The 576,716-nt window shown below is 40.3% G+C and overlaps 9 protein-coding genes across 17 annotated transcripts in view; 5 read left to right on the top strand and 4 right to left on the bottom strand.

The window, feature by feature from the left end:
• Positions 1-6,404, bottom strand: part of IL9R (interleukin 9 receptor) — a 12,754-nt gene extending 6,350 nt beyond the window's left edge. Inside the window, exons 1-4 of the mRNA XM_002763465.6 lie at positions 6,313-6,404; positions 976-1,089; positions 436-547; positions 141-319 (exon numbers count right to left, since the gene is read on the bottom strand). Of these exons, the coding sequence (XP_002763511.1) occupies positions 141-319; positions 436-547; positions 976-1,089; positions 6,313-6,340 (433 nt within the window). The 5' untranslated portion in view covers positions 6,341-6,404. The remainder of the gene's footprint in view (positions 1-140; positions 320-435; positions 548-975; positions 1,090-6,312) is intronic.
• Positions 6,405-17,224: 10,820 nt separating this feature from the next.
• VAMP7 (vesicle associated membrane protein 7) lies at positions 17,225-80,933 on the bottom strand. Of its 6 annotated transcripts, none has more exons than XM_054251593.2 (8): positions 80,811-80,933; positions 72,823-72,977; positions 64,422-64,479; positions 61,582-61,719; positions 59,207-59,297; positions 42,279-42,346; positions 21,799-21,891; positions 17,225-17,506 (listed from the first exon to the last, which is right to left on the bottom strand). In XM_054251593.2, exons 2-8 carry the CDS (start codon positions 72,966-72,968, stop codon positions 17,411-17,413), a joined length of 690 nt encoding a protein of 229 aa, XP_054107568.1. In that variant the 5' UTR covers positions 72,969-72,977; positions 80,811-80,933; the 3' UTR covers positions 17,225-17,410. The 6 variants fall into 6 exon arrangements, with proteins under 6 accessions (XP_054107568.1, XP_054107569.1, XP_054107570.1 ...); XM_054251594.2 differs by having other exon boundaries at positions 72,888-72,977; XM_035288117.3 differs by lacking the exon at positions 17,225-17,506 and adding an exon at positions 17,540-19,399.
• A 55,787-nt stretch (positions 80,934-136,720) lies between these two features.
• On the bottom strand, positions 136,721-224,501 carry SPRY3 (sprouty RTK signaling antagonist 3). The gene is made up of 3 exons (XM_035289571.3): positions 224,312-224,501; positions 147,020-147,194; positions 136,721-140,307 (listed from the first exon to the last, which is right to left on the bottom strand). Exon 3 carries the CDS (start codon positions 140,199-140,201, stop codon positions 139,335-139,337), a length of 867 nt encoding a protein of 288 aa, XP_035145462.1. The 5' UTR covers positions 140,202-140,307; positions 147,020-147,194; positions 224,312-224,501; the 3' UTR covers positions 136,721-139,334.
• TMLHE (trimethyllysine hydroxylase, epsilon) lies at positions 224,035-393,188 on the top strand. Of its 4 annotated transcripts, XR_004738823.3 has the most exons (9): positions 224,035-224,178; positions 309,735-309,916; positions 341,394-341,570; positions 346,555-346,834; positions 355,215-355,334; positions 367,900-368,136; positions 369,669-369,823; positions 387,338-387,476; positions 388,177-393,188. XR_004738823.3 is itself a non-coding variant. In XM_035289568.3 (8 exons), the coding sequence occupies exons 2-8, from the start codon at positions 309,736-309,738 to the stop codon at positions 388,306-388,308; spliced, it is 1,266 nt and encodes a 421-aa protein (XP_035145459.1). In that variant the 5' UTR covers positions 224,039-224,178; position 309,735; the 3' UTR covers positions 388,309-393,188. The 4 variants fall into 4 exon arrangements, 3 of the variants coding, with proteins under 3 accessions (XP_035145460.1, XP_035145461.1, XP_035145459.1); XM_035289568.3 differs by lacking the exon at positions 369,669-369,823 and having other exon boundaries at positions 224,039-224,178; XM_035289569.3 differs by lacking the exons at positions 309,735-309,916; positions 369,669-369,823.
• A 20,577-nt stretch (positions 393,189-413,765) lies between these two features.
• LOC118150458 (histone H2A-Bbd type 2/3-like) lies at positions 413,766-419,625 on the top strand. The gene has a single exon (XM_035288305.3). It carries the CDS (start codon positions 419,118-419,120, stop codon positions 419,463-419,465), a length of 348 nt encoding a protein of 115 aa, XP_035144196.1. The 5' UTR covers positions 413,766-419,117; the 3' UTR covers positions 419,466-419,625.
• An 819-nt stretch (positions 419,626-420,444) lies between these two features.
• Positions 420,445-423,071, top strand: LOC100386302 (40-kDa huntingtin-associated protein). Its single transcript, XM_002763828.7, has one exon. The coding sequence runs from the start codon at positions 420,467-420,469 to the stop codon at positions 421,598-421,600; it is 1,134 nt and encodes a 377-aa protein (XP_002763874.2). The 5' UTR covers positions 420,445-420,466; the 3' UTR covers positions 421,601-423,071.
• Positions 423,072-454,812: 31,741 nt separating this feature from the next.
• On the top strand, positions 454,813-508,773 carry CLIC2 (chloride intracellular channel 2). The gene is made up of 6 exons (XM_002763429.6): positions 454,813-455,118; positions 469,550-469,659; positions 469,785-469,910; positions 504,624-504,730; positions 505,377-505,558; positions 507,465-508,773. The coding sequence occupies exons 1-6, from the start codon at positions 455,062-455,064 to the stop codon at positions 507,624-507,626; spliced, it is 744 nt and encodes a 247-aa protein (XP_002763475.1). The 5' UTR covers positions 454,813-455,061; the 3' UTR covers positions 507,627-508,773.
• An 11,264-nt stretch (positions 508,774-520,037) lies between these two features.
• RAB39B (RAB39B, member RAS oncogene family) lies at positions 520,038-526,852 on the top strand. The gene is made up of 2 exons (XM_002763428.6): positions 520,038-520,479; positions 523,936-526,852. Exons 1-2 carry the CDS (start codon positions 520,265-520,267, stop codon positions 524,360-524,362), a joined length of 642 nt encoding a protein of 213 aa, XP_002763474.1. The 5' UTR covers positions 520,038-520,264; the 3' UTR covers positions 524,363-526,852.
• Positions 526,853-554,058: 27,206 nt separating this feature from the next.
• VBP1 (VHL binding protein 1) lies at positions 554,059-575,854 on the bottom strand. Its single transcript, XM_003735869.6, has 6 exons — positions 575,739-575,854; positions 571,263-571,387; positions 566,392-566,458; positions 565,301-565,399; positions 557,402-557,540; positions 554,059-555,107 (listed from the first exon to the last, which is right to left on the bottom strand). Exons 1-6 carry the CDS (start codon positions 575,829-575,831, stop codon positions 555,037-555,039), a joined length of 594 nt encoding a protein of 197 aa, XP_003735917.1. The 5' UTR covers positions 575,832-575,854; the 3' UTR covers positions 554,059-555,036.
• Between the last annotated feature and the right edge of the window lie 862 nt (positions 575,855-576,716).

Below are 576,716 nucleotides of genomic sequence, written 5' to 3'. Positions count from 1 at the left end.
GCCCTGGATCTCACTTGGCAGGGACTGAGAACACTCATGGGCCACAGGGGTCACAGGCTGCAGGGCCTTGCCCCCAGCCTCCAGGCAGCCAGGATATTCTTGCCAAGGGGTCCCACCCTGGACCTATAGCCGCTGCTCACCGTGTCTCCGGGGCAGGTACTGCGGATCCACCAGGCTGACCTGCTCCCTCCCAGACACGCAGCGGTGGAAAGTGATGGTGAAATTGTCGGATGGCAGAATCACTGCCTCGGGTGGCAGCACTACAGTGCACTGACTGCCCTGCAAGATGCACTTATGTGTGCCACCAGGAGCCTGGTTGCTGGAAAGGGCATGTATCAGAAACACGGGGCTGCCACACTGTCCTGGTGCAGCTGCTGCAATCCTGGCGATCTCACCCTCATCCCTGTCCAGGTGGGCATGGCCCTCCATCCTCACCTGGTGAAGAGGAGCCAGGGGCTGGAGCCCTGGGCCAGCTCTGGGGCAGACCAGTGGCAATCAATCCTGAGAATGTTGTTGGTGAGGCAGATGAAGGTTCCAGTCCTTGGCCCTGGAGACAATGATCATTGGGAACCCACAGTAAGTGCTTCAGGGCAGAGCTGAGCTGGAGGGTTGGGGGATCTGATAGCTGACACCCTCACAGGGCAGTCACCAGTGAATGATCCCAGAATCTATTCAGGAAAGCACTGGGAGGCCTGGGAAGTGATGAGCTCTGACTCATGGTACACGGGCCAGTTAGACCCAGAGAGGTGGCAAGAGGGTTAAGGAAGGGAGACTAAGGTTGATCCAGGGACCGAAGGGTGGGAGGTAAAGGTAGGGAGACTAGGGACTGAGGTCCAGGCTGACCCCTAAATGACATGCCCCAGCACAGTTTGGGCCAGACTTTTCCCTGGGGGCCCGACAGAGGACAACCCAGTCCCCCAAAACATGCCCCACTTCTCCACCCACCTCACAGAGACACTAGTGCCCAGCCCTCACCTCGTCCTTCCCCTGGGACAGAGACTCCCGAGCAGACACAGGTGCAGACGCAGATGCAGGCCAGGAGCCAGGTGCCCATGTCTTGCCTCAGGGCCTCACTCTCCAAGGTCCAGCCTGCAAGGGACTGGGCTGAGGGCCCTGTGTGAGCCATCCCTCTCTGGAGGGTTGCTCCCCATGAATTGCTCCCCAGCAGAGTGCTCAGTGGGTCCCCACTTGCACTCACACAGTGTCCTGTGAAAGACACTGGGCACCATTGCCCAGGCTTTACTAATAAACAACTGAAGCTCGGAAAAGCCACTTGACCCAGCCAAAAAGACTCATGGCTGCAGTGTGTAAGATGCACCCTCAAACTTAGCTCCTGTACTCTGACTCAGCTATGTCTCCACTGCTGCATCAGCCAGCCCATCCCCCATCCTTGGGTCCAGACCCCATCCTGCAGGGGAGTCAGGGTTGAGGGAACTGGTCACTCACATTCACAGGCAAGGAGCTGAGTCCTGAGAAGGGGAAATGACTTGACCACGGTCACACAGACAACCTCTACACAATATTTTTTTTTTGAAATGGAGTCTCCCTCTGTTGCCCAGGCTGCAGTGCAGTGGCACAATCTCGCCTCACTGCAACCTCTGCCTTCCCGGTTCAAGTGATTCTCCTGCCTTGGCCTCCCAGGTAGCTGGGATTACAGGCGTCTGCCACCACTCTCAGTTAATTTTTTTTGTATTTTAAGTAGAGACAGGGTTTCACCATGTTGGCCAGGCTGGTTTTGAACTCCTGACCTCAAGGAATCCACCTGCCTCAACCTCAACCTTGGAATTACAGGTATGAGCCACTGTGCCCAGCCTCTATGCATTCTCTCTCCTTTTTGTCTTCTTAAATAAAGACCCATCCCAGGGTTCTGCCCCAGGAAGGTGGACAAGAATGGCAATGGGGTATCTGTGCAACAGGTGGCACTTCCTGAACTCTGTGGTATCCCTGTTCCAAGGTGGCTGCCAAGGAGAGCACCACCAGAAGGGCAAAGCCCCCCTTGCTGGAGTGTGAGGCCTGAGCCCCAGGATCCCCAGGGGAGCCAGAGGTTGGCTGGAGATGAGGAGCTGGGTGTCAGGAAGTACTTGGGTGTGGGAAGGCTGCTGACACCCTATCACCCAATTTGCAGCTCCAGATGGTACACCGATAGGCCCTAGGCAGGAAGCAGGGCCAGCCTGGTTATACAAAACTGATTAGTGATAAGGAGGAGGAAAAAAAACAGACATGCATCAGACTACAGCACGCATACCCTTAAGAAACCTGCACACCCTCAATGGGCAGTAACCCCACTACATGCCACTCCCGGCAGTGTATCCAGGTACCCACAGGACAGTCCTCTGTTAAGACTGATGATCAGGAAGTCTCACCCTTCCCTAGAATGGAGCGTGCAGCCTGGAACCACAAGCCGCAGCAGCATGAAACACCGTGGCAAGTTCTCTGCAGCAGTGTCTGTCCCTTCTTGCAGCAGTTACCGGAAAGGTGGGAATGGAGAAGACAGTCAGCCAGCTCTTGTGATATGCGAGGGCAGGGTTGGAATGATTACCAGGACCTGAAGGAAGCACAGGCACAACAGCCACACCTGAGAGCTGACCTAGGCCCCAGGAAGGATGACCACTACACCAGCAGTGCAGAAACACCCACATCTGTGTAGAATCAGGCCAGGCCAGCCATAGGCTAACCCAGAAGCAGATGACTTGAGAGCGAGGAGTGGGATGGCTCCAAGCTCAGCAGGCCTCATTTCTAGACAGGGAAGAGGGATGGTAGGGCAGGATCCACATGTGACACCTGAGAGCTACAAAGCAAGATGAGAGAGTTAAGTACGATGGCAAGGACAGCTGTCTGAGGGGAAGGTCTCTACTGAAAACTGACATCCGTACCTGGTGAGCTGAGCAGGGCAGGGTCGCCCTCCTACGGATGAGGAACCTGAAGCTCAGAGACCTGGGACCTGCCCAATACCTGGCTCCTGACACCTCTGTTCTTGGCACATTCCCACCAGCTTCTACACAAGCCTCTGAACTTGCCGAGGGAAGTGCCTGTGAGGTGACCCTCAGTGCATACCCCCACAGAAGGCACCACAATGCTTTATAAATTGGGTGGCTGCAGGCTGAGCTGCCTTCCTCCATCCTTGACCACAGGGCCAGTCAGTGTGGGCAGGTGCACGCACCCCAACCCACATGCTCCCTGCTCCTGGATGTCACCAGGGAGGCCTCACCACAGCTCAAACAACACCTGGTGGCAGGATGGTTGTGAGAGCAGGAGGGAAACCCAGTGTCTGCAACCTGGGACAGAGCTGCCCCTGACACCCCCAGTCCTGCTGGGGAGCCTGGCTGACATCACTGCCCGGCACAGCCTCTCCCACACTGGGTCAGTCCATGGTCACTTTTTGGTCTCTTTTGAGATCCACATCTGTTCCATGGCCTCAGTGTCAAGCTCTGGGCCAGATGGCTACCGAGCCTCATGGCCTGCCTGCCCTGGTTCCCTGGGCCACTATGAAGCTGTGGGCTGCCCTGCAGCTGGAACCCTGCCTCAGACCACAGGCTCTGCCACACCCAGAGGAGGGCCTTCAGACAGGCTCAGCCCTTCACCCTCCCTGGCCGTCATCCCCTGAGCACTCACCTAACACCAAGCAGAATCTGAGACCAGAGCAGGCCACCATCATGGAGGCTGGCTAGGTAGCCCTGGGCTCCTCTGTGCCTTGAAGCACATTCTCCAGGTTGGCCTTATATAATTACACAGAGACCATTATATACATATTTTTGAGCTGGCATCTCGCTCTGTCACCCAGGCTGGAGTGCAGTGGCATGATCTCAGCTGACTGCTACCTCCGCCTCCCGAGTTCAAGGGACCCTCCTGCTTCACCCTCCCAAGTAGCTGAGATTACAGGCATGTGTCACCACATGTGACTAATTTTTGTATTTTTTTTTTTGAGACAGAATCTCACTCCATCACCAGGTGCCAGGCTGGAGTACAATGGCGTGACCTCAGCTCACTGAAACCTCCACCTCCTGTGTTCAAGCAATTCTCCTGCCTCAGCCTCCCAAGTAGCTGGGACTACAGGCTCATGCCACCAAGCCCAGCTAATTTTTTTTTTTGTATTTTTAGCAGAGAAAGGGTTTCACCATGTTGGCCAGGATGGTCTCGATCTCTTGACCTTGTGATCCACCCACCTCGGCCTCCCAAAGTGCTGGGATTACAAGCGTGAGCCACCGCACCGGCCTAATTTTTGTATTTTTAGTAGAGACAGGGTTTCACCATGTTGGTCAGGCTAGTCTCAAACTTTTGGCCTCAAGTGATCCACCCATTTTGGCCTCCCAAAGTGCTGGGATGAGAGGCATGAGCCAACACACCTGATCCGATTTTGTCTTTTTTAATGGGGGCAAGGAAGGATATCCTGGTTCTTCTGGCCCGTTCAGAAGGCTGGCAGTCATTGAGGTGGATAGGATGGAAGTTGCTAACTTGTCCAGCAAGGTCTTCTGTCAGCTGGGGAAAGAGTAAGAAATGCAGACCCCAGTACCCTAGAAGCAGCTGGAGCCTGGGCTGGAAATGGGAGCAGGGGCCAGCTCTCTCTCTGGACCACATGAGGATTTCCTCTGGCACAGTGGGAATCCCCAGTGCCGTTGGGCAGAGTGTGTGAGGTGCTCACAGGGGTGGGGATGAGCAGGAGGCGGGGGGAATGGGGGCGGAAAGGCCAGCTGGAGGCAAGTACAGATACAACGGACACCTCACACAGAAGGTGCAGGGAAGGCAGGGTGGGAGAGAGATAGCACCAAGAAGCATTTTCCAAACACTTTCAGAGAAGAGAATGAGGAGCAGTGCTGCATATGTGAGGCAGATGTCAGTGGGAACGCCAGGCCACAGCTCAGGAAGAAGTCAGGGCTGGACTTGGCACTACAGAGGTGTTGGGTGGACAAGGGCACAGACCCAGGGCAGAGGGGAGCAAGCGAGGGTGGGTGGGCAGAGCACACAGAGGCATGCTGTTCTGCTACCCACTCTCCCCTCTGCCAGCTTTCTTCCCCATCATGGGCCTCGTCCTTCATGCTCTCCCCCATTCCACGGTCAGCCTCCGCAGCTGGACGGAACCCCTGAGACTGAGCACAGCCACCTCTCGTGCACAGCCTTGAACTGACAGGACCCAAGGGTTGGGCAGTGGCCATGGGCCAGGGCTGGAGTAAAGGTACTGGCACAGATTCCCGGAGTCTGCAGGTGAGATGGAAAAATGATGCCCATCCTCTTCCTGCTGTCTTTGTGAAGAGGTACCTGTGTGGTCCCTGCTCTGCCCAACACGCTCTTCCTTTCTGCCCCACTGCAGTTGAAGGTCTTCACTGTGTGATGTCCCTACATGAGGCTCCTTGAGGCAAGACCCTGGCTGATCATGTTGCATACTCTGCCCCCCCTCTCAACTGTTTGGTCAATGTTTTCCAACCCCTCCACTCTGGCAGAGGCTGCGCTTGCTTCTGGATGCTGTTCATGTTGTGAGTTTCCAGAAGCAGGGCTCTGGGATGCTACTTAAAGATGTGCTGTGAGGATACCTACTCTTGGTAGTAATCTACCTCATGGAGCTAGACTCTGGAAAGAGGGTGAGCCCAGAACAGCATAAGTCACAGGAAAAGCAGGAGGCAGGGAGGGCAGAGGAGGATTCCAGCAGGGCTCACATCCTCTGGGCTATCTATACCCCAGAAAACTCCGAGGGCGATGCTCTTTCCAAAACAAACCCTCTCCTCCCCTTCCTCTGCTTGGCTGGGTTGACCCTCCCTCTGGAATTCCACCCTCACCTGCTGCCCCACACACAGCTCCAGTGGGGTAACCCCATCCTCCTGGATCCTCTTCTGCCCTAAAACAACCAAATTCCTGGGGGAGTTGCTAGAGGCTTTCCCGGCCCTGGGCCTAGACCTCAGCTCCACCCTGTGGCCATGACAACTGAAGCCCAAGTATGCCCATTCATTCTCACCCCCACAAAGGTCAGCTCAATCATTGAAGAAGCAGAGTTCCTTCCATAATTAGAAATTCTGCCTGACAAGCACAATGCCCTTCCCTCCATCCAGTTGGAGCGTGGCCACACTGGCCACAGCAGAACCCATGACCCCTACAGGACTGGAAATCAGTTTGTAATCCTTGAGGTCAGTGCCGCAAGTTTTGCTATCGTTAAGACATACCCAAGGCCAGGACATCAGAGGAGGTCAAGCTCGGGTGGGGCTCCAAAATGACATGCTTCCACAGTGGCTCCCTGGGCCCATGGATGGAGGGCCACTTGTCCCTCTCTACCTCCTGAATTTCATGCTGACTTGAGAGGCTGAGAAGCCCAAAGCACAGACTCACCTTCCCAGATGCATCTGCCCAGTCCCATCACAAATCTGAGGCACCCCCAACCTGGAGGTGACTTGTCACCCAACCGTCTCTGGGTGCACAGCAATGACCCTCAGCCTGATTCACGAGATAACTGCAGCAGTTGGTGACGTGAGCCTTGCACGACAAGTTCACACAGGCCGCCCACATCTGAAACCACAAGCGCATTACAGAGCTGCTCCCCCAGGCAGAGCTGAGAAGTGTCTGTCACTGCTAATCTTGTAAGCCAGGGAACTGTGAGACATGACAGCCTTTCAGTCCCCATGACACTGAGGACTGACTGCCAGACATAGAGTTCAGTGATTTCTCTACTGACTGGCAATTGAGTGTCCACTGTGTTCTTCCCAAGAAACACCACTGAGATGCATCAAACTGGCCCCAGGAGGTGAGGACCCTGTGCAGGTGCAGAGCAGTGCCCTTCTCTCCACCTACAGTTTGCCAAAAGCAGGGGTGCAGGTTCTCCTTCCACCAGCTAAGGCAAACTGTGAACATCAGGGGTGGGGAGAATGTTACACATAAATGTAATGCAGACTCATTTGAAGAAAAATGATACAGAAGAAAATTTTTTTAACAGGGTCCCCTTTCACCTTCCCCCAGAAGTAGCCACTGTAAGCAGTTAGGAACAAATCCATTCAGACACTTCTGCTTTTTCTTTTTTTCTTTTATTTTTATTTTTATTTTGACCGAGTCTCAGTCTGTCACCCAGGCTGGAGTGCAGTGGTGCGATCTGAGCTCACTGCAACCACTGCTCCAGGGTTCAAATTATTCTCCTGAGTCAGCTCCCGAGTAGCTGGGATTCCAGGCACCCACCACCAAGCCCTGCTAATTTGTGTGTGTGTGTGTGTGTGTGTGTGTTTGAGACGGAGTTTCGCTCTTGTTACCCAGGCTGGAGTGCAATGGTGCGATCTCGGCTCACGGCAACCTCCGCCTCCTGGGTTCAGGCAATTCTTCTGCCTCAGCTTCCTGAGTAGCTGGGATTACAGGCACATGCCACCGTGCCCAGCTAATTTTTTGTATTTTTAGTAGAGACGGGGATTCACCATGTTGACCGGGATGGTCTCGATATCCTAACCTCATGATCCACCCTCTTCAGCCTCCCGAAGTGCTGGGATTACAGGCTTGAGCCACCGCGCCCGGCCAGCATGCTGTTTTCAAAGTCCACTCAAGTTGTAACATACTTCGGTACTTCAATTATTTTTCTTTGTGATTAAATATAAATACACATAACATAATATTCCATTGTGTGGATGGACCATCTTGTGTTTATTCATCTGCTGATGGACACTTATATGGCTTTCCCCTTTTGGCTATGCTGCCATGAACATGGATCTGCAAACATCTGTTCAAGTACATACTTCGAATTCCTTTGAGTAGATACCCAGAAATGAAATTGCTGGGTCATATGTTAACTCCATGTTTAATTTACACAGTGGCTGCACCATTTTACTTTCCTCGTTCCTATTTTTGGATGAATGATATCTCAATTTATTTTATGTTATTTTGAAACAGAGACTCGCTCTGTTGCCCAGGCTGGAATGCAGTGGCACAATCTTGGCTCACTGCAGCCTCTGCCTCCTGGGTTCAAGCGATTCTCCTGCTTCAGCCTCCTGAGTAGTTGGGACTACAGGCATGCGCCACCACACCCTGGGTGCATGATATTCATTGTTGAGACTGTGTGTTCTGTTATACTTCTCTGGAGAGTGTTTTAAATTTTTTTTTAATTTTGTTTTTGTTTGTTTGTTTATTATTTTAGCAGGCAGCAAACTTTGTCCTGAGGGGAACAGCTAAACTTCTATTCAGGTTGTTTAGCCTTAGCTGGGCTCCTTGGAGTTAACCCTGACATGTATAGTTCAGGGATCATCCAGAGATTTGGGTAGAATTTAGATGCAGAACTTGGGGTTCTCTTCTCTGGTTTTTCTTTTGAGAATTTCCTTCATCCCTATCTAGCTCTTGTGGTCTCTGCTTCTGAGGTAAATGATATGGTTAGTGTGGTCTGCTGGTCTTGAGTTAGTAAATTCTGGCTTCAGCAAGGCGAAGGCACCCTGACAGTAAGAAAGAAACTATTGTCCGGGCGGGGTGGCTCATGACTGTGATCCCAGCACTTTGGGAGGCCGAGGCGGGTGGATCACGAGGTCAAGAGATCGAGACCATCCAGGTCAACATGGTGAAACCCCCGTCTCTACTAAAAATACAAAAAATTAGCTGGGCACAGTGGCGCGTGCCTGTAGTCCCAGCTACTCGGGAGGCTGAGGCAGGAGAATTGCCTGAACCCAGGAGGCGGAGGTTGTGGTGAGCCGAGATCGCGCCATTGCACTCCAGCCTGGGTAACGACAGCAAAACTCTGTCTCAAAACAAAAAAAAAAAAAAAAAGAAAGAAAGAAAAAGAAAAAGAAAACAGCATGCTTAGGGAAAGAAGCTGGACACAAAAGATCACATATTGTATAACTCTATTTATCTATAATACCCCAAACTGGCAAATCTATAGACACTTCCTGTGAAGTCGATGAGTGACTGCCAAGCATGGGGGAATGGGGAGTGCCTTCTTAATGGGAACTGAGTTTTCTTCTGAGGTAATGAAAATGCTCTGGAGCTAGCTAGATGGTTGCACAACACTTCAAATGCACTAAATTCCACTGAATTAGATACTTACAGATGGTTAAAAAAGGATAACATTTTATCAAATAAATTCACCTCAGTAATAAACTCGTTGTTTTTTATTTCCCAGTGCCTTGGACTTGTCCCAAAGGACATGGAGCCAAATTGCAGCTTTCATGAGCCCTGACTAATCCACTTATATCTGGGACCAAAGCCCAAGGTCATTAGAGAAATAGTTCTTTCTTTCTTTCTTTCTTTTTTTTTTTTTTTTTTGAGACGGAGTTTCGCTCTCGTTACCCAGGCTGGAGTGCAATGGCGCGATCTCGGCTCACCGCAACCTCCGCCTCCTGGGTTCAGCCAATTCTCCTGCCTCAGCCTCCCGAGTAGCTGGGACTACAGGCATGAACCACCATGCCCAGCTAATTTTTTTTTTTAAGTAGAAACTAGGTTTCAACATTTTGACCAGGATGGTCTCGATCTCTTGACCTCGTGATCCATCCACCTCGGCCTCCCAAAGTGCTGGGATTACAGGTGTGAGCCACCGTGCCCGGCCAAGAAATAGTTCTTTCTTATAAACCAGGGGCTTTCACATTTGAACAGCAAAGCACCAAATGGAACGTTGAACTTCACCTCAGAGATAATCACCAGATGTGCGAGAGGTTTTGATCCCTAATGCTCTTCCCTCAAAAAGTACGTGCATGTTATAGCCTCTGTGTTTTCAGGTTTGCAGAATTCATCTCACTTACTCATAAAGCTCTTGGACAGTTTACCCTGTGATAGAGACAAATAATATAACGCTAGGTGAGGCCATGACCCAAGTCCATGACCCAAGAGCACAGAGTGATTGCGGGAGTAGCTGGGGGATCTGAACTAAGATACTGCTGAGTTCCCATCACATTTATAGAACATGATTAGGGATTCTTGATTTCAACTTTCAAGGTTAGGCTGGCATTTCAGTTGACATTTATATATATTCCCGTGTAAAAATATGTATGAGCATTTTTAATACGTGAATTTAATTTGCTAAGGGTTTCAGGTAGTCCCTCATTCCTGTCTAACTCCACCTGAGGCATGGCCAGGTTGACAGTACTGCTGAGGAGCAGGTTTCCTTGCATAAGAAAAGGAAATACCTACCAAGAAATGATATACTGATATGAGGGTTTTCTTGCCAGACTAGAGTTTCGGATAAAGGTAACTCAGTTTGTCCCTGTCTCCATTGGGTATATATCCAAAGGACTATAAATCGTTCTACTATAAGGACACATGCACACGAATGTTCATTGCAGCACTGTTTACAACAGCAAAGACCTGGAACCAACCCAAATGCCTGTGGATGATAGACTGGACTGGGAAAATGTGGCACATATACACCATGGAATATTATGCAGCAACCAAAAATGATGAGTTCGTGTCCTTTGTAGGGACGTGGATGAATCTGGAGAACGTCATTCTCAGCAAACTGACACAAGAACAGAAAATGAAATACTGCATATTCTCATTCATAGGCGGGTGATGAAAAATGAGAACACATGGACACAGGGAAGGGAGTACTACACTCTGGGGTCTATTGGGGAAAATAGGGGAGGGACAGTGGGGAGGGGGGAGCTGGGGAGGGACAGCCTGCGGAGAAATGCCAAATGTGGGTGAAGGGGAGGAAGGCAGAAAAACACACTGCCATGTGTGTACCTATGCAAATGTCTTGCATGTTCTGCACATGTACCCCAAAACCTAAAATCCAATAAAAAATAAAAAAAAAAAAATTTGCCATCCAGCAGGAAGCGATAGAGGGAGCAATTGGGTTCATGGGGTACATGAATATATGCTTGCCCGAAGTCCCACACAGGAGCTCTGACATAACTACACTAGCTCATTGCATTTCAATACTTAAATATTAATAATTTATCTGCTGGCCGGGCGCAGTGGCTCAAGCCTGTAATCCCAGCACTTTGGGAGGCCGAGGCGGGTGGATCACGAGGTCAAGAGATCGAGACCATCCTGGTCAACATAGTGAAACCCCTTCTCTACTAAAATTACAAAAATTAGCTGGGCGTGGTGGCGCGTGCCTGTAATCCCAGCTGCTCTGGAGGCTGAGGCAGGAGAATTGCCTGAACCCAGGAGGCGGAGGTTGCAGTGAGCCGAGATCGCGCCATGGCACTCCAGCCTGGGTAACGAAAGTGAAACTCCGTCTAAAATAATAATAAAAAAAATAATAATAATTTATCTGCTTAAATATCTAAGCTTACTTTACTAACTGTCCGTTGTATAGACAAAGATGTTTGCAAGTATTTCTATACGTTGTCAAGATACAGACTAGGACTTTTGTCAGTTAACTGTATCTATTGATTACATAAACGTTAAATGTTTCAACCTGAAATCCCTTGCAACTGCTAGCATGGGGCTAGGGAATACAAGGTGTCTGTCCAGTAAATTCTTATAAAATTGCAATAATCAGTCGTTCCATTTGTCTTCCCTTCAGCACTGAAGTTTTATTTTTCTTTATTAATCATCCCTAACATGGACTTTGATTCCATTTAACTATTTCCCTGATTCATAAATTGAGAATGTTTCTCACAGATGACCTAACAAATAATGAATTTTTTTATCTTTAGAAAAAACACATGATCAACTTTTCTACTGCCGTGACTTAACAGAATTAGCTGGACCAAGTCTTAAAAAATTTGATAAGGTTGGGCACTCGGTGCATGGGTTAAGAGAACATGCATAAAATTCCTGAGACACCCATGAGCCTGCTGTGTCCCCGTAATTGAAAGCAAACTGGACTGCAGGTAACTGGGGCTGACTGAATGGGAGAGGGCAGCAGGCAGGAGCACCCATGGCCCAGGAGACCATGGAAAGCCATATGGACCTTGTTCTAAGGCCAGCGGAAATCCATTGGCAACATTAAATCAGGAGAGTAACGAGATGAGATTTTTGTTTGTAAATCAATATTTTGCCATTATCAAGTTGAGATCACCTGTGGTGAGTGGGTGGATCTGAGTTCCTCCTGGTGGGCTGCACTGAGGAGTGCAGTGTTTGCAACTGCTCAGGAGGAAATGCGGCAGAAGTGAGAGAGGAAAAAGGAAAAATTACCCGATCAGGCAGGCAGTTAGTGTGAGTCTTCAGAGGAATCCTTTCAAACAAAAGAACAGCCTCCAGGCACAGACACGGGAAGGTGCGCAAGGGGACTTGCCTAAGATATGCACACAGCCACAGATAAGAAAGCCTACACAGGTGACTTGGCCAGACATTCCCGCAATGGAAAATTCCGTCCCCTGACACAAGCACAGTAAGGGGAACAAAGCAACATGGAGTAACTCAGGCTAATGGCCAGCAGCTGCACTAAGAAGTTTGGGTGGAGCCACCAGAAATCCACACCTTATGCAAATGAGACACCCAGTCCTCGTTGGTTTCTTATTAAAGCCTTTGCATTCAACTGTAAAAACAGCAACCCTTTTCTGGATCCTCTCTTCATAGCGGAGAGCTTTCTTCTTTCACTTATTAAACTTTCACTCCAATCTCATCCTTGGTTTCTGCGCTCCTTAACTTTCTTGGTCATGAGACAAAGAACTCCAGGTACTACCTCAGGCAATGAGAAACTTGTATGTTGTCGTGCACTGGCAAAACTGTAACAGAAGCAGCTTGGATTCATCTCTATTCTTTAGATCTGCTAAGGTTGTGAAACTGAGAGGTAGTCACAGGAACAGTTCCAGGAAAAGAAAACTGGATCCAAAGGGAAAGAGACATTTTTCTCACAGTCGGCAGAGGCAGTAAAGTGAACTGGGATGGCAGATTGGATTGTCAGGTAGAAACCATGTTGATTTCCTGATTTGGGGTTATATGGTGGTTACTTGGGAGAGTGAGAAAATACAGCAGAGTATTTTGTGTGAACTTGCAGATCGGTACACGAGTAACCACTGGGGAATCTGAGAGAAAGGATAAAAGTTATTTTGTACTGTGATTACAAGTTTCCTGTAAGTATAAATTTACTGGAAATAAAATTACTTGATTAAAAAAACCATATCAATACCATACCAGGAAAATAGAGATGACATCAAACTTCATTATAGAGGCTCCATTTCAGCCAAAGCTGTGAAACCAATCACCCTCAAAAGAGTGTGAATTTCATTTACTGCCACTGTGTGGACATGATTCCATCAGTAATAGGGGCCGATGAGTGGATATTAACTACTACAGGCCATTGTGTGAATATGTATTTGATGTTAAGAATGATCTCACTGTCTCACTGTGCAATGGCAACAGTGGAATTTTAGGGTTATATATTTCTATTTCTTACTTTTTTTTTTTTTTTGAGACGGAGTTTCACTCTCGTTACCCAGGCTGGAGTGCAATGGCGCAATCTTGGCTCACCGCAACCTCCGCCTCCTGGGTTCAGGCAATTCTCCTGCCTCAGCCTCCCGAGTAGCTGGGATTACAGGCATGCGCCACCGTGCCCAGGTAATTTCTTGTATTTTTAGTAGAGACGGGGTTTCACCATGTTGACTAGGATGGTCTCGATCTCTTGACCTCATGATCCACCCGCCTCGGCCTCCCAAAGTGCTGGGATTACAGGCGTGAGCCACCGCGTCCGGCCCTATATATTTCTATTTTTACATGAACCCTTCCTCTGCAGAATACTCTGAAGACTGTCTCCATTACACTCTGAGTCGTGGACAGGAAGGTTATAATTCACCACTGAACAGCATCAAGTTAAGATCTCCCTCCTGGAGACTTGAGGAAAATGAAGTTCTTTCTTTCTTTTTTTTTTTTTTAAGACGGAGTTTCGCTCCTGTTATCCAGGCTGGAGTGCAATGGCGCGATCTAGGCTCACCGCAACCTTCGCCTCCTGGGTTCAAGCAATTCTCCTGCCGCAGCCTCCTGAGTAGCTGGGATTACAGGCACGCACCACCATGCCCAGCTAATTTTTTTGATTTTTAGCAGAGACAGGGTTTCACCATGTTGACCAGATGGTCCCGATCTATTGACCTCGTGATGCACCCGCCTCGGCCTCCCAAAGTGCTGGGATTACAGGCTTCAGCCACCGCCCACCTCCCACCATCTGAGGGAAGATGGTCAGAAAAGGTGGGTTCACGTGCCATCTGGTGGCCGTCAGGACTCCGCACAGAACGCTCTTGCTCACAGTTTAATCGGTGGACGTGCGCCCCCTCCTGGCTCTCCTGATAAATCAATTACATTCAGTATTCGTTTACACAGTGCCATCATTTTGGAGAATCACTATCCCGTGTATTTTTCAAAAACAGTGATGGAATAATTATTTAGAAACCATATAGAATGATAATAATATACATACAAATTAAAATTTTCACAAAAAAATCACTCACAAGAGTCCACAGGCTGAAATTTGAAATGCAAAACTATAAACATTCTAGAGGAAAGCCTGCATGACGTTGGATTTGGTGCTGAGGTTTAACACATAATACCAAAAGCCAAATCACAAAAGAAAAAATACTGATAACCTAGACTTTATAAAACTGAATTTTCAACTCTGTGAGAGACGCCTTTTCAGAGAACAAAAACAAGACACGGACTGGGAGAAAGTATTTGCAAAATACATGTCTAGTGAAAACAATTGTATTAAAAATACAAAAAGAAGTTGGGTTGGGTGACTCACGCCTGTAATCCCAGTTACTTGGGAGGCTGAGGTGAGAGGATCACTTGAAGCTAGGAGTTTAAGACCGGCCTGAGCAATATAACAACACTTTGTCTCTAAAAATAATAATAACGCAGAAAGAACTCTTAAAAAGAAGCAATAAGATAACTAAAACCCCAATTGAAATGAGTAAATATCTAAACGGACACTTGGCCAAATAAATATAAAGATAGCAAATAGTCATACAAAAGGATGCTCAACATAGCATTAGGAAATTGTAAATTAAAACAAGAATGAGATAGCTGCACATCCTGTAGAACCGTTGAACTCTGAAAGAGTGCTGACAGATCAGTTGTTGGAGGCTGAAGAACAATAGGAACTGTCATTCATTGCTGGTAGAATGCATAATGGTACAGCAACTTTGGAACACACTTTTGCAGTTTTGTTTCCAAAGCTGAACAACTCTTACCTTATAATCTAACAATTGCACCCCTAAATTGCCTGTATTTAGACAATTGCTTTGAAAAGTTATGTTCAAACATATAGCAGCATGCAATTATGTACAGCAGTTCTATTCATAATGGTCAACATGTGATCAGAATTTCCTTCAGTAGCTGAATGCATAATGAAATTGGGGTGCATGTATGCGATGGAGTACTATTCATAAATAGAAAGGAATAAATTATCTACACATGCAAAGACATGGGTAAATGTTGCATGTATACTGCTAAGTGAAGGAAGCCAGTCTGAAGAGGCTACCCACCATTTCACCCCATTTTACATGATATTTTGGAAAAGGCAAAATTACAGAGATAAATGAATCAGTGGTTATAGGGTGGGAGTCTGAAGTATTCTGTATGGTACTTTAATGGTGGATACCTGACACTATGCATTTTATGAAAAGGATAGAATTTTACAGCCCAAGGAATAAATCACAAGCTATACAAATTAAATCAAACTATTTAGGGTATAGTAGAATCCAAGGATAAAATATAGAATGGGACCAAGAATCTCACTGTATTACAAATTTATGGAAACACTCACTGCAGGTGATAAGCAGAAAGTGCTAATCTAAGTCACTTTGGAAATGAGTAGAACCTACAGACTGAAAGCAGAATAGACTGCATATAAATAGTGGACTCTATTTTTTTTTTTTTTTTGAGACAGAGTTTCGCTCTTGTTACCCAGGCTGGAGTGCAATGGCGCGATCTCGGCTCACTGCAACCTCCGCCTCCTGGGTTCAGGCAATTCTTCTGCCTCAGCCTCCCGAGTAGCTGGGATTACAGGCACGCATCACCACGCCCAGCTAATTTTTTTGATTTTTAGTAGAGACGGGGTTTCACCTTTTGACCAGGATAGTCTCGATCTCTTGACCTCGTGATCCATCCGCCTCGGCCTCCCGAAGTGCTGGGATTACAGGCGTGAGCCACCGTGCCCGGCCTACCCTGTTTATTATACTTGAGAAGATGGCATTGCAAGAAAGACTTGCTTCTAATGTAGGACACTTTGGTAGGGTCCAGGGCGCTGCTGTTACTGTTATTATATTCATTTCCATCAAGATACCCTGGGAAGCAACCCAATATCTTTGTCTATTTTGAGGCCAGAAAAGATAGATACCAACAGAGTCAAGTGCCACGTGTGTACCTATGCAACTATCTTGCATGTTCTGCACATGTACCCCAAAACCTAAAATGCAATAAAAAAAAAAAAGAGGGCAAATTAAAAAGAAAAAAAAAGAATAAAGGCACACACATTCACTATTAAGGAAACTTTTGGATTGTGGCAGTATTTGATTTTTTGCCAAGAGTTAGAAGTAAAGAGAAATAGCTGGTTTCACTTCCTCCTTTATTCATAGCAACCAAATAAATAGCCATCTTTTCTTTTTCTGTTAGAGAATGGATACTTCAGTTGAAACCTGAATGAAGCCTAGGGAGAACTTAAATAGGCTGTTTTTTTTTTTTTTTTTGAGACGGAGTTTTGCTCTTGTTACCCAGGCTAGAGTGCAATGGCACGATCTTGGCTCACCGCAACCTCCGCCTCCTGGGTTCAGGCAATTCTCCTGCCTCAGCCTCCTGAGTAGCCGGGATTACAGGCACCCGCCACCGTGCCCAGCTAATTTTTTGTATTTTTAGTAGAGACGGGGTTTCACCATGTTGACCGGGATGGTCTCCATCTCTTGACCTCATGACCCACCCGCCTCGGCCTCCCAAAGTGCGGGGATTACAGGCTTGAGCCACCGCGCCCGGCCAAATAGACTGCTTTTAAGTTACTGCAGCCTGTACAAAAACATTTTCTATACCTGCCTTCAGCCCCCTTACATTCAGAGGTCCCAATTATGATTATTTTGTGACTTATATGTATATTTTTTTTACCTGTTTTTATTTCTCTTTAGCTAACCCTGTTTGCTATAATGAATTATTTCCCTCCCACTGTTACGCCTTTGCTCTGAGTCATCTTTTTCAGAACCAGTCATTTAACTTTCGATAGATTTTTCAGAATTGTGCTAAACCAGATGAAAATCTCTCGGGTTCTTTTTTAGTTCTGTCTAAATCATGGGCTCGGGATGATAGTCGTGAAGGCTATGTGATCATTTCAGAATCTTTCATTGGTTTCAGTATGGGCTATATATTTTTAAAGTTCATTTGTGTCTTTTGGTTGTGAAGAAATTCTACACACCTGAGATTATGCTATTGATTTTTTATGGAAAGGCTCCAGGTAACACTTCTTAATATATTTTCAGCATAAGTAAAATATTTTTGTTCTGTACACAATGCCAGATGTCATCAGAAGAAATCAGGTTACCGAAAGAACTTTTAAAACAAACAAATCTCCAGATTCATCCATGTCCCTACAAAGGACACGAACTCATCATTTTTTGATTGCTGCATAATATTCCATGGTGTATATGTGCCACATCTTCCCAGTCCAGTCTATCATCGATGTTCTGCACATGTACCCCAAAACCTAAAATGCAATTAAAAAAAAACAAACAAATCATTGTATTACTCTTGAATTTTATTAACATCCTCAGTTTGTGTGCCATTTAAAATGAGACATGTGCTTTCTAAAGCATTCTTATACATAAATAGACCAAGGAATGCTTACATAATTGATTCCTAAAACATGCACGTCAATTTTATTCAGGTGTGTATAAGAAAGGGAAATAAGCTTTAAACCTTTTTCTTTGGATTAAAAGCATTTGGAAATTATTCAGGAATGCCAAATGTTTTTTTCTGGAACAGATGTATTTTCCAATAGGAAATGCTGATGCAATTAAGAGGCGTTAGTGTTGACACAGAATACTGGAAACACATTTGTGCTGTGCTAGATAAACAAGAAAAGAGTTCAAGTGGGCCTATGATACATGTCAAATAAATGAATCAGGTAGCATGAATTGAAAGGCTTGGATGGAAGAACAGGTACCGTGAGTGAGATTACGGGACACATATGTTCAAGGCACATGACTAGGCTAAACAGGTGGCTGGATTCTACAGACTAATTAGATCCTTCATTGCAAAAGTGTAAAATGTAATATAATTTCAATTTAATGGCACTTATTGATAAATAAATGCTATTGGATCTAGGGTAGAAAATGTCTTCCTTTCAGATACACACCAAAAATACATACTAGGTAACAGATGCCAGTAGCCACATGATTACAGTACAATTTTCTTACATTGCAGTTAAATGGTTGTTAAACTGTTTTGTATTAATTCTATAGGTCATACGGTCTATTCTCTTTAAAGTTTCACAAAAGAATTCATCAAAACTAGGCAGATTTAAGAATTTATTAAACCATAAAGAATACTCAAACTATTATTTGACAGGAGTCAAGCCGAAGCCCTGGAGTTGACTGCTGACCGTATTCAGTTTGGGCTTTTCCCAGAATGGAAACATTTTTCCCCCACACTACCTCCCTCTGCTCAGCTAAAATGCTAGTACATCCACTGTGGTTCCCTTCTTTTTCTTTGGCAAGTCAGAGGAATTTACCTCCCCACCCCCTCTACTAAACATTCTATTAGCGACACAATTGCCCTAAATATTCACAGAAGAAAAAGGAATACATTAAAAAAAATGCAACCTTCAACAATACTTAAACCTTCATCTTCTCAAATCAACAGCAATGGGAAAACAGAAGATACCAAGCTATCTGTTTTCTAAATGATCAGCACACTGAACTTTATTCCACAAAGTGAATATTCTGTGTGCTTCTAATGGGCTAGCAAAACGTTCCCCATCTAACTGAAATAAGAATGTTTCACACTTTACTTGGCTGAGTTCTTAGAAGCAAGCAGCACCGACATTACAATTCCCCAAATAACAACTATCATCCATTTATATTGTTTTGAAGCACCTAAGACTTCTCAATAACAGAAGATATGAAGATGAGATGTTAGCAATACTATCTGTTGAATACTTTTGTGTGCGCATACAAAGTTTCTCCATAGTTTTAGTAGATAGCTCATAAGACTAGTGGCGACAGCTTTGTGCAATTAATAACAAAAATGTTTCTCTAAATAGATGACACCAGTTAACAAACCAAAGAAATAAACAAAAGCCTTTTTAAGGCTACTGCTGCAATGAATGGTACAATCTGAAGCTTACAGGAATAAACTGGTTGATAAGACAAAGATAACCTGGAGGCATGGAACAAGATTTTAAAAAGTGAGAAGAGGGTTGAAGAGACTGGCAGATACTATCTGTCAGTATGTGAAAGGCTTGAGTCACACGGATCGCTTTTAACTCCTTGTTATCTCATATCCTTAGTCAATGTTAACTTTTTCTTTCTTATTTCTTCACACAGCTTGGCCATGTAAATCCACCACAGAGAGGTGAGACAATGATATAGATGAACACCTGGAGGGAGGAGGAGGGCAATTTTATTTTCTGGAATCATATTCTTCTAAATAACATATAGAAGAAAGTGGACCCTTATTAAGAAATACTTCTGATTCCATTAGAGTAGAAATTATATAGTAATGAAACACACTCATCATGTATTTTCCAAGACAGAAGTATAGTTAAAATTGTCCTTTTTGGTATAACTCACACCCACTTGAATTCTGGTGTTTTCTTCAGTGGGAGAGAAAGCAGTAGGGTTGTTGCTCTTCAGCGGTAACTCGGCAGAATCAAGGCTCATTGAGCAACTCTTACTGATGTGCCAGTAACAAGTAATAAAACATCATAAACAGGGCCGGGCGTGGTGACTCACGCCTGTAATCCCAGCACTTTTGGAGGTCGAGGTGGGTGGATCATGAGGTCAAGATATCAAGACCAACCTGGTCAACATGGTGAAACCCCGTCTCTACTAAAAATACAAAAAATTAGCTGGGCACGGTGGCGCCTGCCTGTAATCCCAGCTACTCGGGAGGCTGAGGCGGGAGAATTGTCTGAACCCAGGAGGCGGCAGTCGCAGGGAGCAGAGATCGCACCATTGCACTCCAGCCTGGGTAACGACAGCGAAACTCCATTTCAATAAAAAAAAAATGAAAAAAAGAAGAAAAAAATTCACAAATAACCATAATTCTCCTGAAGTATGATTTCGTTAACTATATTTTTAGGTTTTACACATGAATTTTTGATTAATATGATACAATATAATTTTTAATTAATATGATTATATTTTAGAAGCCTGAGTAGAAGACTTTCATCTGCATATCACTTATGAGCAAGAACACTGCTACCAACTCTTCAGTGGATAACGACACAATAATTATGAGGACCAAATCAAAGAAAAGCGGATGATCCAAGTGACACTCCAGAAATGCTGTTTGCTTTTTAATTCTAGGATTATTATTTTAAATTATGATATGAAAGTCACTACATGTTCATATTATTACATTACAAAAAATAGATTTTACACATTAGGTTCACTGCATTAGTCACTTTATTTTGATTTTTTGATTCTTTATTTTTGCAGAGATAGGGTATCACTATGTGGACCAGGCTGGTTTCAAACTCCTGGCCTCAAGCAATCCTCTCACCTCAGCTTCCCAAAGTGCTGGGATTACAGGCATAAGCCACTGTGCCTGGTTTTGTTTTGCTTTGAATTACAACTTTTTGAGATCTTTAAGTGACTGATTTCATTCATTGCAAGCTTAGAAAAAAGATGCATTTATGAACTGCATGTCCTTTGCTCTAAAAGTGAGCAAAGCATTTTGCCTTGCAGGGAACTATAAATATTGCCAGGGTTGGAGCAGACTACAGTAGATTCTGTTTATTAATGAATAGGTTGAACTTCTGACATCATATTCACACACACTCACACATACATATGCCACAAATGTAAAATTTACCAAGTTGATATAAAATTGACTATTTGTCACAGCTGTAATATAAGGATTTTTCCAGCTGAGGTACATCTACTTAGGTGACAATACCTTTTGGCAAAGATTGATATTGCATTTAGAGCTGTGCTCTGCATGTACTAAGTGATCGGGAAATATATTCTGAAATTAACCATAACTCAGCTGTACAAATCAACCTAAATTTCCGGACCAAATAATAAGAAGCTAAGCTCAGGAGCCTACAATGTGCCATTAGAAAGAAGAGCCTGAGCAAGGAACCATTCAAGTCCATGACAATTACTTTCGGTATCAAATGTACAGATTTATGACTGTTCTTCTCTTTTAGATAAATCCAGCTGTCTAAGGCAGAGTACCCTCAAGCTGTGGTCAAGGAGAAGGAGGGTCAGAGGTATCTGCTTGGAGGTAAACTTTGGGCTTCTGGACGTGACTGGATGATGGGGAGGAAAGGCAACTTCATCTGGCCATGAACCACCACAGAGTAAAGCACCCCCAATCTGTTAGCAGCAGTTCTTTAATTTGTGGTTTAGAACCTCTTTACACACTTAAAAATTACTGAGGACTCCAAAGAGTTCTTGTTTTAAGGGGGATTATAATTATCAGCATTTGCCATATTGGAAATTAAAACTTTAAAAATACATAATTACTTTTAAAACGACAACAATAAAGCTATTACATATAAACAGAAATGTCTTTATTTAAAATAACTACATTTCTGTGAGGTCAGTTTTATAGGCCTCTTTATATATACGAATTCTCAATAGGAAGGAGGGGTTTACATAGAGATATTTCATACTGACTTCGTAGGAAAGCCACTACCTGGTCATCTGTTTCACCATTAAAAGACATACGTAGCTCATTTCAGAGTGTTAATCTCTGAGAATGAATTCTAGAACCTACTTTCTTAGAGACTGAAAAATAAAGCTATACACTAAAAGGACAAAAACTTACAATTGATATGACGATAATGATGATAGTGAGCTTGAGGTTCTTCATACACATGGCTCGGGCAAGATTTCTGCTAGTCGTTTTGAAGGTGACAGACTAGAAAAGAAGCAAGAATTGATTTAACCCTGGCGCTAATCACATGAATGATCTGCAGTAACAGCATTTTACTTCCATTAATTCTGTTCAAGTCCAATGATCTCTCTTTACAAGTCGAGACTGGCCATTTATACTCAATAGTTGCCAAAAGCAACACTCTGCCAGGTCTATCGTAAGCAGTATGAGCCTAATGGAAAGGCTTCCCTCTTTTTTCTTCTCCAGTGCAGCAACATACGTGATGCTGAGCACCAGAAGTCGTTCTTCCCTCTAGTGGAAAAGCATTTTCCTCTCTATACTTCCAATAAGAAAGGCTCCTTTTTTTGTTTTTAGACGGAGTTTTGCTCTTGTTACCCAGGCTGGAGGGTAATGGCGCGATCTCGGCTCACCGCAACTTCCGCCTCCTGGGTTCAGGCAATTCTCCTGCCTCAGCCTCCTGAGTAGTTGGGATTACAGGCACGAGCCACCATGCCCAGCTAAGTTTTTGTATTTTTTTCAGTATAGATGGGGTTTCACCATGTTGACCAGGATGGTCTCGATCTCTTGACCTCGTGATCCACCCACCTCGGCCTCCCAAAGTGCTGGGATTACAGGCTTGAGCCACTGCGCCTGGCCAAGAAAGGCTCCTTTAAAGTCAGCTGGGTGCAAGCACATTCTCCTAGCCTGCCCAGTATAATTCTGGGACTCTGAGCCATAAAAACCTGTTTGATTTCCATAGGAAGATATGTATTTACTTTTGTGAGAGTCAAAACCTATAGAACTTCATTCCTTCTGCCACCCACTTTCTTTTGCATAATCAATTTCTCAATATCTACTGAACGATTCCCACCAGGACACAAGGAATTTAAAACAAAAAGGAAACCAACCAACCAACAAAACTCCCAAATAATCCAGCAATTCCACTCTAGGTATGTACCCAACAGATGATGCACAGATTCACCAAAGGACACACAAAAATGTTTTGGACAGCACTCCTTTTCTTACCTTAAACTGGAAACCACCCAAATGCCTATAAATTGTACAATGCATAAATAAATTGTAGGAGAGTCGTACCATGGAATACAATACAGTAATAAGAATTCACAATCTACGACTGCATTTACACAATTTACAATCTACATGTCACAGATAAATCTCACAAACATCATTCTGAGCAACAGAAACTTGACATAAACAGAATACTTGCTCTATTTTATTTATTTATATATTTGTTGACACAGGGTCTTGCTCTGTTGCCCAAGCTGGAGTGCAGTGGCACAATTACGACTCACTGCAGTCTCGACCTCCTGGGCTCAGACGATCCTCCCACCTTAGCCTCCTGATAGCTGGGACTATAGGTTTGTGCCACCACTCTCGGCTCCTGCTATATTTTATTAATCTATATGGAGAAATCAGGACAGTGGTCACCTTTGGAGGGTAGTAGTGACTAGAAGAAGGCAGAAAGGAGGTTCTGGGGTACTGTTCATGCTCTAGGTCTTAATTTGGGTGTTGATTCTACATGGTATGTTCACTTTGTGAAAATACAACAAGTTGTATGCTTACAGTTGATGTATTTATGTATATCACACTTCAACATATCAGTTTTTAAAAATCCACTCCCTTAACCATACATTCCTCTCCAACCACATTCTCCACAAAGTCTCTGCAGTAGAACAACCGAAAGCGGCACTAGCCTTTGGGTTTCACTTGATGAAGACTGCACAGGATGCCACCTGGAGGCACAGACCAAAACTGATTACATCTAGAACTAAATATATATGTTGAATAAAATATATGCATTGACTAGAACTTTTGAGAAGAACCAGCAGTTAAAGTGAGGAGACAAAAAAACAATGGGGTCAAACAGTCCTTAACGGAACTAAGTTAATATGGGGAACAAGATGGAATAATAGTAATAAAAAATTTCTAATAAGTATCCTCAGATACAAGACATAATTGTACTAATTTTAAACAAAGTCATCAGAGGACATGAAGAATTAAGTAATATTCCCAAAACTGTATTTTAATAAAATGACTGGCATAATTTTTTTAAAGCAGAACATAAATGACCAAAAACAGCTTCTGCAGTAACAACTCAAAAAATTTGCTCTGAAAACAGGGAAAAATGTCTAGGTTGTAAATTATGAAAGATGTAAGATATATGGAAAACTGATCAAGCAAAAATACAGGATCAATTTATAAAATCAACAGATATTTAACATTTATTTTATTTATTTATTTATTTTTGAGAGGGAGTTTCGCTCTTGTCACCCAGGCTGGAGTGCAATGGCGCGATCTCGGCTCACCGCAACCTCCGACTCCTGGGTTCAGGCAATTCTCCCGCCTCGGCCTCCCAAGTAGCTGGGATTACAGGCATGCGCCACCGTGCCCAGCTAATTTTTTTGTATTTTCAGTAGAGACGGGGTTTCACCATGTTGACCAGGATGGTCTCGATCTCTTGACCTCGTGATCCACCCGCCTCGGCCTCCCTTAACATTTATTATGTGCCTGGTACATGATTTAGGCACCTATTAGCAGTCACAGGAGAGAATACGGCCAAAAGAGAAGGATCAATAATCCAGGGAATGACTGAAGAAAATATCCCTGAACTAAGACAGACTTGAATCTTCAGACTAAAAGGCCCTACCCGCCATGGGGTAAGATGGAGAATTGCTTGAACCCAGGAATTCAGAGCTGCAGAGAGCTATGATCACACCACTGCACTCCAGCCGGCGTGACAGAGAGGTGACCTCCATCTCAAAAAAAAAAAAAAAGGAAAATGTTGCACTGTTACTGAAAAAAGTCAAATGTTACACTTTTAGTAACATTGCAGAACTCCAAGCTTTTATTTCGACTCTACTTTTATTCTTTTCTGCTTTGAAGTATAATTGGCAAATAAAAATGGTATGCATTCAAGGTATACAATGTGCTATTATGATATATGTATACATCATGAAATAATTACCACAATCAAGTTAAGTAAAATATCCATCACCACACATAGTTACTTTTTTGGGTGTGTGGTGAGAATGCTTAAGATCTATTTATATAATGTACTTCAAATATTCATTATTATTAACTATAGTTGTCATGTTGTATGTCAGATATCCAGAACTTATTCATCTTACAACTGCAAGTTCATACACTTTAACCAACAACTCTCCATGTCTCCCACGCCCAGCAACCACTGTTCTACTCTTTGGTTTTATGAACTCGACATTTTTTTAGATTTCATATATAAGTGAAATTAGACAGTATTGTCTATCTGTGACTGGTATACTTCACTTAATAATATCCTCTAGTTTCATTCACATTTTAGAATTATTTTTTATATTCTTTGAAAAATGCTATTAGATGTGGCACATATACACCACAGAATATTATGCAGCAATCAAAAAGGATGAGTTCGTGTCCTTTGTAGGGACATGGATGAATCTGGAGAACATCATTCTCAGCAAACTGACACAAGAACAGAAAATGAAATACTGCATATTCTCACTCATAGGCGGGTGATGAACAATGAGAACACATGGACACAGGGAAGGGAGTACTACACACTGGGGTCTACTGGGGGGAATAGGGGAGGGACAGCGGAGCGGGGAGCTGGGGAGGGTTAGCCTGGGGAGAAATGCCAAATGTGGGTGAAGGGGAGGAAGGCAGCAAAACACACTGCCATGTGTGTACCTATGCAACTGTCTCGCATGTTCTGCACATGTACCCCAAAACCTAAAATGCAATTAAAAAAAAAAAAGAAAAATGCTATTAGAATATCAATAGGGATTGTGTTGAATTTGTGTACTGCTTTGGGCATTATGGACTTTTAATAATACTGATTCTTCTAATCCAAAAAAAACAGGATATCTTTCCACTGATTTGTGTCTTCTTCAGTTTCTTTCATCAATGTTTCATAGTTTTCATTGTACACATTTTTTATATCCTTGGCTAAATTTATTCCTATTTTACTCTTTTTGATGTTATCATAAATGGGATTCAAAATTTTTTCCTTTTTTTTGAAATGGAGGTCACCCTTCTGTCACCCAGGCTGGAGCGCAGTGGTGTGATCATAGCTCTCTGCAGCTCTGAATTCCTGGATTCAAACAATTCTCCATCTTCAGTCTCCCAAGTAAATAGGACTACAAACATACCCCATCACACATATTTTCTGTTTTTTTTTTTTGGTTTTGTAGAGATAAGGTCTCACTTTGTTGCCCAGGCTGGTCTTGAACTTCTGGATTCTAGAGATCTTTTTGGCTTTGGCCTACCAAAGTATTAGGATTATAGGTATGAGCCACCATGAACAGCCTTGATTTCCTTTTCTAATAGACTGTAATCTAGATATTAACAGTGTGATTTAGGGTAGGGGAAAGTTACCCCAGAAAAAAAAAGTCATTCAGGAGGCTTTGGATCAATCCAGTGGAGCTGGGGACTGAGATCAAGCCAGAGGGCTGTCAGTCAATAATGCCTACATAATAAATAAAACCCCAATAAAAACTCTGAACACTAAGGCTTGGGTAAGTTTCCCTGTTGGACAATGCTCTGTACATGTTGTCACACGTTGATACCAGGACAGTACTGTGTCCTGACTCCATGAGGAGAGGACAACAGAAGTTCTACATTTGGTATCTTCCCAAACTGCACCCTATGCACTTTTTCCCTTGGCTGATCTTACTATGTATAATTTGCCTATAATAAATGGTAACTGTGAGTATAATAGTGTTCATGGAGTACTATAAATCCTTCTAATGAACTATCAAACCTGAGGGTGGTTTGGGGAATCCTCCAAATTTGCAACTGGTGTCATAGGTAAGGGTAGACTTGAGTAAACTATGTAGCTGTTCACGCCACGGCTCCACTGTGAGTGGATGGCTTGACTGAGATCCTGCTGCTCTGCTCCTCTGTGTTGCCAATCAATTTGGCCTTGAAACCTCACTAAGTTCTTCAAGCCATAGTATGTTTTTTTAACTTCTTTCCATCCAAAGTCGGACAAGGATATCTGGGAATGAGTCTTCCCAGTGACATGGGATACACTTACATCTAAAATGCTGATCAATGCTTTCAGAAGAGAAAGATTTTCATCAAAAGGGGGAAATGAGAAAAGAAAAACAGCTCAGAGCAGTCTGAGCTATGTGAGGTATATAAAATTTATCAGACCCAGAAGACATGAGTATGGGACTTTAGTCATACCCCCGACACAATGCCCAGAAGGGCAAGTGTTTAAGGGCATTTTGTGGCTGACAAGCTGCCTCACCCATTATCTTCATGTTCCTGGAATCTGTGATACCAAGAACAATGTATAGCCAATCAATACCTTATGTTATTTTAATGTCAATTCTTGGTAAACAAATTAGATACTGCCTCTCCTCTTTTCCTTTAAAACCCCACTTGTAACTGCTGCTAATCAGAGCATACTTTCAGGGCAACTTGAATCTATGCTCCCAGTGTGCAGTTCTCAAACTCGGCACAAATAAAAACCATGTAAAATGCGTCCGTGTTGTACTTCTCAGATGCCTAAATTCTTCATGCACTGAAACGCAGCAATATTCAGAGAATTTTGAGAGAAAATGATCTTAACCCTAGAATTCTACACCAGTCAAAACACTGTTCAAATATGAGACCAAAATAACACTTTTGCTCTTGAAGCGATTATCACCCATAAACTCATATGAAGAAAATGTGTGAGGACACACCGAAGACTAAATCACAATTAATAATTAAAGAAAGAAGATGCTGGGCGCGGTAGCTCAAGCCTCTAATCCAAGCACTTTGGGAGGCCGAGGCGGGTGGATCCCAAGATCAAGAGATTGAGACCATCCTGGTCAACATGGTGAAACCCCCTCTCTACTAAAAATACAAAAAATTAGCTGGGCACGGTGGCGCGTGCCTGTGATCCCAGCTACTCAGGAGGCCGAGGCGGGAGAATTGCCTGAACCCAGGAGGCGGAGGTTGCGGTGAGCCGAGATCACACCATTGCACTCCAGCCTGGGTAACAAGAGTGAAACTCCGTCTCAAAAAAATAAAACAGGGAAGGGGGTACTACACACTGGGGTCTATTGGGGGGAATAGGGGAGGGACAGCGGCGGGGGGGGGAGCTTGGGAGGAATAGCCTGGGGAGAAATGCCAATTGTGGGTGAAGGGGAGGAAGGCAGCAAAACACACTGCCATGTGTGTATCTATGCAACTATCTTGCATGTTCTGCACATGTACCCCAAAACCTAAAATGCAAAAAAAAAAAAAAAAGTCCCTGTGAGAATGACAAAGGCAAGCTGAACAGCCAGCCTGATGGTCTCTTTGCTCCATATACAAAGTTTCATTTCAGCCTTGGGAATCTGTGAGTCCTATACCTTTACAGTGGGCTGAATGGTGGCACTAAAGATATGCCCGTGTCCTAATCCCTGTGAATACAACATATGTGATATTATCTGGAAAAAGGGTCTTTACGGATGTGATTATGTTAAGAATCTTGAGATGAAGAGAGTAACCTGGATTATCCATATGAACCCTAAATGACATCACAAACGTCTTTATAGGATGAAAGTAGATGGAGACTTGACACACATGCAAAGGAGAAAGTAATGTGAACACAGGGGCAGAAACTACAATGATATAGCCACAAGCCAAGGGATACTGGCAGCCACCAGAAGCTGGAAGAGGCAAGGAACAGATTCTCTCATAGAGCCTCTGGAAGGAGTGTAGCCCTGCTAACACTTTAATTTTAGCCCAGTTAAATTGATTTTGAACTTCTGAAACTCAGTAGTGAGAAAATAAATTTTTGTTGTTTTAAGCCACCAAGTTTATGATAATTTGTGACAGCAGCCACAGAAAGCTAATAACCATATATAAAATGTTGAAAACCAAACATAAAAAGATACCCTTAAAACCAGCCAAAGGGGGCCAGTTGCAGTGGCTCATGCCTATATTTCCAGCACTTTGGGTAGCCAGGGAGGGAGGATCACTTGAGCCTAGGAGTGTGAGACCAACCACAGCAACACAGGAAGACCCCTACAAAAAATTAAAAAACTAGCTAAGTGTGATGGCGCATGCCTGTGGTCCTACTTGGGAGGCTGAGGCAATGCAGGAGGATCACTTGAGCCTGGGAGGTGGAGGCAACAGTACGCTGTGATCGTGCCACTGCATTCCAGCCTGGGTGACAGAGAGAGACCCTGCCTTAAAACAAACACAAAAACAAACAGCCAAAGGTGGGGAAATAATCATTTTCCAAGTAAGACTAAGAGAGATGACAATCTCTTCAAGAACATGAAAACCAGAGAAAAATTAAATGGCATTTTGTTTTTTGAGACGGAGTTTCACTCTTGTTACCCAGGCTGGAGTGAAATGGTGCAATCTCGACTCACCGCAACCTCCGCCTCCTGGGTTCAGGCAATTCTCCTGCCTCAGCCTCCCGAGTAGCTGGGACTACAGGCACGCACCACCATGCCCAGCTAATTTTTTGTATTTTTAGTAGAGACGGGGTTTCACCATGTTGACCGGGATGGTCTTGATCTCTTGCCCTCGTGATCCACCCGCCTCGGCTTCCCAAAGTGCTGGGATTACAGGCTTGAGCCACCACGCCCGGCCTCTACTCTCAACTTTTTAAACTACCTGAGACCTGTCTCAGACTTTTGGGGTTCACACCTGCTAATACAACATCTATTCTGCTACCCATGAGTCAAGGAGTGATTTCAACGTTCAAGTCTTATTACTTAAAAAAAACATGACATTTATTATAGCTGCCACAGATAATGATTCCTCTGATGAATCTGGGAAAAGTAATTTGAAGACCTTCCATAAAGGATTCACTATTCTAGATGCCATTAAGAACATTCATGATTTGTGGGAGGAAGTCAAAATATAAGCATTAACAGGTGTTTGGAAGAAGCTTATTACAACCCTCACAAATGACTTTGAGGGGTTTGAAACTTCAGTAGAGAAAGTAACTGCAGATGTGGTATAAACGGAAGACAACTAGAATTAGAAGTGGAACCTGACGACATGACTGAACTGGTGCAATTTCTTGATAAAACTTTAAGGATGAGGAGTTGTTTCTTATGCACGAGCAAGGAGGGTGATTTCTTGAGACAGTAACTACTCCTGGTGAAGATGCTGTGAACACTGTTGAAATGACAAAGATTTAGAAAATTACATCAATTCAGCTGATAAAGCAGTAGCAGGATTTGAGAGGATTGACTCCAATTTTGAAAGAAGTTCTATTGTCAGTAAGTTGCTATCAAACAGCAACACATGCTGCAGAGAAATCTTTCGTGAAAGGAAGAGTCAATCAATGTGGCAAACTTCACTGCTGTCTTATTTTAAGAAACTGCCGGCCGGGCGCGGTGGCTCAAGCCTGTAATCCCAGCACTTTGGGAGGCCGAGGTGGGTGGATCATGAGGTCCAGAGATCGAGACCATCCCGGTCAACATGGTGAAACCCCGTCTCTACTAAAAATACAAAAAATTAGCTGGGCATGGTGGCGCGTGCCTGTAATCCCAGCTACTCGGGAGGCTGAGGCGGGAGAATTGCCTGAACCCAGGAGGCGGAGGTTGCAGTGAGCCGAGATCGCGCCATTGCACTCCAGCCTGGGTAACAACAGCGAAACTCCGTCTCAAAAAAAAAAAAAAAGAAATTGCCACAGCCACCACAACCTTTGGCAACCACCAGCCTGATCCATCAGTCAGTAGCCAACATCATCAAGGTGAGACCCTTCACCGGCAAAAAGATTAAGACTCACTTAAGGCTCATGTGATCATTAGCATTCTTTTTAGCAATAAAGTATTATGCTTCGTGAAATAAGCCAGACACAAAAAGGGAAATTTTACATGATCCCACTTATATGACATATCCAAAATACGCAAATTCACAGAGACAGAAAGTACATTACAGTTACTAAGGGCTGAGAGTAAGGGGAATGGGGAGTTATTGCTTAATGGTTACAGAGTTTCTGTTAGGGGGTGATGAAAAAGTTGGAAATAGGTAGTAGTGATGGTTGCACAACACTGTCGATGTAGTTAACACTATTGAATTGTACGGTTTAAAAAGGTTAAAATGGGGCTGGGCGCGGTGGCTCACACCTGTAATCCCAGCACTTTGGGAGGCCGAGGCGGGTGGATCACGAGGTCAAGAGATCGAGACCATTCCGGTCAACATGGTGAAACCCTGTCTCTATTAAAAATACAAAAGATTAGCTGGGCATGGTGGCGCGTGCCTGTAATCCCAGCTACTCGGGAGGCTGAGGCGGGAGAATTGCCTGAACCCAGGAGGAGGAGGTTGCGGTGAGCTGAGATTGCGTCATTGCACTCCAGCCTGGGTAACTAGAGCAAAACTCCGTCTCAAAAAAAAAAAAAAAAGTTAAAAAGGTTAAAATGGCAAAATTCTATGCTATATATATCTTATCACAATTTTAATAACGTAAGACTAAATTTCATGGAAGTGTGACCTTTAAATGGGCAATTTCTATGGTCTGTGAGTTATTTCCCAATAAACATGTTAAAAAACAAATAGAGATGGTTAAAAAAACTGTAAACATACTTGAGTAATCAAAATAAAAAAGAAGAAGACGGGGATGCGGCAAATAAAAAACAAAGCTGGGGTCCCAAGATGGCCAAAAAAGCAGCAGCTCCGGAACGAAGCTCCCAGCAAGAGACGCAGAATCTGAGTGGTCTCCACAATGCCAAACGAGGTATTTCGTGGGTCTGGTTGGATAGTGGGTACAAACCACAGCAGGGCACTGCCCCACCCAGGAGGTGCATGCAACTGACCAGAGGACCCGGGGATCTCCCCCTCTGGGACTTCGGTTGGGATACAGCACTCCACTCAAGTCCCGTACAACCCACAGAACAGGAGATCTCTGCTGGGCTGAAAACCCTCAAGCGAGCTGCCAGAACAGGGCAGAACAACTTTGGCTGGTGCGGCGGCTGTCAGCATAGATCTAGGTGGAAGCACTGGCTGACCCGGAGAAAGCCAGAAACTTGGCTGGGTGGAGCTACCGGTCTCCCAGAAAGGAGGAGAACTGAAAGCGGGGAAACAGGCCATACGGTAGGACGGGTCTCCCCAGCACAAAGCCTAGTAGGCTAAAAAACTCTCACTTCAGAGTTTTGCACCCGGAACATCAGTTAGAGAGCGACCAGGAACAATTGAGCTCAGTGGAGGGAAGGGCAGCTGCCATTGCAGAAGTCGGCCTAATTTTCCTGAGTAAATAAAAGACACAGGAGCTCCACTGAATCTGTGGCAGCCCAGCAGCGCCTCTGCAGGCAGGCAAAGGAAAGGCCGCCTCCCCAAGCAGCTACCCGAGATCAAAGCTATATAAATCCAACAAGATGGGAAGAAACAAGCGCAAGAATGAAACCATCAAAAACCAGAATGCCTCTCCCCCTCCACGAGATCACAACTCCTCACCAACAAAGGAACAAAGCTGGATGGAGAACGAATTTGATGAATTTACAGAAGCAGGCTTCAGAAGGTGGGTAAAAACAAACTTCTCTAAGTTAAAGGAACGTGTTCTAACCCAATGCAAAGAAAATGAAAACTTTGAAAAAAGGTAACACGAAATGCTAACTAGAATAACCAGCTTAGAGAAGAACATAAATGACCTGATGAAGCTGAAAAACATGGCACAAGAACTTCGTGAAGCATACACAAGTTTCAATAGCCGAATAGATCAAGCAGAAGAAAGGATATCAGAGATTGAAGATCAATTCAATGAAATAAAATGAGAGGGCAAGATTAGAGAAAAAAATAGTGAAAAGAAATGAACAAAGCCTCCAAAAAATATGAGATTATATAAAAAGACCTAATCTACATTTGATGGGTGTACCTGAATGTGATGGAGAGAATGAATCCAAGCTGGAAAACACTCTTCAGTATATTATCCAGGAGAACTTCCCCAACCTAGCAAGCCAGGCCACCATTCAAATACAGGAAATACACAGACCACCACAACGGTACTCCTCTAGAAGAGCAACCCCAAGGCACATAATCATCAGATTCACTAGGGTTGAAATGAAGGAAAAAATACTAAGGGTGGCGAGAGAGAGAGGTCAGGTCACCCACAAACGGAAGGCCATCAGACTCACAGCGGATCTCTTGGCAGAAACCCTACAAGCCAGAAGAGAGTGGGGGCCAATATTCAACATCCTTAAAGAAAAGAACTTTCAACCCAGAATTTCATATCCAGCCAAACTAAGCTACATAAGTGAAGGAGAAATAAAATCCTTTACAGACAAGCAATTGCTGAGAGATTTCATCACTACCAGACCTGTCCTACAAGAGCTCCTGAAGGAAGCACTAAACACAGAAAAGAAAAACCAGTACCAACTACTGCAAAAAAGAATGAAATGGCAAAAACCAATGACACAACAAAGAAATTATGCCAACCAAAGAGCAAAACAACCAACCAGTATCAAAATGGCAGGATCAAATTCACACATAACAATATTAACATTAAATGAAAATGGACTAAATTCCCCAATCAAAAGACAGAGACTGGCAAATTGGATAAAAAGCCAAGAACCATCAGTGTGCTGTATTCAGGAGACCCATCTCACGTGCAAAGACACACATAGACTCAAAATAAAGGGATGGAAGAAGATTTACCAAGCAAATGGAGAGCAAAAAAAAAAGCAAGGGTGGCAATCCTAGTCTCTGATAAAACAGATGTTAAACCAACAAAAATCAAAAGAGACAAAGAAGAGGGTTACATAATGGTAAAAGGATCAATACAACAAGAAGAGCTAACTATTCTACATATATATGAACCCAATACAAGAGCACCAGGATACATAAAGCAAGTCTTTAATGTCCTACAAGGAGACTTAGACTCCCACACAACAATAGTGGGAGACCTTAACACTCTACTGTCAATATTAGACAGATCAATGAGACAGAAAATCAACAAGGAAATCCAGGACTTGAATGCAGCTCTGGACCAAGCAAACTTAATAGACATTTACAGAACTCCCAACCCCAAATCCACAGAATATACATTCTTCTCAGCACCGCATTGCACTTACTCTAAAATCAATGACATAAATAAAAGTAAATCACTCCTCAGCAAATGCAAAAGAACAGAAATCATAACAAACAGTCTCTCAGACCAAAGTGTAATCAAATTAGAACTCAGGATTAAGAAACTAACTAAAAATCGCACAACTTCATGGAAAGTGAACAACTGGCTTCTGAATGCCAACTGGATAAATAATGAAATGAAGGCAGAAATAAAGATGTTCTTTGAAACCAATGAGAATGAAGACACAACGTACCAGAATCTCTGGGACATATTTACAGTGGTGTCTAGAGGGAAATTCATAGCAATAAATGCCCACATGAGAAGCAAGGAAATATCTAAAATCAACATCCTATCATCAAAACAGAAAGAGTTAGAGGAGCAAGATTAAAAAAAAAAAAAAACTCAAAACCTAGCAGAAGGGAAGAAATAACTAAGATCAGAGCAGAACTGAAGGAGACAGAGACACAACGAACCCTTCAAAAAAAATCAACAAATCCAGGAGCTGGTTTTTTGAAAAACTCAACAAAATAGACTGTTAGCCAGACTAACAAAAAAGAAAAGAGAGAATAATCAAATAGATGCAATAACAAATGATAAAGGGGACATCACCACTAATTCCACAGAAATACAAACTACCATCAGAGATTACTAGAAACAATTCTATGCACACAAACCAGTAAATCTGGAAGAAATGGATAAATTCCTGGACACTTGCACTCTCCCAAAACTAAACCAGGAAGAAGTTGAAACCCTGAATAGAACAATAACAAGGGCTGAAGCTGAGGCAGCCATTAAGAGCCTACCAACCAAAATAAGTCCAGGTCCAGAGAGGTTTACAGCCGAATTCTACCAGGCATACAAAGAGGAGCTGGTACCATTTCTTCTGAAACTATTCCAAACAATACAAAAAGAGGGAGTCCTCCCCAAATCAATTTATGAGACCAACATCATCCTGATACCAAAACCTGGCAGAGATTCAACTATAAAAAGAAAACTTCAGGCCAATATCCATGATGAACATTGACACAAACATCTTCAATAAAATACTGGCAAACCAATTGCAACAGCACATCAAAAAACTTATTCATCATGATCAAGTAGGCTTCATTCTGGGGATGCAAGGCTGGTTCAACATATACAAGTCTATAAATGCAATCCATCACATAAAAAGAACCAAAGACAAAAACCACATGATTATCTCAATAGATGCAGGGAAGGCCTTCAACAAAATTCAACAGCATTTTATGCTAAAAACCCTCAATAAACTAGGCATTGATGGATCATATCACAAAATAATAAAAGCTATTTACGATAAACCCACAGCCAATATTATACCGAATGGGCAAAAATTGAAAGCATTCCCTCTGAAATCTGGCACAAGACAAGGATGCCCTCTCTCACCACTCCTATTCAATATAGTACTGGAAGTTCTAGCCAGAGCAATCAGGCAAGAAACAGAAATAAAGGGTATTCAATTAGGAAAAGAGGAAGCCAAATTGTCTCTATTTGCAAAGGACATAATTGTATATTTACAACACCCCATCATCTCAGCCCAAAATTTCCTGAAACCGATAAGCAACTTCAGCAAAGTCTCAGGATACAAAATCAATGTGCAGAAATCACAAGCATTCCTATGCACCAATAACAGACTAACAGAGAGCTAAATCAAAAGTGAATTCCCATCCACAATTGCTGCAAAGAGAATAAAATACCTAGGAATACAACTAACAAAGGATGTAAAGGACCTCTTCAAGGAGAACTACAAACCATTGCTCAAGGAAATAAGAGAGGACACAAATGGATGGAAAAACATTTCATGCTCAAGGTTGGGAAGAATCAATATTGTGAAAATGGCCATACTGCCCAAAGTAATTTACAGATTCAACACTATCCCCATCAAGCTACCAATGACCTTCTTCACAGGACTAGAAAAAAACACTTAAAACTTCACAATGGAACCAAGAGAGCCCACAGAGCCAAAACAATCCTAAGCAAAAAGAAAAAAGCTGGAGGCATCATGCTGCCTGACTTGAAACTATACTACAAAGCCACAGTAATCAAAACAGCAAGGTACCGGTACCAAAACAGAGATAGACACCAAAGGAACAGAACAGAGGCCTCAGAAGCAACACCACACATCTACAATCACCGCATCTTTGACAAACCTGTCATAAACAAGCAATGGGGAAAGGATTCCCTGTTTAATAAATGGTGTTGGGAAAACTAGCTAGCAGTGTGCAAAAAGCAGAAACTGGACCCCTTCCTGATACCTTACACTGAAATTAACTCCAGATGGATTAAAGATCTAAACATAAGACCTAACACCATAAAAACCTTAGGAGAAAACCTAGGCAAAACCATTCAGGACATAGGCATAGGCAAGGACTTCATGGCTAAAACACCAAAAGCAATGGCAACAAAAGCCAAAATAGACATATGGAATCTAATTAAACTCCAGAGCTTCTGTACAGCAAAGGATACAATCATTAGAGCAAACCAGCAACCAACAGAATGGGAGAAAATTTTTGCAATCTACCCATCTGACAAAGGGCTAATAGCCGGAATCTACAAAGAACTAAAACAAGATTTACAAGAAAAAAACAAACTCATTCAAAAGTGGGCTAAAGATATGAACAGACACTTTTCAAAAGAAGACCTATATGAGGCCAATGAACATATGAAAAAATGCTCATCATCACTAGTCATTAAGCAAAATGCAAATCAAAATCACATAGAGATACCATCTCATGCCAGTTAGAATGGCGATCATTAAAAAATCAGGAGACAACAGATGCTGGAGAGGATGCGGAGAAACAGAAACACTTTTACACTGTTGGTAAAAGTGTAAATTAGTGCAACCATTGTGGAAGAGAGTATGGTGATTCCTCAAGAACCTAGAAATGGAAATACCATTTGACCCAGCAATCCCATTACTGGGTATATACCCAAAGGATTATAAATCATTTTATTATAAAGACATATGCACATGTATGTTCAATGCAGCACTGTTTACAATAAGAAAGACTTGGAACCAACCTAAATGTCCATCAATGATAGACTGGGTAAAGAAAATGCGGCACATATACACCATGGAACACTATGCAGCCATAAAAAACAGTGTGTTTATGTCCTTTATAGCAACGTGGGTGAATCTGGAAAGCATCATTCTCAGCAAACTCACACAAGAGCAGAAAACCAAACACTGCATGGTCTCACTCATAGGAGGGTGTTAAACAATCAGAAAACATGGGCACAGGTAGGAGAGCATGACACACTGTGGTCAGTTGGGGGGACTAGTGGAGGGACAGCGTGGTGTGGGTAGAGTGGTGAGGGATACTGTAGGGAGAAATACCAGATATAAGTGATGGGGGATGAAGGCAGCAAACCACCTTGCCATTTGTGTACCTATGCAACAATCCTACATGATCTGCACATGTACCCCAGAACCTAAATTAAAAAAAAAAGCTTAAGATACTTACACCCAACTCTATAAAAATTTGCATTACATCTAAGTAGAATAAGCACTTCAATTATAAATATACTTCATATATTCAAGACGGTCGAGGAAAGTATGCACATGTTAAGGAGACACATGGAAGATATAAAAAAGATCCAAAACAACTTGTAAAGACTTGTTCTGTCATACACAGGACAGAAAGAGCAGATTGCAAACTGCAACAGAAAAGATAAGTAAGCCTGAAGACATATCAATAGAAACTATTCTAAATGAAACACAGTGGAAAAAAGACTGAACAATGAACAAAAGCATCAGTGAGTTGTGGGACAGCTTGTAGTGGCTTAATATAGATGTAACTGGAAGCCTAGAAAGAGCTCAACATTTTCATAATTTGATGAAAACTACAAAAAACTCAAAGACAAAGAAATATAAAGAAAACTATACCAACGCATGTATATTATAAAAAAAATTTCTTCAAACCAATGATAAAAAGAAAATCTTAAAAGCACAAGAAGAAAAAGAATACACTCTATGTATGTAAGAATGACAGCAGAATTCTTGTCAGAAACAATGTAAAAGACATTGATGAACCACCATTCATCAAGTATTAAAAAAAAAATTACTAACCTAGAATTCTATACTCAGTAAAAATATCTTTCAAAAAAAAAGAAAGTGAAATAAAAACTTCTCTGATATACCACACCTGAAAGAATTCATTTCTGGTAGACCTACACATCTAAACAATAATGGAAGATTATATGTTAAATTAAAGCATGCAGGCATTAAGAAAATAACATCATATAGAAACTCGGCCTACACTGAAATGGCAGCTACATGGGTAAATACAAAAGACTTTCCTTATTATTTAAATCTCTTTAAAAAATGATCAACTCTTTAAACAAAAACAATAACAATGTATTTTGTAGTTTTTAATATATGTGTAAATAAAAGCATGTCAACAATAGCATAAAGGCCAGGAAGAAAGAGACAGAAGTATACTATTGTAAGGTTCTTATCTATTTATGAAGTGGAAAAATACCACGTGAAGGGAGATTATAAGTCAAAGACATACTGTAAACCCTAGAGCAATCAGAAAATAATGAAATGAAGGGCTATAGCTAATAAACTGAAAAAGAAGGCATAATGAAAAAACAAATATACTAAATCCAATGGAAGGCAGAAAAAAAGAGGGAGAAGATGCAAAGACTAGATGACATAGATAGGAAACAAACAGCAAGATGGAAGATTTTAAATTTTCCAACGAAGAAAACTCCAGGCCCAATTTGCTTTACTAGTAAATTCTTCCAAACATCTAAGACAATAGTACCTAAACTCAGAAGACAGAGAAGTAACATTTCCCAACTTGTTTAATGAGGCCAGCATATTCCTGATACAAAAACCTAAAAAAAAAAAATAAATTATAGACCACTATCTCTTATAAATGCAGATGCCAAATTCCTGAACAAAACAATAGCAAATCCAATAAAGTGTTATATAAGAGGAATAAGTCATGACCTTGAAGGAGTGCAAAGTTGGTTTAACATTCAAAAATCAATGTAATTTACCACATTAACTGAATAAAGGAGAAAAACTAAACAAGCATCTCAATAAATGGAGAAAAAGCATTTGACAAAATCATGAATAAAACTCTCAAATGAGGAATTAAAGGGAATTCTCCCACCTATTAAAAGGCACCTACAAAAAAATCTACAGTTAACCACAAATTTAACATTGAATTTATTTTTTCAAAAAATATTGAATTTTCCCCCACAAGATGGTCAGTAGGCAAGGATGTCTATTATTATCACTTGTATTCAGTACTATGTAGAAAGTTCTAGCCAGAATAAGGCAAGGAAAATTAATAAAAGGCAGGAACGTACAAAATAGTAACTTCAGGCAGTTTTTGCAAGGTTGCAGGATACAAACAAGGTCAATATACAATAACCAATTTTATTTCCATATACTAGCAATGAAGAATTAAAAATGAAATCTTAAAATTTGTAACAGAATACAAAAGCTTGAAATTCTCAAGCGCAAATTTAACAAATATGGGCAAGACCTGTACATCAACAACTAAAAAATACTGCTGAGAAAAGTCTTTAAAATTCTAAGCAAAAGTAGAGATATGTCATGTTTATGGACAGAAAAAAATCTATACTGTCAAGATATCAATGCTTCCTAAATTGACCTATATATTAAATGCAGTCACAAAAGATACATGTTGTTGTGGGGGTTTTTGAGAGATGGAAAACAAGCTTATTCTAAAACATATATGGAAATGCAAAGCACCTAAAAGAGTGAAGACAATATTGGAGAACAAGAATACAGTTGGAAGACTTATACTACTTAATTTTAAGAATTTTATAAAGTTATAGTGTGATCAACACAGTGTTGTACTGCCATAAAGACAGACAAACTGACCAATGGAACAAAACAGAGAATCCAGAAATAAAGCCACACAGAGAATAATCGGTGAACAAATTGTGGTAGATAGACTCTATAATGGAATAATACAAAACAATAAAAAAGAATAAATGATTACTATAATCAAAAACATGGATGAATCTCACAGGTATAATGGTGAGTAAAAGAGGCCAGACACAAATAAATTTTAAGAACAGGCAAAACACTATCTATGGTGATGTAAGTCAGAAACATAACTACATCTGTTGGGGAGTATTAACTGGAAGAGGCATGAGGGCAGGCTTGTGGGGTGTTGGAAATTTTTTTTTTTTTTTTGAGACGGAGTTTCGCTCTTGTTACCCAGGCTGGAGTGCAATGGCGCGATCTCGGCTCACTGCAACCTCTGCCTCCTGGGTTCAAGCAATTCTCCTGCCTCAGCCTCCTGAGTAGCTGGGATTACAGGCACGCGCCACCGTGCCCAGCTAATTTTTTGTATTTTTAGTACAGACGGGGTTTCACCATGTTGACCGGGATGGTCTCGATCTCTTGACCTCGTGATCCACCCGCTTTGGCCTCCCAAAGTGCTGGGATTACAGGTGTGAACCACTGCGCCCGGCCAGAAATGTTTTATATCTAAATCTGGGTGGTGGTTACATGTGTATAGATATACATAAAAAACAATTGAGCTATAGACTTAAATGTAGTACACTTGATGCACTTTGCTGCATGTACGTTATTCTACCATAAAGAGAGATACCTGTTAGTTCATTAGTACCTTCTGTTGTTTTCGGTCATTAAGTCAACAAAATTAAGACTTTTGTTTGGAAAGTATAGATTATACTAGTATTTGTCAAAGACAGACCATTCCAGCTAAGCAGAGTAATCTTCAAGAATTAAGAATAACTAAGAGAACCTGGAAGTATCAAAGAAATTGGTCTGCAGCTCTGGAATCAGACACTTCTCTGTTCTCTGTGCCCACCCCCCCACCACCAGCAACAGGTCACAAAGTGAGATCTAGAACCCAGGTATTTTTGACTTCCTGTATGGTCAAATCCTTCCTCCAATTACCACATGCTTTGATAAAAAAACTGTTTATAAACTAGGAAACCTAATAGTAGCCCGTATATCTCAAAACCTGCCAATAGATGTCCCTGTAAAATTAACAATAACGATGAACATTTAAATAGCTCTTACTTATGTATCAAATACTGTGTTATGCACTTTGCACGCATTATCTGATTTCATCCTTAAAATGCTATCAAGTAGGTATATCTCAATTTTACAGAAGATGATCACTGAGGCACAAAGAAGTTAAGTCATTTGCCTAAGGTCACACAACTAGTAAGTAGCAGAGGTGGGATTCAAATCCAGGCAACATGATACCAGAGCTTGTGTTTTTAACCACGACTATCTAGCTGTCAGTCACAAGGAACATAATCGCTATTTTGTCTCAAGGTGTAAACCTGTACTGTACATGTAAATTTATAATTGTGTAGATCCAAATCGTAACTGATCTCTGCCATACTTCTGTTCACCATATATCTACCATCTTTCCTTAAAACTTTCAAGAGTTCAAGGGTGCAGTGAGCTGTGAATGCACCACAGCACTCCAGCCTGGGCAACAAAGCAAGACGTTGTCTCAATAAATAGGTAAATAAAATAAAATTCCCCCCCCCCAAAAAAAACTTTCATTCACTAACTGCACTGAAAATGTGAGGACAATATGGAACCGTAGTATAAGCAGCTCACAAGGACACACTGTCTCCTTTAAAGCTTATTGGCTCCTTGCAATCCATGTCTCTTGATTGATAAAAGGCAAGATCAAACTATCAGTGTAAGCAAGAAAGTGAACTGTCTGGTTTTCAGGACTCATACTGGGCCACAAATGGCTTGCATATCTGTTTCATGTTTTACAAATTTGTAAAGTGAAAACACTGGTACACTCAGCTGAGGTGCTAAATTATATAGGCATCAACCCAAAGCTTTAGAAAACTGTTTCTGTTTATTGAGCAAGTTTTCCAAACCAAAGCTACCTTAATGGCTAGGCTATTAGGGGATGATGGTTTTCTTTTCTTTTTTTTTTTTTTTTGAGACGGAGTTTCGCTCTTGTTACCCAGGCTGGAGTGCAATGGCGCGATCTCGGCTCACCGCAACCTCCGCCTCCCGGGTTCAGGCAATTCTCCGGCCTCAGCCTCCTGAGTAGCTGGGATTACAGGCATGCGCCACCATGCCCAGCTAATTTTTTGTATTTTTAGTAGAGACAGGGTTTCACCATGTTGACCAGATGATCTCGATCTCTTGACCTCGTGATCCACCCGCCTCAGCCTCCCAAAGTGCTGGGATTACAGGCGTGAGCCACCGTGCCCAGCCCCGATGGTTTTTTTTCTATGCCTCATTGTTATCCTCAGTATTACAAAGTAATCACATAATGGAGATGAGAAAGTAAAAAGAAACCAAAGTTACTGAATGTAAGGCATTTCCCAATTATGTTAGCTATCATCTATAGTTTCTCCACTTTACATCCTGAATAATATTATCAGATTCCATACTTACAGAATCCACGAGATTTTCTGTTTTGTCAATCAATAGTTCCAATCTTTCTCCTCGCTGAGCTACCAGATCTGAAAATATTAGAAAAATAGAAAAGATCGAGTTATGCAATACATATTTTCTATCGTTATCTTTGTTACAATTTAAATCTGATTTTAATTGCAACTGGTGTTTTTGACAGCTCATATTTACTACAGAAGTACTTACGCCTTTAAGTATATGCATGTTGAATAAAATAAATTTTTTTTTAAAAAGTAACATAACTTAATGAATACACTGTCCTGGGCCTAAAGAACGGGCAGGCTTTGCCCACTGGTGACACCACTGGAAACCAAGGACTAGCCCAGCTGGAGTTCCCATGCCCAGCAAAACTTCACCACAGCCTCCAATAACAATGGCACCCTAAGCGACTGAGAAAAACACAGACATGGCTGATGCTGTTTACAGCTGAAGAAATTATACACAGACTACACTACTGCATGTGCCCATAAGCAAAGTCAAAGTGCCCTACCCAACCAACACTACAGATACATCCTCAGGAAAAAGTCCTTGCGTATTAAAGCAAACCTAAAAATTGGAAGAAGTGACCATATTATTAACAACTATATACTATGCCGGGCGCGGTGGCTCAAGCCTGTAATCCCAGCACTTTGGGAGGCCGAGGTGGGTGGATCACGAGGTCGAGATCGAGACCATCCTGGTCAACATGGTGAAACCCCGTCTCTACTAAAAATACAAAACATTAGCCGGGCATGGTGGCGCGTGCCTGTAATCCCAGCTACTCAGGAGGCTGAGGCGGGAGAATTGGCTGAACCCAGGAGGCGGAGCTTGCTAGAGCTTGCACTCTAGCCTGGGTAACAAGAGCAAAACTCGGTCTCAAAAAAAAAAAAAAAAACAACTATATGCTAATTAACTGGAAAACCTGGAAGACATGGATAAATCCCAGGATACATGCAACCTACCAAGACTGAATCAGGAAAAAACAGAAAACCCGAACAGGCCAGTAGTGAGTAATGGGATTGAATCAGTAACAAAGTCTCCCAACCAAATCAAAACAATGCCCAGGATCAGCTGGCTTCACTGCTGAACTCTATGAAAGTTACAAAGAAGGACTAACATCATTTCTCAAACTATGCCAAAAAATTCAAGAGGAGAGAATTCTCCCTAACTCATTGTACAAAGCCAGCATTACCCTGATACCAAAACCTGATAAGGACTCAACAAAAGAGCAAAACTGCCGACCAACATCCCTGATGATCTCAGATGCAAAAATCCTCAACAAAATACTAGCAAACCAAATCAAACATCTCATGAAATAGATAATACACCATGATCAAGTGGAATATATCCCAGGGATGCAATGATGATGATTTAACCCATGCACATCAGTAAACACATGAAACATTCCATCAATAGAATGAAGGACAAAAGCTACATGATCACCTTAATAGATGCAGAGAAAGCATCTGATAAAAAAACCGTATGATAAAATTCACCATCTTGGGGTGGTTGGCAAGATAGTTTAATAGGAACATCTCTGGTCTGTAGCTCCCAGAGAGATCAATGCAGAAGGTGGATGATTTCTGCATTTCCAACTGAGGTACCCAGTTCATCTCACTAGGACTGGTTAGACAGTGGGTGCAGCCTATAAAGGGTGAGCTGAAGCAGGGTGGAGTATTGCCTCACCTGGGAAGCTCAGGGGGTTGGGGAACTCCCTCACCTAGCCAAGGGAAGCCATGAGAGAGTGTGCCGTGAGGAACAGTGCACTCCAGCCCAGATACTATGCTTTTCCCATGGTTTTTGCAAGCCACAGACCAGGAGATTCCCTCTGGTGCCTATGCCACCAGGGCCCTGGGTTTCAAGCACAAAACTGGGTGGCTGTTTGGGCAGACACTGAGCTAGCTGCAGGAACTTTTTTTCATACCTCGGTGGTGCCTGGAATGCCAGCAAGACAGAACCGTTCGCTCCCCTGGAAAGGGGGCTGGAAGCCAGGGAGCCAAGTGGTCTAGCTCCACAGATCCCACTTCCACAGAGCCCAGCAAGCTAAAATCCACTGGCTTGAAATTCTTGCTGCCAGCACAGCAGTCTGAAGTCAACCTGGGACACTCGAGCTTGGTGATGGGAAGCCACCATTACTGAGGCTTGAGTAGGCCATTTTCCTCTCATAGTGTAAACAAAGACACTAGGTAAAGTTCGAACTGGGTGGAGCCCAAAACAGCTGAGCAAAGCCACTGTAGCCAGACTGCCTCTCTAGATTCCTTCTCTTTGGGCAGGGCATCTCTGAAAGAAAGGCAGCAGCCCCAGTCAGGGGCTTATGGATAAAACTGCCATCTCCCTAAGACAGAGCACCTGGGGGAAGGGGTGGCTGTGGGCACAACGTCAGCAGACTTAAACGTTCTTGTCTGCCCGCTCTGAAGACAGCAGCGAATCTCCCAGCACCGCATTCAAGCTCTGATAAGGGACAGATTGCCTCCTCAAGAAGGGTCCTGACCCCTGTGCCTCCTGACTGGGAGACACCTTCCAGCAGGGGTTGATAGACACCTCATACAGGAGAGCTTTGGCTGGCATCTGGCAGGTGTCCCTCTTGGATGAAGCTTCCAGAGGAAGGAACAGGCAGCAAACTTCGCTGTTTTGCAGCCTCTGCTGGTGATATACCAAGGCAAACAGGGTCTGGAGTGGACTTCTGGCAAATTCCAGAGGCCTGACTGTTAGAAAGATAACTAACAAACAGAAAGGAATAGCATCAACATCAACAAAAAGGACATCCATACAGAAACCCCATTGGAAGGTCACCAGCATCCAACACCAAAGGTAGATAAATCCATGAAGATGAGGAAAAACCAGCACAATAAGGCTGAAAATTCCCAAAACCAGAATGCCTCTTCTCCAAAGGATCACAACTCCTCGTCAGCAAGGGAAAAGTACTGAACTGAGAATAAGTTTGATGAACTGACAGAAGTAGGCATCAGAAGGTGGGTAATAAACTCTTTTGAGTTAAAGGAGCATGTTCCACCCAATGCAAGGAAGCTAAGAACCTTGAAAAAAGGTTAGAGAAATTGCTAACTAGAATAATCAGTTTAGAGAACATAAATGACCTGATGGAGCTGAGAAAGACAGCATGAGAACTTTCTGAAGCATACACAAGTATCAATAGCTGAATCGACCAAGCAGAAGAAAGGATATCAGAGACTGAAGATGAACTTAATGAAATAAAGTGTGAAGATAAGATTAGACAAAAAAGAATGAAAAGGAATAAACAAAGTCTCCAAAAAATATGGGACTATGTGAAAAGACCAAACCTACGTTTTATCGGTGTACCTGAAAGTGACGGGGAGAATGGAAGCAAGTTGTAAAACACTCTTCAGGATAAGGAGAACTTCCCCAACCTAGCAAGACAGGTCAACATTCAAATTAAGGAAATACAGAGAACACTGCAAAGATATTCCTCAAGAAGAGCAACCCCAAGACACATAATCATCAGATTCACCAAGGTTGAAATGAAGAAAAAAATGTTAAGAACAGCCAGAGAGAAAAGGCTGGTTAACCCACAAAGGGAAGCCCATCAGATTAACAGCAGATCTCTCTGCAGAAACCCTACAAGTCAGAAGAGAGTGGGGACAAATATTCAACATTCTTAAAGAATTTTCAACCCAGAATTTCACATCCAGCCAAACTAAACTTCGTAAGTGAAGGAGAAATAAAATCCTTTACAGACAAGCAAATGCTGAGAGATTTTGTCACCACCAGGCCTGACTTGTAAGAGGTCCTGAATGAAGCACTAAATATGGAAAGGAAAAACTGGTAGCAGCCACTGCAAAAACATACCAAACTGTAATGACCATCGAAACTACCAAGAAACTGTGTCAACTAATGGGCAAAATAACGAGCTAGCATCATAATGACAGGATCAAATTCACACATGGCAATATTAACCTTAAATGTAAATGGGCTAAATATCCCAATTAAAATAAACAGACTGGCAAATTCAATAAAGTTAAGACCACTGGAGTGCTGTATTCAGGAGACCCATCTCATGTGCAAAGACACACATAGGCTCAAAATAAAGGGGTGGAAGAAGATTTACCAAACAAATGGAAAGCAAACAAACAAACAAACAAACCAGGGGTTGCAATCCTAGTTGCTGATAAAACAGAGTTTAAACCAACAAAGACCAAAAGAGACAAAGGGTATTATTATATAATGGTAAAAGGATCAATGCAACAAGAAGAGCCAACTTTCCTAAATACATATGCACCCAATACAGGAATACCCAGATTCATAAAGCAAGTTCTTAGAGACCTACAAAGAGACTTAGACTCCCACACAATAATAGTGGGAAACTTCAATACCCCACTGTCACCATTAGACAGATCAATGAGACAGAAAATTAACAAGGATATTCAGGACTTGAACTCAGCTCTGGACCAAGTGGACTTAAAATAAACATCTACAGAACTTTCCACCCCAAATCAACAGAATATACATTATTCTCAGTACCACATCACATTTATCCTAAATTGGACCACATAATTGGAAGTAAAACACTCCTCAGCACAAAACACTCCTCAGCACATGCAAAAAACCAGAAATCATGACAAACAGTCTCTCAGAACACAGTGCAATCAAATTAGAACTCAGAATTAAGAAACTCACTCAAAGCCACACAACTACATGGAAACGGAACAACCTGTTCCTGAATGACTACTGGATAAATAACAAAATTAAGCAGAAATAAATAAGTTCTTTGAAACCAATGAGAACAAAGACACAATATACCAGAATCTCTGGGACACAGCTAAAGCAGCGTTTAGAGAGAAATTTATAGCACTAAATGCCCAAAGGAGAAAGTGAGAAAGATCTAAAATCAATACCCTAACAACACAATTAAAAGAACTCGAAAAGCAAGAGCAAACAAATTCAAAAGCTAGCAGAAGACAAGAAATAACTAAGATCAGAGCAGAACTGAAGGAGATGGAGACACAAAAAACCCTTCAAAAAAAGTCAGTGAATCCAGGAGCTGTTTTTTTTTTTTTTGAAACGATTAACAAAACAGACTGCTAGCTAGACTAATAAAGAAGAAAAGAGGGAAAAATCAAATAGACACAATAAAAAATGATAAAGCAGATTTCACCACTGATCCCACAGAAATACAAACTACCATCAGAGAATACAATAAATACCTCTAGGCAAATAAACAAGAAAATCAGAAGATATGGATACATTCCTGGACACATACACCCTCCCAAGAAGAAGTCGAATCCCTGATTAGACCAATAACAAGGTCTGAAATTAAGGCAGTAATTAATAGCCTGCCAACCAAAACAAAACAAAACCAAGGACGAAATGTATTCACAGCCGAATTCTACCAGAGGTACAGAGAGGAGCTGGTACCATTCCTTCCAAAACTATTCCAAACAATAGAAAAAGGGGGACTCCTCCCTAACTCCTTTTATGAGGGCAGCAGCATCCTGATACCAAAATCCGGCAGAGACACAACAAAAAAAGCAAGTGTCAGGCCCCTATCCCTGATGAACATCAAAGTGAATATCCTCAATACTGGCAACCAAATCCAGCAGCACATCAAAAAGCTTATCCACCATGAACAAGTTGGCTTCATCCCTGGGATGCAAGGCTGGTTCAACATATGCAAATCAATAAATGTAATCCATCATGTAAACAGAACTAATGACAAAAAACACATGATTTTCTCAATAGATACAGAAAAGGTCTTCAATAAAATTCAACAGTCACTCATACTAAAAACTCTCAAAAAACTAGGTACTCATGGAACGTATCTCAAAATCATAAGAGCTATTTATGACAATCCCACAGTCAATATCATACTGAATGGGCAAAAAGCAGGAAGCATTCCCTTTGAAAACTGGCACAAGACAAGGATACCCTCTCTCACCACTCCTATTCAATATAGTATTGGAAGTTCTGGCCAGGGCAATCAGGCAAGAGAAAGAAATAAAGGGTATTCAGACAGGAAGAGAGAAGTCAAATTGTCTCTGTTTGCAGATGACATAATTGTATATTTAGAAAACACCATTGTCTCAGCCCAAAATCTCCTTAAGCTGATAAGCAACTTCAGCAAAGTCTCAGGATACAAAATCAATGTGCAGAAATCACAAGCATTCCTATACACCAATCATAGACAAACAGAGCTAAATCATGAGTGAGCTCCCATTTGAAACTGCTACAAAGAGAATAAAATACATAGGAATACAACTTACTTACAATGGATGTGAAGGACCTCTTCAAGGAGAACTACAAACCATTGCTCAGGGAAATAAGAGGGGACACAAACAAATGAAAAAACATTCCATGCTCCTGGATAGGAAGAATCAATATCATAAAATTGGCCATATTGCCCAAAGTAATTTATAGATTCAATGCTATCCCCATCAAGCTATCATTGACTTTCTTCACAGAATTTGAAAAAACTACTTTAAATTTATATGGAGCCAAAAAAGAGCCCATATAGCCAAGACAATCCTAAGCAAAAAGAACAAAGCTGGAGGCATTGTGCTACTTGACTTCAAACTCTACTACAAGGCTACAGTAACCAAAACAGCATGGTACTGGTACCAACACAGAGATACAAACCACTGGAACAGAATAGAGGCCTCGGAAATAATACCACACATCTACAACCATCTGATCTTTGACAAACCTGACAAAAACAAGCAATGGAGAAAGCATTCCCTATTTAATAAATGGTGTTGGCAAAACCAGCTAGCCATATGCAGAAAACTGAAAGTGGACCCCTTTCTTATATGCCTTATACAAAAATTAACTCAAGATGTATTAAAGACTTAAATGTAAGACCTAATACCATAAAAACCCTAGAAGAAAACCTAGGCAATGCCATTCAGGACACAGGCATGGGCAAGGACTTCATGACTATACTACCAAAAGCAATGGCAACAAAAGCCAATATTGACAAATGGAATCTAATTAAACTAAAGCGCTTTTACACAGCAAAAGAAACTATCACCAGAGTGAACAGGCAACCTACAGAATGGGAGAAAATTTTTGCAATATATCCATCTGACAAAGGGCTAATATTCAGAATTTACAAGAAACTTAAACAAATTTATAAAACAAAAACAACCTCATCAAAAAGTAGGCGAAGGATATGAACAGAAACTTCTCAAAAGAAAACATTTATATGGACAACAACATATGAAAAAAAGCTCATCATCACTGGTCATTAGAGAAATGACAATAAAAACCACAATGAGATACCATTTCACACCAGTTAGAATGGTGATCATTAAAAAGTCTGGAGACAACAGATGCTGGTGAGGATGTAGAGAAACAGGAATGCTTTTACACTGTTGGTGGGAGTGTAAATTAATTCAACCATTGTGGAAGACAGTGTGGTGAGTCCTCAAGGATCTAGAGCTAGAAATATCATTTGACCCAGAAATTCCATTACTGGGTATATACTCAAAGGATTATAAATCATTTACTATAAACACACATGCAAATGTGTGTTTACTGCAGCACTTTTCACAACAGCAAAGACTTGGAACCAACCCAAATGCCCATCAATGATAGACTGGATAAAGAAAATGTGGCACGTATACATGATGGAATACTATGCAGCCATAAAAAAGGATGAGTTCATGTCCTTTGCAGGGACATAAATGAAGCTGGAAACCATCATTCTCAGCAAACACACACAGGAACAGAAAACCAAACACCGCATGTTCTCACTAACAAGTGGGAGTTGAACAATGAGAACACATGGTCACAGGGACGGGAACATCACATACCAGGGCCTGTCAGTGGGTGGGGAGCTAGGGGAGAAATATCATTAGGAGAAATACCTAATGTAGATGATGGGGTGATGGGTGCAGCAAACCACCATGGCACGTATACCTAAGTAAGAAACCTGCACGTTCTGCACGTGTCCCAGAATTTAATGTATAATAAAAGAAAAAAGAGCAAATGTGTAACATAGACATTCCAGTGGGTCAGGTTGAAACATTTCCATTTTCATCCATAATTTTAGCAGTATGATGACATAGCTCGAAAGGAAAATAGAATATTCTACTTTTATATATTCAGATAGAAATATATAGTTCAAGGTATCAAAAAAAAATTCAACATCTCTTCATGATAAAAACTCTCAATAAACTAGGCATAGAAGGAACATCCCTCAACATGATAAAAGCTGTTTATGACAAGCTCACAGCTAACATCATACTGAATGGGGAAAAACTAAAAGCCTTTCCTCTAAGAACTGGAAAACTCTTACCACTCCTATTCAACGCAGTACTGGAAGGACGCCCACTTTCAGTACTTCGATTCAACGCAATACTGGAAGTCCAAGACAGAGCAATCAAGCAAGAGAAAGAAATAAATGGAGGCATCACACTACCTGACTTCAAAACATATTAGAAGGCTATAGTAACCAGAAAAGCATGATTTGGTATAAAAACAGATAAAAGGTCAATGGAATAGTAAAGCCAGACATTGATCCACATATGTATAGCCACACATGTATGCCAAGTGATTTTCAACAAAGGTGCCAAGAATGTACATTTGGGAAAGGACACTCTCTTCAATAAATGGTATCAGGAAAACTGAACATCCATATGTGGAAGAATTAAACTGGTCCTCGGTCTTTCATCATACACAAAAATCAACCAAGAGAGACTAAAGACTTAAGTTTAAGATCCAGAATTATAAACCTACTAGCAGAAAACACAGGGGAAAAACTTCAGAACACTGGTCTAGGAAAAGATTTTATGGCTAATACCTCAAAAGGCCTGGCAACAAAAAGAAGAATGAACAAATAGGACTATATGAAACAAAAAAAGCTTCTGTACAGCAAAAGAAATAATCAGCAGAGTGAAGAGACTACAGGTTGAATGGGAGAAAATAGTTGTAAACTATTTGTCTGATAAGGGAATGATGTCTAGAATGTACAACAAATTCAACAGGAGATATACAAATAATCCCCTTAAAAAGTGAGCAGAGGACATGAATAGCCATTTCTCAAAAGAAGACACACAGGCCGGGCACGGTGGCTCACACCTGTAATCCCAGCACTTTGGGAGGCCGAGGCGGGTGGATCACGAGGTCAAGACATCAAGACCATCCTGGTTAACATGGTGAAACCCCGTCTCTACTAAAAATACAAAAAATTAGTTGGGCATGGTGGCGCATGCCTGTAATTCCAGCTACTCAGAAGGCTGAGGCAGGAGAATTGCCTGAACCCAGGAGGCAGAGGTTGCGGTGAGCCGAGATCGCGCCATTGCACTCCAGCCTGGGTAACAAGAGTGAAACTCCGTCTCAAAAAAAAAAAAAAGAAGACATACAAATGGCCAAGAGGTATATGAAAAAGCTCGACATCATAGAAATGTAAATAAAAGCTACAATGAAATATCATGTTACTCCAGTTTGAATGGTTACTAAAAAGACAAAAAATAGCAGATGCTGGCTAGGATGAGAAAGATAAACACTTGTACACTGTTGGTGGGAATGTAAACCAGTGCAGCAACTATGGAAACCAGTGTGGAGATTTCTCCAAAAACTATAAATTGAACTACCATATAACCCAGCAATCCTATTACTGGGTATTTATGAAAAGGAAAAGAAATTAGTGTATCAAAGGGATATCCGCACTTGCAAATTTATTGCATCCCTCTTCACAATAGCAAAGATATGGAGTCAACCCAAGTGTCCATCAATGGATGAATGGATAAAGAAAATGTGGTACATAAACACAATGGAATGCTATTTGACCATGAAAAATAATGAAGTCATGTCTTTTTCAGCAACATGGATTAATTGTTGGTTTTTATGTTAAGTGATACAGGAGAGACACAGAAAAACAAATATCACATGTTCTTACTCACATGTAAGGACTAAAACAGTTGATCTCATGAAGGTAGACAACAGCGCAATAGATACCAGAGGCCAGTAAGGGTGTGGGTATGGGGGACGGGGTAGGGAATATGAGAGTTCCCAAAATAAATTTGCAAGTTAATAGGTAAATTTGCTGGTTAATAGGTACAAATATATAGTTAGATACAAGGAATAAATTCTAATGTTTGATAGAAAACTAGGGTGACTGAAGTTAACAACAGTGTATTATGTATTTCAAAATAGCTAGAAGACAGGATTTGAAATGTTCCTATCACACAGCAATTATAAATTCATGAGTTGATGGATATCAATATCAATCAATATCCTGACTTGTTCATTATAAATTCTTGAGTTGATGGATATCAATATCAATCAATATCCTGACTTGTTCGTTAGAGTCTTTGCATGTAAAAAAATATCACACATACCCCATAAATGTGTACAAATATTCTGCATCAATTAAATAAAAGATGCTAAACAGCTAGCTCTTTTTTCCCTGCCCCATGGGAAAGCAGAGGGAGAAGATGCTGTCTGCAAGCCAGGAAGAGGGCCCTCACCGGAACCTGATCATGCTGGCACCCTGATCTTGGACTTCTAGTCTCCAGAAATGTGAGAAAATAAATTTCTGTTGTTCAGATGCTGGAGAGGATGTGGAGAAATAGGAACACTTTTACACTGCTGGTGGGAGTGTAAATTAGTTCAACCATTGTGGAAGACAGTGTGGCGAGTCCTCAAGGACCTAGAAATTGAAATTCCATTTGACCCAGCAATCCCATTACTGGGTATATACCCAAAGGACTATAAATCGTTCTACTATAAGGACACATGCACACGAATGTTCATTGCAGCACTGTTTACAATAGCAAAGACCTGGAACCAACCCAAATGCCCATCGATGATAGACTGGACTGGGAAAATGTGGCACATATACACCATGGAATATTATGCAGCAATAAAAAATGATGAGTTTGTGTCCTTTGTAGGGACATGGATGAATCTGGAGAACATCATTCTCAGCAAACTGACACAAGAACAGAAAATGAAACACAGCATATTCTCACTCATAGGCGGGTGATGAACAATGAGAACACATGAACACAGGGAAGGAAGCACTACACACAGGGGTCTATTGGGGGCAATAGGGGAAGGACAGCGGGGAGGGGAGCTGGGGAGGGATAGCATGGGGGGAAATGCCAAATGTGTGTGAGGGGGCGGAAGGCAGCAAAACACACTGACATGTGTGTACCTATGCAACTATCTTACATGTTCTGCACACGTACCCCAAAACCTAAAACGCAATAAAAATAAATAAATAAACAAACAAACAAACTTCTGTTGTTTAAGCCACTACATCTACGGAATTTTGTTATGGCAGCCTGAGTTAAGACAAACGGTCTCAAATTAATAACCTGGTTTAGTAACTTGACTTTCCACCTTACAGATCTAAAGTTAAGTTACTGAGTTAGGTTCTTCAGATATTAAACCAACCTTGTGTTTCTGGAATAAATCCCACTGCGTAATGGTGTATGGTCCTTTTTGCATATTGTTGGATTCATCCTGCTAGTATTCTGTTGAGGATTTGTTAAATGTAGGTAACATTTAACAAATGTTAAAAAGAAGGGTAAACTAAATATGAAGGTAGCAGTAGGAAGGAAATAAATATTAGAGTGAAAAAATAAAACAGAGAACAGAGAAAAACTATAGAGGAAAAAAAAAATCTATGAAACCAGAACTTGGTTCTTTAGAAAGATCAATAATACTGACAAACCTTTACACAGAATGACCATGCAAAACAGAGAGAAAACTCAAATGACTAAAATCAGGAATGAAAGAGGAGACACTACCATCAACCTTACAAAATGAAAAGGATCTTAGGGCAATACAGGAGTATGTAAATAAATTAGGTAACTTAGATGAAATGCATAAATTCTTAAGAAAGATACAGACTGCCAAACAGACTCAAGAAGAAATAACAAGTCTGAAGAGAGCCCCAGCAAGTATAGAGATTGAATCAGTAACTTCAGGCTGGGCACAGCGGCTCACACCTGTAATCCTAGCACTTTGGTAGGCCAAGGCAAGTGGATTGCTTGAGCCCAGGAGTTTGAGACTAGCCTGGGCAACATGGTAAGACCTTGTCTCTACACACACACACACACACACACACACACACACACACACACACACAACAAAACAAAACAAAACTTAGCTGGGCGTGGTGGCACATGCCTGCAGTGCCAGCTACTCAGGAGGCCAAAGTGGGAAGATCACCTGAGCCCAGGAGGTAGAGGCTGCAGGTGACCCTCCCACCAAAGGAATGAAAGAGGAATGAGACAGAATCATGTCACTGCACTCCAGCCTGGGTGGCAGTGAGACCCCCATCTCAAAACAAAAAACAAAAAACAAAAAAACTTCGCATAAATTTAAGCCCAAGCTGGGGTGGCTTCAAAGGTGAATTCTACCAAACATTTCAAGAAGAATTAATACAAAACTTTCACAAACTGTTCCCAAAATAGAAGAAAAGGGGAACACTTCTTAACTCATTCTGTGAGCCCAATATTACCCTGGTATCAAAACCAAACAAAGACATCACAAGAAAATGACAGACCAACACCTCTTATGAATACAGACATTTAACAAATCCTCAACAGAATCATAGCAGGATGAATCCAACAATATGCAAAAAGGACTATATACCATGATGTAGTGGGATTTCAGAAACACAGTGGGTTAATATGTGAAAATCAATTATTATAATACATCATGTTAATAAAGAACAAAAACCATCACTTCAATAGATGTAAAAAAATTTGACAAAATCCAATACTGTTTAATGATAAAACCACTCAACAAATGAGAAAAAGAAACTTCCTCAACCTGATAAAGGACATCTATGAAAAAACCACAGCTAACCTCATACTTAATTGTGAGTCTTCAAGATCTCCCTAAGAGCAGAAATAAGACAATGATGTCCATTCTTACCACTTCTATTCAACATTACACTGGAGGCTCTAGCTAGGGCATTAAGCAATAGAAAGAAATGAAAAGTATCCAGATTGAAAAGGAAGAATTTTATCTATCTCTGCTTCCAAGTAGCATGATCCTATATATAGCAAATCCTAAGGAAACTATTAAAAAGCTATTAGAGGGAAGGGAGTAATACACACTGGGGTCTATTGGGAGGAATAGGGGAGGGACAGCAGGGCGGGGGAGCTGGGGAGGGATAACCTGGGGAGAAATGCCAAATGTGGGTGAAGGGGAGGAAGGCAGCAAAACACACTACCATGTGTGTACCTATGCAACTACCTTGCATGTTCTGCACATGTACCCCAAAACCTAAAATGCAATAAGAAAAAAAATATGTGCCAGGATACTAAATAAAAGTTAGTCATTAATGTTCAAAAAAAGCTATTAGAACGAATACATGAGATAAATAAGGTTGTATGATACAAGACCAATTTACAAAAACCAATAAAATTTCTGTATGCTAGTACTGAACAATCCAAAAATGAAAGAAAAAATTCCATTTACAATACCATAAAAAATACTTAGGAACAAGGCAAGAAGGATGTTAGAAGAGATACTGTTAAAGAAAAATCATTCTGGCACTTGTTAAAAAATGGTAAGGCAGATTTTGAGATTACTGCAATAGGGGTCAAGGCTATCACAATGGAGGAGAGAGATTGAACGCAACTCCTAATACAACCAAGACCAGTGGGGATTTGTGGCCAATGAACAGAGTGAGGACGTCAGAGGATAGAAAATAAGAGGAGACATCAAGGGCAAGAGGATTCTCTCTAAACTGGCCTAACAGGATTCCTGGTAAAAGCTGGCCAGAGTTATATATCAAATATAAGGGATGAGGAACTTGATCAGATATAAAGGGTGAGGTATTAGCAGGATTCTTTGCTAACACTTCCTTAGGCAGGCCAAGAACAGAGCCCAAGGATGAGACCTAGTTTAACAGAGTGCTCAGAGGAGCTTGTCTAAAATTTGGTGAAACAGAGTCTTTGTCATGTAAGACTTACACATTGAAAACTACAAAACATTGTTGGAAAAAATTAAAGAAAACCTAAAGGAATAGAAAGAAAGTCCATATTCAGGGATCAGAAGTTTAATATTGTTAAAATGGCTCCCCTAATTGATCTACAGATTTAACAAAATCCCTATCAAAATCCCAGACAGCTTTTTTGCAGAAATTGACAGGCTCACTCTAAAGTTCATGAAAATGAAAGGCACCCAGAATAGTCAAAGCAATTTTGAAAAAGAATAAAGTCAGAAGACTAATATTTCCTGATTTTAAAACCTACTACAAAGCTATAATAATCATGACAGTGTGGTACTGCCATAAAGATAAAACTGAACAGAACTAAAGGTCCAGAAATAAAGCCATACATCCATTGATAATCAATTTTTGAAAAGAATGCTAAGATCATTCAACAGGGAAAGAAAACCTTTTCAGCAAATGGTTCTGGAACAACTGTATATATGTATATATATATATATTCAAGAGAATTAAGGTGGATCTCTTCTTTATCCCACCCATAAACGTTAACTCAGAATAGATCATAGAAATGTAAGACCTAAAACTAGTCTTAGAAGAAAATACAGGAGTAAATCTTCATGATCTTGGCTCAGGCGATGGTTTCTTAGAAATGATATCCAAAGCAAAAACAACTGAAGAAAAAAACAAATTGAACCTCTTTTTTTTAACAGCTTAATTGAAAGGTAATTCACATATCCTACAATTTACCCATTTAAAGTACACAGTCAATGGTTTTTACTATATTCATAGAAATGTACAACCATTGGTGTAATCCATTTTAGAGTATTTTTATCATCCCTAAATGAAACCATGTACCCATCTGTAGTTTCCACATTTTTATTATTAATCCCATTTCTAATCATTAATCTCAAGAAAATAAGGAAAACATAATAGGCACAAAAACAAAACACTATCGTTACTGTAGCACAAACTTCCAAATCAGTCCTACTTAAGAGTGTTTGCAACTGATTAAGTCTATAAGCATACTGTTCAGTCCAGTTGACATTATTTTCATAGCAAGAGGGTCTCAATGAAGGAAGCACAACACTGATTGACATTCTTCAGCAAGTTCCTTATCTAGTTGCAAAACAGCACTCTGAGTAACACTGCGCTACAGAACCTATGAGTCCAAAATTCAGACATGGTTAGGTAACTTGTGATACATTAACTCAGTAAAATACTGCACAAGCGTAAGGTGGACTAATATTAGCTAACAATTATTTGGCTCTTACTATGTGCCAGGAACTCTGTAGTATGTACAAAGTCTTCACATATATTACCTCTTTTATACTGGTAACCTTAAGTTCTGTTATCATCTCCTTATTGCAGACTAGAAAATAACACTTGGGTTAGAGGATGCTTAAGGGCTAACTGCAGGTGGGAAAGGAAATTGAGACTCGAATTCAGGCAAAGAGAAGTCCAAATCTTGGTCACTGTACCAGATTGCCTCTACAAAACTGAATATGAACTATGATTAGAACTACGTATGTATACATGTGGATACAAATTTAAAGGAAAGAAAATGGAAAATAATCTTTAGGATGGTGAGATCAAGAGTATTTTAAGAGGTCTTTTCATGATTTGAAACTGTTCTAGGAATAAATGTAAAAGTACTTCAAACAGTAAATTCAAGATCATACATTGACATTTGTGAAATTTAACAATGTCTCAATTAAACATCTTATAAAGCAATTATGTAATCATTTTCATTCGATTTTGTAAAAGTTTTGCCTTTAGAAGATACATTTAAAAGAGTTATTTTCAAACTTGAGTATGCATTGGAATCCTCTGGAGAGCTTGTGAAAATAGATTGGTGGGTCCCACCCCCTAGTTCCTGACTCAGCAAATCTGGAGTAGGCCAAAAATTTGCATGTCTAAGAGGTTCACAGTTGGTGATGATGTTGCTAGTCCAGGGACCACACTGTGAGAACCAGGGCTTTTTGAAAACTAGCATTGGGTAGGTGCTATAATCACGTCTATAATCCCTGCACTTTGGGAGTCCAAGGCAGGAGGATGGCTTGAGGCCAGATTTCAAGACCAGCCTAGGCAACATATTGAAACCCCATCTTTCTCTACATATATTTTTAAAATAAATAAATTAGGCCAGGCGCGGTGGCTCAAGCCTGTAATCCCAGCACTTTGGGAGGCCAAGGCGGGTGGATCACGAGGTCAAGAGATGGAGACCATCCTGGTCAACATGGTGAAACCCCGTCTCTACTAAAAATATAAAAAAAATTAGCTGGGCATGGTGGCGCGTGCCTGTAATCCCAGCTACTCAGGAGGCTGAGGCAGGAGAATTGCTTGAACCCAGGAAGCGGAGGTTGCGGTGAGCCGAGATTGCGCCATTGTAATCCAGCCTAGGTAACAAGAGCAAAACTCTGTCTCAAAAAATAAATAAATAAATAAATAAATAAATAAATAAATAAAATAGAAAATAAAATTTAAAAAACTAGCAGAATCCTAAATCTAAATACCACTGCATAAACCAATTGAAAATACACTTGAAGCATTTTTCTGGATTATTTTATAATGTGCTAAACAGGCTCCTCATAAAATGAATCTGGGCCATTAGATAGAAATTATAACATAGTTTACTTTTTTGGAAGTATACAACAGTTTTTTGGTCCAATTGTTTCTTTTAATCAAGAACCACAAACTTTCTAAGAAGGTCAAAAAGTTGTATTTTAACTGTCTAATGATAGTATCAGCTATCTGGGGTATCTCCAGCCAAAACTGACCAAATTACTCTAAACTGCTGGACTATCATAAGGTTCTTAGAAATTAGTGTTGCTAAGCAAATAATAAATTTAGAATGAAGAACAGTTGCAAATACTAAGAAGAAACCATTTGCACAAGCAGACAGCTGACAGTCTCAGCTGACAATTAACTTCCAATGGTAAGAATAAGGAAGTGCTATCTCGGCTTCTCCAGAATAATCTGACCTCAGTCAAGTAATCTGTTATCATTTTTACCCACATGCGTGACATTATGCCATGAAACATACCTATGTTTCTGACCATAATTCCTTTTAGTTCATCCACTTGGGCTTGAGTCTCCATCACTTTGTCTAGGCCCTTATTCTCGGAGTGATGCTTCTATAAGAAAATAGATTTTAACTTATGGTATCCAGACATTAATTACAATAGGAAAACAAAAATAAGAGGAATGACAATTTACACCATGGAATGCTATAAAATTATGTCTCTATTGATATAAAAGATATATGTGACTTCCCTGGAAAAATATTATAATACCTAGAAAAAATATGGGCAGCATAAAAACTGCTTCCATATAAACCTTAAATATATAGTCTAAAAAATTACCTTATTTTAAATAAATTAAAACTACATATTATATCAAATATATATGTGACTTGTGGGGCAGACGTTGTGGGGGGATATATAATCTGTGCTCAGACAAGGAAGAAAGGAGAAAAAGAAGACTATAGTTGAGGCGGTGGGGGGAAGAATGCTGCAAAATTGTTCCCCACTTCTTGAGTATGACGAGGTAGGGGCTGGCCCAGCTTCTTAGTAACTGTTCTTGTATCTGCTAGGATCACAGCATATAAACTATTTTTATTGGCTTATCACAGGATCTAGAATCTAAGAGAGACACTGAAAATACATGTTTTGAAATTATTACCCATACTTAACAATTACAGGGTGCTTAACACACAATGTTGCAGTCACTTCATTGTGTTACGTGTTTCAGACAGGGGATATTATTTAATCCACACCAAAACTCTATGAAACGATGCTATTATTATCTCAATTTACAGCTGAAGGAAAAGGCAGAGATTCGTTCAGAGGACCACATAGATCTGGAGCTAATGACAAATTGATTCATTTGAACGTTTTGTTTCTAGCTGACCCTATTTACTTTTGACTAAGCACTGGTATTTTTGTACAGTTTTACACAGATGAGTATTTCTCTGTGGGGAGTATGAAACAAACCAACTGCTTGAATAATAAAGGTTCATAAATAACCAGTTTAAAGGAAATTTATTGCCAGAACTGTGTGTGTGTGTGTGTGTGTGTGTGTGTATAAAATTTAGAAATGTAATACTCAGAATATTAAAAACACAGGAGAAGTTAAAGCATTCAATCACAATACATCTTTTTTTTTTTTAACTCACAACAAAATAATAGCTAGAGCTTAGGTCTTTATATGCAAACAGTTTCATGGATAAAAGGAAAGCATTTTGAAAGGGGTTTGACATCATGAAAATATAAATTACAACCACAATGAGATACCATTATGCATCGACTGGAATGGAAAAACTTAAACAGACCACAACAAGTGTTGGCAAGGATGCAGAGACACTGAAACTACTGGTGAGAATATAAAATGGTACAACCACTTTGGGAAAAAAATATGATTTTTTAAAAAATTACACATTACCTACCATATGACCTAGCAATTCCATTCCTAGGTATTTATCAAAGAGAAATAAGAACATATGTCCACACAAAGACTTACACTGAGTGAAACAAGACACAAAAAAGTATATACTATATGATTCTATTGACAGAAAGTTCTATAAAAGACACAACTAATTTATAGTGAAAGAAAACAGATTAGTGGTTGCCTGGGGCAGAGTGTTGGGGAGGGGACCAACTGTTAAGGGCTTCTTGAGGGAATTTTTAGGGTGATGAAAATGCTGTCTTGAGTATAGTGGTATTTCACAGGTATATACACATGTAAAACCTCACTGAGCTGACAATTAGGAATTCATACAGGTGAAGAAAGTTTCAAATTATTAATTTGGGTTGTTGGAAAATTAAATCTGCCTCACAGAAGGGTAGATAGGTTAAAAGATCATTTGGCATGTTGAACACATTTAAGCATTAGATAGGTAAGCTGAGCTAGATGATCTTTAATGCTCTTCTACTCATGAGATACTCTGACCACTATTAATAGAGAATACAGGGAATATCACTGTTTTCTACCTTAAAATGGCCCCTTTACATTTTTTTTAATCAGAGAAGTTTTATTATGTTGACTTACAATAACACGATCAGAAAACTACATTGCAGGTCAGGGGCCTCTAGATTCATAGTGTTTGAAAGTAATGAGAAATGACGTAATCCCAGCACTTTGGGAGGCCGAGGCGGGTGGATCACGAGGTCAAGAGATCAAGACCATCCTGGTCAACATGGTGAAACCCTGTCTCTACTAAAGATACAAAAAATTAGCTGGGCACGGTGGCACGTGCCTGTAATCCCAGCTACTCGGGAGGCTGAGGCAGGAGAACTGCCTGAACCCAGGAGATGGAGGTTGTGGTGAGCCGAGATCACGCCATTGCACTCCAGCCTGGGTAACAAGAGCGAAACTCTGTTTGAAATGAATCAAAATACCTTATCCTGAGAAAGATCTTACCAGCTGTGCAGCCAAGACACTTGAGAACTCACTATTCATGGCATATGGAAGTGCTGTCTGTGCTCTTGAACCATAAGTAGTCTGGAACCTCTTCTTTATCTCATTCAGAAAATTAAAGGCTCGGGAACGTTCAAAATCCTGAAAAGAGATCAAGGAAGAATTCACCTTTAGACAATAAACAAAGATGATGTAAGTGATGAAGAACAACAATAAAAACAGATAACATTTACTGAGCAATGATTCTATGAGGAGGAACTACCACTGATCCTACCTTAAAGATAAGAAGAATGGCTCTGAAAAAGTAACTAACTTGCCCAAATGTCCAACAACTAGTAAATGAAAAAACTGAGAGTCAGTCCAGATGTATTAAGTCACTGACAACAGAAGATAATGATACCTACGTTATCAACTTCTTAATGTCAGGAATTGGGTTTTACTTCTTCCATGTATTTCATAGGATCTATTAGAAGGTCCAACACAAGAATATGTTTAAAAAAACCCATAATAATCATACAGTCTTTCACATACACACAGATAATACGACTGACATTAACTTCCAGTGGAAGTTTTTCAGTAGTGGTGGTACATTTGAAAAGATCAAGTAACATACTCATGTCTAATCCCAGCCAGTCAAAAAGTATGTGTGTTCTCTAGAAGAATACCTGAGAGGAAAAAAAATGAATGTCTATATGTTTATTTAAGTATGTGTATGTGTATACCCATTATAGCTCGAGATATGTGAGGCTCAAATCTATCCCAGATTTCATAATATTTTTCATCTACTCCAAGCTCTTTCACATCAGTCATTTCATATGTAGCTGGATTTTTTCCTACTTTTAGAAAATACTCTGAAGCAAAGATAAAAATCACTGTGATGATCTCTGGTTGACATTCATTTCCCTTTCATCCAAGATGCTTAGTCTAAGCCAAGGGTTCTTAAACTGGGGTCAATGGTCCAAATTCAAGGGGCCTTTGTACTTGGATAGAAAAAAAAAATCACATCATTATTTATTTATTTTGAGATGGAGTTTCGCTCTTGTTACCCAGGCTGGAGTGCAATGGCACGATCTCGGCTCACCGCAACCTCCGCCTCCCGGGTTCAGGCAATTCTCCTGCCTCAGCCTCCCGAGTAGCTGGGATTACAGGCACGCGCCACCTTGCCCAGCTAATTTTTTGTATTTTTAGTAGAGATGGGGTTTCACCATGTTGATCTCTTGACCTCGTGATTCACCCGCCTCGGCCTCCCAAAGTGCTGGGATTACAGGCGTGAGCCACCGCGCCTGGCCCACATCATTATTTTTATCAATCATTAACTTATATTTCAATTGTGAATATAGGTAGTAGATTCATAACTAGAGCAATATTAAATAGCAACTGTAACTGTCACCAACAGAAATATTTTTCCATATACCATCAGTTATAGGTATCTCAAAGTACTGTTTACACCCAACACATCAATTATTAGTTATTAGACCCATGACTAGATCTTATTAGTGAGTTCATAAAGAAGCATATACATGACTACATCAAGTTTTAAAAATATTTTGAATATCATACATATTTCAACATAATTGGTTTTGTTAGAATCACATGTGTTTTATACATATAAAACCATTCTGGAAAAGGAAAATTAAAAAAAAAAAAGAAACCAGTAACATTCTGGGAGTGTCCCACAAGTGATGAGTCTGTGATACAATAGAGATTAGGAACCCTGATTTACGGCAACAATGCCAATTTCATGGCTCTTGTCAGTAGGCACTTTAGAAATGAACATGCAGCCAATAAGACATGAAAGGAAGTTCACTTTGAGGGCAGGGGGAGGGGAGGGCATGCAGCTGGGAAAAGCTTCCTCATTCCTACAGTAAGAGACTCAAGAAGATACAGTCACTCTTCTTTGGACTTGAATAAATAAGTATGTAGCTCTGTGTAACCATAATGGCAACCTATCTGGGAAGAAGGAGACACTGAGGAAAGCAGAGAAGAGAAAGGAGCTGAATGACATCATTAAGTTACTGAGAATTTTGGGCTGAGAGTCGACAAATAGTCAAACCCAACCAATGTAAACTACGGGTTTATATAGCTGATCATAACGTGTTGTAATTTTGTTTTTCCAAAGTTCATATACATTAAATAAATCATTAACTATTGATAGGAGTAATGACATTGTCCAATTAAATATTCCAGGTAAACAATTTTTGACAGGTTTTGATATCAAATAATTGTAATTATGAACACCAATTCTCACTACACAATAGGATAAATGTACAAATTGGAAGAAGCTAAAACTTTACCAAAATTGAGCTGATTTGCACATACCTCAGCATCAAGTTTTCTCATCATTTGCTGCTCTATATGACAAATGCAAAAGTTAAAAAATTCCAGCTACGTAAGGTTTGCATCACCTTTACCCACCATAGGTACAGATCAGCAGTCCCCAACCTTTCTGGCACCAGGGACCAGTTTTGTAGAAGACAATTTTTCCATGGACTAGAGGAGGGGGAATGGTTTTAGGATCAAACTGTTCCACCTCAGATCATCAGGCATCAGTTAGATTCTCATAAAGAGTGTGCAGCCTAGATCCCTCGGACGCACAGTTCACAACAGGGTTCGCACTCTTATGAGCATCTAATGCTGTTGCTGATCTGACAGGAGACAGAGCTCAGGTGGTAATGCTTGCTCATAGGCCGCTTACCTCCTGCTGTGTGGCCTGGTTCCTAACAGGCTACAGACCTGTACCAGCCTGCAGCCTGGGGGTTGGGGACCCCTGGTATAGATCATTAAGAACTGACTATATTAACAGTACACATAGTTAAATAGCAATATGTCTTCAAGTTACTTACATCATCAGTGATACAAAGATATACAATCCTGTCTTGGCAGATGTAATGAAACAAATAACTGCAGAATAAAAGATATAAAACTTACTGTGGTTATAAGCAACATCACTTTTACTTCTATCTTCTATCTATGTATAAGCAAGTTCAGTACTGCCAATGTTGCCATATTATTTGTGGATACAGTCTATTCTCCCTCTGCCCCTTCCCAATATACCTGTTTCTTTCAAGTCAAAGTGACAGGAGTAAATAAGAAATAAAAAGAAGATCTCTATTCTGGCTTCATAGCACATCAGCATGTGTATTACCCATTAGAACAATAGCTGCAAAAGCATAATTGGACTTTTAAGGCATGAACAAGAGATGACATCTTAGGAGGAGCATGTAATTAAGATTAACCCCCCAACAGGCCATATGGTTTTCTTTGTTTTTTCCTAAGTTCTTAAAGCAAACATCTTTTCTACCAAATTCTCAACATTTTACTGTGCTGGATGCTCAGTATACAAAAAAGCAAAACCACTAAGTCCAAGTCTTCACAGGGATCATAGTGCAAGGAATTACAGTGCAGGATAGCAAACAGTATGGCAGGAAAGTTAAAAAAGCAGAGTACATGGTACTCTGGGGACCTATTAATAGATGAGGCACAAAATGAAGATTTGCCAAAGGGTAACTAGAAAGATTTCCTGGAACAAGTGACATCTGATTTGTTCCTTGACATCTGAGTAACAGATGGCAAGGTAAAGAGTGAGTGAAAGGCCAGGCGTAGTGGCTCATACCTGTAATCCTAACACTTTGGGAGGCTGAGGCAGGCAGATTGCTTGAGCTCAGGAGTTCAAGACCAGCCTGGGCAACATGGCAAAACCCCGTCTCTACAAAAATACAAAAATCAGCCAGGTGTGGTGGCGCACACCTACAGACCCAACTACTTGGGAGGCTGAGGCAGGAGGATCGTTTGAACCCAGGAGGTCGAGGCTGTAGTAAGCCGAGATTGTCTCACTGCACTCCAGCCTGGGTAACAATGTGAGAACCTGTTTCAAAAAAAAAAAAAAAGTAAGCAAAGACTTTTCCCAGAGAGGAGCAGCAAGCACAAGGGCGTAGAGATGAAAGAGTACGAAACAGATTTAGGAAAGTAAAATTGGTTCACGTGACTAGAGTATGGAATGTGAAGAAAAAGTAAATTATCTGGACAGATGAGGCTGGAGAAGTAAGCAAAAATCAGGTCGTACAAGACTTTATAAACCACACTGTGCATTATCCTAAGAATAACGAACAAGTATCTAAAGGTTTCAGCCAGGGGAGGCTGTGATCAGATTTGCACTTTAAAAAGGACACATTATACACCATGGAATATTATGCAGCAATCAAAAATGATGAGTTAGTGTCCTTTGTAGGGACATGGATGAATCTGGAGAACATCATTCTCAGCAAACTGACACAAGAACAGAAAATGAAATACCGCATATTCTCACTCATAGGCGGGTGATGAAAAATGAGAACACATGGACACAGGGAAGCGGGTACTACACACTGGGGTCTATTGCGGGGAATAGGGAAGGGACAGCAGCGGGGGGAGCTGGGGAGGGATAGCCTGGGGAGAAATGTCAATTGTGGGTGAAGGGGAGGAAGGCAGCAAAACACTGCCATGTGTGTACCTATGCAAATATCTTGCTTGTTCTGCACATGTACCCCCAAACCTAAAATGCAATAAAAAAATAAAAAATAAAAAGGACACATTGGCTAGAGTGTGGAACACTGACTCAGAGGAGGACTAGACTGGAGACTACTGCAGTAAACCTACTGGGTAAGAAATGAGGAGGGAAATAAACTAAAGTAGAATGGGTAATACAGAAAAAGGAACAGAGAAGAGAGATAGGAGGTAGCGTTTATAGAACTTGGTGACTGGCATGAGACAGGTTGACTCAATTTTGCCTCCCAGATCTGTACCTTGGGCAAGTGGATGGATAGATAGGGGTACCTGTTGAATTATATTAATGTTCTCATAGAGGTCGGACATGAATTACAAGGAGATACAGGAACTCAGGCAAAATCTTTTCCTCTAATATTCTAAAACTATTTGCACCATTTCCGCCAATGACCTCTACATTGCCATATCCAGTGGCTCACTCTGAAACATAGGATGGTGTTGACCACTTCCTTTTGGAAAGTGTTTTCACTAGATTTCTTGACATCATGTTTGCCTGGTGCTATAGACTGCTGTGTTCTTTCAAAATTTGTATGTTATAGTGTGACTATATTTGGAGATAAGGCCTTTTGGAGACACTTAAGGTTAAATTAGGTCATGAGGGTGGGGCCCTCATGATGAGATCAGTGGCTTTAAAAAACAAGAAGAAGCCGGGTGCGGTGGCTCACGCCTATAATCCCAGCAGTCTGGGAGGCTGAGGCAGGTAGATCACGAGGTCAAGAGATCGAGACCATCCTGGCCAACATGGTGAAACCCCGTCTCTACTAAAAATACAAAAAATTAGCTGGGCATTAGGTGGTGCATGCCTGTAATCCCAGCTACTCAGGAGGCTGAGGCAGGAGAATTGCCTGAACCCAGGAGGCGGAGGTTGCGGTGAGATGAGATCACGCCATTGCACTCCAGCCTGAGTGAAAAGGGAAACTCCGTCTCAAAAAAAAAAAAAGAAGAAGAAGAAGAAGAAGAAGAAAGAGATCACTCTCTTTTTACCACCTGAGGACACAGCAAGAAGGTGGCCATCTGCCAGCCAGGAAGAAGGCCCTTATCAGGAACTGAATCAGCTGGCACCTCACCCAGTCTCCAGAACTGTGAGAAACAAGGTATCTGTTGTTTAAGCCACTCAGTCGATGGTATTTTGTTACAGCAGCCCAAGTAGGCTAATACACCTGGTTTACATCATAGTCTCCTTCCCTCTACACTAATGTTTTCAAGCTTCCTTAGCCTGCTGCTTTTTTTCACACTTACTCCCTGGAGGGCAGCATCCACTCTTATGTTTTGTTGTTTGTTTTCGGCTATCACAATTATGCTAATAACTCCCAAATCTCGATCTGATCTAAATCCTGAGCTCCAGGACTACCTACGCTACTGTCTACTAGACATATCCAACTGGACATACCACAGATAGCTTAAACATGACATGCCCAAAATGAAAGTCATCACTTTCCTCATAAAATTTGTTTCTCCTAAACCAGACTTGTGAGTCACTCAGTGCACACGCCACAAAAGGTAACAAGGTATGATCCATGCCATCAAGAAGCCTACAGTCAGGAGACAGAGACAAACAATCATTTCAATTATAATAGAGAGAGAGGCCAGGCATGGTGGCTCACACCTTTATCTCAGCACTTTGGGAAGGCCAAGGCAGGCAGATCACCTGAGTCAGGAGTTCGAGACCAGCCTGGCCAACATGGTGAAACCCCAGCTCCACTAAAAATACAAACATTAGCCAGGTATGGTGATGCTTGCTGTCATCCCAGCTACTTGGGAGGCTGAGGCAGGAGAATCACTTGAACCAGGGTGGTAGAGGTTGCGGTGAGCTGAGATCGTGCCATTGCACTCCAGCTTGGGCAACAAGAGTGAAACTCCATCTCAAAAAAAAAAAATAATAATAATACAATGTGATAAGTGTTACAATATGAATAAACTAGACGCTATGTAGACACATAAAAAGAGTGTCGGATTGGGGTGCCTGACCCAGTCTTAGTGTTCAGGAGTTTCTGGAAAAGGAAACGTCAGGAGCACAACGTGAGATTTTTAAAAAAAATTAGGTAGATAAATACATTCCGGTAAAAGGTAACAGCTACGTAATGGCTAAGAAGAGAGAAAAAACCTAGCATTGAACTGCAAATGGCCAAGTACGGCTGGAAAGCAAAACTGAGGAGTAAAATAGTGAAAGATGAGGCCAGAGAGGAAAAAAGTGGCAGATCTTGAAGAATCTTCCAAGTCTCGTTAAGAAATTTTACCCTGACGCTGGGCGCAGTGGCTCAAGCCTGTAATCCCAACACTTTGGGAGGCCGAGGCAGGTGGATCATGAGGTCAAGCGATCGAGACCATCCTGGTCAACATGGTGAAACCCCATCTCTACTAAAAATACAAAAAATTAGCTGGGCATGGTGGTGCGTGCCTGTAATCCCAGCTACTCGGGAGGCTGAGGCAGGAGAATTGCCTGAACCCAGGAGGCGGAGGTTGCGGTGAGCCGATATCGTGCCATTGCACTCCAGCCTGGGCAACAAGAGCAAAACTCCGTCTCAAAAAAAAAGAAATTTTACCCTGAGGGCAGAGAATATCTGTTAAAGGAAGGAACATAATCAAAATTGCCCTTTTAGAGGCATTAAAGTACAAATTAATAAAGTATTTTGTTTGGGGCCTGTAAAGTGAGCAAAAGTTTACAAGGAGGCTTAGGAAGAGAACAGCATTCCTAGAAGATAAGAAAAGCATGAAAAATATATACCAAAAGCTCGAAATAACACAGATGAGAGAATTGCAGAGTCTTATAGAGATAAAAACAGAAAGGTCAGGAATGTACAAAATGGTGACGTATGAGTTTCCTTTATTTATTTATTTATTTTTTTTTGAGACGGAGTTTCGCTCTTGTTACCCAGGCTGGAGTGCAATGGTGCGATCTCGGCTCACCGCAACCTCCTCCTGGGTTCAGGCAATTCTCCTACCTCAGCCTCCTGAGGAGTAGCTGAGACCTATAGGCACGCACCACCATGCCCAGCTAATTTTTTGTATTTTTAGTAGAGACGGGGTTTCACCATGTTGACCGGGTTGGTCTTGATCTCTTGACCTTGTGATCCACCCGCCTCGGCCTCCAAAAGTGCTGGGATTACAGGCTTGAGCCACCGCACCCGGCCGAGTTTGCTTTATTCTAAAAGCAGTGGATTTTAGGCAAGTAAGTATCATCACAGGGATGTGAAATACAGACTTAAGGTGGGAGTGACTAAAAGCAGGAAGAACAGTTAGGAGGGTGCTATAAGAAATGAGAAGTAATGAAGGCCTGAACTAACACCGTAAAAGTTGGGGTAGAGGAGAGGAACTGAATTGAAACACTTCTTGCACGAGAATGGCAAAAATTTGGTGAAGAAGTATGATTCTGAAGTTTTAGGCTTAGCCAATCAAGTGGCCAGTGATGCTATTAAAATAGCAAGATGAAGAACAGATTTCAAGGGGAAAAAGTGTTTAATATACAATAAAATGGAATTAATTATTTTGGTATACAGTAAGAAGGTATTTTTTACTGGGATAAAAAATTATTATAAGGGAAGCAAACCAAGGCAGAAGGTTAAAAAGAAGAAAAAAGCATCTTGTTGATGGAGTCTCATTCCAGAAGATAGAGGGAGGCACTAGGTAAGGACACATCTCCTTCTGCTATAACTGCATTTTAATTGGATTACATATTGTAGTCTCCCTTAAAGCTAGATATGGCTGTGACTAAATTCTGGCTCGTAATAGATGAGTGGAAGATATATGCCCTATTTCCCAGTCTTGCTTCTAAAAAAACTGCACGCACGTGCTTTCCCTGGACATTTTCCCAGGAACTGCCTAGAAACACACAGATTACAAGTCTAATATATTTTTAGAGAAAGCGTAAAGCCCAAATCATAAAAGGCTGGGATTATTTAACCTCTAACCTCTAGGTCTACAAACCTACGCTGGCAGGAAGAGGACTACAAAATGTGTACAATTCCCAAAGACGATATACTCTCTAACTCCTATTTTGGATATGGCCAAAAAGGAAGAACTACCTGGAGAGCAAAGCCAGGAGTCAGGGAAACAAGGTGAGGGAGTTCCTCCAAGAAAGCAGAATCATTACCACTCCCCAGTCAGAACAGGGGGGCTTTGAAGTAGTGTGAGGCAATAATTATTTGATCACTACTTGAAAGCAATGACTTCTACATGTTTCTCATTTTTTCCTTTTCCTAATGGGAATCTGTAACTCTCAATGTGATGATCCTTTTCCTTCTTTTTTTTGAGACAGAGTTTCGCTCTTGTTAACCAGGCTGGAGTGCAATGGCGCGATCTCGGCTCACCGCAACCTCTGCCTCTTGGGTTCAGGCAATTCTCTTGCCTCAGACTCCTGAGTAGCTGGGATTACAGGCACGCACCACCATGCCCAGCTAATTTTTTGTTTTTTTTAGTCGAGACGGGGTTTCACCATGTTGACCAGGATGGTCTCAATCTCTTGACCTCGTGATCCACCCACCTCGCCCTCCCAAAGTGCTGAGATTACAGGCTTGAGCCTTATCTCACCATTGTCTACCAGGTTAGGCTGGGATAGCAGGGAAAAACATACGACTTGCCTTTTAGTTTATGGTCAGTGTACCATGGGAGCCACACCAGGGCCTGATGGAGAGAACTGTGTACCACCTAGACATGCTGGACTTGGAGCCAAACACAGTGACTAGATAGGCCTTTGGAGCTACCTCCTGAGAGAAGAGGCATATTCTATGTTTGGGTAGAAAGGTTCACTGAGACATCTGGGTGGCCAGAAGAGTACACTGGAGACTGCAACTCATCCCCTGATATCCTATAACTTCCTCCAGAGTAACAGAGTTTTAGTTGAGCCCACGACTACATAGCCAGAGATGACAATTCCTGGCCTCCCTTCTAGCTAGGTTGACTAAATGACTGCATAGAGAACAGTAAGATGTAAGTGGAAACTTCTCAACAATAAAAATTATCAGGCCACTTCTGGGCCCTGCCTTTAAAATTACTGGACAAGCACTGGGATATAAGAAGCACCAAAGGAGCTGCCTTGGCCAGGGACGGAAAATGCTAATTGCTCTGGGAATTAGAGAATTGGAAACGGCAGTCACTCCAACATCCCAACCATCTCTGGACTATCTAATTAAAATTAATACTGTATCTTGGGTCTCTCTCACAGTAGCTTAGAGTGGATCTTAAACTGTATAAAGGGTTAGTCAGATAAAGTAATAAGGACCTCCTTCTATGATGAGAACTAAGGAAGTAAGGCTGGGATAAGTAACAAAAGATTTTTAAGCGTCAATGGGTAAGGTTGAGGCACTTTTTTTTTTTTTTTTGAGGTAGAGTCTTGCTGCGTCACCCAGGCTGGAGGGCAATGGCACGGTCAAGGCTCACTGCAACCTACACCTCCTGGGTTCAAATGATTCTTCTACCTCAACCTCTCAAGTAGCTGGGAATACAGGTGCCTGCCACCACACCTGGCTAAGGTGGAGGCACTTTTTAAAACTAATTACTAAGATTTCCCATCTATGCCCTCTCTAATAAACCACCAGCATGATCTTTCTAAAGCAAAACCTAACTGTGGGCCAGGAGCGGTGGCTCACACCTGTAATCCCAACATTTTGGGAGGCCAAGGCACGCAGATCACCTGAGGTCAGGAGCTCGAGACACCAGCCTGGCCAACATGGTGAAACCCTGTCTCTACTAAAAAAACAAAAATTAGCTTGGCATGGTGGTGCACACCTGTAATCCCAGCTATTCAGGAGGCTAAGGCACGAGAATCACCTGAACCTGGGAGATGGAGGTGGCAGTGAGCTGAGTCACACCACTGCACTTCAGCCTGGGTGACAAAGTAAGACTGTGTGTGTGTGTGTGTGTGTAAATAAAATACAAACAAACAGCCGGGCGCGGTGGCTCACGCCTGTAATCCCAGCACTCTGGGAGGCCGAGGCAGGTAGATCACGAGGTCAAGAGATCGAGACCAACCTGGTCAACATGGTGAAACCCCGTCTCAACTAAAAATACAAAAAATTAGCTGGACGTGGTGGCATGTGCCTGTAATAAAAAAAAAAAAATGGCCTACAAGGTCCTACACGACTTTTCTTCTACCCATCTCTCTAGCTTTATTTTCACCATCCTGGACACCAGTCAGAGAGAACAGTCTGCAGTTCCCTAAATATGTCCACCCTATGATCTCATGTTGTTCCTTCTACTTGGAATACCATCCTCCTATGTACTACTTCCCACCCTCCCACCCTCCCACCCTCAACATCGTGGATTTGACTGTCTACCTTCATTAAGCTATAACCTTTATGAGGGCAAATATTACATTTCTTATATCCCCAGCACCAAGCAAAGTACCTGGCAATAGCTAAGTGCTCAGTAAATATTTACTGAAAGAATAAACAAAGCAACATTATCTATCTTATCGGAATCATTTCACGTATCATAGAGCTCTAGAGCAAAGTCATTTTCACATTTAACATTTCCATATCTTTCTTCAAAATAAAATAATAACGCTTCAATAACAGAATAAAATAATTACAAGGTACATTTATAAGTAATAAAATCAACTATTTTCTAAGCTGGTGAAGGTTACTATTCTGTTAGCTTATTCAAATTATGTACATAGAAGCTTGTTTTTTCTACTTTTCTACCATTCTGATTACAGTAACAGAATTCCCTTGTTTCATCCCATACCACATCCAGAACAGAACTCACTTGCCATGTGAGTATGTTAGTTTGTTATTTTCAGAAGGTATCTTAGCCAGAATCTGCTCTGTCACCTCCAGGAAGTTTCCTCCACACCAAGCATGTTTGGCAAGGATAGTGGTCCCCCTGGCCACAACAGCAAAAAGAATGGCCATGGCTTCAGTCTATCAAAGGGAAAAAGACACAGATTTAGAATATTTATTTGACATCATCTTTCAAAAGTAACTTAATGTAATTTATCAATGTAGATACCTGGAGATAGTATCTAACAAGGTACTGTAACATGAAACGTTAACAACCAACTTAAAAGCAGGCTTAACAAGAAGGTCAAAGTTTTATACAAACTTACAACCTAAGCCATGCTTGTAAGCATACAAAGAGGCATACAAAACACACACACACACACACACACACACACACACACACACAACCATTGATAGACTGCATTTACAAATTATTACAGCACAAACAGATATCACCCTTTTGAAAAGCAATGACCATAGACAGCAAAGGGACACAAAGATATCTTCATTCTTTAATGTAGTAATTCCATCCCAAAAATTTATTCTAGAGAAATAGTTCAACAGAAGTTAAGACTCTAGATTCACAAAGATAACTATTAACAAAAATAGCCTATATTTATTGTTTACTATGTGCTAGGTACCTTTTTTTTTTTTTGAGACGGAGTTTCGCTCTTGTTACCCAGGCTGGAGTGCAATGGCGCGATCTCGGCTCACTGCAGCCTCCACCTCCTGGGTTCAGGCAATTCTCCTGCCTCAGCCTCCCGAGTAGCTGGGATTACAGGCACGCACCACCATGCCCAGCTAATTTTTTTGTGTATTTTTAGTAGAGACAGGGTTTCACCATGTTGACCAGGATGGTCTCGATCTCTTGACCTCGTGATCCACCCACCTCGGCCTCCCAAAGTGCTGGGAGTACAGGCTTGAGCCACCGCACCCTGCCCTAGGTACCATTTTAATTACTTTATAACTATTAGTCCATTTAAACCTAACAACTCAATGAGATTGTATTCTATTATGATACTTCTGCTATAGATGAGAAAACTGAGATGACTTATAAATTTCCCCCAAATTACAGAGCTAGTAAGTGTGGAGCTGCAATTTAAACCTAGGCGGTATGAAACACAATAGCAAATTATAAACTGCTTGAGATCAGGCAATGTGCAGATTCCTTATTGGAATACCAGCATGGCATGACAGCACACATTCCTACTGTCTAAACAAAGTTGTTCCCCAGGGTTGTGATCTTGATCATCTTTCTAGAATTCTCCTTACACATACGTAGCAAGTTAGAGTTTCCAAATTGCTGTCTTATACCTTATTTCCCTTGATACTAAAGCCTTCCTAATGAAGGATCTTACTGTTCTCTCTCTCGTTTTTTTTTTTTGAGACAAGGTCTTGCTCTGTTGCCCAAGCTCCAGGCTAGAGTGCAGTGGTGTGATCTCAGCTTACAGCAGCCTCCATTTCTCTGGCTCAAGTGATCCTCCTACCTCAGCCTCTGGACTATCTAGACTATAGGTGTGTGCCACCATGCTTGGCTATTTTTGTAAAGCCAGGGTTTCACCATGTCACCCAGGCTGGTATTGAACTCCTGGGCTCCAGAGATCCACCTGCCTTGGCCTCCCAAAGTGCTGGTCCCATTCTGTTTCTTCAAAGCATTATTACACATTATCTCTGCTCCTCTGCCTCCTTTTAACTCTTCTACTTACTATAATCTGGCTTTAGCCCTTAACACTCCAAAAAACCATGCTTCCTAAGGTCACCAACAGCCTCTATGTTGCAAAATACAGTGGTTGCTTCTCTATTCTTACCTTACTTGACTCTCAGGAACAGTCAACACTGCTGACCAACCCTCCTTGAAATGCTCCTACATCTTTGGTTGCTCTTTCAGTCTTCTTGCTGACTCTTCCTCCTCTACCTGACCTCTAAATGTTGACTCTCCTCCGGGACTGATTCTGTGTCCTTTTATTTCCAGATGAGCTTAGTTAGATCTGCCATTTTAAACATGATTTATTTGCTGAAGATATATATTGCATACAGAAAAAAAAAAAAAGAATAGTGCCACAGATAAAACCCAAAGCACCACCAACAACTGAGGGAAAGGAAGACAAAGACTGAGGAGGACCAAATGGGAAACCCAAAAGTGTGGTGGCCCAGAAGTTGAAAGGAAAGAAAGAAAATAAGACTGTAAAACAACCAATGACGTTTTATAACAAGGAAGGAGATCATTGCTTGGGATCAAAGAGACATACAGTAGAGAGGAACAAACACAAAGAGAAACAGAGATAAGAAATCATATGTTCCCTGAAATAGAGAGATGAAAATGTAGCAGCCTCAGTCCCAGTGCAGGTTCAAGAAGAAAACTAACTTGGCAACAATTAATACAAGGCTGGGCGCAGTGGCTCAAGCCTGTAATCCCAGCACTTTGGGAGGCCGAGACAGGTGGATCATGAGGTCAAGAGATCGAGACCATCCTGGACAACATGGTGAAACTCCGTCTCTACTAAAAATACAAAAAATTAGCTGGACATGGTGGCACATGCCTGTAGTCCCAGCTACTCAGGAGGCGGAGACAGGAGAATTGCCTGAACCCAGGAGGCGGAGGTTGCAGTGAGCCGAGATCACGCCATTGCACTCCAGCCTGGGTAACAAGAGCGAAACTCCATCTCAAAAAAAAAAAAAAAAAAAGATCTAGTGTTTTAGTGAACTATAAGTTCATTATGAACCAACAGTACAAGATATTGCTTAAAAAGGCTTACATAATCTCAAAGAACATTAAGAAATAGGGTGTCATACCAGTTTAAGTACTAGTAACATTATACTCTGTGCTGGTGAGAACACATGCGAAATACTGAATTCAATTCTGGGTAGAATATTTAGAATATTCTGGGACAAAAGGGAGACAATATGGGTGAGAGACATGGAGATTGTGTCATCTGACAACTGGATGGAGGAACTAGAGATATGTAACATGAAGAAGAGATGACTTAGAGGGAACGTGACAACAGCTTTCAAGTTTATATAAAATACAGTTACCTTGAACAGGGAGCAAATTACTCTAAATATAACTAGGAACGATGGATATAAGTTATAGGCAAATAGTGTTTTGTTCAATAAAAGCAGTCCCCAACTTAAAAATGACTGTTAAACAGTGGGTACAAAGCAACAGAAACTTTACTTTCCTTCCAGATGTCACTAATACGAATTCCTTCCTCTCTCCTATACTGCTAAAAATCCTACCTATGACTCAAACAGATTTACAGGAAAAAAATAAACAAGCCCATTCAAAAATGGGCAAAGGATATAAAAAGACACTTTAGAAAAGAAGACATATATGAGGCCAACAATCATATGAAAAAATGCTCATCATCACTGGTCATCATAGAGATGCAAATCAAAACCACATTGAGATACCATCTCACGCCAGTTAGAATGGCGATCATTAAAAAATCTGGAGACAACAGATGCTGGAGAGGATGTGGAGAAATAGGAACACTTCTACACTGCTGGTGGAAGTGTAAATTAGTACAACCATTGTGGAAGACAGTGTGGCGATTCCTCAAGGACTTAGAAATAGAAATTCCGTTTGACCCAGCAATCCCATTACTGGGTATATATTCAAAGGACTATAAATCGTTCTACTATAAGGACACATGCACACGAATGTTCATTGCAGCACTGTTTACAATAGCAAAGACCTGGAACCAACCCAAATGCCCATCGATGGTAGACTGGACGGGGAAAATGTGGCACATATACACCATGGAATATTATGCAGCAATCAACAAGGATGAGTTCGTGTCCTTTGTAGGGACATGGATGAATCTGGAGAACATCATTCTCAGCAAACTGACACAAGAACAGAAAATGAAATACCGCATATTCTCACTCATAGGCGGGTGATGAAAAATGAGAACACATGGACACAGGGAAGGGAGTACTATACACTGGGGTCTGTTGGGGGGAATAGGGGAGGGACAGCGGGGCGGGGGAGCTGGGGAGGGATAGCCTGGGGAGAAATGCCAAATGTGGGTCAAGGGGAGGAAGGCAGCAAAACACACGGCCATGTGTGTACCTATGCAACTATCTTGCATGTTCTGCACATGTACCCAAAACCTAAAATGCAATACACACTTGGGTCTACCGGGGGGAATAGGGGAGGGAAAGCGGGGTGGGGAGCTGGGGAGGGATAGCCTGGGGAGAAATGCCAAATGTGGGTGAAGGGGAGGAAGGCAGCAAAACACAGTGCCACGTGTGTACCTATGCAACTATCTCGCATGTTCTGCACATGTACCCCAAAACCTAAAATGCAATAATAAAAAAAAAGATGCTACCTATGAAGTCTTACCTGCCCCCATTGTGTCTTGTAATAGAATCCATAACATCTTGATGAGTACTGGGATAACAAAACAACTGCAGCACAGTGAACACTGCACTTGAAGTTGGAAAACCTGGCTCTGCTAATTATTAGCAGTATGCAAATGTCTCATAAACCGTTAAGTGCTATATAAAGATAAGACTCAAGAAGAAAAAGAATGGAAAGCTAAACCAGAGAAAGGAAGAAAAAGAGAATGCAATATAAAGGAAAGCCCTGAATCAACACTGTTCCTTTTTGTTCTCCTATTCATTCCTCACTTGGTCCCACAGCCATCATCCCAGTTTTACTTCATTACCGCTAAGAATCCTGTATTCGTTTCTTGTAACTGCTGTAATAAAGTACCAAAAACTTGGTGGCTTAAAACAACAAAATGTATCGCCTCCCAGTTCTGAGGGCTAAAAGTCCAAAATCGAGGTGCTGGCAGGGCCATGTTCCCTCTGCAACCTGTAGGGGAGGATCTTCCGTTATCTCTTTCTAGCTTCTGATAGTTTGCTGGCAATCCTTGGCATTTCTTGGCTTGGAGGTGCAGCACTTCCATCTTTACCTCTGTAGTTACACGGTGTTCTGTGTCTTTATATAGCATTCTCTCTGTGTCTCTTCCCTTCCTTTATATGGACCCCAGTCATACTGGATCAAGGGTCCACTCTACTCCACTGTGACCGCATTTTCAATTACATTTTTTTTTTTTTTTTTGAGACGGAGTCTCGCTCTTGTTAACCAGGCTGGAGTGCAATGGCGCGATCTCGGCTCACCGCAACCTCCGCCTCCTGGGTTCAGGCAATTCTCCTGCCTCAGCCTTCTGAGTAGCTGGGATTACAGGCACGCGCCACCATGCCCAGCTAATTTTTTGTTTTTTTTTAGTAGAGACGGGGTTTCACCATGTTGACCAGGATGGTCTCGATCTCTTGACCTCGTGATCCACCCACCTCGGCCTCCCAAAGTGCTGGGATTACAGGCGTGAGCCACCGTGCCCGGCCTCCATTCTTGTATCATGAGCAGACCATTAAATTAACTGGCCCACTAAAGTAAGGCGGTAGACAAGGTGCTCGGGAAGAGATGGGAGATCATTTTAGGAGGAACGGATGAAACAAGAGAAGGCATAGAGGTGAGAACAAGGTAAAGAAGGTACATAAACTAGCCTGATGAGATGGAATGGTCCACCTTTGGTGAATGACAAGATTGAGGAATACAGCTGATGGCCTTACATAGAGAAGGTCTTGTATAAATCATGTCATTTAAATTTGATCAGATATGGAGTTTTTCTATTTCAGTTCAACACATATGTACTGAGGGCTTGCTATATGCTAGTCAAAGTAGACACTGGAGGTATAAAGTTGATGAAGAAGGGACTCCTATACTTGAGGGAGCCATGGTACAATGAGGAAGACAGATATAAATAAATGTGATAAAGTGTAATAAGTGAATAATCTAAGACTGTCCACAACCACTCAGGAAATTTCTTAATGCTTTGTGATGATCTCACCTTGGGTGAATAACAGGAATGTAGGTATCAGCTTATGCCTTAGGAATTTCCTCACTATACTGTTAGGATTATTTCTCCGTGGAAGAGAGGCCAAAGTGTCTATTTTACCCTACTTTCCCAGTGCTCAGCACGGTGCCTAGCAGTTAACCTTCCCTCAAGTATTTTTTTTCTTTTCTGAGACGGAGTTTTGCTCTTATCCAGGCTGGAGTGCAATGGTGCGATCTCGGCTCACCGCAACCTCCGCTTCCTGGGTTCAGGCAATTCTCCTGCCTCAGCCTCCCGAGTAGCTGGGATTACACCCAGCTAATTTTTTGTATTTTTAGTAGAGACGGGGTTTCACCATGTTGACCAGGATGGTCTCGATCTCTTGACCTTGTGATCCACCCGCCTCGGCCTCCCAAAGTGCTGGGATTACAGGGTTGAGCCACCGCGCATGCCCTCAAGTATTTGTTGAATAAGTAAGTGAACATTGAGCATACTTTGGTTTTAAATACACTATAAATGATAGATAACTTTATATTCAGAAAGACCTAGTAAGAATAATATTTTCACAACCAAATCACCTTTTGAAGTAAGATAAAGCAGTTGAGCTAACAGTAATCCAATCCCCAACTCTTCCATCTGGGAGTTAGAAAGAATAAAGTAACTACAGATAAACCAAGAATTCGGATGCAATAAGCTTGGAGGAGATAGAAAAAATGAAGAATAAACACTGCTTAGAAAGGGGAAAAGGAGAGGTGTTTATGAAGTCAGGTTATAGATCAAGATTATTCCTGTTAGTATTACAACTATTCTTTCTGGATGATGCTCTGAGACCCAATCCAATCTCTCTGACTTTCTTAGGATAGGATCCCACCCTTTCAAGTCAACCACCTGTTTTATTTCACATTAGGCAATATATAACATAATCCTATTTCTGTTTTCCCCTCTAGACACAAACATGTAAGTTCCTGAGTGTAGCAACCTAAGTCTTGTTTACAGCTGTATCCCCTGCACTTAAAAAGAGAGTCGGCCAGGCGTGGTGGCTCATGCCTGTAAAATCCCAGCACTTTGGGAGGCCGAGGCGGGTGGATCACGAGGTCAAGAGATCGAGACCATCCTGGTCAACATGGTGAAACCCCGTCTCTACTAAAAATACAAAAAATTAGCTGGGCATGGTGGCGTGTGCCTGTAATCCCAGCTACTCAGGAGGCTGAGGCAGGAGAATTTCCTGAACCCAGGAGGTGGAGGTTGCGGTGAGCCGAGATCACGCCATTGCACTCCAGCCTGGGTAACAAGAGCGAAACTCCGTCTCAAAAAAAAAAAAAAAAGAGTGTCAAGCACAGATCAGCCACTCAATAAATATTTGTTAAACATACGAATGGATCTGCTCTCAGCCACAAGTATTCAAAGGTAATTAATATCCCTAACATGGCTGTATCTCTGGGATCAAGGGAGGGAGAATGGAGATACAGGTAGTTGAAAGCAATAAATGAGGCCGAATGAAGACAGCTGATTGTGAGAGTTATGGGAGTGGGAGATGTAAAGCGTTTACCAAAGACGCTAGCACGTGGTCAGAATTTGATAAACATTGGCGGTTAATAAAAACACCAAACAGGTCTGAAGATGAGGAAACAGGTCTAGGCGGAGATACAGTTCCTAGCCAAACAGAGGAAGAAGTGGACTGTCAATAATGAGCAGTGGAGGAAGGGTGAATAAGGGGCCAGGAACCCACGAAGGAGCATAAACAGCCAGAAGTAGGTGAAGCGGAAAGTGACGTCATCGAATAAGGACGCAGAGAGTTTTTAGAAGACTCGGTCGATCTCAAGCGATTTAAATGGTACAGAAAAGTCTTGTAGAATGCAAACTGAGAGAAAATTAACATTTTTTCCCTCCTGTAATGACAGCTTAAGTGACGCATTCTGACACTCTTTTTAACTCGAGGCCTTTCCAGCGGCAAAAGACGCACCTCGCCGAAACCGGACCTGCCCGACAACCGGTACTGTGTACACCAGAGAAGCCCAAGTCACCCTTACACTGCCTACCCGCTCCACCCCAGCACCTTTCCGTCGACACCTTCCCTCTCCCTCCGCAGTTGTGTTTCCGCCTCCCACAGAGCGCGCCCCACTCCATTTACCTGTCCGGGCACCTTCTGAGGGCGCGCGGGCTCGGGACCTAGGGGCGCGGGTCAGCGCAGGGTCGCCAACTGCCCGCTCCCAGAGGAGGCTGGGACCCGACGCCGCTAACTTCCGCGTGAAGCGCCCCGCCTACGCGTGGCCTCTTGGGAATGGGAGCGCTCCTCCAATGGCAGCAGGCAACAGGGCTAGGCCTGCTAAGTTCCCAGCCCCGCCCCCCCCGCACTTCCCAGGAGCCGTAGTGCATTCCGGGAGTAGTAGTTCCGACTGGCCACGTTCCGGGGACAGCTCTGGCCGTAAACAACGTCAAACGCCGTATAGGGATCCACGCAAATGAGAGAATGCAGGCTAAAGATTCTACCTGTAATCCCAGCACTTTGGGAGGCCGAGGCGGGTGGATCACGAGGTCAAGAGATCGAGACCATCCTGGTCAACATGGTGAAACCCCGTCTGTACTAAAAATACAAAAAATTAGCTGGGCACGGTGGCTCGTGCCGGTAATCCCAGCTACTCAGAAGGCTGAGGCAGGAGAATTGCCTGAACCCAAGAGGCGGTGGTTGCGGTGATCCGAGATCGCGCCATTGCACTCTAGCCTGGGTAACAAGAGAGAAACTCCGTCTTAAAAAAGAAAGAAAGAAAGAAAGAAAAGATTCTACCAGCAGTGAGTAGGCGGCATAAATGAAGAGCCACGCTTGCCCCGTCTCTCCTGCTTAGTTTCAGTAGGCAACATTGCCTGTTTCTTCACCGACAAAATAGAATTCAGCTGACAGGAAGTGCCTCTATTTTTGCCATGAAATGTTCTTATTTTCTTGTACCCCTCACCAATCCTTTCTCCCATTCTTTAGCAATAATAATGATAACTACTACTCTCCTTTGATCTAAACCCATCCCTCTTCCATCCCTATTCCCTGTTGCCGAATCAGAGTCAAGCTCTTCTTTTATTTTTGAGACGGAGTTTCGCTCTTGTTACCCAGGCTGGAGTGCAATGGCGCGATCTCGGCTCACCGCAACCCTTCTGGGTTCAGGCAATTCTCCTGCGTCAGCCTCCCGAGTAGCTGGGAATACAGGCGCCTGTCACCACGCCCAGCTAATTCTTTATATTTTTAGTACAGACGGGGTTTCACCATATTGGCCAGGCTGGTCTCCTGGTCTCCTGGTCTCCAACTTCTGACCTCATGATCAGTCCACCTCAGCCTCCCAAAGTGCTGGGATAACACGCATGAACCACTGCGCCTGGCCCTTATTTCCTCCTTTTTGAACTCCTTTATTCTCTTAGCTCTATGCAAGATGCTATACACTCCCGCTTCTCCTCTTACCTCTGTGGCAGCTCTTCATTTTCTTTTGAAATGTTCACATTCCATAGGGTTCTATCCTACGCCATCTTCTCTTCTTATTCTTCACACTCTTCCTGGTGATCTTAATCATTCCCCTTGCTTTATCTTCCCTCTGCAAAGATTCACATTTCACATTATTAAAATTATATTGCATTCAGTATCTATTCTTTAAGAGGCAGCATATTATATTAGAAAAAGAATAAGTTTTAGAGTCAGACAGATCTGAGTTACTAAGCTGTGTGAACTCTAAGTGTTGGCTCTCTTTAGACCTTTCAGGACTCTAGCAAATCCCCTTACTCCTTATTCTCTCCTAAAGTAATCTCATCTGTACCCTAAACTTTATAATATAATTAGCTGTCCATGTAAGACGTGCCTGATTCCCCTTTGCCTTCCACCATGATTGTAAGTTCCCTGAGATCTCCCTGTCAGAGGTATGTGAATCAAAACAACTTTATCGTGAATAGCAGCTGGGTAAAATGAGGCTGAGACCTACTGGGCTGCATTCCCAGATGGTTAAGGAATTCTAAATTGCAGGATGAGATAGGAGGTCAGCGCAAGTTACGGATCATAAAGACCTTGCTGATAAAACAGGTTGCAGTAAAGAAGCCAGCTAAAATCTGACAAAACCAAGATGGCGACAAGAGTGACCTCTGGTCGTCCTCACTGCTACACTCTCACCAGTGGCATGACAGTTTACAAATGCCATGGCAACATCAGGATCTTACCTTCTATGGTCTAAAAAGGGGAGGCATAAATAATCCACCCCTTGTTTAACATGTCATCAAGAAATAACCATAAAAACAGGCAACCAGCAGCCCTCCCGGATGCTCTGACTATGGAGTAGCCAGTCTTTTGTTCTTTTACTTTTGTAAATAAACTTGCTTTCACTTTACTCGATGGACTCGCCCTGAATTCTTTCTCGTGGGACATCCAAGAACCCTCTCTTGGGGTCTGGATCTGGACCCTCTTTCTTGTAACATCCCGGCCATGTTCTTGTAGAGCCTGTAGAACTGTGAGTCAATTAAACCTCTTTTCTTTATAAATTACCCAGTCTCAGGTAGTTCTTTTTTTTTTTCTTTGAGATGGAATCTCGCTCTGTCACCCAGGCTGGAGTGCAGTGGCATGATCTTGGCTAACTGCAACCTCCGTCTCCCAGGTTTAAGTGATTTTCCTGCCTTAGCCTCCTGACTAGCTGGGATTACAGGTGCAGGCCACAATCCCCAGCTAATTTATGTATTTGTAGTAGCGATGGGGTTTCACTTTGTTGGTCAGGGTGTTCTCGAACTCCTGACCTTGTGATCCATCTGCCTTGGTCTCCCAAACTGCTGGGATTACAGGCACAAGCCACGATGCCCAGTCTCTCACATAGTTCCTTATAGCAATGCAAGAATGGGCTAATACACCATTTCATCATGTTGCCAAAGAATGGAATCACCTTTAGTAATTGATGATTTTAGATAGTTTGAGTTTATGGAATAAAGGTTTTGCTTGCCATTTTCAGCTACCCAGCCTGGAATTATAGAATGAAAAGTTTAGAGAGAACCTGATCCAGTTGTACATACAAGAAATTTGCTGGTCTTGGCAAAGATTACAAAGCTAAGAAGCTGGATTATAAACTGGCTCTCATGTACTAGGTGCTCCAGAGCACCTAGTACATGAAAGTACAAGAAAGTCTGTTGGGCTAATATGAAATAAACTTATCATATACAAAGCTCTAGTCATATCTGAGACTCTGGTTTTATATTCTGTTTAACAGGATTGAATCATGATGTGGTTTTTTTTGCCTTGAGTTTTATTTAATGTTTGCATAAGCTTATCCTTAATTAAGATGTTTTACCTCTTATATAATAAGGCATGGAAGTTGATGGTTTAAATATGTGAGGTCTTGATCAAAAAATTCTCAAGAGAATTGAGAGCAAAGTTGAAGGTCTATTAACAAAGACAGGTAGTTACCACCTGGCAGCAGCATATCTATACTAAAGACTGTGGGGTGTGTGTGTGTGTGTGTGTGTGTGCGTGTGCATGTGCGTGTGTGTGTGTGTGTACACCCATGCAAACCAGTTCAGGGGAAGGAGAGATTGGAGCAGAATTGTATAATCACAGGTTCAGAACAAAACACCTGTCCCCAACCCCACTTCATTTGACACTGGGAATTTCCCCTACAACCTTCCAACTTAGTGGTTGTCTTGGATTCTTGCTGGAGAAGGGACCTCATTCCCATCCCTTTCCCAAAGTCAAGTCAGAAAGATTTGTCTCAACAACAGTTAGGTGATATCCAAATCACTGGTCAGAAACTGGCCTAAAGCCTGCCACTTCATAATGTTTGTTCTGTGAACCATTCAACGAGTGAGCGAGTGAGTGAATGCACACAGCCTAATTTCCTTAACATGGTTATTTTCAGCATCTAGGGTTACCATAGTGAATGGTGGGGCACTGATAAACATGGCTATCTGGACATTTACAAAGAGCTCCTGTAGAAGTGTCCATCCCAGGGCTGGCAACTGCAGACCCTAGAAGGGCAGGCCAGGAGAGCCCTATATCCCAGGGGAACAGAAGAAATATTTGCCTCCTGGGAATTCACTATATCAATAGCTATATAATAATTGACATTTGAGTATGGGACATATTTCTCTTTGGAGCTTATTCCCATTAAAGTCATCATATACCTTCCTCAGTTCATCTGAGCCATCAGTGGTTCTAACACCAGCTTTTGCAAAGCAGTTGTGAAGAATTCTTTTTCTTTTTTTTTGAGATGGAGTTTCACTCTTGTTACCCAGGCTGGAGTGCAATGGTGCGGTCTCCGCTCACCGCAACCTCCGCCTCCTGGGTTCAGGCAATTCTCCTGCCTCAGCCTCCCGAGTAGCTGGGACTACAGGCACGCGCCACTGTGCCCAGCTAATTTTTTTGTATTTTTAGTAGAGATGGGGTTTCACCGTGTTGACCAGGATGGTCTCGATATCTTGACCTCGTGATCCACCCGCCTCGGCCTCCCAAAGTGCTGGGATTACAGGCGTGAGCCACCGCGCCCAGCCCTCTTTTTCTCTTTCTTTCTTTCTTTCCTTCCTTCTCTTTCTTTCTTTCTTTCTTTCTTTCTTTCTTTCTTTCTTTCTTTCTTTCTTTCTTTCTTTCTTTCTTCTTTCTTTCCTTCCTTCCTTCTTTCTTTCTTTCCTTCTTTCCTTCCTTCCTTCCTTCTTTCTTTCTTTCCTTCCTTCTTTCTCTTTCTTTATTTCCTTCCTTCCTTCTTTCTCTCTCTCTCTCTCTCTTTCTTTCTTTCTTTCGACAGGGTCTGGCTCTGTTACCTAGGCTAGAGTGCAGCGGCATGACCACAGCTTACTACAGCCTTGAACTCCTGGGCTCAAGAGAACCTCTTGCCTTAACCTTTCTAGTAGCTGGGACTACAGGCATGTGCAGCCACCCCAAGCCAATTACTTCTGAGGTGTCTGTATTCCACATAGCAGTAAGATTTCTCATGACATCAAGAACATACCATTTCTTTATATCTGTAACAGGAACACTGTTTTTCATAATGTGTCAAGCACTCTCAGCATCCACATTTTGATTATTTATTATATCTCAGTATGATAGCTGCTTGTAGCCATGGTGCCGGCAGGCAAAACAGTTTTATTAAAGGCCACAGATGATTTAAACTTCCAATGGCTATGTGCAGCTGTTGGTAATAAGTGTTCATGTACTGGCAAGCCATTTTTCTCTCTAATCGTAGGAGCCATTCCCTAAACAACCTGCTAGATATTAGTGCATTTTTGTTAATTTTATATATACACAGTTAAATTGTGTATATAAAGGAAATTTAAAATTATTCATATAGATGATTTTAATTTCTTTTTCCTCTCAGCACTCTGGCAAAAGAAGGCTGATGACCCAACTCTCTTTAAATATTTATTTTTGTCCAGAGAAATATTCTTCTGTGAGAGTATGCCTCTGGTTTGGTTGCACATTACAGCCGTATAGTAGATGTGCCCCCATGGGTACATCTATTCAGATTTTGCTTCTTACTTTCAAGATTTTCAGCAAATAGAGTTATTGTAGACGCTTCACCTTTTAGGCGATGTGACATGATATTGTGATAATGCTGAAAGCATTGTCACTTGCAATAAGACCTGACATCAACTCTCATCTGGAGAGCAATTTCATGTTTGGTGTGATTTTGCAGTGGCTGGTACTGGTTGTTCTGTTCCTTGTTCTGTGCTTGTACAGATGGGATCTTGCTTTATTGCCCAGGTTGCTCTCAAACTCCCGGGCTGAAGCCTCTCAAAGTGTTAGGATTACAGGTGTGAGCCACTGTGCCTAGCTTTTGAACATTTTAAAATTGAGTTGTTTATCTTCTTATTACTGAGTTGTAAGAATTCTTTTTATATTCTAGATGTTGGGTTTTTAAAAATTGCTTGGATATCACGTTTTTCTATTACGAGCATTTTCTCCCACTTTGTGACTTGCCTTACTTTTCTAAATGCCATCTTTCAAGAAACAGAAATTTTTAATTTTTTGGGAACAACAGAAATACAGTATTGTATAGTCCTGGAGTCCAGAAATCCAAAAGCAAGGTTTTAGCAGGGTTATTCTGTCTCTGAAGATGATAGGGAAAGACCTGTTCTGGGACACTCTCCCAGCTTCCGGGAGTTCAGGAATTCCTTAGCATGTAAATAGCCATCTCCTCCCTGTGTTTCTTTACCACATCTTCCCTCTATGTATATCTGTGCCCAAATGTCCCCTTTTCTATAGGACACCAGTAATTTTGGAGTAGAGCCTACCCTAATGACCTTGTTTTAACTTGATTATCTCTGTAAAAGCCTAACTCCAAATAAGGTCATGTTCTAAGGTATTAGGAGTTAGGACTTCAACATGTTTTTAGGGGGGCACAATTCAATCCACAACAATAAAGTCTCTTGAAATTGAAAATTGAATTGCTACTCAAAGTTACAGAGTTACTCATAAGAAAAAATTCTGAGTGAGACTTTTCACCAACTTTTCCAGGGTCCGTCTTTGCTTTGTATACTGTTTACACCAAGTTAGTATATAATTGTATGTTTAAAATTGGTGGTCTTGAGGTGTGTGGTTGCATTTGGTGTTTTCTCCTCACTCGTTTTCCTTTTCAGTTTTTGTACACATAACATAAAGTCTATCATCCTAACAATTTTAAGTGTACAATTCAGTAGTATTCAGTATATTCACGTTGTTGTACAAATAAATTTTTAATTTTGATGGAGTCTAATTTATCATTTTCTCTTATATTATTTATGCTTTCATATACTATCTAAGAAACCTTTGCCTACCCCAATGTTGAAAATATTTTGTTTTATTCTTCTTTTGAAAGTTTTATAGTTTTGGCTTTTATTTCTATGTCTATGATACATTTTGAGTTAATATTGGTATATTATATGAGAACGGGGTTTTTTCTTTTTTTATATGAGTATCCAATTGTGCCAGAAATATTTTTAGCAAAGATTATTTTTTCTTCATTAAATTATATTCATACACATTTTGAAACTCAATTGACCATAAAAATAAGGGCTTAGAGACCATCCTGGCCACCATGGTGAAACCCTGTCTCTACTAAAAATACAAAAAAATTACCTTGGGAGGCCAAGGCAGGTGGATCACGAGGTCAAGAGATCGAGACCATCCTGGTCAATATGGTGAAACCCCGTCTCTACTAAAAATACAAAAAATTAGCTGGGCACGGTGGTGCGTGCCTGTAATCCCAGCTACTCAGGAGGCTGAGGCAGGAGAATTGCCTGAACCCAGGAGGCAGAGGTTGCGGTGAACCGAGATCGCGCCATTGCACTCCAGCCTGGGTAACAAGAGCGAACTCCGCCTCAAAAAAAAAAAAAATTATCTGGGCATGGTGGCGTGCACCCGTAGTCCAAGATACTCAGGAGACTGAGGCAGGAGAATTGCTTGAACCCGGGAGGCAGAGGTGGCAGTGAGTTGAGGTTGTGCCACTGCACTCCAGCCTGGTGCCTTGTGATGGAGTGAGACTCTGTCTCAAAAAACAAAAAAAGGGAGGGGGGAGGGGGTGCTTATTTCTGGACTTTATTCTGTTCCATTGACCCATTTGTCTATGTTTATGACAGTGCCACACTGTTTTAATTACTATAGCTTTACGTAAGATTTTTAGTTGAGAAGTAAACGTACTGCCTTTTGTCCTTCTTTTCCAAAATTGTTTATGTCATTCGGATCCTTTGTATTTTGATATCAGCTTGTCAACTTTTAAAAAATATCCTGTTGTGGTTTTGATAGCAATTACATTGAACCTATAGATCAATATGAGGAGAATTTCCATCTTAACAATATTGAGCTTCCACTCCATGAACATAGTGTCTCTCCCTTTATTTAAATCTTCTTTAATTTCCCTTAGCAATCTTTTATTGTTTCCATTGTACAAATATTACACCTCTTTGGATAAATTTTAATTCTAAGTATTTTAATCATTTTGATGCCACTGTAAATAAAATTCTCTTCATGATGAGAGAGGAAACAGTAGAGAGAGAGTGGGGAGGTGCCAGGCTCTTTTTAACAACCAGCTCTGCCAGGAACTAATAGAATAAGAACTCATTGCCCTCAGGATGGGACGTTAATTTAATTTTGGACATTTCTTTGCTAGTACATAGAAATACAATTGATTTTTGTGTATCAATCTTATATTTGTGAACTTGTTGAATTCATTTAATAATTCTAATTTTTTTTGTTCTAATCATGTATTTTCTTCTTTTAAAAGAATAATTTTTGACAGATAAAAGTTCTTTATATTTAAAATGTACATTATATTTTAATATAAAGATACATTATAAAGTGATTACCACAATAAATTTATCTATCATCTCATATAGTTACTATTTTTGTGTGTGTATGAGAACATTTAGGGTCTACTCTCTTAAAAATTTCAAGTATACTATACATTATTATTAATTATAGTTACCATGTTATACATTAAATATTCAGAAATTATTTACCATATAACTGAAATTTTATGCCCTTTGACTAAAATTGTCTCATTTTCCCCAGTCCCCAGGACTGGCAACCGTATTTCTCCTCTCTGCTTCTATAAGTTCAACCTCTTTAGATTTCACATGTAAGTGAGATCATGTAGTATTTGTGTTTCTGTGTCATAAATCTGAAGTATACTTCACTTAGCATAATGTCCTCCAAGTCCATTCATGTTGTCACAAATGGCAGGATTTCCTTCTTTTTGAAGACCAAATAATACCACATTGTGTGTCTTAATACATTTCTTTATCCATTCTTTCATCAATGGGTATTTATTGTTTCCATGTTTTGGCTATTGTGAATAATGCTGCAATGAACATGGGAGTGTAATTATCACCTCTTCTGACTTCAATTTCTTTGGATACATAGCCAGAAGTGGAATTGCTGGATTAAATGATATTTAAAAATTTTTTTGAGGACCTCCATACTAGTTCCATAGTGGTTGCACCAATTTGTATTCTCACCAATGATGTATAAGGGTTTCCTTTTCTCCACATCCTCACAAATATTTGTTCCTTTTTTTTTTTAGGTGGAACTATTACTTTGTTATTGTCTTTATTTGCATTTTGTGGAACATTCAAAAGAGTGGATAGGCCACTTGATATGGCAGCAATGAAAACTTGTTTTAAAAAGCACCATTTGCTTGCATTGGCATTCCTTCTATCTGATGAGGTTCCAGGAACTTGTAATGAAGTATTATTTTTTAATTTTAAATTTAATTTTAAATTTTTGTGGGTATATAGTTGGTGCATATATTTATGGAGTACATGAAATGTTTTGATGCAGGCATTCAATGTGAATTATCACATGAAGTATAGGGTACTCATTCCCTCAAGCATTTATCTCTTGTGTTACAAACAATCCAATTACACTCTCAGTTATTTTTAAATGTACAATTATTACTTTTTGAGATGGAGTTTTGCTCTATTGCTCCGGCTGGAGTGCAGTGGTGCAATCTCAGCTCACTGCAACCTCCCTCTCCCAGGTTCAAGTGATTCTCCTGCCTCAGCTTCCCGAGTAGCTGGGATTACAGGTGCCCACCACCACACCCAGCTAATTTTTGTATTTTTATTAGAGACAGGGTTTCACCATGTTGGCCAATCTGATCTTGAACTCCTGGTTTCAAGTGATCTGCCTGCCTTGGCCTCTCCAAGTGCTGGGATTACAGGCATGAGCCATTGAGCCCAGCTAAAATGTACGATTAAGTTATTATTGACTACAGTTACCCTGCTGTGCTGTCAAATAGATCTTATTCATTTTCTCTAAACATTTTTTTGTACCCATTAATCATCCTCACCTCCCTCCAACCCCCTACTGCTTTCCCCGGTATCTGATAACCATCCTTCTACTCTCTCAGTTGTTTTGATTTTTAGATCACACAAACAAGTGAGAACATGTAATGTTTGTCTTTCTGTGCCAAGCTTATTTCACTTAACATGATGATCTCCAATTCCATCCATGTTGCTTCAAATGACAGTATCTCATTCTTTTTTTTGTGACTGACTAGTAATCCTTGTAAACACAAAGATGTGGTACTAGGTACCACATTTTCTTTGTCCATTCATCTTTTAATGGACACTCAGGTTGCTTGCAAATCTTAGCTACCGTGAACAGTGCTGCAACAAACATGTGAATACAGGTCTCTCTTCGATTTACTGATTTCCTTTCCCTTGGGTATATACCCAGAAGTGGGATTGTTGGATCATATAGCAGCACTATTTTTAGTTTATTGAGGAACCTCCAAACCGTTCTCCATAGTGTGCATACTAATTTACATTCCTACCAACAGTATATGAGGGTTTCCTTTTCTCCACATCCCCACCAGCATTTATTATTGCCTGTCTTTTGGATATAAGACATTTTAACTGGGGTGAGACTATATCTCATTGTACTTGTGACTTGCATTTCTCTGATAATCAATGCCGTTGAGCACCTTTTCATATGCCTGTTTGCCATTTTCATGTCTTCTTTAGAGAAATGTCTATTTAAATATTTTGCCTATTTTTTATTGGATTATTAGATTTTTCCTATAGAGTTGTTTGAGCTTCTGATATATTCTGGTTATTAATTCCTTGTCAGATAACTAGTTTGCAAATATTTTCTCCCATTCTGTGGGTCATCTCCTCACTTTGTTGGTTGTATTCTTTAATATGCAGAAGTTTTTTAACTTGATATAATCCCATTTGTCCATTTTTGCCTTAGTTGCCTGTGTTTGTGAGGTATTGCTCAATAAATTTTTGCTCATACCAATTGTATGACATTTGTCCTGGATACTTCCCCCAATGTTTTCCTGTAGTACTTTCATAATCTGAGGTCTTATATTTAAGACTTTAATCCATTTTAATTTGATTTTTTTTGTAAATGACGAGAGATAGGGGTTCGGTATTTTGCATATAGATATCTTATTATCTTTTAAAAAAAATATAATAGCCATCCCAGCAGGTGTGAAATGATATATCATTCTGGTTTTGACTTGCATTTCCATGATGATTAGTGATGCCAAGCACATTTTCGTCTATCTGTTGATGATTTGTATGCCTTTGGTGAAATTGCTAATCAAGTTTTTTGTCTAATTTTAAATCAAGAAATTGTTTTCCTGTTGAGTTGTAGGCATTTCTTATATGCTTTGAATATTGACTCCATAGATATGTGCTTTGCAAATATTTTCTTCCATTCCATAGGTTGCCTTTTAATTTTATTGATTGTTTCCTTTGCTGTAAGAAGCTTTTCAGTTTGGTATAATCCCAATTATCCATTTTTTGCTTTTGTGGCCGGTGATTTTGGTGTCATATACAAGAAATCATTATGAAGTCCAATTTCTAGAGGCTCTTTCCCTGTTTTCTTCTAAGAGTTTTACAGTTTTAGAACTTATATTTAAATCTTTGATACACTTTGAATTTATTTTTGTGTATGATAAGACAAAAGTTCAATTTCAGTCTTCTGCCTGTGGAAATCTAGTTTTCCTAAAGGCACTTATTAAAGAGACTATCTTTTCCTCATTGTGTATTGTTGGCACTCTTGTTGATGATAAGTTGACTGTGTATGTGGAGGTTTGGTTCTGGGCTCTCTATTCTTTTCCATTGCTCTAGATGTCTGTTTTTATGCCAGTACCAAACTGTTTTGATTACTGGATCTTTGTAATGTATGATGAAATCAGGGAATATGATACTTCTGGATTTGTTCTTCTTGCTTTGGCTATTTGGGGGTCTTTGCGGTTTCATATAAATTTTAGGATTGTTTTTCTATTTTATATAAAATATTATTGTGGCTTTGATAGCAATTGTATTGAATTTGTAGATCACTTTGGGTAGTATGAACATTTTAACAATATGAATTCTATCAATCCATGAACATGAAATGTCTTTCCATTTATTTGTGTCTGTTTTAATTTCTTTAAACAATGTTTTACAGTTTTCAGTGTACAGGTCTTTTACCTCCTTGGTTACATTTATTTGTGAGTGTACTATTCTTTTAAATGCTGTCTTATTCCATTTCCTGTTGCTATAAAGGAATATCTGAGGCTGTGTAATTTATAAAGAAAAGAGGTTTATTTGGTTCACAATTCTGCTGGCTGTAAGATTGGGCATTAGGTAAAAGCCTCAGTTTGCTTTGAAAGGTGAAGAGGGGGGAGGGAGATCCAAGATGGCCGATTACTAGCAGCTCAGGATTGTAGCTCCCAGTGAAAGCACAGAGAATGAGAGGACGCCACACTTTCAGATAAATTTTTGTTGCTCATGGACCAGGAGATTCCCAGCGGAGGAGCCCCACGGGTCACCAGCGTGACTCTTGTGGCCGGTGCAGCAGTTTTGCAGGTGCCTTGGCACGGCAGTTCTCGGTGCAGAGTAAACGGGACGGGGTTGACGTTTGGAGCTCCGGGAAGGCAGAGTCGCCCATTCAGCTGATTGAAAAAGGTAATGGGAAGCCAGACTGGAGATTCCCAGGCAGAAAAGCACCATGAATCTCGACACCTCTGTTCTAGCTGGCGCCTTGGGTTGCTCAGATTCTGGTGCTGGGAATCAACAAGTTTGACATCCACTCAGAGACCTAATTTGAAAGTCGGTAATTACAAAGACGACAGGTGGATAAATTTACAATGACAGGAAGAAACCAGCATAAAAAGGCTGAGAATACTCAAAATCAGAATGCCTCTCCCTCTACAGGGAATCACAGTGCCTCATCAACAAGGGAACACGGGCTGATGGAGAACCAGTGCATTCCGTTAACAGAATTAGGCTTCAAAATGTGGATAATAAGAAACTTCCATGAGTTAAAAGAACATGTTCTAGCACAACGTAAAGGAACTAAGAAGCTTGAAAAAAGGTTTGACGAAATCCTAATGAGAACAGACAATGTAGAGAGGAATATAAGTGAATTAATGGAACTGAAGAATACAATACGAGAACTCCGTGAAGTATGCACAGGTTTTAACAGTCGAATTGATCAAACAGAAGAAAGGATATCAGATGTCAAAGACCAACTTAATGAAAGGAAACGAGAAGACAAGATTAGAGAAGAAAGAGTAAAAAGGAATGAGCAAAATCTCCAAGAAATATGGGACTATGTGAAAAGACCTAATTTACGTTTGATAGGTGTACCTGAATGTCATGAAGAGAATGAATCCAAGCTGTAAAATATTCTTCAGGATATTCTTCAGGAAAACTTTCCTAACCTAGTAAGGCAGGACAATACTCAACCCCCAGGTAATACAGAGAACACCACAAAGATATTCCTCAAGTAGAACAACCCCAAGACACATAATCTTAAGATTCACCAGGGTTGAAATAAAGGAGAAAATTCTAAGGGCAGCTAGAGAGAAAGGTCAGATTACCCATAAAGGGAAGCCTATCAGATTCACAGTAGATCTCTCAGCAGAAACCCTACAAACTAGAAGAGAGTGGGGGTCAATATTCAATATCTTCAAAGAAAAGAATTTTCAACCACAAATCTCATATCCAGCCAAACTAAGCTTCATAAATGAAGAAAAAATAAAACTTTTTGTGACAAGCAAGCACTCAGAGATTTCATCACCACCAGGCCTGCTTTCCAAGAGCTTCTGAAAGAAGCATTACACACAGAAAGAAACAACCAGTATCAGTCATCCCAAAAACTTACCAAAAGGTAAAGGGTATCTCCATAATGAAGAATCTATATCAACTAATGGGCAAAATAGTTGGCTAGCATTAAATGACAATATTAAACTCAAAAATATCAATATTAATCCTAAATTTAAATGGATTAAATGCCCCAATCAAAGACACAGACAGGCAAATTGAATAAAAAGTCAAAAGCCATTGGTATGCCGTATCCAGATCCATGTCATAAGCAAGGACACACAAAGACTCAAAATAAAGGATTGGAGGAAGACTCACCAATCAAATGGAGAGCCAAAAAAAAATTTATTAAGATATACTTATTCACAATTGTCCCTTATAGTTCCTGTTTCCTGTTGTATCAGTTATAATATCTTCTTTCATTTCTGATTTATTTTATTTTATTTTATTTGAGTTTTTTTTTTTCTTAGTCTAGCTAAGGATTTGTTGATTTTGTTTATCTTTTTGAAAAACCAACTCGGTTTCTTTGATTTTTTTCTATTGTTTTTCTGTTCTCTATTTCACTTATTTCTGCTCTAATCTTTAGTGTTTCCTTCATTCTGCAAATGTTGGGCTTAGTTTGTTCTTTTTCTTGGTCCTTGAGGTGAAAAATTAAGTTGTTTATTTCAGATATCTCTTTTTAAATGTAAGCAGTTATCTCCATAAGCTTCTCTCTTAGTAGTGCTTTTGTTGCTTGCTATAGGTTTTGGTAGGTTATGTTTTCGTTTTTGTTTGTCTTGAATAAGGCGTGGGTAAAATGAAACTGTTCTTTTCACTGTCTTAAATGTGTTTTTTCCATTTCTGTGCTACATCTGGGCACTGCAATCTCTTACCTGGGTTTCTGAGCTCTCGTGAAGGTACATTAATCAGTTGATGGTTTTTAAATCAGCGTTTCTGTGGGGGTGTGAGGGTTGGAACCTCCTACTCCACCATCTTTTAAAATTTTACAGTTTTATAAATGTTCAAATGCTTAGGCTCCACCTAAAAGTGGCTGAGTCAGAATATCTAGTACTGGATCCTAGTACTTATAATTCAGTCATATTAACACATAGCCTAATTTAGGAACCACCACTACCCCTATCTGCATTCAGTTTATTTTTAGCAATTTTTTTCCCAGGTGATTTTTACAGACAGTACAATTTGGGTACCACTGTCATGTTTATGATTGTTGCCTAGTGCAGGGTTACTTTGCATCTGACCCTCCTTTTAATTTTTCTGCTAATATTACCACATGCAGTGCCATGCATTCAGCTGGTGTGTACTTAAAAAATTGAGACTGTCATTCTGTTTGGCTTTGCATAATATTAATGAGGTTTAGTGCTTCCATAAACTCATGTCCTAATGTTCAATGCCAAATATAAATGCTTTTTGTCTAAACCACTGTTTGTAATCTAATGGCTATAGGCATCACTGTGGCCTGATATCCCAGATGTCAATAATGCAGCTGTGGTAGATAAGTAAAGACAATGAGAAAAATGATTACTTCTCATTTTAGAAGAAAGAAATGGCTTTGAATTGAACCTTTGAAACCATGCCCCGGGTTTCTGTACCAATATGATACGGCATAAAACAACAATGTGGGTCAGCTATTTTTTATGACATGCACAAATGCTTATTTAACATCATCACAAACTCACCCCAGTATTTTCTATAGAAGCATAGAATGGGCAATTAGTGAAATAAAATAATTTTCCATAATAAAAGTAATTCTGCAAATGGGGGATGCTTACATCTAGAGCCATGGGATCTAATCCTGACTTTGCTAATAACTTAGTGTACTGTGTCTCACTGACCCCATTTTACAATACAGAGAATAGACTAAATAGTCCCTTGGAGGCTTTCTAGCTCTGAACTTACATAAAACTGTAATTATCACCACCTTTCTCCTTCTTTTAGACTGTGGGGAGACAAAAATATGTTGTATTACTTTTGTCCTTTGATCATAACAATTAGCCCTTGAGTTGATTAATGCTTTTCTGGAAACTATTGCATCTTAGTGAAGAGGATTTAGTATTTTAGCAATTGCTGGATTCTTAAAAATGTGCCAGCCTAGTGCATTGAAATCAGTAAGGTTTCAAAAGGTATTTCAAACTAGCCTTAATTAATTAAATGCTTGATAGATGCAGTCCAAGGTTAACCACTTAATAAATTGGCGACCAAATAAAAAATGGACTCAAACAATTTAAGCAGCTTACGGGAAGGGATCTGGGCTTTCCACCAAGAGATTCTGTAGCAGTGCTGGCAGCAGGGTGGGTCATTTGCAAGCTCCTGATTCATTGTCCCTATACCCTTTCACCCAAGACTGAAGCCTTCCCCACAAAATGTACATTGTTGCTTAATCAACAGCAATGATGTTTGTGTTAGTGTTTGCAGACTAAAAGAAAATTCCCACCTGAAATGTGAATAATTAAGAATTGTCTTTAATCACTGTGTATTTGAACAGAAGAACATTGTCAAGGAAGACAATGGTGATAGTTCTTAGGTTTGTAGAAAAGTTCTCTGCTGTTTCTGTGGACTGGTATTTAAGTGGATCACTAGGTTAAATTAAAAAGGATGTTGCTTAGAAAAAGGGATCACAGGCTGGGTGTGGTGGCTCACACCTGTAATCCTAGTACTTTGGGAGGCCGAGGCAGGCAGATTTGTTGAGCCCAGGAGCTTGAGAAGAGCTTGGCAACATAGTGAGACTCTGTCTCTACAGAAAATAAGAAAATTAGCTGGGCATGCTGGCACATCCTTATAGTCCCAGCTATTCAGGAGGCTGAGGTGAGAGGATCTTCTGATTCCAGAGAGGTCGAGGCTTCAGTAAGCCCTGATCCCACCACTGCACTCCAGCCTGAGTGACAGAGTGAGACCCTGTCTCAAAAACAAATGAACAAACAAAAAAACAAAGACAAAAAAACCCGGGATCATAAAGTAAGATAATTTGATCCTATTTAGAAGACTGTAGAGAGTGTTAAGTTACTGAAGATTTGAAAACAAGAAGTAATTAAGGGTCGGTTGTATATCAAGTAAGTATGAGTAGATTAGGCAAATTTATGTTTTCTGAGAAACTAAAGGAGTAGATATTATCACTCAAGTTGTTAGGAAGGTGTACTCGTAAAAATCCTGAGCGTTATGTTTAATTGAGTTTTAAAACCAAGAAACATATTAAGCAGTAACTTTGTGCTCATTTCTGTGCTGACAGCTAATATAATAAAGAAATGAGTTTCGGCCGGGTGCAGTGACTCACGCCTGTAATCCCAGCACTTTGGGAGGCCGAGATGGGTGGATCACGAAGTCAAGAGATCGAGACCATCCTGGTCAACATGGTGAAACCCCGTCTCTACTAAAAGTACAAAAAATTAGCTGGGAACGGTGGCACGTGCCTGTAATCCCAGCTACTCAGGAGGCTGAGGCAGAAGAATTTCCTGAACCCAGGAGGTGGAGGTTGCGGTGAGCCGAGATCGCGCCATTGCACTCCACCCTGGATAACAAGAGCGAAACTCCAGCTCAAAAAAAAAAAAAGAAATGAGTTTCCTGTCTGTCTGAGAGTGCTAACAAAGATAGCATGATATAATGGAAAGTGATATAGACAAGGGTCAGAAGCCTTGGATTTCAGTAGCTTACTCTGTGACCTAGGTCAAGGGACTTACCTCTGAGCCTCACATTCTCAGACCATTGTAACAGGATTCAATTAGATAATGCATCAGAGTACTTCAAAAATTATGAAGAGCTGGTAACATGTGGACAATGACAATACAGGTGCCAATGACTGGAGATAATAATGATGTGGTAAAGAGAAGAGACTCTGATAAACAAACCAGGATTTGAATCTTGCCTTTGTCATAGCTGTGTGGCTTTGTGGACATTGCTTAACCTCTCCAAGCCTTCATTATCACACTTAAATTCAGATAATGATAACAACAATAAATACTTACCTCATAATAGTGTTATCTGTCACATGGTAGATATTTGGTGTGTTAGTCCATTTTCATATCGGGAATGCTGATAAAGACTGAGCAATTTACAAAAGAAAGAGGTTTATTGGACTTACGGTTTCACATGGCTTGGGAGGCCTCACCATCATGGTGGAAGGTGAAAGGCATGTCTCACATGACAGCAGACAAGAGAAGAGAGCTTGTGCAGGGGGACTCTCATTTATAACACCATCAGATATCATGAGACTTATTCACTATCACCAGAACAGCATGGGAAAGACCCACCCCCATGATTCAATTAGCTCCCACTGGGTCCCTCTCACATGTGGAAATTCAAGATGAGATTTGGGTGGGGGCATAGCCAAACCATATCATTCCACCCCTGACCCCTCCCAAATCTCATATCCTCACAATTCAAAACCAATCATGCCTTCCCAACAGTCCCCCAAAGTCTTAACTCATTCCAACATTAACTCAAAAGCCCACAGTCCAAAGTCTCATTCGAGACAAGGCAAGTCCCTTCTACCTATGAGCCTGTAAAATCAAAAGCAACTTAGTTACTTCCTAGATACAATGGAGATAGAATATTAGTCCTTTGTCTGATGGGTAGATTGCACAAAGTTTTTCCCATTCTGGTGGTTGCTAGATCACTCTGATTGTCTCTTTTACTGTACAGAAGCTCTGGAGTTTAATTAGATCCCATTTGTCTATTTTGGCTTTTGTTGCCAATGCTTTTGGTGTTTTAGTCATGAAGTTCTTGTCTATGCCTATGTCCTGAATGGTTTTGCTTAGGTTTTCTTCTAGGGTTTTTATGGTGTTAGGTCTTATGTTTAAGTCTTTAATCCATCTGGAGCTAATTTTAGTGTAAGATGTTAGGAAGGGGTCCAGTTTCTGCATTCTGCACACTGCTAGCCACGTTTCCCAACACCGCTTATTAAACAGGGAATCCTTCCCTCATTGCTTGTTTTTGTCAGGTTTGTCAAAGATCAGATAGTTATAGATGTGTGGCATTGCTTCTGAGGCCTCTGTTCCGTTCCATTGGTCTATATCTCTGTTTTGGTACCAGTACCATGCTGTTTTGATTACTGTAGCCTTGTAGTATAGTTTGAAGTCAGGTAGTGTGGTGCCTCCAGCTTTGTTCTTTTTGCTTAGGATTGTCTTGGCTATTGTATTTCTTCTTTTGAGAAATATCTGCTCAGATCATTTGCCCATTTTAAAATTAGATTGTTCATATTTTTGCTGTTGATATGTTTGCATTCCTTGTATATGCTGGATATTAATATCCTCTCTGATGAATAGTCTGTGAATGTTTTCTTCTGTTCTGTAGATTGTCTTTTCACTCTCTTGATTGTTCCCTTTCCTGTGCAGAGCTTTTAGTTTGATATAATCCCATCAGTTCGTTTTTGCTTTTGTTGCCTATACTTTTTAGGTCTTATACATAGTCTCTTTCCAGACCAATGTCCTGAAGCATTTCTTCTATTTTTTTTTTATAGTAATGTACAGTGTCAAGTCTTATATTTAGGTCTTTGACCCTTTTTGAGTTGATTTTGGTGTCGGGTGAGAAGTGGGAGTCTAGTTTCATTCTTCTACATGTGGATATCCAGTTTTCCCAACATCATTTATTAAAGAGACTGTCCTTTCACCACTGAGTGTTCTTGAGGCCTTTGCCAAAAATCAGTTGGCTGTAGATATGTGGATAAATTTCTGGTTTCTCTATTCTGTTTCATTGGTCTATTTGTGTGGTTTTATGCCAGTACCCTAATGTTTTTGGTTACTATAGCTTTGTAGTTTATTTTGAAGTCTGGTAGTGTAGTGCCTTCAGCTTTGTTCTATATATTCAGGATTACTTTGACTATTTGAGGTTCTTTTGTGGCCCCATACAAATTAAAATAACTTTTTTTTCTATTCTGTGAAGAATGTCATTGGAATTTTGGTAGGGATTGCCTTGAATCTGTAGATTACTTTGGGTAATATGGTCATTTTAACAATATTAATTCTTTCAATCCATGAGCATAAGACATCTTTCCATGTGTTTGTATTCTCTTTAACTCCTTTCAATATTGTTTTGTAGTTTTCTTTGTAGAGGTTTCTCACCACCCTGATTAAATTTATTCCTAGGTATTTTATTTTTTGGCATTTATTGTAAGTAGGATTGCTTTTGATTTCTTTTCTTTCTTCCCCACCTCTTTTTTTTTTTTAAGAGTCTTGCTCTGTCACCCAGGTTGGAGTGCAGTGGTGCAATCTTGGCTCACTGCAACTTCCACCTCCTGGGTTCAAACTATCCTTCTGCCCCAGCCTCCTGAGTAGCTGGGATTACAGGCGCATGCCACCACACCTGAATAATTTTTGCATTTTTAGTAGAGATGGGGTTTCAACATGTTGGCCAGGACGGCCTCGAACTCCTGACCTCATGATACGCCTGCCTTGGCCTCCCAAAGTGCTGGGATTACAGACAAGAGCCATGGTGCCCAACCTTGATTTCTCTTCCTTTCAGGATCCAATAACTCTGTCTTATTAAAAAAAAATTCAACTTTTATTTTAGATATAGAGGGTACATGTGCAGGTTTGTTACCTAGGTATATTATAGTGAATGTAGGACCCAATAGGAAGTTTTTCAAGCCACTCCCCCTCACCCCCTTCCTCCTCTAGTAGTTCACAGGGTCTATTGTTCCCATCTTTATATCTATGTATACTCAGTGTTTAGCTCTCACTTGGGAGAACATGTAATATTTGCTTTTCTGTTCCTGTGCTAATTTGCTTGAGATTATGGCCTCCAATTCCACCCATGTTGCTGCAAAGGACATGATTTCATTCTCTTGCATAGTATTCCATGGTGTATATGTACCACATTTTCTTTATCAAATCTACCATTTATGGGCACCTAGGCTGATTCCATGTCTTATTTATTTATGTATTTTTTTGAGATGGAGTCTCGCTCTGTCACCCAGGCTGGAGTGCAGTGGCGTGATCTCAGCTCACTGCAGCCTCCCCCTCCTGGGTTCAAGTGATTCTCCTACCTCAGCCTCCCCAGTAGCTGGGATTACAGGAACTCACCACACCCAACTAATTTTTGTATTTTTAGTAGAGATGAGGTTTCATCATGTTGGCCAGGCTGGTCTCAAACTCCTGAACTCAGGCAATCCATCCACCTTGGCCTCCCAAAGTGCTGGGATTACAGGCATGAACTGCAGTGCTTAGGCTGCTGTTTTGAATATAGTAATGCAATGAAAATATGGGCACATGTGTCTTCTTGGTAGAATGATTTATTTCCCTTTGGGTATACACCCAGTTTTGGGATTGCTGACTCAAATGATAGTTTAACTCTTAGTTCTTTGAGAAATCTCCAAACTGCTCTCTACAGTGGCTCAATTAATTTTCATTTTCACCAACACTATATTAGTCTTCCCTTTTTTTCTGCAGCCTCACTACTATCTGTTGTTTTTTGACTTTATAAGAATAGTCATTCTGACTGGTGTGAGAGACCTATTATTGATTCAGTCTCATAACTTGTTCTTGGTCTATTCAGGTTTTCTATTTCTTCTTAATTTACATCTTTGTAGGTTGTATGTATTCAAGAATAATCAATCAATTTTCTTCTGGATTTTCCTATTTGTTAGCCTAGTAGTAGTAGTTCATAGTAGTCTCTGATGATCTTTTGCATTTCTCTGTTATGTTTTATTTATTTGGGTCTTCTCTCTTTTTCTCATAGTCAAGCTAATGTTTTGTTGATTTTGTTTCTTTCTTTAAAAAACAACTTTTCATTTTGTTGATCTTTTGTATTGTTTTTTAGTCTCAATTTTGTTTATTTTTAATCTGTTCTTTATTATTTCTTTCTTTTTACTAATTCTGAGTTTTGTTTGTTTTTGATTTTCTAGTTCCTTGACATACATTGCAAAGTTGTTTATTTGGAATCTTTCTAGCTTTTTGAGGTAGGTTATTGCTGTTATAAATGTGCATCTTAAAACTTTTTTTTGCTGTCCATTGGTTTTGGTATGTGTTTCTAATTTCATTTGTTTCAAGGAATTTTTATTCTTAATGTCTTCCTCCACCTATTGGTTGTTCAAGAGCCTGCTGTTTAATTTCACATGTTCCTCTTGTTATTGATTTCTAGTTGTATTACATGCGGTCAGACAATATATTTGGCATAATTTTGAGTAATTTTATTCTCATGCTTGTTTTGATCTAACATATCTTCAAGCCTGGGGAACGTTCCATATGCTAATGAAAACAATGTGAATTCTGCAGTTGTTGACAGAAATGTTCTGTAAATGCTTGTTAGGTCCATTTGATATACGGTCCAACTTAAATCATATGATTCTTTGTTGATTTTCAGTCTACATAATCTGTCCAATGTTGAGAGTGGGGTGTTGAAGTCCCCAACTATTATTGTATTGGAATCTATCTCTCCCCTTATATCTAGTAATGTATGCCTTATATATCTGAGTGGTCCAGTGTTTGGTGCATATATATGCATAGTTGTTATATTCTCTTGCTGAATTGCTCTGCTTATTATCTGTTGTTCTTCATCTCTTTTTCATCTTTGACTTGATATTTACTTGTCTGATAAAAGTATAGCTACTACTGCTTGCTTTTCATTTTCATTTATGTGGGAATATCTTTTTAATTAAACTGTTTAAATTTTAGTTATTTTGAGTGTAATAGGCATAAATATTCATGGGATAGATGTGATGTTCTGAAATAGGCATATAATGTGTAATAATCATACCCAGGGTAGTTGGAATATCCATCACCTCAAGCACTTACTATTTCTTTGTGTTAGGAATGTTCCAATCCCACTCCTTTAATTATTTTAAAATATAGAGTAAATTATTTTTTACTATAATTACCCTGTTGATCTATCAAATATTAGATCTTATTCATTCTTTCTAACTGTATTTTTGCACCCATTAACCATCCTCATTTCCCCTCCACTACCCTTCCCAACTTCTGGTAATCATTATTCTACTCTCTGTGTCTATGAGTTCAATTGTTTTAATTTTTAGCTACATGTGGGCGAGAACATGTGAAATTAGTATTTCTGTGCCTGGCTTATTTCACTTAACATCGTGTTCTCCAGTTCCATAGGTGTTGTTGCAAATAGCAGGATTTTATTCTGTTTCACAGCTGAATAATATTCTATTTTGTATATATGTACCACATTTTCTTTGTCCATTCATTCATATATGTGTTCTTAGGTTGATTTCAAATCTTACCTATTGTGAATAGGGCTGCAGTGAACATGGGAGTGCAGATATCTCTTCAATATCCTGATTGCCTCTTTAAAAGATATATAATTAGCAGTGGAAATGCTGGATCATATGGTAGTTCTATTATAAGTTTTTCTGAGAAATCTCCATACTGTTCTCAATAGTGACTGTCCTAATTAATATTCCTGCTAACAGTGTATGTGGGTTTCACTTACCTTTGCATCCTTGTCAACATTTGTTACTGTCTGTCTTTTGGAAAAAAGACATTTTAACTGGGGTGAGATGATATCTCACTGTGGTTTTGATGAGCATTTTGTCTGATTGTTGATTAAATTGAGCATTTTAAAATATACCTGTTAGCCATTTGTATGCCTTCTTTTGAGACTTGTCTATTCAGGTTATTTGCCCATTTTGAAACTGGGTTATTTGATTTTTTTTCTATTGAGTTGTTTGAGCTCCTTATATAGTCCAGTTATTACTCCTTTGTCAGATACGTTACTTGCAAATACTCTCTCCCATTCTATGGGTTTTCCTTCACTTTGTTGACTGTTTCCTTGGCTGTGAAGAAGCATTTTCACTTGATGTAATCTCATTTGTCTAGTTTTGCTTTGGTTGCCTGTGCTTCTACGTATTACTCAAGAAATCTTTGCCCAAATCTATGTCTTGGTGGGTTTCCTTAATGTTTTTTTTAGTAGTTTCATAATTCAGGGCTTAGCTTTAAGCCTTTAATCTATTTTGGTTTGATTTTTGTACATGGCAAAAGATAAGGATCTAGTTTCTTTCTTCTACATAGAGATATCTAGTTTTCTCAGCACCATTTGCTTGAGACTGACTGTCTTTTCCCCAATATATGTTCTTGGCACTTTTGTTAAAAAGGAGTTTACTATTAATGTGTGGATTAAAGTCTCAGTTTTGCATTCTGTTTCATTGGTCTATGTATCTTTTATGACAGCACCATGTTGTTTTGGTTACTAAATCTCTGTAGTATCATTTGAAGTCTGGTAATGTGATTCCTCCAGTTTTGCTCTTTTCCTTTAGGATGATTTTGGCTATTTTAGGTCTTTTGTGGCTCCATATAAATTTTAGATTTTTTTTTCTATTTCTGTGAAGAATTTCATTGGTATTTCCATAGGGATTGCCTTGAATTTGCCGATTGCCTTGGGTAGTATGGACATTTTAACAATATTGATTTTTCTAATCTATGAACATGGGATATATTACGATTTTTGTTCTCTTCAATTTCTTTTATCAATGTTTTATAGTTTTAATTGTAGAGATCGTTCACGTCTTTTGTTAAGTGTATTCCTAGGTAATTTATTTCATTTGTAGCTATTGTAGATGGGATTATTTTCTTGATTTCTCTTGTATATCATTTACAGTTAGTATATGGAAATGCTATTAATTTTGTATCCTGTGACTCTACTGAATTTGTTTATTAGTTCTAATAATTTATTGTGGGGTCAGTTTTTCCTCATTTAGTATGATACTTGAGTCTATCATATAGAGCTTTGATCATGCTGATGTATGTTCATTTTGTACCCAGTTTTTTAGAGTTTTTATCATGAAGGGATGTTGAATTTTATCAAATACATTTTCAGCATCAATTGAAATGATAATATGGTTTTTGTTCTTCATTCTGTTGATATAATGTATCACACTGATTGATTTGTATATGTCGAACCATTCTTTATCTCTGGGTTGATCCCATTTTGTTATAGTGAATAATCTTTTTAATGTGTTGTTGAATTTGTTTCACTAGTATTTTGTCGACGATATTTGCATCTGTGTTCATCAGAGATATTGGCCTATAGTTTTCTTTTTAGGTTGTGTCTGTGGTTTTGGTATCAGGGTAATACAGGCCTCATAGCATGAGCTTGAAAGTAATCTCTCCTCAACATTTTGGAATAGTTTGAATATGTTTGGTATTAGCTCTTCTTTAAATGTTTGGTAGAATTCAATAGTTAAGCCATTGGGTCCGGAGCTTTTTTATGATGAGAGATGTTTTATTCTGGCTTTGATCTCATTACTTGTTATTGGTCTATTCAGGTTCTGGATTTTGTTCCATCTTGCTAGGTTGTATGTGTGCAGGAATTTAACAGTTTATTATAGGTTTTCCAATTTATTGGCACATAATTGCTCAAAGTAGTCTCTAATGATCCTTTGAATTACTGCAGTATCAGTTATAATGTCTTCTTTTTAATTTATTATTTTATTTATTTGAATCTTATCTTTTTTTCTTAGCCTGGCTAAAGTTTTGCCGATTTTTAAAATCTTTTTAAAAAGCCAACTTTTTGTTTTGTTAATCTCTCGTATTGCTCTTTGGTTTCAACTTCATTTATTTTTGCTCTGATTATTATTATTTCTTTTCTTCTACAAATTTTGCATATGATTTTCTCTTCTTTAAGATGCATTTTAAAATTGGTTGTTGTTTTTCTACTTATTTGCTGTAGGGACTTATTGCTATAAACTTCCCTTTTAGTACTGCTTTTGCTGTGTCCCATAGATTTGGGTTTGTTATGTTTGCATTTTCGTTTTCTTTAAATAATTTTAAGTTTTTTTTTTTTGAGATGGAGTTTCGCTCTCATTACCCAGGCTGGAGTGCAATGGCGCGATCTCGGCTCACCGCAACCTCCGCCTCCTGGGTTCAGGCAATTCTCCTGCCTCAGCCTCCAGAGTAGCTGGGATTACAGGCACGCGCCACCATGCCCAGCTAATTTTTTGTATTTTTAGTAGAGACGGGGTTTCACCATGTTGACCAGGATGGTCTCGATCTCTTGACCTCGTGATCCACCTGCCTCGGCCTCCAAAAGTGCTGGGATTACAGGCTTGAGCCACCGCGTCCAGCCTAAAATTTCATTACTAACTTCTTCATTGACCCACTGGTCATTTAAGAGCACATTGTTTTATTTCCACGTGTTTGCATTGTTCCTAAAAGTTCTTCCTCTTATTGATTTCTAGTTTTATTTTATTGTGGTCAGAGAAGATACTTGATACTTTTTAGTTTCACTGAGGCTTTTAAGACTTGTTTTGTGGCCTAACATAGGTCTGTCCTTGAGAACAATCCATGTTCTCAGAAGAAAGTGTATTCTGCAATTCTTGGATAAAACGTTGTGTAAAGTTCTATGAGATACATTTGGTTTATCATGCAGATTAAGTTGGATACTTCTTTCTTTCTTTCTTTCTTTTTCTTTTTTTTTGAGATGGAGTGTCGCTCTTGTTACCCAGACTGGAGTGCAATGGCACGATCTCGGATCACTGCAACCTCCGCCTCCTGGGTTCAGGCAATTCTCCTGCCTCAGCCTCCCGAGTAGCTGGGATTACAGGCACGCGCCACCATGCCCAGCTAATTTTTTGTATTTTTAGTAGAGACGGGGTTTCAACATGTTGACCGGGATGGTCTCGATCTCTTGACCTCGTGATCCACCTGCCTCGACCTCCCAAAGTATCATTATTTCTTTGAATTAACTTTGTACCCATTTCTCTCTCTATCTCCTAAGACCAGTATATCTTAAATTTGCCCTTTTGAGGCTTTTTTCTACATCTCATAGCCATGCTTCACTCTTTTTTATTCTTTTCTTCTCTGTATTTTCATATAGCCCCTGTTTGAGTTTACTAATTATTTTTTCTGCTTGATCAACTCTGCTATGGAGAGACTCTGGTGCATTTCTCAGTGTATTGAATGTTTCTGCTCTAGATTTTTTGCTTGAATTTTAAAAAAATTATTTCAATCTCTGTTAAATTTTTCTGATAGAATTCTGAATTCCTTCTCTGTGTTATTTAGAAGTTTGTTGAATTTCCTCAAAACAGTTATTTTGGGCTGGGTTCAGTGGCTCATGCTTATAATTCCAGTGATATGGGAGGCCAAGGTGGTAAGATTGCCTGAGACCTGGAGTTTGAGGCCAGTCTGGGCAACATAGGAAGACCCTATGTCTATAAATTTTTTTTAAAAGGGCTGGGCGCGGAGGCTCAAGGCTGTAATCCCAGCACTTTGGGAGGCCGAGGCGAGTGGATCACGAGGTCCAGAGATCGAGACCATCCTGGTCAACATGGTGAAACCCCGTCTCTGCTAAAAATACAAAAAATTAGCTGGGCATGGTGGCGCGTGCCTGTAATCCCAGCTACTCAGGAGGCTAAGGCGGGAGAATTGCCTGAACCCAGGAGGCGGAGGTTGTGGGGAGCCGAGATCGTGCCACTGCACTCCAGCCTGGATAACATGAGCGAAACTCCGTCTGAAAAAAAAAAAAAAAATGACGTTAGGCATGGTGATGTGTTCCTCTAGTCTCAGCTTCCTGGGAGGCTAAAGTGGAAGGATAATTTGAGCGCAGGAGTTTGAGACTACAGTGAACTATGATCACACCACTGTACTCCAGCCTAGGTAACAGAGCAAGACCAGAAAAAAAAGCAGCTCTTTTGAAACCCTTGCTGAAAAGTCACATATCTCTGTTATTCTGGGATTTGTTACTGGTGGCTTATTTAGTTTGTCTGGTGAGATCACGTTTTCCTAGATGTTCTTGATGCTTGTGGATATTCATGTTAGGTATTTATTCTAGTCTTCACAGTCTGGCCTTGTATGCAGTCGTCCTTGAGAAGGCTTTCCAGGAATTCCAAGGTTTGTGATTTAAGTCTTTGGCCATTGCAGACATATCTGCACTAGGGGGCGCCCTAACCTCGCAAATGCTGCAACTTTTGCAGGCTCTTACTGCCTTGGTGCACTTGGATAAGATCCAGGAGAATTCTCCAGGCAGTCTCTAGTTCTCTTCCCTCACTTTTCCCCCATCAGTAGGAATGTCTCTCTCTCTCCACGCTGGTATGCCTGAAGATGGGGAAGGGGTGATGCAAGCAATCCTGTGGCAACCACAGCTGAGACTGCGATGTATCACACCTGAAGTCAGCATAGTACTGGGTCTCATCCAAGGACCATGATTACTGCCTGGCTACCACTGATGTTTATTCAAGGCCCAAGGGCTCATTATTCCACAGGTGGTGAATACTGCCAGGATCGGGCCTTTCTCTTCAGAGCAGTAGTTTCTCCCTTCTGGCCCAGGGTAGGTCTAGAAATGCTATCCAGGAGCTAGGGCCTGGAATCAGGGGCTTCAGGCTTCTGCTTTGTGCTTTATTTAACTGTGGCTTTGCTGATACACATGTTGCAAGACGAAGTCCTCTGTGGTCTTCCCTCTCCTTATTGCAAGCAGAAGGAGTCACTTCCTGAGCTGCACTGCCTGCAGTTGGGGGAGAGGTGACTCAAGCAAACCTTGGGCTGCCGCAGCTGATGTCTCACTGGTTCCCACGCACTCCCATTCCACTGGCTCTGAGCACAGTGCAGTACCTGAACTCAGTCAAGGACTGAGGTTCTTGTAGCATGACTGCCTTTTAAATTTATCCGGGAGCCCAGGATACTTTAATTGACCAGTGGTGGAGTTAGCCAAAACTTGGGTTTCTATTACTGGGGCAGAGAATTCCCTTTGGCTGGGGCTAATTTAAATGCTCACTCCATGGGCACTGGAAGGATTATGCTCTGTGTTGTGTTCTGCTGTAACAGGGCAGCATTGGAACTTAGTGTGGGAACTCAGTCCCACAATCATGTCATTCTCCCTTCTCCAAGCATACAAATTCTCTTTTTGTGTGCTGCTGGGGGATGGAGAAGAGGTGGTGTAGCCAAATGGAAGACTGTATTTTACATCTTTTTCAGTGCCTTTTTTCTTGATATTATTTTAAAACCAGGTACTATAATTGATCACCTGATTTTTGGTTTTTATGAAGAAGATGCTTTCTTGCATGGATAGTTATTTAATTTGTTTTTCTTGTAGGAGGATGATTGCCGGAGGGTTATATTTGGCTATTTTGCTCTGCCTTCTCAAGCTGTTTAAAATATGTATTTTTAACCCTTCTCATTTAGTCTGTGTCTTCCTGGTGATGAGAATTTCTTTTAGGTAGCATCTAGGTGGGTCTTTAAAAAATTCCTTCAGTCACTCTATATCTTTTAAGTGGGGAATTTAATCCATTTACATCCAAGGTTATTATTGATAGATGAGGACTTCTGTTATTTTATTGATTTTTTTTCTGATTGTTTTGTATATCCTTTGTTCTTTACTTCTCTTATTGCTTATTTTTGTGGTTGAATGGTTTTCTGTAGTCATAAAGTTTGATTGTTTTCTCTGTGTGTCATCTCTACCAGTAAGTTTTGTAGTTTTGCATGTTTATCATGATGGTGGTTATTGTCTTTTGATTTCCAGAAGTCAGTCTCCCTTGAGCATTTCTTTTAAGACTGGTCTAGTGTTGATGTGTTCCTTTAATTTTTGTTTATCAAAGATTTTATTTCTCCTTTATTTCTGAAGGATAGCTTTGGTGTGTATATTATTATTTCCTGGCAGTTTTTTTTTTCAGTATTTTGAATATATCATCCCATCCACTTCTGGCCTGTAAGGTTTTTGCTGAGAAAGTCATTTTTAGTCTAATGAGGATTCCCTTATATGTGACTTGATGCTTTTCTCTTGTTCTTTTTAGAATTATTGCTTTGTCTTCAACTTTCAACAATTTGAACATTATATGCATTGCAGAGAATCGGCTTAGGTTTAATCTGTTTGACAATCTTTGAATTTCCTGGTTTTGGATGGCGACTTCCCCAGACTTGAGAAGTTTTCAGCTATTATTTCATGAAACATATTTTATACACCTTTTCCCCTCTCTTCTTCTTATGGAATGTCCATAATGTGAATATATATTTGTGTAACAGTGTTCCATACATTATGTATGCTTTCTTTTTCCTTTTTGTTTTATTTTATTTTTATTTGTCTACCTCCGTTATTTCAAAACACCTGTCTTCAAGTTCAGAACTTCTTCTGAAGTTCTTTTTTCTGCTTGGTCTTATCCGTTGTTGAAGCTCTCAGTTGTCTTTTTTATTTTATTAATTGAATTCTTCACCTCTGGGATTTTTGTTTTGTTTATTTTTACAATATCTACTTCTTTGCTGAATTTCTCATTCAAGTCATGAATTATTTTCCTGATTTTATGAATTGTCTATCTGTATTCTCTTGTATCTCATTGAGTTTTCTTAAGATTATTATTTTTAATTTTTCCTATTTTGTATATTTCCTTATGATTAGGGTCTGTTACTGGAGAACTGTTATGTTCCTTTGGAGGTGTCATGTTCCCATGCTTTTTCATGTTTGATGTGTCCCTGTGTTGATTTGTACATATCTGGTGGAACAGTCAGTTCTTCCAATTTTATGAAGTAGCTTTTGTAGGGAAAGATTTATTCATATAGATGAGTCTTGGGGTCTTGAATAAGATGTGATCTTATTCATATAGATCAGTTCAGTGGGGTGTGTTGGTTTGATTCTAGGTGGATGCAGTAATATAATCTCCATGTAGTTTCTTTAGCTATAATCCACACTAGTGATGTTTGCAAAAGTCTCATTGGTCTAAGCTAAGAGAGTTTGTATCGACAGTACTGGTGTGGCTTTGCTTGTTTAGAAACAGCTAATCAGACTGTTTCTCATGTCAGTGGTGCAGATGTGCACATGGCAGGTCAGCCAACTTGGAGTCTGGCTCTCTGGGGATGGAGCCACAAGGCTGTTTCTCTGGCTGGGGGCAGGAACCCATGGTTGCTTACCAGCCTCAGACTGGACATAGCCTATGGGACTGTTTCTCAGGCCCAACAGATGGCCATACGTTTTGATTACTTTATTTTTGGTCATTTTAAGTTTTTAAATACCAATGAAAAATAGCGTTGGAGATATCCAGAAGGCGTGTGAGGATAATACATTTGAACTTCAAGGTAAGATCTGGGTGGCAATCATTAAAAGAAAATTCATATGGTAGTCAAAATTTTATGATTACATAAAATCAACTGAAAACAGCATATAGAGTGAGAAGCTTCAGAGTGTGTGTATATGTGCATGTGTGTGTGTACACACAGTCCTGCTTTGTTTTTAATTGGTTTTGAATGTGTTTGATTAGGACATACACTATAATTCAAACACAGTCTTTACCATTCCCTATTTTCTTATATCTGGAAAACTGACTAGTTATTTTACCTGTTTGACCTCTAGAAATATTTGTGTTTTCAATTTCTGGTATAGCAAGAAAAGCGGTGGACATTTTATCACTTAACATTAAAAATAAAATTTAACCTAAAATATTTTTAGTACTGTTTTCAAATGACCATACAGAAAAGTAGATTTTTAGATATCTTTAGGTGCAGTGTTATTAATTTTCATTTTAACCCATGTATGGAGACATGTAATCACTACCACATCAGGACATAAAATATTTTTTTAAATTTTTTTTATTTTTTATTTTTTATTGCATTTTAGGTTTTGGGGTACATGTGCAGAACATGCAAGATAGTTGCATAGGTACACACGTGGCACTGTGTTTTGCTGCCTTCCTCCCCTTCAGCCACATTTGGCATTTCTCCCCAGGCTATCCCTCCCCAGCTCCCCACCCCGCTTTCCCTCCCCTATTCCCCCCAGTAGACCCAAGTGTGTATTGCATTTTAGGTTTTGGGTACATGTGCAGAACATGCAAGATAGTTGCATAGGTACACTCCTGGCAGTGTGTTTTGCTGCCTTCCTCCCCTTGACCCACATTTGGCATTTCTCCCCAGGCTATCCCTCCCCAGCTCCCCTGCCCCGCTGTCCCTCCCCTATTCCCCCCAACAGACCCCAGTATATAGTACTCCCTTCCCTGTGTCCATGTGTTCTCATTTTTCATCACCTGCTTATGAGTGAGAATATGCGGTATTTCATTTTCTGTTCTTGTGTCAATTTGCTGAGAATGATGTTCTCCAGATTCATCCATGTCCCTACAAAGGACACGAACTCATCCTTTTTGATTGCTACATAATATTCCTCATTCTACCACTTTATAGCCATCCCTCCTCCCACCCATAAATGCTGGCAACCTGTTCTTTGTCTTTATGGTCTTCCTTTCTCAGAACGTCTTGCTTCTTCAGAACATCATATAAATGACATAATGCAGTATGCAGCCTTTTGAGACTGGCTTTTTGTGCAGCATAATGTCTTTGGGAGTTATCCAAATTGTTGTGTGTATCAATCGTTTTTTATTTTTATTCGGAGTAGTATTCCATTGTGTGGTTGTGCCACAGTTTATTTATGTATTCACCCATTGAAGGACAATTGGATTTGTTCTAGTTTGGTGCAGTTACAAATAGTGCTGACATAAACATTGGTGCTCAGACATAAGGTTTCATTTCTCTAGGATAGAAACTCTGAAATGGAATTGCTGAGTCACATGGTATAAGTTTATGTTTAACTTTGCAGAAAAGTACCAAACCATTTTGTAGAGTGGATGAACCATTTTTTATTCCCCTAGTAATGTATGAGAGACCCAGTTGCTCAGTACTTAATATTGCCAATTGTTTTAAAAAAAATTTAAGACATCACATTGCACCCCATAAATGTATAATGTATACTATTATTACTATTTGTTTATTAAAAATTTTAAGATGTGGCTGGGCACGGTGGCTCACGCCTGTAATCCCTCATTGCTGGCACTTTGGGAGGCTGAGGTGGGTGGATCACGAGGTCTAGAGATCGAAATCATCCTGGTCAACATGGTGAAACCCCGTGTCTACTAAAAATACAAAAAAATTAGCTGGGCGTGGTGGCACGTGCCTGTAATCCAAGCTACTCGGGAGGCTGAGGCAGGAGAATTGCTTGAACCCAGGAGGCGGAGGTTGTGGTGAGCTGAGATTGCACCATTGCACTCCAGCCTGGGTAACAAGAGTGAAACTCCGTCTCAAAAAAAAAAAAAAAAGATAAAAGGATTTTTTTAATATAAGAAAATATACCAGAAAGAGATAAAATGTAAAGTAAAATCATTCTTTACCCCCAACCACAAGGACTTTCATTGCTAATGGTTTCAAGTGTATCCTTCCAGAGTATTAACTCAATCATGAGCATATATAGATGTATACAACTGTGCTTTTGTTACTTTAAAAAATTCAAATGTATAAGAGAATATGGTTCTGCACATAAATGTACATTGTACATTTTTGTTTCTATGGCTTATTTTGAGTTCAATTTTGTATAAGGTATGAGTTTAAGACTGAGGGCTTATTGTTTTGTTTTCTCATTTGCATATTGATGTACCATGGTTGGAAAATCAGTTTTTGTTCCTCCACTAAATTGCTTTTGCACCTTTGCCAAAAATCAATTGACCATAATTGTGTGGGCATATTTATGGTCTCATTTTGCTCCATTGGTCTATTTGTCTATCCCTTTGCCAGAACCACACTGTTTTGATTACTGTAGCTTTATAGTCAATCTTAAAATAAGGTAGTGTACATTGAGATGCTTCACAGAAATAGAAAAAAAACTATTTTAAAATTCACATGAAACCAAAAAGAGCTTCAACAGCCAAGGCAGTCCTAAGCAAAAGGAACAAAGCTGGAGACATCATGCTATCCACCTTCAAATTTTACTGCAGGGATAGAGTAACTGAAACAGCATGGTACTGGTACAAAAACAGAGACACATAGACCAACAGAACAGAATAGAGAACTCAGAAATAAGACAGGATACCTACAATTATCTGATTTTTGACAAAGCTGACAAAAACAAGCAATGGACACAGGGAAGGGAGGACTACACACTGGGGTCTATTGGGGGAATAGGGAAGGGACAGCGGGGGGGGGCTGGGGAGGGATAGCATGGGGAGAAATGCCAAATGTGGGTTAGGGGGCAGAAGGTAGCAAAACACACCACCATGTGTGTACCTATGCAACTATCTTACATGTTCTGCACATGTACCCCAAAACTTAAAACGCAATTAAAAAAAACAATTTTTTAAAAAAGCAATGGAGAAAGGATACCCTATTCAACAAATAATGCTAGAATAACTACTGTTTAGCTATATGAAGAAGTTTAAAACTGGAACCTGGGGGAGAGGACTCAAGATGGCGCGGTGAGAACAACCCAGGATTGAAGCTCTCGGTGAACGCACGGAGGGTGAGTCAGGGCCACATTTCCAGATGGATCTTTGTTGCCCACAGAATGGGGAAATTCCCAGGTATAAAAGAGATGTGGGACGCCAGCGAAGCGGTTTTGGCTGGCGCTGCAGCATAGCGGTGCTCCACAGCGCTCCACACAAAGCGCACTGCTCCGGGTGCCCTGTTGAACCGGCAATCTGAGACTTGGGAGGGCGGATTGGCATATTCATCTGATTGAATGGGACTTGGACAGTGAGCCAGGCCAGGAGATTCCAGGGAAACGGCATTTGGGCCAGGGCAGTGGGACAAACAAAACAGCGATTCCAAACGCTCCAGGTGGAGAGTTTCACTGCGGGCATGGCTGAAGCCAGGATGGTGCAGCTCGGTGGGGGAGGGGCGTTTGCCATTACCGAGGCAACCCGCCCCTACTGAGGTACACTCCCATTCCTGACGAAGCCTGCCATTGCCAAGGCAACCCACCACAATAGAGACTCCGCCGCAGGGCGTAGCCCGTGGCAGAAGGGCGGAGACCGCAGCAGCAGGGCAGAGCCTGCAGAAACAGGGCAGACCTCACACCAGCAAGGCAGAGCCTAGGCAGGCAAATAGTGACTAGACTGCCTCCTAGCTGGGCAGGACAGTGCAACGGACACTCACAAAAAAAAACCCAACACCCCAAGATAAAGCATCTGAGAAAAAAGGGTTTCTTTTATGAGTTCCACTGCAGCAGAATTAAATGTAGTAGCCTAACAGCCCTGAATGAACAACAGAGCTCACAGCTCAGCACTTGAGCTCCTATAAAGTACAGACTGTCTCCTCAAGCAGCTCCCTGACCCCTCTATATCCAGAAGACTGACATTTGGCAGGCATCATTCTGGGACAAAGATAGCAGAAAAAGAAACTGGTAGCATCCCTCACTGTTCCGCAGCTGCTATAGGTGCACCCCAGACAAGCAGGGCCTGGAGTGGACCTCAGGAGTCATACAGTGGAGGGGCTAGACTGGTAGAAAGAAAACCAAGTAACAGAAATACTTCATCATCAACAATCTGGGCGTCCACTCAGAGACCCAATCGAAAAGTCAGCAACTACTCAGACAACAGGTGGATAAATCCACAAAGATGGGAAGAAACCAGCGCAAAAAAGGAGGAAAACACCAGAAACCAGAACACCGTGACTCCTAGAAAGGACCAAAACTCCTCACCAGCAAGGGAACAAAGCTGGACGGAGAATGACTGTGACGAAATGACAGAATTAGACTTCAGAAGGTGGATACTTCAGTCTGTACTTTATAGGAGCTCAAGTGCTGAGCTCTTGTTCTTTTAACTCACAAAAGACTCTTTTGTGAGTTAAAAGAACAAGTTTTAAATCAATGCAAAGAAACTAAGAACCTTGAAAAAAGATTTGAAAAAAGATTCGAGGAAATGATAACAAGAATGGATAACGTAGAGAGGAATATGAATGAATTGAAGGAGCTGAAAAACACAATACGAGAACTTCGCGAAGCATGCACAAGTTTCAACAGCCAAACAGACCAAGCAGAAGAAAGAATATCAGATGTCGAAGATCAACTCAATAAAATAAAATGAGAAACCAAGATTAGAGAAAAAAGTGCAAAAAGGAATGAACAAAGTCTCCAAGAAATGTGGGACTATGTGAAGAGACCTAACCTACGTTTGATAGGCGTACCAGAATGTGACGAAGAGAATGAATCCAAGCTGGAAAATACTCTTCAGGATATTATCCAGGAAAATTTCCCCCACCTAGCAAGGCAGGCCAACACTCAAATGCAGGAAATACAGAGAAAACCACAAAGATATTACACAAGAAGAGCAACCCCAAGGCACATAATCGTCAGATTCACCAGGGTTGAAATAAAGGAGAGAATACTAAGGGCAGCCAGAAAGAAAGGTCGGGTCACCCACAAAGGAAAGCCCATCAGACTCACAGCAGATCTCTCGGCAGAAACCCTACAAGCCAGAAGAGAGTGGGGGCCAATATTCAACATCCTTAAAGAAAAGAACTTTCAACCCAGAATTTCATATCCAGCCAAACTGAGCTTCAGAAGTGAAGGAAAAATAAAATCCCTTGCGAACAAGCAAGTACTCAGAGATTTTGTCACCACCAGGCCTGCTTTACAAGAGCTCCTGAAAGAGGCACTACACATAGAAAAGAACAACCAGTACCAGCCATTTCAAAATCACACTAAATGCTAAAGAGCATCAACATAATGAAGAATCTGCATCAACAAACGGGCAAAACAGCCAGCTAGCATCAAAATGGCAGTATCAAATTCACACATAACAATATTAACCCTAAATGTAAATGGACTAAATGCACCAATCAAAAGTCACAGACGGCAAATTGGATGAAAAACCAAAACTCATCAGTGTGCTGTATCCAGGAAACCCATCTCACATGAAAGGATACACAAAGGCTCAAAATAAAGGGATGGAGAAAGATTTACCAAGCAAATGGAGAGCAAAAAAAAGCAGGAGTTGCAATTCTCATCTCTGATAAAATAGACTTTAAAGCAACAAAGATCAAAAGAGACAAAGAAGGCCATTACATAATGGTAAAATGATCCATAAAACAAGAAGAGCTAACAATCCTAAAAATATATGGACCCAATACAGGAGCACCCAGATACATAAGGCAAGTTCTTAATGACTTACAAAGAGACTTAGAGTCCCACACAATAATATTGGGAGACTTTAATACTCCACTGTCAGTATTAGACAGATCAACCAGACAGAAAATCAACAAGGATATCCAGGGCTTGAACTCAGACCTGGAACAAGCAAACCTGATAGACATTTACAGAACTCTCCACCCCAAATCCACAGAATATACATTCTTCTCAGCACCACATCACAACTACTCTAAAATTGACCGTATAATTGAAAGTAAAGCACTCCTCAGCAAATGCAAAACAACTGAAATCATAACAAACAGTCTCTCAGACCATAGTGCAATCAAGTTAGAACTCAGAATTCAGAAACCAACCCAGAACCACACAGCTTCATGGAAACTGAATAACTGGCTCTTGAATGTTGACTGTATAAACAATGAAATGAAGGCAAAAATAAAGAAGTTCTTCAAAACCAAGGAGAACGAAGACACAACATGCCAGAATCTCTGGGACACATTTAAAGCAGTCTCTAGAGGAAAGTATATAGCAATAAGTGCCCATATGAGGAGAATGGAGAGATCCAAAATTGACACCCTATCGTCAAAATTGAAAGAGCTAGAGGAGTAAGATAAAAAAATATCAAAACCTAGTAGAAGACAAGAAATAACTAAGATCAGAGCTGAACTGAAGGAGATAGAGACACGAAAAACCCTTCAAAAAATTATTAAATCCAAGAGCTGGTTTTTTGAAAAGATCAACAAAATAGACAGACCACTAGCCAGATTGATTAAAAAGAAAAGAGAGAACAACCAAATAGATGCAATAAAAAATAATAAAGGGGAAATCACCACAGATTCCACAGAAATTCAAACCACCATCAGAGAATATTACAAACAACTCTATGCACATAAGCTAGTAAACCTGGAAGAAATGGATAAATTCCTGGACTCCTGTGTCCTCCCAAGCCTAAACCAGGAGGAAGCTGAAACTATGAATAGACCAATAACAAGGTCAGAAGTCGAGGCAGCAATTAAGAGCCTACCACACACAAAAAAGCCCAGGTCCAGATGGGTTCACAGCCGAATTCTACCAGACACACAAAGAGGAGCTGGTACCATTCCTTCTGAAACTATTCCAAATAATTCAAAAAGAGGGAATCCTTCTGAAATCATTTTATGAGACCAACATCATCCTGATACCAAAACCCGGCAGAGACCCAACACGAAAAGAAAACTTCAGGCCAATATCCATGATGAACATAGATGCAAAAATCTTCAATAAAATACTAGCAAGCCGATTGCAACAGCAAATCAAAAAACTTATCCATCATGATCAAGTAGGATTCATCCCGGGGATGCAAGGCTGGTTCACCATACGCAAGTCTATAAACGTAATTCACCACATAAACAGAACCAAAAACAAAAACCACATGATTATCTCAATTGACACAGAGAAGGACTTTGACAAAATTCAACAGCCCTTTATGCTAAAAACCCTCAATAAACTCGGTATCGATGGAATGTATCTCAAAGTAATAAAAGCTATTTATGACAAACCCACAGCCAATATCATACTGAATGGGCAAAAACTGGAAGCATTCCCTTTGAAATGTGGCACTAGACAAGGATGCCCTCTGTCACCACTCCTATTCAATATAGCACTGGAAGTTCTAGCCAGAGCAATCAGGCAAGAAAAAGAAATAAAGGGTATTCAAATAGGAAAGGAGGAAGCCAATTTGTCTCTATTTGCAGACGACATGATAGTATACCTAGAAGACCCCATCACCTTAGCCCAAAAACTCCTGAAACTGATAAGCAACTTCAGCAAAGTCTCAGGATATAAAATCAATGTGCAAAAATCACAAGCCTTCCTCTACACCAAAAACAGACTTAAAGAAAGCCAAATCAAGAACGAACTGCCATTCACAATTGCTACAAAAAGAATAAAATACCTTGGAATACAACTCACAGGGAACGTAAAAGACCTCTTCAAGGAAAACTACAAACCACTGCTCAATGAAATAAGAGAGGACACAAACAGATGGAGAAACATTCCATGTTCATGGGTAGGAAGAATTAATATCATGAAAATGGCTATATTGCCCAAAGTAATTTACAGAATCAACGCTATCCCCATCAAGCTACCATTGACTTTCTTCACAGAACTGGAAAAAACCACCATGAACTTCATATGGAACCAAAGGAGAGCCCGCATAGCCAAGTCAATTCTAGGCAAAAAGAACACAGTGGGGGGCATCACACTACCGGATTTCAAACTATACTACAAGGCTACAGTAATCAAAACAGCATGGTGCTGCTACCAAAACAGAGAAATGATGAGTTCGTGTCATTTGTAGGGACATGGATGAATCTGGAGAACATCATTCTCAGCAAACTGACACAAGAACAGAAAATGAAATACCACATATTCTCACTCATATGTGGGTGATGAACAATGAGAACACATGGACACAGGGAGGGGAGTACTAAACACTGTGGTCTATTTGGGGGAAAAGGGGAGGGCCAGTGGGGGGGGTGGGGAGCTAAGGAGGGATAGCCTGGGGAGAAATGCCAAATGTGGGTGAAGGGGAGAAAGAAAGCAAAACACACTGACATGTGTGTACCTATGCAACTGTCTTGCATGTTCTGCACATGTACCCCAAAACCTAAAATGCAATAAAAAAATTTTAAAAAAACTGGATTCCTTCCTTATACTATGTACACAAATTAACTCAAGATGGGTTAAAGACTTAAGTGTAAAGCCCTGAACTATAAAAACCCTGGAAGATAACCTAGGCAATGCGATTCAGGACACAGGACATAGGCAAAGGGCAAAAATTTTATGATGAAAACACCAAAAGCGATTGCAACAAAAGTAAAAATTGACAAATGGAAGAGATATATATAATTAAACTAATCAGCTTCTGCAAAATAAACTACCAACAGAGTAAACAGACATCCTACAGAAAGGGAGAGCATTTTTGCAAATTGCACATCTGACAAAGGAGCTTGGGCAAATTTACAAGGAAAAAAAAAACCTCATAAAAAGTGGACAAAGGACACAAGCAGACACTTTTTAAAAGAAGACATATGGGGCCGGCCGCGGTGGCTCAAGCCTGTAATCCCAGCACTTTGGGAGGCCGAGGTGGGTGGATCACGAGGTCAAGAGATCGAGACCATCCTGGTCAACATGGTGAAACCCTATCTCTACTAAAAATACAAAAAATCAGCTGGGCACGGTGGTGCGTGCCTGTAATCTCAGCTACTCGGGAGGCTGAGGCAGGAGAATTGCCTGAACCCGGGAGGCGGAGATTGCGGTGAGCCGAGATCGCGCCATTGCACACTCCAGCCTGGGTAACAAGAGCGAAACTCCGTCTCAAAAAAAAAAAAAAAAAAAAAAAAAAGAAGACATACATGTTGCCAGTAATCATATGATATGAAGAAAAGCCCAACATCACAGATGATTAGAGAAATCAAAACTACGAGATACCATCGAATACCAGTCAGAATGGCCATTATTAAAAAGTCAAAAAAAACAGACAGGTGCTGGTGAGGTTTTAGAGAAAAAAGAGCACTTGTACAACTGTAGATGAGAGTGTAAATTAGTTCAACCATTGTGGAAGATAATGTGGTCCTTCCTCAAAGAGCTAAATACAGAAATAACATTTCACCCAGCAATCCCATTACTGGGGATATACCCAAAGGAATACAAATTTTTCTGTTATAAAGACACATGCATGCATATGTTTATTACAGCACTTTTCACAATAGCAAAGACATGATCAACTTAAATACACATCAATGATAGATTGAATAAAGAAAATGTGGCACATATATACTGTGGAATGTTACGCGGCCATAAAAAGAATGAGATTGGCTGAGTGCAGTGGCTCAAGCCTGTAATCCCAGGACTTCGGGAGGCGGAGGCGGGTGGATCACGAGGTCAACAGATCGACACCATCCTGGTCAACATGGTGAAACTCCGTCTCAACTAAAAATACAAAAAAAGTAGCTGGGCACGGTGGCGCGTGCCTGTAATCCCAGCTATGCGGGAGGCTGAGGCAGGAGAATTGCCTGAACCCAGGAGGCGGAGGTTGTGGTGAGCGGAGATTGCGCCATTGCACTCCAGCCTGGGTAACAAGAGCGAAAGTCCATCTCAAAAAAAAAAAAAGCTAAATACTTAAATGTTACTCTAACAAAATATGTATATGATCTGTGTGCTGAAAACTACAAAATGCTCATGGAAGAAATCAAATAACTAGATAAATATACCATGTTCATGAATTAAAAGATTCCACATAGTAAAGATATCAATTCTTCACAAATGGATTTATAAATTTAATGCACTTTTTACCAAAATTTATGTGAGAATTTTTCATAGATATAGGAAAGCTGACTCTAAAATTTATAAGGGAAATAAAGGGACTATCACAGCTAGAACAATTTTATAAATAAACTTGAAGCAATCACACTACTGTTTTTTCAGATTTTTTTGAACTTTTCGTTTGAGTTCAGGGGCACATGTACAGGTTGTTTTACATAGGTAAATTTCTGTCATGGGGGTTTGCTGTACACATTATTTTCTTTTCTTTTTTTTTGAGACGGAGTTTCGTTCTTGTTACCCAGGCTGGAGTGCAATGGCGCGATCTCGGCTCACCGCAATCTCTGCCTCCTGGGTTCAGGCAATTCTCCCGCCTCAGCCTCCGGAGTAGCTGGGATTACAGGCACGCACCACCATGCCCAGCTAATTTTTTGTTTTTTTAGTAGAGACGGGGTTTCACCATGTTGACCAGGATGGTCTCGATCTCTTGACCTCGTGATCCACCCACCTCGGCCTCCCAAAGTGCTGGGATTACAGGCTTGAGCCACCGCGCCTGCCCAAGTATTTAGCTTTTTAAACTTATTGTAAATATGTAAAATTTTTGTTTTCCATTTGTACAGATAGTATATAATAAGATGATTTTTGTTTATCTTATATCTTGTGACATTGCTGAACTCACTTATCAGTTATATATGTTTTGTTTGTAGAGTGTTTTTACACATCATTACATTTAATTTTCTAATATTGTCTGGTTGCTTTCTGCATCTATATTCACAAGGAACATTGCTCTGCTGTTTCTTATAATTTCTTGTGATGTCTTTGTCCAATTTTGGTGTTAGAGTGACACTGACATCATAGAATAAGTTGTTAAATATGTCTTCCTCTTTAGTTTTCAGGAAGAATTTGTATAGAGCAAACTTCTCTCTTCCTTAAATGTTTTTTAGAATTCACCAGTGAAGCCATATGATCCTGTGTGTGTGTGTGTGTGTGTGTGTGTGTGTGTGTGAAGGTTTTTAACTATAAATTCAATTTTTTTAATGTGTACAGGAACACTGAAGTGATCTATTTCTTTGTGAGTGGGCCTTTTTTTTTTCATGTGGGACAGGCAATTCGTGATGGGCCCTGAAAGCATCCCTTCAAATTCTTCTAGGTATGCCAAAAATGCAAAGTCCTAAATACTTTGTTTTTTGAAATGGAGTTTTGCTCGTTTCCCAGGCTGAAGTGCAGTGGCGCAATCTCGGCTCACCACAACCTTTGCCTCCCAGGTTCAAGCAATTCTCCTGCCTCAGCCTCCAGAGTAGCTGGGATTACAGGTGTCCGCCACCATGCCCGGCTAATTGCATATTTTTAGTAGAGACTGGCTGTTGGTCAGGCTGGTCTCGAAATCCTGACCTCAGGTGATCTGCCCGCCTCAGGTGATCTGCCCGCCTCAGGTGATCTGCCCGCCTCAGGTGATCTGCCCGTCTCAGTTTCTCAAAGTGCTGGGATTACAGGCGTGAGCCATTGCGCCCAGCCAGTTCGGAATACTTTTTACCTGTGTTGTTTCTCAGGGTTGTATTTGCAGTGAGCAACCTGGAGCAATGGCATTATGTCTCTCCTTTGGACAAAATGCAGTGGTTCGCTGTGAAAGTGAATACTCCAATCGTAATGTTTCTCTCCCATAATGCACCCCATTACATGTGCAAGTATCAATCTAGGAGCCTCATATTTTCCACCAGCATCAATTTAAACAGTAATAGGCTATCTCATGACCTTGTAAGTAGGGTAAAATTGCAGATCCTTCACACTTCTTGATTGTTTTGAAAAGGAGTATAGGTATAGGCTGTATTAGTAGATATGAGAAGACTGCCCAGGATCTAATAGTGAATGCTTTCTACTCAGTGGTTGACAGAACAGGGTGGGAATAATGGTGTAAATGGAATTATGCCAGTTCTGGGCACAGCACTTACCTGACATGAAAACAGATTCCTGCCCCTTAGAACACTCCGTATTGGGATGTTTTCTTATAGAATCCAGCTTCCATTCTGTAGAAGCCCAAGTTACATGATGAGGCCACATGTAAGTGCTCTAGTCCACAGCACCATCTGAACTCCCAGCCAACATCCAGCCATGTGCATGAACCATTTTGGATGCCCAGTCCCGTTGATTCTTTTTTTCTTTTTTTTTTTTTTTGAGATGGAGTTTCGCTCTTGTTACCCAGGCTGGAGTGCAATGGCGTGATCTCGGCTCACCGCAACCTCTGCCTCCTGGGATCGGGCAATTCTCCCGCCTCAGCATCCCGAGTAGCTGGGATTACAGGCACGTGCCACCATGCCCAGCTAATTTTTTCTAATTTTAGTAGAGATGGAGTTTCACCATGTTGACCGGGATGGTCTCGATCTCCTGACCTCGTGATCCACCCACCTAGGCCTCCCAAAGTGCTGGGATTACAGGCTTGAGCCATCGCACTTGGCCAGTCCCATTGATTCTTTAGAGAAATACAGCACCCAGACAACATCTGACAAACTCTAAGACCCCAGGTGAGAACCACTCAGCTGAACCTAGTCAACTCACAGAACCATCAGAGATAATAATAAATTTTTAAGCCAATAAGTCTTGGGACAATTTGCTACATAACGATGGATAATCAGCTTATCTGACCATGAAGATCCTCCAAGAATTACAGCCATTGTTTTATTGTTACCTCCTAATCACACAGTTTCTTCTAATATGAAACCATTTAAATAAAGGGATTTTAGGAAATGTAGTATTGAGCTCAACACTTTACTATAAAAGTTGACAGTAGAACACCTTAGTATATTTGGCTTGGCTGTGTAACTTATGTCATATATAGAAATGTGAATGGACATGGTGCAAGCAGAGACTTTAAATGTACTTGTGTGCTGGTTTATTCTTGTACTTCTGTTATCTGTGATGAGAAGAACATGCCCTGGGTAGTCTCTAATGTGATCACACAGTAAAAAGATACATGGAGGCCGGGAGCAGTGGCTCACGCCTGTAATCCCAGCACTTTGGGAGGCCGAGGCAGGTGGATCACGAGGTCAAGAGATTGAGACCATCCTGGTCGAAATGGTGAAACCCCGTCTCTACTAAAGATACAAAAAATTAGCTGGGCATGGTGGCGCGTGCCTGTAATCCCAACTACTCGGGAGGCTGAGGCAGGAGAATTGCCTGAACCCAGGTGGTGGAGGTTGTGGTGAGCCAAGATCGCACCATTGCACTCCAGCCTGGGTAACAAGAGCGAAACTCCGTCTCAAAAAAAAAAAAAAAAAAAAAGATACATGGAGCCGACTTGAATCCAACCCCTATTCTGGAGCCAAGCCTAGCCAAGTTTGGTAGAGCCCAGAGAAACCACAAACGACTAAGAAACTTGTGAACAACAAATAAATACTTGTAAGTCACTGAGATTTGGGGGTTATTTGTTACATGACATTATTTCAGCAATAACCATCTATTATAAAGAGGAGGGAGCTGGGAAGGGATAGCCTGGGGAGAAATGCCAAATGTGGGTGAAGAGGAGGAAGGCAGCAAAACACACTGCCATGTGTGTACCTATGCAACTATCTTGCATGTTCTGCACATGTACCCCAAAACCTAAAATGCAATAAAAAACCCCAAAAAACAAAGAAAACAAAACAAAACATAAAGGGTAAATCAAAGGAAAGAATCATTTATTCTTCCTTTCTTGATGAAAGCACTTCAGGGTAACCAAATAGTTGATGTGGAAAAGTTCTTCTTTATAGAAGAATCCCAGTTTATAAACACAGGAAGGACAACAGGATAGTACCATTTTGCAACCTATAGTGAAATGACAGTTATAGGCAAAGCTCATCAAAAGCTGCTAAAATTATTAGGTGAAAAGTTAACTGGGAAGCTTATAATAGATAGATCAGGGCAACAATACAGGAACAAACTAATCAGTGTTAACCTAACAAAATAAGAGAGACAACCAGACCTATGTGCCTCCTGACATGATGCAGTAAGAATTACAAAGGGCCGGGCGCGATGGCTCACGCCTGTAATCCCAGCACTTTGGGAGGCCGAGGCGGGTGGATCACGAGGTCAAGAGATCGAGACCATCCTGGTCAACATGGTGAAACCCCGTCTCTACTCAAAATACAAAAAATTAGCTGGGCATGGTGGCACGTGCCTGTAATCCCAGCTACTCAGGGGGCTGAGGCAGGAGCATTCCTTGAACCCAGGAGGTGGAGGTTGCGGTGAGCCGAGATCACACCATTGCACTCCAGCCTGGGTAACGAGAGTGAAACTCCGTCTCAAAAAAAAAAAAAAATGTAGAAGACAACCAGAGAAATTTATATGATATTAAGGAATATTTACCCTTAGATATAATATCCTTAGATATTATTAAGTAATAGTTGTTATCTTTAGATGTGATATTGTGAATATGTTTAAAAGTCAGTCCCTATGTTTTAGAGATACATACTAAAATATTTATGGGTAAAATGATAAATCTTGGTTTTGTTTCAAAATGTGGGGTGGCAGGTGGGGGGTGTATAGAAAGCACGATTGGCTAAAAACTTATATTTTTGGCTGGAGCAAATGGGTGCAGGTTAACTGGTACCACTAATTGGATGGTACCAGTTAGTGAGATCGGAAAGCCAGAGAAAGAAAAAAGGTTTCATCGGGCCAAGGGGAGTGGCAGATTACAAGTTCTGTTTTTGAAACGTTAGGTTTGAAATGCCCATTAGACGTAGAAAGGTAGATATCAAGCAGATGGTTGGACATGTGAGTCAAAGCGGAGAGGTCAGGTTGGTAATACATCTTTGGATGTCACTAGATTCCATAGTGTACACATTCTTTCTTTTTTTTTTTTTTTGAGACGGAGTTTCGCTCTTGTTACCCAGGCTGGAGTGCAATGGCGCGATCTCACCTATCCGCAACCTCCGCCTCCTGGGTTCAGGCAATTCTCCTGCCTCAGCCTCCTGAGTAGCTGGTACTACAGGCACACGCCAGCATTCCCAGCTAATTTTTTTGTAGTTTTAGTAGAGACGGGGTTTCACCATGTTGACCAGGATGGTCTCGATCTCTTGACCTCGTGATCCACCCGCCTTGGCCTCCCAAAATGCTGGGATTTTGTACACATTCTCTATGTGATCTCATCTATCCCTATGTCTTCAATACTTCCCAGATTAGGTAGATGCTATTCTGTTTTCTGCAGTTTCGCCCACTCCTAAAAGGAGTGTAAGTTTGTTCAGCCATTTAGGATGACAACTTAGCAATATGTCTTAAAATTAATATGCACATCCCCGAATGGCCAAGCAATTCCACGTCTCTGTATCTAACTTAGGGTAATATTTGTACATGGGAAAAACCAGACATATACAAGGACTCTCCCACAACCTTGTTCATAACAGCAACAAATTCGAAGCAACCCAAATGCCCATCAACATGGGAATGGCAAAATTAAAAATATTTCCATACTATGAATATTATGCAACAGTCAAAAAGAATGTGGGATATTTCTGTGTACTATAACTAAAAGGTAAGAAAAGTAAGTTGCAGAGGAATACTTTTATTTCTATTTTATACCTTTTTTATTGCATTTTAGGTTCTGGGGTACATGTGCAGAACACGCAAGATGGTTGCATAGGTACACACATGGCAGTGTGTTTTGCTGCATTCCTCCCCTTCACCCACATTTGGCATTTCTCCCGAGGCTATCCCTCCCCAGCTCTCCCCCCTCTGTCCCTCCCCTATTCCCCCCAATAGACCCCAGTGTGTAGTACTCCCCTCCCCGTGTCCATGTGTTCTCATTTTTCATCACCCACCTATGAGTGAGAATATGCGATATTTCATTTTCTGTTCTTGTGTCAGTTTTCTGAGAATGATGTTCTCCAGATTCATCCATGTCCCTACAAAGGACACGAACTCATAGTTTTTGATTGCTGCATAATATTCCATGGTGTATATGTGCCACATTTTCCCAGTCCAGTCTATCATCGATGGGCATTTGGGTTGGTTCCAGGTCTTTGCTATTGTAAACAGTGCTGCAGTGAACATTCGTGTACATGTGTCCTTATAGTAGAACGATTTATAGTCCTTTGGATATATACCCAGTAATGGGATTGCTGGGTCAAACGGAATTTCTATTTCTAAGGCCTTGAGGAATTGCCACACTGTCTTCCACAATGGATGAACTAATTTACACTCCCACCAGCAGTGTAAAAGTGTTCCTATTTCTCCACATCCTCTCCAGCATCTGTTGTCTCCAGATTTTTTAATGATCGCCATTCTAACTGGTGTGAGATGGTATCTCAATGTGGTTTTGATTTGCATCTATTTTATACCTTTAAAAAACTTGTGTATGTGCACACGGGTATGCACATATTTGTATAAATGTATAAAAAATTTAAAATACCTCAAATAATATATAACAATCACATAACATTGGCTATGTTTGGGTAGGGTACTGGGTTTGGAGACTGATCAAGATAACTTTTTAGTTTTATAAGTAATGTTTTAATTTTATAATGAAAAGATATTTACATATTACTTGTAAAAATCATCTTTTTTTTCTAATTTAAAAGAGTGTGAGAAATTACATGTAACCATCTTGAACCAAGTTTTGCCAGACTATAGAGTGAAGTTATTAGTAACACCAGCTAGGGAGCAGGACTTCCTGGGTTTGAATCCTGGCTCTACAAGTTAGTAGCTGTCTGTGCTTGAGCAAGATGCATACATTCTTTTTTTTTTTTTTTTTTTGAGATGGACTTTCGCTCTTGTTACCCAGGCTGGAGTGCAATGGCGCGATCTCGGCTCACCGCAACCTCCGCCTCCTGGGTTCAGGCAATTCTCCCGCCTCAGCCTCCAGAGTAGCTGGGATTACAGGCGCGCACCACCGTGCCCAGCTAATTTTTTGTATTTTTTAGTAGACGCGGGGTTTCACCATGTTGACCAGGATGGTCTCGACCTCTTGACCTTGTGATCCACCCACCTCGGCTTCCCAAAGTGCTGGGATTACAGGCTTGAGCCACCACGCCCGGCCTATATCCTCTTAAATGTTGTTTGTAGAGTGGCTCATTACTTAGTGAGGCAGACTCTTCAATTGTTCGACAACTAGAACTGTATCTTATGTTGATCTTGAATCATCAACTTTACAACTTCAACTGTTTTGTTTCCCACTAAAGATACACATATCTATGCCTGTAATCCCAGCACTCTGGGAGGCCGAGGTGGGTGGATCACGAGATCAAGAGATCGAGACCATCTCGGTCAACATAGTGAAACCCCGCCTCTACTAAAAATACAAAAAATTAGCTGGGCACGGTGGCGCGTGCCTGTAATCCCAGCTACTCAGGAGGCTGAGGCAGGAGAATTGCCTGAACCCAGGAGGCGGAGGTTGCGGTGAGCTGAGATCGCGCCATTGAACGCCAGCCTGGGTAACAAGAGCGAAACTCCATCTCAAAAAAAAAAAAAAAAAAAAAAGATACACATATCAGTTGTCTCTCATCTTTTTACATGGCAACTTTTTGAATATTTGTGGACAATGATCCTGCCACCCCGGAATCATTTCTTTCTTCAGGCTAAAAAATCACACACCTTTTTGATGTCCCATCCTATCACTTTCCTTATACTCTGGACCAATTCCAGTTTAGTGTTGTTCTCCTTAAATTGTAGGGTTTAGTATTTTTGTTGCTGGGAAAGTACATCTGCTATTGTGGCTCATTACTTTTGCACATGTCAGAGAGATAATCTGGAGCAGTTATTCTTCTAATGACCCAGTGTAATTAACCCTTGTGGTGTCTAATTAAAAATAAACATATATCAGTGTCCCTCTGCTTCCCTGTGGAACTGTTCTAATTTATCTTTGTCCTCTGGCTACCATTTTACATAAGGTATCCATAGGGCAGTTAATTTTGGAAACACATATGATAGAAAATGCAGTTCATTTTTTCCTTCATTTGCTTTCAATCAGCACTTCTGGTAATACCTAGGGAAAATTTCCTTGTTTCCATTTATTCTTCCACTCCTAACCTGAGGTATAGGTGATACTGAAAATTAAACCTATGAAATGGCATGACCGTTTTAACCCCATCCCAAACCTACCCAATTTATCTCTCTGAACCTAGGTGACAGATATTCTCTTTCACTGAAGGAAAACTAAGCCTAGTCTTTCTCAGAACTAGCCTCCTCCCCTGGATTACAGAAATCCAATACCTGAGAATACCTGAGCATGTTTCTTTAGGCATTTAAGAACACTTTGCTTTATTCAGTTCTGACGCCTAGAGAACCTGGAATTTGCTTGTTTGTTAGGGTCACTGAATTTATTCACTTTTTTTCACTCTGGCTCTTTAAGATAAGTTTCAACTGATTCCCATAAGGCTCACTGAGTAACTTGCAAACATTGGGGCTCCGTCCTTGTATCTCTTTTCTTCTCTATCTACATTCACTTCCCTTCCCTCAACCAGTCTTTTAGCTCTAAATACCATTTATATGCTGATAATACAAAATGTATATCTCTTGTTTAAATCTCTCCCTTGCATTCTGCCATTCACAAAGTCAGAATAATTTTAAGAATGGCTGTCTTTAAAATCATAAGATAGCTGCTGGCACTCATTAGGACTATATTTTTCTTGCTTCTGACCAACGGAAAACAAACTGCATTGTTTTTCACAGTCAAAATGTTATCATATACTTTTTATTTTTCTTTTGAGACGAAGTTTTGCTCTTGTTACCCAGGCTGGAGTGCAATGGCACGATCTGGGCTCACCGCAACCTCCGCCTCCTGGGTTCAGGCAATTCTCCTGCCTCAGCCTCCAGAGTAGCTGGAATTACAGGTGGGTGCCACCACGTTCAGCTAATTTTTTGTATTTTTAGTAGAGATGGGGTTTCACCATGTTGACCAGGATGGTCTCGATCTCTTGACCTCATCATCCACCCGCCTCGGCCTCCCAAAGTGCTGGGATTACAGGCTGAGCCCGGGCCCTATCATATACTTTTTCTATGATAAATTATCATGCATTTTTTTTCTTTTGATCTGTTAACTTGGTCAATTACCTTTATATGCCTTCTAATATCAAGCTACATTTACATCTCTAGCATAAAGCCAACCATTGAATTCAATTGGTAATATTTTATGTAGAACTTATGCATTTATATCCATAAATAAAGTGGATAGGTCATTTTCCTTTCATGTAGTGTCTTTCGTCTTCATATCATGATTTTGCTGCTTTAAAATAATGTTCCTGGCCGGGCACGGTGGCTCACACCTGTAATCCGAGCACTTTGGGAGGCCGAGGCGGGTAGACCACGAGGTCAAGAGATCGAGACCATCCTGGTCAACATGGTGAAACACCTTCTCTACTAAAAATACAAAAACTTAGCTGGGCGTGGTGGCGCGTGCCTGTAATCCCAGCTACTCAGGAGGCTGAGGCAGGAGAATTGCCTGAACCCAGGAGGCGGAGGTTGCGGTGAGCTGAGATCGCGCCATTGCACTCCAGCTTGGGTAACAAGAGTGAAACTCCGCCTCGAAAAAAAAAAAATAATAATAATGTTAGAAATTTTCCTTCTTTTCTGTTGCTAGAAGTGTTTGATCAAAGTTTAGATTATCTTCTCCTTAAAATGTAGTTGAACTTGCCTGTAAAAACAGGTGTTTTCTTTGTAGGAATATTTTAAAATACTGCTTCAATTCATTTTATGTTTCAAACACCATTCAAACTACATTTTAGGGGTCAGCACTAGTAAGTTTAGGTCAGGCCGGGTGCGGTGGCTCACACTTGTAATCCCAGCACTTTGGGAGGCCGAGGCTGGTGAATCACGAGGTCAAGAGATCGAGATCATCCCGGTCAACATGGTGAAACCCCATCTCTACTAAAAATACAAAAAATTAGCTGGGCATGGTGGCACGCGCCTGTAATCCCAGCTATTCGGGAGGCTGAGGCAGGAGAATTGCCTGAACCCAGGAGGCGGAGGTTTCGGTGAGCCGAGATCGGGCCATTGCACTCCAGCCTGGGTAACAAGAGCGAAACTCTGTCTCAAAAAAAAAAAAAAAAAGTGGTTTGCTCCAGGCAATAATCTGAAGAAAAATGTTTCTCTCTAGTCACGCATAGTCACAACATAAAACTTCTGACATCAGGCCGGGCATGGTGGCTCACACCTGTAATCCCAGCACTTTGGGAGGCTAAGGCGGGGAGATCACTTGAGGTCAGAAGTTCGAGACCAGGCCTGCCTAACACAGTGAAACCCCATCTCTACTAAAAAATACAAAAAAAAAAAAAAAGAGGGCTGGGTACAGTAGTTCACACTTGTAATCCCGGTACTTTGGGAGGCCCAGCCTGACTAACATGGTGAAACCCCGTCTCTACTAAAATAAAATAAAAGAAAAAAACAGTCAGGGCATGGTGGTGAGCCCCTGTAATCCCAGATATTCAGGAGACTGAGGCAGGAGAATTGCTTGAACCCAGGAGGCAGAGGTTGCAGTGAGCAGAGATCGCGCCATTGCACTCCAGCCTGGGCGACAGAGCAAGGATCATCTCAACAGAAAACGAAAAACAAATGAAAAAGAAAACCTTCTGATACTAGATGTGTCGGGTTTTCCCTACACACCAAGCAATTCTCCGGTGGACACTAACTGGGTGTACCACAAATTTTTTTTGAGACGGAGTTTCGCTCTTCTTACCCAGGCTGGAGTGCAATGGCGCGATCTCGGCTCACCGCAACCTCCGCCTCCTGGGTTCAGGCAATTCTCCTGCCTCAGCCTCCTGATTAGCTGGGATTACAGGCACATGCCACCGTGCCCAGCTAATTTTTTGTATATTTAGTATAGATGGGGTTTCACCATGTTGACCGAGATGGTCTCGATCTCTTGACCTCGTGATCCTCAGCCTCGGCCTCCCAAAGTGCTGGGATTACAGGCGTGAGCCACCGCTCAAGGCCAGGTGTACTACAATTTAAATCAATTCTGACGCTATCTACCTGGAGTTAGCATCAGATCCCACAGGTTAAGGGCTCAGTCTCACAAGACTGCTCCTCTACTTCAGATGCCAATTGCAAGCCCCAAGTTGTGACCCATGACTGATCAGCTATAAATCAGGAGTTCTCACAACACCCTGTTTGGGTTTGAGTAATTTGCTGGAGGGGTTCACAGCACTCAGGATAACACTTACTCTTTTTTTTTTTTTTTTTTTTTTTTTGAGACGGAGTTTCGCTCTTGTTACCCAGGCTGGAGTGCAATGGCACGATCTCGGCTCACCGCAACCCCCGCCTCCTGGGTTCAGGCAATTTTCCTGCCTCAGCCTCCTGAGTAGCTGGGATTACAGGCATGCACCACCGTGCCCAGCTAATTTTTTGTATTTTTAGTAGAGACGGGGTTTCATCATGTTGACCAGGATGGTCTCGATCTCTTGACCTCGTGATCCACCCTCCTCGGCCGCCCAAAGTGCTGGGATTACAGGCTTGAGCCACGGCGCCCGGCCCAACACTTACTCTTTTGCTACCTTATTATAAAGAATATTACAAAGGATACCAATGAAGAGACGTCTAGGGCAGGATATTGGGGAAGAGGCACGGAGCTTCCTGACCTCTCTGGGAGTGCAACCCTCCAGGAACCTCTCGGTGTTCAGCAATCTAGAAGGTCTCCAAATTCAATCCTTTTCTGTTTTTATGGAGACTTCATTACATAGGCAGGATTTTTACTACTTGGTGCTATTCCATTGTATGGATATGCTACAATTTGTTTATTCTCTTTTTTTTTTTTTTTTTTTTTTTTGAGAGAGAGTCTCACTGTCGCCCAGGCTGGAGTGTAGTGGTGAGATCTCGGCTCACTGAAAGCTCCACCTCCCAGGATCAAGTGATTCTCCTGCCTCAGCTTCCCAAATAGCTGGGATTACAGGCAAACTCCTGACCTCAAGTGATTCACCCACCTCGGCCTCCCAAAGTGCTGGGATTACAGGCATGAGCCACCACACCCGGCCTGTTTATCCATTTTGTGTGTTACTGGAAACTTGGGTTGTTTCCAAGTTAGGGTTAGTATAGATAAAGCTGATATAATATTCAAGTACAAATCTTCTTATGGAAATATGCTTGTATTTATCTGGGATAAGTACCTAGGAGTGGAAATCACACGGTCATATGGAAAGCATAGGTTTAGTTTTTATAACAAACTGCTGGCCAGTTGTGATGGCCTGTAATGTCCCCACTTCGGGAGACCAGGGCGGGCAGATCACCTGAGGTGAGAAGCTCCAGACCAGCCTGGCCAACATGGTGAAACCCCATCTCTACTAAAAATACAAAAATTAGCCAGGCGTGGTGGTGCGCACCTGTAAACCCAGCTACTCAAGAAGCTGAGGCAGGAGAATCATTTGAACCTGAGAGGTGGAGGTTGCAGTGAGCCGAGATTGTGCCATTGCACTCCAGCCTGGGCAGCAAGAGTGAAACCTGCATGTCAGAAAAAGAAAAAAAAAGGGGGCCGGGCGCGGTGGTTCAAGCCTGTAATCTCAGCACTTTGGGAGGCCGAGGCGGGTGGATCACGAGGTCAAGAGATCGAGACCATCCTGGTCAACATGGTGAAACCCCGTCTCTACTAAAAATACAAAAAATTAGCTGGGCATGGTGGTGCGTGCCTGTAATCCCAGCTACTCAGGAGGCTGAGGCAGGAGAATTGCCTGAACCCAGGAGGCGGAGGTTGCGGTGAGCCGAGATCGCGCCATTGCACTCCAGCCTGGGTAACGAGAGCGAAACTCCGTCTCAAAAAAAAAAAAAAAAACTGTGTAAATATTTTCCAAAGTGGTTGTACTGTTTAATATTCTCACAGGTAAGATGTGAGAGTTTTGGCTTCTCCGCATCCTTAGCAATAGAAGGTATCATTACACCCTGTATTTGACCTACTTTACCGTTTTGTGGAGGGCGTTCAAGTGTCTATTCCCTGTTTTCGTACCTTCTTTTATTTCTTCTGGTTGTTTTTCTTTTATTCTTTTTCTTCTTATTATTATTACTATTGAGTTTTGAGAGTTGTTTATATACTTTGGCTATAAATACTTAGTCAGATAACTGTTTTGTAAACATTTTCTCACAATCTGCAACTTTTCTTTCTATTTTGACAGAATGTTTTGAAGAATAAAAGTTTTACATTTTGATGAAATCCGATTTATCAGTGTTTTTTCATTTATGGCTTATGCTTTTTGTGTTCTACGTGCAACAATCCTGCAAGATCTGCACATATACCCCAGAACGTAAAGTACAATTTAAAAAAAAATCTACTTACTCAAAGGTCGTAAAGAATTTCTCTCTCTTTTTTTATTTCCCATTTCAAGTTAATATTTTTTTTTTTTGGCATGGCGTGGACACTTTCTTGAAATGACCTGACCCAAGGCCGGGTGCGGTGGCTCACGCGTATAATCCCAGCACTTTGGGAGGCCAAGGCGGGTGGATCACAAGGTCAAGAGATTGAGACCATCCCGGTCAACATCATGAAACCCTACTAAACTTGTATTTTAGTCTCTACTAAAAATACAAAAAATCAGCTGGGCACGGTGGCGCATGCCTGTAATCCCAGCTACTCGGGAGGCTGACGCAGGAGAATTGCCTGAACCCAGGAGGCGGAGGTTGAGGTGAGCCGAGATCGCGCCGTTGCACTCCAGCCTGGGTAACAAGAGCGAAACTCCGTCTCAAAAAAAAAAAAAAAAAAAAAAGAAAAACTACTAAATTGTGTGCATTACATGGGTATACTGCCTTTCAGAAGAGACATCCTTTTTGGACCTGCTCCCTTTAACCAGCATCAGCCTTGGGAATGGCACCTACAAATTCCATAGAAACCCTGGGCTATTTCAGTACTAAGGCCATGTTGTGGTTGATTGAGTATAAGAAATCCAGGTATCCCATTGCTTTTATTATTTTTTATTTTTATTTATTTTTTTGAGATAGAGTTTCGTTCTTGTTACCCAGGCTGGAGTGCAATAGCGGGATCTCGGCTCACCGCAACCTCTGCCTCCTGGGTTCAGGCAATTCTCCTGCCTCCGCCTCCTGAGTAGCTGGGATTACAGGCAAACGCCACCGTGCCCAGCTAATTTTTTGTATTTCTAGTAGACACTGGGTTTCACCATGTTGACCAGGATGGTCTCGATTTCTTGACCTAGTGATCCACCCGCCTCGGCCTCCCAAAGTGCTGGGATTACAGGCTTGAGCCTCCATGCCCGGCCTGCTTTACTTTTAATGTAGGACAATACTTGTTTGAACTCATGATTTGCAGGTGAACCAGAGTTAGTGCAAGAACTAGTCACCATTTGAGGCTTGTTACTCCAGAATGGTTTACACTGTGCTCCAGCCTTCCATATCTGACTCTGGAGCATGGACCTGGGAGTCAGACAGCCTAGGTTCAAATCTGAGCACTACCATTTACAATTGTTACCTTTGGCAAGTCACTTAACCTCTCTGTGCTTCAGTTTTCTCATCTGTAAAATACAGATTGGAATGATACCTACACTGTAGAATTGTGAGGAATGAATGAGCTAATATAAGTAATATGCTAAAAATAGGGCTTAGCATATCATAAGCGCTACGTAGCTGTTCACTGTATTTGTTATTGCTATTGTGATGGGGGAAACTGAGCTGGAACCACAGGAAAACTCTTGGCTGATGCCATATGAAATGTATCCAGGAAACCAATATGTAGAAAGCAGTAGAGTCAGGGGCTAACAGATAATTTAACTGCAAAAAAATGCTAAGCAGGAAACACTTCTAAATATTCCTGTTTATACAGGACATGACACAAAGTACAAAAATAATGAAAACGGAGCCTCCCTGCAGGATTTAGAGTTCTTTCATATATATTTTAAATATACATGTGCAATACATTAAAATATATAGAGATGTGTGAATATATATTTACATATATATTATATATATATATATATATATATAAAATCACAGAAAGGATACATATGCACACTCACTCACACATCCATGCGCATACCCCAACAGGACCCATCTATACGTAAACCAGATGCAGTCCATATCAGGCCAACTTGGACACAGGTGAAAGCCCTGACTCAGCAGCAGATTGCAGATTGCAACTGCATCTGAGCAACCCTTCAGTTCCTTCTACCAACTGTAAGGCCATTTGGAAACACACTGAGAAAGGCTCCTCTGGGTGTATGGCAGAACCCAGGGCTCCTCTGGCAGTGCACAATTTGCCTGAGTTAGGACTGCGAGATTGGGATATCAAGGAGAGGCTTGTGTTATTTCAGGGTCTGAAACTAATAAGCAAACATCCATAGAATAACTTTAGCTCCAGGAAAAATGTGCTAGGGTCAGAGAATCCTTAGATAACTGAGCTCTAAGCACATTTCAGGCAGAAGCAGAGAAGTGTGTGTCGCTACTCCTCACCATCCAACTTGACCCAGAGAACTGGGCACAGGGTTTAGGGGTAGTAAAGTACAACATAGCAGACTTTAAGATTAAAAAGTTACTTAAAATTGAAGGATCTGAAAGCAACATAAGAAGTTACAGGTATCGGTTTGGGTTTATAAATGTTCCAAGAAGCTTAACCTTATATATGGCACCATTTGCAGCAATATCATTAACATTATTAATCATTATCATAACATATTTATATATACAAAAATAGAGCAAAGCAATTCTAGAAGAGGAGGTGTCAGTGAAGGTGTGGGGCTGCGTGCAGCCCAAATGTCAGTACACGTCAGGAAGATTCAGAACCGACAAAGACTGAGTGGCACGTATTTCTGTACTATGTATCCAATGAAAGGACATGGATGTCGCCTCTTCCTCGATGTATGACTATACACTTCTCCCCACCTCTCCACCCTGCAACACACATCCATGCACACTCTAAAAGAGATGGTCTATAAAGTTAGTGTCTGGAGGTCTTAAACTACGTTGGAGCACCTTGATTTCAAGCAAGTGCCCTCGATCTCTGAATTCCTCAGTGAATTTTGGATTCACTTAAAGAAAGGAACTGTATAACTCTTGTGTCTTTTAGCAGCAGTCTTTAGGAGCCTGCCGTCACCACTGCAGCTTTTTTTCCCATTGAAGGGGGTTCACGGCACAGGCTCTCTGTTTTTTAAGAGAGAATTCAGTTCTCTGAATTATACATCTTTCATCTCAGTTTTTCACTGTTGCTGAAATTTTAGTTCTCGGGCAGCTGCCATTGCAGGCAAAGCCAGGAGCAAGCACAGTGTGTGCAGCAGAGAATAGATGCAATGGCGAAGATACAGCTTGGTAAGGGCTTCTTTAAGGTTTTCTTTTCCACACTTGAGCTTCTACAAGGTGACAGGGCCAAAGGTGATGTCCACTGGGGGCAGCCTCGACACCTGATTGTTAATTAGCTACCCACCATGCACTGGAGAAAGACCACAACACTAACTTGGCATGGTTCCTGAAAAGTAATTGAATGGTAATGGCTTTCTGTCACTGTTAATAGAGCCCTAGGAAAAAGTCCTCTGAGTCACTGTGGTACAGGGGTAAGAATAATGAACTAGGAGTCAGAAGGCCTGTATTCCAGTCCCAATTCTGCTGTTAACTCAGTGTGTGGCCTTGGGCAAGTCCCTTCCTATCTCCGGGCCTCAATTTTCCCATCTGTAAAATAGGGGCATTGAACTAGATTAATAGTTAAGATTAATTCCAACTCTAACATTTTATGACTTTTATGTCCATTATTAAGGCCTGAGCCATGCAGTCTCAGGGCAGTTAGCTTCTAAGAGAGAACATACCTCTGTAATATCCTTTGCTTCATTCATTTAGCTATAAAGCACGTCTGCCTTTGGCACTTGGGTCAGACATACAAAGTTATGAGCGTCCTGATTTACTATCCTACTCAGCATGCTAGTGGACTCTGTCAGTATGATAAGTTGATTATTGAGACAGGGAGAAAAATTACAACAAATGAAACCTGGAAATGTAAAATAACTTTGCCTCAGGTGCTCACAAACAGGTGAGAGTGCTTGTGAGCACACACACACACATTGGGATACAGACTATTGCTAGTGATCAGTTCATTACAGTAATCCATTTCCCTTAATCAAAATTGATAAATAGTGTAGCATAGCAAAGTTTGGTGTCTAAGGAAACATCTATGGAAAAACAGCACTTTTGGACACGTTGGAGAAGGAGGGACAAGCAGAGAGAGACAAATATGGATGAAATGAGCTAGAAATACAGTCAGGGAAGGCTGGGCGCGGTGGCTCAAGCCTGTAATTCCAGCACTTTGGGAGGCCGAGGCGGGTGGATCACGAGGTCAAGAGATCGAGACCATCCCAGTCAACATGGTGAAACCCCGTCTCTACTAAAAATACAAAAACAAATTAGCTGGGCATGGTGGCGAGTGCCTGTAATCCCAGCTACTCGGGAGGCTGAGGCGGGAGGATTGCCTGAACCCAGGAGGCGGAGGTTTCGGTGAGCTGAGATGGCGCCATTGCACTCCAGCCTGGGTAACAAGAGAGAAACTCTGTCTCAAAAAAAAAAAAAAAAAAAAAAAAAAAGAAATACAGGCAAGGAAAAGGAGGGGAGAAGTAGAAAGGGAGGAAGAAAGAGGAAAAGTAAAAGTAGAGAAGGTGAGAATGAAGGGGAAACGAATACAGAACAGAACAGAATAAAGAGGAGAGAGGAGGAAAGAAGAGAAGGGCAGTAACAGGGAGAAGGGGTCATATTCCCTGGAAAGTTGAACGCTGTTCCACATATACCTGTGAAAACCATATTAGAAGAAAGCTTCCAAAGGCACGGTGGAAAACAGAGTGACGATCAGAGCCTGCATCGAGAGGTATTATGTTGGGGAGCCCCTAAACCTCCACGTTGCTGGCCCTGTCAGTCCTCAGTGTTCAAACCTCATACCTATGTATCACCTGAATTTGCCATGACAGCCGTAAGGGCTGAACTGGCGGGGTGTAAAAAGACTGTAGAGGAGTGGGATAGATACTGTGAGAAAGAACAAGGCATCCTGCACCAGGATGTACTTGGTCATTTCCCTGACACTGCATGAACAAAAGAGGAGAGGCCCTAACTTTGGCTAGTTTTTCACTCCTCCCCCTCTCCAAAGATGAGGCCTATGCTTTACTGATGGGGGCTAGAAGGAGAAAAGCTGGGAATCTGCCTTGCGGGAAGGTCATACAGACTTTTCCTGGGCCTTGGGGAAGGGTGCACTACCAGAAGAGATCTTTCTGCACACAGTGTTGGTGTGCCTCTTGCAGCGGCAGCCTGGTCGCCGGAGGCTATCATAGCCCTGTTGGCACAGATGGAGGCATCCACGGGTAGGCAGGTAGCAGCACAGGCAGGGTAGGAAGAGGGAGATGAGGCTCATGGCTGCCCAGCGGACAAAGCAAGAACTAGGCCCACAAGAGCAGGGCTCATCGGCACAGTTGTCTTCATCATCAGTGGAGCAGTGGTAGAAGAGGCCCTTGACACAGCAGAGACAAGTGCCATAATCAAGGAGGCTCTCAGCAGAGCAAAGGCAACGCTGGTTGCACAGCCAGCAGGAGGGGAGAGGGCGAGCCGCCGTGCAGGGGACACACTTGCAGCGCCCACACTCCTCACAGATGAAAAGGTGCTCGCTGGGGTGCCCTGCAGATTGCTCACCTTCTCCCTTCAGAGCACCATCAGCCTTTGGGTGGGGCCCTGCTCCAGGCTGTGTTCGGATGATGGATTGGCCTGAAGGTGAGGGTGTAATGCTCCCCAAGAGCCTTTGATCAGAGGCAGTGGTGCTATGGGACATTGAGCTGGCAATGCTAGATTGGCTCAGATGCTGAGGCAAGGGCTGCAGTTGATGGCACTGGCTGAGACTGCGGGGGAGAGAAGTAGGCATGGTAGCCAGAGACCAATCAGACTTGTGGGTTTGCACAATAAGGGAAGGGCTAGAGAGGGCCTGTTTACAGGGGGCTGGAGGCCTTTCCACATAGTCATTGCTAGCATGAGTAGAGCGCAGCTGTTCAATAGGCAGAATTTGTTGAAAATCATCTGTCACCGCAGCATCCATTTTGACTTGATTTTGGAGCTCTGAGTGGTTTTAGGTCAGGGTGGCACTTATGGTGATAAAGAGGAGCCCTTGTAGTTACATGGACCTCAGGGCACATGAAAAAATCCTAGGAGACAAGGAATAAAAACAGTAAATGAGAACACACGGTCATAACTTCTTTGCAAGAAAAAGCTCACGCCCTGTCACCACCACTACCTTCAATTACTTTCTATAAACTTCATGCTACACCTTTATTCTGTAATTAACCTCACCTACCTCTGTATAGGCAAATCTGATCATCCCATGCAAACTATAAAGAATTCTGGGAACAAAAATCAGATAGTTGATTCTTTTTGTTTTCAATCAAATGCCTAGTTTTATAGGTATTTGCTAGCAGAGACATCTAATCCTTGAGCATCAGAATTCTAATACAAATGGAACATAATATTAAATGCAGTGTGGCGATTCCTCAAAGATCTAGAAATAAAAATTCCATTTGACCCAGCAATCCCATTACTGGGTATATATCCAAAGGACTATAAATCGTTCTACTATAAGGACACATGCACATGAATGTTCATTGCAGCACTGTTTAAAATAGCAAAGACCTGGAACCAACCCAAATGCCCATCGATGATAGACTGGATTGGGAAAATGTGGCACATATACACCATGGACTATTATGCAGCAATCAAAAATGATGAGTTCGTGTCCTTTGTAGGGATATGGATGAATCTGGAGAACATCATACTCAGCAAACTGACACAAGAACAGAAAATGAAATACCGCATATTCTCACTCATAGGCGGCTGATGAACAATGAGAACACATGGACACAGGGAAGGGAGCACTACACACTGGGATCTATTGGGGGGAATAGGGGAGGGACAGCGGGGGGGGAAGCTGGGGAGGGATAGCATGGGGAGAAATGCCAAATGTGAGTGAAGGGACGGAAGGCAGCAAAACACACTGCCACGTGTGTACCTATGCAACTATCTTGCATGTTCTGCACATGTACCCCAAAACCTAAAACGCAATAAAAAAATAAATAAATAACTTACTAAGGAGATGATTCTTTTTAAATGGAATGGTCGCTCCAGAATCAAACTTTTGTACATGTGGGAGTAATACTGGGGATCAAGGAACTATAGAAGAGAAGTCCTGGGTTATTTCAAAACTTATCTGTAATTATACCTATCACTACCTGGAGTCAACTCCATATTGATGGGACTTACCAAGCAGAATCTGCTTGGAGTTTTTTTTGAGAGGGAGTTTCACTCTTGTTACCCAGGCTGGAGCGCAATGGCACGATCTCGGCTCACCGCAACCTCCACCTCCTGGGTTCAGGCAATTCTCCTGCCTCAGCCTCCCGAGTAGCTGGGATTACAGGCACGCGCCACCATGCCCAGCTAATTTTTTGTATTTTTAGTAGAGACGGGGTTTCACCATGTTGACCAGGATGGTCTCGATCTCTTGACCTCGTGACCACCCGCCTTGGCTTCCCAAAGTGCTGGGATTACAGGCTTGAACCATCGCGCCTGGCCTGGACTTCTTTTCTCTATCACTACCTTACACAATAAACTGACTTTCTCGAAGAGCAGAGACATTCTTACACCATATTTAACCTAGGCTCAATATCTAGAAAGCATACGCTTGCATTTCCATTGTACCACAATCAGAAAGAAGTGGTTGGTCACTCCCTGAAGGATTTCACCAAGCCTAGAGCTGATCATGATGACCATGGGGAAAATACTGTCCAAATAGTGGACTGTGGTATCACATCATCTAGAAGACTGAAGAGCCAAAAACGTGTACATGAGGAAACCTCAACACAAATCCAGAAAACATGCTGGAGGCATTAGGACCTCGCAAACACTAGCATGAATAAAGTATATATTTGAGGTCCATCAGATTTCAGGCCTCCTCAGAATAGATCAATCACTCACACTACTGTATGTGATGGATAGCTTGAATGAAGAATAGAAATGAACAAGTGGTCGGGCGCGGTGGCTCATGCCTGTAATCCCAGCACTTTGGGAGGCCGAGGCGGGTGGATCACGACGTCAAGAGATTGAGACCTTCCCGGTCAACATGGTCAAACCCCGCCTCTACTAAAAATACAAAAAATTAGCTGGGCACGGTGGCGCGTGCCTGTAATCCCAGCTACTCGGGAGGCTGAGAGGCAGGAGAATTGCCTGAACGTAGGAGGCGGAGGTTGCGGTGAGCCGAGATCACGCCATTGCACTCCAGCCTGGGTAACAAGAGCGAAACTCCGTCTCAAAAAAAAGAAATGAACAAGTGAGAGAGGATGGTGCTTGATTAGGTTTCCATAAGCAGGCAAACATGACACTGAAATGAGCCCAAAGCTCAATAACAGGAAAAACAAGTAGAGAGTTCATAAAGGACTCAGTAGCTAATAATACGACCAGAGTTGGTTGACTTTTAAGGCGATATACTAATGTAAATCTGATTAGCGGAATTTACATTTGTTAGTGTTTTGAAAATATTTAATTTGATTAAAAATAACTTTCTTGGCACATTACATCAACCAGTCTGACAAAAATTTCACTTTTTACCTAGTTGTTTTGGTGTTAAATAAATGCAGCACAAAAGAATGCAAGTAAAAATTATAGAGACTCTCAGACTCAAATACTTATGTCTCTTTTGTCAAGTCACTTGTTTTCTTTGGGCCTCAGTTTTGCCATCTATGTGGAACTGAAGGATATACATGTGAAGTGAACAGGGTGATCTTGAAGGACCTTGACCCATTATGGTCCGTATTTCTTTTTATAACTAAACAATTTTACAAAATAATTCTTTTCATCCATACCTTCTGCATCTCCAAGTCCTTGACAGTAAGGTGGGCAATGTGCCCTTATTTATTTGGGCATTCAAAAGTAAAATGTATATTTCTTTTATTTACTTGCACTCAAAGTCTCATGCAATCTGCCACCTCTATCTTTGCTGTATCTTTATAGATTCATAATCTTAGAATTGGAAAGGAACAGGCAGCTTTCACGTAGACACCCAGATAAAAAAGGACACATTGTTCATTTGGCTTGGAAGGTAGTAAATGTGGAAACTTGGGAGTAGAAGAGTCTCCTGACAAATTTATGAGAAATAGATTTATGTCCCATTGATCAGCTAAAGAATATGTAGAGCCCCGCATGTCCTTTGTACTGTAAGAACGGTTATATACATGCCGAATATAATTTAGACTCATTGATTTCCCAAAAGAAACTAGATTCAAAACATATTGAAAATTCCAGGAAGAAATGATTTAAAGGAAGCTTTATAAGTTCTCAAAGTTACAGGAGATAAACAGGTGAGATTTCAAATACAGGAGTCCAGGGATGTCACTAGGCACCTCAGGGACATGCCCAGAAGGTTGAAAGCTAAGCTGGGGCCGGGCGCGGTGGCTCAAGTCTGTAATCCCAGCACTTTGGGAGGCCAAGGCGGGTGGATCATGAGGTCAAGAGATCGAGACCATCCTGGTCAACATGGTGAAACCCCATCTCTACTAAAAATACAAAAAATTAGCTGAGCACGGTGGCACTCGCCTGTAATCCCAGCTACTCGGGAGGCTGAGGCAGGAGAAGTGCCTGAACCCAGGAGGCGGAGGTTGTGGTGAGCCGAGATCGTGCCATTGCACTCCAGCCTGGGTGACCAGAGCGAAAGTCCGTCTCAAAAAAAGAAAAGGAAAGCTAAGCTGGGAGGAATCTAGGTCATAATATAAATGACTCAGAACAAATAATGAGAATTATTTTCAAAGGGGATCCTGTCTGGGGAGCAGAAGGGTACATGGTGTTTAGGCTGAAAACCTGTATTTGAATCTTGATTAGATTTTTGCAAGACTGATAAGTTTGAGATGCTTGGTTTGATGATTAAACAAAGCTGTGGGCATCAGTCTAAAATAATGATGTACTATCTTGGTTACAGGTAAGGGGACTGACAGGATGAACTTAGAAGGTGTCTTCCTGCTCTGTAGAATCTTTTATTCAAACAGACTCTGGGATCTAACGTGGAAGTGGGCAGTAGGACCTGAATAAAGTCAGAGCGTTAAGTAGCATTTAAGAATTGAATGACAATAAATTGTTTGCCATCCCAGATGTGCTGAATCTGATCTGGCTAATGGGATAAACTGAAATAGATACTGTACAGGAAGGGAAGAGGGAAAATATGTTGAGAAAGGAACAGGCAAGACAGTGCTGCAGCCCATAGACTACATGAAAAACTACCACCACATGAATGTTTATGATTCAGAAATCCACCCATTAAAGGGCCATTCATTGTGAGCAACAGTTAAGAAACTGACTGTGTAGTTGGTCAATTCCAGATTCTGTCAAGAGAAACAGAGACGGGGGCGGGGGGGGGGATGTACACATCACATATTGTTAAGCACAAAGGTGATTACAGGTCTTGGCTGCACACTGATGGGATCTAGTGATTTTTGTCACGTAGTGCCTCTGCAGTAATGAATGATGCATTGTAAACCCACTCCTATCCCGGTCTCTCTGGCCAGGTGCTCATAGCTTTCTAAACAGTTTTTCTGTTGCCCTGAATTTGCCATATTCAACCTAAAAAGAAAATTCTTTTCTTATGCCAATTTAGGGACTAGAAAGCTAAGCCCATTCAAGAAATGCTAATGTTTGTTAATGAAAGAAAATATATTTTCTCTCTGGAACCTAAAATCTGCCATGTTGAAAACTTTCCTATCTAAAGCCCTTCTATGCCAACACCTCAAGACAGTTCTGATTTCTATGGTAAATCCTTTCTGATACAGTATGACTCAATGTTGATTTCAAAGAAGAGGGGGGAAGAGGAGAGCCTGGCTCCTGTTTTCTCCCACTCCCATGGGTTCAATGCTGTTTTGTACCTTACTGTGTAACAGCTCTTAGGTGTGTTGATTTTTTCTATGCTCTGCTGTTATATACACTCCTTCTCAGAATAACTGAAAGAAAACATAGGGGGAATTTCTGATATGGCGTTATATGTTTTCTTAGTTCTACTGTTCCAAAGTCTGCTCTCTAAAAATCCCTCTCTGTGCAAAAGCATTTGCATCTCTATCAAAGCACTCCCCCCTTACAAATACCAAGTTGTATATAGTTTACATTACTAACCTCTCTGCCACTGACTGGGCCTCCCTCCTACCACATACATCTTGCTAGAGCTGCCAGGTTCTCACCACATTTAACTCTTAACTTGTCACTTTGCTACTCTAGTCCTATTCATTACTTTAATGGTTTCGTTAAGACTCGTAGCAGTTTATTTCAAACCAGGGAGTCTTGCAGTTTTAAGACCTTGAGTTTTTAAAGATATAGGTCTTTTAGTGATGAATGATACATGGAAAAATTGTAATGCCAAATGAGTTCACATATGAGGAAAATGCTAAGAAGCTGGTTGTTCATTTAAGAACTAGGAATCTTTTTAAAAAACCCAAATCCTTTTATATGACACAAGAAATGTAAGTTCTAGTCCTGATGCTGCTCTACTTTGCTATGTGGCTGTAGGCAAATGACCTCTGTTCTGGTCCTCAGTTTCTTCATCTGCAAAATGAGGGAGTGTAAAGGGACGGGTTTTAAAGGCCTTTCTCGTCCGGATGCTCTAAATTTTATGTTGGGTTTGTTGGTTGCATTTCTCTGTTGCCAAAGTCTTTCAGGAAGAATTAGTCTCCTTTCCTTTAGGTTCTTTACTTCCTCACTCCTCAACTCTTAATAAATATCTTCAAATCCAATTAACTCAGATAACTATCTAGAGTGTTTCACAGCTAGAGAGACCTAAAAACAGAACACAAAGAGACAAAATATATAGAAAGTTATAGAAATGTCTTAGTATATTTTTGTTTAGAGGCAAAGAGAGCAAGACCAATCTTTCATTGTGGATAAACTGCTAGCCTGTGCCTTATTTGTATTTATGAATGCAGCTGACTTTTTGGGAACATGATTTAACACCTGGTATATCCAAATTCATGTGATAACACATCATGTTACCGCGAGGTTTTAATATTCCCAGAAAAGCAACAATAGTTTGCATTTCAAAATAGAATGTCTGCTTAAGAGTTCAAGGTTTGTTTTCTGTTCATCCAACTTGGTTTGCAGCATGCAGAGGTGAATGATAATTATAATTAGCTGCATGGAAGTGAGTGTGCTGTAAACCGTTGCCCTAGGTCCTATCAAATGACTATTGGCTAAATAGACATGCTCACAGGTTCTCACTTTTGACGAAATTTCCATATGCCACACAGAGACATGTGCACACGTACCCAGGCACGGATCCAGAGATTTCTAAATCATTGCCCTGACTCAATGTAAGTGGGGGGTTATGCCGTGTCAGCTTGCGCCATTTCTACCCAGGGCAAGGTGATGTGATGAAATCTGAACGATGCACAGCCCAGACTTGTGAGCCAATAGCAGGCTAGCCCCACGCTGACAGGATGCCCGCTGGGCAGCCAGACTGGCCTTAGCACGGGCTCTCTCTCTGTCCTCAGCTTGGGTGGTTAGGCTGCGTTATGAGAGGTTTAGACAAGTACCAAAATGCATTTAAAGGTTAACAGGCTAGAAATTAAATTGACATTCTCCTACGAAAAGACTATTTTGAAATTCTATTTCGATTAACATATTTCCAATATGGATAGTTTTCTGCAAGAGCTGATTGATTTAAATATAATTTAAAGGGTTTTTATTTTATTTATGCGCTTGCGCGCACGCGCGCAGCCGCGCGCGCACATACACACACACACGCACACACAGAGACAGCCCAGGATGGCTGAAATGAATGGCAATCTGTGCATTGCATAGAAAGAATTCTGGGGTCTTTAAGAGCTAATTTCTATGGCTTACCTTGAGGAAAGGGTTTATCCATGCTGAGAAAAGCAGAAGGACTAATGCCCCAGCTGGCTCAAAGGATTTCTTCTCCTGAGTCTTCAGGTTTCTCCACCTCTCCTCGGAAAGTCTGAATGAAAACTCCTTCACTGGCAGGCAGTGGAGCCAGAAACAGAGATAGTTCTGTCTTGTTCTTTGACACAGCAGAGAAAACAGAAAAAATAAAAATAAAAAACCAAAACCCAAAACAAAACAAAAAAACTGGGGAGGGGGCGCGTCAGACCTGTAGTGGCATACACTTTGTATAGATTTTACAGGCAGATCTAAATCTTGATGCACGTATTCCCCAAAGAAAGCTCAGCAGGGTAAGTTGTTCACCTCCTCCTCTTTCTCCTCCGCCTCCTCTTTCTCCTCCTCCTATTTCTCCTCCTCCTTCTCCTCTTTCTCCTCCCCCTCCTCCTCCGCCTCTTTCTCCTCCCCCTTCTCCTCCTCCTTGTTTCTTTTCCCCCTCCTCCTCCAGTATTTTCCTTCCCCTCCTCTTGCCCTCCCTTTCCCTCCTCCCTTGCTTCCTCCTTTACCTCCTCCCCCTCCTTCTCTTTTGCCTCCGCCTCCGCCTCCGCCTCCGCCTCGGCCTCACTCTCCTCCAATTTGACAGATGAACAGAAGCAGCAGAAACTGCAGTTGTAGACACAGGGTATCTCTACGGAGCAATAGATACCGCTAGTGTGCGATTATTTATATGGCTTAGGGCGTGTTGGTATATGATCTGCAGTGGGGGCAGGGAGTAAGGTTGTAGTGTGTTCGGCTTAGCTAACTGGCTGTTTTGTGAATGTAGATGATTTCTGGAGGTGTTCTGAATGGGTTATAGGGAAGGATGGGAAAGAAGGGATTTATTGCTCCTTGTTATTTCTTTCTCTCCCCCTCTCTGTGTCGTTTGCTTTCCCGGAGCTGTAGCTCTTAATGCTTGGCTAAGTGGCGTCATCCAGATGAAATTGAATCGACCCATTAAAACTCCCCATAGGAATCTCTGTATCCTGTCCCTGGGTAATGACTGAAACAAAATTTAAAGGAAAATGGGGGTGGGGTGAAGAGTAACAATTTTAAGGAGGTCTCATTTAAATATCTTTGCCAATCATATTTCTACCAATCTACTCAGCCTGTGCCGAGTGATTGCAGCTTCAATAAGATGAAGAGAAAGAGCGTCTCCTTTGTTTAAGGGTTTCTCCCACCTCTTTTCCTCATCTGTGCCCACATTTCAGCCCTAATGATTGTCCATCCGTTGCCACTGGGAAACATTACCCAACCTATTTTTCCTTTAGCATGGCATGCACTCAACAACAAATATTTATTAAGTGCCTTCCTTCGTGCTAGGTGTTGTGGATTCAATAAAGAAGACATACAGGATTCCTGCCTTCATGGAGCCTCCTTGGGACTGAAAATAAAGCAGCTTTGGACATTTTCTCTTAAAGCCAAGGACAAAGCTTTCTGTAAATTACCCTCAGTCCACTATTTAATTCAATAGGAAAAGATCTTTCTTCTGGGCATCCAGACAGAAGCACTTGGATGACAGCAAGCTTTATATTTAAAATAAAGGAGATCTGATTTCAATGGACAAGTGGCAGGAGCTTGGCCATCAACATTCTTAGGATGCTTTGGTTACCTCATCTATAAAATTGAGATGGTAAATGGTGACAGTTCAGAGTAAAACAAACTGTGAGTCAGGAAACTGAGATTCTTAATCTCATCCTAACTCCTTGTGTGACCTTAGCAATTTACTTCCCCAGTAGAGTGTCAATTTTTACGTTAACCTGGGGGGATCTGATTAGGTAATTGCTAGCGTCCTTTCTACCTCTGACACTCCATCATTTACCCTCTCTCAGATGTGTTAAGAAGACAAAAGAAAGCGTGAGATTAAAAAAAGTACAGTTATGTGGGTCTGCATGCTCCTGTGGGTATGTGCGTGTTGAAGGTGCTTCAAATGGTTGTGATTACATGTATGTAAGTATATGTTTGTGTGTGTGTGTGTGTGTGTGTATGCCTATGTATGTGTGTGCGCGATTTCTAGACAAATCCAGATCTCTTTTCCCATTTGGAATTCCTAGTCAAGAGATTTTCCTATGTAAATTCTCTTTTGTGGCTCACACCTTTTCCTTACTCTTTTTTTTTTTTTTTTTTTTTTTTTTTGAGATGGAGTTTCACTCTTGTTACCCAGGCTGGAGTGCAATGGCGCGATCTAGGCTCACTGCAACCTCCGCCTCCTGGGTTCAGGCAATTCTTCTGCCTCAGGCTCCCAAGTAGCTGAGACTACAGGCACGTGCCACCATGCCCAGCTAATTTTTGTATTTTTAGTAGAGACGGGGTTTCACCATGTTGACCAGGATGGTCTCAATCTCTTGACCTAGTGATCCACTCGCCTCGGCCTCCCAAAGTGCTGGGATTACAGGCGTGAGCCCCCGCGCCCGGACTTTCCTTACTCTTAATATTGGCTTGAGCTTATCAAGATCATGAAAACCCTTAAAGCTAAACCGTAGGCTCATCTACAGAAGAAAATATACATACTGATATATTTATTCACCCACTTATTCAACAAATATTTATTGCACGTTAACTATGTGTCAAGCACTGTTCTAAGTAGATTCAGGTCAAACAGATCAGGGTTCAGATTTTTGTTCCTTAATTTAGGAGATACCTCACTTCAGGCAATTCAATTCACCTCCTGGCATATAGCAAGTACCCCATTAATAGTAGTTATGAATGTTAAGAAATTGTTCTTGCTCTAATGTAACCCATAGGAGAGGCAAGAGATGATTTCGATTTGAAGTCTTATTTTATTCATTTATTTATTTTTGAGACGGAGTTTCGCTCTTGTTACCCAGGCTGGAGTGCAATGGCGCGATCTCGGCTCACTGCAACCTCCGCCTCCTGGGTTCAGGCAATTCTCCCGCCTCAGCCTCCCGAGTAGCTGGGATCACAGGCACGCGCCACCATGCCCAGCTAATTTTTTGTATTTTTAGTAGAGACGGGGTTTCACCATGTTGACCAGGATGGTCTCGATCTCTTGACCTCGTGATCCACCTGCCTCGGCCTCCCAAAGTGCTGGGATTACAGGCTTGAGCCATGATGTCTTATTTCTTAAAGTCTAGCTTTAAAGTTGAATAGCTCGGTTGCCTAATTCCCTTCCCCCCTTGACTCTGTGGGCCTATATTAATGCAACATTGAAAACAATTGGGATTATTCAACCTTCTCACTTCTTAGGATGATACCCAGGACAGAAAAAGTTAAATTGATGGTCATTCATTCATTCAATAATGCCTACTATGGGTCACTCACTAAAGGCTAGTAATTCGACAGCTAGATTTCCTGCGCTCCTAGAATTGACATTCCACTGGGCAGGGAACATGTTTACTCTGCCAGGTGCTGTTCTAAGAATTTTACATGTTTTAACTTATTTAACTCTCACAACAAACGTATGAGGTATATTATAGATGGTACTGGTTTTCAAAATGAGAAATCAAGGTCCAGATTTTAACTCAGGCTTACTCATTCCAGAGCTTATACTTTTAACCCCACTATACCACGGTATCCAACCATCGGCAAATCCCTTCAGGGATTTTTGTTCTAACTTTTAAAAATTATTTGGTAAATGCTATGGTCTGAATATGTGTGTCGTTCCAAAATTCCTATCTTAAAATCTATCCACCAATATGATAATATTAGGAGGTGGGGCCTTTGGGAGGTGATTAAATAATGTATGTGGAGCCCTCATGAATAGGATTAGTTCTCTTACAAAAGAAGCCCCGAGGCCGGGCGCGGTGGCTCAAGCCTGTAATCCCAGCACTTTGGGAGGCAGAGGCGGGTGGATCACGAGGTCAAGAGATCGAGACCATCCTGGTCAACATGGTGAAACCCCGTCTCTACTAAAAATACAAAAAATTAGCTGGGCACGGTGGCGCGTGCCTGTAATCCCAGCTGCTCAGGAGGCTGAGGCAGGAGAATTGCCTGAACCCAGGAGGCGGAGGTTGCAGTGAGCCGAGATCGCGCCATTGCACTCCAGCCTGGGTTACAAGAGCGAAACTCCGCCTCAAAAAAAAAAAAAAAACCAATAAAACAAAAGAGGCCCGAAGACCTGCCTTGCCACTTCCATCATGTGAGGACACAGCAAGAAGCTGTGTCCTTCCTTATGAGGAAGTAGGACTTCCCCAGACACTGCTAACACCTTAATCTTAGACTTCTCAGCCTTTACAACTATAAGAAATAAATTTTTGTTGTTTATAAGTTATCTAGTCAAAGGTAATTTTTTTTTTTTTTTTTGAGACGGAGTTTTGCTCTTGTTACCCAGGCTGGAGTGCAATGGCGCGATCTCGGCTCACTGCAACCTCCGCCTCCTACGTTCAGGCAATTCTCCCGCCTCAGCCTCCCTAGTAGCTGGGATTACAGGCAAGCGCCACCGTGCCCAGCTAATTTTTTGTATTTTTAGTTGAGACGGGGTTTCACCATGTTGACCTGGATGGTCTCGATCTCTTGACCTTGTGATCCACCCGCCTCGGCCTCCCAAAGTGCTGGGATTACAGGCGTGAGCCACTGCGCCCGGCTGCCTGACAATTTCTTTTACAAACTTGTTAGATTCTTAAAGCAGTGCACCAGAAAATTTGCTTTCTTAGGTCCTTGGTTAATGATGTACTCTTCTGAAAACATTTTGACAGATTCATTGAGTTGTCCAATATCCTACAGTTGAAGGCATTGGATTGGGAAACAGGAGACCCGTGACAGTGTTGGGCCTAGAAGTGAACACAGGTCTCCTGTTTCCCGATCCAATGCCTTCTTTCTCTTTTTAAGCCACCTTGCTGACATCAATTCAATTGCAATTGAATTTGGACATATTGTCTCAGCACAGATCAACACATCTATTTCTGAAAGCCATTGATTTCCAATAAATAAATGATTAATCTTAAAGGACTCCAGAAAAAGTCACCCTGCCTTGGAAATATCTTCTTTACTAAGTCTGTTTTAGAAGCTCTCTCAGTTATGATTTTGTAATGAATAAAATACATCTTTCTACGCTTTGTAGTAACTGGTTTTCAGATCATTTCTGATATGACAGTTAACTCAAGAACATATTGAAAGGAGGGACAGTATATCTTTTTATTTATTTATTTATTTTTGAGATGGAGTTTTGCTCTTTTTACCCAGGCTGGAGTGCAATGGCGTGATTTTGGCTTGCCGCAATCTCCGAGGAGGGACAGTATATCTAACAAAGTATACTGAATAAGGAGAGAGAGAGACTGGAAGTGGTGAAGAGTGACAAATGTTGAAATAAATTAGATAGGTAACGATTCAAAGAGGAACTGAGATCTGGGCAGAAAATGAACATCTATATATAATTCACATGAAGGGTACATGTGAAAAACTGGATTGGTAGCAACGTGCATGGAGTCTGAGAAGAGTGAGACGTTCAAACTGTCTTACTTAAGAGGTATATTGAAGAGAGGATTGGAATATATAGTGTTGGAGAATAACTTGAATGACAGGCAATTTAGACTTAGTGCTCTGGGAATTAGAAATACATTTTAGAACAATGAATAAAGTATGAAAATAAGCCACATTTAAGAAAGATAACAGGGCTGGGCACGGTGGCTCACGCCTGTAATCCCAGCACTTTGGGAGGCCGAGGCGGGTGGATCACGAGGTCAAGAGATCAAGACCATCCTGGTCAACATGGTGAAACCCTGTCTCTACTACAAATACAAAAAATTAGCTGGGCACAATGGCACGTGCCTGTAATCCCAGCTATTCAGGAGGCTGAGTCAGGATAATTGCCTGAACCCAGGAGGCAGAGGCTGCGGTGAGCCGAGATCGTGCCATTGCACTCCAGCCTGGGTAACAAGAGCAAAACTCCGGCTAAAAAAAAGAAAGAAAGAAAGAAAGAAAGAAAGAAAGAAAGAAAGAAAGAAAAAAGATAACATTGGGCATGATACATAGGTGAGGGGAGATACTAGAGTCAGGTCAGCCAAATTGGGGTGATTTGGAGTAATCTAAACAGGAAATGATAAGGGCCTGGTTAGGGTATTGACAGTGAGAATGGGAAGTAAGGATGAGATGTTTTCAGTTGAATATGGCAATGGCAATGATATCATTGCCATATTGAGGAGTTGGAAGAGGGAGGTCAGTTTAAAGGAATAAATATAAGGTACTAGATCGTAAAGAACTTTGGTGATTATATTATTTTGTCCCTATTTTTTATTTTTTTCTTTTCTTTTTTTTATTGCATTTTAGGTTTTGGGGTACATGTGCAGAACATACAAGATAGTTGCATAGGTACACACGTGGCAGTGTGTTTTGCTGCCTTCCTCCCTTTCACCCACATTTACCATTTCTCCCTAGGCTATCCCTCCCCAGCTCTGACCCCCGCTGTCCCTCCCCTATTCCCCCCAATAGACCCCAGTGTGTAGTGCTCCCTTCCCTGTGTCCATGTGTTCTCATTGTTCATCACCCGCCTATGAGTGAGAATATGCGGTATTTCATTTTCTGCTCTTGTGTCAGTTTGCTGAGGATGATGTTCTCCAGATTCATCCATGTCCCTACAAATGACACGAACTCATCCTTTTTGATTGCTGCATAATATTCCATGGTGTATATGTGCCACATTTTCCCAATCCAGTCTATCATCGATGGGCATTTGGGTTGGTTCCAGGTCTTTGCTATTGTAAACAGTGCTGCAATAAACATTCATGTGCATGTGTCCTTATAGTAGAACGATTTATAGTCCTTTGGATATATACCCAGTAATGGGGTTGCTGGGTCACATGGAACTTCTATTTCTAGGTCCTTGAGGAATCTCCACACTGTCTTCCACAATGGTTGGAGTAATTTACACTCACTTTCACTTTTTACTGCAAGTTTCGAGTTAGAATTCTGAGATTCAGGCACTAATAATCTCTTTACTCTCCAGTTGGACTGTACGAGTTCATCAGGACTGAAACAATTTTTACAAGTTTTGTAGTTTTGGCCCATACATTTATGTCTATGATTTTGAGTTAATTTTTGTACAGTACATAGACATAAATGTATGAGCCAAAACTACAAAACTCTTAGAATAAAACATAGGAGTAAACATTTGTAACCTTGGATTAGGCAAAGTATTCCTAGACACAACAACAAAAGCACAAATGACAAAAGAAGAAATAGATAAATTACATTTCTTCACAATCAAAATCTTTTTTTCTGCCAAAAATACAGTCAATAATGTGAAAATACAACCCACAGAATAGGAGAAAACATTTCCCAATCACATCTCTGATAAGGAACTTATATCCACAATAGATAAAGATCTTTTTCAACTCAACAACGAAAACAAAGAACCAAATTGAAAACTGGACAAAGGATTTGAATAGACATCTCTTCAAAGACACACAAATGGCCAATATGTGCATGAAAACATGCTCAATAACTTCAGTCATTAGGGAAATGCAAAGCAGAAACAAAAATAGATACAACTTAACACCCACTAAAATGGCCAAAATCAAAACAACAGACAATCACACATAGCAGTGAGGAAGTAATGAAACTGGAAGCCTCATATATTGCTGGTGAGATTGTAAATGGTGCAGCCACTTTGGAAGACTGTTTGGAATATTCTCAAAATGTGAAACATGAAGTTATCATATAATGTAGTAATTCCATTCCTAGATAGATAACTAAAAAAGTTGAAAACATGTGTCTATGCAAAAGCATGTACCTGAATATTCAATAGGATTATTCAGAAGGATTATTCCGAATAATTGTTTGAAGATTGTTTAGCAGGATTATTCAGAATAGCCAGATGTCCACCAACTGATAACTGGCTAAACAAAATGTGGCCTATCTATATAATGGAATATTTTCTAGACACAAAAAGAAGGAAGCACTGACACATGCTACATGAATGAACCTTGAAAACATCACAATAAATGAAAGAAGCCAGACACAAAAGGTGATATAAGATTCAATTTATGTGAAATGTCCAGAAAATGCAAATCCACAAAGAAAGTAGATGTGTGGTTTCAGGGGCTGAGGGAAAGGAGATGTTGCGAGTGACTTCTAATGGGTGCAGGTTTTCTTTTTGGGTTGAGGAAAATATCATGGTATTAGATAGTGGTGATAGTTGCACAACTCTGATAATATACTAAAAACGATGAGGGCTGGGCGTGGTGGCTCACGTCTGTAATCCCAGCACTTTGGGAGGCCGAGGCGGGTGGATCACGAGGTCAAGAGATCGAGACCATCCTGGTCAACATGGTGAAACCCCGTTTCTACTAAAAATACAAAAAATTAGCTGGGCACAGTGGCGCATGCCTGTAATCCCAGCTACTCGGGAGGCTGAGGCAGGAGAATTGCCTGAACCCAGGAGGCGGAGGTTGTGGTGAGCCGAGATTGCGCCATTGCACTCCAGCCTGCGTGACAAGAGCAAAACTCCATCTCAAAAAAAAAAAAGACATATAAATAGCCAGTACATATATTTAAAAGTGTTGAATCTCACTCAAATTTTTTAAAACTCAAGATATCATTTCTTACTTCTAAGACAGAAAAATATTGAGAAATTTAATAATATACTTGGTTGGCAAGAGTGAGAAGGTGAGCATTCTCCTAAACTCCTGGTGGCAGAGTAAATTGGTGTAAGGTTTTGGAGAGCAATTTGGCAATATTAATCAAAATTTCAAAACATGTATTTGTCCCAGCATTTTCACTTTAGAAATTTGTGCTATAGATATATTAGCACAAATATCCAAAATACATGTAAAACATATTTATTGCAGCATTTTTGTAATATCAAATGTCTGAAAACAATCTAAATGTTTATTAGTTAGAGACTGATACCTCTAGCCTCATGCTTGTAATCCCAGCACTTTGGGAGGCCGAGGCGGGTGGATCACGAGGTCAAGAGATCGAGACCATCCTGGTCAACATGGTGAAACCCCGTCTCTACTAAAAATACAAAAAAAATCAGCTGGGCGTGGTGGCGTTTGCCTGTAATCCCAGCTACTCAGGAGGCTGAGGCAGGAGAATTACCTGAACCCAGGAGGCGGAGGTTGCGGTGAGCCGAGATCGCGCCATTGCACTCCAGCCTGGGTAACAAGAGCGAAACTCCATCTCAAAAAAAAAAAAGAAAAACTACTAAATTGTGTGCATTACATGGGTGACTTATTGCATATAAATTACATTTCAATAAATCTGTTTTTTAAAGAATACACTTGGGAGAGTGTTTAGACCTCATGCAAAGAGACTCCTGTGATGTTTTGCTAGAAGTATCAGTCTCTCCTTTTTTTTTTTTTTTTTTTTTTTGAGCCGGAGTTTCGCTCTTGTTACCCAGGCTGGAGTGCAGCGGCGTGATCTCGGCTCACCGCAACCTCCGCCTCCTGGGTTCAGGCAATTCTCCTGCCTCAGCCTCCTGAGTAGCTGGGATTACAGGCAAACGCCACCACGCCCAGCTGATTTTTTTTGTATTTTTAGTAGAGACGGGGTTTCACCATGTTGACCAGGATGGTCTCGATCTCTTGACCTCGTGATCCACCCGCCTCGGCCTCCCAAAGTGCTGGGATTACAAGCATGAGGCTAGAGGTATCAGTCTCTAACTAATAAACATTTAGATTGTTTTCAGACTTTTGATATTACAAAAATGCTGCAATAAATATGTTTTACATGTATTTTGGATATTTGTGCTAATATATCTATAGCACAAATTTCTAAAGTGAAAATGCTGGGACAAATACATGTTTTGAAATTTTGATTAATATTGCCAAATTGCTCTCCAAAACCTTAAACCAATTTATTCTGCCACCAGGAGTTTAGGAGAATGCTCACCTTCTCACTCTTGCCAACCAAGTATATTATTAAATTTCTCAATATTGTTCTGTCTTAGAAGTAAAAAATGATATCTTGAGTTTTAAAAAATTTGAGTGAGATTCAACACTTTTAAATATATGTACTGGCTATTTGTATGTCTTTTCTTTTTTTTTTTTTTTTTTTTGAGATGGAGTTTTGCTCTTGTCACCCAGGCTGGAGTGCAATGGCGCAATCTCGGCTCACCACAACCTCTGCCTCCCAGGTTCAGGCAATTCTCCTGCCTCAGCCTCCCGAGTAGCTGAAATTACCAGCACGCACCACTGTGCCCAGCTAATTTTTTATATTTTTAGTAGAGACTGCGTTTCACCATGTTGACCAGGATGGTCTCGATCTCTTGACCCCGTGATCCACCCTCCTCGGCCTCCCAAAGTGCTGGGATTACAGGCTTGAGACACCGCGCCCGGCCGAGTTAAATTTTTTTTTTTTTTTTTTTTTTTTTTACCAGAATCTGTCTAGCATGTGTCATTCTTTCCATTACTGCTACTTGAGACTTGGTTGGCTCTTTCAATCTGAAGACTTAAGCTCTTTTTCAATTTAAGGAAATTTTAGTTCATTATTTGATTTCTTCATCTTCTCCTTTCCTTTCTTTTTATTTTTTTCCCTTCCCTTACTTTCCTTTTCTTTGCAACTCTCATTAGATACTGGGATTCTCATAAATATCTATAGGTCTCTTACTTTTTTATTTTTTTATTTTTCACAGTTGAGTGATTATATACTTTTTTTTCCAGGAAGGAGTCACAGTTTTTTTTATTGCATTTTAGGTTTTGGGGTACATGTGCAGAATATGCAAGATAGTTGCATAGGTACACACATGGCAGTGTGTTTTGCTGCCTTCCTCCCCTTCAACCACATTTGGCATTTCTCCCCAGGCTATCCCTCCCCAGCTCCCCCCCCCCCGGCTGTCCCTCCCCTATTCCCCCCAATAGATCCCAGTGTGTAGTACTCCCTTCCCTCTGTCCATGGGTCCTCATTGTTCATCACCTGCCTATGAGTGAGAATATGCAGTATTTCATTTTCTGTTCTTGTGTCAGTTTGCTTACTATTTTTATGTGATTTTTTTTATGTTGCATCCTATGCCCAATCTTCAACTAAGTACTTCTGTTTTTAGTTGTGTACATACCACTAGTTACCCCTTTAGTAATGTGTATTTTGGCAATTGTATTTTTAATTTTACTATACAGTAGAGATTTGTCATATTTGTGTCTGACCAACATATCATGTATAGCCTTTCTATATTTGGAAAAAAATTCTTGCATTATAATATTAATCTCTTAAATATAGAAGCCAAAAATGAAACTTATGTGTTGAAACTACAGTGTAGAAATATGACTTACTTTCTACCAGTAAGATGAGTAAGATGCCCTGACACAAGACTTTGATTCAAAATTGAAGCATCACTGGTCATTAGAGAGATGCAAATCAAAACAACATTGAGATACCATCTCAAGCCGGTTAGAATGGCGATCATTAAAAAATCTGGAGACAACAGATGCTGGAGAGGATGTGGAGAAATAGGAACTCTTTTACACTGCTGATGGGAGTGTAAATTACTTCAACCATTGTGGAAGACAGTGTGGCGATTCCTCAAGGACCTAGAAATACAACTTCCATGTGACCCAGCAATCCCATTACTGGGTATATATCCAAAGGACTATAAATCGTTCTACTATAAGGACACATGCACACGAATGTTCGTTGCAACACTGTTTACAATAACAAAGACCTGGAACCAACCCAAATACCCATCGATGATAGACTGGACAGGGAACATGTGGCACATATACACCATGGAATATTATGCAGCAATCAAAAAGGATGAGTTCGTGTCCTTTGTAGGGACATGGATGAATCTGGAGAACATCATTCTCAGCAAACTGACACAAGAACAGAAAATGAAATACCGCATATTCTCACTCATAGGCGGGTGATGAACAATGAGAACACATGGACACAGGGAAGGGAGTACTACACACTGGGGTCTATTGGGGGGAAGAGGGGAGGGACAGCGGGATGGGGAGCTGGGGAGGGATAACCTGGGGAGAAATGCCAAATGTGGGTGAAGGGGCGGAAGGCAGCAAAACACACTGCCATGTGTGTACCTATGCAACCATCTTGCACGTTCTGCACATGTACCCCAAAACCTAAAATGCAATAAAAAAAAATTGAAGCCATGCAGAAGGTAAAACTATATGGTTTGCATTGTTGGAATAGGTAGTAGCAAAGGGACTTGACTTTGAGGGATAGCAGAGATTGCAAGGTCAAGCTCTTAGTAAAGTAGTGGCATCAGTGCTGGCAGCAGTAGCTGTTGCAGTAAAGTCAATTTCTTGGCATCTAATGCAGGAGCAATAGTTTTTCTTATCAGTGCAGTTCTGTGGGAATAGTCCTGGCCATGATTTCTAGACGCTGAACCTCAAGCTTGGTTTTGCAGACTTCCTTTAATAAATGTCAAATGTGGGTGAAGGGGAGGAAGGCAGCAAAACACACTGCCATGTGTGTACCTATGCAACTATCTTGCATGTTTTCCGCATGTACCGCAAAACCTAAAATGCAATAAAAAAATAGTTGTACTACTTACATAATCTCACATTAGGCATCCCCTTTCCAAGCCATCTTTTCCTGTCTTTTCTGCTCATTCCATCTAATGCCCCAATTCCATCATTTTCTTCAACCTACTGGAACCTCAAATCCATTGACCTCTATTACTTTTTTTTTTTTGAGACAGAGTTTCACTCTGGTGACCCAGGCTGGAGTGCAATGGCGCGATCTCGGCTCACCGCAACCTCCGCCTCCTGGGTTCAGGCAATTCTCCCGCCTCAGCCTCCCGAGTAGCTGGGATTACAGGCACGCACCACCATGCCCAGCTAATTTTTTGTATTTTTAGTAGAGACGGGGTTTCATCATGTTGACCAGGATGGTCTCAATCTCTCGACCTCGTGATCCACCCTCCTCGGCCTCCCAAAGTGCTGGGATTACAGGATTGAGCCACCGCACCCAGCCCGACTCCTATTACTTTTTACTGCCATTCACTCTACTCATGTTCTCACTTCCCTTCTCACCTGACTTTAGATTTCATGGTCTATAATTACAATTACGCTTCCAAGCATATACCATTAACTTATTTTCCCTTCTTTCAATTCATCATAGTCACCTGTGAAAAAAATCCAAACACGCCTAAATCCACCTGTCCACATTTTTTGTTTCCATGTTAACTGGTTTGGTATTCATAATATTCATTATGGTATTCTAATATTCATTATTTCATTGATTCTAATATTCTAAAATTCATTATTCATTTGGTATTCTAATATTCATTAATATTAGACTCTTTAAATTCAAGACCATTACCCTCAAGTGGGGTTTTTGAGCTGCTTGGCAATGCTGCAACATTTTTTAAAATTTTTTTATTTTTTGAGACGGAGTTTCGCTCTTGTTACCCAGGCTGGAGTGCAATGGCGCGATCTCGACTCACCGCAACCTCTGCCTCCCGGGTTCAGGCAATTCTCCTGCTTCAGCCTCCTGAGTAGCTGAGATTACAGGCACGCGCCACCATGCCCAACTAATTTTTTGTGTTTTTAGTAGAGACGGGGTTTCACTATGTTGACCAGGATGGTCTCGATCTCTTGACCTCGTGATTCACCAGCCTCGGCCTCCCAAAGTGCTGGGATTACAGGCGTGATCAGATAGCCTCTTTATACTTCTATCTCACTTTTTATTTCATCTCGATGTCCTCTGGTGATATTTCTAAATTCAGTTTTTAATGATTTCAACTTTTAGGTTCAGAGGATATATGTGCAGGTTTGTTACATGAGTGTATTGTGTGATGCTGAGGTCTGGTGGACAATTGATCCCGTCACCCAGGTAGTGAGCGTAGTACCCAAGAGTTTTTCAACCCTTGCCCTCCTCCCTTCCCCCACACTAGTCCCCAGTGTCTACTTTTGCCATCTTTATGTCCATGTGTACCCAGTGTCTAACTCCCACGTATTTTTTTTTTTTTTAATTTTTAAGACGGAGTTTCACTCTTGTTACCCAGGCTGGAGTGCAATGGCGCGATCTCGGCTCACCGAAACCTCCGCCTCCTGGGTTCAGGCAATTCTCCCGCCTCAGCCTCCTGAGTAGCTGGGATTACAGGCACGCGCCACCACACCCAGCTAATTTTTTTTTTAGTAGAGACGGGGTTTCACCATGTTGACCAGAATGGTCTAGATCTCTTGACGTCGTGATCCACCCACCTCGGCCTCCCAAAGTGCTGGGATTACAGGCTTGAGCCACCGTGCCCGGCCCCCCTCCTCTGATTCCTAGCTCAAATGTTACTTCGTTAGAGAGCCCTTCTCTTACACTCTATCTATAATACATACATGCATACACAGACCCACTCACATACACTCCTGTCACTTGCTGTCTCCCGTCTCCCTTACTCTGCTTGTCATCACTACCTGAATTATATATTTATTTCCTTATCATCTGTAGCCTCTGATTGGAATATAAGCTCTTTAAGGACAGTGAATGTCTATTTTACTCACTGCTGTATCCCCAGTGCCTGAAGGAATAACCAGCACACAGTTACCACTCATTAGGTGTTTGTTTATTTTTAGACTAGCCCAAGTGGATTATGTTGCTTATAGCTAAGAACTTTGATTATTTCCTTTTTTGTAAAAGCTTAATTTTTATTTAATGAATCCAAGGTATTTAATGATGTGTGATTGATTGTGAAAACTCTCTAAATCCTATTTATACATATTTATAGTTGACTTCTGTTTTCTCCATATGCTATTTCTTTGAATATTAGTTATGTTGGTTGAGTCTGGTGGCACTAATGTTTTTGATTTCCATTCAATTTGGTGATTCTCAGTTACCTGTTTACATTTACATAAAAAGACCTAGATTAAAAAATGTTTTTACCTGGAATTCATATTTTATGTAGATGTGAAAAATACTTGTTCCCCTGGCAACTAATGCAGAATCTGATTGCCATATCTCTGGTTTATCGTACATGGGAATAGAGAAAAGCTAGTATTTCCCCTTCATGGTGGATGGTTAGCATGTCTTCTGATTCTATATAGCAGTCAGACATTCCATGAGGTATTGCCCTGTTCTTTGGTCCTGATTCCCAATCTGATAGCCCCCAGTGTCACAATTCTTCCTTTAGAAGTCTTCATCCTGGAGCAAACATCATCAGTACAGGAAGAATTCATGTAACTATTCCTCAGCCCTTTAAGGAAATATCTCACCTATCATCCCATTGTCAAGTCCCTTTCCCTCCTTACTACCTCTGACCTTGGGGTTATTCCGGGTTTCTACTGGCAAAATTACTTTTTTGGAGGTCCACTCTTTTGCCTGCGTGGTAGTTCACTTCCTAAACTCTATTCTTGGTAATTATATAACTGAAAAAATGCTTTTTGCTACAACCTAGCTCTGGGCAAACATATTTTATCATCTTCATATGATTAGCCACGATTTCATCATTAGCTACTTTAAACATGGTTTATTTTATTTTATTTATTTTCTTTTTATTGCATTTTAGGTTTTGAAGTACATATGCAGAACATGCAAGATAGTTGCATAGGTACACACATGGCAGTGTGTTTTGCTGCCTTCCTCCCCTTCACCCACATTTGGCATTTCTCCCCATGCTATCCCTCCCCAGCTCCCCCCACCGTTATTCCCCCCAATAGACCCCAGTGTGTAGTGCTCCCTTCCCTGTGCCCATGTGTTCTCATTGTTCATCACCCGCCTATGAGTGAGAATATGCGGTATTTCATTTTCTCTTCTTGTGTCAGTTTGCTGAGAAAGATGTTCTCCAGATTCATCCACGTCCCTACAAAGGACACGAACTCATCCTTTTTGATTGCTGCATAATATTCCATGGTGTATATGTGCCACATTTTCCCTGTCCAGTCTATCATCGATGGGCATTTGGGTTGGTCCCAGGTCTTTTCTATTGTAAACAGTGCTGCAATGAACATTCGTGTGCATGTGTCCTTATAGTAGAACGATTTATAGTCCTTTGGATATATACCCAGTGATGGGATTGCTGGGTCAGATGGAATTTCTATTTCTAGGTCCTTGAGGAATCTCCACACTGTCTTCCACAATGGTTGAACTAATTTACACTCCCACCAGCAGTGTAAAAGTGTTCCTATTTCTCCATAAATCAAAACCACATTGAGATACCATCTCATGCCAGTTAGAATGGCGATCATTAAACATGGTTTATAAATGGCAATTGTTTTCATCGATACTATCTTTATAGCCAAGTGTTTACTATCTTGTTAAGCATGGCCACTAATCTTATATTTAACATACACACAACTCTGGTACTTCCCAGCAGCAGGAGTAGTTCCTTTCTAGCATGTCACTTGAACCATACTAAAATAATAGGATGGGGCCGTGCGCGGTGGCTCACGCCTGTAATCCCAGCACTTTGGGAGGCCAAGGCGGGTGGATCACGAAATCAAGAGATTGAGGCCATCCTGGTCAACATGGTGAAACCCCATCTCTACTCAAAATACAAAAAATTAGGTGGGCATGGTGGCACGCGCCTGTAATCCCAGCTACTCAGGAGGCTGAGGCAGGAGAATTGCCTGAACCCAGGAGGCAGAGGTTGCGGTGAACCAAGATCGTGCCATTGCACTCCAGCCTGGGTAACAAGAGGGAAACTCCGTCTCAAAAAAAAAAAAAAAAAAAAGAATAGGATGGCAAATGTAATTCGCATCCTTTTCCCTCTCTGAAGCAGTGCCACTCAGCATGTGTTCCACAAACCAGTTCCAAAACTGTTTGTAACCAGTCCCTTATGAAATAAGTGTAATAAGTATATCAATTATAAAAGTATATAATCATGCTGATCAAGTATACAAATGGTAAGTTTGTAGCAATTTTTAGAGCATTTCACATGGCGGCTGTATCCAAGTGCATCCTTTCCTATTTTACAAAAGTCCATGGCCAACTGGAAATTTAAAAAAATGTTCCTTTATCACAAAGAGTTGAGGAGCACTGCTCTAGAGTGTCTCAATAATGCTTTTGGTCAGGTGGCATAGTTTCCCTTCTTGTATTACCTTTGTCTTCCTCACAGTTGGCCGTTCAGCCAAGGGACCTGGCTGCCTTCCAGGCAGTCATTTCCGCATAGTGTAATAGCTACAGCCACGCCAGTGAACTGAAAGTGCATTTCCTGCCACCATACTGCAAAATTATTATTAATGTAATAGGAGAATGCACTTCTGGTGTTGGCACTGATATTTGGGATACTGCATCAGGGCTGGTAGCTGAAAAGACTGGACAATATTTTGGAGTATGGATTAATGGAGATAGAACCCCTAGAAATACTTCCTGTTAAAATATGCTGTCTTTGATCCATTTAGAGATCATTTAATAAGATGACATTTTAAATGAAAATAGGAAAATCTCTTCTTATGTGGGGGTCATGAACCTTTGCTCAAAGGAAGTTTTAGGGAGTGGGTCTTAGCTCATTTTAAGAAATAGTTTTCTAACTATTGATGCAATACTTTTATTAGGTAAAGGCTCAATCAAAGACTGGTTTACAGACTATCATTGGTTCTCTAATAATGATCCTTCCAAAGCAGATTTCTATAATTATGTGCTGAAGTAGATTTAGGCATCAAAGGAAGGAAACTTAATTTTGAATCAGCAGTCATTAAGTGTGAGGTCCTGTGATTCTCCTTTAATTTAGAGAAAAATTCTGCGATGCTTCAGGAAGGATGTCATACTGAGGTCATTCGAGGGCTGAATGTTTACTTGGAGTCATATGTGGTCCCAGATCCTCAGTTTGGAGCCAAGAGGAGAGACAAAGATTGAAAGAAAAGAGTAAGTGGAAATACAGACAGAAATAGAAAAATATAGTACCTGGAAACCTTATGTGTGGAGTGAACACCCCCAGTAGCTTTCTTTTTTTTTTTCTTTTTAAATTTTTTACTTTTTATTGCGTTTTAGGTTTGGGGGTACATGTGCAGAACATGCAAGATAGTTGCATAGGTACACACATGGCAGTGTGTTTTGCGGCCTTCCTCCCCTTCACCCACATTTGGCATTTCTCCCCAGGCTATCCCTCCCCAGCTCCCCCCTGCTGTCCCTCCCCTATTCCCCCCAATAGACCCCAGTGTGTAGTACTCCCTTCCCTGTGTCCATGTGTTCTCATTGTTCATCACCCGCCTATGAGTGAGAATATGCGGTGTTTCATTTTTTGTTCTTGTGTCAGTTTGCTGAGAATGATGTCCTCCAGATTCATCCATGTCCCTACAAAGGACACGAATCCCAGTAGCCTTCTTATATAGAAAAACCCTGACCATTTCATCATTCATCCATCCTTCCACAACTGTTAATTGCTTACAGTCTAGACTAGCTGCAGATGATGCAGGAGTTCATTTGTTGGGGTCAAGCACAGCTATCCATTAGAGATCACTCAGGTTAGTCCTTCCAGAATTTGAGTACCCAATGTGCAGTTATCAATGTTTGAGAAAACAACCAAGGTAAAGCAAAGAGGGAAAAGGAACTGGTCACTATTGAAACAATCTTGAAACTCAACATATACATAAACAAAAATGTTTTTTCCCCTTTACACTCATAAATGGAGGATTGACAGCTATTTAGGTTACTGTCGAAGAATTAAATCTTGGAGAATAGAAATAGAAAACTTAATTGAAGGCAAGATGATTTTCTAATTTTTTTTTTTTTTTTGAGACGGAGTTTCGCTCTTGTTACCCAGGCTGGAGTGCAATGGCGCGATCTCGGCTCACCGCAACCTCCGCCTCCTGGGTTCAGGCAATTTTCCTGCCTCAGTCTCCCAGGTAGCTGGGATTACAGGCACACACCACTCTGCCCAGCTAATTTTTTGTATTTTTAGTAGAGGCGGGGTTTCACCATGTTGACCGGGATGGTCTCGATCTCTTGACCTCGTGATCCACCCACCTCGGCCTCCCAAAGTGCTGGGATTACAGGCTTGAGCCACCACGCCCGGCCGATTTTCTAATTGTTTATAAGGTCTTTGTATAGCCTTTTGTCCATTACAATGAAAAAACTGTATTAACAATATTAGAAAGTTAATATGTTACTAATGAGGTTATCTTCTACTGGAATAATTTTTAAACATCAAAGCAATAGGAAAAAAATTAATGTTGAATTAGCTGCAGTGTCTGAATCAATTTATTTCTGCAAATTATTTCTGACCAAATGTCTCAGAAACAAGTCAGTATAAAAGATTATTAATATTTACTTGCTTATAGGTATAAAAAAAGTAACATGAAACTTTTTTTAAGAAAAGAGAAGAATTTTCTCATTTGCAGCAATTCATACTGCTGCAAATATCTTGGATGCAAGACCGAAAGGTAGAAATGTAAATAATGATAGCACTGCTGCTGCTGCCCTAGATTGAATTACAAAACAAGCAGCACATTTAGAAATGTATGCTGGAAAAATCCTTTCAAATGTGTCTGAATACAGAACAGTTACAGTGTTTGTGCAGTCATGCAGTTTGGACTTGTGCCAAGTGTAACGCTCTTATTCCTGGTCCCACCCTTCTGATGAAGAATATGAAGGCCAGGTTACAATTCAAGGTCTCTATGGCTAGCTAGAGTTCCTACCCAGTGTCTGAGCTTTTATCCCTACTACGTTTGTTCATGAAAATGACAATATTAATAATTAATGTATATTCAGCGCTTAGTATATGCCAAGCATTATGCAAGGTAAATTACATGTTTTATCTCAAGTTTCACAATAAACCTACGAGGTAAATACTCTTATGTTCAGATGGGGAATTTGATTCTGTATGAGGTTAAAGAAATTACTCAAGGTCACAACATTTTATCTGTTTCATTATAAATCTATTGAGAAATCAGTACTCTTTCTGCATGTCAAGGATGATTTTTGTGTGGAAGTCAAGGTCAGGTATCTTAGAATGATAAGGTCTCCCAAGCCTCAACATCTAGCTGTTACCCTCACAGGTGACTTCCCTCAACACAACATTTTGTCTCTTATTCTTGCTAGGTGCTTTCAGCCACACCTCTAAGAATTTGTCAGTAACTCTCAATAGCTGCTCTTCATGATGATCCTGTACCAATTCCCACCTTATGGGCTCTTCAATAGTGATATAAATTAATATTACAACAGGGTCTCTGATGCACCCTTAAATGACAGAATCAGTTAAGAAATAAATAAAAGGCCTTTACCCCTGCTTCAAGGAAAGCTTCTATGGAACATCAACTAGCTGGTCCCGTCTAATTGCTTGTTTTTAATTTTTTTTTTTTTTTTTGAGACGGAGTTTCGCTCTTGTTACCCAGGCTGGAGTGCAATGGCACGATCTCGGCTCACCGCAACCTCCACCTCCTGGGTTCAGGCAATTCTCCTCCCTCAGCCTCCCGAGTAGCTGGGATTACAGGCACGCGCCACCATGCCCAGCCAATTTTTTGTATTTTTAGTAGAGACGGGGTTTCACCATGTCGACCGGGATGGTCTCGATCTCTTGACCTCGTGAACCACCCGCCTTGGCCTCCCAAAGTGGTGGGATTACAGGTTTGAGCCACAGCGCCCAGCCTTATTTTTAATTTAAACAAAATTTGGGGAATAAAGTTGGTCTGGGATAGGTTTCTCAAGCTTGGAGAAAGATTATTTTCTCTAGAGCAGTTCCTAAGACTTGCACAGGAGAATATTCCTATTCTCCATAAGGAATATTTGAATGGTGGGAAAATGAGACTAGGAATTGAAAGACATTTCTATGTTCCTTAGACATGAGTTCAGATAGTATTGGAAGTTAGTAAAGAGGCTTTGCACTCAGTATTTTAACGTCCGATTCTTCTTCAATTTTAAGTATTCCTAAAATACAATTTGAATCAGACACACATGAGAACGAGCCCCTGAAGCCCAATCCAATGAACTGGGGGAGAATGAAGAATCTAAGCATTACCTGGAAAATCTGCTACAAAATGATCCACAGGTCAAGTGGCCCCAGGCCAAACAAAAGGAGATTGCTAAGAGTGGTGCAGCAGGTTTGTGTAGAAGAGTGTTTCCTTCCAGTAATGCTCTACACAATGTGAGCAATGCTTGTGCGAGGCAGTTGCTCTGTCTCTCTGAATTTAGTGTCCTGGCTCTGCACTCACGTACTTTTTTCCTTCTGTTTTTGTGACTATCTTTCTCTGTGGGATTAGTATTTTTCTGTACAGCATGGCACGGAGAGAAACACTTTAAACTGCGTTTGCCAGAAAAAGTCACTTCCCATTTTGAATCCGAAGTGAAACCGACACCACACTTTAAGATGCTAGGATTGTTGCAAAGAAATGTCACCCAGTAGCTCCAGGAAAGAGGAGCCCTATGGTTGCTGTTTAACCACTTCATTTTTTTTTTTTTTAAACTAGAAATACTGTTATTTCTTTCTTCTTTTTTTTAATTGCATTTTAGGTTTTGGAGTACATGTGCAGAACACGCAAGATAGTTGCATAGGTACACACATGGCAGTGTGTTTTGCTGCTTTCCTCCCCTTCACCCACATTTGGCATTTCTTCCCAGGCTATCCCTCCCCAGCTCCCCCCTGTCCCCTGCTGTCCCTCCCCTGTTCCCCCCAATAGACCCCAGTGTGTAGTACTCCCTTCCCTGTGTCCATGTGTTCTCATTGTTCATCACCCGCCTATGAGTGAGAACATGCGGTATTTCATTTTCTGTTCTTGTGTCAGTTTGCTGAGAATGATGGTATCCAGATTCATCCATGTCCCTACAAAGGACACGAACACATCATTTTTGATTGCTGCATAATATTCCATGGTGTATATGTGCCACATTTTCCCAGTCCAGTCTATCATTGATAAGCATTTGGGTTGGTTCCAGGTCTTTGCTATTGTAAACAGCCTGTTTTGGTGGCAAGTTTCCTCCTTTCACACAAACTCCCTCAGGAGATCCTAAGGATATCATGGTGTCTGTCTGTCCTTGCAGGAGCATGCATTACGGTAGAACACTGTCTTCACTCTGTTTCTTTTTCTCCAAGACTCTTGCTTAGTCTCACCATTTGGCTGGAATTTCTACTATAGTATTATTATCTCAGAATCCACACAAAAGCCACAGGGTTTCAGAACTGCCTTGAATTACATGTTTTCCCAAACATCCACCTGGATCATAGGTGGCTTCACTTCTGAAGTCTCAGAGTCGCAAGATGCTTTGAGTCTTACTTAGACTGTCTTCACTCTCCTTTCTCCCTGCTACACCCCCTTCTGGCCAGAGTTACCCAGCCACACTAAACTGTATTCCTTGCAGTATTGCATGCTTCCTTTGGGCAGCATGGCTTTTAAGAATAGATGAGGGGCCGGGCGCGGTGGCTCAAGCCTGTTATCTCAGCACTTTGGGAGGCCGAGGCGGGTGGATCACGAGGTCAAGAGATCGAGACCATCCCGGTCAACATGGTGAAACCCCGTCTCTACTAAAAATACGAAAAATTAGCTGGACACGGTGGCGCCTGCCTGTAATCCCAGCTACTCAGGAGGCTGAGGCAGGAGAATTTCCTGAACCCAGGAGGCGGAGGTTGTGGTGAGCCGAGATCGTGCCATTGCACTCCAGCCTGGGTAACAAGAGCGAAACTCCGCCTCAAAAAAAATAAAAAGAATAGATGAGGAGAAAACTGCGATGTGAAAACACATTTTTTTCTTAATATAATGTAAATATATAAATTGAATGATTTAAAAATTGTCCATCTATGTCTAGCTTCTTAGCATAATGTTTTCAAGGTTCATTCATGTAGATGTATCACAACTTTATTCCTTTTTTATTTTTCAAGTTATTAACAGTTTATTTACATACTGGACATATTTGTTGGAAGTTTTATTTGTTTTATGTTCCAGGAGGAGTATATTTGCCTCATTTCAGGAACTATGTGTACATTCGTTTGTTGAGGATTATTTGGTGTTTGTTACCCCCCAAAATATATTGATTGCACAAAAAAAAGGTTCTTGATAACTTTCTGATTTGCTCAAAAACTCTCAGGTCTTTATATTTCTAATGCACTTTTATATGTATATTCTCATTTTATCCTCACAGTGTTACCAACAAAACAGATGCTGCCATCCCCATTTCAAACATAAAGAAACTATGGCCCAGGAAGAACAAGTAACATTCCCAGGTTGTCCACGTATCTCCATGCCTTGTCTGGTATTAAGTTCAGGGACCCTTATTCAGGATCACTCATACCTCTAAGGTCTAACAGAAGCTCTTGGAGGAGAGACACTTGGCATGACCACTTGCCCATCCCCAGAACTAATTCAGAGAACTGCCATGGGGAACCAATTCCCCTAGATCTCTGACACACTGGTTAAGACTTGCTGTGTCCTAGGCCATGTCTATGATTTTATTGAGCATTTTTGCATCGAGGTTCATCAGGGATATCGGCCTGAAGTTTTCTTTTCTTTTTATTTATTTTTTGTTCTATCTCTGCCAGGTTTTGGTATCGGCATGATACTGGCCTCATATAATGAGTCAGGGAGGAGTCCCTCCTTTTAAATTGTTTGGAATAGTTTCAGAAGAAATGGGAAAAGCTACTCTTTGGACCTCTGGTAAAATTTAGCTGTAAATCTTTTTGGTCCTGGGCTTTTTTTTTGGTTGCTAGGCTTTTTAATATTGCCTCCATTTCAGAACTCGTTATCTGTCCGTTCAGGGATTCAACTTCTTCCTGTTCAGTTTTCGGAAGGTGTATGCATCCAGGAATTTATCCGTTTCTTCTAGATTTTCTAGTTTATTTGCATAGAGGTGTTTATAGTATTCTCTGATGGCTGTTGGTATTTCTGTCGGGTCAGTGGTGATATCCCCCTTACTATTTCTGATTGTGTCTATTTGATTCTTCTCTCTTTTCTTCTTTATTAGTCTAGCTAGCAGTCTATTTTATTAATTTTGTCAAAAAACCAGCTCCTGGTTTTTTCGATTTTTGAAGGTTTTATTTGTGCCTCTGTCTCTTTCAGTTCCACTTGGATGTTGGTTATTTCTTGTCTTCTGCTAGCTTTGGGGTTCTTTTTAGTTCTTTTGGTTGTTGATTTGAGATCTTTCTAGCTTTTTAATGTGGGCACTTAATGCTATGAATATCCCTCTTAACACTGCTTTACCTGTATTCCAGAGGTTCTGGCACATTGCCTCTTTGTTCTCATTAGTTCCAAAGAACATCTTGATTTCCACCTTAATTACATTTTTTACTCAGGAGTCATTCAGGAGCAAGTTGTTCAATTTCCATGTAGTTATGTGATTTTGAGTGAGTTTCTTAATGTTGAGGTCCAATTTGATTGTGCTGTGGTCTAAGAAACTGTTATGATTTCGGTTCTTTTACATTTTCTGAGGAGTGTTTTACTTCCAATTATGTGATCAATTTTAGAGTAAGCACCACGTGGCAATGAAAGGAATGCACATTCTATTGTTTTTGGGTGGAGAGTTCTGTAGATATCTATCAGGTCTGCTTGATTCAGAGCAGAGTTTAGGTTCTGAATATCTTTCTTAATTTTCCATCTCAATGCTCAGTCTAACATTGACAGTGGGGCGATAAAGTCTCCCAGTATTATTGTGTGGGATTCTGGGTCTCTTTGTAGGTCTCTAAAAACTTGCTTTATAAATCTGGGTGCTTCTGTTTTGGGTGCATTTATATTTAGGATAGTTAGCTCTTCTTGTTGAATTGAACTGTTTACCATTATGTAATGCCCTTCTTTGTCTTTTTTGATCTTTGTTGGTCTAAAATCTGTTTTGTCAGATGCTCTAATTATGACTCCTGATTTTTTCTGCCTTCCATTTGGTTGGTAAATTTTCCTCCATCCCTTTATTTCATGCCTACATGTGTCTTTGCACGTAAGATGGGTCTCTTGAAGTATGCCCAGCATACTGATGGGTCTTCACTCTTTATCCAGCTTGCCATTCTGTGTCTTTTAATTGGAGCATTTAGGCAATTTCAATTTAAGGCTAATACTGTTATATGTGAATTTGATCCTGTCATCATGATGCTAGCTGGTTATTTTGCAGACTTGATGTAATTCCTTCATAGTGTCACTGGTCTTTGTACTTCAGTGTGTTTTAGTAGTGACTGGCAAAGATTTTTCCTTTCCATATCTAGTGCTTCTTTCAGAAGCTCTTGCAAGGAAGGCCTAGTGGTGATAAATTCCCTCAGCATTTGTTTGTCTGAAACGGATCTTATTCCTCTTTCACTTATGAGGCTCGGTTTGGCCAGATGTTTTGGGTTGGAAATGCTTTTCTTTGAGAATGTTGAATACTGGCTTCCAATCTCCTCTTGCTTGTAGGGTTTCTGCTGAGAGGTCTACTGTTAGTCTGATGACCTTCCCTTTGTGGGTGGCCTGGCCTCTCTCTGTGGCTTCCCTTTACATTTTTTCTTTCATTTAGACCTTGGAGAATCTGATGATTATGTGTCTTGGAGTTGATCTTCTCATGGAGCATCTTATTGGGGTTCTCTGGATTTCCTGAATTTGAATATTGACCTGTCTTGCTAGGTTGGGGAATTTCTCCTGGATGATATCCTGAAGTATATTTTCCAGCTTGTTTCTGTTCTTCCTGTCTCTTCCAGGTACCCCAATCAGTCATAAGTTCAGTCTTTACATAATTCCATCATTCTCAGAGGTTTCATTTGTTCCCTTTCGTTCCTTTTTCTCTTTTCTTGTCCACCTGTCTTATTTCAGAAAGATGGCCTTCAAGTTCTGAAGGTCTTGCCTTCAAGTTCTGAAGGTCTTTCTTTCACTTGGTCTATTTTGCCATTGATACCTTTGATTGTTTTGTGAAGTTCTTTTTTTTTAGATGGAGTTTCACTCTTGTTACCCAGGCTGGAGTGCAATGGCGCGATCTCGGCTCACCGCAATCTCCGCCTCCTGGGTTCAGGCAATTCTCCTGCCTCAGCCCCCCGAGTAGCTGGGATTACAGGCATGCGCCACCATGCCCAGCTAATTTTTTTATTTTTAGTAGAGACAGGGTTTCACCATGTTGACCAGGATGGTCTTGATCTCTTGACCTCATGATCCACCTGCCTCAGCTTCCCAAAGTGCTGGGATTACAGGCTTGAGCCACCGCACCTGGCCCTTGTGAAGTTCTTATGTTGTGTTTTTCAGCTCCATCAGTTCATTTATGCTCCTCTCTTAACTGGCTATTCTGATTATCATCTCCTGTATCATTTTTTCATGATTCTTAGCTTCTTTGCATTGGGTTAAAACATGCTCCTTTAGCTTAGCAAAGTTCATTATTACTCACCTTATGAAGCTCACTTCTGTCAATCTAGCCATCTCAGCCTCAGCCCAGTTCTGTGCCCTTGCTGGAAAGGTGTTGTGGTCATTTGGAGGAGAAGAGGCACTCTGGCTTTTTGAGTTTTCAGCATTTTTGCATTGATTCTTTCTCATCTTTGTGGGTTTATCTTCGATCTTTGAGGTTGCTGATCTTTGAATATGGGTTTTGTGGGGTCTTTTTTGTTGATGATGTTGTTGCTTCCTGTTTGTTTTTCTATTAGCAGTCAGGCTGCTCTTTCACAGGGCTACTGCAGTTTGCTGGAGTTCCACTCCAGACCCTAGCACCTTGGTCCCTCCCTCACCTGGATGCATCACCAGTGAAGGCTGCAAAACAGCAAAGATGGCAGAGGTTCCTTCTTCTGAAAGTTTCATCCCAGTGGTGACTGATCTGCTGCTGGTCTGAACACTCCTCTAGGAGGTGTCTGGAGACCGTGTTGGGAGATCTCACCCAGTCAGGAGGAGTGGGATCAGGGACCCCCTTAATGAAGCAGCCTGGTTGTCCTTTGGCTGAGCAGATGTGCTGCATTAGGGGGAACCCCTCTACCCTGTCCAGACCACCCAGACTCTCCAGAGCCAGCAGGCTGGAAATGCAGTCAGCTGAACTGCAGAGATAGTGGTTGCCTCTCCTCCTGGGGGGTTCTATCTCAGGGAGAGATGAGAGTTATGTCAGTGTAACCCTGGCCAGAATTGCTGAAATTCCCACATAGAGGTGCCCCCACAGTGAGGAGAGATGGGTTGAGATCCCACTTGAAGAAGTGGTCTGGCCGTGATCTGGCACAGCAGCATTGCTTCCTTGTGGGGAGGTCCTGCTGGTTTGGACCACCTGGAGCCAGCAGGCTAGAATGGCTGACTTGAACCACAGATATGGCATCTGCCCCTCCCCCCAAGGAACTCAGCCCATTTCAGGCAGTCTCCAGCTTGCTACCTCTGGCCAACTGGAATTCTAAGCCAGTGGGTTGTAACTTGTGAGGTGCCATGGAAGTGGGGCCTGAAGAACAATGCCAGTTGGCTTACTTTATTTGGCCCCCTTCCAAGGGGGAATGTACAAACGGATATCCTACCTCATTGTAATTTCCAGGGGTGGAGTATGCAAAGCTCCTGTGTCTCCATGTATGCCTGATTAGCCACTTTGCTGAGACTCTCTACAGTTCTCTGCTTCAGACCCAAGGCCCTGATGGTGTGGGCTCAGGAGGGGATGTCCTGACCTGCAGGTTGCATAGATCTGTGAGAAAAGCATGGTTTCCTAGGAGGGGTTGCACAATCACTCACCACCTCCCTTGGCTGGGGGTGCGGCCTCTCCTGGCTCCGTACCACTCTTGGGTAAGCCATCGCCCTGCCCTGCTTTTACCTGCTGTCCATGGGTCAAGCCATCTGCCTAGTCAGTCCCAATGTGAGAAACTGGATACCTCAGTAGAAGGTACAGAATTCACTCACCATTTTCATTTTTCTCTGTGAGAGCCATGGACTGAGTTGCTTCTAATCGACCGTCTTGGCCTGTCCTATTTGTTTTCTCTAGCGAAATGTCTGTTCATGTTTTTGACCATTTTCTAACTGGATTGTTTGATTTTTATTTTTTTTAACTGTCGAGTTTTGAGCACACTTTATATATATATTGCGGAACAAATTCTCTGTTGCAGTTGTGAGTTGCAAACATTTTTTCCTAATCTGCACCTTGTTTTTTCATCCTCTTAACATCTTTTGCCCAGTGCATTTATTTTCTTTTGCTTTTTTTTTAATTGCATTTTAGGTTTAGGGTACATGTGCAGAACATGCAAGATAGTTGCATAGGTACAAACATGGCAGTGTGTTTTGCTGCCTTCCTCCCCTTCACCCACATTTGGCATTTCTCCCCAGGCTATCCCTCCCCAGGTCCCCCCTGCTGTCCCTCCCCTATTCCCCCCAGTAGACCCCAGTGTGTAGTACTCCCTTCCCTGTGTCCATGTGTTCTCATTGTTCATCACCCGCCTATGAGTGAGAACATGCGGTATTTCATTTTCTGTTCTTGTGTCAGTTTGCTGTGAATGATGTTCTCCACCACTGATTTCTATTTTAAATTAAAGTTTAGTTACCCACGTATATTTGAATGCATTCACCTTTATAAAAGAATTAGGACCTAATTCTCACACCTTGTACCAAAAAATCCATGCAAAATAGATTATGGATTTAAATGTAAGATGTAAAACTGTAAAAAAAGAATTGCAAGTAAACATAGGCTAAAATCTTTGGGAACTACAGGTAGGTAAAGAGTTCTTATACCTGAGACCAAAAGCACAAAACTTTATGAAAGAAGACATACATGAGGCCAACAAACATATGAAAAAATGCTCATCATCACTGCTCATTAGAGAGATGCAAATCAAAACCACATTGAGATACCATCTCACACCAGTTAGAATGGCGATCATTAAAAATTCTGGAGACAACAGATGCTGGAGAGGATGTGGAGAAACAGGAACTCTTTTACACTGTCGGTGGAAGTGTGAAGTAGTTCAACCATTGTGGAAGACAGTGTGGCGATTCCTCAAGGCCTTAGAAATAGAAATTCCATTTGACCCAGCAATCCCATTACTGGGTATATATCCAAAGGACTATAAATTGTTCTACTATAAGGACACGTGCACACGAATGTTCATTGCAGCACTGTTTACAATAGCAAAGATCTGGAACCAACCCAAATGCCCATCGATGATAGACTGGTCTGGGAAAATGTGGCACATATACACCATGGAATATTAGGCAGCCATCAAAAACGATGAGTTTGTGTCGTTTGTAGGGACATGGATGAATCTGGAGAACATATTCTCAGCAAACTGACACAAGAACAGAAAATGAAATACTGCATATTCTCACTCACAGGTGGGTGATGAACAATGAGAACACATGGACACAGGGAGGGGAGTACTAAACACTGGGGTCTATTGAGGGGAAAGGGGAGGGACAGCGGGGGAGGAGTTATGGAGGGATAGCATGGGGAGAAATGCCAGATGTGGGGTGAAGGGGAGGAAGGCAGCAAATCACACTGCCATATGTGTACCTATGCAATTATCTTGCATGTTCTGCACATGTACCCCAAAACCTAAAACGCAATAAAAAATTAAAAATTAAAAAACAAAACAAAACAACAAAAAAAGAACCAGATTTGATGTGTTGCCTTCCTTGTGGAAGTTTTTCAAGGTTACTGGGGTGCTTAGTACCAAATAGTCAAACAGTAGGCATTTTGGTTTGTCAGTGGGGCAGTGGAAGACTATTTCGTCAAGGTGTTGGCCAGGAAAATAGATAATCTTCCTGCTCTGATAAACGTGTATTGGAATGACTCCCCGGATACACAATGGAGCATGACTGAAGTCCACAGACGTTGCATATTCCTTCTAGGTTTGTAGAACTTCTAGTTTCTGGTTATAAGCGTTTTAAGGAGGGCACAATATAATTCAGTCTTTCTTTGCCTGAGTTTGGGACCAATTGAAAGAAAAGTTTTGCACATGGAGGTCAAAACATTAGCTTTACTACTGATAAAGCTGATATTGGAGAATGTGGCTTCTCTAATATTGCACCACAGACTTTCCTCATGGGAAAGTCTCTCCCTGTAAAACTTAAGGAATAAAGGAGCAGTCAAGAATGCACACATCCGACGGGCAACTGGCTCCAAAGAAAATAGGGAGAAAAGAGACTGACTTACACTTGCTCATTTCATGCTCCTAAATTCACCAGTTGGGTTAAATAATCAGAATTAGTAGGTGAGAAAACAGACAGATGCCAGGAGAGTGTAAGAAAAAATTTCCTGGTGGAACCCAAAGGAGAGGGGAAAAATTGATTCCCGTCTCCCAGAACATCAGTTTTCACAGGCAACATGTAACATTCTATAAGTCTATATCTCCAAGTAATGAGACTTTTGTAAACTTTGCATCAGTATCTTTTTATTGATAAGTATATATCTTTAAATTGATGTTACTGATAACTTTATTTCTGGTACACTTGCAATTGACTCTTTTTGATTTGTTGGTGTTTCTCATTGTGAACGTTCTGTGAGAAATGCAAATATACAAGTATATGATTTAATTAATATTTGCAATAGCTGATCTGACTGACTAAAAGAATACATCTAGAAATGGAAAGGGTGGGCCGGGCACGGTGGCTCAAGCCTGTAATCCCAGCACTTTGGGAGGTCGAGGAGGGTAGATCACGAGGTCAACAGATAGAGACCATCCTGATCAACATGGTAAAACCCCGTCTCTACGAAAAATACAAAAAATTAGCTGGGCACGGTGGTGCGTGCCTGTAATCCCAGCGACTCGGGAGGCTGAGGCAGGAGAATTGCCTGAACCGAGGAGGCGGAGGTTGCAGTGAGCCGAGATCGCGCCATTGCACTCCAGCCTGGGTAACAAGAGCAAAACTCCATCTCAAAAAAAGAAAAAAAGAAAGAAAAGAAATGGAAAGGGTGAAAAAAAACCCCACAGGAATAACACAAAAGAGGCTGCAGGAAAAATGAACAACATAAAAGCAGGAATGCTACGGTTTGAATGTACCTCGTCAAAAATTCAGGTGCTGTCAATGTGATAGTATTACAAGGCCTCTAAGAGGTGATTAAGACATCAGGACTCCTCCCTCATAAATGGGATTAGGTGTCCTTGTAAAGGAGCTTCACAGAGAGAGTTGGTTCCCTCTTGCCCTCTACCTTCCATCATGTGAGGACACAAGAAGGCCCTCACAAAATGCCAATGCTGTGATCTTGAACCTCCCAACCTCCAGAATTGTGAGGAAATACATTTCTGGTTTTTATTTATTTATTTATTTTAAGACGTAGTTTTGCTCTTGTTTACCCGGGCTGGAGTGCAATGGTGCGATCTCGGCTCACCGCAACCTCCGCCTCCGGGGTTCAGGCAATTCTCTGGCCTCAGCCTCCTGAGTAGCTGGGACTACAGGCACGCGCCACCATGCCCAGCTAATTTTTTGTATTTTGAGTAGAGACGGGGTTTCACCATGTTGACCAGGATGGTCTCGATCTCTTGACCTCGTGATCTACCCACCTCGGCCTCCCCAAGTGCTGGGATTACAGGTGTGAGCCACCACGCCTGGACTCTGTTTTTTAATAAATTATACATACCAACAATTTTGTTATAGCAGCACAAAACAGAGTAACATAGTGAGCATCTAGGATTATAAAAATGTAATATTCTTTTTTTTATTGCATTTTAGGTTTTGGGGTACTTGTGCAGAGCATGCAATACAGTTGCATAGGTACACACATAGCAGTGTGTTTTGTTTGCTTTCTCCCCTTCACCCACATTTGGCGTTTCTCCCCAGGCTATCCCTCCCCACCTCCCCCTCCCACTGGCCCTCCCCTTTTCCCCCCAATAGACCCCAGTGTTTAGTACTCCCCTCTCTGTGTCCATGTGTATATTCTAATAGATGCGTAGAGTCACAGAATCTATAGAAGATTTAGGCACCACTTGACCCACTTCATTTGCCACTAAGGTCCAGAGAGGGGAAGTGACTTGCCAAAAATCATAACAGCAAACGTGAGCACAGAAAGGGAAGAGAGATTAAAATTTAGGTCTTCTGATTTTCATTACAAAATATAACACCAATATTTATCCACAGGTCATAATTACTCAGCTACCATTTTGTCACCATCTTCTTTGTCGGAGAGAATGTTATTCACACTGAATATATTAGAACACTTAAAAACTACACACTGGTGTCTATTGGGGGGAATGGGGGAGGGACAGCGGGGGTGGGGGAGCTGGGGAGGGATAGCCTGGGAAGAAATACCAAATGTGGGTGAAGGGGAGAAAGGCAGGAAAACACACTGTCATGAGTGTACCTATGCAACTATCTTGCATGCTCTGCACATGTACCCCACAACCTAAAATGCAATTAAAAAAAAAAGAAATTTTCTCAGTAAAAAAAAAAAAGAAACTTTCTCAGTAAAAAAAAAATGTGAGATTATAACTTAAGACATAAAAAAATAGAAGAAAGTATACAGTTTACTCAATAAGTTCAGGTCTTATGGCCAGATGAATCATATTCATATTGAGAAAAAAATATGAATTAGCTCCTTCTTGGTGATCTTTGAAGACTCATGGACGATGAGAGATGCACTCTAGAATAGAGCCTAGAAAATGTAGTTCTTCATTTCAAAAGAATAAGAGAGGCTGCGCGCGGTGGCTCAAGCCTGTAATCCCAGCACTTTGGGAGGCCGAGGCGGGTGGTTCACGAGGTCAAGAGATCGAGACCATCCAGGTCAACATGGTGAAACCCTGTCTCTACTCAAAATACAAAAAATTAGCTGGGCATGGTGGCCCGTGCCTGTAATCCCAGCTACTCGGGAGGCTGAGGCAGTAGAATTGGCTGAACCCGGGAGGCGGAGCTTGTGGTGAGTCAAGATCGCGCCATTGCACTCCAGCCTGGGTAACAAGAGCGAAACTCCGTCTCAAAAAACAAAAAAAAAAAAGAATAAGAGAAATTTTCAGAGCTCAAAAAATGTGACTTAGATTTCAAATTTAGTGAAGGCTTTATAACTGATTACCAAAAAAGAACTACTGATGAGGAGAAAAAGAAGTGGCGATTTCCAGGAATGAACATGTATGACCAACAGCTAGTCTTGACAAAATACTCTAAGTACCTACTGAAAACCCCATGCTTATTTTTGATACAATAAAGGATCCAAATTAAGTTACCATAAATAACATATCTTGGTATGTGGTACATCTAGGAATATCTGTTATACTGAGGCAAACAGCTTTCTTTTCTCCTAAGCATAATATTTTGCATTTTATGCACTCTTGGCAAAAAGTTACTCTAAGTTCAATTAACAACAAAAAATACATATAACAACATTATCAATAACTGGCTGAGAACATCATTCTCAGCAAACTGACACAAGAACAGAAAATGAAATACCACATATTCTCACTCATAGGTAGGTGATGAAAAATGAGAACACATGGACACAGGGAAGGGAGTACTACACACTGGGGTCTATTAGGGGTAATAGGGGTGGGACAGTGTGGGGGAGAGCTGAGGAGGGATAGCCTGGGGAGAAATGCCAAATGTGGGTGAAGGGGAGGAAGGCAGCAAAACACACTGCCATGTGTGTACCTATGCAACTATCTTGCATGTTCTGCACATGTACCCAAAACCTAAAATGCAATACACACTTGGGTCTACTGGGGGGAATAGGGGAGGGAAAGCGGGGTGGGGAGCTGGGGAGAGATAGCCTGGGGAGAAATGCCAAATGTGGGTGAAGGGGAGTAAGGCAGCAAAACACAGTGCCACGTGTGTACCTATGCAACTATCTCGCATGTTCTGCACATGTACCCCAAAACCTAAAGTGCAATAAAAAAAAAGAAAAAAAATAACTGGCATAGGCAGCTGGCCAGCTATACCTTTCCCACACTGCCTAATTCATAGTCTTTTGGATGTCCTTTTTCTCATTTATAATGACCAGAGTTGTGGAAAATATTCCAGTTGGGGAACCACCATCTTTGCATTATGTCACCAAAAATCATGTTCCTCCTACCCTTGTGGGCCTCAACAGACTACTTTACTTAATATTGACATTTCTGGCGTACCTTTAAGCTATGTGCTGGCCACTCTCAATTACTTTAATGTGTCACATTTCCTCTCATTGTATGACCCTCCCCCAATTTTTCTCCTCTGTTTCCATGCAGAGACACACTTCTGGCCTCCCTTGGAGCCTTTCTCCTCAAATAATCCATAGACACATACCCACAAATTATATATGTGTACTTATTGGCAAGCTACACTTAAACTTCCAACTTACTTTTTCTTTTTTTAAATTTTTTAATTTTTTATTTGTATTTATTTTTTAATTTTTTTTTTTCTTTAGACGGAGTTTCGCTCTTGTTACCTAGGCTGGAGTGCAATGGCGCGATCTCGGCTCACCGCAACCTCGGCCTCCTGGGTTCAGGCAATTCTCCTGCCTCAGCCTCCAGAGTAGCTGGGACTACAGGGGCGCGCCACCGTGCCCAGCTAATTTTTTGTATGTTTAGTAGAGACGGGGTTTCACCATGTTGACCAGGATGATCTCGATCTCTTGACCTCGTGATCCACCCGCCTCGGCCTCCCAAAGTGCTGGGATTACAGGCATGAGCCCCCGCGCCCGGCCACTTCCAAATTACTTTTTCATGCTTATTTAAAGATGTACTGTAGATCCTTGACAGGGTTAGTAGGTTAGTAGATAAGATGAATGCTGTATATACAGTGTATTTATCCAGATTGAACAAGGCAAGCATTTGACAATGTTTTACACTGAAACATTGTCAAACACTATATTGAAATGTATTATATTTTTATCATGAATAAAATAGACAGCAACACAAATATATAGGTTCACAAGTAATTGAACAATTATACCCACATATTTCTGCTTATCGGATTAATTATAAGCTCCATGAAGGCAGGAACTGCAGGTATTAAGGTCATCAAATAAAAGATGGTTAAGAAATAGTTAAGTGAAGAGATAAAAGATATCAAACAGAGAGATCTATGGTCCTAGCCTTGCTGAATATTTTTGTTCATGACTTGGACATGGATGAAGAGAGCTGAAATGGTCCCAATATTTGTTAAAAAAATGTGCAATAATCAACGGAAAAATCTTTCAAATACACAGGATGAAGCAGACTTGGCTTAAGAACTTCATATGTGAAAGAAAGACTATGAACTCAGTTGACAGCAAGCTTGAGTCAACAGTGTGTAGTTACTGAGTTACTGAAAAAGTTAGTAAAATCTCAGTCTTCATGAACTAAAGTATAATATGCAAAGGAAGGAAGGCATAAAAATCACATATAAGTTTGCTCTGACAAAATATCACCTGAAAGAATGTGGTCTGTTCTGAGAGGCAAATTTTAATTTGATAATAAGTAGAACTGCATAACCATTAGACTTCACCAACAATGGAACAGATTTCCTTCCTTAAGAGAGGCAGTGAGTTTCCCAACACTGGAAGTATTAAGTAGAGAATGGAAATCTACCTGGAAAGACATTGTACAGGAAATTCATCTTCAGTGTGAGAAGATGGTCAGAAAATAAAAGGGAAATCTTAGAGGCTAATTGGTTATTATCTTTGTCACACTGGTTCCCACAGGTAGAGTACAGGTATACAATAAGATATTAATCTTTTCAGCTCTCATGGCAACCAGACACGGCTATGGGTAGCTGGAACCTCCAGGCCAGTTGCCTTTGGCTGCAAGCAATCTTACCTATGTGTCCCATTGAAATATACAAATGCCATTTTTAAATTTTTGTCATAATATAAAAAGATTGGGAACTGCTGTACAAAATTAACTCTGGGTTCCTTTCAGCTATGATGAGTGAATTGTCCAAGTTAATGTCAGAGTTGTGACTGGAAATTAGTCTATGTTTCTTTCTAAATTACAGAATCCATAATAGAGAGTAAAACACCTATAGAATCTAGAATTAAAGCGAAATAAAGATAGCTACTGTGGAATTTGACTTTGAGAAAAATGGTAAAGAAGACAAATGGATGGGCAGCTGTTGTAAAGGTTTGGAACACAGAGGAGAAATCCTATCCTTTGTGCATTGATGGTGGAATTGACCATAGGCAAAGAAGGCTGTCCTCTAATAAATGTATCCTGAATCAGCGCCTATATGCAGAGAACTGGCCTCTCCAATTCCAGAGCCTTTTGAAAAAAGAATATAGATACATTATGACTAGCAAAAGACTAAATAGAAAAACTCCAAGAAGAAACTGCCCAAGCAAGGCAGAAATGGATGAGATGCTATAAGAGGAGGTCTTGTAAAGCTTGGAACAGTCCGAAGGCATTGAAGGTTGGAGAACCAGTAGTCAGGGAGGCTGGAAGGGCATCAAAGAAACCTTGGCTGATTTCACAATTTGGCAGGACTTCTGACAGACTTCAGCCAGAAATCTCTCCCATTGCAATGTCCCCTTTTGAGAATATCAGGCAGGATTTACAAAAACCAATGGATGCATTTCACAGAAGCAATACTAGCACTTTTCAAATCTACTTCATATTTAGTGAACAAAGAAGAAAACTGTTCTGTACAAATGGTAGCTTAAAAGCATATCATGGGGCCGGGCACAGTGGCTCACACCTGTAATCCCAGCACTTTGGGAGGCCGAGGCAGGTGGATCACGAGGTCAAGAGATCGAGACCATCCTGGTCAACAAGGTGAAACCCTGTCTCTACTAAAAATACAGAAAATCAGCTGGGCATAGTGGTGCGTGCCTGTAATCCCAGCTACTCAGGAGGCTGAGGCAGGAGAACTGCCTGAACCCAGGAGGCGGAGGTTGCGGTGAGCCGAGATCGTCCCATTGCACTCCAGCCTGGGTAACAAGAGTGACACTCCGTCTCAAAAAAAAAAAAAAGCATATCATGCTCACTGTCATGTGTTGTTCTCGTGACATAAAGACTTTAAAGGCAGAAACTGTCTTGGGGTTTTATATTTGCATTCTGATGCCTAACAGAGCACAGCATGGATCATTTAATATATACATACATACACACATACATACATACATACATTATGTACATACATTCATATATACATACATACATAATGGAGACACCTGGATATCTGCTCAAAACAAATGTCTGAATGAAATAGTCGGATAATTATTAGGACTTGGAATGAGACCCATAAAGAGACAGAGAAAGATTTTGCCCTGGACCTTGGCAGGTCTGTCCTGCTTCCTCACCAAACCCAAATACCAACTCTCAAGATAGCCCCATCCCCTGGACATTGGAAGAGGCAATAACCTTCCTGCAGAACAAAACTTGTTCTTTGCCTCAGGGAGCAGAGTGACTCAGAAGGAGAGAGAGAATGATTAATAAAAATGCTATCAGGCTAAAAGATCACTTTGGGAGGCCAAGGCGAGTGGATCACGAGGTCAAGAGATCGAGACCACCTGGTCGAAATGGTGAAACCCTGTCTCTACTAAAAATACAGAAAATCAGCTGGGCGTGGTGGCACGTGCCTGTAATCCCAGCTACTCGGGAGGCTGAGGCAGGAGAATTGCCTGAACCCAGGAGGTGGAGGTTGTGGTGAGCCAAGATCACGCCATTGCACTCCAGCCTGGGTAACAAGAGTGAAACTCCGTCTCAAAAAAAAAAAAAAAAAGAAGATTATTGTTTAAATCATGAGTGTCTTAGAAGAAAACCAGTTCAGAATAAGTAACTATTTTACTTTTCACAACTGATCGTTATCTCATCTCTCATATTTCTACATCCCCAGCCACCAACTTCCTCATCATCTCTAAAATAAAGTATCACACCTCAGTAGATTATCTCAGCACCTTCTAAAGCCTCAGAAGGTGGGATTACAGTGGTCCAGTAGGAGGTAAATGGAGATAAATGTCACATCAGGCCGGGCATGGTGGCTCACGCCTGTAATCCCAGCACTTTTGGAGGCCGAGGCGGGTGGATCACGAGGTCAACAGATCGAGACCATCCTGGTCAACATGGTGAAACCCCGTCTCTACTAAAAGTACAAAAAATTAGCTGGGCACGGTGGCACGTGCCTGTAATCCCAGCTACTCAGGAGGCTGAAGCAGGAGAATTGCCTGAACCCGGGAGGCGGAGGTTGCGGTGAGCCGAGATCGCGCCATTGCACTCCAGCCTGGGTAATGAGCAAGACTACGTCTGAAAAAAAAAAAAAAAAGTCACATCATATGGCAAGTGTATTAATGAAAGAAAAAGTTGCCATGAGCTCACAGCTGTGGGCATGGAAAGATTATAGACTGCTGTAATTCCTTCCTTGAGAGAGGCAGTGAGTTTCCCAACACTGGAAGTATTGGGAAGGTACAGATTTCCCCAAGGAACACTGTTTAGCATGATCAGTGTATCTGGCTCGTAGAGGGCTTTCAAAGGCTACTATGGTAGTATGGGAAGAACATTGCAAAAGAAGGCTTGTAGCCCTTGTTCTGCCTTATGTGAACTTGGACAAGTCCCCTTTGCCATTCTGGCCTAATTTGTAAAATAGAAAAATACCTGCTTTGCCTACCCCACAGATTGTTATGAGGTCAGATCAAATGATTATTATAAGATAACTTTTATTTTTAATTTTACTTTTATTTTTTATTTTTTGGCAATGTGACCTTTTTCTATTGCATTTTAGGTTTTGGGGTACATGTGCAGAACATGCAAGATAGTTGCATAGGTACACATGTGGCAGTGTGTTTTGCTGCCTTCCTCCCCTTCACCCACATTTGGCATTTCTCCCCATGCTGTCCCTCCCCAGCTCCCCCAACCGCTATTTCCCCCAATAGACCCTAGTGTGTAGTACTCCCTTCCCTGTGTCCATGTGTTCTCATTTTTCCTCACCTGCCTATGAGTGAGAATATGCGGTATTTCATTTTCTGTTCTTGTGTCAGTTTTCTGAGAATGATGTTCTCCAGATTCATCCATGTCTCTACAAAGGACGTGAACTCATCATTTTTGATTGCTGCATAATATTCCGTGGTGTATATGTGCCACATTTTCCCAGTTCAGTCTATCATCGATGGGCATTTGGGTTGGTTCCAGGTCTTTGCTATTGTAAACAGTGCTGCAATGAACATTCGTGTGCATGTGTCCTTATAGTAGAATGATTTATAGTCCTTTGGATATATACCCAGTAATGGGATTGCTGGGTCAAATGGAATTTCTATTTCTAGGTCCTTGAGGAATTGCCTAAGATAATTTTTAAAACAATAAACCAGGTGTCAGATAAAAATTTTTATAATTTTTTAAAAATAAAGAAAATACAAATAAAAAAAATTCTACTCTCATTTCTTCATTTTACAGAAGAGAAAATTTCAAAGCTAAAATGTTACAGTACTTGCTTACAGATACATAGCTAATTAGTAGCACAGCCAAAACAAGGACTCATTCTCCTGACCGTTAGTTAAGTGATTCCTTCGCTATCCTAATTTTCCTTCTTCAGTAACTTGGTTTATTTAAAAACTCAATTGACTTGTCGCTCCAAGACACTGCAAGAAGCTTCCCAGAGAGAAGGAATTCGACAAAGCTAAACAATTTTAGTGGACATTAAGAAGTACTAATAGGCTTAAAGAGAAAGAAAGACCCACATTCCAGGGCATGTACGTGACCTCACTTTTTTTTCTTTTTTTTGGGGGGGGGCAGAGTTTCACTCTTGTTACCCAGGCTGGAGTGCAATGGCACGATCTCAGCTCACCGCAATCTCCGCCTCCTGGGTTCAGGCAATTCTCCTGCCTCAGCCTCCCGAATAGCTGGGATTACAGGCACGTGCCACCATGCCCAGCTAATTTTTTGTATTTTCAGTAGAGACGGGGTTTCACCATGTTGACCAAGATGGTCTCGATCTGTTGACCTCGTGATCTACCCACCTCGGCCTCCCAAAGTCCTGGGATTACAGGAGTGAGCCACCACGCCCAGCTGTGACCTCACTTTTTATAGTGCACTTTTCATAAATAATAGAGGCCACACTGGCATAAAGGCTATGAGCACAAGTTCTAGAACCAGAGACAGACCTGCGTTCAAATCTTGGATATATTATTTACTAGCTGTATGACTTGGAGCAAGTTACTTTATTACTTTTGCCTCCCCAGCCATCAAGTGGGGATAGTAAGAAAAACTATTTCATTAGGTAGTTGTTAGAAATAAATGAGATAAACCATATCAGATATTTTAACATGATGCCTACTACTTAGGTTCTTAATAAATTAGCTATTCTTATCATTGGTTTTGGTGTTGTTCTTATTCTTATTCAGCCCTGACCAAAACTTCAAAGGAATCCCTATTTCACTGTGTGAGAGTCATGCCTATTATAGCATGGCCCATAGAAGTATCAGCACCACTTAAAATACCAGAGACGGCCGGGTGTGGTGGTTCAAACCTGTAATCCCAGCACTTTGGGAGGCGGAGGTGGGTGGATCACGAGGTCAAGAGACCGAGACCATTCTGGTCAACATGGTGAAACCCCGTCTCTACTAAAAATACAAAAAATTAGCTGGGCACGGTGGCGCATGCCTGTAATCCCAGCTACTCGGGAGGCTGAGGCAGGAGAATTGCCTGAACCCAGAAGGCGGAGGTTGCGGTGAGCCGAGATCGCGCCATTGCACTCCAGCCTGGGTAACAAGAGCGAAACTCCATCTCAAAAAAAAAAAAAAAAACACGGTAGAGAGGACTCAAGATGGCGCTGTGAGAACAACCCAGGATTGGAGCTCTCGTTGAATCCGCAAAGAGGTGAGTCCAAGCTGCATATCCAGACTGATCTTTGTTGCCCACAGAACGGGGAAACTCCCAAGTATAAAAAAGACACGGGATGCCAGGCAGCGGGGCACGGTGGCAGTCGGCCCTACCCAGCAATCCCCACAGGGCGCGCTTGTCTGGGTGTCCTGTTGAACCGGCAACCTGAGACTTGAGAGGGCTGGGCTTGAGACTGAACGAGACTTGGACAGTAGGCCAGCCCAGGGGATTGCAGGGACAGAGCATTCGGGATACCCAGTGGGACGAACAAAACCGCGATTTCAAACTATCCCGAGCAGACGGTCCGAGACGCTCTGTGGGGGAGGGGCATCCACCACTACCGAGGCAACCCGCCCCAACTGAGATACACGCCCACTGCTGACGCAGCCAGCCATTGCCAAGGCAACCCGTCCCTACTGAGATACACGCCCACTGTGGATGCAGCCTCCCGTTGCCGAGGCAACCCATCCCTACTGAGATACACGCCCACTGCTGACGCAGCCTGCCATTGCCGACACAACACGCTACAACGAAGAGACTCCGCCTCAGGGTGTGGCGGAGACCACAGCAGAGCCTGCAGGAACAGGGCGAATCACACAACAGCAGGGTGGAGACTCGGCAGGCAAACAGTGGCTAGTCTGCCTCCTAGCTGGGCAGGACACCTCAAAGGACATCGAAAAATAAAGCCCGAACCCCGCAACACAGAGCATTTAAGAAAAAAAGGGTTTTTTAAATGAGCTCTGTTGCAGCAGAATCAAACATAGCAGCCTAACAGCCCTGAATGAACAACAGAGCTCACAGCTCAGAAATTGAGCTCCTAAAAAGAACAGACTGTCTCCTCAAGCAGCTCCCTGACCCCTCTATATCCAAAAGACTGACATTTGGCAGGCATCATCCTGGGACAAAGATAGCAGAAAAAGAAACGGGTAGCATCCCTCGCTGTGCCAAAGCTGCTAGAGGTGCACTCCAGACAAGCAGGGCCTGGAGTGGACCTCAGCAGTCGTACAGCGAAGGGGCTAGGCTGGTAGAAGGAAAACCAAGTAACAGAAATACTTCATCATCAACAATCTGGGTGTCCACTGAGAGACCCAATCGAAAAGTCAGCAACTACACAGAAGACAAGCGGATAAACCCACAAAGATGGAAAGAGACCAGCACAAAAAAGGAGGAAAACACCCGAAACCAGAACACCTCGCCTCCTAGAAAGGACCAAAACTCCTCACCAGCAAGGGAACAAAGCTGGACGGAGAATGACTGTGACGAAATGATGGAATTAGACTTCAGAAGGTGGACAATGAGAAACTTTTGTGAGCTAAACGAGCATGTATTAAATCAATGCAAAGAAACTAAGGAACTTAAAAAAAGATATGAGGAAATGATAACAAGAATGGATAACGTAGAGAGGAATATGAATGAATTAAAGGAGCTGAAAAACACAATACGAGAACTTCGCAAAGCATGCACAAGTTTCAATAGCCGAATTGACCAAGCAGAAGAAAGAATATCTGAAGTCAAAGACCAACTCAATGAAATTAAACGAGAAACCAAGATTAGAGAAAAAAGCACAAAAAGGAATGAACAAAGTCTCCAAGAAATGTGGGACTATGTGAAAAGACCTAACCTACGTTTGATAGGTGTACCAGAACGGGACGAAGAGAATGAATCCAAGCTGGAAAATACTCTTCAGGACATCATCCAGGAAAACCTCCCCCACCTAGCAAGACAGGCCAACACTCAAATGCAGGAAATTCAGAGAACACCACAAAGATATTCTGCAAGAAGAGCAACCCCAAGGCACATAATCGTCAGATTCAACAAGGTTGAAATAAAGGAGAAAATACTAAGGGCAGCCAGAGAGAAAGGTCGAGTTACCCACAAAGGGAAGCCCATCAGACTCACAGCAGATCTCTCGGCAGAAACACTACAAGCCAGAAGAGAGTGGGGGCCAATATTCAACATCCTTAAAGAAAAGGACTTTCAACCCAGAATTTCATGTCCAGCCAAACTGAGCTTCAGAAGTGAAGGAAAAATAAAATCCTTTGTGAACAAGCAAGTACTCAGAGATTTTGTCACCACCAGGCCTGCTTTACAAGAGCTCCTAAAAGAGGCACTACACATAGAGAGGAACAACCAGTACCAGCCATTCCAAAATCACACTAAATGCTAAAGAGCATCAACATAATGAAGAATCCACAACAACTAACTGGCAAAACAGCCACTTAGCATCAAAATGGCAGTATCAAATTCACACATAACAATATTAACCCTAAATGTAAATGGACTAAATGCACCAATCAAAAGACACAGACTGGCAAATTGGATAAAAATCCAAAACCCATCAGTGTGCTGTATCCAGGAAACCCATCTCACATGCAAGGATACACAAAGGCTCAAAATAAAGGGATGGAGGAAGATTTACCAAGCAAATGGAGAGCAAAAAAAAGCAGGAGTTGCAATTCTCATCTCTGATAAAATAGACTTTAAAGCAACAAAGATCAAAAGAGACAAAGAAGGCCATTACATAATGGTAAAAGGATCAATAAAACAAGAAGAGCTAACGATCCTGAACATATATGGACCCAATGCAGGAGCACCCAGATACATAAGGCAAGTTCTTAATGACTTACAAAGAGACTTAGATTCCCACACAATAATAGTGGGAGACTTTAACACTCCACTGTCAATATTAGACAGATCAACCAGACAGAAAATCAACAAGGATATCCAGGGCTTGAACTCAGACCTGGAGCAAGCAAACCTGATAGACATTTACAGAACTCTCCACCCCAAATCCACAGAATATACATTCTTCTCAGCACCACATCACACCTACTCTAAAATTGATCACATAATTGGAAGTAAAGCACTGCTCAACAAATGCAAAACAACTGAAATCATAACAAACAGCCTCTCAGATCATAGTGCAATCAAGTTAGAACTCAGAATACAGAAACCAACCCAGAACCGCACAGCTTCATGGAAACTGAACAACTGGCTCTTGAATGTTGACTGGGTAAACAATGAAATGAAGGCAGAAATAAAGAAGTTCTTCGAAACCAATGAGAACGAAGACACAACATGCCAGAACCTCTGGGACACATTTAAAGCAGTCTCTAGAGGAAAGTATATAGCAATAAGTGCCCATATGAGGAGAATGGAGAGATCCAAAATTGACACCCTATCGTCAAAATTGAAAGAGCTAGAGGAGCAAGATCAAAAAAACTCAAAACCCAGCAGAAGACAAGAAATAACTAAGATCAGAGCTGAACTGAAGGAGATGGAGACCACGAAAAACCCTTCAAAAAATCAATAAATCCAAGAGCTGGTTTTTTGAAAAGATCAACAAAATAGACAGACCACTAGCCAGATTGATTAAAAAGAAAAGAGAGAACAACCAAATAGATGCAATAAAAAATGATAAAGGGGAAATCACCACAGATTCCACAGAAATTCAAACCATCATCAGAGAATATTACAAACAACTCTATGCACATAAACTAGTAAACATGGAAGAAATGGATAAATTCCTGGACTCCTGCATCCTCCCAAGCCTAAACCAGGAGGAAGCTGAAACTATGAATAGACCAATAACAAGGTCAGAAGTCGAGGCAGCAATTAAGAGCCTACCACACAAAAAAAGCCCAGGTCCAGACGGGTTCACAGCCGAATTCTACCAGACACACAAAGAGGAGCTGGTACCATTCCTTCTAAAACTATTTCAAACAATCCAAAAAGAGGGAATCCTTCCCAAATCATTTTATGAGACCAACATCATTCTGACACCAAAACCCAGCAGAGACCCAACAAGAAAAGAAAACTTCAGGCCAATATCCATGATGAACATAGATGCAAAAATCTTCAATAAAATATTGGCAAGCCGAATGCAACAGCAAATCAAAAAACTTATTCACCATGATCAAGTAGGATTCATCCCGGGGATGCAAGGCTGGTTCAACATACGCAAGTCTATCAACGTAATTCACCACATAAACAGAACCAAAAACAAAAACCACATGATTATCTCAATTGACGCAGAGAAGGCATTTGACAAAATTCAACAGCCCTTTATGCTAAAAACCCTCGATAAACTCGGTATCGATGGAACATATCTCAAAGTAATAAAAGCTATTTATGACAAACCAACAGCCAATATCATACTGAATGGGCAAAAACTGGAAGCATTCCCTTTGAAATCTGGCACTAGACAAGGATGCCCTCTTTCACCACTCCTATTCAATATAGTTCTGGAAGTTCTAGCCAGAGCAATCAGGCAAGAAAAAGAAATAAAGGGTATTCAAATAGGAAAGGTGGAAGCCAAATTGTCTCTGTTTGCAGACGACATGATAGTATACCTAGAAGACCCCATCGCCTCAGCCCAAAAACTCCTGAAACTGATAAGCAACTTCAGCAAAGTCTCAGGATATAAAATCATGTGCAAAAATCACAAGCATTCGTCTACACCAATAACAGACTTAAAGAAAGCCAAATCAAGAACGAACTGCCATTCACAATTGCTACAAAAAGAATAAAATACCTTGGAATACAACTCACAAGGAACGTAAGGGACCTCTTCAAGGAGAACTAGAAACCGCTGCTCAACGAAATCAGAGAGGACACAAACAGATGGAGAAACAGTCCATGTTCATGGTTAGGAATAATTAACGTCGTGAAAATGGCTATACTGCCCAAAGTAATTTACAGAATCAACGCTATCCCCATCAAGCTACCATTGACTTTCTTCACAGAACTGGAAAAAAACCACCATGAACTTCATATGGAACCAAAAGAGAGCCCGCATAGCCAAGTCAATTCTAAGCAAAAAGAACACATCGGGGGGCATCACACTACCGGATTTCAAACTATACTACAAGGCTACAGTCATCAAAACAGCATGGTACTGGTACCAAAACAGAGATATATATCAATGGAAAAAAACAGAGGCACCGGAGGCAACACAACATATCTACAACTATACAATCTTTGATAAACCTGACAAAAACAAGCAAGGGGGAAAGGATTCCCTGTTTAACAAATGGTGTTGGGAAAACTGGCTAGCCATGTGCAGAAAGCAGAAACTGGACCCCTTCCTGACACCTTATACTAAAATTAACTCCAGATGGATTAAAGACTTAAACATAAGACTTGGCACGATAAAAATTCTAGTAGGAAATCTAGGCAAAACTATCCAGGACATAGGAGTAGGCAAGGACTTCATGAACAAAACACCAAAAGCATTGGCAACAAAAGCCAAAATAGACAAATGGGACCTGATCAAACTCCACAGCTTCTGCACGGCAAAAGAAACAGTCACTAGAGTGGATCGGCAACCAACAGAATGGGAAAAAATTTTTGCAGTTTACCCATCTGACAAAGGGCTGATATCCAGAATTTACAAAGAACTCAAACGGATTTACAGGAAAAAAACAAACAAGCCCATTCAAAAGTGGGCAAAGGATATGAACAGATACTTTATGAAAGAAGACATATATGAGGCCAACAATCATATGAAAAAATGCTCATCGTCACTGGTCATCAGAGAGATGCAAATCAAAACCACATTGAGATACCATCTCACGCTAGTTAGAACGGCGATCATTAAAAAATCTGGAGACAACAGATGCTGGAGAGGATGTGGAGAAAAAGGAACACTTTTACACTGTTGGTGGGAGTGTAAATTAGTTCAACCATTGTGGAAGACAGTGTGGCGATTTCTCAAGGCCTTAGAAATAGAAATTCCATTTGACCCAGCAATCCCATTACTGGGTATATATCCAAAAGACTATAAATCGTTCTACTATAAGGACACATGTACACGAATGTTCATTGCAGCACTGTTTACAATAGCAAAGACCTGGAATCAACCCAAATGCCCATTGATAATAGACTGGATTGGAAAAACGTGGCACATATACACCATGGAATATTATGCAGCAATCAGAAATGATGAGTTTGTATCGTTTGTAGGGACATGGATGAATCTGTAGAACGTCATCCTCAGCAAACTGACACAAGAACAGAAAATGAAACACCGCATATTAGGCGGGTGATGAAAAATGAGAACACATGGACACAGAAAGGGGAGTACTAAACACTGGGGTCTATTGGGGGGAAAAGGGGAGGGCCAGTGGGAGGGGGAGGTGGGGAGGGATAGCCTGGGGAGAAATGCCAAATGTGGGTGAAGGGGAGAAGGAAAGAAAAGCACACTGCCATGTGTGTTCCTATGCAACTGTCTTGCATGCTCTGCTCATGTACCCCAAAACCTAAAATCCAATAAAAAATTTAAAAAAAACACACACACACACACAAAAACATAAAATACCAGAGACAGAGTGGACCTCTGACCAGCCACATAATTTCTTCCTTAAAGGAATAAAAATAGACAGTTTCCTTCCAATTCTAAGGTACTAAGAAATGTTTATCATGAACAGATATTTAATTTCACCAAGTGCTTTTTGGCATTTATTGAGATGATCTTATAATTTTTCACTTTAAATTGGTTAATATGATAAATTACATTCCCTAATTTTGAACATGCTGTACTTATTCATCATAGCTTGTTTTACAATACACCACTTAATTCGATTGTCTAATGTTTTATTAATTTTGGAAAATCTGTTAGTACAATTAATCTACAGGGTTTTTTATAGGTCTATTTTGCTTTCTTTTATACTAGCTGACTTTGTCATCAAAGTTATGCTATTCCCACAGAATGATTTGGGAAACTCAATGATTTTTCTCTGTGTTCTAGAAATAAATACTACAAGTCAGGAGAAAAATAAGAAGGAACAATTTACTTGGCAACATTAATGGTAAAACTATTACAACTATTAAGAGAATTAGTAAGGTGGCTATATATAAATTAAATACAATTAAAATATACTAAAATAATAAAAAACAGAAAATGTTGAGAACTCTATAACTTTTGAACGGTAATACTTTTAAGGTGGAAATAATTATACATTTGAAACATGAATGTGGTATAGTATTATAATTTTGATTGGTAACGTTGAATGGTTTGTACTTTATTTACATGGTAAGGAAAGTTCTTAGATATAAATTTCATTATCATTGTAGCATTTATATCCTCTCTGGTGAACTGGGTGTAATTACTCTAAGTGTAAAGATGAGCATGTAAGCATAGAATGCCTAATTCATTTAGAATTATAATCTACATATTTGCATTCCCATTTCAGTAGAACCTATTGAGGAATGTCTAGATATAGTCACTGTAAATTTAGGAATTGTCTGTGGATTTTTACTTAGAAAAATGTTTGCCTAGTTTAGCATGTCTAGCTATTAATTGGAACTCTACTGTGGTCTGTGTTATGATTAGCAGATGATGTATCAGCATAGGAATCATAAAAGTGCTTATGATGCATCTTTCTGAAAGGTGTGAGATATTCCTTTTGAGCTGAGTTTCTTAGAGATCCAGGTAATAATGTGATGGAATGATTTGACTTACAGATATTGTAGATCATAAATAGGTCAATATACAAAGAGTCAGAAATGAGAGGTCCAAGGACAAATTCTTTTTTTTTTTTTTTGAGAGGGAGTTTCACTGTTGTTACCCAGGCTGGAGTTCAATGGCACGATCTCGGCTCACCACAACTTCTGCGTCCTGGGTTCAGGCAATTCTCCTGCCTCAGCCTCCCTAGTAGCTGGGATTACAGGCATGCACCACCGTGCCCAGCTGATTTTTTGTATTTTTAGTAGAGTCGGGGTTTCACCATGTTGACCAGGATGGTCTTGATCTCTTGACCTCGTGATCCACCGGCCTTGGCCTCCCAAAGTGCTGGGATTACAGGTGTGAGTCACCACACCTGGCCCCAAGGAGAAATTCTAAAAGGTTTTGTGGATGATAACTGAGGAATACAATAGTACAAATATTTAAAATGGATGATGTAAAGGGTTAAGAACATAAGGGTAAAGGAAGGATAAGAAAAGAGGGCAAAGAAGAATTAGCTTAAAGGTAACCATATTAAAGTTATTAGACCCTTTTCACAAGATGGCGCCGAAAGTGAAGAAGGAAGCTCCTGCCCCTCCTAAAGCCGAAGCCAAAGTGAAGGCTTTAAAGGCCAAGAAGGCAGTGTTGAAAGGTGTCCACAGCCACAAAAAAAAAGAAGATCCGCACGTCACCCACCTTCCGGCGGCCCAAGACACTGCGACTCCGGAGGCAGCCCAAATATCCTCGGAAGAGCGCCCCCAGGAGAAACAAACTTGACCACTATGCGATCATCAAGTTTCCACTGACCACTGATTCTGCCATGAAGAAGATAGAAGACAACACACTTGTGTTCATTGTGGATGTTAAAGCCAACAAGCACCAGATCAAACAGGCTGTGAAGAAGCTCTATGACATTGATGTGGCCAAGGTCAACACCCTGATTAGGCCTGATGGAGAGAAGAAGGCATATGATCGACTGGCTCCTGATTACCATGCTTTGGATGTTGCAAACAAAATTGGGATCATCTAAACAGTCCAGCTGGCTAATTCTAAATATATGTATATCTTTTCACCATTAAATAAATAAATAAATAAATAAAATAATGTTATTAATGGGGCCAGGCGCGGTGGCTCACACCTGTAATCCCAGCACTTTGGGAGGCCGAGGCTGGTGGATCACGAGGTCAAGAGATCGAGACCATCCTGGTCAACATGGTGAAACCCCGTCTCTACTAAAAATACAAAAAATTAGCTGCGCATGGTGGTGCACGCCTGTAATCCCAGCTAATCGGGAGGCTGAGGCAGGAGAATCGCTTGAACCCAGAAGGCGGAAGTTGCGGTGAGCTGAGATCGCACCATTGCACTCCAGCCTGGGTAACAAGAGTGAAACTCCGTCTCAAAAAAAAAAAAAAAAGAAAGTTATTAATGATTATCTGGAGACACATTAGAAATTATTCAGTGGATACTTAGAGCCCCAGAATCTCTTTATTACTTGTCTGCTCTAGGTTGTTTATCTCCAAAAGCACATCATTGGAACGGGGCCAATATTGCATTAGGATTACTAATGGCTTACTGTCTATGTTTGGCTATTTTTTTTAATTTAAAGGACACTTAAAGAACAATCCTCAGTAAGTACCCCTTGAGCCCTTGGACCTTTATAACATGAACCATTCTAAATCATGGAAGAGGAAAGAGGGCAGAAATAGAATATTCTAAGAGCCAATCGTTATGGCTTGGAAGATAGTGACTGGAATATTTCTGTAAGATTGGCCTAAGCAAAAGAGAAAGTGGAAGGAGGATCAGCAATAGAACAGGAAAGACACAGGGACAATATGGGCCCCAAGGAGAGGAAGTTCCTCTAGGAATCTGAGGATGGTGTTGAATTTCATGGTTTAAAGCAGAGGCTCAAAACAAAGGAGTGAGGAGAAGTGCAATATAAGAATTACCGGACCGGGTGCAGTGGCTCACGCCTGTAATCCCAGCACTTTGGGAGGCCGAGGTGGGTGGATCACGAGGTCAAGAGATCGAGACCATCCTGGTCAACATGGTGAAACCCTGTCTCTACTAAAAATACAAAAATTAGCTGGGCATGGTGGCGTGTGCCTGTAATCCCAGCTACTCAGGAGGCTGAGGCAGGAGAATTGCCTGAACCCAGGAGGCGGAGGTTGCGGTGAGCCGAGATGGTGCCATTGCACTCCAGCCTGGGTTACAGGAGCGAAAGTCTGTCTCAAAAAAAAAAAAAGAATTACCTCAGGAGCTTTGAATTTTTTAATTAAGATATAAAGTACAAAAAAATTCATAAAGAGCAATAATCTTAAGTGTAAAGCTAAATATAATTGTATATATGGCCTGTGTAACCCTATGTAGATCAAGATATAGAACACGTCTGGCACCCCAGAAAGTTCCCTCTGGCTTTTCTGATTATTATTATTATTATTATTTTGAGATGGAGTTTCACTCTTATTACCCAGGCTGGAGTGCAATAGTGTGATCTCGGCTCACCGCAACCTCTGCCTCCTGGGTTCAGGCAATTCTCCTGCCTCAGCCTCCCGAGTAGCTGAGATTACAGGCACACACCACCGTGCCCAGCTACTTTTTTTATATTTTTAGTAGAGACGGGGTTTCACCTTGTTGACCAGGATGGTCTCGATCTCTTGACCTCGTGATCCACCCGCCTCAGCCTCCCAAAGTGCTGGGATTACAGGCTTGAGCCACCACGCCCAGCCTCAAATATTTTTTTAAAAGTTGTTCCAATTAATACTCCCACCAGCAATGTATAAGATTCCAAATGTTCAACAATCTTGGCAGCTTGGGATCTACTGTTTAATTTTAGTCATTATTGTGGAGTGGGCACATTGTGGATTTAATGCACATTCCTTGATGAATAATTATGTTTTGTATATTTTCATATGTTTATTGGTCATTTGGATACCTTCTTTTGTAAAGTATCTGCTCAGGCATTTTGCTCATTTTTAATTAGGCTATTGTACTTTCTTATGGATTTGTAAGAGAGCTTTATATATTCTGAACGCAAGTCCTTTGTCAAATATATGTATTGTAATAATCTTCTACTGTGTGACTTGCCTTTTCTCTCTATTAATGGTATGTTTTGATGAAAAGAATTACTACACACACCCACCACCATCACTACCACCATCTCCCTAACAGTCAAACTTACTTCCTACTTTATAGGTATAACAAAAGGGACCAGAAAGGAGTCTTCTCATTTTCTCGCCACCAACCCTGCACTTTCTGCCTCTGTGCCTATTCTAGCTTCTTTTCAACCTATTATAGTAGGAGAAGGCTTGTCCTTCTCCTAGCTAAGGCAAATCTCTTCCTCTATGCTTTGAATTCTATACACTCTTACCATTTGGGATCCCAGACATTACCAATTTTCCCCTATTTGTCCTGTATCTTCAAACTGTAACCTGATTTGGCTCCTTGACATCAGCATTTAATCATTTCCAGTTTTGTCCCATGTTTAAGAAAACAGCAAATGACCCCCTGACTTCTTATCCCTCGACTGTATCCCTTCCCACCCCATTCACAGCCAATTTTTTCAAAAGAATTGTCCTTACTTTGTCTCTTTGTTTCATCTGGACTCACTACTTAACCCTCTCCAGTCTGATTTCCACGCCATCTCTCTACAAAGATCGCTAATGACTTCAATATCACATTCAAATGTACATGTACTTTATACTTATAAAACTTCATTTTTTTCTTCTTTTTTTATTGCATTTTAGGTTTTGAGGTACATGTGCAGAACGTGCAAGATAGTTGCATAGGTACACACATGGCAGTGTGTTTTGCTGCCTTCCTCCCCTTCACCCACATTTGGCATTTCTCCCCAGGCTATCCCTCCCCAGCTCCCCCCCCGCTGTCCCTCCCCTATTCCCCCCAATAGACCCCAGTGTGTAGTACTCCCTTCCCTGTGTCCATGTGTCCTCATTGTTCATCACCCGCCTATGAGTGAGAAAATGCGGTATTTCATTTTCTGTTCTTGTGTCAGTTTACTGAGAATGATGTTCTCCATATTCATCCATGTTCCTACAAAGGACACGAACTCATCATTTTTTATTGCTGCATAATATTCCATGGTGTATATGTGCCACATTTTCCCAGTCCAGTCTATCATCGATGGGTAAAACTTCATTTTGTTGGATTTCTTAGTGGTAGTTGACAGACTTGACCACCACATGCTATACAAAACACTCTCTTTAAGTATAGTACTCCATCTCTTGGTTTTCCTTCTGTTTATCTTGCAGCTCATTGTCAGTATCCTTTGCTGGCTACTCCACTTCCACCAAGCCATTAAATATTGAACTTCCTCAAAGCTCTATTCCAGCCTCTCTCCTAACTTCCATTAGCTCCTAAGTAATTTCACCCACTCCCAAGGGTTTAATCATCCACATCGCAGTCTTCCAGGTCTATGTTTCCATTCCAGTCCTCTCTCCTAAGCTTTAAACATGTATAAATCCAAAATAAGCTTATCATTTTCATCCCACACATTCAACACAAACATATTTTACCTCCGTTGTTGCCATTGTTAGCAATATTGATCAATAATCAACTCTCAAGTCAGAAACCTGGGAGTCTTGTTTGATTCTTAGCACTCTCTTTCACTCCTCGCCAAGAATAATATCTCATAAACATTCCAAAACCTGTTTACTCTTCTGCTTCCTCACTGCTATAAACTTGATCTAAGCCCTCATCATCTCTCACTTGGATTATAGCTGCTAACTGGCCTGATTTCTTTCACTCTTATGTCCTATAGTCCACTCTCAATGATGTAGTAAGAGCGATGTTTTAAAGACACAACTCAGTTCAAGTTATTATTTCATTTAAAACTCTCAAATTGCTCCATCAAATTCAGGTTAACTCAGTTCTTACCCTGGTTTAAATATTTGCATGATCTAGCCCATAAATATACACAATTACTGTTTATCAATTTAAAATAAATAAAATATTTTCAAACAACAAATGACTTGCATGACCTCGCTCCCTGCTACTTCCGTGCCCTAATTTTAAATTGTACATCTCATTGATAAGTCTCCTCTGGTTACATTTCCATCTTTGACGCTCCTTGAACACCCCAACCATGTTCACACCTCAGAGCCTTTGCACTTGCTGATCCTTCAGCTGGAAATGGTGTACGCCACCAACCTTCAGATGGATTTTACTCCTATTTCAGCATTCAGCTTAAATGTATTTTCTTGGGGAAGCCTTCTTCAATTGTCCAAGAATTTACAGTACCATAGAATCAATTTGCACATCTGTAATATCCCAGTGATTTTTTGCCTTTAAAAATTGTAATTATGAAACATTTCAAACACACGGAAAAATTTAAAAGGCACCTATATATCCACTACTGAGATTAAACAGACACCAAAGTTTTGTTACTTTTACTTTTTTTTTTTTTTTTTTTTTTTGAGACGGAGTTTCGCTCTTGTTACCCAGGCTGGAGTGCAATGGCGCAATCTCGGCTCACAGCAACCTCCGCCTCCCGGGTTCAGGCAATTCTCCTGCCTCAGCCTCCCGAGTAGCTGAGATTACAGGCATGCGCCACCATGCCCAGCTACTTTTTTGTATTTTTAGTAGAGGCGGGGTTTCACCATGTTGACCGAAATGGTCTCGATCTCTTGACCTCGTGATCCACCCGCCTCGGCCTCCCAAAGTGCTGGGATTACAGGCTTGAGCCACTGCGCCCGGCCTACTTTTACTTTATATCACTTAAAATATAATACATTACAGAGAGAGATAAACCCTACCTCCATTGGTCCCTGCCCCACTTCTCACTGATAGATGAGCACTATCTTGAAGTTGGCATGTATCATCCCAGTACATGATTTTGTACTTTCGCTAAATATGTACATATCCATTAAAATGTATTTGACTGATTTCATGCTTAAAATTTGGGGATCAAATGTTTCACACTGTACATACCTTTTGCATCTTGCTTTTTCCCCACTCAATGTTATGATTTTAAGATTTATCTATATTGGTACACGATGATCTAGTTCATCCACGTAACTACTTCATAGTATTGCATTGAATAAATGAACCATGCACAGCTTTTTTTTCTCCATTTCTCTGATGAGGGGTAAAGTACATTCCAATCTTTCTCTGGACAAATTGTTTGCAATGAACATCCTTCACCATATCTCTTATTGCATATGTACAGTTTTCAAGATTATATGCCCAGAAGTGGGTACATATATCTCCGTATTTACTAGATATTGCTAAATTCTTTCTAAAGCAGTTATACCAATTTACAATTAGTAACAATGAAAAGTTACTATTTCTCCTCATTTTTCCCAAAGTTGGTGTTGTCAGAGTAAATTTTGCCAATCTGGTGAATATTAAATAATATCTCATTGTGATGCATTTCTCTGTTGAGGTTGATTTTCTTCTAACATGCTTACTGGTCATTCAAGATCCTTCCTCTAACAATTGCTGATTCATATTTTGCCTATATTTTTGATTTGGTTATTTGTAATTTTTTTTGGTTTGTAGAAATTCTTTATATATTCAGAATTTTAAACTTTTGTCATTTGTGAGTTGTAAATATCTTCTGCCAGTCTGTAACTTGCCTTTACATTTGCTTATACTGAGATATTTTAAATTTTAATATATTAAAATTTATCTTTCCTTTTTAATTTTTTTAAATAGATATATTCTCTAGTTTTTATTTTCTGAAAATGTCTTACATTCTTTTTAAATTTTACATTTAAAAAAATAAAGGCATAATTTACATATGGAAAAATTCATGCTTTTTTTCTGGTAACGTAATTTTTTGTATGTATATATATTTTATTGCACTTTAGGTTCTGGGGTACATGTGCAGAACACGCAGGATTGTTGCATAGGTACCTACATGGCAATGTGGTTTGCTGCCTCAATTCCCCCATCACCTATATCTGGCATTTCTCTCCATGTTATCCCTCCCCAACCTCTCTACCCCTCACTGTCCCTCCCCTATTCCCCACCAACAGACCCCGGTGTGTGATGCTTCCCTCCCATGTCCATGTGTTCTCATTGTTCAACATCCACCTGAGTGAGAACATGTGGTGTTTGATTTTCTGTTCTTGTGTGAGTTTTCTGAGAATGTTGGTTTCCAGATTCATCCATGTCCCTACAAAGGACACAAACTCATTTTTTTAATGGCTGCATAGTATTCCATGGTGTATATGTGCCACATTTTTCTTATCCAGTCTATCATCGATGGGCATTTGGGTTGGTTCTAGGTCTTTGCTATTGCAAACAGTGCAGCAGTGAACATGTGTGTGCATGTGTCTTTATAATAGAACGATTTATAATTCTTTGGGTATATACCCAGTAATCGGATTGCTGGGTCAAATGGAATTTCTGTTTCTAGATTCTTGAGGAATTGCCACACTGTCTTCCACAATGGTTGAACTAATTTATACCCCACCAACTGTGTGAAAGTGTTCCTATTTCTCCACATCCCCTCCAGCATCTGTTATCTGTCTTTTTATGGTTTGTGTTTATATGTTTTATTAAAGAACTCCGCCCCATGTAGTTATCATCAAGACATCCTATTGTTCTTTTTTCTTACTTTCTTCTTACTGATACACACATACATACACACTCTTATTTTTACTTAGGGTTTAAACCTGCCAGGAATTAAATTATTAATTTTTTATGAATGGTATAAATAGTATTGATCTAATTTTATCTGTTTCCATAAAGGTAACCAAATATCCTAACACCATTTATTGTAAAGTCTATCTGATTTATCATATACTCTATATGTCATATACTAATCATTTATCCTTAAGTCTATTTGTAAGATCATTATGTTTCTTGATCATTTATTTGTCTATTCATGCCACAGTATTACGATTTAAAAAAATATTATGGCTTTTAAAAAAGGATGAGTCCATGTCCTTTGCAGGGACATGGGTGAAGCTGGAAACCATCATTCTTAGCAAAGCAACACAAGAACAGAAAACCAAATACCACATGTTCTTACTCATAAGTGGGTGTTGAACAATGAGAACACATGGACACAGGGAGGGTAACATCACACACCAGGGCCTTTTGGGGGGGGTGGGAAACTAGGGGAGGGCTAGCAAGGCATGGAGAATTGGGGAGGGATAACATTAAGAGATATACCTAACGTAGATGATGGGGGAATGGATACAGCAAACCACCATGGAATTTGTATACCTATGTAGCAATCCTGCATGATCTGCATACGTACCCCCGAACTTAAAGTATAATAAAAAAGTTAAATAAAATAAGAAAGAGCTCAAGTCAACAACAAAATATTATGATTTTATAGTAAATTTAACTATCTAGTAATGCCAGTTCTTCATACTTATTCCTCAAAATTGCCATGATCAATATCTATTTTCAATTTTATATGAATTTTAGTATCAGAATGTCAAGTTCTGTAAGAATAATATCCTTAATACATATTTATTATTGATATCTTGATTAAGCTTTCATTTAATGTATGGAATAACTTGAGAATAATTGTTTATGTTCATAAATCTTTCCCTTGGGAACTTAATATAAATTTACATTCATTTAGGGCTTTAAAATTGGTTGTAATAAAAGTTTTATCATTTTCTTCTTCAAGAGGAAACACTTTAAAATTATTGCATTTTGTAAGAGTTATTTTTATATACCTTGTAATTCTTGTTGCCCTTATAAATGCTTGAGGAGATGGATACTCTATCTTCCATGTTGTGATTCTTATACATTGTGTGCCTGTATCAAAACATCTTAAGTAGCCCATAAATATACATCCCTACTATGTACCTACAAAAATTAAAAATTAAAAAAAGTAGCTCTGGGAGGAGGGGGTGTCCATTCTTACATATTATATGTGTGTGTGTGTGTGTGTGTGTGTGTGTGTGTCTTATACCCATAAATATTTCACTATGTGACATGTTTGCATTGGTTTTTAATTTTGGTGTATCTTCTGCCATTTAGAAAAATTTTGGTTTTGCTCTAATGATATCTTCATTCTAGCGGTATTCAAACTTTTAGCAAGAGAGCTGTTTCAACACATTGCTGGGCCCCAATTCCAAAATTTCTAATTCAACAGTTCTGGGGTAGGGTATGAGAATTTGTATTTCTAACAACTTTCCATGAGATAATGATGGCAAGTGCCACATTTAAAGAGTTATTATTTTATACTAATATTTTTATGTAATGCTTTTAGCTCCATTTTAAAGAAACCATTGGTTCTCCTCATGAGTCATAATGAAGTTTACTAATAACCTCTTTTTGCCTTTCCTCTATTTCTGAACTACACTCTGATTTAAACCTATATCCTTTTACTCCCAGTTAATATCTACAAGGCTATTCTTCTATACCCATTTTTATTACTTTTAGTATATTTATATTTCAGAGCATATAATATTTAACTCTATTCTGTCATTCCATCCCTATTATTTATTCTTAGCTTTACAGGTAAATATAGTTACTGCTCACCATTATAAAAATGTGGCACATATACACCATGGAATATTATGCAGCAATAAAAAAATGATGAATTCGTGTCCTTTGTAGGGACATGGATGAATCTGGAGAACATCATTTTCAGCAAACTGACACAAGAACAGAAAATGAAACACCGCATATTCTCACTCATAGGTGGGCGATGAAAAATGAGAACACATGGACACAGGGAAGGGAGTATTACACACTGGGGTCTACTGGGGGGAATAGGGGAGGGACCGTGGAGCGGGGGACTGGGGAGGGATAGATGGGGAGAAATGCCAAACGTGGGTGAAGGGGAGGAAGGCAGCAAAACACACTGCCATGTGTGTACCTATGCAACTATCTTGCATGTTCTGCACATGTGCCCTAAAACCTAAAATGCAATAAAAAAAAGAAATGTCCCAAGCTTCTATAGTTTCTTGCTTATCTGAAGGTTGTTCTCTATTAAATCCCTTAGGAAGGAATAATGACAATATTTCTTGAGTTCTTGAGTATTCATTATAGATTGTCTTTTAGCTTGGTTGGATATAAAATATTTGGTATACTGTTGCTTATCCATCTCATTTATAAGTAGTTTTCCTACATAACGATCTTTGCAGATTTCTCTGAACAGTTTTTTTTTTTTTTTTTTGAGATGAAGTTTTGCTCTTGTTACCCAGGCTGGAGTGCAATGGCATGATCTCGGCTCACCACAACCTCTGCCTCCTGGGTTCAGGCAATTCTGCTGCCTCAGCCTCCCGAGTAGCTGGGATTACAAGCATGCGCCACCATGCACAGCTAATCTTTTGTATTTTTAGTAGAGACGGGGTTTCACCATGTTGACCAGGATGGTCTCGATCTCCTGACCTTGTGATCCACCTGCCTCAGCCTCCCAAAGTGCTGGGATTACAGGCGTGAGCCACCGTGCCCCGCCCTGAACAGTTTTTTTCTGAAGCCTTTTTTCTGGAAGAACTCTAATACTACATTAAACAAATACCTACCACTAGCCCTTTTTAAGTGTACTCAGAAATCTGGTGCTCACAGGTGAGCAGCTCTTAGTGTTAGGGAATGAGATGAGCTTCTTGAGACCTCCAACTCCCTGTCTCTACAAGAGGCAGTGAGCCTGTTCACATCCCCAGTATACCACTACTATAATCCGATAATCAGCATTTGAGAAAACCACCACATTAAGACTATTTATAACCCTGGCATTCATGCAGAGTCCTGGCCCTCTGAAAGCACTCATAAACAAAGCCAAATGACTACTGAGATGCACTACAGACACACACTCAAGAGGGTGGGGGGAAACAAAAAGTTTCATCCAAATGAAAGTGAATTCAAAAATAGGAAGTGACAATTCATCCTACATAAGAACAAAACAGTGTAAGAACTCTGGTAGAATAAAAAATAAACTTTCAACAATCCCCAAAATTATACTAGCTCTCTAGCAACAGATTCTAGCCAAAATGAAAATTCCAGAATGGCAAATAAGGAACTAAAAATATGTGTTTTAAGGAAACTCAATGGAATCCAAGAGAAAGTTGAAAAGCAACACAAAGAAGTCAGAAACATAATTCAGGATATAAATGGTAATTTACTGAAAAGATAGATAATTGTTTTTAAAAATGTACAGAACTTCTAGAAATGAAAAAATCATTGGAGAAGTTCCAAAATAAAGTTGAGAGCTTTAAAAATAGATTAAACAAAGCAGAAGAAAGAATTTCAGAGCTTGAAGACAGGTCTTTTGAATTAACCTAATTAGACAGAAGAAAAGAAAAAAGTTTTAAGAAATAAAGAAAACCTCTGAGATATAAGGCATTATGTAAAGCTATATGTAAAAACCCTATACATAATAGGTATTCCTGAGGGAGAAGAAGAAAAAGTAAAAACTTTTAAAAACTTATTTGAGGAAATAATTTTTTAAAAACCCGATCGTGTTATTTATACATTCAGATATAAGAATCTCAAAGAATTCCTGGAAGACAGATTACAAATGACCTTTACCAAACCATATAGTCTTCAGATTATCCAAAGTCAAAGTGAAAGAAAAAAAAAGAATTAAAAGAAAAAAAAAAAGAAATAATACTAAAAGCAGCAAGGGAGAAACATCTAATCACCTATAAATGAAATTCCATCAGACTAATGTCAGACTTTTCAGCAGAACCCTTACAAGCCATAAGAGATTGGGGTTCTACTTTCAGTCTTCTTAAAGAGAAAACTGCCAGTTGAGAATTTTGTATCCTGCTAAACTAAGCTTTATAAATGAGGAAGAAATAAAGTCTTTCCCAGACAAGTAAAGGCTAAAGAAATTTGTTAGCACTAGATGAGTCCTACAAGAAATGCTGAAAGTTTTCAACAAGGAAACAAACAAAAAAAAATACCCACCATCATAAAACACACAATTCCTATAAAGCAATTACACAGTCAAGACAGCAAAACAACCATATAAAATTAAAATTGTTACAGGAACAAACCATCATATGTCAATATTAATCTTTAAAGCAATTGGAGTAAATGCTCCACTTAAAAGATGTTGACTAGTGGAATGGATCTAAAAGAACAATATCTAAAAATATGCTGCTTATAAAAAAAAATCCACCTAACAGGTAAGATATTTACAGACTCTAACTAAAGAAGTAGAAAAAGATACTCCAAACAAACATAACCAAAAGTGAGCAGGAGCACCTCTACTTATGTCAGATAAAATAGACATTTAGGCCGGGTGCAGTGGCTCATGCCTGTAATCCCAGCACTTTGGGAGGCCAAGGCAGGTGGATCACGAAGAGTGTAAATTAGTTCAACCATTGTGGAAGATAGTGTGGAGATTCCTCAAGGACTTAGAAATAGAAATACCATGTGACCCAGCAATCCCATTACTGGGTATATATCCAAAGGACTATAAATCGTTCTACTATAAGGACACATGCACATGAATGTTCATTGCAGCACTGTTTACAATAGCAAAGACCTGGAACCAACCCAAATGCTCATCGATGATAGACTGGACTGGGAAAATGTGGCACATATACACCATGGAATGTTATGCAGCAATAAAAAAATGATGAGTTCATGTCCTTTGTAGGGACATGGATGAATCTGGAGAACATCATTCTCAGCAAACTGACACAACAACAGAAAATGAAATACCGCATATTCTCACTCATAGACGGGTGATGAACAATGAGAACACATGGACACAGGGAAGGGAGCACTACACACTGGGATCTATTAGGGGGAACAGGGGAGGGACAGCGTGGTGGGGAGCTGGGGAGGGATAGCATGGGGAGAAATGCCAAATGCGGGTGAAGGGGAGGAAGGCAACAAAACACACTGCCACATGTGTACCTATGCAACTATCTTGCATGTTACGCACATGTACACCAAAACCTAAAATGCAATAAAAAAATAGTTGGCAAATTGGGTTTCCAGCATAGAAGTGGCAGCCATCGGCATTACTGGCTGCAATAAAGTTGACTTTCTGTTATAGAAGTAGCACTGGTATACATGGTTGCACCTGGTTCTTTGTGGTAGTAAAAGTGATTTCCTCATCACATCAGTTGTGCAATGAATTTTTGGTTGGTTGTCCTGGACACCCAGCCCATGACTGGTTCTCCACAATTCACGATAATTCTGTTAACCAGCAAAAACGTTTTTTTCCAATTTAATTTTAGTCAACTATAGTTTATATATAGTTAAATGTACAGATCTTAACTATACAGGTCAATGAGTTTTGACAAATGCATACACTGTGTAATCGACATCACAATCAAGATACAGAACATTAATCATCATTCCAAAGGGTTTTGTCATTACTCTTTCCAGTAAATACACAACCCCTCTACCCTAGGAAATCATTATTCTGCTTTCTACCAGCATTGTTTAATTTTGCAATTTCTAGAATTTTACATAAATTGCCATACAGTATGTGTTCTTTTGTGTCTAACTTCTTTAGCTGAGTATAATGTTTCTGAGGTTCACCTATGTTTGTTGCTGTTGAGTAATTATTTTACATGGATGAGTAGTATTCTATTTTATGGATGTATAGTTCACTATCAATTTGCCTGTTTTGAATTATTTGCAGTTTGAAGCTATTAAAAAGAAAACTGCTGTAAAAATTTGTGCAGAAGACTATATGAGCATATATTTCCATTTCTCTTGGGTAAATATCTAGGACCGGTATTACTGAGTCATAGGGAAAGTGTATGTTTAACTTTGTAAGAATCTGCTAACCAGTTTTCTAAAGCAATTGTGCCATTTCATTTTGCCATCAGCAATGTATGAGAACTCAAAATGCTCCACAGCATCAACAACACTTGGTAGTATCATTGTTTTTTAAATGTTATAGCTTGTGTGAAGTGCTATATCTTTGTGATTTCACTTTTCCATCAATTCAAGAGTAAATGATGTTGAGCATCTTTTCATGTTCTTATTGGCCATTCATATATCTTCTTTTGTAAGTGTATGTTTAAATATTTTTCTCATTTCTAATTGGGCTTGTTTGTGCTTTTTATGTTTGATTTTAAGAGTTCTGTATGTATTATAGATACATGATTTTTCTAAGATATATATACTATGAATATTTTGTATTTAGTTCATGGCTTATGTTTTCATTTTCATAACAATGTCTTTGATATGCAGAAGTTTTTAATATTAATGAAGTTTATCACTTTAAACTTTCATGGTTAATGACTTTTTTTCTATTTTGAGAAATAATTGCCTAACACAAGATCACGAAGATATTCTCCCATGTTTTCTTCCTTATGCGTAACAATTTCACCACTTATGTTTAGGTCTATGATTAATTCTAAGTTGAGTTTTGATTATGGTATGAGGTAGAGTTTGAGGTTCATCTTCTTCAACTTTCAGTGGTTTAAGAGACTTTCCCTGTTCAACGGCATTGGTGATGATATAAAAAATTAAAGTAATAAGGCAGCATTGTATTGGCAGAGGGATAGACACTTAGATCAATGGAACCAAATACAAAAAAAGCAGAAACTGACCCACACAAATTTGCCCAACTGGTTTTTGACAAATCTGCAAAAGCAACTTTAAAAAAAAGTAAGTATAGCCTTTCAAGCAATGGTCCTGGAGCAACTAAACATCCATAGGTGAAAGTATGAACCTCAACCTAAGTTTCAACTTTACCAAAAAAAAGTCACTGAAAATGGATGATGGACTTAAATGTAAACCAAAGCGGGATCCCATGATGGCTGAATAAGAGGCAGCTCCGGAAAGCAGCTCCTGGTGAGAGAGACACAGAAGCCGAGTGGTCTCCACAATTCCAAACGAGGTACCAGATTCATTTTGTGGGTCTGGTTGGACAGTAGGTATAAACCTCAGTGGGGCACTGCCCCACCCAGGAGGTGCATGCAATTGACCAGAGGACTGGGGTATCTCCCACTCTGGGACTTTGATTCAGATAGAGTGCTCCACCCAAGCCCTCTACAACCCACAGAACAGGAGATCTTCACTGGGCTGAAAAGCCTCAGAGAACTGCCTGAACAGTGCAGAACGGCAACTTTGGCCTGTGCCAGGGCTCTCAGCATAGATCTAGGCTGAAGCACTGGCTGATGTGAAAGCAAGAAAGGCAGCAGGACAGAGCCACCCATCCCCCAGAAATAAGGAGAACTGAAGACAGGGAAACAACCCATATAGGAGGATGGTTTCTCCCTCCCCCGCACAAAGCCAGCAGGCTAAAAAACTCTCACTCCAGAGTTTCCCACCCAGAACATCAGTTATGAGAGCCACCAGCAACGATCGAGCTAAGCGGGAGGAACGGAAGCCACCATTGCAGAAGCCAGCCTAATTTTCCTGACTAAATAAAAGACGCAGCAGCTCCACTGAATCCGTGGCAGCCCAGCAGCGCCTCTGCAGGCAGACAGAGGAAAGGCCGCCTCCCCAAGTAGATGCTTGAGATCAAAACTATATAAATCCAAGGAGATAGGAAGAAATCAGCACAAGAATGAAACCATCAAAAACCAGAATGCCTCTCCCCCACCACGAGATCACAACTCCTCAGCAGCAAGGGAATAAAGCTGGATGGAGAACGAATTTGACAAACTGACAGAAGAAGTCTTCAGAAGGTTGGTAATAACAAACTTCTCTGCATTAAAGGAACATGTTCTATCCCAATGTTAAGAAACTAAAAGCCTTGAAAAAAGGTTAGACGAAATGCTAACTAGAATAACCGGCTTAGAGAAGAACATAAACGACATTATGGAGCTGAAAAACACAGCACAAGAACTTTGAGAAGCATACACAAGTTTCAATAGCTGAATAGATCAAGCAGAAGAAAGGATATCAGAGATTGAAGATCAGCTCAATGAAATAAAAAGAAAAGGCAAAAATAGAGAAAAATGAGTGAAAAGAAATGAACAAAACCTCCAAGAAATATGGGATTATGTGAAAAGACCTAATCTATGCTTGATCGGTGTACCAGAAGATGATGGAGAGAATGAATCCAAGCTGGAAAACACTCTTCAGAATATTATCCAGGAGAACTTCCCCACCCTAGCAAGGCAGGCCAACATTCAATTTCAGGATATACAGAAAACACCACGACGATACTCCTCTAGAAAAGCAACCCCAAGGCACATAATCATCAGATTCACCAGGGTTGAAATGAAAGAAAAAAATGCTAAGGGCAGCCAGAGAGAAATGTCGGTTCATTCACAAAGGGAAGCACATAAGACTCACAGCACATCTCTTGGCAGAAACCCTACAAGCCAGAAGACACTGAGGGGCCAATATTCAACATTCTTAAAGAAAAGAACTTTCAACCCAGAATTTCATATCCAGCCAAACAAAGCTTCACAAGTGATGGAGAAATAAAATCCTTTACAGACAAGCAATTGCTTACAGATTTTGTCACTTCCAGACCTGCCCTACAGGAGCTCCTGAAGGAAGCAAAGGAAACACTAAACACAGAAAAGAAAAATCACTGCCGGCCACTGCAAAAAAGAACCAAATGGTAAAGACCAGTGACACAATGAAGAAATTACATCAACCAAAGAGCAAAACAACCAACTGGTAACAAAATGGCAGGATCAAATTCACACATAATATTATTAACATTAAATGCAAAGGGACTAAATGCTCCAATCAAAAGACACAGACTAGCAAATTGGATAAAAAGCCAAGAACCATCAGTGTGCTATATTCAGGAGACCCATCTCACTTGAAAAGACACACGTAGACTCAAAATAAAGAGACAGAAGAAGATTTACCAAGCAAATGGAGAGCAAAAAAAAAAAAGCAGGAGTTGCAATCCTAGTCTCTGATAAAATAGATTTTAAAGCAACAAAGATTAAAAGAGACAAAGAAGGGCATTATATAATGGTAAAAGGATCAATGCAACAAGCAGAGCTAACTATTCTAAATATGTATGCATCCAATAGAGGAGCACCCAGATACATAAAGCAAGTCCTTAATGACCTACAAAGAGACTTAGACTCCTGCACAATAATAGTTGGAGACTTTAACACTCCACTGTCAATATTACACAGATCAATGAGACAGAAAATCAACAAAGAAATCCAGGACTTGAATGCAGATCTGGACCAAGCGAACTTAACAGACATTTACAGAACCCTCAACCCCAAACCACGGAATATACATTCTTCTCAGCACCATCGCACTTACTCTAAAATTGACCACATAATTGGAAGTAAATCACTCCTCAGCAAATGCAAAACAACTGACATAATAACAAACAGTCTCTCAGACCACAGTGCAATCAAATTAGAACTTGGGATTAAGAAACTAACTCAAAACTGCACAACTTCATGGAAAATGAGCAACTGGCTCCTGAATGTTGACTGAATAAAAAATGAAATGAAGGCAGAAATAAAGATGTTCTTCAAAACCAACGAGAATGAAGACACAGCATACCGGAATCTCTGGGACACATTTAAAGCAGTGTCTGGGGGAACATCATAGGAATAAATGCCCACATGAGGAGGAAGGAAAGGTCTATAATCGACACCCTATCATCAAAATTGGAAGAGTTAGAGGAGCAAGGTAAAAAAAAAAACTCAAAAGCTAGCAGACGACAAGAAATAACTAAGATCAGAGCAGAACCAAAGGAGATAGAGACACAAAAACCCTTCAAAAAATCAACAAATCCAGGAGCTGATTTTTGAAAAAAAACAACACAATAGATAGACCACTAGCCAGACTAAGAAAAAAGAAGAATCTAATAGATGCAATAAAGAAAAACGATAAAGGGAACATTGCCACCAATTCCACAGAAATACAAACTACCACAAGAGATTACTAGAAACAACTCTATGCACACAAATCAGTAAATCTGGAAGAAATGGATAAATTCCTGGAGACTTGCACTCTCCCAAGACTAAACCAGGAAGAAGTTGAAACCTTGAATACACCAATAATAAGGGCTGATGTTGAGGCAGCAATTAATAGCCTACCAACTAAAAGAAGCTCGGGTCCAGTTGGGTTTACAGCTGAATTCTACCAGATGTACAAAGAAGAGCTGGTACCATTCCTTCTGAAACTATTCCAAACAATGCAAAAAGAGGGAATCCTCCCCAACTCATTTTATGAGACCAACATCATCCTAATACCAAAACTGGGCAGAGACACAACTAAAAAAGAAAACTTCAGGCCAATATCCATGATGAATATTAACACAAAAATCTTCAATAAAATACTGGCAAACAGAATGCAACAGCAAATCAAAAAGCTTATTCATCATGATCAAGTAGGCTTCATCCCAGGGATGCAAGGCTGGTTCAACATATGTGAGTCTATAAACATAATCCATCACATAAACAGAACCAAAGACAAAAACCACATGATTATCTCAATAGATGCAGAGAAGGCCTTCGCCAAAATTTAATAGCCCATTCTGCTAAAATCCCTAAATAAATTAGGTATCAACAGAATGTATCTAAAATACTAAATGCCATTTATGACAAACGCACAGCCAATATAATACTGAATGGGCAAAAACTGGAAGCATTCCCTTTGAAATGTGGCACTAGACAAGGATTCCCTATCCCACCACTTCCTATAGTATTGGAAGTTCTAGCCAGAGCAATCAGGCAAGAAAAAGAAATAAAGTGTATTCAATTAAGAAAAGAGGAAGCCAAATTGTCTCTATTTGCAGATGACATGACTGTATATTTAGAAGAATTGAACTCTCATTCACAATTGCTACAAAGAGAATAAAACACCTAGGAATACAACTCACAAAGGATGTAAAGGACCCTTCAAGGAGAACTACAAACCACTGCTCAATGAAATAAAAGAGGACACAAACAGATGGAAAAACATTCCATGCTCATGGTTGGGAAGAATTGACATCATGAAAATGGCCATACTGCCCAAAGTAATTTATAGATTCAATGCTATCCCCATCAAGCTACCAATGACCTTCTTCAAAGAACTGGGAAAAGCCACTTCAAACTTCATATGGAACAAAAGAGAGCCCACATAGCCAAAGCAATCCTAAGCAAAAAGAACAAAGCTGGAGGCATCTTGCTGCCTGACTTCAAACTATACTACAAGGCCACAGTAATCAAAACAGAATGGTACTGGTACCAAAACAGAGACATAGACCAATGGAATGGAACAGAGGCCTCAGAAGCAACACCACATATCTAAAATCATCTGATCTTTGACAAACCTGAGAAAAACAATCAATGAGGAAAGGATTCCCTGTTTAATAAATGGTTTTGGGAAAACTGGCTAGCCATGTGCAGAAAACAGAAACTGGATCCCTTTTTGACACCTTACAGTAAACTCCAGGTGGATTAAAGATCTAAACATAAGACCTAACACCATAAAAACCCTAGAAGAAAACCTAGGCAAAACCATTCAGGACATAGGCATAGGTAAGGACTTCATGACTAAAAAACCAAAAGTAATGGCAACAGAAGCCAAAATATCAAACGGGATCTAATTAAACTTCAGAGCTTCTGTACAGCAAAAGAAACAATCATTAGAGTGAACTGGCAAGCAACAGAACGGGAAAAAAAATTTTTGCAATCTACCCATCTGACAAAGAGCTCATATCCAGAATCTACAAAGAACTAAAACAGATTTACAAGAAAAAGCAAACAAATGGCCGGGCACGGTGGCTCACGCCTGTAATCCCAGCACTTTGGGAGGCTGAGGTGGGTGGATCACGAGGTCAAGAGATCGAGACCATCCTGGTCAACAAGGTGAAACCCCATCTCTACTAAAAATACAAAAATTAGCTGGGCATGGTGGTGCGTGCCTGTAGTCCCAGCTACTCGGGAGGCTAAGACAGGAGAATTGCTTGAACCCAGAAGGCGGAGGTTGCGGTGAGCCAAGATCATGCCATTACACTCCAGTCTGGGTAACAACAGTGAAACCCCGTCTCAAAAAAAAATGCATTCAAAAGTGGGTGAAGAACATGAACGGACACTTTTCAAAAGAAGACATATATGCGACCAACAAACATATGAAAAAATTCTCATCATCACTGGTCATTAGAGACATGCAAATCAAAACCACATTGAGATACCATCTCACGCCAGTTAGAATGGCGATCACTAAAAAATCTGGAGACAACAGATGCTAGAGAGGATGTGGAGAAATAGGAACACTTCTACACTTCTGGTGGGAATGTAAATTAGTTCAACCATTGTGGAAGACAGTGTGGCGATTCCTCAAGGACCTAGAAATAGAAATTCCATTTGACCCAGCAATCCCATTACTGGGTATATACCCAAAGAATCATAAATTGTTCTATTATAAAGACACATGCACACGTATGTTCATTGCAGCACTGTTTACAATAGCAAAGACCTGAAACCCACCCAAATGTCCATCAACAATAGACTGAATAAAGAAAATGTGGTACATATACACCATGGAATACTATGCAGCCATAAAAAACAATGAGTTCGTGTCCTTCATAGGGACATGGATGAATTGGAAACCATCATTCTCAGCAAACTGACACAAGACCAGAAAAGCAAACACTGCATGTTATCACTCATCATCAGGTGTTGAACAATTAGAACACATGGACATGGGGAGGGGAGCATCACATACTGAGGTCAGTTTTGTGTGGCTGGGGGGGACAGCAGGGAGTGGGGAGGGTGGGGAGGGAAAAGGAGGGGAGAAATACCAGATGTAGGTGATGGGGGAATGAAGGTAGCAAACTGCTTTGCCATGTATGTACCTATGCAACAATCCTTCATGATCTGCATGTGTCTGCACGTGTACCCCACAACCTAAAGTATAATAAAAAACATGTAAACCACAAAACTATAAAATTTTTTAAAAACATGATAAAATCTTTGGAATATAGGTCCCAGCAAAGGGTTTCAAGACTTGACATCTAAAGCACAATCCATAAAATTATTGATAGTTTGGACTCATCAAAATTCAAAACCTTTACTCTGCAGAATACTGTCAAGAGGATGAAAAGACAAACAACAGAGTGGGAGAAAATACTTGTAAACCACGTATCTAACAAAGAATTAGCATATTAAATATATAAAGATTCTCAAAATGCAACCATAAATAATACTGAATAATCCAAATAGAAAATAGTCAAAAGACATGAAGAAACTTTTCATCAAAGGCTCTATACAGATAGAAAATAAGCACATGAAAATATGCTCAATATCATTCATCATCAGAGAAAGGCAAATTAAAATCACAATGATATATCACCACAGACCTGTCAGAATACGTGACATAAAAAATACTGACAATACAAAATGCTGGAAAGGTTGTATGGAAGCTGGATCTCTCCTACATTGATGGTGGGAATATAAAATGGTACAGCCACTCCGGAAGATGGTTTCATAGCTTCTTAAAGTATTAAACGTGCAACTAGCATATAACCCAGGAATTGTACTTCCGGGCATTTAGGCCAGAAAAATGAAAACTTGTATTCCCACAAAACGCATATGTACAGGACTGCTCATAGAAGGTTCACTGACAATAGAAAAATACTGAAAACAGGTCAAATGTTCCTCAGTGGGTTATTGGTTGAACAAACTCTGATACATACATATCATGAAATACCACTCAACAATAAAAATGACAAAGTTATAGAGATAGAGAACATATTAAGGGTCACCAGGCATTGAGGAGGAGAAAAGAAAGTGGGTATGGCTGTAAAAGGGCAGCATAAGAAAGCTTGTGGTAATGGAAAGATTCTATATTGTAATTGTGTTGGTCATTATACAAAGTTACACATGTGATAATATTTTATAGAACTACACACACATGTGCATGTGTAACTGGTAAAATGAAAATATGCTCTGTAGATTGTACCAATGTAAATTTCCTGAATTGATATTATACTAGAATAAGGCAAGATTTTACCATTAGAGGAAACTGTAAAGGATACATCAGTTGTCCCTGTATTTTTTTGAAACTTCCTGTGAATTGGTAATTATTTCAACATAGAAAGTGAAAACCAATGAAATACATGACCATATATATGTAGGTCTGTTACTGGATTCTGAGCTACTTCATTGACTTGTTACTTCTTAGTCTTCCACACTGTTTTGATAAGTGTAGTTTTATTTTTTGTTTATTTTTTTATTTTTTTAATTGCATTTTAGGTTTTGGGGTACATGTGCAGAACATGCATGATAGTTGCATAGGTACACACGTGGCAGTGTGTTTTGATAGCCTGGGGATAAATGCCAAATGTGGGTGAAGGGGAGGAAGGCAGTGTAGTTTTATAGTAAATCTCGAAACCAAGAAGTTCTATAACTCCTCCTCTTTTTAAAGTTTTCGCTTGCCCATCCCAACATCTGCACAGATTGTATTCTCTAATGCCTTGCTCCATATATTTCAGCTGCTTCAACTACCCTGAACTCTGATCTTTGCCTCCTCCATTCAATGAGATTGAAAGCTCGGCTTTGGAATCTAGCTCTTGATATTGGGATCAGAAAATTGTCACCAGAAAAAGAGCTGAGGCAGTCTTGGGGCTTAATTTGTGAGTTTCTCTTTTCCTGGGGATCATAATCATGTGCTGACTATTGCTCAATATCTTTAAACAGTTTCCTTGCATATTATATGCAGTTTCATGATTTTCCTAATGGCAGGAGTGCTAGTCTAGTGTCATTCCCAACTAACTTTTTTTTTCTGCTTAAATCAGTCAGATTCAGCTTCTGTTGCATGTAACTAAGAATCTGACTGATACAAGCCCCTATTTTACACCATGTCCTAAGATAGGTGCTTGGAATTCTTATGATTTAATCTTTTTTTAATTGCATTTTAGGTTTTGGGGTACATGTGCAGAACATGCAAGATAGTTGCATAGGTACACACATGGCAGTGTGTTTTGCTGCCTTCCTCCCCTTTACCCACATTTGGCATTTCTCCCCAGGCTATCCCTCCCCAGCTACCCCCCTACTGTCCCTCCCCTATTCCCCGCAATAGACCCCAGTGTGTAGTACCCCCTTCCCTGTGTCCATGTGTTCTCATTTTTCCTCACCCGCCTATGAGTGTGAATATGCGGTATTTCATTTTCTGTTCTTGTGTCAGTTTGCCGAGAATGATGTTCTCCAGATTCATCCATGTCCCTACAAAGGACACAAACTCATCATTTTTGATTGCTGCATAATATTCCATGGTGTATATGTGCCACATACTTTAGAGAAATAATTCCATGTGGAAACCAGAGCAACAGTTAAGAAACATTTCTAACAGTGATGACAAGGGTGAGGGGAGGGAGGTTCCAGTGAGAGGAGCATTCTAGATAGAGGAAGAATGTATAAATTCACAAGAGAGTCATCATGGAAGAAATAAAATATGAAACCTTTGTCATCTTCAAGGGAATTTTCCTGAGACCTTTATGAATTCTCCTAATCCAATAAAACCACTACATATAGAATTTCCTCCATAAAATGCAGTAAAGTATAATTGTTTACATAGTAGGATATTATTGGATTGGTTTAACTTTTCCACCCCTATTAACATGGGTACTGTAATCTCCTGTTTATCTGGCCAGCCATTACCCACGGTAGATCTCTAGATTTGTAACTCCATTTCAGTATCTGCTTTTCAGAGGAACTGATCTGGCTTAGTGTCTCTCTTCAGTGGTTGAACCTGTAATATAAAAATCTAGGAAGATGTCAGTAACCATATCTACTGTTACATGGACTTAGGAAACAAATAAATCTTGAGAGGAGAGGGGAGGAAAGCAAGGGAGAGAGCGAGTGAGGAGGGGGAGAGAGAGAGAGAGAAAGGAACAAAGAGAGAGAGAGACAGACAAGATAAATGTGCAGGGAAGAATATAGGGATAAAAGAATGATAGAGTCAATGTCATTCGAATCCTTGGTTTTGACCATTCTTGAGACCTAAGTGCATCTTGCCTTTTAAAAAGTTTTGGTTATTCCAATCCTTCTTGAGTTCTGTGAAACACCTTATTTTTTTATTGCATTTTAGGTTTTGGGGTACAAGTGCAGAACATGCAAGAGAGTTGCATAGGTACAGACGTGGCAGTGTGTTTTGAGATACCATGTCACGCCAGTTAGAATGGCAATCATTAAAAAATCTGGAGACAGCAGATGCTGGAGAGGATGTGGAGAAATAGGAACACTTTTACACTGTTGGTGGGAGTGTAAATTAGTTCAACCATTGTGGAAGACAGTGTGGCGATTCCTCAAGGCCTTAGAAATAGAAATTCCATTTGACCCAGCAATCCCATTACTGGGTACATATCCAAAGGACTATAAATCGTTCTACTATAAGGACACATGCACACGAATGTTCATTGCAGCACTGTTTACAATAGCAAAGACCTGGAACCAACCCAAATGCCCATCGATGATAGACTGGACAGGGAAAATGTGGCACATATACACCATGGAATATTATGCAGCAATCAAAAAGGATGAGTTCGTGTCCTTTGTAGGGACATGGATGAATCTGGAGAACATCATTCTCAGCAAACTGACACAAGAACAGAAAATGAAATACCGCATGTTCTTACTCATAGGCGGGTGATGAACAATGAGAACACATGGACACAGGGAGGGGAGCACTACACACTAGGGTCTATTGGGGGGAATAGGGGAGGAACAGCGGCAGGGGGGCGCTGGGGAGGGATAGCCTGGGGAGAAACACCTTATTATCTTCCCTTACATTTCTCTCTCTTGCTTGTTAGTTTCAGGTAGGTTTTGGTAACTTTTAACAAATGAGTCCTAACTAATACTTATTCACCGCACAATTAATTGTATAGGTTACTAAGTTTATGCGGAATGACATTTCTGTTGAGAGTCAGAAACATTCATATCCCCAGAGTCAGAAATGTTCACATGCCCAGATACAAATGAATATACCCTTCAGCTTTACCAAATTTTTGTCCATGAGTAGGTGAGGAAAATTTTACATGGTCTAGCCGATTTCTGAAAAGTTTTAGCATTTAATTGTTTCTCTGTAGAGTACATAGCAGAATTCTTGTCATAGACGAAAGCTTCAGCCAAATTCAACATTGCGCTGTGTCCAGAATATTTATTTTCTGGCTAAAAGTCACTACTTTAATTATAAATTTTCCTTCTTTATTTCTTTAAACTCCTTCAAAGATCACTAGTAGTTAGTTCTTTTAAAGACCATCTTTGACAAATCAAAGTTCAAAATCACAATTAACACACAGTTTAAACCACATTTCAAGAACTCAAGGTTATAAATATGATTAGAGAGCACTAAAGCTTCATTAAGATGCTGATAAAACCAAGCTGTAAAAGAAAAAAAATTAAAAATTAAAAATTAAAAAAAAAAAAACGGGCCGGGCGCGGTGGCTCACGCCTGTAATCCCAGCACTTTGGGAGGCCGAGGCGGGTGGATCACGAGGTCAAGAGATCGAGATCATCCTGGTCAACATGGTGAAACCCCGTCTCTACTAAAAATACAAAAAATTAGCTGGGCATGATGGCGCATGCCTGTAGTCCCAGCTACTCGGGAGGCTGAGGCAGGAGAATTGCCTGAACCCAGGAGGCGGAGGTTGCGGTGAGCCGAGATCGCGCCATTGCGCTCCAGCCTGGGCAACAAGAGCGAAACTCCGTCTCAAAAAACAAACAAACAAACAAACAAAACAAGGTGTAAATATTAGTCAAAGATGATGGCTCTCAGACATCATTTAATACAGTAGTCCGTGCAAGAGATGGCAATAATTAGGCCTAGAGAAAAGGTCTAAAAATTATTGCCCACAGGGCAAATCCTGCCTCTTGCGTGTTTTTGTAAATAAACTTTTATTGGAACATACTTACATACTCATTCATTTGTGTATTGTCTGCGACTTCTTTCACTCTATTTAGGCAGAATTTAATACTTGGAAACAGAGACTCTTTGTGACTCAAAAAGCCTAAAATATTTACTAGCTGACCCTTCACAGAAAAAAAAAAATAAATTGCCGAACTCTGATCCTGAATGTTAGCAGTACAGTCAGGGACAAATACATGAGCAGATTATATTTTGGAAATAGAACAGGAACAAGTTTGGTATGTTCTGTGAGCAGCTGGTAAGGCTGGAACATAAAAGGACCCAGATACTACTGTTTTCTATTTTATTTTCTGGCACATTGGTACCTATTGTTTTTATTCAGCTAATCATTCATTCCAAAAATATTAAGAAGTTCCAGTCTGTGCCATACACCGTGTGACCTGATACACACACACACCACACACACACACACACACACACACACACACACACGAAACAGTAAAATATCTGCCTTTTATTTTATTACAAGTAAAATTTATATTTTATTGAAAGTAAAATATCCAGACTCCCTAGAGTCTGGAGCCAGATTTCCTAGGCTTGAATCTCAGCTCTGAAATTTAACTGCCATGTGATTCTGGTGAAATTGCTTAACCTCTCTGTGCCTCAGTTACCTCACCCTTAAAGTACAAATAATGATATACCTTAAATGTTTATTATAAAACACTTAGTCCAGTGTTTAGCATATAGTGCACATTTTATAAAATGTTGGTTACTATCTTTAAGGAGACTTGCTTGTTTTACTGACTCAAACAGGTGTTGTCTATCAATCAACCTCTTCAGTTTTCTGGATACTTTGTGTTGACTTCAGCTTACCTTTACTGAGCTCATTAACTCTAATTGCTACAGTTAAGATTTTCCTGTTACAGGACATTGGATCATGCTGTTCTTTCTGCCTAAAAATTTTTTTCATTTTCCCACCTGCATGGCCAACTCCCATTTGTTCTGTAAACATGAGGGCATAAGGACATGGACTGTATCTGGGCTTTGTTTATAATTTTACACCCAGAGCTTAGTACAGTGCCTGGCATACAGTAGGCACTCATTAATGTTTAGTGAATAAATGAATTTCAGCCAGACTAAATCTAGATTCTCATTTTATTTAGTTTTTCCTCTTTATGCTACATTCACACTGTGGATGTCCTTTTGTTTATTCACTGGTTCTAGAAATTTTTCAACAAATATTTATTTTATTTTATTTTATGTTTTTGAGACGGAGTTTCGCTCTTCTTACCCAGGCTGGAGTGCAATGGCGTGATCTCGGCTCACCGCAACCTCCGCCTCCTGGGTTCAGGCAATTCTCCTGCCTCAGCTTCCTGAGTAGCTGGGATTACAGGCACGCGCCACCATGTCCAGCTAATTTTTTTGTATTTTTAGTAGAGACGAGGTTTCACCATGTTGACCAGGAAGGTCTCGATCTTTTGACCTCGTGATCCACCTGCCTCGGCCTCCCAAAGTGCTGGGATTAGAGGCTTGAGCCACTGCGCCCAGCCCAAATATTTATTAAATATATAGACATGTTAGGCTCTGTGTGCGTGGAGAACAAGCATGAAAAATACAAGCTTTCTGCTCTCAAGAAGCTACTTATTCATTAGAGGACAAAGACATGCAGAAAGAGAAATTATTATCCAGAATAAGTGGTACTTTTCAGGCCTGTATGAGATCCACTGGGCACACTGGACCCAGGGAAAAAAATAGTACAAACTTATCTGGGAAAGACAGAGAAGGCTTCACAGAGGAGGTACTATCGAAATTGAGTCAAAAATAATGAGTAGTTTTCCAAATAAACAAGTGGGGGGCAAGAGCATTCATGGCAGAAGGAATTCCAGGGCAAAAGTGCAGAGGCTTTTTCCTCTTCTGTTGATCCTGACTTCTAGAAATCAGTTCCTTCATTGCTTTTTGACATTAGGTTAATACTTTTAATCTCGAATATATACTGCACAATTTCCCATTTTCAGTATATATGCATTTGATTTTTTGTTGTTGTTCTTACTCTGGATTTTTTTTTCCTCTGCCTTGGATTTCCATTGCACATACTATTTCAGTATAGTTTTTGGTTGCTCTTTGTAATATGTATTGTTCTTAATTTTTTGACACAGGAAAGGGAGTACCAAACACTGGGGTCTATTGGGGAGAAGAGGGGAGGGACAGTCGGGGGGGGGAGCTGGGTAGGGATAGCCTGGAGAGAAATGCCAAATGTGGGTGAAGGGGAGGAAGGCAGCAAAACACACTGCCATGTGTGTACGTATGCAACTATCTTGCATATTCTGCACATGTACCCCAAAACCTAAAATGCAATAAAATAAAAAAAACTAAATATGGTAAATATGGAAATTATCTGCTTGCTTGTTTTCTGTAAGTCCCTAAGATTTATTCCAATGAGACCAATAAGCAGAGAGAATGAAACAAAAAGGCAGAAGGCCAAAGTGTCATAAAAAATTTTTTTACGCATTCACTCATAATGGCTTATTCCCTTCTAATGCTCACTGTATGTAGCACTATATCTGGACCCTGGGTTTAAGAAACTCAGCTGAATCAATGGGAGTAAAGCAATGAGCGATATATGACATCCATAAACTCAAAAAAGTGGTAGAAAGGTAGTAGAATTTTAGTTGTAGCAAACCTCAATAAACCACCATAAATAGAAGCGTCTGGGGGGACTCGGGAGAAGCACTGAAATGGCAGGGAGGTGACCCAGGTTTTACACGCAGCATAGCTTTATGGGCCTGTCTTTTGTCATTCCTGCGCTCATGGCTTAAAATCTGTTCAATAAATGGTGAAGGGGAGGAAGGCAGCAATACACACTGTCACGCGTGTACCCATACAAATATCTTGCATGTTCTGCACATGTACCCCAAAACCTAAAATGCAATACACACTGGGGTCTATTGGGGGGAATAGGGGAGGGACAGTGTGGGGGGTAAGCTGGGGAGGGATAGCCTGGAGAGAAATGCCAAATGTGGGTGAAGGGGAGGAAGGCAGTAAAACACACTGCCACGTGTGTACCTATGCAACTATCTTGCATGGTCTGTAAATGTACCCCAAAACCTAAAATGCTATTAAAAAAAAACACTAAAGAGTTACACAGGAATGGAAAAAATAAATAAATAAAAAATAAATGTGCTGTAATCCGAGCACTTTGGGAGGCCGAGGCAGGTGGATCATGAGGTCAAGAGATGGAGACCATCCTGGTCAACACGGTGAAACCTCGTCTCTACTAAAAATACAAAAAATTAGCCGGGTATAGTGGCGCGCGCCTGTAATCCCAGCTACTCGGGAGGCTGAGGCAGGAGAATTGCCTGAACCCAGGAGGCGGAGGTTGTGGTGAGCCGAGATCGCGCCATTGCACTCCAGCCTGGGTAACAAGAGCGAAACTCCATCTCAAAAAAAAAAAAAAAAAATTAAATAAATAAATGTGATTGTAGATGCCCCGGCCCAATCCTTCTGTATGGGGGACTCACGCCTTAACACCGGGTGAAGTCCCTCCCGGACGCCAGAGGCACCCACCCCGCACGGCCGGAAGGAGTGGGGCGGGGCCTAGAGGTTCTCTGCTGGGCCGGAGTAGGCGGCTGGGGGAGGGGAGCGTGGGGCCGACGGTTTTGTGGGGGTTGGGGGGGAAGCAAAAAGCGGGCGAAAGGCTGCTTCCCAAGGCTCTCCTTGCTTGGAATTCCGCCCTCTCTGCGGAGTGAGCAGTGACGACCTCCAGCACAGGTGGGTTCCGTCCCGTGGGTCAGGGAAGGGGGCGTCCCGGATGGGTGCCACGGCTGGGTTTGCCCAGGCCTGTGGCAGTGGGCGGCGGAGGCTCCCACCCGGGCCGCTGGGCCCAAAGGCGGTGGTTACTCACCTTCACCCCGGCGGAGGACAAGGCCGCTCCCGCTTTGCCGCGGGGCTGTCGTCACGATCCGTGCCGCTCGTGCGAGAGTCTTGCCCGGAGGTCAGCGTGAGGCCGGATGGGCCTAGCGCTCGGGAAGAGCTGGAAGAGCCGGAGCTCGCTCGCGTTGTGACTGACGCCCAGTGTACATTGTTTCAATCTCGGTCGAACTTAACAGCCCGGGGATCTGTCAAGGACTTGGTGTTTACCTTTCAGCGAGTCCCTAACCCTCTTCTCCCTGCCTCACTCTGTTCGGCCGTAGAGTGGAAGGTGCGACTTAGCTGTCTGCAGGATCTTGCAGCACTTTCTTTCTTTTATTTATTTATTTTTATTATTTATTTTATTGCATTTTAGGTTTTGGGGTACATGTGCAGAACATGCAAGATAGTTGCATAGGTACACACGTGGCAGTGTGTTTTTTGCTGCCTTCCTCCCCTTCGCCCACATTTGGCATTTCTCCGCATGCTATCCCTCCCCAGCTCCCCCCACCCGTGCTGTCCCTCCCCTATTCCCCCCAATAGACCCCACTGTGTATTGCATTTTAGGTGTTGGGGTACATGTGCAGAACATGCAAGATAGTTGCATAGGTACACACTTGGCAGTGTGTTTTGCTGCCTTCCTCCCCTTCACCCACATTTCGCATTTCTCCCCAGGCTATCCCTCCCCAGCTCCCCCCCCCGCGCTGTCCCTCTCCTATTCCCCCCAGTAGATCCCAGTGTATAGTTCTCCCTTCCCTATGTCCATGTGTTCTCAAGCCTTTATTTTTTTATTTTATTTTATTTTATTTTATTTTATTTTATTTTATTTTGAGACGGAGTTTCGCTCTTGTTACCCAGGCTGGAGTGCAATGGCGCGATCTCGGCTCACCGTAACCTCCGCCTCCTGGGATCAAGCAATTCTCCTGCCTCAGCCTCCCGAGTAGCTGGGATTGCAGGCGTGAGCCACCGCGCCTGGCCTCATGCCTTTAAATACTCCTGACTGCCCTGGAAAGGACATTCAACCTATTAATTGAATGTCAACTCTGAAGTGCATCTGTGAATGCCTTACTTAAGGAAACATTTTAACCAGATGATTGCCTAAAATGATGTTGCGTTGACTGGACATAGTACACTGCCTAACAAAAGTCTCATGATAAGTGAGTTGGGTGCTTTAACTCAGTCGCTGAAAGAAAAACTTGACCTCTCATATTTAAGAAACACGTAATCCCAGCACTTTGGGACGCCGAGGTGGGTGGATCACGAGGTCAAGAGATCGAAACCATCCTGGTCAACATGGTGAAACCCCGTCTCTACTAAATATACAAAAAATTAGCTGGGCACGGTGGCATGTGCCTGTAATCCCAGCTAATCAGGAGGCTGAGGCAGGAGAATTGCCTGAACCCAGGAGGCGGAGGTTGCGGTGAGCCGAGATTGCGCCATTGCACTCCAGCCTGGGTAACAAGAGCGAAACTTCGTCTCAAAAAAAAAGAAAGAAACTCTTTCATAATTTACTCTCATATAGTAGTCTTTTAGAGTTCCTTGTAGCTTGGTTTGCCCTTTCAGGACACACTGTAGTAAAAATTACATACAGTTTATTTTACATTAACTATGAAGACAAATGTAAACATTATGGATGAACATTTTGGTATCACCTTCCGGTTTCTTCTTATTAAGGAACTGGTGATAATGATAACGGTGATCATATATTATGTAAAATACTATAATTTTCACAACAGCAGAAGACATAAGTATGGTTATTTATCATAAGGTTTAAAAAACTTATACTTTATCTCATAACCAGTATGATGAAGCGAATGTTCACTGGGCGGTTGAGTCTGGGAGCTTCTTTAGTGTGCCCCACCTAGTTTTTTTGTTTTTTTTGAGATGGAGTTTCACTCTTGTTACCCAGGCTGGAGTGCACTGGCGCGATCTCAGCTCACCGCAACCTCCGCCTCCTGGGTTCAGGCAATTCTCCTGCCTCAGCCTCCGGAGTAGCTGGGATTACAGGCACGCGCCACTGTGCCCAGCTAATTTTTTCTATCTTTAGTAGAGACGGGGTTTCACCATGTTGGCCAGGATGGTCTCGATCTCTTGACCTCGTGATCCAACCGCCTCGGCCTCCCAAAGTGCTGGGATTACAGGCGTGAGCCACCGCACCCGACCCCCCACCTAGTTTTTTATTTCTTGGAAGCTTGTACTGGAACAGATCACTTCCTTGTTTTTGATGTCTGTATCATGAACCAAGATTAGTTCTGTATTTCTGCTTGTCAACCCTGGGAACTACAGTGAAACCACCCAAGCAGATCACTCCGTGTTTACAATGTTTCTGACGGCTGTGTTTTCTCCCTCCAGGGGCTAGGAGGGGGACCCCCAGGTTAATAAAACTATTTGGTGGGAAGAGTCTCTTCCTGCTTGGAGCCAAACTGAACATAGATCCATCAACTGGGCACCACTGTAATCCCCTTTCTATAACATGAAGCATCTCCCATGCTCCTATGGGCTGTACATACACCTGCCATTGCCATGTGTAAAAATTTACAGGATAAGAGGCTCTTGGAAAAAAACCCAGCCTGCTTGGTACCTATAGGTTATAGGGAAGAAATGGCTGATAGGAAGTTGAGTGTTCTTCTGGATGAGGGAGAGTTAATGATTTCCAAAATCATTTGAAAAGTGAGAAGAGGCCGGTGCGGTGGCTCACGCCTGTAATCCCAGCACTTTGGGAGGCCGAGGCGGGTGGATCACGAGGTCAAGAGATCGAGACCATCCTGGTCAACATGGTGAAACCCCGTCTCTACTAAAAATACAAAAAATTAGCCGGACATGGTGGCGCGTGCCTGTAATACCAGCTACTCAGGAGGCTGAGGCAGGAGAATTGCCTGAACCCAGGAGGCAGAGGTTGCGGTGAGCCAAGATGGCGCCATTGCACTCCAGCCTGGGTAACAAGAGTGAAACTCCGTCTCAAAAAAAAAAAAAAAAATTACGGGATAAGAGGCTCTTGGAAAAAACCCAACCTGCTCAGCACCTATAGGTTATAGGGAAGGAATGGCTGATAGGAAGGTGAGTGTTCTTCTGGCTGAGGGAGACTTAATGATTTCCAAAATAGTTTGAAAAGTGAGAAGAAAAATGTGCTGGACATCTGCTGAGCCAACCTTAAGGGTGAGTTTAGGACTGGCTATTTGGCAGTACCTCGTGTCTGCCTTGTTTAGCCATATTTTTACTCTATTTATCATGCTCTATTCATTCACTCCAAAGGGAATCAATGAATGCCAACTCTGTGTCAGGATGCTGATCCCTTCACTGAGATTGGCAGCGTCAGAGGACAGCCAGTTTGGGAGGACAACAGGAATTCAACTTTAACCACACTCAGTCTGAGGCCTCCTCACCTTTCCCCTTTCGCTATGTATCTAACCACTACAAAATTTTGTCATTTGTACATCTTGAATATTGAAAAAAATCCATCCACTTTTCTTTGCCCCTATTACTACTCCAAATTTCAAGCCAGCAATATTCTTTTTAAATTGACTTAAACATTTTTATTTATTTATTTTATTGCATTTTAGGTTTTGGGGTACATGTGCAGAACATGCAAGATAGTTGCATAGGTACACACGTGGCAGTGTGTTTTGCTGCCTCCCTCCCCTATTCCCCCCAATAGACCCCAGTGTGTAGTACTCCCTTCCCTGTGTCCATGTGTTCTCATTGTTCATCACCCACCTATGCGGTATTTCATTTTCTGTTCTGTGTCAGTTTTCTGAGAATGATTTTAAATGACCAAATGGTTGCTTGACCCTTGGCTCTGATGGGAAAACCACAACCCTTACCATCACCACCACCACCACCACAGCAAAAACAACAAACAGCCTAATGACCTCTGTATAATCCCTAAGAAATTGTCAAAGGGGTGAACGTTCTCTTTTTTTCTTGCTTGATGCTCAATGTGTTTTAAAAACATATTTAGATAATTTACATGCCCTAAAATTCACATATTTAAAGTGATTGTATAAATTTATTGAGCAGTCGGCCAGGCGCAGTGGCTCAAGCCTGTAATCCCAGTACTTTGGGAAGCCGAGGCGGGTGGATCATGAGGTCACCAGATCGAGACCATCCTGGTCAACATGGTGAAACCCCGTCTTTACTAAAAATACAAAAAGTTAGCTGGACATGGTGGCGCGTGCCTGTAATCCCAGCTACTAGGGAGGCTGAGGCGGGAGAATTGCCTGAACCCAGGAGGCGGAGGTTGCGGTGAGCGGAGATCACGCCATTGCACTCCAGCCTGGGTAACAAGAGCGAAACTCCGTCTCAAAAAATAAATAAATAAATTTATTGGGTGGTACAACCATCACTATAATCTAATTTTAGAACATTTTCATCATGTCAGTGACATCTTCCTTGCCCATTTGCAGTCAGTCTTCATTACTACTCCCAGCATCAGGCAACCACTAATCTACTTACTGTGCCTATGCATTTGCCTATCCTGAACATTTAATGTAAATAATGTCGCCAAAGTTGATTCATGTTGTGGCATATGTAAATAGTTTTCATAGCTGAATGATCTTCCATTGCATCAGTATGCTACATTTTTCTCTATCCAGTCATCAGTTGATGGACATTTGCATTGTTTCTATCTTTTGACTATTGTGAACAAAGCTGCTATGAACATTTGTGTACAAATTTTTGCGTGGGTATTCGTTTTCGTTTCTCTTGAACACCTATGAGTGCAATTACTTGGTCATATTATAACTATATGTTTAATTTTCTGCCAAAATGTTTTCCTAAGGGGCTGTACTATTTTACAGTTATTAGATTTACATGAACCACCAGCAATATATTTCTTCACATCATCACATTTGTTTTTTTTTTTTTTGAGACGGAGTTTCGCTCTTGTTACCCAGGCTGGAGTGCAATGGCGAGATCTCGGCTCACCGCAACCTCCGCCTCCTGGGTTCAGGCAATTCTCCTGCCTCAGCCTCTCGAGTAGCTGGGATTACAGGCACGCGCAACCATGCCCAGCTAATTTTTTGTATTTTACGTAGAGACGGGGTTTCACCATGTTGACCAGGATGGTCTCGATCTCTTGACCTCGTGATCCACCCGCCTCGGCCTCCCAAAGTGCTGGGATTACAGGCGTGAGCCACCGCGCCTGGCCCACATTTTTTATTTCCCCGTTTTGTGTGTGTGTGTGTGTGTGTGTGTGTGTGTAGATATTCTTGTGGGTGTGGAGTAGTATCTCATTGTGGTTTAGATTTACATTTCCCTAATGGCTAATTGAGCATCTTTTTATTTGCTTGTTAGATATTTGTATATGTTCTTTGGAGAAATGCCTCCTTACATATTTTGCCCATTTCTGATTAGGTTGTTTGCTTCCTTACTATTGAGATGTAAGAGTTGCTTATAGAGCCGGGCGCGGTGGCTCAAGCCTGTAATCCCAGCACTTTGGGAGGCCAAGGCAGGTGGATTACGAGGTCAACAGATCGAGACCATCCCGCTCAAAATGGTGAAACCCCGTCTCTACTGAAAATACAAAAAATTAGCTGGGCACGGTGGCGCATGCCTGTAATCCCAGCTACTCGGGAGGCTGAGGCAGGAGAATTGCCTGAACCCAGGAGGCGGAGGTTGCGGTGAGCCGAGATTGCGCCATTGCACTCCAGCCTGGGTGACAAGCATGAAACTCCGTCTCAAAAAAAAGATTTCCTTATATACAACTGATAAAGATCAGATATGTAGTTTGAAAATATTTGCTCCAAGCCTGTGGTTTGTCTTTTCATTTTCTTACTGGTGTAAGTTGAAGGGCAAACGTTTTGATTTTTTTAACTTTTATTTTAGTTTCAGAGGTACAGGAACAGATTGGTTTGATCGATAAATTGTGTGTCACAGGGGTATGGTGTACATATTGTTTCATCACACAGGCAATAAGCATAGTACCCAACAGGTAGTTTTTGATCCTCACCCTCCTCCCAAACTCCATCCTCAAGTAGGCCCCAGTGTCTATTGTTCCCTTCTTTGTGTCCATGTGTACTCAATATTAGCTTACATTTATAAATAAGAATATGTGGTGTTAGATTTTCCGTTCCTGTGTTAGTTTGCTTAGAATAATGGCCTCCAGATCCATCCATGTTACTGTTGCCAAGGATATAATCTTATTTTTTTATGGCTGCACAGTATTCTGTGGTGTATATGTACCACACTTTCTTTCAGTATACCATTGATGGGCATTTGACTCCATGGCATTGCTGTTGTGAGTAATGCTGTGAGGAACATATGCATGCATCTGTCTTTATGGCAGAAAAATTTATATTTCTTTGGGTGTATACCCAATAATGGATAGCTGGGTCAAGTGGTAGTTCTGTCTTAAGTTCTTTGAGGAATTGTCAAACTGCTTCCCACAATGGCTGAACTAATTGACATTCCCACCAGCAGTGTATGTGTTCCCTTTTCTCTGTGACACTGCCAGCATCTGTTATTTTTTACTTTTTAATAATAGCCATTCTGACTGGTGTAAGATGGTATCTCATTGTGGGTTTTACTAACGTTTCTCTAATGATTAGTGATGTAGAGCATTTTTTCATATGCTTTTTGACCACGTGTATGACTTCTTTGGAAAAGTATCTGTTCGTATCCTTTGCCCACTTTTTAATGAGATTGGTTGGTTTTGGTTAATTTAAGGGCCTTATAGATTCTAGATATTAGAACTTTGTCAGATGCCTAATTTGCAAATATTTTCCCGTTCTGTGGGTTGTCTATTTATTCTACTGATAGTTTCTTTTGCCTTACAGAGGCTCTTCAGTTTAACTAGGTGCGATTTATCAATTTTTATTGTTGTTGCCATTGCTTTTGATGTCTCCATCATGAAATCTTTGACAGGGCCCATGGTTTAGAATGGTATAGCCTAGGTCTTCTTTGAGGGCTTTTGTGGTTTTAGTTGTTACATTTAATTCTAAACCATTTTGGGTTGATTTTTGTATATGGTGTAAAGAAGCAGTCTGGTTTTTATCTTCTGCACACAACTAACCAGCAATCCTAGCACCATTTATTGACTAGGGAGTATATTTCCCCATTGCTTGTTTTTGTCAGTGTCAAAGATCAGATGTCTGTAGGCGCATGACTTAATTTCTGGGATTTCCATTTTGTTCCATTGGTCTATATGTCTGTTTTGTACCAGTACCATGCTCTTTTGGTTACTCTAGCCTTGTATAGTTTGAAGTCAAGTAATGTGATTCTTCCAGGTTTGTAATTTTTGCTTAAGAGTGCTTTGGCTATTTGGGCTCTTTTTTGGTTCCATATGAATTTTAGAATATTATTTTTTTAATTATGTGAAGAATGTCATTGGTAGTTATTGATAAGAATAGGATTGAATCTATAAAATGCTTTAAGCAGTATGGCTATTTTAACAATATTGATTCTTCTTACCCTCAAGCATGGAATGATTTTTTCTTTCTTTTTTTTTTCTTGAGACGGAGTTTCGCTCTCGTTACTCAGGCTGGAGTGCAATGGCGCGATCTCGGCTCACCGCAACCTCCGCCTCCTGGGTTCAGCCAATTCTCCTGCCTCAGCCTCCCGAGTAGCTGGGCTTACAGGCAAGTGCCACCGTGCCCAGCTAATTTTTTGTATTTTTAGTAGGGACGGGGTTTCACCATGTTGACCAGGATGGTCTCGATCTCTTGACCTCATGATCCACCCGCCTCCGCCTCCCAAAGTGCTGGGATTACAGGCGTGAGCCACTGTGCTCGGCCGATTTTTTCATTTGTTTGTATCATCTCTGATTTCTTTCAGCAGTGTTTTGTAATTTTCATTGCAGATATCTTTTATCTCCCTGGTTAGCTGTATTACCAGGTATTTTATTCTCTTCATGGCTATTGTGAATGAGATTGCATTCTTTATTTGTTCCTCAGCTTGGACATTATTGATGTATGGAAATGCTACTGATTTTTCTACATTGACTTTGTATCCCGAAACTTTGCTGAAGTTGTTGATATGACCTAGGAGGTTTCTGTCAGAGACTATGAGGTTTTCTATGTATAAAATCATATTGTCTGCAAACAGAGATAGTTTGACTTCCTTTCTTCCTATTTGGATGCCTTTTATTTATTTCTTTTGCCTGATTGTTCTCTCCCAGACTTTCAGTAGTATGTTGAGAGTGGACATCCTCATCTTGTTCCAGTTCTCAAGGAAAATGCTTCCAGCTTTTGCTCATTCAGTATATGTTGGCTGTGGGTTTGTCATAGATAGCTCTTTTTTTAAAATTGCATTTTAGATTTTGGGGTACATGTGCAGAACATGCAAGTTAGTTGCATAGGTACACAAATGGCAGTGTGTTTTGCTGCCTTCCTCCCCTTCACCCACATTTGGCATTTCTCCCCATGCTATCCTTCCCCAGCTCCTCCCCCCCCACTGCCCCTCCTGTATTCCCCCCAATAGACCCCAGTGTGTAGTGCTCCCTTCCCTGTGTCCATGTGTTCTCATTGTTCATCACCCGCCTATGAGTGAGAATATGCGGTATTTCATTTTCTGTTCTTGTGTCAGTTTGCTGAGAGTGATGTTCTCCAGATTCGTCCATGTCCCTACAAAGGACAAAAACTCATCGTTTTTGATTGCTGCATAATATTCCATGGTGTATATGTGCCACATTTTCCCAGTCCAGTCCATCATTGATGGGCATGTGGGTTGGTTTCAAGTGTTTGCTATTGTAAACAGTGCTGCAATGAACATTCGTGTGCATGTGTCCTTATAGTAGAACGATTTATGGTCCTTTGGATATATACCATTCAAAAATGGGCAAAAGATAGCTCTTATTATTGTGAGGTATGTTCCTTCAGTGCCTAGTTCGTTGAGTGTTTTTAACATGAATGGATGCTGAAATCTGTCAAAAAGCCTTTTCTGCATCTATTGACATGAATGTGTGGTTTTTGTTTTTAGTTTTGGTTATGTGATCAATAACATTCATTGATTTGCATACATTGAACCAACCTTGCATTCCAGGGATAAAGCCTACTTAATCTTGGTGAATTAGCTTTTTGACCTGCTTCATTCTGCAAGGATATTGGCCTGAAGTTTTCCTTTTTTTGTTGTTACTTGCCAGGTTTTGGTATCAGCATGTTACTGGCCTCAAAGAATAAGTTAGGAAGGAGACCCTCCTCAATTTTTTGGAATAGTTTCAATAGGAATGGTACCGGCTCTTCTTTATATATCTGGTAGAATTCAGCTATGAATCCTTCTGGACCTGTGTTTTTATTTTATTTTATTTTATTATTTTTTTCTGGTTGATAGGCTTTTCATTACTGATTCAATTTTGGAACTCATCATTGATCTAGTGAAGGTTTGCATTTTTTCCTGGTTCAATGGAGGTTGTATGTCTCCAGGAATTTATCAGTTTATTGTAGGTCTTCTAGTTCATATATATAAAGATGTTCATAATAGTAGGTAATGGATTTTTTTTTTTTTTTGGTATCTCTGTGGGGTTGGTGATGATGTTCCCTTTATCATTTCTGTTTTTATTTGTGTCTTCTCTTTTTTTTTGTTAGTCTAGCTATCGGTCCATCTTTCTTTATTCTTTAAAGGAACCAGCTTCATTAATTTCATAGATTTTTAAAAAATCATTGAATGGTATAATCTTTCCTCTCAACACTGTTTTAGCTGTGTCTCAGAGATTGTGATATGTTGTATCTTTGTTCTCATTAGTTTCCAAGAATATTGATGACTGCCTTAATTTCATTGTTTACTTCAAAGTCATTTGGTACCAGTTTGTTTAATTTCCATGTAATTTTATAGTTTTGAGTGATCTTCTTGGGATGGATTTCTATTTTTATTGCACTGTGGTCTGAGAATGTGGCTGGTATGATTTTTGTTGTTGGTTTTAAAAATTTTTAATTTGCTGAGAATTGTCTTATGGCTGACTGTGTGGTCGGTTTTAGAGTATGGGCTATGTGCAGATGAGAAGAATGTATGGTCTGTTGTTTTTGGATGGTTGTCTGTTAGTTCCACTTGATCAAATGTTGAGTTCAGGTCCCAAATATCTTTGTTAGTTTTCTGCTTTGAGGAGCTGCCTAATACTGTCAGTGAGGTGTTGAAATCTCCCACTATTATTGTATATTTATCTAAGTTTCTTCATAGGTCTCTGAAAGCTAGTTTTATGAATCTGGGGGCTCCTGTGTTGGGTGCATATGTATTTAGGATAGTTAAGTCTTCTTGTTGACTCTTTTTTTTTTTTTTTGGAAAATTCTGCAGTTGGGACTGAAGCCAATCAAAATATTATGTAATTAGCTTCATACTTAAAGAGTAATTCAAAGGCCTGAGGTGTCTTCTATTACTTGTGCTATCATCTTCCATCCCACCACAACCCACACATACATTCAATTCTTAGCATAAAGTAGATACAAAAAGTATGTAAATTACTTATTTTGTGATTACCTAAGCTGATTTTGTATTGTTTAAAGTACACAATCCTAGGTGGAAAGATGTTTTTATTTTATTTTATTTTATTTTTATTTTTTAAAATTTTTTATTGCATTTTAGGTTTTGGGGTACATCAGCAGAGCATGCAAGACAGTTGCTTAGGTACACACATGGCAGTGTGTTTTGCTTCCTTTCTCCCCTTCACCCACATTTGGCATTTCTCCCTAGGTTATCCCTCCCCAGCTCCCCCTCCCACTGGCCCTCCCCTTTTCCCCCCAATAGACCCCAGTGTTTAGTACTCCCCTCCCTGTGTCCATGTGTTCTCATTTTTCATCACCTGCCTATGAGTGAGAATATGCGGTGTTTCATTTTCTGTTGTTGTGTCAGTTTGCTGAGGATGATGTTCTCCAGATTCATCCATGTCCCTACAAATGACACAAACTCATCATTTCTGATTGCTGCATAATATTCCATGGTGTATATGTGCCACATTTTTCCAATCCAGTCTATTATCAATGGGCATTTGGGTTGGTTCCAGGTCTTTGCCATTGTAAACAGTGCTGCAATGAACATTCGTGTACATGTGTCCTTATAGTAGAACGATTTATAGTCTTTTGGATATATACCCAGTAATGGGATTGCTGGGTCAAATGGAATTTCTATTTCTAAGGCCTTGAGGAATCGCCACACTGTCTTCCACAATGGTTGAACTAATTTACACTCCCACCAACAGTGTAAACGTGTTCCTTTTTCTCCAGATCCTCTCCAGCATCTGTTGTCTCCAGATTTTTTAATGATCGCCATTCTAACTGGCGTGAGATGGTATCTCAATGTGGTTTTGATTTGCATCTCTCTGATGACCAGTAACGATGAGCATTTTTTCATATGATTGTTGGCCTCATATATGTCTTCTTTCGTAAAGTGTCTGTTCATATCCCTTGCCCACTTTTGAATGGGCTTGTTTGTTTTTAGTTTTTTATTGGATTATAGGTTTTGGGGTACATGAGCAGAGCATGCAAGACTGTTGCGTAGGTACACACATGGCAGTGTGTTTCTTTTCTTCTCCCCTTCACCCACATTTGGCTTTTCTCCCCAGGCTATCCCTCCCCACCGCCCCCTCCCACTGGCCCTCCCCTTTCCCCCCAATAGACCCCAGTGTTTAGTACTCCACTTTCTGTGCCCATGTGTTCTCATTTTTCATCACCCACCTATGAGTGAGAATATGCGGTGTTTCATTTTCTGTTCTTGTGTCAGTTTGCTGAGGATGATGTTCTCCAGATCCATCCATGTCCCTACAAACGACACAAACTCATCATTTCTGATTGCTGCATAATATTCCATGGTGTATATGTGCCACATTTTTCCAATCCAGTCTATTATCAATGGGCATTTGGGTTGATTCCAGGTCTTTGCTATTGTAAACAGTGCTGCAATGAACATTCGTGTACATGTGTCCTTATAGTAGAACGATTTATAGTCTTTTGGATATATACCCAGTAATGGGATTGCTGGGTCAAACGGAATTTCTATTTCTAAGGCCTTGAGGAATCGCCACACCGTCTTCCACAATGGTTGAACTAATTTACACTCCCACCAACAGTGTAAAAGTGTTCCTTTTTCTCCAGATCCTCTCCAGCATCTGTTGTCTCCAGATTTTTTAATGATCGCCATTCTAACTGGCGTGAGATGGTATCTCAATGTGGTTTTGATTTGCATCTCTCTGATGATCAGTGACGATGAGCATTTTTTCATATGATTGTTGGCCTCATATATGTCTTCTTTCGTAAAGTATCTGTTCATATCCTTTGCCCACTTTTGAATGGGCTTGTTTGTTTTTTTCCTGTAAATCTGTTTGAGTTCTTTGTAAATTCTGGATGTCAGCCCTTTGTCAGATGGGTAAACTGCAAAAATTTTTTCCCATTCTGTTGGTTGGCGATTCACTCTAGTGACTGTTTCTTTTGCCGTGCAGAAGCTGTGGAGTTTCATTAGGTCCCATTTGTCTATTTTGGCTTTTGTTGCCAATGCTTTTGGTGTTTTGTTCATGAAGTCCTTGCCTACTCCTATGTCCTGGATAGTTTTGCCTAGATTTTCTTCTAGGGTTTTTATGGTGCCAGGTCTTATGTTTAAGTCTTTAATCCATCTGGAGTTAATTTTAGTGTAAGGTGTCAGGAAGGGGTCCAGTTTCTGCTTTCTGCACATGTTTGTTTTCTTCCTGTAAATCTGTTTGAGTTCTTTGTAAATTCTGGATATCAGCCCTTTGTCAGATCGGTAACCTGCAAAAACTTTTTCCCATTCTGTTGGTTGCCGATTCGCTCTAGTGACTGTTTCTTTTGCCGTGCAGAAGCTGTGGAGTTTCATTAGGTCCCATTTGTCTATTTTGGCTTTTGTTGCCAATGCTTTTGGTGTTTTGTTCATGAAGTCCTTGCCTACTCCTATGTCCTGGATAGTTTTGCCTAGATTTCCTTCTAGGGTTTTTATCGTGCCAGGTCTTGTGTTTAAGTCTTTAATCCATCTGGAGTTAGTTAATTTTAGTGTAAGGTGTCAGGAAGGGGTCCAGTTTCTGCTTTCTGCACATGGCTAGCCAGTTTTCCCAACACCATTTGTTAAACAGGGAATCCTTTCCCCATTGCTTGTTTTTGTCAGGTTTATCAAAGATTGTATAGTTGTAGATATGTTGTGTTGCCTCCGGTGCCTCTGTTTTGTTCCATTAGTCTATATCTCTGTTTTGGTACCAGTACCATGCTGTTTTGATTACTGTAGCCTTGTAGTATAGTTTGAAATCTGGTAGTGTGATACCCCCCGCTGTGTTCTTTTTGCTTAGAATTGACTTGGCTATGTGGTCTCTCTTTTGGTTCCATATGAAGTTCATGGTGGTTTTTTCCAGTTCTGTGAAGAAAGTCAATGGTAGCTTGATGGGGATAGCGTTGATTCTGTAAATTACTTTGGGCAGTATAGCTATTTTCATGATATTAATTCTTCCTAAGCATGAACATGGAATGTTTCTCCATCTGTTTGTGTCCTCTCTGATTTCGTTGAGCAGTGGTTTGTAGTTCTCCTTGAAGAGGTCCCTTATGTTCCTTGTGAGTTGTATTCCAAGGTATTTTATTCTTTTTGTAGCAATTGTGAATGGCAGTTCGTTCTTGATTTGGCTTTCTTTAAGTCTGTTATTGATGTAGACGAATGCTTGTGATTTTTGCACATTGATTTTATATCCTGAGACTTTGCTGAAGTTGCTTTTCAGTTTCAGTAGTTTTTGGGCTGAGGCGATGGGGTCTTCTAGGTATACTATCATGTCGTCTGCAAATAGAGACAATTTGGCTTCCACCTTTCCTATTTGAATACCCTTTATTTCTTTTCCTTGCCTGATTGCTCTGGCTAGAACTTCCAGTACTATATTGAATAGGAGTGGTGAAAGAGGACATCCTTGTCTAGTGCCAGATTTCAAAGGGAATGCTTCCAGTTTTTGCCCATTCAGTATGATATTGGCTGTTGGTTTGTCATAAATACCTTTTATTACTTTGAGATACGTTCCATCGATACCGAGTTTATTGAGGGTTATTAGCATAAAGGGCTGTTGAATTTTGTCAAAGGCCTTCTCTGCATCAATTGAGATAATCATGTGGTTTTTGTTTTTGGTTCTGTTTATGTGGTGAATTACGTTGATAGACTTGCGTTATGTTGAACCAGCCTTGCATTCCCGGGATGGATCCTACTTGATCATGATGAATACGTTTTTTGATTTGCTGTTGCAATCGGCTTGCCAATATTTGATTGAAGATTTTTGCATCTATGTTCATCATGGATATTGGCCTGAAGTTTTCTTTTCTTGTTGGGTCTCTGCCGGGTTTTGGTATCAGGATGATGTTGGTCTCGTAAAATGATTTGGGAAGGATTCCCTCTTTTAGGATTGTTTGGAATAGTTTTAGAAGGAATGGTACCAGCTCCTCTTTGTGTGTCTGGTAGAATTCGGCTGTGAACCCGTCTGGACCTGTGCTTTTTTTGCATGGTAGGCTCTTAATTGCTGCCTCGACTTCTGACCTTGTTATTGGTCTATTCATAGTTTCAGCTTCCTCCTGGTTTAGGCTTGGGAGGACGCAGGAGTCCAGGAATTTATCCATTTCTTCCAGGTTTACTAGTTTATGTGCGTAGAGTTGTTTGTAATATTCTCTGATGATGGTTGGAATTTCTGTGGAATCTGTGGTGATTTCCCCTTTATCATTTTTTATTGCATCTATTTGGTTGTTCTCTCTTTTCTTTTTAATCAATCTGGCTAGTGGTCTGTCTATTTTTTTGATCTTTTCAAAAAACCAGCTCTTGGATTTATTGATTTTTTGAAGGGTTTTTCTTGTCTCAATCTCATTCAGTTCAGCTCTGATCTTAGTTATTTCTTGTCTTCTGCTGGGTTTTGAGTGTTTTTGATGTTGCTCCTCTAGCTCTTTCAATTTTGACGATAGGGTGTCAATTTTGGATCTCTCCATTCTCCTCATATGGGCACTTATGGCTATATACTTTCCTCTAGAGACTGCTTTAAATGTGTCCCAGAGGTTCTGGCATGTTGTGTCTTCGTTCTCATTGGTTTCGAAGAACTTCTTTATTTCTGCCTTCATTTCATTGTTTACCCAGTCAACATTCAAGAGCCAGTTGTTCGGTTTCCATGAAGCTGTGCGGTTCTGGGTTGGTTTCTGAATTCTGAGTTCTAACTTGATTGCACTATGGTCTGAGATGCTGTTTGTTATGATTTCAGTTGTTTTGCATTTGCTGAGCAGTGCTTTACTTCCAATTATGTGGTCAATTTTAGAGTAGGTGTGATGTGGTGCTGCGAAGAATGTGTATTCTGTGGATTTGGGGTGGAGAGTTCTGTAAATGTCTATCAGGTTTGCTTCCTCCAGGTCTGAGTTCAAGCCCTGGATATCCTTGTTGATTTTCTGTCTGGTTGATCTGTCTAATATTGACAGTAGAGTGTTAAAGTCTCCCACTATTATTGTGTGGGAGTCTAAGTCTCTTTGTAAGTCATTAAGAACTTGCCTTATGTATCTGGGTGCTCCTGCATTGGGTCCATATATGTTCAGGATCGTTAGCTCTTCTTGTTTTATTGATCCTTTTACCATTATGTAATGGCCTTCTTTGTCTCTTTTGATCTTTGTTGCTTTAAAGTCTATTTTATCAGAGATGAGAATTGCAACTCCTGCTTTTTTTTGCTCTCCATTTGCTTGGTAAATCTTCCTCCATCCCTTTATTTTGAGCCTTTGTGTATCCTTGCCTGTGAGATGGGTTTCCTGGATACAGCACACTGATGGGTTTTGGATTTTTATCCAATTTGCCAGTCTGTGTCTTTTGATTGGTGCATTTAGTTCATTTACATTTAGGGTTAATATTGTTATGTGTGAATTTGATACTGCCATTTTGATGCTAAGTGGCTGTTTTGCCAGTTAGTTGTTGTAGATTCTTCATTATGTTGATGCTCTTTAGCATTTAGTGTGATTTTTGAATGGCTGGTACTGGTTGTTCCTTTCTATGTGCAGTGCCTCTTTTAGGAGCTCTTGTAACGCAGGCCTTTCTTGTTGACTCTTTACCATTTGTAATGTTCTTCTTCGTCTTTCTTTACCATTTTTGGTTTAATGTCTGTTTTGTCTGAAATTAAAATAGTAATCCCTGCTTTTTTTTGTTCTTTGTTTGCTTTGTGGGTTTTTCTTCATCCATTTATTTTGAGCTTATGGGTATGGGTGTTGTTGTATGTGAATGGGACTCCTAAAGACAGCATACCACTGGGTCTTGCTTCTTTAACCAGTTTGCCACTCGGTACCTTTTAATTTTGGCATTTAGCCCATTTACACTTAGGGTTAATATTGATTTGCACAGATTTGATCCAACATTATGTTGTTAGCTAGTTATTACTTATACCTGATTGTGTGGTTGCTTTATAGTGTCAGTGGTCTATGTATTTAAGTGTGTTTTTTTGGTGGCCAGTAATGGTCTTTTTTTCCCCCATATTTAGCATTCCCTTAAGGAACTCTTATGAGGCAGGTCTGATGGTAATGAATTTCCTTAGCCTTTGCTCGTCTAAAAAAGATCTTATTTTTCCTTTACTTATGAAGCTTAGTTTGGCTGAATATGAAATTCTTGGTTGAAGTTTCTTTTCTTTAAGAATGCTGAATCTAGGCCCCCAATCTCTCCTAACTTGCAGAATTTCTGCTGAAATGTCTGCTGTTAGCCTGATGGAGAATCTGACCACTATATGTCTTGGGGATGGTCTTCTTATATAGTACTTGCAACAGTTCTCTGATTTTCCTGAATTTGGATGTTGGCATTTGTAGCAAGGTTTGGGAAATTTTCATGGATAGTAGTATGTTTTTCAGCTCTATCATATTAGTTTGGTTCTTTGTAATCCCAGCACTTTGGGAGGCCGAGGTGGGTGGATCACAAAGTCAAGAGATCGAGACCATCCCGGTCAACATGGTGAAACCCCGTCTCTACTAAAAATACAAAAAATCAGCAGGGCGTGGTGGCACACGCCTGTAATCCCAGCTACTCGGGAGGCTGAGGCAGGAGAATTGCCTGAACCCAGGTGGCAGAGGTTGTGGTAAGCCGAGATAACGCCATTGCACTCCAGCCTGGGTAATGAGTGAAACTCCATCTAAAAAAAAAAAAATGGCCATTTCTTCTTTCAACTCTATTGTTACATTGTGATCCTTAGATTCCTTGGATTCAGTTTACACTTTCTCATGAATCTCAAATGATCTGAATTCCTATCCATATTCTGAATTCTATATCTGCTATTTTAGCCATTTCAGCCTGGTTAAGAATCCGCGGTGGCTCACACCTGTAATCCCAGCACTTTGGGAGGCTGAGGCAGGTGGATCAGAGGGCAAGAGATCAAGACCATCCCGGCCAACATGGTGAAACCCCGTCTCTACTCAAAATACAAAAAATTAGCTGGGCATGGTGGCACACGCCTGTAATCCCAGCTACTCAGGAGGCTGAGGCAGGAGAATTGCCTGAACCCAGGAGGCGGAGGTTGTGGTGAGCCAAGATCACACCATTGCACTCCAGCCTGGGTAACAAGAGCGAAACTCTGTCTCAAAAAAAAAAAAATGGCCATTTTGACTTTCAACTCTGTATTGCTACATTGTAATCCTTAGATTCCTTGGATTCAGTTTCCACTTTCTGATGAATCTCAAATGATCTGAATTTCTGTCCATATTCTGAATTCTATATCTGCTATTTTAGCCATTTCAGTCTGGTTAAGAATCCTTGCTGGGGGACTAGTGTAGTTGTTTGGATGAAAAAAAGACACTCTGGCTTTCTGAGTTGCTAGAGTTCTTGTGCTGGTTCTTTCTCCTCTGTGTGAGGTAATGTTTCTTTAGCTGTGGTATAATTTCAGTATAGTCAGTTGACCTCATTACTGCACATTGTTAAAGTGCTGGTGCTTTGTGCTAGGTCTTTATTTGTAGCCGAATTCTTGTCCTTGGTTTCACAGAAGGATATATTAGCTAATTAAAAACAAAAAAAAGGGGGGGGCTGTGATACACTAGATGGTGCTTAAGTGTAATGGCCAACAGGTAGGCTCTTGCTCAGCTATGTGACTCCTCTATTTCCTTGTGTCTGCATCCATGCTTCCGCTTAGTTCTCTGAGAGTGTGGGCTCCTCTCCCACTTAAGTGCTGGCTGCAGAGCTTGGCTTGACATTCCTGGGCTTCACATGCAGCTTTGGGGTGAGCTCAGGCTTTGTGTTCCCTCCCCAGCTTGGGAGCAGAAGGGGCAGGCACCTTGGCAGTGACAATTGCAGAGGGTCTTTCACTTGTCTTTTGGGTCCCCACTCCAGAGAAATGCAGATCTGCTATCAATTGGAACATGCATCCTGGGGTGGGGTGGCTACACTGTGGCCCGAGCCAGGGGGCCCTGCCTGGTGATGAATGAGGAGGGGGAGAAGGGGCCTGACAGAGAAGACAGACTAGCCTCTTCTCCTTAGGTTGGCTGTGCCATGATGGAGGTATGAGTACAGAACTCAGGGTCTTTGTTCCTTCCCCAATCCAAGGGGAGCAAGGGCAGTAGCACTGCAGTGGCAGACTCAGAGGGCATTTCAGTTGCCTCTGGGAGCTCCACCACACAGCAACACAGAGCCACTGACAATGGGAATGTTTAGTCAGGAGGTCGGGCACCTATTCTGTAGGCCCAAGGCAGGACCCTGCTTGGTGAAGACCAGGGGGTTGGGGGCTCACAGAGATGAGAGACTTGGCTCTACTCTGCATGGCAACTGGCATGTTGGAGGTGCAAGTAAATCCCTCGGGTTCTTTTTTCCTTCCCTAGTCTGAGGGCAGCAAGGACAGAACTGCTGCAATGGCAGTGGCAGAGGGGCTCTCAGTTCTTTATTTTTGATAAAGTTCAAGTTATTTTTTTCTTTGCCCAATCGTGATTTTTGGTGTTTTATATCTAAGAATTTTTTTGCCTAACCCAATATCATGAAGGCTTTCCCCTATGTTTTCTTTTCTTTTGAGACCGAGTTTCGCTCTTGTTACCCAGGCTGGAGTGCAATGGCGCGATCTCGGCTCACCGCAACCTCCGCCTCCTGGGTTCAGGCAATTCTCCTGCCTCAGCCTCCCGAGTAGCTGGGATTACAGGCACGCACCACCTTGCCCAGCTAATTTTTTTTTTTGTATTTTTAGTAGGGATGGGGTTTCACCATGTTGACCAGGATGGTCTCTTTCTCTTGACCTCGTGATCCACACACCTCGGACTCCCAAAGTGCTGGGATTACAAGCGTGAGCCACCGCACCCGGCCCCGCTATGTTTTCTTCTAAAAGTTTTATAGCTTTACCTGTTTCATTTATGTCTCTGATTCATTTTGAGTTATTTTGTGTATAGTGTGAGGTAAAGTTCTTTATTACTCTTTTTACATATGGATATCCAATTGTACTATTATCATTTGTTGAAAAACTAACTTTTCCTGTTGAATTGCCTTGGAAACTTTTTTGAAAACTAATTGACCATAAGTATAAGGGTTTATATCTGAATGTTCAATTGTGTTCCATTAGCTTATATTCCTAGTCATATGCCAGTTCCTACTGTCTTGACTATTGTGGCATTGTAATATGTATTTAAATTGCGAAGTGTGAAACCTAAAATTTTGTTCTTCTTTTTCTTTTTCTTTTCTTTTCTTTTTTTTTTTTTAGGCAGAGTTTTGCTCTCGTTGCCCAGGCTGGAGTGCAATGGCGCGATCTCGGCTCACCGCAACCTCCGCCTCCTGGGTTCAGGCAATTCTCCTGCCTCAGCCTCCCGAGTAGCTGGGATGACAGGCATGCGCCATCATGCCCAGCTAATTTTTTGTATTTTTAGTAGGGACGGGGTTTCACCATGTTGACCAGGATGGTCTCGATCTCTTTACCTCATGATCCACCCGCCTCGGCCTCCCAAAGTGCTGGGATTACAGGCTTGAGCCACTGTGCCCGGCCTATGTTCTTGTTTTTCAACATTGTTTTGGGTATTCCGGGTTCTTTCAATTTCCATACAAATATTAGGATCATCTTGTCAAAACCTTTTTTTGTTTGTTTTTATTTTTTTGAGACAGGGTCTTGATCTTGCTCTGTTGCTCAGGCTGGGGTGCAATGACACAATCAGAGCTCATTGAAGCCTCAACCTCTCAGGTTCAAGTGATTCTCCCACCTCAGCCTCCTGAGTATCTGGGACTACAGGCATGCACTACTATGCCTGTCTATTTTTTTTTTTTTTTTTTTTTGAGACAGAGTTTCGCTCTTGTTACCCAGGCTGGAGTGCAATGGCGCGATCTCGGCTCACTGCAACCTCTGCCTCCTGGGTTCAGGCAATTCTTCTGCCTCAGCCTCCTGAGTAGCTGGGATTACAGGCACGTGCCACCGTGCCCAGCTAAATTTTTTTTTTATTTTTAGTAGAGACGGGGGTTCCCCATGTTGACCAGGATGGTCTCTTTCTCTTGACCTCGTGATCCATCCGCCTCGGCCTCCCAAAGAGCTGGGATTACAGGCTTGAGCCAATGCGCTGGGCCCCGCCTGTCTATTTTAACAGTACTTTTAGAGAGATGTGGTTTTTCTATTTTGCCAAGATTGGTCTCAAACTCTTAGGCTTAAGCCATCCTCCTGCCTTGGCCCCCCAAAGTACTGAGAATATAGGCATGAACCATCATGCCCAACCTCTGCTTTGATTTTGGTAGAGATCTCACTGAATCTATACATCAATTTGGGGATAACTGCCAACTAACAGTATTGGATTTTTTAATCCATTAACTTGAAATGCCTCTCCATTTATTCAGATCTTCTTTAATTTTCCTCAGTGAGGTCTTGTAGTTTTCAGTGTAAAAATCTTTTACTCTATTGAGATACCATCTCACGCCAGTTAGAATGGCGATCATTAAAAAATCTGGAGACAACAGATGCTGGAGAGGATGTGGAGAAATAGGAACACTTCACACTGTAGGTGGGAGTGGAAACTAGTTCAACCATTGTGGAAGACAGTGTGGTGATTCCTCAAGGACCTAGAAATAGAAATTCCATTTGACCCAGCAATCCCATTACTGGGTACATATCCAAAGGACTATAAATCGTTCTACTATAAGGACACATGTACACGAATGTTCATTGCAGCACTGTTTACAATAGCAAAGACCTGGAAACAACCCAAATGCCCATCGATGATAGACTGGACTGGGAAAATGTGGCACATATACTCCATGGAATATTATGCAGCAATCAAAAATGATGAGTTCCTGTCCTTTGTAGGAACATGGATGAATCTGGAGGACATCATTCTCAGCAAACTGACACAAGAACAGAAAATGAAATACCGCATATTCTCACTCATAGGCGGGTGATGAAGAATGAGGACACATGGACACAGGGAAGGGAGTACTACACACTGGGGTCTATTGGGGGAATAGGGGAGGGACAGCGGGGGGTAGCTGGGGAGGGATAGCCTGGGGAGAAATGCCAAATGTGGGTGAAGGGGAGGAAGGCAGCAAAACACACTGCCAGGAGTGTACCTATGCAACTATCTTGCATGTTCTGCACATGTACCCCAAAACCTAAAATGCAATAAAAAAAAGTTTACTCTTTTTGTTATTTATTCCCAAGTATTTTATTTCATGGTACTGTTGTGAATTATTTTTATAATATCACTTTATGATTTTTTGCAAGTATATAGAAATACAAATTGTCTTTATACATATTGATTTTGTATATTGTGACTTTGCTGAGTAGAATTATTAGTTTTAATATTGTGTGTGCATGTGCATTTTTGTGTGTGCATATGAGTGGGTGTGTATATTCTTTAGGGTTTTGTCATTCAAGATTATGTCAAGGACAGTTTTACTTCTTTTTTTGCCCCAGTCTGTTTACCTTTTACTTCTTTTCTTTGCCTAATTCCCCTGGCTAGCATCTCCAGTATAATGTTGAATAGGAATGACGGGAGTGAACATCTTGTGTTTTTTTTCTGATCTTAAGGGAAATATTCAATCCTTCATAATTAAATATAATGTTAGCTGTGCATTTTTCTTTTTTTTGCATTTTAGGTTTTGGGGTACATGTGCAGAACATGCAAGATAGTTGCATAGGTACACACGTGGCAGTGTGTTTTGCTACACACTGGGCTCTATTGCAGGGAATAGGGGAGGGACAGTGCGGGGGGAGCTGGGAAGGGATAGCATGGGGAGAAATGCCAAATGTGGGTGAAGGGGAGGAAGGCAGCTGTGCATTTTTCATAGATGTTAATTGTCAGGTTAAGGAAGTTTTACTAGTTGGTTGAATTTTTATTTTTGATTATGAATGAATGTTAGGTTTGTCCGATTGTTTATCTGCATCTATTTAAATGATCATGTGGGGTTTTTATCCTTTATCCTACACAATACATTATTAACTAATGTAACATTGCGTATTACCTTCATTTGGGGGTGTTTAACGAAACTTGCCTTCCTGGAATAAATCTCTCTTGGTCATGGCGTATAATCCTTTTTGAAATATTGGTAGATTTGATTTTCTAACATTTTGTTAAGGATTTTTGCATCTGTATTCATAAGGGATGTTGAATTGTAGGTTTCTTTTCTTATAACGTATTTCTCTTGTTTGATATCAGAGACAGCCTCATAGAATTAGCTGCAGAGAGTTTTGTTGTCAGATGTGTATATGTTTATAATTATTATATCTTCCTGATGAATAGATCCTTTCATCATTATAAAATGTCCTCCTTTCTCTATAACCAGCTCTCTTATGGTTGCTCTTTGTTTTATACAATTTTTTAAATTATTTTATTCTTTTAACCTATTTATGTCTTCACATTTAAAGTGTGTCTTTCCATTATTGTCGATGGCATATCCTTCAAGTGTGTTTTTCATCCAGTCTCACGATGTTTTGTTTTGATTGGACCGTTTAACCCATTTATACTTATACATGTACATCTGACTCTATTCCTTTATTTCATTAATGCTTCTTGACTTAAAGAAGTTCCTCTGTTTCTCCTTTATTACCTTCTTTTGTGTTATATAGCTAATTTATTGTGTACCATTTATTTATTTTTTAATTTCATACCTCAAGTTTTATTTAAGTAATGGGAAATGTCTTTGTACATTTGTTTAATGTAAAAAAGCATTGTCACTAACTTTGGTAATGGGGAAGCCATGATCTTTGAGCCTCAGTGACCTTTTAACGTTACATTTCTTTTTAAGTCTTCTGTTTTATTAACTTTATTTCTGAGTGCAAGCTGAGATTGTTAGTAAGAGCATGCTAAAGCTAACCTCATTTTCTTTTTTGATAGTGTGATAAGATTACGATACCAGAGCTGAACCTTAATTGTAGTGTATATGAACCTAAGCAAGATAATCATCAATCTGGCTTGGTATACATGACATAGGAAGTCAGGTCAGATGATAGCTGCAATTCTAGCTGCTTAAAAACGTTCCTTAAAAGATGTTCAGTAATGGACTAAGTTTTCTATAAACATGGAAGGCAGGTTTCTTAGGATATGACACATGGATCCCTTTATCCGGTTATAATTAGTGCTTTTATTTTTATTCTTTAACTTTTGTATTACTTTATTTATTTATTTTTTGCTGCTCTGCCCCTCTTATTTTCTTTTTTTATTTTTTTATAATTTAATTTAATTTTTTTTTATTGCATTTTAGGTTTTGGGGTACATGTGAAGAACATGCAAGATAGTTGCATAGGTACACATGTGGCAGTGTGATTTGCTGCCTTCCTCCCCATCACCTATAGTTGGCATTTCTCCCCATGCTATCTCTCCCCAACTCCCCACCCCCCACTGTCCCTCCCCTATTCCATGTGTTCTCATTGTTCAACACCCGCCTATGAGTGAGAACATGCGGTATTTCATTTTCTGTTCTTGTGTCAGTTTGCTGAGAATGATGGTCTCCAGGCTCATCCATGTCCCTACAAAGGACACGAACTCATCATTTTTGATGGCTGCATAATATTCCATGGTGTATATGTGCCACATTTTCCCCGTCCAGTCTATCATCGATGGGCATTTGGGTTGTTTCCAGGTCTTTGCTATTGTAAACAGTGTGGCAATGAACATTCGTGTTCATGTGTCCTTACAGTAGAACAATTTATAATCCTCTGTATATATACCTAGTAATGGGATTGCTGGGTCAAATGGAATTTCTATTTCTAAGTCCTTGAGGAATTGCCACACTGTCTTCCACAATGGTTGAAGTAATTTACACTCCTACCAGCAGTGTAAAAGTGTTCCTATTTCTCCACATCCTCTCCAGCATCTGTAGTCTCCAGGTTTTTTAATGATCGCCATTCTGACTGGCATGAGATGGTATCTCAATGTCGTTTTGATTTGCATTTCTCTAATGACCAATGACGATGAGCATTTTTTCATATGTTTGTTGGCCTCATGTATGTCTTCTTTTGTAAAGTGTCTGTTCATATCCTTTGCCCATGTTTGAATGGGCTTGTTTGTTTTTTTCTCATAAATCTGTTTGAGTTCTTTGTAAATTCTGGATATCAGCCCTTTGTCAGATGGGTAAACTGCAAAAATTTTTTACCATTCTGTTGGTTGCCGATTCACTCTAATGACTGTTTGTTTTACTGTGTAGAAGCTGTGGAGTTTCATTAGGTCCCATTCGTCTATTTTGGCTTTTGTTGCCAATGCTTTTGATGTTCTGTTCATGAAGTCCTTGCCTACTCCTATGTCCTGAATGGTTTTGCCTAGATTTTCTTCTAGAGTTTTTATGGTGTTCGGTCTTATGTTTAAGTCTTTAATCTATCTGGAGTTAATTTTAGTGTAAGGTGTCAGGAAGGGGTCCAGTTTCTGCTTTCTGCACATAGCTAGCCAGTTTTCCCAACACCATTTGTTAAACAGGGAATCCTTTCCCCCTTGCTTGTTTTTGTCAGGTTTGTCAAAGATCAGATGGTTGTAGATATGTTGTGTTGTCTCCGAGGCCTCTGTTGTGTGCCATTGGTCTATATCTCTGTTTTGGTACCAATACCATACTGTTTTGATCTGTAGGCTTGTAGTATAGTTTGAAGTTCAGTACTGTGATGCCTCCTGCTGTGTTCTTTTTGCTTAGAGTTGACTTGGTTATGCGAGCTCTCTTTTGGTTCCATATAAAGTTTAAGGTGGTAATTTCCAGTTCTGTGAAGAAGGTCATTGGTTACTTGATGGGGATAGCGTTGAATCTATAAATTACTTTGGGCAGTATAGCCATTTTCACGATATTAATTCTTCCTAACCATGAACATGGAATGTTTCTCCATCTGTTTGTGTCTTGTCTTATTTCGTTGGGCAGTGGTTTGTAGTTCTGCTTGAAGAGGTCCTTTACATTCCTTCTTAGTTGTATTCCTAGATATTTTATTGTCTTTGTAGCAATTGTGAATGGTAGTTCATTCTTGATTTGGCTCTCTTTAAGTCTGTTATTGGTGTATAGGAATGCTTGTGACTTTTGCACATTGATTTTGTATCCTGAGACTTTGCTGAAGTTGCTTATCAGTTGCTGAAGTTGCCCATTTCATCTGGTGATTAGAGCTCTGGGAAGGCAGAGTCACCCACACATCTGATTAAATGGGACAGAAACACGGAGCCAGGCCAGGTGGGCGCTGTGCCCAGGAGCACTATGCTGGGCAGCAGGTAGTGCATGGAGTATGTTTGGAGCACCAGGGACAGCAGCATCTTCTCTGCTCCACCGCAGCGGGCTCCGCCTGGGATCCCTGCCTACCGCCCAGGCCTGAACACAGCCAGTAGGCGGCCAATCACCGCCTGGACCTGGACTGTGGCGCCGGCCAACGGTTCCCGGCTACTGCCCCCAGCCGCATGGAGCGCGCCACAGCCTAGGACAGGGCGGGTCGCTGCAGGGCTGGGTGCGCTGCTGGCAGCGGAGAGACAAGGGCACCCGTGACCCTCCGGGGTCGACGGCTCAGGGGCGCTCACACCCTATAACCCTCACTCGTCACCACATCCCCCTGCTGGGGGCACGGCCAGTATATCACATTTTTAAATGCATTTATCCATTGATGGACACTTAAACTGATTCCATATCTTGGCTATTGTGAATAGTGCTGCGATAAACATGCAAGTACAAGTACACCTTTACTATACTGATTTCCTTTCCTTTGGGTAATACCACATAGTGGGATTTCTGGATATGGTAGTTTTACTTTTAGTTTTTTGAGGAATCTTATTTTTTTCCATAATGGTTATAATAATTTTACATTCCCACCAACAATGTATAAGCTCCCTTTTCTCTACATCTTCACCAGCATGTTATTTTTTGTTTTTCTAATAATAGCCATTCTAACTGGAGTGAAGTGATATTTCATTGTGGTTTTGATTTACATTCCCCTGCTAATTAGTGATGTTGAGCATTTTTCATATACCTGTCAGCCATTTGTATGTTTTCGTTTGAGAAATGTCTATTCAGATCCTTTGCCCACTTTTAATGAAATTGTTTGGGTTTTGTTTTTTTGTTTGTTTGTTTTTGCTGTAGAGTTTAGTTTCATTCTTCTGCGTATGGTTATTCAGTTTTCCCAGAACCATTTATTGAAGAGGGTATCTTTTCCCCAAAGTATGTTCTTGGCACTTTGTCAAAAATTAGTTGGCTGTAAATACATGGGTTATTTCTGGATCTTCGATTCTATTCAATTGGCCCATGTATCCGTTTTAATATCAATAACATACTGTTTTGGTTACCAATAGCCTTGTAACATATTTGGAAGTCAGGTTGCATGATAGCTTGCACTTTTTTTTTTGTTGCTCAGAATTCCTTTGGCTATTCAGACTCCTTTTTTGTGCAGTTTCATACAAATTTAGGATTGTTTTTCTATGTCTATTAAAAAAGTCATCAGTATTTTGATAGGGATTGTACTGAATCTGTAGATTGCTTTGGGTAGAATGATTACTTTAACAACATTAATATTTCCACTCTGTTGATGGCAATGGCTGTGGTGGCTGGCAAGGAGAGCCTGTTGTTAGGGTGCATGAAAGTGTGCAGCTGCCCTGCTCCTGAGGGAGTAGGGGCTTGCTGTCAGTGGGAGCAGCCCCAGGCAGGTGGGTTGTATGCTCTGGGGAGTGCATGCTTCAGCTCCCTTTGTCCTGGGGACAGCCTCCACAGTTGGCTACACAGCCCTTTCCTTGAAGTGCAGGACACCGTGTGTGCCAGAGTGCTGGGGTCCCTGCTGCTCTGCTGGGTCCAACTGGTGTCTTGCTGCTGCTGCATCCCTCCAAGTCAATGTAGGGGGATGTCAGCAGGGCTTCAGGGATGTGGAGATACAGGGACTGTTGGGCCTCAGGGTAGGATGCAGTCTGGTGAGGGCTGAGCTCTTAAAATGATACCATGCTATAGCTGCTTGGGATTCAGGGAGTGTGTGAGAACCAGCATGAACTCTTTCTCTGGAGCACTGCCGTCCTAAAGACTCCAGGGAGCTCCCTATACTGGTTTCAGGGTCCACTGGGAGTGAGGGACTTTCCTGTGGCCAGGCTTACGGGAATCTACAATGACAATTTGGACCACTGGGGATTTCTCACTTTCCCTTTCCTCACACTAGGGAGCTTCTCTGAGCTCCCAGCTCATCCTGGCCAGGCTGTCCACCTTACCTTCCACTTCCTTGTTGCCTCAGCTGTTTTCTTTTACTTGTCTGCTGAATTCCAGAATTCTATTTTAGATGTTCTATTTGGAATTTGATTATCTACTCCCTATTTTAGTTCTTCTTTGTGGAGGAGTCAAGTGCCTTGCGCTTCTAGTCAGCCATCTTGAAAGTCTAACAATTCCCTTTTTATAACAAATGTTTTGTACCAATTTCTTTATTAGCCAAAAGTGAAATTCATAGATAGCATAATCTACCTATATACATATTTAAAATATGAGCACAATGTCTTAACTAGAATTTAAAGGCAAAATTAAATGCAAGTGATTTATAATAAAATAATGTATTTAAATATGTAAATGCTGAAACATGACTACCTGGAATAGCCAAAAATTTACACCTATACATTGATCACCATGAATGTGACAGCTACAAATATAATACCACCAAGTGTAATTATCATTGGCAACATTATTTTCTAAAACAATAATTTTGGATAAATTTCTGAACAAAAGAAAATATACTCTTTTCTCAATTTACTTGGTAGATTTACTCCTAGAAAATTCAGTATATAGTAAATTCATGCAAAAATACCATGTTTATATGTAACCAAAGGAGATAGGTTCTGGCCTTTGGTAATTAGAAACAGGTTTTTTATTTGTAGGCATGTCGAGGTTAATATTAAAAACTTTAGGCAGGATTCTACATTGCCTGGGACTGTCCTAAACATTTCAGGATGCCTAATATCTCTGATGTGACTAAATGTCAATAATGCCCCTCCAATCTTTGTGATAACCAACCTATCCCATACACATTTCCAACACACTCCCTAGACATGGCAAGATGCCTGTTGAAGGTGGCAAGATGCCTGTGGAAAACCACTACTCTAGGATAAAGTATATGCATGTCTTCAACTCTACTAGATGAAAAATGTCAAACTCATTTTCAACATGGTTGTGTCAATTTTTGTCTCACTACCAGTATATAAATGGAAATGCATTTAATACTTTATTAAATATGTTTGTTATATTTTCATACCTGTTAACAGGCTTAGGATGTTCCATTCTATGCCTAATTTACTAAGAGACTTTAAAAATGTTGTGAATGGATACATTATCTATTTTTTTCTGAATATATTGAAGTGAATGTATTTTGCCTCTGTACCTATTAATTTGTTGAATTCTATAATACATTTTCTAAAATTCAAGCAATCTTGTATTCCTAGAATTAATCTGACTTGAACATGATGATTCATGTCTTTAATTTTTTCTGAGATTTGCTCTACTAATATATTTTGTGTTCTTGGCAAGCATGTTTGTGAGTGAGATTGATCTATAAGTGTGTTGTCTTGGTTTGATTTTGATGTAAAGATTATACTTGCCTTAAACATTAATATGGGAGTGTTTATTCGTTCTCAGGAAGAGTCTGTATATATGGAAATAAAGTCAACCCTTAAACAATGTGGAAGTTAGGGCTTCTGACTCTTACAAAGTAAAAAATCCATGTGTAATTTTTTTTATTTCCTCAAACTTAACTACTAATAGCTTACTATTGACCGGAAGCCTCACTGATAACATAAACAGCCAATTAACAGATATTTTTATGTTATACATATTATATGCTGTATTCTTATGTGAATATGAGTAGGCTGAGAAGGAAGACTAGGAGGGGTTGACCTCGCTGTCTCAGGAGTGGAAGAGGTGGAAGGGGTGGAGGAGGTGGAACGGGAGGCAGGAGAGGCAGGAACACTCATTGTAACTACAGAAAAACATGGTCATTTCTGTCTTTTTTGCTTTATCATTTCTCTAAAAAATTTTCCTGTATGGGACCAATTCTTCCACCATTGGCTTTAGTTTCAGTGCCCATATCATAGAAAAGTCCATATTGTGAAAGAAGTGAAAAAGCAGTCTTGAATAATCAGAACCCTTCTTCTGTATTGTCTAGTGTCAATTTCTTTTCTGATGCTGCTTCATCTACCTCTTCTTCCACATCATCTGGCACTAGTTTGGAAACACTCATCTCCATGAAGTCGTCGTTTTAAAATTCCTGTGGTGTGTCTGTTAGCTCTTGGAATTTTCCACAATCCCTATCTTGAGACCCTTCACCCTTCCACCTGTTTTTGCCATATATGCAATCTATTTCATGATTAACTTGATTGGCTTTGTCATAAATCTATGAAGTCATTTGCAACTTCTGAACACAGCTTTCTCCAACAGAAATTTATATTCGGGGGCTCGATGGCTTTTATGCCTTTTTCTATAACAATGATCGATAGCTTTTATGCCTTTTTCTATAACAATGATGGCATCTTTTTTTTTTTCATTGAAAAGCATTTTATTTTGAAGAACGTACAGGTTGAGTATTCGTTATCTGAAATGCTTGGGACCAGAAGTGTTTCCGATTTTTTTTTGAATGTTTGCATTACATACTTACCAGTTGAGCATCCTTAATCCCCAAATCCAAAATCCAAAATTCTCCAGTGAGCATTTCCTTTGAGTATCATGTCAGTGCTCAGAAAGTTTCAGATTTTGGATTTTTGAATTTGGGATACTCAACTTGTATGAGCTTAGGTTAAAAAAATGCTTAAGAAACTGAACCTATTTCAATAAGCTCATATACCTAGTATCAGTGTATTCCTGAGTATAGTCACTGTTAGGAATTAGGTAAACTACAGAAAACAAGAGGTGCCAAAAGACTGGGGAATTGGCAAACATATTTTAAAGAGTAAGTTCTGAGAAGTTGGACAACAACCCTTGAAGTATTAGATAATGTTAGCATTTAGGGGACAATGTATTGGGTGACTGACTGAGGTTCCTAAGAATAAGTCATGTCAAAATAGCCTCATTTCTTTTTTTTGATATAAATGGAGGAATTTTTAAAAAAATTGTTTTATTTTATTGCATTTTCGGTTTTGGGGTACATGTGCAGAACATGCAAGATAGTTGCATAGGTACACACGTGGCCGTGTGTTTTGCTGCCTTCCTCCCCTTCACCCACATTTGGCATTTCTCCCCATGCTATCCCTCCCAAGCTCTCCCCCATGCTGTCCCTCCCCTATTCCCCCCAATAGATCCCAGTGTGTAGTGCTCCCTTCCCTGTGTCCATGTGTTCTCATTGTTCATCACCAGCCTATGAGTGAGAATATGTGGTATTTCATTTTTTGTTCTTGTGTCACTTTGCTGAGAATGATGTTCTCCAGATTCATCCATGTCCCTACAAAGGACAGGAACTCATCATTTTTGATTGCTGCATAATATTCCATGGTGTTTATGTGCTACATTTTCCCAGTCCAGTCTGTCATCGATGGGCATTTGGGTTGATTCCAGGTCTTTGCTATTGTAAACAGTGTTGCAATGAACATTCGTGTGCATGTGTCCTTATAGTAGAACGATTTATAGTCCTTTGGATATATACCCAGGAATGGGATTGCTTGGTCAAGTGGAATTTCTATTTCTAGGTCCTTGAGGAATCGCCACACTGTCTTCCACAATGGTTGAACTAATTTACACTCCCACCAGCAGTGTAAAAGTGTTCCTATTTCTCCACATCCTCTCCAGCATCTGCTGTCTCCAGATTTTTTAATGATCGCCATTCTAACTGGCATGAGATGGTATCTCAATGTGGTTTTGATTTGCATCTCTCTGATGACCAGTGATGACGAGCATTTTTTCATATGTTTAATTTTTTAATGGTGTAATCCTTCCAGAATTCCATGGTGTTCTCTTTATCAGGGTTCTCTTTCATAGCATTGACAATTCCTACTATAGAGTACTGGGTGTAATGAGCCTTAAACGCCCTTATGACCCTCTGATCTAGGGACTGAATTAGAGACATTGTATTTGGGGGCAAGTAGACCACTTAAACACCTTTAGTGTTGAACTCATGAGTTTCTGGGTGGCCAGGGACATTGTCCAATATCAAAAGAACTTTAAAAGTCAGTCTCTTACTGGCAAGGTACTTTCTGACTGTAGGGACAAAGCATACATGGAACCAGTCCAGAAAAAGGTTTCTTGTTGTCCAGGCTTTGTTATACAGTCAAAATATTGATAACTGGTGTTTATCATTTTCCTTCAAACCTAAGAGATTAGCAGCTTTATACATAAGGGAAGTCCTGATCATAAAGCTGACTGTATTTGCACAAAGGAGTAGTGTTATCCTATCCATTCCTGCTTTAAATCTTGGCGTTCACTTGTCTTCTTGACTAATGAACATCCTTCATGGAATTTTTTTTCCAGTATGGGGCACATTTATTTACATTAAAACCCTGTTCATGTAGATTGACTTTCTCCTCAGTGATTTTCTTAATTGTACCTGAGAAATTACCTGCTGCCTCTTGGTCACCAGAACCTACTTCTCTTAATATATATATATATATATATATATATATATATATATATATATATATTTTAATTGCATTTTAGGTTTTGGGGTACATGTGCAGAACATGCAAGATAGTTGCATAGGTACATACGTGGCAGTGTGTTTTGCTGCCTTCCTTCCCTTTACCCACACTTGGCATTTCTCCCCAGGCTATCCCTCCCCAGCTGCCCCACCCACTGTCCCTCCCCTATTCCCCCCAATAGACCCCAGTGTGTAGTACTCCCTTCCCTGTGTCCATGTGTTCTCATTTTTTCTTGTAATATTTTTAATGCTAAACCTCTTTCTAAAATTCTCAAACCATCCTTTTCTGTCATCAAATTTTCCAGCTTTAAATCCTTCACCTTTTGTTTCCTTTATGTTGTCATATAATCACTTCAATTTTCCTCAAATCATATTAGAATCTATAGGTATGCCTTTTGTATAGCAATCCTATACCCACATAAAAACTGCATTTTCAATATAGAAATCCTGAATGTTCTTTATTTACAATGATTCTTAACTGAGTTTATTTATCTTGAAATGCTGGACAGCTACAGTCACACACCTCAATCTATGGTACATATCAAATAATTAAACATTTTCTTGTAATGTCATGACTTTGCTTCTTGGGAGCATGTCCAACATCACTAGTAACACCTTGTATGGATTCCATGGTATTTAAGGTTAATGGTATTGCACTAAATACACTGAAAAATATGTGAGAATCATGAAAGATCCCTTCTTACTGTCATATGCAATTTACTACAGAGATGAACTGCTTTCGTGGAGATGATTAGCATCACACACCTTTTTTGTTTGTTTTTTTACATGGAAGTCCATATTCTTTCTTTCTCTCTCTCTCTCTCTCTCTTTCTCTCTCTCTCTCTTTCTTTCTTTTTTTCTTTCTTTTTACTGTACTTTAAGTTCTGGGGTACATGTGCATATTTTGCAGGATTGTTGCCTAGGTACACACATGTCATGGCGGTTTGCTCTCTCCATCCACACATCACTTACATCAGGCATTTCCCCCGGTGTTATCCTACCCCAACCTTCCCGCCCCCAGCTGTCCTTCCCCTAGTCCCCTACCCCCAACATACCCCAGTGATCACAGTGATGACACAGCATATATAAATTGTACTTTGGGTTCTGGGGTACATGTGCAGATCACGGAGGATTGTTGCATAGGTACATACATGGCAATGTGGTTTTCTGCCTCCATTTCCCCATCACCTATATCTGGCATTTCTCTCCATGTTATCCCTCCCCAACCTCCCTAGGCCTCGCTGCCCCCACCAACAGACCCCAGTGTGTGATGCTCCCCTCCCTGTGTTCATGTGTTCTCACTGTTTAACACCTGCCTATGAGTGAAAACATGCAGTGTTTGATTTTCTGTTCTTGTGTCAGTTTGCTGAGAATGATGGTTTCCGGATTCATCCATGTCCCTACAAAGGACACAAACTCATCATTTTTTATGACTGCATAGTATTCCATGGTGTATATGTGCCACATTTTCCTTGTCCAGTCTATTGTCAATGGACATTTGTGTTGGTTCCAGGTCTTTGTGCCATTCTAACTGGCATGAGATGATATCTCAATGTGGTTTTGGTTTGCATTCCTCTAATGACCAGTGATGATGAGCATTTTTTCACGTTTGTTGGCCTCATATATCTCCTCTTTTGAAAAGTGTCTGTTCATATCCTTTGCCCACTTTTGAATGGGTTTGTACTTTTTCTTGTAAATCTGTTTTAGTTCTTTGTAGATTCTGGATATTAGCCCTTTGTCAGATGGGTAGATTGCAAAAATTTTTTCCCATTCTGTTGGTTGCTGGTTCACTCTAATGATTGTTTCTTTTACTGTACAGAAGTTCTGGAGTTTAATTAGATCCCATTTATCTATTTTGGCTTTTGTTGTTGATGCTTTTCGTGTTTTAGTCATGAAGTCCTTGCCTATGCCTATGCCTATGTCCTGAATGGTTTTGCCTAGGTTTTCTTCTATGGTTTTTATGGTGTTAGGTCTTATGTTTAAGTCTTTAATCCATCCGCAGTTAATTTTAGTGTAACGTGTCAGGAAGGGGTCCAGTTTCAGATTTATGCATATGGCTAGCCAATTTTCCCAACACCATTTATTAAACAGGGAATCCTTTTCCCATTGCCTGTTTTTGTCAGGTTTCTCAAAGATCAGTTGGTTGTAGGTGTGTGGCATTGCCCGCAAGGCCTCTGTTCTGTTCCATTGGTCTATGTCTCTGTTTTGTGATCAGTACCATGATGTTTTGATTGCTGTAGGCTTGTAGTATAGTTTGAAGTCAGGTAGTATGATGCCTACAGCTTTGTTCTTTTTGCTGAGGGATCTCTTGGCTATGTGGGCTCTCTTTTGGTTCCATGTAAAGTTTAAGTTAGTTTTTTCCAGTTCTATGAAGAGGGCCATAGGTAGCTTGATGGGAATGGTGTTGAACCTATAAATTACTTTGGGCAGTATGGCCATTTTCACAATATTGATTTTTCCTAACTATGAGCATGGAGTGTTTCTCCATCTGTTTGTGTCCTCTTTTATTTCCACGAGCAGTGGTTTGTAGTTCTCCTTGAAGAGGTCCTTTACATCCTTTGCTAGTTGTATTCCTAGGTATTTTATTCTTTTTGTAGCAATTACGAATGGGAGTTTGCTCATGATTTGGCTCTCTGTTAGTCTCTTATTGGTGTATAGGAATGCTTGTGATTTCTGCACATTGATTTTGTATCCTGAGACTTTGCTAAAGTTGCTTATCAGTTTAAGGAGATTTTGGGCTGAGATGATGGGGTCTTCTAAATACACAATCATATTTTCTGCAAATAGAGAAATTCGACTTCCTCCTTTCCTAATTGAATACGCTTTATTTCTTTTTCTTGCCTGATTGTTCTGGCTAGAACTTCCAATACTATACTGAATAGGAGTGATGAGAGAGGACATCCTTGTCTAGTGCCAGATTTCAAAGGGAATGCTTCCAGTTTTTGCCCATTCAGTATGATATCGGCTGTGGGTTTGTCATAGATAGCTTTTATTATATTGTAATATGTTCCATTGATACCTAGTTTGTTGAGAGTTTTTAGCATGAAGCGCTGTTGAATTTTGTCGAAGGCCTTCTCTGCATCTGTTGAGATAATCATGTGGTTTTTGTTTTTGGTTCTGTTTGTGTAGTGGATTATGTTTATAGACTTGCATATGCTGAAGCAGCCTTGCATCCCTGGAATACAGCCTATTTGATCATGATGGATAAGCTTTTTGATATGCTGTTGCATTTGGTTTGCCAGTATTTTATTGAAGATTTTTGCATCTATTTTCATCATGGGTATTTGCCTGAAGTTTGCTTTTTTAGTTGTGTCTCTGCCCCGTTTTGGTATTAGGATGATGTTGGTCTCATAAAATGATCTGGGAAGGATTCCCTCTTTTTGTTTTGTTTGGAATAGTTTCAGAAGGAATGGTACCAGCTCCTCTTTGTACATCTGGTAGAATTCAGCTGTGAACCCATCTGGGCCTGGGCTTTTTTTGGTTGGTAGGCTATTAATTTCTGCCTCAAATTCAGCCCTTGTCATTGGTCTCTTCAGAGTTTCAACTTCTTCCTGGTTTAGTCTTGGAAGGGTGCGAATCTCCAGGAATTTATCCATTTCTTCCAGGTTTACTAGTTTATGTGCATAGAGTCGTTTGTAGTAATCTCTGATGGTAGTTTGTATTTCTGTGGAATCGGTGGTTATATCCCCTTTATCATTTTTTATTGCACCTATTTGATTTTTCTCTCTTTTTATTAATCTGGCAAATATTTTGTCTATTTTGTTGACCTTTTCAAAAAAGCAACTCCTGGATTTATTGATTTTTTGAAGGGTTTTTTGTGTCTATATCTCCTTCTGTTCTGCTCTGATCTTAGTTATTTCTTGTCTTCTGCTAGCTTTTGAGTTTTTTCGATCTTGCTCTTCTAGCTCTTTTGATTTTGATGATAGGTTGTCGATTTTAGATCTTTCCTCATTTCTCATGTGGGCATTTATTGCTATAAATTTTCCCCTAGATACTGCCTTAAATAAGTCCCAGAGGTTCTGGTATGTTGTGTCTTTGTTCTCGTTGGTTTTGAAGATCTTTATTTCTGCCTTCATTTCATTGTTTATCCAATTGACATTCAGGAGCCAGTTGTTCAGTTTCCATGAAGTTGTGCAGTTCTGAGTTAGTTTCTTAATTCTTAGTTCTAATTTGATTGCACTGTGATCTGAGAGACTGTTACACTTTCCATTCTTTTGCATTTTCTGAGGAGTGATTTACTTCCAATTATGTGTTCAATTTTAAGAGGAGATGCAATGTGGTGCTGAAAAGAATGTATATTCTGTGGTTTTGTGATAAAGAGTTCTGTAGATGTCTATTAGGTCCACTTGGTCCATATCTGCATTCAAGTCCTGGATATTCTTTTTAATTTTCTGTCTCATTGATCTAATATTGACAATTGAGTGTTAGCATCTCCCACTACTATTGTTTAGGGGTCTAAGTCTCTTTGTGGGTCAATAAGAACTTGCTTCACATATCTAGGTGCTCCTGTATTGGGTGCATATATATTTAGGATTGTTAGCTCTTCTTGTTGCATTGATTATTTTACCAATATGCAATGCCCTTCTTTGTCTCTTTTGATCTTTGCTGATTTAAAGCCCATTTTATCAAAGACTAGGATCGCAACTCCTCCTTTTTTTTTTTTTTTTTTTTTTTTTGCTCTTCATTGGCTTGGTAAATCTTCCTCCATCCCTTTATTTTGAGCCTATGTGTGTTTTTGCATATAAGATGGATTCCCTGAATATAGCACACTGGTTGGTCTTGACTTTTTGTCCAATTTGCCACTCTGTGTCTTTTGATTGAGTTATTTATCCCACTTTCAATTAAGGTCAATATTGTTATGAGTGAGCTTGATCCTGCCATTTTTATGCTAGCTGGCTTTTTTGCCCATTAGTTGATGCAGTTTCTTCATTGTGTCAATGTTCTTTACCATTTGGTATGTTTTTGCAGTGGCTGGTACTGGTTGTTCTTTTCCTTGTTTAGTGCTTCCTTCAGGAGCTCTTGTAGGACAGGCCTGGTGGTTAAGAAATCTCTCAGCAATTGCTTGTCCATGACAGATTTTATTTATCCTTTGCTTATGAAGCTTAGTTTTGCTGAATATGATATTCTGGGTTGAAAATAATTTTCTTTTAGGATGTTGAATGTTGGCCCCCACTCTCTTCTGGCTTGTAGGGTTTCTGCCGAGAGATCTGCTATAAGTCTAATGGGTTTCTCTTTGTGGGCAACCAGACCTTTCTCTCTGTCTGCCCTTAGCATTTTTTCCTTCATTTCAGCCCTGGTGAATCTGCTGATTATATGCCTTGGGGTTGCTCTTCTTGAGGAGCATTTTTATGGTGTTCTCTGTATTTCCTGAATTTGAATGGTGGCCTGCCTTGCTAGATTGGGGAAGTTCTCCTGCATAATATCCTGAAGAGTGTTTTCCAGCTTGGATTCATTTTCTCCATCACATTCAGGTAAACCTATCAAATGTAGATTAGGCTTTTTCACATAATCCCATATTTCTTGGAGGCTTTGTTCATTTCTTTTCACTCTTTTTTCTCTAATCCTGCCTTCTTGTTTTATTTCATTGAGTTGATCTTCAATCTCTGATATCCTTTCTTCTGCTTGGTCGATTCAGCTATTGAAACTTGTATATGCTTTGTGAAGTTCTCATGCTGTGTCTTTTAGCTCCGTCAAGTCGTTTATATTCTTTAGCATTTCATCCTACCTTTTTTTTAATGTTCTTAGTTTCTTGGCATTGGGTTAGAACGTGTTCATTTAGCTCAGAGAAGTTTGTTATTACACACCTTCTGAAGCTTGTTTCTGTCAATTCATCAAACTCATTCTCCATCCAGGTTCGTTTCTTTGCTGGTGAGGAGTTGTGATCCCTTGAAGGAGAAGATGCATTCTTGTTTTTGGTGTTTTCATCCTTTTTGTGCAGGTTTCTTCCCATCTTCGTGGATTTATCTACTTGTGGTCTTTGTAGTTGGTGACTTTCAGATGGGGTCTCTGAGTGGATGTCCTTTTTGTTGATGTCGAAGCTGTTTTTTTTTCTGTTTTTAGTTTTCCTTCTAACAGTCAGGTTCCTCTGCTACAGGACTACTGGAGGTCAACTCCAGACCCTGCTTACCTGGGGATCACCTGCGGGGGCTCCAGGACAGTAAGAGTTGCTGCTCGTTTCTCCTTCTGTTATCTTCGTCCCAGAAGGGTACCTGCCAGATGTCAGCCTGAGCTCTCCTTTATCGGGTGTCTCTTTGCATATATGCAGGCCAGAGAGCTCTTTAAGGAGACAGTCTGTCCCTTACAGAAGCTCAAGTGCTGAGCTGGGTGCTCCGTTGTTCTGTTCAGAGGTGCTGGGGAGGTACTTTTAAGTCTGCTGCAGCAGAACTCATAACCACCTCTTTTCCCAGGTGCTCTGTCCTGGGAAGGTGGGGCTTTATTTATAAGTTCCTGATGTGCTGCTGCCTTTTTTTCAGAGATACCCTGTTCAGCAAGGAGGTAGAGTAGTCACAGTCTGCCAGCACAGGCATTGGTGAGCAGCCACAGGCTATGCTGAGCTGCAGTTTAAACTTCCTTATGATTTTGTTTACAGAGATTTATTTAGAACTGCGTTGGTAATGGTGGACTGCCTCCATAGTGGTGGACTGCCTCAGTAATGGCAGACACCATTCCCCACACTGAGCTGAACCATCCCAGGTCCAGCTGCACTTGCTGCGAAACTCAATCCAGAGCATTTCAGATTGCTGATCTTTGTGGGGGTGGGGCCTGCCGAGCCCAATCACTGGCTCCCTGTTTCAGCCCCCTCTTTTTCAGTTGAATGGGCGGCTCTGTCTCCCAGGCATTCCAGATGCCAGTTGAAATGGCCACCCAGATTTGTGTGAGTTTTTGTGTGGAAACACATAGCTCTGGCTGAAGTGGTGCTGTAAACTCATAGTGCTTTTTGGCCTGGGAATATCCTGGTTTGTGGGTAGTAAAAACTCGTTTGGAAATTGTGTGATCACTCACCCTCTGCCTTGTTCTTCCTGGGAACTGCACTCTAAAGTTCTTTCTATTCGGCCATCTTGGATTTCTCCAATCACACAGCTTTTTAAGTGGATACTCACAATACCAGAGCCCACCCACAATGGCAACAATAGGTATCTATGAAATTATTACAGTAGTACAGCTACAGTCATTTTATGCTGTTATGATTTAATACTGCCTTTTATTATTTATTTATTTATTTATTTTATTGCATTTTAGGTTTTGGGGTACATGTGCAGATCATGCAAGATAGTTGCATAGGAACATACCTGGCAGTGTGTTTTGCTGCCATCTTCCCTTTCACCCACATTTGGCATTTCTCCCCAGGCTATCCCTCCCCACTTCCCCCCCTGCTGTCCCTCCCCTATTCCCCCCAGTAGACCCCAGTGTGTAGTACTCCCTTCCCTGTGTCCATGTGTTCTCTTTTTTCATCACCCGCCTATGAGCAAGAATATGCGGTATTTCATTTTCTGTTCTCGTGTCAATTTGCTGAAAATGATGTTCTCCAAATTCATCCATGTCCCTACGAAGGACACAAACTCATCCTTTTTGATTGCTGCATAATATTCCATGGTGTATATGTGCCACGTTTTCCCAATCCAGTCTATCGTGGATGGGCATTTGGGTTGCTTCCAGGTCTTTGCTACTGTAAACAGTGCTGCAATGAACATTCGTGTACATGTGTCCTTATAGTAGAATGATTTATAGTTTTTTGGATATATACCCAGTAATGGGATTGCTGGGTCAAATGGAATTTCTATTTCTAAGGCCTTGAGGAATTGCCACACTGTCTTCCACAATGGTTGAACTAATTTACACTCCCACCAACAGTGTAAAAGTGTTCCTATTCCTCCACATCCTCTCCAGCATCTGTTGTCTCCAGATTTTTTAATGATCGCCATTCTAACTGGCATGAGATGGTATCTCAATGTGGTTTTAATTTGCATCTCTGTAATGACTAGTGATAATGAGCGTTTTTTCATATGTTTGTTGGCCTCATGTATGTCTTCTTTTGGAAAGTATCTGTTCATATCCTTTGCTCATTTTTGAATGGGCTTGTTTGTTTTTTTCCTGTAAATTTGTTTGAGTTCTTTGTGAATTCTGGATATCAGCCCTTTGTCAGATGGGTACACTGCAAAAATTTTTTCCCATTCTGTTGGTTGCTGATTCACTCTAGTGACTGTTTCTTTTGCTGTGCAGAAGCTGTGGAGTTTCATTAGTTCCCATTTGTCTATTTTGGCTTTTGTTGCCAATGCTTTTGGTGTTTTGTTCATGAAGTCCTTGCCTACTCCTATGTCCTGAATGGTTTTGCCTAGATTTTCCTCTAGGGTTTTTATGGTGCCAGGTCTTATATTTAAGTCTTTAATCCATCTGGAGTTAATTTTAGTGTAAGGTGTCATGAAGGGGTCCAGTTTCTGCTTTCTGCATATGGTTAGCCAGTTTTCCCAAGACCATTTATTAAACAGGGAGTTCTTTCCCCATTGCTTGTTTTTGTCAGGTTTATCAAAGATTGTATGATTGTAGATATGCTGTGTAGCCTCCAATGCCTCTATTCTGTTCCATTGGTCTATATCTCTGTCTTGGTACCAGTACCATGCTGTTTTGATTACTGTAGCCTTGTAGTATAGTTTGAAGTCCGGTAGTGTGATGCCTCCCACTGTGTTCTTTTTGCTTAGAATTGACTTGGCTATGCAGGCTGTCCTTTGGTTCCATATGAAGTTCATGGTGGTTTTTTCCAGTTCTGTGAAGTAAGTCAATGATAGCTTGATGGGGATAGCATTGATTCTGTAAATTACTTTGGGCAGTAGAGCCATTTTCACGATATTGATTCTATCTAACCATGAACATGGAATGTTTCTCCATCTGTTTGTGTCCTCTCTTATTTTGTTGAGCAGTGGTTTGTAGTTTTCCTTGAAGAGATTTTTTACATCCCTTGTAAGTTGTATTCCTAGCTTTTATTCTTTTTGTAGCAATTGTGAATGGCAGTTCATTCTTGATTTGGCTCTCTTTCAGTCTGTTACTGGTGTATAGGAATGCTTGTGATTTTTGCACATTGATTTTGTATCCTGAGACTCTGCTGAAGTTGCTTATCAGTTTCAGGAGTTTTTGGGCTGAGGCGATGGGGTCTTCTAGGTATACTATCATGTCGTCTGCAAATAGAGACAATTTGGCTTCATCCTTTCCTATTTGAATACCCTTTATTTCTTTTTCTTGCCTGATTGCTCTGGCGAGAGCTTCCAGTACTATATTGAATAGGAGTGGTGAAAGAGGACATCCTTGTCTAGTGCCAGATTTCAAAGGGAATGCTTCCAGTTTTTGCCCACTTAGTATGATATTGGCTGTTGGTTTGTCATAAATAACTTTTATTACTTTGAGATATGTTCCATTAATACCGAGTTTATTGAGGGTTTTTAGCATAAAGGGCTGTTGAATTTTGTCAAAGGCCTTCTCTGCGTTAATTGAGATAATCATGTGGTTTTGGTTTTTGGTTCTCTTTATGTGGTGAATTACATTTATAGAGTTGCGTATGTTGAACCAGCCTTGCATCCCCAGGATGAATCCTACTTGTTCATGATGGGTAAGTTTTCTGATGTGGTGTTGCAATCGGCTTGCCAGTATTTTATTGAAGATTTTTGCATCTATGTTCATCATGGATATTGGCCTGAAGCTTTCTCTTCTTGTTGAGTCTCTTCCAGGTTTTGGTATCAGGATGATTTTGGTCTCATAAAATGATTTGGGAAGGATTCCCTCTTTTTGGATTATTTGGAATAGTTTTAGAAGGAATGGTACTAGCTCCTCTTTGTGTGTCTGGTAGAATTCCGCTGTGAACCCGTCAGGACCTGGGCTTTTTTCGTGTGGTAGGCTCTTAATTGCTGCCTCAACTTCTGACCTTGTTATTGGTCTATTCATAGTTTCAGCTTCCTCCAGGTTTAGGCTTGGGAGGACACAGGTGTCCAGGAATTTATCCATTTCTTCCAGGTTTACTAGTTTATGTGCATAGAGTTGTTTGTAATATTCTCTGATGATGGTTTGAATTTCTGTGGAATCTGTGGTGATTTCCCCTTTATCATTTTTTATTGCATCTATTTGGTTGTTCTCTCTTTTCTTATCAATCTGGCTAGTGGTCTGTCTATTTTGTTGATCTTTTCAAAAAACCAGCTCTTGGATTTATTGATTTTTTGAAGGGTTTTTCGTGTCTCTATCTCCTTCAGTTCAGCTCTGATCTTAGTTATTTCTTTTCTTCTGCCAGGTTTTGAGTTTTTTTGATCTTGCTCCTCTAGCTCTTTCAATTTTGATGATAGGGTGTCAATTTTGGATCTCTCCACTCTTCTCATACGGGCACTTATTGCTATATATTTTCCTCTGGAGACTGCTTTAAATGAGTCCCAGAGATTCTGGTATGTTGTGTCTTCGTTCTCTTTGGTTTTGAAGAACTTCTTTATTTCTGCCTTCATTTCATTCTTTATCCATTCAACATTCAAGAGCCAGTTGTTCCGTTTCCATGAAGCTGTGCGGTTCTGAGTTAGTTTCTGAATTCTGAGTTCTAACTTGATTGCACTATGGTCTGAGAGACTGTTTGTTATGATTTCAGTTGTTTTGCATTTGCTGAGGAGTGCTTTACTTCCTATTATGTGGTCAATTTTAGAGTAGGTGTGATGTGGTGCTGAGAAGTATGTATATTCTGTTGATTTGGGGTGGAGAGTTTGTAAATGTCTATCAGGTTTGCTTCCTCCAGGTCTGAGTTCAAGTCCTGGATTTTCTTGTTAATTTTCTGTCTGGTTGATCTGTCTAATATTGACAGTGGAGTGTTAAAGTCTCCCATTATTATTGTGTGGGAGTCTAAGTCTCTTTGTAGATCATTAACAACTTGCCTTATATATCTGGGTGCTCCTGCATTGGGTCCATATATATTTATTATCGTTAGCTCTTCTTGTTGTATCGATCCTTTTACCATTATGTAATGACCTTTTTTGTCTCTTTTCATCTTTGTTGCTTTAAAGTCTATTTTATCAGAGATGAGAATTGCAACTCCTGCTTTTTTTTGCTCTCCATTTGCTTGGTAAATCTATCTCCATCCCTTTAATTTGAGCCTTTGTGTATCCTTGCATGTGAGATGAGTTTCCTGGATACAGCACACTGATGGGTTGTGGCTTTTTATCCAATTTGCCAGTCTGTGTCTTTTGATTGGTGCATTTAGCCCATTTACATTTAGGGTTAATATTGTTATGTGTGAATTTGATACTGCCATTTTGATGCTAGCTGGCTGTTTTGCCCATTAGTTTGTGCAGATTATTTTTTTTTATGGTCTTTAGCATTTGATATGTTTTTGGAATGGCTGGTACTGGTTGTTCCTTTCTATGTGTATTGCCTCTTTCAGGAGCTCTTGTAAAGCAGGCCTGGTGGTGACAAAATCTCTGAGTACTTGCTTGTTCGCAAAGGATTTTATTTTTCCTTCACTTCTGAAGCTCAGTTTGGCTGGATATGAAATTTTGGTTTGAAAGTTCTTTTCTTTAAGGATGTTGAATATTGGCCCCCACTCTCTCCTGGCTTGTAGAGTTTCTGCCGAGAGATCTGCTGTGAGTCTGATGGGCTTCCCTTTGTGGGTGACCCGACCTATTTCTCTAGCTGCCCTTAGTATTTTCTCCTTCATTTCAACCCTGTTGAATCTGACAATTATGTGCCTTGGGGTTGCTCTTCTTGCGGAATATCTTTGTGGTGTTCTCTGTATTTCCTGCATTTTAGTGTTGGCCTTTCTTGCTAAGTGGGGGAAATTTTCCTGTATAATATCCTGAAGAGTATTTTCCAGCTTGAATTCATTGTCTTCATCACCTTCTGGTATACCTATCAAACGTAGGTTAGGTCTCTTCACATAATCCCACATTTCTTGGAGACTTTGTTCATTCCTTTTTGTGCTTTTTTCTCTAATCTTGGTTTCTCGTTTTATTTCATTGAGTTGATCTTCGACTTCTGATATTCTTTCTTCTGCTTCGTCAATTCGGCTGTTGAAACTTGTGCATGCTTCACGAAGTTCTCGTGTTGTGTTTTTCAGCTCCTTCAATTCATTTATATTCCTCTCTAAGTTGTCCATTCTTGTTATCATTCCCTCGAATCTTTTTTCAAATCTTTTTTCAAGGTTCTTAGTTTCTTTGCATTGATTTAGAACATGTTCTTTTAGCTCACACAAGTTTCTCATTATCCACCTTCTGAAGTCTGATTCCGTCATTTCATCTCCCTCATTCTCTGTCCATCTTTGTTCCCTTGCTGGCAAGGAGTTTTGGTCCTTTGTAGGAGGCGAGGTGTTTTGGTTTCGGGTGTTTTCCTCCTTTTTTGCGCTGGTTTCTTCCTATCTTTGTGGGTTTATCCTCCTGTGGTCTGAGTAGTTACTGACTTTTTGGTTGGTTCTCTGAGTGGACGCCCAGATTGTTGATGGTGAAGTATTTCTGTTGCTTAGTTTTTCTTCTAACAGTCTAATCCCTCTGCTGTAGGACTGCTGAGGTCCACTCCAGGCCCTGCTTGTCTGGGGTACACCTGTAGCAGCTGTGGAACAGTGAGGGATGCTACCAGTTTCTTCTGCTGCTATCTTTGTCCCAGAATAATGCCCATCAATTGTCAGTCTGATCATTCTTTTTTGAGGTGACTCTTTGGATATACAGGGGTCAGGGAGCTGCTTGAGGAGACGGTCTGTACTTTATAGGAGCTCGAGTGCTGAGCTGTAAGCTCTGTTGTTCATTGAGGCCTGTTTGGCAGATACTTATAAGTCTGCTGCAGCAGAACTCATAAAACCCTTTTTTTTTTTTCCTCAGAAGCTATGTCTCAGGGCGTTAGGGCTTTCTTTATGAGTATCTGTTGCATTTTCCTGCCCAGCTAGAGGGTAGTCTAGTCACTATTTCCCTGCTGAGGCTCCGCCCTGTTGGCATTGGCTCCATCCTACTGTGGCGGGCTCTGCTCTGTTGCCTTGGGCTTCGCCCTGTTGCTGAGGGCTTTGCCCTTCTGTCGTGTGCTCTGCTCTGTTGCCTCTGTATTGGTGGAGTCTCTCTGTTATGGCGGGTTGCCTCGGCAACGGCAGGCTGCGACAGCAATGGGAGTATACTTCCGTAGGGGCAGATTGCCTTGGCAATGGGGGACGCCCCTCCCCCTCCGAGCTGCGCCATCCCAGGCTCAGTTGCGTCCGCAGTGAAACTCTCAAACCCAGGTGTATGGAATTGCCGCCCTGCTTGTCCCTGTGGGGGTGGGACCTGCTGAGCCTGGTCCCCTGGCTCGCCACCTCAGAGCCCCTCTTTTCTTCTTTCCTAAGTTGAAAGGTTGACTCTCTCCCAGGTCTTTCAGTCGCCCGCTGATTGGGGACCGGGATCTGTGCAACGACACACTGCGCCAGCTCAAATGTTGCCTCCTGGGAATCTCCTGGTCTGGGTCACTGTCCAAGTCCCGTTCAATCAGATGGATATACTAATCTGCCCTCCCAAATCTCAGATTGCCAGTTTAGCAGGACATCCAGACCAGTGCACCTTGTGCGGAGTGCCGCTGCGCTGCTGCACCAGCCGCAACGGCAGTGCCGGTCAGCTGGCCAAAACAGCTGCGGCGGCGCTCCATGTCTCTCCTCCACCTGGGAATCCCCCGTTCTGTGGGCAACAAAGATTCATCTGAAAATGCAGCTTGAACTCACCCTCTGAGCCTTCACTGAGAGCCGCAACCACGAGCTGCTGCAACCCCGAGGTCCTACCCCGGCATCTTAAAGAGGCCATACTGCCTTTTAAAATTTACATTTATCTTGACCATGAATGGCATCATGTGCAGTCTGTGTGTGTAAATTTTGACAAATTTTAACTTTTTAATGATATTTTTGGTAGTAAATGATAAAATAGACTAGCATAGAAATATACTTTATGAATTCATGCATACCCTTTTCTTAATTTTTTTTAATATTTCTAGGTCATATGGTTTGTCTGTAAGTCTTTTCAAATTAATTTTTCCAGTATATTGAAAAAAATATGTATAAGTAGACCTGTGCAATTCAAACCATGTTGCTCAAGAGTCAGCTGTACTATAGATTTTTTGCTTTGTCATTATCATAAGGCTTACATAAAACATCTTATAAAAGGTTCATTTAAGCTGATAACAACTTTTATCACATAGAACTCTACATGTACCTTTATTACCCTGAACACACACATATTGGGTTTGGGGTCAAAATTTACAGCATTTTGTAGTTTATATCCCTTGATAATTTATTTTAATTATAGGTGGTTGTCATAGTTTTGAGTTTTAGCCATTGTACTTGAGGTAAAATTGCTCCACACACCATCACTACATTCCTAAACTATTCTATATGTAACTGTATTAATTATACCATTAAGTTTTGCATTTTCATATTTTTTTAAAAAATGTGTTAATTTGATCTTTTTTTAGTGTACTTTAAGTTCTGGGGTACATGTGCAGATCTTGCAGGATTGTTCCATAGATGTACACATGAGATGGTGGTATGCTGCCTTCATCCCACCATCACCTACATTAGATATTTTTACTAATGTTATCCCTCCCCAATCTCCCCACCCCCTGCTATCCTTCCCCTATACCCCCAACCCCCAACAGAAACCAGTGCGTGATGTTCCTCTCCCTATGTCCATGTGTTCTCATTGTTCAACACCCACTTCTGAGTGAGAACATGGGATGTTTGGTTTTCTGTTCTTGTGTCATTTTGCTGAGAACGATGTTTTCCAGCTTCATCCATGTCCCTGCAAAGGACATGAACTCATCCTTTTTCATGGCTGCATAGTATTCCACGGTGTATATGTGCCACATTTTCTTTATTCAGTCTATCACTGATGGGCATTTTGGATGGTTCCAAGTATTTGCTATTGTAAACAGTGGTGCCATGAACATATACGTGCATGTGTCCTTATAATAGAATGATTTATAATCCTTTGGGTATATACCCAGTAATGGGATTGCTGGGTCAAATGGAATTTCTATTTCTAGATCCTTGAGGAATCGCCACACTGTCTTCCACAATGTTTGAACTAATTTACACTCCCACCAACAGTGTAAAAGAATGATTTATAATAGAATGATTTATAATCCTTATAATAGAATGATTTATAACTTTTGGGGTATATACCCAGTAATGGGATTGCTGGGTCAAATGGAATTTCTATTTCTAGATCCTTGAGGAATTGCCACACTGTCTTCCACAATGGTTGAACTAATTTACACTCCCACCAACAGTGTAAAAGCATTCCTATTTCTCCACATCCTCTCCAGCATCTGTTGTCTCCTGATTTTTTTAATGATCACTATTCTAACTGGCGCGAGATGGTATCTCAATGTGGTTTTGATTTGCATTTCTCTAATGACCAATGATAATGAGCATTTTTTCATATATTTGTTGGCTGTATAAATGTCTTCTACTGAGAAGTGTCTGTTCATATCATTTGCCCACTTTTTGATGGGGTTGTTTTTTTCTTGTAAATTTGTTTAAGTTCTCTGTAGATTATAGATATTAGCCCATGGTCAGATGGGTAGCTTGCAAATTTTTTTTTTCTATTCTGTTGATTGACAGTTCACTCTAATGATTGTTTCTTTGGCTATGCAGAAGCTCTTAAATTTAATTAGATCCCATTTGTCTATTTTGGCTTTTGCTGCCATTGCTTTTGATGTTTTAGTCATGAAGTCCTTGCCTATGCCTATGCCCTGAATGGTATTGCTTACGTTTTCTTCTAGGGTTTTTGTGTGTTAGGTCTTATGTTTAAATCATTAATCCATGTGGAGTTAATTTTTATATGAGGTGTAAGGAAGGGGCCCAGTTTCAGCATTCTGTCCATGGCTAGCCAGTTTCCCCAACACCATTTATTAAAACAGAAATCCTTTCCCTGTTGCTTGTTTTTGTCTGGTTTGTCAAAGATTAGATGGTTGTAGATGTGTGGCATTACTTCCAAGGTCTCTATTCTGTTCCATTGATCTATATCTCTGTTTTGATACAAGTACCATGCTGTTTTGATTACCGTAGCCTTGTAGTATAGTTTGAAGACAGGTAGTGTGATGCCTCCAGCTTTGTTTTTTTGCTTAGGATTCTCTTGGCTATGCAGACTCTTTTTTGGTTCCATATGAGGTTTAAGGTGTTTCTTTCCAGTTTTGTGAAAAGGGTCATAGGTAGCTTGATGGAGATAGCATTGCATCTATAAATTACTTTGGGTAGTATGGTCATTTTCACAATATTGATTCTTCCTAATGATGAGCATGGAATGTTTTTCCATCTGTTTGTGTTCTCTCTTATTTCCTTGAGCAGTGGTTTGTAGTTCTACTTGAAGAGGTCCTTCACATCCTTTGTCATTTGTATTCCTCAGTATTTTATTCTCCTGTGGCAATTGTGAATGGGATTTTGCTCATAGTTTGGCTCTCTATTATTTGTGTATAGGAATGCTTGTGATTTTTGCACATTGATTTTGTATCCTGAGACTTTGCTGAAGTTGCTTATCATCTTTAGGAGATTTGGGGCCGAGACAATGGGATATTCTAAATATGCAATCATGTCGTCTGCAAATAGAGACAATTTGACTTCCTTTTTTCCTAATTGAATATGCTTTATTTCTTTTTCTTGCCTGATTCCTCTTGCTAGAATTTCCAATACTATGTTGAACAGGAATGGTGAGAGAGGGCACCCTTGTCTAGTGCTAGTTTTCAAAGGGAATTCTTCCAGTGTTTTCCCATTCAGTATGATATTGGTGGTGGGTTTGTTGTAGATAGCTTATATTATTTTGAGATACTTTCCATCAATACCTAGTTTATTGAGAGTTTTTAGCATAAAGTGCTGTTGAATTTTGTCAAAGGCCTTCTCTGCATCTATTGAGATAATAGTGGTTTTTGTCTTTGATTGTATTTATGTGATGGAATATGTTTACAGATTTGTGTAGGTTAAACCAGGCTTGCACCCCAAGGATGAAGCCTACTTGATTGTGATACATAAGCTTTTTGATGGGCTGTTGCATTTGGTTTGCCAGTATTTTATTTAAGATTTTTGCATCCATGTTCGTCATGGAAGTTTTCTTTTTTTGTTGTGTCTCTGCCAGTTTTTGGTATCAGGATGATGTTGGACTCATAAAATGTTTTAGGCAGGATTCTCTCTTTTTGTATTGTTTGGAATAATTTCAGAAGGTATGATACCAGCTGCTCTTTGTATATCCGATAGAATTTGGCTGTGAACCCTTCCAGACCTGGACTTTTTTGGATTGGTAGGCTATTAATTACTGCCTCAGCTTTAGACCTTGTTATTGCTCTCTTCAGGGATTCAACTTCTTCCTGGTTTAGTCTTGGGAGGGTGTAAGTGTCCAGGAATTTATCCATTTCTTCTGGATTTACTGGTTTATGTGCATAGTGTTGTTTGTAGTAATCTCTGATGGTAGTTTGTATTTCTGTGGAATCAGTGGTGCTATCTCTTTTATCATTTTTTTATTGCATCTATTCAATTCTTCTCTATTTTCTTTTTTATTAGTCTGTCTATTGGTCTATTTTGTTGTTTTTTTCAAAAATTGGCTCCTGGATTTATTGATGTTTTTGAAGGCAATACCATTCAGGACATACATATAGGCAAGGACTTCATGACTAAAACACCAAAAGCATTGGCAACAAAAGCCAAAATAGACAAATGGGATCTAATTAAACTTAAGAGCTTTTGCACAGAAAAAGAAACAGTCATTACAGTGAACTGCCAACCAACAGAATTGGAAAAAATTTTTGCAAGCTATCCATCTGACAAAGGGCGTATATCCAAAATCTACGAAGAACTAAAGCAGATTTACAAGGAAAAAATAGCCCCATCCAAAAGTGGGCTAAGGATATAAACAACCAGTTTTGAAAAGACGACATTCATACAACCAACAAACATATGAAAAAATGCTCATCGTTACTGGTCATTAGAGAAATGCAAATCAAAACCACATTGAGATACCACCTCATGCCAGTTAGAATGGCAATCATTAAAAAATCTGGAGACAGCAGATACTAGAGAGGATGTGGAGAAATGGAAACACTTTTATACTGTTGGTGGGAGTGTAAATTAGTTCCACCATTTTGGAAGACAGTGTGGTGATTCTTCAAAGATCTATAAATAGAAATACCATTTGATCCAGCAATCCCATTACTGGGTATATACCCAAAGGATTTATGAGCACATGTATGTTCATTGCTGCACTGTTTCTAATAACAAAGACCTGTAGCCCACCCAGATGCCCATCAATGATAGACTGGATAAGGAAAATGTGGCACATATACACCATGGAATACTATGCAGCCATAAAAAAGATGTCTTCATGTTTTTTTTAGGGATATGGATGAATCTGGAAACCATCATTCTCAGCAAACTGACATGAGGTCAGAAAACCAAACACTGCATGTTCTCACTCAGCGTGGGTGTTGAACAGTGAGAACTCATGGACACAGGGAGGGGAACATCACACACTGGCATCTGTTGGGGGAATGGAGGGCTAGGGGAGGGATAGTGGGGGGTGATGAGGTTCGGGAGGGATAACATTGGAAGAAATGCCTGACGTAGGTGACGGGGGGATGGAGGCAGCAAACCACCATGGCATGTGTGTACCTATGCAACAACCCTTCAAGATCTGCACATGTACTCTATAACTTAAAAAATAAATAAGTCTTGGTTCTGGGGCCCAGAATAAACACCATTAATGGGCAATTCCGTCCGACCTCCCCTGAGAGGGTCATTTACTACAAAGTTCATATGAGCAAACAAATTAGAGTAGGGAGAAAGAAATGTGGGGTAAACAGACTTAACTGAGGGAGCTTTTATTATCCTTAATTTACCCTATGACTTAATGCTCTAACATAAGAACTGGCTGCCTTCAGTCAGTCTCATTGAAAGTTTTCAGTCTTCCAAAAGGTTTGAGACGCTAATCTAATTTCCCTATAGTTCCCTTAATATTTTTCCAGCCACTTTGAGTTAATCCCAACACTTTGTGATTATTTTATGATCATCTGATATCATTTTCTTTCAGCTCAAGGCACTTACATTAGTGTTTTTTGTATAGGAGGTCTGCTAGTAATAACTTCTGTCAATTTTTGTTCATTTGGGAATGTCTTTTTATTACCTTCATTTGAAATAAAGTCCTGCTGCAAATAGAATTTCTCAGTTGACACTTTCTTCTTTTTCTTTTTTTTTAATTTTTTATTGCATTTTATGTTTTGGGGTACATGTGCAGAATATGCAAGATAGTTGCATAGGTACACATGTGGCACTGTGTTTTGCTGCCTTCCTCCCCTTCACCCACATTTGGCATTTCTTTGCAGGCTATCCCTCCCCAGCTCCCTCCGCCCGCTGTCCCTCCCCTATTCTTCCCAACAGACCCCAGTGTGTAGTACTCCCTTTTCTGTGTCCATGTTTTCTCAGTGTTCATCACCCGCCTATGAGTGAAAATATGCGGTATTTCATTTTCTGTTCTTGTGTCAGTTTGCTGAGAATGATGTTCTCCAGATTCATCCATGTCCCTACAAAGGACACAAACTCATCATTTTACATATTTATGGGGTGCATATGAGTATTTGTTGCATGCATAGAATGGATAAAGATCAAATCAAGCTATTTCGAGTATCCATCACCTTAAATATTTATCATTTCTATGTGTTGGTAATATTTCAAGTTCTCTCTTTTAGCTACTTTGGAATACATAAAACACCGTTGCTAACTATAGTCACTCTGTTATAGATTATTGGAACTGATTTATTCTATTTAACTGTCTTATTGTACTGTTAATCAATCTTTCTATATCACTCCTCCCATCCACACATCCTTTTCAACCTCTGATATCTATCATTCTGGTCTCTATCTTCATGAAATTAGTGATTTTAGCCCTCAAGTATTAGTGAGAACATGCAATGTCTGTCTTCCTGTTCCTGGCTTATTTCACTTAACTCTAGTTCCACCCATGTTGCTGCAAATGACATGATCTTATTCTTTATTTATATTTTATTTTATTTTTGAGACTTGCTCTGTCACCCAGGCTGGAGTTCAGTGTGTGATCTTGGCTCACTGTAACCTTTGCCTCCTGGGTTCAAGTGATTCTCCTGCCTCAGCCTCCTGAGTAGCTGGCATTATATGTTCTCATTGTTAAATGTTCACTTGTGAGTGAGAACATGCAGTGTTTGGTTTTCTGTTCTTGTGTCAGTTTGCAGAGAATGATGGTTTCCAGCTTTATCCATGTCTCTGCAAAGGACAGGAACTCATCCTTTATCGTGGCTGCATAGTAGTCCATGGTGTATATGTGCCACATTTTCGTTATCCAGTCTATCATTGATGGGCATTTGGGTTGGTTCCAAGTCTGCTATTGTAAACGTGTGCATGTGTCTTTATAATAGAATGATTTATAATCCTTTGGGTATATACCCAGTAATGGGATTGCTGGATCAAATGGTATTTCTGGTTCTAGATCCTTGAGGAATTGCCCCACTGTCTTCCACCATATTTAAACTAACTTATACTCCCTCCAACAGTGTAAAAGTGTTTCTATTTCTTCACATCCTCTCCAGCATCTGTTGTTACCTGATTTCTTAATGATCATCATTCTAACTGGCATGAGATGGTATCTCAATGTGGTTTTGATTTGCATTTCTCTAATGACCAGTAATGATGAGTTTTTTTGATACATTTGTTGGCTGCTTAAATGTCTTCTTTTGGGAAGTGTCTATTCATATCCTTCACCCACTTTTTGATGGGGTTGGTTGCTTTTTTCTTGTAAATTTGTTTAAGTTCTTTGTAGATTCTGGATATTAGCCCTTTGTAAGATGGGTAGATTGCAAAATTTTTTCCCATTCTGTTGGTTGCCAGTTCACTCTTATGATTGTTTCTTTTGCTGTGCAGAAGCTCTTAAATTTAGTTAGATCCCATTTGTCTATTTTGGCTTTTGTTGCCATTGCTTTTGGTGTTTTAGTCATGAGGTCCTTGCCCATGCCTATGTCCTGAATGGTATTGCCTAGGTTTTCTTCTAGGGTTTTTATGGTGTTACATTTTATGTTTAAATCTTTAATCCATCTGGAGTTAATTTTTGTATAGGTGTAAGGAAGGGATACAGTTTCAGCTTTCTGCATATGGCTAGCCAGTTTTTCCAACACCATTTATTAAATAGGGAATCCTTTCTCCATTTCTTGTTTTTTTTCTTTTTTTAGGTTTGTCAAAGTTCAAATGATTGCAGATGTGTGGCATTATTTCTGAGGCCTCTGTTCTGTTCCATTGGTCTATATCTGTTTCGGTACCAGTACCATGCTTTTTTATTACTGTAGCCTTGTAGTATAGTTTGAAGTCAGGTAGCATGATGCCTCCAGCTTGGTCTTTTCTTTTCCCCCCTTAAGATTGTACTGGCTATGTGGGCTCTTTTCTTTAGTTCCATAGTTTAAGGTGGTTTGTTCCAATTCTGTCAAGATAGTCAATGATATCTTGATGGGGAATAGCAGTGAATCTATAAATTACTACAAACATCTCTATGTAAATAAATCAGTAAATCTAGAAGAAATGGATAAATTCCTGGGCACTTGTACTCTACCAAGACTAAACCAAGAAGAAGTTGAATCCCTCAATAGACCAATAACAGGTTCTGAAATTAAGGCAGCAATTAATAGCCTACCAACCAAAAAAAGTCCAGGACCAGATGGGTTCACAGCTGAATTCTGCTAGAGGTGCAAAGAGGAGCTGGCACCATTTCTTCTGAAATTATTCCAAAGAATAGAAAAAGAGGGAATCCTCCCTAACTCATTTTATGAGACCAGCATCATCCTGATACAAAAACCTGGCAAAGACACAAATAGAAAATAAAATTTTAGGCCAATATCCATGATGAACATTGATGGGAAAATCCTCAGTAAAATACTGGCAAACTGATTCCAACAGCACATCAAAAAGCTTATCTATCACAATCAAGTTGGTTCATTTCTGGGATGCAAGGCTGTTTCAACATATGAAAATCTATAAATGTAATCCATCACATAAACAGAACCAAAGACAAAAACCACATGATTATCTCAATAGATGCAGAGAAGGCCTTCCAGAAAATTCAATAGCCTTTTATGCTAAAAACTCTCGATAAACTAGGTATCAATGGAACGTATCTCAAAATGTAAAGAGCTATTTATGACAAAGCCACAGCCAACGTCATACTGAATGGGCTAAAACTGGAAGCATTCCCTTTAAAAACTGGCACAAGACAAGGATGCTGTCTCTCACCACTCCTATTCAACATAGTATTGGAAGTTTTGGCCAGGGCAGTTAGGCAAGAAAAAGAAATAAAGGGTATTCAATAGGAAAAGAAGAATTCAAATTAATTATTTGCAGACGACATGATTGTATATTTAGAAGACCCCATCATCTCAATGCAAAATCTTTGTAAGATGATAAGCAACTTCAGCAAAGTCTCAGGATACAAAATGAATGTGCAGAAATCACAAGCTTTCCTATACACCAGTGATAGACAAACAGAGGGTCAAATCATGAGTGAACTCCCATTCACAATTGCTACAAAGAGAATAAAATACCTAGGAATACAACTAAGAAGGGATATGAAGGACCTCTTCAAGGAGAACTACAAACCACTGCTCAAGGAAATAAGAGAGGACACAAACAGATGGAAAAACATTCCATGCTCATGGTTCATAGAGGAAGAATCAATATCATGAAAATGGCCATACTGCCCAAGGAAATTTGACAACTTTTGTTTTACGTCCACAGGTAATTTGCAGGTTTGTTATATAGGTAAATTGCATGTGATGGGAGTTTGATGTGTACTGATTATTTCATCACTCAGTTAATAAATATAGTACTCAAAAGATAGTTTTTCAATCCTCACCCTCCTCCTAACCTCCACCCTCAAGTAGGCCAGTGTCCATTGTTCCCTTCTTTGTGTACTCAGTGTTTAGCTTTCATCTATAAGTGATAACATTAGTTTTCTGTTCCTGTGTTAGTTTGCCTAGGATAATGGCCTCTACTCCATTCATGTTGCTGCCAAAGACATGATCTCATTTCTTTTTATGGCTGCATAGTGAGTGTTGTCCTCCTCCCTGTGTCCATGTGTTCTCATTGTTCACCTTTCACTTATAAGTGAAAAGACGCAATATTTAGTTTTCTGTTCCTGTGTTAGTTTGCTGAGGATAATAGCTTTCAGCTTCATCCTTGTCTCTGCAAAGGACATGATCTCATTCCTTTTTTATGGCTGGATAGTATTCCATGGTGTATATGTACCATATTTTATTTGTCCCATATACCATTGATGGGCATTTAGTTGATTCCATGTCTTTGCTATTGTGAATAGTGCTGCAGTAAACATCATGTGCATGTGTCCTTATGGTAGAATGATTTATATTCCTTTGGATATATAAACAATAATGGAATTGCTGGGTTAAATGGTAGTTCTCTTTTAAATCCTTTGAAGAATCACCAGACTGCTTTCTACAATGGCTGACCGAATTGACATTCTCACCAGTAGTGTATAAACGTTCCTTTTCTCTGCAACATTGCCAGCATCTGTCGTTTTTTGACTTTTTAATAATAGCCATTCTGACTGGTGTGAGATGGTATCTCATTTTGGTTTTAATTTACTTTTTTTTTCTTTTGAGACAGAGTCTCACTTTGTTGCCCAGGCTGGAGTACCATGGTACAATCTCAGCTCACTGCAATCTCTGCCTCCTGGGTTTAAGCAATTCTCATGCCTCAACCTCCCCAAGTATCTGGCATGCACCACCACTCTCAGCTAATTTTTTTAAATTTTTAGTAGGGATAGGGTTTCACCATGTTGTCCAGCCTGGTCTCAAACTCCTGAGCTCAGGCAATCCACCTGCCTTGTCCTCTCAAAGTGCTAGGATTGCAGGCATGAGCCTCTGTGCCTAGCCTTAATTTACATTTTCTAATGATTTGGTGGTGTTAACATTTTTTTAATGTGCATTTTGGCCACTTGTGTGTCTTCTTTTGAAAAGTGTCTGTTCATGTCTTTTGCCCACTGTTTAATGGGGTTTTTGATTTTTGCTTATTAATTTAAGTGTCTGGATATTAGACCTTTGATAGATACATGGCTTACAAATATTTGCTCCCTTTCTGTGTGTTGTCTGTTTACTCTGTTGATAGTTTCTTTTGCTGTGCAGAAGCTGTTTAGTTTAATTAGGTCCCATTTGTAAATTGTCATTGTCATTGCAGTTGTTTTTGATGTGTTCATTATGAATTATTTCACTGGGCCTGTTTCCAGAATGGTATTTCTTAGGTTATCTTCCAGGGGGGTTGTAGTTTCAGGCTTTACATTTATAAGTCTTGAAACCATCTTGAGTTGATTTTTGTATATGGTATAAGGAAGGAGTCCAGTTTCAATCTTCTGCATATGGCTAGTGAGTTATCACAGAACGATTTATTGAATAGAAAATCTTTTCACCATTGCTTGTTTTGGTCAGCTTCATTGAAGATCAGATGGTTTTAGGTGCACAACTTTATTTCTGGGCTATCCATTCTATTCCATTGGTCTATATCTCTATTTTTTTGCCAGTACCATGCTCCTTTGGTTACAGTAGCCTTGTAGTATAGTTTGAAGTCAAGTAATGTGATTCCTCAAGCTTGGATCTTTTTGCTTACAATTGCTTTGGCTAGTCCGGCTACTTTTTTGTTTCATATGAATTTTAGAATATATTTTTTGTCTAATTATGTGAAGACTGTCATTGGTAGTTTGATAGGAATAAGAACGAATCTGTAAAATGCTTTGGGTAGTATGACCATTTTAATGATATTGATTTTTTTTATCCATGAGCATGGAATGTTTTCCCATTTGTTGGTGTCATCTGTGATTTATTTTAGCAGTGTTTTGTAATTCTCATTGTAGATATTTTTTACCTTCCAGGTTAGCTGTATTTTCAAGTATTTTATTCTTCTTGTGGCTATTGTGAATGGAATTGCACTCTTGATTTGGCTCTCAGCTTAGATGTTGGTGGTACATAGAAATTTTTGTATGTTGAGATTTTTATCCTGAAACTTTGCTGAAGTGCTGATTTTTAAAAAATTAGATCTAGGAAGTTTTGGCAGAGACTACGGGGTTTTCTAGGTATAGAATCATATAATCTGTGAACAGATAGTTTGACTTCCTCTCTTCCTATTTGGATGCTTTTTATCTCTTACTCTTGCCTGATTGCTCTGGCCAAGACTCCGAGTACTACGTTGAATACAAGTGGTGACAGTGGACATCTTTGTCTTGTTCTGGTTTTCAAGAGGAATGCTTTCAGCTTTTGCTCATTCAGTATGATGTTGGTTGCAGGTTTGTCATAGATGACGGTTAACTATTTTGAGGTATGTTCCTCAAGCACCTAGTTTGAACATGAACAAATGCTAAATTTGTCAAAAGCCTTTTCTGCATCTTTTGAAATTATCACTTAGTTTCTGTTTTTAGTTCTGTTTATATGATGAATCACATTTATTGATAAATCAACTTGCATTCCAGGAATAAAGTCTATTTGATTGAAGTGGATTAGCTTTTTATGGTGCTGCTGTATTTGGTTTGCTTATTTTTCTTTTCTTTTTTTTTTATTTTTTATTGGATTTTAGGTTTGGGGGTACATGAGCAGAGCATGCAAGACAGTTGCGTAGGTACACACATGGCAGTGTGCTTTGCTTTCCTTCTCCCCTTCACCCACATTTGGCATTTCTCCCCAGGCTATCCCTCCCCACCTCCCCCTCCCACTAGCCCTCCCCTTTTCCCCCCAATAGACCCCAGTGTTTAGTACTCCCCTTTCTGTGTCCATGTGTTCTCATTTTTCATCACCCGCCTATGAGTGAGAATATGCGGTGTTTCATTTTCTGTTGTTGTGTCAGTTTGCTGAGGATGATGTTCTCCAGATTCATCCATGTCCCTACAAACGACACAAACTCATCATTTCTGATTGCTGCATAATATTCCATGGTGTATATGTGCCACATTTTTCCAATCCAGTGTATTATCAATGGGCATTTGGGTTGATTCCAGGTCTTTGCTATTGTAAACAGTGCTGCAATGAACATTCGTGTACATGTGTCCTTATAGTAGAACGATTTATAGTCTTTTGGATATATACCCAGTAATGGGATTGCTGGGTCAAATGGAATTTCTATTTCTAAGGCCTTGAGGAATCGCCACACTGTCTTCCACAATGTTTGCACTAATTTACACTCCCACCAACAGTGTAAAAGTGTTCCTTTTTCTCCACATCCTCTCCAGCATCTGTTGTCTCCAGATTTTTTAATGATTGCCATTCTAACTGGCGTGAGATGGTATCTCACTGTGGTTTTGATTTGCATCTCTCTGATGACCAGTGACGATGAGCATTTTTTCATATGATTGTTGGCCTCATATATGTCTTCTTTCGTAAAGTATCTGTTCATATCCTTTGCCCACTTTTGAATGGGCTTGTTTGGTTTTTTCCTGTAAATCTGTTTGAGTTCTTTGTAAATTCTGGATATCAGCCCCTTGTCAGATGGGTAACCTGCAAAAATTTTTTCCCATTCTGTTGTGCCGATTCACTCTAGTGACTGTTTCTTTTGCCGTGCAGAAGCTGTGGAGTTTCATTAGGTCCCATTTGTCTATTTTGGCTTTTGTTGCCAATGCTTTTGGTGTTTTGTTCATGAAGTCTTTGCCTACTCCTATGTCCTGGATGGTTTTGCCTAGATTTCCTTCTAGGGTTTTTATCGTGCCAGGTCTTATGTTTAAGTCTTTAATCCATCTGGAGTTAATTTTAGTGTAAGGTGTCAGGAAGGGGTCCAGTTTCTGCTTCTGCACATGGCTAGCCAGTTTTCCCAACACCATTTGTTAAACAGGGAATCCTTTCCCCATTGCTTGTTTTTGTCAGGTTTATCAAAGATTGTATAGTTGTAGATATTCTCAAATCTGTCCTTTTCTGTCTCTCTGCTTTTTCTTAGACTCTAGTGATTCATATGTTATGATATGCATTGATTTTGCCCCTCCAAAATTTATATGTTGAACTAATAACCTTCTGTATCTCAAGATGTAACCTCATTTGAAGACAAGGTCTTTACAGAGGTAATCAAATTAAAATGAGATAGTTTTACTTATATTCTTATAAAAAGGGAAAATTTGGAGACAGATACATGGAGAGGGGAAATGATGTGAAGACACAGGGAGAAGATGGCTATCCACAAGCCAAGGAAAGAGGTGTGGAACATATCTTTCTCTCACCACTCTTAGAAGAAACCAACATCACCAACACATGGTCTCAGACTTCTAGCTCCAAAACTGTGAGATAATACGTTTCTGATGGTTAAACTTCCCAGTTTGTGGCACTTTCTTATGGTAGTCCTAGTAAACTAATACAGGTTATTGTGTCCAGTGGTATCCAACATGTCTCTGTAGCTCTGTTGATTTTTCTCCTTTCTGTTCTTCAGATCATGTCATCTCTATTAATCTATCTTTAAGCTTGTTGATTTCTTCTTCTGTCAGATCAATCTGTGTAGTCTCCCTAGTGAATTTGTCATTTCAGTTATTATATATTTCAATTCCAAAGTTTACATTTGATTCATTTTCTTTTCTTTTTATTTTATATTGTACTTTAGGTTCTGGGGTACATGTGCAGATCATGCAGGATTGTTGCATAGGTACACACGTGGCAATTTGGCTTGCTGCCTCCGTCCCATCGTCACCTACATCTGGCATTTCTCTCCATGTTATCCCTCTCCAACCTCCCCACCCCCTACTCTCCCTCCCTTGGCCCCCCCAACATACAGCAGTATGTGGTACTCCCCTCCCTGTGTTCATGTGTTCTCATTGTTCAACACCCACCTATGAGTGAGAACATGCAGTGTTTGATTTTCTGTTCTTGTGTCAGTTTGCTGAGAATGATGGTTTCCTGATTCATCCATGTCCCTACAAAGGACATGAACTCATCGTTTTGTTTTGTTTTTTTTTGGCTGCATAGTATTCATGGTGTATATGTGCCACATTTTCCTTGTCCAGTCTATCGTTGATGGGCATTTGTGTTGGTTCCAGGTCTTTGCTATTGTAAACAGTGCTGCTGTGAACATATGTGTTCATGTGTCTTTATAATAGAATGATTTATAATCCTTTGGGTATATACCCAGTAATGGGATTGCTGGGTCAAATGGAATTTCTGTTTCTAGGTCCTTGAGGAATCGCCACACTGTCTTCCACAATGGTTGAACTAATTTACACTCCCACCGACAGTGTAAAAGTGTTCCTATTTCTCCACATCCTCTCCAGCATCTGTTGTCTCCAGATTTTTTAATGATCGTGCTTCTGACTGGTGTGAGATGATATCTCAATGTCGTTTTGATTTGCATTTCTCTAATGATTAGTGGTGATGAGCATTTTTTCATGTTAGTTGGCCTCATATATGTCTTCTTTTGAGAAGTGTCCGTTCGTATCCTTCACCCACTTTTTGATGGGGTTGTTTTTTTTTCTGGTAAATCTATTTTAGTTCTTTGTAGATTCTGGATATTAACCCTTTGTCAGATGGGTAGATTGCAAAAAAATTTTCCCATTCTATTGGTTGCTGGTTCACTCTAATGATTGTTTCTTTTGCTGTACAGAAGTTCTGGAGTTTAATTAGGTCCTGTTTGTCTATTTTGACTTTTGTTGCCAGTGCTTTTGGTGTTTCAGTCGTGAAGTCCTTGCCTATGCCTATGTTCTGAATGGTTTTGCCTAGGGTTTCTTTTGGATTTTTATGGTGTTAGGTCTTATTTTTAAGTCTTTAATCCATCTGAAGTTAATTTTAGTGTAAGGTGTCAGGAATAGGTCCAGTTTTTGCTTTCTGCACACTGCTAGCCAGTTTTTCCAATACCATTTATTAAACAGAGAATCCTTTCTCCATTGCTTGTTTTTGTCAGATTTATCAAAGACCGTATGGTTGTAGATATGTTGTGTTGCCTCCAATGCCTCTGTTCTGTTCCATTGGTCTATATCTCTGTTTTGGTACCAGTACCATGCTGTTTTGATTACTGTAGCCTTGTAGTATAGTTCGAAGTCAGGTAGCATGATGCCTCTGGCTTTGTTCTTTTTGCTTAGGATTGTTTGTCTATGCGGGCTCTTTTGGTTCCATATAGAGGTTAAGGTGGTTTTTTCCAGTTCTGTGAAGAAGGTCATTGGTAGCTTGATGTGGATAGTGTTAAATCCATAAATTACTTTGAGCAGTATGGACATTTTCATGATATTGTTTCTTCCTAACCATGAGTATGGAATGTTTTTCCATGTGTTTGTATCCATTCTTATTTCCTTGAGCAGTGGTTTATAGTTCTCCTTTAAGAGGTCCTTTACATCCTTTGTTAGTTGTATTCCTAGGTATTTTATTCTCTTTGTAGCAATTGTGAATGGGGGTTTGCTCATGATTTGGCTCTCTGTTAGTCTGTTATTGGTGTATAGAAATATTTGTGATTTCTGCACATCGATTTTTGTATCCTGAGACTTTGCTAAAGTTGCTTATCAGTTTCAGGAGATTTTGAGCTTAAATAATAGGGTCTTCTAAATATACAATCATGTCATTTGTAAATAGAGACAATTTGACTTCCTGCTTTCCTAATTGAATACCCTTTTTTTTTTTCTTGCCTAATTGCTCTGGCTAGAACTTCCAATACTATATTGCATAGGAGTGGTGAGAGAGGACATCCTTGTCTAGTGCCAGATTTCAAAGGGAATGCTTCCAGTTTTTGCTCATTCAGTATGATATTCGCTGTAGGTTTGTCATAAAAAGCATTTGTTATTTTGAGATATGTTCCTTCGTTTTTTTAAAAATAATTTCTCTCTCTTTATTGATGTTCTGTGTGCTAATTGTCCTCCTAGTTTCCTTTAATTTGTTAAACATGGTTCTGTGAGCATATTTTTTCATCTTTTTCTGCTATGTGCAACATCTGAGTCCCTCAGAAATAGTTTTTGTTGACTGATATTCCCCCCATGTATGGATTACATACTCTTTTTATTCTCTTGTTTAATATTTTTAAGGAAAACTAAACATTTTAGATATTACCTCTGTATCAGCATTGTTTAGTGATCAGTTAATGGTTGTTCAGAAATTGCAATTAAAATCTTTAACCAGTAAGACTAAGTTTCTACCCTTTGTCAGTGGATCTGCATGTGGGATGGGAAACAAATACAAAGTTCAGGGTTTTATAAGCCTGTCTGACTCTTACTTCTGTGTGGACAAGACCTCATATTCTTCCAGGGACAAGTGCATATCTAGGATCCACTTTGACCTTTCCTAAGCAAGTGTTTAGTTTTTAAATATGTGTAGTCTGCCAAACCCCCAGTGATAAGTGAGAACTTTTCAAGGCCTACTTTGACTATCTCATTACCTAGATATCCCTATTGAATTTCTTGCTGGCCTTCTGGCCTGTGGCTCTCTACAACCATTATGGAGACTTTAGGCTAGCTGTGATATTGGCCTTTTTTGATTGCTTTCCATAGATGTTGCTGTTGATTTCAGCAATGTCACTGGATATGGGTTTTATTGTGATTTTCTACAAATGATGGCAGCACCCCTCCATCAATGGAGATTTCAGTTCTTAGGGCTTCCGCTGCACATTTAAAATGACCATGCCACAAAACTGGTGAAAGGAATGGGAATTACCCCAGGTTAAAATGCCATAAATTCCTACCATTCTTACTCAAGATTCATTATTTTTCTTGAATTAATACTTCTCAATTAATTGTATGATTTTCTTAATTTCCGGAGTCATGAAGGGGTTGTTTTTGGCAACTTTTTCCAGTTTATTTTTGCATTTTGAATAATTTTGCTGACCTCCTCACTCAGTCATTATTTTAGGCATCTATTATGGATGATTTATTTTTTTCCAGTTGGATAGTTTGTTCTGTTTTATTTTGTAATTTGAGATAAATAGACATTTGGGATTTCAAGTTCTTAGTTTGATACTTGTACTGCACAAAAAGTATGGGAAAAATGTTTTTATTTATATTCCTAATGCAGTCATTATGTTCAGATGTAACTGCCAGTCATTCAGGAAGTAAAACGCTCTAGCCATTAGCTTGCAACCTTTCAGGAGATGCTGTTTCTTTCTTTGTAGTAACCATAAAGATATCTAAGTTGGGCCATATGCAGTTGCTGCTCTGACTAGAATTTCCAATTGTGGCCATTCCCAGACATTTCTGATTATTCTGCAACCAATGATTGTTGGATCTTGATTTGTTAATTTACATAAAAATGTATTATGTCCTTAGTATATGTTTGACACTGTGGAGGTTACAAGTACATTTATTCTCCAAACTCATGGGTTCTGCAGCCTAGCTGGACAATCAAAGCTTACATACTCGATGAATCAATGAGGAGGACAGTTAAAATCAAGATAACATCAGCATATTTGGTTCAAACAGTATGCATCACTGGCCATCAGGAAAGATAGAAATCTGTGTAGTCCAAATGAAGTGAGGAAGTCTTATTTGAATGAACAGATTTTGAAATTTTTGAAGAATGAAGAGAGATTTTATATAGAGTGAAGAGAGCATCTTAGGTTGAAGTATTATGAGCAACACCATGATCAATACCATTGGCATCTCCTGATTAATTCTGGTACCTTAAATGACCATTCACAGGGAAATTATGAACCATTCTATGTAACATTGGCCAATCTCTTACTTGAGTCTCCCAGAAACCAACTTTGCCATCTGTTCTTCTGTTATATATCTGCCTTATCCTTCATGTTGAACAGTCATTGTAACCTTCTGTTCCTCGTGACTACAATCTTACATTGCCATGGTAGTAGGTCATCATTGGACAGTCTTTGGTGGCTTATTTCCTGGTTTTAGCATTGCTCGCAAGCTTCTTATTTAGACTGGAAGAAATCTTTCTTGGATTGTGACACCTGCCTCTCAGAAAAATATATCCTTGACACGATGATTCTAGTGGCAACATGGTATACCCTTGGAAGAGATAATGGTGCCCCAGTAGACAATATAGCTGGAAAGTATGGCCCAGAGAAAAGAAACTGTCTTTCTTCAAATCAATAATGCTAACTGGTGAGATAACAGAATCCAGTAGTGTAATCACTAATCTTGAAGTTGCTTTACTCCATCTACTCACGGAAAGCACATACATGCAAATGGCCTTGGCTCAGCTTTACTTTAAAGGCATTAACCATACAGCATTGCTGCTGTTGAAAGATTTTTGTCTAGCTACTCATCATAGTGTCTCAGATTCACAATCGTCCCTATGTTTTCAAAGTAACCCAAGGCATTTAGGGGGCTCTTCATTTATATCATATTTTACCCCACAACATCTATGCATCTGAGAAAGGGACTTCTTCAACAGAGCAATGCAGGAGACCCCCACAGGGGTGATAGGTTGTCCTGCCCATACTTTTACTACACTCACAGCAGCGAAAGCCTACCCCCAAAGGACAAGCAAGTGGTCCCCGTTTTCAAGTCAGTATCTCTAGAGCATTGAGGCACCTATTCCACCTAGCAGTAAAGTTAATAGATTTCATTCAGGAGCAATGGCAGACTAACAGCTGTGCTCAGCGGAGCCTGGTGGACATTCAGAAAAAACCTTACTTGGCACCTGGGGGTGAAATGTGTGTATGAAGTGTGTGTGTGACTATGGATAGAAGGAACTGAACTTTCACTGCCATTTGTAAGTCTTGATGGGCTAAGTCGAAGCCCTACTTTCCTACCCATATTATAATGCCACCCCATTGTGCCCCTGTGGCCCCTAGAAGTCCCTTTAAGACCCTTCATGGCACTGAACCTGACATATCTTATTAATGTCTTCTGGTATATGGGAACATGAAGTCCATGCACTGGAACCAAGGACATACCTGGAAACCCAAAGGGTAGTTTCACTTACTCTTGACCCTAGACAACCCTTATTTGACATAAACTTTACCTCAACTTTGTACTGCCCTGCTTTTCAGTACCACAAGCCATACCCATTATGGTAGATACACTGATGAAATTGGCTATGCCCTGCCTAGCATTATCTCTCACCAAGGGCCACAGTTGTCACTGGCTTTCAGACTCCAGATTGTTTAAGGTCTTCCCTTTCTTCTCACAGCATACGGTCAACACTAAACATATATGCAGTGATTATTCTCCTTTCATGTACAAAAGATCTGAAATGCTCTGCTTAGTCAATTATTATAAACCATTTCTGCTTTTCAACTTTACTGTGTATTTCTCTACAGTGCTTGTAGACATTTTGATTTAACTGATACCTTTTCCTTTTGGATTGAGTTTTTGCTCCTCCATACTGTGAAACTACCTGTATTCTGACAGCACATTTTAAACCCACCTGGGCTAATGCTTTTCATATTCTAACCCTGGTACCTTAAACCCTACTACCTAGATGCTATTGACAATCCGTTTTTGCCTATCTTAGGATCTACACATAACAAGCCCATCAATGGTGAAGTATATGTTAGTGACTAGAGAAGAGGTTGACAGTTGTCCACATTTGGGTTGAATATGGCTTGATGATGTGGTTTTGGCTCATACTGGGTGGCGTTGTTGAATTTAGTCATTGCGATGCCCAACATAAAGTGCTACTCATATCTCCTACTAAAGGGAGTATAGCTGACTGAGGGCCCAGCTGCTATAATTCTATAATTCATCATTGTTTCTTTCTGCCAAGGCCACACTTCCCATAGACTGTTCCAAACAACTCAATGACCATGGCAAGAATACTAATGACCCAGAACCCTCTAATGGCCACCGTTGGCTTGAGTATTCCCCAATAGCCTTCCTGAAACCTTAGAACTGCATTACAGTCTAAGACTGTACCTCCTTCTTTCTGTCTTCCACAGGAATAGGACCTGTATCATGGTCTAATGACCCTCCAAGTCTAGACACTCTTCCCACTTCCCCTCAAATGTCCTTTCCCCTATAAATTACTTGTACATGTATTTTTATCTTGGCATCTGCTTTTTTAGAAGACTTGAACTAATAGAGCTGTCAGCATTACAATTTGTGAGATTTCATATATAATCTGTATATCTGGCTCCTTTAAAAAATTCTGAAGATGACAACACTAGGCCTATATGTCCATGATCAACTGGAAGTAAGTAGTGGCTTTGATTATTGGGCACTTCTGTTCACCCCTCTCTCTACAACATATTGTCTCTTATACTCGACTTATTTATGTTACTTGCCTTGCTTTTGTGAACATTTAATTTGGAGTCCTTGAAAAAAAGGAACATTCTTTTAATTCCTCTAATCCAACATATTATTTTGCTAGCTGTGATGGAGAAAATGGTATACACCCTGCTCTCTCATTGGAACTTTTTCCTGTAATAAAGTAACCAGATATTAGCCAAGCAATCACAGAAATAAAAACAAACAAATAATTACAAGTTGTAATAACTGCATTGAAAAAAAATGAAAGGATCTATGAGAAACTAACAAGGGTGTTAATCGTCTTTTCTCTATCTACACCAATTCCTTTGGTAGTCTCATCCAATCTCCTGACTTTAAATGCTAACTATGGAACAACTTACAAATTTGTATTTCCAGCTCATATCTCTCCCCTGAACTCAAGACTCATGTATCCAGCTGCCCTTCTGATATTTCCACCTAAAAATCTAACAGACATTTTAAATTTAACAGATCCAGAACTAAAGTTCTAATAATCTGTTTTTCCCAACTTTCTCCAGCCAGTCTTCCCCATTCTTTCAGTTTTTCAGTCCAAATACCTTGGGTTATCATTCATTCCTTTATATGGTTTGGCTGTGTTCCCCTCGTCTGCAATCTCATCTTGAATTGTAGTCCCCATGTGTCAGAGGAGGGACCTGATGAAAAGTGACTGAATCATGGGGGTAGACTTCCTTCTTGCTGTTCTCATAATTGTGAGTGAATTCTCATGAGATTTGATGGCCTGAAAGTGTGGAACTTCTGCTTTTGCTCTCTGTCTCCTACCACCATGTAAGGTGTGCATTGCTTCCCTTTCACCTTCTGCCATAATTGTAAGTTTCATGAGGCCTCATAGCCATACAGAACTATAAGTCAATTAAACCTCCTTTCTTTATAAATCACCCAGTCTCAGGTATTTCTTTATAGCAGTGTGAAAATGGACTATACAGGAAATTGGTACCAGGAGAGTGGGGCATTGCTATAAAGATAACTGAAAATGTGGAAGTGACTTTGGAACTGGGTAACAGGCAGAGGTTGGAACAGTTGGGAGAGTTCAGAAACAGACAGGAAGATGTGGGAAATTTTGGAATTCCTAGAAACTTGTTGAATGGTTTTGACCAAAATGCTGATAGTGATTCAGACAATGAAATCTAGGTTGAGGTGATCTCAGATGGAGATGAGGAAATTATTGGGACCTGGAGTGAAGGCCACTCTATGCTTTAGCAAAGAGACTGGTAGCATTGTGCTTCTTGCCTTTAGACCTGTGGAACTTTGAACCTGAGGGAGATGATTTAGGGTATCTAGAGGAAGAAATTTCTAAACAGCAAAGTGTTCAAGATGTAACCTGGCTGTTCCTAACAGCATAGTGTTATATGCACCTGGCTGTTCCTAACAGCATAGTGTTATATGCACCTGGCTGTTCCTAACAGCATACTGTCATGTGTATTCACAAAGAAATGATCTGAAATTGGAACTTATATTTAAAAAGGAAGCACAGCATAAAACTTTGGCAAATATTTAGCCTAGGTATGTAATAGAAAAAAAAACACATTTTCCAGGAAAAAAACAAAGCCTGCTCCAAAATTTGCATAAGCAAAGAGAAGACAAATGTTAATAGTCAAGATAATGGAGAAAATGTCTTCAGGACATTTCAGAGACCTTTGAGGCAGCCCCACTCATCATAGGCACAGAAGCCTAGGAGGAAAAATAATGGTTTCATGGGCCAGGCCCAGGGCCTCCCTGCTCTGTGTAGCCTTGGGAAATACTGCCCTGCATTCCAGCCCCTCCAGCTCCAGCTGTAGCTTAAAGGGGACATGGTACATTGCTTCCGAGGATGCAAGCCCCAAGCCTTTGTAGCTTCCATGTGGTGTTGGAACTGCAGGTGCACAGAAGGCAAGAATTGAGGTTTGAGAACCTCCACCTAGATTTCAGAGGACGTTTGGAAACACCTGGATGTATAGGCAGAAGTCTGCTGCAGTGTCAGAGCCCCCATGTAAAACCTCTACTAGGACAATTCAGGGAGGAAATGTGAGGTTGGAGGCCCCCCACACAGAGTCCACACTCTGGCACTGCCTAGTGGGGCCATGAGGAGAGGACCACCAGGATGGTAGATCCACCAACAGCTTGCACCATGCACCTGCAAAAGACAGAGGCACTCAATGCAAGCTTGTGAACACAGCCTTGAGGGCTGCACCTTGCAGAGTTACAGAGGTGTAACTGCTCATGGCCATGGGAGCCCACCCCTTGCATCAGCATGCCCTAGATGTGATAAATGGAGTCAAAGGAGATTACTTTGGATCTTTAAGATTTAATGACTGCCCTTCTGGATTTTGAATGTTTGGGGGGCTTGAAGCCCCTTCATTTTGACCAATTTCTCATATTTGGAATGGGAACATTTACCCAATGCCTGTACCCCCATTATATCTTGGAAGTGATTAACTTGTTTTTGATTTTATGGGATCATAGTGGAAAGAACTTGTCTTGCCTTAGATGAGACTTTGAACTTGGACTTTTGAGTTAGTTCTTAAATGAGTTAAGACTTTGAGGGCTGTTTGGAAGGCATGATTGGTTTTGAAATGTGAAGAGGACATGAGATTTGGGAGAGGCCAACAGTGGAGTGATATGGTTTGGCTCTGTGTCCCCATCAAAATCTCATGTTTAATTGTAATCCACAATGTTGGAAGAGGGGCCTGGTGGGAGGTGATTGAATCATGGGGGTGGATTCCCCTCTGCTGTTCTCATGATTGTGAGTGAGTTCTCATGAGATCTAATGGTTTAAAAGTGTGGCACTTGCCCCACTCCTGCCATCATGTGAGACATGTCTTGCTCTTCTTTCACCTTCTACCATGATTTTAAGATTCCTGAGGCCTCCCCAACCATGTAGAACTATGAGCCAATTAATTGTCTTGTCTTTATAAATTGCCCAGTTTCAGGTAGTCCTTTATAGTAGTGTGCAAATGAACTAATACATTCCTCTTTATCTCACACCCTATACTCAATTCATCAGCAAATCCTGTTGTTTGTGCCTTCAAAAAAAACACAGACTCTGATCCTTTTCACCACCTTCACTGCTACCACCTTAGTGTAAGTCACTATCATTTCTTGCCTGGATTACTTCAATAAATCCAGTACTGCAATGGCCTACTAACAGGTATTTCTCCTTTCCTTGGCCCCTTTACAATTTATTCTCAATACAGCAGCCAGAACAGTTCATTTAACATGTGTCATTATGTTACCTATTACTTTTAAAACCCTACAATGGTTCATCATTTCTATCAGATTAAAAACTAAAGTTTTTATATATTAGCTTACAATGCCCTACAAGATCTGATCTGCCTATTGATTCCTACTTTTCTTATTTTATCTCATATTATTTTACTTCTTGCTTAATGACCTCCAGTCACACTGGTGTATCTTGCTTGATTGTTTTGTTTTTTGCTGTTTTTTGTTCTTTTGGCCACAACAAATGTAATCACAGATTAGAACCTTTGCATCGGCTATCCCCTCAGCCTAGCCTACTTTACCCCAGATATCCTCATGACTAACTTCTCCTTTAATCAAATGTCATATATCTTAATGAGGCCTACCCTGACCACCATGTTTCAGAGTCTAACTTCCAGCACACTGCTTTGTCCTGCTATTTTTTATAGCTTACTATATATGACTTACTTATGTTTATATTTAATTATCTACCTTCTTCCACTAGAGGATAAGCTTTATGAAAGCAAGACTTTTTGTCTTCTTTGTTGACTGGTATATCCCTAGTATGTAAAACAGTGTCTGTCATACAGTAGACACCCAGCAAATATTTGTTCAAATGATTAATTAATTAGTTAATAAGAGTGTCAGAGAAGGTTTCTCAATGTACTGATATTTAATCTGAGACTCAAGAAATTAGCAAGAAGAACAAAGGGGATAGCATGGTAAACATAGAAGGCAATATATGTGATGGTCCTGACATAGGTGGGGCAAGATAGATAGATTATGTAACTCCCTGAGTGCAATTATAAAGAGATTGCTCAAGCCTTTGCTTCCCCTCAAGGAGCTCATAGCAAATGAGGTAAGAAAAGTAATTAAAGAAACGATTGTCATACATGTTTTCAGTGCACTAATAAGGTTATGCACAGAGACCTGTGAAAACACTGAATAGGGAGACACTGAATAGGGAGTTACTAACTCTTCCTAAGGGAGCTGGGAATATTTTACGAAGGTGACATTTGAGCTAGGTCTCAGGCAGGAAAGTGGCATGATGAAAGTGTTTTAAGAAGATTAATCTGGCAATAGTATAGAAAATGGATTGGAATATGGATGGACTGAAGGCAAGGAAACCATCTAGTCTATGGCAATGGGCCAGGTATGAGGTGATGAAGGAATCTATAGGAATGGAAAGAGAAGGACAAATATGAAAGACATTTGGAAGGAAAAATTGACGGGAGCTAAATGCACTCTTGGCTTTAAGCCTTTCAGGAGGTAATGCTTCTTCCTTAGTAATAACCGTGAGAAGATGCAGACTGACCTGTTATGTAATTGCCTATTCTGACTAGAATTTCTAGCTATGGCTGTTCTCCAAAAGTTTCTGTTATTATGATTGATACTTGTTGGACCTTAATTTGCATTAAGATGACTTTAGACTCTAAAGGTTGGGAAGCTCTCAAAAACATGATTTTGACTAAGAAACAGCAAATTATTCTATTAAAGGAGAATAGATGAAAACCATGAGGCCACATAGGAAGTTTTACAATGAGCTCATAGTTGGTTTTTTTTTTTCAAAGATAATATATAGTAAATAGGGAAAAGGGCACAAATGCAAGGATAAATATAACTGGTGACATGTGCCTAAATGGTTAGTATTTGGAAGGATAAGGCCCAAAATGAACTCAGGCTTATAGAAATGCATATTGGTAAAGACAACAAAAACAATATTTTAACTGTACTCTCAGAAAGAAAGAGTACATTTGTCTTGGAATGGGCAAATTATAACTCAGTTGATATTACTAAACTGCTCTCAGTAGTCAAAGGCATTAAGGAAAATAGGAAAGGTGCTTTAAGATTGGATTTATATAAATATATTACTGAATCTAACAAAGAAAAAGGGGAGTCTTCGGTCTTTTAATCAGTGAGCTAAATGTCTCTTAAGTTAGCTTGTAAAACAAATTTTCAAGTAAGTGAGTACTTAAATATTACAGTTATCAACAAAGCCATTCAAAACAAACATGTTTTCTATTTCTGACAAGGCTATTAGAGATAGTTTATGAAAATATGGCAGACATAATTATGTATCTTAAATGAATGAATGAAATTTCAGCAAGACTAACAAGTCATTTATGATAACCTTCTGGACAAGATAATATGGGTTAGAAAATTAATATAATTGTGTATTTATGCTACTCGGGAGGCTGAGGCAGGAGAATTGCTTGAACCCAGGAGACAGAGGTTGCAGTGAGCCAAGATCGCACCATTGCACTCCAGCCTGGGTAACAAGAGTGAAACTCCATCTCAAAAAAAAAAAATTAAGCAGACATTTTAGATTTAAGGAGGCTACGATGCTGGAAGAAGAAAAATTCAATTTTCACAAACATTTATGGAGTTCTACTAAGTACTAGGAACCACGCTAGATGTTAGGGTATCAAAATGCATTAGACATATAGGCCTTCCTATTGAGGAACATCAAGCATTATTAGGGGGAAAGACATATAAACATATCATTTCAACGTAATATATTAAGAAGGAAGACACATAAACAGAGTATTATAAGAGAACCAAAAAAGCTACCAGTTTATTCTGGAAGTTTAGAGAAGACTTCTTTTTTAAAAATATATATTTTATTGTACTTTTGGTTCTGGGGTACATGTGAAGAACATGCAGGATTGTTGCATAGGTACATACATGGCAATGTGTTTAGCTACCTCCATCCCCCCATCAACTATATCTGGCATTTCTCCCCATGCTATCCCTCCCCAGCCTAAGACTTCCTAGATGAGATGATATCTAGACTGATTCTTAAAAAATGAATAAAAGGTAGAGTAGGAAGGGAAGGGCTTCCAGTATGAAGAAAGAGCACGAACATGAATTTCTTCAAATATGAAAGAACATGGCAAATCTTGGAGTAAGCAATAAAGTACAAGGAGGTAAGTAGCAGGAAGTTAGGCTGAGAGGTAGCTCAGAACAAGGTAGTAGAAGGCATTACATAAGGACGTTGGATTTTATATTGAAAGGCCTAGGGAGATATTCAAATGGAGTGGCACACCAACATATTTTACTTAACTCTTCTTACAGTGTGCAAAAAGTTTAAAGGGAGGGCAAGAGTGGCTAGGTCATTTAGAATGCTATTTGCCATCTTTAAGTGAGAAATAATAATGGACCTGGATGGGCATGTTGGCAAGTAAAGATATCATACAGTGGCCCAAATTTGAGAATCATTTAAGGTATAAAAGTTATCATGACTTGATAATTGGTTATGGGGGGAAATTTTTTTAACGAGGTCATCAAATTTGAAGCACTGATTTTTGAGTTATTCAACTGGTTGAATGAGACTAGAATTTTACTCTGAGGAGGAACTCTGTGGGAGGAGACAATTTAGGTGTAAGGGAGATCAAGATGTCATTAAAGGGTTCTTCAGGAGGATAGGAATATTTTTGGTTGCTGCTATATTTTCAGTACCTTTAACAGTGTCTGGCACCTAATAAGTGTAAAGGTCTGATATATTTGCAATGGGAGTCCTAGAAGAAGAAAAGAGGGAATGGTACAGAAGCAATATCTGAAGATATGATGATGAGGAGTTTTCAAAACGTAATGAAAGCATTGCATTATTTTTCTATTGCTACATATCAAATTACCACAAACTTAGTGGTTTAAAACAAAATGTGGCACATATACACCATAGAATATTATGCAGCAATAAAAAATGATGAGTTCATGTCCTTTGTAGGGACGTGGATGAATCTGGAGAACATCATTCTCAGCAAACTGACACAAGAACAGAAAATGAAATACTGCATATTCTCACTCATAGGTGGGTGAGGAAAAATGAGAACACATGGACACAGGGAAGGGGGTACTACACACTGGGGTCTATTGGGAGGAATAGGGGAGGGACAGTATGGGGGGAGCTGGGGAGGGATAGCCTGGGGAGAAATGTCAATTGTGGGTGAAGGAGAGGAAGGCGGCAAAACACACTGCCATGTGTGTACCTTTGCAACTATCTTGCATGTTCTGCACATGTACCCCAAAACCTAAACTGCAATAAAAAATTAAAAATAAAAATCCATGTATTAGCTAATAGTTCTATAGGTCAGAAGCCCAGGTGCGGCATGACTGAATTCTCTGGTCACAGTATTAAAGGCTGAAGTCACAATGTTGGCCAGGCTACATTCCTTTCTGGGGGCTATGGGTAAGAATCCACATGTAGCCTCATTCATGTTGGCTGAATTCAGTTCCTTGCAGCCATAGGACTTAAGTCCTTGTTTCATTGCCACATGTCAGCTGTGAGTCACTCTCATCTCCTAGAGACTGCCTGCCTTTAAAACCTTTCTGGCATCAACTCTCTTTCTTGCTTCAAGTCTCTTTCACTAAGAAGAGACCTGTCTCTTTTAAAGGATCCCTGGATTAGGTCATCCCAACCAAGGACCATTGCCCTTTCTTAACGTCAGCTGTCCCATATACATAACCTAATAATGCAAGTGAAACCTTACATTCATAATCCCTGCACACTCCAGGGGAAAGGATTTTACAACAGCAAGTGTGACTTGAGGTCATCTTAGAAATCTGCCTATCACAAGCATCAGTAATTGGGTTCAAAATGTTACTATAACCCAAAGCAGAATAAGTGAAAGAAAAAAACCCCTCATGTAGGTGTATTTTAGTAAGAGCCTCCAAATAATAATAATAATAAAGAAAAAAGTCTTAAAAGCATTTGGAGGGAAAAAAAGTATTACCTTACAAGGAATAGCAATTAGATTGGCTTTGACTTTTTAACAGAAACAACATGAAGATAATAGAATGACGTTTTCAAAATGCTAAGAAAAGTGACAGCCAACCTAAAATTTTATCTGGTGAGATCTATATACAGCCTTTTAAAACGGAAGTAAAATAGAAGTTTTTAGATGGTCCTCAATGTAGGGAACCTGTCACCAAAAACCAAAGGAAGTACTAAGGATCTTCAGTCAGAAGTAAACTGGTCCTAAATGAAATCTTGGAAATAGATAATGAATGAAGTACAGGGGAGAGGTTAAATGTGTGGATAGATCTGAATGTCAATTGACCATATTTTAAAAAATAGTAGTATCTTGACAAACAAGGTAGTACATGCCTGTAGTCCCAGCTACTTGAGAGGCTGAGGTGAGAATCTTGAGCCCAAGAGTTTGAGGCTGCAGTGTGCCATGATCATGCCATTGCACCCCAGTCTGGGTGATAAAATGAGACTCTGAATCTATAAATGAATGAATGAAAGAGAAACTCTGAATCTTTAAATGAATGAAGGAATACATAAATTAAATAGTAATATGTGGCACCCGTGTGTGCATATACAATTAAAATACACAATAATAGCACTTGAGGGAGGAGGATAAATGCAAATATATATTATTATTCATAGAATAATCAATAAAAACAGTAAAAGAATGCATAGCAATTAAAGGAGAAAATTGAATAATGCAAATTACTGTTAGTATAAAACAAAGCAAGGAGAGAAAAGATAACAGAATAGGTAAGACAAACAGAAAGTAAATAGTGATATCGTAGAGTTAAATATATCAGTAATTATAGTAAATGTAAATGGACTGAATACATCAGTTAAATGACAGAGATTATTAGAATGTTTAAAAAATACAAAATTTATGTATTTTTTATAACATATAAAATGTGAAGATATAGGAAGTTTGAAAGTAAAAGAATGGGGAGGAGTCAAGATGGCCAAATAGACACAACTCTGGTGCACAATACCCAGTGAGAGAGATGGAGAAATCCAGGGATCCCCTAGCTCCAACTGAGGTACCAGGTGCATTTCAACAGGTATGGTCTGACAGTGAGCAAAGACCAGGTAGGGCAGACCAAGGCAGGGAGGGGTGCCACTTCACCCAGAAAGTGCATCTGACCTGTGAGTCAGAGGCTTCCCCTCTGGCACTCCAGTCCAGATACAGTGCTTCCCCCAAAGCCTCAGAATACATAGAACAGGGGATCTTAGCCAGCCAAACACTGGGAATTACAAGCACAGAGTTGAAGAATAATAATCCAGGACAGTGTCCCAGATTGGCGCACAGATCTAAGCAAACACATAAGCCCATAAGCTAGCTGGGAGAGCCTGCAGACCAAGCTATCACCCTTTCCCCCTGCCTGGAGAGAGAGGGAGCTAAACACTGGAAGACGGAGCACTTGGGTGGGCCCCTCCCCCATGACCAGAGAGGGAGCTGAAAGTAGGGAGACAGGCAGTGCAGCTGGGTGGGTCCCTACCTTTCCCCACAAACCCCAGATGGCTGAAGCACTAACTAGCAGGTTATGCAGCCAGTATCACAGTCTGAGCTGAACCCTGAATGATCCTGCCCTGTAGAGGAAAGACATAACCAACCATTAAAGGGGTGGGACTAGGCTTCATGTTTTAACAAAAAACACAGGAAGCCTATATAGCAACAGATGGTTATCTTGACCACCCAACACCACCTCCAGGTCAGCCGAAGAGGTGGACCTAATCTCCCAGTGTAAACAAAAAAGACACAGGAAGCTTACCTAGCAACCTGAAGGAGTCCTTAGAAACCCAGTAGCACCTTGCAGACAAATGACCTCATCAAGCAGCCTCCCTGAGATCACAGCCAGGTAAATCCATGAAGATGGGGAAAAAAACAGTGCAAAAAAGATGAAACCATCGAAGACCAGAACACCTCTTCTCCTTCAAGAGATCACAACTCCTCAACAACACGGGAATGCAACATGACTGAGAAAGACTGTGACAAATTGACAGAAACAGGCTTCAGAAGGTGGAAAATAACAAAATTTTCTGAGCTAAAGGAAAACGTTCTAACTCAATGCAAAGAAACCAAAAACCTTGAAAAAATGTTAGATGAAATGCTAACTAGAATCACCAGCTTAGAGAGGAACATAAATGACTTGATGGAGTTGAAAAACACACCACGAGAACTGCATGAAGCAAACATAAGTTTTACTAGCCGAATGGTCAAGCAGAAGAAAGGATATCAGAGATTGAAGATCAACTCAATGAAATAAAAAGAGAAGGCAAGACAAGAGAACAAAGAGTGAAAAGAAATGAATAAAGCCTCCAAGAAATATGGGATTATGTAAAAAGACCTAATCTACGCTTGATCGGTGTACCTGAATATGATGGGGAGAATGAATCCAAGCTGGAAAACACACTCCAGGATATTATCCAGGAGAATTTTTCAAGCCTAGCAAGGCAGTTCAACATCCAGATCCAAGAAATACAGAGAACTCCACAAAGATATTCCTCAAGAAGAGCAACCCCAAGGCACATAATAGTCAGATTCACCAGGGTTGAAATGAAGGAAAAAATGATAAGCACAGCCAGAAAGAAAGGTCAAATCACCCACAGAGGGAAGCCAATCAGGATCACAGTGAATCTCTCAGCAGAAACCCTACAAGCCAGAAGAGAGTGGGGGCCAATATTCAACATCCTTATAAAGAAAAGAACTTTCAACCTAGAATCTCATATCCAGCCAAACTAAGCTTCATAAGTGAAGAAGAAATAAAATCCTTTACAGACAAGCAATTACTGAGAGATTTAATCACCACCAGACCTGCCCTACAAGAGCACCTGAAAGAAACACTAGGCATGGAAAGGAACAAGTACTAGCCACTGCAAAAGCACACCAAATGGGAAAGACCAAAAATGCAATGAAGAAAATGAGTCAACTAACAGGCAAGAAAACCAGCCAGTAACAAAATGGCAGGATCAAATTCACACATAACAATATTAACATTGAATGTAAATGGCCTAAATACCACAATCAAAAGACACAGACTGGCAAACTGGATAAAAATGTCAAGACCCATTGGCGTGCTGTATTCAGGAAACCCATCTCACATACAAGGACACACATAGACTCAAAGGGATGTAAGAAGATTTGCTAAGCAAATGGAGAAGAAAAAAAAGCAGGGGTTGCAATCCTAGTCTCTGATAAAACGGAGTTCAAACCAATAAGGATCAAAGGAGACAAAGAAGGGCATTACATAATGGTAAAAGGATCAATCCAACAAGAAGAGCTAACTATTCTAAATATATACACACCCAACGCAGGAGCACCCAGATACATAAAGCAAGTTTTCAACAACCTATAGTGAGATTTAGACTCCCACACAATAATAGTGGGAGACTTCAGCACTGCACATCAATATTAGACAGATGAATGAGACAGAAAATTAACAAGGACATCCAGAACTTGAATGCAGAGCTGGACCAAGCAGACCTAATAGACATATACAGAATGCTCCACCCCAAAATCCACAGAATATACAAGGAAAGATCTAAAATTGACATCCTATCATCAAAAATGAAAGAGCTAGAGCAGCAAGATCAAAAAAACTCAAAAGCTAGCAGAAGACAAGAAATAACTCAGATCAGAGGAGAGCTGAAGGAGATAGAGACACAAAAAACCCTTCAAAAAATCAATAAATCCAGGAGCTGATTTCTTGAAAAAAATCAACAAAATAGACTGCTAGCCAGACTAATTAAAAAAAAAAACAGAGAGAAGGATCAAATAAATGCAATAAAAAAGGATAAATGGTATATCAACACTGATCCCACAGAAATACAAACTACCATCAGAGATTACTACAAATAGCTCTATGCACATAAACCAGTAAATCAGAAAGAAATGGATAAATTCCTGGACACTTGTACTCTACCAAGACTAAACCAGGAGGAAGTTGAAACCCTGAATAGACCAATAACAAGGGCTGAAGTTGAGTCAACAATCAGTAGCCTACCCACCAAAAAAAGTCCAGGTCCAGATGGGTTCACAGCCGAATTCTACGAGACACACAAAGAGGAGCTGGTACCATTCCTTCTGAAACTATATCAAAAATTACAAAAGGAAGGAATCCTCCCTAACTCATTTTATGAGACCAACATCATCCTGATACCAAAACCAGGCAGAGACTCAACTAAAAAAGAAAACCTTAGGCCAATATCCATGATGAACATCGATGCAAAAATCTTCAATAAAATACTGGCAAACCAAATGCTACAGCACATCAAGAAGCTTATTCATCACGATCAAGTAGGCTTCATCTGGGGGATGCAAGGCTGGTTCAGCATATGCAAATCTAAAAATGTAATCCATCACATAAACGGAACCAAAGACAAAAACCACATGATTATCTCAATAGATGCAGAGAAGGCCTTCGACAAAATTCAACAGCCCTTCATGCTAAAATCTCTCAATAAACTAGGTATTGAAGGAAAGTATCATAAAATGATAAAAGCTATTTATGACCGACCTACAGACAATATCATTCAATGTGCAAAAGCTGGAAGAATTCCCTTTCAAATCAGGCACTAGACAAGAATGCCCTCTCTCACCACTTCTATTCAGTATAGTACTGGAAGTTCTAGCCAGAGCAATTAGGCAAGAAAAAGAAATAAAGGGTATTCAGTTAGGAAAGGAGGAAGTCAAACTGTCTCTATTTGCAGATGACATGATTGTATATATAGAAGACTCCTTCGTCTCAGCCCAAAATCTTGTCAAACTGTTAAGCAACTTCAGCAAAGTCTCAGGATACAAAATCAATGTGCAGAAATCACAAGCATTCCTATATACCAATAGCAGACTTAAAGAGAGCCAAATCGAGAGCGAAATCCCATTCACAATTGCTACAAAGAGAATAAAATACCTAAGAATACAGCTAACAAAGGAGGTAAAGGACATCTTCAAGGAGAACTACAAACCACTGTTCAACGAAATAAGAGAGGACACAAACAGATGGAAAAGCATTCCATGCTCAAGATTTGGAAGAATCAATATCATGAAAATGACCGTACTGCTCAAAATAATTTACAGGTTCAATGCTATCCCCATCAAGCTACCAATGACCTTTTTCACAGAACTGGAAAAAACCACTTTGAACTTCATAGGGAATTACAAGAGAACCCACATAGCCAAGACAATCCTAACCAACAACAACAAAGCCAGAGGCATCACACTGCCAGACTTCAAACTATACTACAAGGCTATAGTAATCAAAACAGCATGGTACTGGATCCAAAACAGACTAGACCAATGGAACAGAACAGAGGCCTCAGAAGCAACACCACACATCTACAACCATCTGATCTTTGACAAACCTGACAAAAATAAGCAATGGGGAATGGACTCCATGTTTAACAAATGGTGTTGGGAAAACTGGCTATCAATGTGCAGAAAGCAGAAACTGGACCCCTTCCTGTCACCTGACACTAAAATTAAAATTAACTCCAGATGGATAAATGATTTTAACATAAAACTTAACCCATTAAAACACTAGAAGAAAACTTTGGCCAAACCATCCAGGACAAAGACATAGGCAAAGGTTTCATGACTAAAACACCAAAAGCAATGGCAACAAAAGCCAAGATAGACAAATGGTATCTAATTAAAATTCAGAGCTTTTGTTCAGCAAAAGAAACAGTCATTAGAGTGAATCGGCAACCAACAGAATGGGAAAAAATTTTTGCAGTCTACCCATCTGACAAAGGGCTAATATCCAGAATCTACAAAGAACTAAAACAGATATATAAGAAAAAAAAAAACCATTCAAAAGTCGGGGGGAGAACTAGGGGACGGACAGCATGTTCTCACTCATAAGTGGGAGTTGAACAATGAGAACATATGGACACAGGGAAGGGAACATCACATACCAGTGCCTGGCGGGAGCTGGGGAGCAAGGGGAGGGATAGCATTAGGAGAAATACCTAATGTAGATGGCAGGTTGATGTGTGTAGCAAACCACCATGGCACATGTATACCTATGTAACAAACCTGCACATTCTACATGTTTCCCAGAATTTAAAGTATAATTTTTAAAAAGCAGATGTCACACACACACACACATGCACACACACACACACACACCAGACCATGTATTCCTCATGTATCTAGATGCAAAATGCTGTAACAAAATTTCAGCATATTGAATCCAACGATGTATAAAAAGGATAATATATCATAATCAAGCGGGGTTTATTCCAGAAATGCAAGGTTGTTTTAACATAGGAAGTCAATCAGAATAATTAACCACTTTACTAGAATAAAGCAACAAGCCATAAAATAATCTCAATAGATATAGAAAGTACATTTAATAAAATTCAACTTATGTTCCTGATAAATACTCTCAGAAAACTAGGAATTGAAGGAAACTTCCCCAGTCTGAAAAAGGCCATTAATAACAATAACAAAAATCCAAAAACATTGCTAACAATATACTTAATCATGAAATTAGAACACTTTCCCCTAAGATCAGGAACAAGGCAAGGATGTCCGTGCTCACTTCTCCTATTTAGTATTGTACTTGAGGTCCTAACTAGTGAGTTCAGTGAAGCAAAAAACAAACAAAAGATACAAAGTTTGCAAAAGAAGATGTAGAACTGTATTCATATATGACATTTCTTATGTAGAAAATCCTAGGAAATTTCCAAAACAGTTACTGGAAATAGTAACTGATTTTAATATGATTACAGCATTCCCAGTCAGAATATAAAAATAAGTTGTATTGTATACACTGTTTGCAATTGCAAATTGAAATTTTAAAATGCTGCTTGTAATAACACGAGAAATGACTTAGGGAGGCCGGGTGTGGTGGTTCATGCCTGTAATCCCAGCATTTTGGGAGGGCGAGGTGGGTGGATCACGAGTTCAAGAGATCGAGACCATCCTGGTCAACAAGGTGAAACCCCGTCTCAACTAAAAAAATACAAAAACTAGCTGGGCATGGTGGTGCGCACCTGTAGTCCCAGCTACTCAGGAGGCTGAGGCAGGAGAATTGCTTGAACCCAGGAGGCAGAGTTTGTGGTGAGCCGAGATTACGCCATTGCACTCCAGCCTGGGTAACAACAGTGAAACTCCGTCTCAAAAAAAAAAAGAAATACTTAGGAATGAATTCAATGAAAGATGTGCAAAACCTCTATACTTGCTATTGTCACAATTTTTAATTTTTGCCAATCAAATGGTTATATCATATCTCACTGTGGCTAGATTAAAATTCCCTAATCATTAATGATGTTGAACATCTCTTCATGAATTTATTGACCATTTTGACCATAGTGTTTTCTCTTAGAAATGTCTGTTCATACTATTTGCTCACATACGGTTTGCTTTTCCTATTGATGTGTAGGGTGTCTTTTTTTTTTCTTTTTTTTTGAGACAGTCTTAGTCTGTCACCCAGGCTGGAATTACATTGGTGTGATCTTGGCTCACTGCAACCTCTGCCTCCTGGGTTCAAACAATTCTCCTGCCTTAGCCTCCTAAGTAGCTGAGATTACAAGTGCATGCCACCACGTGCAGATACTTTTTGTATTTTTTAGTAGAGATGGGGTTTCACCATGTTGGTAAGGCTGGTCTTGAACTGACCTTGTGATCCACCCACCTAGGCCTCCTAAAGTGCTGCGATTACAGGCTTGAGCCACTGAGCCCAGCCTATAGAATGACTTTAAATATTTTTGATGTTACGACTTTGTCAGTTGTATGAATTTCAGATACTTGCTCCCAGTTTGCAAATTGCTTGATTATTAATCCCTTGTCAGATGAGTGGTTTGCAAATATTTTCTCCAATTCTCTGGGTTGTCCCTTCGCTTTGTTTGTTGTATCCTTTGATGTACAGTAGCTTTTTAACTTGATGTGATCCCATTTGTCCATTTTTGCTTAGCTTGCCTGTGCTTTTGAAGTCTTACTCAAGAAATCTGTGCCCAGACCAACGTCCTGATATGCTTCCCCAGTGTTTTCTCGTAGTAGTTTCATAGTTTGAGGTCTTATATTTAGGTCTTTAATTCACTTAGATTTGATTTTTTTTGTTTATGGTGAGAGATAGGGTTCTCATTCTTCTGCATATGGATATTCAGTTTAACTTGGGCTTTTTAAAAATTAAAACTGGTAACATGTGAGTCGTGAAATTAGGGAAAATGGGGGAAGAGAGACTTTGTTTTCTACCATTCTTTATGGTTTAAATACTAAACACATATGTATTTTTGTATGTGTATATAGCAGGTGTGGAGATTTTAATTGCATGTGTCATTGAATATGCCAAACCTCGTCAACAGTTTCCTTGAAAGAATGGGAACATTTCTTTCATTATTTTAAATAATGAAAAAAAAGAGGCTTTTTTTTTTTTTTGAGTTGGAGTTTTGCCGTTGTCACCCAGACTGGAGTGCAATGGTACGATCTCGGCTCACCGCAACCTCTGCCTTCTGGGTTCAAGCAATTCTCCTGCCTCGGCCTCCTGAGTAGCTGGGACTACAGGCATGCATCACCATGCCCAGCTAATTTTTGTATTTTTAGTAGAGACGGGGTTTCACCATGTTGACCAGGATGGTCTCAATCTCTTGACCTTGTGATCACCCGCCTGGGCCTTCCAAAGTGCTGGGATTATAGGCCTGAGCCACCGCGCCTGGCCTACTTTTTCTTTTATTTTTTATATTTCAGGGTCATATGGATTCTTTCCAAACCCCCAACAATCCCCTTATCTTTTTTTTTTTTTTTTTACAATGAGCGAGTTTTATTTTTAGGTAAATGTAAAACAACAAAACCTTCAAAGAACACTAATCATATGGAGATCCACCACTTTCCTCGGGCATAGTTAACTTCTTGCTCTTTTACACCTTTCACTGTGTTGTATGCTTAAAATTATTATAAATAGTAGTAGTTATCACCCTGTACTTGTCTTTCTTCCCTGCTAGATTGTGAACCTCTTGAATGGTGGCTATGATTGCTGGCTTATTTATGTTTGTATGTTAGTACTTAAGAAAGTACCTATTATAAACCTGCTTAGTAATATTTATTTTGTTAAATAATGAAGTGAGTGAATATTCTTGATTAAGAGGTTGTGCGATGTAGTGGGAGAAGAGTATTTGATTAAGAATTGAATATTTTGGGCCGGGTGCGGAGGCTCAAGCCTGTAATCCCAGCACTTTGGGAGGCCGAGGCGGGTGGATCACGAGGTCAAGAGATCGAGACCATCCTGGTCAACATGGTGAAACCCCGTCTCTACTAAAAATACAAAAAATTAGCTGGGCACGGTGGTGCGTGCCTGTAATCCCAGCTACTCGGGAGGCTGAGGCAGGAGAATTGCCTGAACCCAGGAAGCGGAGGTTGCGGTGAGCCGAGATCGTGCCATTGCACTCCAGCCTGGGTAACAAGAGCGAAACTCCATCTCAAAAAAAAAAAGAGGTTGTGTGATGTAGTGGGAGAAGAGTATTTGATTAAGAATTGAATATTTTACTAGAAGTTGGATTTTTTTTTCTTTGAAGATCCAGATAAGCATATAGTATAGACTTCATAGACTACAAGGGAGAAATTTCTGGAGTCTCGATCTCATATTCATCTTTGTTTTTCTTTACAACTCTTTAAAAATTGTAAATTCCATTTTTAGCTTGTGGGTTACAGATTGCCAACCCCTGTTTCAGACAGTACCTATACGTAAGAGGTTGGAAACAAGAGACAATGAAGAAATAGATGTAACTGACATATCAGCAGAGGACTTTCTGTGTTCTCTTTCTTGTCCTCAGCCACAAAATCTCAATAAATTTGACTTTAGCTTTGCATTCTCTATCCTGTAATTACAGACTGCTCCCTAGTGATTAGTAAATTCTATTATATCTCTAGCTATGGCGTTAGTGTATATGATTGGTTTCACCCTATATCAGCATTTAGTTCAGTCCTTTCATCAGTGTACCCCTCACATACCCACATATGTGCATGTACACACATGCACATGCACTCATCAGTCCACTCATGATAAGCATTTTGTGGGTTTGGTTACATTACTGCATATTTGAGGGTGTAATTGCGAAGGTTCACATCAAGAACCACAGAGCCTATCTGCAATCAGATAGCTCTCTCAGTCTTCTGCCACAGGACAAATAAATTCCTTTTAAGACCTTATGCAAATGGGGTTGTTTTATTAATTTTTCTAAAACTATGCTACTCAGCATCACCAACTCCAAGCAGGTTTATCAAGGCATTTTCCCAACAGATACAGTTTATTCCTAACAATGGCCATAATAATGAAATAATAGCAGCTGATACATATGTAAGGCTTAGTGTGGAACACATAATTCTAAATATTTCAGTCCTCACACTAAAGCCATGAGATAAATAGTGTTAGTACCCTCATTTTACAGAGGAGGAAATGGAGTCACTGAGGGTTTAATTTGCCCACAGCACACATAACCAGCAGAGAAAAAACTTTCAAGTAGTCAGAATAAGGGTGATCGATATTGTCACAAGCAGAGAGATCTAGAAGGATGAGACATATAAAATAAACCTTTTACAATTATGGGTCAGTTGACAGGATAATGACAGGGATACATTCTGAGAAATGCCTCATTCAGGAATTTCATGGTTGTGTGAACATCCTAAAGTGTGAACAAACCCAAATGGCATAGCTTACTACACGTCTATGCTATGTGATATAGATAGCCTGTTGCTCCTAGGCTACAAATCTGCATAGCATGTGACTGTACTGAATGCTGTAGGCGATTGTAATATAATGCTGAGCATTTGTGTATGTAAACACATCTAAACACAGAAAAGACAAAGCACTGTGCTATGTTACCATGTTACTAGCTGACAGGAATTTTTCATCTCCATTATAATCTCATGGGACCACCATCATATATGTGATCTGTTATTGATGGCAATGTCATTATGCAGATAACTGCATGTGCTTGGAATGTTACGATTACTGAATTGTTTAAAGCACTGCTTTAGTTAGGTAATAGGGCAAAAGAAGAATTCTATAACATGAAATAAGAGTGGCTAGAACAATTTATAGTACTTTGGATATTCTCACTCACAGGCGGGTGATGAACAATGAGAACACATGGACACAGGGAAGGGAGTACTACACACTGGGGTCTATTGGGGGGAATAGGGGAGGGACAGCGGGTGGGGGGAGCTGGGGAGGGATAGCCTGGGGAGAAATGCCAAATGTGGGTGAAGGGGAGGAAGGCAGCAAAACACAGTGCCATGTGTGTACCTATGCAACTATCTTGCATGTTCTGCACATGTACCCCAAAACCTAAAATGCAATTTAAAAAAGAGTGGCTAATGAGAAATGTTAATAATGGTTATAGATCACTTATGCTTAGCTTTTCAGAATTTCTCCTTTGTTTAATCCTCAATAGTTGAGATCATTAAATCTAACATTTTACATAATTATATCTGTAGTTTTTCCTATAGCCTCATAAAAGTTGTTTTATATTACTACTAACTTGTTATTATCCAATATTCTAGGATGTGGTACCATAGATTGTCCCACCTACAAAGCAGACTTCACGACTTGCTGAAAGGAGGAGTCATATGTCAGGCCCTTCCCCAGCCCACCTTCAAAAGCTTACTTCCTTTAGCTGTTCGTTGGCACCATACAGCCTCTAAGTTTCTGACTTGTGCTTGGCAGCAACATGAAGATCATTTTGGTAAGAGATTGTGAAGACAGATACTTTAAAAAATTGTGGTAAGAATTATTTGCTTTTGCAGCACATATATCAAAAATTGGAATGATAAAATTGTGGTAAGAAAACACACAGTGTAAAATTTACTATCTTAACCATTTTTTTTTTTTTGAGACGGAGTTTCGCTCTTGTTACCCAGGCTGGAGTGCAATGGCGCCATCTCGACTCACCACAACCTGGGTTCAGGCAATTCTCCTGCCTCCCGAGCAGCTGGGACTTACAGGCACGTGCCATCACGCCCAGCTATTTTTTGTATTTTTAGTAGAGACGGGGTTTCACCATGTTGACCAGGATGGTCTCGATCTCTTGACCTCGTGATCCACCTGCCTCGGCCTCCCAAAGTGTTGGGATTACAGGCTTGAGCCACCGCGCCTGGCCTATCTTAACCATTTTAAGTGTACAATTCACATTATTATCCAATGATAAATATCTTTTGTGTGGTGTGAAAAATACTTTTTGTGAAGTTGAGAGGACCTCTAGCCAACTTTTAAGATTAGCCTACAAAGATAAAAATAGCAGAGGACAATACTGAAATCCCTTCCCAAATAGGGGAAGGCATCTTGGCCTGCTCCAGCTCCACTCGATCTCCCTGACTTACCCAAGGGAAAGAAAGAAAGAAAAGAAAGCCTTAAAATTAAAGGGAGAGAGTTTCAAAGATATAGACTAGGAATACTACAACCACAGAAAGTATTAGGTGACAGGAGGGAATGCTTTAACTATGTGTATGTGAATAAAGCTGCCATAACAAATTATGAAAACTAGGTGGTTTAAAACAACAGTTCATTTTCTCAGTCTTGGAGGGTTGGTAAAGGCCATGCTCCCTCCAAATGCTTTAGGAGTTTTTCCTTGCCTTTTCTGGTTTCTTGTGGTTGCTGGCAATCCTTAGCATTACTTTGCTTGTGGCAGTGTTACTCCAGTCTCTGCTTTCGTATTTACATGGCCTTCTTCATAACGTCTAATCTCTGTCTTCAAATCTTTCTCTCTTTATAAAGATAGCAGTCATTGGATTTAGAGTCCACCCTAATCCAGGATGACCTCATTTTAACTTGATTACATCTGCAAATACACTTTCTAAATAAGGTCACATTCACAGGTACCAGGGGTTAGGATGTCAACGTATCTTTGGGGTTATAGTTCAATCCACCACACCTTGGAAGAAAAACAACACAATTGTGAAAGCCACACTTCCAAGACACAGGCTCACTGTGCACTCCAAAGACGGAAACTTAATCTGAAGATTGTAGAATGCCCTTATCCCCCTACACCCTACAGCAAGCTAATAAACCTCCAGTTAAAATGACAGTGGATTACAGCTGGAAGAACTGCAAGAGACAGACTGTCTCTGAGGTACAGCACAAAGGGAAGGGCCAAAGCCAAGAGAGAAGACAACAAAATCACTAGAGAAATTAATGCTTCTGGTACCCATAGAGACAACAAACATCAAACACAACCTTACTCCAGGCCAGATTAATATAAATATTCATGGTAAAATCCTATTTACCTCAGTAGCTATTGCTCTATACAAGATGTCTGGCTTTTAACAATAACAACATTATAAAACTTGCTAAGGCTTTTTGATTTGCTGTTGCAATCGGCTTGCCAATATTTTATTGAAGATTTTTGCATCTATGTTCATCATGGATATTGGCCGGAAGTTTTCTTTTCTTGTTGGGTGTCTGCCGGGTTTTGGTATCAGAATGATGTTGGTCTCATAAAATGATTTGGGAAGTATTCCCTCTTTTTGGATTGTTTGGAATAGTTTTAGAAGGAATGGTACCAGCTCCTCTTTGTGCATCTGGTAGGATTTGGCTGTGAACCCGTCTAGACCTGGGCTTTTTTTGTGTGGTAGGCTCTTAATTGCTGCCTCGACTTCTGACCTTGTTATTGGTCTATTCATAGTTTCAGCTTCCTCCTGGTTTAGGCTTGGGAGGACACAGGAGTCCAGGAATTTATCCATTTCTTCCAGGTTTACTAGTTTATGTGCATAGAGTTGTTTGTAATATTCTCTGATGATGGTTTGAATTTCTGTGGAATCTGTGGTGATTTCCCCTTTATCATTTTTTATTGCATCTATTTGGTTGTTCTCTCTTTTATTTTTAATCAATCTGGCTAGTGGTCTGTCTATTTTGTTGATCTTTTCAGAAAACCAGCTCTTGGATTTATTGATTTTTTGAAGGGTTTTTCGTGTCTCCATCTCCTTCAGTTCAGCTCTGATCTTAGTTATTTCTTGTCTTCTGCTGGGTTTTGAGTTTTTTTTATCTTGCTCCTCTAGCTCTTTCAATTTTGATGATAGGAAAGTAGGATTCATCCCAGAGATGCAAGGCTGGTTCAACATACGCAAGTCTATCAATGTAATTCACCACATAAACAGAACCAAAAACAAAAACCACATGATTATCTCAATCGACGCAGAGAAGGCATTTGACAAAATTCAACAGCCCTTTATGCTAAAAACCCTCAATAAACTCGGTATCGATGGAATGTATCTCAAAGTAATAAAAGCTGTTTATGACAAACCAACAGCCAATATCATACTGAATGGGCAAAAACTGGAAGCATTCCCTTTGAAATCCGGCACTAGACAAGGATGCCCTCTTTCACAACTCCTATTCAATATAGTATTGGAAGTTCTAGCCAGAGCAATCAGGCAAGAAAAAGAAATAAAGGGTATTCAAATAGGAAAGGTGGAAGCCAAATTGTCTCTATTTGCAGACGACATGATAGTATACCTAGAAGACCCCATCGCCTCAGCCCAAAAACTCCTGAAACTGATAAGCAACTGCAGAAAAGTCTCAGGATATAAAATCAATGTGCAAAATTCACAAGCATTCGTCTACACCAATAACAGACTAAAAGAAAGCCAAATCAAGAACGAACTGCCATTCACAATTGCTACAGAAAGAATAAAATACCTTGGAATACAACTCACAAGGAATGTAAGGGACCTCTTCAAGGAGAACTACAAACCACTGCTCAACGAAATCAGAGAGGACACAAACAGATGGAGAAACATTCCATGTTCATGGTTAGGAAGAATTAATATCGTGAAAATTGCTATACTGCCCAAAGTAATTTACAGAATCAACGCTATCCCCATCAAGCTACCATTGACTTTCTTCACAGAACTGGAGAAAACCACCATGAATTTCATATGGAACCAAAAGAGAGCCCGCATAGCCAAGTCAATTCACAAAAAGAACACAGCGCGGGGCATCACACTACCGGATTTCAAACTATACTACAAGGCTACAGTAATCAAAACAGCATGGTACTGGTACCAAAACAGAGATATAGACCAATGGAACAAAACAGAGGCACCGGAGGCAACACAACATATCTACAACTATACAATCTTTGATAAACCTGACAAAAACAAGCAAGGGGGAAAGGATTCCCTGTTTAACAAATGGTGTTGGGAAAACTGGCTAGCCATGTGCAGAAAGCAGAAACTGGACCCCTTCCTGACACCTTACACTAAAATTAACTCCAGATGGATTAAAGACTTAAAAATAAGACCTGGCATGATAAAAACCCTAGAAGGAAATCTCGGCAAAACTATCCAGGACATAGGAGTAGGCAAGGACTTCATGAACAAAACACCAAAAGCATTGGCAACAAAAGCCAAAATAGACAAATGGGACCTAATCAAACTCCACAGCTTCTGCACGGCAAAAGAAACAGTCACTAGAGTGGATCGGCAACCAACAGAATGGGAAAAAATCTTTGCAGTTTACCCATCTGACAAAGGGCTGATATCCAGAATTTTCAAATAACTCAAACAGATTTACAGGAAAAAAACAAACAAGCCCATTCAAAACTGGGCAAAGGATATGAACAGACACTTTACGAAAGAAGACATATATGAGGCCAACAACCATATGAATAAATGCTCATCGTCACTGGTCATCAGAGAGATGCAAGTCAAAACCACATTGAGATACCATCTCAGGCCAGTTAGAATGGCGATCATTAAAAAATCTGGAGACAACAGATGCTGGAGAGGATGTGGAGAAAAAGGAACACTTTTACACTGTTGGTGGGAGTGTAAATTAGTTCAACCATTGTGGAAGACAGTGTGGCGATTCCTCAAGACCTTAGAAATAGAAATTCCATTTGACCCAGCAATCCCATTACTGGGTATATATCCAAAAGACTATAAATCGTTCTACTATAAGGACACATGTACACGAATGTTCATTGCAGCACTGTTTACAATAGCAAAGACCTGGAATCAACCCAAATGCCCATTGATAATAGACTGGATTGGAAAAATGTGGCACATATACACCATGGAATATTATGCAGCAATCAGAAATGATGAGTTTGTGTCGTTTGTAGGGACATGGATGAATCTGGAGAACGTCATCCTCAGCAAACTGACACAAGAACAGAAAATGAAACACCGCATATTCTCACTCATAGGTGGGTGATGAAAAATGAGAACACATGGACACAGAAAGGGGAGTACTAAACACTGGGGTCTATTGGGGGGAAAAGCGGAGGGCCAGTGGGAGGGGGAGGTGGGGAGGGATAGCCTGGGGAGAAATGCCAAATGTGGGTGAAGGGGAGAAGAAAAGCAAAGCACACTGCCATGTGTGTACCTACGCAACTGTCTTGCATGCTCTGCTCATGTACCCCAAAACCTAAAATCCAATAAAAAATTAAAAATAAATAAATAAAGACACATATACACAAATGTTCATTGCAGCACTGTTTACAATAGCAAAGACCTGGAATCAACCCAAATGCCCATTGATAATAGACTGGATTGGAAAAATATGGCACATATACACCATGGAATATTATGCAGCAATCAGAAATGATGAGTTTGTGTCATTTGTAGGGACATGGATGAATCTGGAGAACATCATTCTCAGCAAACTGACACAAGAACAGAAAATGAAACACCGCATATTCTCACTCATAGGCAGGTGATGAAAAATGAGAACACATGGACACAGGGAGGGGAGTACTAAACACTGGGGTCTATTGGGGGAAAAGGGGAGGGCCAGTGGGAGGGGGAGGTGGGGAGGGATAACCTGGGGAGAAATGCCAAATGTGGGTGAAGGGGAGAAAGGAAGCAAAACACACTGCCATGTGTGTACCTACGCAACTGTCTTGCATGCTCTGCTCATATACCCCAAAACCTAAAATGCAATAAAATGTATATATATATATATATACATATATATATATATATATGTAAAAGAAAGAAAAAACTTGCTAAGGCAAGAAATAACACAATTTGAAGAGACAAAGCAAGATCAGAAGCAGACATATATATAACACAGGTGTTGAAACTGTCAGTCATAATTTTAGGACTTTTTACTATTTCCAAGAAAAATGTAATTGAAATTTTGACAGGAGTTGCATTGAATCTATAGATCACATTGAATAGTATAGATATTTTAATAATATTAATTCTTCCAATCCATGAACATGAAACATTTTTTTATTTATTTGTGTTTTCTCCAATTTATTTAATCAACATTTTATAGTTTTGGGTTTAGAGATTGTTAATCTCCTTGGTTAAATTTATTTCTAAATTTTTTTTGCAACGATTATAAATGAGATTATTTTCTTGATTTCTTTTTCAGTTAATTCATTGTTAGGATATAGAAGCAATACTGATTTTGTGTGTTGGTTTTACTGAATTTATTAAGTCTAACAGTTTTTTGGTGGTATATTTAGAGTTTTCTATACATAAGATTATTTCATCAGTGAACAGATACAATTTCACCTCTTTCTTTCCTATTTGAATGTCTTTTATGTCTTTTCCTTGCCTAATTACTCTGGCTACAAGTTCCAGTACTATGTGGAATAAGAGTAGGAAGAATGAGCATCCTTGCCTTGTTCCTGATCTGAAAGGAAAAATTTTCAAATTAAGACCCTGAATGGCTAACAATCTTGAGCAAAAAGAACAAAGCTGGAGGCATCATGCTACCTGATTTCAAAATATGTTACAAAGCAATAGTAGTCAAAACAATATGTTACTGGCATAAAAACAGTTAAGTTGACAAATGCATTATAAACACACACACACACACACACACACAAGCAAGATCTCACACATAGGCATATTTTATTAAAGCTGCAGCAAACCAAAGAAAAAAAGACAGTCTTGCAGGCAGCCTAATGGGGAGAAAAGCACCTTACCTACAGAGAAACAAAGATAAGAATTGCAGTGGACATCTCATCAGGACCGTGCAAGCAAGAACACTATGGATTGACAACCTTATAGAGTTAAAGAGGGGAAGATCACCAATGTAGAATTATATATCCAGCAAAATGTTCCTTCAAAAGTAAAAGATAAAGATTTTTTCATACATCAATATTATATTGATTACTGTTGCTGTGTTGTATGTTTTGAAATTGGGACGTGCAAGGCCTCCAATTTTATTCTCCTTTTTCAAGATTGTTTTGACTATTCAGGGTACCTTGAGATTCTCTATACTTTTAGGATGTTTTTTTTTTTTCTGTTTCTCCAACAAATTCCATTGGAGTTTGATAGGCATTGCGTTTAATCTGTAGATCACTCTGGGTAGCATGGACATTTTAGCAACATTGAGTCTTCCAATCCATGAGTATGAGATGCCGTTTCATTTATTTGTACCTTTCTTTGATTTCTCTTAGCAATATTTTGTAGTTTTCACTGTAAAAATGTTTCACTTACTTGGTTAAGTTTATTCCTAAGTATTTCATCTTTTTGATGCTATAATAAATGGAATTTTTTCTTAATTTTCTTCTTAGATTGGTCACCATTAATATATAGAAATGCAATGGATTTTATGTATTGCTTTTCTATCCTGAAAATTTTCTGACATCATTTATTAGTTATAATAGTTTTTATTGCATATGGAATCTTTAGGGTTTTCTACATATAAGATTATGTCAACTGTGAATAGAGACAATTTTACTTCTTCTTTTCCAATTTAGATTTTTGTTACTTCTCTTTCTCATCTAATTTTTCTAGCCAGGAATTCCAGTACATCAACAACAGTAATGATGAGGGTGGGCATCTTTTTCTTATAATGTGCATTCATTAACATAGATCTATAATTATTTGTTACTTTTGTTTTTAAAATTTATACCACATTTAAAAGTGATTTACACACTTATATTACAATACTACACAATTATATATTTATCCATATATTTATTTTTACCAGAAGGTTTATATTTTCATATGATTTTTTGTTGCTATTTTATCATCCTTTTTCTTCAACTCAAAGGATCCCTTCAGCTTTCTTGTGGGGAAGATTGATTGGTGATCAACTTCCTCTCCTTTTGTTTGTCTGGAAGGTCTTAATTTCTCCTTCATTTTAGAATATATATTAGTTTTACCAAATATAATGTTCTTGATGGGGAGGTTTTGTTCTTCAGCAATTAAATATATTACTCCTTTCTAGCATGCAAGGTTTTGCTGAGAAACCAACTGATAGTTTAATAGAAGCTCCCTTGAATGTGATGAGTCATTTTTTCTTGCTACTTTGACAATTCTGTCTTTGTAACTTTTGACGGTTTGATTTTGATGGGTCTCAGTGTAGGTCTCTTTAGATTTATTCTAAATGAACTTGTTTGTTTATTGAATTTGTTTGTCCTTTTCTCTCATCAGATTGGGAGAGTTTTCAGCCATCATTTCTTCAAATAAGCTTTCTACTCATTTCTCTCTTCTCCTTTTGTGATTTCCATTATGCATATGTTGTTCTCCTTGCTGGTGCCCCATAAATCCCTTAGGCTCTCTTAATTTTTCTTCATTCTTTGTTGTATTTTTCTTCTTTTTCTCAATAATTTCGAAGCCATCTCTTACAGTTAACTAATTATTTTGTCTGCCTGGTCAATTCTGCTATTGAATCCCTCCAGTGAATTTCTCCAGTTCAATTATTAGATACTTAAGTTCCAGATTTTCTGTTTGATTCTTCATAATCGTTTTATTTATTTGTTGATATTCTCATTTTGTTTATTTCTTGGTTTCCTAATTTTGTTTAGTTGCCTATGTATGTTGTTTTTTGATTCTTCAATTATTCTGGTGATGCTTATTTTGAGTTTTTGTCTGGTAATTTATCTTTCTCTATGTCTTTAGGGGTGCTTTCCAGAGGTGTAAATTATTCCTTTGAATAGTCCACATTCATTTGTTTCTTCATATGCCTTTTTATTATACTTTAAGTTCTGGGGTACATGTGCAGAATGTACAGGTTTGTTACATAGGTGTGCACGTGCCCTGACGGTTTGCTGCACCCATCAACCCGGCATCTACATTAGGTGTTTCTCCTAATGCCATCCCTCCCCTAACATCCCAGCCCTCAACAGGCCCTGGTGTGTGATGATACCCTCCCTGTGTCCATGTATTCTCATTGTTCAACTCGTACTTATGAGTAAGAACATGCAGTGTTTGGTTTTCTGTTCTTGTTTTAGTTTGCTGAGAATGGTTTCTAGCTTCTTCCATGTCCCTGCAAAGGATGCCAACTCATCCTTGTTATGGCTGTATAGTATTTCATGGTGTGTATGTGCCATATTTTCTTTATCCAGTCTATCATTAATGGGCATTTGGGTTGGTTCCAAGTCTTTCCTATTATGAACAGTGCCACAATAAACATGTGTGCATGTGTCTTTATAGTAGAATGATTTATAATCATTTGGGTATATACCCAGTAATAGGATTGCTGGGTCAAATGGTATTTATGGTTCTAGATCCTTCAGGAATCGCCACACTGTCTTCCACAAAAGTTGAACTAATTTATACTCCTACCAACAGTGTAAAAATGTTCCTGTTTCTCCAAATCATCTCCAGCATCTGTTGTTTCCTGACTTTTTAGTGATTGCCACTCTAACTGTTGTGAGATGGTAACTCATTGTGGTTTTGATTTGCCTTTCTCTAATGACCAGTGATGATGAGCTTTTTTTCATGTGTTTGTTGTCCGCATCAATGTCTTCTTTTGAGAAATGTCTATTCATATCCTTCACCTACTTATTGATGGGGCCATTTGCTTTTTTTTGGTAAATTTGTTTAAGTTTTTTGTAGATTCTAGATATTAGCCCTTTGTCAGATGGATAGATTGCAAAAATTTTCTCCCATTCTGTAGGTTGCCTGTTCACTCTGATGACAGTTTCTTTTGCTGTGCAGGAGCTCTTTAGTTTAAATAGAACCCATTTGTCTATTTTGGCTTTTGTTGCCATTGCTTTTGGTGTTTTAGTCATGAAGTCCTTGCCCATGCCTATGTCCTGAATGGTATTGCCTAGGTTTTCTTCTAGGGTTTTTATGGTTTTAGGTCTCACACTGAAGTCTTTAATCCATCTAGAGTTAATTTTTATATAAGGTGTAAGAAAGGGGTCCAGTTTCAGTTTTTGGCATATGGCTAGCCAATTTTTCCAACACCATTTATTAAATAGGGAATCCTTTCCCCGTTGCTTATTTTTGTGGGATTTGTCAAAAATCAGATGGTTGTAAATGTGTGGTGTTATTTCTGAGGCCTCTGTTCTGTTCCATTGGTCTATATCTCTTTTTTTGGTACCAATACCATGCCATTTTGGTTACTGTAGCCTTGTAGTATAGCTTGAAGTCAGGTAGCGTGATGCCTCCAGCTTTGTTTTTTGTTTGTTTGTTTGTTTGTTTTGCTTAGGATTGTCTTGGCTATGCGGGCTCTCTTTTGGTTCTGTATGAAGTTTAAGTTGTCTTTTTTCAGTTCTGTGAAGAGGGTCATAGGTAGCTTGATGGGGATAGCAATGAATATAAGTTACTTTGGGCAGTATGGCCATTTTCACAATATTGATTCTTCCTAACCATAAGCATGGAATATTTTTCCATCTGTTTGTGTCCTCTCTTATTTCCTTGAGCAGTGGTTTGTAGTTCTCCTTGAAGAGGTCATTCATCTCCCTTGTAAGCTGTATTCCTATGTATCCTATTCTCTTTGTGGCAGTTGTGAATGGGAGTTCACTCATGATTTGTCTCTGTTTTTCTATTATTAGTGTATAGGAATGCTTGTGATTTTTGCTCATTGATTTTATATCTTGAGACTGCTGAATTTGCTTATCAGCTTAACAAGATTTTGGGCTGAGATGATGATGTTTTCTAAATATACAATCATGTCATCTGCAAACAGAGAGAATTTGACATCCTGTCTTCTTATTTGAACGCCCTTTATTTCTTTCTCTTGCCTGATTGTCCTGGCCAGAACTTTCAATACTATGTTGAATACGAGTGGTGAGAGAGGGCATCCTTGTCTTGTGCTGGTTTTCAAAGGGAATGCCTTCAGTTTTTGCCCATTCAGTATGATATTGGCTGTGAGTTTATCATAAATAGCTCTTATTATTTTTAAATACATTCCATCAATACCTAGTTTATTGAGAGATTTTAGCATGAAGTGGTGTTGAATTTTATCAAAGGCCTTTTCTGTATCTATTGAGCTAATCGTGTAGTTTTTATCATTGGTTCTGTTTATGTGATGGATTACATTTGTTGATTTACATATGTTGAACCAACCTTGCATCCCAGGGATGAAGCAGACTTGATTGTGATGGACAGCCTTTTTGATGTGCTGCTGGATTCGGTTTGCCAGTATTTTATTGAGGATTTTTGCATCAATGTTCATCAGGGATAGTGGCCTGATATTTTCCTTTTTTGTTGTGTCTCTGCCAGGTTTCGGTATCAGAATGATGCTTGCCTCAGAAAATGAGTTAAGGAGGCATCCTTCTTTTTGTATTGTTTGGAATAGTTTCAGAAGGAATAGTACCAGCTCCTCTTTGTACCTCAGACAGAATTTGGCAGTGAATATATCTGGTATTGGACTCTTTGGGGTTGGTAGGCTATTAATTACTGCCTCAATTTCAGAACTTGTTACTGGTCTATTCAGGGATTCGACTTCTTTCTGCTTTAGACTTGGGAGGGTCTATGTGCCCAGGAATTTATCAATTTCTTCTAGATTTTCTAGTTTATTTGCCTAGAGGTGTTTATACTATTCTCTGATGGTAGTTTGTATTTATGTGTTATGAGTGGTGATATCCCCTTTATCATTTTTTGTTGTGTCTATTTCATTCTTCTCTCTTTTCTTCTTTATTAGTCTGGCTAGTGGGCTATTTTGTTGATCTTTTCAAAAACTCAGCTCCTGTATTGATTAAATTTTAAGGGTTTTTTTTTGTGTCTTTATCTCTTTCAGTTCTTCTCTGATCTTAGTTATTTCTTGTCTTCTGCTATGTTTTTAATTTGTTTTCTTTTTCTTCTCTAGTTCTTTTAATTGTGATGTTATGGTGTGATTTTTAGGTCTTTCCTGCTTTCTCTTGTGGGCATTTTGTGCTATAAATTTTCTTCTGAAGACTGCTTTAGTTTTTTCCCAGTGATTCTGGTACATTGTGTCTTTGTTCTTATTGATTTCAAAGAGCTTATTTCTGTGTTCATTTTGTTATTTACCCAGTAGTCATTCAGGAGCAGGTTGTTCAATTTCCATGCAGCTGTGCAGTTTTGAATGAGTTTCTTAATCCTTAGTTCCAATATGATTGCACCGTGGTCTGAGAGACTGTTATTATTTCCATTCTTTTTCATTTGCTGAGGACTGTTTTACTCCCAATTATGTGGTCAATTTTAGAATGAGTGCAATGTGGTGCTGAGAGGAATGTATATTCTGTTGATTTGGGGTAGAGGTGATTGGATATGGGACTTCAGTTGGAGAAGATTCTCTTCTGATTGCTTCTTTTTTTTTTAAGGAAGAAGCAAGGTCGTCAGTTGAAAGTGTGAAGGGTGAAGAGGTGTTGACAGTTTGAGGATGGGGAGATGGTATGACATAGTCTTCTTACAGAGTGAGTGATTTTACTAGGAAGTTATGTAAGGATTGTTTGGCTGTATTGAGTACTAATTTGAGATGTTTAATGATTAGTTTAAAATGATACTAGCCAGTGCAGTTTTAAAAACTTTCTCCAATGTAAGTGTCCATCAATGGATGAAGAAAATGATGTATACATACAGAATATGATACTACTCAGCCATAAAAAGAATCAAATCCTATCATTTGTAACAACATAAATGAACCTGGAGGAATTTATGTTAAAGGAAATAAGCCAGGCACAGGAAGATGAATACTGCATGATCTCACTCATATGTGGAATCTAAAAAATTTGATCTTATGGAAGTGAGTAGAATGGTGGTTATGAGAGGCTAGGGTGATTAACAGCGAGAGGAGGATGGAGACATGTTAGTCAGACGATACATAATTAGAGTTAGGTAGGAGGAATAAACTTCAAGAGATCTACTGTACACCAAAATGACTATAGTTAATGACGATATTGTATTCTTGAAAAACAATTGATATTACGTACTAGCACCACAAAAATAATAACTATGTGAAGTAATGCATTTATTAATTGGTTAGATTAGCCATTCCAAAATATATATACATATACTTCAAAACATCATGTTTACAAGATAACAACACACATTATTCATCAATTAAAAAAATAAAATATATGGACACAGGGAAGGGAATACTATACACTGGGGTCTACTGGGGGGAATAGGAGAGGGACAGTGGGGGGGAGCGGGGGAGGGATAGCCTGGGGAGAAATGCCAAATGTGGGTGAAGGGGAGGAAGGCAGCAAAACACACTGCCATGTGTGTACCTGTGCAACTATCTTGCATGTTCTGCACATGTACCCCAAAACCTAAAATGCAAAAAAAAATTTAAAAAAAAGAAACATAAAAGAAAATGTTTTTTTCTCCAGCAATGTTCAGCTGTTTGGCTGTGGAGGAGGTAGGAACTTGAGTTTACCATGGTTGAGGCTTTGTCAGAGCCCAGACAAATGGCACAGAGACAAGGGACAAGGAGATTAAGACTGTTGGCAGGGAATTGATTAAAATGATGCCCCATGGAATATGGGCTCTATAAGGAGGGAAGTGAGGACATGAAAGGAAACAAGATGACAGATGTGAAAAGGAGCTTAAGGTCAATGGATTGTAGCTCTTTATGGGGCTGAAGAATTATTGGAGTAAGGAGCCAGAGTAATTGAACCAGAATGGTAATAAGAGGTGGCTAGAGCGGGGCGGAGGGGAGCTGGGGAGGGATAGCCTGGGGAGAAATGCCAAATGTGGGTGAAGGGGAGGAAGGCAGCAAAACACACTTCCATGTGTGTACCTATGCAACTATCTTGCATGCTCTGCACATGTACCCCAAAACCTAAAATGCAATTAAAAAAAAAGAAAAATTTGAGGGTACTGTAATTAATGATGATGAAGTTTCCAAGGATGACAGGGAAAGGGTAAAGTGGACAACAGTAAACTGGTCTTCATTAAAAATGAAGAGTGACTCAAGAGGTATTTAATTAGAATAATTAAGATAGCATGATCTTCAGAGAAGCTTGGGTTTTAGAGGAAGCGGGGAGAAAAAGTGGTGAAAAGCTTTGAGAAGCAGGGGGGTAATAACTATCCTAACAGGATTACTGCAGCCTTGTCTTACTCTCCTGAGGAGCCATTGTCAACCCTGAAACTCGAGTGCTCTTTCTAAACTACAATCTGATTTTACTCCCTTGATTTTTAAAATCCTTTTATAGAGTTTCACTGGCTATAGATTATGAATACCTGAATGTGGCAGGAGAAGAGTGTAAATTGAGAAGTTATATGGATTTCACAAAGATTTAGGAAATAGAATCAACAGACCTTGGTGAGTGATTAAATGTGGGTTATAAAAGAGATGAGTCAAGGTGAATTTAAATTTCTTTTCTGTATTAAAATTTTGATAAGATATAATTAATAGAGGCCGGGGCGGGTGGATCACAGGTCAACAGATCGAGACCATCCTGGTCAACATGGTGAAACCCCGTCTCTACTAAAAATACAAAAAATTAGCTGGGCACGGTGGCGCCTGCCTGTAATTCCAGCTACTCAGGAGGCTGAGGCGGGAGAATTGCCTGAACCCAGGAGGCGGAGGTTGCGGTGAGCCGAGATCGCGCCATTGCACTCCAGCCTGGGTAACAAGAGCGAAACTCTGTCTCAGAAAAAAAAAAGATATAATTAATAAGCATTTGCTGAGTGTTAATTTTATTAACTGAGCTGAGAACTGTTTGAAAACCAAAGATGGAAGATTCCCTTTCTCAATGTAAGATGTAGAGTCCCTGAAATGAATGAAATAAGTAAATAAATATGAGAATCATAATTAGCTTATGCGAGACAGAAATGTAAATTAAGTTGATACCTATCAAATATTTAATTTCAAAGAGGAAATAGATTATTCAAAGAAGCTGCCTTGAATAAATTAATTTTTAGCTAGATTTTGAAGAAGTTGGTCATTTAATTAGATGGTCCTTTAATTTCTACTGTAATTTCTTTTTTTTTTTTTTTTTTTTGAGACGGAGTTTCATTCTTGTTACCCAGGCTGGAGTGCAATGGCGCGATCTCGGTTCACCGCAACCTCCGCCTCCTGGGTTCAGGCAATTCTCCTGCCTCAGCCTCCTGAGTAGCTGGGATTACAGGCACACGCCACTGTGCCCAGCTAATTTTTTGTATTTTTAGTAGAGACGGGGTTTCACCATGTTGACCAAGATGGTCTCGATCCACCCGCCTCGGCCTCCCAATGTGCTGGGATTACAGGCTTGAGCCACTGCACCCGGATCTCCTGTGATTTCAAGGAGAAAAATTACAAGTGAAAGGCAAGAATGAACTCCAGTCTGCAAAAGGACAGTAAGCATACCAACTTAACTAAAATTAAGGGATATATTGAAGCCCACTAAGAGGCAAGCCTAGCCACACAGTACAATTTATTCCACTACTATATTGCTTAGGTAATTAGCAACTCTTATCCTGAAAATTGGATATAGCATATAGTCAGGATTACTAGGTATCTAGTAGAGCAGGAGAAGACCATTTGTAGATAGGTGGCCTATATTGGCGTTACCAGTAAGGCAGCTGAACCACTGCTTGATTTACCATTGATTTACTCAACAAACACTTAATGAAAACTACCAGGATTCAGGCATTGTCCTAAATGCTAAGCATGCACGATGAATAATGAATAAGACACATTTGCTATCCTAAATATACTCAGAGTCTTGTGGCATAAATAATCAAGCATAAGACAACGTGAGAAATGCTTTTAGGCAATGCATAGGGTGCTGTAAGAACAAACAAGAAAGGTACTTAATGCAACCTGGAGAGTTATGAATGACTGCCTGTAGGGCACAACTACTAAGTTGAGTCCTGAGTATCGAATATGAACTAGGCAGGGGAAGAGGGGTGAGGCAGTGAAGAATGTTACAGTCAGAGGAACTACACGTAAAAGAGTAAAGCTACAGAGAATATGTCATATTGGCCTATTTGGACTGCTACATCAAGTGCAAGGAAGGATTGATAAAAGAGGCTACAGAGGTTGACCGGGCCCACATTGTACAGAGCCTTGTAGGCAGTCTTGAGGAGATTGGTCTTTACCCTATCGTAATGGGGAACTATGTAAGGGGTTTTAAGCTACATTTCTTTTTTTTTTTTTAATTATGATACTTTAAATTCTGGGGTACATGTGCAGATCATGCAGGATTAATACATAGACATACACATGTCATAATGGCTTGCTGCATCCATCCCCTGTCATCTATATTAGGTATTTCTCCTAATGTTATCCCTTTCCAATTCCCTCACACCCTGCTATCCCTCTCTTAGCCCCCCCACCCCCAACAGGCCCTGGTGTGTGATGATCCCCTCCCGGTGTCCATGTGTTCTCATTGTTCAACACCAACTTATGAGTGAGAACAGGCAGTGTTTGGTTTTCTGTTTTTGTGTCAGTTTGCAGAGGATGATGGTTTCCAGCTTCATCCATGTCACTGCAAAGGACATGAACTCATGCTTTTTATGGCTGCATAGTATTCCATGGTGTATATATGCCACATTTTCTTTATCCAGTCTATCACTGATGGGCATTTGGGTTGGTTCCAACTCTTTGCTATTGTGAACAGTGCTGCAGTGAACATACGTGTACATGTGTCTTTATAATAGAATGATTTGTAATCCCTTGGGTGTATACACAGTAATGGGATTGTTAGGTCAAATGGCATTTCCATTTCTAAATCCTTGAGGAATCGCCATGCTGTCTTCCACAATGGTTGAACTAATTAACACTCCCACCAACAGTGTAAAAGTGTTCCTACTTCTCCACATCCTCTCCAGCATCTATTGTCTCCTGGTTTTTTAATGATCGCCATTCTAACTAGTGTGAGATGTTATCTCAATGTGGTTTTGATTTACATTTCTCTAATGACCAGTGATGATGAGCTTTTTTTCATATGTTTCTTAGCCACATAAATATCTTCTTTTCAAAAGTATCTGTTTATATCCTTTGCCCACTTTTTGATACAGTTGATTGTTTTTTTCTTGTAAATTTGTTTAAGTTCTTTGTAGATTCTGGATATTAGCCGTTTGTCAGGTGGGTAGCTTACAAGTTTTTTCCCATTCTGTTGGTTGCCAGTTCTTTCTATTGATAGTTTCTTTTACTGCGCAGAATCTCTTAAGTTTAATTAGATCCAGTTTGTCTATTTTGGCTTTTGTTCTCATTGCCTTTGGTGTTTTAGTCATGAAGTCCTTGCCCATGCCTATGTCCTGAATGGTATTGCCTAGGTTTTCTTCCAGGGTTTTTATGGTGTTCAGTCTTATGTTTAAATCTCTAATCCATCTAGAGTTAATTTTTGTATAAGGTGTAAGGAAGGGGTCCAGTTTCAGCTTTCTGCATATGACTAGCCAGTTTTCCCAACACTATTAAATAGGAAATCCTTTCCCTATTGCTTTTGTTGGGTTTCTCAAAGATCAGATGGTTGTAGATGTGTGGCATTGCTTCCAAGGCTTCTGTTCTGTTCCATTTTTCTATATCTCTTTTTTGGTACCAGTACCATGCTGTTTTGATTACTTCAGTTTTGTAGTATAGTTTGAAGTCAAGTAGCATGATGCCTCCAGCTTCGTTCTTTTTGCTTAGGATTGTCTTGGCTATGCAGGCTCCCTTTTGGTTCCATATGAAGTTTAAGGGTTTTTTTCCAGTTCTGTGAAGAGGGTAGCTTGATGGGGATAGCATTGACTCTGTAAATTACTTTGGGCAGTATGGCCATTTTCACTGTATTGATTCTTCCTAACCATGAGCATGGAATGTTTTTTCATCTGTTTGTTTCCTCTCTTATTTCCTTGAGCAATGGTGTATAGTTCTCCTTGAAGAGGTCCTTCACATCCTTTGTTAGTTATATTTCTAGGAATTTTACTGTCCTTGTAGCAGTTGTGAATGGGAGTTTGCTCATTATTTGGCTCTCTCTTTGTCTGTTGTTGGTGTATAGGAATGCTTGTAAATTTTGCACATTGATTTTGTATCCTGAAACTTTGCTAAAGTTGCTTATCATCTTAAGGAGATTTTGGGCTGACACGATGGGTTCTTCTAAATATATAATCATGTCTTCTGCAAATGATTAATTTGACTTCCTCTATTCCTAATTAAATACCATTTATTTCTTTTCTTGCCTGATTGCTCTGGCCAGATCTTCCAATACTATTTTGAATAGAACTGGTGTGAGGGCACCCTCATCTTGTGCTGGTTTTCAAAGGGAATGCTTCAGTTTTTGCTCATTCAGTATGATATTGGCTCTGGGTTTGTCATAAATAGCATTTATTATTTTGAGAAACATTCCATCAATACCTAGTTTATTGAGAGTTTTTACTCTGAAGGGCTGTAGAATTTTGTCAAAGGCCATCTCTGCATCTATTGATATAATCATGTGGTTTTTCTCCTTGGTTCTGTTTATGTGATGGATTACATTTATAGATTTGTGTCTGTTAAACCAGCCCTGCATCCCAGGGATGAAGCTGACTTGATCACAATGGTAAGCATTTTTTTTTTGCATTTTAGGTTTTGGGGTACATGTGAAGAACATGCAAGATTGTTGCATAGGTATACACATGGCAATGTGATGTGCTGCCTTCCTCCCCATCACCTATATCTGGCATTTCTCCCCATGCCATCTCTCCCCAACTCCCCACCCCCCACTGTCCCTCCCCTATTTCCCCCTGACAGACCCCAGTGTGTGATGCTCCCCTCCCTGTGTCCATGTGTTCTCATTGTTTAACACCCACCTATGAGTTAGAACATACGGTGTTTGATTTTCTGTTCTTGTGTCAGTTTGCTGAGAATGATGGTTTCCAGGTTCATCCATGTCCCTACAAAGGACACGAACTCATCTTTTTTGATTGCTGCATAATATTCCATGGTGTATATGTGCCACATTTTCCCAGTCCAGTCTATCATCGATGGGCATTTGGGTTGCTTCCAGGTCTTGGCTATTGTAAACAGTGCTGCAATGAACATTCGTGTGCATGTGTCCTTATAGTAGAACGATTTATAATCCTTTAGATATATACCTAGTAATGGGGTTGCTGGGTCACATGGAATTTCTATTTCTAGGTCCTAAAGGAAGCGCCACACTGTCTTCCACAATGGTTGAACTAATTTACACTCCCACCAGCAGTATAAAAGTGTTCCTATTTCTCCACATCCTCTCCAGCATCTGTTGTCTCCAGATTTTTTAATGATCGCCATTCTGGGTAGGCTTTTTGATATGCTGTTGGATTCAGTTTGCTAGTATTTTATTAAGAATTTTTGCATCAATGTTAATTGTGGATATTGGTCTGAAATTTTCTTTTTTAGTTGCATCTCTGCCAGGTTTTGCTATCAGGATGATGTTGGTCTCATAAACTGAGTTAGGGAGGATTCCCTCTTTTTGTATTGTTTGTAATAGTTTCAGAATGAATGGTACTACCTCCTTTTTGTACCTCTGGTAGAATTTGGCTGTGAACCTATCTGGTACTGGACTTTTGGTTTTTTGGCTCTTAATTGCTGCCTCAACTTCAGACCTTGTTGTTCGTCTATTCAGGGATTCAACTTCTTCCTGGTTTAGTCTTGGGAGGGTATAGGTGTCCAGGAATGTATCCATTTCTTCTTGATTTACTGGTTTATGTGCATAGAGGTGTTTGTAGTAATCTCAGATGGTAGTTTGTATTTCTGTGGAATTGGTGGTGATATCCCCTTCATCATCTTTTATTGCATCTATTTGATTCTTATCTCTTTTTAAATTATTAATCTGGCTAGTGGTCTATCTATTTTGTTGTTGATCTTTTCAAAAAACCAGCCACTGGATTTATTGATTTTTTGAAGGGTCTCTATCTCCTTCAGTTCTCCTCTGATCTTAGTTATTTCTTGTCTTCTGCTAGCTTTTGAATGTGTTTGCTTTTGCTTCTCTAGTTCCTTTATGTGTGATGTTAGGGTGTCAATTTGAGGTCTTTCCTCACTTGTCATGTTGGCATTTAGTGCTATAAATTTCCCTCTAGACACTGCTTTAAATTTGTCCCAGAGATTCTGGTACATTGTGTCTAATAAATTACTAAGTTTCAAAACCTCAAAAATATGTTGAAGTCCAACTTCCAGAACGTGAGAAATAAATACCTGTTGTTTAACTACCCAGTATATTATCATTTTGTTATAGCAGCCTGAACTGATTAACACAGCCAGATAGTAAATTTTTTAGGCTTTTTTGGGCCATGTACAATCTCTGTCCCATGGTTGTCTTAGTTGGCTCAGACCGCTTTATCAAAATACCATAGCCTAGGTGGCTTAAACAATACACATTTATTTCTCACAGTTCTGGAGGCAAGGAAATCCAAGATCAGGACACCAGCATAGTCAAGTTCTGGTGAGGACTCTCTTCCTGGCTTGCAGATGGCTGACTTCTGCCTTCTTGTTGTATTTTCCCATGGTGGAGAGATAAAGAGCTCTATCTCCTGTCCCTTGTTATAAGAGCACTAATGCCATTATGAGGAATCTACCCTCATGACCTAATTATCTCCCAAAGTCTCCACCTCCAAATACCATCACATTGGGGGTTAGAGCTTTAACATATGGACTTAGGGAAGACTCAGTCAAGTCCATAGCATTCCACCCATAGACTCCCCCAAATTCATATTCTTCTCACATAAAATACACACCTTCCATCCCAACAGCCCATTCTAGCATCCACTCTAAAGATGAAAATTAGAAAGTCTCATCTAAATATCATCTAAATTAGATATGGGTGAGACTCGAGGTACAATTTATCCTGAGGCAACATTTCTTCTCCTGTGAAACCAGATAAATATGTGCTTCCAAAATAGGATGGTGGTACAGGCACAATAGAGATATTCCCATTCCAAAAAGGGAGAAATAAGGCTGGGCGCCAGGTGGCTCATGCCTGTAATACCAGAACTTTGGAAGGCTGAAGCAAGCGGATCACTTAAGGTCAGGAGTTCGAGACCAACTGGACCAACATAGCAAACCCTCGTTTCTACTGAAAATACAAAAATTAGTAGGGCGTGGTGGCAGGCACCTGTAGTCCCAGCTACTAGGGAGGCTGAGGCAGGAGAATTGCTTGAATCCAGGAAGTGAAGGCTGCAGCGAGCCAAGGTCATACCACTGCACGCCAGCATGGGCAACAGAGCAACTCAAAAAAAAAAATGGCAGGGGCAAGGAGAGAAATGAGAAGGAAAGAAAAAGTGATGGGTATCAGTTAAGCTTAAAATTTATCAGCAGCCAGGACCATGAGGCTCTTTGGGGTGACTGCACGTTTTGAAACTGTCCCTTGGGCCTGTGGTGAGAGTGGAAGCCCCAATGATTTCTAAATTGCCTTTAGCCTCTGTCTTCCCCTTTCTTGAGGAAGAAATAGCATATGCACACTTTCTCCATTTTGTCCCATCTTCTCTGTTCTCTTTGGTCCCACCTGGCAGTGTTCCTGCTGGTATAATCCCATCTCTGTTTATGACTTCTGTTGAGATAGCTGACTAGGACTATGGTTCATGTACATGCTTATCTCCTTATCAAATGTGGATCAGCCACACCCTTAATGTTCTCTTTCAAACATACTTTCTCATTCTTTGCAATATGGATAAGTTGACGATTTTCTAAATCGTTGAAGTCCTGGTTCCTTTTTATTTAACAGTTCCTTCTTCAATTCGTTTATCTCTTATTGCATTTTACTATAAGCAGTCAAAAGGAACCAACTGCTCTCTCAACACTTTGCAGCTAAGTTTTTTTTTGCCACTATGCAAAAAGTATCACTTTTTTTCCATTGTCCAGTAGCATGTTCCTCTCTTCCGTCTGAGATCTCATCAGAATGGCTTTTACCATTCAGATTTCTACCAGCATTCTGTTTATAATTATTTATATTCTCTAGGAACATGGGGGCTTTCTCTCCAGCTATCCTCTTTTTTTCTGACCCCTTAGCAGAAATACCATTAGCAACAGTAATCTAGGTTTTTTTCTAGCATGCATCTCAAAATTCTTCCAGCCTCTACCCCATTACCCATTTCTAAAGCTGCTTCCACAATTTTAGGTATTTGTTACAACAGCACCCTACTTCTCAGTACCAATATCTGTATCAGTCAGTGTTCTCCAGAGAAACAAAACAGAACCAATAAGGGAGTATGCGTGTGTGTGTGTGTGTGTGTGTGTGTGTGTGTGTGTTTAAAGGAATTAGGTCACACAATTATGGAAGCTGAAAAGTACCATCCATAAGCTTGAGACCCAGAAAACGTGGTGATGTGGTTCTAGTTTAGTCTGAAGGCCTAAGAACAAGGAGAACCAATCTAAGTTCTACTCCAACTTCAAAGGCCTAAAATGGAAGGCTGGTAATGTAAGTTTCAGTCCGGGAGCAGAAAAAGACCAATATCTGAGCTCAAGCAGGCAAACAAAGAGAAGTATGCCCACATTGCCGAAGACAATCTACTTTACTTTGTCTATTGATTTACTTTTTTATTTTTTTTTATTGCATTTTAGGTTTTGGGGTACATGTGCAGAACATGCAAGATAGTTGCATAGGTACACACGTGGCAGTGTGTTTTGCTGCCTTCCTCCCCTTCACCCACATTTGGCATTTCTCGCCAGGCTATCCCTCCCCAGCTCCCCCCACCGCTGTCCCTCCCCTATTCCCCCCAATAGACCCCAGTGTGTAGTGCTCCCTTCCCTGTGTCCATGTGTCCTCATTTTTCATCACCCGCCTATGAGTGAGAATATGCAGTATTTCATTTTCTGTTCTTGTGTTGGTTTGCTGAGAATAATGTTCTCCAGATTCATCCATGTCCCTACAAAGGACACGAACTCATCGTTTTTGATTGCTGCATAGTATTTCATGGTATATATGTGCCACATTTTCCCAACCCAAATGCCCATCGATGATAGACTGTCTATTGATTTAAATGCTAATTTCTTCCAGAAACACTCTCACTGATACACCCAGAATTAATGTTTAGCCAGTTATCTGGGCACCTCATGATCCAGTCAAATTGACATATAGAGTTAACCATTACAGTGATTTTCTTTGTTTTGTTTTTGTTTTATTACACTTTTATAGTTTAAAAACCATTATCTTGGAAGCCAAACAAAATGGCTCACATGATATATTTGACCCACAGCTATAGTTTGTTGAACTGTGCATCATCTCACTGCAATGACCAACGTGAATAAGGGTTAGTGGTACTCAAACACTTTTGTCACTCTAAAGACAGAGTTCTCAATATTTTTAGGTTATAGACCCTATAGAAATTCTATACATACACAGACACAAATTTTGCATATTATTCCACACACCCTAGGACAAGAGCTCCAACTGTAGGGCACCACAAATAAATAGCCCCATTTCAGCGTAACAGCACTTGTATCATACAGTCTTTCAATTAAGTTCAATATGTATGGATTTTCCAAGCATCCAGTTGGGGTATACGTTGAAAGCACTTATATAAGGCATGACTGTCATCACAGAAAAAATGACTCAGTGATGACCAATTGTTGGCCTATAATGAGGAAAAAATATAGGTACATGGAGGTGATGCCCTCATAGTCCATTCTGCTTCTCTCCTGTAAAGCTAAAGACTATTAGAAGGGAAAGAATTTTTTTTTTTTGAGGTGTAGTTTCGCTCCTGTCATCCAGGCTGGAGTGCAATGGCGCGATCTCGGCTCACCACAGCCTCCGCCTCCTGGGTTCAGGCAATTCTCCTGCCTCAGCCTCCCGAGTAGCTGGGATTACAGGCACACGCCACCGTGCCCAGCTAATTTTTTGTATTTTTAGTAGAGACGGGGTTTCACCATGTTGACCAGGATGGTCTCGATCTCTTGACCTCCCGCCTTGGCCTCCCAAAGTGCTGGGATTACAGGCTTGAGCCACCACGCCCGGCCCCTGGGAAAGATATTTTCTGCAGGAGATAGTTTGCCTTCTATTTGCATGTTTGACTTAGACAATAGGGTTTTGTGTAATATTCTCAAAGGGGTTCTGATGCCTGATTTTTTTTTCTGTGTGTAGGTAACCCTTCTGTTTCTATACGTCTCATGATTTTTTCTTGTTGCTGAGAATCTGGACATTTTCAATAACATTTTGTAGAAACTGAGTTCTGACCTCCCCGGTGGAATTGTTGCATATTTTTGTGTATTTGTTTGCTTACTGACTTATCTGGGATAATTCTATGGAGTGTTTGTCCCCTGCAGTGTGTAACCACTGATGTCTCTGCTCGAGTTTTATTTTTACTTCTTGTTTTTATTTTTAACTGTGGCTTTCTAGGCATTGCACCAGGGTCATCATAGCCCAATAGCTCTCAATTGGGGTCCATTTTGCCCCCCAGGGGACATTTGGCATTGTCCGGAGACATTTTTTGTTGTCACAACTGGATAGGAAGATGCTGCTGACACCTGGTTGAGGCATCAAGTTGAGAATTCCTCATATAGTTTAGAGACCAGCCAACTATTGGTCGGAGGTTATGCTTAAAAAACTTAATCTAATAAACCTTCCACCCTTTGCCAGAGGATCTATCTCTGTGTTGTTTGAGGCATACATTTTAAGTTTGAGCTATTTAAAAGTGATTCGTTTGGATGTTTGTCTCCTCCATATATCATGTTGAAATGTGATCTCCGGTGTTGAAAGTGGGGCCTCATGGGAGGTCTTTGGCTCATGACAGGCAAATCCCTCATGAATAGCTTTGTGCCGGCCTCTTAGTAATGAGTTCATCCAAGATCTGGTTGTTTAAAATAGCCTGGCACTTCTTCCCTCTGTGTCGCTCCCTCTCTCACTATGTGTCATGCTAGCTCCCCTTCATCTTTTGCCATGATTATAAGCTTCCTGAGGCCCTCACCAGAAGCAGATACCAGCACTACGCTTTCTATACAGCCTGCAGAACCATAAGCCCAATAAACTTCTTTTCTTTTTTTTTTTTGGAGACGGAGTTTCACTCTTGTTACCCAGGCTGGAGTGCAATGGCACGATCTCGGCTCACCGCAACCTCCGCCTCCTGGGTTCAGGCAATTCTCCTGCCTCAGCCTCCCGAGTAGCTGGGATTACAGGCACGCGCCACCGTGCCCAGCTAATTTTTTGTATTTTGAGTAGAGACGGGGTTTCACCATGTTGACCTGGATGGCCTCAATCTCTTGACCTCGTGATCCACCGGCCTCGGCCTCCCAAAGTGCTGGGATTACAGGCGTGAGCCACCGCGCCCGGCCAGACTTCTTTTCTTTACAGGTTACCTAGCCTCGGGTATTTCTCTATAATGATGCAAACAAACTAATACAAGAAGTTTGCCCTGGTTTTTACTTTCTGTCATTATCATACCTCCCACAAAAAGCCTCGTTTTCATCCAGAGACATGTGAATAACTAGGGCCATTTCCAATCTCTCTTCAGTGTGTACACAGCACCGCTGCATGTGCAACCTTCCAAATACTAGGGATGTGTGGGAGGTTTCTGAAGTCCATTATCGTTTTTTCACTCCCTATATAGCCTTGTTAGATTTCTGGCTGTTCTTCTGGTCTGTTGTTTGCCACAATCAGTATGGCTTCCCTGATTGTTTTTGATAACACCCAGGGGCATGGGGGCTTTATGCATGCTCTGGTCCAAATCAAGTTAGTCATCTTTGGCAGCAAAGCTGCTAGTTTTCTTGGTTTAACCCACCTTTGTGGAACTACTGCTGATTGGAGCTAGGGGTGCAGGAATAGGAGTAGGGGCACCCCAGGCTAAAATACACCATAGATTCCCACTGTTTTTACCCAAAATTCAGTCATTTCTTATAAATAAATGCTTCCTTTTTAAAATAAATTGCATTGTGTATGTTTAAAGTATATGACATGATATTATGAGATACATATAGATAGTAAAATGGTTACTATAGTGAAGCAAATTGACATATTGATCATCTCACAGTTACCCATTTTTTGTGGCAAGAATAGCTACAATTGACTCATTTAGCAAAAGTCCAAGATACAATGCACTGTTATTAACTATAGCCTTCATGTTATATAACAGACCTCTAGATCTGTTCATTCTACATATCTGCTACTTTGTGTCCCCAGCCATACATCTCCCATTTCCTCCTCCATCCCTCTACCCTGGCCCTGGTCACCACTATTTTATTATCGCTATATTTATTTGACTTTTTTCTTTTTTAAAGATTCTGGATACAAGTGAGATCATGCAAATGTTTTTTCTGGAGACAACAGATGCTGGAGAGGATGTGGAGAAATAGGAACACTTTTACACAGTTGGTGGGGTGTAAATTAGTTCAACCATTGTGGAAGACAGTGTGGTGATTCCTCAGGGACCTAGAAATAGAAATTCCATTTGACCCAGCAATCCCATTACTGGGTACATATCCAAAGGACTATAAATCGTTCTACTATAAGGACACATGCACATGAATGTTCATCGCAGCACTGTTTACAATAGCAAAGACCTGGAACCAACCCAAATGCCCATCGATGATAGACTGGACTGGGAAAATGTGGCACATATATTCCATGGAATATTATGCAGCCATCAAAAATGATGAGTTCGTGTCCTTTGTGGGGACATGGATGAATCTGGAGAACATCATTCTCAGCAAACTGACACAAGAACAGAAAATGAAATACCGCATGTTCTCACTCATAGGCGGGTGATGAACAATGAGAACACATGGACACAGGGAAGGGAGTACTACACACTGGGGTCTATTGGGGGGAATAGGGGAGGGGCAGCGGTGGAGGGGAGCAGGGGAGGGATAGCCTGGGGAGAAATGCCAAATGTGGGTAAAGGGGAGGAAGGCAGCAAAACACACTACCATGTGTGTACCTATGCAACTGTCTTTGATGTTCAGCACATGTACCCCAAAACGTAAAATGCAGTTAAAAAAAAAGTTTTTTCTGTATCTGGCTTATTTTACTTAGCAAAATGTCCTCCAGGTTCATCCATATTATGGCAAATGGTAAGATCTGCTTTTTAAAAAGGTGAATAATATTCCACTGTCTATATATACCACAGTTTATAATATATTTATACATCAACAGACATTTAGGTTGTTTCCATATCTTGGCTTTTATGGATTATGCTGCAATGAATATGGAAGTACAAATATCTTTATAAGGTAGTACTTTCATTTCCTTTGGGCATATACACAAAACATAAAAGAATAAAACTAGATCTTTATCATCATACACACAAATCAGCCCAAAACAAATAAAAGACTTAAACAAGAATAAGACCTGAAACCATAAAACTCATAGAAGAAAACATAGGTGGTAAAGCTCCTTAACATTGGCCTTGGAAATGATTTTTTTGTATATCACACCAACCGCTTAGGCTAAAAAAACCAAAATAAATAAATGGGACAATATCAAACTAACTAGCTTATGAACAGCAAAGGAAACAATGAACAAAATGGAAGGCTATCCTGTGGATTAGGAAAAAATATTTGCTAATTGTACTTGTAATAAGCGGTTAATATTTAAAATTTATAAAGAACTCATACAACTCAATAGCAATAAGACACCATAACCCAGTTTAAAAATGATATCAATGGATAGACATTTCCCCAAAGAAGACATACAAATGACCAACACATACATGAAAAGATGTTCAGCATTACTAATTATAAGATAAATGCAAATCAAAGCTACTCTGATACACCACCTGACACCCATTAGAATATCTATTATCAAAAAGACAAGAGATAACAAGCGTCAGCAAGGGTGTGGATAAAAAGGAACTCTTGTACCCTGCTGGTGAGAATGTACATTGGTGTAGCAATTATGGGAAACAGTATGAAGGTTACTAAAGAAGTTAAACTGACACAAGAACAGAAAATGAAATACCACATATTCTCACTCATAGGTGGGTGAGGAAAAATGAGAACACATGGACACAGGGAAGGGAGTACTAAACACTGGGATCTATTGAGGGGAATAGGGGAGGGACAGCATGGGGGGGAGCTGGGGAGGGATAGCCTGGAAAGAAATGCCAAATGGAGGTGAAGGGGAGGAAGGCAGCAAAACACAGTGCCATGTGTGTACCTATGCAACTATATTGCATGTTGTGCACATGTACCCCAAAACCTAAAATGCAATAAAAAAAAGAAATTAAAAATCGAGTAAATACTTCTCAATTTGCTGTATACCTTTGGACAATTTCTAGAGTCCTGCCTGAAATGCTTCTTTTTTAGTTTTGGCCACTTTTATCAATGCTTTTGGGGGAGGGAATTTGCCAAGCCTCCTCACTGTGCTTTTCTTTTTTCTTTCTTTCTTTTTTTTTTTTGGAGACAGAGTTTAGCTCTTGTTACCCAGGCTGGAGTGCAATGGCATGATCTCGGCTCACCACAACCTCCGCCTCCTGGGTTCAGGCAATTCTCCTGCCTCAGCCTCCCGAGTAGCTGAGATTGCAGGCACGCGCCACCATGCCCAGCTGATTTTTTGTATTTTTAGTGGAGACGGGGTTTCACCATGTTGACTGGGGTGGCCTCAATCTCGACCTCGTGATCCACCCGCCTCGGCCTCCCACAGTGCTGGGATTACTGGCTTGAGCCACCACTCCCGGCCTACCTCTTCTAAATGAGTAACCATATGTATGGAAAGTGTTTGTTTTTTGTGATTTTTTATTTTGCAATAACTTCAAATTAACAGAAGGTTAGTTGCTAAAATAGTACAAGGGGCCTCCTGTATTAGTCTGTTCTCACATCACCATAAATAACTGCCAGAACTGGTTAATTTATGAAGAAAAGAAGTTAATTTTACATAGTTCCACAGGCTATACAAGAAGCATGGCTAGGAAGCCTCAGGAAACGTACACTCTTGGTAGAAGGTAAAGGGGAAGCAAGCATATCTTACCATTGTGAAGCAGAAGAGAAAAACAGCAAAGAGGGAAGTGCTACACACTTTTTTCCCCAATTTTCTAATCTTCATTTTCTTTCTTTTTTTTATTGCATTTTAGGTTTTGGGGTACATGTGCAGAACATGCAAGATAGTTGCATAGGTACACACATGGCACTGTGTTTTGCTGCCTTCCTCCCCTTCACCCACATTTGGCATTTCTCTCCAGGCTATCCCTCCCCGCCTCCGCTGTCCCTTCCCTATTCCCCCCAATAGACCCCATTGTGTAGTACTCCCTTCCCTGTGTCCATGTGCTACACACTTTTAAACAACCAGATCTTATGAGAACTCACTGTCATGAGAGCAGCAAGGAGAGAATTTACCCCCGTGATCCAGTTACCACCCACCAGGTCCCTCCCCCAAAATTGGGGATTACAATTAAACATAAGATTTGGGTGGAGACACAGAGCTGAACCATATCATTCCAACATTCCACCCAGCCCTTCCCAAATCTTATGTCCTTTTCAAATTTCTTTTTTTTTTTTTTGAGACAGAGTTTCACTCTTGTTACTCAGGCTGGAGTGCAATGGCGCAATCTTGGCTCACTGCAACCTCTGCTGCCTGGGTTCAGGCAATTCTCCTGCCTCAGCCTCCCGAGTAGTTGGGATTACAGGCACACACCACCGCGCCCAGCTAATTTTTTTTGTATTTTTAGTAGAGACGGGGTTTCACCATGTTGACCTGGATGGTCTCGATGTCTTGACCTCGTGATCCACCCGCCTCGGCCTCCCAAAGTGCTGGGATTACAGGTTTGAGCCACCGCACCCGGCCCCTTTTCATATTTCAAAACCAATCATGCCTTCCAACAGTCTCCTAAAGTCTTAACTAATTCCAGCACTAACTCAAAAGTTCAAGTCCAAAGTCTCATCTGAGACAAGGCAAGTCTCTTCCACCTATGAGCCTGTAAATCAAAACAAGTTTGTTACTTCCAAGATACAATGGGGACACAGGCATTGGGTAAATGCTCCCATTCCCAATGAATGAAACTGGACAAAGCCAAGGGGGTACAAGTTCCATGCAAGTTCAAGACCCAACAGGGCAGTCAGTAAATTTTAAAGCTCCAAAATAATCTCCTTTGACTTCATGTCTCACATTGAGGGTTTGCTGATGCAAGGGGTGGGCTCCCATGGCCTTGGGCAGCTCTACCCCGGTGACTTTGCAGGGTACAGCCCCCAAGGGTGCTTTCACAGTCTGGCATCGAGTGACTGTGGCTTTTTCAAGTGCATGGTACAAGTTATTGGTGGATCTACCTTTCTTGGGTTTTAAGGATGATAGCCCTCTTCTCATAGTTCCACTAGGCAGTGCACCAGTGGAGGATCTGTGGAGGCCCTCCAACTCCACATTTCCCCTCCACAATGTCCTAGTAGAAGTTCTCTATAAGGGCTCTGCCCCAGCAGTAGACTTCTGCCTGGACATCCAGATATTTCCACTCATCCTCTGAAATCTAGGTGGAGGCTTCCAAGCCTCAAGTCTTGCCTTCTGGACACCCATAGGCCCAACAACACATGGAAGCTGCCAAGGATTGGGGCTTGCATCCTCTGGAGAATGGCCCAAGCTCTTCCTTGGTCCCTTTTAGCCATGACTAGAGCTGGAGCAGCTGAGACACAGAGCCATGGGACATGGGGGCCATGTCTCAAGGCTGCATAGAGCAGTGGGGCCCTGGGCCTGGCCCACAAAGCTTTTTTTTCCCCTCTAGACCTCAGGGCCTATGATGGGAGGGGCTGGCTGCAAAGGTCTTTGACATGCCCTGGAGACATTTTCCCCATTGTCTTGGTATTAACATTTGGCTTCTCTTTGCTTATGGAAATTTCTGTAGCCTTGAATTCCTCCCCAGAAAAAAAAAATGTGGTGCTTCTTCTACCATATGGTCTCATTGCAAATTTTCCAACCTTTTATACTCTGTTTCCCTTTTAAATATAAGTTCCAATTTGAAACCATCTCTGCAAATGCATATGAGCATACACTGTTAAAAGCAGCTAGGCCACATCTTGAACACTTTGCTGCTTAGACATTTCTTCTGCTGGATGTCCTAAATCAGCTCTCTCAAGTTGAAAGTTCCACAAATCCCTAGAGGAGGGGCACAATGCTGCCAGTCTCTGATAAAGCATAGCAAGAGTGACCTTTACTCCAGTTCCCAATAAGTTCCTCAGCTCCATCTGAGACCACCTCAGCATAGACTTCACTGTTTGCATTGCTATCAGCATTTTGGTCAAAGCTATTCAAGAAGTCTCTATGAAGTTCCAAACATTCCCTTGCCTTTCTGTCTTCTTCTGAGCCCTCCAAACTGTTTCAATCTCTGCCTGCTATCTAGTCCCAAAGTCACTTCTACATTTTCAGGTAACTTTACAGCAATGGCCCACTTCTCTGGTAATAATTTTCTGTAGTAGTTTATTCTCACATGGCTATAAAGAGCTACATGAGACTGGGTGCTTTATGAAGAAAAGAAGTTAATTGACTCACAGTTCTGCAGGCTGTACAGGAAGCATGGCTGGGAGGCCTCAGGAAACTTACAATCACGGTGTAAAATGAGGGGAAGCAAGCACATCTTACTATGGCAAAGCAGGAGAAAGTGAAGGGGGAAGTGCTACACACTTTTAAACAACCAAATCTCTTGAGAGTTCAGTCACTTTCAGGAGAACAGCAAGGGGGAAGTTCACCCCCATGATCGAATCACCTCCCACCAAGTCCCTCCCTCAACATTGGGGATTACAATTCAAAATGATATTTGGGTGGTGATATAGAGCCAAATCATATCGCCTCCTATATATTCTCTACTCACCTATGCTTCCGTCTTTTGATACTTGAATGGTTTCATATTTGAAATTTAGTACTCTTATATATTTTGAGTTTATCTTGGTGACCTGGTGACAACATGACATACAGACACAAATTTATCTTTTCCTAAATCCTATCTAGTTGTCCCAACACCATTTATTTAAAAATTCATCTTTTGCCTGTAAAAGTAAAAGTGACTTTTACTGTCACATTATTACATATCGGATTTTCATATCCATTTGGGTATATTTCTGGGCTTTTTATACTCTTCCATTGTTTTATCTTCCTATTAAAATACAACATTACACCATTTTAATTATAGAAGTTCTACAGTATATTTTAATATCTGATAAGGGACAAATCCCTCCTCTCAACCCTTATTGTTCTTGCTTATTTCTTGATAGAAGACTTTTAGAAGGAAGTTTTCTGGATGCTGATTTTTAAAAGTTATATCGTTAAATAGTTCTGATTATCGTGATCTTTTCTCCAGAGCTGAAATATGCTAATACCGTGATGCGCTTCGATTATGTCTGGCTTCGAGACCACTGCCGCTCAGCATCGTGCTACAACTCTAAGACTCATCAGCGCAGCTTGGACACAGCCAGTGTGGATTTATGTATCAAGCCAAAGACTATTCATCTGGATAAGACCACACTCTTTTTTACTTGTGAGTGGGCAGGAGACTTGGTCTTCTTTGGGGGTACTCTTATAAAGAACAATTATTTTGTGGAAAATGGTTTGTTCCTTTCAAAAATAGGTTATTCTCTTAGTTACTTTTCTTCTTTTCTTGTTTTGGAAGGACTTTTTGAAACATTTTATTTTTTTCTTCAAATAAAGTTGTTATAATCCACAGTTAACATTATACTTAATGGTGAGACTGAACACTTTCCTTCTAAGGCAGGGAACATGGCAACGATGCCCACTCTTACCACTGTTATTTAACATCCACTCTCACCACTCTTGTTCATCATAATACTGAAAATTCTTTTACAGTAAATCCAGAAAAATTAATAAAATACATACGTATTAGAAAGGAAAAAATAAAACTCTTTCTTTGCAGATATATGACAGCCTAACATAGACTACAAAAATAAAACTCTTTCTTTGCAGATATATGACAGCCTAACATAGACTACAAAAATAAAACTCTTTCTTTGCAGATATATGACAGCCTAACATAGACTACCTTAAGTAGTCTACAATAAAACTATGAGAACTAATAAATGAGTTCAGTAAGGTCACAGGACACAGATCAACCTACAAATATCAATTGTATTTCTATGTAGAAACTGAAATGAAAAATGACCATTTCAACTGCTTCAAAGAAATTTAAATATTTAGCTATAATCTAACAAAGTATGTATAAGATCTATATTATAAAAATTATTAAATGCTGATGAAAGAAATCAAAGAAGACATAAACACATGGAGAGGCAAATCATATTCATGGATTGGAAGACTCAACATAGTAATGATGTCAGTTTTCTCCAAATTGATCTATAGTTTTAATGCAATTCCTGTCAAAATAAAAGCGAGATTTTTTTTTTTATAAACAAGCTTGCTCTAAAATTTAAATGGAAATACACAGACCCTAGGAGAGCCAGCACAATTATGAAAGTGAAGAATTAAGTGGGAAGAAATCACTTCCTGATGTTAAGACTGGAGTAATCAAAACAGTGTGGTATTGGTGGAGGGACAGATACACATAGATCAATCGAACAGAATAAAAAACCCAGAAATAGATCCACAGAAATATAGTCAACTGATCTTTGGCAAAATTGCAAAAGCCATTCAATGGAGGAAGAATAGTCTTTTCAATCACTGGTGCTAGAGCAATTGGACATCCATAATTAAAAAAATAAAAGAACCTCAACCCAAGTCTCATACCTTATATATAAACCAACTTACAGTAGATTGTAGACTTAAATGTATAACATGAAACTATAAAAAATCAAGAAAAGAACAGCTTCAGATTTTGCCTGGTGCTAGAACTCTTAAAACTCAGCATAAAAAACAAGCAATACAATTTAAAAATGGATAAAAGATATGCTCACATATTTTGCTGAATACTATATACAGATGGCAAATAAACACATGTAAAGATGTTCAACATTATTAGCTGTTAGACAAATGAAAGTTAATATCACGGGCCGGGTACAGTGGCTCACGCCTGTAATCCCAGCACTTTGGGAGGCCAAGGTGGGCAGATGATGAGATCAAGAGATGGAGACCATCCTGGCCAACATGGTGAAACCTGTTCTCTACTAAAAAAAAAAAAAAAATACAAAAATTAGCTTGGCGTGGTGGTGCACACATGTAGTCCCAGCTACTCAGGAGGCTGAGGCAGGAGAATTGCTTGAACCTGGGAGGCAGAGGTTGCAGTGGGCCAAGATCATGCCACTGCACTCCAACCTGGCGCCTGGTGCTGGAGCAAGACTCTGTCTCAAAAAAAAAAGAAAGAAAGTTAATATCACAATGAGTCTACACTAAATACCTATCAGAATGACTAAATTAAAAAACAGTGACTACACCAAATATTAGAGAAGATGTAGAGAAATTCTGTCACTCATACTTTGCTCATGGGAATGTAAAATGCTATACTCTGGAAAACAGTTTGGTAGTTTCTTAAGAAAAAAGAAACTTAAACATGCAACCTAGAAATCACACTCCTGGGCATTTATCCCAAAGAGATGAAAACTTATGTTCACAAAAAAACCCTATACATTAATGTTCACATTAGCCTTATTTGTAATAGCCAAGAACTGGAAACTACCCAGTAAGTGAATGGTTAAACAAACCATCCATATGATAAAATGCTACTCAGCAATGAAAAGAAATGAGCTAATGATAGACACAGTAACTCAGAAGAACCTCAATTAAATTATGCTGAAGTAAAACAATCAATCTACATGATTTCATTTATGTAATATTCATGAAATAACATAATTATAGAGATAGAGAACAGATTATTGGTTGCCAGGAGTTAGGGATGCAGGGGTAGGAGGTGGCAAATGTAGCTATAAAAGGGTAACATGGAGGAGTCATATGGTTGAGTATCTTGACTGTGGTGGTGGTTACACAAAGTTACACATGTAATTACACTGCATAGATCTATACACATGAATATATGTTTAATTGCTTAAATCTGAATAGGCTCAAGGGATTGTACCAATACCACTTTCTTGGTTTGGGCATTGTACTGTGGTTATATAACATGTTAACACTAAGGAAGGCTTGGGGAAGAGCTTATGGGACTTTCCTACCATTTCTTAACATCCTATGAATCTATTATCTCCAAATAAAAAAGTTGAAAGAAAAAGTATTGGAGGAAAAAACATACTTACAATCCACACATTGACTACTAATTTCTTTACAATAGAAGAAACAATGCCATAGAAACATTTATTTAAAAACAGGCAACTTGGCAAAATATTAGGAAAATATATGACAAAAACTAAATATCCTTAATATGTAAGGTGCTATTGTTAAATTGTAAGAAAAGTACAATTATTACAATAGAAAAATGTTAGAAAGTACTGAACAGACAAATCATTAAAGCAGGAGTATCAAACATTTTCTGTAAAGAACAAGATGGTAAATATTTTTAAACTCTGTGGGCTATATGGTCTCTGTCACAACTATTCGATTCTTCAGCTCTTGAGCTGTGAGTGAATGGAGCTATAGAAAATATGTAACAAAGCGCAGTGGCTCACACCTGTAATCCCAGCTACTCAGGAGGCTGAGGCAGGAGAATTGCCTGAACCCAGGAGGCGGAGGTTGCGGTGAGCCGAGATTGCGCCATTGCACTCCAGCCTGGGTAACAAGAGAGAAACTCTGTCTCAAAAAAAAAGAAAAGAAAAGAAACATAGATGTCTAACAAATAGAAAAAGTATTCTTATGAGCCTTATTAGTAAACAAATAAATTAAAATTATTACAAGACAGCAGTTTCACTTTACTTACCAAATTAGAAAAAAACATATATTTTAAAAATAAGAATACTCCATTTTGATAGACACATAGGTACTGTTGGAGGGAATGAAGATTAGTAGACTTTCTAGAAAGTAATATGATCATGTATATCAGAACTCTTAAAAGTTTGTATCTTTGAAATTTCTAAATGCAAAGGTACAAACCTTCAAGAAATATGCATTCTATTTCCAAATTATTAGAATATGGTTAAAGATGATCACTATTAAATAATAGGAAAAAATGTAAAATACATGTACATACCCAGAAGAACAGATGGGTTAGGTAAATCTTGGTAATGTACATTTTGCAAGCTTTAAAAATTAACTTTAATAAAGACTTAATTTAAAAAATGATAAAATTTAATTTTAAAAATTGTTACAATGTTAAGTGACAATGGCAGGGTCCCAAGTTTTATATACCATATTTATGTATATGAATTATATAAAATAAGAGAATACATAGAAAAAAACTGAAAGGAATGATGCCAAGCTGTCAATCATAGTTTCATCTGGGTGGTAGAATGATAAACATGGTGACTTTTAATTGTCTCATACTTTTTATGCTTTCCAAATTATCCAAAGTGTGATACTTTTTTATCATGGGGAGGGAGAAAAAGAGAGAGAGAAGTAAAAAGGATAGACAAACCTTTCACTCCTTCTGCTACTTGCTTCCTTTGCTTATCTTGAAGATTTTCTAAAGCATTTTGGGGTTGGTTTTCAACTTTTTTTGGGTGAGGGTGGTGCAAAGCAGGTGAAGTCACAAAGTCATTTTATCATATTGTGTTGATGCCATATAATTAGACAGAAATGTCCTATATCATGTAGAAGAGGAAGGTAGCATAGAATGGTACTGAACTTCTTTTTTTTTTTTTTTTTTTTTTGAACTGGAGTTTCGCTCTTGTTACCCAGGCTGGAGTGCAATGGCGCAATCTCCGCTCACCGCAACCTCCACCTCCTGGGTTCAGGCAATTCTCCTGCCTCAGCCTCCCAAGAAGCTGGGATTACAGGCACGCGCCACCGTGCCCAGCTAATTTTTTGTATTTTTAGTAGAGACGGGGTTTTATCATGTTGACCAGGATGGTCTCGATCTCTTGACCTCGTGATCCACCTGCCTCAGCCTCCCACAGTGCTGGGTTTACAGGCTTCAGCCACCGCGCCTGGCCGTAGTGAACTTCTAGAAGCAAGAAGGTGGGGTTCTAGTTCCACCTATAGTACTTAGTGGTATGATCCTGAGTGAGTCACTAACTGACTTTATCTCCATCTGTAAAATAAAGATTAGCCCCTTCTAGCTCAAACATTCTGAGTTCCTATATAGATGGAAGACAGGGATGGGGACAAGGAGAGAGTACCAAGTAGGGTAAAACCTACCTGGATTGTCATTCTGTGATGACTTGGTTAATTTGCCAGATGGCCTTTTAGCATGTTAACTATAATTCTGTTAACTTATTTAGCCTCTGGGAAGATTTATTTGTTCATTCATTTATTCAGGCATATCATTCAAACCACACATATTTCTGTCTCAGAAACATTCTAGGCACTCATTTTAATTTGGTTTCATAAACAATACAGTACTAGGTAACTGATTTCTAAGAAATTATACTCAATTATACTTTATAACCAATTAAAATGTTGACATTATTTGTAATTATTATTTTAGTGCCTTTTATTTTTCCCCTTAAAAGGGTCAGATGGTCACGTGACTAAATACGACTTGAATTGGCTAGTGAAAAACAGCTACGAAGGGCAGAAACAAAAAGTCATCCAGCCTAGGATATTATGGAATGCTGAAATCTACCAGCAAGCCCAAGTTCCATCTGCAGATTGCCAGAGCTTCTTAGAAACCAAGGAGGGATTGAAGAAGTTTCTGCAAAACTTTCTGCTCTATGGAATTGCTTTTGTAGAAAATGTCCCTCCCACTCAAGAGCACACAGAGAAGTTGGCAGAAAGGATCAGCTTAATCAGGTAATTCATGTGTTTCCTGATATCCACATTACCATAGTTAATTTCCAGATCATGAGTACCAATAAATAAATGTAACGGGTATGGTCACTCTCATTTTCAATTCAGAATATTTTGAGTATGAATAAGGGGATTCCCATTTGCAGTGCTTTATTTGAGGTCTGGATTTTTAAACTCTAAATACATTTGCATGTAAAATATAATGATTTATACAGAGTCGTTGGTAATATGTTTCTAGCCCAGTGATCCTCAAAGTGAGAGATATTATCGTACACTGGAAAAACACTGATTGTAAGGATAACTGGATAGTAGTCTGAGTTCTACCATCAAGTAGACATGTCCATTACACACACAGACACACGTCCTAGACCCCCACTGTCTTCTATTTTCCTGTCCGTTCAAAAGAGGATTGAATAAGATAGTATCTAAAGGTTATCCAGTTTTGACCCTCTACAATCCCTATGGCTTGATTCCAAGACTGATTGTTAATAACACTGCCTTAAAAGGCTATATAGCATTCAGGCAGCACATGTACACCCATTATTTTTATTTATTTATTTGTTTGTTTATATATTTATTTATTTATTTTTGAGACAGAGTTTCACTCTCGTTACCCAAGCTGGAGTGCAATGGTGCAATCTCGGCTCACTGCACCCTCCGCCTCCTGGGTTCAGGCAATTCTCCTGCCTCAGCCTCCAGAGTAGCCGGGATTACAGGCATGCGCCACCATGCCCAGCTAATTTTATGTATTTTTAGTAGAGACGGGGTTTCATCATGTTGACCAGGATGGTCTCGATCTGCTGGCCTCGTGATCCACCTGCCTCGGCCTTCCAAAGTGCTGGGATTACAGGCTTGCGCCACCACACCCGGCCCGTTATTTTCTTTTAAAGTTATTTCCCCCGTTTTACTGATGAGGCACTGACACTCAAATATACCAAGCGTTTTACCCAGGATTGCTCTGCTAGTAAACAATAGAACTTGAATTCAAATAGCCCAGGCTTCCTAATCATAAATACACTGTTCTTTTCATTACCATTCTGCATTTCTGGGTGCTATATAGATTTATCTTCTATAGTATTAAGTGTGATATCAACCTACTTTTTTTTTTTTTTCTTGAGATGGAGTTTGGCTGTTGTTACCCAGGCTGGAGTGCAATGGCACAATCTCGGCTCACCGCAACCTCTGCCTCCTGGAATCAGGCAATTCTCCTGCCTCAGCATCCCGAGTAGCTGGGATTACAGGCAGGCACCACCGTGCCCAGCTAATTTTTTGTATTTTTAGTAGAGACGGGGTTTCACCATGTTGATCATGATGGTCTCAATCTCTAGACCTCATGATCCACCCACCTCGGCCACCCAAAGGATATCAACCTACTTTATTATGATTCGTACTTTTCTTTTACTTAATAAGTTCCAGATATAGCTCATTTTGTAGTAGATAATACGTTGGGTCTTCTGCCCTGTGCTGGAAGAGCATAATTAACAGCATCTGTGAGCCATTCAGTTTTAATCATGGTTTGAGAACTTTCAAGTGAAAGAAACTGTGCTGGTAAGCAATAAATTGAGACAGCTTAGGGATAATGGTTTAAAAGAAAGACCATTTCCTATTTGAACTTAAAGGGTTCAGAAAATAAGATGAACTCTGAAGGCTAAATAATTGAAGTGACCAGGCCGGGTGCAGTGGCTCAAACCTGTAATCCCAGCACTTTAGGAGGCTGAGGTGGGTGGATCACGAGGCCAGCAGATCAAGACCATCCTGGTCAACATGGTGAAACCCCGTCTCTACTAAAGATACAAAAAATTAGCTGGGCATGGTGGCGCGTGCCTGTAATCCCAGCTACTCGGGAGGCTGAGGCGGGAGAATTGCGTGAACCCAGGAGGTGGAGGTTGCGGTGAGCCGTGATCGCACCATTGCACTCTAGCCTGGGTAACAAGAGCGAAACTCCGTCTCAAAAAAGAAGAATTCAAGTGACCTTTTGAGCCCACCGGGAAAATAATTACAAAATCAAAATATATGTTGTATACTTTAAGGAGAGACACAACAACAAGGGTATGGCAAATCTCACTAAATACTTGCTAACACAAACTATCCTTTTCTCTTTTCCTTATTTCTTCATGTCCAAAAGATGACAATCAACATTAATCACTTCTGTGTCTTATAAAGAATATGAAAACTCTTCAGTCATCCTTGCAAATTAGATTATCCAAAATATTAGGAAATGATCACCATTATTGAAAAAATGAGACTAATAAAAGACAACAGCTATAAAAATAGTAAATAAAGTTAACTCATTTCCAGAAGCAGCTACATCATCTTTTTCTATGAAATAAAGGTGAGCATAGAAAAAAACCTTGAATTTATGAAGGCTATGAAAACTGGGTACTAAATCAGTGTGGAATGATTCTCTAAGCTTCCAGAATAGAACATTATACTTTCACAGTTTTCTTCTCAACTTTCTAGAATGTTAATCAATGACAGAATTGTCAAGACTAGCATGTTCAACTGTCATTTTCACCTTATAAATGAAATCCTGGAACCAAAGAAAATCTATTGTTATTTTTGAGTAACTAAAGAAGTATTGAAAAGGGCTGGGCGTGGTGGCTCAAGCCTGTAATCCCAGCACTTTGGGATGCCGAGGCGGGTGGATCACGAGGTCAAGAAATCGAGATCATCCTAGCCAACATGGTGAAACCCCATCTCTACTAAAAATACAAAAAATTAGCTGGGCACGGTGGCACGTGCCTGTAATCCCAGCTTCTCAGGAGGCTGAGGCAGGAGAATTGCCTGAACCCAGGAGGCAGAGTTTGCGATGAGCCGAGATCGCGCCATTGCACTCCAGCCTAGGTAACAAGAGCAAAACTCCGTCTCAAAAAAAAAAATACTGGAGGGAGGACTCAAGATGGCGCTGTGAGAACAACCCAGGATTGAAGCTCTCGCTGGATGTGTGGAGAGGGTGAGTCAGGGACGCATTTCCAGATGGATCTTATTTGCCCACAGAACGGGGAAATTCCCAGGTATAAAAGAGATGTGGGACACCAAGCAGAGGTCTTGGCAGGTGTAGCCGTCAGCCAGTGTGGCTGCGGCCCGTGCTGGAGCGCAGAGGCGCTCCACAGCGCTCCATACAAAAGCGCACTGTTACGGGTGCCCTGTTGAACCGGCAAACTGAGACCTGAGAGGGCTGAACTTGAGACTGAACAGGACTTGGACAGTGAGCCAGCCCAGGAAACCCCAGGGACACAACGTTTGGGGTAGCGCAGTACAACAAACAAAACGGCGATTCCAAACGCTCCGGTGAGGAGGTTTTTTTAAAGCAGAGCTCCATGGGGGAGGGGCGTCCGCCATTACCGAGGCAATCAGCCCCTACTGAGGTACACGCCCATTGCTGACCCAGCCTGCTGTTGCTGAGGCAACCCGGTACAACAGAGAGACTCCGCCGCAGGGCATAGCCCGCGGCAACAGGGCAGAGACCGCAGCAGAAAGGCAGAGCCTGCAGAAACAGGGCGAATCTCACACCAGCAGGGCGGAGCCTCCGCAGGCAAATAGTGACTAGACTGCCTCCTAGCTGGGCAGGACAGCGAGGCGGACACTCACAAGGAAAGCCCAAACCCCCCCCCCGCAGACACAGCATCTGAGAAAAAAAGGTTTTTTTTATGAGTTATGTTGCAGCAGAATTAAACATAGCAGCATAACAGCCCTGAATGAACAACAGAGCTCACAGCTCAGCAATTGAGCTCCTACAAAGTACAGACTGTCTCCTCAAGCAGCTCCCTGACCCCTCTATATCCAAAAGACTGACATTTGGCAGGCATCATTCTGAGACAAAGATAGCAGAAAAAGAAACTGGTAGCATCCCTCGCTGTTCCGCAGCTGCTATAGGTGCATCCCAGACAAGCAGGGCCTGGAGTGGACCTCAGCAGTCGTACAGCAAAGGGGCTAGACTGGTAGAAGGAAAACCAAGTAACAGAAATACTTCATCATCAACAATTTGGGTGTCCACTGAGAGACCCAATCGAAAAGTCAGCAACTACACAGACAACAGGTGGATAAATCCACAAAGATGGGAAGAAACCAGTGCAAAAAGGAGGAAAACACCCAAAACCAGAACACCTCGCCGCCTAGAAAGGACCAAAACTCACCAGCAAGGGAACAAAGCTGGATGGAAAATGACTGTGACAAAATGACGGAATTAGACTTCAGAAGGTGGATAATGAGAAACTTTTGTGAGCTAAAAGAACATGTTTTAAATCAATGCAAAGAAACTAAGAACCTTGAAAAAAGATTTCATGAAATGATAACAAGAATGGACACTTTAGAGAGGAATATGAATGGATTAAGGAGCTCAAAAACACAATACAAGAACTTCACAAAGCATGCACAAGTTTCAATAGCTGAATTGACCAAGCAGAAGAAAGAATATCAGAAGTCGAAGATCAACTCAATGAAATAAAATAAGAAACCAAGATCAGAGAAAAAAGCGCAAAAAGGAATGAACAAAGTCTCCAAGAAATGTGGGACTATGTAAAGAGACCTAACCTACATTTGATAGGCGTACCAGAATGTGACGAAGAGAATGAATCCAAGCTGGAAAATACTCTTCAGGACATTATCCAGGCAAATTTCGCCCACCTAGCAAGACAGGCCAACACTCAATTGCAGGAAATACAGAGAACACCACAAAGATATTCCACAAGAAGAGCAACCAAAAGGCACATAATCATCAGATTCAACAAGGTTGAAATAAAGGAGAAAATACTAAGGGCAGCCAGGGAGAAAGGTCGGGTCACCCACAAAGGGAAGCCCATCAGACTCGAAGCAGATCTCTCGACAGAAACTCTACAAGCCAGAAGAGAGTGGGGGCCAATATGCAACATCCTTAAAGAAAAGAACTTTCAACCCAGAATTTCATATCCAGCCAAACTGAGCTTCATAAGAGAAGGGAAAATAAAATTCTTTGCGAACAAGCAAGTACTCAGAGATTTTGTCACCACCAGGCCTGCTTTACAAGAGCTCCTGAAAGAGGCACTACACATAGAAAGGAACAAACAGTACCAGCCATTCCAAAATCACATTAAATGCTGAAGAGCAGCAACATAATGAAGAATCTACAACAACTAACAGGCAAAACAGCCAGCTAGCATCAAAATAGCAGTATCAAATTCACACATAACAATATTAACCCTAAAGGCAAATGGACTAAATGCACCAATCAAAGGACACAGACTGGCAAATTGGATAAAAATCCAAAACCCATCAGTGGCAAATTGGATAAAAATCCAGGAAACCCATCTCACATGCAAGGATACACAAAGGCTCAAAATAAAGGGATGGAGGAAGATTTACCAAGCAAATGGAGAGCAAAAGAAAGCAGGAGTTGCAATTCTCATCTCTGATAAAATAGACTTTAAAGCAACAAAGATCAAAAGAGACAAAGAAGGCCATTACGTAATGGTAAAAGGATCGATACAACAAGAAGAGCTAACGATCCTAAACGTATATGGACCCAATACAGGAGCACCCAGATATATAAGGCAAGTTCTTAACGCCTTACAAAGAGACATAGACTCCCTAAACCGGGAGGAAGCTGAAACTATGAATAGACCAATAACAAGGGCAGAAGTCGAGGCAGCAATTAAGAGCCTACCACACAAAAAAGCCCAGGTCCAGACGGGTTCACAGCCGAATTCTACCAGACACACAAAGAGGAGTTGGTACCATTTCTTCTGAAACTATTCCAAATAATCCAAAAAGAAGGAGTCCTTCCCAAATCATTCTATGAGACCAATATCATCCTGATACCAAAACCCGGCAGAGACCCAACAAGAAAAGAAAACTTCAGGCCAATATCCATGATGAACATAGATGCAAAAATCTTCAATCAAATATTGGCAAGCCGATTGCAACAGCAAATCAAAAAACTTATTCATCATGATCAAGTAGTATTCATCCCAGGGATGCAAGGCTGGTTCAACATACGCAAGTTTATAAATGTAATTCACCACATAAACAGAACCAAAAACAAAAACCACATGATTATCTCAATTGATGCAGAGAAGGCATTTGACAAAATTCAACAGCGCTTTATGCTAAAAATCCTCAATAAACTCGGTATCGATGGAATGTATCTCAAAGTAATAAAAGCTATTTATGACAAACCCACAGCCAATATCATACTGAATGGGCAAAAACTGGAAGCATTCCCTTTGAAATCTGGCACTAGACAAGGATGCCCTCTTTCACCACTTCTATTCAATATAGTACTGGAAGTTCTAGCCACAGCAATCAGGCAAGAAAAAGAAATAAAGCGTATTCAAATACGAAAGGTGGAAGCCAAATTGTCTCTATTTGCAGACGACATGATAGTATACGTAGAAGACCCCATTGCTTCAGCCCAAAAACTCCTGAAACTGATAAACAACTTCAGCAAAATCTCTGTATATAAAATCAATGTGCAAAATCACAAGCCTTCCTCTACACCAATAACAGACTTAAAGAGAGCCAAATCAAGAACGAACTGCCATTCACAATTGCTACAAAAAGAATAAAATACCTTGGAATACAACTCACAAGGAACGTAAGGGACCTCTTCAAGGAGAACTACAAACCACTGCTCAAGGAAATAAGAGAGGACACAAACAGATGGAGAAATATTTCATGTTCATGGTTAGGAAGAATTAATATCATAAAACTGGCTATACTGCCCAAAGTAATTTACAGAATCAATGCTATACCCATCAAGCTACCATTGACTTTCTTCACAGAACTGGAAAAACCACCATGAACTTCATATGGAACCAAAAGAGAGCCCGCATAGCCAAGTCAATTCTAAGCAAAAAGAACACAGCGGGGGGCATCACACTACCAGATTTCAAACTATACTACAAGGCTACAGTAATCAAAACAGCATGGTACTGGTACCAAAACAGAGATATAGACCAATGGAACAGAACAGAGGCATCAGAGGCAACACAACATATCTACAACCATACAATCTTTGATAAACCCGACAAAAACAAGCAATAGGGAAAGGATTCCCTGTTCAACAAATGGTGCTGGGAAAACTGGCTAGCCATGTGCAGAAAGCAGAAACTGGACCCCTTCCTGACACCTTACACTAAAATTAACTCCAGATGGATTAAAGACTTAAACATAAGACCTGGCACCATAAAAACCCTAGAAGGAAATCTAGGCAAAACCATCCAGGAAATAGGAGTAGGCAAGAACTTCATGAACAAAACAGCAAAAGCATTGGCAACAAAAGCCAAAATAGACAAATGGGACCTAATCAAACTCCACAGCTTCTGCACAACAAAAGAAACAGTCTCTAGTGTGAATCGGCAACCAACAGAATGGGAAAAAATTTTTGCAGTTTACCCATCTGACAAAGGGCTGATATCCAGAATTTACAAAGAACTCAAACAGATCTACAGGAAAAAAACAAACAAACTCATTCAAAATTGGGCAAAGGATATGAACAGAAACTTTACGAAAGAAGACATATATGAGGCCAACAACCATATGAATAAATGCTCATCGTCACTGGTCATCAGAGAGATGCAAATCAAAACCACATTGAGATACCATCTCACGCCAGTTAGAATGGCGATCATTAAAAAATCTGGAGACAACAGATGCTGGAGAGGATGTGGAGAAAAAGGAACACTTTTACACTGTTGGTGGGAGTGTAAATTAGTCCAACCATTGTGGAAGACAGTGTGGCGATTCCTCAAGGCCTTAGAAATAGAAATTCCATTTGACCCAGCAATCCCATTACTGGGTATATATCCAAAAGACTATAAATCGTTCTACTATAAGGACACATGCACACAAATGTTCATTGCAGCACTGTTTACAATAGCAAAGACCTGGAATCAACCCAAATTCCCATTGATGATAGACTGGATTGGGAAAATGTGGCACATATACACCATGGAATATTATGCAGCAATCAGAAATGATGAGTTCATATCGTTTGTAGGGACATGGATGAATCTGGAGTACATCATCCTCAGCAAACTGACACAAGAACAGAATATGAAACACCGCATATTCTCACTCATTGGCGGGTGATGAAAATTGAGAACACATGGACACAGAGAGGGGAGTACTAAACACTGGGGTCTATTGGGGGGAAAAGGGGAGGGCCAGTGGGAGGGGGAGGTGGGGAGGGATAGCCTGGGGAGAAATGCCAAATGTGGGTGAAGGGGAAAAAGCAAACAAAACACACTGCCATGTGTGTACCTATGCAACTGTATTGTATGCTCTGCACATGTACCCCAAAACCTAAAATGCAATAAAAAATAAAAATAAGTATTGGAAAGGGTTTTGAAAGACAAGAATGAACATTTCAGATAGCTAACAGTTCTTTCTTTATTTCATCTGACAGAGAAACCATTTATGGGAGGATGTGGTATTTCACTTCGGACTCCTCCAGAGGTGACACTGCATATACCAAGTTAGCCCTGGATCGGCACACTGACACTACCTATTTTCAAGAGCCCTGTGGGTAGGTGGATTAGACATTTACAGTGTAAGGTCTTTATGTGTGATAGTCTTGAGTGATTTTTAAATTATTTTCCATTCTATTTGAACCAAGATTATATTTGCTGCTGGGGATTTGTATGACTTTCTTTCCCTTCCCCTAGAAACATCATTTTGAAATACCTTAGCTTAATTTTTATTTATTTATTTATTTGTTTGTTTATTATTGCATTTTGGGTTTTGGGGTACATGTGCAGAACATGCAAGATAGTTGTATAGGTACACACATGGCTGTGTGTTTTGCCGCCTTCCTCCCCTTCACCCACGTTTGGCATTTCTCCCAGGCTATCCCTCCTGATTCTGTCTTGGGCCATTCTTGCATTGCCATAAATAAATACCTGAGACTGGGTAACTTATAAAAAATTCATTTAATTTTTATTTAATTAATTAATTGATTGAATTAAATTTATTTATTTTATTTAATGTATTTAATTTTATTTTTAATAAAAAATTATATTTTTAAAATTTTATAATTTTATTTAAACATTTATTAAAAAGGAGATTTAATTGTCTCATGGTTCTGCAGGCTATACAGGATACATAACAGCATAGGCTGGGCACGGTGGCTCAAGCCTGTAATCCGAGGACTTTAGGAGGCCAAGGTGGGTGGATCACGAGGTCAAGAGATCTAGACCATCCTGGTCGACATGGTGAAACCCCGTCTCTACTAAATATACAAAAAATTAGCTGGACATGGTGGTCCATGCCTGTAATCCCAGCTACTCCAGAGGCTGAGGCAGGAGAATTGCCTGAACCCAGGAGTCGGAGGTTGCGGTGAGTCGAGATCATGCCATTGCACTCCAGCCTGGGTAACAAGAGTGAAACTCCATCTTAAAAAAAAAAAAAAACATAACAGCATCTTCTGGGGAGGCCTTAAGGAGCTTCCAATCATGGTGGAAGGTGAAGGGGAAGCAAGCAAAAACAGAAGAAACTGAGAGAGAGTTAAGAAGGAGGTGCCACAGACTTTTAAACAGCCATATTTCACAAGAACTCAGTCACTAGCTGAAGACAGCACCAAGCCAAGAGGGATCCACCTCCATGACCCAAACAGTGCCCACCAGGCCCTTCCTCCAGCATTGGGGATTACAATTCAACATGAGATTTTTGCGGGAATAAATATCCAAACTATATCAGATTCCTAGGAATAAATTTTTTTAAGTGATTGAAAACTCATTTTAGTATATAAATGGAGTCCTAATTTTGTTAATTATTAAAATGTAATTTTACATTTTTCAAGGGAATTATAAATTATCCCAAAAAAATGTGTTGGCTAACCATTAGTTTTGGAATTTGTACAGATTTGTCACATTTAGTTATTAACACATTGCAAAGGGGTCAGTCATGCAAACACAGCTGCTTTGAGTATGGCGTTAAGAAGAATCTGAATCTGATTTATAAAAAGTGGAAGAGGAGGAATGATAGAAGGATAACTTTTCCACATGGAATAAGATGCTTTTGAGCCAAAGATGATATATACTATACTCAATTTTCCTACCGTTTGCTCCTTATTAGAGGCACCTCTGTGGTCATTTTGTTGTTGTTGATGTTGCTTCTGCATATAAATGATGCGCCTGAGACACAAAGATAGGAGTAAAATGAGTGCACATATAGATTGATGAAGACTGTATGAGAGGATAATAATATGCAATTGCTCATGGTTACACTGATTTCCTTTAAGGGTTTGTAATTTAAGAATTTTTGATTCAGGGAAGGAAGAAGAAAGCAGCTTTTAGTTATCCTGCTCAGTGTTATCAATATATGCAGGGACCAACGGCCCTGCATTCTCATTCTAGAAGATACAAAAGGAAAAAAGAGGAAATGGGATCAGGAGCATTTATTAAATGCTGTACAAGGGTTGAGGTTTAAATACTGACTAGCTCTTCCCTTTATGACCAACACCAAAGATAAACTGTTTGTGGCTTTAGTTCAATTGTTTGTAATCAATGGCAAGGACAAACTAGATTAGCAGTATGATAATAGTGGTTAAGAGTTCAGGCTACGGCATCAAGCAGACCCAGATTTGCATCCCAGCCTGAACGTGTATTAGATTTGTGATCTTGAACAAGTAACTTAACTTCTCTGTGCTTCAGTTTTCTCATCTGTAAAATGGCACTAGTAATAAAAGCTATCCATTAGCATTCCTAAGGAATTAAATTATATTATCATACTGCCCGACACATACTAACTGTTCAATAAATGTTAGCTATAATTTTCATCTTATTCATTTTTTTTTTTTGAGACGGAGTTTCACTCTTGTTACCCAGGCTGGAGTACAATGGCGCGATCTCGGCTCACCGCAACCTCCACCTCCTGGGTTCAAGCAATTCTCCTGCCTCAGCCTCCAGAGTAGCTAGGATTACAGGCACGTGCCACTATGCCCAGCTAATTTTTTGTATTTTTAGTAGAGACGGGGTTTCACCATGTTGACCAAAATGGTCTCGATCTCTTGACCTCGTGATCCACCCACCTCGGCCTCCCAAAGTGCTGGGATTACAGCCGTGAGCCCCCGCGCCCAACCCATCTTATTCAAATTTTAATCATCATCTTCATTGTCATATGCTTTGCTCTGTCTAAAGCTACCTTTACTCTGGATCTCATCCTTTACAGCTTCCTTAGGGATTTCTCTCTCCTCTGTCTTCAGCCTTTCCATACCTGTTGACTCCTTCCTATCAGCACCCCATATCTTAATTCTCTATTTTTGTACTTCCTTGGACTCTGTCTCCCTCCAGCTACAATGATGTTTTTCTCTTCCACTTAATGGCTAAGATTATTAAAAGAATAATAGGTACATTCAATATATTTTCATTCTCACTTCCCATTTACTCCTCAAACCCATAGGCATCTAGTTTTCCCAACCCATCCTCACCGCAATTAAAGTTACTCTCTCTAAAGTCACCAGCAACTAACTTATTGTCATATCCAGTGTACACTGTCATCTAACTTGACCCCTGGGACACACCATTAACCTATCCCTTCTTTCCTAGTTTTTCTGCTATATATCTGACTATTTTCCCACAGCCTCTTTTGCTGGCTTCTTTTGTCTATGTCCTAAATATTATTGTTCCTGAAGGTTTTCTCCTTATCCCACTTTTCTTACTTGAAATGATCTCTCCAAATGACCTCTTCCATGCTCTTGGCCTTAGCTATCACCTGTGACAAAATCTACCTCTCTTCTGATGTAAAATCTTTACCTGGTAACTAAATAACCCTGACCTAGAAGTTTCACAGAAATTTCAATATAGTGAGGCTTACCTTTCTCATTTTAATTATATTTATATTATATTAGATTGTCCTTGATTTTATTCCTTCCATCTTTATGTTTATTTCTAATTTTAATTTGTTGTTTACTTTCTCTTTTTTGTTTTATTTCTTTTTTTTTCCTTTTTTTTATTATTCTTTATTATACTTTAGATTCTGGGGAACACGTGCAGATCCTGCAAAATTGTTGCATAAGTACATTCATGGCAAGGTAGTTTGCTGCCTCCATCCCCCCATCACCTGTACTTGACATTTCTCCCCACATTATCCCTCGCCACCCTCCCTCCCACTGTCCCTCCCCTTTTCCCCCACAACAGACCTCAGTGTGTGATGCTTCCCTATCTGTGTCCACGTGTTTTCATTGTTCAACACCTGCCTGCGAGTGAAAAAATGTAGTGTTTGATTATCTGTTCTTGTGTCAGTTTGCTGAGAATGATGGTTTCCAGGTTCATCCATGTCCCTACAAAGGACATGAACTCATCATTTTTTATGGCTGCATAGTATTCCATGGTGTGTATATGCCGCATTTTCCCTGTCCAGTCTATCATCGATGGGCATTTGGGTTGGTTCCAGGTCTTTGCTATTGTAAATAGCACCATAATGAACATACGTGTGCATGTGTCTTTATAATAGAATGATTTATAGTCCTTTGGATATATACCCAGTTAATGGGATTGCTGGGTCAAATGGAATTTCTATTTCTAAGGCCTTGAGGAATCGCCACACTGTCTTCCACAATGGTTGAACTAATTTACACTCCCACCAACAGTGTTGAAGTGTTCCTATTTCTCCACATCCTCTCCAGCATCTGTTGTCTCCAGATTTTTTAATGATCGCCATTCTAACTGGCGTGAGATGGTATCTCTTTGTGGTTTTGATTTGCATTTCTCTAATGACCAGTGATGATGAACATTTTTTCATATGTTTGTTGGCTTCATATATGTCTTCTTTTGTAAAGTGTCTGTTCACATCCTTTGCCCACTTTTGAATGGGTTTGTTTGTTTTTTTTCCTGTAAATTTGTTTTAGTTCTTTGTAGATTCTGGATATTAGCCCTTTTTCAGATGGGTAGATTGCCCAAATTTTTTCCCGTTCTGTTGGTTGCCAGTTCACTCTAATGATTGTTTCTTTTGCTATACAGAAGCTCTGAAGTTTAATTATATCCCATTTGTCTATTTTGGCTTTTGTTCTCATTGCTTTTGGTATTTTAGTCATGAAGTCCTTGCCTATGCCTATGTCCCGAATGGTTTTGCCTAGGTTTTTTTCTAGGGTTTTTATAGTGTTAGGTCTTATGTTTAAGTCCTGAATCCATCTGGAGTTAATTTTAGTGTAAGGTGTCAGGGAGGGGTTCACTTTCCGCTTTCTGCACATTGCTAGCCAATTTATTCAACACCATTTATTAAACAGGATCCTTTCCCCATTGCTTGTTTTTGCCAGGTTTGTCAAAGATTAGATGGTTGTAGATGTGTCGCATTGCCTCTGAGGCCTCTGTTCTGTTCCATTGGTCTATATCTCTGTTTTGGTACCAATACCATGCTGTTTTGATTATTGTAGCCTTATAGTATACTTTGAAGTCAGGTAGTGTGATGCCTCCAGCTTTGTTCTTTTCGCTTAGGATTGTCTTGGTTATGCAGCGTCTCTTTTGGTTCCATATGAAGTTTAAGGTGGTTTTTTCCAGTTTTGTGAAGAGGGTCATAGGTGGCTTGATGGGGATATCATTGAATCTATAAATTACTTTGGGCAGTATGGCCATTTTCGCAATATTGATTCTTCCTAACCATGAGCATGGAATGTTTTTCTATCTGTGTGTGTCTTCTCTTATTTCCTTGAGCAGTGGTTTGTAGTTCTTGAAGAGGTCCTTTACCTCCTTTGTTTGTTGTATTCCTAGGTATTTTATTTCCATCTTTAATTTGAAAATTCTACCTTAGTTTTCCAGTCCATTAATAGTCACCTTACCTTTCCCTGTTAACACATTCGAAAATATATGATTCAGTTGTTCTAACATGCCTCTAAACTGAACTCCTTCCTTAACTTCTCATACTTCCTTCTTATCATTCAATTGCATATCTGCCTGTAATCTCAATCTTAGTAAATAGCATTATCATTCTTCAGGTGCTTAAGTGAGAAACCTGGATTTATTCTAGATTCTTGCCTGTCCTTCAGTTATCAAATTTCTGCCACTTCTATCTTGGTATCTCTTAAGTGTGTCTTCTTGTCTATAATGCCCCTTCCTGAGTTCAAACTCTCAACATTTTTCTTTACTGTTTCAGTTATTGAAGTTGTTTTCCAAGTTTATTGTCCCCCTGCTTCTCACTAGTCCATGTTCCACACTACCAACATAATGGATTCTTTAAAATGTTGATATGGCCATAGAGTTTCACAGTTTAAAATCATTTTGTGGTTCTCTGTGCTATGCCAATAGGAACTTCTTACTCTCTTCCTTAAATATACCTTGTTTTACATTTGTATCTTTGATCATGCTTCCTCTCTGCCTGGAATGCCTTCTCCTCATCTCAATCTCCTTCTACTCCAATTCTTGCTTGTTCCTTAAGAATAGTAAAAAAAAACATTTCCATTCTTCTCCAAAATATTTCTTTATACAATATCCTACTGGAATAGATTGTTCTTTTATGACCCCACTATATCTTATATTCAACTTCATTATAGAACCAGTCATATTTTGTTTGGTATTTATTTGCTTTATCTCTTCTTACTACACTATGAGCTTCTTAAAAATATAGGTTATATATTATTCATGCCTGTATTCCCAGGGACTAGCACATATAAGCTTCTTTTTTTTCTATTGTACTTTAGGTTCTGGGATACATGTGCAGATCATGCAGGATTGTTGCATAGGTACATATATGGCAATGTGGTTTGCTTCCTCCATTCCCCCATTACCTACATCTGGCATTTCTCCCCATGTTATCATCCCCCAACCTCCCCACCCTGCCACTGTCCCTCCCTTGGCACCCCCAACAGACCCCAGTGTGTGATGCTTCCCTCCCTGTGTCCATGTGTTCTCATTGTTCAATGTCCACCTATGAATGAGAACATGTGGTATTTGATTTTCTGTTCTTGTGTCAGTTTACTGAGAAGGATGGTTTCCAGATTCATCCATGTCCCTACAAAGGACATGAACTAATTGTTTTTCATGGCTGCATAGCATAGTATTCTATGGTTTATATGTGCCACATTTTCCTTGTCCAGTGTATTGTTAAGGGGCACTTGGGTTGGTTCCATGTTTTTGCTACTGTACACAGTGCTACTATGAACATACGTGTGCATGTGTCCTTATAATAGAATGATATATGATACTTTGGGTATATACCCAGTAATGGGATTGCTGGGTCAATGGAATTTCTATTTCTAGGTCCTTGAGGAAGTGCCACACTGTCTTCTACAATGGTAGAACTAGTTTATGCTCGTACCAACAGTGGAAAAGTGTTCTTATTTCTCCACAACCTCTTCAGCATCTGTTGTCTCCAGATTTTTTAATGATCACCATTCTAACTGGCATGAGGTGATATCTCAATGTGGTTTTGATTTGCATTTCTGTAATAATCAGTGATGATGAGCATTTTTTCACGTTTGCTGGCTTTATGTATGTCTTCTTTTGGAAAGTGTCTGTTCATATCCTTCACTCACTTTTGGATGGGTTTAGTTTATTTTTTATTGTAAAAAAATCTGTTTTCGTTTTTTGTAGATTCTAGATGTTAGCCCTTTGTCAGATGGGTAGATTGCCCACATTTTTTCCCATTCTGTTGGTTGCCGGTTCACTCTAATGATTGTCTCCTTTGCTATACAAAAGCTCTGGAGTTTAATTAGGTCCCATTTGTCTATTTTGGCTTTTGTTGCCAGTACTTTTGGTGTTTTAGTCATAAAATCCTTGCTTCTGCATATGTCCTGAGTGGTTTTGCCTAGATTTTCTTCTAGGGTTTTTATGGTGTTAGGTCTTACATTTAAGTCAGTAATCCATCTGAAGTTAATTTTATTTTAAGGTGTCAGGAAGGGGTCCAGTTTCTGCTTTCTGCACACTGCTAGCCAGTTTTCCCAATACCATTTATTAAACAGGGAATCCTTTCCCCATTCCTTGTTTTTATCAGGTTTGTCAAAGATCAGATGGTTATAGATGTGTGGTGTTGCCTCCAGGGACTCCCTTCTGTTCCATTGGTCTATATCTATCTCTGTTTTGGTACCAGTACAATGCTGTTTTGATTACTGTAGCCTTGTAGTATAGTTCGAAATCAGGTAGTGTGATGCCTCTGGCTTTGTTCTTTTAGCTTAGGATTGTTTGGCTATACAGGCTCTGTTTAGCTCCCATATGAAGTTTAAGGTGGTGTTTTTTTACAGGTTTGTGAAGAAGGTCATTGGTAGCTTGATGGGGATAGCATTGAATCTATAAATTACTTTGGGCAGTATGGCCATTTTCACGATATGGATTCTTCCTAACCATGAGCATGGAATGTTTCTCCATCTGTTTGTGTCCTCTCTTATTTCCTTGAGCAGTGGTTTGTAGTTCTCCTGAAAGAGGTCCTTTACATCCTTTGTTAATTGTATTCCTAGGTATTTTATTCTCTTTGTAGCAATTTGGAATGGGAGTTTGAACATGATTTGGCTCTCTGCTAGTCTGTTATTGGTGTATAGAAATGCTTGTGATTTCTGCACATTGATTTTGTATCCTGAGACTTTACCAAAGTTGATTATCAGTTTAAGGAGATTTTGGGTTGAGATGATTGGGTATTCTAAATATACAATCATGTCGTCTGCAAATAGAGACAATTTGACTTCCTATTTTCCTAATTCAATACCCTTTATTTTTTTTTCTTGCCTGATTTCTCTGGCTAGAACTTCCAATACTATATTGAATAGGAGTGGTGAGAGAGGGCATCATTGTCTAGTGCCAGTTTTCAAAGGAAATGCTTCCAGTTTTTGCCCATTCAGTATGACATTGGCTGTAGTTTTGTCATAAATAGCTTTTATTGTTTTGAGATATGTTACTTCAATACCTAGTTTATTGACAGTTTTTAGCATAAAGGGCTGTTGAATTTTGTCAAAGGCCTTCTCTGCATCTATTGAGATAATCGTGTAGTTTTTGTCTTTCCTTCTGTTTGTGTAGTGGATTACATTTACAGACTTGCATATGTTGAACCAGCCTTGCATCGCTGGAATGAAGCCTAGTTGATTGTGATGGATAAGCTTTTTGATGTGCTGTTGCAATCAGTTTGCCAGTATTTTATTGAAGATTTTTGCATCTATGTTCATCATGGATATTGGCCTGAAGTTTTCTTTTTATTCTTTTTTTTTTTTTTTTTTTTTTTTGTCTCTGTCGGGTTTTTTATCAGGATGATTTTGGTCTCATAAAATGATTTGGGAATAATTCCCTCTTTTTGTATTGTTTGGAATACTTTCTGAAGGAATGATACCAGCTGCTCTTTGTACGTTTGGTAGAATTCAGCTATGAACCCATCTGGACCTGGACTTTTTTGGGTTGGAAAGCTATTAATTGCTGCCTCAACTTCAGCCCCTGTTATTAGTTTATTCAAAGTTTCAGCTTCTTCCTGGTTTAGGCTTGAGAGGATGCAAGCGTCCAGGAATTTATCCATTTCTTCCAGGTTTACTGGTTTATGTGCATAGAGTGGTTTGTAGTATTCTCTGATTATAGTTTGTATTTCTGTGGAATCTGTGATGAAATACCCTTTATCGTTTTTTATTTGCATCTATTTGATTCTTTTCCCTTTTCTTTTTCATTAATCTGCCAGCATTCTGTCTGTTTTGTTGATCTTTTCAAAAAACTAGCTCCTGGATTTATTGACTTTTTGAAGGTTTTTTTTGTGTCTGTATCTCCTTCAGTTCTGCTCTGATCTTCATTGTTTCTTGTCTTCTACCAGCTTTTTAGTTTTTTTTGGTCTTATTCCTGTAGCTCTTTCAATGTTGATGTTAGAGTGTCAATTTTAGATCTTTCCTCGCTTCTCATATGCGCATTTATTGCTATAAATTTCCCTTTAGACACTGCTTTAAATATGTCCCAGAGTTTCTGGTATGTTGTGTCTTCGTTCTTATTGGTTTCAAAGAACATCTTTGTTTCTGCCTTTATTTCACTGTTTATCCAGTCGACTTTCAGGAGCCAGTTGTTCAGTTTCCATGAAACTGTGCAGTTCTGAGTTAGTTTCCTAATTGTGAGTTCTAATTTGATTGCCCTGTAGTCTGAGAGACTGTTTGTTATGATTTCCGTTCTTTTGCATTTGCTGAGGAGTGATTTACTTCTAATTATGTGGTCAATTTTAGAGTAGGTACAATGTGGTGCTGAGAAGAATGTATATTCTGTGGATTTGTGGTGGAGATTTCTGTAGATGTCTATTAGGTCCACTTGGTCCAGATCTGAGTTCAAGTCCTGGATATCCTTTTTAATTTTCTGTCTTGTTGATCTATCTGATATTGACAGTGGAGTGATAAGGTATTCCAGTATTATTGTGTGAGAGTCTAAGTCTCTTTGTAAGTCATTAAAAACTTGCTTTATGTATCTGAGTGCGCCTGTATTGGGTGCATGTATAGTTAGGATCATTAGCTCTTCTTGATGCATTGATCCTTTTACCATTATGTAATGCCCTTCTTTGTCTCTTTTGTTCTTTGTTGGTTTCAAGTCCATTTTATCAGAGACTAGGATTGCAACTGCTTTTTTATTTTGCTCTCCTTTGCTTGATAAATATTTTTCCATTCCTTTATTTTGAGTCTATATGTTTCCTTGCACATGAGATGCGTTTCCTGAATACAGCACACCAATGGGTCTTGACGTTTTTTCCAATTTGCCAGTCTGTGTCTTTTGATTGAGGCATTTAGCCCATTTACATTTAAGGTTAATATTGTTATGTTTGAATTTGATCCTGTCATTTTGCTGCTAGCTAGATGTTTTGCTCATTAGTTGATGCATTTTTTTTATTGTGTTGATGGTCTTTACCATTTGGTACATTTTTGGAGTGGCTGGTACTGGTTGTTCCTTTCCTTGTTTAGTACTTCTTTCAGGAGCTCTTGTAAGGCAGGCCTGGTGATGAAATCTCTCACCAATTGCCTGTCCATAAAGGATTTTCTTTCTCCTTCACTTACAAAGCTTAGTTTGTCTGGATATGAAATTCTAGGTTGAAAGTTCTTTTCTTTAGGATGTTGAATATTGGCCTGCACTCTCTTCTGGCTTGTAGGGTTTCTGCAGAGAGATCTGCTGTGAGTCTGATGGGCTTCCCTTTGTGGGTAACCTGACCTTTCTCTCTGGCTGCCCTTAGCATTTTTCTCTTCATTTCAACCCTGGTGAATCTGACGATTATGTGCCTTGGGGTTGCTCTTCTTGAGGAATATCTTTGTTATGTTCTCTGTATTTCCTGGACTTGAATGGTGGCCTGACTTGCTAGGTTGGGGAAGTTCTCCTGGATAATACCCTGAAGAGTGTTTTCTAGCTTGGGTTCATTCTCTCCATCACATTCAGGTTCACCTATCAAATGTAGATTAGGTCTTTTCATATAATCCCACATTTCTTGAAGGCTTTGTTCATTTCTTTTCACTCTTTTTTCTCTATTCTTGCCTTCTGGCTTTATTTCATTGAGTTGATCTTCAATCTCTGATATCCTTTCTTCTTCTTGGTCAATTCAGCTATTGAAACTTGTGTATGCTTCATGAAGTTCTTGTGCTATGTTTTTCAGCTCCATCAAGTAGTTTATATTCTTCTCTAAGCTGTTTATTTTAGTTAGCATATCATCTAACCTTTTTTCTAGGTTCTTAGTTTCTTTGCATTGGGTTAGCACATGTTCTTTTTGCTCAGAGAAGTTTCTTATTACCCATCTTCTGAAGCCTGTTTCCGCCAATTTATCAGATTTATTCTCCATCTATCTTTGATTCCTAGCTGGTGAGGAATTGTGATCCTTTGGAGGAGGAGAGGCATCCTGGTTTTTGGTGTTTTCATCATTTTTGTGCTGGTTTCTACCATCTTAGTGGCTTTATCTACCTGTGGTCTTTGTAGTTGGTGACTTTCGGATGGGTTCTCTGAGTAGACCTCCTTTTTGTTGATAATGAAGTTATTTCTTTCTGTTTCTTAGTTTTCCTTCTAACAGTCAGGCCCCTCTTGTGCAGGACTGCTGGAGGTCCACTCCAGACCCTGCTTGCCTGGGGATCACCTGTGGGGCCTGTAGTACAATAAGGTTTGCTGCTTGTTTCTTCTTCTGTTATCTTTGTCCCAGAAGGGTACCTACCAGATGTCAGCCTGAGCTCTCCTTTATGAGGTGTCTCTTTGGGTATACGGGGTTCAGGGAGCTGCTTGAGGAGATGGTCTGTCTCTTCCAGAAGCTCAGGTGTTGTGCTGTGAGCTCTCTTGTTCTGTGCAGAGCTGCTGGGCAAGTACTTTTAAGTCTGCTGCAGCAGAACTCATAATCACCTCTTTTCCCAGGTGTTCTGTCCTAGGATGGTTGGCTTTATTTATAAGTTCCTGTGGTGCTGCTGCTTTTTTTCATAGATGCCCTGCTTAGCACAGGGTAATCTAGTAACAATCTGCCAGCAGAGGCATTGCTGAGCTACTGCAGGGTCTGCCCAGCTGCTGTGTGAACTGCCTCGGTAATGGTGGACTGTCTCAGTAGTAGTGGTAGCCCTTCTCCCCATGATCTGGGCTGTCCTGGGTCCAGCTGCACTTGCTTCAAAACTCTCAATCCAGAGCATTTCAGATTGCTTGTTTTGTGTGGGTGGTACCCACGAAGCTAGATCACCTTGGCTCCCTGTTTCTGCCCCCTCCTTTTCAGCTGAATGGGTGGCTCTGTCTCCCAGGCATGCCAGGTGCCAGTTGAAAGAGCCACCCAGATTTGTGTGAGTTTCTGTGCACCAACCCAGCACCACCTGAAACTGCTGTGCTAAAAACTCATGGTACTTTTTGGCTGGAGAGTCTCCTGGTCTGTGGGCAATGAAAATTTGTTTGGAAATGCAGTGGGCACTCACCATCTACATCGTTCTTGCTGGGAACTGCACTCTGGAGCTGTTCCTATTTTGCCATCTTTGATCTTCCCACATATAAGCTTCTATATATGTTAGATATGTTTAGAAGAAACCTCTAGGGGCATTAATTTTTCAAAACACAAAAAAGTACAACTGCCTATGAGGGACAAACAATTAGAAAATGAGATTTATTTAATCGTGAAGAGAAAATGACAAGTAGGTTCAGTAATAATTTTATATATAATTTCTAGAATTTTAATATGTTTTCTTTTCCACTGAACAGAAGAATTTTCTTTTCCCTCTTTAGCATTCAAGTGTTTCACTGTCTTAAACATGAAGGAACTGGTGGCAGGACACTGCTAGTAGATGGATTCTATGCAGCACAACAGGTTCTCCAAAAGGCACCTGAGGAATTTGAACTCCTCAGTAGAGTGCCACTAAAGCATGAATATATTGAAGACGTTGGAGAATGTCACAACCACATGATTGGGGTTGGGCCAGTCTTAAATATCTACCCATGGAATAAAGAGTTGTATTTGATCAGGTGAGTACCAAAGAACTACCCTGAATTGTAATATATTTTCCAAAGATTAGCCTTCTAATGTAACAAAAATCCCTAAGATTCTTATATCTGCCATATTTTAATCTTCCTATTCTATGGCTTTTTATTATAGAACAGCTTGTATTCTTATAATTCCCATGAAATAATAAATAGTCATCAACCAAAGAATACTAGATTATTTTGGGGATGGGGTCAAATATTAGAGGTAGTATATTTAAAATGAAAACATTATTAAAATGAAAAACAGTTATTAAGCTATCCTCAGTGACCAAACAGCTAGGTTACCCAACAACATTTGTGTCTCTAGCCCAGATTTATGCAAAGCTCCTGACCAGTGTATTCAATTGACTACTGATATCACAACTTAGATATTTTGTAGAATATAAAACATATCTTACTCAAAACTGAACTCATCACTTCCACTCATTTAACACCTACTTCTCCAACTGCTTTTCCATTTTCGTTGAATGGCACCACCATCTTTTATTTTTTCCCTCTCCCTTATATTGCACAACCTGTCTTATCAACTCAACCTCCTGTATTTTTCTCAGGCTATCCCCTGCTTTCTATCTACAATATCTCTTCTTGCAGTGAGACCACTCTTCTCTCCCACTATTAAAGTTTTAAGTGATGTGCTTACTTCCGCCATGAGCCCTTTTCTATTTTCATGCTGTAGCTAGAACATTCTTTCTGAAATAGAAGTGTTATCCTTTGCTCCCCTGCTAATATCCTTCTAAATCTCCTCAGTGTCTTTCAGAGAAAGACTAGAGTCCTTCCTTAAAACCTTTAAGGTTCTGCATGATCTGATCCCTTTTTACTCTTCTAGCATCATCCCATACAATTCATGTTTCCCACACATTCTGCCCTAGATATGCCAAACTACATTGGGTTTCTGGAGCCAATTATTTTTCATCTTGCAGCCACGCATTTTACTGTGCTTTTTTTTTTGCATATGGATTACCCCTCCTGCTTCTGCTTATTCTAAGCTAACCACTACTGTGCACTAATTCAGTTTCCTATACAAATATTTCTTGAGCATCTACCAAGAGTGTTGCTCTATTCTTGACACTGGAGATGAAACTGTAAGCACAACAGACAAAAAAAAAATTCTGGCCCTCTTGGAATTCTCATCATAGTGACAAGAGATAATAATTAAAAATAAATAAGCAAATATATAATATGTCAAATGATGATAAGTACTAGGGAAAATAATAAAACAATGAAGGAGATATGGGGTGAAGAGGCAGGGTGAAGATAGCTGCAAAACTTGACATACTACAAAGAGTACAGGCTTTGTAATCAGAAGGAGTTCATTGTGAAATCCTGACTGCCATTTATTGATTTTTGGTCTCGGACAAGTCACTTAACCTGCTAGTCATGAGTTTCCAGGTATAATAATAATAATAGCTTCTGTGCCCAGTTGTTGTGAACATAAAAATAAATTGTTACCCTCACCTTTGTTTCTGGCTTGTAGTAGGAACTATGTAAGTACTAATTTACTTCTCTTGGATAAGTTCCTCTGGTGTTGTGAACTGAACGTGAGCCCTGGAATCTCATCCAGCGAGAGGGTCCCAAACTTGGAAGAGAGTATGCGCGGAAAAGAAAGGAGACAGAGGAGGGGTCTGGAGGACTTGGTGGGCTATGCCCATACAGCGGTTTTATTTGTACAGTAGGTTTCCTTATATCCTTTTTTCTTTAACATTATTACCTCAATGTAGATCATTACTCAAACAATAAAAGGAACAGAAAATTCCTTGGGGGATGATTCTGAGGAACCGTCAAAAGGGAACAAATACTAACTTAAAAGATCAATGGGAAAGAGGTGATGCTGATTATCGATATTGTCAGAACAATCAGTAACTTGGATAAAAATCTCTAATTAACTAGAAGTCACAAGCTCAGCAGTAAACCGTGCATCTGCGAGAGACAAGGACCGCAGGGGAGGTCGCCGGGCTGAAACAATGCCTGGTAAACAAAGTCTTAGATCAGGAGCCAGAAAGGGGAACACAATACCCAATTAACTCACTTCAGCATTCACCTGGCCATTATCTCATTGGCCAAGAAGGCTGAGGATAGTGTCCTGCTTAATCATTCTCAATTTCCTCTTCCATTCTCTTCTTAATTTCCTCTCACTCATAGCTGGACAGCCTCCAGCCAGGGAAAATGTGTAAGGAGTCAAGCTCACCTAATGGTGGAGGCCAAGTTGTCAGCCTCTCGCAGGGGCGACCCCACACTCTGGGAAACTCTCCCTCTGTTATCTCTCATATATCTATTGCCTAAAACAATGAGTAGTAACTCAATGTTTTCCCAACATTTTATTATGAACATTTCTAAACACATAGAAAAGTTGAAAACATTTTGCACAGAAAACCCATAGACTTACATCTAGATTCTACCATTAAGATATTTCTATACTTTCTTTATCACCCATCTCCCCATCTATCCATTCATCAATCTTATTTTCAATGAATTTTAAAGTATAATACATTGCAGATATTAGTACATGTCTCCCTAAAATACGTCAACATTTATATCATTAAGTAGAGTTCAATATTTGCTTATAAGTTTTTTACAGTTAAAATCTATATGCAATGATGTTTACAATATTAAATATATACTCACTGAGTTTTGACAAATGCATATACCTATGTAACCCAAACCCCTATGAAGATATAAAATATTACTATTACTATAGGAAATATCTCATACACCTGTACATATATCTCAGCATAACCCATAGTTTGATTCTTTTTTTTTGAGACAGAGTTTCACTCTTGTTACCCAGGCTGGAGTGCAATGGCGTGATCTCGGCTCACTGCAATCTCCGCCTCCTGGGTTCAGGCAATTCTCCTGCCTCAGCCTCCTGAGCAGCTGGGATTACAGGCACGCGCCACCATGCCCAGCTAATTTTTTGTATCTTTAATAGAGACGGGGTTTTACCATGTTGACGAGGATGGTCTCGATCTCTTGAGCTCGTGATCCACCCGCCTTGGCCTCCCAAAGTGCTGGGATTACAGGCTTGAGCCACCACACCCGGCCGATTCTTTTTTTACCACTATGCATTAGATTTTTGCCTGATTTGTTTATCTCTTTTTTTACATATAGACACCTTGACTCTTTCCAGTTTTGGGTTGTTATGAATAATGTTGCTATGAACATTCATGTAAAAGTGTTTTTTTGGATATTTTTCCATTTCACTAAAGTAAATACTTAGGAGTGGAACTGCTGGGTCATAGAGTAGGTGAGTGCTTAGTTTTTTAAGCAACTGCAACAAGTTTTACCAAAGTAGTTGTACCATTTTACACTGTCATCAACAATGTATGAATTCTAGATACTTTAACTCCTTGCCAATACTTGGTGTTCTCAATCTCATTAATTTTGGGCATTATGGTAGCTGCCTCCTTGGGATTTAAATTTGATTTTTCTTGTGGCTACTGATGTTTAGGATCTTCTCATGTATTTATTAGCCATTCCTTTTTTTGAGCCAATAATTTTATTTGTTATTGACAATTAAAATAATATACATATATCTTGTATGACGTGTTGTTTTGAAATATGTGTACAATGAGGAATGGTTACAAAGAGCTAAGTAACATATGAACCACTTCCCAAAATTATTTTTTGTGGTGAGAACACATAAAATCTATTTTTTTAGCAATTTTCTTTTTCAAGTTTTATCTTCTTTTTGATTGGCACATAATAATTGTACATACTTGTTGGATATAGTGTGATGTTTTCATACATATGTGCATTGTGTAATGATCAATCAAGGTAATTAGTATATTTATCACCTCAAACACATTCAAAATTATCTCTTCTATCTATTTTGAATTATGCAACATATTATTGTTGACTTTTGTCACCCTATGCTGCAATAGATCAGCAAAACTTAATCCTCCTAACTAACTTTGTACTCAATGACCAACCTCTTCCCATCTCTCCTTCCCTCCTCCTCTCCCCTGCCTCTGGTAAACACTGTTCTATTCTCTGACTCTTTAACATCAACTTTTAAATTTATATTTATTTTCCTTTTATATTTTATTTTTGTGGTTACATAGTAGGTGTGTATATTTATGGGTTAGATGAGATGTTTTGATATAGGTATGAAGTGTGTAATAATCACATCAGGGTAAATGGGATATCCATCACTTCAAGCATTCATCTTTGTGTTACAAACAATCAAATTATGCTCTTTTGGTTATTTTAAAAGGCACGATAAAATTGTTATTATTATTATTATTGTTTTTACCAAAGTCTCCCTGTTGTGCTAGCAAATACTAGGCCTTATTCATTCTTTCTAACCATATTTGGTACCTATTAACCTTCCCCACTTCTCCCTCACCCTCCCACTAACCTTCTTAGCCTCTGGTAACCATCCTTCTACTCTCTATCTCCATTTCAATTATTTTGGTTTTCAGCTCCCACAAATAAGTGAGAACATACAAAGTCTGTCTTTCTGTGCCTGGTTTATTTCACCTAATGTGATGTCCTACAGGCTTATCCATGTTGCCACACATGAAAGGATCTGATTCTTTCTTATGGCTGAATAGTACTCCATTGTGCATATGCACCACATTTTCTTTATCCATTCATCTGTTGATAGACAGTCAGGTTGATTCCATATCTTGGCTATTGTGAATAGTGCTGCAATAAATGTGGGTGTGTTGCTCAAGGTTCTCCAGAGAGACAGAACCAATAGGATATATGAGAGAGGATTTGTGAGGTGTAATTGGTTCAGATGATTACAGAGGTGGAGAAGTCCCACACTAGGCCATCTGCAAGCTGGAGAACCAGAGAAGCTGGTAACACAATTCCCTCCAAGTCTGGAAGCCTCAGAACTAGGGAAGCCGATGGTACAGACCCCATTCTGAGGCCAAAGGCCTGAGAGCCCACAGGAGGCTGTTGATGTAAGTCCCAGAGTCTAAACGTGGAAGAAACTGGAGTCTGATGTCCAAGGGAAGGAGGAAGAAAGGCATCCTGCTCCAGAAGAGAGATAGAAAGAGCAAAGAGAGAGAATTCCTCCTCTTCTAGCTATTTGTCCCAACCAGGTGCCCAGCTAATAGGACCATGCCTGCCCACATGGAAAGTGGATCTTAACTGTTGCAGTCCACTATCTCACACACCAAGCTCCCCTGGAAACACCCTCACGGACACACCCAGGGAACAATGCTTCAGCAGCCATCTTGGCTCCCTCAGTCCAGTCAAGCTGACCCCTAAATTGAACCATCACAATGAGAGTGCAGGCATCTCTCCAACATACTGATTTCATTCCCTTTTAATATACCCAGTAGTGAGCTTTTTTGATCATATGCTAGTTCTATTTTTAATTTTTTGAGGAACCTCAGTATTGTTGTCCATATTGCCTGTACTAGTTTACATTCCCATCAGCAATGTATAAGATTGCCACTTTCTACACATCTTCACCAGCATTTGTTGTTTCTTTAACATAAAGAGTGTAAAATAACTTTATTAGAAAGTTTAACTAATTGATCAGTTCACAAATGAACCGCATTTTTGAGCACTAAGCAGAGGATTAAAATAATTTCCAAACACTAGAGAAAATTATTGAAAATTTTAATGTTTTAGGCTTAAAGTATCATTACCTTCATGAAAGCAAAAATCCTGTAGATAAGATTTTCTAAAATGTATCTGTATATTCTAAGCACTATGACATTATAATAGAAATCATCAGTTAAAGTGTAACCAATAAGTAACATCAAACCATGAGCAAACTTCTTTTAAGATCATTTTATTATATTTTATTAAAAATTTAAATTTTTAATTATGGGTAAATAATTGTTGTATATATTTATGGAGTACATGGAATGTTTTGATGCAGGCATACAATATGCAATGATCAAATTGGGATAATTGAGGTACCTATCATTTCAAGGTTTATTATTTCTTCGTGTTAGGAATACTCCAATTCTACTCTCTTGGTTATTTTTAAATATACAATAAGTTATTGTTAACTATGGTTGCCCCATTCTGCAGCCACATACTAGATCTTATTCATTCTCTCTGTGTTTGCACATATTAATCATCCTTACTTTCAGCCTATTTTTTTTTCTTTTTAACAATAGCCGTTGTAACTGGGGTGAGGTGATATTGTGGTTTTGATTTGCATTTCCCTAATGTTTAGCGGTGTTGAGCATTTTAAAATATACCCATTTGCCGTTCGTCTGCCTTCTTTTGAAAAATGTCTATTCACATCTTTTGCCCATTTTTTAAAAATTATACTTTAAGTTCTGCGATACATGTGCAGATCGTGCAGCTTTGTTACATACACATGCCGTGGTAGAGGTTTGCTGCCTCCATTGCCGCATCATCTACAACAGGTATTTCTCCTAATGCTATCCCTCCCCAATCCCCCCACCCCTTGCTATTTCTCCCCTAACCCTTCTACCCCCCCAGGCCCCAGTGTGTGATATTCCCCTCCCTGTGTCCATGTGTTCTCATTGTTCAACACTCACCTATGAGTGAGAACATGTGGTGTTTGGTTCTCTGTTCTTGTGTCAGTTTGCTGAGAAAGATGGTTTCCAGTCTCATCCATGTCCCTGCAAATGACATGAACTCATCTTTTTTATGGCTGCATAGTATTCCATGGTGTATATGTGCCACACTTTCTTAATCCAGTCTATCATTGATGGGCATTTGGGTTGCTTCCAAGTCTTTGTTACTGCGAACAGTGTCGCAATAAACATCCGCGTGCATGTGCCTTTATAGTAGAATGATTTATAACCCTTTGGATCTTCTTGGCTATTGAGTTTGAGTTTCTTATATACTCTGGGTATTAATCTCTTGTAGATGAATAGTTTTTAAACATTTTCTCACATTCTGTGAGTTATCACTGCACTCCACTGTTTGTTCCTTAGAAATTTTAAGGTATACAATCCATTGTTATTAACCTATAGTCACCATGTTGAAAAATAGATCACTTGAACTTATTCCTGTTTTCTTTTTTAATTTTTTATTGGATTTTAGGTTTTGGGGTACATGGGCAGAGCATGCAAGACAGTTGCGTAGGTACACACATGGCAGTGTGCTTTGCTTTTCTTCTCCCCTTCACCCACATTTGGCATTTCTCCCCAGGCTATCCCTCCCCACCTCCCCCTCCCACTGGCCCTCCGCTTTTCCCCCCAATAGACCCCAGTGTTTAGTACTCCCCTTTCTGTGTCCATGTGTTCTCATTTTTCATCACCCTCCTATGAGTGAGAATATGCGGTGTTTCATTTTCTGTTCTTTTGTCAGTTTGCTGAGGATGATGTTCTCCAGATTCATCCATGTCCCTAAAAACGACACAAACTCATCATTTCTGATTGCTGCATAATATTCCATGGTGTATATGTGCCACATTTTTCCAATCCAGTCTATTATCAATGGGCATTTGGGTTGATTCCAGGTCTTTGCTATTGTAAACAGTGCTGCAATGAACATTCGTGTACATGTGTCCTTATAGTAGAACGATTTATAGTCTTTTGGATATATACCCAGTAATGGGATTGCTGGGTCAAATGGAATTTCTATTTCTAAGGCCTTGAGGAATCGCCACACTGTCTTCCACAATAGTTGAACTAATTTACACTCCCACCAACAGTGTAAAAGTGTTCCTTTTTCTCCACATCCTCTCCAGCATCTGTTGTCTCCAGATTATGTGTCCTTTGAGCAACATATCCCCGACCACTACTCCACAACTCACCAGGCTCTGGTACCCACCATTCTGCTGTTTCTATGATATCAACTTTTTTTGTTGTTGTTTGTTTTTTTACATTACACATGTGAGTGAGAGCATGCAGTATTGATATTTCTATGCCTGGCTTATTTAACTTAATGTTCTCCAGGTTCATCTATGTTGTCACAAATGACAGGACTTTCTTCTTTTTTAAGGATGAATAGCATTCAACTTTTTATACATACCACATTTTCTCCATACACTCTCCCATGTATTCTGCCTAGATTGATTCTTTATCTTGGCTATTGTGAATATTTACACAAGGAACATGGACATACTTATTTCATTTCCTTTGGATATATACCCAGTGGTGAGATTGCTGGATCATGTAGCATTTCTGCTTTTAGTTTTTTTCAGAAATCTCCATATTCTTTTTCGTAATGGCTGTACTAATTCACATTCCCACCAACAGTGTGCAGCTGTTCGCTTATATCCACATCCTCATCAACATTTTTGCCTTTTGTCTTTTTAATAATAGCCATCCTAAGGAGTATGAGGTGATAGCTCATACTGTGGTTTTAATTTGAATTTATCTGATGATTAGTGATGTTGAACACTTTTTCTTATACCTGTTGGCCATTTGTATGTTTTCTTTTGAGAAATGTCTATTCGGATCCTTTGCCCACTTTTACAAAATCAGGTAATTTATTTTCTTACTATTGAGTTGTTTGAGTTCCTCATATATTTTAGATATTAACCCCTTCTCAGACGCATAGTTTGCAAATATTTTCAACCATTCTGCAGATTGTCTCTTCATTCCTCTGTTTCCTTTGCTGTGCAGACGCTTTTTAGTTTGATGTAATTTCATTTGTCTATTTTTCTTCCACTGCTTATACTTTTGAATTATATGAAAAAAATAATTGTGCAGACCAATATCATAGAGTTATACCATATGTTTTCTTCCAGCGGATTTATGGTGTCAGGTCTTACATGTAAGTGTTTAATCCATTTTTAGTTGATTTTTTGTATGTGTTGTGAGAAAAGGGTCTAATTTCATTCTGCATGTGGACATCCAGTTTTCCAAGCACTGTATAAGAGTTCTTTTCTCTATACATCCCTGCTAACATCTGTTATTTTTGGTCTTTGTAATAACAGCCATTCTGCAATAGCCATATTCCCATACTGTAGGTTGTTTCTTCACTCTGTTGATATTGTTTCTCTTGCCTCTTTAGTTTAATCCAGTCTCATTCATCTATTTTTAGATTTTGTTGCCTGTGCTTTTGGGGTCTCAGCAATAAAATCTTTGCCCAGAGCGCTATCCTGGAGAGTCATCATAAGGTTTTCTTCTAGCATTTTTATAATTTCTTTTATTTTAATTGTATTTTTGGTTTTGGGGTACATGTGCAGAACCTGCAAGATAGTTGCGTAGGTACACACGTGGCAGTGTGATTTGCTGCCTTCCTCCCCTTCACCCACATCTGGCATTTCTCCCCATGCTATCCCTCCCCAACTCCCCCCCCCACGCTGTCCCTCCCCTATTCCCCCCAAAAGACCCTAGTGTGTAGTGCTCCCCTCCCTGTGTCCATGTGTTCTCATTGTTCATCACACGCCTATGAGTGAGAACATGCGGTATTTCATTTTCTGTTCTTGTGTCAGCTTGCTGACAATAATGTTCTCCAGATTCATCCATGTCCCTACAAAGGACACGAACTCATCATTTTTTATTGCTACATAATATTCCATGGTGTATATGTGCCACATTTCCCCAGTCCAGTCTATCATTGATGGTTATTTGGGTTGGTTCCAGGTCTTTGCTATTGTAAACAGTGCTGCGATAAACATTCGTGTGCATGTGTCCTCATAGTAGAATGATTTATAGTCCTTTGGATATATACCCAGTAATGGGATTGCTGGGTCACATGGAATTTCTATTTCTAAGTCCTTGAGGACTCGCCACACTGTCTTCCACAATGGTTGAACTAATTTACACTCCCACCAGCAGTATAAAAGTGTTCCTATTCCTCCACATCCTCTCCAGCATCTGTTGTCTCCAGATTTTGTAATGATCGCCATTCTGACTGGCATGAGATGGTATCTCAATGTGGTTTTTATTTGCATCTCTCTAATAACCAGTGATGATGAGCATTTTTTCATATGTTTGTTGGCCTCATGTATGTCTTCTTTTGTAAAGTGTCTGTTCATATCCTTTGCCCACTTTTGAATAGGCTTGTTTTTTTCTTGTAAATCTGTTTGAGTTCTTTGTAAATTCTGGATATCAGCCCTTTGTCAGATGGGTAAACTGCAAAATTTTTTTCTGATTCTGTTGGTTGCCGATTCACTCTAATGACTGTTTCTTTTGCCATGCGGAAGCTGTGGAGTTTGATTAGGTCCCATTTGTCTATTTTGCCTTCTGTTGCCAATGCTTTTGGTGTTTTGTTCATGAAGTGCTTGCCTACTCCCATGTCCTGAATGGTTTTGCCTAGATTTTCTTCTAGGGTTTTTATGGTGTCAGGTCTTATGTTTAAGTGTTTAATCCATCTGGAGTTAATTTTAGTGTAAGGTGTCAGAAAAGGGTCAAGTTTCTGCTTTCTGCACATGGGTAGCCAGTTTTACCAACACCATTTATTAAACAGGGAATCCTTTTCCGATTGCTTGTTTTTGTCAGGTTTATCCAAGATTGTATGGTTGTAGATATGTTGTGTTACCTTTGAGGCCTCTGTTCTGTTCCGTTGGTCTATATCTCTGGTTTGGTACCCAGTACCGTGCTGTTTTGATTACTGTAGACTTGTAGTATAGTTTGAAATCTGGTAGTGTGATGCCTTCTGCTGTGTCCTTTTTGCTTAGAATTGACTTGGCTATGCGGGCTCTCCTTTGGTTCCATATGAAGTTTAAGGTGTTTTTTCTTTCTTTTTTTTTTTTTTAATTTTTTATTGGATTTTAGGTTTTGGGGTACATGAGCAGAGCATATAAGACAGTTGCGTAGGAACACACATGGCAGTGTGCTTTTCTTTCCTTCTCCCCTTCACCCACATTTGGCATTTCTCCCCAGGCTATCCCTCCCCACCTCCCCCTCCCACTGGCCCTCCCCTTTTCCCCCCAATAGACCCCAGTGTTTAGTACTCCCCTTTCTGTGTCCATGTGTTCTTATTTTTCATCACCCACCTATGAGTGAGAATATGCGGTGTTTCATTTTCTGTTCTTGTGTCAGTTTGCTGAGGATGACGTTCTCCAGATTCATCCATGTCCCTACAAACGACACAAGGTGTTTTTTTCCAGTTCTGTGAAGAAGGTCTTGATGGGGATAGCATTGACTCTGTAAATTACTTTGGGCAGTATGGCCATTTTCACGATATTGATTCTTCTTAACCATGAACATGGAATGTTTCTCCATCTGTTTGTGTCCTCTCTTATTTCTGAGCAGTGGTTTATAGTTCTCCTTGAAGAGGTCCTTTACATTCCTTGTAGTTGTATTCCTAGGTATTTTATTCTCTTTGTAGCAGTTATGAATGGCAGTTCATTCTTGATTTGGGTCTCTTTAAGTCTGTTATTGGTGTATAGGAATGCTTGTGATTTTTGCATGCTGATTTTGTATCCTGAGACTGCTGAAGTTGCTTATCAGTTTCAGGAGTTTTTGGGCTGAGACGACGGGGTCTTCTAGATATACTATCATGTCGTCTGCAAATAGAGACAATTTGGCTTCCTCCTTTCTATTTGAATGCCCTTTATTTCTTTTTCTTGCCTGATTGCTCTGGCTAGACCTTCCATTACTATATTGAATAGGAGTGGTGAGAGAGGGCATCCTTGTCTAGTGCCGGATTTCAAAGGGAATGCTTCCAGTTTTTGCCCATTCAGTATGATATAGGCTGTTGGTTTGTTGTAAATAGCTTTTATTATTTTGAGATACGTTCCATCAATACCGAGTTTATTGAGGGTTTTTAGCATAAAGGGCTGTTGAAATTTGTCAAAGGCCTTCTCTGCATCAATTGAGATAATCATGTGGTTTTTGTTTTGGTTCTGTTTATGTGGTGAATTACGTTTATAGACTTGCATATGTTGAACCAGCCTTGCATCCCCGGGATGAATCCTACTTGATCAGCTTTTTGATATGCTGTTGCAATCGGCTTGCCAGTATTTTACTGAAGATTTTTGCATCTATGTTCATCATGGATATTGGCCTGAAGTTTTCTTTTCTTGTTGAGTCTCTGCCGGGTTTTGGTATCAGGATGATGTTGGTCTCATAAAATGATTTGGGAAGGATTCCCTCCTTTTGGATTATTTGGAATAGTTTCAGGAGGAATGGTAACAGTTTCTCTTTGTGTGTCTGGTAGAATTCAGCTGTGAACCCATCTGGACCTGGGCTTTTTTTGTGTGGTAGGCTCTTAGTTGCTGCCTCAACTTCATATCTTGTTATTGGTCTATTCATAGTTTTGACTTCTTCCTGGTTTAGGATTTGGAGGACACAAGTGACCAGGAATTTATCCATATCTTCCAGGTTTACTAGTTTATGTGCATAGAGTTGTTTGTAATATTCTCTGATGATGGTTTGAATTTCTGTGGAATCTGTGTTGATTTCCCCTTTATCGTTTTTTATTGCATCTATTTGGTTATTATGTCTTTTCTTTTTTATTAATCTGGCTAGTGGTCTGTCTATTTTGTTGATCTTTTCAAAAAACCAGCTCTTGGATTTATTGATTTTTTTGAAGAATTTTTCGTGTATCTATCTCCTTCAGTTCTGCTCTGATCTTAGTTATTTCTTGTCTTCAGCTAGGTTTGGAGTTTTTTTGATCTTGCTCCTCCAGCTCTTTCAATTTTGACAATAAGGTGTCAATTTTGGATCTCTCCATCCTTCTCATGTGGGCACTTATTGCTATATATTTTCCTCTGGAGAGTGCTTTAAATGTGTTTCAGAGATTCTGGTATGTTGTGTCTTTGTTCTCGTTGGTTTTAAAGAACTTATTTATTTCTGCCTTTATTTCATTGTTTATCCAGTCAACATTCAAGAGCCAGTTGTTCAGTTTCCGTGAAGCTGTGCGGTTCTGAGTAGTTTCTGAATTCTGAGTTCTAACTTGATTGCACTGTGGTCTGAGAGACTGTTTGTTATGATTTCCGTTCTTTTACATTTACTGAGGAGTGATTTACTTCCAATTATGTGGTCAATTTTAGAGTAGGTGTGATGTGGTGCTGAGAAGAATGTATATCCTGTGGATTTGAAGGGGAGAGTTCTGTAAATGTCTATCAGGTTTGCTTGTTCCAGGTCTGAGTTGAAGTCCTGGATATCCTTGTTAATTTTCTGTCTGGTTGATCTGTCTAATATTGACAGTGGAGTGTTAAAGTCTCCCACTATTATTGTGTTGGAGTCTAAGTCTCTGTAAGTCATTAAGAACTTGCCTTATATATCTGGGTGCTCCTGTATTGGGTCCATATATATTTAGGATCGTTAGCTCTTCTTGTTTTATAGATCCTTTTACCATTATGTAATGTCCTTCTTTGTCTCTTTTGATCTTTGTTGCTTTAAAGTCTATTTTATCAGAGACGAGAATTCCAACTCCTGCTTTTTTTTTGCTCTCCATTTGCTTGGTAAATCTTCCTCCATCCCTTTATTTTGAGCCTTTATGTATCCTTGCATGTGAGATGGGTTTCCTGGATACAGCACACCGATTGGTTTTGGCTTTTTATCCAATTTGCTGGTCTGTGTCTTTTGATTGGTGCATTTAGCTCATTTACATTTAAGGTTAATATTGTTATGTGTGAATTTGATAGTGCCATTTTGATGCTAGCTGGCTTTTTTACTCATTAGTTGATGCAGATTCTTCGTTTTGTTGATGCTCTTTAGCATTTGGTATGTTTTTGTAGTGGCTGGTAGTGGTTGTCCCTTTCTAGGTGTAGTGCCTCTTTCAGGAGCTCTTCTAAAGCAGGCCTGGTGGTAACAAAATCTCTGAGTACTTGCTTATTCACAAAGGATTTTATTTTTCCTTCACTTATGAAGCTTAATTTCGCTGGATATGAAATTCTGGGTTGAAAGTTCTTTTCTTTAACGATGTTGAATATTGGCCCCCAATCTCTTCTAGCTTGTAGAGTTTCTGCTGAGAGATCTGCTGTGAGTCTGATGGGCGTCCCTTTGTGGGTAAGCCGACATTTCTCTGTGGCTGCCCTTAGTATTTTCTTTTTCATTTCAACCCTGGTGAATCTGACGATCATGTGCCTTGGGGTTGCTCTTTTTGAGGATTATCTTTGTGGTGTTCTCTGTATTTCCTGGATTTGAATATTGGCCTGCCTTGCTATGTTGGGGAAGTTTTCCTGGATAATATCCTGAAGAGTATTTTTTAGCTTGGATTCATTCTCTTCATCACATTCAGGTATACCTATCAAATGTAGATTAGGTCTCTTCACATAGTCCCACATTTCTTGGAGACTTTTTTCATTCCTGTTTGTGCTTTTCTCTCTAATCTTGCCTCCTCATTTTATTTCATTGAGTTGATCTTTGACCTCTGATATCCTTTCTTCTGCTTGGTCAATTCAGCTGTTGAAACTTGTTCATGCTTCATGAAGTTCTTGTGTTGTGTTTTTCAGCTCCATCAATTCACTCATATTCCTCTCTGTGTTATCCATTCTTGTTATCATTTCATCAAATCTTTTTTCAAGGTTCTTAGTTTCTTTGCATTGACTTAGAACATGTTCTTTTAGCTCATGGAAGTTTCTCATTACCCACCTTTGAAAGTCTGATTCCGTCATTTCATCACACTCATTCTCCGCCTAGCTTTGTTCCCTTGCTGGTGAGGAGTTGTGATCCCTTGTAGGAAGCAAGGTGTTCTGGTTTCAAGTGTTTTCCTCCTTTTTTCACTGGTTTCTTCCCATCTTTGTGGATTTATCCACCTGTTGTCTGTGTAGTTGCTGATTTTTATATTGGGTCTCTGTGTGGACGTCCAGATTATTGATGATGAAGTATTTCTGTTTCTTAGTTTTCCTTCTAACAGACTGGCCCCTCTGCTTTAGGACTGCTGAGGTCCACTCCATGCCCTGCTTTCCTGGGGGTCACCTGCAGCAGCTGCAGAATGGTTAGAGTTGCTACCAGTTTCTTCTTCTGCTATCTTTGTCCCAGAATGATGCCCGCCAAATGTCAGTCTGATCAGTTCTTTGTGAGGTGACTCTTTGGGTATATGAGGGTCAGGGAGCTGCTTGAGGAGACAGTCTGTTCTTTATAGGAGCTCAAGTGCCAAGCTGGGAGCTCAAGTGCCAAGCTGGGAGCTCCATTGTTCATTCAAAGCTGCTAGGCAGGTACGTTTAAGTATGCTGCAGCAGAACTCATAAACCCCCTTTTTTCCCCAGATGCTCAGTCCTGGGGGGTTAGGGCTTTATTTATGGTATCCGTTGCATTGCTGCCTTTTTTTTTTTTCAGGATGTCCTGCCCAGCAAGGGGGCAGCCTAGTCACTGCCTGTAGAGGTTTTGCTGAGCCTCTGCTGTGGTTCTGCCCTGCTGCTGGCTCTGCCCTGCTGCTATGTGTATTTCCCTGCAGTCCTGTTTATATGGGTGTGTTTAGAACTGCCACGGCAATGTTGGCCCGCCTCTGTAATGGTGGACTCTCTCTGTTATGGCAGGTTGCCTCGGCAATGGCAGGCTGCATCAGCAATAGCAGACTACCTCTGTAGGGGTGGAGTGCCTCGGTAACAGCAAACGCCGTTCCCCCACAGAGCTGGGCCATCCCGTTTTTAGCTGTGCTTGCCATGAAACTCTCAACCCGGAGCATTTCTAATTGTTGTTTCTTTGTTTATGTGGGTGTGGGACCTGCTGAGCCTGATCACCTGACTCCCTGCCTCAGAGCTCTTTTTTTTTTTTAAGTTGAACAGTTGACTCTCTCCCAGGTGTTCCAGTCACCTGCTGAAAGGGCACTGGGATCTGTGTGATTTCCCGTGCAGTGACCCACTGCGCCAGCTGAAACAACGTGGCCGCCCAGGAATCTCCTGGCCTGCTTTATGTTTCAGTCCCATTTAATCAGATGAAAGGGCTAATCTGCCTTCCTGGATCTTGAATTGCCAGTTTAACAAGGCAACCAGACCAGTGTATTTTGTATGGAGAGCTGCTGTGCTGCGGCACCAGCCAAAACAGCCACGCCAGCTGAAACAGCTGTGCCGGGTGAAATAGCCGCGCCAGCCAAGACAGCTGCTCTGGCGACCCATGGGGCTCCTCCACCTGGGAATCTCCTGGTCTGTGGGCAATAAAAATCCATCTGGAAATGTGGCGTCCACTCATTCTCTGCACTTTCACTGGTAGCTGCAATCCTGAGCTGCTCCTCCTACAGCACCATCTTCCTTCCCTCCCACAGAAACATTGTATTTTTATAATTTGTATAGCTCCTCCAAGGTCACACACCTGAACTGACATTGTAATGGTGATATATCTGAAAGCCCATCTATCTTACCTGTCTGAAAGACCATCAGCTTTCACTTACACCACAATACACAAATCCATCAACTGCACCTTCCACTCAATTGTTGAGCTCTCTTGGGAAATACTTGTCTGTCAACTAAGAAGAATAACTTCGTAAAATATTCCTAGCTTTTCTTGTCAGATAAATGCCTGCTTTATTTGCTTTCCCCTCCCTCCAGGGCTCTCTTGCTTCATATCAAATCAGGGAAAAAAAGGACAAACTGCACAATATAGTGGCATCACTTTGTGCAAAAGTCCAGAAATAGTCTTATTCTAATCCAAAGAACATTACACAACCATTTTGCATATGTGTAGTAGACTCTTCCTGCTTCTGTCTCTGTTGGCTTTAGAAAACATTGCCACCTAATGTAAGTAGTGAATACTAGATTCCATGTAACCTTAGACAAATCACAAGGCTTATCATTATTTTCCTTATCCATAAAGTAAGATAATAACAGCTGCACTACTTACCTCATGGAGTTATCATACACAGGTCCAATGAGATCATGTATGTGGAAACAACTTGTAAACTGTAAATCTCGATTTGAAGTCAAAAGATTACAATTATGATCTGTGAAAACGTTGCTCTTGTGAACAAGCACACACAGGAATTAAGATCATTTTTCTGTTCTGTGGTATAAACAATGAGTTAAAGAATTAAGGGAACCTGATGTCAAAACCTCTCTGCTACTTATAAACTCTGTGGCAGGTCTCTAAGTTTCAGTTGCCTTAAATTTAAAGAGAGGTTAATAATACCTCTCCTTCTGGGATGATGAAATAAGTAAATTAAATAATATTTTGCAAAGGCCTAACCCTGTGCTTCCTCACTCCATTCTCTCTCCAGGCCTGGCTCCTTGAAGCCTGCGAGGATGGACCATTACTTTCTTTTCCTTTTTTTTTTTTCAGATAGAGTATCATTCTGTCACCCAGGCTGGAGTGCAGTGGTGTGATCTTGGCTCACTGCAGCCTCTGCCTCCCAGGTTCAAGCGATTCTCCTGCCTCAGTCACCCAAGTAGCTGGGACTACAGGTGCATACCACCATGCCTGGCCAATTTTTTTTTTTTTGTAATTTTAGTAGAGATGGGGTTTTGCCATGTTGGCCAGGCTGGTCTCGAACTCCTGACCTCAGGTGATCTGCCCACTTTGGCCTCCCAAAGTGCTGCAATTATAGGCATGAGGCGATGTGCCCAGCCTATTTTTTCATTTGATTCTTGCAGTATCCCAATTAGATCAGTGAAGCAGATGTTATTATGCTGGTTTTATATGGAACAAACCTAAAAATATTGGCTCTGATTGTGCCATATACTATCTAACACGAATGAATATTGCCTGAGATGCCCAAAAACAGCACGAGTGGATGTCAATTTATCTTTGGAAATAGAATATCTTTCCAAAGATATTCTATTTCCAAAGATATTCAAAGTAGTATCTATTAGATCTGAGCATACACATACCTTATGATCCAAAAGTTCCATTCTTAAGTTTATTTCAAAGAGAAGTTAATGTATTTGTTCACCAAAAGACATGTAATAGAATGTTCTTATTGGCACCGTTTGTAGTAGTTCCAAACCGGAAATTACTGCTAAGTCCATCAATGGTAGAATGCATAAATAAATTGTGGTGTGATCACACAATCAACTTCTATATAGCATTATTAAACTATTACTAAACAATGATTAATCTCCTAAAGATAATATTAAATGAAAGAAGCCAGACACAAATGAATACCTATTGTGATTGCATTTATATAAAGTTTTATATAAACAGGCAAAACTAATCTTTGGTGACAGAAGTCAAGATGGTAGTTACCCTTGGGTTGGGGGTGGGGTGTTAACTGGAAAAGAGCATTAGGGAGAGTTCTGAGGTTCTGGTAATGATCTGTTTATTGACCTGGGTGCTAGTGATGTGGGTGCGATTACATCATGAAAATTCATCAAGCTTACGATTTGTATACTTTTCTGTATGTGTACTATACGTCGGTGAAAAGTTAATTTGCCTTAGGCAAAACAGAAACCCATTATCTTAGGCAAGGTTTTTCAATGGCTTCCCATGGTACTCAGAATAAAATCCAAAGTCCTTACCATGGCCCGCATGGCAATGTATACATGATCTAGCCCCTGGCTACCTTCTCCGCATAATTTCTCCCACCATTATTCCCCTTGCTTACTCAGCTCCAGCCACACGACCTTCTTACGGTTCTGCAAACAGAATAAAACTCCATTCCACTCCAAGGCTGTGTATCTTCTGTTCCCTTTGCCTGGAATGCTCTCCCCTCAGCTTATTACATTGCTGGTCTCATGTCATGCAGGTTAACAGCTCAAATGACGCTTCTTCAAAAAAATCCTTCACTTAACAGGGAATAGATTTATTTCCAGTCACTCTTTATTACATAACACTATTATTTTTTCATAGCATTTATAACTAGCCGAAATTACTTTGTTTATGTATTTATTACTTGTTTATCATCTGTCTTCCTCAATAGAAGGCAAACTCTCTGAAGACTGGGGTCATGTCTGCTGTATTCATCCTTCTATCTTTAATGCCTGATACACTGCCTAGCATGTAGCCAGCATGCAAATAAAAGTTAGGGTTGAATAAATGATTGAAGATCCCTGGGTGAATGGCCCACTAGGCTATTCCTCCCACAAAGGGAGACACTTGAGAAGTTGTAAGTCATCCTGTTAAAAAGAAAGCTTTGTTAGTACAACCTCTCTCGTCCGCCCCACCTCAGCTTGGTGAGGAGAAAGCTCAGAGCTTTCCCCAATGCTTCCATGAACTTTGGCCAGTAAAGACTTACCCTGTGGAAAGTATTTTTAATAAAATGTAATATCATAAGATGAGAGAAATCAGTTGGAACTTAACTTCTATCCCGTATCCCCAGATTATTCAAAGAAAAACACGACATGGTCAATAGGCAGTGGAACTCCTCTCTCCAATGCCATATTCCTGAGAGAACATTGACTTATCATCACTTCGTCTCTGGGACAAGTATTGAACATAGGGAAAGGCTTATGTAAAATTGTTCAATAAACAAAAGATGTCTTTAACATGTGTTTGAGATCTTTCTTCTCATGATTCCATGTTAGGTACAACAACTATGACCGGGCTGTCATCAATACCATTCCTTATGATGTCGTCCATCGTTGGTATACAGCACACCGGACTCTAACGATGGAGTTGAGGAGACCTGAGAATGAGTTTTGGGTCAAACTAAAGCCTGGCAGGGTGGGTCCTAATCTCTAACGATGTCAAGCAAGCCTGTAATACCGAAGCAGTGAAGAAAGGGTACTTACTTAATATGCAAGTCACAATGTTGCAAAGGAAAAAGAGAAAAGAGTTCTTCGTGTTGGTCACGGTCCTGCCACTCACTCACTGAATACCCTGGAAGCGAGATTCATCCCATCTCCAGGCATCAGTAACTCTATTTGTATGATGAGAGGGTTTAACTAGATGACCCCCAAGGGTTCTTCCGCTTCATGATTCCATTTTTATTTTGATATTTCCTCTGGATGAAAGATACCTTCAGCTTATCATAAAATGTAATGAGATAGTTTAACCCTTTGAGAAAGGGTAGAATAACAATTAAAGAGAAAGAAAAAGAAAGAAACCAATTATCCAGTTTGCTTTGATAAAAGAGCAATTACTTGAGAAACAGAAGCTCCTCAAGTACAGGACCTATTACCTACTATTGCTTCTGTAACTTCCATTTAGCGTACTACAGGACTACACACATCTTAGTTTCCAAAAGTTTGTTTAATTTCAAAAGAAAAATGCCTCATTTAATGTAACCAGAGAACAACCTAAAGCTTGTTTTTTAAATAATCTCTTTTAACTTAGGGTTCCTTTGGTCTGCCCTTCTTCTCATAGTGTTTTCTCTCTCTGTTTTTTCTTTTTTTTTCTTTTTTTTTTTTTTGCCCATTCACAGGTCCTATTTATAGACAACTGGCGTGTCCTACATGGCAGGGAATGCTTCACTGGCTACCGCCAACTCTGTGGCTGCTATTTAACAAGAGATGATGTATTAAACACTGCTCGCCTCTTGGGACTTCAGGCTTAAAATTGACAGCATCTGGATTATGAATACACCTGGCACCCTGGCTACCAGAATTTCATATGGGTAGAATGATATTGTGTCAAACTTTACTTCAGATTGTCTGCTTATCTCATCCCACAAAGCAGAGGCTGTCCCTTTCTCTAGTAAGGGGTCTCACAAGTCTTTGTGAGAGAGGGGGGACGCTGAGTTATCTAATGTCAGCCATCTAGTGTGGTAGCTCTCTTTCTCATGTTATAACATGGATCCACTTTTTTTAACCTTTTAATATAATTTTGGTCAATCTCCTTCAGAAATATAATCTCCATATTGATAGGAAAGCAATAATTGCCATGAGGTAAAGATTTTCTTCCCCAAGTAAATCAGTTAGAAAGAAATGCATTCTAGAAATAACAAAATCCTGATAAAGCAGCAATTTGCAAAAATTTTTGGTCTTAGGACACCTTAACAGTCTTAAAAGTTATCAAAGGCCCCAAGGAGTTCTTGGGTGTGTATTCTATCTATTGATACCAATTATTTTAGGTATTAAGACTGATAAATATTTAAAACTCAAGAACACAGAAGCGCACATCCCTCAGCTATCAGAGAGACAACATAATCATATGTTAGGTAGCCTCTGGAAAAGTCCTCTGTACCCTCATGAGGTAATGAGAGGGGAAAGAAAGCTACTGTTGCCTTTGTAACTTCCACTTAGCCTACCACAGGGCTATGCACATCTTGGTTTCCAAAAGGCTGCTTAATTTCAAAAGGAAAATGCCTAATTGAATGTGACTCATCTTGGTGTTACTGTAAAAAGATTTTAATCTGCAGACCCACTAAAAGGGTTTCAGGGACTCCTCCAGGGGTCTTCAGTTTATACTTTGAAAACCCACGGGCTAGCAACCACCTTGAGACAGTCCTTTGCATAGGCCTGTGGATTAAAGTGTTTAGCTGAAACCCTAGATTTGTCTCTAGAGTCTGATAGAACTCCAAACATTGTAAGAATTGCTTGGTAGCACAAGCTCAGTGATAAGGCAGGAACTGAGTTCAAATGTAGCATTTTACCTTCCATACAAATCATCTCTATAGGAGTTAAACTAGGAAGTCACAACAGCTCCTGTTGAACAAACTCACCCGTGTGGTAATTCCTATGAGGAATAATTGCAGAAAGGTTTTAGAGACTTGTGAGGTTTCCTATGATAATTCTTTTTTTATTATTTTACTTTACGTTCTGGGGAACATGTGCAGGTCATGCATGGTTGTTGCATAGGTGCATATTATATCTGGCATTTCTCCCCATGTTATCCCTCCCCACCCTTCCCACACCCTGCTGTCCCTCCCCTAGCCCCCCATCCCCCAACTGCCCCCAGTATGTGATGCTCCTCTCCCTGAGTCCACGTGTTCTCATTGTTCAAACCTGCCAGTGAGTGAGAACATGTGATGTCTGGTTTTCTCTTCTTGTGTCAGTTTGCTGGGAATGATGGTTTCCAGATTCATCCAAGTCCCTACAAAAGACATGAACTCATCATTTTTTGTGGCTGTGCAGTATTCCATGGTGTATATGTGCCACATTTTCTTTGTCCAGTCTATCATCAATGGGCATTTGGGTTGGTTCTAGGTCTTTGCTATTGTAAACAGGGCTGCAATGAACATACGTGTGCATGTGTCTTTATAGTGGAACAATTTATAGTTCTTTGGGTATATACCCAGTAATGGGATTGCTGGGTCAAATGGTATTTCATCAACAGTGTAAAAGTGTTCCTATTTCTCCACATCCTCTCCAGCATCTGTTGTCACCTGACTTTTTAATGATCGCCATTCTAACTGGCGTGAGATGGTATCTCAATATGGTTTTGATTTGCATTTCTCTAATGACCAGTGATGATGAGCATTTTTTATATGTTTGTTGGCCACATAAATGTCTTCTTTTGAAAGGTGCCTGTTCATACCCTTCACCCACTTTTTGATGGGGTTGTTATTTTTCTTGAAATTTGTTTTAGTTCTTAGTAGATTCCAGGTATTAGCCCTTCATCAGATGGGTAGCTTGCAAAATATTTTTCCCATTCTGTTGTTTGCCAGTTCACTCTGATGATTGTTTCTTTTGCTGTGCAGAAGTTCTTAAGTTGGACTCCATTTGTCTGTTTTGGCTTTTGTTGCCATTGCTTTTGGTGATTTAGTCATGAAGTCCTTGCCTATGCCTATGTCCTGAATTATATTGCCTATGTTTTCTTCTAGGGTTTTTATGATGTTAGGTCTTATGTTTAAATCTTTAATCCATCTGGAGCTAATTTTTATATAAGGTGTAAGGGGGGGATCCAGTTTCAGCTTTCTTCACATGGCTAGCCAGTTTTCCCAACACCATTTATTAAACAGGGAATCCTTTCCCCATTGCTTGTTTTTGTCTGGTTTGTCAAAGATCAGATAGTTGAAGATGTGTGGCGTTACTTCTGAGTCCTCTGTTCTGTTCCATTGGTCTATATCTCTTTTTTGGTACCAGTACCATGCTGTTTTGATGACTGTAGGCTGTAGCCTTGTAGTATAGTTTGAAGTCAGATAGCATGATGCCTCCAGCTTTGTTGTTTTTGCTTATGATTGTCTTGGCTATGCAGGCTCTTTTTTTTTTTTTCCTCCATATGAAGTTTAAGGTGGCTTTTTCCAGTTCTGTGAAGAAAGTCAATGGTAGTTTGATGGGGTTAGCATTGACTCTATAAACTACTTTGGGCAGTGTGGCCATTTTCATGATATTGATTCTTCCTATCCATGAGCATGGAATGTTTCTCCATCTGTTTGTGTCCTCTCTTATTTCTTTGAGCAGTGGTTTGTAGTTCTCCTTGAAGAGGTCCTGCATGTCCTTTGTTAGTTATATTCCTAGGTATTTTATTCTCTTTGTAGCAACTGTGAATGGGAGTTCACTCATGATTTGGCTCTCTGTTTGCCTGCTACTGGTGTATAGGAATGCTTGTGATTTTTGCACACTGATTTTGTATCCTGGGACTTTGCTGAAGTTGCTTATCATCTTAAGGAGATTTTCGGCTGAGATGACGGGGTCTTCTAAATAGACAATCATGTCATCTGCAAATAGAGACAACTTGACTTCCTCTTTTCCTAATTGAATACCCTTTATTTCTTTTTCTTACCTGATTGCTCTAGCTAGAACTTCCTATACTATGTTAAATAGAAATGGTGAGAGAGGGCACCCTTGTCTAGTGCCAGTTTTCAAAGAAAACACTTCCAGTCTGAAGTTGAGGCAGCAATTAATAGCCTACCAACCAAAAAAAGTCCAGGTCCAGATGGGTTTACCGCCAAATTCTACCAGACATACAGAGAGGAACTGGTAACATTCCTTCTGAAATTATTCCAAACAGTACATAAAAGAGGGAATCCTTCCTAACTCATTTTATGAGACCAACATCACCCTGATACCAAAACCTGGCAGAGATACAACTTAAAAAAGAAAACCTCAGGCCAATATCCATGATAAACATGGATGCAAAAATCTTCAGTAAAATACTGGCAAACCAAATTGCAACAGCACATCAAAAAGCTTATCCATCAAGATCAAGTAGGCTTCATCCTGGGGATGCAAGGCTGGTTCAACATATGCAAGTCTGTAAATGTAATTCACCACATAAACGGAACCAAAGACAAAAACCACATGATTATCTCAATAGATGCAGAGAAGGCCTTCGACAAAATTCAACGGCCCTTTATGCTAGGAATTTTTAATAAACTAGATATCAATGTTTACCATTTTTGAAGTTTTGCATTAATCGGCCTCGAAGAGTACATCGTTAACTGAGGTCGGCATTGATTTATGGCCAGCAAAGGACATACTCGTGGCCCTGGAGAGATAATGGCACAAAACAAATAAATGTCCCCACTTAGTGAAGGACTCCCCTTACCTTCTGTCTCTCCTGAGACCTTGACTCATTAATTACTTTATCCTCGTTTTTGGAAATTTTCAATCAATCCTTCTCAACAGTGTACTCACTTCATTACATTGAAGAAAAACAGAAGGGAATTATTTGGGTCCTGATCACGATGCACTGAAGACTTCCTATGTGAGATGTTTCTTTTTTTGCATCTCTTCCAGGTGTCCCTGAGTATATAAGAACGGGTCTATGTCTATCAAGTTCACTATAGAGTCACTTTTACCTTTTGCTACGGTGGAATGGGATCTGTAGGGTCAGGAACACAGCACCTAACACAATGCCTTATGGATAGCAGTTTTATAACACAGATTTGTTGGAAGAATAAATGAATGAGTCCTTTTCAAACAAGTTCACCAGAAGTTACCACATTCTCTGTATGTATGCCCTTTTGCATTTGGCATTTAGCTGACACTGACTTTTGTTTGCTTTTATCTAGAGTGACCAACCATCCTCTTGTGCCCAGAACTACAGGACTTTCCATTTTAAAACTAGGAGAGTCCCACACAAACCAGGAGTTCTTCTTCCTGCTAGCTATGTAGTTTTCTTTAGTTTTCATCACTGGTTCCCATTTCTTTGAAAGTGTTTGTAGGTCACAGACTGTGTAGTCTATGATGAAAAGGGAAAATAATGTATGAATTATGGTGTGTTTTGGTGGTTCCCAAAATAGGGTCCTCAGACCACCACCAGCAGCAGTGACATCATTTGAGAACTCCTTAGAAATGCAAACTTTCAAGGCCAACCCCACACCTACTAAGTAAGAAACTCTGAGCATGGGTACCAGCAGTTTGTTTTAGCAAGTCCTCCGCAGGATTCTAACACATGACAAAGTTTGAGAACTACTGACAGGAAGGATCCTGCTGCTGAGTTCTAGGCCTGGTTCTGGCACTGACTCTCTAAATGACTCAAAGCATGTCCCTCTCCTATTTTGAACTTCAATTTTCTCTTCTGTGAAATAAAATCCTTGGACTGGGCAAAGTCTAAAGGCTCTGTCAGTCTGTAATTGTGCGACTTTGGTAACTTTGACTTCTCATTGCTTACGTTTTCTCATATGGGCATGGTAAGGAGTATACCTACCTCACAGGATTTTCTAACAATTTTTTGTGATTAAGTAAGATGTTCACAGCACATACTGATGACTAATCATGACAGCCAACTCTTACACAGTGCTCTCTATATCCTGGACACTCTTTTAAGTGTTCTTAATCCCCACAACAATCCATATCCATTTTACAAATGAAAAATCGAGGTCACACGGCTAATACATGTCAGAGTTTGGATTAAAACCCAGAAAATCCATCCCCAGAGACAATTATTTTAACTAGCGTGGCCTTTTGCTCAATAAATGTTAATTCCCTCACCCTTTCCACACACATAAAGTCTAGCTGACCATTCATAGACAATGATCCCACTTTTGCAGTCCATCCGACAAGATCTTAAAAGAACCATGAGAATCTCTAGGTTTCTTTTGCAAACAGTTTTCAAGCATTTAAAAAAAAATGGAGGGAGTGGCCAATATGGCTGACTAGAAGCAGCTAGGGTGGGTGGTTCTCATGGAGAGGAATGAAAGGGGTGAGTAAATACAGCATCTTTGGCTGAAACATCCAGGTACCCACACTGGGTCTAATCAAGGAAGCAACTCGACCCATAGAGAATGAAGAAAAGCAAGGTAGGATGACAGCCTACCCAGGAGCAACATGGAGACAGAGGAATCTCCTTCACCCAGGGAAGTAGTGAGTGAATATGTGATACTGGGAAACCATGCTCCTCCCATTGATCTTTGTAACCCTTGGGTCAGGAGATCCCCTCATGAACCCACTCCACCAGGGCCTTCAGTCTGACACACAGAGTCTCGTCAGAGCAGCCACTCAAGCTTGTGCAGAGACCCAGGAGCTTTACATACTCCTGCCTTGGGCTTCCCAGTGAAGGTAACTTCAACTCCAGCAAAGTGGAAGATTAGACCACTGTACATACCCCTGGGAAAGAGGCTGAATCCAGGGGGCCAAGCAGCAATGATCTGAGGGCCGCACTTCTACTGCGCCTCACAGGATAAGACCCACTGGTTTGGAATTCCAGACTGTCACCAGCAGCAGTGTTGCACCTACCTGGGATGGAGTTCCCAGGGGGAGTGGCAGGATGCTCTCTGGGACAGAGCTCCCAGAAGTGGTACCCAAAGGACAGCACAGCACAGCTGCTCTTCAGAAGCATGGCCAGACTGCTTCTTTAGGCAGGTGCCCAATCTGTTCCTCCTCACTGGGTGGGACCTTACAACCAAGGCCTCCAGCAACCCCTGCTGTAGAGATTTGAATTCTCTCTGGGACAGAGCTCCTGGGGGGAGGAAGGCACCACCATCTTTGCTGTTTGGGTGACTTAGCTGTTCCAGCCTCCAGGCTTTCGAGAGCCCACGCTGACCAGGGGTGGAAGCGGTGCCCCAGCACAGCACAGCTGATCTGTGAAAGCATGGCCAGACTGATTCTTTAAGCAGTTCCCTGACCCTGTTCCTCCTGATTGGGTGAGACCCCCCACCTGCAACCAGTGTCTCCAGCCTTGTCCTATAGGTGTGTTTGGGCTGGCAACAGGTTTGTACCTCCCTGAGAGCTCCCAGAGGAAGAGACAGGATGACATCTTTGCTGCTTCACAGCCTTCAGTAGTGATAGATCCAGGTACTGGAAAGTCCAAGGTGACTAGAGACTGGAGAAGAAGCCCAGCAAACTGCAGCAGCCCTAAGGGAACATGGCCAAACTGTTCAAAGAAAAAACAAAACAAAAAAATCCCATAGGTCAGCAACCTGAAAGATTGAAGGTAGATAAACTCACAAAGATGAGAAAGAATCAGTGCAAGAATGCTGAAAACTCAAGAAGCCGGAGTGCCCTGTTTCCTCCAAATGACTGTATCACCTCTCTAGCAAGGGTTCAGAATTGGGCTGAGGCTGAGATGGCTGCAATGACAGAAGTAGAATTCAGAATATGGAAAAAACTTCACTGAGTTAAAAGAGTACATTGTAACCCAGTGCAAGGAAGCTAAAATGATAATGACAAAACATTGCAGGAGCCGACGGACAGAATAGCCCACACAGAGAAGAATGTAACCAACCTGATGGAACTGAAAAAACGTGCTACAAGAATTTGATAATGCAAACACAAGTACTAACAGCAGAATAGACCAAGTGGAGGAAAGAATTTCAGAGCTTGAAGGCTGGCTTTCTGAAATAAAACTGGCGGACAAGAAGAGAGAAAAAAGAATGAAAGGCAGTGAACAGAACCTCCAAGAAATGTGGGATCATGTAAAGAGAGTAAATCTAAGACTGATTGGTGTCCCTGAAAGAGATGGGAAAAACAGAACCAATTTGGAAAATATGTTTCAGGATATCATCCATGAGAAATTTTCCAACCTAGCTAGAGAGGCCAGCATTCAAATTCAGGAAATCCAGAAAACTCCAGGAAGATACTCCACTAGAGGAACATCCCCAAGACACATTATCATCAGATTCTCCAAGGTTGAAATGAAAGAAAAAATGTTATAGGCAGCTAGAGGGAAAGGCCAGGTCACCTACAAAGGGAAGCCCTTCAGACTAACAGCGGACGTGTCAGTGGAAACCCTACAAGCCAGAAGAGATTGGGGGCCAATATTCAACATTCTTAAAGAAATTCCAACCCAGAACTTCATATCTGGCAAAAGTAAGCTTTATAAGCGAAGCAGAAAGGAGATCATTTTCAGACAAGCAAATGCTGAGGGAATTTGTTACCACCGGACCTGCCCTACAAGAGCTCGTGAAGGAAGCATTAAATATGGAAAGGAAAGATGGTTACCAGCCACTCCAAAAACATGCTGAAGTATTCACACCAGTGACATTACAGAACAAACATGTAAGCAAGTCTGCAAAATAACCAGCTAGCATCGTGATGACGGGATGAAATCTGCACCTACCAGAACTAACCTTAAATGTAAGTGGGCTAAATGTCCCAATTAAAAGACACAGAGTGACAAGCTGAATAAAGAACTAAGAGGCAATGGTATGCTGTCTTCAAGAGAACCATCTCACATGCAATGACACACACAGGCTCAAAAAAAAAAAAAAGATGGAGGAAAACCTACCAAGCAAACAGAAAACATAAAAAAGAAGCAGTTGCAATCTTAGTTTCTGACAAAACAGACTTTAAATCAACAAGGATCAAAAAAGCACAAAGAAGGGCACTACATAATGGTAAAAGGTTCAATTCAGCAAGAAAATCTAACTATCCTAAATACACATGCACCCAACACAGGAGGACGCAGATTTATAACACAAGCTCTTACAGGCCTTCACACAGACTTAGACTGCCACACAATGCTAGCGGGAGACTTTTTTTTTTTTTTTATTTGTTATTGCATTTTAGGTTTTGGGGTACATGAGCAGAACATGCAAGACAGTTGTGTAGGTACACACATCGCAGTGTTTTTTGCTTCCTTTCTCCCCTTCACCCACATTTGACATTTCCCCCAGGCTATCCCTCCACACCTCCCCCTCCCACGGGCCCTCCCCTTTTCCCCCAAATAGACTCCAGTGTTTAGTACTCCCCTCCCTGTGTCCATGGGTTCTCATTTTTCATCACCCGCCTATGAGTGAGAATATGCGGTGTTTCATTTTCTGTTCTTGTGTCAGTTTGCTGAGGATGATGTTCTCCAGATTCATCCATGTTCCTACAAATGACACAAACTCATCATTTCTGATTGCTGCATAATATTCCATGGTGTATATGTGCCACATTTTTCCAATCCACTCTATTATCAATGGGCATTTGGGTTGATTCCAGGTCTTTGCTATTGTAAACAGTGCTGCAATGAACATTCGTGTATATGTGCCCTTATAGTAGAACGATTTATAGTCCTTTGGATATATACCCAGTAATGGGATTGCTGGGTCAAATGGAATTTCTATTTCTAAGGCCTGGAGGAATCGCCACACTGTCTTCCACAATGGTTGAACTAATTTACACTCCCACCAACAGTGTAAAAGTGTTCCTTTTTCTCCACATCCTCTCCAGCATCTGTTGTCTCCAGATTTTTTAATGATCGCCATTCTAACTGGTGTGAGATGGTATCTCAATGTGGTTTTGATTTGCATCTCTCTGATGACCAGTGACGATGAGCATTTATTCATATGACTGTTGGCCTCATATATGTCTTCTTTCGTAAAGTGTCTGTTCATATCCTTTGCCCACTTTTGAATGGGCTTGTTTGTTTTTTTCCTGTAAATCTGTTTGAGTTCTTTGTAAATTCTGGATATCAGCCCTTTGTCAGATGGGTAAACTGCAAAAATTTTTTCCCATTCTGTTGGTTGCCGATACACTCTAGTGACTGTTTCTTTTGCTGTGCAGAAGCTGTGGAGTTTCATTAGGTCCCATTTGTCTATTTTGGCTTTTGTTGCCAATGCTTTTGGTGTTTTGTTCATGAAGTCCTTGCCTACTCCTATGTCCTGGATAGTTTTGCCTAGATTTCCTTCTAGGGTTTTTATCGTGCCAGGTCTTATGTTTAAGTCTTTAATCCATCTGGAGTTAATTTTAGTGTGAGGTGTCAGGAAGGGGTCCAGTTTCTGCTTTCTGCACATGGCTAGCCAGTTTTCCCAACACCATTTGTTAAACAGGGAATCCTTTCCCCATTGCTTGTTTTTGTCAGGTTTATCAAAGATTGTATAGTTGTAGATATGTTGTGTTGCCTCCGGTGCCTCTGTTTTGTTCCATTGGTCTATATCTGTGTTTTTTTTTGTTTGTTTTTTTCTTTAATTTTTTATTGGATTATAGGTTTTGGGGTACATGAGCAGAGCATGCAAGACAGTTGCGTAGGTACACACATGGCAGTGTGCTTTGCTTTTCTTCTCCCCTTCACCCACATTTGGCATTTCTCCCCAGGCTATCCCTCCCCACCTCCCCCTCCCACTGGCCCTCCCCTTTCCCCCCCAATAGACCCCAGTGTTTAGTACTCCCCTCCCTGTGTCCATGTGTTCTCATTTTTCATCACCCACCTATGAGTGAGAATATGCGGTGTTTCATTTTCTGTTCTTGTGTCAGTTTGCTGAGGATGATGTTTTCCAGATTCATCCATGTCCCTACAAACGACACGAACTCATCGTTTCTGATTGCTGCATAATATTCCATGGTGTATATGTGCCACATTTTTCCAATCCAGTCTATTATCAATGGGCATTTGGGTTGATTCCAGGTCTTTGCTATTGTAAACAGTGCTGCAATGAACATTCGTGTACATGTGTCCTTATAGTAGAACGATTTATAGTCTTTTGGATATATACCCAGTAATGGGATTGCTGGGTCAAATGGAATTTCTATTTCTAAGGCCTTGAGGAATCGCCACACTGTCTTCCACAATGGTTGGACTAATTTACACTCCCACCAACAGTGTAAAAGTGTTCCTTTTTCTTTACATCCTCTCCAGCATCTGTTGTCTCCAGATTTTTTAATGATCGCCATTCTAACTGGCGTGAGATGGTATCTCAATGTGGTTTAGATTTGCATCTCTCTGATGACCAGTGACGATGAGCATTTTTTCATATGATTGTTGGCCTCATATATGTCTTCTTTCGTAAAGTATCTGTTCATATCCTTTGCCCACTTTTGAATGGGCTTGTTTGTTTTTTTCCTGTAAATCTGCTTGAGTTGTTTGTAAATTCTGGATATCAGCCCTTTGTCAGATGGGTAGACTGCGAAAATTTTTTCCCATTCTGTTGGTTGCCGATCCACTCTAGTGACTGTTTCTTTTGCCGTGCAGAAGCTGTGGAGTTTCATTAGGTCCCATTTGTCTATTTTGGCTTTTGTTGCCAATGCTTTTGGTGTTTTGTTCATGAAGTCCTTGCCTACTCCTATGTCCTGGATAGTTTTGCCTAGATTTCCTTCTAGGGTTTTTATCGTGCCAGGTCTTATGTTTAAGTCTTTAATCCATCTGGAGTTAATTTTAGTGTGAGGTGTCAGGAAGGGGTCCAGTTTCTGCTTTCTGCACATGGTTAGCCAGTTTTCCCAACACCATTTGTTAAACAGGGAATCCTTTCCCCATTGCTTGTTTTTGTCAGGTTTATCAAAGATTGTATAGTTGTATGTATGTTGTGTTGCCTCCGGTGCCTCTGTTTTTTTCCATTGGTCTATATCTCTGTTTTGGTACCAGTACCATGCTGTTTTGATTACTGTAGCCTTGTAGTATAGTTTGAAATCCGGTAGTGTGATGCCCCCCGCTGTGTTCTTTTTGCTTAGAATTGACTTGGCTATGCGGGCTCTCTTTTGGTTCCATATGAAGTTCATGGTGGTTTTTTCCAGTTCTGTGAAGAAAGTCAATGGTAGCTTGATGGGGATAGCGTTGATTCTGTAAATTACTTTGGGCAGTATAGCAATTTTCACGATATTAATTCTTCCTAACCATGAACATGGAATGTTTCTCCATCTGTTTGTGTCCTCTCTGATTTCGTTGAGCAGTGGTTTGTAGTTCTCCTTGAAGAGGTCCCTTACGTTCCTTGTGAGTTGTATTCCAAGGTATTTTATTCTTTTTGTAGCAATTGCGAATGGCAGTTCGCTCTTGATTTGGCTTTCTTTAAGTCTGTTATTGGTGTAGACGAATGCTTGTGATTTTTGCACATTGATTTTATATCCTGAGACTTTGCTGAAGTTGTTTATCAGTTTCAGGAGTTTTTGGGCTGAGGCGATGGGGTCTTCTAGGTATACTATCATGTCGTCTGCAAATAGAGACAATTTGGCTTCCACCTTTCCTATTTGAATACCCTTTATTTCTTTTTCTTGCCTGATTGCTCTGGCTAGAACTTCCAGTACTATATTGAATAGGAGTGGTGAAAGAGGGCATCCTTGTCTAGTGAAGGATTTCAAAGGGAATGCTTCCAGTTTTTGCCCATTCAGTATGATATTGGCTGTTGGTTTGTCATAAATAGCTTTTATTACTTTGAGATACGTTCCATCGATACCGAGTTTATTGAGGGTTTTTACCATAAAGAGCTGTTGAATTTTGTCAAATGCCTTCTCTGCATCAATTGAGATAATCATGTGGTTTTTGTTTTTGGTTCTGTTTATGTGGTGAATTATGTTTATAGACTTGCGTATGTTGAACCAGCTTTGCATCTCCGGGATGAATCCTACTTAATCATAATGAATAAGTTTTTCGATTTGCTGTTGCAATCGGCTTGCCAATATTTTATTGAAGATTTTTGCATCTATGTTCATCATGGATATTGGCCTGAAGTTTTCTTTTCTTGTTGGGTCTCTGCCGGGTTTTGGTATCAGGATGTTGTTGGTCTCATAAAATGATTTGGGAAGGATTCCCTCTTTTTGGATTATTTGGAATAGTTTTAGAAGGAATGGTACCAGCTCCTCTTTGTGTGTCTGGTAGAATTCGGCTGTGAACCCATCTGGACCTGGGCTTTTTTTGTGTGGTAGGCTCTTAATTGCTGCCTCGATTTCTGACCTTGTTATTGGTCTATTCATAGTTTCAGCTTCCTCCTGGTTTAGGCTTGGGAGGACACAGGAGTCCAGGAATTTATCCATTTCTTCCAGGTTTACTAGTTTATGTGCATAGAGTTGTTTGTAATATTCTCTGATGATGGTTTGAATTTCTGTGGAATCTGTGGTGATTTCTCCTTTATCATTTTTTATTGCATCTATTTGGTTGTTCTCTCTTTTATTTTTAATCAATCTGGCTAGTGGTCTGTCTATTTTGTTGATCTTTTCAAAAAACCAGCTCTTGGATTTATTGATTTTTTGAAGGGTTTTCGTGTCTCAATCTCCTTTAGTTCAGCTCTGATCTTAGTTATTTCGTCTCTTCTGCTGGGTTTTGAGTTTTTTGATCTTGCTCCTCTAGCTCTTTCGATTTTGACGATAGGGTGTCAATTCTGGATCTCTCCATTCTCCTCATATGGGCACTTATTGCTATATACTTTCCTCTAGAGACTGCTTTAAATGTGTCCCAGAGATTCTGGCATGTTGTGTCTTCGTTCTCATTGGTTTCGAAGAACTTCTTTATTTCTGCCTTTATTTCATTGTTTACCCAGTCAACGTTCAAGAGCCAGTTGTTCAGTTTCCATGAAGCTGTGCGGTTCTGGGTTGGTTTCTGAATTCTGAGTTCTAACTTGATTGCACTGTGGTCTGAGAGGCTGTTTGTTATGATTTCAGTTGTTTTGCATTTGTTGAGCAGTGCTTTACTTCCAATTATGTGGTCAATTTTAGAATAGGTGTGATGTGGTGCTGAGAAGAATGTATATTCTGTGGATTTGGGGTGGAGAGTTCTGTAAATGTCTATCAGGTTTGCTTGCTCCAGGTCTGAGTTCAAGCCCTGGATATCCTTGTTCATTTTCTGTCTGGTTGATCTGTCTAATATTGACAGTGGAGTGTTAAAGTCTCCCACTATTATTGTGTGGGAGTCTAAGTCTCTTTGTAAGTCATTAAGAACTTGCCTTATGTATCTGGATGCTCCTGCATTGGGCCCATATATGTTCAGGATCGTTAGCTCTTCTTGTTGTATCGATTTTTTTACCATTATATAATGGCCTTCTTTGTCTCTTTTGATCTTTGTTGCTTTAAAGTCTATTTTATCAGAGATGAGAGTTGCAACTCCTTCTTGTTTTTGCTCTCGATTTGCTTGGTAAATCTTCCTCCATCCCTTTATTTTGAGCCTTTGTGTATCCTGCCTGTGAGATGGGTTTCCTGGATACAGCACACTGATGGGTTTTGGATTTTTATCCAATTTGCCAGTCTGTGTCTTTTGATTGGTACATTTAGTCCATTTACATTTAGGGTTAATATTGTTATGTGTGAATTTGATACTGCCATTTTGATGCTAAGTGGCTGTTTTGCCTATTAATTGTTGTAGATTCTTCATTATGTTGATGTTCTTCAGCATTTACTGTGATTTTGGAATGGCTGGTACTGGCTGTTCCTTTCTATGTGTAGTGCCTCTTTCAGGAGCTCTTGTAAAGCAGGCCTGGTGGTGACAAAATCTCTGAGTACTTGCTTGTTCGCAAAGGATTTTATTTTTCCTTCACTTCTGAAGCTCAGTTTGGCTGGATATGAAATTCTGGGTTGAAAGTTCTTTTCTTTAAGAATGTTGAATATTGGCCCCCACTCTCTTCTGGCTTGTAGTGTTTCTGCCGAGAGATCTGCTGTGAGTCTGATGGGCTTTCCTTTGTGGGTGACCCGACCTTTCTTTCTGGCTGCCCTTAGTATTTTCTCCTTTATTTCAACCTTGTTGAATCTGACGAGTATGTGTCTTGGGGTTGCTCTTCTTGCGGAATATCTTTGTGGTGTTCTCTGTATTTCCTGCATTTGAGTGTTGGCCTGTCTTGCTAGGTGGGGTAAATTTTCCTGGATGATGTCCTGAAGAGTATTTTCCAGCTTGGATTCATTCTCTTTGTCCCCTTCTGGTACACCTATCAAACGTAGGTTAGGTCTTTTCACATAGTCTTACATTTCTTGGAGACTTTGTTCATTCCTTTTTTGCGCTTTTTTCTCTGATCTTGGTTTCTCGTTTTATTTCATTGAGTTGATCTTCGACTTCTGATATTCTTTCTTCTGCTTGGTCAATTCGGCTATTGAAACTTGTGCATGCTTCGCGAAGTTCTCGTATTATGTTTTTCAGCTCCTTTAATTCATTCATATTTCTCTCTTAAGTTATCCATTCTTGTTATCATTTCCTCAAATCTTTTTTCATATCTTTTTTCAAGGTTCTTAGTTTCTTTGCATTGGTTTAATACATGTTCTTTTAGCTCACAAAAGTTTCTCATTATCCACCTTCTGAGGTCTAATTCCATCATTTCGTCACAGTCATTCTCAGTCCAGCTTTGTTCCCTTGCTGGTGAGGAGTTTTGGTCCTTTCTAGGAGGCGAGGTGTTCTGGTTTCGGGTGTTTTCCTCCTTTTTGCACTGGTTTCTTCCCATCTTTGTGGATTTATCCACTTGTCATCTGCGTAGTTGCTGACTGTTCGATTGGGTCCCTGAGTGGACTCCCAGATTGTTGGTGATGAAGTATTTCTGTTACTTGGTTTTCCTTCTACCAGTCTAGCCCCTTCGCTGTACGATTGCTGAGGTCCACTCCAGGCCCTGCTTGTCTGACGTGCACCTATAGCAGCTGCAGAAAAGCGAGGGATGCTACCAGTTTCTTTTTCTGCTATCTTTGTCCCAGAATGATGCCTGCCAAATGTCAGTCTTTTGGATATAGAGGGGTCAGGGAGCTGCTTGAGGAGACAGTCTGTACTTCGTAGGAGCTCAATTGCTGAGCTGTGAGCTCTGTTGTTCATTCAGGGCTGATAGGCTGAAAAAAAACCCTTTTTTCCTCAGATGCTCTGTCTGGGTGGGGGTTGAGGCTTTCCTTGTGAGTGTCCGCCTCGCTGTCCTGCCCAGCTAGGAGGAGTCAAATCACTATTTGCCTGCCAATGCTCCGCCCTGCTGGTGTGAGGTTCGCCCTGGTGCTGCAGGCTCTGCCCTTCTGCTGCGGTCTCCACCCTGTTGCCATGGTCTCCGCCCTGTTGCCACGGGCTACACCCTGTAGCGGAGTCTCTCTGTTGTACCGGGTTGCTTCAGCAATGGCAGGCTACGTCAGCAATGGGCGTGTACCTTAGTGGGGGCTGATTGCCTCGGTAATGGCGGATGCCCCTCCCCCACGGAGCTGCACTTTAAGAAAACCTCCTCACCGGGAGGGTTTGGAATCGCCGTTTTGTTTGTCACACTGCGCTACCCCAAACGCTTTGTCCCTGGGATTTCCTGGGCTGGCTCACTGCCCAAGTCCCGTTCAGTCTCAAGTTCAGCCCTCCCAGGTCTCAGTTTGCCGGTTCAACAGGGCACCCGTAACAGTGCGCTTTTGTATGGAGCGCTGTAGAGTGCCACTGTGCTCCGGCGCGGGCCGGAGCTGCACTGGCTGCTGGCTACACCAGCCAAGACCTCTGCCTGGCGTCCCACATCTCTTTTATACCTGGGAATTTTCCCGTTCTGTGGGCAACTAAGATCCATCTGGAAATGCGTCCCCGACTCATCCTCTCCGCGCATCCAGTGAGAGCTTCAATCCTGGGTTGTTCTCACAGCGCCATCTTGAGTCCTCCTCTTAGCGGGAGACTTTTTAACACCCCACTGACAATATTAGACAGATCATTGAGACAGACAATTAACAAGGATATTCAGAACCTGAACTTAGTGCTGGATCAAATTGACCTGGTAGATATCTACAGAACCCTCCACCACAAAACAACAGAATATACATTCTTCTGATCACCACATGACACTAACTCTAAAATCAACCACATAATCAGAAGTAAAACACTCGTCAGCAAATGCAAAAGAACTGGAATCATGACAAACAGTCTCTTGGACCACAGAAGAATCAAATTTGAAATCAAGACTAAGAAATTCACTCATAACCATACAATTACATAGAAATTGAATAACCTGCTCCTGAGTGACTTTCGGGTAAGTAGTAAAATTTAGGCAGAAATCAAAGGTTCTATGAAACTAACGAGAACAAAGATACAACGTACCAGAATCTCTGGGATACAGCGAAGGCAGTGTTAAGAGGGAAATTTATAGCACTAAATGCCCCCATCAAAAAGTTAGAAAGATCTCAAGTTACTAACCTAACATCACTGCTAAAATAACTAGAGAAGCAGGAGCAAACAAACCCCAAAGCTAGCAGGAGACAAGAAATAACCAAAATCAGAGCTGAACTGAAGGAGATAGGCCACACACACACATACATACACACACACACACACACACACACACACACACACACCACACCCTTCAGAAGATGAAAGAATCCAGAAGCTGTTTTTCTTTTTTGAGAAAAAGTGGTAAAATAGACCCCTAGCTAGACTAATAAAGAAGGAAAGAGACACAATCAGAAACAATAACGGTAATATTTACCACTGACCCAACAGAAATACAAACAACTATCAGAGAACATTATGAACACTTCTGTGCACATAAACTAGGAAGTCTAAAAGAAATGGACAAATTCCTGGAGACACACGCCTCCCCAAGGCTGAACCAGGAAGAAACGGAATCCCTGAACAGACCAGTAATGAGTTCTGAAATTGAAGCAATAATAAATAGCCTACCAAACAAACAAAAATCCCAGGACCAGATGGATTCGCAGCTGAATTCTACCAGATGTACAGAGAGGAACTTGTAGCATTCCTACTGAAACTATTCCAAAAAATTGAGTAAGAGGGACTCCTCCCTAACTCATTCTGTGAGGCCAGCATCATCCTGAAACCAAAACCTGGCAGAGATGCAACAACAAAAGAAAACTTCGGCCAGTATCCTTCATGAACAGCAATACAAAAATCCTCAACGAAATGCTAGCAAACTGAATCCAGCAGCACATCAAAAAGCTTACACACCGGCCGGGCGCGGTGGCTCAAGCCTGTAATCCCAGAACTTCCGGAGGCTGAGGCGGCTGGATCAGGAGGTCAAGAGATTGAGACCATCCTGGTCAACATGATGAAACCCCGTCTCTACTAAAAATACAAAAAATTAACTGGGCATGATGGTGCGTGCCTGTAATCCCAGCTGCTCAGGAGGCGGGAGAATTGCCTGAACCCAGGAGGCGGAGGTTGCGGTGAGCCGAGATCACGCCATTGCACTCCAGCCTGGGTAACGAGTGAAACTCCATCTCAAAAAAAAAAAAGCTTATACACCATGATCAAGTTGGCTTCATCCCCAGGGTGCAACGTTTGTTCAACATATGCAAATCAATAAATGTGATTATTGTCTTTAGTTCTGTTTATGTGATGAGTCACATGATTGTCTCGATAGATGCAGAAAAGGCTTTTGATAATGGTGTATAAGCTTTTTTTTTTGAGATGGAGTTTCGCTCTTGTTACCCAGGCTGGAGTTCAATGGCGCGATCTCGGCTCACCGCAACCTCCACCTTCACGTTAAAAGCTCTCAATAAACTAGGTGTTGAAGGACCATGCCTCAAAATAACAAGAGCCGTCTATGACAGATGCACAGCCAACGTCATACTGAATGGACAACAGCTGGTAGCATTCCCCTTGAAGACTGGCACAAGACAAGGATGCCCTCTCTCACCACACCTATTCAACATAGTGTTGGAAGTTCTGGCCAGGGCAATCAGGCAAGAGAAAGAAAGAAAGGGCATCCAAATTGGAAGAGAGGAGGTCAACCTATCTCTGCTTGCAGATAACATGATCCTATATCTAGAAAACCCCATCGTCTCAGCCCAAAGACTTCTTCAGCTGATAAGCAACTTAAGCAAAGTCTCAGAGTACAAAATCAATGAGCAAAAATCATTGAGTTTTTGAGGAGTTTGAAACCACCCTGGGCAGCAAAGTGAGACACTGTTTCTACAAAAAAATAGAATTAAAAGAAAAATTAGTTGGTTGTAGTCACGTGTGCCTGCAGTCCCAGCTACTCGGGAAGCTGAGGTTGGAGGATCTCTTGAGCCCAGAAGTTCGAGGCTGCTGTGAACTATGGTTATATGCCACTGCACTGCACTCCAGCTGGGGTAACAGAGTAAGAATGTGTCTCAGAAAAAAAGGGAAAAAATCATCATTTCTAATTTTGCCTCTCCCAAGAATGAAAGGAAACTAAGCCATTTGGTATTTTGTTTTTGTTTTTGTTTTTTTGCATTTTAGGTTTTGGGGTACATGTGCAGAACATGCAAGATAGTTGCATAGGTACACACGTGGCAGTGTGTTTTGCTGCCTTCCTCCCCTTCACCCACATTTGGCATTTCTCCCATGCTATCCCTCCCAAGCTCCCTCCCCCCGCTGTCCCTCCCCTATTCCCCTCAATAGATCCCAGTGTGGTGTAGTGCCCTCTTCCCTGTGTCCATGTGTTCTCATTGTTCAACACCCGCCTATGAGTGAGAACATGCGGTATTTCATTTTCTGTTCTTGTGTCAGTTTGCTGAGAATGATGGTCTCCAGGCTCATCCATGTCCCTACAAAGGACACGAACTCATCATTTTTTATTGCTGCATAATATTCCATGGTGTATATGTGCCACATTTTCCCAGTCCAATCTATCATCGATGGGCATTTAGGTTGGTTCCAGGTCTTTGCTATTGTAAACAGTGCTGCAATGAACATTCGTGTGCATGTGTTCTTATAGTAGTTTTTTTTTTTTTTCTCTTGCAAAATACCAGTGAGTTATTAGGATCAAAACCCTTTGATAGGACATATCCATATCACTGGCCCCAGGGTGCTCTTGGGCATATTGGAAATCTACTCACTTAGTTCAGCTGTGGATTAGCTTAACTCTTCGTTATGAAGCCAGAACATGCCTGCATCCTCACCTCCCTAAGCCTGCACCTCCGTCAGAACCAAAGACCCTGGCAGAGTTTGGCAGTAGTTCTTTTTTGTCAGGCTCACAGTCAGGGGTTAGTGGGTTTGTGGGTAGCTCCATTCTAGTCCTTGGCTTTAATCTGTGAGCCTGGCTTTTGTCTTCCATCTTGTTCAGGGTACTTTGGAACCACTATACATTGCAGGAGCTTAGCTTCTGGCTATCACGGTTTGCTTTCAGAGCAGCAAGCTTAGTACTTCAGCATGGAGATAATTATCTTTTGTTTTGTTTATTTCATTTTGTTGTCTTGGCCATGCATTTTTGAGTTAATCTTTTTATATTTTTTCCGTCATTGCCACGTGTTTGGAGCAGTGGGCATTCCATAACATGAACTCACTGTACCATCATGAATGGGAAGTCAGTGGAAACCTTTTCCATGTGGATTTTACTCTTCCTTGATTCCCTAAAGTGGGTTTGAAAAACATGACCATGCACTCTCTTGATGATTTGGGCTTATCTTTATGACTGTCTGCTTTTGTGCCAGACTATAAAGCAGTAATAGCTTGATTAATGCAATCCACACTCCCTTTCTGGGAAAAAAAAGGCATTTTTTTTTTCAATTGTAATGAATCATCTTAAGTTATGTTGGTGTATATGATATAGATTAGTGGTGGTTGTTCTGGCTTACTTTCTGTGTGGGCAGACAGGCATGGTAATTTATCCCGGGCACAACTGAAGATCATAAGGGTTAATGCTGTGTAAACCTGCGAAGTCAGTGAAGGTTTTTCTCCACTAGCCCTACCTTTCACCGTGGTCTACCCACCGATGGTGGCCACTCCCTCCAGTTCAGGTACTCAGTATCCTCTCGCCATCTGCCTTCTAGCTCCCTCTCTGATGCCTTGACTGAGGCAGTGTAGTGTCATAGGAAAAGCACAAACTTGGAACGATCTGGGCTTGAATCGCTGGGCACGGTGACTCACGCCTGTAATCCCAGCACTTTGGGAGGCTGAGGTGGGTGGATCACCTGAGGTCAGGAGTTCGAGATCTGGGCTTGAATTCCATCTCTGAGTTTTAGTAGCCTGGGAAATTTGAGGAAGCTGCTTTCCTTCCTTGAGCATGTTTCTACACATGCAAAGTGGGGCTAATAAATGCCAGCTACCTGAAAAATCTATGGTGAAGAATGAATCTATACATGTGTATAAAGTGTGAGCAGTGCATAGAAAACACTCAGCACATCGTTGTTTATCACTGTTGACAATATCACTATTTGAGAGAAGAGGAGAAATCAGGGCTAGGCTGTGTGTTTGACAGGAATCAACATTGTACTTAGAGAGAAGCAGCAAATTTATGACTGTCAGAATTTAAAAAGTATGTGAAAATGCTAGAGGTCACAGAGAGTAGGCAAGTCATGAAGCACAGATATATAGGCAAGACATCTGAACTTCTAGGCCTGAGGGTTCATGGATAGAAAGTTGGTTTGGGCGGGGCATGGTGGCTCAAGCCTGTGATCCCAGCACTTTGGGAGGCCGAGGCGGGTGGATCATGAGGTCAAGAGATTGAGGTCAACATGGTGAAACCCCGTCTCTACTAAAATATAAAAAATTAGCTGTGCATGGTGGTGCGTGCCTGTAATCCCAGCTACTCGGGAGGCTGAGGCAGGAGAATTGCCTGAACCCAGGAGGTGGAGGTTGCGGTGATCCGAGATCGCGCCATTGCACTCCAGCCTGGGTAACAAGAGCGAAACTCCGTCTCAAAAAAAAGGAAAGAAAGAAAGAAAGAAAGTTGATTTGGGGTTTTGGCAGTCCAAAGGCTGAGAGCTGAAAGAACAGAATGGTCAGAGAACAGGTCAGAGGCCAGATGAGAAAAGCTGACTCTGGAGAGTTTTAGGGAGAGTGGTGTGGTAACGAAGGTGTGTAGAACCAATGAGACAGGCAGACAGACACCAGTGCTCATGATGATGCATAGTTAAGGTGGAGCAGATACTTCCACATCTAACTTTGCCATCTCCCAAAGCCCCACTGGAACTGCTACAAAAATGATTTTTGAAGGCCGGGCGTGGTGGCTCACGCCTGTAATCGCAGCACTTTGGGAGGACGAGGTGGGTGGATCACGAGGTCAAGAGATCGAGACCATCCTGGTCAACATGGTGAAACCCCGTCTCTACTAAAAATACGAAAAATTAGCTGGGCACGGTGGCACGTGCCTATAGTCCCAGCTACTCAGGAGGCAGGAGAATTGCCTGAACCCAGGAGGCGGATGTTGCAGTGAGCCGAGATCGCGCCGTTGCACTCCAGCCTGGGTAACAAGAGCGAAACTCTGTCTCAAAAAATAAATAAATAAATGGTTTGGCAATGATGCTAACAATCTACAGGGATAGACAGGGAGAGGGAAAAGAAGAGAAGAGAGGAGAGAGAGGGAGGGAGGAAGAAAGGAAGGGAGGAGGAAGGAAGAAAGGAGGGGAAAGGGAAGAGGGGATGAGGGAAGGAAGAAAAAGAAGAAAAGAAATAGGAAGAAAAGAGAGAAAGAGAAAGCAAGCCAGAAGAAAGCATCGTAGTATACAAAAGACAGACAGCAATCACAGACTGGAAGAATGCATAAAACAAGGAACAAATGCAACTAAACTTAGAGTCCTGCAAGCCATAGTAAAATTAAGAACACCATGGAATATTATGCAGCAATCAAAAAGGATGAGTTCGTGTCCTTTGTAGGGACATGGATGAATCTGGAGAACATTATTCTCAGCAAACTGACACAAGAACAGAAAATGAAATACCGCATATTCTCACTCATAGACGGGCGATGAACAATGAGAACACATTGACACAGGGAGGGGAGCACTACCCACTGGGGTCTATTGGGGAGAATAGGGGAGGGGCAGCGGGGGGGGAGCTGGGGAGGGATAGCCTGGGGAGAAATGCCAAATGTGGGTGAAGGGGAGGAAGGCAGCAAAACACACTGCCACGTGTGTACCTATGCAACTATCTTGCATGTTCTGCACATGTACCCCAAAACCTAAAATGCAATAATAAAAAAAAGAATATGATTTCAACCTAACAAAGTTTCAAAGGCAAGATGATTGGCAACAGAATTTGATTTTTTTTTAACAAAAAGGAGATTACTAAGTTCAGAAAAGAAACTGAGAACCCAAAGAACCACACGGAAGAGCAAGATGCAGAAGAGACATGCACACAAATCGAAACCAGCACATGGAGGAAGGACTTTAAATGTTCATGCTAATGCTGACCCAACATTAAGATAATTTAGTAAATAGTCTTAGTAAAGAGCCTAATAAATGGAATAGAAAAATATCCACAGATGCCGTATGTGAAAAGTTTCCATAAATGAAGGGGGAATCGAACCTGCTCCTCAAAAGGACAGTCTCTACCAGGAAAAAATGATGCAAGACAATCGATATTGAGATATATTCTAGTTGTGTTATGGTACTTCGAAAAAAATTAAAGAATTTTTTTAGGCACCTAAGCACATGCATGCGAACGCGTGTGCGCGCACACACACACACACACACACATACAATCGATTACTTACAAGGAAACAAATCTGTTCCACTTAAATATAAAAGTAAAATGTAACATCTCCAGAATGTTTCAGCATGCATACTCTACTGAATGCAGCTATAAAATGTGGACACAGTGCATGGGGCAGCTATTTGAGGACTCCGAAAAGTAAACGAAAGGAGGCAGACTGGGGAAAGACTATCATCTGAAGCACCACTGAAACAGTGGTGAACTTGACATTTTCCCCTCTTGGTATCCTTGGCTCAATGTAGCCTGCAAGTTAGAAGCAGGGAGTGGTGTGCACAGAGAGAGCTCTGGTTCTGACTTGAGAAGAGGGAAAAGAGAATACTAACCCTTAATAGTTAAGGGAATCCCCAGTTTTGTTTCTTCTTTTCTTCATATTTTCATGTTCTAGACCACAGGCAAGCCTGTGACAGCAGTGGTGGTCACAGAGGCAGTGACAGTGACAGGGGCATCTGCCAGGACCTTCAGGTGATGAAAACTCTGAAGGAAAATAACCTTCCTCTCTGATTGTAGGAGCTGTGGCCCCAAGAGGGTGCCCATGACTTCTTTCTTCACTCTTGGTCTACCTGCCAAATGACACCAGAAGAAAAGGCAAAGGCACAGGAAGTGTGTGACAGAGAAGAGTAACTAAGGCGAGAGCAACAGCATTCTGGCTAGAAGGTTGAAAAGGGGAAGATACCACCTCACGCCAGTTAGAATGGCGGTCATTAAAAAATCTGGAGACAACAGATGCTGGAGAGGATGTGGAGAAATAGGAACACTTTTACACTGCTGGTGGGAGTGTAAATTAGTTCAACCATTGTGGAAGACAGTGTGGCGATTCCTCAAGGACCTAGAAATAGAAATTCCATTTGACCCAGCAATCCCATTACTGGGTATATATCCAAAGGACTATAAGTCGTTCTACTATAAGGACACATGCACACGAATGTTCACTGCAGCACTGTTTACAATAGCAAAGACCTGGAACCAACCCAAATGCCCATCGATGATAGACTGGACAGGGAAAATGTGGCACATATACACCATGGAATATTATGCAGCAATCAAAAATGATGAGTTCCTATCTTTTGTAGGGACATGGATGAATCTGGAGAACATTATTCTCAGCAAACTGACACAAGAACAGAAAATGAAATACCGCATATTCTCACTCATAGGCGGGTGATGAACAATGAGAACACATGGACACAGGGAAGGGAGTACTACACACTGGGGTCTACTGGGGGGAATAGGGGAGGGACAGCGTGGGGGGGAGTTGAGGTGAGAGCGCATGGGGGGAAATGCCAAATGTGGGTGAAGGGGAGAAAGGTAGCAAAACACACTGCCACGTGTGTACCTATGCAACTATCTTACATGTTCTGCACATGTACCCCAAAACCTAAAACGCAATAAAAAATAAAAAAATTTTTAAAAAAAGAAAAAGGGAAGCTGAGGGAAGCAGAAAGTGCTGGGGAGATTGCAGGCAGGGAGGAATTGCTTGGGAAACTAAACCCACAAAGCTATGTGTGAACTTCTGGGCTAACCCCCAAGCTGTGTCTGTACAGATGTGATCCTATACAACATACAAAGGACTTTGAGAATTGCACTAAGGGATACAGACCTCGCCAGCTCCGAGACGGCTGATCATGCTTAACAGAACCAAACGTCATTGTGAAGGTTTTGAAAATGGAACTAACATTAAGACCCCTGGTCAGAACATGTGACCTGAGTCCAAGCGACTGGGGGACAAAATGAGCACAGATTCAAGGGTCTGTGAGAATAGGACAAAAGAGCTAACTTTTGTGTCATCGTGGTGCCAGAAGGAAAGGAGAAAGGCGGTGGGACTTGAAAAACTATTCAACTAAATAATGGCTGGAAGATTACAAATATGGCAAAACACATACACAGGGGAAGTCAAGACATTCGCAGATGAAGAAAAAGTAAGGCAGATTGTTTCTTTCTTTTTTTATTATTATTATTATTTGTTTTGAGACAGAGTTTCGCTCTTGTTACCCAGGCTAGAGTACAATGGCGCGATCTCGGCTCACCGCAACCTCCGCCTCCTGGGTTCAGGCAATTCTCCTGCCTCAGCCTCCCGAGTAGCTGGGATTACAGGCACGCGCCACCACACCCAGCTAATTTTTTGTATTTTTAGTAGAGACGGGGTTTCACCATGTTGACCAGGATGGTCTCGATCTCATGACGTCGTGATCCACCCGCCTCGGCTTCCCAAAGTGCTGTGATTACAGGCTTGAGTCACTGCGCCCGGCCAAGGCAGATTGTTTCTATCAGACTCTACCCTTACCTTGACCCTTCGAGAAGTTTTCTACATGAGATTCCACTAGGCGTGTAAAATGCCTTGGCTGAGCATGACGTGCTCACCAATTCTCTCTAGTGTGGACATTTATCATGCTGCCTAGTACTGGGAAGATATGTCTTAGAATTTCCCACGAGCTCCTGGTACAAGTCCATTCTAGTTTCTGCCTCCAACCCCTCCACTGAAATTGCTCTTGCCAAGGCCCCCAGCAACACTTGCATTGCCTAATTCAGTGAACAGGTTTTTGTGTTTGTTTTTTTTTTTGAGACGGAGTTTCACTCTTGTTACCCAGACTGGAGTGCAATGGTGCGATCTTGGCTCACGGCAACCTCCGCCTCCTGCGTTCAGGCAATTCTCCTGCCTCAGCCTCCCGAGTAGCTGGGACTACAGGCACGTGCCACCGTGCCCAGCTAATTTTTTTGTATTTTTAGTAGAGACGGGGTTTCACCATGTTGACCAGGATGGTCTCGATCTCTTGACCTCGTGATCAACCGGCCTCGGCCTCCTAAAGTGCTGGGATTACAGGTGTGAGCCACCGCGCCTGGCCCCAGTGAACAGGTTTTAATGCTTATCATTCTGGAATCAGCGAGTGTTTCTGAGTTTGTCACTTCTTGCTCAGTTCTTCTGGCTTCCTTGTTAACCTTTGCTCTCATCTCTTTCTGGCTTATCTTCCAGCATGCCCTGCCCACTCCCGCCCCCCAACCCCACCACGAACTTTATCTATGGAGACACTCCTCTATTCTTCTTCCAATGATGTTCTTGTTTTGCTTGCTTCTTAAAAGAAGTTGTCCTTGGTCCCCTTATATATTCTCTCTATGTGCTCTCCCCAAATGGTCTCAACTACATGCATGGTTTCAAGAACTACCCTGATGACTTGCAAGTTTATATATATATATATATATATATATATATATATATATATATATATTTTTTTTTTTTTTTTTTTTTTTTTAGACGGAGTTTTGCTCTTGTCACCCAGGCTGGAGCGCCATGGCGCGATCTCGGCTCACCGCAACCTCCGCCTCCTGGGTTCAAGCAATTCTCCTGCCTCAGCCTCCCGAGTAGCTGGGATTACAGGCACGCGCCACCATGCCCAGCTAATTTTTTGTATTTGTAGTAGAGACAGGGTTTCACCATGTTGACCAGGATGGTCTCGATCTCTTGACCTTGTGATCCACCTGCCTCGACCTCCCAAAGTGCTGGGATTACAGGCGTGAGCCACTGCACCCGGCCCAAAATACTTCTATTAATGTGTTCCCACAGCACTTTCTTAGTCCATCTGCGTTGCTATAAAGGAATGCCTGAGGCTGGGTAATTTATAAAGAAAAGATGTTTATTTGGCTCATGGTTCTGCAGGCTATATAGGAAACATGGTGCTGGCATCTGCTTGGTTTCTGGTGACAGGGTCAGGCTGCTTCCACTCGTGGCAGAAGGTGAAGAGGAGCCAACAAGTGTAGAGATCACATGGTGAGAGAGGAATCGAGGTGGGGGGGGACGGTGGTGCTACACTCTTTTTAACAACCAGTTCTTGTGGGAATGAATCTAGTGAGAACTCACTCATTACTGCGAGGCTGGCACCAAGCCATTCATGAAGGATCCACCCCATGACCCAAACACCTTCCATTAGACCCCGCCTCCCAACACTGGGTATCAAATTTCCACGTGAGATTTGGAGGGGTCAAACAAACCAAACTATAACCAGCACCTTGAACTTCCCCTCTCATAGCACTTATCACAGTATAGTGTTGTAATTGTCTGGTTCCTTGTCTGTACGTTCCACCAGACTGCATGCAGGGACCTAATCTGTATTTCTCATCGGTGTTGTCTCAATGCTTAACACAGTATGCCTGGCAGTACCCTTCAATATTTTTTTGAAGAATGAGCAAATGAATTATCGTGTCTCCAGCTAGGTTTGCCAATATGACTAATATGTAGTGTAGTGAGTGCCTGCGATGTGCCATTTTACTACCTAATCTTTGTATGGACTCTGTCCCCTAGTCTTACCTACCAACGCCATTGTCTTAGTTGAGACATCTGTCATTTCTTCACTGGCATAAGATAGCTTGTAATTCCAATCTCAGTCCTCTCTGTTCTATTCTCCACACACAATCCTCTCTGTTCTATTCTCAACACAGCTTCCAGAGCGATCTTTCTAGAGGCAAATCAGGCCATGTCACTCCCAAGCTGAAAGACCACAGTGGGTTCAGTGTAGCCTACATGGTATTCTAAAACTTGAGCATGGCATAACAGAACCTCCATGTCTCCGAGGTTGTTCAAGCTTGTACTCACTCTTCAAGCTCCTGCCTACCTCTTTCCCAGCACACCAACCACTACTAGTCCATTGGCATCTTACTCTCCAGGCTTAATGAATTGATTGCAACTCCCCTCCTCCCACCAGTGCCTTGGCTTCTCTCATCATGCTACAGATTCTTTAACACACACATTGTCCTCCAAGAAGCTTGCCAGATCCATTCCTATTGTTTCAACAAAATGTTTATTGACCATCCTTTATACACTATGACCAAATAGGAATTATCCCACAAACGTAAGGTTGGTTCAACATGTGAAAATTAATTTATATAATAAATCATATTAACAGAATGCATGGTGGCGGTGGAGCGGGGCGAGAAACTCATGGTCATCTTAATCACGTACAAAAAGGAGCACTTAACAAAACACAATACCTTTTGGTGAAAATAAGTTCAACAAACCAGGAATAGAAAGAAACCTCTTCAACCTGATAAAGGGCATCCATGAAAAACCCAGAGAAAATATCATATTTGATGGTGAAAGACTGGCTGATTTCCCCCTAAGATCAGGAATGAGTCCATCAAAAGAAACTGAGATGATTTGACTCTGTGTGCCCAGCCAAATCTCATGCTACAGATTCTTTAACACACACATTGTCCTCCAAGAAGCTTGTCAGATCCATTCCTGTTGTTTCAACAAAATGTTTATTGACCATCCTTTATACACTATGACCAAATAGTAATTATCCCACAATAATTAACAGAATGCATGGTGGCAGTGGGGCAATGAATAACCTGAAAATAAGATTGAGGAAATCATTTATCTTACAGTAGCATTGAAATAATAAAATACAGAGGAATAAATTTAACAAAAGCTGTACAAGACATAGAGTCTGAAAATTACAAGACATTGCTAAAATAAATTAAACAAGACCTAAATAAACTGCAAGGCGTTTTGTGTTAAGGATTGGAGCACATAATATTATTAAGATGCCCATAATCTCCAAGGCAATATACAGATTCATCGTGATGCCTGTCAGAATCCAACTTGCTTTCTTTGTAAAAATTGACAAGCTAATCCTAAAATTCTTATGAAAATGTAAGGGACCCAGATAGCCCAAAGAATCTCATAAAAGATAAAATTTAAAGGACTCACACTCCCAATTTCAAAACGTACTACAAGGCTAAACTAATCCAAAAAGGGTGGTACTGGCATCACGATAGATATATTAAGTCAATGTTACAGAACTCGGGGTCAGAAATAAACCCATATGTTTATGCATAGTTCATTTTCAATAAGAGTGCTAGCACCACTCAATGGGCAGGGATGGGGGGTGGCGGGGAACAATAATCCCTTCAACAAATTGTGCTAGGACAACTGCATAGCCAAATGCAAAAGAATGCCCCGGACCTCCACCTCACACCGTGTAAAAAATTAATTCAAAATGGATCACAGGTCTAAATGTAAGGGCTGAAACTGTAAGACTCTTAGAAGAAAATAGAGATGTAACTTTCCAGGACCTTGGATTAGGCAACAGTTCCTTCCGTATGAAACCAAAGGGACAGCCACAGACATTTTTTACATTTGGCAAATTGGACTACATCCAAATTAAAATCTTTTGGGCAAGAAAGGGTACTATCCAGAAAGTGAATGGGAGAAACATGTGCAAATCACATATCCGATAAGAGTCTATTTTCAAGAATATATAAATAAGTTTTAGAACCCCGCAGCCAAAATACAATCAACCAGATTTAAAAAAGGGGCAATGGGCTTGAGTAGACATTCCTCCAAAGTAGAGGTACAAAAGGCAAAGAAGCACATGAAAAGATGTCTTAGTGTGTTTTCTGTTGCTATAGTTGAATACCTGACACTGAACAATTTATAAGGAAGAGAAATTTATTTCTTACCGTTCTGGGGACTGGGAAGTGCCTCAGCATCTGGTGATGGCAGGGGATATCAGGTGGTCAGAGGGCAAGAGCATGTATGTCGTTTCAGGCCTCTTTTCCTATTCTTATAAAGCCACCAGTCCCATTATGGGGGTCTCACCCCGACGACCTTATCTAATCCCAATTACCGTCTGAAAGGCTGCGTCTCCAATGCCAAATGTGGGTGAAGGGGAGAAGAAAAGAAAGCACACTGCCATGTGTGTACCTACGCAACTGTCTTGCATGCTCTGCTCATGTACCCCAAAACCTATAATCCAATAAAAAATTAAAAAAAAAAAAAGTTTCCAACACACAGAATTTGGGGGACACACTCAAGCCATAGCAACATCATTAGCCATTTGGGAAATGCAAATGAAAACCACCATGAGATAGCGCTTCACACCCACTAGGATGGCTATTATAAATGAAACAAAATGAGGCAAACAGAAAACAAGTTTTGATGATGTGAAGAAACTGGGACTCTCATGCACTACTGTTGGGAATGCGAACGATTACAGCTGCTGTGGAAATCAGTTTGGTGGTTCCTCAATAAGTTAAACAGAATTACCATATGAAGCAGCAGGTTGGCTCCTAGAAATAGACCCAAAAGAACTGAAAACAGGTATTCAAACAAAAACTTGTACAGAGATGGTCATGGCAGTGCTATTCACAATAGCCAGAGGGGGAAATAACTTGTCTATCACCTGATGAGTGGATAAACAAAATGTGGCCTATCTATACAACGGAATATTATTCATTCATTCAAAGGCAGGAAGAACTGATTCACGCCTCTACATGGATGAACCCTGATGAAAACATTACGCTAAGTGAAAGCGGCCAGACACACAAGGCCTCCCATTTGGTTGTATGATTCCATCTACAGGAAATCTCCAAAACAGGCAAACCTCTATGGACAGAAAGCAGATTGGTTAGTGGTTGCAAGGGGACTATCGGGAACGTGTGTATGTGGCGGGGGCGGCGGTAGCGGACGTGTGGAAGGAGGCGTGTGGTGAGTGACCGCTTACAGGTACAGGGGTTTCGGTTACTCTTCTGGGTGTTGAAACTGTTTTGGAACCAGGTGGTTGCGACGGGTCTGCAACATTGTGAAGGAGCCGTACCCAGCATCCTCCCCTGGGCCGTCCCTTTGTCTTTCTCCCAACCAGTAGAAAGGGGGAGTTCCCCCACTGGCGCAGAGAGGGTCACCAGCGGGATGCCCCCTCCCCGCCCCACTCCGCACCCACCCCGGGCCTCCAGCCGCTTCCAGGCCCGGGCCTGCTCCCTCGGGGCCAATGGGAAGGCTGTGAGGTCACCTGATGGGCGTGCCCTCCAGCCTCTTCCAGGCCCAGGCCTGCTCCCTCGGGGCCAATGGGAAGGAGGTGACGTCACCTGATGGGCGTGTCCCTGGTGAGGCCGTGGCCACGTGGGAGCGAGGCCGTCACCATGTGGTGACGTGGTGGCACGAGGATGTGCGTGCCCATGGGACTGGGCTCCCCAGCCAATGAGGGGCTGGGCCCTGGTCGCTAAGATACACGGTACTGGACGCGATAACGGTCATCTTGAGAGGCATCTTGTCGTGCTAGAGCAAGCCGAGCCGAGATAGGGCACCCAACACCCAGCATGTTGGGGAGGAGGAGCCGTCGAGGGTCCTCTGGTGCTGGCGGCCGGGGGCATACCCTCTCTCGCACCGCCCGAGGGGAGCTTTTGTTTTCTGTGAGCGAGGTGGAGCGTAGTCTACAGGAAGGCCAGTGCGCCCAGCGCCTGAGTCCCTCTGCGCCAGTCTTCCTCGCTGCCGTGATTCAGTACCTGACGGCCCAGATCCTGGAGCTGGCGGGCAAGGAGGCCCACAACAACGGAGAGAGGACCATCACTCCACAGCCGCTGGACATGGCGGTTCACGACAACGCGCTGCTGAGCACCCTCTTTGACACAACAACCGTCTCTCAAGTGGTTCCCGGCCGGGACTAGCTGCTGACGACGCACGACTTCTGGGACCTGGCAGGTCCACTCGTCCACCCACCCAGCCCCAAATCCCCCAGCCCCCAAACCACCCCCTGTTTCCACCGGCCCCGAGGTCTCTTGGGCCTTCATTCATTAATTCTGTCAGTAAAGTGTTTAATGGATCCCACCTGCCTGTTTCAGTCACTTTGCCTTGGGGGAGGGAGGGGGGTGTGGGATGAGGGGACGTGCGATGGGGTGGGGCGTTAAGAGACCTCCATAGCTGGAGGGATGGACAGGTGGGGCTCTGGGGTTGGCTGGGAGTCAGGGATGGCACAGAGGAGCAGTGTCTCCCGGTGACAGTGCAGGGGGTGGGGTGGGGGTGGGGGGGGTGGATGGCCCTGGGTGGGAAGAGGGCAGCCCGGCTGGTTCTGAGCAAGTCAGGAGGGCCTTCCCGGCAAAGTCCTCAGCACAATGGTGTTCATTGGGGCGGGTGGACCTCAAGACCGTGACTGCCGTGTTGCGACAGGACGGACTTCCACAGGCAACCAGGGTGCGGACGACGAGGTGGACCCGGCGGCTGGCATGGGGCCCTGGACGGGAAGATGAAGGAGTGAGTGGTGGTTGGGCGGGGAACAGTCCAGAAATGCACAGCCACGGAATGAGGGTCACGAGTTTAGTCTGGGTCGTGTTCAGATGGAGAGGCTCCGGGACGCCTGTAGCAAAGGACACCACTTGCGTTGCAGCCAAGCTAGCAGCAGCTGGCACCCGGCCAGGCCCCGCGAGCCTTTCCCGGGTCTTGGACCCGCGTCCCCGAGCCCCTCGATTTGCATACGCCGCTGCAGCCCGGCCAGGCCCCGCCTCCGATTCCGATTCCGATTCCGTTCTTTGCAGATCACCGAGGCAAGGGGCAGGCTCGGGCTGGGGAGCCAGCCTGCGCGCGCACGCCGGCAGGCAGCCAGCCAAGGGGGACGCGGGGCACGTCGCACCGCCACGCCCGCCAGCGGCCGGACGTGCTTGGGGCGGCGACCATGGCGGCGGCGGCGGCGGCCGGCCTGGGGGGTGGCGGCGGCGCCGGCGCCGGCCCCGGGCCCGAGGCCGGGGACTTCCTGGCCCGCTACCGGCTTGTATCGAACAAGCTGAAGAAGCGGTTCCTGCGGAAGCCGAACGTGGCGGAGGCCGGCGAGCAGTTCGGACAGCTGGGCCGTGAGCTGCGCGCCCAGGAGTGTCTGCCGTACGCGGCCTGGTGCCAGCTGGCGGTGGCGCGCTGCCAGCAGGCGCTCTTCCACGGGCCCGGGGAGGCGCTGGCCCTCACCGAGGCCGCCCGCCTCTTCCTGCGGCAGGAGCGCGACGCGCGCCAGCGCCTGGTCTGCCCCGCCGCCTACGGGGAGCCGCTGCAGGCCGCCGCCAGCGCCCTGGGCGCCGCAGTGCGCCTGCACCTCGAGCTGGGCCAGCCGGCCGCCGCCGCCGCCCTGTGCCTCGAGCTGGCCGCCGCCCTGCGCGACCTGGGCCAGCCGGCCGCCGCCGCCGGTCACTTCCAGCGCGCCGCCCAGCTCCAGCTGCCCCAGCTGCCCCTGGCCGCGATGCAGGCGCTCGGCGAGGCGGCCTCCTGCCAGCTGCTGGCGCGCGATTACACCGGCGCCCTGGCGCTCTTCACGCGCATGCAGCGCCTGGCGCGGGAGCACGGCAGCCACCCGGTGCAGCCGCTGCCGCCGCCGCCGCCCCCGCCGGCGGGGCCGCAGTCCGGGCCCGGGGCGACGCCCGCCCTACCGGCGGCGCTGCTTGCTCCGAACGCCGGCTCCGCGGCGCCCTCTCCCGCCGCCCTGGGCGCCTTCTCGGACCTGCTGGTCCGCTGCGAGGTGTCCCGCGTTCTGCTGCTGCTCCTCCTGCAACCACCGCCCGCCAAGCTGCTGCCGGAGCACGCCCAGACCCTGGAGAAGTACTCCTGGGAGGCTTTTGACAGCCACGGGCAGGAGAGCAGCGGCCAGCTTCCCGAGGAGCTCTTTCTGCTGCTCCAGTCTTTGGTCATGGCTACCCACGAAAAGGACACGGAAGCCATCAAGTCGCTGCAGGTGGAGATGTGGCCGCTGTTGACTGCTGAGCAGAACCACCTCCTTCACCTCGTTCTGCAAGAAACCATCTTCCCCTCAGGACAGGGGATCTGACCCACCCCGTTCACCCGATGGCTTTTTGCCCGGCCGGGGAGGGGATTCCCATCAATCCCGTTAACCAGATGACTTTCTGCCTGTTACCAAACCTCACGCATCCACGTTTGCATCTGGGGAGACGTAAAAAGACATACCGTCCCGGCCTCTGCGTTTTATGTTATTCCTGTTGCCGCCACAGGAATCACCCCGTTGACTGAACGCTGCCGGCATCCCCAACGCCTGTTTCCGTAGCAGAGGGAGAGCAACGCATTTTCATGGAACCGGGTGGAGGACATGGCTCTCTTCCAAAAAGCCACGACACGAAAATGACAGTCCCTTTCGTCTCCTTCCTCCGCTTCTCCCACCCAACGCAGCCTCCTGCCTCCACCTTTGTTTCATAGTGAGGATTTCATTTTGCGGCGGCTCCCTCCCTCTAAACACCCGCCCTAGGCAGGATTTCATCCTGCCCCTCGTTTCTTAACGTATTTCTGTGTCTTTGTAATGGCCAAATTTCTCCTGCCACACGTCCTCACAGTACGTCTTCATGGGAGTCATTTTATTCCTTCCAGCTTCCTTGTAACCACAGCCCTGAATCCATGATAAAGCCGCTCTTGTACCCCTCATGTGTGGTTTTGGTGTCCCTCGTCTGTAAAATGTGACTCCGTTATCCACTTGTCAGGAGGCCAGGATTAGAACCAGATAGTCCTCTTTGTATTATTTTGCAATGTGGTTGCAACATTTTATTAAGCACTACGTGAACATTCTAGTTGTTTCATATTGTTGCTAATGTTTGCTGTTTCGTGGTTTTAATTTGCAGTTACCTAATGACTAAAGATATTGGGCGTACTCTCAATTTTTCAATAGAGTGATGTTAAAATCTCCAACGATGATTGTAATTTTTCTAATATCTAAATAACCACTTCAGCTTTCCTATGCTTTCTGTTTGTCTGGGTTCTATTTATATATCCTTTTACTTTTAATCTCTCTGTGTCTTTATATTTAAAAATATTTCTTATAGACAGCATGTAGTTGAGTCTTGCTTTTGTATACAGTGTGATAATCTTCACCTTTTAATTGAACTGCTTATTGACATTCAGTGTGGTTTTTGATATTGGTGAATTTAGACTTATGATTTGTCATTTGTTTTGTGTTTGTCCTTATGCTGTTTTTCCTCTGTTCCCCCTTTCTTGCCTTCTTTTGTGTTAATTGACCATTTTTTGGAATTCAGTATTCTCTACTAACCTTTTATCTACACTGATTCATTTTTGGTGGTTGCTCTATTGATTACAGTATGAAAAAACTCACAGCTTTTCCAAGTCTACTAATAGATAATATTTTATACCACTTCATGTAAAATGTAAGAACTTTGCTAATGTACAGTTATTTATTTCCTCTATTCTTTTATCCTACAGTTGTCTTATGTATTATGTCTACATATGTTATTAAGCACACAATAAAAAGGTTATTTTTCTTGATACAGTCATGTGCATGAATATTAAACTCCAACTCTTTGCCTTTATCTTTTGAAAATTTCAGCTTTTAGATTCAGGGTACATGTGCAGGTTTGTTATGTGGGTGTATTTTATGATGCTGAAGTTTGGGATACAATTAATCCCATCACCTAAGTACTGAGCATAGTATGCAAAAGGCAATTTTTTTCAGCCCTTATCTCCCTTCTTCCCTTCCCCCTCTAGTAGTCCCCAGTGTCTATTCTTCCCATCTTTGTGAGTATCTGTACCCAATGTTTAGTTCCCAGGTATAACTGAAAACATGAGGTATTTGGTTTTTTGTTTCTGCATCAAATCACTTATGATAATGACTTTTAACTGCAACCATGTTGCTGCAAAGGACGTAGTTTTTTACAGCTGCATAGTATTCCACGGTATATGTGTATCACATTTTCTTTATCCAGTCCACTGTTGATGAGCACCTAGGTTGATTCCATGTCTTTGCTATTGGGAATAGTACAGCAGTGAACATACAAGTGCCTGTCTTTTTTTGACAATGATTTTTATTCGTTTGGGTATGTATATAGTAATGGGATTTCTGGGTCAAATGGTAGTTCTGCTTTAAGTTTTTTGAGAAATCTCCAAAGTGCTCTCCACAGTAAATGAACTAATTTACATTCTAACTAACCAGTGAATAAGCATTCCCTTTTCTCTACAGCCTCACCAACATCTTATTTTTTAACTTTTTAGCAGGAGTCATTCTCACTGGTGTGAGATGGCATGTATTGTCGTTTACATTTCTCTGATTAGTGCTGTGGAGCATTTTTCCCCGTTTGTTGGCTGCTTGTATATCTTGTTTTGAGAAGTGCCTGTTCATGCATGTCCTTTGCCCACTTTTTACTGGGGTTATTTCTTTAATGGGGTTATTTGTTGGTAAGCTTCCTGAGGGCTCCCCAGAAGCACATGCTGGCAGTATACTTCTTGTATGACCTGCAGAACTGTGAGTCAAATAAACCTATTTTCTTTATAAATTACCCAGTCTCAGGTATTCTTTTGTAGTAACACAAAATGGACTAATACACTGTTGATAGCTTCTTTTGCTATACAGAAGTTCTTTAATTATGTTCCACTTGTCCAATTTTTTTCTGTTGCAGTTGCTTTTTGGACTTAGTTATAAAATTATTTGCCAACTCTGATGTCCAGAAGGATATTTCCTATGTTGTCTTCTAAGAGTTTTATAGCTTGAGGTCTTACATTTAAGTCTTTACTCCATCTCTGGTTAATTTTTATACATGGTAATAGGTAGGGGGTCCACTTTTATTCTTTTATGTATAGAAGTCCAGTCATCCACTCATCGGCGGGTGATGAACTGGACACAGGGAAGGGAGTACTACCCACTGGGGTCTATTGGGAATAGGGGAGGGATAGCGGGCGGGGGAGCTGGGGAGGGATAGCATGGGGAGAAATGCCAAATGTGGGTGAGGGGGCGGAAGGCAGCAAATGTACCTATGCAACTATCTTACATGTTCTGCACATGTACCCCAAAACCTAAAACACAATAAAAAAATAAAAAATAAAATAAAAATCCAGTTATCCCAGCACTATTTATTAAACAGGGAGTCCTTTCCCCATTGCTTATTTTTGTCAACCTTGTCAAAGAGCAGATGGTTGAGGGTATACAGCTTTATTTCTAGGCATTCTATTCTGTTCTATTGGTCTATATATTTATTTTTGTACCAGTACCTTGCTGTTTTGATTACTGTACCCTCTTAGTTAGAAGTCAGGTAAAGTGATGCCTTCAACTTTGTTCTTTCTGCTTAGGATTGCTTTGGCTATTTGGCTGTTTTTTGAATTCACATGAATTTTAAAATAGTTTTTTCTAATTCTGTGTCAAAACTGATGTTGCTAGTTTTATAGAAATAGTGCTGACTCTGTAGATTGCTTTGAACAACACGGCCATTTTAACAATGTTGATTCTGGCTGGGTGCAGTGGCTCATCCCTGTAATCCCAGCACTTTGGGAGGCCAATGCAGGTGGATCACGAGGTCAGGAGTTCAAGACCAGCCTGGCCAAGATGGTGAAACCCTGTCTCTACTAAAAATACAAAAATTAGCCGGGCATGGTGATGGACACCCGTAATACCAGCAACTCAGGAGGCTGAGGCAGAGAATCACATGAACCTGGGAGGCAGAGGTTGCAGTGAGCCAAGATCATGTCACTGCACTCCAGCCCAGGTGACAGAGTGAGACTTCATCTCAACACACACACACACACACACACACCCCCAATGTTGATTCTTCCAACCCATGAGCATGAAATGTTTTTCCATTTGTTGTGTCATCTGTGATTTTTTTAAGAAGTGTTTTGTAGTTTCCTTCTAAAGAACTTTCACCTCCTTGGTTATACTATTCCTATGTATTTTATTTTTTGTGTGGTTATTGTAAATGATATTGCTTCTTGATTTTGATCTTCAGCTTGGGCATTATTGGTGGTTAGAAATACTGCAGATTTTTGTATATTGATTTTTATACTCTAAACTTTATAGCCTATATATGAACCAATATCTCTTCAGATTACCAGGATATCAGCTCAGGGTATTCATCTATAGTCATCAATCCAAATTTATTCTGTATTTAATCTTAACTATATAAGAAAAATTTTTAATGTTTTACCCAGCATTTCCATATGTTTTAAGGGGATAGGGAGTTCTACACCAAATTTTTCTACTATGTTGACAGAGCTTGAAGTTCTCTCAATATTTTAAAGATTTTTGGTACAGCTCTTACAAGATGTCTGACTAGAAGCATCTGGTATTTGACTCCTTCACAAAGAAGAACCAAAGTGGGAATCCTGGAGGCAGAGGTTGCAGTGAGCTGAGATCACACCACTTCACTCTAGCCTGGGCAACAGAACAAGACTCCATCCAAAAAAAAAAAGAATAAGATAATTTTAAAAACACAGAGATCAGTAGCTTTCCTAACTATTAGCAAAGATCAATTAGAAAATATAATGGAGGCTTCTGGTAGATGATCATCATGGTGGATGGGAGGCAGGACTTAGATGGACAGAGCAGCATGTGGAAGCTTGCATTGTGAATTTTAGTTCCAGAATGACTGCAAGAACAAACCAGGAATCTTGGGATGACCCACACACCCTCTGAATGAAGTGGACTGCTTCTGCAGGACCCAGGAGACATCCCAAATACTCAGCTCCAGCAAGACCTGCCCAAGGAGAGTCTGAGCTCAGACACACCTAGGCCTGCCCCATTTGATGGGCCTTCCCTATCCACCCTGGTAGCTGAAGACAAAGGACATATACTCTTGGGAGTTCTAGGGCTCCGCCCACCACCAGTTCCTCTCCATATTAACACAGCTGATGCTTTCTGGAAAATGCTACCACTGCAGGGGGCCAATCAGCACAAAAATAGAGTATTAAACCAACAAAGCTCAGACCCATCACAGAGTCCATTTCACGCCCCCTGCTCCCTCTACCAGAACAGGTGCTGGTATCCATTGCTGAGAGACACATAGATGGTTCACAGTCACAGAACTCTGTACAGACAACCCCCAGTACTAGCCTAAAACCAGGTAGACTTGCTGGGTGGCTAGACCAAAAAGAGAGATAACAGTCACTGCAGCTCTGCTCACAGGAAGCCATACCCATAGGAAGAGGGGGAGAGTACTACATCATGGGAACAACCTGTGGGACAAAAGAATCTGAACAACAGCCTTCAGCCCTAGACCTTCCCTCTGACAGAACCTAACCAAATGAGAAGGGATCAAAAAACCAACTTTGATAATACGACAAAACAGGGCTCTTTAACACCCCCTCCAAAGTCACCGGTAGTGGATCCAAACCAAGAAAAAAAATCCCTGACTTACCTGAAAAAGGATTCAGGATGTCAGTTATTAAGCCAATCAGGGAGGCACCAGAGAAAGGCAAAGCCTTGCAAAGAAATCCAAAAAATGATACAATAAGCAAATGGAGAAATATTCAAGGGAATAGATAGCATAAATAAAAAGCAATCAAAACTTCAGGAAACATTGGATACACTTTTAGAAGTGCAAAATGCTCTGTAAAGTCTCAGCAATAGAAATTCACAAGTAGAAGAAAGAAATTCAGAGCTCAAAGACTAGGTCTTTGAATTAACCCAATCCAACAAAGACAGAGACAAACGAATAAGAAATATGAACAAAGCCTCCAAGAAGTCTGGGAATATGTAAAATGACCAAACCTAAGAATAATCAGTGTTCCCAGTGAAGAAGAGAAATCTAAAGATTTGGAAAACATATGGGAGAATAATCAAGGAAAACTTCCCTGGTCTTGCTGATGACCTAGACATCCACATACAAGAAACACAAAAAACACCTGGAAAATTTATAGCAAGAAGATTGTCACCTAGGCACATTGTTATCAGGTTATCTAAAGTTAAGAGGAAGGAAAGACTCTTAAGAGCTGTGAGACAAAAGCACCAGGTAACCTATGCAGGAAAACTTGTCAGATTAGCAGCAGATTTCTAAGCAGAAACCCTATAAGCAAGAAGGAATTGGGGCCCTATCATCAGCCTCCTCAAACTAAACAATTATAAGCCACGAATTTTGTGTCCAGCAAAACTAAGAATCATATATAAAGGAAAGATACAGCCTTTTTCAGAAAAATGCTGACAGAATTTGCTCCTACCAAGTCATTACTACAAGAACTGCAAAAAAGGAGCTCTAAATCTCAAAACAAATCTTGGAAACACATCAAAATAGAACCTCTTTAAAGCATGAATCACACAGGCAAGACCTATAAAACAAAACTACAATCTAAAAAGCAAAACCAAAAAGCAAAAAAACCAAGGTATACAGGCAACAAATCGATAGTACCTCACACCTGAATACTAACATTGAATGTAAATGACCTAAATGCCCCAGTTAAAAAATACAGAACCACAAAATGGATAAGACATCACCAATCAACTGTCTGCTGCTTTCAGGAGACTCACCTAACACATAAGGACTCACATAATCTTAAAGTAAATGGATGGAAAAAGGCATTTCATATGAATGAACATCAAGAATGAGCAGGGGTAGGTATTCGTATATCAGACAAAACAAACTTTAAAGCAACAGCAGTTAAAAGAGACAAAGAGGGACATTACGTAATGGTAAAAGGCCTTGTCCAACAGGAAAATATCTCAATCCTAAACATGTATGTACCTAATGCTGGAGTTCCAAAATTTATTTATTTTCTATTTTATTTTATTTATTTATTTTGAGATGGCGTCTCACTCTATTACCCAGGCTGGAATGGAGTGGTGCAATCTTGGCTCACTGCAACCTCTGCCTCCAGGGTTCAAGTGATTCTCTTGCGTCAGCCTCCCTAGTACCTGGGATTACAGGTGCATGCTACCATGTCCAGCTAATTTTTGAAGTTTTAGTAGAAACAGGGTTTTACCATGTTGGCCAAGCTGGTCTCTCACATCTCAGGTGATCCACCTGCCTCAGCCTCTCAAAGTGCTGCCATTACAGGCATGAGCCACTGTGCATATCCCCAAATTTATAAAACAATTACTAATAGATCTAAGAAATTAGATAGAAAGTAACAATAAAGTTGGGGACTTCAATAATCCACTGACAGCACTGTACAGGTCTTTGAGACAGAAAGTTAACAAAGAAACAATGGATTTAAACTATACCTTGGAACAACTGGACTTAACAGATACATACAGAACATTTCATTCAACTACTGCAGAACACACATCTAATCAACTTCCCATGGAGCTTTCTGCAAGATAGACCATATAATAGGCCATAAAAAAGAGCCTCAATAAATTTTTTAAAAATTAAATTACATCAAGCACTCCCTCAGACCAAAGTAGAATAAAACTGAAAATCAACTCCAAAAGGAACCTTCAAAACCATGCAAATATATAAATATAAAATAACCTGCTCCTGAATGAGCATTGGGTCAAAAATGAAATCAAAATGAAACTTAAAAAATTATTTGAACTGAATGATGATAATGACACAACCTATCAAAACGTCTGGGATGCAGCAAAGGTGGTGTTAAGAGGAAAATTCATAGCCTTAAATGCCTATATCGAAAAGATTGAAAGAGCATAAACTGACATTCTAAGGTTACACCTCAAGGAACTAGAGAAACAAGAACACACAAAACCCAAAGTCAGCAGAAGAAAGGAAATAACCAAGATCAGAGCAGAACTAAATGAAATTGAAACAAAAAATACAAAAGGTAAATGAAGCAAGTTGTTTCTTTAAAAGGTTAAAATTGATAGATCATTAGCAAGATTAACCAAGAAAAAAAGAGAAAATCCAAATAACCTCATTAAGAAACAAAATGGGAGATGTTACAACTGGCACCACTGAAATACAAAAGATAATTAAGGCTACTATGAAGAACTTTACACACATAAATGAGAAAACCTAGGTAGATACTCTGAGCAGATCAATAACAAGCAGTGAGATTGAAATGGTAATTTAAAAATTACCAACAGGGGAGGACTCAAGATGGCGCTGTGAGAACAACCCAGGATTGGAGTTCTTGTTGTGTCTGCGGAGAGGTGAGTCTGAGCTGCATTTCCAGACTGATCTTTGTTGCTCACGGAACGGGGAAATTCCCAAGTGAAGAGGAGACGCGGGACGCCAGGCAGATATTCCGCCTGGTGAAGCCGGCAGCCGGGGTGGCGGCGGCCAGCCCTACCCAGCGCTCCCCACAGGGTGCACTTGTCCGCGTGCCCCGTTGAACCGGCAACTGGAGACGTGAGAGGGCTGGACTTGAGACTGAGCTAGACTTGGACAGTGGGCCAGCCCAGGGGATTGCAGGAACAGAGCGTTAGGATTGGCCCAGTGGGATGAACAAAACCGCGATTTCAAACAAGCCCCGTGCAGACGGCCCGAGACGCTCTGAGGGGGAGGGGCGGCCACCATTACCGAGGTAACCTGCCCCAACTGAGATACACGCCCATTGCTGACGCAGCCAGCCGTTGCCGAGGCAACCCGTCCCTACTGAGATACACGCCCACTGCTGAGGCAGCCAGCCGTTGCCGAGGCAACCCGTCCCTACTGAGATACACGCCCACTGTGACGCAGCCTGCCATTGCCGAGGCAACCCGCTACAACAGAGAGACTCCGCCGCAGGGCGTGGCGGAGAACAGCAGAACAGCGGAGCCAGGGCGAGCCTCACAACAGCAGGGCAGAGCCTCAGCAGGCAAACAGTGGCTAGTCTGCATCCTAGCTGGGCAGGACCTCAACGGACATCCAAAAATAAAGCCCAAACCCCTCAAAACAGAGCATTTGAGAAAAAAAAGGGTTTTTTTTAATGAGCTCTGTTGCAGCAGAATCAAACATAGCAGCCTAACAGCCCCGAATGAACAACACAGCTCACAGCTTAGCAATTAAACCCCTATAAAGTACAAACTGTCTCCTCAAGCAGCTCCCTGACCCCTCTATATCCAAAAGACTGACATTAGGCAGGCACCATCCTGGGGCAAAGATAGCAGAAAAAGAAACTGGTAGCATCCCTCGCTGTGCCACAGCTGCTAGAGGTGCACCCCAGACAAGCAGGGTCTGGAGCGGACCTCAGCACTCGTACAGAGAAGGGGCTAGACTGGTAGAAGGAAAACCAAGCAACAGAAATACTTCATCATCAACATTCAGGGTGTCCACTCAGAGACCCAATCGAAAAGTCAGCAACTATGCAGACGACCAGCGGACAAATCCGCAAAGATGGGAAGAAACCAGCGCAAAAAGGAGGAAAACACCCGAAACCAGAACACCTCGCCTCCTAGAAAGGACCAAAACTCCTCACCAGCAAGGGAACAAAGCTGGACAGAGAATGACTGTGACGAAATGACGGAATTAGACTTCAGAAGATGGATAATGAGAAACTTTGGTGAGCTAAAAGATCATGTATTAAATCAATGCAAAGAAACTAAGAACCTTGAGAAAAGATTTGAAAAAAGATTTGAGGAAATGATAACAAGAATGGATAACTTAGAGAGGAATATGAATGAATTAAAGGAGCTGAGAAACATAATACGAGAACTTCGCGAAGCATGCACAAGTTTCAATAGCCGAATTGACCAAGCAGAAGAAAGAATATCTGAAGTCGAAGACCAACTCAATGAAATAAAACGAGAAACCAAGATTAGAGAAAAAACGCAAAAAGGAATGAACAAAGTCTCCAAGAAATGTGGGACTATGTGAAAAGACCTAACCTACATTGGATAGGTGTACCAGAAGGGGACAAAGAGAATGAATCCAAGCTGGAAAATACTCTTCAGGACATCATCCAGGAAAATTTACCCCACCTAGCAAGACAGGCCAACACTCAATTGCAGGAAATTCAGAGAACACCACAAAGATATTCCGCAAGAAGAGCAACCCCAAGGCACATAATCGTCAGATTCAATAGGGTTGAAATAAAGGAGAGAATACTAAGGGCAGCCAGAGAGAAAGGTCGGGTCACCCACAAAGGGAAGCCCATCAGACTCACAGCAGATCTCTCGGCAGAAACACAACAAGCCAGAAGAGAGTGGGGGCCAATATTCAACATTCTTAAAGAAAAGAACTTTCAACCCAGAATTTCATATCCAGCCAAACTGAGCTTCAGAAGTGAAGGAAAAATAAAATCCTTTGCGAACAAGCAAGTACTCAGAGATTTTGTCACCACCAGGCCTGCTTTACAAGAGCTCCTAAAAGAGGCACTACACATAGAAAGGATCAACCAGTACCAGCCATTCCAAAATCACACTGAATGCTAAAGAGCATCAACATAATGAAGAATCTACAACAACTAACAGGCAAAACAGCCACTTAGCATCAAAATGGCAGTATCAAATTCACACATAACAATATTAACCCTAAATGTAAATGGACTAAATGTACCAATCAAAAGACACTGGCAAATTGGATAAAAAGCCAAAAGCCATCAGTGTGCTGTATCCAGGAAACCCATCTCACATGCAAGGATACACAAAGGCTCAAAATAAAGGGATGGAGGAAGATTTACCAAGCAAATGGAAAGCAAAAAAAAGCAGGAGTTGCAATTCTCATCTCCGATAAAATAGACTTTAAAGCAACAAAGATCAAAAGAGACAAAGAAGGCCATTACATAATGGTAAAAGGATCGATACAACAAGAAGAGCTAACGATCCTAAACATATATGGACCCAATGCAGGAGCACCCAGATACATAAGGCAAGTTCTTAAGAACTTACAAAAGGACTTAGACTCCCACACAATAATAGTGGGAGACTTTAACACTCCACTGTCAATACTAGACAGATCTACCAGACAAAAAATCAACAAGGATATCCAGGGCTTGAACTCAGACCTGGAGCAAGCAAACCTGATAGACATTTACAGAACTCTCCACCCCAAATCCACAGAATACACATTCTTCTCAGCACCACATCACACCTACTCTAAAATTGACCACATAACTGGAAGTAAAGCACTGCTCAACAAATGCAAAACAACTGAAATCATAACAAACAGCCTCTCAGACCATAGTGCAATCAAGTTAGAACTCAGAATTCAGAGACAGACCCAGAACCGCACAGCTTCATGGAAACTGAACAACTGGCTCTTGAATGTTGACTGGGTAAACAATGAAATGAAGGCACAAATAAAGAAGTTCTTCGAAACCAATGAGAACGAAGACACAACGTGCCAGAACCTCTGGGACACATTTAAAGCAATCTCTAGAGGAAAGTATATAGCAATAAGTGCCCATATGAGGAGAATGGAGAGATCCAAAATTGACACCCTATCGTCAAAATTGAAAGAGCTAGAGGACCAAGACCAAAAAAACTCAAAACCCAGCAGAAGACAAGAAATAACTAAGATCAGAGCTGAGCTGAAGGAGATTGAGACACGAAAAACCCTTCAAAAAATCAATAAATCCAAGAGCTGGTTTTTTGAAAAGATCAACAAAATAGACAGACCACTAGCCAGATTGATTAAAAAGAAAAGAGAGAACAACCAAATAGATGCAATAAAAAATGATAAAGGGGAAATCACCACAGATTCCACAGAAATTCCAACCATCATCAGAGAATATTACAAACAACTCTATGCGCATAAACTAGTAAACCTGGAAGAAATGGACAAATTCCTGGATTCCTGTGTCCTCCCAAGCCTAAACCAGGAGGAAGCTGAAACTATGAATAGACCAATAACAAGGTCTGAAGTTGAGGCAGCAGTTAAGAGCCTACTACACAAAAAAAGCCCAGGTCCAGACGGGTTCACAGCCGAATTCTACCAGACACGCAAGGAAGAGCTGGCACCATTTCTTCTAAAACTATTTCAAACAATCCAAAAAGAGGGAATCCTTCCCAAATCATTTTATGAGACCAACATCATTCTGATACCAAAACCCGGCAGAGACCCAACAAGAAAAGAAAACTTCAGGCCAATATCCATGATGAACATAGATGCAAAACTCTTCAATAAAATATTGGCAAGCCGATTGCAACAGCAAATCAAAAAACTTATTCATCATGATCAAGTAGGATTCATCCCGGGGATGCAAGGCTGGTTCAACATACGCAAGTCTATAAATGTAATTCACCACATAAACAGAACCAAAAACAAAAACCACATGATTATCTCAATTGACGCAGAGAAGGCATTTGACAAAATTCAACAGCCCTTTATGCTAAAAACCCTCAATAAACTCGGTATCGATGGAACGTATCTCAAAGTAATAAAAGCTATTTATGACAAACCAACAGCCAATATCATACTGAATGGGCAAAAACTGGAAGCATTCCCTTTGAAATCTGGCACTAGACAAGGATGCCCTCTTTCACCACTCCTATTCAATATAGTACTGGAAGTTCTAGCCAGAGCAATCAGGCAAGAAAGAGAAATAAATGTTATTCAAATAGGAAAGGTGGAAGCCAAATTGTCTCTATTTGCAGACGACATGATAGTATACCTAGAAGACCCCATCACCTCAGCCCAAAAACTCCTGAAACTGATAAGCAACTTCAGCAAAGTGTCAGGATATAAAATCAATGTGCAAAAATCACAAGCATTCGTCTACACCAATAACAGACTTAAAGAAAGCCAAATCAAGAGCGAAATGCCATTCGCAATTGCTACAAAAAGAATAAAATACCTTGGAATACAACTCACAAGGAACGTAAGAGACCTCTTCAAGGAGAACTACAAACCACTGCTCAACGAAATCAGAGAGGACACAAACAGATGGAGAAACATTCCATGTTCATGGTTAGGAAGAATTAATACCGTGAACTGCCCAAAGTAATTTACAGAATCTGCTATCCCCATCAAGCTACCATTGACTTTCTTCACAGAACTGGAAAAAACCACCATGAACTTCATATGGAACCAAAAGAGAGCCCACATAGCCAAGTCAATTCTAAGCAAACAGAACACAGCGGGGGGCATCACACTACCGGATTTCAAACTATACTACAAGGCTACAGTAATCAAAACAGCATGGTACTGGTACCAAAACAGAGATATAGACCAATGGAACAAAACAGAGGCACCGGAGGCAACACAACATACATACAACTATACAATCTTTGATAAACCTGACAAAAACAAGCAATGGGGAAAGGATTCCATGTTTAACAAATGGTGTTGGGAAAACTGGCTAGCCATGTGCAGAAAGCAGAAACTGGACCCCTTCCTGACACCTTACACTAAAATTAACTCCAGATGGATTAAAGACCTCAACATAAGACCTGGCACCATAAAAACCCTAGAAGAAAATGTAGGCAAAACTATCCAGGACATAGGAGTAGGCAAGGACTTCATGAACAAAACACCAAAAGCATTGGCAACAAAAGCCAAAATAGACAAATGGGACCTAATGAAACTCCACAGCTTCTGCACGGCAAAAGAAACAGTCACTAGAGTGGATCGGCAACCAACAGAATGGGAAAAAATTTTTGCAGTTTACCCATCTGACAAAGGGCTGATATCCAGAATTTACAAAGAACTCAAACGGATTTATAGGAAAAAAACAAACAAGCCCATTCAAAAGTGGGCAAAGGATATGAACAGATACTTTACGAAAGAAGACATATATGAGGCCAACAATCATATGAAAAAATGCTCATCGTCACTGATCATCAGAGAGATGCAAATCAAAACCACATTGAGATACCATCTCACGCCAGTTAGAATGGCGATCATTAAAAAATCTGGAGACAACAGATGCTGGAGAGGATGTGGAGAAAAAGGAACACTTTTACACTGTTGGTGGGAGTGTAAATTAGTTCAACCATTGTGGAAGATGGTGTGGCGATTCCTCAAGGCCTGAGAAATAGAAATTCCATTTGACCCAGCAATCCCATTACTGGGTATATATCCAAAAGACTATAAATCGTTCTACTATAAGGACACATGTACACAAATGTTCATTGCAGCACTGTTTACAATAGCAAAGACCTGGAATCAACCCAAATGCCCATTGATAATAAACTGGATTGGAAAAATGTGGCACATATACACCATGGAATATTATGCAGCAATCAGAAATGATGAGTTTGTGTCGTTTGTCGGGACATGGATGAATCTGGAGAACGTCATCCTCAGCAAACTGACACAAGAACAGAAAATGAAACACCGCATATTCTCACTCATAGGTGGGTGATGAAAAATGAGAACACATGGACACAGAAAGGGGAGTACTAAACACTGGGGTCTATTGGGGGGAAAAGGGAAGGGCCAGTGGGAGGGGAGGTGGGGAGGGATAGCCTGGAGAGAAAAGCCAAATGTGGGTGAAGGGGAGAAGAAAAGAAAGCACCCTGCCATGTGTGTACCTATGCAACTGTCTTGCATGCTCTGCTCATGTACCCCAAAACCTATAATCCAACAAAAAATTTTAAAAAATAAATAAATAAATAAAAATTACCAACAAAAAAAGTCCAGAACCAGATGTATTCACAACACCATAGAAACATCTTCAGAAAGAAGCAACTGTTACAATGATGCACAGGTATCAACATAAGAACACAGGAAACATGAAAAAGCAAGGAAATATAACACCTACAAAGGAACACAATAATTCTCCAGAACAGATTCTAATGAAAAAGAAACTTATTAAATCTAGGAAAAATAAAGACAACAAAGAAGCTCAGTGAAATGCAAGAGAACATGGGTAAATGATAAGAAGAAACCAGACAAATAATTCAGGATATGAATAAAAAATTTGCCAAAGATATAGATATCATACAAAGAAACCACCAAACAGAAATTCTGGAACTAAAGTTAATTGAATAAAATATAAAATACATGCAAAGCCTTACCTTAGACTAGAGCAAGCAGAAGAAAGATTCTCAGAACTTGAAGACAGGTCTTTTGAAATAACCCAGTCAGGCAAGAATAAATAAAAAAGAATTTAAAATAATGAATAAATCTTTCATGACATAGGAGACATGATAAAGCAAAATATCTGTATCATCAGAGTCCCAGAAAGTGAAGAGAAGATACAAAGGATAGAAAATTATGTAACAAAATAATAGCTGAAAACTTCTCAAGTCTAGCAAGAAATTTAGACATGCAGATCCAGAAATCACCAAATACATACAAGTCAAAGAGGTCTTTTCCAAGTCACATTATAGTTAAATTGTCAAGAGTCAAAGATAAGAAGAGAATTTTAAAAACAGCAAGAAAAAACATCTAGTCACTAATAAGGGAACCCCATCAGACTAACAGTGAATTTCTCATCAGAAACCTTACAGCCAGGAGAGAATGGGATAATATACTCAAAACATTACAAGAAAAAAAACCACCATTCAAAAATATTATAGCCAGCAGTTATCATTCGTAAATTAAGGAGAAATAAAGTACATTCCAGACAAGCAAAAGCTAAGGAAATTCAGCACCACTAGACCAACCCTACAAGATATGCTTAAGGGAGTTCTAAAACTGAAAGCAAGGAGATGATATCTACCATCATTAAAACATATGAATATATAAAACTCATTGATAGAACAAACACACAAATAAGGAAAAGAATAAAATGTTCCCACTATGGAAAACTATCAAACCACAATGATAAACAAGAAGACTGAAAGAAATGAACAAAGAATATACAAAACAACCAGAAATCAATTGAAATTGATTTGACAGGAATAAGGCCTAACATATCCATAATAACCTTGAATATAAATGGATCAAACTGTACAGATAAAAGATATAAACTGGCTAAATGAATGAATAAACATGACTACATGATATGCTGCATAAAAGAAACTCATCTCACTTGTAAAGATACTTATACACTGAAAGTAAAGTGATGGAGACAGATATTTCATGCAAATTGAAACCAAAAGCAAGAAAGACTAGCTATGCTTATATAAGATTAAACAGACTTTAAGTCAGAAACAGTAATAACAGACAAAGAAGGGTATTATATAATGATAAAGGGATCAATACAGCAAGAGTTGATAACAATTCAAACTATATATGCACCCAATACTAGAGTATCCAGATGTATAAATTAGATACTATTAGATCTAAAGAGAGAGATAGACTCCAATATAAAAGTAGTTGGGGAATTATGCATCCCACTCTCAGCAAAAGACAGATCATCTAGACAGAAAATCAACAAAGAAACATTGGACTTTAGGCAAATGCACTTTAGGCAAAATGAATCTAACATACATTTATAAAACATTTCATCCAACAGCTACAGAATACACATTTTCTCATAAGCACATGGAAAATTTTCCAGCATAGACCATATGTTAAACTACACAGCAAGTATTTACAAATAAAAAAAAACATATCAAGTGTCTTCTAAGACCACAATTAAATAAAATTAGAAATCAGTAACAAGGCACTTTGGAAACTGTACAACTATGTAGAAATTAAAGAACATGCCCGTAAAAAACCATTGGGTCAATGAAGAAATTGCAATGAAAATTTTAAAAATGTATCAAAACAATTGAAAACTGAAATACAATATACCAAAAATTATGGAATACAACAAAGGCAGTGCTAAGAGGAATTTTTTTTTTTTTTGAGACGGAGTTTTGCTCTTGTTACCCAGGCTGAAGTGCAATGGCGCAATCTCGGCTCACCGCAACCTCTGCCTCCTGGGTTTAGGCAATTCTCCTGCCTCAGCCTCCTGAGTAGCTGTGATTACAGGCAAGCACCATCATGCCCAGCTAATTTTTTGTATTTTTAGTAGAGACAGGGTTTCACCATGTTGACCAGGATGGTCTCGATCTGTTGACCTCGTGATCCACCTGCCTCGGCCTCCCAAAGTGCTGGGATTACAGGCTTGAGCCTCCGCGCCCAGCCAAGAGGAATGTTTATAGCAATAAATACCTATATTTAAAAAGTAGAAAAATTTCAAACAAACAATCTAACAATTTACCTCAAAGAGCAAGGAAAGCAAGAACAAACCAACCTCAAAATTACTGAAAAAAAAATTAATGACAAAGATCAAAGCAGAACAAAACAAAATAGAGACTAAAAAAATTTACAAAAGTTCAACAAAACAATAGGTTGGTTTTTGAAAAGATAAAAAATAATTGGCAAACTGTTAGCTAGACTAACAAAGACAAAAAGAAGATCCAAATAAACAAAATCAGAAATGAAAAAGGAGATACTATAACTAATATCAGAAAAATACAAGAGATAATTAGAGACTGTTTCAAACAACTATATGCAAACTGGAAAGCTCAGAGAAAATGAGTAAATTCCTGGACGGATACAATCTATCAAAAATTGAATCAGGAAGAAATGGAAAATTTAAACACAGTAGTAATGAGTAATGAGACTAAAACAGTAATAAAGTCTCTCAAATAATAAAAGTCCAGGACCAGATGGCATTATTGCTGAATTCTACCAAACATACAAAGAAGAACTAACACCAATTCTCAAATGATTCCAAAACACTGAAGAGAAAGGAATTATTCCTAACTTGTTCTATGAGGCCAGTATTACCTTGATACCAAAATCAGAAAAGGATACAGTAAATTTAGAAAAGTGCATGTCAATATCTCTGATGAAAGTAGATGCAGTGTGGCAAATCCTCAAGGACCTAGAAATAGAAATTCCATGTGACCCAACAATCCCATTACTGGGTATATATCCGAAGGACTATAAATCGTTCTACTATAAGGACACATGCACACGAATGTTCATTGCAGCACTGTTTACAATAGCAAAGACCTGGAACCAACCCAAATACTCATCGATGATAGACTGGACTGGGAAAATGTGACACATATACACCATGGAATGTTATGCAGCCATCAAAAATGATGAGTTCGTGTCCTTTGTAGGGACATGGATGAATCTGGAGAACATCATTCTCAGCAAACTGACACAAGAACAGAAAATGAAATACCGCATGTTCTCACTCATAGGCGGCTGATGAACAATGAGAACACATGGACACAGGGAAGGGAGTACTACACACTGGGGTCTGTTGGGGGGAATAGGGGAGGGACAGTGGGTGGAGGGGAGCTGGGGATGGGTAGCATGGAGAGAAATACCAAATGTGGGTGAAGGGGAGGAAGGCAGCAAAACACACTGCCATGTGTGTACCTATACAACTATCTTGTATGTTCTGCACATGTAACCCAAAACCTAAAATGCAATAAAAAAAAGAAAGTAGATGCAAAAATTCTCAACAAAATACTACCAAGCTGAACCCAACAACACAAAAAAGGATAATACACCATGATCAGGTGGGATTTATACCAGGGATGCAAAGATGATTCAGCATATGCAAATCATTGAATGTCATGCATCACATCAAAAGAATGAGGGACAAAAAACATATGATCATCTCAATAGATGCAGAAAAAGTATTTGATAAAATTCAACATCCCTTCCTGATTAAAAAAAAAAAAACTCTCAGGAAACTAGGCATAGAGGAACTTACCTTAGCACATGAAAAGCCAGATATGAGAAACTCAAAGTTAGCATCACAGTGAATGGGGAAAAGTGGAAAGCCTTTCCCAAAAAAAATTGGAACAAGACAAGGATGTCCACATTCACAACCTCTATTCAAATAGTACTGGAAGTCCGAGGTATAGCAGTCCTAGGCATAGTAATTAGGCAAAAGAAAGAAATAAAAAGTACCCACATTGGAAAAGAGGAAGCAATATGTTCCTCTTTGCAGATAATATAATCTTATATTTAGAAAACCTAAAGACTTTACCAAAAACTCTTAACTCTGTTAATAATTTCAGGAAGGTGTCAGGATACAAAATCAATGTACAACAATCAGTAGCATTTCAGCCGGGCATGGTGACTCATGCCTGTAATCCCAGCACTTTGGGAGGCTGAGGTGGGCAGAGTGTTTGAGGTCAGGAGTTAGAGACCAGCCTGGGCAAGATGGTGAAACACCATCTCTACTAAAAATACAAAAATTAGCTGGGTTTGGTTTGGCACACCTGTAATCCCAGCTACTTGGGTGGCTGAGGCAGGAGAATCACTTGAACCCAGGAGGCAGAGGCTGCAGTGAGCTGAGATGGTACCACTGCACTCCAGCCTGGGCAACAGAGTGAGATCCTGTCTCAAAAAAAAAAAAATCAGTAGCATTTCTATATGTCAATAATGAGCTAGCTGAGAAATATATCAAGAAGTCAATCTGACGTATACCGGCTCCAGAAATTTAGAATACATAGGAATAAATTTACCAAGGAGGTGAAAGACCTCTACAAGAAAAACTACAAAACATTGATTAATGAAATGAAAGAGAACAAAAACAAATGAAAAGACATTCCATGCTCATGGATAAGAAGAATCAATATTCTTAAAATGACCATACTATGCAAAGCAAACTACAGATTCAATGCAATTCCTAACAAAATACCAATTTCATTTTTCACAGAAATAGATAAGCAATCCTAAAATGTGTATTTAACCAAAAAAGAGGCTGAATAGCCAAAGCAATTCTGAGCACAAAGAGCAAAGCCAGAGGCTTCATACTAGGTGTCTTTAAAATATATTATAGGGCTATACTAACTAAAATAGTATGATATTGGAATAAAAACAGACACATAGACCAATGGAACAGAATAGAGAACCCAGAAATAAATACACATACAACTGACTTTCAACAAAGGCTCCAAGAACATACATTGGAGAAAGGACATCTTCAATAAGTGGTTCTGAGAAAACTGGACAGCTGTATGCAGAAGGATGAAACTAGATTTCTATCTATCACCATGTATAAAAATCAATTCAAGATGAAAATAAAGACAAATATTAAACCAAAACTATAGAAGTTCTGGAAGAAAACAGGGGTATCATTTCTGGACATTGGTATAGGAAAAGTTTTTATGGCCAAGACCTCAAAAGCACAGAGAACAAAAATAAAAACAGACAAATAGGACTATACTAAACTAAGAAGCTCCTTCACAGCAAAGGAAACAATCAACAAAGTGAAAAGACAACCTGTTGAATTAGAGAAAATAACTATTATTAGAATGGCTATTATTAAAAAGACAAAAAATAACAGATACTTCCAAGGATGCAGATAAAAGGGAATTATTGTACAGTTTGTGGGAATGTAAACTAGTGCAGCCACTATGAAAAACAGTATGAAAATTTCTCAAAAAACTAAAAATAGAACTATCATACAACCCAACAATCCCACTTCTGGGTATTTGTTGAAAGGAAAATAAATCAGCATGTCAAAGAAATACCTGCACTCACATGTTTATTGCAGCACTATTCAAATAGAAAAGGTATGGAATCAACCTGCCTATCAATGGATGAATGGATAAAAAAAATCTATGTGTGTGTGTGTGTGTGTGTGTGTGTGTGTGTGTATGTGTGTGTACATGCAAAGTAACACTATCAGACCATAAATAAGAATGAAATCCTGTCATTTGAAGCAACATGAATAGAACTGGAGGTGATTATATTAAGTGCAATAGTAAGCCAGGCACAGAATGACAAATTTCACATGTTCCCATTCATATGTGGAAACTAAAACAGTTGAACTTGTAGAGGTGGGGAGCAGAATGATAGATACCAGAGAGTGGGAAGGTTATATGTGAGGGAAAGGGAGGTGAAGAGAAGTTTGTTAATGGATACATATATACAGTTAGAAGAAAGAAATAGGATCTAATGTTTAATAGCAGAGCAGAATTACCATACTTAGCAATGATGTATTATACATTTCAAAATGACTAGAAGAGAGGTCTTGAGATGTGCCCAACACATACAAGTGGTGAACATTTGAGATGATAAATGTACCAAAACATCACATATACCCCATTAATATGTACAAATATTACGTATCAATAAAAGAAAAAGACAAAAAGAGGGATGCTTAGATTTGCCTTTTAATCATATATATATAAACCCATCAAAATGTAGCCCTAGAGAGAAAGTGAAGAAGAAATGTTCTTAAATAGTATGTTATAAACATGTGAAATTCTCTCAAAAATTTAGGCATGTTGGAGCAAAGTTTTATTTGGAGCTTGAGTTAAAGTACTCTGCTCTCCTTCTCCTAAAAGTGTTTTCAAAATAAATTTCCACATAGAAATGGGAAGTCAGCATCTAGCCCCCTATTCCACCTCTCACTGTAGCTATCATTGCCTTTTTTATTTACAATGATCCATGGAATTTAAAACCGTTATTATTCTTTTTTATTGCATTTTAGGTTTGGGGGTACATGTGCAGAACATGCAAGATAGTTGTGTTTTTTTTTTAATTGACAGCGATTTCCCAATCCTACCTAGGATTCACGACACAAAGATAGAGGTAATGACCCACAAATTTGCTTCCTCTTGTCATAGCTTTCTTAAGGTTTTACAGATCATCAGATTGGTACAGTTATATCTATAGACCTGGACTACCAGTCTCTCTCCTGGATACTTACTGATGAAAGCAGATGGGCACATGTTATATTTTCCCATCTTTCTTTACCTCTGTCTTCTCTGATTATTTACCCTCAGGCTGTTCAGATTATATTTACTTCATGTTACAGTTTTTACTCAGATTTTCTGCAGTTTCTACTTATGCTTAAAATTTTTAGCTAATGTTCTTCTCTATCATGATCTTAGTCATTTTACAATCATGTGTACCTACATATACACATACACACACAAACAATTTCCTAGTCCCTATTTTATAAAAAAAATTCACATACAGCAATCCAAACAAAAATAACATTAATATTTGTATGCAATCCTTGAGTACTCTGCACATGTTACTTCTACAGATGATGGTTTTATCATTATCAGCTACAATGCCACAACATTAGGTTACAGATAAGAATTTCGGTTTCCTAAGCTAAAACTCATGAAGAATTAAAAAAACAAGAAAAATTTGAATTACATTTCAGGCCTTGTTTATGGTACAATAGTGGATTGGATTAGGGCAGGCAAAGAAGCACATCATTTCCTGTGGAATTATTTGTTGTCACTATAGTATAATGTTAATTATTTATTAAACTCATTTTCTAGTAGAAGCCAAAACTTCAAACTAGTTCAGTGCAGAATACCTAGGTAGACCCTGTTGGTATTTCAAATGATTAGTTAAAATGATTAATTTTGCATAATAGTAAAAATAGTATTTTTACTTGTTCTACCTGTTTTTCTTTCTGGGTGTGTGTCTTGGTCTCTGTGTGTGTCTCTCTCTCTCTCTCTCTCTCTCTCTCTCTCTCTCTCTCTCTCTCTCTGTGTGTGTGTGTGTGTGTGTGTGTATGTGTGTGTCTGTCTTCTCTCCCTTCTATCCCCCTCTTACACACATGACACCTCACAAACCAAGGGGCAAAAAGAACCTTTAAGGAGTTTTTTCCAACTGTTTCTTGCTGCTTTGGGGGCCTGAATATCCTGTGTTTATTTGTAAGAGAAAGGTGTATGGTGTTAGAGAACTGCTAAGGTAAGAAAAGGAAGCCAATAATAAATAATCTGTGAGGTCATATGTGAGATACCAAATATCTCATTTTTTTCCAAAGGTCTAAGTGTTGTTTGGCTGTGTTAAATGTTTCAGAGAAAGGTCTCTTCTTGTTACTGAAAACATTCATTATCTTTCTGTCCCAATGCCCAGATTATACAAAAATATTTCAGAGGAAGAGATGGATTCAAGACCAAATACTTTCCTGGAGAACACAAAGTTGAAACCTTCATCAGCAGAACAAAGTAGATGAAGACAATTCTTTTAATAATTTAGGACAGCTGTCTTATTGTGGCAGGTCAGGTCTCATTAATGCAGGACTACATAACAGCTGTTTCAGCACTGACTGAGTCATTAAGTTAAATATTAAAAACTGAAAGGCCAATGCCCCTATACAGATGTTAGAATGTAACAGAAGCCCACCAAGAGTTTTGCCCAGGCCTTTCCTGGGCCTTGAAGCATGACAAGATAATGAAGGAATTCTTACCAATCCCATTTAGGATTAAACAAGTTTTACTGGGCATCTGAAGAAACTCCCCAGGCCTCCACAAACAAGTTTGTTGGGAGTCTGAACGAATTTCCTAAACTTCCATGATTTAGCAGGAGACAAGATAAGGGTAATCACCCCAGCACTTGGATGCATCTAGAGTAAGTAAATAAACTAAGGCTCCAGAGGAAGGTCTTCAGAACTCATATCTTAGTTATATATTAAAAGAAGTTAATCACGTATGTCTTTAGATGAATGCACACTCACACATATAGCTTAGAAGTTATATAAGCTCTGGAAAACTTTGTGATTTTCCGTTTGTCTGGCAGTATTTTCTTGGCCTTCTCCCTGTAACTGGTTACAGAAATAAAAATTCTGTTCTTGCCCAGTTCATCTGCATCTTGTTATTAGGCCATGAGAAATAGCAGCCTGTCCCTCAGTTTGGTCCAGGAACATTATCAATGGGGAACAAATTGACAGTTTGTCTAATTTGGAGAATTTTATATTTTATGCCCATATTAATCAAATTCACTAAGAATACATCTTTCTGTTTGGTTTATGTGGCCACAGCTTCTGAAAGTCCTTCCCTCTGATTTCCCCCCAGATAATTTTTCTTGAGGACATTAATAAAGTGATGCTTGTGAGCATCAGCCCTGACTTAAGTGTCAGGAAAATGTTTTCTTCTTTTGCTGTTTAGATATAGAAACTGGTCAAATGAAAGGCAGATATTTGACCATGGGAATAAGTAAGTGGAAAAGCCAGATCCACTCTTTTGGATGATAAGATGAATTGTATTATCCAGAACATTTTTAAAGCTTATGATACTATTGAGTTGTTAACAGTTATCCAGATCATTGCGAAGCAAGATCCTTGGCCCATTATTTAATACTGGAAACTTATAGTTTCTGTTAATTAGTTGGGTCAATAATCTAAATGCCAAATTTGATGCCATTGCCTTTCGTGTTTTGTTCCATTGTATTTTTGTTGTTGTTGAAAGCTTAATAAAGTTACATTCAAACTCTAGAAAATATGATCATATTTAAAGTCACTAGACTTCAGAGTCAAACTCATGCCATTTTATTCCCTTTTTATAGAAGAGGAACCTCAGGCACAGAGAGGTAATGTAATTGAGGAAAGAAGGCAGAGGTCCATGCTCAGGGTCCAGCATCAAATAACAGATGTGAGGAAGGGGCATCAGGGTTTACATAAGACTCAAGTGGAGAAATCTGAACTTAAGAAGTTCAGAGATGTAGCAGGAGGTAGAGAGCACAAAAGTTGGAGGTAAACAGTTCAGAACAAATGGTATGAGAATGTGAAGAACTGAGGGCTGCCTTCTCTTCTTACTGAGGAGATGTTTACATGTTATAAATGCAGGATCACCGACTGGAAGTGGATGTGCTGGACCACACCTTCTCCCCTCATGCCTTCTGTGCTGGACAAATCATAGATGAACTATGGCTCAGATTTTCTGAATGAAATGTTATGTTGTACTCTGGAACAAATTTTAGGTAGGATATGAAATTAAATCAACTCACATACTATTTCTGCTAGGCCATAGACTTATATTTTCTTATTAGATTATACATCAAAATTGACTTTAATGAAAAGTGATATTCTAGGATCCCTATCATCTTAGTCAGTTCAGACTGCTATAACAAAATACCACAGACTGAGTGAATTAAACAGAAAGTTGGTTTCTAGTGAGGGCTCTCTTTTGCATTTCAGGTTTACAGATAGCTACTTTCTTCTTCTTCTTCTTCTTCCTCTTCTTCTCCTCCTCCTCCTCCTCCTCCTCCTCCTCCTCCTCCTCCTTTTTTTTGAGATGAAGTCTCACTCTGTCACCCATGTTAGTGTGCAGTGGCATGATCTTGGCTCACTGCAACGTCTGCCTCCCAGATTCAGGCAATTTTCCTGCCTCAGCCTCCTGAGTAGCTGGGATTACAGGCATGTGCCACAACACCCAGCTAATTTTTGTATTTTTAGTAGAGACAGGGTTTCACCATGTTGGTCAGGCTGGTCTCGAACTCCTGACCCTGTGATCCACCTGCCTCGACCTCCCAAAATGCTGGGATTACAGGCATGAGCCACTGTGTCCAGCTGATAGCTACCCTCTTTCCTGTGTCTTCACATGGCAGAGAGAAGGATCTCTGGTATCTCTACCTCTTCTTATGAAGGCACTAATACCTTCATTGGGGATCAATTCTCATGATCTCATCTAACCCTAACTAATTCCCAAAGGCCCTATCTCCAAATACCATCAGATTGTGGGTTAGGGCTTCAACATACAAACATGTGTATATGATATATACTCTTTTTTTTTATTGGATTTTAGGTTTTGGGGTACATGAGCAGAGCATGTAAGACAGTTGCGTAGGAACACACATGGCAGTGTGCTTTTCTTTCCTTCTCCCCTTCACTCTTTCTTTTTCTGCAAGTTTTTGGGTCAGATTTTGGCAAGAAAGTTATGCTGGTTTCATAAAAATGAGTTAATAAGCATCATTCAGCCTCTGTTTTTGAATAAACTTCTTTTTTTTAATTTTTTATTGGATTTTAGGTTTTGGGGTACATGAGCAGAGCATGCAAGACAGTTGCGTAGGAACACACATGGCAGTGTGCTTTTCTTTCCTTCTCCCCTTCACCCACATTTGGCATTTCTCTCCAGGCTATCCCTCCCCACCTCCCCCTCCCACTGGCCCTTCCCTTTTCCCCCCAATAGACCCCAGTGTTTAGTACTCCCCTTTCTGTGTCCATGTGTTCTCATTTTTCATCACCCACCTATGAGTGAGAATATGCGGTGTTTCATTTTCTGTTCTTGTGTCAGTTTGCTGAGGATGACGTTCTCCAGATTCATCCATGTCCCGACAAACGACACGAACTCATCATTTCTGATTGCTGCATAATATTCCATGGTGTATATGTGCCACATTTTTCCAATCCAGTCTATTATCAATGGGCATTTGGGTTGATTCCAGGTCTTTGCTATTGTAAACAGTGCTGCAATGAACATTCGTGTACATGTGTCCTTATAGTAGAACGATTTATAGTCTTTTGGATATATACCCAATAATGGGATTGCTGGGTCAAATGGAATTTCTATTTCTAAGGCCTTGAGGAATCGCCACACTGTCTTCCACAAGGGTTGAACTAATTTGCACTCCCACAGACAGACAGTGTAAAAGTGTTCCTTTTTCTCCACATCCTCTCCAGCATCTGTTGTCTCCAGATATTTTAATGATCGCCATTGTAACTGGCGTGAGATGGTATCTCAATGTGGTTTTGATTTGCATCTCTCTGATGACCAGTGACGATGAGCATTTTTTCATATGATTGTTGGCCTCATATATGTCTTCTTTTGTAAAATGTCTGTTCATATCCTTTGCCCACTTTTGAATGGGCTTGTTTTTTTCCTGTAAATCCGTTTGAATTCTTTGTAAATTCTGGATATCAGCCCTTTGTCAGATGGGTAAACTGCAAAGATTTTTTCCCATTCTGTTGGTTGCCAATTCACTCTAATGACTGTTTCTTTTGCCGTGCAGAAGCTGTGGAGTTTCATTAGGTCCCATTTGTCTATTTTGGCTTTCGTTGCCAATGCTTTTGGTGTTTTGTTCATGAAGTCCTTGCCTACTCCTATGTCCTGGATAGTTTTGCCTAGATTTCCTTCTAGGGTTTTTATCGTGCCAGGTCTTATGTTTAAGTCTTTAATCCATCTGGAGTTAATTTTAGTGTAAGGTGTCAGGAAGGGGTCCAGTTTCTGCTTTCTGCACATGGCTAGCCAGTTTTCCCAACACCATTTGTTAAACAGGGAATCCTTTCCCCATTGCTTGTTTTTGTCAGGTTTATCAAAGATTGTATAGTTGTATGTATGTTGTGTTGCCTCCGGTGCCTCTGTTTTTTTCCATTGGTCTATATCTCTGTTTTGGTACCAGTACCATGCTGTTTTGATTACTGTAGCCTTGTAGTATAGTTTGAAATCCGGTAGTGTGATGCCCCCCGCTGTGTTCTGTTTGCTTAGAATTGACTTGGCTATGCGGGCTCTCTTTTGGTTCCATATGAAGTTCATGGTGGTTTTTTCCAGTTCTGTGAAGAAAGTCAATGGTAGCTTGATGGGGATAGCGTTGATTCTGTAAATTACTTTGGGCAGTATAGCCATTTTCACGATAATTCATTCTTCCTAACCATGAACATGGAATGTTTCTCCATCTGTTTGTGTCCTCTCTGATTTCGTTGAGCAGTGGTTTGTAGTTCTCCTTGAAGAGCTCCCTTACGTCTCTTGTGAGTTGTATTCCAAGGTATTTTATTCTTTTTGTAGCAATTGTGAATGGCAGTTCGTTCTTGATTTGGCTTTCTTTAAGTCTGTTATTGGTGTAGACGAATGCTTGTGATTTTTGCACATTGATTTTATATCCTGACACTTTGCTGAAGTTGCTTATCAGTTTCAGGAGTTTTTGGGCTGAGGTGATGGGGTCTTCTAGGTATACTATCATGTCGTCTGCAAATAGAGACAATTTGGCTTCCACCTTTCCTTTTTGAATACCCTTTATTTCTTTTTCTTGCCTGATTGCTCTGGCTAGAACGTCCAGTGCTATATTGAATAGGAGTGGTGAAAGAGGGCATCCTTGTCTAGTGCCAGATTTCAAAGGGAATGCTTCCAGTTTTTGCCCATTCAGTATGATATTGGCTGTTGGTTTGTCATAAATAGCTGTAACACTACGAACCAATTTCTTAAGCACAAAAGATAAATAACTGATTCAAAGAAAAGTAGATAATCTGAATAGCCTGATGTCTATTAAAGAACTGAATCTGTAATTTAAAACTTTTCAAAAAAGAGACCTCCAGTCTAGATGATTTCACTCATGAATTCTGTCAAACATTTCAGTAAGATTTAATACAAATTTTACAGTTTCTTTCAGAAAAGAAAGGAGAGAAAATTACCCCCACTCATATGATGAGTACAGCATTATCCTAGTACCAAACTCAGGCAAAGATATTGCAAGAAAAAACTAAATTACAATATTTCATATAAATATAGATACAAATTTTCTTTTTTAGCCAATCAACTCTAGCAATGTATAAAAAAGATACTACATTAAGATCAAGTGGAGTTTATCACAGGTATTCAAAGTTGGTTTAACATTGAAAAATCAATCAATGTGTTTCATCATATTGTCATAGAAATAAGAAACATCAAATTATCATATAAATAAATGCAGTAAAGGTATTCAACAAAATTCAATATTAAAGATAAAAATCCCAACAAGTTAGGAATAGAAGGGAATTTCCTTAATCTAATAAAGGCTACCCATGGAAAACATACAGTGAATCATTGAGCAATTTTTCCCTAAAATCAGAAATAAGTCAAGGATGTCCTTTCTCACCACTACTATTCACTGTTAGTCCCGGAAGTTCCAGCTGGTGCAATAACATATGGACATACACACACACGCACACACACACACTCACACACACACACACTAATATGCACAGAGAGAGAAAAAGGAAAGGCATACATATTATAAAAGAGAAAAAATACCCCATTATGTAGAAAACCCCTAATAATATACAATAAAACTCCTAAAGACTCTTCCAAAAGACTTCTAGGCTTGATAAAGAACTTCAGTAAAGTTTCAGGATACAAAATCAATGTACAGAAGAGTAGTATTTCTCTACACCAATATAATTTAGGCAAAGAACCAAATGAAGAACTCAATTCCATTTACGGTAGGCAAAAAAACTTAAACACCTAGGAATATATTTAATCGAAGAGGTGAAAGATTTTTTCTTTTTTCTTTTTTTTTTTTTTTTTTTTTGAGACAGAGTTTCGCTCTTGTTACCCAGGCTGGAGTGCAATGGCGCGATCTCGGCTCACCGCGACCTCCGCCTCCTGGGTTCAGGCAATTCTCCTGCCTCAGCCTCCCGAGTAGCTGGGATTACAGCAGTTGCCACCATGCCCAGCTAATTTTTTGTATTTTTAGTAGAGACGGGGTTTCACCATGTTGACCAGGATGGTCTCGATCTCTTGACCTGGTGATGCACCCGCCTCGGCCTCCCCAAGTGCTGGGATTACAGGCTTGAGCCACCGCGCCTGGCCGAGGTGAAAGATTTCTATAAGAAGAACTACAAAATACTGATGAAAAAATGGTATATGACACAAATGAAAAATCCCATGCTCATGGATCAAAAGAATCAATGTTATTAAAATGACTGCACTGCTCAAAGAAATTTACAGATTAAAGGTAATTTAATCTCTATCTAATTACCAACACCATTTTTCACATAATTAAAAAAAAACTTAAAATTCATATGAAACCAAGAGTCTGAATAGCCAAGCCAATCCTAAGCAAACAGAACAAAGCTTGAAGTATTACATGATCTGACTTTTAATTGTACTACAAGGCTATGGTAACCAAAAACATCATGGTGTTGGTATAAAAATAGACATATAGACCAATAGAACACAATAGTAAACCCAGAAATAAAGTACTTGTGAACAACTGATCTTCGGCAACAATGACAAAATTAAACAATGGGGAAAGAATACCCTATTCAATATGTGGCGTTGGGAAAACTCGTAAACTGGACCCTTAGCTCTCACCATATATGCGAATTAACTCAAGAAGGATTAAAGATTTATATTTTAGACCTGAAACTGTAAAAGTACTGTAAGAAAATGTAGGAAAAATTCTTCTGGACATTGGCCCAGATTAGGCAAAGAATTTATCACCAGGTCCTCAAAAGCAAATGCAACACAAACAAAAAGAAACAGATGGGACTCAGCTAATCTAAAACCCTTCTACACAGCAAAAGAAACAATCAAGAGAGTAAACCCACCTAATGAGAAAAAAATATTTGCAAACTATGTATCTAAGAAAGGCTAGTATCCAGAATCTACAAGAAACTCCAACTCAACAAGAAAATAAAAACCAAGTAACTCCATTAAAAAGTAGGCAAAGAGCATGAATGGGTATTTTTTTAAAGAAATGCAAGTGGCCAACAAACATATAAAAGATGCTCAATATCACTAATTATCAGAGAAACACAAATTAAAAACACACAATATTTTCTTACATCAGTCAGAATGGCTATTATTTAAAAACTGAAAAAACAACAGATGTTGATGAGAATGCGGAGAAAAGTGTAATGCTTATGCACTGTTAGTGGGACCAAATTATCACAACGTTTATGGAAATCAGTATGGAGACTTCTCAAAGAACTAAAAATAGAACTACCATTTGATCCAGCAATCCTGCTACTGGGCATCTACCCATCTACATTTTACATATACATGAAATACTATGCAGCCATAAATAAGAATGAAGTCATGTGTTCTACAGTAACATGAATGGAGCTGGAGTCCATTATCTTAAGTAAAATAATTCAGAAACAGAAAGTCAAATATCACATATTCTCACTTGGATGGGTGGGAGGTTAACAAGGGTTGAAAAATTACCTATTGGGTACAATGTTCAGTATTCGGGTGATGGGTACACTTAAAAGCCCAGACTTCACCACTATGCGATATATGCATGAAAGAAATCTGCATTTGTATCCTCTAAATCCGTTTTTAAAATGAAAAAAAATCACCATAGTCTACCACTTCACAGCCATTGGAATAGTTATTATAAACAAACAAAGCAAATAGCAAACAAGTTTTGGTGAGGATGTGGAGAGATCAGGACCCTCATACACTACTTTTGGGAATGCAAAATGTTACAGCTGCTGTGGAATAACTTTGGAGATTCCTCAATAAGTTAAACATAGAATTACCATATGACTCACTAATTCCACTTCTAGGTATTTTGCCAAAAGAACTGAAAACAGATGTTCGACCAAAAACTTGTACACAAATGTTTATAGCAGTACTATTCACAGTAGCCAAAAGGTGGAAAGTACCCATACACCCATCAAATGATGAAAGAATAAACAAAATGTGGTCGATCTATGCAATGGAATATGAGTCAGTCATGAAAGTGAATGAAGTATCATGCTGCAAAATAGAAGAACCCTGGAAATGTTGCAATAGAAATAAGAACCTAGACACAAAAGGCCACATATTTCTTTTTTTACTATAAACTTTACTTTAAAAAATGTGTAAAATACACATAAGAAAATGTATCATCTTGAACCATTTTTAAGTGTAGAGTTCAGTGGCATTAAGGACATTCATAGTGTTGTGTAACCATCGCCACTATCCATCTCTAGAATTCTTATCTTGCAAAACTGAAACTGTACTCCCTATTCTTCCTCCCCTCAACCCCTGGCAACTACCATTTTACTTTCTATGATTTTGGCTACTTCCAGGTGCCCTATATACGTGGAATCATAAAGGGCTTGTCTTTTTGTGACTAACACCACATATTCCATGATTACATTGATACGGTTTGGATGTTTGTCCCCTGCAAATCTCATGTTGAAATGTATTCCCCAATGGTGGAGGTAGGACCTGGTGGGAGGTGTTTTCTTTTTTCTTTTCTTTTTTTTTTTTTTGAGACGGAGTTTCGCTCTTGTTACCCAGGCTGGAGTGCAATGGCGTGATCTCCGCTCACCGCAACCTCCGCCTCCTGGGTTCAGGCAATTCTCCCTCCTCAGCCTCCCTAGTAGCTGGGATTACAGGCACGCGCCACCATGTCCAGCTAACTTTTTGTATTTTTAGTAGAGACGGGGTTTCACCATGTTGACCAGGATGGTCTCGATCTGGTGACCTCATGATCCACCCGCCTCGGCTTCCCAAAGTACTGGGATTACAGGCTTGAGCCACTGCGCCTGGCCGACTGCTCAATAAATTTATACAATCACTTTAAATATGTGAATTTTAGGGCATGTAAATTATCTAAATATGTTTTTAAAACACATTGAGCATCAAGCAAGAAAAAAAGAGAACGTTCACCCCTTTGACAATTTCTTAGGGATTATACAGAGGTCATTAGGCTGTTTGTTGTTTTTGCTGTGGTGGTGGTGGTGGTGATGGTAAGGGTTGTAGTTTTCCCATCAGAGCCAAGGGTCAAACAACCATTTGGCCTTTTAAAATAAAAATTTTTAAATCAATTAAAAAATAATGTTGCTGGCTTGAAATTTGGAGTAGCCATAGAAGCAAAGAGAAGTGGATGGATCTTTTAAATAGTCAGGATGTAAAAGTGATAAGATTTTGTAGCAGTTAGATATAGGGAGTGGGGAAAGGCCCAGACTGTGCATGCTTAAAGTGAGGAGGCCTCAGACTGAGTGTGGTTAAAGTTGAATTCCTGTTGTCCTCTCAAACTGGCTGTCCTCCCACGCTGCCAATCTCAGTGAACGGATCAGCATCCTGACACAGAGTTGGCATTCATTGATTCCCTTTGGAGTGAATGAATAGAGCATGATAGAGTAAAAATATGGCTAAACAAGGCAGACACGAGGTACTGCCAAATAGCCAGTCCTAAACTCACCCTTAAGGTTGGCTCAGCAGATGTCCAGCACATTTTTCTTCTCACTTTTCAAACTATTTTGGAAATCATTAAGTCTCCCTCAGCCAGAAGAACACTCACCTTCCTATCAGCCATTCCTTCCCTATAACCTATAGGTACCCAGCAGGCTGGGTTTTTTCAAGGGCCTTTTATCCTGTAAATTTTTACACATGGCAATGGCAGGCGTATATATGTACAGCCCATATGAGCATGGGGGATGCTTGGTTTTATAGAAAGGGGATCACAGTGGTGCCCAGCTGATGAATCTATGTTCAGTTTGGCTCTAAGCAGGAAGAGACTCTTCCCACCAAATAGGTTTATTAATCCAGGGGTCCCCCTCCCAGCCCCTGGAATCAGAAAATACAGCTGCCAGAAACACTGCAGACACAGAGTGATCCATTTGACTGATTTTGGTGCTGTTCCCAGGGTTGACAAGCAGAAACACAGAACTAATCATGGTTCCTGATACAGACGCCAAAACAAGGAAGTGATCTGTTCCAGTAAAAGCTTCCAAGAAATAAAGAACTAGGTGGGGCACACTAAACAAGCCCCCAGACTCAACCACCTCAGTGAACATTCCCTTGTTATAGAGAGAAGTGAAATTTGCAACGCAGAACAGAAATCTGGCTTTGTGAGCAGTAGAACTGGGGGTGGAAACATTTAATAAATTATAATTTTTAACCCGATTTTAGACAGTATCCTTGAATAAACATCCTTTTTAATAATAAAAATCCAAATCATTTCTGGCCCTTTTCCTGGAAGTGCTTTCAAGTTACAGGAACACCAATAAGAGGCCCTTTTCTGGGCATGGAGCCCAGGACTCAAAGGGAGGCTCTAGAGAACATCTGGTTTGTTTGATATATAGAAGCCAGAACTGCATGTGTGTTTGTGTGCCTGTGTTTCTCCTATGCTGACTCATAGCATTGAAGCCACTCTGGAAACACCCCCACCCTTCTAGCCAGCCAGTTGATACACACCCCTTTGGCTCCTCCTTGATTCAAATGTTAGGTCAGGAGGAAGAAGGAAAACTAATTCAAGAGCTGCACTTAAGCATCTAGAATTTTCTGTGTTACCTCTTGAGAGAAGAGACTGGCTTCAGGTCTGACTCAGTTCGCTACAAGCTAGACTCTCTTCTTAAAGCACCGACATTACTTGAGTTTTTGGATAAAATTGAGAGAAGAGTCTAAAAGTGTTGTGGACTTTACAGGAGGCAGGAGGCTGACAACTGTCAATAAAGACAGAGATGTCAGGCCTGAGGCCCAGCACTCTAGTGGACCCTGAGATTGAGCTATTTGTGAAGGTAAGTTTTCCAGCTATAATAACTGCATGAAGAATACATTAGTTTTTGACACCGAAGTCCAGTGGACACTTTGGTGTCAAAAACTAATGTATTCTTCTTTAAAAATTCTCCACATTTGGACAAGAGATAGGAAAGAATGTTGTGGTTATTTTCCTACTCTGAGTTCTAGAAGAATGCCTGGGTGGGTGACTGTTCTTAGATGACAGCGGGAAAAGAGATCTCTTCTGAAAAAGGCAAGGTGATATGGTGGAAGAGCACTAGACTGGTTTGTAGTAAGCAACTAAATTATATTCTCAATGGCTTTCTATATAACCTTATAAAAATCCCTCCCTCTGTCCAGAACTTTGTTTCTCCATTTGTACGATGAAGGAGCATGACAAGATGATCCTTAAGGGCTCTCCAAGTCTCAAAATCTGTGTTTTATGAGATATGTTTTGGAAGGCCTGACTGGGTGGAGGAGAGGGCCGAGAATGGCCTGAGAACTCCATTCCTACACATAGCCCAGACAGAACTTTCTAAACTTATACAATGAACAAACATCACAGCAAGGTCACATGGATCCTATGGGAGAAAAACAGGAGTCTGTGTGCCTGTTATGTGAGGAGGGGTACATTTTAGAATGCTCTACTTCTTCTTTTTGGTCTGCCATGGAGGTTTTTTTTTTTTTTTAACATGTCATAACTTTTCAGAAAAGCACTTTGGAAAACCCCTAAATCAAAAGAAAGGAACATGTGTTTCCAAATTAGCTCATCAAGAAAGAAAAATTTATATGGGTTATTCCCAGTAGAAATTAAATAGTTTACTAAATGCTTGCTTATATGAACTGTTTAGGTTTTCCCTCTAGCTTTTCCCTCTACTTTCATTGACTGTTGGAAGTATTCAGGATAATAATAACAATAACAAACTCATTTTGTGCCTGGCTCTTTTCTAAACACTTTACATATGTACCTAATTTAGTCCTAACAACTTAGGAAATATGTTGTTATTAATAGTATTTGTATATTCTAGCATCATGAATAGTAGTAGTGATAGTAGTAGGTATTACTACTTTATTACAATGTTTAGTTATTACAGTATTACAATATTGTTCTCATCATATCTAGATAGATGAACTAGGGCAATAAAGTTTCAGTAACTTGCCTCTAAAACGATACAACTTCCTGATGACTTACAAAGACACAAAGTAAGATATGCTTGCCAAATGTTAAGTTAAACACCTATTGGCAAAAGTAACACCTTTACAGCCATTTAGATTATTTAACAATTCATCATGTACATACACCAAGGACATCATCAAACTGTCTTTTCAAAATTATAGGAAAAAGAACCTTGAATTCCTGCAGTGCTAGGTAATCCAATTAAATGTTTGCTAAACTATTGGGCATAAGAGCTACTTCTATCTCTGGATTGTAGCAAATCATATAACTGCTCAGATAGGATATAAGTGAGCTGTAATTTCCTAAGTGGCTTTTTACATTTACCAATTCCAAATCACAAGTAATGTCTCTTCACAGGATAACTAAAGTGTTGCCTTTGTCTGAACTGTTAATTCTACTCAATTAGACCCTTTAAATCCGTTGTTGGCATTGACCTATGTGTTTATCTTCACAGACTTTTCATATTTCAGTGGTAATCTGTATAGGAAAGTTTAGCAAGTCACACATGGAGGAGAAAATGTTGAATTAAATAATAACTTTCAGTTTAAAGTAACCAATCATTTATTGAGTACTTACTATGTGGTAGGCACTGTGCTAAGTGGTTTATTATTAATCCTCTTTTATGAATACAGAAATTAAAGCAAAGAGCAGCTAAGTAACTTTGTCCAAGGTCAGATAGCTACTGAATGGCACAATTAGAATTCCAATCTTTTAAAATAGATATGTCTAATATTATTCAATTGTTTTCAGGAGTGTGAACTTTTTAGTAAAATATTCCAGAATTTTATCAGATGGAGTACTTTCGATGTAAGCAATAATGACGTTGTTACTTATTACAGGTTTTTGGGAAGAACCTTGAATATTATCCAGGTTTTTCTTTTGTTTTAAGCTGCATTACACAGATCTCTAGACGTTTCATGAAAGATACTGGGAGGGGAAATAGGCATTGAGAAGGACTAAAACTGCTAATGAGTAATTTTTAAAAGGCATTGCTACAAGAGATTAAGCATTCTCTTGTCACAATTAAGAATCTATAGCACAACATCTATGTGTTCCATGTAGTCAATAAAAACATTGTCTTTCGGTTCTGAATGATTTGAGCAAGGTTTCTATTCAATAACTAAGAACAAAGGATTTCATAACACACATTTTATTTTCTGTAAGTACAGGGATGAAATAATCTTAATGGTTTGTTGTTTGTTGTTAAATGGAATGTTTTCATTCTCTACCAAAGACTCTGAAGTTTTAGTAGATTTGTACATAAAATTATGGATTCTAACATTTGGGCCAAAATTCTGAATGTAACATTTTTGTCAAAAGCTTTTTTAAATGTATGGGGGAAACAGGAAACAGATGATACTCTTCTCTGAGTGTTCAGATCATTTCAAAGTGTCTTATACCTATTATAAATACTCATGAAGACTGATTAATATAAAAATTTGACAAAACTGTTAAATGAGAGAAGGCAGTGTTTAAGAGTATGGTGTCTGGAGAATCTAGTCCTGAATTTGCTAAGTGAGAAGAGGATATATGTCATCAACTCTTGATTAGCTGACTATACCTGAGCAAGTCAGCCTCTCTGACTCTCAGTTTCCTCATCTGTAAAATAAGCATAATAACAGAGCGTACCTCATAGCATCATCCTACCTGTAAGGATTAACTAAAACAAGTATATAAAGCACAGTAGTTGGCAATGTAGTAAATACTAGATAAATGTGAACTATGGTTGCCATTATTATTTTTCATGTTGAAAAACTTAGATCACAAATACAAAGAGGAAAAAATTGCTTTGGTGAATGACCACATCCTGTCTTTGCCACCTGAAGATACTTAAGAGGTCGATAATTCATCAATCAGGCTAGTGAATTTATATCCGAAAATTATATGCGACGGCACTTTAAATCAGCATAACATAACAGAAAATAAAACCCTACAATTTTCCTGTAAAACTTTACTACATTTCCCCCCACACCTCAATGTGTTTATTCTCCTTTTGCCAAAGACGATCCACCCTTCCTGCTGTGTCTATTATCAGACTCCACTCTTCTTCCTGCCTCCCACCCTTAATCATGTTTCCACTCACTAAACCGAGCTGTGATTGGATCCTTAGTCTGACTTGTATTACAAAACAAATGCAGCTGCTGAGGTTGGTTGCGTCTTCCCATACCTCTTCACACCCTGCCATCACAAAAATCAACAACATCATTTTCTCTGTCACATTCGCTATCAGGGAAGGAAAAGTTTCTACACAGATTCTTCCCACAGTCCAGGGATCTTAGTCCTCATCATCTCTCGGGTGCCTTTTCCCATAGTGATACCCTTACCTTAGTCATTGCAATGTCTGCAACCTCTGCATAATATTATTTATTTGGAGTGTTTTTTGTTCTGCTTTTTGAACTTCTCTATTTTCATATCTTTTATCAAAGTAAAATTTACATAGTATAAAATGCGTGCACTTAAGTGTACAGTTCGATAACTTGACAAATGTATATACACATATAACCGCCATTCCGATCAAAATATAGAATATGTTCCTCACCTCAGAAAGTTTCCTTGTGTCTCTTTGCAGTCTTCTCTACCCTACCTACACTATTACCTCCCTCCACCACAGCCAAGCGTTCTACTTTCTGTCAGGCTTACATTTTCTCGAATTTTCTGTAGATGAAATCATACAGTATGCTTTTGTGCCTGCTATATTTCACTTAGCATAATTATTTTGAGATGTACCCATGTTGCTGTATTTCATTGTACGGATGTACCATTATGTGTTCAATCATTCACCCATTGAAAGACATTTGGGTTGTTTTCAGTTTGGGGCTATTGGGAATATTGCTGTAAGTATTCGTGCACATATTTCTATGGCCATATGCTTTCATTCTCTTGGGTAAATACCTAAGATTGGAATTGCTGGGTCATATAATATGTACATGTTTTACTCTGACAAAATATTTTAAAAAGCAGTTGTACTATTTTACACTTCACTTTATTATGTAAGAGTTCCACTTGCTCCACTTTCCTGTCAAGACTTGGTATCGTCAACGTTTTAATTTAAGTTATTCTAATGTGTTTATCATGGTATCTCACTGTGGTTTTGCCTTTTCCACATGTCTAATAATATTGGGCATCTTTTCATGTCCTTATTTATCATCTGTACAGCTTCCTTTGTAAAGTGTTCAAATCTCTTCCCCATTTTAATTGTTTATTTTTTTAACATTAAATTTTAATTTTTGTGAGTACATAGTAGGTATATATATTTATGGGTCACATGGAATATTTTGATACAGGCATGCAATATGTGTAATAATCACATCAGGTAAATGGGACATCCGTCCCCTCAAGCATTTATCTTTTGGGTTACAAACAATTCAATTATACTCTTTTAATTATTTTTAAATGTACGATTAATTTATATTTCACTACAGTCACCTTATTGTGCTGGAAAATACTATGTCTTATCCATTCTATTTGTTGTACCCATTAATAATACTGTTCACTACCCTTCCCAGCCTCTAGTAGCCATCCTTCTACTTTCTCTCTCTCTCTCTCTCTCTCTCTCTCTCTCTCTCTCTCTCTCTCTCTCTCTCTCTCGTTCAACTGTTTTTATTTTAGCTCTTACAAATAAATCAGAACAGGTGAAGTTCTTTCTTCTGTGCCTGCCTTATTTTATGTAACATATGATCTCCAGTTACATCCATGTTGTTGCAAATGACTGAATCTCATTCTTTTCTGTGGTTAAATAGTACTCCGTTGTGCCCCATATTTTCTTTATTCATTCATCTGTCAATGGAATATTTAGGTTGCTTCCAAATCTTGGCTATTGTGAATAGTGCTGCAATGATTTCAAGTCCTTTGGATATATAACCAGAAGTAGGATTGCTGGATCATATGGTAGTTCTATTTTTACCTTTTTTTTTTTTTGAGACGGAGTTTCGCTCTTGTTACCCAGGCTGGAGTGCAATGGCAAGATCTCGGCTCACCGCAACCTCCGACTCCTGGGATCAGGCAATTCTCCTGCCTCAGCCTCCCGAGTAGTTGGGATTACAGGCACGTGCCAGCATGCCCAGCCAATTTTTTTATTTTTTTACTAGAGATGGGGTTTCACCATGTTGACTAGGATGGTCTCGATCTCTTGACCTCGTGATCCACCTGCCTCGGCCTCCCAAAGTGCTGGGATTACAGGTGTGAGCCACCACACCTGACCTATTTTTACTTTTTTAAGGAACCTCCAAACTGTTTTACATAGTGGTTGTACTAATTTACATTCCAACCAACACTGTATGAGTATTCCCTTGTCTCCATATCATCGCCAGCATTTGTTATTTCCTGTCTTTTGGATGAAAGTCATTTTATTAGGTTGGTGCAAAAGTAATTGCAGTTTTTACAATTGAAAGTAATGGCAAAACTGCAACTACTTTTGCATCAAACTAATAACTGGACTGACATAATATCTCATTGTAGTTTTGATTTGAATTTCTCTGATGATCAATGACATTGAGCACCTTTTCATATGGCTCTTCGCCATTTGTATGTCTTCTTTTGAGGATGTCTATTCACATCTTTTGCCCATTTTTCAAACACATTATTAGATTTTTTTCCTATAGAGTTATTTGATCTCCTTATATATTCTGGTTATTAACCCCTTGTTAGATAGGTGGTTTGCAAATATTTTCCCCCATTCTGTGGGTTGTATCTTCATTTTGTTGATTGTTTCCTTTGCTGTGCAGAAGTTTTTAACTTGATATGATCCCTTTTGTCCATATTTGCTTTGCTTGCCTATGCTTATGGCATATTGTTCAAGAAGTCTCTGCCCACTCCAATGTCTTGGAGAGTTTCCCCAATGTTTTCTTTTAGTACTTTCATAGTTTCGGGTCTTAGATTTAAGTCTTTAATCCACTTGTATTTGAGTTTTTGTATATGGTGAGACATAGGGGTCTAGTTTCATTCTTTTGCATGTGGATATCCATTTTTCCCAGCACCATTTATTGAAGAGACTGTCCTTTCCCCATTGAATGTACTTAGCACCTTTCCTAAAAATGAGTTCACTGTAAATGTATGAACTTATCTCTGTGTTCTCTATTCTTTCCCACTGATCTATGTGTCTTTTTTTTAATGCCAGTACAATGCTATTTTGGTTACTGTAGCTCTGTGGTATAATTTGAAGTCAAGTATTGCTTAGGACAACTTTGGCTATTCTGGCTCTTTTCTGGTTCCATATAAATATTGGAATTCTTTTTTTCAATTTCTGTGAATAATGTCCTTGTCATTTTGATATAAATTACGTTAAATCTATAGATTGCTTTGGGTACTATGAGCACTTTAACCATATTTATTCTTCCAATTCATAAATATAGAATATCTTTCCATTTCTGTGTATCTTCTTCAGTTTCTTGTATCAATGTTTTACAGTTTTTATTGTGGAAATCTTACACTACTTTGGCTAATTCCTACGTATTTTATTTCATTTGTAGCCATTGCAAATGGAATTACTTTCTTTATATTTTTTTCCAGATTCTTCATTGTTGGCATATAGAAATGTTACTGATTTTTATATGTTGATTTTCTAACCTGCAACTTTATTGAATTTGTCAATTTTAAGAGTTTTCATTGAAATGTTTAGATTTTTCCAAATATAAGATTATATCATCTGCAAACAAGAATAATTTGACTTCCTTCCTCCTTTCCAATTTGAATACCTTTTTATTTCTTTATCTTGTCTGATAGCTCTGGCTAGGACTTCCAGTACTATGTTGAATAACAGTGGTGAGAGTGGGCATTCTTGTTATTTTCCCAATCTTAGAGAACATGCTTTCAGGTTTTCTCCATTCAGTATTATACTAGCTATGGGTATGTCATATATGGCTTTTATTCTGTTGAGGTATGTCCCTTCTATACCCATGTTTTTGAGTGGTTTTTTGTCATAAAGGGATGTTGAATATTATCAAATGCTTTTTCAGCATCAATTAAAAGGATCATATGGTTTTTGTCGTTCGTTCTGTCAATATGATGAACCTCATTCATTGATGTGTGTATGTTGAACCAGTCTTGTGTTGCTGGAATAAATTGTAGTTGTAAATTGAATAAATGATCTTTGGGTTTATTTTTGTTTTCAGTTTTAAGTACAGAGGTACACGTGCAGATTTATTATATAGGTAAACTTGTGTCATGGAGGATTGTTATACAAATTATTTCATCACCCAGATATTAAGCCTAGTACCCATTAGTTATTTTTTTCTGATCTGTTCGTTCCTTCCACCCTCCACCCTCCAATAAGCCCTAGTGTCTGTTGTTTCCTTCTATGAGTCCACGTATTCTCATCTTTTAGTTGCCACTTATAAGTGAAAATGTGTGGTATTTGGTTTTCTGTTGCTGCATTAATTTGCTAGGGTTAATGACTTCTAGCTCCATTCATGTTCCTGTAATGAATATGATCCATGCTTTTTTTTCTAAAGTGATTTTATTTTATTTTAGTTACATGAAATTATAAAATATCACTAATTGAAAATAAAATCTATAAAAATCATCCATTATACCACCCACTTTAACATTTATGTGTATAGCCTTTTATACTTTATTTCTTCACATACATACATAAATATATTCATCAAAAATAGATTATTTCATATATTCATTTGGTGCAAAATTAATGGTGTTTTTTGCCATTACTTTTCATATATTGTTTTGCAACCTATTTTTATTTAACAATATATTATGAATTTTTTTCTATAACATTAAATAGATTCTGTGTGTGTATGTCTCTCAGTTTCTTTTGACTAAATTTTTTTAAATTAAGGTGTTATGTTGAGATAGTTGAAGATTCACATGTGCCCTTTACCAAGTTTCCCTTAATGATAACATCTTGTAAAACTATAGTACAGTAAGACAACCAAGATATTATTGACATTGATGAAATCAGATACAGAAGATTTTCATCATTACACAAATTCATATTGCCCTTTTAAAGCCACATCCACTTGTGTCTCACCCTATCCCTCAATCATTAATCTTTTTTCTGCTTTAATAATTTTATCATGTCAGTGATATGTAAGTGGAATAATACAGTATATCACCTTTTGAGATTGTCTTTTTTTTCCCGCTCAGCATAATTCCCTGGAACTTCATTCAAGTTGTTGTGTGTATCAACAGTTCGATCCTTTTTATTGCTGAGTACTACTCCATGCTACTGATATGCCACAGTTTGTTTCATTATTCAGCTGTTGAAGGACACTTTGGTTGTCACTAGTTTTGAGTTATTACAAACAAGGCTGTATGAACACTTTTGTACAGGTTTCTGTATGGACATATGTTTTCATTTCTCTGAGATAAGTGCCTAAAAGTCTAGTTGTTTGATTATATAGCAGTTGCATGTTTAGATTTGTAAGAAATTGGCAAAGTGCTTTCCAGTGTGGTCATACAATTTTACATTAAAACCAGCAATATTTCTGTGCATCCTAACCAGCATTTTGTGTTGTCACTATTTTTTTTTTTTTTTTTTTTTTTTTGAGACGGAGTTTCGCTCTTGTTACCCAGGCTGGAGTGCAATGGCGCGATCTCGGCTCACCACAACCTCCGCCTCCTGGGTTCAGGCGATTCTCCTGACTCAGCCTCCCAAGTAGCTGGGACTAGAGGCACGCGCCATCGTGCCCAGCTAAGTTTTGTATTTTTAGTAGAGATGGGGTTTCAACATGTTGACCAGAATAGTCTCGATCTCTTGACCTCGTGATCCACCCGCCTCGGCCTCCCGAAGTGCTGGGATTACAGGCTTGAGCCACCATGCCTGGCCTGTGTTGTCACTATTTTTATCTTAACTATCCTGACAGGTGTGTAGTGACATTTTACTGTTTATATTTACATTTCCCTAAAGGCTAATAAAGTTGAACATTTTGAGTGCTTGTCATCTGTATGTCCTCTTCAGTGCAATGTCTGTTCATCTCCTTTACTCATTTTCATTTTTCCTTTTTTATTTTAGAGTATTTAATTGGCAAATAAAGATTGTGTGTATTCAATATATACACACAATGATTTTTTGTTTCCTTTTTAAATTTTTATTTATTTTTCAGTGGGTTTTTGGGGAACAGGTGGTGTTTGGTTACAGAAATAAGTTCTTTAGTAGTGATTTCAGAGATTTTGGTGCATATGTCTTTATAGTAGAATAATTTATGATCCTTTGAGTATATACCCAGTAATGGGATTGCTGGATCAAATGGTATTTCTGATTCTAGATTCTTGAGAAATTGCCACACTGTCTTCCACAATGGTTGCACTAATTTACATTCCCACCAAGAGTGTAAAAGCATTCCTATTTCTGTCCTATTTCTCCACATTCTCTCCAGTATCTGTTGTTTCTTGATTTTTTAGTGATTGCCATTCTAACTGACATAAGATGGTATGTCATTGTGCTTTTGTTTTACATTTCTCTAACAACCAGTGATGATGAGCTTCTTTCATAGGATTGTTGCCCACACAAATGTCTTCTTTTGAGACATGTACATTCATATCCTTTGTCCACTTTTTGGTGGGGTTATTTCTTGTAAATTTGTTGAAGTTCTTTGTAGATTCTAAATATTAGCGCTTTGTCAGATGGATAGATTGCAAAAACTTTCTCCCGTTCTGTAGGTTGCCTGTTCACTCTGATGATGTAGTTTCTTTTGCTGTACAGAAGCTTTGAAGTTTAATTAGATGCCATTTGTCAATTTTGGCTTTTGCTGCATTTGCTTTTGGTGTTTTAGTCATGAAGGCCTTGCCCATGCCTACGTCCTGAATGGTATTACCTAGGTTTTCTTCTAGGGTTTTTATGGTTTTAGGTTTTACATTTAAGTCTTTAATCCACCTCTAGTTAATTTCATATAAGGAGTGAGGAAGGGGTCCAGTTTCAGTTTTCTGAATATGGCTAGCCAGTTTTCCCACCACCGTTTATTAAATAGGAAATCTCCCCATTACTTGTTTTTGTTAGGTTTGTCAAAGATCAGATGGTTGTAGATGTTTGGTGTTATTTCTGAGGGCTCTGTCCTGTTCCATTGGTCCATATCTCTGTTTTGGTACCAGTACTGTGCTGTGTTGGTTACTGTAGCCCTGTAATATAGTTTGAAGTCAGGTAGTGTGATGCCTCCAGCTTTGCTTTTGTTATGTTTGTTTTTGTTTGTTTGTTTGCTTGCTTGCTTGGGAATGTCTTGGCTATATGGGCTCTTGATTGGTTCCATATGAAATTTAAAGTAGCTTTTTTTCTAATTCTGTGAAGAAAATCAATGGTAGCTTGGTGAGGGTAGCATTGAATCTGTAACTTACTTAGGGCAGTATGGTCATTTTCATGATACCGATTCTTCCTATCCATGAGCGTGGAATGTTTTTCCATCCGTTTGTGTCCTCTCTTATTTCCTTGAGCAGCAGTTTCTAGTTCTCCTTGAAGAGCTCCTTCACGTCCCTTGTAAGTTGTATTCCTAGGTATTTTATTTATTTGTAGCAATTGTGAATGAGAGTTCACTCCTGATTTGGCTCTTTGTTTATTATAGTCTGTATATTGTAGTGCAATATTGCACATTGATTTTGTATCCTGAGACTTTGCTGAAGTTGTTTATCAGCTTAAGTTTTTTGGCTGAGATGATGGGGGTTTTCTAAATATACAATCATGTCATCTGCAAATAAAGACAATTTGGCTTCCTCTTTTCCTAACTGAATACCTTTTATTTCTTTTTCTTTCCTGATTGGCCTGGCCAGAACTTCCAATACTATGTTGAATAGGAGTGCTGAGAGAGAGCATCCTTGTTTTGTGCCAGTTTCCAAAGGGAATATTTCCAGCTTTTGCCCATTCAGTATGATATTAACAATGGGTTTTTTATGGATAGCTCTTATTGTTTTGAGATATGTTCCATCAATACATAGTTTATTGAGAATTTTTAGCATGAAGCATTGTTGAATTTTATCAAAGGCATTTTCTGCATCTATTGAGATAATCATGTGTTTTTTGTCTTTGGTTCTGTTTAAGTGGTGGATTATGTTTACTGATTTGCATATGTTGAACAAGCCTTGCATCCCAGGGATGAAGTTGATTTTATTGCGGTGGGTAAGATTTTGATGTTCTGCTGGATTCAGTTGCCAGTATTTTATTGAGGATTTTTGCATCAATGTTTATCAGGGATATTGGCATGAAATTTTCTTGTTTTGTTGTGTTTCTGCCAGTTTCTGGTATCAGGATGATGCTGGTGTCATAAAATGAGTTACGGAGGATTCCCTTTTTTTCTATTGTTTAGAATAGTTTTGGAAGGAATGGTACAAGCTCCTTTTTGTACCTCTGGCAGAATTTGACTATGAATATGTCTGATCCTGTGCTTTTTCATTGGTAGGCTATATTAATTACTGCCTCAATTTCAGAACTTGTTGTTGGTCTATTCAGGAATTTGACTTCTTCCTTGTTTAGTGTTGGGAGGGTGTATGTGTCCAGGAATTTATCCATTTCTTCTAGATTTTCTAGTTATTTGCATAGAGGTGTGTACAATATTCTCTGATGGTAGTTTGTATTTCTGTGATATCAGTGGTGATATCCTCTTTATCACTTTTTATTGTGTCTATTTGATTCTTCTCTCTTTTCTTCCTTATTAGTCTGGCTAGCAGTCTATCTGTTTTGTTGATCTTTTCAAAAACCAGCTCCTGGATTCATTGATTTTTTGAAGGGTCTTTTGTGTCTCTATCTCCTTCAGTTATGCTCTGATCTTATTTCTTGTCTTCTGCTAGCTTTTGAATTTGTCTGCTCTTGCTTCTCTAGTTATTTTAATTGTGATGTTAGGAAAGATCTTTCCTGCTTTCCCCTGTAGGCATCTCCTATGCTATAAATTTACCTCTAAACACTGCTTTCGCCATGTCTGAGAGATTCTGGTACATTGTGTCTTTGTTCTCCCTGGTTTCAAAGACCTGATTTATTTCTGCCTTAATTTCATTATTTACCCAGTAGTCATTTAGGAGCATGTTGTTCTGGTTCCATGTAGTTATATGGTTTTGAGTAAGTTTCTTAATCCTGAGTTCTAATTTGATTGCATTTTGGTCTGGGAGACTACTATGATTTCCATTCTTTTGCAATCGCTGAGGAGTGTTTTACTTTCAGTTATGTGATCAATGTGGTGCTGAGAAGACAATGTATATTCTGTGGATTTGGAGTGGAGAGTTCTGTAGATGTCTGTTAGGTCTGCTTGGTCAAGAGCTGAGTTCAAGTCCTGAATATCCTTGTTAATTTTCTGTCTCATGGATCTGTCTAATACTGATAGTGGGGTGTTAAAGTCTCCCACTATTATTTTGTGGGAGTCTAAGTCTCTTTGTAGGTCTCTAACAACTTGCTTTATGAATCTGGGTGCTCCTGTATTGGGTGCATATGGATTTCGGATAGTTAGATCTTCTTGCTGCATTAATCCCTTGCCATTATGTAATGCCCTTCTTTGTCACTTTTTGTCTTTGTTGGTTTAAAGTCTGTTTTATCAGAGACTAGGATTCCAACCCCTGCTTTTTTTTTTTTTTTTTTTTTCTTTCCATTTGCTTGGTAAATATTCCTCCATCCTTTTATTTTGAGCCTATGTGTGTCTTTGCATGTGAGATGGGTCTTCTGAATACAGCACACCAATGGATCTTGACTCTTTATCCAACTTGCCAGTCTGTGTCTTTTAACTGGGACACTTAGCCTATTTACATTTAAGGTTAATATTGTTATGTGTGAACTTGATCCTGTCATTATGATGCTAGCTGGTAATTTTGCCTGTTAGGTGATGCAGTATCTTCATAGTTGACGGTCTTTACAATTTGGTATGTTTTTGCAGTGGCTGGTACTGGCTTCTTTCCATGTTTACTGCTTCCTCCAGGAGCTCATGTAAGGCAGGCCTGGTAGTGACAAAATCTCTCAGCATTTGCTCATCTGTAAAGGATTTTATTTCTCCTTCCTGTATGAGGCTTTGTTTGACTGGATATGAAATTCTGGTTTGAAAATTCTTTTCTTTAAGAATGTTGAGGCTGGACGTGGTGGCTTTTGCCTGTAATCCCATCACTTTGGGAGGCAGAGACGAGTGGATCATGAGGTCAAGAGATCAAGCCATCCTGGCCAACATAGTGAAACTTTGTCTCTACTAAAAATACAAAAATTAGCTATGTGTGGTGGCAGATGCCTGTAGTCCCAGCTACTCAAGAGGCTGAGGCAGGAGAATTGTTTGAACCCTGGAGGCAGAGGTTGCAGTGAGCCGAGATTGTGCCACTGAACTCCAGCCTGGCACCTGGCGACAAAGCAAGACTCTGTCTCAAAAAAAAAAAGAATGTTGAATATTGTCCCCCACTCTCTTCTGGCTTGTAGGGTTTCTGCAGAGAGATCCACTGTTAGTCTGATGGGCTTCCCTTTGTGAGTAACCCAACCTTTCTCTCTGGCTTCCCTTAACATTTTTTCCCTCATTTCAACCTTGGTGAATCTGATGATTATGTGTCTTGGGGTTGCTCTTCTCAAAGAGTATCTTTGTGGTGTTCTCTGTATTTCCTGAATTTGAATGTTGGCCATCTTGCTAGGTTGGTGAAGTTCTCCTGGAGTGTGTTTTCCAACTTGATTCCATTCTCCCCATCACTTTCAGGTACACCAATCAAATGTAGGTTTGGTCTTTTCACATAGTCCCATATTTTTTGGAGGCTTTGTTCATTTTTTAAAATTCTTTTCTCTCGAGTTGTATCTTCACACTTTATTTCATTAAGTTGATCTTCAATATCTGATATCCTTCTTCCGATTGATCAATTCGGCTATTGATACTTATGTATGCATCACGAAGTTCTCATACTGTGTTTTTCAGCTCTATTGGGTCATTTATGTTCTTCTCTAAACTAGTTATTCCAGTTAGCAATTCGTCTAAACTTTTTTCAACTTTCTTAGCTTCCTTGCATTGGTTAGAACGCCATTTTCATTCTAAAGATTAACCTTAAAGATATAATTTCAGAAGTGGAAGGAGCTATATTCCCAGAAATGTTTGTTTTTGAAGTACGTAGAGTAGTAAAAGTTTTGGAATATCTTCAATGTCGTTCAATAGGAAAAATATGTAAATTCTGATAATATATAAAATTAATTATTATTATGTACCCATCACACTTGTAACTTTACATGTAATGAAATTATTTGCTTCACTGTATCTCTCTGTCCATAGCTGATGGAGTCCTTAAGATTAAGAATGTCCAAGGTTGTCTCTAGCAACTAGCTCATTTCCTGATAGGCACTCAATACATGCTCATTGAACAAGCAAATGAACTTAGGTCTCTCTTTATGTTAATAGGCTGGAAGTGATGGAGAGAGTATTGGAAATTGTCCCTTTTGCCAACGCCTTTTCATGATCCTCTGGCTTAAAGGAGTTAAATTTAATGTGACAACTGTTGACATGACCAGGTAAGAGAAATCAGGACATGTTAAATTATAGAAATTGAGATTGGTAGACAGCAAAATAATATTGATGTTTATATAACGAGTACTTTACCTAGAGACCTAACTCTGCTTATTTTTAATAATCATAGAAAGCCTGAAGAGCTGAAGGACTTAGCCCCAGGTACCAATCCTCCCTTCCTGGTGTATAACAAGGAGTTGAAAACAGACTTCATTAAAATTGAGGAGTTTCTAGAGCAGACCCTGGCTCCTCCAAGGTACAGCATTTACAAGATACTATTTTGCTGAAGATAATCTATTTTATTGGTTTGTTTATTGCAGATTGAGGATTCTTACCAACTTAAGTTCTTTTGAATTTCTGGGCCTGCCCAGGATAGGTCTAAAAACAAGAAGCATGCTGTATTCATTTTCTATTGCTGTGTAACAAATTACCACAAACTTTGTATCTTAAAACAACAGCCATTTATTATCTCATGCTTTCCATTGGTCCATTGTCTGGGCATGGTCTGCTAAGGTCTTCTGCTCAGGGTCTCAAAAACTGCACTCAAGGTGTTGGTGAGGAATGCAGTTCTGATATGGGACCCAGGTGACTCTTCCATCTTCATTCAAGTTTTTGGCAGAATTAACTTCCTTGAAGCTATATGACTGAGGTCTTAGGTTACTGGGTAGCTGTTGGTTGGGGTTCGCATTCAATTCCTAGAGGTTGTTCCTCTGTATAGGTGGTTCACAAAATAGCTGATTGTTCTCTTCCTCTAAAACCTGCAGGAGAATGTCTCTCTGATGGTTCATCTTCTTTCAAAATTTTTTATCAGTACAAATTATGGGATACATATGAAATTATGTTATGTGTATGTAATGCATAGTGATCAAGTCAGGGTATCTAGGGTGCCCATAACCCAAGTACAATACATTTTTATTAGCTGTGGTCACCCTACTCGTCTATCAAACATTGAAGTTTTTCCTTCTAGCTTATATTTATGTGTGTACTTTTTAACTCACTTCTCTTCATCTTCCCTTCTCCTCCAAATCACCCTCCACACTCTCTGTTACCCATCTTTTCATTCTTTATCTTCATGTGATCAACTTTTTAAACTCCCACATGTAACTGAGAACATGCTATTTTTGTCTTTCTGTGCCTGGCTTATTTCGCTTGGCATAATGACTCCAATTACATCCATGCTGTTGCAAGTGTCAGAGTTTCATTTTATTTTATGGAAGAATACTATTTCACTGTATATGTATACCACACTTTCTTTATCCACTTATCTGTTGATGGACACTTAGGTGGATTCCATACCTTGTCTATTGTTAATAATGCTACAATAAACATGAGAGGGCAAGTATCCCTTTGACATACTGATTTCTTGTGCTTGGGATAAATGATGATTAGTGAGATTTTTAGATCTTATGGTAGTTCTACTTTCAGTTTTTTGAGAAATCCCCAGGCTATTTTCCATAGCGGCTATATTTACATTCCAAACAACAGTGTATTAAAGTCCCCTTTTCTATAAATGTAATCCATCACATAAACAGAACCAAAGACAAAAACCACATGATCATCTCAATAGATGCAGAGATGACCTTCGACAAAATTCAACATCCCTTTATGCTAAAAACTCTCAATAAAGTAGGTATCGAAGGAATATATCCCAAAACGGTAAAAGCTATTTACGACAAACCAACAGCCAATATCATACTGAATGGGCAAAACTGGAAACATTCCCTTTGAAATCCTGGACTAGACAAGGATGCCCTCTATTACCACACCTATTCAACATAGTATTGGAAGTTCTGGCCAGACCAATTAGGAAAGAAAAAGAAATAAATGGTATTCAGTTAGGAAAAGAGGAAGTCAAATTGTCTCTATTTGCAGATGGCATGATTGATTGATTGTATATTTAGAAGACGCATCGTCTCAGCCAAAAATCTCCTTAAGCTGATAAGCAACTTCAGCAAACTCATAGGACACAAAATACATGTGCAGAAATCACAAGCATTCCTATACACCAATAACAGACTTAAAGAGAGTCAAATCAAGAATGAACTGCCATTCACAATTGCTACAACGAGAATAAAATACCTAGGAATACAACTAACAAAGGACCTGTTCAGGGAGAACTACAAACCACTGCTCAACGAAACAAGAGAGGACACAAACAGATGGAAAAACATTTTGTGCTCATGGTTAGGAAGAATCAATATCGTGAAAATGGCCATACTGCCCAAAGTAATTTATAGATTCAACACTATCCCCATCAAGCTACCATTGGCCTTCTTCACAGAACTGGAAAAACCCACTTTAAACTTCATATGGAACCAAAAGAGGGCCAGAATAGCCAAGACAATCCTAAGCAAAAAGAACTAAGCTGGAGGCATCATGCTATTTGACTTCAAACTATACTACAAGGCTACAGTAATCAAAACAGCATGGTATTGGTACCAAAACAGAGATATAGACCAATGGAACAGAACAAAGGCCTTGGAAGCAACATCACACATCTACAACCATCTGATCTTTGACAAACCTAACAAAAACAAGCAATGGGAAAAGGATTCCCTGTTTAATAAATGGTGTTGGGAAAACAGGCTAGCCATGTGCAGAAAGCTGAAACTAGACCCCTTCCTTGCACCTTGCACTAAAATTAACTCCAGATGGATTAAAGATTTAAACATAAGACCTAACACCATAAAATCCCTAGAAGAAAACATAGGCAATACCATTCAGGACATAGGCATAGGCAAGGACTTCATGACTAAAACACCAAAAGCAATGGCAACAAAAGCCAAAATAGACAAATGGGATCTAATTAAACTAAGAGCTTCTGCACAGCAAAAGAAACAAGCATTAGAGTAAACCTGCAACCAACAGAATGGGAAAAAAATTTTGCAATGTACCCATCTGATAAAGGGCTAATATCCAGAATCTACAAAGAACTAAAGCAGATTTACAAGAAAAAAAACAAACAAGTCCATTCAAAAAGTGTGCAAAGGATATGAACAGACACTTTTCAAAAGAAGACAATTATGAGGCCCACAAACATGAAAAAATGCTTGTCATCACTGGTCATTAGAGAAATGCAAATCAAAACCACATTGAGATACCATCTCACGCCAGTCAGAATGGTGATGATTAAAAGGTCTGGAGACAACAGATGCTGGAGAGGATGTGGAGAAATAGGAACACTTTTACACTGTTGGTGGGAGTGTAAATTAGTTCAACCATTGTGGAAGACACTGTGGTGATTCCTCAATGTTCTAAAAATAGAAATACCATTTGACCCAGCAATCCCATTACTGGGTATATAGCCAAAGGATTAGAAATCATTCTGTTATAGAGACATATGTACATGTATGTCAATTGTGGCACTGTTTACAATAGTAAAGACCTGGAACCAACTCAAATGCCCATCAATGATAGACTGGACAAAGAAAATGTGGTACATATACACTATGGAATACTATGCAGCTGTCAAAAACGATGAGTTCGTGTCCTTTGTAAGGACATGGATGAGTCCGGAAACCATCATTCTCAGCAAACTGACAAAAGAACAGAAACCCAACGCCACGTGTTCTCATTCAGAGGCAGATGTTGAACAATGAGAACACATGGGCACAGGAAAGGGAGCATCACACACTGGATTCTGTTGGGGGCTGGGGGGCTATGGCAGAGACAACAGGGTGCAGGGAGGTTGGGGAAGGATAACACTGGGAGAAATGCCTGACGTAGGTGACGGGGGGATGGAGATAGCAAACCACCACGGCATGTGTGTACCTATGCAACAATCCTGCAAGATCTGCACATGTACCTCAGAACTTAAAGTACAACTTTATTAAAAAAGCAATGATAAGCAACTTCAGCAAAGTCTCAGGATGCAAAATCAATGTGCAAAATCACAAGCATTCCTATACACAAATAACAGACAAGAGAGCCAAATCATGAGCAAACTCCCATTCACAGTTGCTACAGAGAGAATAAAATACCTAGGAATACAACTACCAAAGAACGTGAAGGACCTCTTCAAGGAGAACTACAAATGTTGAAGTCCTGAAGTCCCAGGAGCTGAGGAAATGCCTGCCTGCAGCTGCAGCCACTGTTGACAACCACACTTCATCAGTAGCAGGGTCACAACACAATTGCATGCTCCCCTATGAGAGGGTCCCTCTGTTCATCACTTCTTCTGCTACAGCCACCCACACACTCCACTGGGGAGTCTGGGGATCACTCTTCCCTGCCCACTACAGCCAGGGACTGAGTGCATCACTGCAGGGTCTGAAGACAGGCCCTCTTAGCCTGGCACTGCACTCCTAGTGCCCAAGCTCACTGGCATGGAAGTTGGGGGATTACTCCACCTTGTCCACCACTGCTGGTATTTGTTCACTCCTATGTACCTGAGGAGGAACCAAGTCAGGCTGCCACTACTACGATAGCTGGCATTCTCCTGCATGCATCACATCAGAGCCTGAGGACTGGCTTTCCCAGGCCATTGCAGCCACTGCTAATACTGACACATGCCATTTCAGAGCCCAAGGGTTGTCCCAGCAGGAATACTGCCATTGCCCATGTCATGCATGCTACCAAGAGAATCAAGGACTCAGCCACCTGCTCAGGTCACTACTGGCACCCACGCAAGCTGCTGGGAAGCCCAAGAATTGGCTTGTTTGGACCTTCTAGCACCAGTGACCATGTACACCACCTGAAAATGCAAGGACAGGTATGTTCAGCCCACAGCTACCACCACTAAGGCCTGAGAACTGGTCCACTTGCTATCCCCATTCCCAGAAAAAGCTTGCCACAGCCTCTACTAATAACTGCACCCTAACCCACTAAGGAAATCACAGACACCACTGACAGTGTACATATAGCCAAATAAATCATGCAGTAACTAGAGTATTGCATGCACCCAGAGTCAAATCTAAAGTGTCCTACATGACCAACATCCCAGATATATCTTGCTTGGTTAACTAAATTTCATGTTTTTGCTTGATATTTTTAATGAACTGTTTTAAATTTTATTTTTCAATTGTTCTTTGCTGCAATATAGAAATACAATTGATTTTTAATTGACTCTATTCTGTGTTTATCAAATTCACATATTAGTTTAGGAGCTTTACTATGGTTTCTATAGGACTTTCTATATACATAAATATGTCATCTGTGAATAAGAGAGTTTTAATTACTTATTTTTGACCTATATGTGTTTTATTTATTTTTCTTGCCTTATTGCACTGGTGATGGTTACTGGTATAATATTGAATAGAAGGGTGAGAGCAAGAATTCCTACCTTGTTGCTAATCTAGGGATAAAGCTTTCTTCTTTTGAAAGAAAAATGTTTTATTTTGTTCATAAACAACCACATTTACTTAATGGGATGTATGCACCTATTGGGCACTGCACAACTTCCCAAACTCTGAAATAAGATCGAAAATGCCAATCTCATTTCCTGTTCAACATTTATTATCTTGCAATACTTTCCTTTTATTAAATCAAATCCAACTTTGCAAAGATAAGACCTGATAGAAAGGAATATAGCATGATCTAGTAGTTTGCATAGTGTTCAATTGATGCCAAATATTGCTGTTTCCCTTGAATATTTAAAATATCAGGCCATAGGCTTGTTAGCTAAATGTGATCCCTGGATCAGCTTCACAAAAAATGGTGTTGGATATAGTGTTAGGCACTGAGTAAAGAGTGGTGAAAGAATCAGCCATAGTCTTTTTATGACATCTTAGCACTATGTGCTTATCTCCATACTGATAGTGCTTACACACTTAGTTTAATTATGTTTTTGTGTATTTACATTTTCTGCTAGACTCTAATTTCCCCCAAGGACAGGTAACATGTCTTTTAATTTATATCAGAAGTTCCAAACATCCCCAGTGCAGAATAAGAGTCAGGTTCGGGCTACGCGCGGTGGCTCAAGCCTGTAATCCCAGCACTTTGGGAGACCGAGGTAGGTGGATCACGAGGTCGAGAGATCGAGACCATCCTGGCCAACACGGTGAAACCCCATCTCTACTAAAAATACAAAAAATTAGCTGGGCATGGTGGAGCATGACTGTAATCCCAGCTACTCAGGAGGCTGAGGCGGGAGAATTGCCTGAACCCAGGAGGCGGAGGTTGTGGTGAGCCGAGATCACGCCATTGCACTCCAGCCTGGGTAACAAGAGTGAAACTCCGTCTCAAAAAAAAAAAAAAGAGTCAGGTTCTCAATAAATGTTGGTTAAATAAATGAACAATTAAACAACAGAATGAATAAGTGGATAAGCAAACAAGTGCCTTTAGTGTATTAGTCCATTTTCACACTGCTATAAAGAACTACCTGAGACTGGGTAATTTATAAAGAAAGGACATTTAATTGACTCACAGTTCCGCATGGCTGGGGAGGCCTCAAGAAAAGTATAGTCATGACTGAAGGCAAAGAAGAAGCAAGCACCTTCTTCACAAGGTGGCAGAAGAGCAAGAGCATGAACAAAGCCACACACTTTTAAACAACCTGCTCTCATGAGAACTCACTCACAATCATGAAAACACCATGGGGGAAACCGGCCCCATGATTCAGTCACCTCCCACCACATCCCTCTCTCGACATATGATGATTACAATTCATGATGAGATTTGGGTGGGGACCCAAATCTCATCACTTGACATGTAACAACATGTCTTAAGTTCAACTACTAGAAAAAGGACTTGATTATGAGAAAGTTAACCAATATCCCATCTTAAAAGTGACTTCTTGGAATATTATGCAGCCATCAAAAAGGATGAGTTCATGTCCTTTGTAGGGACATGGATGAATCTGGAGAACATCATTCTCAGCAAACTGACACAAGAACAGAAAATGAAATACCGCATATTCTCACTCATAGGCGGGTGATGAAGAATGAGAACACATGGACACAGGGAAGGGGGTACTACACACTGGGGTCTATTGGAGGGAATAGGGGAGGGGCAGCGGACGGGGTGGGGAGCTGGGGAGGGATAGCCTGGGGAGAAATGTCAAATGTGGGTGAAGGGGAGGAAGGCAGCAAAACACACTGCCATGTGTGTACCTATGCAAATATCTTGCATGTTCTGCACATGTACCCCAAAACCTAAAATGCAATTTAAAAAAAGTGACTCCTTCCTGGAAAATGGCTCACTGTCTGACTACTGCTGTTATTATTTACTACAGCATCTGTGTAGACTCCAGGGATATTTTACTGGTCTAAATGTTATTCTAACAGTTTCTTCAAATTCTGAGCAAGGGAGACCTGTAGCGGAGTTATCATTCCTTTCATGTGTTACTATTTAACCCTCCACCTAAAGCAGCAAATGTTACCTGACTTTATGCTATACAAATGGTTTGTGAGAAAAATGGGCATATGAGTCAAATAGGAATTTACCTCATATCCACCATTAATAATCATTTGAACAACTCTGTGAATGCCATGAATTTTCACAACGTCAATGATGACAATTACTGGACAAGTAATGGATGGCTGGTGAAGGTGCATACCAAGGATGGGAACTTGAGTTTTACTGTCTATTGGGTCTCTTCACTCTGGCTGTACTTTATTGCTCACTGTAAATATTTTCACTACAGTATTGCCAATCACTGAATCAATATAGATATCTTCATTGATCTGCATTCAAATCCAAATCTAGTATAGTCCAGACACAGGACTTTTAGAGAATTACAGAATTTTAGGGCTAAATCTTTGAGGTAATTTAGTTCAACCCTCTCATTGTTTGGGTATAGAAACTAAGGCCCAAGAAACTACACACTTGCCAGGATCATTCAGTTCTCTCTGGCCCTAACAGCTGCTGCTTTTGTCTCCTGTTCTAATGCCAAACCTAAGACTTTCTGTAGCAACATTGCTGGAGACCACAAAAGTGAATTGGATTGCTTGGATTGGAGTGATATTGGTGGGAAGTATCTCACCTTAATTCCCACAATGTCCTCCTAACTGGCATTTCTGCCGTCCATTCTCCAGAGTGAGCCTCTAGCCAAACATATCTTTTAAAATCATAAATTCAATTATAATGTTCCCTGCTTAAAATTTCCTAACAGCGTTATGTTATTTTAGAATATAATCTGGACACTTTACAATGTCCTACATGATCTAACTCTTTTCTACCTTTGATTCTATTTTTTCTTATCCCTCTTGCTCTTCCTCTTACTTCTGTACTCTAGATCTACTGACCTATATTCGTTCATTGAACACACCAAGCTCTTTCACACTTCAGAGACTTTGCACTAGCTGTTCTGGTGTTGGGGGACAAGATTTCAGCCTTTCAACATGAGGTACTATGTTAGCTATAGATTTCTGTAGATGCTTTTATCATTTTAAGGCATCAACTGGATTTTAAGAGGAATAAATATATTTATTTCTAGAACTTTCATTTAATTCTTTAATAAATTTACTTATATCATGCCCTTTTTGGCTTTTTGAATTGCACTTCTATTTCTTTTTAACAGTTTTCATATGATGTTTTTTTTATTTTCTTACTTGTAAAACCTCCTTTCCACCACATTTTCATTTACAGATCAAAACTGTCAAGGTCTTTCATGTTTTTATACACATATTAAATGTACTGACTTTGTCATTCAGCATTAATATAAGATTAATACCTCAGGCCAGGAGCAGTGGCTCAAGCCTGTAATCCCAGCACTTTGGGAGGCCGAGGCGGGTGGATCCCGAGGTCAAGAGATCGAGACCATCCCGGTCAACAGGGTTAAACCCTGTCTCTACTAAAAATACAAAAAATTAGCTGGGCATGGTGGTGCTTGCCTGTAATCCCAGCTACTCAGGAGGCTGAGGCAGGAGAATTGCCTGAACCAAGGAGGTGGAGGTTGCAGTGAGCCGAGATCGCGCCATTGCACTCCAGCCTGGGTAACAAGAGCGAAACTCCGTCTGAAAAATAAATAAATAAATAAAATAACTCAGTAGTTTCCATATGGTGTCTAGTGTTTCTTAAGCAGGATTATTTTATGATGACTCTGTATCATTTACTACATATGCCTAAATTCAACAAATTATTAAGTATAAACAAAAGGTTCTTTTATTAGTCCATTATTTTTCCTCCCTAAGGCGCTAGGAATCCTCCTCTACGACTCTGCCTCTTCACACCACCGTCTTTGCAACCTACTTTTGCTCCTATGGTAACCAGTGGAAAATATCCATTGTATATCTTTCGATTCCTTTTTTCTATGTTCACATAAGCATAATAATAATTTACTTTATAAATATTCCATCTTGCTTACATCCTTCAACTCTACTGGTGCAAATTTAACTTACTCTTTTTTTTTTTTAAGACAGAGTTTCTTTCTTGTTACCCAGGCTGGAGTGCAATGGCGCGATCTCGGCTCACCGCAACCTCGGCCTCCCGGGTTCAGGCAATTCTCCTGCCTCAGCCTCCTGAGTAGCTGGGATTACAGGCATGCACCATCGTGCCCAGCTAATTTTTTGCATTTTTAGTAGAGACGGGGTTTCGCCATGTTGACTGGGATGGTCTCGATCTCTTGACCTCGTGATCCACCCGCCTCGGCCTCCCAAAGTGCTGGGATTACAGGCGTGAGCCACCGCGCCCGGCCAACTTGCTCTTTTAATGGCTACATAATAGTCCATGTAACAGATGTGCTACAAATTGCTAAACTGTTCCCTTAATGAGGAGCATTCCTTCTTTCCATTTTTTTACTACTATAAACAGTGCTATAAATAATGTCTTTGTTCACATGCGCATCCATACTGGTGATTTTGTGCCTGTGGAATAGAATCCAAGGAGTGAAATTTGCTGGTATATATTTTTTAAAATTTCTGTTTTACTCAGCATACCCTTTTCCCATATATCTGTGATATGAGGCATTAGCACTCATTTTACATCTGTGCCAATATAACAGGTATAGTGATAGCTCATTGATACTTAACTTGCATTTCCTTGGATAATAGTTTCAATTAAGCATCTTACCTATGTTGATCGATCATTTGCTTTTGTTCTTCTGTTAATCATCTCGTCAAATCCTTCTGATTTTCTATTAGCTTGAGTTTCAGGAATCGTATTCAGTTGTAGAAAACCAAAAACTAGTGGTTTAAATAAATATGGGTTTTCCACAGCCAACATCATACTGAATAGACAAAAGCTGGAAGCATTCCCCTTGAAAACAGGCATAAGACAAGGATGCCCTTCTTACCACTCTTATTTATTTATTTATATATATATTTTATTGTGTTTTAGGTTTTGGGGTACATGTGAAGAACGTGCAAGATTGTTGCATAGGTACATAAATGGCAATGTGGTTTGCTGCCTTCCACGACATCACCTATATTTGGCATTTCTCCCGATGTTATCCCTCCCCAATTCCCTACCCCCCATTGTCCCTCCCCTAGTTCCCCCCCACAGACTCCAGTGTGTGATTCTCCCCTCCCTGTGTCCATGTGTTCTCATTGTTCAACACCTGCCTATGAGTGAGAACATGCAATGTCGATGTTTGATTTTCTGTTCTTGTGTCAGTTTGCTGAGGATGATGGTTTCTAGGTTCATCCATGTCCCTACAAAGGCCACGAACTCATCATTTTTTATGGCTGCATGGTGTATATGTGTCTTATTTAAAATAGTATTGGAATTCCTAGCCAGAACAATCAGGCAAGAGAAAGTAATAAAGACCATGTAAATAGGAAGAGAGGAAGTCAAACTATCACTGTTTGCAGATGATATGATTCTATATTTAGAAAACCCCAGAGTCTCAACCCAACAGCTCCTTCACCTGATAAACAACTTCGGCAAAGTTTCAGGATACAAAATCAATGTACAAAAATCATTAGTATTTCTTTTTTTCTTTTTTTTGAGACGGAGTTTCGCTCTTGTTACCCAGGGTGGAGTGCAATGGCGCGATCTCGGCTCACCGCAACCTCCGCCTCCTGGGTTCAGGCAATTCTCCTGCCTCAGCCTCCCGAGTAGCTGAGATTACAGGCATGCACCACCGTGCCCAGCTAATTTTTTGTATTTTTAGTAGAGACGGGGTTTCACCATGTTGACCAAGATGGTCTCGATCTCTTGACCTCGTGATCCACCTGCCTCGGCCTCCCAAAGTGCTGGGATTATAGGCTTGAGCCACCGTGCCCAGCCAGTCATTAGTATTTCTAAACATCAACAACAGCCAAGCTGAGAGCCCAGTCAGGAAGGCAATCCCATTCAGAATTTCCACACAAAAAATAAAATACCTGTGAATACAGCTAACCCAGGAGGTGAAACATATCTACGATGAGAATTACGAAACACTGCTCAAAGAAATAAGAGAAGACACAAACAAATGGAAAAATATTCCATGCTTGTGGATAGGAAAAATTAATATCAACAAAATGGCCATACTACCCCAAGCAATCTAAAGATTCAATGTTATTTCTATCAAACTAACAATGACATTCTTCACAGAACTAGAAAAAAACTATTTTAAAATTCATATGAAACCAAAAACAAGCCCGAATAGCCAAGGCAATTCTAAGCAAAAAGAGCAAAGCTGGAGGTATCACATTAGCCAATCTCAAACTATACTTCAGGGCTACAGTAACCAAAACACAGCATGGTGCTGATACAACATGTAATTCCTGCACTTTGGGAGGCTGAGGCAGGTGGATTACCAGAGGTCAGCCATTCCATATCAGCCTGGCTAACATGGTGAAACCCCGTCTCTACTGAAAATACAAAAGGTAGCCAGGTGTAGTGGCACACACCTGTAATCCCAGCCACTCAAGAGACTGAGGCGGAAGAATTACTTGAACCTGAGAGGCAGAGGTTGCAGTGAGACGAGATCACGTCATTGCACTCCAGCCTGAGCAACAAAATGAAACTCTGTCTCAAAAAGAAAAGAAAAGAAAAAAACCCCAGGCACGTAGACCAATGGGACATAATAACATAACACAGAGCCCAGTAATAAGGCTGTACGCCTATGACCAAATGATTTTTGACAAAGCTGACAAAAACAAGCAATGGGGAAAGCACCCCCTATTCAATAAATGGTGCTGTGATAACTGGCTAGTCATATACAGATGATTGAAGCTGGACCTGTTCTTTACACCATATACAAAAATTAATATGGATTCAAAAATTAAGTGTAAAAACCCAAAACTTCAAAAACCCAGAAGAAAACCTAGACAATATCATCCTGGACATAGGAACAGGCAAGGATTTCATGACAAAGATGCCAAAAGCAATTGCAACAGAAGCAAAAATTGACAAATGGGATTTAATTAAACTAAAGAGCTTTTACATAGCAAAAGAAACTATCAACAGAGTAAACACACAACTTACAGAATGGAAGAAAATTTTTACAAACTATACATCTGACAAAGGTCTAATATCCAGCCTCTATAAGGAACTTAAACAAATTTACAAGAAAAAAATCTCATTAAAAAGTGGGCAAAGGGGCCAGGCGCGGTGGCTCAAGCCTGTAAACCCAGCACTTTGGGAGGCCTAGGCGGGTGGATCATGAGAGATCGAGACCATCCTGGTCAACATGGTGAAACCCCGTCTCCACTAAAAATACAAAAAATTAGCTGGGCACGGTGGTGCATGCCTGTAATCCCAGCTACTCAGGAGGCTGAGGCAGGAAAATTGCCTGAACCCAGGAGGCAGAGGTTACGGTGAGCCCAGATCGCGCCATTGCACTCCATCCTGGGTAACAAGAGCGAAACTCCGTCTCAAAAAAAAGAAAAAAATAAAGAAAAAAATCTCATTAAAAAGTTGGCAAAGGACATGAATAGATGCTTTTCAAAAGAAGGCATACATGGGGCAAATAAGCATATGAAAAAGCTCATTATTGATCATTGGAGAAATGCAAATCAAAACCATAGTGAGATACCATCTCACACCAGTCAGATGGCTACTATTTTAAAGTCAAGAAATAACAGATGCTGGCAAAGTTGTGGAGAAAAGCAAACACTTATACACTGTTGGTAGCAGTGTAAATTAATTCAAACATTGTGGAAGAGAGTGTAGTGATTCTTCAAAGAGCTAACAGCAGAACTACCATTTGACCCAACAATTCCATTACTGGATATATATCCAGAGGAATATAAATCATTGTACTATGAAGATGCATGAGAATGTTCATTGCAGCGGTATTCACAATAACAAAGACACGGAATCAACCTAAATGCCCATCAATGACAAACTGAATAAAGAAAATGTAGTACACATACACCATGAAATATTATGCAGCCATAAAAAAGAATGAGATCATGTTTTTTGCAAGAACATGGATGGAGCTAGAGGCTATTATTCTTTTTTTTTTTTGAGACAGAGTTTCGCTCTTGTTACCCAGGCTGGAGTGCAATGGCTCGCCTCACCGCAACCTCTGCCTCCTGGATTCAGGCAGTTCTCCTGCCTCAGCCTCCCGAGTAGCTGGGATTACAGGCACGCTCCACCATGCCCAGCTAATTTTTTTGTATTTTGAGTAGAGACGGGGTTTCACCATGTTGACCGGGATGGTCTTGATCTCTTGACCTCGTGATCCACCCACCTCGGCCTCCCAAAGTGCTGGGATTACAGGCTTGAGCCACCACGCCTGGCCAAGGCTATTATTCTTAACAAATTAACACAGGAACAGAAATCAAAATACTGCATGTTCTCACATATAAGTGGGAGCTAAATGATGAGAACTCATGAACACAAAGAAGGGAAAAAGACATACTGGGGTCTACTTGAGGGTGGAGAGTGGGAGGAGAGAAAGGAGCAGAAAAGATAACAATTGTGTACTGAGCTTAATACCTGGGTGATGAAACAATCTGTGCAACAAATTCTCATGACATGAGTTCACCTATGTGACAAACCTTCACATGTATCCCAAATCTAAAATAAAAATAATCTTAATGAAATAAATATGGTTTTAATTTTTCTCACATAAGAATCTGAGAATGAACCTGGGATGATGGCTCCATAATTTCATTAGGGATTTCAACTCCTTATCTTTCTTCTCTGCCATCCTTCAAGTGAGGCTTCCAGTCTCAAAGTTAACTCGTGGTGACAATATGTCTGCTTGAACTCCAGGCAACAGATTTAATATACAAACCAGCTTTAAGGAGCTTTCACGGAAGCCACACTCAAAAATTTCCGTTTACATCTCATGTTCAGAGGTATTTCACATGCTCATATCTAAGTAGTGGTATATAAGTGTGTTATCTGCCATAGTTTGCCCCTCTGACAACCAAAATAAATGTATGTATCCTTCTCATATGTGGAATACACAGTTAATACAATCAGCTCAAAGTCCAGGATCTTTGGATGATGTGCAGTGTCTCCATTAGATACTAATGGTCAGTCAAATATATAAAAAAAAATCTCCACCCACTCTTTGACACACTCTTTTTAAAATTGTTTTTGAGATGGAGTTTCACTCTTGTTGCCCAGGCTGGAGTGCAATGGCATGATCTCGGCTCACTGTAACCTCTGCCTCCTGAATTCAAGCGAGTCTCTTGTCTCAGCCTCCTGAGTAACTGTGATTACAGGCATGGGCCACCATGCCCGGCTACTTTTTGTATTTTTATTTTCTTTATTTTCTTTTTTTTAATTGCATTTTAGGTTTGGGGGTATATGTGCAGAACATGCAAGACATTTGCATGGGTACACACAAGGCAGTGTGTTTTGCTGCCTTCCTCCCCTTCACCCACATTTGGCATTTCTCCCCAGGCTATCCCTCCCCAGCTCCTCCCCACCACTGTCCCTCCCCTCTTCCCCCCAATAGACTGCAGTGTTTAGTACTCCCTTCCCTGTGTCCATGTGTTCTCATTTTTCATCACCCTCCTATGAGTGAGAATATGCAGTATTTCATTTTCTGTTCTTGTGTCAGTTTGCTGAGAATGATGTTCTCCAGATTCATCCATGTCCCTTCAAATGACACGAACTCATCATTTTTGATTGCTGCATAATATTCCATGGTGTATATGTGCCACATTTTGCCTGTCCAGTCTATCATCGACAGGCATTTGGGTTGCTTCCAGGTCTTTGCTATTGTAAACAGTGCTGCAATGAACATTCATGTGCATGTGTGCTTATAGTAGAATGATTTATAATCCTTTGGATATATACCCAGTAATGGGATTGCTGGGTCAAATGGAATTTCTATTTCTAAGGCCTTGAGGAATCACCACACTGTCTTCCACAAGGGTTGAACTAATTTACACTCTCACAAACAGTGTAAAAGTGTTCCTATTTCTCCACATCCTCTCCAGCATCTGTTGTCTCCAGATTTTTTAATGATCGCCATTCTAACTGGCTGAGATGGTATCCCAATGTGGTTTTGATTTGAATCTCTCTAATGACCAGTGATGATGAGCATTTTTTCACGTTTGTTGGCCTCATGTATGTCTTCTTTTGTAAAGTGTCTGTTCATATCCTTTGCCCATTTTTGAATGGGCTTGTTTGTTTTTTTTCCTGTAAATCTGTTTGAGTTCTTTGTGAATTCTGGATATCAGCCCTTTGTCACATGGGTAGACTTCAAAAATTTTTTCCCATTCTGTTGGTTGCCAATTCACGCTAGTGACTGTTTCTTTTGCCGTGCAGAAGCTGTGGAGTTTGATTAGGTTTCATTTGTCTATTTTGGCTTTTGTTGCCAATGCTTTTGGTGTTTTGATCATGAAGTCCTTGCCTACTCCTATGTCCTGGATGGTTTTGCCTAGATTTTCTTCTAGAGTTTTTATGGTGCCAGGTCTTATGTTTAAGTCTTTAATCCATCTGGAGTTAATTTTAGTGTAAGGTGTCAGGAAGGGGTCCAGTTTCTGCTTTCTGCACATAGCTAGCCAGGTTTCCCAACACCATTTATTAAACATGGAATTCTTTCCCCATTGCTTGTTTTTGTTGGGTTTATCAAAGATCGTATGGTTGTAGATATCTTTTGTTGCCTCCGAGGCCTATCTTCTGTTCCATTGGTCTATATCTCTGTTTTGGTACCAATACCATGCTGTTTTGATTACTGTAGCCTTGTAGTATAGTTTGAAGTCCGGTAGTGTGATGCCTCCAGATTTGTTCTTTTTGCTTAGAATTGACTTGGCTATATGGGGTCTCTTTTGGTTCCATATGAAGGTCAAGGTGGTTTTTTCCAGTTCTGTGAAGAAGGTCATTGGTAGCTTGATGGGAATAGCATTGAACCTGTAAATTACTTTGGGAAGTATGGCCATTTTCATGATATTGATTTTTCCTAACCATGAACATGGAATGTTCCTCCATCTATTTGTGTCCTCTCTTATTTCGTTGTGCAGTGGTTTGTAGTTCTCCTTGAAGAGGTCCCTTATGTTCCTTGTGAGATGTATTTCTAGGTATTTTATTCTCTTTGTAGCAATTGCGAATGACAGTTCGTTCTTGATTTGGCTTTCTTTAAGTCTGTTATTGGTGTAGAGGAATGCTTGTGATTTTTGCACATTGATTTTATATCCTGAGACTTTGCTGAAGTTACTTATCAGTTTCAGGAGTTTTTGGGCTGAGGCTATGGGGTTTTCTAGGTATACTATCATGTCGTCTGCAAATAGAGACAATTTGGCTTCCTCCTTTCCTATGTGAATACCCTTTACTTGTTTTAGTTGCCTGATTGCTCTGTCTAGAACTTCCAGTACTATATTGAATAGGAGTGGTGAGAGAGTGCATCCTTGTCTAGTGCCAGATTTCAAAGGGAATGCTTCCAGTTTTTGCCCATTCAGTATGATATTGGCTGTTGGTTTGTCATAAATAGCTTTTATTATTTCGAGATACGTTCCATCAATACCGAGTTTATTTAGGGTTTTTAGCATAAAGTGCTGTTGAATTTTGGCAAAGGCCTTCTCTGCGTCGATTGAGATAATCATGTGGTTTTTGTTTTTGGTTCTGTTTATGTGGTGAATTACATTTATAGACTTGCGTATGTTGAACCAGCCTTGCATCCCTGGAATGAATCCTACTTAATCATGGTGGATAAGCTTTTTGATGTGCTGTTGCAATTGGCTTGCCAGTATTTTACTGAAGATTTTTGCGTCTATGTTCATCATGGATATTGGCCTGAAGTTTTCTTTTCTTGTTGAGTCTCTGCCAGGTTTTGGTATCAGGATGATGTTGGTCTCATAAAATGATTTGGGAAGGATTCCCTCTTTTTGGATTATTTGGAATAGTTTCAGGAGGAATGGTAACAGTTTCTCTTTGTGTGTCTGGTAGAATTCGGCTGTGAACCCATCTGGACCTGGGCTTTTTTTGTGTGGTAGGCTCTTAATTGCTGCCTCAACTTCAGATCTTGTTATTGGTCTATTCATAGTTTTGACTTCTTCCTGGTTTAGGCTTTGGAGGACACAAGTGACCAGGAATTTATCCATATCTTCCAGGTTTACTAGTTTATGTGCATAGAGTTGTTTGTAATATTCTCTGATGATGGTTTGAATTTCTGTGGAATCTGTGGTGATTTCCCCTTTATCGTTTTTTATTGCATCTATTTGGTTATTATGTCTTTTCTTTTTTATTAATCTGGCTAGTGGTCTGTCTATTTTGTTGATCTTTTCAAATAACCAGCTCTTGGATTTACTGATTTTTTTGAAGAATTTTTCGTGTATCTATCTCCTTCAGTTCTGCTCTGATCTTAGTTATTTCTTGTCTTCAGCTAGGTTTGGAGTTTTTTTGATCTTGCTCCTCCAGCTCTTTCAATTTTGATGATAAGGTGTCAATTTTGGATCTCTCCGTCCTTCTCATGTGGGCACTTATTGCTATATATTTTCCTCTGGAGAGTGCTTTAAATGTGTTTCAGAGATTCTGGTATGTTGTGTCTTTGTTCTCGTTGGTTTTAAAGAACTTATTTATTTCTGCCTTTATTTCATTGTTTATCCAGTCAACATTCAAGAGCCAGTTGTTCAGTTTCCGTGAAGCTGTGCGGTTCTGAGTAGTTTCTGAATTCTGAGTTCTAACTTGATTGCACTGTGGTCTGAGAGACTGTTTGTTATGATTTCTGTTATTTTCCATTTGCTGAGGAGTGATTTACTTCCAATTATGTGGTCAATTTTAGAGTAGGTGTGATGTGGTGCTGAGAAGAATGTATATTCTGTGGATTTGGGGTGGAGAGTTCTGTAAATATCTATCATGTTTGCTTGTTCCAGGTCTGAGTTCAAGCCCTGGATATCCTTGTTAATTTTCTGTCTGGTTGATCTGTCTAATATTGACAGTTGAGTGTTAAAGTCTCCCACTATTATTATGTGGGAGTCTAAGTCTCTTTGTAAGTCATTAAGAACTTGCCTTATGTATCTGGGTGCTCCTGTATTGCGTCCATATATATTTAGGATCGTTAGCTCTTCTTGTTGCATCGATCCTTTTACCATTATGTAATGTCCTTGTTTCTTTTGATCTTTATTGCTTTAAAGTCTGTTTTATCAGAGACGAGAATTGCAACTCCTGCTTTTTTTTGCTTTCCTTTCGCTTGGTAATTCTTCCTCCATCCCTTTATTTTGAGCCTTTCTTTATCCTTGCATGTGAGATGGGTTTCCTGGATACAGCACAACGATGGGTTTTTATCCAATTTACCGGTCTGTGTCTTTTGATTGGTACATTCAGCCCATTTACATTTAGGGTTAATATTGTTATGTGTGAATTTGCTACTGCCATTTTGATGCTAGCTGGCTGTTTTGCCCATTAGTTGATGCAGATTCTTCCTTTTGTTGATGCTCTTTACCATTGGTATGTTTTTTGAGTTCCTGGTACTGGTTGTTCCTTTCTATGGTAGTGCCTCTTTCAGGAGCTCTTGTAAAGCAGGCCTGGTGGTGACAAAATCTCTGAGTACTTGCTTGTTCGCAAAAAATTTTATTTTTCCTTCACTTATGAAGCTTAGTTTGGCTGGATATGAAATTCTGGGTTGAAAGTTCTTTTCTTTAAGGATATTGAATATTGGCCCCCACTCTCTTCTGTCTTGTAGGGTTTCTGCCGAGAGATCTGCTGTGAGTCTGATGGGCTTCCCTTTGTGGTTAACCCGACCTTTCTCTCTGGCTGCCCTTAGCATTTTCTCCTTCATTTCAACCCTGCTGAATCTGATGATTATGTGCCTCGGTTTTGCTGTTCTTGAGGAATATCTTTGTGGTGTTCTCTGTATTACATGGACTTGAATACTGGCCTGCCTTGCTAGGTTGGGGAAGTTTTTCTGGATAATATCCTGAAGAGTATTTTCCAGTTTGGATTCATTCTCTTCATCACATTACACCTATCAAATGTAAATTAGGTCTTTTCATGTAGTCCCATATTTCTTGAAGACTTTGTTCATTCCTGTTTGCACTTTTTTCTCTAATCTTGCCTTCTCATTAAGTTGATCTTTGACCTCTGATATCCTTTCTTCTGCTTGGTCATTTCAGCTGTTGAAACTTGTGCATGCTTTGCGAAGTTTTTGCATTGTGTTTTTCAGCCTCATCAATTCACTTATATTCCTTTCTAAGTTGTCCATTCTCATTAACATTTAGCCAAATCTTCTTTCAAGGTTCTTAGTTTCTTTGCATTGAGTTAGAACATGTTCTTTTTGCTCACGGAAGTTTCTCATTACCCACCTTCTGAAGTCTGATTCTGTCATTTCATCACACTCATTCTCCATCCAGCTTTGTTCCCTTGCTGTTGAGGAGTTGTGATTCCTTGTAGGAGGAGAGGTGTTCTGGTTTCAGGTGTTTTCCTCCTTTTTGTACTGGTTTCTTCCCATCTTTGTGGATTTATCCACCTGTCCTCTTTGTAGTTGCTGATTTTCAGATTGGGTCTCTGAGTGGACATCCAGATCATTAATGATGAAGTTATTTCTGTTTCTTAGTTTTCCTTCTAACAGTCCGGCCCCTCTGCTGTAGGACTGCTGAGGTTCACTCCAGGCCCTGCTTGCCTGGGGATCACCTGTGGCAGCTGCAGAACAGTAAGGGTTGCTACCAGTTTCTTCTTCTGGTATCTTTGTCCCCAAATGATGCCTGCCAAACGTCAGTCTGATCAGTCCTTTGTGAGGTGACTCTTTTGATACATGGGGATCAGGGAGCTGCTTGAGGAGACAGTCTGTCCTTTATAGGAGCTCAAGTGCTGAGCTGTGAGCTTCATTGTACGTTTAAGTCTGCTGCAGCAGAACTCATAAACCCCCCCTTTTTTTCCCCAGGTGCTCAGTCCCGGGGATTTAGGGCCTTATTTGTGAGTCTTCTTTGTGCTGCTGCCTTCTTTTTCAGGGCTGCCCGGACCAGCGAGGAGGCAGCCTAGTCACTGTCTGCCTGCAGAGGCTTTGCTGAGCTGCTGTAGGCTCTTCCCTGCTGTCGTGTGAACTTCCCTGCAGTCTTGTTTATATGGGTGTGGTTAGAACTGCCTTGGCAATGGTGGCCCGCCTCCTTAATGGCGGACTCTCTCTGTTTTGGTGGGTTGTTTCAGCAACAGCAGGTTGCCTTGGCAATGGCAGGCTGCCTCAGCAATGGCAGACTACCTCCGTAGGGGTGGAGTGCCTCGGTAATGGTGGACACCCGTCCCCTACAGAGCTGCACCATCCATCCCAGGTTCAGCTGTGCTTGCTGTGACACTCTCAACCCTGAGAATTTCTAGTTGATGTTATGTGGGGGGGAGGGGGACCCACTGAGCTTGATCACCTGACTCCCTGCCTCAGAGCCCTTTTTTTTTTTAAGTTGAATGGTTAACTCTCTCCCAAGTGTTCCAGTCGCCTGCTGAAAAGGCACTGGGATCTGTGTGATTTCCCATGTGGCGACCCACTGCACCAGCTGGAACAATGGCACTGAGACCCGTGGTGCTTTTTTTGCCTGGGAATCTCCTGGCCTGGCTCCCTGTTTGAGTCCCCTGTCTAATCTGATGAATGGGAGAATCTGCCTTCCTGGAGCTCCAATTGCCAGCTTAAAAGGGCAACCAGACCAGTGTGTTTTGTATGGAGAACTGCCACACCAGGGTGCTGGCAAAACAGCCACACCAGCCAAAACATCCATGCTGGCGACCCGTGGTTCTCCTCTGCCTGGGAATCTCCTGGTCTGTGGGCAATAAAGATCCGTCTGGAAATGCGGCATCCACTCACCCTCTGCACTTTCACTGGGAGCTGCAATCCTGAGCTGTTCCTAAACGGCCATCTTCAACTGCCTTTTAAAAAAAAAAAAAAAAATTTTAAAGAAGTCCGAAATGGGGCAAAGGATTTGACATTTCTTCAGAGATATATAGAAATGGTCAATAAGTACATGTAAAAATTATTAAGATCATTAGTCATTATGGAAATGCAAACAAAACTTCCTTTCCAATTTGGATGCCTTTTATTTCCATCCTTAACCAATTGCACTGGCTAGAACTTTCAGTACTACATTGATCAGAAGTGGAGAGAGTGGTCATCCTTGTCATGTTCATGATTGTATTAGTCTGTTTATAGTGCTATAAAGAACTTCCTTACACTGGGTAATTTATAAAGGAAAAAGGAGCAGTTTAATTAACTCCCAGTTCAGCGTGGCTGGGAAAGCCTCAGAAAACTTACAATCATGGCACAATGTGAAGGGGAAGCAAGACACCTTCTTCACAAGGTGGCAGGAAGGAGAAGCGCTGAGCAAAGGGAGAAGAGCCCCTTATAAAACCATGAGATCTCATGAGAACTCACTCACATCACAAGAACAACATGGGGGAAACCACCCCCATTAGCAAGTTACCTCCACCTGGTCCCATCCTTGACACATGGAGGTTATGGAGATTACAATTTGAAGTGAGATTTGGGTGGGGACACAAAGCCAAACTATATCACTGATCATAGAGAAAAAACATTCAGTTTGTCACCTTTGAATGTGCTGTTAGCTGTGGGCTTGCCACATATGGTGTTTCTTTTGTTGAGAAACATTCTTTTGATACCTAAATTGCTGAGATTTTTTACCATAAAAGAATGTTGCATTTTGTTGGATGCCTTTTCTGCATCTCTTGAGCTGATCATATGGTTTCTGGTCTTCATTCTGTTAATGAGGTATGTCTCAGTTATTGATTTGTGTATGTTAAACCATACTTACATCCCAGAGTCAAATCCCAGAAGATCATGGTGAATGATCCTTTTAAAGTGCTTTTTAATTCAATTTGCTGTATTTTGTTGAAGCTTTTTGTTTGAATGTTCATCAGAGATATTGGCCTGTGGCTTTCTTTCCTTGCAGTATTCTTGTCTGGTTTTGATGTCAGAGTAATGCTGGCCTCATAAAATTAGTTTTGAAGTATTCCTTCCTCTTCATTTTTTTTGAATAGTTTGAAAATGATTGGTATTAATCCTTCTTTAAATGTTTGGTAGAATTCTGCAGTAAAATCATCAGGTTCTGGGTTTTTGTTTGATGGGAGATGTTTTATTACGGATTCAATCCCCTTAATTGTTATTGCTCCATTCAGATTTTCTATTTATTTGTGATTCAGCGTTGGCAGGTTGTATGTGCCTAGAATTTTATTTATTTCTTCTAGGTTATCCAATTTGTTATTGTGTAATTATTCATATAACTCTCTTAAAATCCTTTGTATTTCTGTGGTATCAATTTTAATATCTCCTCTTTATTTAATTCTGATTTTATTTGAGTCTTTCCTTAGTTATTGTAGCTAAAGGTTTGTAAATTTTGTTTTTGTCTTTAAAAATGATTAAGATTTATTAATATTTTCTAGTCTCTATTTCATTTATTTCTACCATGATAGCTATTATTTCATTCTTTCTATTAACTCTGGGCTTATCTTCTTCTCGTTTTTCTAGTCCCTTAAGATGTACCAGTAGTGCGTTTATTTGAGATCTTTCTTCTGGTGTGTTGTGTGTCCATTTTGTTTTGTCTCGAGATATATTTAAACATCACTGTTAATTTATTCTTTTACCCACTTGTTCAGAAACACATTGTTTAATTTCTACATATTTGTAAACTTTCCAAAATTATTCTTGTTATTGATTTCTGATTTCATACCATTGTGACTGGAAAAAATAACTGATATAATTTTAATCTTAATTAGTTAAGATTTGTTTTGTGGCCTAATGTATAATCTATCCTGGAGAATATTCTGTATGCACTTGAAAAGAATGTATATTCTGCTGCTGGTGAATGGAATGTTCTGTATATTTCTGCTAATTTCATTTATTCTAAAGTATAATTCAAGTCTAAATTTTCTTTATTAATTTTATATCTGGATGATCTGTTTATTGTTAACAAAGCAATGCTGAAGATTCCTACTATTATTGTCTTGCTCTATCTTTCCCTTTAGATCTGTTAATATTTGCTTTATATATTTAAGTGCTCCAATATTGGGTACATATATACTGACAATTAACTGCTCTTGATAAATTGACCCCTTTATCATTATGACCTTCTTTGCCCCTTTTTACGGTTTTTGACTTAAAGTCTACTTCGCCTGCTATGGTATCTTTACTCCTATTCTCTTTTGTTTCCATTTGCCTGTAATATCTTTTTCCACCCATACTTTCAGGGTGTGTGTCCTTAAAGGTGGAGTCTCTTAGGAAGCATATGGTCAGATGTTAATTTTTTTATCCACTTAGCCATTCTATATCTTGATTGGAGAATTTCATCCATTTACATTCAAGACAATTATTCATAGGTAAGGACTTACTACTTATATTTTGTTGTTTGCTGGTTGTTTTGTAGAATCTTTCTTTCTTGCTTGCTGTCTTCCTTTGTGATTAGATTATTTTCTATAGTGCTATTTTTGGTTCTTTACTTTTCATCTTTTGTGTATCAACTGTATGTTTTCGCTTTGTGGGTGCCATGAGGCTTACACAAAATGTGTTTAGCTATAACAGGTTACATTAAGCTGTTGACAACTTAACTTTGATCATATTTTAAAAACTATGAGATTAAAGCTTCCTTTTTAGGGGATTGCTGGCAAGATGGCTGAATAGGAACAGCTCTGGTGTGCAGCTCCCAGTGAGATTAATGCAGAAGGCAGATGATTTCTGCATTTCCTACTGAGGTACCTGGTTCATCTCATTGGGACTGGTTGGACAGTGGGTGCAGCCCAAGGAGGGCAAGCCAAAGCATGGTGGGGCATTGCCTTACCCCAAGAAGCTCAAGGGGTCAGGAAACTCCCTCTCCTAGCCAAGGGAAGCCATTAGGGTCTGTACCCTGCACTATGGCCCTGATACTGCCCTCTTCCCCTGGTCTTCACAACCCGCAGACCAGAAGATTCCCTCCGGCACCTACACCACCACCAGAGTCCTGTGTTTCCAGCACAAAACTGGAAGACAGTTTGGGCAGACTCTGAGATAGCTGCAGTAGTTTTATTTTTCATACCCCAGTGGCACCTGGAATGCCAACAAGACAGAAACATTCACTCCCCTGGAAAGGGGGCCGAAGCCAGGGAGCCAAGTGACCTAGCTCAGCAGGTCCCACACCACAGAAAACAGCAAGCTAAGATCCACTGGCTTGAAATTCTCACAGTCAGCACAGCAGTCTGAGCTCAGTCTGGGATGCACGAACTTGGTGGGGGGAGGGGCATCCACCATTGCTGAGGCTCGAGTAGGCGGTTTTAATCTAACAGTGTAAACAAAGCCACCAGGAAGTTCAAACTGGGCAGAGCCCACCAAACCTCAGCAGGCTTTGCTGAGGCAGGCAAATTGTGAGGCTTTGCTGCTGCAGACCATCTCACTAGATTCCCTCCTTGCTGGGCATGGCATTTCTGAAAAAAGACAGCAGCCCCTCAGGGACTTATAAATAAAGCCCCCACCTTCCTGGGACAGAGTGCCTGGGAAAAGGGGTGGTTGTGAGCACAGCTGCAGCAGATTTAAACATCCCTACCAGGGAGCTCTAAAGACAGCAGTGGATCTCCCAGCACACTGGGAGCTCTGATAAGGGACAGACTGCCTCCTCAAGTGGATCCCTGACCCCCGTGTATCCTGACTGGGAGACACCTCCTAGTAGGGGCCAACAGACACCTCATACAGAGAGCTCTGGCTGGCATCTGGAAGGTATCCCTCTGGGATGAAGCTACCAGAGGAAGGAATGGGCAGCAATATTTGCTGTTCTGCAGCCTCTACCAGTGATACCCAGACAAGCAGGATCTGGAATGGACCTCCAGCAAATTCCAACAGACCTGCAGCAGAGAGATCTGACTATTGGAAGGGAAACTAGCAAACAGAAAGGAATAGTTTCAACGTCAACAAAAAGGATGTCCACCCAGAGACCCCATCCAAAGGTCATCAGCTTTAGATACCAAAGATAGATAAATCCACAAAGATGGGGACAAACCAGCACAAAAAGGCTGAAAATTCTAAAAACAAAAAGTCCACTTCTCCTCCAAGGGATCACAACTCTTTGACAGCAAGGGAACAAAACTGGATGGAGAATGAGTTTGGTGAATTGACAGAAGCATGTTTCAGAACGTGGGTAATAACAAACTCCTACAAGCTAAAGGAGCATGTTCTAACCCAATGCAAGGAAGCTAAAAGAACCTTGAAAAAAGGTTAAATGCATTGCTAACTAGAATAACCAGTTTAGAAACAGAAGTGACCTTACAGAGCTGAAAAAAACAGCACGAGAACTTCGCGAAGCATACAGAAGATTGAATAGCTGAATCAGTCAAGCAGAAGAAAGTGTATCAGACACTGAAGATCAACTCTATGAAATAAAGTGGGACGGTAAGATTAGAGAGAAAAGATTGAAAAGAAACAAAGCCTCCAAGAAATATGGGATTACGTGAAAAAACCAAATCTGCATTTGATTGGTGTACCTGAAAGGGACAGGGAGAATTAAACCACCTTGGAAAACACTCTTCAGTATACTATCAAAAAACTTCCCCAAACTAGCAAGGCAGGCCAACATTCAAATTCAGGAAATACAGAGAACACCACAAAGACACTCCTTGAGAAGAGCAACTCCAAGACACGTAATCATCAGATTCACCAAGGTTGAAATGAAGAAAAAATTCAAAGGGCAACCAGAGAAAAAGGCCGGGTTACCCACAAAGGAAGGCACATCAGACTAACAGTGGATCTCTTGACAGAAACCCTACAAGCCAGAAAAGAGTTAGGGCCAATATGCAACATTCTTAAAGGAAAGAATTTTCAGCCCAGAATTACATATCCAGCCAAACTAAGTTTCGTAAGTGAAGGAGAAATAAAATCCTTGACCAGCAAATGCTGAGAGATTTTGTCCCACCAGGCCTGCCTTACAAGAGCTCCTGAAGGAAGCACTAAACATGGAAAACAAGAACCTGTACCAGCCACTGCAAAAAACATACCAAATTGTAAAGACTATCAACACTATGAAGATACTGCATCAACTAACAGGCAAAAGAACCAGCTAGGATTATAATGGCATGATCAAATACACACATCACAATATTAACCTTAAATGAAAATGGGTTAAATACCCCAACTAAAAGACACAGACTGACAAATTGGATAGAATCGAGACCCATCAATGTGCTGTATTCAGGAGATACATCTCACATGCAAAGATACACATAGGCTCAAAATAAAGGGATGGAGGAATATTTACCAAGCAAACTGAAAGCCAAAAAAAGCAGGTGTTGCAATATTAGTCTCTGATAAAATGGACTTCCAGCCAACAAAGATCAAAAAAGACAAAGGAGGGCATTACATAACAGTAAAGAGGTCAATGCAACAAGAAGAGCTAACTATCCTAGATATACATGCACTCAATCCAGGAGAATCCACATACATAAAGCAGGTTCATAGAGACCTACAAAGAGACTGAGACACCAATACAATAATAGTGGGAGACTTTAACATGCCACTGTCAATATTAGACACATCAATGAGACCGAAAATTAACAAGGACATCCAGGACTTGAACTCAGATCTGGACCAAGTGGACCTAACAGACATCTACAGAACTCTCCACCACAAATCAACAGAATATACATTCTTGTCAGCACCACATTGCACTTATTCTAAAATTGACCACATAATTGGAAGTAAAACACTCAGCAAATGCAAAAGACTGGAAATCATAACAGTCTCTCAGACCACAGTGCAATCAAATTAGAACTCAGGATTAAGAAACTCACTCAAATCCATACAACTGCATGGAAACTGAACAACCTGCCTTCGAATGACTACTGGATAAATAATGAAATGAAGGCAGAAATAAGGATGTTCCTTGAAACCAATAAGAACAAAGACACAATGTACCAGAACCTCTGGGCCACATATAAAGCAGTGTGTAGAGGAAAATTTATAGCACTAAACGCCCACAAGAGAATGCAGGAAAGACCTACAATTGACACCCTAACATCGCAATTAAAGAACTAGAGAAGCAAGAAAAACAAATTCCAAAGCTAGCAAAAGACAAGAAATAACTATCAGAGCAGAACTGAAGGAGATAGAGACACAAAAACCTTTCAAAACATCAATAAATCCAGGAGCTGATTTTTTGAAAAGATCAGTGAAACAAATAGACTGCTAGTAAAGACAGACTAATAAGAAACATGAGAAGAATCAAATAGACATAATAAAAAATGATAAAGGGATATTGCCACCAATCACACAGAAATATAAACTACCATCAGAGAATACTATAAACACCTCTACACAAATAAACCAGAAAATCTAGAAGAAATGGATAAATTCCTGGACACTTACATCCTCCCAAGACTAAACCAGGAAAAAGTAGAATCCCTGAATAGACCAATAACAAGTTCTGAAATTGAGGGAGCAATTAATAGCTTACCAACAAAAAAGTCCAGGATCAGATTGTTTCAAAGCCAAATTCTACCAGATGTACAAAGAGGAGCTGGTACCATTCCTTCTGAAACTATTCCAAACAATAGAATAAAGGGAGTCCTCCCTAACTCATTTTATGAGACAAACATCATCCTGATGCCAAAACCTGGCAGAGACACAACTAAAAAAGAAAATTTCAGGCCAATATCCCTGATTAACATTGATGCAAAAATCCTCAATAAAATACTGGCAAACCAAATCCAACAGCACATCAAAAAGCTTATCCACCACCATCAGGTTGGCTTCATCCCTGGAATGCAAGGCTGGTTCAACATACAAAAATCAATAAAAGTAATCCATCACATAAACAGAACCAAAGCCAAAAACCACATTATTATCTCAATAGATACGAGAAGGCATTTGACAAAATTCAACAGCCCTTCATGCGGAAAATTCTCAATAGACTAGTTGTTGATGGAATGTATCTCAAAATAATAAGAGCTACTTATGACAAACCCACAACCAATATCATACTGAATGGGCAAAAACTGGAAGCATTTCCTTTGAAAACTGGCACAAGGGATTTTCCAGCAAGATGGCTGAATAGGAACAGCTCCAGTGTACAGCTCACAGCTCCAGTGTGCAGCTCCCAGCAAGAGTGATGCAGAAGGTGGGTTATCTCTGCATTTCCAATTGAGGTTCCTGGTTCATCTCATTAGGACCAGTTAGACAGTGGGTGCAGCCCAAGGATGGGGAGCTCAAGCAGGGTGGGGCATAACCTCACCCAGGAAGTGCAAGGGGACAGAGAACTCCCTCTTCTTGCCAAAGGAAGCCATTTGGAACTTTTCTCAGCACTCTGGTACTCTGGCTGAAATACTGCACTTTTCCCACGGTCTTCACAATCCACAGACCAGGAGATTCATTCCCTCAGGTGCCTACAACACTTGCACCCCAGGTTTCCAGCACAAAACTGGGAGGCTGTTTGGAAAGACACCAAGATAGCTGCACCAGTTTTTCTTTTTTCATACCCCAGTGGTGCCTGGAATGCCAGCAAAACAGAATCCCTCATTCCCCTGAAAAAGAGGGCTGAAGCCAGGGAGCCAAGTGATCTGACTCAGTGGGTCCCACTCCCATGAAGATCAGCAAGCTAAGATCCACTTGCTTGAAATTCTCACAGCCAGCACAGCAGTCTCAGCTCAACCTGGGATGTTCAAGCTTCGTGGGGGGAGGTGCGTCCACCATTGCTGAGGCTTGGGTAGGTGGTTTTTACCTCATCTGTGTAAACAAAGTTGCCAGGAAGATTACCCAATAACTCAAGATGGATTAAAAATTAATTCAAGATGGATTAAAAATTTAAGCAAGAGACCTAACAACGTAAAAAAAAAAAACTAGAAGAAAACCTAGGCAATACCATTTAGAACACAGGCTTGGGCAAGGGCTTCATGACTAAAACACCAAAAGCATTGATGACAAAAGCCAAAATAGAAAATGGGATATAATTAAACTTAAGAGCTTTTGCACAGAAAATAAACTATCATTAGAGTGAACTGGCAACCAACAGAATGGCAAAAATGCTTACAATCTACCCACCTGACATAAGGCTAATATCCAGAGTCTACAAAGAACTTAAACAAACTTACAAGAAAAAAACAAACAACCCCATCAAAAAGCGGGCAAAGGATATGAACAGACACTTCTCAAAAGAAGACATACATGAGGCCAACAAACATATGAAAAAATGCTCATCGTCACTGGTCATTAGAGAGAAGCAAATCAAAACCACATTGAGATACCATCTCACGCCAGTTAGAATGGCGATCATTAAAAAATCTGGAGACAACAGATGCTGGAGAGGATGTGGAGAAATAGGAACACATTTACACTGTTGGTGGGAGTGTAAATTAGTTCAACCATTGTGGAAGACAGTGTGGCAATTCCTCAGGGATCTAGAACTAAAAATACCATTTGATCCAGAAATCCCATTACTTGGTATATACACAAACGATTATAAATATTTCTATTAGAAAGACACATGCACACATGTTTATTGTGGCACTGTTCACAATAGCAAAGACTTGGAACCAACCCAAATGCCCATCAATGTTAGACTGAATAAAGAAAATGAAGCATATATACACCATGGAATATTATGCAGCCATAAAAAAAGAATGAGTTCATGTCCTTTGCAAGGACATGGATAAAGCTTGAAATCATCATTGTCAGCAAACTGACACAAGAACATAAAGCTAAATACTGCATGTTCTCACTCATATATGGGTGTTGAACAATGAGAACACATGGACACATGGAGAGAAGCATCACACACCAGGCTTGTCAGGGAGTTGGGGGCTAGGGGAGGGATAACATTAGGAGAAATACTAATGTAGATGATAGGGTGATGGATGCAGAAAACTACCATGGTGCATATATACCTATGACAAAGCTGCAGGTTCTGCATATGTACCCCAGAACTTAAAGTATGATGAACACACACACACACACACACAAGAAAACTGGCACAAGACAAGGACGCCCTCTCTCACCACTGCTATTCAATATAATGTTGAAAGCTCTGGCCAGGGCAATCAGGCAAGAAAAAGAAATAAAGTGTATTCGATTAGGAAAAAAGTAAGTCAAATTGTCTATATTTGCAGGTGATATGACTGTATATTTAGAAGACCCCATCGTCCCAGCCCCAAATCTCTTTAAGCTGATAAGCAACTTCAGCAAAGTCTCAGGATACAAAATCAGTGTGCAAAAAACACAAGCATTCCTATACATCTATAATAGAAAAGCAGAGAGCCAAATCATGAGTCAACTCTCATTCACAATTGCTGCAAAGAGAATAAAATACGTGGGAATACAATTTACAAGGGATGCAAAGGACCTCTTCAAAGAGAACTACAAACTGCTGCTCAAGGTAATAAGAGAGGACACAAACAAATGGAAAAACATTCCATCCTCATGGTTAGGAAAATCAATATTGTGAAAATGGCCATACTGCCCAAAGTAATCTTATAGATTCACTGCTATCCCCATCAAGCTACCACTGACTTCCTTCACAAAATCGGAAAAAAACTACTTTAAATTTCATATGGAACCAAAAAAGAGCCCGCATAGCCAAGATAATTCTAAGCAAAGAGACCAAAGCTGGAGGCATTACACTATCTATCTGACTTCAAGCTATACTACAAGGCTACAGTAATCAGAACAGCATGGTACTGGTACCAAAACAAATATATAAACCAGTGAAACAGAACAGAAGCCTCAGAAATAATGCAACACAGAGTGAACAGGGAACCTACAGAATGGTAGAAAATTTTTGCAATTTCTTCATCCAACAAAGGGCTGATATCCAGAATCTACAAAGAACTTCAACACATTTACAAGAAAAAAACAACCCCATCAAAAAGTGGGCAAAGAATATGAACAGACACTTCTCAAAAGGAGACATTTATGCAGCCAACAAACATATGGGGAAAAAAAGCTCATCATCACTGGTCATTAGAGAAATGCACATCAAAACCACAATGAGATGCCAGTTAGAATGGTGATCATTAAAAAGCCAGTAGACAACAGATGCTGGAGAGGATGTGGAGAATTAGGAACGCTTTTACACTGTTGTTGGGAGTATAAATTAGTTCAACCATTGTGGAAGATGGTGTGGTGATTCCTCAAGGATCTAGAACTAGAAATACCATTTGACCCAGCAATTCCCTTACTGGGTATATACCCAAAGGAGTTTTGTTACTTTGGTGGTGTCATGTTTTTCCTGATTGTAATCCTTGTGGCCATGAACTGGTATTTTCCCATCTGAAAAACTAAGGACTTATTCCAGTGTTTGCAGGCTGGCGTCAGCTTGGAAAGCCCTTCATCAGCCAGCCTGTCCAGAGATTCTAGGAGAGCTTTCTGGTGTGGTCCATGGGCAGGCTTACTGCTGGAGTCTTCAAGTAGGCTGGCCTGGTTCCTGTGTGAACAGGGGAGTAGGCCCAGTATCTGGATCCGTGGCAACCACCCCAGCACTGGAGTCTACTGGAATGGTCCTGGACCCTGAGTTTACTAGAGTAGGCCTGGATCCAGGCACTACTGGAGTGTGAGGCCACAGGGGCTTGCCTGGCACTGGGCAAGTCTAAAGCCTATGTCTGTGTAATCCATCTTGGAGGCTGGGAATGTGGGTGCCAGCCTGGTTCCTGAGGCCATTGGTACTGACCTGGCTCTGGGGTGTGGCTGGAGGCTTCGTCTTTGGTCAGTTGCCCAAAGTCTGAGGTTGAAGAGATCAGCTTAGTACTGGATTGGGCCTGAATCCTGGGGCTGTGTGGGCCAGCCTTGTTTTAGGCTGGGTTGGAGCCTGATCTGGCCCTGAAGCCTGAGCTTGAATGGGCCAGCCTCAAACCTCGGGCCATCAGGGATGGCCTGGCACTGGAGTGACCTGGAGTCTGTACCCATGAGGGCTATATCGGAAGCTGAATCTTTGGGTGCTGACCTGGCACCTGAGGCCATAGGAGCCAGCCTGGAGCTGAGGTCCATGGGTGTCAATGTGGCACTGGAACAGACCCAAAGCCTGGAAGTGTGAAGGCCAGCCTGGAGCTGAGTCGGTCTGGATACTGGGTCTCTGGATATTGGCCTTAAACTGAAGTCCAGGTGTGCTGGTTTTGTGATAGAAAGGGCCTGGAGAAGTGGTTGGCCTGAAGCCTGGGGCTGAAGGGGTTGTCTTGGAATGAGTGCAAGCCTGGAGGTATAATCTGGTGCTGAAGGAAGTCTGGAGCCCGGGCTATTTTCCCAGGGATGGGAGACTGCATCTGCAGGGATGGCCTGGACCCTGAAGGTACAACGGCTATCCTAGTGCCCAAGTCTGTGGGGACCAGGCTAAAATCTAGGGTAAGGCCTACCAGGTAATTTAAAATTGTCCTGCTAAAGAGAAAAATAGAGGAAAAGAGAGAAGTAGTGAATATTAGGGAAAGGAGTGATGTTGCAATGTTACATTGAGTGTCCAGAGAAAAGCTTCACTTAGAAAGAGATACCCATGAAAGATCTGAATGAAGTGGGAGCCAGACGTGCATATGTGAGAGAATGTGCATTTGTCTCCCTCATGTAAGGGCAGACCAAGTGAAAAAGTCCTGGGACAGGATTTTTCCAGGCCTACTTGAACAATAGCAACAAGATCTGTGTCATAAGTGAGTGAGTGAGGGATATGAGAGAAGACAGGTAAGGTGGGATCACATCATGTGGGTGTGAATTCATTCATACTGTAATGAATTAGGCCATGATTCAGTAAGATAAGATGATTGCAGAGCACTGAGTAGGGGAAAGACATCACTCTGGCTTCTGGGTGGTTAATAAACTTGGTGGGGGCCGGGCACGGTGGCTCAAGCCTGTAATCCCAGCACTTTGGGAGGCCGAGGCAGGTGGATCACGAGGTCAAGAGATCGAGACCATCCAGGTCAACATGGTGAAACCCCATGTCTACTAAAAATACAAAAAATTAGCTGGGCATGGTGGTGCGCACCTGTAATCCCAGCTACTCGGGAGGCTGAGGCAGGAGAATTGCCTGAACCCAGGAGGCGGAGGTTGCGGTGAGCCGAGATCGCACCATTGCACTCCAGCCTGGGTAACAAGAGCGAAACTCCGTCTCAAAAATAAAAATAAAATAAAATAAATAAACTGGGTGGGAAAGGAAGTGGTTCATATCATGTGGGTCCTTGTAGACCACCATGAGCACTTGGGCTTTAATTCTGAGTGAGCTGAGGACATTGCAGGGTAATAAGTAGGGAAAAGATATGATATGACTTACATTTTGACATGATTGCTCTGTCTATGGGTTGAGAAAGTTCCAGGTGTATCAGGGGCAAGTGTGGGAGTAGGGAGAAGAGTCAGGAGGCTGTTACAGTAATATACGCTTTGGACTAAGCAGGGGCAGGAAAGATGGACAGATTCTGGATACGTTTTGAAAGGTAAGCTGACCAGAGTTCCTGATAAATCAAATGTGGAGTTAGAGGGAAAGAGAGGAATCAAGGAAGATACCTAAGTTTTTGACCTGACCATTTCTAGCTTCCAGTGAGTTTTTTAATGAAAATAAATTGAGTTTTTAGCCTCTGTTTGTATTATATATATTTAAGGTGTATAACATGATGTCTTTTTTTTTTTTTTTTTTTTTTTTGAGGCGGAGTTTCGCTCTTGTTACCCAGGCTGGAGTGCAATGGCGCGATCTCGGCTCACCGCGACCTCTGCCTCCTGGGTTCAGGCAATTCTCCTGCCTCAGCCTCCCGAGTAGCTGGGATTACAGGCACGTGCCACCGTGCCCAGCTAATTTTTTGTATCTTTAGTAGAGACGGGGTTTCACCTTGTTGACCAGGATGGTCTCGATCTCTTGACCTCGTGATCCACCTGCCTTGGCCTCCCAAAGTGCTGGGATTACAGGCGTGAGCCACCGCGCCCGGCCGGTTGTTTCTATATATTGGCTTTTGTGAGTAATGCTGCAGTGAGCATGTGAGCACATATAGCTCCATGAGGTGCTGATTTTTTTATTGAATACTTTTCTGCATCTAGTCATGATCATATGGGTTTTCTTGTTTGATTCATTAATGTGTTGAATTATATTATTATGTTATTTTATTTAACTGTTCTAACTGAGCTTTGTATTACTAAGAGAGGATATCTTAGCTATTTTTTTCCACTTTCTCCATCCTATTTATTCCTTTATTTGTTTTCTGAGTTGCAATATTTGAAACCATATATACATATATTTTGAGATGGAGTCTTGCTCTTGTTGCCCAGGCTGTAGTGCAATGGCATGATCTCGGCTCATTGCAACCTCCACCTTTCAACTTCAAACAATTCTCCTGCCTCAGCCTCCCAAGTATCTTGGACTACAAGTGCCCACCACCATACCTGGCTAATTTTTGTATTTTTAGTAGAGATTGGGTTTCTCCATGTTGGCCAGGCTGGTCTGACCTCAGGTGATCTGCCCACCTTGGCCTCCCAAAGTGCTGGGATTACAGGTGTGAGCCACTGCGCCCAGCCAAAACCATAATTTTCTACTACTCGTCTCTGAAAAAGTATTGTATTGACACTATATATTCTTCCAAATATCCTTTTTGGAGCAAGTAGGTAAACCTAGCCACCATTTGAAACATTGTTTCTATAGATAAATGAGCACTGGATTCCAGACAACTGATTTCCCTGTGAACTTCAGAAGCTAAAGTGTTCTGAGATTGAAAAAATATATAAACTTCTACTGAGAGGCTTCTGAGGATGTTTAGTTTCCAGCACAATTTTCCAGACCTTCCATTTTCAGTACAAGGCAAGCTAGGGTACCTGGTCTCTGTTACGTTATGTGCAAATGATAGCTTACTCATGTTCTTTTTCAAGGTATCCTCACCTGAGTCCCAGGTACAAGGAGTCTTTTGATGTGGGCTGTAACCTCTTTGCCAAGTTTTCTGCATATATTAAGAATACACAAAAGGAGGCAAACAAAAGTAAGATACTTTTCTTTAAATCACTATTTTTCTCTCACTCTTCATATTTTTACTCAGTAAAAATAGAGACTTTTCCAGGATGTATAGTATATTTCAGGGAATAGACTAGTCTTCCTCTCATTCTCTGTTCTCTCCTCTGAAATTCCCTTGTATTAAGTTTTATTAGATTTAGAACACAAAATTCAATATAGCAATTACCAACACAGCTCAATTAGAATATTGACATACCAGGTGTGAACTAACTGCAGGACTGTGTACCTTTAAGTTTTCTTAAACTGTGGCAGCTACCATTTCCCATGAACATTCTTAAATAGGTTTATTATCCTCTGAGTCACAAGAACTGTGTGTTTTCTTCACTTTCTAACTCTTCTGACTTGGATAACATATATCACTTTTCCTTCTTTCTTTTACTCTCCTACCAATGTACCTCCCTAAGAAAATTCCAAAAGATTTACAGTCACTATTCAATCTTACTTTCTGTTATCAGTAAGTAGTTGAGCATTCTAAATAGTTAACTGGATGTTGAAAAGCCAGCATAAGCAATGTGTATAGATTGAGGTATCTAAATGTATGGAAAGCACATTTAGAAAGTATTTAGTCATAAAGACAATACATTTACAAATACTTTATTATTTCATTGCCTCAGATTTTGAAAAATCTCTGCTCAAAGAATTCAAGCGTCTGGATGACTACTTAAACACCCCACTTCTGGATGAAATTGATCCAGACAGTGCTGAGGAACCCACAGTTTCCAGAAGACTGTTCTTGGATGGGGACCAGCTAACACTGGCTGATTGTAGCTTGTTACCCAAGCTGAACATTATTAAAGTAAGTATTTATAGGGCAGGCTGAATGGGTGGGGGGAGGTTTACCAGTTGCCAGCACAAAGCACAGCGACCTTCCAGTGTGCTGTCATTATGCTATAGCTTTGTCATCATCATCACATGTAGCATATACATCTCTTTTTCTCTTTAGAGGAAAAATCCATAATAACCTCTTCTGGGAAGTATTAAAACGTGGGGCTTTTTTTTCCTTTTTGAGATAAGAAATGTCACCCAGGTTGGAGTGCAGTGGCATGATCAAGGCTTACTGCAACCCCCACCTCCCAGGTTCAAGCAGTCCTCCCACCCCAGCCTCTTGAGTAGTTGGGACTACAGGCGCATGTCACCACGCCAAGCTAATTTTTTGTATTTTTTGTAGCAACAGGGTTTTGCCATGTTGCACAGGCTGGTCATGAACTCCTAGGCTCAAGTGATTTGCCTGCCTTGGTCTCCCAAAGTGCTAGGATTACAGGCATGAGCCACCATACCCAGCCAAAACTTCTTTCTTTCTTTCTAAATCAGAAGGTGTTTTCCACTGTCTTGTCTATCAAATAAGAATAATATTACCCATTTTACAGAATTGTTAAGAGAATTAAACAAATTAAAGCATTTAAAATGCTCGGAACAGTGCCTGGATCATAAATTTAACAAATATGAACAGACACTTTACAAAAGAAGACATACATGAGGCCAACAAACATATGAAAAAATGCTCATCATCACTGGTCATTAGAGAGATGCAAATCAAAACCACATTGAGATACCATCTCACGCCAGTTAGAATGGCAATCATTAAAAAATCTGGAGACAACAGATGCTGGAGAGGATGTGGAGAAATAGGAACACTCTTACACTGTTGGTGGGAGTGTAAATTAGTTCAACCATTGTGGAAGACAGTGTGGCGATTCCTCAAGGCCTTAGAAATAGAAATTTCATTTGACCCAGCCATCCCATTACTGGGTATATATCCAAAGGACTATAAATCGGTCTACTATAAGGACACATGCACACGAATGTTCATTGCAGCACTGTTTACAATAGCAAAGACCTGGAACCAACCCAAATGCCCATCGACGATAGACTGGACTGGGAAAATGTGGCACATATACACCATGGAATATTATGCAGCAATCAGAAATGATGAGTTTGTGTCGTTTGTCGGGACATGGATGAATCTGGAGAACGTCATCCTCAGCAAACTGACACAAGAACAGAAAATGAAACACCGCATATTCTCACTCATAGGCGGGCGATGAAAAATGAGAACACATGGACACAGGGAAGGGAGTACTACACACTGGGGTCTACTGGGGGGAATAGGGGAGGGACCATGGCGGGGGGGGACTGGGGAGGGATAGATGGGGAGAAATGCCAAATGTGGGTGAAGGGTAGGAAGGCAGCAAAACACACTGCCATGTGTGTACCTATGCAACTATCTTGCATGTTCTGCACATGTACCCCAAAACCTAAAATGCAATTTTTAAAAAAGGTGAAAAAAAAACAAATATATATTGAACAGCCTTACGCCGAATTTACTTTCTGAGTTCTATGCCAAACACAGAGGATACATAAAGAAATAAGACATAAGACTTTAAATAAACTCTTGGTGGATATGTGCTCATTTTCTTTGCTTCCTTCTTCTAAATATAGTCATAATTAAATACAGCATCAGTATAAACATGATTGTAAGCTATAGTTTTGTCAACGTTTGTAAGCAAAACATCAAAATAGTCCAAGACTCAAGTCTACTTCATAGTTTATTTTATGGTACTTTTTGTGTCCATAAGATGCCTTTGATAATCCTGACTTCTAAGATATATTTCTACATAGTAGGCATATTACTGATGCCTTTTACTACCAACTTCTTTTTCCTTTCTTTTTTGTTTTTGTTTTTGTTTTTCTGCAAATTCTAGGTTGCTGCCAAGAAATATCGTGACTTTGACATTCCAGCAGAATTCTCAGGAGTCTGGCGTTATCTTCACAATGCCTATGCCCGTGAAGAATTTACCCACACGTGTCCTGAAGACAAAGAAATTGAAAATACTTATGCAAATGTGGCTAAACAGAAGAGTTAGGATAGCTCTTACAGGAGAAAAGGCTATGTGTGTGATCAGATTTTACTTATTGACACATTACAAAAGGTTTGCCAATAAGAATATGAAAAATACTGTCCACTGTGTATTTTAGAGGTCTTCATACTTTTACTTAATTTTCTTTATCCATATGACAAGCCACTGCAATCCTGAATGACATGGAAAGCATCACAATCTTTTGCCTTTTGCTTGAATTCCTGGAATGCATATATATAAGCTAAACAGATGTCTGTAGTTATAAATGTCATAAGTAGAAGTAACAATCTCATCCCATTCCTTAGAAACATTTCCATATAAATCATTAAATAATTTCACATTTTTATTAGTTTAATATATGCATGAGTTTATTTCTGATATAAATGATAAATTCAGAGATTGAGCATATCAGAGAGGAAAATTCTGAAAGAATGATTATTTGTATGTTTATTGCAGCACTGTTCACAATAGCAAAGACTTGGAACCAACCCAAATGGTTATCCAGCCCATCAATGATTGATAGACTGGATAAACAAAATGTGGCACATATACACCATCGAATACTATGCAGCCATAAAAAAAGATGCATTCATGTCCTTTGCAGGGACATGGATGAAGCTGAAAACCATCATTCTCAGCAAACTGACACAAGAACAGAAAACCAAACATCGCATGTTCTCACTCATAAGTGGGAGTCGAACAATGAGAACACACGGACACAAGGAGGGGAACATCACACTGGGGCCTGTCAGGAAGTGGGGGTTTGGGGAGGGCTAGCATTAGGAGAAATACCTCATGTAAATGATGGGTTGATGGGTGCAGCAAACCACCATGGCATGTTTATACCTATGTAACAAACCTGCGCATTCTTCACATGTACCCCAGAACTTAAGGTATAATAAAAAACCACCTCCTCTAAGCTCTTAATATTGGCTATAATTAAATATCATATTTTAAAAAGCAGCAAAAAAAAAAGTCAGCTCTAGGAAGAGATTAAGATCAGTTGGTTGTAGAACAGCATTTGCACCTAGAACTATGATCACCTCATGGTCAGAAATGAGAAAGTAGCCTTTGTGACCAAATTGTATGATTGTTAAATGAAGAAGCATTCGCTAAATAAAACATAATTTTAAAAAACGAGATAAGAAACAAAGTCAACTAAATCTTTTATTCATAGAAATGTAAAGGAAAATAAGAAATGTGGCTGACCATAGGTGTTGTTGATGTCCATAAAAGGATAAGGTAAACAGTCCTTAGATAATTACCAAACTTTCTACAAAAGTTAAAGTGTTGCATTACTACATGTATTCAGATTAACTTGTTAAAGTATTCTTAAATCATTCAAATCTGGAAACAAAAGTTGAACTTAACTCTTGCTCCCTCAAAAGAGAAACGCAAGAGTAAGTGCAGCTTCAAAAAAGGAAACAACTACAGGGTTCTTTTAAGGCTTTGGAGGAAGGGTGGAGTTTAGGTAAAATTTAAACGAAGTGGTGGTTTAATAGGTTCAAAGAAAAGTAAGGCAATGAGCAAGCTCAAAGTTGTCCTTAAAACCATAGAGTCGAGATAAATGTATAGTGTACAGTTAGGTGGCAGACAACTGCAATTATGTTGACAATCTTTCAGATACATCCTTTCATCAGCATATTTCAGAACACATGCAATAGACTAGCAAGTTACAATTGATAGAATACATTTGAAAAATGTGTAAGCTTTTAGATGCCATTAGTACAGGCTTTAGATTTATCTGCTTTAATGTTTACTGAGTAAAAATGCCATTTGAAATCAGTGAGACAAGGGGAAAAACAGATTTTAGGTGTTTATCCTATATATCATTTTTCATTGTTTATGTTGCTACAAAGTAGTAAAAAGTGACCCATAAAAAAACTACAATGGGTCAGGTGCAGTGGCTCATGCCTGCAATCCCAGCCCTTTGGGAGGCCAAGGCAGGTGGATCACTTGAGCTCAGGAGTTTGACACCAGCCTGAGCAACATACAAAACCCCATCTCTACACATATAATTTTTTAAAATTAGCTGGGCATGATGGTGTGCACCTGTAGTCCAAGCTACATGGGAGGCTGAGGTGAGAGAAACCTGAGCCTGGGAGATCAAGGCTGCAATGAGGTGTGACCCTGTCTCAAAAAAAAAGTATAGTGTAGTGTCTCCTCTCTGCTGGAAGATCCCTGATCTAAGAAATTACACCTGAACTGAATGGTGGGGTTGTGACTTTTCTGAACATCTCAGATTCTTCCACTTTCATGAATAGGATTTCAAAAATTAAAGTTTTTTAAAGATCTGTCATTTTAAAGAACAAAGCTTCTCAGTAGCATGCCTTGAAATTCATTAACAGAGATGTTTTTACAAACTTACCTCATACATAAAGTATGTTCATGTTGCTCAGGTGTATTGCAGTGCTATTGACAATAACCAAGCAATGGAATCAACCTAAGCATCCATCAACAGATGAATGAATACAGAAAATGTGGCATATATACATAACGGAATATTATTCAGCAATAAAATAGAATTAAATTATGTTATTTGTGACAATATTGATAAATTTGGCGGACATGTTAAATAAGCCAGGCACAGAAAGACAAACACCACATGATCTCACTCATATGTGGAATTTTTAAAAGTCGATCTCACAGAAGTAGAAGGTAGAATCATGGTTACCAGAGGCTGGGGAAAGAAAGCAGAGGCACTGAAAGATGTTGGTCAATGGGTGTGAAGTTACACCTACAAAGAATAAATTTTGGTACTCATTGCACAGTAAGGTGACTATACCAAATAACAATGTAGCGTATATTTCAACATAGCTATAAAAGCAGATTTTAAATATTGTCACCACAAAGAAATGACAAACATTTATAGTGATGGATATGGTAGTTACCCCTATTTGATCATTATACCATGTATACATGCATTGAAACACCACATTGCATCCCATAAATATGTACAATTATGTGCCCATTATGCATTTTAAAAATACATTTTAAAAACCTTTAATTAAACAACTCGTGGTTTAAAGGAAAAAATAAACCAAAACTACAGTATCTCTAAAACAAATAACGATGATGTAAACACTTCATATCAGAATGTAGGAGATAAATATAAAGCAGTAATCAAAGGAAATTTTGTAACGCTAAATAAAAGATGGAAAATAAATTTATTAAACATTGAGCCGGTCGGGTGCGGTGGCTCAAGCCTGTAATCCCAGCACTTTGGGAGGCCGAGGCAGGTGGATCACGAGGTCAAGAGATCGAGACCATCCTGGTCAACATGGTGAAAACCCGTCTCTACTAAAAATACAAAAAATTAGCTGGGCACGGTGGCGTGTGCCTGTAATCCCAGCTACTCAGGAGGCTGAGGCAGGAGAATTGCCTGAACCCGGAAGGCGGAGCTTGCGGTGAGCGGAGATCGCGCCATTGCACTCCAGCCTGGGTAACAAGAGCGAAACTCCGTCTCAAAAAAAAAATTGAGCTAACAAAAACCTAAAAAATATGCACAACAATGTGAATATACTTAACACTTCTCAATTGTCTGCTTCAAAATAGTTAAGATGATGAGTTTTAAGCTATGTGTTTTTAACAAAACTTAAAAAGAATAAAAACACCAAAAGAATCTTGGTAGAGCACCAGAAAAAAACAAAAAGAAACTTAAAATAAGTCCAACAAAGTAAGTAAAATAACACAAGAAAATAACCAATAAAGATAAAGTAAGAAGGATATGAACAGACATTTCTCAAAAGAAGACACTGGCCGCATGGCCAACAAACATGAAAAAATGCTCATCATCACTGGTCATTAGAGAAATGCAATTCAAAACCACAATGAGATACTATCCCACGCCAGTTAGAATAGTGGTCATTAAAAAGTCAGGAAACAAGAGATTCTGAAGAGGATGTGGAGAAATACGAATGCTTTTACACTGTTGGTGAGAGTGCAAATTAATTCAACCATTGTGGAAGACAGCGTGGTGATTCCTCAAGGATCTTGAACTAGAAATACCATTTGACCCAGCAATCCCATTACTGAGTATATAACCAAAGGATTGTAAATCATTCTATTATAAAGACACATGTACACGTATGTTCATTGCAGCACTGTTTACAATAGCAAAGACTTGGAACCAACCCAAATGCCCATCAATGATAGACTGGGTAAACAAAATGTGGCACATATACACCTTGGAATACTATGCAGCTATAAAAAGGAGAGTTTATGTCCTTTGCAGGGACATGGATGAAGCTGGAAACCATCATTCTCTGCAAAGTGACACAAGAACAGAAAACCAAACACCGAATGTTCTCACTCATGGACAGGTGTTGAACAATTAGAACACATGGACACAGGGAGGGGAACATCATGCACCAGGGCCTGTCTGAGAGTGGGGGATAGGGGAGAGTTAGCATTAGGAGAAATACCTAATATAGATGATGGGATGATGGGTGCAGCAAACCACCATGGCAGGTATACCTATGTAACCAACCTGCACATTCTACACATGTACCCCCCAGAACTTAAAGTATAATTTAAAAAATTTTTTCAAAAGAGATTCACTGAGGCCAGGTGCAGCAGCTCATGCCTGTAATCCCAGCACTCTGGAAGGCCCAGACAAGTGGATCATGTAAGGTCAGGAGTTTGAGACCAGCCCAGCGAACATGGTGAAGTCCCATCTCTACTAAAAATACAAAAATTAGTCAGGTATGGAGACACATGCCTGTAATCCCAGATACTTGAGAGGCTGAGGCAGGAGAATTGCTTGAACCTGGTAGGCAGAGGTTGCAGTGGTCTGAGATCACACCACTGCACTCTGGCCTGGGTGACAAAGGTAGACTCTGCCTCAAAAAAAAAAAAGGAACTATGTAGGAATAATGTTTCTCTATGTCAATAGAATAAAGCTAGTATAAATCTGAAGGTGATTCCAGTAAGTCACAATTGCTACAAAGAGAATAAAATACCTAGGAATACAACTAACAAGGAATGTAAACGACCTCTTCAAGGAGAACTACAAACCACTGCTCAAAGAAATAACAGAGGACACAAACAGATAGAGAAACATTCCATGTTCATGGTTAGGAAGAATCAATATCGTGAAAATGGCCATACTTCCCAAAGTAATTTACAAGTTCAACGCTATCCCCATCAAGCTACCAATGGCCTTCTTCACAGAACTGGAAAAAACCACCTTAAACTTCATATGGAACCAAAAGAGAGCCCACATAGCCAAGTCAATACTAAGTAAAAAGAACACAGCTGGAGGCATCACACTACCGGACTTCAAACTATACTACAAGGCTACAGTAATCAAAACAGCATGATACTGGTACCAAAACAGAGATATAGACCAATGGAACAAAACAGAGGCATTGGAGGCAACACAACATATCTACAACCATACAATCTTTGATAAACTTGACAAAACAAGCAATGGGGAAAGGATTCCATATTTAATCAATGGTGTTGGGAAACCTGGCTAGCTATGTGCAGAAAGCAGAAACTGGACCCCTTCCTGACACCTTACACTAAAATTAACTCCAGATGGGTTAAAGACTTAAACATAAGACCTAACACCATAAAAACCCTAGAAGAAAACTAGGCAAAACCATTCAGGACATAGGAGTAGGCAAGGACTTCATGAACAAAACACCAAAAACATTGGCAACAAAAGCCAAAATAGACAAATGGGACCTAATCAAACTCCACAGCTTCTGCACGGCAAAAGAAACAGTCACTAGAGTGAATCGGCAACCAACAGAATTGGAAAAAATGTTTGCAGTTTACCCATCTGACAAAGGGCTGATATCCAGAATTTACAAAGAACTCAGATTTACAAGAAAAAAACAAACAAGCCCATTCAAAAGTGGGAAAAGGATATGAACAGACACTTTACAAAAGAAGACATACATGAGGCCAAAGAACATATTAAAAAATACTCATCATCGCTGGTCATTAGAGAAATGCAAATCAAAACCACATTGAGATACCATCTCATGCCAGTTAGAATGGTAATCATTAAAAAAATCTGGAGACAACATATGCTGGAGAGGATGTGGAGAAACAGGAACACTTTTAAACTGTTGATGGGAGTCCAAATTAGTTCAACGATTGTGGAAGACAGTGTGGCAATTCCTCAAGGATCTAGAAATAAAAATACCATTTGATCCAGCAATTCCATTACTGGGTATATACTTAAAGCATTATAAACAATTCTATTATAAAGACACATGCACATATATGTTTATTGTGGCACTGTTCACAATAGCAAAGACTTGGAACTAAGTCAAATGACCATCAATGATAGACTGGATAAAGAAAATGTGACACATATACACCATGGAACACTATGCAGCCATAAAAAAGGATGAGTTCTTGTCCTTTGCAGGGACACAGATGAAGCTGGAAACCATTATTCTCAGCAAACTGACACAAGATCATAAAACCAGACACCGCATGTTCTCACTCATAAGTGGGTGTTTAACAATGAGAACACATGGACACAAAGAGGGGAACATCCCACACTGGGGCCTTTCTGGGGGTGGGGGGCTAGGGAAGGAATAGTATTAGGAGAGATACCTAATTTAGATGATGGAGTGATGGATGGCACGTGTATACCTATGTAACAAACCTGCACATTCTGCACGTGTACTCCAGAACTTAAAGTATAATAAATAATTTTTAAAAAGACAAATATAGCAGTGCTCAGATGGAAATGTATTGCTATAAGTGCTTGTATTAAGAAAAAGTCTCAAATCAATAACTTAACCTTACAACTTAAGAAACTGGAAATAAAATGAGCTAACTAAAAGAAAATCAAGCAAAATGAAGGAAATAATAAAGATTACAGCAGAGATAAATGAAACAAGGGAATAGATTAACAGTAGAATCAATGAAACCAAAAGTTGATTCTTTGAAAAAAGCAACAAAAATGTCAAACCTTTTGCCAGATTGACCAACAAAAAAAAGAGAGAGATTTCTCAAATTATGAGAATCAGGAGTGAAAGTGGGGACATTACTACTGACCATACAAAATTAAAGGAAATATAGGAAATATAAAGGAAAACTATAAATATTTGTATGCCAATAAGTTAGATAACTTTGATGAAATGAAAAATTTCTATCAAGATACAAACTACTGAAATTGACTGAAGAAGAAATAGACCATCCGAATTGACCTATAACAAGTGAAGAGATTGAATTAGCAATTAAAAAACAACTGCTCACAAAGAAAAGCCTTACCACTGAAGCTTTATCAGGAAGCTTTACCACTGAATTCTAGCAAATATTTAAAGACTAATTAAGTTGCAGTTACACAAGATAAGTTCTAGAGATCTGCTCTACAACATTGCACCTATAGTTAAGAATACTGCATCATGCACTTAAAATGTTGTCAAGGGGGCAGATCTGTTGTGTTCTTACTACAATAAGACAGAAAAAGAGGGAGCAAGAGAGAGACTCGTCCTAAAAGTAGAAAAGGAAGGAACTCTTTACAACACATTTTAGGAGACCAATATTGCCCTTGTATTTAAGCCAGACAAATATATCAGAATGAAAGAAAATTGCAAACTAATAAATATTTTTAGTATAGGTGCAGAAATCCTCACCAAAACACTAGCAAACCAAATCTAGAAACAAAAAAATTACACACCATGGTCAAACAGGATTTATCCCAGGAATACAAGGTTGAGTCAGCATCCAAAAATCAATTAATGTAAAAAATTATACTAATAGAATAAAAAACAAAAATCACATGATCACCTCAATATATTCAGAAAAAGCATTTGACAAAAAAGAAATGCGCTAAAAAAAAACTATTAAGACTCACAAGCAAGTTCAGCAAGGTTAGAGGATATAAAATCAAAATACAAAAATTAATTCCATTTTATACACTTGTAATGAGCAATCTAAAAATTAAATTAAGAAAACAAATCCATTCACAATAGAATCAAAAATAACAAAACACTTAAGAATAACTTAGCCAAAGAACTACAAAACTTATACACTAAACACTACAAAACATTGTTGAAACAATTTTTAAAAACCTAAATAAATGGAATGATATCCATCCTGTGCTCATGGATTGAAAGACTTAATTTTGTTAAGATAGCAGTACTCTCTAAATTGATCTACAGAGTCAAATCAACACCTATCAACATTCCGATTGCCTTATTTGCAAAAACTGAGCTTTTCTTAAAATTCATGTGAAATTGCAAAGGGCTCCAAATAACCAAACCAATCTTTGAAAAAATTGGATCCTCCACAGTAGGAGGACTCACACTTTCAGATTTCAGAACTTTCTACCAAGCTTCAATAGTCAAGACAGTGTCATACCGGCATAAGGGCAGACATATAGACCAATGTGTATTGATCATTTCATTTCCTTTTCTGGGAATTGTCTCTTTATATACGTTGTATTTTTATGTGTAATATTTTATCATTGCCTTACTCTTTAAAAAAAAAATCAGCTTTATTAACATCGAAGTAGAAAGTCCAAAAATACATCCATACATCCATGGTCAGTTGATTTTCAAGAGTGTCAAAATAATTCCATAGAGAAAGAATAGTATCCTCAATAGAATGCTGGGATAACTGGATATCCACATTTAAAGGAATTAATTTGAACCCCTTCTCACACCATGAATAAAAATGAACACAAAATTGATCATAGACCTAAATGAATGAACTAAAACTATAAAAGTCTTAGAAGAAAGCATGATTAAATCTTCATGACCTTGGATTTAATGAAGTATTCTTAGACATGACACCAGAAGCATGAGCAATGAAATGGAAACTCGATAAATTGTACTTCTTAAACATTTAAAACTTTGTTTTTCAAAGGACACCCTCAGGAAAGTGAAAGAAATAACACAGAGAATTGGAGAAAATATTTGCAAATCATGTATCTGAAAATGTACTTATATCTAGCATATATAAAGAAGTCAATAATATAAAGACTAGTATTCCAGTTTTTATATGGGCAAAGGATCAAAGTCAATATTTTTCCAAGGAAGATATACAAATGGCAATAAGAATGTAAAACTACGCTTGAAGTCATCAGTCATTAGGGAAATGCAAATCAAACTAGAATAAGCTACCACTTGACATCCGTGTTAGAGAGAATGTGGAGAAATTGGAACCCCAAATGCTGCCAGTGGGATGGAATATGGTACAGCCACTGTGAAGAAGTCAGGTATTTCATCAAAGAATTAAACACAGAGTTGCCAAAGGACTGAGAAATTCCACTCTTAGGTATAAACCCCAAAGAACTAAAAATAGATATTAAAAAAAAAAAAAACTTGTACATGAATTTTTTTTTTTTTTTTTTTTTTTTTTGAGATGGAGTTTTGCTCTTGTTACCCAGGCTGGAGTGCAATGGCGCGATCTCGGCTCACCGCAACCTCCGCCTCTTGGGTTCAGGCGATTCTCCTGCCTCAGCCTCCCAAGTAGCTGGGATTACAGGCAAATGCCACCATGCCCAGCTAATTTTTTGTACTTTGACCAGGATGGTCTCGATCTCTTGACCTTGTGATCCACCCGCCTCGGCATTCCAAAGTGCTGGGATTACAGGTTTGAGCCACCGCGCCCGAAATTTTCAATAGTAAGATTATTTAGCATGGCGAAAAGATAGGAACAACCCGAATACCCCTTAATAGGTGAATGGATAAACAAGATATTCCATATAATAGAATATTATTCAGCCACAAAAAGGAATGAAGTACTGATACATGCTATAGTGTGAATGAACCTTGAAAACATTATGCTACGTGAAAGCAGCCAGTCACAAAAATTCACATATGTTTCCATGTATATGAAATGTTCAGAATAGGGAAATTTATAGAGACAAAAAGTACACGGGTGATTGCCAAAGGCTGGAGGAACATGGGTTAGTGAGATGATAGCTAAAAGGTTCTGGGTTTCTTTTTGAAGTGATAAAAATGTTCTGAAATTAAGTGTGGTGATAGTTGTACATATCTGTGCCTATATTAAAAACCTATACCAGCCAGGCATGGTGGCTCACGGCCCGAATCCCAGCACTTTGGGAGGCCGAGGCAAGCAGATCACCTGAGGTCGGGGATTCGAGACCAGCCTGACCAACATGGAGAAACCCCGCCTCTACTAAAAATACAAAATTTTCAAGGCGTGGTGTTGCATGCCTGTAATCCCAGGTACTCAGGAGGCTCAGGCAGGAAAATCGCTTGAACTCGGGAGGTGGAGGTTGCGGTCAGCCAAGATCGCGCCATTGCACTCCAGCCTGGGCACCAAGAGCAAAATTCTGTCTCATAAATAAATAAATAATAAAAATAAGCTATACCAAGAATTGTTCACTTTAAATGGGTGAATTTTTACGTTAATAAGCTAATAAGCGTGATTTTTTTTAAGAATAAGGCAATGATAAAAGATTACACATAAAAAATACAAAGGATGTGAAGAGACAAATCGCAGAAAAGGAAATGAAATGGTCAATACACAAGACTTGGTGTTGACCTCATCAGTAGTCAGAGAAATGTAAAATAAAGCAATGAGAGACATTTTTATTTAACTACATTCGGTTGACAAGAATTAAGAAAGAATACAACACACATATGATGCTTGAAATAACGCAGAGCAATGGTCTTTTCAGACATTGCTGGGTATAATTTAAACTGCTAAATAGTTTTTTGTTTTTGTTTTTGTTTTTGTTTTTTTGGGGACGGAGTTTCGCTCTTGTTACCCAGGCTGGAGTGCAATGGCGCGATCTCGGCTCACCGCAACCTCCGCCTCCTGGGTTCAGGCAATTCTCCTGCCTCAGCCTCCGGAGTAGCTGGGACTACAGGCACGTGCCACTGTGCCCAGCTAATTTTTTGTATTTTTAGTAGAGACGGGGTTTCACCGTGTTGACCAGGATAGTCTAGATCTCTCGTGATCCACCCGCCTCGGCCTCTCAAAGTGCTGGGATTACAGGCTTGAGCCACGGCGCCCGGCCAATAGTTTTGGGACGTAGAATGCCCATGTCCATTAAATTTAAAATACTCATACTCTTTGAATTCATGACCACTCTTTTAAGACTCTAGCTCAGGCCGGGCGCGGTGGCTCAAGCCTGTAATCCCAGCACTTTGGGAGGTCGAGGCAGGTGGATCACGAGGTCAAGTGATCCAGACCATCCTGGTCAACATGGTGAAACCCCGTCTCTCCTAAAAATACAAAAAATTAGCTGGGCACAGTGGCGTATGCCTGTAATCCCAGCTACTCGGGAGGCTGAGGCAGAATTGGCTGAACCTGGGAGGTGGAGGTTTCGGTGAGCCGAGATCGCGCCATTGCACTCCAGCCTGGGTAACAAGAGCGAAACTCCACCTCAAAAAAAAAAAAAAGGACTCTAGCTCATAGAAATAAAATACGTGTGGCTACAGTTTAAAGAATCTTTATTGCAGCACTGTTATGACAAAAGGGAAATTGAAAGGTGTTTGTGATGGTTTATTAATTGCAAAAAGCAATTATTAATTGAAAGTAAGACCCTGGTTTAATTTTTGTAAAAACAAAGAGCAATAAATGCATATAGGAATATAAACACATGTAATATTCATGTGTTTCACGCACACAGGGAGGGGAACATCACACACTGGGGCCTGGGCGGTGAGGTGGCGCTAGGGGAGGAAGAGCAGCGGGTGGAGGAATTGGGGAGGGATAGCATTAGGAGAAATACCTAATGTAGATGATGGGGAGATGAATGCAGCAAACCACCAAGGCATGTGTATACATATGTAACAAACCTGCACGATCTGTACATGTACCCCAGATCTTAAAGTATAATAAATAATTTTTTTAAATCTGTGTGTTTATGTGAACATGGAAACACATGTAGACTAATATATAATTATGTACCTTCCGTTTTTTGAGTACAGTTTTGTATTGCTTTGCTAGTTTCAAGAAAAACGTATGACATTTGCAGTTTGAACGATAGGGAACATTTTTTTTTTTTTTTTTTTTTTTTGAGACGGAGTTTCGCTCTTGCTACCCAGGCTGCAGTGCAATGGCGCGATCTCGACTCACCGCAACCTCCACCTCCCGGGTTCAGGCAATTCTCCTGCCTCAGCCTCCCGAGTAGCTGGGATTACAGGCACGCGCCACCATGCCCAGCTAATTTTTTGTATTTTTAGTAGAGACGGGGTTTCACCATGTTGACCAGGATGGTCTCGATCTCTTGACCTGGTGATGCACCCGACTCGGCCTCCCAAAGTGCTGGGATTACAGGCTTGAGCGACGGCGCCCGGCCGATAGGGAACATTTTTAGTCATCAAAGGGTGGGCGGGGTAATTAGAAAGGCAGAGAAAGCGCTAATTTTGCAGCCATTTTGTGTGCGCTCCTCTTAGAGACAGTGCGGCGGCCCCAGCGTCGCGTCTACGCGCGGGATTACAGTAACCCGGTTGTCAGTGATGAGTCAGAGTGCGTGGTGCTGATGCTGCTGCCATTTCATCACCTTTGCGAGCGCAGCATCCGTCCCCTCCGCTCTCCGAGCGCCTGGGCCTAACCCACTTCAGGCTCCCAGGCCAGCGATGCGCTCGCGGCGGAGCTAGATCCGGCCGAGCCGCGCTCTGTGTGAGGCGTCGGCGGCGCGCCCCCTCCCGCCGTCCCTGGTCCGGGCCAAGGAGACCTGCCGAGCCGCAGCCATGGAGGCCATCTGGCTGTACCAGTTCCGGCTCATTGTCATCGGGGATTCCACAGTGGGCAAGTCCTGCCTGATCCGCCGCTTCACCGAGGGTCGCTTTGCCCAGGTTTCTGACCCCACCGTGGGGGTGGATTTTTTCTCCCGCTTGGTGGAGATCGAGCCGGGAAAACGCATCAAGCTCCAGATCTGGGATACCGCGGGTCAAGAGAGGTTCAGGTGGGAGCGCAGTCCGGGCCCGCAAGCGATGGGAGGGTCTCCGGGGTTTGCACAACCCCTGGGGAGAGAGGACTTCCTGGTCGTAGCCGCGGTCCAAGAGGGCAACTCCAAGGGTCTTAGGGGATTCTGACAAAGCCCACCTTCGGCTAACTGGGAGTTCAGTTCAAGGAATGAAGCCTCCTGGCAGGGAAGGCCGGTCAATAATACATATTGCTTGCACGACAACTCCACCAGCCCGCCCTTTGGTGGCTAATAAACTAGATGGAATTGATCTCTGTATCTGTAATTCATCAATCTCCGTCCCTATGCTATATACTTTTAAAAATGTTCCCAGGTCATCCTAACATAACTGACAGAGATTTAGATACATAAATACATGTGTATTATGTTTTATTCCTATATCTGTGTGTGCACATGTATATGCTAACGTATGTTCTAACATAAAGCAAATAGTTACGATGAATCTGTTGATTCAGTGATTATCTACTATGTGCCATGCTCTGGGCTTGTTTCTGCGGTAACAGTGTAAGGAAACTCACACAAGGGGATGCCATGTAATCAAAACAGACAAAGCCCCTTAACTCTTAGAACTTCTGTGCTAACATAGTTGAGGGAAATAGATAATCAGCAATGACAAAATCTTATCTTGCTCATCTGTGTATGCCCGCTCCCTACTGTTAACACTTGGCACATAATGAATATGTTTAATTTCATTCAATCAATGCATTGAATAATCAATGAATATATTTATTTTCACTCACGACCCTTTGCTTTACTTTTGTAGCATGTATTATTTGTAATTATATGTACGAACACAGAGGAGGAAAGGTTAATTGGAGAAGATGAAACCGGATGAGTATGACTGCCCAACCAAAGACAGGAAACGCCCAGGGATAGGAAACAGCACGAATAAAGACAGAAGTGAGAGGGAGCAGAGTGTACACAGAAAACTTTGCAGAGAACAATTTGAACTAAAGTCAAGTAGAGCAGCAGGAACCAGATCAAGAAAACTCAATAGCTCATGTTTATGATCATTTATTCATTTATCTATTGAAAACTAATTAAGCATAGAAGACACTGGTTGGGTAACTGAAGAGTGGTAAGGAGAAGAAATAATTACAAACTTAAGTTGCTCCAGCTCCCCACTTCCACAAACAACACTGTGGCAAATATCCTTGTACAGGTTCACTTTGAACTTGTGACTGCATTTCTCCTAAGCAAAGAAAGGTATCTTTTACGTGTATGTTGGAATTTCTTTCTGTATGAACAGCCTGTTCATATCCACTTCTTATTATCTACTGGGTAATATGGACTTGTAAGAGTTCTTTATAGATTAAGAATATTAACCCTTTCCTGTCATGTATGTTGTAAGATATACTCCTAGTTTATCATTTGTCTTTTTACATTATTTAAGACTTTTTTAATGTAGGGAAGAATTCGAGTTTTATGTAGCCTTATGTCCATGCTTAGAAAGGCCTTTGCCATTTTCTTTGCTAAGTACTCACAAACAATTAATGTAATAATATATTCCAGAGGTTTGACAGTGATCTACAGCTTGCTTATTGATTTCTTGACTCAAGCTTTTCACAAATCAAAACCTTTGTTCATGTCTAATTTTCTGGCAAATCTACCATTCTCCATGAATCTTGAAACCTAAGAAACAAGAAATGCTTTCAATCCCCAGGGCTGATTTGCCTGATTCTGGAGATTTAAACTCATTTCTAAGTTTTACTTTTAGCATCATCTAGCTTGAACTGTAGGTCCCTGGACAATGCTTGTTCTGTTAACATTGGGCCGTTTTCCCTAAGCTATTGAGTACTTCATTGTCTATCTTCTTTATCAGAAGAGATAGAAAACCTAAAAATAGACATAGATCAAAAAATCACAGTAGTCTAAAGCAAGTGAGTGCAGAGACAAATAGGTCTACACCCTGTAAGAAGCTTTACTACACTGTAAGCAAAGTGCCATAATGTATATTTATAATGAGGCTCCTCAAGGCCAGAAGTTAAAACATGTGAAGTTTCTTCTGATAGCTCCTGAGTCGGCCTCTCTGAAATGTGTCTGAGAGGCACTTTGCCTGAACCCTTCACCGTCTCTCTTTTTCCCATTCCCACAGGCCTGGAAAATAAAAAATAAAATTGTATTTCTCCTCACAGAAGAGATTGAGGACCCCTCTTAGCTAATAAGAATTAATAATAACAGAGATATTATTAATAAATATTTTAAACATTAATTAATAATAATACAGAAAAGCATGGTAATGATAAATTAAAAATGGAGTATATAGCAAGATATCTACTTTAAATATTTTGTTAACTATCAATCATAAATTCATTTCGATGTTTTAAAAATCCTGTTTCAACTACTAGCATTTATAATGAACTCTCCACATCACAGAATACTTTAATATCAATTGTTTCATTTTGCCTCATGGTAACATGAGTCTCTGTCAGTTATTCAGATTTGGGAGGTGGGAGACTTAGTTGTAGTTTTACCTGAAGACAAAAAATAGAACTAAGTCATGTCCCAGGGTCACTCTCCAGTGCTGAATCCAGGGAAAATGCCTAAAAGTTCATGAGCATTCATAAAAGATGCCCATCTCAAAGTTTTGCCCAATTTGAAACTCACATATCAGTATTATTATGGAATGCCATTTGTAATTTCCTTGTTTAAAAAAAATTCATTTTTTTTGAAGGACTGTGTCAATAACCAGGAACACTTGAATACACTGAGTTCATTGACATGCAGAAGTTTGGGCATGGCCTTTATTCTTTTTTTTTTTTTTTTTTTTGAGAGAAGGAAAGGAAAAAAAGGAGTGAAGGAGAGGAAGAAAGAGGAAGAAAAAGAGGGAGAGAGAACGGAAATGTTGCTTTATTCTAAAAAATGGGTATTAATAATGGCCGATCAATATTTTGTGTATTTAAGGTGGAGAATGTATATTTTGTGTATTTAAAGTGGAGAGCTCTATAAATATTTATTAAGTTTACTTGTTCCGGATCTGAGTTTGAGTCCCGGATATCCTTATTAATTTTCTGTCTCATGGAGTCTAAGTCTCTATGTATCTGGGTGTTAGGATCGTTAGCTCTTGTTGTTGCATTGATCCTTTTACCACTTTATCTTTGTTGCTTTAAAATCTATTTTATCAGATGCAAAAATTGCAACTCCTGCTTTTTATTTATTTTTGCTCTCCATTTGGTTGGTAGATCTTTCTCCATCCCTTTGTTTTGAGTCTTTGTGTACCCTTCCATGGGAAATGGGTCTGGATGTAGTATACCATTGGGTTCTGGCTGTATATTTTGATTGGGGGATTTAGTCGATTTAAATTTAGGATTACTGCCATTTGCTGTTAACTGGCTGTTTTATCCATTTGTTGATGTAAATTCTTCTTTATGTTGATGCTCTTTACTTTTTGGTGTATGCACGGCCTTTATTCTTTACTTCTTTCTTGTGTTTTAGATCCATCACTCGCGCCTACTACAGGAACTCAGTAGGTGGTCTTCTCTTATTTGACATTACCAACCGCAGGTCCTTCCAGAATGTCCATGAGTGGTTAGAAGAGACCAAAGTACATGTTCAGCCCTACCAAATTGTATTTGTTCTGGTGGGTCACAAGTGTGACCTGGATACACAGAGGCAAGTGACTCGCCACGAGGCCGAGAAACTGGCTGCTGCCTACGGCATGAAGTACATTGAAACGTCAGCCCGAGATGCCATTAATGTGGAGAAAGCCTTCACAGACCTGACAAGAGACATATATGAGCTGGTTAAAAGGGGGGAGATTACAATTCAGGAGGGCTGGGAAGGGGTGAAGAGTGGATTTGTACCAAATGTGGTTCACTCTTCAGAAGAGGTTGTCAAATCAGAGAGGCGATGTTTGTGCTAGTCTGCTCTTTTATTTCCAAAACATGCTCTCCTTCTTGAACTGAAAAGGAAGAGAAATAAATAGAATCTTTGTGTAACTGACGAGAACTCAACCTCCGTTTGGATACCAAGTGAGCCTCCTTCTCAAGGGCGGGGACTCTGACAGACTCGTGTGCGGGTGGATGGGGGTGCCTGAGTGCTGTGACCAAGAGACTGAATTGCTGACATGGGCCAGGCCAGGCACTGTTTTGTGACCCAGGCTGGGCAGTGGCTGCTCCATGAGCCCTTTGTGGACCAGATGTTAAGGGCCTGGGGTTTAGGAAGCTAAGTCCCAGGGAAACATACCTACAGACAGGACAACTATTCCTTGATATTTTAGCTCACTTACAGGCCACGAACATAAAGAAATATGTAAAGGGGAAAATAGTATCACACTGGGGACATTTGGCATAACTAAACAAAGACTATGAGATCTACTTATTCCATGACAATACCCTGCACCAAAGGTGTTTGCTGGGTTTGGTCAAAAGGTACCAATTAGCTTCTAACAGCTTATCTGTAAAACGAGGGACACAGACCAAAAGGTCTGGTGTTCAAGTAAAAATGATCACATTTGAGAAAATGAACACCCTTGTGATAGAATTGCCAGCTGTATGAAACCAATGGTCCCATGCAAATTACCCTTTAAGTAGGAAAGAGACACTATAGCCCACATGCCATACCGCCCTTTTTCCTCTGACCATGCCTGGGGTTTCACTGCATTGGCACCTGCAATCTGGAAGTAAACAGTCTGCTTGCTTCTTCAGGCGCCTGACAATGCCTCTGAAACAGTCTGCTTGCTTCACAGGCACCTGACAATGCCTCTGAAAAGAGCACCGAGGCACTCTCTCCCGCTGAACAGGAGGCACTGTAACCATCATAACAGGCAGATGAGGTTTTTGCCCCATTTTAAGGAATAGTTAACTAAGAGCCATGAGAATCAGTTGGCCAAGGTCAAGGACTCGTGACTCCTAGCTCTTTTCACTGCATCATACTGCTGTCAGATAAATAAATGATTAGGAATTTGTTTACTTGGGAAGAGATATGACTGTAAATAAATGTTCTCTACATGTTAGGATATGTTTTCCTTATTGAATACAACTCAGCTATAATCCTGAGGGAACATGGGAAGGGAATCAAAGGTAAAGCCCATTCAGGTATTATTGACAAGAGGGCTTTAAACGAGTGAATAATTGCACAACTAAAAACACATTAGAACTGTGTGGTCTATAAGTGTTCTTATCACTGAGACACAGTGGATTTTTATTGAAAGGAACCACATACAGCAATGGGGAGTGGGATAGGGATAAAATACTCAACCCACAATGACCTTGGCCACCTGTCTGCCATACAGGTACACTTAGTTCCTGTCGACCCAAGAGAGTCAGCCTTTAATTCTCAGGTGAACAAACAGCTAACTGCATCAGCTTGAAGTTTCCATTATTTTGTTGAAGAGAGGTGATGCTTTAAATTACTTTTGGGATTGTAGCCAGTTCAACTAGGCAAAAGCCATACTTTTCACAATTAGAAAGAAACTATTCTGATTTGAGACAGGTTTCTCATATTCATTGTGATAGGAAGGCCTAAGAATGGCAAATCACTTTGAGATAAATATTGAACTTTAGGATAAATGCGACTGTATCTGAAGGTTTGGGGATTTGCTTCGGCCAGAATAAAGAAGCCAAATAATGAAAATGATGGAACACTATTCTGCCACCTGAGCCCCAAGTTGGATGAGCAAACCACTTTGGATGAATTCCCAGCATCAACTACAAGTGAACTGATCATCTTCTCTATATTTATTTCACAAGAGCTGGCTTAGGTGGGGTAATTAAATTGCCACCTTCATGATTTTAAAAGACAAACAAAACACGGAAAATTGGATTAACACAAAATTTCATTAACTGCTATACTTATTTATGTTTAGAAGATTCTGAAAGGAAGGTTATCCAGTGGGTAAATGAGAGTTGAGTGGATTCTGTCAGTTCAAAAAAAGAAAGAAGCAAAACTTCTCTACAATTTTCTTGAGTAAAATTGATTATATGTACAGTATTCCCACTCCTGGCATTTTTTGGCAAGTTTAAAAATATTCAGCATAAATCCAGTAGAGGTGGCTGAGGTTAATTGCTTAAATATGTTCTAGAAAATTTAAAAATCATTTTAGTAGAATTCAGTACTGTTGTTACTGCAATAAGTGGGTTTTAGAAAATAAGTGTGAAAAATCAGGTGTTAATATAATACTAAGGATAAAGCTTTAGAAGCTATTTTACTACATAGGTAAAGAAAAGATAAACTAACTTGTAACAAAGACCACAACTGCATGTTGGATTAGATTGTCTCATATTTCAGAATAGAATGTACTGTATACTTTTCCTCACTTCGTTGTGCACTGTAATGAAATGTGAAAAATGCTTTATTTAGCTGTATGTGAATGAAAATATGCTTGTATTTAGTAAAATGATTGATCACGTGACTGTGAGATTCCAAGTGTGTGTTATAGCTATTTCCAGAATCTGTTACTACAGTGTAGAAACCACTACCAAGGATATCAACAAGGTGTGACATATACCATACATGATAGTATTCACCATTATCTCAAAGCCAGAGAACACGATTTTTGAAAGTTATCTGACCATTGTATCAGAAGTCACTGGGACCTCACTACTTCCTGGTGATCCTATGCCGCTTCGAGAAAAGTTGGCTCTGCCAAGCCTAAATCTTCATCGTGGTGATTTTTAAACAAGAATCTTAATTCTGTTGCCAGGTAGTTGATTACAACTATTGTGTTCCCTGGAAAGTCTTCTTTTTTCCAGGCTAAATTACCTCAGCTTCTTCAAATCTTACTACAGCATGCTTTTTATGCCAGGATCACTTAAACAATGTAGCACTGACATAGGAACACAATAGTTAAGCACTTTTCCCAGAATCCATTATCTTTTTCTTTTTTTTTTAACCCTCTGAGTCTGGGCGTAGGTAGGTTAAGTTCTATACAAATTTATCACTTAAGAGGGAATGGAAGGGAGGGAAGGGGAGAAGAAGGAAAGAAGAAAGGAGAAAACAACAATGTAACATCTTCTTCTCCTTAAAATGCTCCCCAGGGCTTGGTCATCTTTTCTTTATTTATATCAATTCTCTTGGTGGCTTCATTCAGCCCCATGACTATAAATTTAATCTATAAGCCAATGAGTCCTGAATTTTTATCTTCAACTTGTCTCCCATGGACTTCAGACCCTTATAACCAACTCCTTACCTGACACCCCCACTTGAACGTCAATCAGGCATCACAAATTTAACTGGTCCCAAATCAGGCTCTTAATCTTCCTCCCCAAATACGTCCCCCTCATAGTCTAGTCCCCCCCTTCTCAGTAAAAGGCAAACTTTGTCCTTTCATGTACCTTTGCCAAAAATCTGGTGTCATCCTCGACCCCTTTCTTTCGTAGTCCACATCTGATCTGTCGGGAAATTGTGCTGGCTCTACCTTAAAAGTATAACCAGAATATAACAGCTTTTCACCATTCTCAATGCTAACTCACTGGTGCTGTCCACTATCACTTGTCTGAGTTACTGTGATAGCTGGTCTCCCTGATACCACTCTTGTCATCTCCTCTTCCCCACCCCTGCCATGCTTGCAGTCTATTCTCCACACGGCAGCTAGAAGGAGCCTGATAAAACATTAATTATAAGCAATCATCTACTCATAATTCTCCAGTGGTTATACATTTTACTCAGCTTAAAACTCAAAGTCCTTCCAATGGCCTGCAGAAGAACCCTTGGAAATAAATTCCATCTCCATCTCATCACTTCTGTAACCTCATGTCCTACTGCTAACCCTCTTTATTTTACTCCAGCTACATGGGTTCCTTTCCTGTTCTTCAAACACACCAAGCACATTCCTACCTCAGGGACTTTGTATTTGCTTGTCCCTCTGTCTGGAATTCTTTTTCCTGAGATAACTGCATGGATTGCTCTCTCACCTTCATCAGGTTGTGGAGCTTCCAAGAGCTGCAAGCAGTTTCCTCATCCTAGGGAAGACGTGGCTCCAGAAGTCATTGCCGATAGCTCAACCTAGAGTCTTACTCTTTTAGTCTTCCCTGGTTAACAGTAAAGTTTAGAGCACACAGAAAAGGGAAAGAAAACTTACAGGGAGACAACGAAATTCTGGAGAGTACAGTTTTACAGGATGGTGTGAACAGTAATATCAAAATGCAGCAGTGGGTTCAGAAAGATAAAAACTACAATGAATCTGTAGGATTTGAGGGACCGGGAAGTCATGAGTGGCCTTTGCCAGCACAGTGTTAGTGGAATGATTGCTGCCCATACCAAGTCTCTCAGGAACCTCATGTTCTCTGTTCTGTCAGAGAACTAACTCTCTTCTCTCTAACCTTTCCTCTCCCTGGACAATCATACCTATTCTCGTGACTTCAGTTACCATCTTTGCATTGTTGATTCCAAAATCAGAACTCTAGCTCACTCTTCTGAGAGTTGTACCAACACAGCCAACTTGCCTACTAAACACAGCCAACAAATTTCTCAAACTCAACATATCCAATATTAAAATCAATGTCTGTCAAAATGTGCTCTATCCACCCAAATCATCGTCTCTATAAGTAACACTACCATTCACAGAAATTAGGAGTTATTCTTTTTTTTTTTTTTTTTTTTTTTGAGACGTAGTTTTGCTGTCGTTACCCAGGCTGGAGTACAATGGCGCGATCTCGGCTCACCTCAACCTCAGCCTCCTGGGTTCAGGCAATTCTCCTGCCTCGGCCTCCTGAGTAGCTGGGATTACAGGCACGCGCCACCGTGCCCAGCTAATTTTTTGTATTTTTAGTAGAGACGGGGTTTCACCATGTTGACCAGGATGGTCTCGATCTCTTGACCTCGTGATACACCCACCTCGGCCTCCCAAAGTGCTGGGATTACAAGGATTCCTTATTACATGAGGAATAAATCCTACTTTTTTTCCACCTGTAGCTGAAAGTGTCCTGATATAATAGTATTTCACTGTATGGATATACAACTTATTCAGTCAATCCTCAGGTTATGTGTAAATTTTGCTGTTATAAAGCAATTCTATGATGCATATATATCTTTGGGCATCTGACTAATTATGTCCTCAATTCAAAATCCTAGAAGTAGAATTTATGAATCAAAAAATGTACACATTTACAATTTTGATATAATTGATTAGATCAATATATTTAAATGTGCATATCTTGGCTACTGGTTTTCTGTGGCTTGCAGCTGAAGCAGTCCTATTTATTAGTATGATCTCCTTACATATGCAAATTGGTTTTTTATTTCTCACATATGCTGTGAATTTTTTTAAGGTTTTTCTGACTTAAACTTTTTGGTGGTTGGTAATACAGAAGTCTCTCATATATAGATGATTAAATCTGTTGTCTACAAGAAACTAAAACCAGTCTTTCTCTCAGAACTGAAGAGCTGATGATCTAGTAAGACAAACTGTGAAAAAGACTTAATTTCCATTGGATGACATTTTGTATCTTTTGATTTTTGTGGCCTGTAACTTATGTTATCTTTCTTGTACAGTATGTTATCTTAATGTTTTTTGGCAATAGCGTTGGGTTGAGACAGGCCTTCCCCACTCAAAAACTAAAAAACTATTTTTCTATAATTTCTTATAATGGATTTGGGATTCTCTTAGGAATTGACTTAGTTATAGGAAGTGGAGACAGGGATAAAAACTCTTTTTCCCAAATGGCTAGCTATTTGTCCCCCCACCATCTGTAAAATACTCCATTGTTGCTTTAATAATTGGAAACTGGCGATTCCTCAAGGACCTAGAAATAGAAATTCCATGTGACCCAGCAATCCCATTGCTGGGTATGTATCCAAAGGACTATAAATCATTCTGCTAAAAGGACACATACACACGAATGTTCATTGCAGCACTGTTTACAATAGCAAAGATCTGGAATCAACCCAAATGCCCATCGATGATAGACTGGACAGGGAAAATGTGGCACATATACACCATGGAATATTATCCAGCAATCAAAAATGATGAGTTCGTGTCCTTTGTAGGGACATGGATGAACCTGGAAACCATCATTTTCAGCAAACTGACACAAGAACAGAAAATGAAATACCACATGTTCTCACTCATAGGCGGGTGATGAACAATGAGAACACATGGACACAGGGAGGGGAGCACTACACACTGGGTTCTATTGGGAGGAATAGGGGAGGGACAGAGGGGGGGAGCAGGGGAGGGTTAGCAGGGTGAGAAATGCCAGATGTGGGTGAAGGGGAGGAAGGCAGCAAAACACACTTCCACGTGTGTACCTATGCAACTATCTTGCATGTTCTGCACATGTACCCCAAATCCTAAAATGCAACAAAAAAATAAAATAAAATAATTGGAAATTCTATCCTTTCAAATATTAAATTGTCATATATACATGGGTCTGGTTTTGGACTTAGCTTTTTAGTTCATTAATCTAGTTTTCTCTTCCTGCCTACATTGTTTTAGTTATAGTAACTCTGTAATGTTTTTATTATCTTTTGTCCCTTCAAAACTGTCTTTACTATTCTTATGCAGTATATTAGAACCTAAAGATATGTCAAGTTTCCCCTAAGTTAAGATTGGGATTTTGATTGAAGTTGCATTAATTTACTGACACTGAAATATGGCAGGAACAAGTGTCTTTACAATATTTGCCCAAGCATATATCATTCAATTATTTTAATCCTTAGTTTATATTGATCAGTAACTTCTTATAGTTATAAGTTTAGGCATTTTCTGTTTATTTCTAGATAATTTATAACATCTGCTATCATTGGAATGATTCTTTTTCTCATGATATGTTCTGACTGATCACTGCTAGCGTGTAGGAAATCTGTGGATTGGTTTATATCTTGTACCGGACACCTTACTAAACTCTCTTATTACCTGAAATAGTCAGTTGATTTCTGCTGCTACATGCTTCTAGCATGTTGACCTTAAATTATCTTTAATAGGCTGTGGAACTTTTCACTGCATTACTATTTTACTAAGCACTTTTAGAAAGAATGCATATTGACTTTTTCAAATGTCTTTCTGGTACCTACTGAGGAAATCAAATGGTTTTCTTCCCTTAACCTATTAACATAATTAATTATATTAGTAAATCTGTTTCTCTTTGACCACATTTATTTACATTCTTGGAATAAACTCTACTTGTTCCTGGTGGTTTTTTTTATACTGCTTAATTTAATTTACTAACATTTTATTTAGGATCTTTGCATTTTAATTCATGTTTCAGATTGGTTCATAATAGCATTTCCAGAAATGTATTTTATGAGGATTACAAGGAATCTAGCTGTGTGTGTAGGGGGCACCTACAGTCAAATGCATTGGCATACAGTTGTACTAAGCATAATGGAAAAATTTCTGTAATAGTGTACAGAAACCTCTCTCTCATTTGTAGTGTTGTATATTTGTTTCCCCTTTTTATTACTTATTTTTATCAGTATTTTCAAATAACCAGCACTTGGTTTTATCAATTTTACTTTCTCTGCATTCTAATTTATTTTTCGTGTTATCTATGTAAAGTCATACTTTGTCCTTTTTTGTGTGAATATTTCCCTGGTTCTTCATATGCCAACTAATTTTTTATGGTACACTGAACATTTTGAATATCATGAGATTCTGCATCTTGTTTAAATCCTATGGAGGATTTTGATATTTTTGCTTTAGCAGGCAATCAACCTGAGTAAATTCAAGTCACACGTTCCAACTTGTCCTCTGTGGGCTGAGTTCCAACACCAGTTACCCTTTCAAAGCCTTTGCTAAGCCACTCAAGATCTTTTCTGTGTTTGTGCACCACCTAGTGGCCATCTGGGAACTGAGCAGAGGTCTACCCTTTTGTTCACTTCTTTTTCTTTAATATACTGATTAGGAACACATGCAAGCTTTTGCAGCTATGGGGTTGCTTTCCAGAGTTCCTCCCTCTCCTTGTCCTCCATCTCCGGTACTTTCCACTTCCCGAAAATTCCCTTTTGGGTGCTCTAGGCAGAAATCTTGGGCTTTAGTTATCCTGCTCTGCTGTGCTGTGTCAAGGGCTATGTGGCAGGAAAACTAGAGGAAAAAAAATGGTTCATTGGTACTCCGATTTCAGTTATACTTTCCTGATAGCCTACTGATATTTTCTTTTCCATGTCTTCAAATAGCTGTTCCATGCATTCTCCCTAGGTTTTATGGCTGTACTCAGCTGGGGAGACAGGATTGTGCGTGCTTCCTCCATCACATCCAGAAGTCAAATTTTACTCAATGTATTTTTAGAAAGGTGCCAGAGTATTTAATAATTTAATGAGAAAAGGATATTTTTTAACAAGTAGTGATGAAAGAATTGGACATGCATATGCAAATAAATGAACCTCAACTCTTCACACCATACACAAAAATAAAAATAGATCACGTACCTAAATATGAGAGCCAAAACTTTTTTTTATTTTTATTTTACTCTAAGTTCCAGAATACACGTGCAGAACATGCAGGTTTGTTACATAGGTTTACTTGTGCCATGGTAGTTTGCTGCACCTATCAACCCATCACCTGGCTATTTGTCCTGATGCTCTCCCTCCCCTCCCCCTAAGCCATAGGCTCTGGTACGTGTTGCTGCCCTCCCTGTATATGTGTTCTCACTGTTCAACTGCCACTTATGAATGAGTACATGTGGTTCTAAAACTAAACTTCTAGAAGTCAAATAGAAATGTAGATAGGATGAAAACTTAAAAACAGTTTTTAAAACTGATAATATGATTTCATCAAAATTAGAAACTTTTGCTTTTCAAATGACAGTTAAGAAAGTGAAAAGTCAAGCCAATGGCCTGAAGAATCTGCAATATCTGATAAAAGACTTATACATCTAGACTATCTGAAGAACTCTGAAAACTCAATAATACAAAGATAAACAAACATATCACAGTACATGATAAGTATTCATAGAAGGCCACAGAAGAGACAGGCATACTTTACTTCTTGCTATTCACTAAAAATACAATTTTCTTTCACAGCTCAAGGCTTTACATTACACACACACACACACACACACACACACACACACACACACATCCCAATGCCATAAAATGCTTTTCCCTTTTTAACCTTTTAAGCAAACTTCTATTCAAACTATAATACTCAATTCAAGCATCACTTTCTTTAGAAAATGTATCTGCCTGCTGTTTCAGCCAGCTCAGTGGGTCTCTGCACAAAATCTCACACAAATCTGGGTGCCTTTTCAACTGGAGACTAGAATGCCTTGGAGACAGAGACCCCCATTCAACTGAAAAAAAAAGGGGTCTGAAACAGGGAGCTAGGCCAGGAGATTCCCCAGCAAAAAAAGCACCACGAGTCTTCAGCAGCTGTTTCAGCCAGCCCAGCAGGTCTACACACAAGAAATCACACAACTCTGGGTGCCATTTCAACTGCCGACTGGGGTGCCTGGGAGACAGAGGCGCCCGTTCAACTGAAAAAAAAAGTGGGTCTGAAGCACAAATCCAGGTGATCAGGCTTGGCTAGTCCCGCACCCACAAAAAACAGCAATCAGAAATGTTCTGGGTTGAGAGTTTCACAGCAAGCACAGCTGAACCCGGGACAGTCCAGCTCTGTGGGGGAGGGGTGTCCACCACTACTGAGGTACTCTGCCATTGCTGAGGCAGCCCGCCATTGCCAAGGCAGCCCACCATTACAGAGAGAATCCACCATTACAGAGGTGGGCCACCATTGCTGAGGCAGTTCTAAGTATACCCATATAAACAGGACTGAAGGGAAGTTCACATGGCAGCTGGGCAGAGCCTACAGCAGCTCAGCAAAGCCTGTGGAGGCAGACTGTGACTACACTGCCCCCTCACTAAGCAGGGGAGCCCTGAAAAAAGGCAGAAGCATGACAGAAACTTATAAATAAAGCCCTAACTCCCTGGGACAAAACACCTGGGGAAAAAAAAAGGTGTTTATGAGTTCTGCTGTAGCAGATTTAAAAGTACCTGCCCAGCAGCTCTGAATATACAACAGAGCTCACAGCTCAGCACTTGAGCTCCTATAAAGAACAGACTGTCTCCTTAAGCAGCTCCCTGACCCCCGTATATCCAAAGAGTCACCTCACAAAGGACTGATCAGACTGACATCTGGCGAGTATCCTTCCGGGACAAAGATAGCAGAAGAAGAAACTGGCAGCAACCCTTACTGTTCTGCAGCCACTGCAGGTGAGCCCCAGGCAAGCAGGGCCTGGAGTGAACCTCAGCAGTTGAATCTGAATGTTAGAAGGAAAACTAAGAAATGGAAAGAAATAACTTCATCATCAACAAACTGGACGTCCACTCAGAGACCCAATCTGAAAGCCAACAACTACAAAGATGACAGGTGGATAAATCCAAAAAGATGGAAAGAAACCAGAACAAAAAGGATGAAAACACCCAAAACCAAGAGGAGGGACTCAAGATGGCACGGTGAGAACAACCCAAGATTGAAGCTCTCGGTGAACGCGCGGAGGGCAAGTCAGGGCCGCATTTCCAGATGCATCTTTGTTGCCCACAGAACGGGGAATTTCCCAGGTATAAAAGAGACGCAGGACGCCAGGCAAAGGTTTTGGCTGGTGTAGCCAGCAGCCAGAGCAGCCAGCGGCCGGCGCTGTAGCACAACGGCACTCCACAGCCCTCCGCACAAAGCGCACTGGTCTGGATGCCCTGTTGAACCGGCAATCTGAGACTTGAGAGGGCAGATTGGCATATCTATCTGACTGAATGGGACTTGGACAGTGAGCCAGGCCAGGACATTCCAGGGAAACGGCGTTTGGGGTAGTGCAGTGGGACAAACGAAATGGCGATTCCAAACGCTCCGGGTGGAGAGTTTCACTGTGGGCACAGCTGAACCCAGGACAGTGCAGCTCGCTGGGGGAGGGGCATCCGCCATTACCGAGGCAATCCACCCCTACTGAGGTACACGCACATTGCTGATGCAGCCTGCCATTGCCAAGGCAACCCACCACAACAGAGAGACTCCACCGCAGGGCGTAGCCCATGGCAGCAGGGCGGAGACCGCAGCAGCAGGGCAGAGCCTGCAGCAACAGGGCAAACCTCACACCAGCAGGGCGGAGCCTCGGCAGGCAAATAGTGACTAGACTGCCTCCTAGCTGGGCAGGACAACGCAACGGACACTCACAAAGAAAGCCCCAAACCCCCAAGACAGAGCATCTGAGAAAAAAAGGGGTTTTTTATGAGTTCTGCTGCAGCAGAATTAAACGTAGCAGCCTAACAGCCCTGAATGAACAACAGAGCTCACAGCTCAGCACTTGAGCTCCTATAAAGTACAGACTGTCTCCTCAAGCAGCTCCCTGACCCCTCTATATCCAGAAGACTGACATTTGGCAGGCATCATTCTGGGACAAAGATAGCAGAAAAAGAAACTGGTAGCATCCCTCACTGTTCCGCAGCTGCTATAGGTGCACCCCAGACAAGCAGGGCCTGGAGTGGACCTCAGCAGTCGTACAGAGGAGGGGCTAGAGTGGTAGAAGAAAAACCAAGTAACAGAAATACTTCATCATCAACAATCTGGGTGTCCACTGAGAGACCCAATCAAAAAGTCAGCAACTACACAGACGACAGGTGGATAAATCCACAAAGATGGGAAGAAACCAGCGCAAAAAGGAGGAAAACACCCAAAACCAGAACACCTCGCCTCCTAGAAAGGACCAAAACTCCTCACCAGCAAGGGAACAAAGCTGGACTGAGAATGACTGTGACAAAATGAAGGAATTAGACTTCAGAAGGTGGATAATGAGAAACTTTTGTGAGCTAAAAGAACATGTTTTAAATCAATGCAAAGAAACTAAGAACCTTGAAAAAAGATTCGAGGAAATGATAACAAGAATGGATAACTTAGAGAGAAATATGAATGAATTGAAGGAGCTGAAAAACACAATACAAGAACTTCGCGAACCATGCACAAGTTTCAACAGCCGAATTGACCAAGCAGAAGAAAGAATATCAGAAGTCGAAGATCAACTCCATGAAATAAAACGAGAAACCAAGATTAGAGAAAAAAGCGCAAAAAGGAATGAACAAAGTCTCCAAGAAATGTAAGACTATGTGAAAAGACCTAACCTACGTTTGATAGGTGTACCAGAATGTGATGAAGAGAATGAATCCAAGCTGGAAAATACTCTTCAGGATATTATCCAGGAAAATTTCCCCCACCTAGCAAGACAGGCCAACACTCAAATGCAGGAAATACAGAGAACACCACGAAGATATTCCACAAGAAGAGCAACCCCAAGGCACATAATCATCAGATTCAACAAGGTTGAAATAAAGGAGAAAATACTAAGGGCAGCCAGGGAGAAAGGTCGGGTCACCCATAAAGGGAAGCCCATCAGACTCACAGCAGATCTCTCGGCAGAAACCCTACAAGCCAGAAGAGAGTGGGGGCCAATATTCAACATCCTTAAAGAAAAGAACTTTCAACCCAGAATTTCATATCCAGCCAAACTGAGCTTCATAAGTGAAGGAAAAATAAAATCCTTTGTGAACAAGCAAGTACTCAGAGAGTTTGTCACCACCAGGCCTGCTTTACAAGAGCTCCTGAAAGAGGCAATACACATAGAAAGGAACAACCACTACCAGCCATTCCAAAAACACACTAAGTGCTAAAGAGCATCAATAAAATGAATAATCTACATCAACTAACGGGCAAAAAAGCCAGCTAGCATCAAAATGGCAGTATCAAATTCACACATAACAATATTAACCCTAAATTTAAATGGGCTAAATGCCCCAATCGAAAGGCACAGACTGGCCAATTGTATAAAAAGCCAAAACGCATCGCTGTTCTGTATCCAGGAAACCCATCTCACATGCAAGGATACACAAAGGCTCAAAACAAAGGGATGGAGAAAGATTTACCAAGCAAATGGAGAGCAAAAAAAAGCAGGAGTTGCAATTCCAGTCTCTGATAAAAGAGATTAAACCAACAAAGATCAAAAGAGACAAAGAAGGACATTAAATAACGGTAAAAGGATCAATACAACAAGAAGAGCTAACGATCCTAAATATATACGCACCCAATACAGGAGCACTCAGATACATAAGGCAAGTTCTTAATGACCTACAAAGAGACTTAGACTCCACTGTCAATATTAAACAGATCAACAAGACAGAAAATTAACAAGGATATCCAGAACTTGAACTCAGACCTGGAACAAGCAAACCTGATAGACATTTACAGAACTCTCCACCCCAAATCCACAGAATATACATTCTTCTCAGCACCACATCACACCTACTCTAAAATTGACCACATATTTGGAAGTAAATCACTCCTCAGCACATGCAAAAGAACAGAAATCATAACAAACAGTCTCTCAGACCACAGTGCAATCAAGTTAGAACTCAGAAACTCACTCAGAACCACACACACAACTACATGGAAACTAAACAACTGGCCCTTGAATGTTGACTGGATAAACAATGAAATGAAGGCAGAAATAAAGAAGTACTTCGAAACCAACAAGAATGAAGACACAATGTACCAGAATCTCTGGGACACATTTAAAGCAGTGTCTAGAGGAAAATATATAGCAATAAATGCCCACATGAGAAGCAAGGAGAGATCCAAGATTGACACCCTATCATCAAAATTAAAAGAGATAGAGGAGCAAGATCAAAAAAACTCAAAAGCCAGCAGAAGACAAGAAATAACTAAGATCAGAGCAGAATGGAAGGAGATAGAGACACGAAAAACCCTTCAAAAAATCAATAAATCCAAGAGCTGGTTTTTTGAAAAGATCAATAAAATAGACAGACCACTAGCCAGATTAATAAAAAAAGAAAAGAGAGAAGAATCAAACAGATACAATAAAAAACGATAAAGAAGATATCACCACAGATTCCACAGAAATTCAAACCATCATCAGAGAATATTACAAACAACTCTATGCACATAAACTAGTAAACCTGGAAGAAATGGATAAATTCCTGGACACTTGCATCCTCCCAAGCCTAAACCAGGAAGAAGCCAAAACCCTGAATAGACCAATAACAAGGTCTGAAGTCGAGGCAGCAATTAAGAGCCTACCACACAAAAAAAGCCCAGGTCCAGATGGGTTCACAGCGGAATTCTACACCAGACACACAAAGAGGAACTGTTACCATTCCTCCTGAAACTATTCCAAATAATCCAAAAAGAGGGAATCCTTCCCAAATCATCTTATGAGACCAACATCATCCTGATACCAAAACCCGGCAGAGACTCAACAAGAAAAGAAAACTTCAGGCCAATATCAATGATGAACATAGATGCAAAAATCTTCAATAAAATACTGGCAAGCCGATTGCAACAGCACATCAAAAATCTTATCCATCATGATCAAGTAGGATTCATCCCAGGGATGCAAGGCTGGCTCAACATACGCAAGTCTATAAACGTAATTCACCACATAAACAGAACCAAAAAGAAAAACCACATGATTATCTCAATAGACACAGAGAAGGCCTTTGACAAAATTCAACAGCCCTTTATGCTAAAAACCCTCAGTAAACTCAGTATTGATGGAACGTATCTCAAAATAATAAAAGCTATTTATGACAAACCAACAGCCAATATCACACTGAATGGGCAAAAACTGGAAGCAATCCCTTTGAAATCCGGCACTAGACAAGGATGCCCTCTCTCACCACTCCTGTTCAATATAGTATTGGAATTTCTAGCCAGAGCAATCAGGCAAGAAAAAGAAATAAAGGGTATTCAAATAGGAAAGGAGGAAGCCAAATTGTCTCCATTTGCAGACAACACGATTGTATATTTAGAAAACCCCATCGTCTCAGCCCAAAATCTCCTTAAACTGATAAGCAACTTCAGCAAAGTCTCAGGATACAAAATCAATGTGCAAAAATCACAAGCATTCCTATACACCAATAATAGACTTAAAGAAAGCCAAATCAAGAACGAACTACCATTCGCAATTGCTACAAAGAGAATAAAATACCTTGGAATACAACTCCCAAGGAACGTAAGGGACCTCTTCAAGGAAAACTACAAACCACTGCTCAACGAAATAAGAGAGGACACAAACAGATGGAGAAACATTCCATGCTCATGGATAGGAAGAATCAATATCGTGAAAATGGCCATACTGCCCAAAGTAATTTACAGATTCAACGCTATCCCCATCAAGCTACCAATGACCTTCTTCAGAGAACTGGAAAAATCCACCTTAAACTTCATATGGAACCAAAAGAGAGCCCACATAGCCAAGTCAATTCTAAGCAAAAAGAACACAGCAGGGGGCATCACACTACCTGACTTCAAACTATACTACAAGGCTACAGCAATCAAAACAGCATGGTATTGGTACCAAAACGGAGATATAGACCAGTGGAACAGAACAGAGGCCTCAGAGGCAACACAACATATCTACAACCATACAATCTTGGATAAACCTGACAAAAACAAGCAATGGGAAAAGGATTCCCTGTTTAATAAATGGGGTTGGGAAAACTGGCTAGCCATGTGCAGAAAGCAGAAACTGGACCCCTTCCTGACACCTTACACTAAAATTAACTCCAGATGGATTAAAGACTTAAACATTAGACCTAACACCACAAAAACCCTAGAAGGAAATCTAGGCAAAACCATTCAGGACATAGGCATAGGCAAGGACTTCATGACCAAAATACCAAAAGCATTGGCAACAAAAGCCAAAATAGGCAATCTAATAAAACTCCATAGCTTCTGCACGGCAAAAGAAATAGTCATTAGAGTGAATCGGCAACCAACAGAATGGGAAAAAATTTTTGCAATCTACCCATCTGACAAAGGGCTGATATCCAGAATCTACAAAGAGCTAAAACAGATTTACAAGAAAAAAACAAGCCCATTCAAAAGTGGGCAAAGGATATGAACAGACATTTTACAAAAGAAGACCTACATGAGGCCAACAAACATGAAAAAATGCTCACATCAGTGGTCATCAGAGAAATGCAAATCAAAACTACATTGAGATACCAACTCATGCCAGTTAGAATGGTGATCATTAAAAAATCTCTGGAGACAACAGATGCTGGAGAGGATGTGGAGAAATAAGAACACTTTTACACTGTTGGTGGGACTGTAAATTAGTTCAACCATTGTGGAAGACAGTGTGGCAATTCCTCAAGAACCTAGAAATAGAAATTCCATGTGACCCAGCAATCTCATTACTGGGTATATATCCAAAGGATTATAAAGCGTTGTATTATAAGGACACATGCACACAAATGTTCACTGTGGCACTGTTTACAATAGCAAAGACTTGGAACCAACCCAAATGCCCATCGATGACAGACTAGACAGGGAAAATGTGGCACACATACACCACGGAATACTATACAGCCATAAAAAACAATGAGTTCGTGTCCTTTGTAGGGACATGGATGAACCTGGAAACCATCATTCGCAGCAAGCTGACACAAGAACAGAAAATCAAACACTGCATGTTCTCACTCATAGGCGGGTGTTGAACAATGAGAACACATGGACACAGGGAGGGGAACATCACACACTGGAGTCTGTGGGGGGAAATAGGAGAGGGACAGTAGGGGGTAGGGAGTTGGGGAGAGATAGCATGGGAAGAAATGCCAGATACAGGTGATGGGGAGGAAGGCAGCAAACCACACTGCCATGTGTGTACCTGTGCAACAATCCTGCATGTTTTTCACATGTACGCCAACACCTAAAATGCAATTAAAAAAAAAAGAAAATGTATCTGCCTGATTTAAGTAATATTAAAAGGTCTCTGCTTTGTGGAGATTGTATACAGAATACAAACATATAGTTCTCTGTTATAGCAGGTATCACATTTTTTCTATATCGCATCTACTATACATCTGATTTTCTTACAAAAACACAAGCTCCTTGAAGGTAGAATCTTACTCTTAATTGGGCAGGTAATATAGATGAAACCCGAAAATAAATCTGATTTCAAAGAGGCACTGGCAAATCACAATGGAAATAATTAATTTTGATTTTTGAGAAATCTTGCCTTTTCCTTGGGACATAATATATCAATGAAGCATCACATCTCAGACCAAGTATTGAACTTCTGCACTTTAAATCTCTACGAGTTTTTAACAGCAATTTCACAAACGTTTTTCACACCAATAACAATTTCAAAGACAACTGTCTTCATAAACTTCTTAAAGGGGCCAGACTTATTTTTAAACATTTAAGCATATTTTATCATAAAAGAACAGATCTTGCTGGGCGTGGTGGTTCACACCTATAATCCTAGCACTTTACAAGGCTGAGGTGGACACACTGCTTGAGCTCAGGAGTTCAAGACCAGCCCCAGCAACATGGTGAAATCCCTGTCTCTACAAAATTTACAAAAATTAGCTGGGTGTGGTGGTGCGTGCCTATGGTCCCAGCTACTTGGGAGGCTGAGGCAGGAGGATCACTTCAGCCCGGGAGATGGAGGTTGCAGTGAGCCAAAACTGCACCACTGCACTCCAGCCTAGGTGACAGAGGAAGACTCCGTCTCCAAAGAAAAAAAAAGAACAGATTTTTAAACAATATTTCATCAGACATGTCACTGTATGTCAAGCACTGTTGTAGGTACTAGGGAAGATTAGAACAAAAATTTCTGCCATTATACAACCTAAGTTCTAGGGTAGAGACATAGACAACAAATTATATATATATTTAATTTTATATATATATATAAAATGTAAAACAGTGATGAGGAGACTAACCACATAGTTTAGCAACTGAGTTGGCCTTCTATTGAAAGTACAAAGAAGAGCTAAAAATAATTAATAGTTGTGAACAACACAAATAAACCAGACTGTCCCTGGCAAACCATGGCATATAATTACACTAGAGTTAAGCACTAACGGGAAAACCAAGCAAGGAAGGACAATGATATGCATTTGTGTGAGAGAGGGGGATAGAGTAATGAAGCTTATATTTGAAGGTGTATCTGAGTGAAGACCTGAAAGCGTTGAGGAATAAACCACGTAGATATCTGTATGTTCCAGGAAAAGAGAGTAACAAGTAGAAAAGTCCTGTGGTAGGAGCAAAAGGAGTATGTTCCGAGAACAGCAAAGGAACTGCAGTGCTAGAGTAGAATGAGCCAGTGGAAGAAAGAAAGGGAATAAATGGAGGGGGGGAGGGAGAGTAGGTGCTGACTCATGCAGATGAATTGAGAGAGGGGACGTGGGACCCAGATTGGGTACTTGGGTACAGCTTTGTAGATCCTTGTAAGGACTGTGGCTTTGCTCCGAATAAGATGGAAGTCACTGAAAACGTATAAGCACAAGAGACGCTTCATCTGAATTGCACTGTGCCAGAATTCCTCTGGCTTCTTGTGGAGAATAGTCTGAAGATTTGCTGATGGACTGAATGTGACGTGTAAGAGCATTAGTGGGATTTGAGGTGAGGAGAGGAAGGAGGAATCATCAGTTTCGTTTTGAACACATTCAGTTTGAGATGCCTATTAAGTTTTGCATATTGGAGATGTCAAGTAGGCAGTTGGATATAAGAGTCTAAAATTCTGAGGTCTACAGGTCCAAGCAGGAGATAAAAATCTGAGCATTATCAGTGCAGGGATGATAGTCATTGACATGAGATTGGATGAGTTCCTCAAATACACAGAAAAGAGATGTGAGTAAGCCTTAGGGAACACTAGAATTTAGAGGTCACAGTAGATAGAACTTCAACATGAAACTGAGAAGGAGCAGGCGGGGAGGTGGGAGGAAAACCAGGCAAGTATCCTAGAAACCAAGGAGGCAGTTCAAAGGAGAGAGCGATCAATTGTGTCAAATGCTGCTGATAGGTCCAATAAGATGAAGATGAAGACTAACTATTGGGTCTCATAATGTGCATATCTGGAGACCCCAACAAGAGCAGTTTCTGTGGAGTATAGCATAGAAAAACCTGGTTAGCAGAGAACCGGAAGGGTAAAAAGGAAGGTGAGTACAGAATACTTTCAAGGAATTTTCTGTGAAGAGCACAAGTGGGGATGGCAGCTTGAGGGGATGTCAGGCCAAGAGAGTTTTTTTGGTTTGGTTTTGTTTTGCTTTTTTAACATAATAAACATTCAGTGGAGAAAGACTGAGGATTCAGGAGAGACAAGTTGCAGGGGAGAACCTTGCTCTTTAAGGTTGCAGGGACACTTCCTCAATGGAAACAAGAGGTGAAGTAGAGTACAGAATGTTCTGCTGTATACTATAATGCAATGCATGTGCTCCTAAAACTTGAAAATTCTGCAAAATTGCACAGCAGCTGTTATGAGTTGAATTGTGTCCCCCAAAGATGTCAAAGTGCTTGCCCTCAGCAACTGTGAATGTGATCCTATTTGGCTGGGGGCAGGGGGGCGGTGTCAAATTGTAGATGTAATTTGTTAAGATGAGGTCATACTGGAGTAAGGGCCCCAATCCAATGACTGGTGTGGGGTATATCACTTAAAATCAGTACTTTGTGGCCAGAGCAGTCAACAAAAAATATCATTGGTACCTGGGAAATACCATGTGGACTGCCTAGGCCAGAACTCAACTCACTGGAGGCTGCACCAGGCAATGTTAAAAATACACAATACATTGCCCTGGAAATGTTCATAATGCTTTGGTTAGGGCAAGAGTTGGGGCTGAGATGAAGAAGATAAAGCAAAGGTTTATGAATATGGGCAGGTGGTGGGTAGATGTGAGGTGGAGTGCATGGAGAGTCCTCTGGTTGCTTCAGTTGCTTCAGTCTTCTTGGCCAACTAGAAAGCAGGAACATCAGCTGTGAGCAACAACCAGAGAGGGAGAGAGGGTATGAAACAGTCTTGCAGAGCAGGGGAATGAATGGTTCACTGTACAACGTAACTGCCCTCTTGAGATTTGCAGTGAGGACCTTTTTCTAGTTACATTCTCTAGTAATTGGCAGAGTCAGTCTGAACCAAGACAGTAACTCAGCTAAGCCAGTATAGGAAAGCTGGATGACAACAAACATGTACAAAGAATGAAACGCAAAAGGAGAGAAGGAAGGATGGGCAGGACAGTGGAAACATGAAAAGGTAGGAGTTGGTGGTCAGGGAGCAGAATAGCTTGAGGCTGAAATTAGGAAGGGGCTGCAGTGACAGGAATAAGCGGCTAAGGAGTGGGGAGGACAGGATCACCAAAGGAAAGAATGCCAAACTATTGGAAGGATTCACATAAATACCTGAAATCACCAAGAGTTAAGAAGGAGATACATAGTATTATCCTAAGAGATAGATTATCCCTACTTTTAATGATGAAAGCAGCAAAATTTAGTGTTGGTCACTTGGTTTTTTAATCTTTTGAGTTTAGCATCAAAGGCTTATATTTTCATTTGAATCCCCTGTTCTTAAGCTTATTAGTGTTCTCATTGCATCAAATTCTAAATAATTTTGTAATTATACTTTTATTTTGACCTAAAAGTTCCTTAACATAGTGCTTAATTTTGAAATGTTTCAGATTTTTCTGATTTAAACTCTTATTCATTCCAATTTTATCTGCATTATGGTCAGAAAATGTGGCCCACATGATTTGCACTTTTGGAAATTTGACATTTTTTTTCATTAGCTTAGTATGTGCTTTTTGTAAATTTTTTTTGAGAACTGGGTTTGTAGGTACCAACATTTATTAAATTAGCATTACTAGAGGTTTTTGCCTAATTAACCTGTAAATGATCAAGATTAATATTATTAGGACTCCTATTGTTTCTGTCCATTTTCCTTGCATTTCTAACAGTTTATGCATTTTCACATGTTATACATCAGATGCATGTTCACAAAGGTTTCATCTTTGTCAAAAATGGTAGCCTTTACCAATGCAAATAAATATATGAAAGGAAAAAGAAATACTATCTTAACAAAACAGCAACTTGAACTTCTACCACAGATTCTCAGGTGACCTGGCACTGTGGAACCTAACACAGGATGAAAGCTGGCAAAGGATATACACACTTTAATAGAAGACCCAAAGATCGCTTGATTTTCCAGAATATGCAATTGCTATCTCATTTGAACTTTTGAAAAGTTTTTTAAATGTATGTTACTCTGACATACTTTATATACTAATTATAATTCTGTAGAAATATTTTCTGGGGTTGGAAGGAGACTTCCCTGAAGGGGGCAGGTTAACAAAAGTCATACTAAATCATGTTTATAATATTTATATGGTCGATAATTGCCATGAACAGTGTTCAGTATTTCAGTATATCCTGCCACTTTTAAGTACTAAAATACTGGTATCTATTTGCCATTCTTCAGTAATAATCCAAATAATTTTGTCTCCTCACACATGAAAAGTTTGAGCTGCACAGTACTCTGATGACATTCCTCCCCCTTTAAAACAAACAAAAAACCTTTGAAGGTGTTTCTTATTATCAGCTTTTAAAATGATCCTTTCCTAGGTCATTAGTATCAGTAACCAGTTTTCCCTACAGTTACTGGATTTCTCCCAGAACCGATTTGGGCCCCCATCTACTTTGAAAAGTTCCTGATGTAACTGACTTTTCACCAAGCGGTAATGGGACAGGTGGGGGTTAGGGGTTGGGGTAGAGAGATGGGCCACTAGACGCATAGGAGATGGCTGTGGTGGGGACCAGAGAAGAAGGAAAGGAAGGAGTTCAGTCCTTGGTTTCCAGCTTTCCTGCCTCCAGCTATTTTCAGGGCCAGATTCCCATCTTTGTCTTCCAGAGTCGTCTTTGTTTTGGGACTTGCCCACTCCTTCCCTAGGATAAAATTTATTTTCTCTGGACCTTCTTCCCCCATCATCTGACCTGCACAAACTCTAGCCAAAAAGTTAAAAAAGAGAAAGTCATAGGCAATGATCATCTCTAGGATAACCAGGGTAATGACCCTTTTCTTGGTCATTAGTATGAGTAATCAGATTTCCCTATAGTTGCTAATTACCTGGATTTCTCCCAGAATCAGTTTGGGTTCTGGTGGCTGAGGACCAAGTGGAGAAGAAAAGGCAACTGCAGCCCACTTTTTATTTTTATTTTTAAAGGTTCAGAGGGTACATGTGCAGGTGTGTTCCATAAATATATTGCACAGTGGCGACATCTATGCACTATGCTTTTCAATGCATCACTGGTGTCAGTATCGCAGTGTGACACCAAATTTAAAAAAAAAAGCCAGCATTGCCATTTTGCTCTGGTATTATAACCAGTAGCTACAGTAAAGTTGAAAAATAGGTAAAAATCTACCACCAATGAAAATTTAAACACCTAGGAATACATTTAACTAAGGAAGTGAAAGATCTCTACAAGGAGAACTACAAAACAGTGATGAAAGAAATCAGAGAAGACATAAATGGAAAAACATCCCATGCTCATGGATCAGAAGGATGAATGTCATTAAAATGACCATACTGCCCAAAGTAATTTACAGATTCAATGCAATTCTTATCAAACTACCATCATTTTTCACAGAATTAGGAAAGACTCCTAAAATTCATATGGAACCAAAAAAAGGCCCAAATAGCCAAAGCAATCCTAAGGAAAAGAACAAAGCTGGAGGCATCATATTACCTGACTTCAAATTATATTACAAGGCTACAGTAGCCAAAACAGCATGCTACTGGTACAAAAATAGACACACAGATCTATAAAACAGAATAGAGAACCCAGAAATAAAGCCACATGCCTACAACCAATTGATCTTCAACAAGTGCTAGGGAAAATGGCTAACCATTTGCAGAAGAATAAAAATGGAGCTCTCTCTCTTATCATATACAAAAATTAACTGAAGATGGATTAAAGACTTAACTGTAAGACCTGAAACCACAAAAATCCTCAAAGAAAACCTAGCAGAAACTCTTCTGGAAACTGGCCTAGGCAAAGAATTTATTACTAAGACTTCAAAATCAAATGTAACAAAAACAAAATAGACAAATGCAGCTTAATTAAACTAAAAAGTATCTGCACAGCAGAAATAATCAACACAGTAAACAGACAACCTATCAAATGAGAGAAAATATTAACAAATTATGCATCTAACAAGACTAATATTCAAAATCTATGAGGACCTCAAAAAGAAAAAAAAAATGACATTCTTCACAGAAATAGAAAAAATAATCCTAAAATTTATAGGGAACCACAAAAGACACAGAATGGCCAAAGCTATCCTAAGTAAAAAGAATAAACCTAGAGAAATCACATTATCTGATTTCAAATTATATTACAGAGCTATAGTAACCAAACAGCATGGTACTGGCATAAAAACAGACACATACACAAATGGAGCAGAATAGAGAACCCAGAAACAAACCCACACACTACAGCACACTCAAATTTCTTGAGCAATACCCCACAAGTACAGGCAACCAAAGCAAAAATGGACAAATGGGATTATAACAAGTTAAAAAAAATTTTCCCATTAAAGCAACACACAAGACCTTATAACTTCACTGGCTGAATTCTACCAAATATTTAAAGAACTAAAACCAATCCTTCTCAAACTCTTCCAAAACACTGAAGAGTTTATTTCCACACTCATTTTATGAGGCCAGCATTACCCTGATACCAAAACCAGACAAGGACACTACAAGAAAGAAAATTACAAGTCAATATCCCTGATGAGTATTCATGCAAAAATTCTCAATAAAATACTAGCAAACTGACACTATAACTAAGGTAGGTTATCTCTGGGATAGTAAGGATGGTTTAACATATGCACATCAACAAATATGATATACCATACTCACAGAATGAAGGAGAAAAACCATGCAATCATGTCAATGAATGTGAAAAAGGCATCTAACAAAATTCACCATCCTTTCATCATTAAAATTCTTAACAAATTAAGAAGGAACAAATCTCAACACAATAAAGGCCATATTTGATAAGCCCACAGTTAACATTATGTTCAACATGAAAAGCTGAAAGCTTTTCCTCTAAGATCAGGAACATGACAAGGATGCCCATTCATCCCACTTCCGTTCAACATTGTGGTGGAAGTGCTAGATAAAGCAATTAGTAAAGTAAAAGAAATAAAAGGCATCCAAATCAGAAAGGAAGAAGTTAAACTGTCTCTGTTTACAGATGACATGATCTTACATACTGAAACCCTAAAGATCCTAGCAAAAACTGCTAGAACTAATGAACAAGTTCAGGAAAGTTGCAGGATAAAAAATCAACATACAAAAATTGGAAATAAATTGGAAGTACTTGGAAATAAATTGAACCAAGAAGGTAAATGTCTATCTACTGAAAACTGTAAAATACCACTGAAAGAAACTGAAGAAGATACAAATAAATGGACAGATACCCCATGTGCATGAACTGAATAATTAAAATTGTCAAACTGTTCATACTTCCCAAAGCAATCCACAGAATCAATACAATCCCTATCAAAATTCCAATGACATTTTGCACAGAAATAGAAAACGATCCTAAAATTCATAAAATCCTAAAATTTGTTCATTGCTTTGGTTATTTAGGGACTTAACCCAAATAGCCAAATGAACAAGACCAGAGGCATCACACTCTCTGATTTCAAAATCAACTACAAAGCTATAGTAATCGAAACAGCATGGTACTGGTATAAAAACAGACACACAGACCAATGGAACAGAATAGAGAGCCCAGAAGTAAATCTACACATTTACAGCCAACTCATTTTCAATAAACGTACCAAGAACACAAAATGGGGAAAGGAAACATTCTTCAATGAATGATGCTTGGGGAACTGAATATTTATGTACAGAAAAATGATACTGGACCCCTATCTCACTTCACATATGTTAATCAACTCAAAATGGATTAAAGACATAATCATAAGGTCTGAACCTGTAAAAACTACTGGAAGAAAACATAGGGGAAAAGCTTGTAACACTGATCTGGGCAACGATTTTTTAGGCTGTAACCTAAAAGCACAGGTAATATAAGCAAAAATAGACAAATGCAAGAGACTGTTATCCATTGACCTTTTGTTTTTAAATTTTTAACTTTTACTCTAGAATCCACAGTTTTGAGCTAGGGAAAATAAACTGATTCAGTCAAAGATGGGTGTACTTGAAGAACTAGAAAATCGAGAACAATTTTCCTATTTGGTCATTGCCTACCTGTATCCACAGAAGGCAAACAGAGTTGTCTGTCACACAATCAACTAACACATAAGATTATTTGAAAACCATAATCAAAAGGCATGAACTTTATAAAGAAACTGCTCAAAAATACCATGTACACCAGGTCTATCCTTTTTGACGTGGCTACAACTAAATCTGGCATCAGACAAGAGAGGAACACAAACACAAACATATTCTCTAGTTGAACTTCAGAGTGCAATCCATATCAATTTTCATGGGCAGATGAGATCCTGGGCCATCTTCTGCTAACAGCCCAGACAAGAAAAGCAACTCTATGCACAAAATACATGAATCAATTTCTCCAGCCTTGGACACTTCCAATCTCAAACTGGTACTGTCTCACAACAGGTCATATAAGCAGTTCTCCCTGAGTACAGAAAAGAGTATTAATATATAGAAAATATAGTTAATTAGCAGGCCTAATGGTGACACTGGTCATAATTACAAAATTTCAAAATACAAAGTATGAAAATGAAAATTTTAGTTATTGCCTAGTTTGGGCCACAAGCCTTAAAAGCTTGCATTCTGCAATGACTTCATAGGTTCACTAAATTTATAACTTCACTTGGTTTTGAGTTTAGGAGAAAAACATTTTCAGATCCATTTATTAAGTAAATTTGGAGGTTAACTACTCGGACCTCCTGGCTGATTGTCTTTCACCTAACCCAGACAGAAATGCTTCCATGTGACTCTTAAAATTCACTAAAGATACTATTATTACATTTTTTTTTTTTTTTTTAGAAACTGTAATTCAAATATAGCTTTCCCCTTTTTCTAAATAATGCTCAATTGAATATTTGTGTGTCATCATGAAATTTACAGAACCATGTAATATTGTATATTTATAAATATACAATAGTAAGCATTTTTATAAAGTACATTCAGTTTATAAATATACAATAGTAAATATTGTATATTTCTTGTTCCAAAATTCTAATCTGGAATATTGCTTGGAAACTTCACACTATCCTCTTTTTCAGCATTAAAGAAGGTCTTGGAAAGTATCAAAGACATACAACGGAGAGGAGTTATGAAGAGTGATTGCTCTTTTTGTTTTGTTTTGTTGTTTTTATTTTAGAGAAGGAAAGAAAAAAAAGGAGTGAAGGAGAGGAAGAAAGAGGAAGAAAAAGAGGGAGAGAGAACAGAAATGTTGCTTTATTCTAAAAAAAATACATTTTCTACAATTATTAGCTAAGAGGCCTTACAAAAGGCACTGAAAAGGAAAGCAAGCCAATGACAAAAACTGGGCCACAATTATGCAAGATTCAACAGGTTATAAGTGAGATGTTCCAAATCCCTTTCCCCTTTGAAATCTGGCACTGACACTGGATATGCACAGGAAACTGTTAAAGAGAGGGTGGTCCCTTCTGACTTCTAATGCCAAGTTGACTCCTACGTCCTTTTGAGCAGACTGAGACTGCCGTGATAATTCCCACAGAACTCTTGCCTAAAGCCACCCTCTGGCATGCTGTCCTTCAGAGCAAACTGATAACAGAGTAGGCCTTTCCATTTCATGGGAATTTGTGTAGTTGAACCCAACACCAGCTGTGTCTTCAGAGGCAACCTCATCCCATATTAACACCAAATTGTCATAGCCATGGCTATCAAAAGAGTATGGAATTAGAACCAATGAAGGCAAACTTTGAAAAAACGGTTTAAAATCTTTAAAGACATCACTAAAGTTTAAGGCTGAGAATAGCAAATACACAGAGAAAGGAAGGGCATTCATTCATTAAAAACTAAAACTTAACATTTTCCCCAAACTTAGCTATTAGTAAGGAGCAAAGCATCATGGTATAGAGGGAGGACATTTTCCCAGAAGCAAGGAAATATGGCTCTCCTCTGGCTGTGCACATAGCCAATGTATGGCCTTGGGTAAGGTGTTTCTCCCTACTGTCCTGTCTTTATTTTATTTTATTTATTTATTTATTTATTTTTGAGATGGAGTTTCGCTCTTGTTACCCAGGCTGGAGTGCAATGGCGCAATCTCAGCTCACCGCAACCTCCGCCTCCTGGGTTCAGGCAATTCTCCTGCCTCATCCTCCTGAGTAGCTGGGATTACAGGCACACGCCACCATGCCCAGCTAATTTTTTTTGTTTTTAGTAGAGACAGGGGTTCACCATGTTGACCGGGATGGTCTCAATCTCTTGACCTCGTGATCCACCCACCTCGACCTCCCAAAGTGCTGGGATTACAGGCATGAGCCACCGCGCCTGGCACTGTTGTGTCTTTATATGGAAGAGGATGGGTAGGAGGAGCAAGGGATGATGGAAAGCACAACTGAAGTATGGGAAAAACATGAATTTAGAAAAATATTACATTAAGCTGGAAAAAAGAAAACACCAATTTGGCTTGTATATTTTAAATTGTCAAACCTGCCAACACCTATGATTCTAGGCTTTCAAAATGAGAACAAAAACAACTTCTGAAGTTTTTGCCTGTTGGTCTTAGTTAATAATGCTTCATTCAATTCTCAACATACCTGTTCGAAAACTCATCAGCCTCACAGCCTCTGTGTCAAACAACTTTTATCTAAACAATACTTTCAGTTAAATTCCATAATTCCATTGGTAATCTAGTCTCAGGAAAAATCCCAAATATAAGAAAAAGTCTTATATAAACATAAACTACTCAGTTATTTACTTTTTTTTTTTTTAAAGACGAGGTTTCACCATGTTGGTCAGGCTGGTCTTGAACTCCCGACTTCAGGTGATCCGCCCGCCTTGGCCTCCAAAGTGCTTGGATTACAGGTGTGAGCCACTATGCCCGGCCAGTTCTTTACTTACAATAGAGAAAAAGTTTTAAAAACAACCCACAAATTCCATGCTAAGTGAAGAAAGTAGGATTAAAGACAAAATCATTTCAGCTACGTTTTAAAAAAAAAACCTACGCAAAGAAAAAGAAACAGAATACTTAGAAATGTCAAGGGGGGGGACTGCAAATAGAACTCAACATCTTTTTTTCCTGTTTTCTAAATTGTCTTTTTCTTTCTTTCTGTTTTTTTTTTTTTTTTGAGACGGAGTTTCGCTCTTGTTACCCAGGCTGGAGTGCAATGGCGCGATCTCGGCTCACCGCAACCTCCGCCTCCTGGGTTCAGGCAATTCTTCCGCCTCAGCCTCCCGAGTAGCTGAGGCCAGCCTGTTTTCTAAATTTTCTTAAATGAACATCCATTTTATAATAAAAAACAGTTCAATTTAAGTTGCATTTCCAACACATTTCTCAGCATCAAGTTCTGCAGTTAGTCTTTTGCCCATATCCTGTCCTAGTATGCTAAACTAATATTAAGCTTGAAAACATGTCAAATCAGGATGGTTACATGCTGAAAATGTAAACCAGTATAACAGAAATTCTCTGGCAGAGGTAAGATTTAAATATCTTTCATTTAATTAACAGAGCCTAATACAGTTCCTGACACATAATGGGCATTTTTAAATATTTATTAAATAATTACCTTAATTTTTGGCCTGTAATTCGTATCTCTAAAGAATTTTGTTTCTTCATAGACCTTGTAATTACCTAAAAATTCAATATAAACTTTCAAAGACAAAATGAAGATCTTCAGAGCAAGTCATTCCTGTTCTAATATTAACAGGAACATTTCATATCAGTGTACTTACCATAATAAAGTTTGGGGGAGGCCAGGCGTGGTGGCTCACGCCTGTAATCTCAGCACTTTGGGAGGCCGAGGCAGGTGGATCACGAGGTCAAGAGATCGAGACCATCCTGGTCAACATGGTGAAACCCCGTCTCTACTAAAAATACAAAAAATTAGCTGGGCACAGTGGTGCGTGCCTGTAATCCCAGCTACTCAGGAGGCTGAGGCAGGAGAATTGCCTGAACCCAGGAGGTGGAGGTTGCGGTGAGCCGAGATCGCGCCATTGCACTCCAGCCTGGGTAACAAGAGCGAAACTCCGCCTCAAAAAAAATGAAAAATAAAAAAAATAAAGTTTGGGTGAAAAGAGCACATACAGTATCTCAAAATATCTACTAATCTCAAATTCTAAAATATGAGAATTTAAAATTATGAAAGAAAAATTCAATCAAGGAACTTTTGTAACCTTTTCAATGAATTTCTCAATTGTTTGCATATCTGTGATCCTTCCAAAGGGATTTTATGTTGTTTCTAGAAATAGAAGTTGTTCTCGGAACATGCTAGTATATGTACAAGTAAACTTTACAAACATGTGAAAAGATCCATGTTAACTTGAAAAAGGTGCTATTGTCTGAATCTGTGTCACCCCAAAATTACTATCTTGAAATCCTAACCCCCAAGGTGATGGTATTAGGAGGTGGGGCCTTTGGGAGGTAAGCAGGTCATAAGGGTACAGCCCTTATGATAAGATTAATGCCCTATTAAAGAGGCCCAAGGGAGCTCCTTGCCCCTTCTGCCATGTGAGGGCATAGTGGAAAGGTGCCATTTATGAACCAGGACAGAGCCTTTACCAGACACCAAATCTGCCAGCAGCTTAATCTTGGACTTCCCAGCCTTCAGACTGAGAGAATTAAATTTCTGCTGTTTATAAGCACCCCCAGTCTGTGGTATTCTGTTATAGCAGCCCAAACATGGTAAGACAGAAGAGTAACATGAAAAAAGTGCTCTGCCACAGTTTTAGCATCATTGTTTTAATACCACGAAATACAAGTACAAAACACTGTATAAGTATACTTTTTACTACATGGAGATGAACTAATACATTTATGTTTTCATAAGAATCTGTATTACCCAGCACTGGCCAATGTACTAGTAGCTTTCAACAGGGATTTACTTTTTACTATTCCTATAAGGTTTTATCATGAGTAAAAAAGGTCACAACTCTGTTCAGCCGTTGCAGATTTACATTTATCTTAATACTCCTGTTGAAGATGCTTTGGAGAACTGCTAAGAACTACAAAATCACCTTAGCCAAGCATTCTGAATGAGTAACTTTACTTCCCATTGGCCAAGATCTTCCTTACGTTGGCACTGCAAAGACACTACGCACTTATCTGAGGTTAAAAAAAAAATGTTGTCTTAATAGCCCTCTTACTGTGTAGCAAGGCAAATTACCATTTCCTGAAATGTCCAACATATCATAGTAGATAGTTATTTGTTAAGCAGTAAGTCATGAAACCCCATTTATAGAAGACAATAGCAACAGAGGATCACTAAGTCCTACATATACCAAATAAAAACAAATTTACAAATATTCAAACTGTCTGTCTTCTCTACTTCTAAAATGGTTTAACCACATCAAGTTAGAGTAACATCGGCCAATAAGAAAGGGAAAAAGTTAACTGCGCTAGTGTCTGGCATTCAGCTTCCATAGCATGTCTCACAGTTTTCGGCCATTTCAGCTAAGAGTTTTCTTATGACAGACAAAAATAATGATTAAAATAGCATTAGCTTTGCTGAGAAATGTGAAAATAAAAGCACAATGTCAAAAATATTTGAAACTAATTTTGTTTTTATAAATAAATAAAATGGTGTCTATCTTTTCTTAAAATTCTTGCTGTTAAAACATTCAAAGTTATGTCAACGTGTAAGGATAAAGGGGTATTTAAGATAACATGTTTGGAAAACTAAACCACATTTTTAATTGCCAGCATTATGCTTTGTTCTTGGCAGAATCATCCTTGTTTCTTCTTTTTACATCCCAATTATAAACCCTGGCCATATCTGCAAGAATTGTCAAAGAAAATGCAAATGCAATTCTAAAGATGATGCATGCAATGACTAAGCATTCACTCTACTCACACAATACATCAAAGGCACACATACACAAATACTGGTAACAAATAGTATTATAAGACATCCCGCTATAATGTCAACTGCTAGGAAAATACTGTAGTTAAACTCTATCAAAACTAAGGACTCAAATCAATTGTTAACCAATTATTTGCTATGTCAACTGTCAACTAGTCAACTATGATATATTTAATAAATATGTACTAGACACTCTCAATAGTTTTAAAGACAGTCCCTCATCCAAGAAATTTCAAAGATCACTCATGTCCTGCCATGTAATATTCATATTAGTACAATTATCAATAATTTTATCTCTTACCCTCCCTTTGGCTTAATAAGTTTATTACACATCTACTGTGTTTCTGACGAGGCACTATACAAAGCTCTGAATAAGATAAGTGAAGTCCTTTCCCTCACGGAGCTTAGACTCCAGTAGAATTGTCACTGTAACAGTGGCAGTCCTACCTTTCGTAATACTAGCAATAACAAATAATTTAACTAAGCTGGTAAGACTCATCTTAAAGGATTTCCTCTCTTTTGGCTCCGGTATCTATCTAAGTCACTGAATCCTGTTTTTTCTCTCACATTTAATATCTTTTACTTTCCACAAGCACCGCCCCTCCTAGGTCCTCATCATCTCACAGCTGAATGAAGTTTGCACACTAACAGCCAGATGACGATCCGCACTAGGCCCCAACAGGCCTGCCTTCCCTTAGCCAACCATAAACACCTGCCACATGCTACACACTGGCAAAGAAGAGAAAGTGCAGCTCCTACATTTGAAGAGCTCACAGTTTGGCAAGAGAAAACTAAGTAGAATATGTTAAACAAGCACACAAGAAAACACCCTGAGGATTAGAAAATGTTCAGGAATGCTCTGATGCTTGAACTGAGATATTTAGGGTAAAAGGGTAAAAACGAGCACCTTTTATAAATATGGGAAAGTCATTCCAGTTAGGAGGAACAAAGTGTAGAAATGCAAAGGGTGTGGCACATTTGAGGAGTGTGTACGATAACTGATTGGGGTTATCTGGAACCTGAAATGCACTGGGGAAATGCAAGAAGAGGTCAGTGGAACGAGGTGAGACTGGCTGGGAGTACTTCACTAGAGTGCCTATATGTATATCTCGTAAGTAACAAGGAACCGTTGAAATATTGTAACCAGAGGAATAAGAATAAGGTAAGTTACCTAGCAAATTCATACCGGAGACAGTGGGAAGGACAGATGGAATGAGAAGAACCTAAAAAGCTACTGAGTGCAGGTTTTGGAGGCCCAGAACAAGAACAGCAATGGGCAGAGAGATTTATGAGGGAAATCTGATGTGAATCTGGTGATGGATTTACTACTGGTTGGGAGGGAGAAGTGTGAAAGGTCACTCCCATGTTTTTGTCTTGGGTGACTGTGAGACAGAAAGCAGGAGGAAACGACAGGCCAGAGAAGAAAGGCAAAGAGCTTGCCTTCCCCCTTGACCAGAATACCCCACTCCCACCTCTTCTCTCTGCTGATCTAAATCCTACACTGCCTTTACAAAAGCAGCCTAACTTTTATCTTCTCAACAAAGCCTTCTTTGAACTCCAGCCTACATCTATCTTTCCCAAATTGCCTTGATGCTGCGTATGTGAACTCACTTCTACTTTACTATGAATTATCACTTAACTGTTTTACATGTAGAGTTTTAACACAGAAAGACAGTGCTACTCTTTTGTAAAACTGATTTTCATGCCCCATATGGCTTAGCACATTTGCAGGAACATAGGAGACCCTTAACAAACGCTTGTGAAATTAAACTATTTAACCAGCTATAAAGTTGTCTTCGGAAAATATCTGGAAGAAAAATAATCATTCACCTATGTGAATTTGCTGTTTCCATATCACATTTCAAAGTCACTAATCTATTTACAAACTAACTATTAGTTCCAAATGTTATTTATTATCTCATAAATTGTACAACCTTACATTAGCGTAATACGAAAATTCAAAAGAATTTGGGGTTTTTCTGCATTCTAATTTTTTTTTTAGTTCTAGGGTACACATGCAGGATGTGCAGGTTTGTTACATAGGTAAACATGTGCTGTGGTGGTTTGCTGCACCTATCAACTCATCACCTAGGTATTAAGCCCAGCATGCATTAGCTATTTTCCTAATGCTCTCCCTCCCCCCATGAAAGAATGTTTTTTTAAAAAATCTTTCACCTTTTTTCCCCTTGCTTTTTAAGAAAGGATACTGACTTCTGTGGTAGTAAATTGATCTCGAAGAAAGTCAAGGTCTTCCTCAAGGGAATCAAGATTCTTTGTGGCAGTTGATAAATTCTTTTCCAACAATGCCTGAGCTTCATCAATATCATATTCAAGCATTACATTAGCCTGAAGAGAGAAAGTCATGACGATTACTCAATATTTACACAGTGCTTTACAGGTTAGAGTAAGTGTAGGCAAACTACAGTCCTCAGGTCAAACCCAGCCTGCTTCCTTCTGTCGTAAATTTCACTAGAGCCCAGCTATTCTCTACTCAGGCTTTCATACCACAATGGCAGAACTGAGTAGTTGAGACAGAGACCATGCGATTTTCAAAACCAAAAATATTTACTATTTGACCTTTTACAGAAAGTTTGCTGACCCCTTGGTTAAAGAATATATTTACATACATTGTATCATTTAATTCTCAACCCTGGTGAGGCCAAAGTTATCTTCTTTACATTAGAGAAATGAAGGCTGAAGTTGCCTCGGGTGGCATAGCTAGTGATTAAATGGGAGAGTCAGAATGAGAAACCAGTATATTTAGATACAAAATCCTATCTTTCAACTACCTCCCTCGTGACACTAAATAGTGTTAAGTTTGCAACAATTGAAATAAATTCTGAGTTTGAGATATATTAATTTAAAATTTTTCAGGTAAGAAAAACAGCTAGCTTTTACTTGTCCCTTCCTACTACTTCTAACAGATGTTAGGGATTAAGGCAAGGTGACGTGTCTGTCATCCTGAAGATACAGTGTAACTGCCAATATTCAGGGATGCATATACCTTGGAAAGGGGAAACCATACCTTTTACAGCTTTGAATTCCCCCTATCACCTGACTTACCACTGAGCATTTCCTAAACCACTTTCTGCATCTTGCAAATGGAATTAAAATTACTCAAAGTATTCTTGTAAGGATTAAACAAGACAACATGAAACAAATACTTATTGACTGAATAATCCAATCTATAATTAGAAAATTCTATTAAAATTCAGATAGGACAAAAATATTCAACATAAGCAAAGACTGAACATAAAAAGTATAACGAGAATCCACAAAGAAAAAACCAAAGCAGAGGACCACAAAAAACTGTAAATCCTTCATTTCAACCTAATGGTCCTGAAATGTCACACACCTATGTACATACACACATACACACATGCACACACACACACGTGGTAAGTGAAATGACACACAAAATGAAAAGAAAGGGTACATTGTATACCGAGGAAACTGACCCAAAAGTCCTTTGAGCATCCAGGCAAAAAGAACACGTTACTCATAGGGGAATAAAATCAGTTTGCCATCACGCTTTTTGACAGTGATGCTTTACAACAAAGGAAAATGGAGCAATGTATAAAATGCTCAAGGAAATAAAATGAGAGCTTATGATGTTATATCCAGCAAAGCAGAGTCTCAAGTACAAAGGCCATAGACAAGTTGTCAGCAGTATGAGACAATTAAGGGAACATCGGTCCCATAAATCTTAATGCAATCTACTAGAGTATCAGACGAATGAGTAGCAGACAATCAAAATGACTGGGGGGACATCAACATAAAGACTATGATGTGCATTCAGTATTTACACAAAGAATGAGGATAAATGAAAGACACGAGAGAGAGCAAGCAAACAGTATATAATGGCTCTGTGCTCCAACAATATGACAACAACCTTATAAAGAATGGTTAAGGACAGGAAGAACACATGCAAAAATGTCAGTGGTAACAGTGCTGGGTGGTGTTATTCTAAGAAAGTTTTGTTTGTGGATAGTAATGTTGTCTAGTTCAATTCTAACACCCTTGGTATTTCTGAAAACCAGGATTCTTGATACAGAAGAAACAGAGGGGTCAGGCGCACAGTGGCTCACACCTGTAATCCTAGCACTTTTTGAGAGGCCAAGACGGGTGGACCACTTGAGGTCAGGAGTTCAAGGCCAGCCTGGCCAACATAGTGAAACCCCATCTCTGCCAAAAATACAAAAATCAGCCAGGTGTGGTGGCATGTGCCTGTCATCCCAGCTACTCAGGAGACTGAGGGAGGAGAATTGCTTGAACCCAGGAAGCAGAAGTTGCAGTGACCCGAGATTGCACCACTGCACTCCAGCCTGGGCAACACGGCAAGACTCCATCTCAAAAAAAAAAAAAAAAAAAAAAAAAAAAGAACAGAGGAACAACTAAAGTGAAAACTCTGTTGTCCTGAATTTGAATTGGAAGTAACAGTATGAAATCATGAGGTACACACATACTAACTTGCACCTTTGTACACAAGTTTATGCAGGCTAGCTATATCTTACTGGTTCTATTTCTCAGGTGGAACCCTGACTAACAACAGATTCCTTCACTTTCACTTTGCTTTTGGCAGTTTTCTGATTTTTTGTTTATATACATTATATACATAAAGTATTCATAACATATATAGCTTGATGTATTTTCACAAACTTAACACACCTGTGGAACCAGCATCCAGATCGAGGACAGGTTATCACCAACACCCCAAAGCTTCCTTGTGAACCCTTCCAGTTGCCACCAGCACCCTGACCCCAAAGGTAACCATTATCCTGACTTGGAGCATAGTTTTGCCTGTATTACAACTTTACATAAACAGAGTGACACAGTATATGTGCTCTTTTGCGACTGACTTCTACAGTAGGCAAGAATTATGCCTCCCATAATAGCTGTCCATTCTAATCTCTGGAATCTGTGACTTTGATGAGATATTTATGTCATTTGTCAGTTGACCTTAATATATAGACTGCCTGGGTAAACCTAATCTAATTACATGAGCCCTTAAGAGCAGATAATTTTTCTGGCTCGCAGCAGAATGAGAAGTTTGAAAGATCTGAAATATAAGAAAGATCAGTCTTATCACTGCTTTGAAAATATAAAGGACCACAAGCCAAGGCTTCCAGGCGGCCTCTAGAAGCTGAGACTGACTTCTGGACAATAGGCAGCAAGGAAATAGGGACTTCAACCACACAGAACTGGATTTTGCCAACGATGTGAATGAGGCTGAAATCTAATTCCCCGCCTCCACCCCAGAGCTGCTAGTAAGGAGTGCAGCCCTGTTGACAATTTAATTCTGGCTTTATGGGACCCTGGACAGAGGACCCAGCCAAGCTCATCTGGATTTCTGACCTATACAGCTAGGAGATAATGGATATTGTTTTAAGCCTCTAAATTTGTGGTCATTTGCTATGCATTTCTTTCATGCAACCTTGTTTGTGAAAATCACCCTTGCAGTGCTAGTGTGTGGCAGCCATTCATTCCTCCTCTGTACTGTATAGTATTCCACGGTTTGAACACGTCATGATTTAGTCATCCATTCAACTGTGATGAACATTTGAGTTGTTTCCAGGTTTTGGTTACTACAGAGTTGATATGAACATTCTTATACCTCTCTTTTAGTTAATATATATATATATATTATATATAGCAAAAGTCAGAAAGAGAGAGAGAGACAGGCATGGAACTGCTATGGCATAGGCAATGCATATGTTCTGCTTTAACAGATAGTGCCAAACAGTTTCCCCAGTGGCTGGGTCCATTTACATCTTCACCAACAATAAATCAGTGTTCTCACTGTTCCATATCCTACCATCACTTAGTATCACCCTACCATTCCGGTGGGTGCACAGTGAGATCACATTGTGCTTTTAATTTGCATTTCCCTGTTTACTAATGAAGTGGGACAACTTTTCATATGTTTTCTGGCCATCGGGAGGCCCTCCTTTTGGAAGTCACTCACGAATTATCCTGCTGAGTTGCTTATCTTTCCATTTTATCCTTAACAAAAAAATTTTCTAAAAAATTTAAGTATATAAATATTTATTAGGAAAAAGAAAATGTTTGCAAATTTGGTGAAAGGGGTACATTGTTAAGTTAAATAAAATCACCAACATCTGATATAGTTGATTACATTACAATTTAAAACTATAAGAGGTACCACAAAAGACAAGCGACAGATGAGAAAAAGTATCTGCAATATGAAGAGAAGACTCTGCATCCCAAATATATAATATATAAAGAAGACCTAAATGTCTATCAAAAAAAAAAAAAAACAATTCAACAGAAAAATGGACCAACAACATAATTAGGAAGGCAAACAGAAGAGGAAATACGAATAAGCATTTTGTCAAACTAAAACCTATAAGATAATACCATTTTTACCTATAAAACTAGCAAGAATCTAAAAATGTGGGTGAGACTGTGAATAAAAGGGTATTTCCATGTATTGTTGGAGAAATGCAAATTGGTAGTCTTTTCTGGAGAGCAATTTGATAGTATCCATCAACATGTTAAATCTGCATACTCTTAGACATAACAATTCCATTTCAAAGCATACAAAAATACACCTTTGTGTACAAGTCTATATGTGCAAAAATATTTACTACAGCACCGCTCGCTCACTCTACAAGAAACTTGAAAACAATCTAAACACCCCTTGACTCGGGAATATTATCACACAGCCCTACCACAAAACAATAAGCCAATAATATCAAGGAGGCAAACTCTGTATCTACTCACAAGTAAAGACATCTGTGCTATTAAGTGAAAAGTCAGGTAATGAATATCCCATTTTTGTAAAAACAATTAATAAAATCCCCAATATTTACGTACATATGGAGGTACAGACATGATTAAAAGTGGGTGCATCTGGGGATGAAGCAGTAGCACGCAGCCTTCTATTGTAAAACTGTCTTATTTGCTCTGTTAACCATTAGCATGTATGAACTGACAAAATACCAACAGTAATGTCATTCACTCAAGAAAAATTTTTACTGAGCGTTTATTATGTGTCAGGCAACTGGTAAATACACCAATCAATAACATATCAGGGAGTGCTAAGTGCTTTGAAGGAAAACAGTACAGGATAAACAGGGTGACAGCAAGGAATGCTGACAGACAAGTTATAGCAGGTCCCCGGGGGAGCTAACAATTGAAACAGAGAACTCAAAGGATTGAGTGTGAAGAGCACAGAAGTAGAAATGTGGGGCCACTCTGGCAGGTTCCAGGAACAGTTTGGGTTAAGCAGAGTGAGCAGAAGAATGAGCAGAAATGAGTGCTGAGAGGAAGTGGGGCTGTCCTGTGGAAAGGACACCTCTGTATTCCACCCTTGGTGACGAAAACCACTGGAGTCTTGAGCAGGAAGTGGAATGATCTGACATGTTTTAAAAGCATTACTCTGGCAGCTTAAGCAGAGGAAAGAGCTAGAATAAAAGGTTCTGAGGCAGGGCCATTCCCAGCATGCTCTAAGTCTGGCAACAAGTCCTAGCGTGGCCAAGCAAGGAAGCAGGGCATTAAGTAAGAGAAGAACAGAGAGGCTGGGTGTGGTGGCTCATACCTGTAATCCCAGCACTTTGGAAGGCCAAGATGGGCAGATCACTTGAGGCCAGGAGTTCAAGACCAACGTGGCCAACATGGCAAAACCCCGTCTCTACCAAAAAATACAAAAAATTTAGCCAGGCGTGGTGGCACATGCCCGTAATCCCAGCTATTCAGGAAGCTGAGGCACAGGAATTGCTTGAGCCCAGTAGACAGAGGTTGCAGTGAGCCAAGACTGCACCACTGCACTCCAGCCTCGGCGACAGAGTGAGACTCTGTCTCAAAAAAAAAAAAAAATAGAGGAGAGAGAGAAACAAGTACCAGAGTACCAGGACATGTAGGAACTTGTCAGCCACTCAAGAACTTGGACTTTTCCTTAGAATGTGATAAGAAACAACTCAAAGATTTTGGGCAGAATAATGGCATGACCTGACTGAGATTTTAAAGGATTGCTCTGATCACTGTGCTGGAAAGGCTTTAGGAATTCCAGCAAGGGCAGAAGCAAGAAAGTGAATTAGGATGTTATTATGGGTTAAACAGTGTCCTGCAAAAAAGATACTGAAGTTTTGGCCCCTTACTAGTGAATGTGATCTTATGTGGAAGTAAGGTATTACAGATTGAATTGTCTCCCCAACAAAAAAATAAGTTAGACTCCTAACCCATAGTAGCTCAGAATGTAACCTCATTTGGAAATAGGGTCTTTTAAAAGGAGAAATTTGGACACATGCCTGCATACATGTGAAGATGAAGGGCAGAGATCACAGTGATGCTTCTACACATCAAGATGCCAAACACTGTCCGCAAACATCAGAAGCTAAGAGAGAAGGCTGGAACAGATTGTCCCTCACAGCCCTCAGAAGGAACTGACCCTGATTCTGGAGCTGGTCAGACTTCTGGCCTCCAGGAACTGTGAGACAATCAATTTCAGTTGTTAAAGCCACCCAGTTTGTGGTACTTTTATTATGGTATCCCCAGAAAAGTAATATAGACATTATTCCCACAGTCCTGGCAAGAGACAGAGGTGGCCTGGACCACAGTTTCAGAGAGAGAGAGATGGTTTCTCGATCGATTCAGATGAAATAACCAAAGGGGTTTGCTGAAGGACTTGCTGAGACATAAAAGAGAGAAGAGTCAAAGGAGACTCAAAGACTTTTGTTCTAAGCAACCAGGCAAAAGATTCTACCATTTACTGAGATGGAGAAGATTGTGGGAAGTGCTAGTCTATGAGTGGTGAAATGAGGATTTAAGCATTCAAGAGGAATAAAAGAAGGAAAAGATAAAAAGAGCTGGAAGAGCTCAGCAAAGAAAATGAAGAGAAAGAGAAACAGAAGAACAGTTATGAAAGCCAGAGTAAAAGCAACAAAACAGTATAACTCCAAGGGAAAACATGAAGTCATGGGGAAGTGGCCGGGGGAAATCACACAAAATGAAACATATCAAATAACTGAAAACAGAGAAAGGACAAAGGAGAGCCAACATCTGCATATTTATTATTCCCAAAAGATAATAAAAGAAGTGGGGCAAAATCCACATTCGAGTACACAACAGAAATTATCTTTCCTGAAATCAAGTAACACTTGAATTTGTGAATCAAAAGATCATGCAACTGCTACAAAAAAAATGAATACAGAAAATCATTCAACCCTTAGACATTCAGGTATAGTTGCTATGCTTCAAAGTTATTTTTTAAAAAGCCTTAGTGATACTGAATCCTTCCTTTTAAATACAGAACTAAGACTAAGTGTAGGAATTATGATTGTAGAGTGAAATGTAAATGTTGTACAAACTCTGAAAATATTACAACTAACAAAAATCAGGAGGATGAACTAATGGGCAGAGAAGCAAACCTCCTTGGGCTAATTTACCCATCCTTCAGAGCACTAGAGTGCCTCTCAGGAATAACCCTACAGGACAGCAGCTAGAAGGAACCCTCCCAACAGGACAGATGGGAGAAGTGCACTGGGCTGGCTACTATGTATGGGAACTCGCCTGAGGTAACAATATTCATGGACAGCTAGCAGGATAGTCAGAGGACTGAGAAGAGCAAGATAGGTAAATCACAGACAAGCTCAATGAAACCATCTAAAACTGAAATATACGGTTTTAAAAAATAAACTCTAACCTAAAGTTTTTTGCAATACTCTTTTTCCCCTTAAATTTAGAGGGATCTTTCTAGAATTATGAAACTCTTATGGGAAGAAGCATTTATCTAAAGTTGAGTAGTACCTTCTATTTTACTTCTATTGCTCTTCCTCCATTACATTTAACAGAGTTAGCATTAACTGGAAGAGAAGCAGTTTGTTTGATCAGTTCTATGTTGATTGGGAGAGATGTCAGTGTGTTTTTGCTGCGATCTTCATCACACTTGTGATTTTAGTGAGTTTCTAATATGAACCACTTGAACCCTGCCCTTTGTCCCTTCTGCAATCAAAAGGAGATGAACACTTTATACATCTCAAGCAATACTATTAAAATACTAGCAAATACTAGCAAAACCGTTGTGTTTGCTGGAGAAAACACACTGGTTTACAAATGCATCAGCTGTGGCTGTAACATTTACTTACCCCCAACCACAGACACACTTTATCGGTAGGAGGAACTGAAGCTTTGCAATACAGGTTATCTGCCAGTAAGAATCTGGTCTCCATTGAGTTGGTGGACTCCTTCAAAAAAAAAAAAAATGACAGTGCCATAAACAGACCAGTTTGATAGCAAAGTTATAAAGGAGAGATCGCACAGCTGAACCTAGGACATTTAAAACAGTACCATCATGCAGGTTAAGCGTAGTGGTAAAATAAATGAATGCTAGTGCCAGATAGCCGGGTATCGACTCTGGCTCAGTTACTCACTAGCTTTACAAATCTGGCACCTCACTGAACTTCTGTGTCTTAGGTTCTTCATCTGTAAAATGAGGATCATGAGAGTCCCTACACCTATGAAGGCAGTGGTAGGCACTGAGTACACACATACACACACAAACACACCCCAGTGCCTGACATACAGAAAAAGCGTTATTATAAGAATCAACTATTATTTCATTCATGCTTTATGCCCAATCAATCACTTACTGAAGTCTTACAAAGTTCACCACATAGTAAAATGTACTAGAAATATTCTACCAGTCGATATGATACAATATGATTATGAGATTTAATATTTACAACCTGCTTTTATTTAATGAATACTGGATTAAGACTTAGAAGACTCTCAAATTTAGTTCTGACAGTAATTAACTACATAAACATCAGTCAAGTAAAATCTCTCTGAAACCATTTCCTCAACTATGAAATGAATACCTGAAACAGATGATCTCTAAGATTCTTTCCAGCTCTATAAATCTTGAACTAACTCCTTATTCTCAGGGAGAATGACAACAACAAAGAAGAAACCCTTAGATGCTGCAAGCACAGAATAAGACATTTTCTTTGTATACCTAAAACAATTTCAAATTGCATTTAAGTTTCACAAGCACTAAAGATAAGCAAAGCAATCCAAGTGTGGGCCCTAGAATTAAACATGACTTTTGGGGGAAGACCACAAAGCCACATTTGCTCCAGAAGCACAGATCAAATACCAGTGACCAAAGAGTCAAAGACGACGAGCTTCTACTGATATATCCTAGTTCGCTCCTATTTAGAAACAAAAATACACTTACTTTTTTCTTCTGCATATATTTTAGAATTTCCAAAGTCTGTTTAATTTCAGGAATCTGACCTTTTAGCCTGTTAACAAGAAAAAGAATAACTTGGTATTTTGCAGGCAAAAATAAACAACAGGACATGGTCTTACTAACTTTGCATTTTCTACTAATGTGTTCTTGAGGACTATTTACAGATATCAAATACTTAAGATATTCTGCAACAGCACACATGAGAAGAAATAAAATAGTAAAATATCGAAGATACTTTTAGATATAAGATAAAATACTTAAGATATCAGTATTTATAAAAATAAAATATTTAATGAAATATTTACCTAAAGAAAATATATTTAGTAAAATATTCATAAAATATTTAAAGTATAAATACTTAATAAAAATATTTAAGATAGATATCCTAGCAAATGTTTATGGAATGCCTATTCCATAAAGACAAAGTTCTGTTCTATTATGTCAAACACCCAATGTTATTTAACATTTCTAGAGCAGACTATATTCCACAGAGGTGATTCAAAGGTTCTGCATTTGATTAGAATGACATATTAAATAGATAAATTTTAAAACTAATTTTTTAAATAACATGCATTCAGAAGTTATATTCTAAAATAGAAGCTACCAATCCCCTATCCAGAGATGCACATAGCCGCTCCTGGTGTGTGCATTCAGTCCACACATATACATCACAGTCAGCTAAATGCCAGGCAAAGCACAATGACAACTTCTCAGTGTGTGTACCTGTCACACTGTGAAAAATGTACAGCATCAACTGAATGCCAAACATACCACATTATGATATAGTAAAATCTAGTGATTCTTTGAAGCTTTGGGTACTCCTCCCCTAATTTTTATGTTGATAAATGCTCTTCTTTTCAAATTAGGCAACAATCGTTCTTAAAATTATAAATGGATCACTGATTTAAACAGAAGAAATTTAAAAAAACAATGATGGACATGACACAACCGATCACTTAATGGGTAAGTTCTATGATAGCTACTAGCAAAATGGTAGTAAGTGACTCCCGAATGCAATCAACCTCACTCACGAGCATAAGAGAAAAGCATAGCATGCTAAAAACATTCAGTCAATTAAAGAGAGAAAACAATATCTTTTTTGTCACTGGGGTTTAGCTCTTAACGGTGATTAGATGCATGTGTTTTGCATGGAGATATATGCGAAACAGTTCTAGGTTCTCTGTCAAATCACAATGTAAGTTCTGCAAAACAGACTAAGGATATAAAAACAAAGCTCTGATTCTTTCAGGGTACATTTAACTAAATATTATTAAAGACCAGAATGTAAACAAAATTTAAATACAACATTGAAAATGAACTTATTGCTTCACATAAAGAAGTCACTCCATGTGTGTAGAAGGTTAGCGGGGCAAATTTACTATACCCTGTGCTACTGACCTGGCAAGAAATGTGTTGTTAAATGAGCCTGCAGCTTCAAAAAAAAAAAATAGTGTCATCATTTGATAATACTGTCCAGTGAATAATCTAGAAACACCTGGCATTCATTTTTTCACTAAAATTCAATCTGGATGCTACAGATTGCTCAAGTTTCCTTACTTTTGTATGATACGTCCACATAGGTAAACACCAGAAAGATGTTATATTTATAAAATATGTGATACACATACAACTTAAGAAGTATATTCAGATCAAGATTTTTTGGTCATATAAATGACTTTTAAGATGCATTTTGTATATATAAATACTATATGTAATATGTTATAAAGCATATGAACGAGTCAGTCAGCCAACTTAGGAACCAGACCACCAATGACATTGCACCTCCCCACGCAATACACTCCTCCCCACCCTACTTCACCTCAAGAGAAAGCAGCATGGCTGGGCACGATGGCTCACACCTAAAACTTTGCGAGGTCAAGGTGGGCAGATCACCTGAGGCCAGGAGTTCAAAACCAGCCTGGCCAACGTGGTGAAACCCAGTCTCTACTAAAAAAAATACAAAAGAAATTAGCTGGGTGTGGTGGCATGTGCTTGCAATCCCAGCTACTTGGGAAGCTGAGGAAGGAGGATCCCTTGAACCCAGGAGGTGGAGGTTGCAATGAGCTGAGATAGTGGCACTGCACTCCAGCTTGGGCATGAGAGCAAGACACTGTCTCGAAAAATACATAAAAACAAAAGAGAAAGTAGCTTGCCTAAACTGTGTGTTTACAGTCCTGTTTTTCCTTTTTCAATTAGTTTCACTGTATTTGTGTGTATCCCTAAACAAAATATTCTTTAGCATTGGTGATTTCTAAGCTTAATTCAAATGGTCTCATGCTGTATGCATTTTTCTGGGATTTGCTTTTTAAACTCAAGATCCTAAGACTTGTTCATTCATTTTTCACTGCTGTGTAATATTCCATTACAAATATAACAAACACAACTTTTTTATCTACTCTTCTGTCAAAGGGCACTTCTGTCAGCTCCAGGTCATTGTTATTGCAACAGCAATGGAAATCTCCAGGTCCTAGGAGGGGCTAGGGCTGTGAGAGGGGAGACAGCAGCTTAGAAGGAAAGTGAATCAAGTCTTCAAAAAGAGGAACAAAGCTAAAAGAAAATGTTCTAGCTGTGCTCCTTTTCTCCCTCTGAACTGCCCCAGGGAGTCACATTACCTACCTTATCACTGCTACAGGGCAAAAAAATAGCAGCACTGGTCAGTGGCAGAGGGAGGGTCAAACTGGGAAGCTGAGAATTACAAGTACTAGTCCCCAGCAGCCCACCTCTCCCCACTCCCTTTCCCTCCTGAGATGATAAATGAAGACAGCAGAAACTGAAAGAATCCCCCAGAGGTGGCGTTACCTGGTTGGGGAGAAGTATTTGTCTGATGGCTATGTACTTAGACTGGGATACGAGCAGCATTCCTCCCACCCCTACCCACTAGGAATGACTTAAAGTACCCCCACACACACACATATTACTGGCCCAAGTAGCTGATATCCCTGAGAGAAACTAAGCTGACAGGGAAAAGAAATCATAATTTGATCATTATGATAAATAAATTCAACAACCTCTATCATATGAAACAAAATTAACAAACACCAAAAGATAAAATTATACATTAAATACTTAAACATACCACAAAGAAATAAGAAAAGAGATTGGTAATATGATGAAAAACCAACCAACACTACTAGATATAAACAACATAATGGCTGAAATAAAGAACTCACGGATATCCATCTAATTGCCAAAAGATAAATGACAAAGACAGAAAAGAGGAAATAATATAAAGAAATGTAAGACAGAATTAGAAGTGACAATATCTGTAAACAGGAATCTCAGAAAGAAAGAAAGGAAAAAACTAACAGATGATAAAAAGAAAAAGTGATAATCACAAAACTTGCAATTAAAGAAAGATAAAAGATCTCAGGTTCAAACAAACCTCTGTACCTTTGCCTAAGTGGTGCCTTCTGCCCAGACTACCCTTCCTCACTTTAGTCTGCCTCCAAACTCATAACCAATCTTTGAAATTCTACATAGCCATTTTTCCTCTTAGAAACTTCCTTTAAACCTCCTTGGCCCCTCCAGATTAATGAGGTGCTTTGGTATAAAGCAATGCGTAACCATTCCCCTGTAACTTATTACTTTGTACCAAAGCACCTCCACTGCTCTACTTTGTGTGCTAATTTTATTTATATACCTTTAATTTCCCCCATACTGTGTACTTGGTTTTTTGTGTGATTTTGTTAGTTTGAGACTGGGTCTCAGACTGTTGCCCAGGCTTAAGTACAGTAGCCTGATCACATCTCACTGCAGCCTCAACATCCTGAACTCAAGCAATGCTCCCACCTCAGCCTCCACAGGTGCACGCCACCACACCCAGCTAATTCTTTTTTTTGAGACAGAGTCTCAATCTGTCACCCAAGCTGGAGTGCGGCTGCATAATCTCGTCTCACTACAACCTCTGCCTCCCAAGCTCAAGCAACTCTCCCCCCTCAGCCTCCCACGCAGCTGGCAGTACAAGCACACACCACCATGCCCAGCTGGCTTTTTTTGTATTTTAGTAGAGACAAGGTTTCACCACATTGCCCAGGGTGGTTTCAAACTCCTGAGCTCAGGCAATCCACCCACCTCAGCCTCCCAAAGTGCTGGGATTACGGGCGTGAGCCACTGCACCTGGCCTAATTATTTTTTAATTATTTGTAGAGACGGGTTCTTCCTATGTTGCCCAGGCTACTCCTGAACTCCTGGACTCAAGTGATCCTCCCACCTTGGCCTCCCAAAGTGCTGGAATTACAGGTTTGCGCCAGCCCACCCAGTCCTATGTCCCTGTTGAAACCAGATACTGGACATTATTTCACCCAAAACAGTAATGTGGTATCTAGCTAGCATTCCATAAATATTTATCTGACAGAAGAATGCTGGCACATGCACAAAACAGATATCTGTAAGTATTTATTACAGGGAATTGACTTTAAAAGCTTTAAAAAATCATGTAGGGAAATAAAGAGTTTAGAGTAAGGATACCTTTTTTCCTATGCCTATTAGTTAGGAAATCCCAAGATTTCCTAACTAATTAAGTCTTATACTCAGATTCTGGGGGTCTCTTATCTCACTGGCAAAATTAGAAGGATGAACTAGATATATGTTATGATTTTGAAAGCTCTGGAATACAGTCTTTAATAACCATTCTATTATGTATGCAAAACCACATTCAGACGCAATTTCAAGTGTTAGCAAGGATGTGGAACAATGGGAACGCCTGTACATTGCTGGTGGGAATTTAATATGGTACAGCCACCTTGGAGGACTAAACACTTGACATCTGAATATTTTACTATATGTAAATTATATCTCAATTTTTTTAAAGTTCAAGCCATATAAGATTTTCACAACTTAGAAATTTTTACACTTACCTTCTTTTTTTTTGAGCAAGATTGAGTTCCATAAACTTATACTTCTGGTACTGTTCATCCAGCTTTTTTAGTACTGTATCTGCAGTCTCATTCCCAGGCTGTTTCATGAAGGAATCTACATCTTCCTTTAATATCAAAAATAATACTTTACCATTCATGCCACTAAGCAGATTTTTTGACTGCTTTGTTTTTAAAACATAAAAGAAAAAAGCTTTGTTTTTCTCCAAAGGTTTGTTTTTAACTAAAAGTACAGGTTAAGCATCCATATCCAAAATGCTTGAGACCAGAATTGCTTTGGATTTTAGATTTTTTTTTTGGATTTTGGAATATTTACATTACACCAGTTGAGCATCCCCAATCCAAAATCCAAACTCCAAAATGCTCCAATGAGCATTTCCTTTGAGCATTATATCAATGTTCAAAAAGTTTTAGATTTTAGAGTATTCTGTATTTCAGACTTTCAGTTTTAGGATGCTTAATCTGTAGTTATAAAAAGAGACAATTTCAGACAGTACAAATATAGCTAATTTATTCTTTCACCTTCCTCTTCATTTTTTATTTATAAATAGAAAAAGAATGACCTTGCCTACCACTTTATGCATTTTCCCATGTATCCCTAGTAGTAAATATGAAAATACTAACAAACACATTTCCCATTCATGCTCACAAAATGATTTTATAGGTTGTATGCCAAGATCATCAATTTTATTACTTATTTTTAATTCAACAAGTTTTGCCATAGAAATCGTACTGAATATGGTCATGAGGTTCCCAAGGCAATCCACCAATGCTTCCTTCAGCATCAAATAACTGAAACAAAGTCACCTAAAAGGCAATCAGAATAATCTTTTGTAATAGGAGTAAAAGAGATGTTAAATTTTTTTTATACCACATGCTGGTCCTTGAAGAAAGGCTAGTTAATTAGATAAGGATCAGAAACCAGATGAAAATATATGGAAACTTAGATGCTACAAAAGCCGTTTAGTACTTTACGGAACTTTAGTTCTTTATCATAAGTAACTTTAATTATGGCTTCTAAGATCTTTATATCATTCTTCTTTTTTTTTTTTTTAAGACAGAGTCTTACACTGTTGCTCAGGCCTGGAGTGCAATGGCACAATCTCGGCTCACTGCAACCTCCGTTTCCTGGGTTCATGCGATTCTCCTGCCTCAGCCTCCCGAGTAGCTGGAATTACAGGTTCACACCACCATGCCCAGCTATTTTTTTGTATTTTTAGTAGAGACAGGGTTTCACGATGTTGGCCAGGCTGGTCTCGAACTCCTGACCTTGTGATCCGCCCACCTCGGCCTCCAAAATGCTGGGATTACAGGCATGAGCCACCGTGCCCAGCCCACATCATTATTCGTATCCATATTTATTAGCTACCAGAGAATATCTTAGCTGAAACAATGAAGAAAAAGGAAGAGAAACACAGCAAGGGAGTGAACTATGAAGCCATCAAACTAGAGACAGTAAATGAAATTGCAAAGGTAAGGCTGAGAGTTAATGGCTGAGTTCTGTATGTAAAAGAGAGATGTCACCTTCCTAGAAGGGTCACTGCAGGGAAGAGAAAGAAGCCTGAGTTTTAGCACATGATACATATTATTAGGTGCTGAAGTTTAGCATGAATTAACTACAGCAGCATAGGCTAAGAGATGGGGTGCCTGGTTTGAATCCTAGGTTTACCACTTACTAGATGAGTTGACCTTAGGAAAGTTAGTTAACCTCTCTTTGCCTCAATTTCCTCATCATCTGTACAAGTACTTTTCATCACCCGGGATTAAATGAGTGAGCATATAGGAGATGCTTCTAAGAGTATGTGACACCTATCTATAGCATAAAGTGCCATTGGGACACAAAGTGCTAGGGATTTCGTTTTGGGGTAGAGGTCAGAAAAAACTACAGGGAGTTGATATCTGAACTACAAGTGGAAAGATGAAGAGGTCATGAAACGGACAACGGTGAAAGAACAATTCAAGCAGAGAAAGAAAACAAATTACTGCCTCAGGGGGGTTGGGGAAAGAACCAGGTCTGACTTCTAACAACTATGGTATATTGACTCCTAGCATCATGGGCAATCATACCTATTCAACATCTACTACACTGCAATACTCAAGCATGTTGTTCTCTGTTTCCCATAACAACTGTCTAAGTATTGTCATCCCTATTTAGGTTAAAGAAACTCAGGCTCAAAGTGGTAAAATAATATGCTTAAGGCTAAGCAGCAACTGGGACGCAGAGCCAGGATTCAAATCCTGGTCGATTTAGAAGCCAATGATCTTTCAACAATACCATGTCACTTCAATTATTAACAGTTTGGGAACAAAAACAATTATATAAAATTGGGTTGCTTATTACATTATGTCAATAGAAATTTTAAGGTCTACAAAAAAATAGCCATGACATTGTAGGGAAAAAGCATTTTAAGATGTTATAAAGCCCTCAGATAAAGTGTATACTGTGGAGACAGATTTCTCTAGCTTAGCACTACGAATGTAACATTTAAGTCAGTACGGAAATTCAATTAGACACATAGGAGTTTATACTATGTGTCAGGCACTATTCTAGGGCCAGGAGAAATGACATAATGCATGAGAACTACCTCACCTCCTCACAGCAGCAGAGCATGAGGGGTAAGCTGGCGGTGTGGACCCCCACAGATTGCCGAAGTTCAAATCCTGGATACCTCATTTACATCCTGTGTGGCCTGGGGCAAGTTACTCAAGGGCCGTGTACCTCGGTTTTAACATCTAAAAACAGACCTAACAGTAGCTAATACCTAGAGTTTAGTAAAATCATTAAGAAAGTGCCCAGCACTCAACAAATTTTATTCCTTGTTATGATTAGATAATAGATTAATGTAAAGAAATAAATGGCACAGCTCATGAAAACACAAAATAATAAACAATTACAAAATGTAATCAGCAAATGCAAATAGACAATATCAAGTGTGGTGTAAATAAATTAGAGTTTTGAAGGACATAAGACATGATCAGTAAAAAGGCAGAGGTAAGGAAAGGTATAAATCAAAAGGTTCAGAAACTTTCAGAAACTAAATGGGGACAGACAGATGAGCTGGCCTGGAGGGCCAGTCAGACATTTTCTCTCATTACTCAAATAGTCTTCAAATACTATTTCTAAATAAAATAAAATTTTTAAAAAGGCACTCAGAACAGGGAGCGCCCTCCAGAACAACCTCTGGAGCGACCCGATCCCCTCTCGGATGCCAGTGAATCTGGGACCCAGCGCCAACACGAGGGTTCGGCCTCTTCTCTCAACAATTCATTCTCCACTAAGTTGTTAGAATGATGCACCTGAAACCAAAGGCCTTTTACAGTAGGCAATGGCAGTGCATTGCCAGCACTTTGGGAGGCCGAGGCGGGTGGACCACAAGGTCAAGAGATCGAGACCATCCTGGTCAATGAGGTGAAACCCCGTCTCTACTAAAAATACAAAAAATGAGCTGGGCACGGTGGCACGCGCCTGTAATCCCAGCTACTCCGGAGGCTGAGGCAGGAGAATTGCCTGAACCCAGGAGGCGGAGGTTGCGGTGAGCCGAGATCGCGCCATTGCACTCCAGCCTGGGTGACGAGAGCGAAATTCCGTCTCAAAAAAAAAAACAAAAAAAAAACCTCATTCCTTACGAAGCCATAGAAGGGGTTTACACTCTCACCCCATCATCCTACTTCTTCTACTTCCCCCAAGGCAACAGACCACGGCATTCCTTCAACAGACACGGTGATATTCCCTTTTTCTTTTTTTTTTTTTTTTTTTTTTTTGAGACGGAGTTTTGTTCTCGTTACCCAGGCTGGAGTGCAATGGCGCAATCATCTCGGCTCACCGCAACCTCCGCCTCCTGGGTTCAGGCAATTCTCCTGCCTCAGCCTCCCGAGTAGCTGGGATTAAAGGCGCGCGCCACCGTGCCCAGCTAATTTTTTGTATTTCCAGTAGACACGGGGTTTCACCTCGTTGACCAGGATGGTCTCGATCTCTTGACCTTGTGATCCACCCGCCTCGGCCTCCCAAAGTAATGGGATTACAGGCGTGAGCCACCGCGCCCGGCCCTCCCTGTTTTCACATCTTGGCACTAGCTGTTCTGCCTATTCATTGTACTGTCTCTCCAGCAACTAGGCGGAGTCGAGAGCTCCTCACCATTTCCCCTTTTCCAAGCAGCAGGGGGGCTCGAAAACCAGCCGCAGCCGGCAGGTCCCTAAGGCCGCCCCGCCGCCCCTCACCCTCGCCCAGGCCCCGCACCCCGTTCTCTTCTAGGACCTTCTCGAGCTACGTGTCTTCCGGGCGGGCCGCAGCAGAGCTCAATCTTTCCATGTGCAAAGAAGAGTGAGAGCGGGCCGAGCACCCGGTCCCTGAACCTTTAGCTCAGCTCCTTCCAACAGTAGAGGCCTAGGTGTGAGCCGGAAACAAAGGGGCAGTCCGCAGTCTCGAACCAAGATGCCAGGGAACAGCGTGCTTCTTACCACAAACACGGCCTCGGGAATCCCCAGGTGGAGCCGCCGCCCATTCCCTGTTGCCATTTCTCCTTTGCCGCTACCGTCTTTCGCGGCCGCCATCTTGGGGATGCGAGTGCTCGACTGCCTTCCGAGCCACCGCCCACCAGGATTTCGTGATTGGCTCGTTCGCACCTACAGGCCCGCCTCTCCGTACACATTCATTGGTGCGCAGGAAAGGTCCCCCCACCAAGTTCCGGTTCTCCTTTGGTCGAAATAGGTGCTGATTGGCTGCGCTCAGGTAAGTGACAAGCGTGGAAGGGCCGCAGAAGACAAGCTGGAGCGGCAGGAAAAACCCTTACGTCCTCTTGGGAAAAGGAGTCTTGTGAGTGAGCTGTGCTAAAGCCCTAGGAATGGGGACCTAGCCTGACCCCACCCCGACCCTAGAACTCGCAGCAGCCTTGACAATGGCCTCTGGAGCGACCGAATTCGCTCTCGGATGCGAGCGAACCTCAGACCTATCGCCATCACAAGCGTTCAGCCTCTGTGCCTTTCTGGTCTCACCATCCCAAGGAGCTTCCTGCCTCTTTTTTTTGAAACGTATTTTCGCTCTCGTTACCCAGGCTGGAGTGCAATGGCGCGATCTCGGCTCACCGCAACCTCCGCCTCCTGGGTTCAGGCAATTCTCCTGCCTCAGCCACCCGAGTAGCTGGGATTACAGGCACGCGCCACGGCGCCCAGCTATTTTTTTGTATTTTTGGTAGAGATGGATTTTCACTATATTGGCCAGGCTGATCTCGAACTCCTGACCTCAGGTGATCCACCTGCCTCGGCCTCCCAAAATGCTGGGATTACAGGCTTGAGCCACCGCGCCCGGCCATTGAAGGGAACTTACTTTGTGTCTGTTTCAGACTGGAGTCACGGGCCTCATTCTAATAAATACCCTGCCTGTCGCACCAACCTTTCCCGAAAGCCACCTTTGATCAGAATGTCTTCTCTCCAGCTGAA

The sequence above is a fragment of the Callithrix jacchus genome, chromosome X, assembly GCF_049354715.1.
Source record: "Callithrix jacchus isolate 240 chromosome X, calJac240_pri, whole genome shotgun sequence".
In the NCBI taxonomy this organism is placed as follows: domain Eukaryota; kingdom Metazoa; phylum Chordata; class Mammalia; order Primates; family Cebidae; genus Callithrix; species Callithrix jacchus.
The sequence above is the reverse complement of the archived record's forward strand: the minus strand, read 5'-3'. Positions and strand labels throughout refer to the sequence as shown.

Bases quoted from the DNA above. Each gene is read 5' to 3' on its own strand.
- VAMP7 (XM_054251593.2), bottom strand. From the start codon at position 72,968: ATGGCCATTCTTTTTGCTGTTGTGGCCAGGGGGACCACTATCCTTGCC. The intron at 59,298-61,581 runs GTAAGATCTTTC...ATTTTCTTATAG, and splicing joins GTGTCTTGGCTGCACAGCTG to AAGCATCACTCCGAGAATAA. The intron at 21,892-42,278 runs GTAAGTATGGAA...CTTCTTTTCTAG, and splicing joins CAGAAAATCTCGTGGATTCT to TCTGTCACCTTCAAAACGAC.
- SPRY3 (XM_035289571.3), bottom strand. From the start codon at position 140,201: ATGGATGCTGCGGTGACAGATGATTTTCAACAAATTCTGCCTATTGAA.
- TMLHE (XM_035289568.3), top strand. From the start codon at position 309,736: ATGTGGTACCATAGATTGTCCCACCTACAAAGCAGACTTCACGACTTG. The intron at 309,917-341,393 runs GTAAGAGATTGT...TCTTTTCTCCAG, and splicing joins GCAACATGAAGATCATTTTG to AGCTGAAATATGCTAATACC. The intron at 387,477-388,176 runs GTGGGTCCTAAT...GCCCATTCACAG, and splicing joins TCAAACTAAAGCCTGGCAGG to GTCCTATTTATAGACAACTG.
- LOC118150458 (XM_035288305.3), top strand. From the start codon at position 419,118: ATGTTGGGGAGGAGGAGCCGTCGAGGGTCCTCTGGTGCTGGCGGCCGG.
- LOC100386302 (XM_002763828.7), top strand. From the start codon at position 420,467: ATGGCGGCGGCGGCGGCGGCCGGCCTGGGGGGTGGCGGCGGCGCCGGC.
- CLIC2 (XM_002763429.6), top strand. From the start codon at position 455,062: ATGTCAGGCCTGAGGCCCAGCACTCTAGTGGACCCTGAGATTGAGCTA. The intron at 469,911-504,623 runs GTACAGCATTTA...TTCTTTTTCAAG, and splicing joins CAGACCCTGGCTCCTCCAAG to GTATCCTCACCTGAGTCCCA. The intron at 505,559-507,464 runs GTAAGTATTTAT...TGCAAATTCTAG, and splicing joins CCAAGCTGAACATTATTAAA to GTTGCTGCCAAGAAATATCG.
- RAB39B (XM_002763428.6), top strand. From the start codon at position 520,265: ATGGAGGCCATCTGGCTGTACCAGTTCCGGCTCATTGTCATCGGGGAT. The intron at 520,480-523,935 runs GTGGGAGCGCAG...CTTGTGTTTTAG, and splicing joins GCGGGTCAAGAGAGGTTCAG to ATCCATCACTCGCGCCTACT.
- VBP1 (XM_003735869.6), bottom strand. From the start codon at position 575,831: ATGGCGGCCGCGAAAGACGGTAGCGGCAAAGGAGAAATGGCAACAGGG. The intron at 571,388-575,738 runs GTAAGAAGCACG...TTGATATTAAAG, and splicing joins TTCCCGAGGCCGTGTTTGTG to GAAGATGTAGATTCCTTCAT. The intron at 565,400-566,391 runs GTAAGTGTATTT...TTTTTTTTGAAG, and splicing joins AATATATGCAGAAGAAAAAA to GAGTCCACCAACTCAATGGA.